This window comes from Ambystoma mexicanum, chromosome 7q (genome assembly GCF_040938575.1).
Source record: "Ambystoma mexicanum isolate Mex_15411 chromosome 7q, UKY_AmexF1_1, whole genome shotgun sequence".
NCBI classification, from domain to species: domain Eukaryota; kingdom Metazoa; phylum Chordata; class Amphibia; order Caudata; family Ambystomatidae; genus Ambystoma; species Ambystoma mexicanum.
In genome coordinates this window covers 198,175,220-198,751,935 of record NC_090941.1, presented here as the reverse complement: position 1 = coordinate 198,751,935, position 576,716 = coordinate 198,175,220, and positions in this window count along the sequence as shown.

Genomic DNA, 576,716 nt, shown 5'->3' with positions numbered 1-576,716 from the left:
AGAGCTTATCCAAACCAATTGGTTCAATGGATGAGGTTTATTGATGATGTTTTGATTATTTGGAATGGTTCTGAAGACCAATTCCAAGACTTCACCAACAGGATCAACACCAATCAATTTGGCATCCAATTTACAGGAAACTGCGATTCAAAAACAATCAACTTCCTTGATCTTACAATTTACGTGGATAACAACAGTTTAAAAACAAGAACTTTCAGGAAGGGCACAGAGGTAAACTCCACCTTACACGCTAATAGTTGTCATCGAAAATCAACGATACTTAATATCCCCATGGGGGAGTTTGTGAGGGCAAGAAGAAACTGCTGTGCACAGAACACCTTTGAGGAAGAATGTACTCTACTTAAGGACCAGATTCTTGCAGCATGGGTACTCAGATAAGTGTGTGAAACAAGCATATAACAGAACAAAAACTTGGACTCAGGAACAAACATTAATTCCAAGTAACAATACAACTAAGAACTCTGACTCGCAATGGCAAGTGGGTTTTATAACCAAATTCAACAAGGAAAGTCACAAGATCAATAAGATACTTCACAAACATTGGCACCTTTTGAAAGTAGACAATCACATTAGAATCCAAGTGGGAGACAAACTAAGAATTATTTTTAAAAAAGCAGACACTTTGAAGACTAAACTAAATCCATCACTCTTACCGGATGTTAAAACGTGTAATACTAGTACATGGACCTTGTCACCCATTAAAGGCTTCCGAAAATGTGGAAATTGTTCAATGTGCAAATTTGCAAGCGAACCAACTGAACTCTTCAAGGATCAAAATGGCAAAGAAATTCAAATAAAACAAGGAATTAACTGCCTCACGAAATATGTAGTATATGGTTTACTATGCGTGTGCAACAAAGTATACATAGGCAGCACAATTCGAGAATTGCAAATTATTAACGGAACACCTGGCCAAAATAGGGAGCCAAGACCAACGTTTACCCTTAGCAGTAGACTGGCAGAAATACCATCAAATGGAGAAGAAAAATGACCTTAAATTAATTGGATCGCAATATGTACAACTGGGCAAAAGGGGAGGAGACAGAGAAAGAGCACTTTGCCAAGCAGAAGCTGGAATTATTTGTAAATTAAACAGTACAGTGACTGGATTGAATTCAGACAATTAGATGGCGTCATTTTTATGAATTATGTATCTAAATTGTACCCTCCGTCATGATGAATGTGGTTTTTTGCTTTTATGGATGCTAACAAATGGAATGTATTTGCTGAAGAGAAATAATTGTTACAAATGAGCCACTTATGACGATTACAATATTAGCAAACAAATATTAGTTTATGAGCCACGTGCATATTTTAATTAATTTCAAATGTTAAAAAGTGTAAGAGTAAGTAAAGATATGAGGTTTTCCAAAACAATGTCACAAACATAGCAATAATAATTATCATTGGAACACAATTAAGCTCCTAAATAATTAGGAATGGGTAATTTACAACTGGAAATCAGTACTGTTAAAGGCACCGTATTCCCAAAAGATGGCGGCCGTCAAATGCCGTGCAAAATGGTTTGTTTGTTTGTTTGTTTGTTTATTTATTTATATTGCGCACCAGACCCTTAGGTTACCGGGCGCAGCAACAAGTATATGCGAAGCTTACAATGTTACAATGTTATATAAATGAATTTACAATATTACACCATATTGCACAAATTACAAGAATGTACAGATAAAGATTTGCCGTATTTACATGAATGTACAGTTAGCAATATACAGGATTTGCGGTAATAAGCATAAAGGTTGATGTCACGTCAGGGTGCATTGGGTCGAACTACACTTATGAGTGTTCGGGTGTTAAGTCGTTGTTGGCGATAATGTGTTTGATAAGGTTCCTTCTGAAATGGGGGAAGGGTTGGTCAGCTCTTAGGTTAGGTGGCAGGGCGTTCCACAGGTTAGCAGCTTTCACAGGGAAGCAGGCGCCACCAATTTTGGCGAGTCTGAATCTAGGTACTGCCAAACAATTGGAATTGGCGACTCTCATGGGTCTATTAGAAGTTTTTCTTTTTATTTTGTCCATTAAGTAGCTGGGAGCTGCATTATTTAAGGCCTTATGGGTTAATGAGATCATTTTTAGCTGGATTTTATTCTCCGTAGAGAGCCATTTATGTTGCCGCCTAGTCGAGGAGATATGCTCCCTCTTTTTTATTCCTAATGCAGCTCTGAGAGCATTATTTTGTAGAATTTGAAGTCTTAGGGTAGTGGCTTTATTGGCGCTACTGTATAGGGCATTACAGTAGTCTAGTCGGGAAAGAATTAAGGCTCTAGCCAGGATTAGGCAGCTGGTATTGGACAGGAAGGGCTTGCCTGCTCTGATCAATTTACAAGTGTAGGCAGTAGTGGAGGCTAGGGAGTTTACCTGTTTAGTGAAGGACAGGGTAGAGTCGAGATAGAAACCAAGTGTTTTTACTTCCCTCGAGACTTTAATGGCATTTCCGTCTATGCTGAAGGCTGAGTAATCCGGGCCCAATTTGTTAATATTAGCTTGTGTGCCCAGAATGATCAACTCTGTCTTATCATCATTCAGGCAAAGACCGTGAGTGGCCATCCATGCCTGAATGATGAGATACACTCTATTCACCAACTCCCCATCCCTGCTGTGATCCCCAGAAAGTGGGAAGAGAATCTGTGTATCATCTGCATAGTTAGTGTAGGTGATACCGAGATTGTCCAGATCGTCGAACAGAGGTTTGGTGAATATATTGTAGAGGGTCGGAGAGACGCAGGATCCCTGAGGGACTCCACAAGTAATAGGTATAGGGTCAGCTGCTGCCGAAGGGGAAAAGACTCTCATAGTTCTCTCACTTAGAAAGGATTCTATCCAACTGATGGCTTGGGTGGAGAAGTGAGCGGCAACGTCCAGGTGTTTGCAGAGGACTTTGTGGTCCACAAGATCAAACGCAGCTGAGAGATCTAGTAGGAGGAGGAGGGCTGTCTTGCCCTGATCTCTCAGTTCGTCTATTTGGGCCTTTAAGTCAATCAGGGCTGTTTCCGTTCCGTGTAGTGGGCGGAAGCCAGATTGTCTAGTTCCTAGTAGTTTGTGCAGTTCAAGGTAGTTTTGAATCTGTATATAGGCCACTTTGTCCAGGATCTTTAGCAGAAACGGAACTGTAGTGATTGGGCGGTAATTGGTGGGGATAAGAGGATCTAGAGTTTGCTTTTTAAGCAACGGGAGCACCCAGGATTGTTTTAGATTAGCTGGGATGATGCCTGTAGAGAAGGATGCATTGACCAGTTTGGAGATAAATGGTGATAGGTCTCTGGCAGCGTCTTTTATTAGCTGTGCTGGGCAGATGTCACCTTTGCAGTTGGATGGTTTGAGGGTGAGGATAATTTTTTCAATCTCAAGTGTGGAAGTTTTGGTGAAGGAAAATTTGGTATGTTGAGGCATGTGGATCGCCTTGGGTGGTGACAGTGTAGGGAGTTTAAGCGAGTCTTTTTTCAGTTGAATTTTGTTTTGGAGGGTAGTGATTTTATTAGATAGAGCATATTGGATGTCAGAACACCAGGTCTGATCTTTAGTGCAAGTGTCTGGTATGGCAATAGGTGACTCAAGTTCCTTTAGGATGGAGAAGAGTTCCTTCATGCTTGATTTAGAATTGGCGATACGATCGTTGTATGAGTTTTTCTTAGCCAGACAGACTGCGTTTTTGTATTGACGGGAGATAGATATTAGGTTAGCCTTGTTCTCAGCAGTTGCACATATTTTCCAGTTGGATTCATATTTTCTCTTGGTGAGGCGTAAGGCCTTGAGTTCGGGCGTGAACCATTTATTTAGGTAGGCTTTGGGTTTACTTGTGCGCATTTTAAGTGGGGCAATTTTGTCCAAGGTATCAGTCATAATTTGTTATACTCGTGAACTAAGGTGCCGGGGTCTAGATTGTCAGGCAAGGCGTTTAAGGTTGGAAGAATAGCGGGTATGACATTATGTATTGTCATAATCTTTTTATTTCTTGTGGGGCATGAAGGTGCCATGGGGACGACTGTAGAGGATGGTTGGGAGGTTAGGAGGTCAAAGGACACTAATGAGTGGTCAGACCATGATAAAGGCGAGATAGAGGAGATGACTGTAGTACAGTTAGAGTCAGCGATCCAGTCTAATATTCTACCTTTCGTATGGGTAGGGTTGTTGACTTTTTGGGAGAAGCCTAGGGAATTAATAGCTTGGGCGATGGTCGCGGCATGCACATCTGTTTTGTCGTTAAATCCTAAGTTAAAATCCCCTAATACCAGCAATTGAGAGGTGGTTTTAGTATTGAGGGTTAGTAACTTGTGTAGATCCTCTTCGAAGGTCCCAAGCGGACCTGGAGGTCTATAGATTAGGTGAATAGTTAGGGATTGATTATTATTTATAAGGAGTTTAGCAGTGAGGGCTTCACAGGATTGTAGCGTTAGTGCAGGGGCTAGTCTTAGTGAGAGGCTTGATTTAGAGATAATGGCAATTCCGCCTCCGCGGGTGCCCTCTCGGTCTTGTCTGCATATAGTGTAGCCGTCAGGTATGGCTAACATAAGTGATGGGCCTGCTGCCTGGTGTAGCCAGGTTTCAGTTATAGCAATGAAGTCCAGGTTATTCTCAGTGATTAAATCAGCTATCTCAAGGGCATGTGCAACTAGTGACCTGGCATTGAGAAGTGCTCCTTTATAGGAATGGTCCTTAGTTTCCTCTTTGGTAAGTGTAGGATTAGGAGTGTTTTTAGCACTGGATTTAGTCTTGGGCACAGGTATTTGGGTGAGCGTTGAAGCTCGGGTGCGGTTGGAGGCGTAGCCTGTATTGCCAATTTGGTGTTTCATATCAGAATTTGTAAGAAGGAGGAGTCGTCTAGGTGTATCATGGAGTTTGTTAAGTCTAGCGCGTAGTTTGCTATTTCTATCGCGGGTGGAGCTAGGCTTGGAAGTGTAAGCTAGAGGTTCTGGCAGAGCTTGGTGTTTGGAGTCAGTATATGCATGCGTGTTAGTCATAATATCTGGTGATATATGTAATAGAGGTGCAAGTAAGTGTAGTGGGGTCTCTGTGTAGCTGCCCAGCTTGCTAGTAGCAGGAAGTGTAGCAATAGCCATGATGCAGTAGAAGCTTAGTAGGCTGGACATTGTGCGTAGCTAGTACTTGGATTGGTGGGTAGGTGGTTTACAACACAATAGTCTCTGGGCGACCATAAGGCACTACACAGTATCACAGTGGTCTCTGGGCGACCATAAGGCACTACACAGTATCACAGTGGTCTCTGGGCGACCATAAGGCACTACACAGTATTACAGTGGTCTCTGGGCGACCATAAGGCACTACGCAGTAGTACAGTGGTCTCTAGGCGACCATAAGGCACTACACAGTAATACAACGGTCTCTGGGCGACCATAAGGCACTACATAGTGGATTGTGCATTAAATGTTTCGTTACAGTTCAGGAGCACAACGGTGCATGTGGGACATTGGGTGTAGCAATGTTGGGAGGTGCTAGGTCAGGGCTCTAGCTCGATGGTCGGGAGTGGATATTGGAAGAGGGGGGCAGTATGCTTACCCTGTAGGTGGACGGCAGGGGTCCTGGCTCTAGGCTCGACGGTGCACTCCGCCTGGAACAGCACGGGCAGAGTTTGTAGCCCCTGGCTCCTGATGCTCCAAACAGGCTCTCAACAGGCCTTAGAGTGGCCTTTGCGCTGGCCGCCGGCGTGATCCGCCTGCCGGCGGTTACAGCTGATTTTTACGAGGCTCAGCCTCGGTTTCATCCCGCGCTGCGCCCGGCATGCGTGAGTCAGGCGGCGTGTGGGGACAGGGTCAGGCAGGCCCTGTCCGTGTTCCTCGTGGTCTCGTGGTTTCTCTGCTGGGCTGGGGTGCTGGGGGGGCTCCTGCCCTCGCCCCACGGTGATGAAGAGTGAACACAAAGGAAGGATGTAGGCATTGTCCGTTGCCTGGGTAACATATCAATGCAAACCAGTATTAGCATTGTTAGTTCAGTACGCGAAGCTTAGAGCCAATGCGAGGGAGGAGAAGGAGCAGGTAAGAGTCCATCAATGTTTTCTAGCGGGGTTCAGAATACGCATAAAGTCATATATATTCTAAAGCGTGATCGTATCATCGAGAGTACATTGGATACTTTCTCCTATAGATGTGGAATTAGGTGGTCGGAAAACTGACTGTAAATGAAAAGAATTTGTAGTTTAGAAGCCGGGAAGGCATTTATCAATGTAATACGAGAATTATACATGCAAGCAAATAAACACAAAAGTAATGCCGCTTGAAAATAGGTGACATGAGCGTTGTATAAGTAGCGTTACATGAGCGCATCGCTCTGGTGTCTTCAGTAATGGAGGCTAAAACACATAAATAAAAGTAGAAAACAGGTATGCATAAATGAGGCTTTCTATAAACATATTGCTCGTGGGATATACCAATTATATTATTGGAATTTTGTAAACTAGATTTAAGACTAAGCATGAGACATTGAATACAATACTATGGTATTTACACACATGGATTGGACCCTCTAAATGGTTAAACACCCAACAAGGATTGACAATGTAACAACGCTGCAAGGGTAATGTGAAACAAAAGCTCTACACACATCCATAGGAGAATAATATGGAATGATTTTAATATTGTGCACACTGAGATATTATTGCATCTGACTATTATTTTATTATTTCCCATTTGATATCTTTATCTTTTCAATCACCCATCAATCCTCCCTTTCTCCAACCCCTAATCTCTGTGTGTCTGTGTGTGTTTTTGATTACACCAACTGTTTTTTCAATGACAAAGGGTAGCACTATCAGCCCTGATTTGAAGAAGGCTTTCAATAGCCGAAACACATGTCATCACTAGGGGCAAACAGTAAAACTTGAGAGAATGTCGTAATACAGTTGGGTGCATTTCTTGTACTCTGAGTCAGTGTAGAAATAACTATTTGCAAGGTGGTTTAGTAGACTTTTTTACTACCCAACTCGGATAAGATGCGACAGAACGAGAGGCTCGATAAAAAAGATAAAAAAAAGATAAAACACTCAAAATGAGCAGGATTAAAAACTTAAGTGTTGCCTGACAGACTAACCTCTCAAAAAAGTCTAATTTTTTTTTTATTGTTGTTTTGATCAATAATATTTGATCTTTCAACATAAAACAATTTATCAAAACATTTGAACCTTTTTTTTTTTTTTTTTAAAGTACATTTAACAAAGAAAATTACAGTCACTAGAAGAGCAAGTGAAAGTAAATCTATACCTTTGTTAAGAACGCTATTTACGTAATATAATAGTTCTTAGCTCAGCTACATCAATAATCATAATCATTCCAAGGCAAGAAAACAAATAGTCATCACAGCTAAGCTGTTATAGTAACATCAATTTCTGGTAACTTAATTTCTAAAACATTGAGAAAGTTAACCAGTGCATACCGTAGTTGTTTAGAATGACCTTGGAATATCATTAGCCAAAAGTCATCATGCATCACTATAGGTTTACTAATCAAATGCTTAAAATACATTATTCTAAGGGGTAAAAGGGTAACACATTCAACCACTAGATGTTTCAATGTTTCAGCCTGCTGATGACAAAATCGACAGATTTGAGCTGAAGTCTTCTTCCATCTGAACAAGATTTCTCTGGTAGGCCAGAGATTCAATCTAAAACGCAAAAAGTCAGAACGATGTTTAGGGTGTGGTGAATGATTTAGATACTTTTCCAAATACCCCTGTTTTTTTTTGGCAAAAGGATTCGATTCAAATTTAAGTATTTTTAGGCATGCTTCACGGGTTTTAATCCAATCTGATTCCCATAGTTTGCTCTTTGCTTTATTAGGGTTTTCGATGAGTAAGGTTTCTGAAATATCAGCACCTGACAGAATTTTCAAGATGTTAACACGCCATTTTCTTGGGAAATGGTCGCTAGCTGCCAGTAAATAGTTGGACATAATATTAAGTAAACCATTAGAACTCTCCTTCATAATACATTTTCTGAATAAGAGACACAGCTTCCATTTAAATGTAGCATAGAGTGATGTAATACCCAATTCATATCTAATTATTGATATGGACACTGAGCTGGGAAGCATGAGCGCTCTCTTCCAAAATTTACTTTCTAAGTTAGCCCAATATTTATATGTTAGACCTATCTCAACTTCAGAACCATATAAGATCGTAGGGACAAATTTTTGCTTATAATAAATGATCAAAGGTTTAATACTGAATTTGCAATATTTTGCCCGAATTATTCGAAGTTGAGATAGGGCATTCTGAAGCTTCATTAATAAATGATGTTCTTGTGTTTTATCCGAAAGTCTACTAGAAACACAAATTCCCAAATAAATATAGGACTTTACAACCAGCAAATTGGTGCCCTGTGCTTGCCAACGACACAAAGAACGCCCTTTGGTATTGCCAAATTGCATTACCTGAGTTTTTTTGGTGTTAATGGTAATGCAATTTCGTTCTGCATATATGTCCAATGCACTTAACAGATTACATAAACCGGAGGGTGTCTTAGATACTAACACCATGTCATCGGCATACAAGAACCATGGAATAGGAACACCTTGTAATCTGCATGAATCAACAGTTACACTCGTAATACATGCACCAAAATCTAGAAGGAAGAAGTTAAACAAGGCTGACGCCAAAAGACAGCCTTGCTTCAAACCCCTAGTGGTTTGTATGGGGTCAGATAAAAGACCCTCATTATTCAAACGAATTGAGATCGATGTATTCGAGTGCAGCTGGATGATCCATTTAAGTATATACCAGGGGCATCCTGCATCCATCAATTTTTTAAATAATAATTCCCTCGGGACTAGATCAAAAGGTGCCTTAAAATCAACAAAAGCCATATAAATTGTCTGTTTGCACTGCATGTTCAAATGGATGATGGCTTTTAAAGTTATCAAATTAACGGCAGTACCAAAACCCCGAACAAAACCTGTTTGAAAGGAATCTCGAAGGTGAGATTGATCCAGCCAGTTATTAAACGCTCCTAAAACAAGACGGGCGAATATTTTTCCAGGACAGTCCAGCAACGCAATTGGTCTATACGATGCTGTATCCATTCTGTCGCCCTTCTTAAAGATTGGTAGAATGATTGATGTTTGCCAATTCATAGGAACCAAACCAGTGATCATGATGTGATTAAACATATCAAATAGAATATCTGCCCATAGATGTTTATGCTGTTTAATCATGACATTATGTAACCCATCTGGACCTGCTGCACGGGACACACTCAATTTGGATATGAGAAATAATATATCCTCACGATCAAAATTAATAATGTGATTAGACGCACGGCTGTCCCAGATTACACCAAGATCAGGAAAGGGTGAAGTGTAGATAGTGCCATAGAAATCATTCCAGGATTCATGAGTAATCGAGTTGACCTGTAATGAATGTTGTCTCTTTAATCCAGTGTTGTTTAATAAGGCCCATATAGCAGCCGATGACTTAAGAACGATTTGACTTAGCATGGCCTCTCCATCTAATTGATATTGGATCGCACGTCGGGACCTAATCCAGTTCTTGTACGTCCTTTTTAGTTGATTAATCTGATCTTGGATGACACCTGGGACTTCAACATGCCTATTTAACAATGCTTTAACCTTACGTCTCAATTCACATTTCTTATGTTTTATTTCTGGGTCAAAAGCATGCTGATGTAGCTGAGTATGACCCTTGAAACGAGATTTATGAGGAGCTATACGCTGAATAGCATGCACATAACAACCGCTAAGGCAATCGGCATCATCTTCATATTGTGCCAGCAGGGTGTTTCTAAAATGGGACAATTTCCATTTAGACAAATGAACACGATTACCAACATTATTGAGTCGTAGGTTAGCTACATTCCTGTTTAAGGGAAGTTGGACTGTTTTAGGCCACTCGTATGTTAATTGTAGCCAGCTGTGGTCACTAAAATGGGAATCCTTAATTGATAAGTCAGAAATATTGTTTAGAAAGTTGGCATTAACAAAAATGTAATCCAGCGTGGCAAGGCCGTAAGCATTGTGCCAGGTAGGTTTGGGGGGAAAATCACTAGGTAATGAACCATTGACCACAATAAAATTACGGTCAGCCATTAAGGTTAACCAACAACACTCATCTGATGAGGGGCACCATTGTTTTGGACCAAATAGATGCAAGTTTAGATCCCCCATTATGAGTGTATTTGTGATGGTAACATCTAAAGAAAGCTGGTCAAGGATCCTTCTAAGTGTTTCAAAAAAATCTTTTGAAGAAAGATGTTTTTTTCCCCAATAGATGTTTATCAAGGCACAAAAGCTATTTGAAACACAAATCTTTACATATTGAAAACATGGTGAAGGAGTCTTGTGCCAAATGATTTCAATATTGTTATCCTTACGGAAGGCCATAAAAAGCCCTACCATCGGGCGACCTTTAACTGCCTCCACAGCTGGGACCATCAAAATATTGTACTCGTCCCAAGTTGGGACATTGCCTAGCCAAGTTTCCTGAAACACTAAGATATGAAATTGTAAGAGGTCTTTAATGCTTATGCCCTCTTGTGTTCCAGGAAAGTAGTCTAACTGAGGCATGCTTCCGAACTAGTTATGAATTCGCATGATCATTACTACGAGACCCAGCATGATGAGCGTTCCCTTTCTCTGTTGTATTAACAGTCACCTTTGAACCATATATACGGTTTTTAACAAGATCATCGTGTACTGGTGACAGAACCTCTTGATGTACATCTTGTGTCACTATAAAACCCAGATGGTAAAAGGCAGTATGCGCCAGCCATAATGTGTTTAATACCACTCTTGACTTCACAAATATACGGGCTTCTGTAAGATCTTGATCATTGATAAATTCGACCAAGCTAATGTCCGCCGATGTAATATCTTCAAGAGCAGGAATATCGGCACAAATATTCAAAATGCTCGCTCGATTAAGATCATATGTGGAAAAAGGTTGGCCATGACATCTTATAAGGAGACGGAAATGATTTTTATATTGGGCATGACCAATGTGCCTAAATGATCTTATTAGGGTCTCACTCTGTTGACTCACACTGGAAGCTATGGAACCCCTAGTTCTTGCCTCCAAGGACTCGCATGGAGGAACATTTTGCGATTTCATTGGTCCCTTTAATAAGGGGGTAATATTTGGAAACCCTTTTTGGTAGTTCTGACTGTTCAAATCAGTTTTATCTAAAAGCCCCAATTGAAATGACTTGGTAGCTTCACTTTCACTCATATACCTTTCAAAGGATGCACAAATCTCTTCCCGTAGATCCTGTAAAAGGTCAATGGATTGCTGCAGCTGTGGTGTTTCCTTCTCCTCCTGTCGCACGATAGAATTAATTTGTTTGGCCTTGTTCACATTAGGTAAAGCGCTATAGCGTTGTACAAGTTCCTCACTCGCTTTGATTTGCTGGTCAAAGGAAGCTCTCAATTCAGCTCGCACTTCTTGGATAATATCCAAGGCTATTCTTGATGGATTGACAGCCACCTTAGCAACAGAGACATTGTCACTATCTGTGACCGAGCCCTGCAGACCTTGTTTGATAATTAATGGTTGAGGATCTTCACTGCACCCGGTTTGAAGGTCACGCTCCACTCGTGGCAACTGGGTGCTGTGATGCGCATTATTAGTGGTTACAGAGTCTACTACGTCCGCCAAGTCATCTAATGGCTGATATTTTAGGTTGTTCTGACCAATAGTCTGGGATTCAGTGTTGCCATGTAATTTTCGCTTTTTTTCTGGCCGATACTGCTAATTTGATGATCTTCTTCGCTTTAACTTGTGTATTTGAAGAAGCGGTAGGTTGAGATTTTTTTGATTCCAAATCATCTAGCACCCGGCCCGACGTCACTATATTCGAAGATTTAGGGTTAGTAAATAATGGGGCAAAAGTTACACCTGAAACATTTGGGGTTATCCCATTAATCATTACAGAGGGTAGAGGTACGGATGGTTCAGAAACTTTGGGCAATGTAATAAATCCATCGGATGTAGATTCAGATCTAATCGGATGAATGGATTTAACATCATGAATGGATATTACAGATTCCGAACGTGATCTTGTCTGTGTGGATTGACTCGTCATCTTCTGAGTGCTAGGCTTGACTAACAAAAAGCGTGCGTTTTGTTCTTTCTTTAAATGCAAGTGTAACATATGCAGTTCACTATTCTGCCTGCGCATCTTATCATCGAGTGTCTCATACAGTTTAGCCAGAGATAGGAGAGCAGTGTTCATGGCATTCAGTGTGTTATTTAGTGCCAGTGCCTCTGGAAAGGAGAATCTATTATCTTTGTATGGCATTTGACTATCGCGGATAAAATATGGATGACTAGGATCAGGTTCAGAAAATCTGGTATGCCTAGGAGTGGGAGCAACAAATGAGGTATTGGACATGGGGGAAGGAGATTTGTCAAATAAAGCTGGGGATTTGTATAAATCAGGATTTTTGGACCCAGATGATGGAGAAGAGTTTGACTTATGATTTGGATCAATACAGTCGCCTATTTGAGGCTGAAAGTTGTCAATTGATTGATTCAGATCCCCCGTATTTGAGCAGATATAAAGTACATCATGAATTTCAGATCCATGGGGGCTAGAGGCCAAAATGGAGGCCAATGTAGCCTCTCCAAACTCCCCCGCTGTTGTTAAATTCTCATGCTCTGCACGTAGTGCGTGCTGAGCTGCAACAGAACACAGGGGAATGAGGGGAGGGGGTTTAGGGGACCGAACGTTCGCAGATACCACAGCCGGCCTAGGAGGTTGAGTGGTTTCTATTTCGCCCGTGACATAGGCCGAGGCAATCGAGGCGTCGGCTACCTCAATTCCCACAGAGGGAGGGCAACCAAGTACAAGATCAACAACACAGGCCGGCACAATTAATTCAGAACAAGCTGGATTTGCAATCTGGTTGCGCTCACTGTCGTATGAGGTCATATCCACAGGTAAAATGCCTTTGTCGGCCGCTATTGGACCCTCTACCACCTCAACCATATTATCACCATTGGGATGATGAACCAGATCCAAGTCGACCACCGGAATGGTACAATTCAGCGGCTGGATGCTATTCCCCAAGGCACTAGTCTCTGTTATACAGAAGGACCGAATGTCCACATGAAGTGAGGATGATCGGATTCTTTCTTTTTGTGCCTTGGAGCGCTTACTTAAAAGGACCTTGTTTGATTGAGGAGGCAATGTATTGTAGGTATTAACAAGGGAAGCTGGAATACCTGATGTCAATGAGTTAATCTGGCATTCCATGAGAGTACTGACAGAGAAACAAGTAATAACTTACGAATCAACACACACCCGCTCTCTCACTAGGCAGCAAATCAGAGAACACTTTAGTGATTCACTATTTGCTAATTAATCTAGATTTGAATATCTTATGTTAATAGCTGTAGCGGCATATAAAAGTACCTCCGGCAGTGTGGATAGATACCACCTTCCGCCAAACAGCCGCACAACAGCCAGCGCCCTTTACCCCTGACGGGCTTAACGCCGCGAGGGTGCTTGTGTCTGCCTTTTAAAGATGCAAGGGAAGTCATGTGCGTTGTCACGTGCCCGCAATTCGGCTCCACCTCCTCCAGGAAGTAAGCACACCCAGCAAGAGCCTCTTGACAGCTCGCAGTGCTGGGATGGGGCTATCAGCAGGTAATGTTCGTTTTTGTCACAAAAGTAATTTCCTCAATAAAAATGCAGTCGGCCCTCGGGCGCTTGTGTCTGCCTTTTAAAGATGCAAGGGAAGTCACGTGCGTTGTCACGTGCCCGCAATTCGGCTCCACCTCCTCCAGGAAGTAAGCACACCCAGCAAGAGCCTCTTGACAGCTCGCAGTGCTGGGATGGGGCTATCAGCAGGTAACGTTCGTTTTTGTCACAAAAGTAATTTCCTCAATAAAAATGCAGTCGGCCCTCGGGCGCTTGTGTCTGCCTTTTAAAGATGCAAGGGAAGTCACGTGCGTTGTCACGTGCCCGCAATTCGGCTCCACCTCCTCCAGGAAGTAAGCACACCCAGCAAGAGCCTCTTGACAGCTCGCAGTGCTGGGATGGGGCTATCAGCAGGTAACGTTCGTTTTTGTCACAAAAGTAATTTCCTCAATAAAAATGCAGTCTAATTGTTTACACATATATTTGTAATGTTACATACACATTATCGTATTCATCATGATCTATGGCATTCCACTGGGCACCCAACAGCCTATTACATGACACCCTGACATGCCATTACAGTAGGGCAAATACCCTATTAAAACCATGCTTAGTCCCCGCTCAAACGGATCATTCCATCCTGACCTGCAGGGTTTGAAACCTGGGATCTCATTGGAAGCATCGCAGATGGGGAGCAGGTGCAAGTGGATCTAGGTCAGCTGGCCTAAGGCCCGCCCACCTGGCGCCTTCCTTGTTGCTGCTTTTTTCCCCACTTAAGGATGCCTTAGCCCCACCCACCTGGTGCCTTCCTGGTTGCCGCTCTTTTTCCCTACTTAAGGAGCCCTCCAGCCTCTTTTCGTTTGCAGATGGGGAGCAGGTGCAAATGGATCTAGGGCACCTGGCCTAAGCCCCGCCAACTTGGTGCCTTCCTTGTTGCTGCTCTTTTTCCCCACTTAAGGATGCTTAGCCCCGCCCACCTGGTGCCTTCCTGGTTGCTGCTCTTTTTCCCTACTTAAGGAGCACTCCGGCCACTTTTCGTTTGCAGGTGGGGAGCAGGTACAAGTGGATCTATGTCTCCTTGCCTAAGCCCCACCAACCTTCTTAGCATTGCCTCTTCCTTTCTGCTCTTAACTCTTAGATCAAGAGTGTCTCTTGGGCAATTCCTGTTTAAACCTGTTTGGATCAGGAGGACCCAGGACCCAAACTCCTGCTCAGACAGCAGGTAAGTATGCACCAACATGTGTTTACTCTCTCTGTCCCCACAGGCTATCCCCACCAGCATCAGGAAACAGCAACATCCTTCTACGGTGCTGGGATGAGGACAGGTGCTCCCTGGCCCACTCTCTTCCTGGTCCCCTGTGATGTTGTTGATGCCCCCCTCCCCTGTCACCTGTGACACCCTTGTGTCCCCTCAAAATCCCCACCCCTTTCTTGCCCCTCATTATGTCCCCTCATCCTAATTGCCAGCTCTCTTCTTCCCTCTTCCCTTCTCCCTTATCCTTTCTGCCGCCCCCTCCTCACACATTTCACTACAGGAGTTGTCTCAATTCACTATTGTCTCACCATCACTGACCTGTTGCCAAGGCTTGGATTTGACCAAACATGAGGTCAGACTTTAGCCAGGCATAGGAGACCTACAATCAACGTCTCCACTATCTGCACTAACTTTCTGTGCTCCATGGATTGAATCACATGCGATCTTTCAATTTACAGCAAGTCGATTGTTAAAATGCACTAATGTACTCTCTATCCTGTGTACTCCTACGAACATTTCTTTTATGTTCTCCAGACATAACTATGTACGTGTTCACTTTAATGGTTAGGATGAACTTTGATGCATAAAAATGCATAGAAAATACCTAAATATTTTGTAAAAGAAAGAATACCAGCTAATTAATAATAAAAGGCTGACATTCTTCAAAAACCTAGAGATATGTATTTATTAGCAATGAGTGTTTGCTTCTATCTATGATTGCCCTATGTTCACGGGCATCCAAAAGGGTTTAAACTAGTATGATTTCGAAAGATTGTGCATGTGTTTTGAACTATAGAGGGTAGGACAACCCCCCAGTTATAGATTTGGATTTGACCTTATGCACACATTGACTTGGTGTTTCACCTTCTCAACTCTCATGCTGGACCTCCGCAGGATATTGCACTCAGGGTGGCTCTGAATCATGCTGTGCCCTTCTTGATTCCTTGCCTGAATTCTGTATTCCATGCAAAATTATGTGTTTTACTGACCCCTACAACTGTATTCACTCTCCCCTCTGCTTCTCTGCTCTTTTTCACAGTTTATTTTCTGTTCTCTCCTCTCCCTTATCCCTCCCTTTCTTTTCTATGCACTTATTCTATCAGAAGTGTCCCTTGACCTAGTATGATAGCAACAATGTTTCTCTCCTCCCCCCTCCCATACTTGTTCCCCCCTTCCAGCACTATCTGAAATGTCATCAAGGCTAGTACGATGGTCACCTGTTTTGTTCCTCTCCCTCCTTCTCATTCCTTCTCCCTCTCCACTTGTAAAATTCCGGTTCTACAAGAAATGTTGTCTGGCCTAGTACAGTAGTCACCTGTCTGTTTCCCATTCCTTCCTATCTTTGTCTTTGCACTTGCTCTATTTGAAATGCTGCCAGGCCATGTACGATAGTTAATTTCACATTCTTGTTGTTCATGGCCTTTAAGAATGTCATTGTATTTTTCCCCTGTTCCCTGCCTTGCGTGATGCGCTTTGGAACACATTGTGTATAGGCGCTAAATAAATAAACTATCAAATAATATCATCATATCCTATCATATCATATCATATCATACTCCCAATGCCATGCTATGGCATCCCCTGATTAACTTGCCAGTGGGACAGTGCAGTAAACACTGGCATGGAAGCAAATGATGGGATGAAAACATATGAGCAATTGCATCAAACAAATGATCCAGACGAAGCTAGCTGTTCACAGCAGCAGTCTTACAGAAAGGCAGGGCATACAGGCAACTGGCATGAAAGAGACAAGCAGACATGCAAAAGGAATGGGAAACAGAGGTCAAGGACCCTGCCCCACTAAAGGAAGCAGGCAACATGCACGAGGAAGGGAAGGCAGACTTCACAGGGACTGGATTGAATGGGGACCAATGGGCTTTGAAGTGAAGTGAGCGCAGAGATGCACTGCGCAGCTGTCAAGATGCTGCAAAATATATCCTGGTGTACATGCATTGTCATGTTCACCGTGGCAAACAGCAACACCTGGCCAATGGCGTGTGCCTGGTGTCTGTGGTGAAGATGGTATCCCCCAAATGGGCATCAAGACTGTGCTGTGTGTGGATGTGTCTCGGGAGAGCACCCCCGGAAGGAGCAGAAAAACCAAGACTGGACTGCCTACGTGGGTAAACATGACTTGAAAAGCTCAGTGAACAGGAAGTTATGTGTCAGGAAAGACACATGTAAAAACTTCAAGGAAACACTCACCTTCACTCCCATCACCATGTGTCCCACCACACATACAGCAGGACTTTCCACCTTTATGACAACTCTCCAACAAAGGCCCTAGAGTGACAGCTTCCCTCACAAAAATCAACCTGCAACCAGTGCCACCCTGACTGTCTTGATGAAACAGCATGCATAGACACACCAGCCTACCATCTCTATGTGTCACGTGCACCCATGACGCTGGACCCCCTCACCTCAGTACAAGGAAAAGAAAAATAACCCCACACAGTGCCAGACTACAAGCCACCAATGACAACACAAGTGCCACCCTGAGTGCCTTTTACTTACGTGCACAAGACACCCACTTGGCTCGCATTCAATGCATCTCACCTGAATAATCATTTGGAACTCGCAAAGACATGCATTGCATCAACATAAAGATAATGCACAGCCATGATGACTCTGCTATGGAACAAGGAAATAGGCCTGGACCACCCAGTGTTGAAGGATTACAGTGGGCTAGAGGGAGACAGGACACAGTGTGATGATTGCCTAGTAGAGGAGTGGATAGGTGAAAATCAGTGCAAGGAGGAGACTGGCTGTGGGGAGATGAGGAAAGATATGCCTGATAATAACAGTTGATGAGGGCAGAGAGAAGGTGGCCAAGAGAGGAAGACATAGACATAAACACTTGTGAAAGAAGCAGCCTGGTCTGAGCGCCTGGAATGCACAGAGATGGAAAAGTAACACATGCAGTTGGTGATGCAGGGCATAAATGGGTGATGGATAAGGGTACATTGGCAAAGAAAGACCACCTGTGAAAGGTGAATCAGCAGCTTTACTTCAAAGAAACAACACGCAAAATACCGCATGGCATTCAAAGCTGAAAGAGACCCATGTGATCAACATCCCTACAAAGAAGTACCTACATACCCATACCCTGCACCGGTGCACTGGCAACTCCTACAGTGACAACAGGAGAAGACCCCCTGGAAGGAGTGGACGATGTACCAAATGCATGGTCACACAATGTGCACACACACACCATGCAGTTACTCACAGTGCTGGATTAGATCAACAAGTGATGTAAAAATCAGTCATGCAATGCATCCAGGTGTACAGAACATAGAGAAATGAACAATGTAGAGCAAGTGGTCTGATTGGGGAACACAGGAACAGCTTGTTAGGGGTACAGATTTGCATATCTGTTCCACGTGAGACAAACATGTCAGGTGGAGTCAATGTACACAAATGTCCAGAACTGTGTCACCAGAGGCAATACCATGAATCGGAGCAGCCGAGGATGTGAAGACCTGACAATGCACATGTGTGTTACATGAGGAACAGTTGCATGGCAGGTCATGTGAGATGATAAGGGAGTGGAGTGGGCAGTGGCACATGTCAAAGAGTAGAGTGGACAGGGAGTACATCTGCAGGGCCACGTAGGAAACATGGGGCAGGGTGAGTGTAAGGGTGTCAGTAAGGAGACATCATCACAGTCAGTGTTGGAGAACCGAAATACACAGAGCACAGATGCACAGAGAATGCATGTCGTACATTAGCATGTACATCCAGAATGTGTGTAACACTGCCATTGGCACAAGTGTGAAAATACCCTCCATTTTTGATGTCAATTATGCGAGTACATCAACCAATACAATGCAAACACAACAAAGTGAAAGTGCAAATACACGCACATGCATGTGGTTAGACACACATCAGCAGCAACATTTATCAGTGATCACACCGCCTGCTACAACACATGTGGAATGCATGCAAAGACCATGGAGACTAATAAAACAGGCATGACACCAGAGACAGTGCACATCCTTACCTGCTGACAGAGCTAGCCTAATGTGATTCCCTCAACACCTCCACTGGAAACTGTACCTCCAAATTCATGAAAGGAGGGCCAGTGCTTGGCAGAGGTTATGGGGACTAGGAACATGAAAGGGTGCAGGGTGAACCTCCCATGGAGTGCAGTCACCAGATGAATCAGGATCACTGAAACAACATGAGGCATAGTATTACACCAGCCATAGTTACTAAGACTGCAAACAGCAAATACGTTCCAATATTCCATCAATGCGTTGTTACCTGTACATGCCATCCTGTTGTCCTCAATGACACCATATCAAATAACGCCACTGTGCATGACTGCACGTCCACTACTGCACTCAAACCGGGCGCCTGGCCGCATGTAGCCATTGATCACTGTATCTTGAATATATAGATGTTAAACAGATACACAGGGTTTCTCTGAGATTCTGGTGGCACATAGATCAACATATTTCTCTAACTAGGTGTGACACCTGGATAGTGTTTTTTTGTTGGTTAAAATGCATATCGAATGTATTATTACACCTTATTCATCCAACAGGTCTTTCAATGCAGGTACTCTACGGCACCATTAATACTTTGGCGCAATCACACGCAATGTGAGAACAAATTTTGCTCTTAAGAGATTTGTTGTAAAAAAAAATGTTTCTATAATTTGTCATGAAGATCAATTTGGTATACGCTGTGACATATCTTTACAAATTTTGCCATTGGATAGGGGGGCTTTTTTTTTCTTTCTAATTGTACATGTTATGCTGTATTATTCCATCTGTACCCAACAAGGTAGTTTGCACATAGATACCATGGCATTATATATACCCCAGTAATCACAATATGATTTTAGAGTAGGATCCATGGCGTTATCATAATTATAATACTCGCACTTGAATATGTGTTTTTTCTTATATAATATGGCAAAAATGTTCAGTCTTGCACTGACATTCATTTCATAACCATTGTGTTCAAGTTGTCAGGTCCATCCCTCATGTGATCCCCACTATTACAATGCGGCATGCACTTTTCCAAACTATTTCATCCTGGCAGCCGTCCAAATCCAATCTTGTTGTCGTGGTTACGGAAGCATCTTAACCCTTGATTAGGAGGCTCAGGCAGCCCAGCTTTTGCAAACACAGTGGGCCTCATTAGGGGTCGGGCGTTCCGGAAATAACAGTGGCGGTAAACCCGCTGCTACTGTTAATTCCGGTCCGCCCAATCTCGAGTCCTGCAGGCGGGAGGTGGCGTTCCCGCCAGGTCTGACCTGGCGGGTTTAACACCGCCCGCCTGCAGGCAGACGTGGAAACACCAGCACCATCACGAGATGGTGACGGTGTTTCCGCTTCCTCATTCCCATTGAGTCCTATGGACTCAATGCAAATGGGGATTTACCGATTTCCGCCTCCGGAATTCCCGGGACACCAGGGTCGTAATGCCCTGGTAATTCCGGGAGTCACGGAGGCGGAATGGTAATACGAGTCCGGCAGTAATCGAGCCGGAAAAACCAGCTGGTTGCCGCCGGACTCATAATGAGGCCCAGTATAAATGTCCCGCTGCAGTCCGGACACGCTGGCGGATTCGTAGATCCACATGATCTCTTGTACTTACTTAGGTAAGACTTTTAACAGGGTTCGATTGAAACATAGATATTGGCCCGAGTCTCATGAGTCAAGTATTTAGACACACAGATGCCGACTATAGGAGGCTAACCACGACTTGCCTCAGCTCCACAGCTGTCAGAGTCACTGCTGTGAGCATCGTGCAGGCGCTTCATTTGCTCTCTCAGCCCTTTTAGGTTTCCGGGCACTGGGATCATGTGCGTCTATCTGTTGCTTATCAGGTTGCTTACACTTCTGTGAAATGGATACTGATACCATCGAGACTAAGCTCAGTCACTTATATTATTGAAGCGTCCGATAAAGGCACTTTACATCTGCCGATTACTTTCAACATGATTATTACTAAAAGCAACCATTGTTACTGGAACACCCAGTGATTTTTCATTTCCAGGTGGGATTTTTTCCAACCCATACACATGGCTAAAAGATCTATCCTATTATAGTGCATGCCCAGACCTTCCAAACCTCATGGCACCTTTACTCCTCGATAAAATGACCTCCTCTACTATCTTCACCAAGTTGGACTTGCGGGGAGCATACAACTTGGTGAGGATACGAAAGGGGGACGAATGGAAAACTGCATTTAAGATGAAATTTGGGCTCTATGAATATTGTGTAAGGCCCTTTGGGCTTTGCAATGCCCCTGCGACATTCCAACATTTTGTAAACAATATCTTCAGAGACTTGCTGGATTGCTACGTCGGAATATATTTGGACGACATCCTGATATATTCAGAATCCTTGTCTCAACATGTACAACATGTGCGCTCTGTCCTACTTCGTCTAAGGGAGCATTCCCTCTTTGCAAAACTAGAGAAATGTGTGTTCCATGCATCCTCTGTGGAGTTCCTGGGGTTTCAAATTTCCCAAAATGGAGTACTCATGTGCGACTCCAAGGTCCAGGCAGTATTGGATTGGCCTGTCCCGACCTCAGTAAAAGCTCTCCAATCCTTCTTGGGCTTTTCTAATTTCTATAGGCGTTTCATCGCCTCCTTTTCTGAGATAGTAGCCCCACTAACCCGGTTAACCAGTCCGAACGTCCCTTTCCTTTGGGATGACAAAGCGCAATCCGCATTTCAGACATTGAAGGAAGCTTTTACCACCGCTCCGGTATTGCAGCACCCTGATCCATCTCTCCCATTTATTGTGGAAGCGGATGCCTCCGCTGTTGCAGTAGGGGTCATTCTATCACAGATCTGCCCCACTACTCAACGCTTACATCCAGTGGCCTTCCATTCTCGGAAACGTACGTCGGCCGAACGAAATTATACAATCATGGAAAGGGAACTGCTGGCAATAAAGGTGGCATTTAAGGAGTGGAGACACCATCTCTTAGGTGCCAGGCACACGATTACTGTGTACACGGACCATCGAAATCTCCAGGCCTTATCCCATGCGAAATGTACCAATGCCAGGCAGATACGTTGGCATTTGTTTTTCACCATGTTTGATTTCATAGTGACATATCGCCCTGGTCCATTACATGGAAAGGCAGACGCTTTATCCCGCATTGGTACGGATATGGAAACTGTGAAGCAGACTACCCCGGTATTACCCTCAGGGGCTGTTGTATGTGTTTGTTTGGTCTCTCCTTCCATCCTAGACGGATTAAGGAGGTGGGCTAGGGATCATGTTCCTGTACTTGAGGAGATGGGCGCCGAACTTATCACCGGCCTTCCGTATATTAAGGGTGTACCTCCCTGACAACCAAAGCAGACGGAAGGCTCTCGAATGGTCCCACGATCTCCCGTTAACTGCTCATCCTGGCCGGGCCAAAACCTATGATCTTCTACACCGATGGTGCTGGTGGCCGGGTATGAAGAAGGACGCCGAACAATACGTCTCTAAGTGTGCCATATGTACACAGTGCAAGAGACAGCCGGTTAAACCCGTAGGTCTTCTAATGAGCATGCCATTACCACCGTATCCGTGGCATACGGTTACCCTTGATTTTGTGGTGGAACTCCCTTGTGTCGAGGGAATGTCCACCATTCTGGTGGTAGTGGACGTCTTTACCAAGATGGCTCGGTTTATAAAATGCTCAGGATTACCTACTGCTTCTACATTAGCCAGCTTGTTTTTTGACCATGTGATACGCTTTTTTGGATTGCCTACGGTCCTGATTTCTGACCGAGGGTCTCAGTTTACCTCACGTTTCTGGCGTTCTCTCGCTTCCTCCTTGGGTATTGATGCCCGCTTGTCTTCGGCCTACCATCCTCAGACAGATGGCCAGACCGAACGTACCAATGGTACCATGGAACAGTTTCTTCGCTGTCTGTGTCTACAGAATCAATCAAACTGGCTCTCGCTTCTAGGTGCAGCCGAATTTGCCTACAACAATTCCAGGCACTCGTCGATTGGTTGTTCTCCGTTTTATGCCCTATATGGACTACATCCTAGAATTCTGCCGCCTGTCTTGCCTTCCCTAAAACAATTCCCCGCAGCTGATGCTGTGAGGGATTCTCTGCTCGCCATCCGTAAATCGGTCTTAACGCATCTGCAAGCTGCGCAACGTCGCACCAAAATGCAAGCTGACAGGCGGCGCTCGCCAGCTCCTTCGTATTCTTGTGGCGACCGTGTATGGCTCTCTACAAAGCACCTGGCCATTCGGGGCAAAAGGAAACTCTTGCCATGTTTTGTGGGACCTTATACCATCCTACGGTGCCTCAACCCTGTCACTGTTTGTCTAAACATTCCATCTCATTGGCAGGTGCACCCTGTGTTTCATGTCTCCTTGCTTCGCCCTTTTGTTCCCGGCACACGGTTGCCTGCTGTCCCAGCCCCAGTCAATGTCAAAGGAGAGGATGAGTATGAGGTACGTGTGATTTTGGACACTCGCCTCTGTCGAGGGGTTCGAATTTACCTGATTGATTGGGTGGGGTACGGTCCAGAAGACAGGTCCTGGGAACCGGCCTCTAATTTGAATGCACCCCGTTTGTTGCGTGCCTTTTGGTTGCAACGCTTAGAGAAGCACAGAAGATGTCGTCCTTTGTGGAGGGGTACTGTCACATCCCGGTTAAATTGGAGACTACCATGGCGTTTGTCCGAGCGCTACCCGACACGCAGAACCCTTTGAGACTACAATTCCCACAACTCCCGCTACTTGTAGTCACGTGACACGTGCACTACGTTGTTGTGTTTCCTTCATTGTGGACCGTATTTAAGTGCCGGCTATTCGGAGATCGGGTGCTCCTAAACTGTTGTTAGTTACGAGCTCCTGTTCCCGGACTCCTGTTTAATCCTTGACTACCCGGCGCTCGAATCAAGTTGTTGTCTCTGCCTTGTCCTTGTCTGCCTCCCGACGCCTGCCTCCCTCGATTGTCCCCCTTGGATTATATGAACCCGGCTTACTCATTATTGACCTCCCATTTCTGAATCCTTAAGTCTTGGTGACCTGATAACCCGAACATTTCCGTAAGGGAACTAGCGTGAGGTGAACGCTCGCTTCCCTGGTCATTTCATTTCTTTTCCTTGTCCGCTCCTGTTACTTTGAACACCTTTTGGAACGCTTTGGTGCCTTGCACGAAACACTTTTGGAACACTTTGCTGCCTTAACACAGGATTGCTTTGAACACTTTTTGGGACGCTCTGCTGCTTAAACTCTGGATTGCTTTGAACACTTTTTGGGACGCTCTGCTGCTTTAACTCTGGATTGCTTTGAACACCTTTTGGATGCTTTGCTGCTTTCACCGTGGTGTTCCTAGGATACTGGCACACCTTCCCTTCACCATACATCCTCCTTGTCTCTGCATTTCAATACTAGTAGGTTACTGGTATATTGTTTCTACGGAGCAGGTAAGAGTGGGTAATTGTGGGCGGTGTTGGCTGTTTGTTTTCCGGCACTACTTGGCTGCATTTCCTGAACAATTGTTTTGTTCTTTGTCCCTCTAGCTCTGACGATTCTGCTCCTGCCTTTTCACTCAAGCCTCCGGCCTGCCAGGTGTATTGATCCCTGTAGGCTGAGCTCTTGGGAGGGAAGTCTTCGGCACATCACCATAAAGATTTCATATTCCTTGAGTGAAGGTAACTTCCCCAAAAGAGTGGGGAGGTATTATCTGCAACGACCAGAAAACTATCCCTGAGTTGTGACAGATTTAGGAGCCTTACAAAAACGCCTATTGGTTATGGAGTCTGCATCATATCCGATGGCAGCTCTCATGCAGGCTTTTTCTGCCTTACGTACCGATATGGCATCCGCACATGTGACCTTACATCAACACATGGATGTATTACAGAGCTTCGTGCAGCCATTACCCCATGATGAGGAATTTGGTGATGCCGCTGCGGCGGCACCTCCTCCTGTACCCCCTCCGGCTCCAGCTCCAGTTGTCCTTCCTGGGCCCTTTCCTTTGGCCCCACCCGAATGCTTTTTGGGGGATCCCAAGGCGTATCAGACTTTTGTGAACCAATGTCGCCTTCACTTTCTTTGTCGTCCCTTGGCGTTTCCAGACGCTACCACTAAGGCGGCCTTCGTTCTCTCCCATCTAGGTGGCACTGCTGCAGCATGGGCTAATCTTTTGCTGGAAGCTAATGATCCGGCTCTATATGACTTTGATAGGTTAATCCAAGCCATGAATAGCGTTTTTGATATGCGATACAAAGCACAAACTTCGGATTTGGAGTTCTTGGCTATTAGTCAAGGCAAGACAGATCTTGTGACTTACCTGGCTCGTTTCAACCAATTAGCGGCTGAGACCACGTGGCCAGAACAGAAGAAAGCGGCTGTTTTCTATAAAGGTTTATCGGATGACCAAAAAGACGCCCTATCAGCGGTACCCGCCCTTACGCCTGGTTTTCCCGAATTGCTCGACCTAGTCCTGCAAGTCGATGCTCGGCTTCAGCAAAGGCGTGGCGAACTTCGGTACCCCGATATTCGCACCTCTTCCCGACCAGATGGAACTACTTCTGTTTCCCATGGCGAGGCCGAACCCATGCAAATCGGGGCCATCAGGGGTCCGTTATCCAAAACTGAACGAGAAAGACGGGCGGTGAATAACCTGTGTTTCTATTGTGGCCAGTCAGGTCATTATATTCGTTTGTGTCCTAAAAGACCTGCCAAGTTGGCGGGAAACGCCAAGACTCGTCCTTAAACCGGGCCTTCCGGACGAGTCGAATGAACCCGGGCTCGGATAACTGTTTTCCGTCTTCACATGTTTACCTTGCTATGCGCTTCGAGGCTCCTGGCATTAAAACCTTTTCCAATCCTGTAATGATAGACTCAGGGGCTAGTGGGAATTATATGGATCTCAGGTTGGCCGAACATTACGGACTACCCGTATTTCCCAAAACGCGACCTGAGGACATTCATGCAGTAGATGGTTCCTGCTTGGTATCTGGACAAGTAACGGAGCAAATGGCTTCACTACAAATGTCCACTGCACAAGGTCATTCGGAACCCATTATCTTTGACCTTATTACGGCCCCTCAGTTCGACATAATTCTGGGTCTTTCTTGGCTACAAATTCACAATCCTGTAATTGATTGGGTTGAACAAACAGTGCGGTTCTCCTCCTCTTTTTGCATACAGAAATGCCTCGGATCCCATGATGTAACAGCATTTTCTCCTTGCCTAGCGATGGTGACTAACGTCCCTTCCGTCAGCGCCATGTCATCTAATCCAGTCCCTGCACTTCCATTGGAATACCGGGAGTTCTCGGATGTGTTTGATAAAGGACAGTCAGAAAAACAGCCCCCACACAGATGTTATGACTGCCCCATTGACCTGATACCTGGGGCAGTAATTCCACATGGTCGTATTTACTCGCTCACTCAGAAGGAAGAGGAACATCTACGGGATTATGTGGACAATGCTGTGCGCTTAGGACACATTAGTCCGTCCCGTTCACCGGCATCCTCCCCAATCTTCTTCGTGCTGAAGAAGGAAGGGACTTACGCCCCTGTGTGGATTATCGGGCCCTCAACAAAGTCACGATTAAAAACCAATATCCACTGCCGCTCATCACGGAACTCCTCGATAAAATGACCTCCTCTACTATCTTCACCAAGTTGGACTTGCGGGGAGCATACAACTTGGTGAGGATACGAAAGGGGGACGAATGGAAAACTGCATTTAAGACGAAATTTGGGCTCTATGAATATTGTGTAATGCCCTTTGGGCTTTGCAATGCCCCTGCGACATTCCAACATTTTGTAAACGATATCTTCAGAGACTTGCTGGATTGCTACGTCGTAATATATTTGGACGATATCCTGATATATTCAGAATCCTTGTCTCAACATGTACAACATGTGCGCTCTGTCCTACTTCGTCTAAGGGAGCATTCCCTCTTTGCAAAACTAGAGAAATGTGTGTTCCATGCATCCTCTGTGGAGTTCCTGGGCTTTCAAATTTCCCAAAAGGGAGCACTCATGTGCACCTCCAAGGTCCAGGCAGTTTTGGATTGGCCTGTCCTGACCTCAGTAAAAGCTCTCCAATCCTTCTTGGGCTTTTCTAATTTCTATAGGCGTTTCATCGCTTCCTTTTCCGAGATAGTAGCCCCACTAACCCGGTTAACCAGTCCGAACGTCCCTTTCCTTTAGGATGACAAAGCGCAATCCGCATTTCAGACATTGAAGGAAGCTTTTACCACCGCTCCGGTATTGCAGCACCCTGATCCATCTCTCCCATTTATTGTGGAAGCGGATGCCTCTGCTGTTGCAGTAGGGGCCATTCTATCACAGATCTGCCCCGCTACTCAATGCTTACATCCAGTGGCCTTCCATTCTCAGAAACTTACATCGGCGAACAAAATTATACGATCATGGAAAGGGAACTGCTGGCAATAAAGGTGGCATTTAAGGAGTGGAGACACCATCTCTTAGGTGCCAGGCACACGATTACTGTGTACAGGGACCATCGAAATCTCCAGGCCTTATCCCATGCGAAATGTACCAATGCCAGGCAGATACGTTGGCATTTGTTTTTCACCATGTTTGATTTCATAGTGACATATCGCCCTGGTCCATTACATGGAAAGGCAGACGCATTATCCCGCATTGGTACAGATATGGAAACTGTGAAGCAGACTACCCCGGTATTACCCTCAGGGGCTGTTGTATGTGTTTGTTCGGTCTCTCCATCCATCCTAGACGGATTAAGGAGGTGGGCTAGGGATCATGTTCCTGTACTTGAGGAGATGGGCGCCGAACTTATCACCGGCCTTCCGTATATTAAGGGTGTACCTGCCTGACAACCAAACCAGACGGAAGGCTCTCGAATGGTCCCACGATCTCCCGTTAACCGCTCATCCTGGCCGGGCCAAAACCTATGATCTTCTACACCGATGGTGCTGGTGGCCGGGTATGAAGAAGGACGCCGAACAATACGTCTCTAAGTGTGCCATATGTACACAGTGCAAGAGACAGCCGGTTAAACCCGTAGGTCTTCTAATGAGCATGCCATTACCACCGCATCCGTGGCATACGGTTACCCTTGATTTTGTGGTGGAACTCCCTTGTGTCGAGGGAATGTCCACCATTCTGGTGGTAGTGGATGTCTTCACCAAGATGGCTCGGTTTATACCATGCTCAGGATTACCTACTGCTTCTACATTAGCCAGCTTGTTTTTTGACCATGTGATACGCTTTTTTGGATTGCCTACGGTCCAGATTTCGGACCGAGGGTCTCAGTTTACCTCACGTTTCTGGCGTTCTCTCACTTCCTCCTTGGGTATTGATGCCCGCTTGTCTTCGGCCTACCATCCTCAGACAGATGGCCAGACCGAACGTACCAATGGTACCATGGAACAGTTTCTTCGCTGTCTGTGTCTACAGAATCAATCAAACTGGCTCTCGCTTCTAGGTGCAGCCGAATTTGCCTACAACAATTCCAGGCACTCGTCGATTGGTTGTTCTCCGTTTTATGCCCTATATGGACTACATCCTAGAATTCTGCCGCCTGTCTTGCCTTCCCTAAAACGATTCCCCGCAGCTGATGCTGTGAGGGATTCTCTGCTCGCCATCCGTAAATCGGTCTTAACGCATCTGCAAGCTGCGCAACGTCGAACCAAAATGCAAGCTGACAGGCGGCGCTCGCCAGCTCCTTCGTATTCTTGTGGCGACCATGTATGGCTCTCTACAAAGCACCTGGCCATTCGGGGCAAAAGGAAACTCTTGCCATGTTTTGTGGGACCTTATACCATCCTATGGAGCCTCAACCCTGTCACTGTTTGTCTAAACATTCCATCTCATTGGCGGGTGCACCCTGTGTTTCATGTCTCCTTGCTTCGCCCTTTTGTTCCCGGCACACGGTTGCCTGCTGTCCCAGCCCCAGTCAATGTCAAAGGAGAGGATGAGTATGAGGTACGTGCGATTTTGGACACTCGCCTCTGTCGAGGGGTTCGAACTTACCTGATTGACTGGGTGGGGTACGGTCCAGAAGACAGGTCCTGGGAACCGGCCTCTAATTTGAATGCACCCCGTTTGTTGCGTGCCTTTTGGTTGCAACGCTTACAGAAGCACAGAAGATGTCGTCCTTTGTGGAGGGGTACTGTCACATCCCGGTTAAATTGGAGACTACCATGTCGTTTGTCCGAGCGCTACCCGACACGCAGAACCCTTTGAGACTACAATTCCCACAACTCCCGCTACTTGTAGTCACGTGACACGTGCACTACGTTGTTGTGTTTCCTTCATTGTGGACCGTATTTAAATGCCGACGATTCGGAGATCGGGTGCTCCTAAACTGTTGTTAGTTACAAGCTCCTGTTCCCGGACTCCTGTTTAATCCTTGACTACCCGGCGCTCGAATCAAGTTGTTGTCTCTGCCTTGTCCTTGTCTGCCTCCCGACGCCTGCCTCCCTCAATTGTCCCCCTTGGATTATATGAACCCGGCTTACTCATTATTGACCTCCCATTTCTGAATCCTTAAGTCTTGGTGACCTGATAACCCGAACATTTCTGTAAGGGAACTAGCGTGAGGTGAACGCTCGCTTCCCTGGTCATTTCATTTCTTTTCCTTGTCCACTCCTGTTACTTTGAACACCTTTTGGAACGCTTTGCTGCCTTGCACGAAACGCTTTTGGAACACTTTGCTGCCTTAACACAGGATTGCTTTGAACACTTTTTGGGACACTCTGCTGTTCAAACTCTGGATTGCTTTGAGCACTTTTTGGGACGCTCTGCTGCTTAAACTCTGGATTGCTTTGAACACTTTTTGGGACGCTCTGCTGCTTTAACTCCGGATTGCTTTGAACACCTTTTGGACGCTTTGCTGCTTTCACCGTGGTGTTCCTAGGATACTGGCACACCTTCCCTTCACCATACATCCTCCTTGTCTCTGCATTTAAATACTAGTAGGTTACTGGTATATTGTTTCTATGGAGCAGGTAAGAGTGGGTAATTGTGGGCGGTGTTGGCTGTTTGTTTTCCGGCACTACTTGGCTGCATTTCCTGAACAATTGTTTTGTTCTTTGTCCCTCTAGCTCTGACGATTCTGCTCCTGCCTTTTCACTCAAGCCCCTCGCCTGCCAGGTGTATCGATCCCTGTAGGCTTCTTGGGAGGGAAGTCTTTGGCACATCACCATAAAGATTTCATATTCCTTGAGTGAAGGTAACTTCCCCAAAAGAGTGGGGAGGTATTATCTGCAACAACCAGAAAACTATCCCTGAGTTGTGACAGACTCTTGCAGACAGCTCAGATCAGTCCATCGGCTCTTGATGTTGGCCTCCATGTCCAGTCTGTGGGAGCCGCTTGAAGACTGTATGACCTGCACCCGTAGTTCTATCCAGGCAGCTGGTGGGGTCATGTTCTTGGCCCTTTTAACCATGCCTGTCTGCAATTCTGTCCAACACATTTCCATGTCAGATATCGGCATACATTTGTTGCTCCCACACTGTCTCTCCAGCCTGCACACGCCCACCATGTGTGCGGGTCCCAGGGTGTCCTGATCCAAGGGAACATGCCCATTGCTGCAGTGCCCCTGTCATGGAATGCAGGTCTGCAACCCTCGGTTGGATATCAGCCCCAGAACCTGAAGCCAACTCATGGGAAGCTGGCCTTGCAGCCGTAACCACTGCAGATGCGGCGACCACCAATGACTGGCCTTACGAAGCCAGCTGCCAGCCGAAGACTCAATAGTCCCATCTGATCTGCCCATTGGGGATTTCATCTTCTCTCTGTGTGAGGCAAACACATCTGGTTCAGCATCCACATCTGCTGAGTCAGAAAGGTCTGAAGTGGCTACAGCACGACTGATGATGATCTGTAGCACCAGTCAGTTTTCATGGCGAATGACGCATGTACCAACGCTCTTCATCCTCCTCCTCAGCTGCATCTGGTGCATCCTGACCAGCACATGGACAGCAAATGACATATTGAGTCATGTTCCTCTCGAATAAAATGCACATGTTCATCAAAGTGTAGACAGACAAAAAATTGCAGGACACGCAAGCAAGTGACATTGTGACGTCCCACACTATGAGCTGTAAGCCACAGATGTATGGCATTTGCTGACATGCAGCAGAACCCACCCCAGGTCCTATCCCATGCCGTCAGTGGACACACTGATGTACCAAAGTGCCAGACACATTGACTGATGGTCCATGCACCTGCCATTTCAGCACAAAATCCAGGGACAAGTACTGTACATGGGGCATTGCAATGGTGATGGCCATGGAATCTGTCATCTACCCATATCCTCAGATACTACCACCATCAAAACATGACACACAAAACAAGATGCCAACTAAGAAGTGGAAACCCATGTCAAGTCAATACACACATGTATACTGTTCAACCATTTTGCTCCATCAATACATATGCTGCATGCCTGAGATGGTAAACCATGGGTGCACAACAAACTTACAGCCTGCGGGCCAGTTGCGGCCCGCCATGCCATTTTGTCCAGCCCGCGAGCCACAAATACTTTCCTAATGGAGTGCGGCCCGCAAGCAGCATCGTCCGCCCTCCAGTGGAAAGTTTTTGTTGTCTTCCGGGCAGGACAAAACACTGGCCATCATTGGCTCAGCACACATGCACCACGTCACTCCTACGAGCCACGTAGTGCGTGTGTGCTACACCAATGGAGTGCCAGCACTACGGCTGGCGTGGGCAATAAGGCTTGATGTCGGAAGACATTTCAGCCTTGCCACGCCAGCGGTAGTACCACTCCAGTTACCTCACCAGCGTTCCAGCTAGCCTGCCTTCCAGCACGTCTGGTAAGTGGTCTGTTTGTGTTTGTGTGTCGGGTCTGTTCTGCTGTATGTTTGTGCTGTGTTTGAGATGCGGGGGGTGGGGTGTTGGGTGTGCATGAATGTTTGTTTTTGTATGTTTGTGTTGTGTTTGTTGCGATGTGGGGGTGGGGGGTGACGGGTGTACATGAATGGTTGTTTCTGTATGTTTGTGTTGTGTATGTTGAGATGCAGGGGTGGGGGGATGTCGGGTGTGCATGAATGTTTGTTTTTGTATGTTTGTGTTGTGCTTGTTGTGATGCAGGGGTGCGGGGGTGTCGGGTGTACATGAATGTTTGTTTCTGTATGTTTGTGTTGTGTTTGTTGAGATGTGGGGGTGGGGGTGTGTCGGGTGTACATGAATGTTTGTTTCTGTATGTTTGTGTTGTGTTTGTTGAGATGCAGGGGTGGGGGTGTCGGGTGTGCATGAATGTTTATTTTTGTATGTTTGTGCTGTGTTTGAGATGCGGGGTGGGGGGTGTCGGGTGTGCATGAATGTTTGTTTTTGTATGTTTGTGTTGTGCATGTTGAGATGCTGGGGTGGGGGATGTCGGGTGTGCATGAATGTTTGTTTTTGTATGTTTGTTTTGTGTTTGTTGTGATGCAGGGGTGGGGGGGTGTCGGGTGTACATGAATGTTTGTTTCTGTATGTTTGTGTTGTGTATGTTGCGATGCGGGGGTGGGCGGGTGTCGGGTGTGCATGAATGTTTGTTTTTGTATGTTTGTGCTGTGTTTGTTGAGATGCGGGAGTGGGGGGTGTCGGGTGTACATGAATGTTTGTTTCAGTATGTTTGTGTTGTGTTTGTTAAGATGCGGGTGTGGGGGTGTCGGGTGTGCATGAATGTTTGTTTTTGTATGTTTGTGCTGTGTTTTTTGAGATGCGGGGTGGGGGATGTCAGGTGTACATGAATGTTTGTTTCAGTATGTTTGTGTTGTGTTTGTTAAGATGCGGGTGTGGGGGGTGTCGGGTGTGCATGAATGTTTCTTTCTGTATGTTTGTGTTGTACATGTTGAGATGCGGGAGTGGGGGATTGTCGGGTGTGCATGAATATTTGTTTTTGTATGTTTGTGTTGTGTTTGTTGTGATAGGGATTTGGGGGTGTCGGGTGTACATGAATGTTTGTTTCTGTAAGTTTGTGTTGTGTATGTTGCGATGCAGGGGTGGGGGGGTGTCGGGTGTGCATGAATGTTGGTTTTTGTATATTTGTGCTGTGTTTGTTGAGATGCAGGGGTGGGGGGTGTCGGGAGGGGTGTCGGGTGTGCATGAATGTTTATTTTTGTATGTTTGTGTTGTGCATGTTGAGATGCGGGGGTGGGGGGTGTCGGGTGTCCATGAATGTTTGCTTTTGTATGTTTGTGTTGTGTTTGTTGTGATGCGGGATTGGGGGGGTGTCGGCTGTATATGAATATTTGTTTCTGTATGTTTGTGTTGTGTATGTTGCGATGCGGGGGTGAGGGGGTGTGGGGTGTGCATGAATGTTTATTTTTGTATGTTTGTGCTGTTTTTGAGATGCGGGGGTGGGGAGTGTCGGTGTGCATGAATGTTTGTTTCTGTATGTTTGTGTTGTGCATGTTGAGATGCGGGGGTGAGGGGGTGTTGGGTGTGCATGAATGTTTGTTATTGTATGTTTGTGTTGTGTTTGTTGTGATGCGGGGTTGGGGGGTGTCGGGTGTACATGAATGTTTGTTTCTGTATGTTTGTGTTGTGTATGTTGCGATGTGGGGGTGGGGGGTGTCAGGTGTACATGAATGCTTGTTTCTGTATGTTTGTGTTGTGTTTGTTGAGATGTGGGTGTGGGGGTGTCGGGTGTGCATGAATGTTTATTTTTGTATGTTTGTGCTGTGTTTGAGATGTGGGGGTGGGGGGTGTCGGTGTGCATTAATGTTTCTTTTTGAGTGTTTATGTTGTGCATGTTGAGATGCAGGGGTGAGGGGGTGCTGGGTGTGCATGAATGTTTGTTTTTGTATGTTTGTGTTGTGTTTGTTGTGATGCGGGGTTGGGGGGTGTCGGGTGTACATGGATGTTTGTTTTTGTATGTTTTGTGCTGTGTTTGTTGAGATGCAGGGGTGGAGGGGTGTCGGGTGTGCATGAATGTTTGTTTTTGTATTTTTGTGCTGTGTTTGAAATTTGGGGGTCAGGGGGTTCGGGTGTGCATGAATGTTTGTTTTTGTATGTTTGTGTTGTCCATGTTGAGATGCTGGGGTGGGGGGGTGTCGGGTGTGCATGAATGTTTGTTTTTGTATGTTTGTGCTGTGTTTGAGATGCGGGGGTGGGGGAGTGTCAGGTGTGCATGAATGTTTGTTTTTGTATGTTTGTGTTGTGCATGTTGAGATGCGGGGATGGGGGTGTGTCGGTGTGCATGAATGTTTGTTTTAGTATGTTTGTGTTGTGCATGTTGAGATGCGGGGGTTAAGGGGGTGTTGGGTGTGCATGAATGTTTGTTTTTGTATGTTTGTGTTGTGCATGTTGAGATGCTGGGGTGGGGCATGTCGGGTGTGCATGAATGTTTGTTTTTGTATATTTGTGTTGTGTTTGTTGTGATGCGGGGGTGGGGGGGGTGTCGGGTGTACATGAATGTTTGTTTCTGTATGTTTGTGCTGTGTTTGTTGAGATGCGGGGTGGGGGGTGTCGGGTGTACATGAATGTTTGTTTCAGTATGTTTTTGTTGTGTTTGTTAAGATGCGGGTGTGGGGGGTGTCGGGTGTGCATGAATGTTTGTTTTTGTATGTTTGTGCTGTGTTTGTTTAGATGCGGGGTGGTGGGTGTCGGATGTACATGAATGTTTGTTTCAGTATGTTTGTGTTGTGTTTGTTAAGATGTGGGTGTGGGGGTGTCGGGTGTGCATGAATGTTTCTTTCTGTATGTTTGTGTTGTACATGTTGAGATGCGGGAGTGGGGGGGTGTCGGGTGTGCATGAATGTTTGTTTTTGTATGTTTGTGTTGTGTTTGTTGTGATGCGGGTTTGGGGGGTGTCGGGTGTACATGAATGTTTGTTTCTGTATGTTTGTGTGGTGTATGTTGCGATGCAGGGGTGGGGGGTGTCGGGTGTGCATGAATGTTGGTTTTTGTATATTTGTGCTGTGTTTGTTGAGATGCAGGGGTGGGGGGTGTCGGGTGTGCATGAATGTTTGTTTTTGTATGTTTGTGCTGTGTTTGAAATGTGGGGGTGGGGTGGTCGGGTGTGCATGAATATTTGTTTCTGTATGTTTGTGTTGTGTTTGTTGAGATGCAGGGGTGGAGGGGTGTCGGGTGTGCATGAATGTTTATTTTTGTATGTTTGTGCTGTGTTTGAGATGCAGGGGTGGGGGGTGTCGGGTGTGCTTGAATGTTTGTTTTTGTATGTTTTGTGCTGTGTTTGTTGAGATGCAGGGGTGGAGGGGTGTCGGGTGTGCATGAATGTTTGTTTTTGTATGTTTGTGCTGTGTATGAGATGCGGGGGTGGGGGAGTGTCGGTGTGCATGAATGTTTGTGTTTGTATGTTTGTGTCGTGCATGTTGAGATGCAGGGGTGAGGGGGTGTCGGCTGTGCATGAATGTTTGTTTCAGTATGTTTGTGTTGTGTTTGTTAAGATGCGGGTGTGGGGGTGCTGGGTGTGCATGAATGTTTGTTTTTGTATGTTTGTGCTGTGTTTGTTGAGATGCGGGGTGGGGGGTGTCGGGTGTACATGAATGTTTGTTTCAGTATGTTTGTGTTGTGTTTGTTAAGATGCGGGTGTGGGGGGTGTTGGGTGTGCATGAATGTTTCTTTCTGTCTGTTTGTGTTGTACATGTTGAGATGCGGGAGTGGAGGGGTGTCGGGTGTGCATGAATGTTTGTTTTTGTATGTTTGTGTTGTGTTTGTTTTGATGCAGGGTTGGGGGGTGTCGGGTGTACATGAATGTTTGTTTCTGTATGTTTGTGTTGTCTATGTTGCGATGCAGGGGTGGGGGGGTGTCGGGAGTGCATGAATGTTAGTTTTTGTATATTTGTGCTGTGTTTGTTGAGATGCAGGGGTGGGGGGTGTCGGGTGTCCATGAATCTTTGTTTTTGTATGTTTGTGCTGTGTTTGAAATGTGGGGGTGGGGGGGTCGGGTGTGCATGAATATTTGTTTCTGTATGTTTGTGTTGTGTTTGTTGAGATGCAGGGGTGGAGGGGTGTCGGGTGTGCATGAATGTTTATTTTTGTATGTTTGTGCTGTGTTTGAGATGCAGGGGGGGGTTTGTGTGTGCATGAATGTTTCATTTTGTATGTTTGTGTTGTGCATGTTGAGATGTGGGGTGGGGGGTGTCGGGTGTCCATGAATGTTTGCTTTTGTATGTTTGTGTTGTGTTTGTTGTGATGCGGGGTTGGGGGGGGTGTCGGGTGTATATGAATGTTTGTTTCTGTATGTTTGTGTTGTGTATGTTGCGATGCGGGGGTGAGGGGGTGTCGGGAGTGCATGAATGTTTATTTTTGTATGTTTGTGCTGTTTTTGAGATGCGGGGGTGGGGAGTGTCGGTGTGCATGAATGTTTGTTTCTGTATGTTTGTGTTGTGCATGTTGAGATGCGGGGGTTAGGGGGTGTGCATGAATGTTTGTTATTGTATGTTTGTGTTGTGTTTGTTGTGATGTGGGGTTGGGGGGTGTCGGGTGTACATGAATGTTTGTTTCTGTATGTTTTGTGCTGTGTTTGTTGAGATGCAGGGGTGGAGGGGTTTCGGGTGTCCATGAATGTTTGTTTTTGTATGTTTGTGCTGTGCTTGAAATTTAGGGGTGGGGGGGTTCGGGTGTGCATGAATGTTTGTTTTTGTATGTTTGTGTTGTGCATGTTGAGATGCGGGGGTGGGTTGTGTCGGGTGTGCATGAATGTTTGTTTTTGTATGTTTGTGCTGTGTTTGAGATGCGGGGGTGGGGGAGTGTCGGGTGTGCATGAATGTTTGTTTTTGTATGTTTGTGTTGTGCATGTTGAGATGCGGGGGTGGGGGTGTGTCGGTGTGCATGAATGTTTGTTTTTGTATGTTTGTGTTGTGCATGTTGAGATGCGGGGGTGAGGGGGTGTTGGGTGTGCATGAATGTTTGTTTTTGTATGTTTGTGTTGTGTTTGTTGTGATGCGGGGTTGGGGGATGTTGGGTGTACATGGATGTTTGTTTCTGTATGTTTGTGTTGTGTATGTTGCGATGCAGGGGCAGGGGGGTGTCGGATGTGCTTGAATGTTTGTTTTTGTATGTTTTATGCTGTGTTTGTTGAGATGCAGGGGTGGAGGGGTGTCGGGTGTGCATGAATGTTTGTTTTTGTATGTTTGTGCTGTGTTTGAAATTTGGGGGTGGGGGTTCGGGTGTGCATGAATGTTTGTTTTTGTATGTTTGTGTTGTGCATGTTGAGATGCGGGGGTGAGGGGGTGTTGGGTGTGCATGAATGTTTGTTTTTGTATGTTTGTGCTGTGTTTGTTGTGATGCAGGGTTGGGGGTGTCGGGTGTACATGGATGTTTGTTTCTGTATGTTTGTGTTGTGTATGTTGCGATGCAGGGGTAGGGGTGTGTCGGGTGTGCTTGAATGTTTGTTTTTGTATGTTTTGTGCTGTGTTTGTTGAGATGCAGGGGTAGAGGGGTGCCGGGTGTCCATGAATGTTTGTTTTTGTATGTTTGTGCTGTGTTTGAAATTTGGGGGTGGGGGGTTCGGGTGTGCATGAATGTTTGTTTTTGTATGTTTGTGTTGTGCATGTTGAGATGCGGGGGTGGGGGGGTGTCGGGTGTGCATGAATGTTTGTTTTTGTATGTTTGTGCTGTGTTTGAGATGCGGGGGTGGGGGAGTGTCGGGTGTGCATGAATGTTTGTTTTTGTATGTTTGTGTTGTGCATGTTGAGATGCGGGGGTGGGGGTGTGTCGGTGTGCATGAATGTTTGTTTTTGTATGTTTGTGTTGTGCATGTTGAGATGCGGGGTTGAGGGGGTGTTGGGTGTGCATGAATGTTTGTTTTTGTATGTTTGTGTTGTGTTTGTTGTGATGCGGGGTTGGGGGATGTCGGGTGTACATGGATGTTTGTTTCTGTATGTTTGTGTTGTGTATGTTGCGATGCAGGGGCAGGGGGGTGTCGGGTGTGCTTGAATGTTTGTTTTTGTATGTTTTGTGCTGTGTTTGTTGAGATGCAGGGGTGGAGGGGTGTCGGGTGTGCATGAATGTTTGTTTTTGTATGTTTGTGCTGTGTTTGAAATTTGGGGGTGGGGGTTCGGGTGTGCATGAATGTTTTTTTTTGTATTATTGTGTTGTGCATGTTGAGATGCGGGGGTGGGGGGGTGTCGGGTGTGCATGAATGTTTGTTTTTGTATGTTTGTGCTGTGTTTGAGATGCGGGGGTGGGGGATTGTCGGGTGTGCATGAATGTTTGTTTTTGTATGTTTGTGTTGTGCATGTTGAGATGCGGGGGTGGGGGTGTGTCGGTGTGCATGAATGTTTGTTTTTGTATGTTTGTGTTGTGCATGTTGAGATGCGGGGGTGAGGGGGTGTCGGGTGTGCATGAATGTTTGTTTTGGAGTGTAAGTGCAGTGTATGTTGAGATGTAGGTTTTTTATGGGTGCATGCTTGCAAGTTTGTATGCTGAGTTGAGGGGTGGGGATTCGGGTGTGTATGGGTGCATGTTTGAGAGTGTGTGCTGATTTGGGGGGTGGGGTCGCGGGTCTGAATGGGTGCATGCTTGAGAGTGTGTGTGCTGAGTTCGTGGGTGGAGGGTTCGGGTCTGTATGGGTGCATGTTTGAGAGTTTGTCTGCTGAGTTGGAGGATGGGAGGTTTGGGTCTGTATGGGTGCATGTTTGAGAATTTGTATGCTGAGTTGGGGGGTGGGGGGTTGGGGTCTGTATGGGTGCATGTTTGAGAGTTTGTGTGCTGATTTGGAGGGTGGGGGGTTTGGGTCTGTATGGGTGCATGTTTGAGAGTTTGTGTGCTGAGTTGGGGATTGGTGGGGGGTTAGGGTTTGTATGGGTGCATGTTTTAGAGTTTGTATGCTGAGTGCTTTGTTGTGAAAATGGTTAATTTTGTCCGTGCATGCTCTTTAAATCACAGATTGTTTCAGGCATTTTTAGAAGAGGTACAGGCGGATTATGGTGATGTCCTATATCACACCTATGTTCGATAGCTTAGTCGTGGCAATGTGCTGAAGCGATTCTTTGCTTTACGGCACAAAATAAAAGCATTCCTTGATGAAAAGGGAATGGACACTTCTGTCATGCAAGATATTGACTGGGTAGCTGACTTTGCTTTTCTGACTGACCTGACAGGCCATTTCAATGATTTAAATTTAAAGTTGCAAGGAAGACAAAATCTAATATTGGATCTGTTTGAGGCAGTTTGTGCTTTTGAAATAAAGTTAAGGCTTCTGACAGCCCAACTGGAGAAAGGGATGCTGGTACACTATCCCACATGTGCAGAGGTTTTCCCCCATGACAAGTATGTAGGATGGTATCAGCATGTGCAGGTCCTGTAGGAACTGCAAAATGTTTTTGAGAATCGTTTCTCACAATTCAAATCCCAGCAAGCCTCTTTTAAACTTTTGGCAGACCCTTTCTCTGCTGATGTTGACAGTGTGCAACCTGAACTGCAACTGGAACTAATTGAACTTCAGTGCTGTAGTGCCCTCAAAAATAATCACAGAGTGTCATGATGCATACCCCCGGGCATCCAGACCACGTCCATCAGCCCCGGGAGCAGGTATCATGTCGCCTTGAGAGAACCCAGCAACCCCTGCTAGGGGCAGTCTGGGTTCAGTCCTGGCGCCTATGGCGCCAGGCTCATATGGGACATCAGTCCTGGCACCATGGGCACCAGGCTCATAGGTGCACACTTACCTGATGCAGACCATGCTGCAAGAAGATCCAAGCCCATGAGAGGCCTGGAAGGGACTACTTTACCTTAGGGACTATTTTGTTACTCGGTAGTGGTCGGGGAGGAATACCTAGCTGGGACTACTTTGGAGGCTATTTAAACCACGCCCGAAGAGCAGCACATGCTTCGCGTTATTCTGCATCCAGCAGCATAACGCTCACCGTGCCAGCCTTCTGCCACGCCCGCCTCGAACCTGGAGCACCTAGAAAGAAGGAAAGAAGCAAAGGTTACAACAAGAGTATTACCTGATTTCTTACCTGATTCCGGATTCATCGCATCTTCAAACCAGAGGAAAGACTTTGTTTTAAACGCGTCGCATCGCCAGCAGAAGCGCTGCGCCATACTCACCGTTCCACGCAGCATCTCTTCGATTCGGCGCTGTCTCCATCTTTACATCGCCGAATCCCGGCACCTAAGGGGGACAAGAAACAACAAGGTGAGCAGAGAGAACAGACAGAGACAATCTCTTTAGCCGCCATATGCTTACCTGATTTTACCGCCGGAGGTATAATTCATCAGCACGCCACATCTTCTTATGCCACACCTGTAAGATAAGGAGAAAGCAACAAGTTTAATCCTTGGCATTATTTACCGGATAGTGTTGGGTAACACAGACTTTTACCGGAGCGCTTTCAGCTGTCAATCTTCTTATTGGGTCAAAGCTGCAAGATAAAAGAGGAATTGGACAGGAGTGAATTCCAGACATTTTGAACTCTTATGAACTATATACTTACGGCTCCTCGCCAGGACCTTTTGGAGTCAGGATTCGTCTACAACTCTTCCAATATCTTCAGGCCAGTGAAGTAACTGGTCATCAATGCGCACCTGCGTGCTTTGCAGGATGAAGGGCTCATCCTTCAAGAATATAAGGTGAGATTGCTGAGAGGGTGCTTCAGAAGTGATTAGTGGAGAGGACAGTGGGGGTGCTATCACTTGAATCCACAAGTGGCTAAATCCATCTCTCCACTTGTAGGAGAATATTTCTACGGGCCAAGCAGACAAGATTAGGAGGGCAGATCCAGTCAGTCATCGCTGCACTACGCATCACGTGGGTGGAGGCCGCAGCAGTCCGGGTCCGACCGACGCCCCTGTGGGAGCCAGGTGAGCGTAACACAGAGAGATGCCTTTATTAGTCTTCTATCAGTCTCTGGACACTGCTCAATTCCCCAATCTGTCACGGGAAGCATTAAAGATTGTATCTATGTTTGGCAGTACTGGTACAGGGGATGGGAGCCATGGGGCATAGTGTTTGGTTGGGGGTGAGGGACATGGGGTATAGTGTTTGCTTGAGGGGTGAGGGCCATGGGGCATAGTGTTTGGTTGGGGGGTGAGGGGGACGTGGGGCATAGTGTTTGTTTGGGTGAGGGGGCCATGGGGCATAGTGTTTGGTTGGGGGTGAGAGCCATGGGGCATAGTGTTTGGTTGGGGGTGAAGGACATGGTGCATAATGTTTGGTTGGGGGTGGGAGACATGGGGCATAGTGTGGCTCCCATTCCCTGTACTATCAGTGAAGTCTTGGACTTGTGTCCTCCTAGGTCATTCACATACAGCACTTTTAGGCCATTGCAATGGCACATGGGCACAATGAAACGTCACATTGCATCACATTGCTTTACTATGTCTCATGGTGCATTCACAGTGTAGATGGTGCTACATACTGTTGTCCTGTTGCTGTGCCACTGGTTGTGATCTACCAGGGGGTCCAGTTGTTCCGTCTAGGGGTGACTATGTGGTCGGGGTGCTTCATGTTGGGGGTAGTCCAGTGGAGTTGAGGTAAGTTGTTGGTCAAGATTGGACTGGTAGTGGTGTTATGTGGCAGGGTCAGGCTGGGGTGGGGTTGGAGGTGAGGGGGCTGGTGGGTGGTGTCTGTGCTTGAGGGAGCTTCCTGGGGGTGGTGTCAGAGGTGAGGGTGCTGGTGGGTGGTGTTTGGGTTTGAGGGAGCTGCCTGGGCGTGGTGTCAGATGTGTTGGGGGCTGTTGGATGGTGTGTGTGCTTCAGGGAGCTGTCTGGGTGTGGTGTCTGGGCTTGAGGAAGCTGCTGCGCAGTAGGGGTATATGGCAGCAGTCTGGGTGCATTGGGAGTAGGGTGGAGGGTTAGTAGGAACACTGGTGGGCAGCCGTTACTTATGGGGGACCTCGCGCAGGATCACAGGAGTACAGCCGTTACTTATGTGGGACCTCGCGCAGATTGGCTGGGATGCAGACATTACTTACAGAGACCTCGCGCAGTGTTGCTTGGGTGCTGGATGTTGGGTCAGTGTTGGCGGCGGAGGTTTGCGGAATGGTTGGTGTATGGCTATGTTTTTGGTTTGCGTGGGGGCCTCTTGTGGGCATTCCACACACAGCTTGATTTTCATTGTGGGTTGGGTTGAAATGAGCATTTGAAATGATGAATACATGGAGCACGCATTGGAGGCTTTGCACGTAGGGCCACACAGAGCTGTTCTCGGCGTGTAGATTTTGTGGCATCTATGCACACTCTTCCATAAATCAGGCCCTCAGAGTCTCAAGGATAGTTCAAATATTTTTTAAGGCCTCCGGCCGTCCATCTGTCTCTCGACTTCCATCAAATCTCCTGCCTCTCCGCAGGTCTTTGGTTGTAAACAAACAATCCCGACAACACGTATAGTGTTCATGGAATAAGATAAGAATTGGACTACTGTGCTGAAATGGTGAAATTCACTATAAACTCACAAGAAGATCCACAAGAATTTCTAATGTACTTACAAAAAGTACTGGAAAACAAAAACATACCTATAAATGAAATCTTCCAGATTTCATACATGTGGAAACATACATGCGCTCTCTGCAACAATGTGACACAGGAACAAATCCCTAATGAGCGCTTTGTGTATGTATCCATACCTAATTGTGAATCCGTTCCATTTCAGCAACTTGTACAAAATGCAAACCATGGTAGATTATGTACTATCTGCAATTCAGATAATCGCTCCACCTTACTAATACAAACACATAGTAAATACATAATACTAATGCTTCTACGTTACAATGCAGATGGTACCAAAAACAAGTGCAAGCTGACTAGATTCACAGGCTCACTAACTCCCTCAGGGATTTCTTAACTTGCCCTACTCTCATCGCAGGTAAGTGTTTTAATGGGAAATTATGGTTGCACTTTGCAATTCATTTGGAATATTTACTTAGTTTGACTCACACCCACTTTTACCTCACCCCTCTGCTCTCCATGCTACAGCTACTGTGCCCCTTCCCACAAGCTTCCTGTCCCTCTGATGTTTCACCCCTTCTTTCTCCCTCCTTCACTCTTTGATGTTAACTCTTGTCTCACTCCTTCCACTCTACTGCTAGCCTTCCTTGCACACTACAACTACCTCTCCCACACTACTGCTCACCTGCTCCCCACTGCTACTCCTCCAGCTCAAACACTACTTCTCCTGCCACACTACTACTCACCCTCCTACCCCACTCTACTACTCCTACTACTCCTCCTGCTCCCACACTACTACTTCTCCCACACTACTAATAAGTCAATGGGCTTCATTACGAGTTTGCCGGTCTGGAAACAACAGTGCCAGTAAGCTCACAGGCACCCTTGTTTCTGGATTTGCAAACTCTGAATCAGCCTGCCTTGACCGCTGTGGCTGACAGGTCTGACCAAGACGGGCACTGCACCACAGCTGGCAGACTGTGCACAGAAGCACCAGCACCATTGATAACGGTGCGGGTGCTTCCATGTCCAAACTCCCATAAAGTCCCATAGAACTCCATGGGAATGGGGACTTACAATTCTGGTGGCACCTGACTTCCCGCTGGAATCGTAATGAGCCGGTGGCACCGGGAAGTCAGGCGGCAGTAAAATATTACGGGTCTGTCAGCAGCTCACCGGTAGCACCGGCAGGGTTACTGTCGGACCCTTAATGAGGCCCAGTGTCCTGTTACGGTACTCTCTACACACATCTCACAAACAAGCACACTCACACTGCAGAAGGACTCTCACTCCAAAGGCAATGCCTCATGTGCTCAAAAACCTTTCTGCACAATCTGTTTCTTCCTCCTTCCTCTTGTTGTTCTCTTGGTTGTCATCCACCACCTCCTCTGACCTCACCCCATATGCCCACACTTCCTATTTCCTGTCCACTGCTTAGAACTGCCTCCCCTGGTGAGGGTTGACCAGCTGCCCCTGATCCAATATATTGGGCCTCATTACACGGATGAAGGAGAACCATGGCGCTATTAGCGCCATGGTTCATGCCGGTAAAATACCGGCACCGCCTTGGCGGAAAGGGGAATTACCGCCCCATTCCAAGGTTGGCGGGGTGGTAATTCCCCCTTCCACCATTGCCCTTCCCCATTCCCATTTTTGCCCCATAGGGCTCAATGGGAATGGGGAAGGCGCTAATTACGGTACTGCAAATTGCGGTACCGTAATTAGCTCCCTGGGTCCCTTTGCGGGTTGGTTTTTAACGCCTGCAAAAAGCAGGCGTTAAATCCCCCAACCCGCAAAGGGACCTCGTAGTAAGGCGGTAAGGATTTACCGGTACCGGTATTTTACCGGTACCGGTAAATCCTTACCACCATCCGTGTAATGAGGCCCATTGTCTTCATTCCTGTAATCCCAGGTGAGTATGAGTGGAAAAATGTTTAAAAGTGGGTCTTAACTCCACACACTTTCTCTGCATGGACTCACTTCCCAGGAGATTTGGCTGTGTTGGGAAGACAACACAGAATTGTGTTTTCGCTGACCCATTGGCATGGATTATCTGGGTAGTTTTGGGGAACCTTCCCTGTTCATGTTCCTGGTGGTCTAATGGATAGTACTTCATTTTACAATTACCGGCAGGATTTGCTGGTCCCACTCACTGTGCAGCAGCATAGTGATGCTGAATGACCAGAGCCATCATTGGTTTCTCTCACCAACCTCTCCTCAACAGTGATCAGGGCCCTCACTTTCGTCGCTGGTCAGGGTCTCTGCTGGGGTTTGACAGTCACTCTTCTTCTCTCTCTTAAGGGTCAGCATTCCAAAATAACAGCAGCCAGTATATGTATGCAGAAGCAACACTGGAGACATGGTACAGCACATATACAGATCCTAAAAATAGGGGTGCGGGCATAGGAATTGGGAACCTCTCTGCTGCCCCTGTCCACTTTAGGGGTTGAACTAGCTCTGGCATTAATTCTGGTAATTTCCCAACCACAGATGAGAAGTGGTCTCCGCCTCCCGCTTGACAAGCCTGAATATTGACCTTGTCATGTGCCACACATACTACGATTGAAACACAGGACTACACATAATTTAGGGATTAAAAGATAGTGTTAATCAACACTCATGAGAAATGTTCTTCTGCCCCATTCAAGATCTCTGACTCCTATAGATAGATACATTTGTATTTGAGAGGAAGACTAATCAGTAACTTTCAGCACATTTGGCATACTTTAACAAGAAAATGGAGCTGTGGTAATACATTATTTAATGAGTTTTGGAATTTAAAATGATAATGCCAAAAGAACACTGGTGCCTCTCTGCGCCCCGGGCCCCCCCCACCAACAAGATTTTCAGAACAATACAGTACATCCCCCAAACCCACAATTAATATATGGAGCCCCGACTAATGCCCGCTCCCTGTGCCCTCATGCCACTATCATACAAAACCTCATTGGGGAGAACCAGCTCAACTTTCTGGAAGTAACTGAGACAGGGTTGCATAGTGTGGCCGGCCCACCCTTCTCTATTGCCCTGCCCCCCAACTACTGTATCATCAGAGCGGATAGAATAGACAAAACAGGTGTTGGCATTGCCCTAATTTGTAAATCTCCTCCAGCCTTTAGGGAGTTGCCCTCATCCCCCCAACCTGGCTACAAACTACTCCTTGCCCAACTTCTGAATACCTCTCAAACTACAATCAATGTACTCATCATCTACAGCCAACCTTTTCAACAACACTGCTCTGAACTCGACATCCCCCTCCTGCTAACAGTTTGATACTGTATTTTCTGCTAAACTTTCACGCTCAAAATGCCCTTGCACAGCTAATACACATATTCCCACTCATTATCCATTTACAATGTAATTCAGAGCACACACTTGAAAGAATATTAGCAAAAGTGCTATTTAGCTTAAAAATTAAGAACCATCCCAACCACCAGCTGGAATACCTACACAACAAAAGAATCACAGTACTTCAAAAGACAATGAAGAGGACTAAGAAGATGAGGTAGAGGAAGTGCCTACCTCTGGCATCCAAAGAGAATCATGGGTGTGGCAGTTATTTATCACTGTTGTGAATGTACCAAAGGCTAAAACTACCAAAGTAAAATGCACAGAGTGCAACATTGTAGACAGTCGTAGACTACCTGGAGAGTACTCCTACGGCACCAGCTCCATGCTCCATCACACACAATCTAACCACTGCAATGCTCTCAGAAAGGTTGTTCGTTTCTTTGCAATTGGTAGGCTATCTTCCTCAACCTCATCATCCTCAACTGATACTGTAACCAAAGCCTTCTGCTGTGGGACGCAAAACCATTTTGCTCATGCCTGCAGCCCAAACTGCATGACGGATTTTGACCAAATTTGCGCCAGGAGTGGCAGCATGGTCCTGAAAGCATTGATTTGTAAAGTTGGTGTAAATTAGTCCAGTAGTTTAAAAAAAAAGATCAAACAAGTTGTAAAAAAATAAATAGCGACATCTGGGTCCTGTGCCCAGATTCTTTTCCTGATTCAGTGTCCATGGACACCTCTGGACCAATCAGATGGTGGCTTGGTGTCCATGGACATCAAAGACGCATGCTGAGTGGATGTTTAAAAACATGAGGTTCATCAGAATTTTTTAAACGATCACCATATTGCAGTGAGGAAAGGGTTTGGAAATCATATTTGGGGTTACCTGTGGCCAAAAGGACGCACTGCAAAGTGTGGGGGAGTGGAAAACATTTACTGGCCGATTCATGGAATTAATGTGCGCTGAAATTTTCAGCGCAAGCGTGCGAAAGCGTGCGAAAGCGTGCGAAAGCGTGCAAATCGCAGTGCCAGTGCGAAAATCACAGCAAAACCAGCTGCGATTCATGGAAGTCTGTGCACGTGTAAATCCCAGGATGTGGGCCAAAATTCTGCGTGGCGCACACTGGCGCACACGTCTCCAAACAGCGTGCGCTACGCGCACAGCGAAATCGCACATAGCGCGGCGCACACAACAAAAGTAGGAGGAACAGAGGGCATGACATGCAAAATGGGGTGCAACGCATGAAAATGTGGGCATCACAGGGGAAGTACAGGAGGCAAATGCACGGTACGCCCACACGCATGTTCAAAACACGTATTCATGGATTCGAACGGGGCTAACGTGTGCGCCAAAAAAAGACGCGCTAATCCTGAAACACGTACACCAGCAGAAAGCTGGCGTACGTGGACCCACACAGCATAAAAGTGCGCGCAAACAACAAACAAGTTCAGACGCCAGGATGAATATACCGTTCCTAGCAGCAGGGGTCGTGGGATACCGCAGGAGGAGGAGGAGGATAGTCAGGCCCAGAATATTCACACCCAGAACCAGCCTTTTTGGGATGCCTGATGACCAGGTGTATGGGAGGTATAGGTTTCCACCTCACATAATACTCGACCTGGTGAGTGAGTGGGAGGATGACCTCACATCACCCACACTGAGCTCCCAAGCACTCAGCCTCCTGGAGAAGATCCTCAATGTACTGCACTCCTTGGCCACTGGATCATTTCAGCGGACAAGTGCTATAGTGGGGGGATGTCACAGGCCACGCAGTCACGCTGCCTACACCAGGTATTGGCCATCATGACTGCACGCCCATCAGTCCGCAGGCACAGATACCTGCCCAGGACACCTGCAGAAAGGCAGGCTGCCGTCCAGGATTTCTACGGGGTGGCACAATTCCAAGTCCTGGGTGCCATTGATTGCACCCGTGTGGCTCTACGTCCCCCCAGGGCATCAGATCACATCTATAGAAACCGCAAGCACTGGCATTCCATCAACTTCCAGGTAGTATGTGATGCCAAGGGAATCATCACCTCAGTATATGCCAACTATCCAGAGTCCACCCACAACAGTTTTATTTTCAGAATGTCAACCCTAAACCAGGACCTAGAAGCTGGGCGGCATGGGGATACATGGCTGCTCGGTGACTATAAATGCCACAGCACATGCATGCAGGGTTGGGGGTGTCGGGTGTACATGGATGTTTGTTTCTGTATGTTTGTGTTGTGTATGTTGCGATGCAGGGGTAGGGGTGTGTCGGGTGTGCTTGAATGTTTGTTTTTGTATGTTTTGTGCTGTGTTTGTTGAGATGCAGGGGTAGAGGGGTGTCGGGTGTCCATGAATGTTTGTTTTTGTATGTTTGTGCTGTGTTTGAAATTTGGGGGTGGGGGGTTCGGGTGTGCATGAATGTTTGTTTTTGTATGTTTGTGTTGTGCATGTTGAGATGCGGGGGTGGGGGGGTGTCGGGTGTGCATGAATGTTTGTTTTTGTATGTTTGTGCTGTGTTTGAGATGCGGGGGTGGGGGAGTGTCGGGTGTGCATGAATGTTTGTTTTTGTATGTTTGTGTTGTGCATGTTGAGATGCGGGGGTGGGGGTGTGTCGGTGTGCATGAATGTTTGTTTTTGTATGTTTGTGTTGTGCATGTTGAGATGCGGGGTTGAGGGGGTGTTGGGTGTGCATGAATGTTTGTTTTTGTATGTTTGTGTTGTGTTTGTTGTGATGCGGGGTTGGGGGATGTCGGGTGTACATGGATGTTTGTTTCTGTATGTTTGTGTTGTGTATGTTGCGATGCAGGGGCAGGGGGGTGTCGGGTGTGCTTGAATGTTTGTTTTTGTATGTTTTGTGCTGTGTTTGTTGAGATGCAGGGGTGGAGGGGTGTCGGGTGTGCATGAATGTTTGTTTTTGTATGTTTGTGCTGTGTTTGAAATTTGGGGGTGGGGGTTCGGGTGTGCATGAATGTTTTTTTTTGTATTATTGTGTTGTGCATGTTGAGATGCGGGGGTGGAGGGGTGTCGGGTGTGCATGAATGTTTGTTTTTGTATGTTTGTGCTGTGTTTGAGATGCGGGGGTGGGGGATTGTCGGGTGTGCATGAATGTTTGTTTTTGTATGTTTGTGTTGTGCATGTTGAGATGCGGGGGTGGGGGTGTGTCGGTGTGCATGAATGTTTGTTTTTGTATGTTTGTGTTGTGCATGTTGAGATGCGGGGGTGAGGGGGTGTCGGGTGTGCATGAATGTTTGTTTTGGAGTGTAAGTGCAGTGTATGTTGAGATGTAGGTTTTTTATGGGTGCATGCTTGCAAGTTTGTATGCTGAGTTGAGGGGTGGGGATTCGGGTGTGTATGGGTGCATGTTTGAGAGTGTGTGCTGATTTGGGGGGTGGGGTCGCGGGTCTGAATGGGTGCATGCTTGAGAGTGTGTGTGCTGAGTTCGTGGGTGGAGGGTTCGGGTCTGTATGGGTGCATGTTTGAGAGTTTGTCTGCTGAGTTGGAGGATGGGAGGTTTGGGTCTGTATGGGTGCATGTTTGAGAATTTGTATGCTGAGTTGGGGGGTGGGGGGTTGGGGTCTGTATGGGTGCATGTTTGAGAGTTTGTGTGCTGATTTGGAGGGTGGGGGGTTTGGGTCTGTATGGGTGCATGTTTGAGAGTTTGTGTGCTGAGTTGGGGATTGGTGGGGGGTTAGGGTTTGTATGGGTGCATGTTTTAGAGTTTGTATGCTGAGTGCTTTGTTGTGAAAATGGTTAATTTTGTCCGTGCATGCTCTTTAAATCACAGATTGTTTCAGGCATTTTTAGAAGAGGTACAGGCGGATTATGGTGATGTCCTATATCACACCTATGTTCGATAGCTTAGTCGTGGCAATGTGCTGAAGCGATTCTTTGCTTTACGGCACAAAATAAAAGCATTCCTTGATGAAAAGGGAATGGACACTTCTGTCATGCAAGATATTGACTGGGTAGCTGACTTTGCTTTTCTGACTGACCTGACAGGCCATTTCAATGATTTAAATTTAAAGTTGCAAGGAAGACAAAATCTAATATTGGATCTGTTTGAGGCAGTTTGTGCTTTTGAAATAAAGTTAAGGCTTCTGACAGCCCAACTGGAGAAAGGGATGCTGGTACACTATTCCACATGTGCAGAGGTTTTCCCCCATGACAAGTATGTAGGATGGTATCAGCATGTGCAGGTCCTGTAGGAACTGCAAAATGTTTTTGAGAATCGTTTCTCACAATTCAAATCCCAGCAAGCCTCTTTTAAACTTTTGGCAGACCCTTTCTCTGCTGATGTTGACAGTGTGCAACCTGAACTGCAACTGGAACTAATTGAACTTCAGTGCTGTAGTGCCCTCAAAAATAATCACAGAGTGTCATGATGCATACCCCCGGGCATCCAGACCACGTCCATCAGCCCCGGGAGCAGGTATCATGTCGCCTTGAGAGAACCCAGCAACCCCTGCTAGGGGCAGTCTGGGTTCAGTCCTGGCGCCTATGGCGCCAGGCTCATATGGGACATCAGTCCTGGCACCATGGGCACCAGGCTCATAGGTGCACACTTACCTGATGCAGACCATGCTGCAAGAAGATCCAAGCCCATGAGAGGCCTGGAAGGGACTACTTTACCTTAGGGACTATTTTGTTACTCGGTAGTGGTCGGGGAGGAATACCTAGCTGGGACTACTTTGGAGGCTATTTAAACCACGCCCGAAGAGCAGCACATGCTTCGCGTTATTCTGCATCCAGCAGCATAACGCTCACCGTGCCAGCCTTCTGCCACGCCCGCCTCGAACCTGGAGCACCTAGAAAGAAGGAAAGAAGCAAAGGTTACAACAAGAGTATTACCTGATTTCTTACCTGATTCCGGATTCATCGCATCTTCAAACCAGAGGAAAGACTTTGTTTTAAACGCGTCGCATCGCCAGCAGAAGCGCTGCGCCATACTCACCGTTCCACGCAGCATCTCTTCGATTCGGCGCTGTCTCCATCTTTACATCGCCGAATCCCGGCACCTAAGGGGGACAAGAAACAACAAGGTGAGCAGAGAGAACAGACAGAGACAATCTCTTTAGCCGCCATATGCTTACCTGATTTTACCGCCGGAGGTATAATTCATCAGCACGCCACATCTTCTTATGCCACACCTGTAAGATAAGGAGAAAGCAACAAGTTTAATCCTTGGCATTATTTACCGGATAGTGTTGGGTAACACAGACTTTTACCGGAGCGCTTTCAGCTGTCAATCTTCTTATTGGGTCAAAGCTGCAAGATAAAAGAGGAATTGGACAGGAGTGAATTCCAGACATTTTGAACTCTTATGAACTATATACTTACGGCTCCTCGCCAGGACCTTTTGGAGTCAGGATTCGTCTACAACTCTTCCAATATCTTCAGGCCAGTGAAGTAACTGGTCATCAATGCGCACCTGCGTGCTTTGCAGGATGAAGGGCTCATCCTTCAAGAATATAAGGTGAGATTGCTGAGAGGGTGCTTCAGAAGTGATTAGTGGAGAGGACAGTGGGGGTGCTATCACTTGAATCCACAAGTGGCTAAATCCATCTCTCCACTTGTAGGAGAATATTTCTACGGGCCAAGCAGACAAGATTAGGAGGGCAGATCCAGTCAGTCATCGCTGCACTACGCATCACGTGGGTGGAGGCCGCAGCAGTCCGGGTCCGACCGACGCCCCTGTGGGAGCCAGGTGAGCGTAACACAGAGAGATGCCTTTATTAGTCTTCTATCAGTCTCTGGACACTGCTCAATTCCCCAATCTGTCACGGGAAGCATTAAAGATTGTATCTATGTTTGGCAGTACTGGTACAGGGGATGGGAGCCATGGGGCATAGTGTTTGGTTGGGGGTGAGGGACATGGGGTATAGTGTTTGCTTGAGGGGTGAGGGCCATGGGGCATAGTGTTTGGTTGGGGGGTGAGGGGGACGTGGGGCATAGTGTTTGTTTGGGTGAGGGGGCCATGGGGCATAGTGTTTGGTTGGGGGTGAGAGCCATGGGGCATAGTGTTTGGTTGGGGGTGAAGGACATGGTGCATAATGTTTGGTTGGGGGTGGGAGACATGGGGCATAGTGTGGCTCCCATTCCCTGTACTATCAGTGAAGTCTTGGACTTGTGTCCTCCTAGGTCATTCACATACAGCACTTTTAGGCCATTGCAATGGCACATGGGCACAATGAAACGTCACATTGCATCACATTGCTTTACTATGTCTCATGGTGCATTCACAGTGTAGATGGTGCTACATACTGTTGTCCTGTTGCTGTGCCACTGGTTGTGATCTACCAGGGGGTCCAGTTGTTCAGTCTAGGGGTGACTATGTGGTCGGGGTGCTTCATGTTGGGGGTAGTCCAGTGGAGTTGAGGTAAGTTGTTGGTCAAGATTGGACTGGTAGTGGTGTTATGTGGCAGGGTCAGGCTGGGGTGGGGTTGGAGGTGAGGGGGCTGGTGGGTGGTGTCTGTGCTTGAGGGAGCTTCCTGGGGGTGGTGTCAGAGGTGAGGGTGCTGGTGGGTGGTGTTTGGGTTTGAGGGAGCTGCCTGGGCGTGGTGTCAGATGTGTTGGGGGCTGTTGGATGGTGTGTGTGCTTCAGGGAGCTGTCTGGGTGTGGTGTCTGGGCTTGAGGAAGCTGCTGCGCAGTAGGGGTATATGGCAGCAGTCTGGGTGCATTGGGAGTAGGGTGGAGGGTTAGTAGGAACACTGGTGGGCAGCCGTTACTTATGGGGGACCTCGCGCAGGATCACAGGAGTACAGCCGTTACTTATGTGGGACCTCGCGCAGATTGGCTGGGATGCAGACATTACTTACAGAGACCTCGCGCAGTGTTGCTTGGGTGCTGGATGTTGGGTCAGTGTTGGCGGCGGAGGTTTGCGGAATGGTTGGTGTATGGCTATGTTTTTGGTTTGCGTGGGGGCCTCTTGTGGGCATTCCACACACAGCTTGATTTTCATTGTGGGTTGGGTTGAAATGAGCATTTGAAATGATGAATACATGGAGCACGCATTGGAGGCTTTGCACGTAGGGCCACACAGAGCTGTTCTCGGCGTGTAGATTTTGTGGCATCTATGCACACTCTTCCATAAATCAGGCCCTCAGAGTCTCAAGGATAGTTCAAATATTTTTTAAGGCCTCCGGCCGTCCATCTGTCTCTCGACTTCCATCAAATCTCCTGCCTCTCCGCAGGTCTTTGGTTGTAAACAAACAATCCCGACAACACGTATAGTGTTCATGGAATAAGATAAGAATTGGACTACTGTGCTGAAATGGTGAAATTCACTATAAACTCACAAGAAGATCCACAAGAATTTCTAATGTACTTACAAAAAGTACTGGAAAACAAAAACATACCTATAAATGAAATCTTCCAGATTTCATACATGTGGAAACATACATGCGCTCTCTGCAACAATGTGACACAGGAACAAATCCCTAATGAGCGCTTTGTGTATGTATCCATACCTAATTGTGAATCCGTTCCATTTCAGCAACTTGTACAAAATGCAAACCATGGTAGATTATGTACTATCTGCAATTCAGATAATCGCTCCACCTTACTAATACAAACACATAGTAAATACATAATACTAATGCTTCTACGTTACAATGCAGATGGTACCAAAAACAAGTGCAAGCTGACTAGATTCACAGGCTCACTAACTCCCTCAGGGATTTCTTAACTTGCCCTACTCTCATCGCAGGTAAGTGTTTTAATGGGAAATTATGGTTGCACTTTGCAATTCATTTGGAATATTTACTTAGTTTGACTCACACCCACTTTTACCTCACCCCTCTGCTCTCCATGCTACAGCTACTGTGCCCCTTCCCACAAGCTTCCTGTCCCTCTGATGTTTCACCCCTTCTTTCTCCCTCCTTCACTCTTTGATGTTAACTCTTGTCTCACTCCTTCCACTCTACTGCTAGCCTTCCTTGCACACTACAACTACCTCTCCCACACTACTGCTCACCTGCTCCCCACTGCTACTCCTCCAGCTCAAACACTACTTCTCCTGCCACACTACTACTCACCCTCCTACCCCACTCTACTACTCCTACTACTCCTCCTGCTCCCACACTACTACTTCTCCCACACTACTAATAAGTCAATGGGCTTCATTACGAGTTTGCCGGTCTGGAAACAACAGTGCCAGTAAGCTCACAGGCACCCTTGTTTCTGGATTTGCAAACTCTGAATCAGCCTGCCTTGACCGCTGTGGCTGACAGGTCTGACCAAGACGGGCACTGCACCACAGCTGGCAGACTGTGCACAGAAGCACCAGCACCATTGATAACGGTGCGGGTGCTTCCATGTCCAAACTCCCATAAAGTCCCATAGAACTCCATGGGAATGGGGACTTACAATTCTGGTGGCACCTGACTTCCCGCTGGAATCGTAATGAGCCGGTGGCACCGGGAAGTCAGGCGGCAGTAAAATATTACGGGTCTGTCAGCAGCTCACCGGTAGCACCGGCAGGGTTACTGTCGGACCCTTAATGAGGCCCAGTGTCCTGTTACGGTACTCTCTACACACATCTCACAAACAAGCACACTCACACTGCAGAAGGACTCTCACTCCAAAGGCAATGCCTCATGTGCTCAAAAACCTTTCTGCACAATCTGTTTCTTCCTCCTTCCTCTTGTTGTTCTCTTGGTTGTCATCCACCACCTCCTCTGACCTCACCCCATATGCCCACACTTCCTATTTCCTGTCCACTGCTTAGAACTGCCTCCCCTGGTGAGGGTTGACCAGCTGCCCCTGATCCAATATATTGGGCCTCATTACACGGATGAAGGAGAACCATGGCGCTATTAGCGCCATGGTTCATGCCGGTAAAATACCGGCACCGCCTTGGCGGAAAGGGGAATTACCGCCCCATTCCAAGGTTGGCGGGGTGGTAATTCCCCCTTCCACCATTGCCCTTCCCAATTCCCATTTTTGCCCCATAGGGCTCAATGGGAATGGGGAAGGCGCTAATTACGGTACTGCAAATTGCGGTACCGTAATTAGCTCCCTGGGTCCCTTTGCGGGTTGGTTTTTAACGCCTGCAAAAAGCAGGCGTTAAATCCCCCAACCCGCAAAGGGACCTCGTAGTAAGGCGGTAAGGATTTACCGGTACCGGTATTTTACCGGTACCGGTAAATCCTTACCACCATCCGTGTAATGAGGCCCATTGTCTTCATTCCTGTAATCCCAGGTGAGTATGAGTGGAAAAATGTTTAAAAGTGGGTCTTAACTCCACACACTTTCTCTGCATGGACTCACTTCCCAGGAGATTTGGCTGTGTTGGGAAGACAACACAGAATTGTGTTTTCGCTGACCCATTGGCATGGATTATCTGGGTAGTTTTGGGGAACCTTCCCTGTTCATGTTCCTGGTGGTCTAATGGATAGTACTTCATTTTACAATTACCGGCAGGATTTGCTGGTCCCACTCACTGTGCAGCAGCATAGTGATGCTGAATGACCAGAGCCATCATTGGTTTCTCTCACCAACCTCTCCTCAACAGTGATCAGGGCCCTCACTTTCGTCGCTGGTCAGGGTCTCTGCTGGGGTTTGACAGTCACTCTTCTTCTCTCTCTTAAGGGTCAGCATTCCAAAATAACAGCAGCCAGTATATGTATGCAGAAGCAACACTGGAGACATGGTACAGCACATATACAGATCCTAAAAATAGGGGTGCGGGCATAGGAATTGGGAACCTCTCTGCTGCCCCTGTCCACTTTAGGGGTTGAACTAGCTCTGGCATTAATTCTGGTAATTTCCCAACCACAGATGAGAAGTGGTCTCCGCCTCCCGCTTGACAAGCCTGAATATTGACCTTGTCATGTGCCACACATACTACGATTGAAACACAGGACTACACATAATTTAGGGATTAAAAGATAGTGTTAATCAACACTCATGAGAAATGTTCTTCTGCCCCATTCAAGATCTCTGACTCCTATAGATAGATACATTTGTATTTGAGAGGAAGACTAATCAGTAACTTTCAGCACATTTGGCATACTTTAACAAGAAAATGGAGCTGTGGTAATACATTATTTAATGAGTTTTGGAATTTAAAATGATAATGCCAAAAGAACACTGGTGCCTCTCTGCGCCCCGGCCCCCCCCCACCAACAAGATTTTCAGAACAATACAGTACATCCCCCAAACCCACAATTAATATATGGAGCCCCGACTAATGCCCGCTCCCTGTGCCCTCATGCCACTATCATACAAAACCTCATTGGGGAGAACCAGCTCAACTTTCTGGAAGTAACTGAGACAGGGTTGCATAGTGTGGCCGGCCCACCCTTCTCTATTGCCCTGCCCCCCAACTACTGTATCATCAGAGCGGATAGAATAGACAAAACAGGTGTTGGCATTGCCCTAATTTGTAAATCTCCTCCAGCCTTTAGGGAGTTGCCCTCATCCCCCCAACCTGGCTACAAACTACTCCTTGCCCAACTTCTGAATACCTCTCAAACTACAATCAATGTACTCATCATCTACAGCCAACCTTTTCAACAACACTGCTCTGAACTCGACATCCCCCTCCTGCTAACAGTTTGATACTGTATTTTCTGCTAAACTTTCACGCTCAAAATGCCCTTGCACAGCTAATACACATATTCCCACTCATTATCCATTTACAATGTAATTCAGAGCACACACTTGAAAGAATATTAGCAAAAGTGCTATTTAGCTTAAAAATTAAGAACCATCCCAACCACCAGCTGGAATACCTACACAACAAAAGAATCACAGTACTTCAAAAGACAATGAAGAGGACTAAGAAGATGAGGTAGAGGAAGTGCCTACCTCTGGCATCCAAAGAGAATCATGGGTGTGGCAGTTATTTATCACTGTTGGGAATGTACCAAAGGCTAAAACTACCAAAGTAAAATGCACAGAGTGCAACATTGTAGACAGTCGTAGACTACCTGGAGAGTACTCCTACGGCACCAGCTCCATGCTCCATCACACACAATCTAACCACTGCAATGCTCTCAGAAAGGTTGTTCGTTTCTTTGCAATTGGTAGGCTATCTTCCTCAACCTCATCATCCTCAACTGATACTGTAACCAAAGCCTTCTGCTGTGGGACGCAAAACCATTTTGCTCATGCCTGCAGCCCAAACTGCATGACGGATTTTGACCAAATTTGCGCCAGGAGTGGCAGCATGGTCCTGAAAGCATTGATTTGTAAAGTTGGTGTAAATTAGTCCAGTAGTTTAAAAAAAAAGATCAAACAAGTTGTAAAAAAATAAATAGCGACATCTGGGTCCTGTGCCCAGATTCTTTTCCTGATTCAGTGTCCATGGACACCTCTGGACCAATCAGATGGTGGCTTGGTGTCCATGGACATCAAAGACGCATGCTGAGTGGATGTTTAAAAACATGAGGTTCATCAGAATTTTTTAAACGATCACCATATTGCAGTGAGGAAAGGGTTTGGAAATCATATTTGGGGTTACCTGTGGCCAAAAGGACGCACTGCAAAGTGTGGGGGAGTGGAAAACATTTACTGGCCGATTCATGGAATTAATGTGCGCTGAAATTTTCAGCGCAAGCGTGCGAAAGCGTGCGAAAGCGTGCGAAAGCGTGCAAATCGCAGTGCCAGTGCGAAAATCACAGCAAAACCAGCTGCGATTCATGGAAGTCTGTGCACGTGTAAATCCCAGGATGTGGGCCAAAATTCTGCGTGGCGCACACTGGCGCACACGTCTCCAAACAGCGTGCGCTACGCGCACAGCGAAATCGCACATAGCGCGGCGCACACAACAAAAGTAGGAGGAACAGAGGGCATGACATGCAAAATGGGGAGCAACGCATGAAAATGTGGGCATCACAGGGGAAGTACAGGAGGCAAATGCACGGTACGCCCACACGCATGTTCAAAACACGTATTCATGGATTCGAACGGGGCTAACGTGTGCGCCAAAAAAAGACGCGCTAATCCTGAAACACGTACACCAGCAGAAAGCTGGCGTACGTGGACCCACACAGCATAAAAGTGCGCGCAAACAACAAACAAGTTCAGACGCCAGGATGAATATACCGTTCCTAGCAGCAGGGGTCGTGAGATACCGCAGGAGGAGGAGGAGGATAGTCAGGCCCAGAATATTCACACCCAGAACCAGCCTTTTTGGGATGCCTGATGACCAGGTGTATGGGAGGTATAGGTTTCCACCTCACATAATACTCGACCTGGTGAGTGAGTGGGAGGATGACCTCACATCACCCACACTGAGCTCCCAAGCACTCAGCCTCCTGGAGAAGATCCTCAATGTACTGCACTCCTTGGCCACTGGATCATTTCAGCGGACAAGTGCTATAGTGGGGGGATGTCACAGGCCACGCAGTCACGCTGCCTACACCAGGTATTGGCCATCATGACTGCACGCCCATCAGTCCGCAGGCACAGATACCTGCCCAGGACACCTGCAGAAAGGCAGGCTGCCGTCCAGGATTTCTACGGGGTGGCACAATTCCAAGTCCTGGGTGCCATTGATTGCACCCGTGTGGCTCTACGTCCCCCCAGGGCATCAGAGCACATCTATAGAAACCGCAAGCACTGGCATTCCATCAACTTCCAGGTAGTATGTGATGCCAAGGGAATCATCACCTCAGTATATGCCAACTATCCAGAGTCCACCCACAACAGTTTTATTTTCAGAATGTCAACCCTAAACCAGGACCTAGAAGCTGGGCGGCATGGGGATACATGGCTGCTCGGTGACTATAAATGCCACAGCACATGCATGCATGTCAGATACTGAGTAATGTCACAACCCCACTAATGATACCCATCACCACCTCCCCAGGGGACAGTGCCTACCCTCTGAGCACCCACATGATGATGCCAATTTGGAACCCCACCACGCCACCCGAGGTAAGATACAACACAGCCCATATTGTAACCCGGGGCATAGTGGAGCGCACATTCGTAGTGCTCAAGTCACGCTTTCGCTCCCTTGACCGTTCTGGCGGGCAGCTGTTATACGCTCCCCCAGTAGTGTGCAGGATCATGGTGGCATCATGTGTCCTGCACAACGTTGCAACACGCCGGGGCCTGCCCGTGGACATGGTGGTGCCCCCACATCCCCAACCACACGCACGCCTGCTGCGCATGGGAGGGGAAAGGGCACGGGGTGAGGCAGACCGTACGCAGCTGGTGGCTAATTACTTCACCTAAAATCACACCCCTGTGTAGTGCACACAGCCCTGGCACATACCATCTGAAAATCAATGATGATGACATAAGGGACAGTCAATTGTCACAACCATACCAGCCTGAGATTGGTCACCTGGAAGTGTTACATTGTGTGCATCCCTACCTACACAAACACCACCAATGCTGTGTCACCAAAAGACATAATTCTATGCTGCTAAATTCATTACCCCCTTGCAAAATACAACATGACAACAGTGCCATGTCACCCAACCCCTCCCCAGCACCGCCACCCAACACACCATGGCATGTCATGCTATGTGAGAGCAAACAAAGCAATCCCCAAAACATGACACAAGTGTCATAAAGTAGAGTGTCCCTAATGGAAACTGGCCACACACAATATGCTCCCAGTAATGTAGAACTAACAACACACATGACCAAATACTTACCAACAATACAATGCAGCTACACAACCTCAAACATAGCATAAACATGACAGTACTAAGTTAAACTAGTGGTAGTCTTACAACCTGATTATGCCAGCACATCGACCACTTCCAACTGTACAGTGCTGCTGCCACGCAAATGTGTAAGTGCACTGCTTACAACATGAACTCCATCTGCAAAGTAGACGGCCTTGTGAAGACATGAGGAATGAACCTGCAAATTAGGAGGAAGACATGGATGCACAAGCACATATCAATACACCATGCAGTGTACAATACAACAACAATATCCACTAGGAATGTATACACTGTATTGACTACAGTCTGCCCACACAGCTCAGGGGAGTCCAACGTCACTGTGTAAGTCACTGTCACTTGGGCACACCCTTTGCAAGCCCATGGAAAAGGGAAGCAGGAGGGGTGTGTGTCTCACGAACCCAAGCATCTAACCCAAACTCAGGACAAGCCTGCATGTGCCCAGCTGGAATACAGTGGATGCCCACAGGAGCCACACAAGGCAACACACTGTAAAAAAAAAAAAAAAAAAAAAAAAAAAAAATAAAAAATGGCCATGTGGGGGGCAGGGGGGGGGGCACCCAGGAGGTCCGAGGACAGGGTGCGCACCAACAGCCACCTGTGTGGATGTTGGGAAAAAAAAACCTCCATGGGCTCATGGCCTGCCCGCTATGCCAATGTGGGAGAACTGCTGCTGTCGCTCTCATCACCCTCTGCTGCTGCCACAGGAGGTGGTGGTGCTATGGGAGGCAGCCCACGCAAAGCCCTGGTATGGTCCTCCATGGCAGCAAGAATGCAGGTGTGGAAGGTCTCGTTCTGGAGGATTATAGTGTGGAGATCCCTATGCACCACATGACGTGATGCTTGGATCTCCTCCCGAGTTGCCTGCATCTCAGCTGAGAGCGAACGTGTGAGCCGCTCCAGCTGCTGTTCTGTCCTCAAGTTAGTGGAAGCCTCAAGGTCAACAAGAGTCTTCCTGAGGTGATGGAGTTCTACCCTCAGGGCTTCCCTGTGGCCCTGGGACTCTATTGATATTGATTGGCGTAGAATCTCCAGTGCCGCCCGTCTGTCCCTGTTGGACGTCAACATGTCCTCCCTGTCTGATTGGCAAATGGAGTCTGTTGTCTGCTGTAGTTGCTCCATCTGCCTTTCAGGGGGGACAATGGACGTAGCCACCCTCTCCATTGCTTGAGCCATCATCTCAACTGATGCTGCCTGTTGGGTTGCCATACCGTACATGGATTGTTCCCATGCGATATTGCCTGGTGGCGTACAGCCACCGCGTCAGCGGACACCACACCTGTTTGGGGCAAGGCGATCTGCGCCTTGCTGTGCCGGCACTGCCTGAGGCTGCAGGACTGCATTTCCCCTCTGATCTGCTGGCCCAGGAGCAGGATCAGATGTTGTGGAGTGTAACCCTGCATCCGTAACCACCAAAGGCGGACTTACCAACACTGACATCCCCATAGAGGGTTCTACCCCTGGTGCAGGTGGGTTGGACAGAACAGAATCCCTGCCAGAAACACTTACCTGCGACGCCACATAGGTCTCATCATCCGAATCAGCACCTAAATAGAGGTCTGTGGAGGTGCACCCAGAGACATCCCTGGACAGAATGGTCTGCAGCAAGATTGGGTTCTCACCCACCACCACACCACATCCCCCACTGGTGCCCGGTCATGCCTGAGATCCCTCCTGGGTCTGCACCATCTCCTCAACCGCAACAGCATCAAGTGCGTCATCCCCTGCAAAAACATGAAAGACAAAAAATGGAAACAGGCATAAGCACCATAGCACACAAATAGGCCTGACAAGCTACAGAACCAGTACATGATTTACACATGTCCCACATGACTATAACCCTCCCATGCATGCCCTGTCACTGAGTTGGAAGAGGAGCCAAAAGGCAGACACTGATGACACCAAGAGGATAGCTCAGCGGCAGCGTGCGCGTCTTGGAAGCAAGACGACACGAAGCAACAACAGGTTCGATCCCCGGGTCCGTGCTTAGAAACCTCTGGGTGTTTAAGCGCGTTATAAATACGTAACTAAGACAAAAAAAAAATACGCAACTAAGAAAAACAAACAATTCCTGTAACAGCGCCTCGATGCCTGCGGGCTGTGTGAGCGCTTTATAAATGTAAAAAAAAAAAAAAGATGGAAGAGCAACACATTTGCTACATGCTGGGTAGCACTGCCATCACACATTGGCCTGTGAGTGAAATGTCCAATACACATACATGACACATGCCATCACACAGATGGCATGTACCATAGCCATGGTACATTCCACAAGTACATCCATATGTCAGTGAATGAATACTGTCAGCCATCCATGTGAGATGGACATGATGAGATGAAAAATGCTACATAGTGTGACAAAATAGGCATGTGCCACACACTGCAACACATCCAGTGTACAAAAATACAGTGATTGCAGGCCGATGTACACATCAATGGTTGTGCACTTCAACATGACAGGAAACAACTATCGTGTTCCACATTCAAACAGGCCCCAAAAATGTATGTGATCAGGCCAATACTCAATTAGCCTGAATGGCCAAATCATTCACCTAACAAGGTAACACATGTGGGCCAATGTGGGGTCATCAATGACAGAAGCATGTCACAAATGTGAAAATAGGGCTGAGGAATGCGTAGCAAAAGTTGGATAATTGAAACGATCACCCTGAACGAACACTGAAAGATACAAACAATGTTGTTGCAAGATGCCACTTCAAGGGCAACTGCCGTAATGTTGCGCTAAATTACTACTGTGGGCAGAAGGGATACTGTCAGCCTGAATGAACACTGAAAAATTCAGAACAATGTTGTTGCAAGATGACAGTTCAAGGGCAACTGCAGTAATGTGGCGCTAATTGCCTACTGTCATTCCCAAATCCAAGGCCGCTGAATGTTTTGGATGAAGCACATGGGTGACCCACACCACTCAGGCACACACACCCTCACCTGGCACTCAATCAGAACCCGTCACCCAAACAACATACACATGCATTACACACACATGCATGGGCACTCACCGGAAAATGCATCATAATCAGGTAGTTCTCCCACACCATGGATCTGTTCCTCTGTGACGAAGGCCCCAGCAACAGACTCATGTTCAGTGAGTTTGTTGTCCTCTTGTGGAGAGCCACCGCCAGTCACCAGAGTAGCGGCATGATTTGAGGCCAGCTTGTTCTTTGCTCTGCGTTTCAGGTCATTCCACCGCTTGTAGCAGTCATCAGCTGTGCGCCCCACAAATCCAAGGGCACTTATGCAGTCTGCGATGGTCTGCCAGTGTGCCCTACGTTGACCAGGTGTGGTCTTGCACCCTGCAGTCAGCACCATTTCATGGCTATGTGCAGACACATAGGCCACAAGTGCATCAAGTTCCGGATCATTAAAGCAAGGCTTCCTTGAGGTACCGGAGTGTGTAGCCGTGTCTGGGTCTCAGCCTGTCGTGCCAGAGCACCCTTCTTCCTCTTCTTTAAAGGTGGAGCAGAGCCAGAGTGGCTTACGCCGCTCTGGTAAGTAGGGGCAGAATCACCAGTGGACTGGGTAGTATGAGTGTGGGAATTCACAATGAACATAGGTCTTGATGCAGGCATTGGTTGCAGGGTAATGTTGGCAGGGGGAACGTCAGTTTGATGGACCTGGACTGACACTGTCCTGGCTGGGAGAGTCAGAGCTGGGGCGGATGGAGCTGCAGCTGCCCCTGCAGCCTCCCCACCCTGCATACCTGTGGCAGCAGATGACATAGCTGCCCCAGATCCACGTGGCTTGCTGACAGCAACTTGCACCACCACACGTGGCCTGGACTTGCTGACCTGGAAGTCAGCCAGGGAGTCATCCTGTGCCAGGTCAGGTGCCACAATGGGCTGGTCCAACAGGGGCTGAGATGGGATGGTGTCAGCCACGTTTCCCTCAACCATGGGGGGGGGGCATGGGTGTCCCTGATTGTTCCTCCACACATGGGGTTATAGGGGCACCCTGCAAATCCTGTCCACGTCCCCTACCGCGCCCACCACACCCACCTTTTGAAGGTCGGTCACCTTTGCCTCCCTTACCGCTTTGTCACCTCCCAACCATGGCACTGATGTTGTTGTGCGTATAGGAGTTGCAGTAAACTATTGTCCTGGGCAATTGGGGGTCAAAGGGGTAGGATACCAGATGGAATTCGTACCCTAGTGCTCTAACAAGGCTGTCTGTGACCCCTGGGGGAAGATGAAGGGTCACGCAACGCACAGGCATCCCAAAATCAAAAATGAACATGCATGCAACCCCTCGTAGACTACGTGTGTGAAAAAATGAACCCGCACTACGCTGTGGCACCCAGAAACACAAAACTAAGCGTGCGCGTAATACACGCAGCCTACAATGACCTCTGAAGGGGAACGCGACACACGGGTTAAGCACAGTTGCTAAGTACGTGCCAAACTCACCGTCTGCCTGCAAAAAGAACGTGAAAAATACGTGCATGTGCGCATTGGCAACACCCCCGCCAAAAGAAGAATTGTAAGCTGTTGGAGGAGACAGGACAAAAGGAGAAGTGAACTCTGTTTGAGGAAACAGGCCCAACAAATATCCAGAAAAGAGCTGTCAGAGGAAACAGGGAGTACGAACTAGAAACGCTGTGAAGTATTTGCGTGTGAACCGACAAGAAGTACAGATTTCACCCACTCGCTCTCCACAAAAAGCATGTACAAGGAAATGGCGTCCTACACATAGCTTTTAAACCGGCCCACACGTACACGTCAGATACGCGTGTACATGGGTGCTTTCCTCCAATTACACGTGATGACATTCGGAAGTGCAGTGTCATCACGTGCTATGAGGGAAACGCCTGCACGCGTAATGTAACTTACGCGCTTACGCGCTAAGGGCCTTTGGTCCAATGAAATTGCATGCGTGTGCTGAGGCGCTTATGCGCTAAGGCCCTTTCCTCGAATCACACACTGACATGCATTTTTTTCACGTGCTAAATCACTCCGTACCAAGCTGGCCACGCAAAAACACACGGAAGACCACGCTCCTGCCCAGAAGACCGAATTACGGCCCCCCAGTGCCCCGAGCACGCTTCCACCTGCCATCTGCTGCTGCCTGACTGCCTGCTGCCCATGTGCCCTGCCATTTGCTGCCTGCACGTCAGCCAGGGGTGTAGTTGCTGTGACCACCACTGCTGGAACCGAAGACTCCTGACTGGGATTTCATCGCTCCACAGCCCAGCCCCAGGACCCAGTTGCCCACCCACCCCTGCCTCTGGGGTTGCCATGTCCAGCACAACACCATCTGGCAGCACTGGCAACCCCCAGCCAGAGAGGCTGAGGGCCACCAGCTTCACTGCCACCGAAGTTGGTGTCCTGGCGGAGCAAGTCCTGGGGCAGTATGATGCCCTCTTTGGAAGTTTGCGTGCCGACAATGAAGGACGGACCAGGATCTGGATGGACATCGTGACTGCCATCAACGCGGAGGGGGTGGCAGTCCGCGACTTACATCATGTCAAGAAGCGCTGGGAGGACTTCAGGTCCAGGACCCTCAACAAGGCACGGCGCCTCGCTAAGGCAGCGGATGCCAAGGGGTGCCGGGCCAGCTGTCGAACCATCAAATGAGGGTCCTGGACGCATATGCCCAGCGCTCTATGTCCAGATCCTTGAGAGGCAGACCCATCTGGAGTCGAGCGGTAAGTGTACATGCATGTTGATAGTACGCTGTGCGTGTCGTGGTGTGCCAGTAGTGTGCAGGTTGCACATGTGTTTATGCAGGGCTATGTAGGGATGTATATGAACATGGGCGTGAGGCTGCCACATGTGAGCCTCTCAGTTGTGAGACACATTGATGGTGTATGTGTTGGTAAGCATGCTGGGCAAATGCAGGTGTGGGAGCACACATGTTTGAATTTCTGTGTATGTACATCGGCATGGTTGTGGCATGGATGGTGGTTCATAATGCATGTATCTGCACTGTGTACATGTGCATGTCTGTGTATCTGACAAGTGTGCAACTGTGGTGCAACATGGATGCACGTGACACAGATATGTAGAAGGATGAATGGCAGATGTGACATGTATGGCAATCTCATCACTGCAACAGTTGGAGGAGATGTAGACATGCATGTAAGTATGGTGGCGTGTGTGCATGTCTAGTGCACTCCTTGTGTTTCATGTGATGTCAGGCTCACCTTTGGCTGTTCATGCTGTTGTATGTGTATGGATGGTGCTGCCTGGTGCAATATTGCTGTTGAAATGTTCATGTGTGTGAGTTAAAATGACATGTGTCTCATGGAGTGTGATGCCGTGTCTGAAGTTAAACATTGCCACTCATGTGCAACTGTCATGTGTGTATCAGTCCATTGTACAGTGCCCTGATGCCTGTGTTTTATCTCTCCCTGTCTGCCGCGTCGACTGAAGAAGAGGGCGGAGAGGGTGCTGTGGAGCACAGCGGCAGGGATCGTCCCGCCAGCCGGAGACGCAAGGCCCGGCTCCCCTCCCAGATTATCATCTTGTCGTGGAGTGAGGAGTCTGGTGCAGCGTCCCAGGCCGCAGCTGCCGAGGGTAGGTCCAAGAGGCGGAGGTTGGAGGTGGACTCCTCGGCAGTAGAAGGAGCAGCTGAGACCCCACAGTGTCCGTCGAAGGAAGATGGCATGGAGTCATCCAGGTTGGTGGGGTGTTTGGTGGAGGAGGAGGCTGTGGAAGGGACACACATGGGGTCTGGAAGTGGGGATTCCACTGGTGCTAAAAGTGCAGTGCAGGACCAGGGACAGGAGGCAGCACAGGCTGCCGCAGAGGTGCCTGTGTGCAATCCTGTCCCTGATCCTGTCACTGCATCATCTTGCACCAGCAGGGATGCCTATGTCCAGACCCGTTTTCAGGGAGGGGATGAGCGCACAACAACTGGCCTTCCTCTCCCTGCAGACGTGGCTATCCGGGACCGTGTTGAGCCTGTCCTTGCCGGGATAGTGTTGCGTCAACGGGGCATGCGAGGTGACGTGCAGTTTTTTCGTGAAAAGATTGCACATCATCTCGGGTGCCTCTTTGACCGCGTTGACCTTCTGGGACGGGTCACCAGTGCTGGATTCCTCTGTGTGCTGGACCTAATTGTGACCCCCTCCTCACCTGAATGCCCTATGCGCCAGTCGTCCTCCATGCCATCTTCCCACCCATGTATCACCTGGGTACCCTGTGGGGCTGCCTCTGACCCTGCGGCCAGGCTGGTGGAGGACACATCCCTGCCACAGTCGGGAGTCAGACGTCCAGCAGGGGTGGCCACCTCAACAACTGCACCCCAGCCGGAGGAGGATGTGCAGGCAGCAAGAGCCAGGGCACAGGAAGAGGCACAGCAGCAGCAGCAACAAGGTGGGAGCCATCATGGCTCGGGGCCTTCGACATCGGAGGGGCAGGCATCGGCCAGAGGGCAGGAAGACCCAGGACTGGAAGTGTCTTCCATGTGGCAGCGGTTAGGCCATGCTATAGATGCGGAGCGGCAGCGGGCAGAAGAGGCACGGCTCACGATGGTCAGGGCGGAGAACTCCATGCGGAGGGCCCTGAGGCGGGCTGAGTGCCTTGAGGCAATTCGCAGGGAGTTGGAGGAGAACATGTCGTCGTCCCTGCGAACCCTCAGGGCCATGGAAGAGGACCGCCTCCAGGACATTAAGCAGGAGTTCGATGATGCCCTGGCCCGGGACATCCAAAAGTGAGCCGTCAGACTAGCCCGCTGCCCTTGTAAATAGTTTTTAGAGTTAGGTTTCCTTTTCGTTTTCCTTTTGTTAGTGGTTAATGGACAATGCCACACACATTTGTATATAGTTATATTTTTAGGTAGTTTGTTAGGTAGGTTTCATTTGTTTGGTTGGGATCATGGACCCTTTACATCCTTGGACAATGGATTGTATATAGTTTCATCATGTATTCATTTTTTTTATTTTTTTGCATTATGGACATGGAGCAATGGATTTATTTTTTCCGGACAATGGATTTGAAATAGTTGGACTATGGATTGATTTCTCTTTTTTTTTATGAACATGAAACAATGGAGATTTTTTTTTACATTTCCTTTGGATTTGCGTTGTTGGAGGGTGACTTCGGACTGTTTTTCTTTCTAATTTTTTTGGATTGTTTATCATTTTCATTCAATCATCTTTTTCACATGCTTTTCATTTCATGTTTCTTATTTTGGTATGCTTTCATTTCATTTTTGATTTTATGTACATAATACATTTTAATTTTTTAGTTCCATGTGTGGGATTCGCTCATTGGGTTGATGCATGTGAAAATGTGGGTTTACACAAGCACTGCCAACCAGTGTATGTGTGTGACGGACATGTGTTGATGTACATAGTTGACTTTTGGTTTGTGTCATGAGATGGGCATTTCACTGCTGGGGGGTGGGGGTGCTGGGGGACATGAGTGGGGAATGAGTGGGGGCCTGCTGGCTGGTGCCCCTCAGTGCTGGGGGGTGGGGGTGCAAGGGGACATGAGTGGGGGCCTGCTGACAGGTACCCCAGAGTGCTGGGGGTGGGGGTGCAAGGGGACATGAGTGGGGAATGAGTGGGGGCCTGCTGGCTGGTGCCCCTCAGTGCTGGGGGGTGGGGGTGCAAGGGGACATGAGTGGGGGACTGCTGACAGGTGCCCCAGAGTGCTGGGGGTGGGGGTGCAAGGGGACATGAGTGGGGGCCTGCTGGCAGGTGTCCCTCAGTGCTGGGGGGTGGGGGTGCAAGGGGACATGAGTGGGACATGAGTGCGGGCCTGCTGGCAGGTGCCCCTCAGTGCTGAGGGGTGGGGGTGCAGGGGAACATGAGTGGGACATGAGTGGGGGGCTGCTGGCAGGTGCCCCACAGTGCTGGGGGGTGGAGGTGCAAGGGGACATGAGTGGGACTTGAGTGGGGGCCTGCTGGCAGGTGCCCCTCAGTGCTGGGGGTGGGGGTGCAAGGGGACATGAGTGGTGGCCTGCTGGCAGGTGCCCCACAGTGCTGGGGGGTGGGGGTGCAGGGGGACATGAGTGGGACATGAGTGGGGGCCTGCTGGTAGGTGCCCCACAGTGCTGGGGGTGGCGGTGCAAGGGGACATGAGTGGGACATGAGTGGGGGCCTGGTGGCAGGTGCCCCTCAGTGCTGGGGGGTGGGGGTGCAAGGGGACATGAGTGGGACATGAGTGGGGGCCTGCTGGCAGGTGCCCCACAGTGCTGGGGTGTGGGGGTGCAAGGGGACATGAGTGGGGGCCTGCTGGCAGGTGCCCCACAGTGCTGGGGGTGGGGGTACTGGGGGATATGAGTGGGGGCCTGCTGGCAGGTGCCCCTCAGTGCTGGGGGGTGGGGGTGCAGGGGACATGAGTGGGGGCCTGGTGGCAGGTGCCCCTCAGTGCTGGGGGGGTGGGGGTGCAAGGGGACATGAGTGGGACATGAGTGGGGGCCTGCTGGCAGGTGCCCCACAGTGCTGGGGGGTAGGGGTGCAAGGGGACATGTGTGGGGGCCTGCTGGCAGGTGCCCCACAGTGCTGGGGGTGGGGGTACTGGCGGAAATGAGTGGGGGCCTGCTGGCAGGTGCCCCTCAGTGCTAGGGGGTGGGGGTGCAGGGGGACATGAGTGGGACATGAGTGGGGGCCTGCTGGCAGGTGCCCCACAGTGCTGGGGGGTGGGGGTGCAAGGGGACATGAGTGGGACATGAGTGGGGGCTTGCTGGCAGGTGCCCCTCAGTGCTGGGGGTGGGGGTGCAAGGGGACATGAGTGGGACATGAGTGGGGGCCTGCTGGCAGGTGCCCCTCAGTGCTGGGGGGTGGGGGTGCAAGAGGACATGAGTGGGAGCCTGCTGGCAGGTGCCCCACAGTGCTGGGGGGTGGGGGTGCAGGGGGACATGAGTGGGGGACTGCTGGCAGGTGCCCCACAGTGCTGGGGGGTGGGAGTGCAAAGGGACATGAGTGGGACATGAGTGGGGGCCTGGTGGCAGGTGCCCCTCAGTGCTGGGGGTGGGGGTGCAGGGGGACATGAGTGGGACATGAGGGGGGCCTGCTGGCAGGTGCCCCACAGTGCTGGGGGGTGGGGGTGCAAGGGGATATGAATGGGGGCCTGCAGGCAGGTGCCCCTCAGTGCTGGGGGGTGGGGGTGCAAGGGGACATGAGTTGCTGATCAGTAGAGCAAGGTGACATGTGGCTTGGCTCGGGGGCATGCCCATGGTGGATGGGCTGCCTGCAGGACATGATCAGGGGTGCAGGGTAGTCCCCTGTGGTGTGGGCTGCCTGCTGGGGCTCTGGAGGGTGTAGAGGGAACACCTGGGAGGACCCACACTGCCAATTATCGTGTAGGACTCCCCGCGCACCCCGAAATTCACGTACCCTGCTCTGACAGCAAAATCGCGTGTGAAACTTCCTGCGCACCCCAGGAATACACGTACCCGGTTCCAATCACGTGTGAGACTTCCCACGCGCCCCAATAATACACGTACCCTGCTCCAATTGGGTGTGAAACTTCCCGCGAACCCCAGTAATACACGTACCCCACTCGCACCGGGCCAATCGTGTGTGAAACTTCCCGCGCACCCCTGATATACACGTACCTTGCTCCAATCGCATGTGAAACTTCCCGTGAACCCTAGTAATACACGTACCCCACTCACACAGGGCCAATCATGTGTGAAACTTCCCGCACACCCCCAAAATACACATACCCTGCTCCAATGGCGTGGGAAACTTCCCGCAAACCCCAGTAATACATGTACCCCACTCGCACAGGGCCAATCGCATGTGAAACTTCCTGCGCACCCCTGAAATACACGTACCCTGCTCCAATCGCGTGTGAAACTTCCCACGAACCCCAGTAATAGACGTACTCCACTCGCACAGGACCAATCACGTGTGAAACTTCCTGTGCACCCCCGAAATACATGTACCCTGCTCCAATCGCATGTAAAACTTCCTGCAAACCCCAATAATACACGTTCCCCACTCGCACAGGGCCAATTGCGTGTGAAACTTCCCGCGCACCCCCGAAATACATGTACCCTGCTCCAATCGCATGTGAAACTTCCTGCAAACCCCAATAATACAGGTACCCCACTCGCACAGGGCCAATCGCGTGTGAAACTTCCCGCGCACCCCCGAAATACACGTACCCTGCTCCAATCACGTGTAAAACTTCCCGCGAACCACAGTAATACACGTACCCCACTCGCACAGGGCCAATCGCGTGTGAAACTTCCTGCGCACCCCCGAAATACACATACCCTGCTCCAAACGCCTGTAAAACTTCCAGCGAACCCCAGTAATACACGTACCCCACTCGCACAGGGCCTATCGCGTGTGAAACTTCCCGCGAACCCCAGTAATTCACGTTTCCCGCTTGCCATGCTGGTACAGGGTTAATGCAGCCCTTTGCGCTGGATTGGGGATTTTGATGGCTTTTCCCTGCGCGAGGGGCGTTCTTGGGGGCGTAACTGGTGCTGCTGCATGGTCGCTGGACACTCTGCACCATGGCTGGTTTTGGAGGCTAAAATCCATGAATACACTGTGCGCGGAAATCGATTTTAGCGCACGCGGCTGGCGCAGACATTCACACGCGCACACTGTGCGCCAGCCGCGTGCGCCAGCCGCGTGCGCCACTTGTGCGCAAAATTCTATGAATTACCCCATTAATATGAATGTATTTTTATAGGTGAAAAAGGGTTTGCAGGTGCCACGGACTCCACAGACAACGCTGCTGATCATGGACAGCATGGTAAGAAAGAAGTCTGGAAATCATATTTGGAGTTATTTCGTGGTTCAAAGAGGGCATTGAAAGGGTGGGGGAGTGCAATAAAGATATCATGGAGCTGTTCTCATAGGTTAAAAAACAATGCAGCTGCTGCCCTGTCCACAGTCACTGTCCATAACCGCTGACACAAACACATGTCTGCGGACTTCAGTGGGATTTGTAGGTTCTAGGTGAGTATTGCTATTTGAATGTGTACTGTACGTACTTGTTAGATGGTTTGATTGTAGTGTGGTGGTTGTGACCAGAGGCCAAATTCTTGGGGAGATAAATTGGAATCTTTGGTAAATTTTCAGTGGAAAAAAACAGTATAATTTGTTAAACACAGTGGTTTAAAAAACTAATATGCATTCAATTGTACATATAAATTGAATTGTTAGACCTTGGTACAACATTAGTGTGTTTGACAATGTTATTGTTTTGACTTGAAATAATCATTGTGTCATTGGGAAAAAGATCCATATTGGATAAAAAAAACAACTACATTCTAAAGAATATACATGTTACAAAGAACATTAACAAGTTTGGTTGCATTGATATATGTTGTGAGCGTAGGTGTGATAGGATGTTAGCTGAAAATGTGTTGTAAGTAAAGATATGTTTAAAGTAGTTAGATACCTGTTGGCGTATTCTAACTATATTAGATTTTAGATGAGCAGTAACAATAAGTGTTAGGGTATATTTGAAGTGTATTAGAAAGATTTGCTAGTGGTTAGATACCTGTTGGCGTATTTTGACTGTCTTGGATATTATAATTATTATTGTAGTATCATGGATATAGTTAGATACCCTTTGGTGTATTCTGACTATTTTCTCTACTATACTTTAGTGAGCAAATTTGGGTTAAAGGAATATTATGTAGGCATTAGATTTTCTGGTAACCTATGTTTTGGAGTAATGGATGTGTCATTACATTCAAACCAACATCTGTTTTATTTAATATATGCAGAATAGTGGCCTGAAGTGGTTGTGAGATTATGCCTATTGTTTTGAAGGTGTTCTTCCCACAATATACTTGGCCATGTGAGAAGTTAGTCAGTTTGCAGTTATTGCTGGTACCATCTGCATAGTACCTTAGAAGCATTAGTATGACATATTGGCCTAGTGAGTTTATTTGTGTGCTTGAACGATTGTCTGAACTGCAAAAAAGGCATAATATAGTATGCTTTGCATTTTGGAGAAGCTGCTGAAATGGAATGGATTCACAATTTGGTATGGATGGATACACAAATTGTTCATTAGGGATGTGCTCTTGTGAAACATGTTTGCAGAGAGTGCATGTATGATTCCATGTGTATGAAATCCAGAGATTTAATGTATATGGATGTTTTTGGTTTCCAGTATTTGTAGTAAGTACATTAGGAATTCTTGCAGATCTTCCTGTGTATTTAGGGTGATTTTTACCATTCCTGCACAGAATTCTTATTCTTGCCTTATACTTGAGACAATGTAAGTGTTGTCAGGATTTCTTGTGGAACTTGTATGAATGAGAAGAATTTGCAAAAACAACTGGTCGGAGCTGTTTAAGTAAATGTTGTGTACATATTGTGACAATTGGAAGAGAAGATTTATTGCCACTCGTGTTTTTTAATTGAAATGGACCAGAAGGTTGCTGCTTTTGTATCCTTTTATGGGCTGGCAGTTGTATTTTGAGAAGAGACATTTGTCTCTTTCTCTTCTGATGGATGTACAGTTGTTTTTGGACTAGAGAGTTATGTGATTGTATTATTTGATGGACTAGTAGTTGTTTGTTTTTCAGAAGTATTGCTGAGAAATCTTGTATATGTTCTGTTTGTATTACTTTTGTTTTTAAAGGATTGTTTTTTTTCCAGTTAAAGGGTAAATAGCTAGGTGGGGGGTGTACAGTGCACATAGCCTGTTGTATTCTAGGATGCATTGATTGTCAGAATAGTTTGCATCAAAGTTAACAGTGAATAGACCATCAAGTGTGCATAGATATGAAAATGCTACACAACTCACATCTTCTTTGAAGACTGTGTTGCCATTGTCAATTAATGCATGATCTAGGGTTAGACCTTGTGATTTGTGAATAGTGAAAGCATATGCAAGTGAGAGAGATAATTGTTCTCTGCGTACGTACATGTCTTTGAAAAGAGGGACACATGCTATTGTGCAGCCTATTTTCTTAATTTCTGCAAGTTTGTCAAAGTGGATGTTGACAAACTGAAAGCTTTTGTCATGTGGAAATGGTTGGAAGCCAAAAACTGTACCAATTGCTCCACTGACTAAACTTTGTTCTACGTCAAGGTTATGATTTAGGACTAACCTGCACTTTAGACACAGAGTTAATGCTTTTTCTTATCCAGATGTGTTGAAGATATATTTTTCTAAGCTATTTAGTCATGGTGTTGCTTGTTGACACATAGGGAGTGTCATGCTGTGCACTTATAGTTTGTCTGTGGAGCTGATATGCACTATCGGTTACATTTTTTTTTTCAACACTGTTGGCATTCAGAACCTGCATTTGATATTTTATTGAGTTAATTGTTCCATGACATCAGTGGCAGATGTGTTTTGCCCACATAGTTCATGGATTTGTCTAGTTTTTTAAGATGGATTTTGCGTCTTTCGTAAGCAGACCAGTTCTAATGTTTTGTAAAATGGTAGCATAGGTGAGATCTGCAGACTGACGCATGTTTTGAGTTAGTTCGCTGTAGCGAAAATGTTGCCAGAGATTTACATTTACAATACTGCTGACTATGTTACAGCATTTTTTGTGTCCTAATGTTTTAAAAATAGGTTCACCTTTTACTGGTGTTAACTGTAATAAGTCACCGAAAACAATGACATTCATTCCTCCAATCAGTTCTTTGTTGTCCGTTTTTAGGACTACTTGCATTCTGAGATGAATTAAAGTCAACATGAGGTTGGAAACCATGCCTACTTCATCTATGAGGATCACTTTCATTTGTTCCGGAATACTGCGTACTTCAGTAGCTGTGTCTGCAGATAATTTGTAGTATTCTAATTTTCTGTGGTGTTCTGCTGGGAGGAGCAGTAGTCGGCATAAAAATACACCTCCTATGTTGTAGGCAGCTAAACCTGTAGGGGCTGTTACAACAGCTGAAACGGGGCTGATTATTTGAATTAAGAACATGTTACCAGAACCAGCTTCAACACTTACATACAGGAGCAGAGGTTTATAATGTTTACAGCTACAGGTTTTAGTTGCATGTTTAAGACTGTGATAAGTTTCTTCAGTGACTTCTAGATAAATGGTGAGTTGTTAATCATTTAGCCGTAATTTGAGCACTGACAAGACTTCTTCAGATTATTTAGATTGATGCATGGCATTGTCTAGCTCAGTCATTGCTATTTCTGCTTCATTTAGAATGAGTGGTTCTCCAAGTGGTTCTTGGATTTCTCTAAGGGAAGGCTGACTGCCCTCGGGAGTGTCTTCATCTAATATGGCTTCAATTTTGTCCTCTTGTTGGCATTCATTATCCAACATTTGTTTGTATTATTTGAAATTGACATTGGTTATACTGCTTTCATTTGCTTTGAATGCAGCTTCAAATGAGTCATGGTTAGCTAATAATTATTCTACTTTTCTCCAAGGTTTAAAAAGTTATAGTAGGGCCATGTAATTGCGTTCTCTAAGATGGAGAGATTTAAATGATAACTTTATATGATTAATTAGGCTGGCTTTTGTAAGTTTTACTAGGCTTCCTTCACAAGTTTTGAATGACTATTTGCGACTTGTCTCATCTGGTGTGACATTGCTTTTGTAGGAGTAGAGTTAGGCTCTGATGTGTATACACATGTTTTATAAACTAGTACTTCTGTTTAGGTAGTATGCGTCAATTAAATAGTTTTTTGTTTAATGCCCTGGATGTTGGGATCATTTGTGGCTATGTTTTCTTTGACTTGGTAAGTTTTTAGTACTCTTTTTTGCGATGAAGCTGGCCCAAGGTTCAGCCAGAAAATGGGGATCATTATGAGGAGGGTGGTAAGGTGTTTACGGTGCTGGTACAGGTGCCAGAGCCGTTAACCCCGTACTGTCCTATTACGAGGTCTCCTCGCAGGAGCCTCTAAGGACGTTTGGTTTTACCAGGTGGCCTTAGCATGTCCCGAGAGCAGGCCAGCATGCTAATGATGTTGTTAGCATCATTCCCATTCCCATTGAGCAATATATGGTGTTTTAATGGGAATGGGGATGTACCGGGTCCGGGTTCCTTGAATGAGGAATTACCGGGCCCTCCAAGGTCATAATGCCCCGATAATTCCTCATTCAGGGAACCCAGACCTGGTACTCGGTAAGGGGGTAGCCATGCCGCTAATGGCGGCATGTTTACCTCCTTCCTCGTAATGAGGCCCAATGTGTTCACAATTGCCATATAATGCTGTACCTGTTAAATGCTCTACAACATTTTAGCACCCACATTCTCTATGGGAGAGCAGTTTTATACCGAATCTGTACATGTTTTTTGACAGTATTTTGTCAGATGATATGTCATCCCAGAGGTTTGTTAGCTCTGTTTTTTTAGCTTCGGTGAGATAGTCTGTGACATATATTGCAACTGCAGTTGAATTGTGTGCAATGTATTTGATGTCAATATTTGCATTCCACAAGAGGTCAATGATTGCTGTGTATTTATTGATGTACGTCGATGCTTTGTCCCTTTTAATGTTGTATGTGTTTTCAGGGGATTTCCCTTTTACACCGTGTCTAACAGAAGGCATTAAACTAGTTACTTGTCCTTTCGTGCAAACCGGTATAGGGAAACCAAAGCGATATTTGGTATAGTATGTATATTAACATCAGCTGTATTTGCTTTTTAAGGAAAGCATCTCAAGGGTGTTGTGTACCTGAACTTCCAGTTGATGGTTGCGGTGAAGTAGCCAGGCTGTCCGATTGACTGTTGATGAGTGTGTGAAACGAGGAACCAGCTCAACACCCACCCGTGAGTCCACCGGGTCGCAGGTGAACCAGCTCCCAATGCATGGGTGCGCACTTCCTTGATTAACGTGACATCAGGACAGTGCAAGCACTGACAGGGAAGGCGAGTCTTGACAGAAGTGAAAATCCGCAACAGGTCTCAGTAGCATAGACTCCAGGAAGGTTATGTAGACTGGAGCAGCAGGCTGAAGCAGTGGACTGGAGCAGTAGACAGGCGCTGCAGGCAAGTCCTGTGAAGCTGAGTACCCCGGCAGAGGCAGCAGGCCAGGCACAGAACCCAATGGAAAAAGGGAGACAGGGAAAACAGGAACCCAAGGAAGCTAACCATAGAGGAGAACAAGGGGCTGGAGAACAGGGGAAATACAAGAAAAGAGTGCCCCGTATGGTTTCAAGAGGGAGACGTGGAAGACAGGGTGAACCTGCCAGGACTGGGGCAACTGCAAGCGAAAAGCCACTGAAGACAAGCAGTTAGTGACCCTGAATGGCCGAAAGTAGCGAGGAGCCAGTTTCGTAGGCAGGTTACGTACTGGCAGATTCTTGGAAGATAACCAGACTAGATCCCCCACCTAGAAAACTGGTTCTGGGGTTTGCCCTTTATCAGCCTGTTTTTTCATGTGCTCCTGTGCCTCTGCAAGGGTACTGTGTTCCAAAGAGTGTTGCTTCTGGATGGCGATGACCAGTTGATCGGCAGACGGGACAGCACTGGTTAGCAGAGGATGAAAAGGCACCAATCTAGGATGTTGGCCGGATGAGCTGAGTCTGGTAGTGGTATGAACCTTGTTGTTATAGGATGCTTCTGCAAGGACTAGATGTGTTCTCCAGTTGGTCTGAGTGGCATTAGCAAAGCACTGTAGGTAATGTTCCAAGGTCTGGTTTGTTCTTTCCGTTTGGCCGTTAGTGTGTGGATGATAACCTGAATTTAGGGCTCTGCGGATGCCGAGATGATTACACAACTGACGTCAGAAGGAGGACAGGAACTGGGATCCACGGTCAGATATTATCTTTTCTGGTAAACTATGTAGCCTATAAATGTCCTGAAAAAATGCCAAGGCCATCTGGGATGCAGTGGGTATTCCGGGAAACAGGGTAAAATGGGCAGTCTTGGTGAAACAGTCCATGACTACCATGATGCAGGTACATCCCTCGGACGGAGGGAGAGCAACAATGACATTGGTTGCAATGGTGTGCCAAGGGTAATGAGGTATTTCTGTGGGATGAAGCAACCCCAGTGGTATTCTTCTCTGTGTCTTAGTCTGGGCCCACACAGGACAGCTTTCCACATACCACTTTAATTCACTGGCCCAACCCGGCCACCAGAACTGCCTGGACACTAGTTCTTGGGTGACCTTAAGCCACGATGACCACCAACTCAGGAATCATGGAACCCATGAAGTGCGAGCGTCTGAAGAGAGACAGTGGGAATATATAACCTGTTCCAATAGAAGAGCAACCAATTGGGTTCAGTGATCCGTGGCCGTTTCAGAAGATTTGCCCGTGTTGGATCCATTATGGTGTCCTGTAGGATCGTCTGAAGGTGAGGTGGGAGTGTGAGTAGAAAGTGTTTCAGAGAGATCAGTGGCGTGTCCCAACAGTCGCTCTCGATTTCTCACTCCAATGAGTGGGACAAAGCCTCTGCTTTCAGGTTCTGTGGACTGGGAATGTATGTTATATGGAAATTGTAGTGAGAGAAGAAGAAGGGCCACCGAGCTTGGCGAGAGGAACGGCACTGAAGAGAACGCAGGTACTGTAATTGCGATGGTCTCTGCGAACTTCCACGGAATGCCGTCCCCCAAGGAGATGGTGCCTCCATTCCTTGAATGCTGCTTTTATGGCCAACAGCTCTTTTTCAATCACGGCATAATTCCGTTCACTAGGAGTGAGTTTGCGGGAGAAATAAGCCACATGATGTTCTATGATGGATCCAGGTTCTTTCTGCAGGAGAACAGCACCAACAGCGAATTCAGAAGCGTCTGCTTCTACGATGTATGGCATCTTTGCATTGGGGTGACTCAGAACAGGAGCTGTGCTAAAAGCTTTCTTCAAAGTGTCAAAGGCCGCAGTAGCCTGTCAGTTCCAAAAAAAAGGTACTTTGCTACTGGTCAATCGAGTCAAAGGAGCAGTGAGTTGCTTAAAATGGGATATGAACTGCCGATAAAAATTGGCGAATCCCAAAAAACATTGAAGGGACTTAAGATCGAGAGGTTGGTTCCAGTCCTGAATGGCTTGTACCTTAGCTGGATCCATGAGGATGCCTGAGCCGCTGATCACATAGCCCAAAAACTCCATGCTTTCCTGATGAAAGGAGCACTTCTCTGCTTTAGCGAACAGTTGGTTCTGGGACAACCGTCGAAGCACCTCTCGGACGTGTCTCACATGTTGTTCCTGGGTGATGGAGAAGTCAAGGATATCATCAAGATACACCCAAACCGAGATGCCAATAAGGTCACTAAAGATGTAGTCCAAAAAGCCCTGGAAGACGACCGGGGCATTAAATAGACCATATGGCATTACCCGGTATTCGTAATGCCAAAATGGAGTCTTGAAGGCCGTCTTCCATTCATCGCCTTCCTTTATGCGGTACCAGATGGTAGGCACCATGGAGATCCAATTTGGTGAAAACTTGTGCCGTTCAAAGCGATTCCATGATGTTCCAGATCAATGGCAGTGGGTACCTGTCTTTTCACATGATGTTGTTCAATTGGCAGTAGTCAATACACGTGCGTAAAGTGCCCTACCTCTTCTTTACAAAAAATAGAGGGAAACCAGCAGGGGATTTTGAGGGTGCGATGTATCCCTTCTTGATGCAGTCAGCCAGATATTCCTGTAGGACCTGTTTTTGGGATTGAGACTAGGCGTGCACCTTTCCGTGAGGTATCACCACACCTGGTAAGAAGTCAATGGAGAAATCAAATGTTCTGTGAGGTGGTAGAGGTATATCCCCTGGCTCAGAAAACACAGTCTGGTAATTGGCGTACACCTGATGGACTGGTGATAAAGAACAAAGACCAGGAGGGCTATTGCCACATGCAAGAGGTGTGGAAGCGGTGGTGTTCTGGGGCATGCCGGGCAAACAACAGTTCTGAAGGCAATGGGTGCAAGCAAATACCAAGGTGCGTGCCTCCAAATGGATGGTAGGGTTGTGACGCAGAAGCCATGGTAAACCTAAAACCACAGAGTATGAGGGTGATTTGATGACATCCAGGGCGATCCTTTACCCATGTTCCTTGATCTGGATAGGCAAACCCATCTTATGTTGAAGTATTTGACCCGAGGATAAAGAAGTTCCATCAATAACCTCCACGGGCAGGGCACACATCCGGGAAAACAAAGGTATACCATTGTGTGCTGCGAAGGCTTCTTCAAAGTAGTTTCCAGAGGCTCTGCAATCCAGTAAGCCAAGGACGTCCATCATTCTGTCTAGCCATGTCAGCTGGATCTTCAAAACTAACAAGACAGCCAGTTGCATGGGATGGAGCAAGTAGCTGAAGCCGGAAAGGACTGAAAGTGAGGGGGGACCTTTCGTTGCCTCTCCCCTAGACGACAGGCCCTCTAGTTTTCCGACTTCCTGGAGGGGCGTAGAGGACAAGTACCCAAATAATGCCCAGCGGCCCCACAGTGCAAGCATAATTGCAGACTTCTTCTACGCTTCCTTTCTGCTTCAGACAATGGACCCCTCACTGCACCCAACTGCATGGGTTCTGGACCGAAATCCGAAGACCTAGGAGTCCTGGTTGGAGTGTTTGCTGGTTGAGAGAACATCCTCTCCGCTCGACGTCTTTCCCCTCTTCGTTCTGCCAGTCTCCGGTCTATCCACAAAACCTGCTCCACAAGGTGCTGGAGGGTGTCAGGCTCTGGTATGTGTAATAACTCGTCCTTATACTCCTCTATTAATCCCTGACAGAACAGGGTCTTTTGGGTTACTTCAGGCCACTGGGAATCGGTTGTCAATTATCAGAAACGCCCAATGTACGATATGATATTGGTGGTTCCTTGCTTGAAGTCCATCAATTGGTTTTGTGCCGCAGAAGCCAGATTGGGTGATTGAAAAAACTCTAGGGACGCCTTTTTGAAGGCTGCAAAGTCGTTGAGAATTGGACTGTTGGCAGAAACCAGGGGGGCTGCCCAAGCAAGTGCATTCCCGGTCAAGTTGCCCAGAATGTACCCAATTTTGGCCTTGTCCAGATTGAAATAGGAGGGCCTTAAGAGGAAATGTATTCTGCAATGGTTACAAAATTCGGCCACACGTCTAGGATCCTCATCAAACTTGATAGGTGCGGTATGAGCCATTGCACCTTCGGCCTTTGATGTAGCCTGGTACCTTGTGCCATCATCTGTCTTAGGGCTATGTTTTCCTGATGGAGAGCGTTCATCTCGGCACGAAGGGTGCGCATTTCATCCCGGAGTTCCTGGGCTATATCCATCTCGAAGTCAGAATGCAGGTGTCTCAATCTGTTAAGGAAAGCGTCTCGAGGGTGCTGTGTACCTGAACTTCCAGTTGATGGTCGTGGTGAAGTAGCTAGGCTGTAGGATTGACTGTTGATGAGTGTGTGACACGAGAAACTGGCTCAACACCCATGTGTGAGTCCACCGGATCGGAGGTGAACCAGCTCCCAACGCCACGGGTGAGCACTTCCCTGATTAATGTGACATCAAGACAGTGCAAGCACTGACAGGGAAGGCGAGTCTTGACAGAAGTGAAAATCCACAACAGGTCTCAGTAGAGTTGACTCCAGAAAGGTTATGCAGACTGGAGCAGCAGACTGAAGCAGTGGACTAGAGCAGTAGACATGCGCTGCAGGCAAGTTCCGTGAGGCTGAGTACCCCGGCAGAGGCAGAAGGCCAGACACAGAACCCAATAGAAAAAGGGAGCCAGGGAAAACAGGAACCCAAGAAAGCTAACCAGAGAGGAGAACAAGAAGCTGGAGCACAGGGGAAATACAAGAAAAGAGTTTCCCTACCCAAGGTGAACAGAAGGCCAAGGAGAGAACGCTGGACCCAAGAAACAGGAACAGACACAAAAAGTAGGCAGGAGTCAGATACCAAGGTGAGGTAACAGCCAGGTCAGGATCTGGAGGAAGGCAAGGTGCTACTCCAGGGAGCAGCACAGGGTAGGACACGATCTGGGAACAAACCATGTTGAGACATGGTTTGTTTGAAAAAGCTGGCCCTTGATATAGGGCAACCAGCACCCGGGAAGTTTGGAATACAAGCCGTGCTGTCCCAGGGTGCTGATGTGCCCAAAGCGAGGCTTGAGAAGCAAGCCAGCGGCTCCCCGTGTGTCCTGTGGACAGCGCATGCACAGAGGGCGAAACACGGCCGTCCACGCATGCCCATGCCCATGTGGACGGGAAACCCGTAAGCACCAGGGACCACAGAGGGCCGTGGTCCCCCCAACCTGAATCGGGGATATATTCACCAAGACGGGGCGCGTCGGGACCGGCAGGCGTGCTCCGCACCCCAGGTAAGTGGCATGACATTGCTACACTTTGCCAAGATTTGTGTAAGTGGGTCACGATGTGTGGTTTCTGAAGGGATGTCACATGTAATATGTTTCAATAAATTGAAAAACAGTGCCATCACTGTCCTGGCCAAATTTGGGAGCATCTTTATCCACACAAGCATGTGGATGTGTGGTACTCCCATGGATTGATATTTTTTTGTCCAAAAGAAGTGTTCAGAATTACCATATAATGCTGTACCTGTTAAATGGTCTACAACTTTGTAGCACCCACATTCTCTATGGAAGAGCAATTTTATACCGAATCTGTATAATTTTTGTGACAGTGTTTTGTCAGATGATATGTCATCCCAGATGTTTGTTAGCTCTGTTTTCATAGCTTTGGTGAGATAGTCTGTGACATATATTGCAACTTAAGTTGAATTGTGTGCAATGTATTTGATGTCTATATTTTCATTCCACAAGAGGTCAATGATTGCTGTGTATTTATTGATGTATGTGGATGCTTTGTCCCTTTTAATGTTGTATGCGTTTTTAGGGGATTTCCCTTTTACACTCTGTCTAACAGAAGGCATTGAACAATTTAATTGTCCTTTCGTGCAAACTCGTTCAGGGAAACCAAAGCGACATGTGGTATAGTATTTATACCAACATCAGCAGTATTTGTTACACTTTGCCAAGATTTGTGTAAGTAGGTCACAATGTGTGGTTTCTGAAGGGATGTCACACATAATATATGTTTCAATAAATTGTAAAACAGTGGCATCACTGTCATGGCCAAATTTGGGAGCATATTTTATCCACACAAGAATGTGGATGTGTGGTGCTCCTGTGGATTGATATTTTTTTTGTCCAAAAGAACTGTTCCACTTCTCCAAGTGGATGGGGTATTTTTATTGCAGATGAAGTGCAGCATGGCAATGAAGCAATGGTGAAGGTATGTTGATTCATTAACAGGGTCAAGAGAATAGAGTTCTCCTGGTGTTCTTATGTCTATTTCATCTTTGATTGGGTTTGCCATTCGTAGTAGTCGTGCAAGTCACCCCATGTGTGTGCTCTGCACAACTTAAAGTAACAAACCATGTGGGTGAGGCCAGGTCCATTGCCAAACAATACAAATCAGAGTGATATTGGTACCAGTATTATTTCGTACCACACATGTTTGTTAATAGATTTGTGATACTTGACTGCAAAACTTCATCTTTGTCTTTTATCTTTTGAAACTTTTGGTAGCAGATATATGTTTGAAAAATTTGAGCCTGTTTTTAAAGTGTGTGCAACTCCATAACATAGAGTTGCTAGATCACTTTTAAACAGGAGGTGGAAAATGTCTAAATCTGGGATCTTCAGAACACATTTGTAAAGAATGATATTCTGATGCACTAATTTGTGGGGTCTACCATCATATCTGCCTCCTTTTCCTGTAGGAAAGAATAGAGGAAAAGAATGTGTTTCTACACTTCTCCCATATGCTCATTGGAGAGCCTTTGACTTTGATATGTTTCTAATACATCTTCTATGGTGTCTTTGGAGTTTAATGGGTGAATTGTATACTGGTCTAAAATGTTGGCTGCAATAACAGGATCTACATGTTCAAATTGGACAGCTTATGGTGAATCTTCCATCATTTGGGTGGTTTCTTTTAAGTTTTCATCTATGTTTATATCTTTGTAGTATTCATTGTTTCTTTAAGGTATTGTAGGGCTTGTCTAACTTTCGTCAACTAGTTGTTAACACGTGTGATTGTCTTTTGTTGGTACACCGTTAATTAGTACAATAAATGATTGATCTATTGGCTGATGTACTCACTAAATTTGTACACTTTCTTTAAGATCTAATGGTAAATATACTAATTTGGCAAAAATGGTATTTATGAACTCAGATGGAGGCAATTTGACAGTTTTCGGTAGAAGGCACATTTTAGCTTGAAATGGGTATACTGTTTGGATTATAATGCACTCATACATATTAAGTTATTGGAGAGCTTTTGGAAGTTGGAAGATTTCTGCATTATTAGTAATAACATGTGATGGCATTGGATTATTGTCCAGCTTTCTATTACAATATGTGCAAACTATTGAGGGGTCAGTTATCTTATATTTATTTTCTGCTGATTAGCTAATTGAGACAATGGGGATTCCTCATTGTGTTTCATTTTGTAGGCCAAATCTACTATTTTTGTATTCTTTTTATAAAAGGTTCTGCAACAACAGACACATACTTTGTCTGGTATTTCAGTAGATGTGTTTTCAAACTTAGCTATTTCTTTGTTGTTTCTGTTTGTAAGGTGGTTGCTGTGTGTGAGGGTTTTGCTTATTTTTTCATAAGTTACCGAATTCTGTAGGTCAACTTTAGTTCCAAAATATTTACTATGGATCTGTTTTATATTTCGAAGGAGTTCTTTGGCATTGCCATGTAGGAGAATGCTATTTACATTTTTGCAGTTCTAGCGCAGGACTTTTTGCATGGAATAGCCTTTGCACAAGATTTCGTAAAGAGGAAGTGAAGATGAATGTCTTGCAGTCCTGTGTGTATGCACACTGTCCATGTTTTGTAAAGTTTTTGTTCTACTTTTGTCTTTTAGATTCACATAAAGATTTAGGAATTGTCGTAAAGATTTGAAGGATTGTTGACCTATATTACATTTTGAACAGCACGTCCATTTGTATACTGGACGGTTTGTTTGGAAAAAAAGAACATTGGGTTGAATGTTTGTTGGGGAGGTTTTCTCTATAAGGGTTTTTCCTACCATTTCCTATCCACTGTCATTATTGTCTATGGCAATTGGTTTTCTTTGTTCTAATTTATAAATGTCTTCATTGAAATATGGCCCTTTGCTGCTTATGTGAATCTATTCACCATCACAGAAATTTGGAAAGGTATCTCTGTTTAGAAGTACTTTCTGTATTTTTTAAAATTAATTTAGTAAGTGGTTTTATTCTGTTTAATATTAATATAAACAACTTCCTCTTTAGTAGAAATGCACTGTGAATTAGAGCTTTGAGGATATGATTTCTGCAGTAGTTTTTAAGGGTAGATCATAACTTTGTAGCTTTTTTTATAAGATTGTTAAGAACACTACGATGGACATATATTTGTAAAATATGTTTTTGAGATTGCGTTACTGTGGCTACCCATATATTGGTACATATAGTGTAAGTTCATTTTTTGGTCTAGTTCTGTTTGTACATGTGTTTTTTTCTTTTAGATTTTGCAAGGGGGGCATTAGTTGATTTAGTGGTGGCTGGTTTACTTTTGTTGAGTGAGGTTACTAACTGTTTTGTTTTAATGTTTTCTACACATTGTTTTAGCGGATAAATGACTATATGCCTTGTTTTTATTCTTAGCTGCTCATTTTTTTCTTCTTTGCTTATTAAGGGGGTGAAGAAGTGTGTTTGTGTGCTAATTTATGTTAGTGATTTGGAATATAATGAGTTTCAAAGTTGCTGCTTTGGAATTAGGACCTTATACGTATAGGGTATGGAATGTTAAAGAAGTAAATTGTGGTATAGAAGTTGTTGAGAGATATCTGTGGTGGTAAATCGTAAGGAATGGGCAGTTTTTTAAATAAAGAAAAGTGTTTTGATGGGAATCAAAAGACTGTGAAAACAATATAATGTGTATGAATGAAATACAATGTTGGTGAGTAGAACAGAATATTTCAGGTTAATATATAGTGAAAGTGCATTGTTACAATTAGAGCAGTGAACATGCCATACTCATGTACTTACTTTGTAGGATATGTTCTTTCTTCAGAGCTGTTTTTTTCAATCTTCTTTTTTTCTGTAATTTCAAAAGAAAGTTAGTGGGGCAGTGAGACTGAGTGTTCTTGTGTGAACCCGGACTCACGAACATTGTTTCTTTCATTGTTAAAGAGCGGTACCAGAGTAGCAAGTCTTTCTACTACTTCTAGCATTGAATGGATGTGTCAGCTACAAATACTCCTGCTCAAGTGGAGAGCAACGGAGTGAGACTGAGTGTTCTTGTGTTCCTCTGGGACTGTGAGGAGTTAACATTGTAATATTCGCCACCTCGCCCACCTTACTATCGCTGTAACAAGGATTCGTATAAGGGAACATTTTTCAACAATTGGAAGCCAGGATGCATCACTACCGCTGGCACAACACTGGCAGCTCAAACACCAGATGGAAGATAAAAAAACTCTGAGGTTTATTGGACTACAGAAGGTTAAAATGGGAAAAAGAGGTGGAAACCTGGAAGAAAGGCTAAGACAGATGGAAGCAAGATGATATATAAATTTAGGACAATAGAATTTGGTCTAAATCATGATAATGAGATGGGAAATTTTCTGTGAATTTGAATGGACATAAATATCATAAAAGGATATCATCTGAATATGATACTTTTATGTGTGGAACATTACTGGAGGATGTTGTTATTGTTTGTGAACTGCACTAATATGTAAAATTGCAAGCTATCTTCTAGCAAGTACTCTGGTAGTAGGTGGGAATGGGCAGAAATGTGGATGTCTCTTTATTTTATAATAACTGACCCTGCACTTAATTATAACCTGATACATAATAATGTATGTAAGGGTATTTGGAAAACCGAGTCAACTCAATAACAATGATATATTTGTACGCAACATTCAATTAATAATGGTAAGAATGTTAAAAACACTCAACTAGATCATCAGGGAGGTCCCGACAGTAATGTGCAGAAGTATGAACTAGAGGGGGGTAGTAGGCAAGTACATTCGGCACTAACACATAATAAACCTGTGTACCGAAATTGAACCTCTGATAGATAAAGGACATTTGTTATTAAAGGACGCACCAACGAGAATATTGCACAAATATGATCAATTATTGCAAGATTATGTAAACAAGTAAGTACTTACGATGGATAAGAACACCAACTGAATATATTTTTTGATTTTACCACCTAAAAATATTTAGTTCATAAAAATCTTTCTAATTTGGCCTATAATCAAGCCTTCATGTCCATGAAAGAATTAAATTACACTAAATTGAAAGAGAATGGGTGATCTATGAAAACGGTACATTGTTACGAACAGGTAATGTCAAAGTGAATAGATGGTTCGCATTTTTTAACCGTTCTAATATGGCCGCCGTGAAAATCGATGTAGAAACAGAGGAAGGATGACCCCTGTAACCATGGTGATGCTATACACTACATGGAGGATCCCCGCGACGGCCCATTACTGTGCAAGGCCGACGCGAGGAGACTGAATGATAACAAGCTCAAGGTAAGCTAACAGCGGTGCGTCCCGAACGAGGGGAAGGAGACGTCTTTGTATGCACATGGGAGTCCATTTAGACCGGGGGCAATCTTCTAATGAGGATTATGCCGAACTGAATGTAGAAAAATCAGAATCATTATAAACAAGGTGCACTTCCTCATAAAACGGGATTGCAGAAAACTAACGCGGAGGGATACAATACGATAATCCGTAAACTAAAATGAAACACAATCTATGTGAGTTATAAGTCGGGAAGTTGTGCGCTAGTAAGCAGGACCGCACTGTGTTTTCACGTTAGAGAGATAAACATATAAAAAAGAAGGGGAATACTATGAGCACGGGATACAACATACCATATAAAAAAACGCGTCTGAAAAATTCAAGGTTAAACATACAATTGGATTGGAAATCTTTTTTCTGCATTGTTTTGTATATAGGGATTTACCCGGGACTTATGGAAAAAGACGGGTAAGGATTTTCTATTCACCTGTTTTGCCCGCACACATGCACATATTGCCAAGTGTCGAATGGAAGATGCCTTCAATCCACTAGGAATAATATACTATAGACTTTAATACATGATATAACAGATTGCAAGTAATAAATGAGAACTCATGTTAAATGAGGATGCTTGAACTGAAACTATAAATAATCACATTTTTGACTTATTCAAGATTAATTATGCTAAAACAATTCTTCTTTGTTTCTCTGTTTGTTATTTTATATTTATTATTTTTTTGTTTCTTTTTATTCTCATTGATTATTATCATTTATTTCTTTTTGTATGTATTGTGACTTGGGTGTGCACACTGACCTAACAAATGTATTGCGGTGAAATGCAATTGTAATGTTCATTATTCACCTCTCACATACATGTAAATGAATCTCACAAAACCCTCCATCTTTCCTGAACCTTTTTTGTGTACAATATATGAACACTGAAAAATAATTATGTAAATAGAATATGATGTGTACCCTGTCAATGCCCTATTTTGTTTTGAGAAAGGCTCTTGAGTAGCCGAAACACATGTAAACAAGTAATAAAGGGCTTTCTTTTGAGGTTTGTACCAGACAAGTGTGGCGCAATTCTTGAGTGGCTGCTCATCTCATTCTTGTGACCAACCAAGGAGGTAGGGGATTGGTTCCTCCAACAAGTGCCACACAGGATGCAACACGGCTGAAAAGCCAACAAAAGTTAATCTAGGTCGCCAACAGAAGAGGTTGTACTGACAAATATCCCGAAATAACAATCTTTACTATCGCTGTACACTGCAACGTCTTCTGGCACTTTCAAGCTGATGAGACCCAGACTTGTAGTTTTGGGAAAGGAAGCATTAAATGTCTGAAACCAAGTGTGTGCAAGTGTTTGTTGTGTTAGGTAGTGGAGGCTATCTGTCCACTACCCATTGGAATCGACCTACACTCACTGCGGATGGTGAGGATGCAAGTCCACAATGACTGTTTTCAACCAACTTTCATCTCCTAGGAACACTGAGTATCTGTATCAATTCTACAAGGTCAGAAAGCTTAGCCTATCAATTATTCACATGCAGATAATACTTCTTTAAGTAAACTGCAACTATTGACTCTTCTCAGAGCAGCGGGAAGGGAGAGACTGCATCCCAGGCTTTGGTTTCCCTAGCAAGCTCAACATTCATTGCTTGAAAGTGTAAAGACTTGATGGTTGAAGGGTATTATTCCTGTTCATTGAATTGCGGTTTGGAGAGAGTGCAGGCTGTAAAATTTTGATCTCTGCTGAATTTACATAACACGTGTTCATTGTGCTACAAGCGTGTGCGACTATACGATACGGGAGAGTTTGTGGACAGTTGGCCTTTGATCTCCCTGGCGGATGAATGCTAGATAACTTTCTCTTGATGATTGAATGAATGACTGGAAAGCCTGTTAGCCATTTGCCTTTGATCTCCAATGAAGGTATTCATCAAGTGTCTTCTGTGTCTAACTGACCACTCGTGAAGGGAGAGTTTTTTGGGCAAATGGCCTCTGATCTCCCTTGTTCTAATTTTAACATAGTCTAAGGTGGGAAGGGTCATATTTGTGTTGGTGATTCAATTTCCTGATACTAAAGCTTATGTTAGCTCGGAGTCATTATGAGCAACAAATTGCATTTAATTATAACTATGGAAGCTAAAGCCAGTTAATAAGTATAATCCCCATTTGTTGCTTAAACTTTGTTTTTTCCACATTACTCATTTCTGGGTACATTATTTTCTCTTGCTGATTTTTAAAGTTGAGTCTTGCGTACCCATGAAGGGTTTCAGTTGAATTGGTGAGACTATAATATTAAGAGCGTGCCAAATTATTTCATGGTGGTAGGTCTGAGAAGTGGCAAGTGTCTAACGGAGCTGGCATTTTTGGAAACACCTGTCAGAACCATCTATTCAATTACTGCTGTGCCAAAGATGTGCAATTCCCAGGCTGCTGAATAACCTTCCTACGCTACTACTCTATCTAAAGTGGAGGATATCAAATCTGAAGCCGTGAATGTTTCCTCTAATGTGGAAGTTTTCAAGGAACATTTAGCCCCGACAGCCGGCTAAGATTGAGATTCCTAATAAGAATATGCTCCAAAATGGCTTAAATCTGTCAATTTCACACACATTGAATAGACACATACTGTCACAGGTGGGGGATTTTTGGTGTTCCCTAACTCATGTGGACCTGGAGGACCTTGTAAACTGTGGTGATATCATTTCATTTTGGATGTGTCCATTTTGGCTCCACTGGTATTAACTGAGTTGGATAAGCATGTTCGATTATCTCTAGGCCCACCAAATCCATGTGCATTTTTACATCCTGCGGTTGATGAGGTATGTCTATTCAATCATGTTAGTGCCCCTGCCATGTGTTCTGAGGGGACTACTTCCAAAAATATGTCCAACTACTGTTCCTATTCTGTCCTTCCTGTTAATCATCCTAATGAAGCTACATCATCATTGGAAAATGAAATACCTATTCCTTATGTAGGCTTGAATGAAACACAGAGATCTCTTCAATTCGAAGAGGCTGTTCATGGTTTGAGTCAGAGGGCTCTTCTACCTACGCTTCTTGGTGCCAACATTTGTCTACAGTAACCCTCTCCTAATTACATTTTCTCCTTTACAGTACAAACCAGAAAACTGAATTTACTGGATAGGGGGCATGACACTACACAATGTGAAATCCGGGAGGTAAAGTCATCTTTAATCGAAATACATGCCAAGATGAATATATCAGAAGGGATTTCTCAAATCCCATTGCACAAGCTTCAGTTGCTGTTCACACCTCTTCCATTCCAGAGGCAAAGAGCTGTATTGAGCTATGGCCCAATTTGGGGAGGGATGATATTCAGAAGTGTGTTTTCCATTATGGTCATTCATCGGCAGAGTGCTGACCGAACATAAATTGGGGGGGCTGTATGGTACATTATGAACTCTAATGTGTCTAAATTGACCTTCATAGAGAGGGACATTCAGACTTTGTGCTGCTCATTGGGTAGGCGCAGTCCAGCAGGAAGTATGGAAACAAGGGTGTGTTGAAAATTGTTTGAGTTGGACTCTACTCCACCGAATAGTCCAACGACATTGGTGGATTTAATAGGGCAAAGACAAACAACTTTGGCTCAGGAGCCGGTAAATGTCTCCATTCCAATAGAGGGGATTTCATTTGTGATTACTTTGAGGGTCTGAAACTCAACACAGACTTCCTGTTTAAATCAGCAATTTCTAAATGTGGTCACAAAGGAAGCATAGCGAAAAGATATTTTGCTGAATCGGAGCTCCTGCAATTGGAGTTGAGTGTACAAAACCCCCTTACTAACTATACTTGGCACAGAGGTGGTTCCTACTTTAGGATAGATTATATCTATGTGTCATCAATGATCAAGCCAAACTGTGGGTATGTGAACATTAGAGATCCTGCCTTAGCCAATCATATGATGTTGTAATTTGGTTATGCAAAACAAACTGAAGTGACTGAAAGAAGTCCCTCACTTGCACTTCTTACTTTTGATTGACCAGGTATAACTTTGAAATGGAATAATAACTAAGCATTGATTTCATGAATTTATTAAGATTGTAATTTCGCTCCTTAATTAACATAATTAAGGAGATTGTGCTGCATTGTCTGAAGATAATTGGTGGTTAAAACAGAAACAGATCTGCAAAATCCAAATTACATGCCTATGATGCAGAGGTCTCTTTGTCTAAATGCCTAAACAATAGACACATCAAACAACTTAAAAAGTTGAATCTCCTACTTGTTCAATACTATGAAGAAAAAAGACATATTTGTCAGACTCACAGGAATTCAGTTAAATCTTTGAAGATTGGAATTCACATAAGAGAAAATCGGGCCATGCTCAAAATGTGTGTAGCAACAACACAAGAGCATTTTGGTCCACTACGAACAATACTGTTGGCAATGTTAGGGGAAAAGTGGAATCTCACATTACAGAGAAAATCTGGGATCAATTATTTCTTAAAAAATATAGGTTGCTGCAGATTTTCCTAGATGTGAGGGATCCCTTTGAAGGTCTCTGCTTACAGGGCTTGTGCCTCTTGGAGGAGGAAGACATTAAGTGGGCGATTAATAAACTAAATCTCTCTCCATCGAGAGCGGCCAGTCCAGAAGGCATTCCCTCTTTTGTATTGAAAAAAGACCCTGCCTTTTAGGCTTCTATACTAAACATTGAATTTGACATAATATTGGTCTCAGACTCCATAACTCATGGTACCAGTCTCTCATATTTCCAATCTTCAAAAAAGGTGATCCCTAAGTTCCCTCAAACCATAGCTCTCATCGATGCTTCATCTAAGGTCTTTGTATATTTGGTTCTCAGGGAATTGGAAAGTATCATACACCAATCAGCAGTCCCATCACGCTTTTAGGTGGGCTTTTGCAAAAAAGATGGGGACCCCCATAAATGCGACTATATTGGCACATCTTCTGGAGATCGTCAAACATAGTCAATCGGGTCCTATTTTCATGGCTTCGTTAGATATGACATAAACCTTCAACTGCGTAATAAGGCCAATCCTGTGGAATAAGCTCTTGAGATGTGGAATTCCTATGAGATTGGTACAGCTTGTGGCAGTGCAACATCACAACATTGCTTATAGAATTTGTATTACACAAGAAGGTACTGATCTATCCTAATATACTCTGGCTAGATCAATTCCGACACGTATATAGGGGATAAGCAGGGTTCCTGCACGGTCTCTACCTTATTCAATCTTTACCTTAGTGATATCGATGAGATCTGGAATAATGATAAAATATTTCCTGTTAGATTGGGCAGGTTATGGTTTCATTGATTGGCATTTGCTGGCAATCTCATTTATTTTTAATAGACGGCTATGGTGTTGTAGGCGAAACTCAATCTATTAACGCAGTAGGGCACAATAAATAATCTTCAGGCTAATGCCCTTAAATCGAAAGTCGTTGTCTGCTCATGATCTCAGAGATGAAAAATAATGGTGTGGACTATGGATTCTGAGAAGATAGAACATGTTTTGAAAATACGATATTTAGGCTATAATTTGTGTAATTCCTCTTCTATCTCTATGTGGAAGGAGTCTTTGGTAGCCAAAACTTTGACCACTCCTCTCTCAAATTAAATGTCTTTTTGACAGGGTCTCCAAGTTTTCACTGTTGCCAATTCTTCATTATTATGTGTTGAAGATTGAGCCGATGTTACTGTATGATTTGGATATGTGTCTATTAGGTGAATATCTGAACTCCAGGGATGGATATGGAAAGAGGTCTTTGGTTTTTCTAATTCCCTGCCAAATGCAATTCTGAGGCATGAGCTGGGTTTAGTCTCTTTATCCTCGAGACACCACTGGAGGCAACTATCAGACTATTTGAAAATCATGGATCCCCCTTCAAATTCACTGGATGAGGATCTAGGTTTAATGCTGAATGAATCTTCCTTTAAATATGTGAATTTGTATGGATATAGAATGTAATATGTACTCTGTACTAATAACTCTAACGAGGAGGAATTATTCACCACCCGTGGAATGTTAAAAAGAAACTGAATAACCATGATTGGTTGAATACTATTGAGTCAATGGGAACCTATGGCCTTCAAAAATAGTATGCTTGTTATCCTAGGAAGGGGGGCCAGATTTGCACATACATCAAGAAATGTCCTTGTAACAAAGCACAAGCACTTTACTTGTGCTTTCGGTTTAATAATTTCTTAACCAGGGAACGCAGCAGGCACTGGGCTGCTTTTAAGACATCAGAGCAAAAAACGCATTGTCGCTTCTGTAACATTTCCACAGAAGAAACACTAAAACATCAGTTAATATTTTTTCCATACTTTGACCCTCTTAGAACTAAAGTTGCCATTGACATTCTATTCTATTCTATTTTATGGAATTTTTTTAGAGCGCCAACATACCGAAAGGCCTCAGGGCGCTCACAAGACATACAACAAAAACACATTTAACTCTACAATTGAATCAGCCTTGGTGCATTTAATCAGTTTATGAAAACTGATTACTCTATTAATCTTTTTTTGTCAAGGCTTATGTGGGGTGAGAATGTTGCTCTTACTAAAGCCCTAACTTGTTTTTTTAGCTGTTATGAACTATCAATTCTAGGACACTGTATTTTCAGAATAAATGCATGGGATGTTCGATATTTTGTAAACTGTTTTTATATGATCTGTGTATTGGGAAATTATAAACACAAATTGTGAAAATCTAATGAATTTAACTTAAAATGTTACATGTGTAAATGTATATATGTTCTGAATCTAAATGGAGAAAAAGATGATTATGTTTGTTGTTTTGTTTTTGCTTCTTTTTTGTAAAGGTTTGAATAAACCCTGCACAAATAAAAATTTAAAAAGAATAGTCGGTATATGTGGTAATGGCGAAGTACTTTTAGTTAGAAAGTTTGGTATTTATTAAGGTAGTAGAAGTTGTTGGGATAAAGAGTTAATGAAGGTGGGTCATAGTTGGTGTAGTAAAGTATGTTAAGTATGTTGTTAGAAACATTTGACTATGGGTCTTATTATCAATGAGCTAGTCTGTAATTAAAGGTACCGGTAAAAAGTTACTGCCGGCTTTTCTGGACAGGCTTACTCTGAGTTTAGTGGTAGGGGCACTGTACTCCCAGCAGGTCTTAACTGCTGAGAGTTGATGCTTCTACTGACAGGCTTTACACTGATGCACAGGCATTGTTGATATGTTGCTGGTGCTTCATGTATCCTAGTCCCATGGACTCATATCAGACTGTATGGGAATGAGAACTTAGTGTACTGATGCTGATTGGGATATTTTGGTAGCATTGGGATGCCAGGTGGTGGTAACAGTAATACGGGGTTGATGGCAACACGCCAGCTACCAGTGTTTTTTTTTATCAGCAATCATGTAACAAGGCCATATGAGTAGTGTAGTTTGGGGCATGATAAGGTTTAGGGCAAAAATGGGTGTGTAAAAAAGATTAATATCTAGGTTATTTTTGTGCTGGCGAGTTTATTAAGAGAAAGGCGTGTTTGTGTGCAATGTATTTGTAATGTTTTGCAGTGTTTTTGAAGAATAGGGAAACTGTGCCCTAGTGGTAATGCAATGGCAGATTATATTTGGAGCTATGTTTGGTGTGTTATAGTAGTGGTTGGAAAAGAACAATAGTTTATATCTAAAGACAAGTGTTGTATATAAATACTTTGGGCTCAATTAATGGCATTTTTTGCATGGTGCAAAGTGACTTTGCACTGCTGAAAAGTGATTTTGCACTGCTGATAGAAACCCGCATTCACAGATGTATGCCAAGTGTATTTTTGCAATGGAAAGTCAGAGCAAAATTCATATTTGCAGTTTAAAGTTAGTTTGCATTGACTTTGTACTACAAAAATATACTTACACAGTTCTATGAATAAGGGTTTGTGTTGGCAGTGCAAAATTACATTTTAGCAGTGGAAAATCACTTTGCACTGTGCAAAATATTTGATGAATCGTGTCATTTGGCAGTGTATACGTATTTGAGAGCCGGTGGAGAATGGTGGCACTATAAGGGATGTAGTGAAAAATGTTGGGGAGGTTGATATTGATATGGAATAAGACATGGAAAATGGTGTGCATTTAAAAGTGTTTATTTTTAGGAGGATTTTGCTGAAAGTAAAAAAAAAGTATATGTGCATTTACAGCAGCACTGTGTATTTGTTTTTCTGTAAAGGAAAGGACAAGCTGATGTGAAGGATTTGTAGAACATTTTTAAGTGCCACTTGGTGTGTGGAACGGTAATATGTTGGCAGTGCATGTAAGTAACTGCCACTTTATGTCACAAGGTGTAGAGTTCTGTCATATATGCCATTTCATAGAGTGGTTAAAAAGAAAATGTGCTTATTGAGAAGATTATTAGAGGGTAAGTGGCAGCAACCCTCTATATGTATGAAGATTCTTAAAAAATATGCAGGTATTGACAGGTATTGACAGAAAGAAGATACTGTCGAAAATACAGGAAGTGGGAGATCAGTTAAAGTCTATTGATCCCAGTGAAGAGCGTAAAGCCATAAGAAACAGCATGGAAAAAGGATACAAAACGTTCGAGGATAACATCAAGTTGTGCAAACAACGTAAATGTATACGCGACAAGGATGATTATGAAAAAGGAAAGGTATTTACCTTCCCGAAACATTTTGATACTCTGAGACTTAAGTTACCCACTGGTCCACAACCACCAATGATGGAACTTCCAGCCGCTTGCTCATCCGCTGAAGCAGATACTACAGAAAGTGAAAGTGAGCAAACTGCATATGAATTGAATTTTTTAGAGGAGATGCAGTTGTTGGGTATGGATGTGCAAAACAGCAACAAAAAACCAAGAGGCAGAGGTTGCGGAAAATCGACGGGACAAAGAGGAGAAAAAAAAACAAGGAGGTGCAACAGGCTCAGATACCGGAGACAAGGACAAGACAGCACGGAAGACCCACTCTGGAACCAAAACATTACAGAGACTAATATGGAGCAACAAGATATGTCCATTATTAACCTCTCCTCGTATCCTCTTTCTAATGACCATCTGATACTATTAAAACTTCTGCCCTACTAGTTACTACAACTATGCCGAAACTCATAGACTTTGATAAATACATGCAAAAAGTCAGGCTAAAATGTTTTTTGCTATGAATCTGTCCAAGCAACCTGTTTAAGAAGCATCAGAAGGGTATACTCCTGTTACTATTGAGGACATGGAATCATTTGGAAATTTAATACGCCTGGGATCAGACTGTGCAGGATCTGTTGATATTAGAGATCTAGACTGGAATTCCATGAATATACATACAGATTGGCCAGGCACCAGTGAACTCAGGTTCAAATCCAGATTCAACCCCATGTTTAATCCGGGAGGACACATAGAAGCATTCCAGGACTTAGTCATCAATGACCTGAAAAACATCAGGAAGACCAAAGATAGTTTCCATGGAAACCTGTCCCGTCAAGAACAGAATGTTTTGAAACATCTCAGCACTTTACCAGATTGCATCATTAAACCTTCAGACAAGGGGACCAACATTGTTGTGATGAATGGCGTAGACTACATTAAGGAGGCGGCAAGACAACTGACTGATCATTCCTGCTATACAAAATTGGAAGAAGATCCCACTGCAGGTATGAATATGAAACCTTTTGACTTGCTTAACACATATACAGATAAAGGGCTACTCGAGGATGATATGTGCAAGTATCTACATCCGAAGTTCCCAGTAATGGCCACCATCTACTTTTTGCCCAAAGTACACAAGAACATGAGGAAACCTCTGGGACGACCCATTGTGACACTTTGTGGGGCTCTGTATGAGAATAGCTCCAAATTTGTAGGTGAGACTTTGGCGTCCTTTGTGACTACACTTCCATCTTATCTGAGAGTCACCAAAGACTTTTTGAACAAAATTGATGGCATCACTTGGGAACCTACATACTTGCTCACTACCCTAGATGTGGTATCCCTTTATACCTCCATTAAACATAATGACGTCCTGTGGGCGTGTGAATATTTTCTTCACACAAGGTCCATTAACTTTTTATCACACAGCAAAATTATATTGGATATGATCCATCTTTGTCTGACAAACAATTGCTTCTTGTTTAACAGAGAATTGTATATACAGCTTCAAGGTACAGCTATTGGGACTACGTTTGCTCCTCCTTACGCTAATTTGTTTATGGGCTGGTGGGAAAAGTTTGTTGTCTAGAGAACAGAGAACAATTGCTACACAGCTAAAATAATACTCTAGTTGCGGTATATAGATGATTTATTCATCATTTGGGACAGAACAAGCTCTGAATGGCTGGATTGCTTCCTAAATTGAATACCAATGAACTAAATCTCCAGTTTACAGAGAGCCACAAAAAGACTGCTATCGTTTATTTGGATATTCTTGTTAAGGTGGCTCAGGAAGAACTTGTCACAGAACTGTCACAGAACTGTATAGGAAGCCTACCAGATCGAATATACGACTACACGCCAAAAGCAATCATCCCACCGCCTTTAAATGGAGTATACCATATGGCAAATGTATTCGCATCAGAAGAAACTGTGCAAAGTTAGAGAGATTTGATGCAGAATGAGCATGTATGGCCTTGAAATTCAAACAACGTGGATATCCTAAAAGGATACTTGAACAAGCATATCATAAAGCTAGGGACCAGGATCGCTCCTCACTTTTATAACTAAAGTTTTGCCACCATCAGATATATTCTCCAGCATATCCGGGCCATTAAACATGTGGATCCAACATACCCCATGGCTGTGCATTTTAAACAAGTACTGAATGGAAAGTTAGATGGCTTTATATTTTTTGGCATACACACAATAGCCAAACACCCAAGGGGTGGGAACAGAGAATTGGCACTTAGACAATTGGAAACTAAGTGCATACTGGATCTAGAAATGAAAAAACCAAGAGGTCATAATTTAGATGAAGAACTCTACACCTTTTTAGGGACTTAATAATGGTGGACAAGTACATTACCATGATCATTTTTGTAATGTAAATGTTCTTCACCTCCAGGAGATGCATTTTATTGTCTGGTACTCCCCATCTATATCCTGGTTATATCTAGCCAATATTGTTTATAGTATTGCCGAAGGTTTTACACATGAACTTACCATTTTGTACTGCATGAGGCTTTTGTTATGATACTCTATTGTTGTAGTAGCTGTTTTCTCTATTATATTTTCTCTCTCCCTTTTCTCTTTCCAAGGTTAAGTCTCCAATTGCCTTTGGTTGTACAGGTTTCTTATGGTTGGTTGGTTTGTTTGTTCTTGCATTGTTTATGACAGGGGATACCTTTTTGGTTCACATCTCAGGTTGGATTATAGTTATTACCTTATACTGGCATTCCTGTTACACCCCTGTCACATTCATGGATATTATTTAGCATAGCTTTTTAGAATCTGAGAAACATTTCTTTCTCTTGTATTTTATATTCTAATTTTGTTCCTTTGGGAGTGTTTAAAGGCTAAACACATTGGGATATTTACAATAGTCTCTCTCCTTTTGTACTCCTTTAGACTCCTTAACATTGGCAGGTTTTTACTGCATAAAGTAGATATCAACATTATGCCACAGTACTGTTCATTTTAGTAAGCTGCTACATATATATATATATATATTTAAGGACTGGACACGAGGTACCACACTGTAAGGATGACATATGTATGTGAGATTCTAGTATACTAGAGACTAAAGTAAGATCATACATCCTAATATCGTTGTCTTTGCAAATTGGTTCTTGTGTTTGCATCAGATGCACACTGCCAATTCTTTTTTGCTGATTTGCACAAGTCATAATGTTAACAATTGTAGTTTACAGGCACTAAGCACTTTACCAACTTGGAAGTACTTAACTGGGAGTAACAAATAACAGTTTGATGATACTCTACATATTTGCACCAGTCAGATTGTTCACAGGGCAGATTTGTACCGTAAGTTCACAGGTACTAAGCACTTTACCGATTTGGAAAATACTTAACTGGGAGTAATAAATTCCAGTTAGAAGCTAAGACTGCTAAGACTAACACACAGGACATCAACAATGACATCACAAATATCATTGATGACATCACTGATGACATTAAATGTGCATTTACTTTTCATACAAGGGGTTGTGAATGTAATGTTGGCAAAACAATATCAGGGATTATCAGGAGATGTGTAATAATCTACATAATTCATTACGCAATGTAGTGTTCTAAAGAACATTCAATTGCAGCGTTCTTTCTGGTGCAGGAACCTACTCAAACAGAAATGTAGGTATTGGGCCTCATTACGAATCAGGCGTTAAGGGGTTAACAGTGCCGTAAACGGCGCCGACCCTTAAAGCCTGATTACAAGGTCCATTAGGGTCATGGTGATATTAACGCCTGCTTTTTGCAGGCGTTAAAATCCATGGCGCTAAGGGACCATGGTGCTAATTACGCTACCATAATTTACGGTGGCGTAATTAGCGCCTTCCCCACTCCCATTATGCCCTGTGGGGCAAAAATGGGAATGGGGAAGGGTAAAATGGGAAATGGGGATTTACCGCCCCACTCACCTTGGAATGGGGCGGTAAATCCGCCATCCACCATGGTGTAAACATAGTTTACACCATGGTGGTAAGGGTACGACCCAGGCGGTAACTTACCGCCTGGGTCGTAATGGGGCTCATTGTCTGCAGCATACACCATAGAGGTGCAATATTTGTAATTTTCCAAAGTTATATAATAAAACAGTGAATGCTTCAGTATCAGACTTTTCCGTACTGTGAAATATGTACTAAGTAGATAATAATGCATCACTTACTACATATTTCTACTAATGCAGACAACACATAAATAGACTACAATGCATACAAATATGGGGATTATATATGGAGAGTAAAGTAAGCAAACAAGAGGCAGTATTATTAGCAACTATGTATAACCTACATGATTGTATTCACACACAAAAATTATTGCTGTGTTTCAGGCCTGCTTCTTCCCCTATATATGTACATGAGAAGATGCAATTAAATTCTAAGGAAGGAAACTAGTGTTAGTACATGTGAGATAATAATACCTTTTGAATGCTAAGTTTCTGACTGTCAGTAAATAAAATCACCTGGCCTAGATATGGCAGTGAACAAAAAAGAAGGGTCTAGGCATGTGATGTCATCAGTGATGTCATCAACGATATGTGTGATGTCATCTATGATGTCCTGGATGTTAGTCTTAGCAGTGCACGGTGGTACCGTGGGCCATGTACTATATATATATATATATATAAATATATATACATACATATTCAGTAAAAAAAAACTTTATTAAAGGGACGTTATGGTTAAGTTGCGCAAATTCACTAAAAAACGTTAACGCGATGTTATGGTTCGAAGTAAAACCGAAAAACCCTTGAAATTCACCAATTATGGTAAGCTAAGCAACCATAACACGCGCCACCACCGTGCACTGCTAAGACTAACACCCAGGACATCAAAGATGACATCAGAAATGTCATTGATGACATCACTGATGACATCACATGTCTGGTTCCCCTTGTTTTCCTTTACTGACATATGTAGGCTACATGGTTTTCTTCAGTAACAGTCAGGAACTAAAAATTGAAAAGGTACTATATTTGTACACTTATCCTCAAGTATGTTCTTACAGTAATACCCTTAGGGTCCAGTCACATCATATGAAACACATATGAAAGACAGCAATCCTTTCTGTGCATGAAGATAATCAGTAGGGTTATCAGCACATTCTGATAGTTCTGTTGCTTTTCTATTACTGTACTTTCCATGTATATGCTCATATGTGTATACATTGTACTCACACTACTTGCCTTAGGATCCATTCACATCAAGTGATACTTATACATAGGGGAAGTAGCAGCTTTGAAACAGAGCAATCATTTCTCTGCATAAAGATAATCAGTCACGTTAGGAACACTTTCTGGTACTACTGCTGCTTTTTTGCTGAGTTCGCTTTCCCTGTATACACTCATATTTGTATGCGTTGTTGTCTTTTTGTGTTTTGTCTGTAATAATGCAATTATGTAGTAAGTGGGTTTTATTAGCTACGTATTACATGTTTCACAGTACGCAAAACTGTAATAAGAAAGCAGTTGTCATTTCATTATTCAACATGTCAAGATTATGAATAGTGCACCTTCATCATGTATGCTACACAGAATACATATGTTTCTGCATGAGTTACTTAGTATACTTGATAGAACTTCATAATAGAATGGTATTTATATCAATGCATTGCTTAATGCACTAATTAATTAGCTCATGATATGTATTCCAATGACCCTTGACACTTTTTTATATACATTATAATAAGAATCCCTTGTACAGACTTTTCATGAAAAGTAAATGCACATGTGATGTCATCAGTGATGTCATCAATGACATTTCTGATGTCATCTTTGATGTCCTGGGTGTTAGTCTTAGTAGTGCACGGTGGTGGTGCGAGTTATGGTTGCTTAGCTTACCATAACTGGCGAATTTGAAGGGTTTTTTGGTTTTACTTCGAACCATAACGTCCCGTTAACAAAGTTTTTTTTACTGAATTTGATAGGTTTTTAGTAGCGCAACTTAACCATAACGTCCCTTTAACAAAGTTTTTTTGCTAAAGTTCATCGGTTTGTAGTAGTGGCACATAACCATAATGTAAAGTAACATCTGACTTCATTGCACACCTTGTGGAGAATGCCACATGACCATATGCTGGCGCACAGCATGGTGACATGTCCGAGAATCCGTACACACTTAACAATAAGATGTATGCCTCGTGGACAGTGTGGAAATACATTTTTTACTGATGTAGGAACTTCCACCTTCAACAATTCCCTTGCACAGCTCCAACACCTATTCATAGTCATCCATTAACAATGTAGTACACAGTACCAAGACCTAGGCCCTGGCCACAACCACAGAGCATATCACACCCATAGAATCAAACATTTTAACTGTGCCATATGGGCACCCAAGACTCTAGGCCCTGGCCACAACCACTGCAGCATATCACACCCATAGATCACACACATAGAATCAAACATTTTAACTGTCTATATGTGCCCACCCATATCACACTTTTTCATCCCATATCACACATCCAGGGTGAGCGAAGTTATAAGCCACCCATGGTGGCTTATAACTTCGGTGCATATAACTTCGGTCTTGGGTGCGTAGCCTTCGGCCATGCACCCAAGAGTCTAGGCCCTGGCCACACCCACCACAGCATATCACACCCATGGTGGCTTATAACTTCGGTGCATATAACTTCGGTCTCGGGTGCATGGCCTTCAGCTATTTATTTGCTTTTGCATTTGGGTATTTGCATCTTTAAAGAATCCATGTAAATTAATCTGGTTTTCTTAACAGCTTTTACAAAAAAGAAATTAGAATAGGAGTAAAATGCACCCAATCGGTCATGCACCCAAGACTCTAAGCCCTGGCCACAACCACCACAGCATATCACACCCATAGAATCAAACATTTTAACTGTGCCATATGGGCATTTTTTATGTCCGCGGACACCACGTGCGTCCTTAGAACAGTTTCAACTTGCCTGTGGAGAGAACGGACGGGAATAGTGTCCTTAGGACACCCCTCATTTTGACTAATTACGGACATCCCAGAGAATGTGGTCAGGGTACATACATCAGAGGCACCTCCCACCTAAACAAATACAGTATTTGACCCATCTCTTACTCCCCAAACCTCCCCAAGCACTCTTGCACACCAAAACACTCCCCAAAACTGCATTTTGCCTCTGTTCGCCACCACGCTGTCGGCGGATCAAAAATGGGGGGGTTCATCGGAACAATCCGATGCACTTCACGCTCTTCACCATCCAATCAGCGAACACGTCAAATGTCCGTGGACATGACGCGAGCCGATTTGCCAATCGGTGTCCTATCCGCGGAGCGAACAGGGAAGTGTGTCCGCGGAGCGTACATGGATATCACAAATGTTTTGAGACCAACTTTTTGATCGTTTTAAAAAAAACTACTGGACGGATTTTCACCAAATTTCCCTAAAAGGTATGCCTTTGGGACCAAGCCGCTGCTCCTGCCACAAATTTGGTGAAAATCCGTCCGTCCGTGCACAATGTTTTCCCCCATTCAGTATATGGGGAAAAAAGACATTTTGAGACCCCCCCTATAACTATGCCCCCCCAGGACCAGGAAGTGCACTGGCATGGAGTGTGTGGAATGAAGGGGCTGGACATGTTACATCTCTGTGTTACTTTGGACACAGAGCATCATCCCGACATAATTATAATTTATTGTGGATGGAATAGTTCAGGACATGTGTCTGGAATTTCTTTGCAATTTGCAATGAAAGAAGGACTTCGGAAGGTCATGGAAATGTTTCCAAATTCCCAAGTAATTGTGGCTGCGTTCGTCCTCTTTTGGTCCACAAATGGAAAAAGCAATGTGCAATGTCAATAAGGCTGTTCGTGCCTTTCTAAGAGATGTTGGCATGTCCTCTTTTCACCAATTAACATATTTTGTTTCATAGCACATACATTTTTCGCAGAGATGGAGTCCATCTTACTTATGCTGGCAATCAGATCTTTCTGAGAAATGTACAAAATGCATTGCAACCTTTTTTTGAAATTACAGTCATCTATTTTGCATTAGATGTTGATGATTTCAAGTTTTTCAAACACACAAAACCACCACCAAAAGGCTCTTATCAGAGCCACCACTTCCTCCCAGAGAAAAGTGCATTGGTTTTGCTAGTGCAGCACCCTAAAACTTAATATGTCCTAGAACTGTCAGCGGACTTCTAAAAAATGCCCTTCTATTTTTAAACTGTGAAAGGCAGCTCTGAAAAGTTTTTTTTTTTATTTCTCTTCTTTTATATTGTTTTTGTTTTTTTACACACGACACACTAGGAGAGGAGGGGAAAGGAGGGTAATGAAGGGACACCAACCACAGGGATAAGAAAGGAAGGTGGAGAGAGGAAGATGTAGGGTGGGCTTTAGTTAGGTAGGTAGCAGGTCTTCTGGTGCTCCATGACCGCAGTAACGCAAGCACTTCGAAGACCCCCCCCTGCAGAGTACTGCGTCGCAGTACATACACAATATTGTGACCCTCGAAAGGTAAGGGTCAACAGCATTGTGAATGGCCTTTGCGGCAGCTGGAGGGATGCGCTCTCCCACAGCAGTGTCTCTTCTGGTGAGAGGAGCAGAAACGGAGCATGTGGTAGAGGAACTCAACCTACTACGTTCATCACAAGGTACAACCTTGTGAACGGCCCCACCGTGGAACGACTTCAGGTGTCGCTTTATGGATGTCGTACCAAAGCTGTAAGAACCACATCTCCCACGACTTGGCACCATTTTGCACTGGTTGCAGGTGACCTTGTTCGCACATGCTTTTGGTACGTTACCATGAATGTTAAACAACCGCCACACCCACGACTTCCTGCGAGTGCTGGTAGTAGGGCGTTCCTCTACCTCATCCCATTCATCCTCGTCCTCTACATCCTCATGCCTGTTCCCCTCTGCAGGTCCTTGGGGAGGTGGTGGTGGTGGAGGGTTTGGGGGTGGTGCTGAGGCAGATGTAGCAACAGCAGGCATGGATGGCATCAGGGTTGATGAGATAATCTCAGTGAGAACAGCAAAGGCAGCAAAAGTTAATCTGCAATAGCCAGAACCACAATAAGTTTACAGGGGTGGAGAGGTGCGCTTCACAGACAGATCGAACACACCCACAAAGGTTCAAAAAGTTCCAAAAAGTATGTGGAAAGCCAGGGTCATTGTTTGGGACATGTGCAATGGTGAAATTTTACTGTAAAATAATTTGGATTGTCTGAAAAAGTTCTTTTAAAATGTTGGGGAACTGGACAGTGTCCGCAAATCAGGAGACACGCTCAGCGTGTGTGCGGTGACATGATGACATCGCGAACACGTCCACGAAGGGAACGGGTGTCTGCAGGACACCAAATGCATGGGAACGGACATGCGACACAAGGGTGTTCTACGCACAGTGTCTGGGTCCTCAACAAATTAAAAATGTGACACAAGTGAGACAGACAGTTACGGACAGGCGCGCTGTTCGCAGGATTTATGGGTGTGGTGCGCATGTGTGTAGATGTTCTACAGCCTGTACATACAGGTATAGTGTCCTTAGGATACCTCCATTTTGTTTAATTATGGACATCCCAGACACTGCGCGTGTTCTTAGGACAGTTTCAACTTGCCTGCGGATGGTACCGACAGGTATAGTGTCGTTAGAACATCTCCATTTTGTTCACTTACGGACATCCCGGAAACCAAGTGTGTTCTAAGAACAGTTCCATCTTGCTTGCGAACAGTATGGACAGGTATAGTATCCTTAGGACACCCCCATTTTGGCTGATTACGAACATTCCGGACAGGCGCGCTGTCTGCGTACCCCCCAGCTGACTTTAAAAAAAAAATAAGACACAAAATATTGAATTAAAAGACACAGAATATTTTTTTTATTATATACAGATACACAATTTACGAAAGAAAGGGAGAAGCAGAAACTGATACAAATATAGGGGAATTAGGGGTTTGGATATCGATGGATGGGAGGAGATAAAGGGATTGAAGTCTCATCAAAATGTTTTTCTTGGTGTTGAGGGTTTGAGGATAGTTGACTGGGACATGGAGAGGGCGAACAGGTACATGTGCGACAATGATATTTAATGTTTTCTTTTATGTGGTCCTCCACAAAATGTTTCAAAAGATTGAAATTTTCCATGAGCATGTCCATTTTTTGTTCCATCTGCTGTAGAGTATGTGTCTTTTGGTGTATTATTTTCAAAGTTTGTATGATCTGTTAAAAAAATATATATATATGTTAAGTGCACATAAATTAATGATTACTAATGTGCTTATAAAGAGAAGTGTCTACCATTAGTATTACTATCTTCAGACATTTCCTCACGTGGGAAATTTTCCTCAAGCCATTCCAAAGTACTGGACATTACTGTGTAAAAAACAAAAACATATTAATTTTAGTGTACCTAATACAAAAACTTTAGAAATATATAAGAAAAATAAAGTTTAATTACTGGATTCTTGTGGTATTCTTACTGTTGTGTAGGTCTGCTGTTGCTCCTAGCTGTGCAGTTTCTGTGAGGTAATTATGTTGGATGCATATCATTTTTGTTTTGGTATATTCCATTTTAGAACATGTGGTATTTAAATGGATGGTTAATGTGTTAGATATAAACGTTCCACTTCTTATTTATTGTTACATATAATGTGTTTATGTGCTGCTTTATGAACTTATGCAGTGTTTATATGGCATGCTACAACAATTTAAGATACCCCCTGAGTGTTTGGGTAGTGTTGATGTAGTCCGCGACCATTCGCGGTCATACGCACAGTCCTCGGACATCAACATCAGTAGCAGGGGGTTCAGTATGTTCTTTGTTACATGTATATAAAGAAAGGGAATCCTAGTACACATCTATCAAATTCACACTGTGAAAATGTATATTCAGTAAAAAAACCTGTGTTGAAGGGACGTTATGGTTAAGTTGTGCTACAAAAACCTACGAAATTCAGTAAAAAAACGTTGTTAAAGGGACGTTATGGTTAAGTTGCGCTACTAAAAACCTATGAAATTTAGTAAAAAACCTTTGTTAAAGGGACGTTATGGTTAAGTTGCGCTACTAATAACCTATGAAATTCAGTAAAAAAACTTTGTTAAAGGGACGTTATGGTTAAGTTCCAAGTAAAACCGAAAAACCCCTGAATTTCGCCAGTTATGGTAAGCTAAGCAAACAACTCGCGCCACCACCGTGCACTGCTAAGACTAACACCCAGGATATCAAAGATGACATCACAAATGTCATTGATGACATCACTGATAACATCACATGTCTGACTCACTGTTTTTTCCTTTAGTGATATATATTAGACAGTAATAGTTAGGAAAAAAATCAAAAAGTAATATTTATAGACATATACTTTAAATATGTTCTTACAATAATTCACTTAGGGTCCACTCCAGCATATAAAACATATACATAGGAAAAATACACAATCAGTAAGGTTCACAGTACACAAAACTCTAATAAGAAAGCAGTTATTTCACTATTCAAAATGGCAAGATTATGGATATTGCACCTTCATCATGTATGCTGCACACACTGCCTATGTTTCTGCATGAGTAGCTTAGTATACTGGATAGAACTTCATAATATAATGTTATTTATATAAATGCATTGCTTAATGCACTAATTAGCTCATGATATTTATTCCAATTATCCTTGACACTTTTTGGTCAACATTACAATAAGAATCCCTTGTACAGAGTTTTCATGAAAAGTAAATGCACATGTGATGTCATCAGTGATGTCATCTTTGATGTTCTAGGTGTTAGTCTTAGCAATGCACGGTGGTGGCGCGAGTTATGGTTGCTTAGCTTACCATAACTGGCGAATTTCAAGGGTTTTTTGGTTTTACTTGGAATCATAACGTCCCTTTAACAAAGTTTTTCTACTGAATTTCATAGGTTTTTAGCAGTGCAACTTAAGCATATCGTCCCTTTAACAAAGTTGTTTTTACTGAATTTCAGAGGTTTTTAGTAGCGCAAATTTACCATAACATCTCTTTAACAAAGTTTTTATTTTACTGAATATCGATTTTCATAGTGTAAATTTGATAGATGTGTACTAGGGTTCCCTTATTTTATATACAATTAACATAAAACATACCGGAAACCCCGCTAATGATTTTGATGTCTGCAGATGGGCACGGATGACATCAACACTACCCAAACATGCAGGGGGTATTTGAAATTGTTCATTCATACCATATAAACACTACGCAAGTTGAAAAAAAAGCACATATACAAATTATATATATTAATAAATAAGCAGTAGAAAAGACATATTTAACACATTAACCAGCCATTGAAATACGATATGTAATAAAATGGATTATACCATAACAAAAAAGATATACCTCCAAGATAATTACCTCACAGAAACTGCAGAGCTAGAAGCAACAGCAGACCTACACAACACAACTTTCCAGAAACTAGTAAGTAAACTTGATTTTTTGGTATATATTGCTGTACTTTTTGTGTGAGGTACAGTATAATTAATATATTTTTGTTTTTCACACAGAAATGTGCAGTACTTTGGAGTGGCTGGAAGAACATTTTCCACATGAGGAAATGTCTGAAGAGAGTGATAATAATGGTAGACACTTGTCTATAAAAGGAAATTAACAATCATTACCTAATGTGTATTTAACATATATATGTTTCTTTTTTACAGACCACACAAAGATTGAAAATGTGACTCCAAAAGACACAATGGAAAAGACTCTTGAACACATTGAACAAAAAGTAGACATTCTTAAGGAAAAAGTCGATAGTTTGAAACAGTTAGTGGAGGACCACATCAAAGAAAAAATTAAGTACAATTGTCCCACCTGTACCTGTACCCCCTCTCCATGTCCCAGTGAACTATCCCCAAACCGTGAAAAACAAAACAAACGTCTTGATGAGATTTCCATCCCTTCATCCCCTCCCATCCATCCTCTCAAAAACCGTAATTCCCCTATTTTTGTATCAGTTTCTGCTTCCCCCTCCCTTTCATAATTTTTGTATATATATATATATATCGAGAAAAGAAAAACAAAAAAGAAAAAGCTAATCAAAGCTTTTTAGGCGGCACTCTTCTCCCACAATAGAAATGCACCAGATGCAAAGGAGGATCTCCGTCATACGTCCTTTATTTTGCTTTAGAGACACGGTGGACAAGCAGTTTCAGGAGAGAACAAACAATTACGCGTTTCACCCTTCCGGGCTTCGTCGGATTGTAAACATAGAAAACAGATATCTCCTTTTAACATTTTTCTGATGTTATAGTCCCTCTTCGCTTTCATTTGAAGAAATGTATTGCATTGAGCCTGGTTAATATGGGTGCCATGTTGGAAATGTTTCTTTACAGTGTATGTTCTCAGCTCCCTCATACATCTTATGTTAAAATCATTTCAATTATTTAAAGATTTCAGAGAAAAAGGAAATATCTTCTCTTTGAAACCGAAAGCTGAACATGGCTGTAATTACAATTCAAATCACATCAAAGTCATATACTTCGGTTATTTTTATTTAAATTCGCAGGAGCATCTGATTTTATTTAAAACACCTCCTCTTATTGCTATTTCTATTGTTATGGATTCCTAATGGCCAACCATGAGAACCGATCATACAAGGGGACTTCCTACACATCTTTGCCATAATGTCAACATAGAATGTTTAGTGTTAAATACTTATATTGGGTTTGGCCATATTTGGTCCCCATCTTTCCATTGTTATTCGCTAATGGATTATGACAGCCATGTAATACTTAGTGCTTTTTTAGGGCCATAAAATATATACTGCTTGAACTGGACTTCAACTTTAAAGTGCACTGTGCTTAAAATGTACAATACTAGGGATTGAAAGCAATAATATAATTTTGCATATACTTACGCACTGATGTCATGATCATAAAGTGCATAGGGCCTTAAAGTGCCTTGTGTTTTAAAGTGCACAGTGCTAAAAGTCAAAAAGCATTTTGATAATTTTGCTTTATTAAGAAGCTATGAGAAGCATACTGCTTAGGCTGGATTTGAAAGTGCATAGTGCCTAAAATGCACAGTGCTAAAGATTTAGTGCAGTTTATACGCATACTCTACATAGCTGTCATGACTGCAAAGTGCATCATGTTTAATGGCCTTAAAGTGCGTTGTGCTTAAAGTGCACGATGCTAAAAGTTAAAGGCCATTTTGTGATTTCTCATATGTTTTATATCATTGTTGATTGACCTCCATCATTGATGTATGAATATATGCTATAAGGATGAATATGTTCTTGAATTAATGGGCTATTGTGTTGTTATTTTGGTGAAAAGAAAGAACAAATTGGTAATAGTGAATACTATTTTCCATAACCGCCTCAATAAAGTGCATAGTGCTTACAATTGATATGGCATACAGCTAATACTCAATTTTCATTCATATTTTCTTTTGATGGACAATGATGATAAAATTGCATAAAATCAATTGGATCTCCCTCTTAGCATTTTAATGTAAAAATCCCTAATGATAGATCGGTCCCACTATGTGGCTGTTCACTTCTAGGTATAGTATTTTATCAGAGTATACTCTTGCATTGATTATATTTTGTTCGTCATATTTCCAGGGTCTATGCTAATATAAAATGCAAAGATGTTTAAAACATGGACTCATAAATGTTAAATGTTAAAACTGGAGATCTGTAATTTGTCACATATATCACACTGTATTTGAGGAAGCTTCTTAAAAAATTATTATCAAAACCATTTGTTTTGCAAAGGTATATGCAAACATTAATACTTATTTAAAACTAAATATCTTGTCCAAGAAAGGATTTTATAAATACATATAAACATTCTATGAAAAGAAATTCAATCAACAGAGGTAATTCCTAGAATGTTCTATTTCCCCACAAAGGTGTAGAGTTCTTCATCTTTGTTGTGACCTCCCGGGTTCTTAGTGTGGTAATCAACAATGTATTTACATTCTGTTTGTCGCAATTTTCTTTCCCGGTTTCCCCCTCTCGGATGTGGGGATATTCTGTCTATTCCGAAATATTTAAAAGATGATATATTCCCATTGTGCTTTTCTTCAAAATGTTTTGCGAGAGGGTAAGATGAATCTTTATTTTTGATTGCTCGAAGATGTTGCAACACACGTAGTTTCACTTCCAACTTTGTGCTTCCGATGTACCAGAGATTACAGTCACATGTGATTACGTACACTACGTAAGACGTAGAACAGGTAATGTGTTTATTTATCATTATCTTTCTCTTTGTCCGAGGGTGTATGTAATGTTTGAGAGAAATCCCATATTTGCAAGCTTTGCACTTAGTGCATTTGTAAAACCCATTTTGGTTGCTTGCTAGCCACTGTGTTGTAGATTGAACAGGAGTAATATAAAGACTTGGCGACAATTCTGATTGTAGTGACTTAGCTTTCCTAAATGTCACACTTGCATTTGGTTGGATGTGCTTTTTGATGTCCAAATCTTTCTTTAATATAGACCAATGTTTGCCCATAATTTTTTGGATTTCTCTGGCTCCATTGTTATAAGTTGTAATAAATCTTATATTGTCAATTTTTGTATCTTGTTGTTCCACTTGGCTTTTTTCTTTGTTTTTTCTTAGGATAGCCTCTCTGGTTTGTTTAGCACACTGGTTAAATGCGCTATTGATTGTTGACTTCTTATAGCCTCTTGCTACAAAGTTGGCCGCTGTTCTAATTGCATTCTCTTGAAATATTTCACTCTCACTGCAATTCCTTTTCATGCGTAGAAATTCACCGTATGGTATACTGTTTTTAAGACATTTTGGGTGTGCACTATCTGCATGGAGTAGAGAATTGGTACTAGTTGGTTTTCGGTATGTTTCCGTAGTAATCATTCCATCTTTAATCTTAATTTTGATATCCAGAAATACCACTTCTGTTGGATCATGATGTTGGGTGAATTTAAGACTACTATTCTGCGCATTCAAGGTGTTGAAAAAACACATCCATTCAGTTTCACTGCCCTCCCATATTATGAACAGATCGTCGATGTAGCGACGCCATAAAGCTACTTTGTTGGTATGTCGATGCATTGTTTCATCAGCCAGCAGACTAGCTTCCCAGTTACCCATGAATAGGTTTGCATATGTTGGTGCCACTGTAGTACCCATAGCTGTACCACACAATTGCTTGTAATGTAGTCCATCAAACATGAAGGCATTATGGGTAAGACAGTAGAGGAGCATGTCCAGTAACATCTGAGAGTGATCTCTAAAACTAAGAGATCTGGTGGATAGATATCTTCTGGCAGCTTCCATGCCTTCTTGATGTTCAATACATGTGTACAGTGACACAACATCTAAAGTTATGAGTAAATATCCTGGTTTCCATGGTATTTGGTCAATCTGCTGGAGGAAATCTGACGTATCTTTGATGTAGGAGGGCAGAGTTTGAACAAATGGAAAAAGAAAATGGTCCAGATATTTCGATGTATTTTCGAGCAGGGAGTCAATTGATGCGACTATTGGTCTACCCGGCGGTTTTTTCATACCTTTGTGGATCTTAGGAATGAAATGTATGATTGGTAAAATGGGAAAGTCTTTCGATAAGAATGTCACTTCTTGTTGGGTTAATAAGCCCATTGCTTGCCAGTTGGATAGTTTCAAATCATATTCTGTTTTATACATTTTATATGGGTTCGCAGGTAGCTTTTCATAGTTGTTAATTTGATTAAGTTGACGCATGGCCTCCCGTTTATAATCACTTGAATTTAGAATTACAATGTTTCCTCCCTTATCTGAGGGACGAATGACAATTGATTTATCTTGTTTCAAATTGTTTATTGCTGTCCGTTCGTCTGAGGTCACATTGTAGTTCAGTTTTTGATTAACGGAGGCCAGTTTTTTTAAATCATCTATGACAAAGTCTTCAAAAAGGTCTATGTATGTCATATTATTGTTTGGAGGAATACATTTTGATTTTTTCTTTAAAAGACTTGGTGCCGGTATATTAGTGGATAAATCCTCCGGTACATTGATGCTCCATTCAGACTCTTGCGATTCTGGTCTTACCGCAAATTCATTTTCTTCTTGTAATGAGGTTAAGGTGCATAGAGTAGGTATGTCTTTAATGGTTAATTCCAATGGTACTTCTAGTTCCATTATGCTCGACCTTTCATTGTGACTTGTGTTGGCAAAAAATTTGGCCAATCTGATTTTTCTGATAAACAGGTGCACATCCACTCTACATTGGGCATAGTCGAAGTTTGTTATTGGACAGAATGACAGCCCCTTTGACAAGATGTTAATTTCTACATCAGTTAATATCTTCTCTGATAAATTAATGACTTGTGGGTTTTGAGTTGACATTACTGCTTCTGTTTTTTGGCTTTGCCAGAGCGTGTCGGCCGGGTTTCTGACTGTCCTCTTTTTTTTGGATTGGCCTCTAGTCCCCCGTCTTTTCTTCCTCTTGTGTATCTTGGCTGATTCCTGCCTTGCGTATTTTTCCCTACTTGATGTAGGAGTTTCATTTCTTCTAAAAAATTTAATTTAGGAAGAGGTTCGTTGATACTGCTCGAGGTTGAAGTATCGGTTGATGAGCCTGCACTTATTTCTGTTTCTGAGTCTGCATCTGTAATTATCGGTATAGGATTTTCCTTTTGACTCTGTAATCCTTTTCTAACTTTATCATATTTTTTAGAAAAGGTATAGATTCTTCCACTAGCATAGTCTTCTTTATCACGGAGAAACTTCCTCTGTTTTCTTTCTTTTATTTCCTCTTCGTATTTGCTGACATTTTTATCCATTTGTATTTTTAACTCTTTATATATATATATAAATAAAAAAATGTTATGTTTCTTGTAAGGAAATTATTTGTATCTTATTTTTTTTTTAAAAAAGCAGCTGAAATGTCGGCGGACAGCGGGCCTGTCTGGCCTGTCCGTAATTAACAATATGTGGATGTCCTAAGGACACTACCGCACCGTTCGGAACCAAGAAGAAACTTTTCTTATAACACACAAGGTGTCCGGGTTGTCCGTAAATGAACAAAATGGAAGTGTCCTAAGGACACTATACCTATCCGTACCGTTCACAACCAAGATGGAACTGTCTGTAGAAGAGGCACGGTGTCCGGGCTGTCCATAGTCAAACAAAATGGAGGTGTACTGAGGACACTTTACCTGGCAGTACAGTCTGTAAAACATCTAAGCACATGCGCACCATACCCATAAATCCTGCGAACATCGCGCATGTCCGTAACTGTCCGTCTCACTTGTCTCACACTTTTAATTAGTTTCAGGACCCGAACACTGTCCATAGAACAACCCCGTGCATGCGCACAACCAACTTGTTCCCGATGTCATCATGTGACCGCTCCCACGCTGAGTGTGTGTCCTAATATGCGGACTCTGTCCGGATGCCCAACATTCAAAAGAACTTATTTAGAAAATTAAAATTATTTTACAGTAAAAAATCACCATTTCACATGTCAAAGACAATGGCCCTGGCTTTCCATATATTTTTTGTAAGTTTCTGAAGGCTTCTGAGTGTTCAATATGATCTCGAAGCGCATCCCTCCACACCTATAAAAGGCCACACCCCAGAGCTGATCTTCATTGTACTTCTGGCTATTGCAGATCGACTTTTCATGTCTTTAGTGCTCTAGCTCAGATTACTGCATCAACCATAATGTCATCCATGGCTGCTGTTGCTACGTCAGCCTCAGCACCACCAACAAACCCTCCACCACCACCTCCCCAAGGGCCTGCAGAGGGGAACACACGTGAGGTTGTAGAGAACGAGGATGAAGAGTATGAAGATATGAAGAGAATGAGGTTGAGGAACTCCCTACTACCAACACTCGCCAGGCGTCTCGGGTGTGGCGGTTATTTACCGTTCATGGTAACGTACCAAAAGCACGTGCGGACAAGGTGACCTGTAACCAGTGAAATTTAGTGCTAAGTCATGGGAGATGTGGTACATACAGCTTTGGTACGACATCCATGAAGCGACACCTAACTTCGTTCCACTGTGCGGACGTTCGCAAGGTTGTACCTTGTGATAAACGTAGTAGGTTGCGTTCCTCCACAGTAGTCTCTGTTTCTGCTCCTCTCACCACAAGAGACACTCCTGTGGGAGAGTGCATCCCTCCAGCTGCTTCACAGGCCATTTGCGATGCTCTTGACCCTTACCTTTCGAGGGTCACAATATTGTGTATGTATTGTGATGCAGTACTCTGCAGAGGGGAGAGTCTTTGAAGTGCTTTCGAGACTACGGTTAGGACCACCAGAAGACCTGCTACCTACCTAAATAAGGCCCACCCTACATCTTCCTCTCTCCACCTGCCCTTTCTTATCCCCGTGTTTGTTGTCCCTTTCTTACCCTCCTTTCCCCTCCTCTCCTAGTGTGTCATGTATAAAAAAGGAAAAAAAATATAAAACAACAAAAATCCCAAAAAGGCTCTTTTCAGAGCCACCTTTCACAGTTTAAAAATAGAAGTTTCAAATAAGCAGTGCAGGGCACTGCACATTTTTTAAAAGTCTGCAGACAGTCCTAGGACAGATACAATTTTGTGGTGCTCCCCTAGCAAAACCAATGCACTTTTCTCTGGGAGTAGGTGATGGCTCTGAAAAGAGCCTTTTGGTGGTGTTTTGCGTGTTTGAAAAACTTGGATTCATCAACATATAATGCAAAATAGATGACTATAATTCCAAAAAAGGTTGCAATGCATGTTGTACATTTCTAAGGAAAATCTGATTGTCAGCATATGTAAGATGTATTCCATCTCTGCGAAAAATGAATGTGCTATGAAACATAATATTTTCATTGTGAATGGAGGACATGCCAACATCTCTTAGAAAGGCACAAACAACCTTATTGACATTGCGCCTCGCTTTCTCCATTTGTGGACCAAATGAAGAAGAACGCAGCCACATTTGTCTGTGCGCAATACGAGAAAGAATTACTTGGTAATTCGGACACATGTCCATGATCTTCTCAAGTCCTTCTTTCATTGCAAATTGCAAAGAAATTCCAGACACATGTTATGTTATGTTATTGTGCATTTATATAGCACCTTATAAACCATTGGTTTGGTCTGAAGGCGCCGGTAGGTTGAACGCCCTTGGGAACCGAAGTTCAGGTCAGTAGAGAGAGTAGGGAGAGTCAACGGTGCGTGTGCGCACTGGGTATGTGTGCAGCTGGTGCGGTATTCGTGAAATAGCTGCTTCTTAGCGATAGGTGTGATGGTTGAGATCAGGGGTATGTGTTCGTTCTGGCAGTATTTATCCAGACTGACTGTGGATACGTTAGGCCTGAGGAGAACGCCTGGCTGGAGTGTGTAACCAGCAGTGTTTACTTAGAATGATGGGGAGTGAGCGGGAGATGTTAGTATGAGAACAGTTATACCAAATGGTGTCATAGTATCTCTGTCTTCTAGTTGAGTGGTGGTGTAAAGAAGAGAGTAAGCGTGGGGTGTGATATGATGGGTTACATGTTCTTTCAAACGTTCCCTGTATTCCAGACCATACTATGTACGTCGTGCAGTTCTATGCGCTCCAGGTCGTTCTATGTACTTTTATTCATTCCATGCGTTCCCGTCCGCCCTGCGCGCTCAAGTCCGCCATGTGTGCTCCAGTCTGCCCGACGCATGCAGTCCTGTCTGCCCTTGTATTTTGTATTCATCCACCCTATGCAGTCGCCCGCTCCCCGTATTCACCCGCTCTCGCACTCATGCCTTCCCGGCACTCTTCCGCTTCCTGCACCCATCTGCTTCCCGCACCCATCCGTTCTCCGCACTCACCAGTTCCCCGCACTTACCAGCTCCCTGCACTCACCAGCTCTCCACACTCACCAGCTCCGTGCACTCATCCGCTCCCTTGCACTCATCTGTTCCCTCACTCATCAGCTCTCCTCACTTCTCCGCTCTATGCACTCATCCGCTCTATGTACTCATCTGCTCAATGCACTCGTGCTTTCCACGCATTCAATTCATCCGCTCCCCGCACTCACTCGCTCACTTCACTTATCCGCTCCCGGCGCTCATCAGTTCTCTGTATTCATCCGCTCCCGGTACTCATCCGCTCACGTATTCATTCGCTCCCCGTACTCATCCACTCACCGTACTCATCCACTCCCCGTACTGTTATGAATGAATACAATACTTCAATGTTTAACAATCAAAGGTGTCCTGTGTAAGGAAAACATAGAAACAAAGTTCTCTCACCTGGGGGTTGGAGCAAGAATAGCAGCTGAATATGTAGGAAAAAGGATACCCAGATGGAGATTGATCTCAGTTTCTATCTTCAGATGACAATTAGAATTCCCCCCGAGAAACACCCAGTGACCAGGCACAAAGGCCAGGGCAAAGGGAGGTTCCCAGGGAAACCCTCTTGGGGAATAAAACTCTGTGGAGCTGCTAGTGAACGTAGACTCCTGGAGACGTCCCGTAGAAGTAGATTACGCTATCCCGGGAGTGTGGTGATGAATAGGCGTGTCTTTAAAGGATCGGATCCAGAGCAGAGGTGTCAGATTGGCTGAAGGGAAATAGAGAAACAAAGTGATTAGAGTTGGTTCTGCTAGTACTGGAAAAGACACTTCTAGAAGCGGGACTCTTACCAAGGGATCGCTACAAGATTTAGAAATGAAAGTAACCGAAGACCTGGTATGATCTGAAAGACTGGGCACACTGGATAGTGCAAAGCAAAGGAAAATGATGAACAAACACTGAGGAGTAATTGGAAGCAATCTACACACCGGGTGGAGAATAGAGAACAATATACCCAGAATAAATGCAGACCCTCTCTATCTTGATGGATGAGAGAGGTTCAGAAGGGATGAGAGCACAGGGCGTTGGATCTGGATGACAAAAACCGAAGAGCAAACTATGAGCCTGCAAGATAAGAAACCAACATTCCCATAAATGCTTCAGGAGAAATGAATGCCTACCAAGGAAACCCTAGTAAACCACACCGGTCGAAGGCGGATGCAGGAAACAAAATCTCCCAAAGCGAGTTGCTTGGGCAACTCTAATAGAACAACGGAACGGGAAGGCAACGAGGCGTCCTAAAGTAAACCCACACAAACAACAATGACCAATACAGTTTCAATGGTAAAGTGGAAATAGGAAAATAAGCCCAAAGGCAAGCCTGAGTAGAAAGAGGAAAGGATTACCTGACACAGACTCACGTAGAGTTTGCCAGCTCCTAGGAGAGTAGAAATGCGTCCTTGTCCGGGATAAGCAGGCTGATAAGCTGTCGGCGCATCGACCCGGAAACGTTGCAAGGCATTCTGGGGCACGGCAACTAGACTGCTGCACATACTGCAGTGGTCTACGAGAGCCGCCATGTTTGAGTCAGGTGTGTCTGCAAGAGCCGCCAAGTTAGAGTCAGGCATCGCGTTATGGATAACGTGGATAGTTGTGACACATACTCATCCACTCCCCGTACTCATCCACTCCCCGTACTCATCCACTCCCTGTACTCATCCGCTCAATGCATTTGTGCTTTCCACGCATTCAGCTCATCTACTCCCTGCACTCATCCGCTCCGTACACTCATACGCTCTATGCGCTCATCCGCTCTATGCATTCATGCTTTCCCCGCGTTCAACATTAATATGCACTCATCAGTCCCTTAGAGGCATTTGGTAATACGCAGTAATCCTGCTCTATAAGTTCATCCGCTCTGTAACCTCATCCGCTCTGTGATCTCATCCGTTCTATACCCTCATCCGTTCTATGTACTCATCGGCTTTATACACTCATCATCCGTTTCATACACTCATCGGCTTTATACACTCGTCATCCATTCCATACATTCATCCGCTCTATACACTCATCCGCTCTATACGCTTACACGCTCCTCCGCATTTCCATACACTTACGCTCTACGTACTCTTATGCTCTACATACTCTTACGCTCTACGTACTCTTCTGCTCTACATGCTTTTCCACTCTACACGCTCCTCCGTTCTACACGCTCCTCCGCTCTACACGCTCCTCCGCTCTACGCGCTCCCCCGCTGTACACGCTCCCCGGCTCTACACGCTCCCCCACTCAACACGCTCCCCCACTCTACACGCTCTCCCACTCTACACGCTCCCCCATTCTACACGCTCCCCCACTCTACACGCTCATTCACTCTATATGCTACTCACTCTACATGCTCATACATTCTGTAATTCATCAGTTCTATATCCGCTTCTCTGTATTTATGCACTCATCCGCCATACATGCTCATCCGCTCTACACCCTCAACAATTCGAGATTCACATCCGCTAAGCATGTTCATCCATTCTATACCTTCATTCGATCTACATACTCATTCAATTTACACACTCATTTGATCTATGTAGTCATCTCTTCTTCCACTCATGCATTCTTCCATTCAGTGCATTCAACTGTTTATACTCAACCACTCTACACACTCAAACGCTTAGAAAGTTCATCCATTCTATACACTTATCCGACGTACATACTCATTTAGTTTACACACTTATTCAGTCTATATAGTCATCAGTTCTTCCATTCATGCATTCTTTCACTCAGTGCATTCATCTTGTTCAACACGCGTCATCTATTCTAACTATTATTTCATTGTTGCCATTCATTTAGTTCCCTCTTCATGCATTATGTGCGTTTCGGCAGTTTACATCTTAACTGCTTCACTGTTTTGATCTACTTTACTCGTTTAATTCTGTTTGTCTATCTAGTTTATATTCGGGCTCATTAGCTGTCAATTTCTTTCCACGGGTAGTTTGCTGGGTAGGTGTCGTTGAGATGCTGATTGTCTGTTTGGGTTAGTTTGGTTACCGGTTGGTTTTAGGGGAAGAGCCAGGTTTTCAGCAGTTTGCGGAAAGATGTTAAATCCTCATTTTGGAGGATGTGGGGTGGGAGTGAGTTCCACAGGGTGGGGGCCAAAGCTGAGAATGCTGATCCGCCTAATCAGACTAAGTTTGTTTTAGGAATGACTAGGAGGCCGGCTGAGCTTGATCTTAGGGTGCGAGGGGGGTGATAGGGTTTTAGTTTGTCTTGAAGATATTGGGGTCCGGTTTTATGCAGTGCTCGATGGGAGATGCATAGGATTTGAAAGTCACCCTTCGGGCTACTGGAAGCCAGTGCAGCATCATAAGGGCTGGGGAGACGTGGTCTCTTGGGCCGAGCGCAAGTAGCAATTTGGCTGCCGCGTTATGTGCCCTTTGGAGTTTATTCAGTTGGTACGCGTGGATTCCGAGGTACAGGGGGTTTGCATAGTCCAGTCTTGACATAACGATTGATTGGACCGCAGAGAGTCTGTTAGGAAAGGAGAGACATGGAAAGATGCGCCTGAGGGTTTTAAGGTGGTAGTGGCAGGATTTTGAGACGTTGTTGACTTGGCGCAAGAGTGTTAGGTCAGAGTCAAGGATGCACCCAAGATTGTTCACTGAGTTGCAGGGGTTTGGTGAGCTGCCCATGGCGGATGGCCAGGGTAGTGGTTGCGGAAGAAGCCCGGAGTTGCCACATACCATGATTTCTGTTTTGGAGGGGTTTAACAGGAGGTGGCTTTGGGTCATCCAGAGTTCTATGTCGAGGAGGCAGGAGGCAGGTCAGGTCGGGAGTTGGGATTTGAGTTCATTAGTTTTAGAATTAGCTGAGTGTCATCATCGTAGTTGTAACACAGGATGTTGTGTGAACGAACTATTGGAGGGAGGGTGATCAAATAGAGATTGAACAGGAGGGCAGATAGGCATGCTCCATGTGGACTCCTGTGTCGACTGTTCGGGCTTGGGAGGTATAGATGGAGAGTATCGTTATTTGGTACCTGTCTTTGAGGAATGAAGCTATCCATTTAAGAGCGGTTCCACAAATTCCTAGGGAGTGGAGGCAGTGTAGGAGGATTGAGTGATTGATTGTGTCGAAGGCGGCAGATAGGTCAAGAAGGATTAGTGCAGCACATCCCGCGGAGTCTGCCGAAATTTTAAGGTCATCCCAGATTGAGGTTAGGGTGGTTTTGGTTCCGTGACGGGCTCTGAAACCTGATTGTGCGTGGTCTAGGAGATTGTTGGCTTCGATAAAGGCATTTAATTGGGAGTAGGGGGTTCGGTCAATGAGTTTGGCAAGGAATCTGGTGTTTCGAGATGGGGCGGTAGTTTTTGGGCTGTAGAGGGTCAAGGGAAGGTTTTTTAATTAGCGGTTTGACAATAACCATTTTGAATGCGTCAGGAAAGATACCAGAAGAAAGCGAGGCATATATGATCGATCTTGCGAGTTCTCCTGCGCAGGTGGAAGCGAAAATTTCTTTCAGGGTTGTGGCCAGGTAAGGGTCCAGCGGGGAGCCAGATGGTTTGCGGGCAGATAGATGTTTGAGAAATTGCTCTGGTGATATTGGACTAAAGGATTCAAACGTTGGTTGCATAGTGGTCGCAGCTGGTGGGCTGGCCGCTATGGGGGAGTATTGCCTGGTGGTTGTAAGAGAGCCAGTTTGGTGGCTAGAGTATTTGTTCTTTCGAGAGCCGTGGTGTAAAAGTGGAGGGAGAGTGAGTCGCACAGTGATTGTGAGGGGTTGGAACGGTCGTGGTGCAAGCCGGTTTGGTGAATTCAGAGATGATTTTGTGGGGTTCTTTGCTTGGGTTTTTGCAGTTTAGTATTCGGGAATTGTAGTGGGCTTTTTTCCCTTCCGGATTTCGGCCTTGTACTGATAGAGGTGACGGGCCAAGGTGGCCCTGTTCTCCTTGGTTTTGTCTTTCTGCCATTTGCGTTCTAGGTATTTATATAGTTGTTTAGTGGTTTTCAACTCAGGAGTTAACCATTTGGGGAAAAGGCCACGGCGGGTTGATGGTTTGCAAGGGGGTGTGAGCCGCATCAGAGATGCGTTGAGCCATGAGTCAAAGGCATCAGGGGTTAGTTGTTTAATGAGTGCGCTGGTAGGTGGTGGAGATTGGAGGAGTGCGTCGCTAGGTCTGGGATGAATATTAGTTTTTTCCAGCATTTGCATAGATTAGGTGGTTCAGATTCGAGTACGGGAGTGGGGTCGGGTGAGCGAATGACGAAAGAGAGGATGAAGTGATTGGACCAGATGATGGGGGTGAGGGGGTTTAAATTAATCAGGGTGTTTGAGCTAAAGATAGCATCAAGATTGTGTCCTTTATAGTGAATGGGGCCATTTATGGAAGTTAATTGCTTCTAAACCGTCAACCAGAGAGTGTGTCATAGGGTTGGTGGGGATGTCGAGCCATATGTTGAAGTCTCCAAGAAGGGTGAGGTTGGGATGGGTTAGTTGAAGGGTGGCAATTGAGTCGCAGAGGTTGTTTGCGAATTGTCTGTCGTAGCCTGGGGGCCTGTAGATTATTAGGAAGCTGTGCGAGAGCGACGGGGAGAGGGATAGTTTAACGAGGAGTGATTCGCAGGAAGGGATGGAAGGTTGGTTGTTGAAGATTGAGGCGTGAAAGAGAGACTTGAAGACTAATGCTACTCCCCCTCCTCTAGAGGGATGGTTCAGTGGTATGAGGGAGTAGTCAGGGGGAAAGGCTTCACTGGCGATTGGAGCAAAGTCATCAGAGAACCAAGTTTCGGTGATGAAGACCAGGTCTGGTTTTTCAGAGGCGAGGAGGTCAAAGATGGAGGATCTGTTTTTTGCTACGGATCGGGCATTAAATAGGATGCAGTTCACATCGACAAGCGAGGTTTGTTTCGGGGCTGGAGCTGAAGGGGGTAGTGTCGGAGAGAGAGGAAGCTGTAGAGGGAGAGGGTGGGTGATGATCGGTGGGAATAGTGGGCGAGCAGAACATGTCCTAAATTGTTCCCTCCACAATAAATTATAATTATGTCAGGATGACGCTCTGTCTCTAAAGTAGCACAGAGAGGTAACAAGTCCACCCGCGTCATTCCACGCATTCTATGCCAGAACACTTCCACATGAGGGAATCCAAGATCTGCAGGTACACCACAACGTTCTGCATGTAGCTCCAACCAATGTATCCATGAGTCTCCCAAAATCCAGATAATCTGTTTTCGAAAACACACAGCCATAGCTATCTGTTCTTCTCTCAGGAAAAAGACATCCTCACTAAATCTCTCCTTACACAACACACCTACTAAACTTTACTGACCAATCCCTACCTCTGCTCATTCTCATTTGCATGCCTCTCCACCCCAGGATGCCCGTATGTAATATGCGCTGTCAGCAGACTACCGCCATGTCCGCAGACATGTGGATGATCTGAGTGTAGTGAATGTACATTTAAATAGTGTTCCCCATTTCCCCTTTAAGGTGGGCTCTCAAAAGAGCAATTTTTTGTTGTTGCAGATGTCTGACACACACCTGTTATTTTGTATTTTTTTTTCTTTTTAGTTTACTCCTAAAATCTTCACATAACCTGTTCCAAAGCAACCGCTACATTCCAAAAGAATATGGCATTTCCCAAAAAAGATAAAGAAACACCATCTGCTTCAAAATAAGCCGCATTACTCAAAACAATGTTCTCGTTGCTGCAGAAAAACATACCAGCTCTTAGCAAGAAAGCATGCATGCCTCGATTAATTGCACACTTAGCAATGTTTTGATAAGGACAAAAAACAGAACAGGTGTCCCATTTTGCTCTAGGAAGTAATCCTGAAAAAATTACTTTCGCATTTGGAAGGATGTTGATTACTGCTTGAACCAAATCTCCCAACAAAATAGGGGAACTCACGAAGCCCAAATGAAAAGCACCATAGTGCAAAACTACCACATGGGGACTTTTCATCCTACGCATATCTCTGCAAACTTGGAGAATTGCCTCTACATTGCAGTCAGTTGCAGCGCTCCACACCACCTCGACTCCTCTAACATTGAAATTGTTTGCCACATGCCTGCATTGAGAATACTGCTATGAACCATGGACAAACATATCTCCAAGCACCAACACCCTGTCTCCACCTCCGCCATCTTTACTACACACACCGTCTTTCTACACAAATCAACAACATCAACATGTGATTGGCTGATCCCTACAGTCCCCTTTCCATGCTAGATTTGCTGGAAAAACCTGTATGTGGCATGCCCTACCCTTGGACACCCACGGTGTCCGCATGGCACGTAACTCTTAGCCAGCCCTTCTACCCTTTCCACATCACTCGCGATTCCATTCCCTCATTGGACACAGCTAAGCAGTCACACAACCATCCACCAATCACATCCAAGACCTCTACATCTAACTCCATCATCAGAGTTCTGCACTTCAAATGTACTGTTGATCACTCTGAATACAAGTCTCATATCATTGGAAAGCACCTACTACAAAAACTACTCTGCAAGTCTTGAAGATTTCTACTTACAGCTCCATACATATCCACATGCATGATTACAAAGTGCAGGTATGCATATTTTATTCAGAGTACATGTACAACTCTTATGATTCCATATAAACAAAGTAATGCCACTAAATCTGCATAGCCAATACATAAATGCCAACGCTCCCGATTTACACGCGAGACTCGATTTTTCATTGAAAAATCACACTACTTTTTACTGTCTCCCGCGTAACCTGTACATACATGCCAATCCTACCGGTTTACGTGTGAAACTCGATTTTTCATTAGAAAATCTCACAATTATTTACTGTCTCCCGCCTAAATTAATGCTAATCCCAATGCAATCGTATGAGAAAAATAAATGTTCCCGATTGCTGTGGTGAAATCTCCCTCTCAGGTGCTCCCGATTGTTCACATGTCTAGTTATGATATGAAATTATTCAAATGTTTCCCATCTACTATAATGAACTATCACTTCCAAACCTCTCTGCTATCTACAACACAGCTGCAAAAAACAAGTACATTTCATGAACTTAAAATTCTACTCATTTGCGAAGCAGGCTGACTAACATACTGCAAATAACATATAAAGGCTGCACATAGACAAATTAAATGCATGCATACACTATGTTCAGATATCAAACAAGAATACTACCACGAAAACATAAAAATCAACGTGTACATTAACATCAGTGCTATAGACACACAAAAATACCAACTTCTTCCTTTTACTATTGCAGTGAAGACCATTCTCCTGAAAATCAGCAGCATCTAAACTACAAACAACATATCCGAAGAATCCTGCTCATTCCACAAAAAAAGTAAGTACAATACTACCTTTATATTCTTACTGTTCCTCAAAGAGACTGTGTGCTTCATTCATTTAACTTGTGCCCCAAAAAAACATTGATTTCTTAACCATTCTGCCCACAAATCCCCATTTATTAAACAGTGATTAGCAGACAAAATGGCACACAAATCCCTGTTTTTTTGGAACACAAATATCGTACTTAAGCCTTAGAATGTTAGGACTCCAAAACAAAGAATTGTTTTAATTTCATACCATTACGTTTACTATTAATGCTTCTACTATCATCTGAACCACAGTGTAGTAACATACAAACAGGAAAATGGCCTTCCCAACTCATTGTAACTGCCCCATGCACATTCACACACCACCACATACATCTTTCCCATCAAACTCATACACGCATGCACACAGCACACATACATTCTAAAACAGAGCAACCCATCCTTCTTTTTTTTCAACAGACCCCAAAGAATGCCTACCAAAAAGCAATTCTGTAGAAAGCTGCGCAGAAATAGACTAAATTAAAATAAAAGTGTCCAAAATTAGCATCCATCTCTACCAGAGTTTGTTCAAAATGTTCAAACAAAACAGCTAATGCAGTCATTAAGAGAAACAAAAGAAGCTTCTACTACAGAAACTTTGCCTCCTCTATCAAAATGTGAAACGAAACAGAACATGCTTAAAAAGAATTCGGCTACCACTACTGCTAACACTGCTCCTATAATTCCTCATATACTAGCAACTAACCATACTTAAAAAAGTATTTTAGCAAAAATGTTCTGCCACAGAGTCCTTCAGAATCTAATAAGAACCGGAGCGAAATCATGCACAACCCTTAAAACCTACCCTAGAAAATTAATCCTAGAAGCTCTCGTAGACAGTGTAATCCTTCTCAAAAGGAAGTTATTTATTTTAGTTTTAAACAGGATGAAACCACTAACAAAACTAAGTACTAAACTACAAAAAACCTTCTAAAAAAATAAAATATAAACAAAAATAACTTATTAAATATCTATGGAGGTGAATGGAGTCACACCACGACCACAGAACAATATTTTAATGAAGAAGCATGCAAACAAAACCAAACAAACACAATTGCCATCCATAGCCGTGGACGAGGGTATGAGAAAATTAATAATACCATCATGGAACAAGAAACACTGCTTACAAAAATATTACCAGAAAACTCAGAATTACCTCTCCATTCGACTGAACCAGAACGTCCAGCATACAAATGGCCGTGCATGTCAATGTGTAACATTCCCAACAAATCTTTCAAATCTTTATGCCAGTTCCTCAATCAGTATGTGAAAGGTAAAGACAATATCAAAATGAATGTGCTGCAACATATGGATACCTGTCCAGTGCGCAAATACACAGGACTACAAGGACATTCATTAGCCTGCATTTCAGGTAGTATTTGCAAAAGCACCTTCCATGATATCAAAATGATATCAACACATCATTCAAATGTAAGAAATCTAATGTATAAACTGTACTATGCTAAAAGTCCTGCTTTAGAACTAGCCAATTTAAATAACACTCTTCTGCATGGTATACCCAAATACCTACAAGAAGAAATCAACCGTATCCAGAGAAAATATTTTTGAAATAAAAAACACTAACAAAATGCAAAAGCTTTACAACAGACTAGCAACAATTCTACACATGGCAAACTTCTACTACACACATACAAAAAAGAAATACTAAAGTTTAAAAGTACATCCGCTGAAGTACCAAAACATGTTTGTGTGTGTTTCCGCAGAACTTTTTTTATAAAAGAAACATAAAAACTATAGTTGTAACATACAAAATAAAAGACAATGAAGATTCCAAATTGTTTGAATTAGCTCTCTACCTTATAGCAGAAAACAAATATGAAAAAAGTGAACCCTTACTCCCTTTCTTGGCAAACTCCTGGAAAAGTTGGCCATCTCTCAGCTTATCCTTCATTCCAATTCTGTTGGCTGTCTCCATGACCAACAGTCTGGCTTCAGAGCTGCCAGAAGCATGGAAACTGCTCTCCTAAACATCCGTGAAGATCTGCTCACCAACCTTAACATTCCCTCTGTCCTCATCCTCCTCAATCTCTCTTCTGCCTTTGACACGGTCAACCATACCATCCTTCTCAACCGTCTCTGTGAAAACTTGGGTATCACTGATCAGGCTCTGGCCTGGCTGACCTCTTTCCTCTCAGATTGACCCACGCAGGTCCAACTTGGGTCCTTCCTTTCATCTATCTTCCTCTCTACCTGTGGTTTTCCCCAGGGGTCTAACCGCTCGCCCTGGCTTTTCAACCAATACCTGGCAACTCTCGCCCACTGCATTGCCATTTTCTGCTCAAATTTCCATTGCTACACTGACGACACTCAACTCATTTTCAGGCTGCCCTCTGCCACCTCCTCTCCCTCTCATCTCTGATTGCCTAACTGCCATTCAAGATTGGTGTGCAGCCAATGATCTTTGTCTGAATGCCAGCAAGACGGAGATCCTCCTCATCGGCACACCTTCACCATCCTTTCCCCTCACTCTCTGGCCGGCCTCCCTTGGCCCTCCTCCTACCCCCACCTGCGAGGCTAAGAACCTCATGGTCATCTCTTACTCCACCCTTTCCTTCTCCGCCCACATCTCTAAGGTCTCTAAAAAGTCAAATTTCTGACTGCACCTCCTCAGAGGTACTCTGCCTTTCTTCTCCTTCCCCCAGAAGCTCATGGTATCTCAAGCTCTGGTTCTCTCTAGCTTGTACTATTGTAACAGCCTCTTTCTAAATCTACCTGCCTCTACTCTCCGCCCTCTGCAACTAATCCAGAACAGGACTTGTCCTTGGCCTCAAGCCGTGGGATCGTATCTCTCCAGCTCTGAAATCTCTTCACTGGCTCCCAGTGGATGCAAGGAATAAATTCAAAACCCTCTGGATTGTCCACAAGGATTTCTGGGGCCTGGGTCCAAAATACCTTCAGCTATCCCTCCGCAAATACCTCCCCTCTCGAGCTCTTCGCTCTTCTACCTCCAACTCACTCAGGGTCAGACGTGTTTCTAAGAAACGAGCTGGGGGTAGATCGCTGTCTTCGGCTGGGGCCTCCCTCTGGAACAGCCTCCCTGCCACTCTAAAACTTGAGGAGAACCATCTCCGGTTCCGGAAGCACCTCAAGACCTCCCTCTCCCCTGCTGATCTGTTCTCTCTTGGCACCATGCACCTGGCCACCCTCTGTCTTTTGGGCCCAGGTACCTGCTCATCCTGTCACCCTCCCGCACTGCCTCCGGGCCACCCCTTGCACTGGGGTCTGTATCTGTACCCATACAGCCCCCCCTTTTTCTTCCTGTACGTTTCGGACCTACCCTGTCTGCTGCCTTAAACCTAGCACTTGCAAATTGCTGTCTGCATTACCACTGTTTGTTGCCTTTATTATTTATTTATTGTTATTTATCTGTTTCTCCTCTGCTTCACACTTTCTACCTCTCCCCCCTTCCATGCACTTTTCCCCTCCCCCTCTCCCATGCACTTGCGCGTTCTCAATGTCACTGGGCCTAGTAAGATCGCTGTTTTGTTCTCCCCTGTTCCCCTCCCTTGCCTTGTTGCGCTCTGAAACACTTGTGTACGTGCGCGATAGAATATAAAATATCAATCAATCAATCAAAACCCTTAATAGTTTGCAATTATTGCACTACAAAACTTGACAACAACCAAACTCCTTCACATGCTATCACAAATAACTTGGAATTGTTCCCACTGCCAAAACCCCTGCAACATCTCAAGATCTTCTTAATTCAAACAGTACACCCATTTCAAGCAATAATACGCCTTCAACCAAAAACAGCAAAATTACCTCCCTCTGAATTGGTGAAAGGCATTTGTGGCAAAGTATTTTATTTACCATTAGATCTGACAGAAAATGTGCACACTCTAGGAGTGCAACGTCCAATAGAGCAATCTTTTATTGTCTTAGTAAATGGTGTACCAACAAAAGACAAGAAAAATTGGCAACAATTCGCGGACTTACATAAGGTTAGACAAGCCTTGCAATACCTGAAAAACAATAATGAATAATACAAAGAAATAAATATTGAGATAAGCTTAAGGGAAACAACTGAAATAATTCAAGAGTCACCAGAAACTGGTCAATTTGAACTTCTGTATCCTGCTACAGTATCCAATATTTTGGACCATTATACAATTCATTCATTGCACTCTAATGACAGCATAGATGATGCACTAGAAATTTAACAAATGCGACAAACCAAAGGTTCACCAATATGCATATGTGAAAAAGTATGGAAGCAAGTGCTTTTCCTCTATTTCCCACTGGCAAAGGAGGAAGATACAATGATAGACCCACTCAGATAACAGCATCAGAATACCGCTCATTACAAATGTATTCTGAAGATCCCAGATTTAGACAAAATGTGGAATTCACATTCCACCTACTCTTTGAAAGTGAACTAGCAACCCTATGTTACGTAGTTGCACACATATTGAAATCAGGCAGGAACCCACTTTCAAAATATCAAAATATGTCGACTACGCAATTAATACAAAAAGTGCAAGAAAAAGATGAGGCTTTACAATCAAGCATAACAAATCTGTTTGCAAACATGCATCATACGAAAGAATACTGGTTCTGACTTCACGGAGATGTACGTTGTATGATCAGAAACCTTGGACCACCCACTTGGTTTGTTACATTAAGTTGTGCACAATATGCATTGGAAGATTTACATGATTTCCTACGCATATCAGACAAAAACAAAACCAACATAGATATACTAACACCTGAAGAACCTGAAGAACTTTGCTCTCTAGATCCTGTTAATGTTTCAAAATATTTCCACCATCGTTTCATTGCTATGCTGCACTTTATTTGTAATAAAACTGTTAAAACTGTTCCTCCCTTCGGAGAAGTGCAACACTTCTTTTGGAGAAAAGAATACCAAACCAGAGGAGCACCACATATCCACATGCTTTTATGGATTAAAGGTGCTCCTAAATTTGGTCAGGGAAGTGATGGCACTGTTTTGCAGTTCATCCAAAAATATGTCACTTGTGAAATCCCTTCACAAACGAGACATAGTGACCTTCATGCGCAAATTGTACAATTTCAAAGACACAAATGTGGCAAATGTTGTCATCGCAAATACAAAAACAAAGGGAAATACTACACCAAATGCCACTTTGGTTTCCCTAGACCAGTTACAGAAACAGGTGAAGTGAACAACTTCATGTCTTTAGTTAGACATAGTGTTAAAGGTAAATCACCTAAGAACACGTATTACATAAAAAGAACAGAAGAGTCAGATATAGCAATAATTACAATGCAATCATTGCCCTCTTATGGAATGCAAACATAGATGTGCAGTACATTGCAGACAATTCCACTGCAGTTGCACAATATGTTACAGCACTTAACAAAAGCAGAAAAAACAGAGCTTCAAGACCTCTGGAATGACCTATCATCAGACAAAACACTATCTCAGAAATTGTACAGCTTGGGCAAAAAAATGCTCTCTCATAGAGAATGTGGTGCCTATGAAGCTGCAGATCATTTAACCAGTACTGCTTTGTATGGAAAATCTGAAAATATAGTATGGCTAAGTCTTGGTCCAACTAAATCTAGACAAAGAGTTCTCAAATCATATGAGGACATAGAAACAATACTACCCGAACAGGAGTACCACTTTGGAAATCATGTATCTATACCACATAGCCCAAAACTTTGCATACAAAAATAATATAAAACCCGATGAAAACAAAGGTAGATATAGAGTGACAGATTGTGAAGCCAGCTTAGAGAAACTTACCAAACGAAGCTTAATTGATCATGTCAAATTGTCAAAAAAACTCCTCAACAGAAAGAACTATATTACATGTCCCAGCTACAAGTTTTTAAACCATGAAGAACAGAAGAAGAGATACTACATAACTATGACTGCTATGAAGACGCTTTCAAAGCAAATGAAAGCACTATCACCGATGTGAACCTTACGCAGTACAAAACAATGTTGCACAATGAACAGCAACACAAAGAAGAACTCCAGGCCCAACTAGATAAGGACACTTCCCACAGTAGTCAAACTTATGTAACAGGAAGCCAAGAACCACAGGGACAGCCACTAATAGCAAATGAGGCAGAATTAGCTATGTCAGAAGTAGAAAACTCCATGTCTCACTATGAAGAAGATACAGAAGACTTAACTGTACTCCAATCAAAACTTAACAAAGACAAGCACACCATTTTTGAAGAAGTAAAAAAAGAAATTGCACATGGTGTACAACACGAAAATAAAGAATGTACCTGCCAAAATTACAAACCTATATTGCTATACTTCAGTGGTGAAGCTGGTTCAGGCAAATCATTCTTAACCAAAATCATCAGCAAGTTCCTTCAACAATTCACAAACAACCAACTGTCAGCTGTTGTAACTGCCCCCACAGGTTTAGCTGCCTACAACATGGGCGGTGTCACTTTACACTGATTACTGCTCCTTCCAGTAGAACACCAAAACAAATTAGACTATTACAAACTTTCTGCAGAAGCTGCAATGGAACTACGCAGCATATAAAAACAAATGAAAATGCTACTTATAGATGAAGTGAGCATGGTCTCCAACCTAATGTTAGCTTTGATTCACCTCAGATTGCAAAAAGTACTTAAAATAAACTACGAAGAACTCTTTGGAGGAAAACACATTATTGTTTTCGGAGAACTTCTGCAATTGACACCAGTGAAAGCTGAACCTATTTTTAAAACCTTAGGACACAAACTCTGCCATAAAACTGTTGGCAGCATAGGAAATGTCAACCTTTGGCAACATTTCCAATACAGAGAATTCAAAGAAAACATGCTTCAATCTGCAGACCTCACTTACGCCAACATTTTACAAAGTATTAGAGTTGGTGTACTATCTCAAGAAGCACAAGCAATATTGAAAACCCGGCATATCAATGCACTTTATGGTGATAACGTATGTGCTACTGATGTTATGGAACAATGAGCACACACAAATGTCAATTGTATGGCCTTAATGCCAACTCTTGCAAGCTGTTCCAAATTCAATGAAACAATGTTGAAAAAGGAAATGCAACCAATAATTGAAATTTGCTCCACAGACCAACTGGACGTACATGGTATGACACTACCCATGTGTCAACAAGCCACAACAAGACTAAATACCTTAGAAAATTCTATCTCCAACACAGCTGGGTTGGAGAAAATATTAAAATTATCCTTAAACTGTACAGTAATTCTTAAATGTAACCTTGACGTGGAGCAAGGACTAGTTAATGGAGCACTAGGTACAGTTGTTGGCTTTCAAACAAACTCACGTGACAACAACATTCAGTTTGTCAATATTCTCTTTGACAAACTTTTAGAAGTAAAAAGGATAGGGCGCTCAACAGCTCGATGACTTCTCTTCAAAGACATGTATGTAAGTAGAGAACAATTTTCTCTAACTCTTGCATATGCTTTCACCATTCATAAATCCCAAGGTCTTACCCTAGACAAAGCATTGATAGATATTGGTAACACAGTCTTTAAAGAAGGCATGATCTACGTAGCACTATCACGCTTACGTACACTTGAGGGTCTATTTCTAGTCAACTTTGATGCAAGTAAAGTAAACGCTGATATTCCTTGCATTTTAGAATAGAATAGACTACGTTCACCATACACCCCATCTAAAATCATATCCTTTTCCACAGAAAGGAAAACGTTGTAAAAGAAAGGTAATTCAAATTGAAATGCAACAGGATTGGACTGCAAATCCTCCAATGAGAGTAAAAGAAGCTAATACTTCATCAATTACCACAACCAAAGAAGACCCTATTAGGCAAAGTAACTCAGGTACTTCTTCAAAGAAGCAACAGACACTCCAAAACAATGACTTGGATACAGAACTATCTGGTCCATTCAAATTTTCAAATGTAACTGGTGTAAGTTGCTACACAAATGTAGCAATGCATATTCTATTTCAATTGCCACCAATTGTTGAGAACATTTACTTACACAGTACAGACCAACTGTGTTTGCAAATGTTAGTCCTTCATAGAAATGCAACAAACAATCCTGACAACACATATAGTGTTCACGGAATAAGACAAGAATTGGACTACTGTGTTGGAATGGTGAAATTCACTATAAACTCACAAGAAGATCCGCAAGAATTTCTAATGTACTTACTACAAGTACTGGAAAACAATAACATACCTATAAATGAAATCTTCCAGATTTCATACATCTGGAAACATACATGCACTCTCTGCAACAATGTGACACAGGAACACATTCCTAATGAGTGCTTCGTGTATGTATTCATACCTAATTGTGAATCCATTTCATTTCAGTAACTGGTACAAAATGCAAACCATGGCAGATTATGTACTACCTGTTTTCAGATAAACGCTCCACCTTACTAATACAAACACATAGTAACTACGTAATACTAATGCTTCTACGTTACAATGCAGATGGTACCAAAAACAACTGCAAGGTGACTGGATTCACACACAGTCAAGTATTACTTGGTAAGAAAACCTTCACAACAATAGGTATAATCTACCACACAGGAGCCACAACCAATGCAGGTCACTATACTGCATATATTAAAAAGAAATGTGGATGGTTCGAATGTAATGATAGTACCATTACTCTAAGACAGAGATTACCAGCAAATCTTACAAACGCTTATTTAATCTTATTAAAACCAAAATTTAATAACTAATCTGTACTTCAACATTTACAAAAATTCAATTAAAAAACTATAAACAGTTGGAATAGGCCAACAGGTATCTAACTGCCCAAGATTCTATAACAACCAAACAGGTACATGAATACCACTATATGGAACAAAAAATAGACAGTTAGAATACGGCAACAGGTATATAACTGCTTCAGAAATCTGCAACAAGCCAACAGATGGAACATAAACCAGAAACATCAAGTGAACACTGAAAGGAAACAAACAAATAGACAGTAATATAACAAAAAAAGTTTTTTTTTAATCCGACAAGGATTTTTTTTCCCCACAAACCCAATTATTTGAAAAACAAACACAGAAACTGAGCGAAATGTACAGTACACTCGTTGGTAAACCAAATATGAGGGTCAACAAAAAAAGCTGAAATGTTTATTGTTCAATGTAATAAGTCTTTATAAAATACACACACTAACATGCTCTTTTCTTTTATCACAGAAATTTAAAAAGAATATTTCCTCTGGGTACCAAAGTCATGTAAAAAATATATTGAATCTCAACAAATCACTCAGTAAGTATAATTTCAAACATTTGACAGATATTCAAATCTATAGATGTGATCTATGGCTGTGATATGGTGCGGTGGTTGTGGCAGGGCCTACAGTCATGGGTGTAAAGCCTACGGCCTACAGCCTGCGGCCACGCACCCAAGACTCTAAGCCCTGGCCACAACCACCGCAGCATAGCACAACCACAACCACTGCACCATATCACACCCATACTACCTTATAACTTCAGTACTTATAACTTCGCTCTTGGGTGCATGGCCTTCGGCTATACACCCAAGACTCTACGTCCTGGCCACAATTGCCACAGTATATCAAAACCATGGTGGCTTATAACTTCACTGCTTATAGCATATCACACCCATAGTGGCTTATAATTTCAGTACTTATAACTTTGGTAAGACTCTAGGTCCTTGCCACAACCACCACAGCATATCACACCCATGGTGGCTTATAACTTCCCTCCTTATAGCATATCACACCCATTGTGGCTTATAACCTCAGTACTTATAACTTTGCACACAAGACTATAGGCCCTCCCCACAACCACCTGATAGATATTTGGTACTATGGGTGTATCTATGGCTGTGATATGCTGCAGTGGTTGTGGCCAGGGCTTAGAGTCTTGGGTATATGGCCGGAGGCCATGCACCCAAGACCAAAGTTGGCCATAACCACTGCAGCATATCACACCCATGGTGATTTAAAACTCAGTATCACACTCATAGAATCAAACATTTTAACTGCGCAATATACTCAATTTGCACCCAACACTATAGGCCCTGCCCACAACCACCTGAAATATATTCGATTCTATGGGTGTTATATGCTGCGGTGGTTGTGGCCAGGGCCTAGAGCCTTGGGTGTATTGCCTACAGCCTATGCCCTGCGGCCATGTACCCAAGACTCTAGGCCCTGGCAACAACCACTGCATCATATCACACCCATGGTGGCTTATAACTCAGTATCACTCCCATAGAATCAAAAATTTTAACTGCGGCATATACTCAATTATAATGTCCGCTGACACCAGGCGTGTCCTTAGAACAGTTTCACCTTGCCTGCGCACAGCATGGACGGAAATACTATCCTTACGACACCCCTCATTTTCAGTAATTACAAACATCCCGGACAGCGCGGGCATGGTGAATACATCAGTAGCACCTGCCACCTAAACAAATACAGTATTTCACCCAGCTCTTACTCCCTAAACCTCCCCAAGCACTCTAACACACCAAAACACTCCCCAAAATTGCATTTTGCCTCTGTTCGCTGCCACGCTGTCGGTGGATCCAAGATGGTGGTGCATCCAAACAATCTGACGCACATCATGCCTCACTCCAGCCAATCGATGGACACGTCGCGTGTCCGCGGTCATGATGCGAGCCCATTAGCCAATCAGTGTCCTGCCCGCAGAGCGAACAGGGAAGTGTCTCCGCGGAGCGGACATAGCTATCACTAATTTTTGGAGACCTACTTTTTGATCATTTTAAAGAAAACTGCTAGACGGATTGTCACCAAATTTTAAAAACCACGCTTTCGGGACTAAGCCCCTGCTCCTGCCGCAAATTTGGTGAAAAACCATCCAGCAGTTTCGGCTGTAGGCATGCGCAAAGATTTTCCCCCATTCAGTCTATGGGGGAAAAATAATTTTTGGGACCCCCCTCTAACTTCCCCACCTGGACCAAACCTCACCAAACTTTGCAAAATAATTCAGAGTGGCCCTTATACTTTTTTTTGCAAAGTTTGGTAAGAATTCATCCAGGGGGAGCAGAGTTATAAGCCACCCAAAAAATGTTCTTCCTATGGAAACAGCAACTTAACCATAAGTACACGCTCACTGCCATGGCCGTGTAATGTTTTTATTATTGACTGGGAGACAACAAATACCACAATGCATTTCAGTATGAGGCAAAAACATTTTTTCCGAGTGTCATACTTTCAAGGACTGACAGAAGCATGGTTTAAAAAAAAAGAATAATTTGTATGCCCATTTGGTCACCCATCCATGCAGTACCCGGGACTGACTCTGCTTAGCTTCTAAGTGTGATGTACCCTGATTAGCTTCAAAGCAAGGAAAGGGCCTGCCCATTTCTCTAAGTGGTCTTGTAACTATGGCTCGTTTATCAAGGAGCATGGTCTTGGGAGACTGGCCCGTTCCTCACTTTGAAGCTAAGCAGGGCCTGTCATGGTTATTGAATGGGTGGGAGACTGTTAGGGAGAATTCTCAAAAGTGTGCTAATTCCTTTCACTGTAGAGACCCCCAGCAACTTTGCTGGATTTTGAGGACTTGATTTTTTTTACCTGGAGAGAGTGTGAGCCTTTTTTCCCACTCTCTCATGTATTTTGATTTGTGTTTTACTCGTGTGTTCTTTGATAATGGAGTTTTAGACAACTCCATAGGCATCATCTTTTCATGTGTGTCATACAGGGCCCTCAGTGCAGTGACACAGAGGAGCCTTTTAGGCTCTCCCAAGGTTTAAACACCTTCTCTGGGATAAACTACTATTTCCCAGAGAATGTAAAGTTAAATTGACTTTACTAGTCTTTTTAAATTCCTAGACCCAGCACACACTATCTTCCAATAGAAGTACTGGAGGGGTTACCTAGTATCCCTTATGTCTAGAAACTCATGTAGCAGTCAAATGCTACCTTTCCCTATTGAAATGGTAGATGGGAGTGGTTTCACAACACACTACCATGATTTTTCTTGACCGTGAACTCTGATAGCTAAAAATCACGGGAGCCATGTTTTTCAAGATGGCGTCTGAGCCCCCTGTGTTTAAACAGGCAGCTGTGCGAATGCGAGACGTGAGATACGTGTGAGTTCCCAGTGCACAGTGCGGCTTGACTCGCAATGCATGGTACTTTCCTCTATTCCCTTTGTGAGCTTCGCCAGGGAAATTGCTCCTACGTTCCTATGCCGAGGACCACAAAGCTGGTGTGCTGGGTGCCGTGCCGTGTTGCTGAGCTAAGCTGACGTGGGTTCTGAGGGTTCTTGAACACACTGAGGTATTTGTAGCTAGTAGGCAGCCAGCAAAATTGGTAACATTAGCAACGTTGGCAACGTGCTGATTGCAGCTGATTGCAGCAGAGCTCTGAGTTCTGGGCTGAGCCGCCACCTCGACTGGGCAGAGGTGAGCGGAGAGTGGAGAGCAGTGGGCTTATTAAAGTCTCTGTTAAATGATAAGCAGAGCAAACGAAAACGAAATCGAAAGGACCTGTGTTGAGCGTGACTGATGTGAACGGGTGATAAGCACGATGGCTGTGCAGTGATTGACTCCTCATACTCCATACTCTTCATACTTGAGTGAGTTTGAAGCGGCTGTGTGCCAGCGTTTGGTGTTTCATGCGGTGTCAGCTCCTTCAGCTCTTTTGAGCCCTTCTGACCCCTTGTATCCCCAGTTGAGTGGGGAGTTGAGGAGCCAAGGACTTAGAGAGTTGAGAGTGTGCAAAGATGCATTGTGTGCTTTACTTTTGCTATCAGCCTGCGGACTGAGGCGTATTGTGAAATTCGGCCTACTTAGTTTGCCAATTGATACGCGTGCGGAGAGTGTCTGTGGGCTCAAAGCCTTTGAACTCTCTGCTTGGAATCCAATTGTACACTGTGAGTTGGTCTATCTGTGCCTCTGATTCCGTTTGGGCCCTTTGCTAACCCTGCCCAGATGCCGGGGAAAGTTGCTAACCGTGGCAAAATGGTGACCCATGGTAAGAAACCATATGGGCTTCGATCAGCTAAATCCTGCACAGTTTCTGTGGAATCACCCATAAATAAGGCTGCTGGGGTAAGAAAGGGGGCTAGTACAACAGCAGTGCAGACCCTTTCTACAGGTCCCCTGGATGTATTTTGTAGGGCTAAATCAGTGTGACTTACAATTTGTGGAATTAAGTGGGCAAATTCATGAGGTGAATAACAGCTATCGCCCTCTCGATCTCGAGAAAGACTCTCTTCTACAATTGTTTTATGCCCTACAGGACCATTCCTCAGCACTTACAGGTAGTGGGGGGAAAGAAATACCTCTTTTTAAAGATCACCCTGCTTCGTTAACTCTTGGGGAACAGGAGATGAATGTAATTATTGGGCCACCAACCACTGCCCGATCTACTGAACAGGTGCCTGTAACTAAGACATGATTGCCACCAGTCCTGGACACTTCAAAAATGGATCAGGGGGACAAGCCTATGGTTGTCTCAGGAGGAGACACTAGACTTTCGGTAAGTCCAAACCTCCTACCTGATTCCGTAGTGCCTATCAGTGATTCGCCTTAGGCAGATTTCAGTACCCACGATACAATGAGCACTATCAAAATAACGGAATACTGAATTTTGCTGTAAAGATCTTGCTGAAACTATGCGGCACTATTCACAAAGATCTGAAATTGCAAGGTTCAGCCATTGCAGCACTACACAGGCATCTAAAATCTCTTGAAAAATCATTGGTGAAGCCAATATTGGACTCTCAGAGAGAAAACTTAAATAAAGTACTGCTGCCCTACCAGGAAGCATCTGTTCATGTGGTCCCAGATTCCTTGGAAGTGCCTAAAGCAGCAACAACTGCTCTGCCTGCTAGGGCAAATGCAGGGATGGGACAAGTAGTGCTCTCCAGACACCAGGAGAAACAGATAAAGAGAAAGTCAGTATCTATACCTTCTGACTTACCTTCCCTGGGGGATAAACTACCACACTGCGGCCCCGTAGTTCTAATATGTTAAAAAAAGAAAAGAAAACATGCAGCAAGGCAAAAAAGGTGATCAGCTCAGTTAGAAGGCACTCTTACCAGCTCGCTGATTGAGGAGGAACCTCAGCTTCCCACGCCTCCAGCCCTGGAGGCAAATCGATCTATTTTGGGCCCTCAGGTGAGGTTGGGGCGCAGCCTACCATAGCAGCTATTCACCTCCCAGCAGATGCTGCACTCTGTACAACTACACTTAAGCCTACAATTCCTGCTGCTCTATTTCTGGACCCAAAATCTTTAACTATTGTACCCGCACAGGGGTCTAAAGGCTAATCTAAAGGATTAAATCAACCCTCTCTGCTTGCTTTGCTTAATAAAATCCCTTCCCTCAGAATCTTGAATTCTAATGATTTTGACTTTGTTGAACCTCTACATGCTTCTGGGTCTTTATCTACACTGCAGTTGACCTGAGACTATATCTCTCATTAGACTGCACAAAGACTCATTAGAACACCTGGGTTGTGCTCTTCACTTACCAATTGCTGAGGAAGCTGCTAAAGGCGGTTGTGGTAAATGTAACTGTGGTCATGTAGCACAACAAGAAGATGCCATCTTAAAACTGCCTTCCATAAAATCTAACACGGCTTGCAGCGATGCACAGGGGTGGGAGTGGTTGAAGTCCATGATTGCATTGAAAACAGTTTCGGAGTGTAATTTGACATTATCTAGCTGGAACACCAGAGGTATTATCCACTGATTAAATGGTGAGTCTTTTTTGGAATTGCTGACCCCTCAAGATGTGTTTATGTTGCAAGAGAGTTGGTGCACTTTTGATATTGAGTTTGACATGTATACAACTGTCCAGGTTGCTGCCACAAAGGGGGAACGGGGTGCCCAAGTGGTGGTCTACTGATTGGCACCAGATCCTCGTCCAACCCAAAATTAGTTTACCAAGCTACTCCTGGGGGCAGCATATTGGCAGTTCAAGTATCACCTCCAGGGGGATTGGGTAATTGCTGGAACATCTTAATAGTATGTGTCTATGATCCTCTCGGGGAAGCTAATACTGAGGCCATTATTGAACAACTTGATCTTATATATACTGCCTGGCAGGGTTCACCTGAAGACCAAGCTGTTAATGTTGGTGGGGACTGGAATGCAAGTGTGGTGCACGAAGGTGGTTTTGGGGTTTATAAACATGTCTTGGACTACTGCAGTATCCCACATAAAAAATCTAATAGAAAAGGGAAGTTGTGGTTAGATCTACTTAAGGAGTGGAACTGCACGGCCCTAAATGGGTGCACAAAAGGTGATCACCCTGGACAGACGACCTGGGCTTCTGGCTCTAAGAGGGCCACTTTAGACTTTATGGCTACCTCCGACTCCTTATTAGAACATATCCAGCGATTACAAATGGTACCGAATATGTACAGTGATCATGCTTTGGTTGTTTTAGCTATGTCTGGTACTGGAGGTTCCAGGGAACTGTGCCCCTGCAGTGATGTGGTTGTTAACCATGCAGGGAACAGGGTCCGTTGCTCTGAAAAGAATATTGAGAGGGTTAACCTACTTGCTTTCTCAATGAGCTGTAGTTTAAAGCAGGCTCTTTGAGGTAAAAACCCTGAGGCTATTGAAGACTGGATTGAGGGTCTGTCTTTTTTAAGCTTGCTAGGGTTAAAATGGCTCCAACGATCAAATGGGGGAGCAAGGGAAGACCCGCATTTGACATAAATATTCGGGATTGTAAACGACAAATGAGATGTGGAATTAGAGCTTGTAGAGGGGAAGGTTATCATTTGAGTAACTCCTACAAGATAGCTGCCTGATTAAAGCTCTTTAAATGACAGTACCACACTTGGCTTTACCATTATCGCAAAACACAGCAAAGAGGGCAATGGGAAAAATTCATCCAGATCCTCGTCAGTAGAGATACACAGAAAATGTGGCAAATTCTCTCTAGGGCTGGGGGCGAATTGTCTCAGAAAATAGTAAACCCCATCCCAGCGGAACAGTGGGTGGAATATGTCAAGAACATGTTTTATAAGTCTATGGCCTCTCCCTCTTCTAACATTGAATATTCTGAACCCTGGCCGCTTTCCATGAACTTAAAATTGTAAAGCAAGCTAACATAAATTCTAAGAGGTCTAACGCACCCGGCCCGAATGGCTTAGCAAATTCTGTCTTGAAAAGAGACAGAGATAACTGGGCCCAGGTTCTTCTGACTCTCTTCGCTCGGGTTTTCCGGTCCTGCTCTGCACCTCCAACATGGCAAAGATCGGTACTAATACCGGTCCATAAGAAAGGAGACCGGAAGGAGGTGACCAGCTACCGTCTTTTGTCCATGTTGGATGTTACAGGTAAGATTTTTGCAGGGCTGGTACTTAGAGAGTTGGAGGCCTGGGTAGTTGCCAACCAAGTGCTTAGTCTTGCTCAGACTGGATTTAGACCAGGATCCAGCACTACCCATAAGATCAGAGTGCTGGATTAATTGATAAATTCTGCAACTGAGTAACAAAGAAGCTACTCTATACATGGTCTTTGTAGACTTTACCAGCGCTTTTGACGAGGTAGTGAGAGAGAAAATATGGTCTAAGCTGACTAGTCTCAATTGTCTCAGCTGGTTGATCCAGATTCTAAAAGCATTGCATAGAGAGAATGTTGCCAAGGTTAGACTCAACAATGAAGGTGCAGTGACCGAACCCATAAGTATTAACATGGGAGTAAAGCAGGGATGTGTGGCAGCTCCCACGCTATATAATCTCTAAATCTCTGACTTACCCCAACGTATGGGTTTAAAGTCTAACTGATCACCCAAATTAGGGACTACTCCAATAGTAGGTATGCTGTATGCAGATGACCTGATACTGTTCGATAGAATATTATCGGCCATCAAGAACATGCTAGAGGAACTTTCACTGTACTCTTCCGGGCTGGGCCTTACCATCAATTTAAGGAAGACAAAGATAATGTTGATCAGCAGAAAGAGTCCTACCCGCTTGGGAATTGAATCCAGACTGGGCTGATAGAATTTGCTGATTCCTAATCTTACTTGGGCCTGGAATTTGGTGCATCTTCCAATTACAATCGGATAAATGCATATAGAAAAAGACAAGCTAAATTACTGATCTACAGGCCTGCAAATTTGTCAGAGGGAATGCAGGGTACAGCTTGGCTGGTATTGTAAAGCTGCACCAATAGTGCTTTGAGAGGTATGGCCTTGCATGCCTGGGGCGTTTTTTATTTAAAATCATGTACCTCACCGATATGTAAACTGCTTGCGATAGTGGGAAACAATTATGATGCTGAGAAGGTTCTGCGGGGGTGGGGGGGTAATTTTTAAAATCTCAATGAATCCCTCTTTCTAGAGATTGGCTGGATTCATGCCACAAAGAAAATGCGACCATTTATCCATCTGAAAAAATTATTTGCTCGCAAATTAAATCACTGGGATTGGTGAGAAAATTACTCCCACCTAGAAAAGCTGAAAGGGTATGCGGCTGTGTCCCATGTAATTAATAGATACAGGAGGAAACAGCCTTACTTGCTGCTTTGCCCCGACCCAGAGCTGAGGGATTTTCTGCTAAGGTTGCAAACTAATCAATTGCAGGTCCTTGCCATTATGGGCCCACATCAGGGTTTGGCTTTAAGGGACAGGTCCTGCCGTATTTGTAAGAGACTGGATCTTCTGGATACTGCCAGACATGTGCTCACTTCTTCCCCTATATTGGGACCATTATACATGAGCTTGCTGGGAAGACTGGTACACAGATATGAGGGTATTGTTGGAGATTCATTTTGGGATTATTGTCTCAATCTATACACAATATCCTCTCAGCTTGCTCTGTTTAGAGCGTGATCATACGCCAGAAATGTACTATCACCAACCTAAATCAATTGCTACTGATTTAACAACGCCGACATAGAACCACTGTTCTCTAACTGCTGATATTGATTTACATTGCATTTTTGGTACTGATTTGGTTTATGTACTTGTTCACTCATGTATCTGTTTATTTAATATTTAAGGGACATACTTATCCTATGCAATTTTATTCTGTTTTTATTTGATGACTCATGACTTATTTTTGTATGATGGTGAAAATATATTTTTGATTGATCTCATTTGTTATTTGAAATTTGAAATGCTAAGTTTTGTGTAAAGTTCTAATTTTTGACTAAAACATAATAAAGTATTATTATAAACAGGTCCTGGTCTTCTTTTTTCCCCATTTCTTTTTGGAAAGGACATTCTAGAGTTTGTCTCAGCGGGCCAAACCAGGTTTGGTCCCTTTGTTCCTACGCCTTTGGCAGGCTTCAGGACTGAAGACCGCCTCTGGTGCCCGAGAGTCTGGGGTGTGCAGGAAGTGAGGGAGGTGCACAAAACTCCCTGTGCTTAGTCTCCTGGGAGACCCAAATACACTCTGGCATGATTGACTGGCTGATTGTCCGGCAAGGACAGCCACCCAGCTGGGTGAGTGGCAGCTAGGCTGGAATGAATGGGAGAAAACTCTTTAAAAGGCGAGTCTCTTGGCTTGGAAGGCAGAGTCGACCACTGGAACAAAAGAACCAAAGACAAGCTGGAAGAGGACGGCTGCTGCAAATCCTGGACCGTTTGCTCGGTGAAGCCCTGCTGCAGGTTCGAATCACCAAGTTCATCTCGACAGAGAAGCCCTTCAAGTATGACTTCTCCCTTTAAGTTGGTGGGAATAATCAACTCGTAAGCCACCTGGACACCATTCTCGGAGCAGGTTGTATTTTCCTCAGAGTGCTTCAGGAAACCGAATAGCCAGGGAGAAGGACACCAGTTTGTGTGCTTGAAGACAGCTACCGGAATCAAAGATTTGCCAGTTTGCCAGCTTTGTGACCAGTCCGCGTACAGTGCAGGAGTCCTCCAACATTCTCCCCCTTATCCCCACAACTGAGGCTCAGGAACAGCGAGATCTGCTAGGAACAGAAGTCTTCAGCTGCATCTTTTTCTTCAATATAAGGTACTGTGAAAACCCGACCGAGAGAACTTACCTCTCACTGCGAAAGTGCGTACAACTTTGGCAACGTGCAGGCCTAATCAGCTTGTGACCTGACATCTGAATCTTTCTTCTATGAACTACTTCTGATAACCGTGGCAAAGTCTTTTCCATTTAACTACCAGAATGGTTTTTACCTATAGAAGACTCTACTTAATTGACTTTGGCCTACCTATTGCATTGAATCAACTCCTCTGGTGAACTCAAACTATTTGCACTGTTTAAGAGTAACTGTATTATTTGTTTTATTATCTTATGCCTTTTTGCTCCTACGTCAAATGCTCTGAATGCCATTTTTCTCCTCCTTCAAAGTCGTTTAAATGTTACAGTACCGGATAGTGCAAAGTACTGTAGTATATTTTTATGTGATATTGATTGCCTCCTTTTAGTGAATGTTTTCTACCTGACTGTGTAATAAATTAATACGTGTTTTACCAAGAAACCTTGAGTATGAGTGTCTATCTGAATACATGTGATTATATACCTCTGTGTAACACCCTTACAAGCTCACATTCCCTCTTGAGATAAGCTTGGCTGCTCAGCTCGCTACCAAAAACTGTGAGGTACGTACTTATACCAAAGGTTGGTTTTGCTTACACCTGTAGTCATAGTTGTGTATAGTGGCCCAGATGGTACTGCATGCAAACTTTGCCTATCAGAGACCAGGATGGCAATCGTGTCACTGGCCATGGCCTTTGACCATGTGCAGTGATTTCTCACCCCTGATGTCACTGTAGCTGTAAAAATATCTTTTAAAAAAACCTGTAACTGTGGGCACTGAACTGCACAAACCCACAGCTCTCTGTAGTCCTTTTAGCGTGAATATCAGCAAAATGGCTGAAAAACAATGCTCTGCCCTAGGCCCTCACCGAGAGCCTCCCGCATCTGTGCCAGCTCCTCACACTCCCCAGACGGCCTCCTCACTTCCCCTGTCCTCTCCCTTTTCCCCCACAACATGTGATGTTTCTGTGACGTGGTTTGCTTTGAGATGTCGGCTATTCGAGGCTACAGAAAGCTTTATGTTGCAAACTCGGTCCCGAGAAAACCTCCAACTCCCAAATTTCACTCTAACCTGATGGCATTTGCATGTTTTTTGACCTGCAAATAGCTGTTTCCCTGTGTTTCATTTTCCCATATCCTTGGCTATAGCCGTGGTTATCTCTCGCATTGAGAGAAAAAAAAGATGGCAGCTGTTTCATTTCTAAAAACACCTGTTTTGGGGTAAATCCCATAGATATAGCTATCTATTTTTGAGAAAGGGGCACCCCTGTCAACTATAAAAAAAAGACTGCATGAAATAACCCCAAACCAAGCATGGATAACGAGATAACGCTTCATGCCCCAGTTGTTTCGGAGCTGGTCCAAATCCATCCAGCGTTTTGGGCTGTGTGTTTTGGCAAAAATTGACCTTGTTTTTCTATGGGAAAATGAATGGTAAGTAGGACGCAGTTTTGTTAAAAAAATGTTGGTGTCTTCTTAATAAATGTTGTTATTTTTTAACAAATCTTTACAAAACCTTGCAGTCTGTGGGGTGGGTGGCTCAGGAGGTGGGGGTGGGGGGCTGCAAGTCCTTAATCACTTTCGAAATTTCGGTAAAATTCATTACTCGAATTGAAAGTTAGTGAAAATAGAATTTTGAGGGGTTCCTATAGGAGTCGGACTCACCTATATACGGCGGATATCGATGCCCTATAATATGCTGCATTATTCTCCACAGTGAAAAGCTGGCGACCAACTTACTTGAAGTTGTATTATTTGTTTAAATGCATTTCTTTTTTTGAATACCTCACTGTCTGTTCCTTACCCTGATGGTGTTGTAAAAAGCGGGATGCTAAATTTGCATGTCAGATCTGAGTCAGTCAATAATAAAAACACACGTTTTTCTACAGGTTCAGAAATGAATTAGCACAGTGGACCATGGGTTTTGTTTATCTTTAATATCTCAAAAAGTTGTCTTTTTTTTACATTGCTCTCCAAATCTCTTTCAGTTAGGTTCATAGGAGCACATCGTGGACTACTCTTGAGAATCTGTGCATATAGCCTCTGTGATTGACCAGAATATGCAATTTATAGAATGGACATTATGCGAACGTACGATTTGCGGCTGCAGAGGAGACAGCAAAATCTCCCTCCATATACTCTGGGCGCAGGCAGCTATATGTCCTTCACTCCTGCTGACATTTCACATAAATAGCTTAGCTGAAAACATGTTGAACTTGAGAGCAGATGTACCTGCTTTCAGAGAGAGATTGAGTATTTCTCTCCCACAATCCCTATGTAAAAAAAAAACTCATAGTCGCTATTAAAGGTAACTTACATGGTGCAACACAAGTTGTCAAGCTAAGGGCCTTCAAATCAATACATCAAAAACCAATTGCGTGACTTATCACACTCGTTAAAACCAAAGCCAACCTAATCTTTGATGGAACAGAATATAGAACACGGAGAGGCTTTTGAGTGTGACTATGCCAGGTTGGTAGCTGGTCCCCACGTGCGGCAACTTGTACACTGGTCTTAGCATGGCAAGGTGTTTCCGTTCAGAAATGAACAACACATATGGCAGCCCATGAGTAGGGGCAATGGTGGAAATATATAGGGCTCAGGTTTTAACATCAGCCAGGTCTGGTGTAGTGTTATAGGGAAAGGGAAATACATAAACATTAGAGATGAGAGAATATCGAATGTTGAAGATCTTACTTGTACTACACGTAGGAACCCCAAACTTGCCTTTGAAATTTGAATACAGATATGTGGGAATATCCCATACTGTAAAATGGACAGACTTGACAATTGGAATAAACCGTGGAGCTTGCTAGCTGTGGCCCAGTAGGCACCATTGGATATTATTTAGCAACATATAACTTCCTGTTTGATATGATTTAGGAACAACAAAAAGATGGTCTCCCATCATCTGGGTAGATGTGTCTCAACTTAGACTGCAGGACTAGAAAATGGTCTACGGTTTTAATTAGTAACTAAGTAAAACCTGAGTGAATATTTTAACATATAGGTATCTGGATTTGAAAAGGATTAAGACATGGAAGTTCCCTTGAATACAATCAAACGTTTTGTGTCACAGTTTCTTCACCTCAAAATACATCTGGGCACACTGTTCCTGGTAGCGATGGATGAGATGGAATGGCAGAGCCTGCGAACGTTGCTCATACTGTACAACAAGCAGAGAAGATGTCCTCTGTATGAAAGACCAAGAGCCATTCATTGAAACGGGAACTGGGATCCCTTGATGTTAGAAGAAGGCCTGATGCGCTGTATTGGCTGAGAATGATGCAGTAGTCTTTGGAGTAGCACAGTACCCGACTACAACACGGTCAACAAGGTGCAAACACATCTGCATTTCTTAATGAAAACAGCAGAATGAAAAGACTAACACATTCTCTTACGCAGTATGAAGGTTAGCTAGACTGATTTTGCAGTGATAGAATCCTTGCTGTTTTAAAACTATTCCACTATGCTAATGAAATGCTCACCAACTTAACACACATTAAATCCTGCACTGTATACAATTTATTTTAATCCTTTTTAAACGTATTTTATGTATTCTTATTTTATATCAGTGTGTTTTACGGAGAGTAAGAACAAATGAGTTGTCTTGCAGTACTAATGCAATGTGTAAACTTGTATACTTTGCTTTTATGTGTTGAATCTCCGATGTAGAGTGATGATGGAAAGTTATGTATAGTTAGCTGCAAACGAGAGTATGAAATATAATAGCTCCTCTTGGGGAAACCTTTTTTTGTCCCAACTGAAAATCTCCTGAAATAGACCTCTTTCCACAGAGGATGTTCCAACCATCACAGGGATTGTTCCAACAGGTTAGGATTGACATTTATATTGTTAGGGTCCTTTCCACCTGACCGCTATGGCCTCACATCTTTCCAGCCAAAGGAATTTGATTCTATCTTCAGGATCTTGTATATCAAGCTGGTAGAGCTGGTAGAGTATGGGACTCTCACAATAGTACATGTTGCATTTCCCAGCTATCTATAAGTACCCCTTGCTGCCCTTCCCACCCCAGATATTCTTCTCTTTAAAAAAATCTCTAGGAAAAATGTCACGTCCGAAAGCATGAAAGGTGCCCCACTTCACTCTGTGGGCATGCAATGGCTCTTGGTTCCATTATCCAATGGTTTCAGCGCCCCCAGCCAAAAAGTTCTGTTGAGGTCAGTTTGTGTCCTCATCTTTACTGGCATCAAATGAAAAGGGGGGCAGTCATTGTTACAGGAGGGGCAAGGGAGGGCATTGCCTCTATTGGTGGACTACGGTAACGCATCATTAGTTGTTTTTTTTTTACCCATGACTGCATGGCAACTGACGTTCTTGTATCTTCTTGTATATTAGTTTAGTTTAGTTTATTGTTTTGTTACCTTTATTTTTTATTATATTCAGTTACCTTTGCTGCTACTTAATGGAGAGAGCAAAGCATATTATTCAAATCTCTGCCTTTATTAAAATCGTAATTTAACTGCATGATTTAACTGCATTCCCTGCGTACATCGAGCAGGGCAGGTTGCCCTTTTCCATTGCTGTGCTCTGTCTGCTGGGGTCACTCATGGTGTGTTAGAGCCAGAGCTCCACACCATCATAGCTGCCACACTCTCACCATCCCTACTGGTCTAACATGCTTCCCCAGCCTGCTACCATCTAGCATCCTTATTGGCTTGGACGCTTTTCATTTGATTGCCTGCAGCAATGCCGGATGGCGACGCCGGATGGACATGATGCCGAAGGCCCGCTCTGAAGGCTCTCTGCCTGTCTGGGCCCATCTCAGCCATGCACTCCCTGGGTACATTGAACAGGGCAGGTTGTCCTTTTCCATTGTGGTGCTCTGTTTGCTGGGGTCACTCATGGTGTGTTGGAGCCGGAGCTCCACACCATCATGGCAGCCACACTCTATCGGTACTTCCCCAGCCTGTTCCTATCAAGCATCCTTATTGGCTTGGAAGCTCTTCATTTGATTGCCGGATGGCGACGCTGGATGGACCCTATGCTAAAGGCTCTCTCTTAAGGTTCTCTGCTGTCTGGGCCTGTCCGGGACAGGACAGACGGCCACCCTTCCATGTCCCCACTTGCATCTAACAATTTCTACACTCATTCACTTGATTACCTCCATGATATGCTAAATGTACTTCACCGCTAACAAGGTAAGACGTTCTGCAAACCACCACCATCTTTAGTTGCCTTCTTCCCTGCCCATTGGGTTCTGGCCTCAAACTACTGCCTATTCCTCTTTCCATTCCTCCCTCCTTCCTAACGGCACCTTCAAGGCTCATCTGAGCTCACTTCTACAGGTTATGGTGTTCACTATCTACGACCCCTGCATTCCTCTCATGCATGCCACACTGCAAATCACCCCCTAACCGCTATCCTCCAACCTACCCCCTCTTTCCTCGACTACATATAATATATAGGGCTCAGGTTTTAACATCAGCCAGGTCTGGTGTAGTGTTATAGGGAAAGGGAAATACATAAACATTAGAGATGAGAGAATATCGAATGTTGAAGATCTTACTTGTACTACACGTAGGAACCCCAAACTTGCCTTTGAAATTTGAATACAGATATGTGGGAATATCCCATACTGTAAAATGGACAGACTTGACAATTGGAATAAACCGTGGAGCTTGCTAGCTGTGGCCCAGTAGGCACCATTGGATATTATTTAGCAACATATAACTTCCTGTTTGATATGATTTAGGAACAACAAAAAGATGGTCTCCCATCATCTGGGTAGATGTGTCTCAACTTAGACTGCAGGACTAGAAAATGGTCTACGGTTTTAATTAGTAACTAAGTAAAACCTGAGTGAATATTTTAACATATAGGTATCTGGATTTGAAAAGGATTAAGACATGGAAGTTCCCTTGAATACAATCAAACGTTTTGTGTCACAGTTTCTTCACCTCAAAATACATCTGGGCACACTGTTCCTGGTAGCGATGGATGAGATGGAATGGCAGAGCCTGCGAACGTTGCTCATACTGTACAACAAGCAGAGAAGATGTCCTCTGTATGAAAGACCAAGAGCCATTCATTGAAACGGGAACTGGGATCCCTTGATGTTAGAAGAAGGCCTGATGCGCTGTATTGGCTGAGAATGATGCAGTAGTCTTTGGAGTAGCACAGTACCCGACTACAACACGGTCAACAAGGTGCAAACACATCTGCATTTCTTAATGAAAACAGCAGAATGAAAAGACTAACACATTCTCTTACGCAGTATGAAGGTTAGCTAGACTGATTTTGCAGTGATAGAATCCTTGCTGTTTTAAAACTATTCCACTATGCTAATGAAATGCTCACCAACTTAACACACATTAAATCCTGCACTGTATACAATTTATTTTAATCCTTTTTAAACGTATTTTATGTATTCTTATTTTATATCAGTGTGTTTTACGGAGAGTAAGAACAAATGAGTTGTCTTGCAGTACTAATGCAATGTGTAAACTTGTATACTTTGCTTTTATGTGTTGAATCTCCGATGTAGAGTGATGATGGAAAGTTATGTATAGTTAGCTGCAAACGAGAGTATGAAATATAATAGCTCCTCTTGGGGAAACCTTTTTTTGTCCCAACTGAAAATCTCCTGAAATAGACCTCTTTCCACAGAGGATGTTCCAACCATCACAGGGATTGTTCCAACAGGTTAGGATTGACATTTATATTGTTAGGGTCCTTTCCACCTGACCGCTATGGCCTCACATCTTTCCAGCCAAAGGAATTTGATTCTATCTTCAGGATCTTGTATATCAAGCTGGTAGAGCTGGTAGAGTATGGGACTCTCACAATAGTACATGTTGCATTTCCCAGCTATCTATAAGTACCCCTTGCTGCCCTTCCCACCCCAGATAGTCTTCTCTTTAAAAAAATCTCTAGGAAAAATGTCACGTCCGAAAGCATGAAAGGTGCCCCACTTCACTCTGTGGGCATGCAATGGCTCTTGGTTCCATTATCCAATGGTTTCAGCGCCCCCAGCCAAAAAGTTCTGTTGAGGTCAGTTTGTGTCCTCATCTTTACTGGCATCAAATGAAAAGGGGGGCAGTCATTGTTACAGGAGGGGGAAGGGAGGGCATTGCCTCTATTGGTGAACTACGGTAACGCATCATTAGTTGTTTTTTTTTTACCCATGACTGCATGGCAACTGACGTTCTTGTATCTTCTTGTATATTAGTTTAGTTTAGTTTATTGTTTTGTTACCTTTATTTTTTATTATATTCAGTTACCTTTGCTGCTACTTAATGGAGAGAGCAAAGCATATTATTCAAATCTCTGCCTTTATTAAAATCGTAATTTAACTGCATGATTTAACTGCATTCCCTGCGTACATCGAGCAGGGCAGGTTGCCCTTTTCCATTGCTGTGCTCTGTCTGCTGGGGTCACTCATGGTGTGTTAGAGCCAGAGCTCCACACCATCATAGCTGCCACACTCTCACCATCCCTACTGGTCTAACATGCTTCCCCAGCCTGCTACCATCTAGCATCCTTATTGGCTTGGACGCTTTTCATTTGATTGCCTGCAGCAATGCCGGATGGCGACGCCGGATGGACATGATGCCGAAGGCCCGCTCTGAAGGCTCTCTGCCTGTCTGGGCCCATCTCAGCCTGCACTCCCTGGGTACATTGAACAGGGCAGGTTGTCCTTTTCCATTGTGGTGCTCTGTTTGCTGGGGTCACTCATGGTGTGTTGGAGCCGGAGCTCCACACCATCATGGCAGCCACACTCTATCGGTACTTCCCCAGCCTGTTCCTATCAAGCATCCTTATTGGCTTGGAAGCTCTTCATTTGATTGCCGGATGGCGACGCTGGATGGACCCTATGCTAAAGGCTCTCTCTTAAGGTTCTCTGCTGTCTGGGCCTGTCCGGGACAGGACGGACGGCCACCCTTCCATGTCCCCACTTGCATCTAACAATTTCTACACTCATTCACTTGATTACCTCCATGATATGCTAAATGTACTTCACCGCTAACAAGGTAAGACGTTCTGCAAACCACCACCATCTTTATTTGCCTTCTTCCCTGCCCATTGGGTTCTGGCCTCAAACTACTGCCTATTCCTCTTTCCATTCCTCCCTCCTTCCTAACGGCACCTTCAAGGCTCATCTGAGCTCACTTCTACAGGTTATGGTGTTCACTATCTACGACCCCTGCATTCCTCTCATGCATGCCACACTGCAAATCACCCCCTAACCGCTATCCTCCAACCTACCCCCTCTTTCCTCGACTACCTGCTATTACCTGCTGTTGTAGTTTCCCATAACACAAGGTGAGATGTTCCAATTAATGTACCCTGGACCTCTACCACGTAACTTACCTGATTTGAAATTGAGTCTTGTGCTGCCTATCTGCTTTATCTTTATATTGCAAATGACCGGATTTGACAGTGCAGCCTTACGCTGCCTACATGCATTGCCTTTACTCTGTAACTTACCAGATTTGACATTGCAGCCTTGCGCTGCCTACATGCATTGCCCTATTCTGTAACTTACCTGATTCAATATTGCAGCCTTGCGCTGCCTACCTGCATTATCTTTATATTGCATGTTACCTGATTTGACATTGCAGCCTCGTGCTGCCTACCTGCATTATATTTATATTGCAATTTACCTGATTTGTCACTGCAGCCTTGAGCTGCCTTCATGCCTTGCCTTTACTCTGCAACTTACCTGATTTGACGCTGCAGCCCTGCGCCGCTTACTTGCTTTCTATACTATGTAACCACTGAGTTGACATGATTGCCTTGCGTTGTCTACATGATATGCAACCCACCTGACCTGACCACTAAGCACTTGCACCTTTGTAACCATTGCTAACACACCTGTACTCTATTACATAAGTAACTCTTGTAACCGACTTCTTAAGTTCAAGCGCCCAGATGCCCCCGGGTCCGGAGCGCTATATACGTGTCAAAATAGATAAATAAATAGATGAAAGGCTGGAAATTGTGATTTTTTTACGTATTTGCAAGCAATATTTTTTTTAAACTGTTTAATCCCCAATTAAAATGTACATCCCATCACTTTTGGATTTTGTTTACATGCGCGTTTATGCTAATTGTGGTAATGGCCTTCACATGTGCTGCACTGTTTATTATTATTATTATACTAATGTAGATCTTATATGTATTACTCGACTCGATTGGTCCTGCGAAGAAGGATGCTGGAAAGATATTCAACAAGGAATCACAGAGCTACATTAGGAATACAGTCATAGCAACTAAAGAACAGTGCAGTGTCACATGTTACTAGATGTTGGTGTTCTAATGGTGTGAGGAGTAACATAAACATTGCCATGCCTCTTTAGACTGAAGTGTACCATGTGTCTGCGCCTCTCCTCTGTATATATTTAACTCGATGGGGGTTCCATGACACCTTGCTAGGGACTGATTAATGTTTCAGCTCGGACTTGGTGAGATCCCAGTAATAGACTAAGAAACGCGGTATGTCAATGTCACATTCATTGGCAGAACATGTTCTTTTGACAACACAATGATTGTTGCCAAAATAACTTCCATTGAATCTGTAAATTGTAATGAGTTGAACTGTAAGTCAAATATGTATATGCAAATGCTCTCTGGGATAGTTAATGTTGCCTGGCTTTGGGACTGTTGGCAGTCTATCCTCATTTATCAGCCTGAAAATAACACACATATAATGTGTTCCAACCTACTTATACAGCTCATGCTTGCCATATTGTGTGCTGTGGAAGGCAAAGGCACCTTTAAACAGGTTATTCCTTTCTTTGAAAGCTTATTAACAATGTTGACATGTTGTCAATTGTTTTCATAATTACATGTGCTCCTAAATATATGCATACATGCATATACCCTTACTAGAGTGTTGCAATGGCCCCAGAACAAGTGAGAACACCCCAAGCCATAGGAATGTGATCACTGGATAATTGCAAGTCTGTTCTGCCTTTTCTACACACGTCTCCTGCTCACTGACACCTCACCTGACAGAAAGAACTCTCAGCCGAACTCTTTCAAATCTGCAAGGAGCTGGACAATCCTGCTGCAGACTCTACCTCTCCTGTTGCCTCCCAAGCCCTTTGCACACCCTTGCCTCTCACTTCATCTCAGAATCCCAGGATATCCTGTCCACCCTCTCGTCCCCGCCCCCTCTTCTCCCCTCTCCTTATATGAACTCTGGCACTCCTACAGCCACCTGACCCACCCTCTTTCTCTTCCTTTCATCTTTTCTCCCTGATGAGGTTTCTAGACAAGTCCGATCTATGCAAGTCTTATCAAAACAGGTTCCTCCCTGTTCTTCCAAAACCATCAAGGACCACATTGACACCCTCGCTCCTACACTGGCTGATTTCTGCAACCACTCCTTCACCTCAGGGGCCTTCCCTGCCTCTCTGAAGTACTTGTTTGTGCACCCTATTCTCAAGAAACCCACAGCTGACCCTTCTTGCCCAGCTAACTATTGCCCAATCTCCATCACTCCTTTTCTGGGCAAACACCTGAAAAAGCTGGCCATCTAGCAGGTTAACCTTCACTCTAATTCTGTTGGTTGTCTCCATGATCAGTCTGGCTTTAGAGTAGCCAGAAGCACAGAAACTGCAATTCTGAACATCCATGAAGATCGGCTCTCCAACCTTAACTCTAACATCCCCTCCATCCTCATCCTGCTCGATCTCTCTTCTGCCTTCGACACATTCAACCATACCAGCCTGCTCAACCTTCTCCATGACAACCTGAGTATCACTGATCAGGTTCTGGCCCGGTTGACCTCTTTCCTCTCTGATCAACCCTCCAAGGTCCAACCTGGATCATTCCTTTCATCTATCTCACTTTCTACTTGCAGTATTCCTCAGGGGCCTAACCTCTCACCAAGGCTTATCAACCAATAGCTGGTAACTCTCACCCACTGCATTGCCATTTTCTGCTCCAATTTTCAGTGCTATGCTGATGACACTCAACTCATATTCAGGCTTCCCCCTGGCACCTTTTCTCCTTCTCTCATCTTTGATTGCCTATCTGCCATTCAGGATTGGTGTGCCACCAATGATCTCTGCCTGAATGCCAGCAAGACGGAGACCCTCCTCTTTGACTCCACACTCTCCTTCTCTGCCCACATTTCCGACGTCCCTAAAAAAAATCAAACTTCCTATTGCACCTCCTCAGAGGTATTCCGCCTTTCCTCTCCTTCCCCAAGAAACTCACTGTCTCTTGAGCCCTGGTTTTCTCTAGGTTGGATTATTGCAACAGTCTCTTTCTAAATCTACCTGCTTCTACTCTCTGCCCTTTGTAATTATCCAGAATAGGGCTACAATACTTGTCCTTTGCCTCAAGCCGTAAGATCATATCTCACCAGCCCCAAAATCTCTCCACTGACTCCCAGGGGCTGCAAGGATTAAATTCAAGAATCTTTGCGTTGTCCACAAGGTTTTCCCTCCCAAGCTCTTTGCTCCTTCACTTCTAACTCCCTCAAGGTCAGTTGTTTTTCAAAGAAACAAGCTGGGGGTAGATCTCTGTCTTCGGATGGGGCCTCCCTCTGGAACAGCCTCCCTACCACTCTGAAACTTGAGTAGAACCATCTCTGGTTCCGGAAGCACCTCAAGACCTTCCTCTTTGCTTTTGCCTTCTCTCCTCCTCTCCCATGCTGATCTGTTCTGTCTCGGCATTGTGCACCTGGTCACTCTCTGACTTTGGGGCATAGGTACCTGCTCACCCTGCCACCCACCCGCACTGCCTCCTGGCAATCCCTTGCACTGGGGTCTGTATCTGTAACCCTACAGTGCCCCCCCATGTTCTGCACTTATCAGACACACCCTGTCCGTTGCCTTAAACCTAGCACTTGACACTTGCTGGCTGCACTACCACTGTTAGTTGATTTGTATTATTTATTTATGTTTTATCTATTTATATTCCTTTTGCTCAGCACTTTCCACCTCCCTCCCACATGCACTTTCAGATTTCCCTCTCCCATGCACTTGCGCGTTCTCAATGTCACTGGGCCTAGTAAGTTTGTTGTTTTGTTCTCCCTTGTTCCCCTCCATTGCTTCGTCATGCTCTGAAACACCTGTTTACGAGCACAATACAAATAAAATAATCAATCAGTCAAAAAGACACAAATGGTTTCTGGTGCTGTGGCATGCCACACATCCAGCAGAAAGCATAATTCAATAACCATAACAACGAGACTTCATAGCGCTGCCCATCTCTGCAACAAGCTGTATTTACCACCTTCACCAAGGAGTCAAGTCCAAAGGCTCTACAAATCACAGCAAAAAAAGGCAAGCACTAAGGTAAAATCAGGCCAAAGCTGTTCTATGAGGAACAAAAGGACCATGCTTGATGTTGCCAGATTGGGTACATCTCCAAGTGATGTAACACAAAAGTCTCCATTATAATCCATAATATATGACTGCCACAGGAACCTACACAGGAGCACAACACAACATCGAATTGAGCACAAAGAGAAATCCAGACCATAAATGTGTTTACACATATAAACAGGGCAATTACTTAATCTACTTGAATCACTTGATTCCTTCATTCCGTGTCACTCCCAATGATATGTCTTGAGTTCTATAACAGGTCATTTGAATGCCCTGTGCATTGCACATTTCACAGCAGATACTGTCGTCAAATCCTCTACATTAAACCAATCACACACACATTTCTAAGCCTCATTTCGACCTATGAACTCCATGGAGTCTCCACGCCCTTCCATCTTTCCTCATCACCCTAGCCTTAGTGAATTGTGTCAGCCTATAGAGTCATACACATGCTGATATACCTTTGTCTACAAAACACAAACCTTTTTATCACACATCCTAGAGTTCCACCTACTACCTCTTTACCGTTTTGCATCTAAGTATCCATTTAATGCGTCCTCTTTCACTGCAAATCGCCTTCATGTTAACTGCAGCACTCCCCTTTGATTGCAACCATTGAGATAATGTGAGCTTGTATTCAAATCTCTAATCAAGAGACAAGTTGGTGTTTCGGATCTAAAAATGAGGGTTGATCTATAAACATCATTTAATTTGCAGAAAAAAAACAGAATGGCGCCCACATGTGATCAATACTGATTCTTGCCATAATGTGTGCATTGATGAATAGATTATAGAAAGCATACCGAAGGGCATCAGTCCCACGAGGGTTCCTGGTCCAAACAAACTTTCCAAAGCCCTTTTTAAAAGTAGTCCTGAAGTTTGGTCCTCTGTAATAACTAACTTATTTAGACATGTTTTGGAGGCCAATTATGTTACATATTTCTGTAGAGGAGCCCAGATTATACCTATTTATTAAAAGGGTGAAAACTCAGAGCCCCAACATGATAGACCTATTAGCATATTAAATGTTGATAGCAAAGTCTTTGCTTCCTACTTGCTAGAGCAACTAGAGGCAAGTGGCAGACTAGGTTCAGGACACATAAGTCTACATCACTAAATGGAATTATGTTGAAATGTGTTCGGTCTCTTGCCTGGTCAAAAAGATATGCAGTGCAGCATTTGACACAGTTAATAGGAAGCTTCTGGGGTCAAAGTAGCAACGCTGAAGAATCTCACAAGGCCTTTCAAAGTTGATAATATGCATTTATGTATTTCTTTATAGTAATACAAATTCAACACATTTCAAATAATACATTCAAATAAAATGTCATATTTCATATGTAAGAGCATCAGAAATTCAGCAGTACAATACAATACAGAATGTACAAAATGTAAATACAAGTACAACATTCAAATACTGGTATGAATGCAAGTGGCACTGTATGTTAAAGCTCATACAGCCATTAAAACACCTCACATCGGCATCAGTATTTCGTCAGCACTGTGATTCAATGAGATACTTCAAATTCCATATAGGCATAATTCATTGAATTCATAACATTTTAATCTTAATATAATAAATAGTAAAACTGTAAAGCTGTAAATACCAACTTATATATTAAAAAAACCTAAATCAGGGCCGGTCTTGCTAATATACTGCCAATCTCAGTGATAAATCCTGAACCATTCCGCACAATCCCTAGGGCTGTACACTTGGCAGTGATTTCAGGATCATGTTCCATAATCTAAACAGTGCAAAATATATCCTATATTTTCCGAATTTAAACAATATGTCCAAAAATCATCTGTAAGTATGTACTCAATATTATATTCAAAACACCCACAATTCTCTGTAATGGCGGGTGCTAATCCTACATAATCTGTAAACAGATCTCTTGCAGATTCTAAGGTACTTTTCTTTTTTTTTTTTAACACAAGGACATAGGCTACCCCACCTGGATGACACTTGCCGGTAGTGTGATATCGCACTAAAGACTATGGCATTTGGTCTTTACATAAACAAGAGTGCACCAATATTCATTTTCATATGTGACAGTTTATTTTTCCATGTTTTTTTTTATAAAAAGCCTTTATAGGCTGCTGAATCTATGTCACCAGTTTCCAACTTCCTTTTCATGGAGAATTATATACACATGCCATCATATTGTAACTTCATATGACTAACAAGTTGTAGTACTGGTATCTTGTGAGGGTTAGTACAAATTGTGGCTTATGATGTGGTTAATTATGTCCTTGTGTTAAAAAATACTATTATATACCCTCATGACATAGGCCCCCCTGATCAAAAAAGAGGGCCACACCCCCCCTGGTATTACAAAAGATTCTAAGGTACTAATGCTTTTACATATTCGGCATGTACGCTCATCACAAGGTATATTATGACTTGGCCCAACATTCATCAATATAGGTAGCTGGTTAGTCCTGAGTTTAAACAAGAACATTCTCAGCTCAGGTCCAGGCTCGGACAACACTTAATATATCTTTGCACCTTAAGCCATATATCAGTGACATTCATCACTTCAGCATATGAACGCAAAACTATGCAAGTGATCATAATTGTTAGTCCAGTCCCATTGGCATAGCATTTTTTTTTTTAAATATCCGCTTCAGAACATTAAAGCTAGTGCCTTGTCTAAAGTCTGGACTCCAGGCAATTTGCCCTAAACATTTTTCAATCCAGCTATCAAAGTCACTACCTTCAACTTTTGGGGTGTTACCCTATAAAGTAGCCAAAAGTGAGAGCAGTTCACAATGGGGGAAGGGGTTCTTTTTTAAATATAGAACACCTTGCCTCATAATGGCCTGTCCCTTGAGTGACACCAGGCCTAACTCAAATCTAATATATTCGATAGGCATAGATCGAGACAGACCGAGGACCGTTTTCCAAAAATCATCCTCAACTCTGTCAAGACACTGCATCTCGGACATAGCCGGAGAGTCCAATCCATAAAGTAGCATAGGTCTAAAACATTGTTTATACAAAACAAGGATACCTTCTAACGAGTATCCATCGGTGTGAGATGCAAATTTGCATATTAAATGTGTTAATTGTTCTGCTTTAAGTCTTTTTGTTTCCTTAATATACACATAGGCTCTAGATGAGCTCATCTCGAGTCCCAGATAGGGACATTTAACAACCCTCTCAATTACTCCTAAACTCATAGATAGAACAGGACATTTAATTGGTTTCACTCCCACAATCATCAACTTAGTTTTCTCCATATTTATAGTCAGGTCATTGGCAATCGAATATTCAATGAGCTTCTCGAACATACCCTTAATTCCACTAAAAGTAAAATTAAACAGGATGAGATCATCCACATATAACATGCATGGTAACAAATGTGCTCCTATTTTAGGGCAACAGCCCAAAGATTGTGAAAATATTAGTGGGAGATCTTCCGTATAAATACCATAGAGCAGGTGAACTAGGGTACACCCCTGCTTGGCTGCCACACTAGAAGGGACAGGTGCCAAAAGTCCCTCCTTATCACGGCTGCATGAACATTGAGTGGTCCGGGTGAGGCTGAATCTGGGTGGAACTTTGTACAGAAGCATTCTGACAAGCAGAGGAGTTAGACAGGGTTGTATTTTTGTCCCCCTGTCTTTTCAACCTGTATATGTCAGATGTGGGAAAATATCTGGATTCAGTCTCATTTTTATCACCCAAGATGAATGACCTTGCCATTACGTGGCTGAGCTATGCTGATGTCTTTCTCAATTTCGATATCACAGAAATTGGTTTGCAACATCTCATTACTGCATTCTTGACATTTGTTAATCATAATTTGTTGGCTATAAATCCACAAAATTCCATGCTGCATTGTCCTATGAAAAAGAAAATCTACCAGATTAAAAATGAAATGTTTTAACTGAGCCTTTGGACAAGGTTGACTACTTTGTATACCTTAGATTTCCTATTTTAGCCAAGCCACATAGATCTCAGGTGCGAGCATGGTTGAGAAGCAGGGCAATAGCACTGTTGGCTCAGATGTCTCACATACACATCCGATACAGGAAATTCTCTTTGCTCCCAACCCTGAGATTTTATGGAGATAAAACTGTGGCAAAGCTTCTTTATGGATTTGAAGTGTTCCCTCTTTGACCGATGTACTTTCTTCCTATGTTGGAAGGTTTAATGTTGAGAAAGATCTTAGAGATTTCGACATCCCTCCCCCTGAAGCAATCCATAATGAACTGGGGCTTACTTATCTTACAGCCAGATCGAAGTGGAGAGTCTCATCATTACATCGTAGCATTATTAGTCCCCTGGATCATTCATTGTATAAAGTACTGCACATTGTAAGTCAATTAACCAATGTGAAATTCTTAAATGAATTACCCTCCTTTTCTATCTCCTTGCTGAGTTCTTTGGGGCTTCAGGAGGATTACTTCATCCGAAATCCCTTGAGGATTTAGACATGTTTGTATGATGAGGACTGGATCCAGATCATGGAGAAATTGCATGGTTATAAGTCGCTGGAACACCTCATGTATGATCATGAGAGACAGGAAATTGTGGCTCCTTTTCTTAGTATTTACACCAATAGAAGAACGAGAAAACAGTTCTTGAGATTCAGGTGGAATCTTTGTCCCACTAACCAGATACAATTGAGATATGGTCATATACAGTGTGAAAATACACAGAGTAGGTTTTGTAAGTTGAAGATTAAGAGGAAACTTTGAATCATCTGCTGATCACCTGCCCCACCCTTAGCGCCAAGCGGCAGTGTTATTATGGGAAACATGTTCATTATAAATACCCAGACTGGGAGGATAAGTTCTGGAAGGACAGTTCAGCAGGGAGAATGTCCTCACTCGTGATTGCGTGTGTTTTGTAAAAAAAAAACTTGCACCTCAATGATGTCAGTTCCCTGAAATTAAGTATGTTGTGAAGTCTAGCAACTGCTCTCAACTGAGATATGTCATTATGACCAATGATTTGAATATCCTTTTAGAACAGTAAGGTGTTTCATTTTTCTCCTTTCTTCTTAAGTGTAAATCTGAATCTTATGATTCTTGTAATTGTATGAATAGTAGGAAACGTTTTTTCAACTGTAATGAAATGTCTTGAAATTGTGTTCACATTTATTTTACCACTGCATGGTCTTAACATGTGTTAAAATTTATTTGATTAACCATAAAAATAAAATTAAAAAATCAACTATTTAACTCAAAATGTTTTACTTTTTCCACTAAGATATATAAACCTGAATGCTATAGTACCATGTAGCAATGCTCAACAGTACTTTACCATTTCTTAATAAAACAAAACTGAAAACCGTTAGTTATAACAAACCTTTTGGGAGTTACTAGATTTCAGTGCTATGCTGATGACACCGGACTCATTTTCAGGCTCCCTTCCACCAGCTCTTCTCCTTCTCTCATCTCTGACTGTCTGCTATCCAGGAGTGGTATGTCACCAATCATCTCTGCCTTAATGCCAGTAAGACCGAGATTCTCCTCATCAGCACACCTGCTCCCTCCTTTCCTGTCACCCTCTGACCGGGCTCTCTTGGCCCGACACTACCTGTGAGGCTAAAAATTGTGGTGTCATCTTCGACTCCACACTCTCTTTTCTCTCCTCACATCTCTGACTTCTCTAAGAAGTCAATCTACCACTGCACCTCCTCAGAGGTATTCTTCCTTTCCTCTCCTTCCCCCAGAAGGTCACTGTCTCCAGAGCTGTGGTTCTCTCAAGGCTGGACTACTGCAACAGCATCTTCCTAAATCTGCCTGCCTCTACTCTCCAACCTCGGCAACTCATCCAAAACAGGACTGCAAGACTTGTCCTTGGCGTCAGGCCCATGGATCGTATCTCTCCAGGACTGAAATCTCTGAATTGGCTCCCTGTGGCAGCAAGGATTAAGTTGAAAACCCTCTGCATCGTCCAAAAGGCCTTCTGGGGCCTGGTGCCTCAATACCTTCAACTCTCTCTTCCTAAATAGATTCCCTCTCGAGCCCTTCACTCATCCGCCTCCAACTCCCTCAGGGTTAGTTGGTTGGTGGTAGATCTCTTTCTTCTGTGGGGGCCTCCCTCTGGAACAGCCTCCCTGCCTCTCTGAAATTTGAGGAGAACCATCTTCAGTTCCAGAAGCACCAAAAGACCTTCCTCTTTGCTTCTGATTTCTCTCCACCTCTTCCCTGCTGATCTCCTGGCAGAATCTGTAACTGCACTGGTTACCTGGCTACCCTCTTATCTCGGGCCCAGGTCCCCTCCACACCAGTTGCACACCTGCACTGCCCACCTGGCAACCCTTGCGCTCTGGGACTGTTTCTGTATCCCTACAGTTCACAATCAGCACTTGACACCTGAAACAGTTTTAAAAAAATATTCCTGTCTGTCCAAAAACGACCCCACAAGCAAATAAATCAGGGTCCCTTTAGCACAATCTCAATGTCACCTGGCATAGTAAGATCATTGTCCTGTCTTTCCTCTGTTCCCCCTCGCTTGCCTCGTCGCGCCTTGAAACACTGTGTAAAGGCACGTTATAAATGACATATCATATAATATCATATCATATCATATCATATCATATCATATACCTTTAATCCGTTAAAAGGAGGAACACATACAGGGAATAGCAGATGACTCCAGAAATAAATTTGCTTTGACAACCATGCACCTTTTCTCCACACCCTGGTAGAGCAACATGTCCCACTTACAGATTTTAGCTCCATCTTTTCATATGCTATACATCACACTAAATACCACTTTCTTGTAGTGTTTTACGGGCCTTTTGCTTCTAGCCACAATGCCTTGTGGGCCTTACAGCTCTCCAGTGACAAAAGCAAGCTAGCCTTATGATACTTTCAAAGTGGCTGTTCATTTGACATTTTGCTTGAACATTGGTCATGGACAATTGTAATCACCAGTAACATGTGATGTGCCAATAACAGACAACTGATACACTCCATCTTGGAGACTGTAACCAACAAACTTGTTTTTTTTAACCAATCATTATCATTCCTGAAATAAAATTAACTTTACACTTCTATGCTTTAGGCAGTATGGAGCAAGAAGTAAATCCCACTTTTCATGTATGCTATTTAGCCAAACACAACTGCCGTATTTTCTACTGAACTATATTGTGGGGAGTTAATGCCCTCCACTAGATTGCACCTTTTATGTGCTAATGTAGTGTGCTCTGTTTTAAACTGCACATAAACTTGTAAGCACATCATCAACAGAAAATTAGAAGGGTAGTGGTTTCATAAATTCAGTGTCGCTGCCTCTGTGTGAATATATACATATATATATTACACAGCCAAAGTGGTGGCTGTGTAGTTATGGTTAAGTTGCTAATCCCATAGGAAGAGCACTTTTTGTGTGGCTTATAACTTCGCTCTCCTTGGACGAATCCTCCAAGCTCGGTGACGAACGGGGGAGAAATACAAATTCTGCAAGTGTGTTGGTGTGTAAGAGTGCTTGGGGAGGGTGAAGGAGTAACAGATGGGTGAAATTCTGTATTTGTTTAGGTGGCAGGCACCCCTGATGTGTTTGTCATGTCCGCGGTCACTCGGGCTGTCCGCAGACATAAAAAATGCAATGCCGTGGCCCATATAGCCAGTTAAAATGTTTGATTCTATGGGTGTCATCTATGGGTGTGATATGCTGTGGTGGTTGTGGCCAGGGCCGAGAGTCTTGGGTGCATGGCCAAAGGCCAGAGGCCATAGGCCATGCACCCAAGACTCTAGGCCCTGGCCACAACCACCGCAGAATAACACACCTATAGATCACACCCATATAATCAAACGTCTACCAAATATTTGCAAATATACAGTTTGTGTACTGTTTGATTTGTATAGTTTGTATGTGAAGTTTTGGCTATGTGATGTCATTAAGATTGTAGAGTTTGGTCACAAGCACTGCAGTATAACATATCCATGGAAGTAAATATTTTGTATTGTGGTGCATGGTTAGACGTTTGCTTCAATGGCTGTGTTATGGAGCAGTATTTATGAGTTGTATTTATTATAATACACTTACTGTTTGATTTTTTGTGACTGGATATATTTGTTTCATGACTTGGGTAACTGGAGCAGATATTCTTTTTCAATTTCTGTGATAAAAGAAAAGATCATGTTAGTAGAGGTAGTTTATAAAGAGTAATTACATTGCATAATAGACATTTCTGCTTTATTTCAACCCTCATATTTAGTAGTTTACAAACCAGTGTACTGTGCAATTTGCTCAGTTTCTGTGTTTGTTGCTTAAATCATTGGGTCTGTGGGGAAAAAATCCTTTCTTGTTATGGTACAGTACATTTCTTTCATTGTTTTCGGTGTTTACTTGTTGTTTCTGGCTAACGTTCTATCTGCTGGCTTGTTGCAGATTGTTAGATATGTGTTGTCAAATTTTAACTGGTTATCGTTTTTTTATTTATATTCTGAAAATTGCTAATCTATCTGGTGGGTTGTTGCAGATTATTGGTGCAGTTTATTTCTTGTTATATTTTAGTTGTATCGATTTATTTGTGTGGTTGTTGCAAAATCTTGGGGCAGTTAGATACCTGTTGGCGTATTCTAACTGTTTATTTCTTCTTATAATTTAGTGGTATTGATTTATCTGTTTGGTTGTTACAGAATTTTGGGGCAGTTAGATACCTGTTGGCATATTGTAACTGTTTATAGTTTTCTAATCGAAGTTTTATTAATGTTTATGCACATATTAGTTATTAGTGGTATTGATTTATTTGTTTGGTTGTTGCAAAATCTTGGGGCCGTTAGATACCTGTTGGTGTATTCTAACTGTTTATTTCTTCTTATAATTTAGTGGTATTGATTTATTTGTTTGGTTTTGCAGAATCTTGGGGCAGTTAGATACCTGTTGGTGTATTCTAACTGTTTATAGTTTTCTAATTGAAGTTGTGTTAATATTTATGTACAAATTAGTTATTAAATTTTGGTTTTAAGAAGATTATATAAGAGTTTATAAGATTTTCTGGTAATCTCTGCTTTGGGGTAATGGTACTATCATTACATTCGAACCATCCAAAATTCTTTTTCATATATGCAGTGTAGTGCCCTGCATTGGTTGTGGCTCCTGTATGGTAGATTATACCTATTGTTATGAAGGTTTTCTTACCAAGTGATGCTTGACCATGTGTGAATCCAGTCAGCTTGCAGTTGTTTTTGGTACCATCTGCATTGTAACGTAGAAGCATTAATATTATGTATTTACTATGTGTTTGTATTTGTAAGGTGGAGCGATTATCTGAATTGCAGGTAGTACATAATCTGCCATGGTTTGCATTTTGTACAAATTGCTGAAATGGAATGGATTCACAGTTAGGTATGGATACAGACATGAAGCGTTCATTAGGGATTTGTTCCTGTGCCATATTGTTGCACGGAGTGCATGTATGTTTCTACAAGTATGAAATCTGGAAGATTTCATTTATAGGTATGTTTTTGTTTTCCAGTACTTGTAGTAAGTACATTAGACATTCTTGTGGATCTTATTGTGAGTTTATAGTAAATTTGACCATTCCAGTACAGTAGTCCAATTCTTATCTTATTCCATGAACACTATATGTGTTGTCAGGATCGTTGCTTGCATTTCTATGAAGGACTAACATTTGCAAACACAATTGGTCTGTATTGTGTATGTAAATGTTGTCATCAATTGGTGGCAATTGAAATAGAATATTTATTGCTACATTTGCATAGCAATTAACACCAGTTATATTTGAAAATTTGAATGGACCAGATAGTTCTGTGTCCAAGTCATTTCTTTGGAGTGTGTGTTGCTTCTTTGAAGAAGTACCTGAGTTACTTTGAGTAGTAGATTCTTCTTTGGTTGTAGTAATTGATGAAGTATTCACCTTTTTTACTCTCTTTGGAGGATTTGCAGTGAGATCCTGTTGTATTTCTGTTTGAAGTAGTTTTCTTTGACAACGTTTTGCTTTTTGTGGAACAGGATAGGTTTTTAGATGGGGTGTATAGTGAACGTAGTCTATTGTATTCTAAAATGCAAGGAATATCAGTGTTTACTTTACTTGCATTAAAGTTGATTAGAAATAGACTATCAAGTGTACGTGAGCGTGATAGTGCTACGTAGCTCATGCCTTCTATAAAGACTGTGTTCCCAATATCTATCAATGCTTTATCTAGGGTAAGACCTTGTGATTTGTGAATGATGACTGCGTATGCAAGAGTTAGAGAAAATGGTTCTCTGCGTACATACTTGTCTTTGAAAAGATTAAATCGAGCTGTTGAGCGTCCTATCCTTTTTACTTCTGATAGTTTGTCAAAGAGAATATTGACAAACTGAATGTTGTTGTTACGTGGGTATGTTTGAAAGCCAACAACTGTACCAAGTGCTCCATTAACTAGTCCTTGCTCCCCGTCAAGGTTACGTTTAAGCATTACTCAACATCACAAAGATAATTTTAATATTTTCTCCAAACCAGGTGTGTTGGAGATAGAGTTTTCTAGTGTCATACCATGTACATCCAGTTTGTCTCTGGAGCAAATTCAATTATTGGTTGCATTTCTTTTTATAACATTGTTTCATTGAATTAGGAACAGCTTGCAAGAGTTGACATCAAGGACATACAATTGACATTTTTGTGTGCTCATTGTTCCATGACATCAGTAGCACATGAGTTATGGCCATAAAGTGCATGGATGTGCTGGGTTTTTTATATTGCTTATGCTTCACCAACTCTAATACTTTTTAAAATGTTGGCATAGGTGAGGTCTGCAGACTGGCGCATGTTTTCTGTTAATTCTCTGTATTGGAAATGTTGCCAAGGGTTAATATTTCCTATGTTGTCAACAGTTTTACGGCAGAGTTTGTGTCCTAAGGTGTTAAAAATAGTTTAACCTTTCACTGGTGTCAATTGAAGAAGATCTCCGAAAACAAAAATGTGTTTTCCTCCAAAGAGCTCTTTGTAGTTTGTTTTGAGTACTTCTTAGGTGAATCAAAGCCAACATTAGGTTGGAGACCATGCTCACTTCATTTATTAGTAGCATTTTCATTTGTTTTAACACTCTGCATAGTTCCATTGCAGCTTCTGTAGAAAGTTTGTAATATTTTAATTTGTTTTGGTGTTCTTCCGGAAGGAGTAGTAATCGGTGGAAAATGACACTGACTATGTTGTAGGCAGTTAAACCTGTGGGGGCAGTTAAAACAGTTGACAGTTTGTTGCTTGTCAATTGTTGAAGGAATTTGTTGAAGATTTTGATTAAGAATGTTTTGCCTGAACCAGCTTGAGCACTGTCGTATAGTAGTATAGGATTGTAATTTTGGCAGGTACATTCTTTATTTTCATGTTGTACACCATGTGCAATTTCTTTTGTTACTTCTTGAAAAATGCTACGCTGCTCATTGTTCAGTTTTGAATGCAGTACAGTTAAGTCTTCTGTATCTTCTTCATAGTGAGACATAGTGTTTTCTACTTCTGTCATAGCTAATTCTGCCTTATTTGCTGTTAGTGGCTGTCCCAGTGGTTCTTGGATTCCTGTTACAGAAGGTTGACTACTGTTGGGATTGTCCTTATCTAGTTGGACCTGAAGGTCTTCTTCGTGTTGCTGTTCATTGTGCAACATTGTTTTGTAATGTGTAAAGTTTACATCAGTTATAGTGCTTTCATTTGCTTTGAAAGCGTCTTCATATGAGTCATAGATATCTAATAACTCTTCTTCTTTTCTCCATGGTTTAAAAAGTTGTAGCAGAGACATGTAATACAGTTCTTTATGTTGAGGAGTTTTTAATGAAAATGTGATAGAATTAATTAAGCTTTGTTTGGTAGGTTTCACTAAGCTCCCTCACAATTTGTCACTCTGTATCTATCTTTATTTTCATTGGCTTTTATATTATTTTTGTATGTGAAGTTTTGGGCTATGTGGTATAGATACATGGTTTACAAAGTGGTACTTCTGTTTGGGCAGTATGCGTCTAGTAAATTATTTTTCAAAATGTATTGGCTGTTAGAATCATATTTGGCTATTGTTTCTATGTCTTCATATGGTTTGAGAACTCTTTTTCTAGATTTTGCAGGACCAAGACTTAGCTAAACTATATTTTTAGATGTTCCATACAAAGCAGTACCGGTTAAACGATCTGCAGCTTCATAGCAGACACATTCTCTATGAGAGAGCATTTTTATGCTTAAGCTGTACAATTACTGAGACAGTCTTTTGTCCGATGATAGGTCCTCCCAGAGGTCTAGAAGCTCTGTTTTTTCTGTTTTTGTTAAGTAGGCTGTAACATATCGTGCAACTGCAGTGGAATTGTGTGCAATGTACTGCACATCTATGTTTGCATTCCATAAAAGGGCAATGATTGCCTTGCAATCATTGATATATTTTGCTTCTTCTGTTCTTTTTATGTAATATGTGTTCTTAGGTGACTTACTTTTAACACTATTTCTAACTGAAGACATGAAGTTGTTCACTTCACCTGTTTCTGTAACTGGTCTAGGGAAACCAAAGCGGCATTTGGTGTAGTATTTCCCTTTGTTTTTGTATTCACGATGACAATATTTCCCACATTTGTGTCTTTGAAATTGCACACTTTGTGAATGAAGATCACTATTTGTTGCTTCTGATGGAGTTCACAAGTGACATATTTTTCGATAAAATGTAAAACAGTGGCATCACTGTCTTGACCAAATTTAGGAGCACCTTTAATCCATAAAAGCTTGTGGATATGTGGTGCTCCGCTGGCTTGGTATTCTTTTGTCCAAAAGAAGTGTTGCACTTCTCTGAGGGGAGGAACAGTTTTATTACAAATAAAGTGTAGCATGGCAATGAAGCGAGGATGGAAATATCTTGAAACATTAACAGGATCTAGAGAGCAAAGTTCTCCAGGTGTTAGTATATCTATGTTTGTTTTGTTTTTGTTTGATATGCGTAGGAAATCATGTAAATCTTCCCATGCATATTCTGAACAACTTAATGTAACAAACCAAATGGGCGGGCAAAAGTTTGCTAACAGATTTGTAATGCTTGATTGTAAAACCTCATCTTTCTCTTGCACTTTTGGTAGTAATTTTGCAGCTGACATATTTTGAAAGTGTCTTTTGTGTGTGAGGAGCCTATTTTGTTGGGTTCCCTTCCAGGTGGACCTCAGCGCCCTTTCCTTAATGATTGCTGACTAACAAGTCACGTTTGCATGACTGTGTAACAACAGAGTTTCCTTGGCTCCCTTAGTTCGTTTAAATTCAGGATACACCAAACTGTGTTACTTATACTAGTGTCATGCGCCCTTGTCGTGGAGAAGAAAAAGAAGATCATACAATGCCTCTTATTCTCCAAATTGTAAGCTTTGAGCTTTTAATTGTACATGAAATCAAGGTGTGCCCTATATGATTACATGTGTTTCGACATCTGCGTCTTTTTCAAATCAGGGCTAGTAAGGTTGATTCAAGGTTCATGAGTTGGTAGTTTTGGTTAGATAGTCATGGGGTAAATCCCTGTGTCAGTGTGTTCCGTATCAAAGAGTATTCAATATTTTGAAAGTGGGTACCTGATTTCAATGTGTGTGCAACTCCGTAGCATAGAGTTGCCAGTTCACTTTCAAAGAGTGGGTGGAATATGTATTCCACATTTTGTCTAACTCTGGGATCTTCAGAATACATTTGTAACGAGCGGTATTCTGATGATGTAATCTGAATGAGTCAATCATCGTACCTTCCTCCTTTCCCAGTAGGAAAGAGTAGAGGAAAAGCGCATGCGTCTATACTTTTTTACCATATGCTAATTGGTGATCCTTTGGTTTGTCGCATTTGGTAGGTATCTAGTGCATCATCTGTGGTGTCTTTAGAGTGTAATGGATGAATGGTATAATGGTCTAAAATATTGGATACTCTAGCAGGATCTAGAAGTTCAAATTGACAAGTTTCTGATGACTCTTGAATTATTTCCGTGGTTTCCCTCACGTTTTCTTCAATATTCATTTCTTTGTAGTATTCTTTATTGTCTTTTAGATATTGCAAGGCTTGTCTAAGTTTTTCTAAGTCTACGATTTGTTGCCAAATTCTTTGTCTTTTATAGGTACACCATTTACTAAGACAATTAAAGATTGCTCTATTGGACGTTGCACTCCCAGAGTGTGCACATTTTCTTTAAGATCTAATGGTAAATAAACTACTTTGCCACGAATGCCTTTCACTAATTCAGAGGCAGGTAATTTTGCTGTATTTGGTTGAAGGCGTATTATTGCTTGAAATGGGTGCACTGTTTGAATTATGATGCTCTCATATAAATTGAGTTGTTGCAGGGGTTTTGGTAGTGGGAATAATTCCAAGTTATTTGTGATAGCACGTGAAGGAGTTTGGTTGTTGTCAAGTTTTGTAGTGCAGTAAGTGCAAAGTATTAAGGGGACAGTTATTTTGTATTTTTTCTGCTATAAGGTAAGAGAGCTAATTCAAACCATTTGGAAACTTCATTGTCTTCTATTTTGTATGTTACGTCTACAGTTTTCGTGTAACTTTTATAAAAAGTTATGTGGCAACACACACACGCATGGTTTGGTACTTCAGCAGATGTACTTTTACATTTTAGTATTTCTTTTTTGTGTGTGTGTAGTGGAAGGTTGCCATCTGTACAATTGTTGCTAGTCTGTAGTAAAGTTATTGCATTGTGTAAGTGGCTTTACCTTCCAAAATATTTTCTCTGGATATGGTCTATTTCTTCAAATAGGTCTTTGGCTGTACCATGTAGAAGATTGCTATTTAAATTGGCTAGTGCTAAAGCAGGACTTTGCCTTTTGTCTTTGCCTTTCACATACTGATTGAGGAACTGGCGTAAAGATTTGAAAGATTTTTTGGCAATGTAACACATTGACGTGCACGGCCATTTGTATACTGGACGTTCTGGTTGAGTCAAATGGAGAGGTGATACTGAATTTTCTGGGGATATTTTTGTAAGCAGTATTTCTTGTTGCATTATGGTATTATTACGTTTTTCATACCCTTGTCCACTGCTATGTATGTCAATTGTGGTTGTTTGCTTTTGTTTGTATGGCTCTTCATTGAAATATGGTTCTGTGCTCGTGGTGTGACTCCATTCACATCCACAGATATTTAAGAAGATATTTTTGTTGACATTCCGTATATTGAGAAGTCTTTTTTGTAATTTAGTAGTTAGTTTTGTTAGTGGTTTCATTCTGTTTAACACTAAAATAAATAACTTATTTTTTTAGAAGGATTGCACTGTTTATGATAGCTTCTAAGATTAATTTTCTTTGGTAGGTTTTAAGGGTTGTGCATGATTTCTCTCCAGTTTTGATAAGATTCTGAAGGACTCTGTGCTGGAACATTTTTTCTAAAATAATTATTTTTCTTATATGGTTACTTGCCACTACATCAAGATTTATAGGAGCAGTGTTAGCAGTAGTGGTAGCTGAATTCTTGTTAATCACTTTCTGTTTCGTTTTACATTTTGAAAGAGGAGGGAAAGTTTTTGTACTGGAAGCTTGTTTTGTTTCGCTTAATGACTCTATTAGATCTTTTGTTTGATCTTTTTGTACAAATTCGGCTAGAGATGGATGCTTATTTTGGACACCTTTATTTTCATTTGCTCTACTCGTTGCTTTCTACAGACTTGCTTTTGGTAGGCATTCTTTGGGGTCTGTTGAAAAAAAAGAAGGTATGGGTTGGGCTGTTCGACAATGTATGTGTGCTGTGTGCATGAGTGTCTGAGTATGATGTTAAGGATGTATATGGTGGTGTGTCATTGTGCATTGTACAGCTACAACTAGTTCCAAAGGCTATTCTTGTGTTTGTGTGTTAGTATCCTGGGGTTCAGATGACAGTAGAAAGTAAGCTAGTGGTGAGGAGATGCACTAATAGTAAATCTAATGGTTCTTTGTTCTGCAATACTAACATTCTAGGGGCTGAGTTATGTCATTTGTGCGCCGAAAAACGGAGATTTATGTGCCATTGTGTCTGCAAATCCCTGTTTAACAAATGGGGATTTGTGGGTAGAATGGTGCACAAATCTCTGTTTTTTGGTGCACAAATGAATCAACCCCACAGTTTGTTTCAGTAACAGTAAGAATGTTATGGTAGTATTGTACTTACTTTTTTTGTTTGGAATGAGCAGGTTTCTTCTGAGTTGTTGTTTGTACTTCAGATGCTGATGTGCTGCTGCTTTTTCAGGAAACTGGTCTTCACTGCAATTGTAAAAGAAAGAAGTTACTCATTTTGTGTGTTTATAGCACTAATGTTAATTTAGACATTGATGTTTATGTTTTTGTAGTAGTATTCTTGTTTGATAACTGAACATAGTGTGTGCATGCAGTTTCCTTTAACTATGTTTATAATTTCCTTACAATTTGTTAGTTCAACATGCTTTGCAAATGAGTAGAACACTAAGGGCCTCATTACGAGAATAGAGGTAGCCATGGAGCTACTAGCTCCATGGCTGCCTCCGTTCCGGGCTCCATAATCGGGTTCCTGCAATTGGGAATTACCGGGTTATTCCGATATAGGAGGACCCGGAAATTCCTCCTTGCAGGAACCCATCCCCATTTGAGCCCCCATAGGTCTAAATGGGAATGGGGAGGGAGGTAATAACAGGCAGATTACATCTGGCCTGTTATTGCCTCCCTCTTGCCCTCACGGGACTCGGAAAGTACATCTGGTTTTACCAGGCATGTGATCCAGGTCCCACAATGGGAAGCTCATAATCGGCGCTCCCGGAATGAAGGGGGCCGGTCCCGTACCGGCCCCCTTCATTACGGGAGCGCCAGCCTTATAATGAGGCCCTAAGTATATTAAACTCACTTGGTTTCTAAGGGCTGTGTTATTGCATGTTAGGAGATAGAAGAAATAATGATGTACTTGTTTTGCAATTTTTGTAAGGAAAATGGCAGAAACTGTATAGAAAAGCATAGAATGTATGCGTTTGTGAAGGTGTGTGTAATAAAGCAGTAGTATTTCATTTATAGGTATGCTTTTGTTTTCCAGTACTTGTAGTAAGTACATTAGAAATTCTTGTGGATCTTCCTGTGAGTTTATAGTGAATTTCACCATTCCAGCACAGTAGTCCAATTGTCGTCTTATTCCAAAAACACTATATGTGTTGTCAGGATTGTTTGCTGCATTTCTGTGAAGTACTAACATTTGCAAACACAATGGGTCTGTACTGTGTAAGTAAATGTTGTCAACAATTGGTGGTAATTGAAGTAGAATATTCATTGCTACATTTGCATAGCAACTTACACCAACTATATTTGAGAATTTGAATGGTCCAGGTAGTTCTGTATCTAACTGCTTTTTTTGGAGTTTGTCTTCCTTCTTTAAAGAAGTACCTGGTTTATTTTCTCTAATTGATTATTTTTTGTTTGTGGTACTTGATGAAGTATTAGTTTCTTTTACTCTCTTTGGAGGATTTGCAGTGACCTCCTGTTGCATTTCTGTTTGATTTAGTTTTCTTTTACAACGTTTTAGTTTTTGTGGAACAGAATATGTGTTTAGATGGGGAGTGTATAGTGAGCGAAGTCTATTATATTCAAAAATGCAAGGAATATCAGCGTTTACTTTACTTGCATCAAAGTTGATTAGAAATAGACCGTCAAGTGTACGTAAGCGTGATAGTGCTATGTAGCTCATGCCTTCTTTAAAGACTATGTTACCAATATCTATCATTGCTTTGTCTAGGGTAAGACTTTGTGATTTATGAATCGTGACTGCTTATGCAAGAGTTAGAGAAAATTGTTCTCTGCGTACATACATATCTTTGAAGAGAAGGAATCTAGCTGTTGAGCGACCTATCTGTTTTACTTCTGAAAGTTTGTCAAAGACTATATTGACAAACTGAATTTTGTTGTCACGTGGGTATGTTTGAAAGCCAACGACTGTACCCAGTGCTCCTTTAACTAGTCCTTGGTCCACGTCAAGGTTACGTTTAAGCATTACTCTGCAATTTAAGGATAATTTTAACATCTTTTCTAAGCCTGCTGTGTTTGAGATTGATTTTTCTAAATTATTTAGTCTTGTTGTGGCTTGGTCACACATGGGTAGTGTCATACCTTATACATCTAGTTGGTCTGTGGCGCTAATTTCCATTATTGGTTGCATTTCTTTACTTAACATTATTTCATTGAATTTGAGACAACTTGCAAGAGTTGGCATTAAGGCCATACAATTGACATTTTTATGGGCTAATTGTTCCATAACATCTGTAGCACATGCATTATCGCCATAAAGTGCATTAATGTGCAGGGTTTTCAATGTTGCTTCTGCTTCTTTAGAAAGTATACCAACTCTCAAACTTTTTAAAATGTTGGCATGAGTTAGATCTGCAGATTGGCGCATGTTTTCTGTTAATTCTCTGTATTGGAAATGTTGCCAAAGGTTGACATTTCCAATGCTGCCAACAGTTTTACGGCAGAGTTTGTGCCCTAATGTTTTAAAAATAGGTTCACCTTTTACTGGTGTTAATTGAAGCAGATCTCCAAAAACAATAATGTGTTTTCCTGCAAAGAGCTCTTCATAGTCTGTTTTGAGTACTTCTTGTAATCTGAGGTGAATCAAAGCTAACACCAGGTTGGAGACCATGCTCACTTCATCTATTAGTAGCATTTTCATTTGTTTCAATTCCATTGCAGCTTCTGCAGAAAGTTTGTAATAGTCTAATTTGTTCTGGTGTTCTACTGGTAATAGTAGTAATCGGTGTAATGTAACACCACCTATGTTGTAGGCAGCTAAACCTGTGGGGGCAGTGACAACAGCTGACAGTTTGTTGTTTGTCAATTGTTGAAGGAACTTACTAATGATTTTGATTAGGAATGTTTTGCCAGAACCAGCTTCACCACTGACGTACAGTAGTATAGGTTTATAATTATGGCAGGAACATTCTTTATTTTCATGTTTTACACCATGTGAATTTGTTTTGTTACTTCTTGAAAAATTCTACTTTGCTCATTGTTTAGTTTTGATTGTAGTATAGTTAAGTCTTCCTTATCTTCATACTGACACATGGTGTTTTCTACTTCTATCATAGCTAATTCTGCCTCATTTGTTATTAGTGGTTCTCCCAGTGGTTCTTGGCTTCCTGTTACAGAAGGTTGACTACTGTCAGGAGTATCCTTATCTAGTTGGGCTTGGAGTTCTTCTTCATGTTGCTGTTCATTGTGCAACATTGTTTTGTACTGTGTAAAGTCTACATCAGTTATAGTGCTTTCATTTGCTTTGAAAGCATCCTCATATGAGTCATAGTTATCTAGTAATTGTTCTTCTTTTCTCCATGGTTTGAAGAGTTGTAGCAGGGACATGTAATATACTTCTTTATGTTGAGGAGTCTTCAATGACAATTTGATATGATTAATTAAATTTGGTTTAGTGAGTTTAACTAAGCTGCCTTCACAGTCTGTCACTCTATATTTACCTTTTTTTCATCAGGTTTCATATTATTTTTGTATGTGTTGGGCTATTTGGTATAGACACATGTTTTCCAAAGTATTACTTCTGTTTGGGTAGTATGTGTCCAAAAAATTGTTTTTTAAAATGTCTTGGCTGTTGGGATCATGTTTGGCTATTGTTTCTATATCTTCATATGATTTTAGAACTCTTTTTCTAGATTTAGCTGGACCAAGACTTAGCCATACTATATTTTCAGATTTACCATACAATGAAGTACCAGTTAAACGATCAGCTGCTTCATAAGATCCACATTCTCTATGGGTGAGCATTTTTATGCCCAAGCTGTATAATTTCTGAGATACTGTTTTATCTGATGACAGGTCATTCCAGAGGTCTTGGAGCTCTGTCTTTTCTGCTTTAGTTAAGTATGCTGTGACATATCGTGCAACTGCAGTAGAATTGTCTGCAATGTACTGCACATCTATGTTTGCATTCCATAAGTGGGCAATGACTGCATTATAAACATTGATATATTTTTCTTCTTCTTTTCTTTTTATGTAATATGTATTTTTAGGTGACTTACCTTTAACACCATGTCTAACTGAAGACATGAGGTTGTTTACTTGACCTGTATTTGTAACTGGTCTAGGGAAACCAAATCGGCATTTGGTGTAGTATTTGCCTTTGTTTTTGTATTTGCGACGACAATATTTTCCACATCTGTGTCTTTGAAATTGTAAAATTTGTGCACGAAGATCACTATTTGTGGCTTCTGATGGAATTTCACAAGTGACATATTTTTCAATAAACTGTAAAACAGTGGCATCACTGCCTTGACCAAATTTAGGAGCATCTTTAATCCATAAAAGCATGTGGATATGTGATGCTCCTCTGGCTTCGTATTCTTTTCTCCAAAAGAAGTGTTGCACTTCTCCAAGGGGAGGAACAGTTTTATTACAAATAAAATGTAGCATAGCAATGAAGCGATGGTGAAAATATCTTGAAACATTAACAGGATCCAAAGAACAATGTTCTCCAGGTGGCTAAAATACTTTTCTTGGTATGCTTACTTTGCACTATATTAAAATTTGAAGAAGTAGTTTTATCTGTACTGATAGCTGATTTTCTGTTAATTGTTTTTTGGTTTGTTTTACATTTCGATAGAGGAAGTGAAGTTGTTGTACTTGAAACTTCTTGTGTTTCACTAAATGATTGTATTAGCTGTTTTGTTTCAACTTTTTTTACAAATTCTGCTAGAGATGGATGCTTATGTTGGACACCTTTATTTTCATTTGCTCTACTTTTGCGTTGCTTTCTACGGACTTAACTTTTGGTAGTCATTCTTTAGGGTCTGTTGAAAAAAATAAAGAAGATATGGGTTGGGGTGTTCTGGAATGTATGTGTGCTATGTGCATGAGTGTTTGAGCAAGATGATAAAGATGTATGTAATGGTGTGTGATTGTGCATTGGGAACTAAAACTAGTAGGGATAGGTATTATTGAATTTATGTGTTACTAAACTGGGGTTCAGATGACAAAAAAAAAGTAAGCTAGTGGTGTGGAAAAGTACAAATAGTAAATCTAATGTATACAATTAAAACAGTTGTTTGTTCTATAATATGAAAATTGTAGTGGTTCAGTTGGCTAATTTGTGTGTCCAAAAATAGAAATGTGTGGGCCATTCTGGCTGTAAATCGCTGTTTAAGACATGGAAATTTTTGGACAAAATAGTACAAAATCTCTATTTTTAGAAACCAAAATAGCTCGTATTAATGTTATAGTATATTTCATTAATAATACAAATATTATGGTGACATTTTACTTACTTTTTTTTAAAATTAACAGGTAACTTCTTAGTTTTTCTTTCTTCTTCGAATTCGGCTGCTTCTTTTCAGGAAACTGGTCTTCACTGCAATTGTAAAAGCTTCAAATTAGTAACTTTGTTTGTATATAGCAGTGTTTTTAATTTAGATATTGATTTTCTTAATTGAAATCCTTAGTGCCTTCTGTAAAACCATTAAACTAATTTATTTACATAAGATACATTGCATCAGTTCAGTACATATGATAAGTTCTTAATGAACAAATTGTATTGAATGACTAACTGTAGCAAAAAAAAAATATCTTTACTATGTCTTGTGAAATTTATAATATATTAGTGAATACCACTATTTCTGTAAGTAAACTGTTCTAGGTAATAGCGCCTCAATGTCATGTCAAATTTAAAGTAATTAAGTAAATAAATAAATAAAAACAAAAAATATGAAATTGTATAAGTATTTTTATAAAGGTTTAAACATAGATTGTGTTTGCATGCAATTTTGTTTGAATATATGTAGTCTATATATTTCATTTAAAAAATGTTAGTTTAACATGATTTGAGTGTGTGTGTATAAAGAAAGTAAAGAGTATAAATGTTTATAAGTGATAGTTGATTTTAGGAAATTGAAAAAAGTACAGTAAATTCGTTTTACAGATTTTACAAGGTAAAAGTCTGTTTGAAAATGTGTTCATCTACTATACAGAAAATATGCATACCTGAAGTTTGTGTTCATGCATATGGATATGCATGGAGCTGCAAGTAGAAATCTTGAAGACTTGTACAGTATTTCTGGTAGATGCTGCTTGCCAATGATATGACACTTGTACTCAGAGAGATTCAGAGTACATTTGCAGTGCTGATCCATGATGATGCAGTTAGATGTAGAGGTCTTGAATGTGATTGGTGCATGGTCACGTGATTTTTGAGGTACATCCAATGAGGGAATGGCAGAGAGAGTGTAGTGGAAATGGTAGAAGGGCTGTTCATGTTACGATATGTCCGCGGACATGGCGGTAGTTCGCGGACATCGGGAGTTACATCCGGGGATTTTTGGGTTCAGAAGTCATGCAAATGAGAATAAGCACTGAAAGGGATTGGTCAGGAAAGTTTGGTGGGTGTGTTGTGCCAGGAGAGATTTTCTCAGATACTCTTTTTGCTGAGAGAAGAAAAGATAGCTATGGCTGTGTGTTTCAGAAAACAGATTGTTTGGATTTTAGGAGATTCGTGGATACATTGGTTGAAGGTGCAAGCAGAAAGCTGTGGTGTAGCTGTAGATCTTGGATTCCCACATGTGGAAGTACACTGGCATGGAGTACGTGGAATGAAGTGGTTGGACTTGCTACCTATATGCGCTACTTTGGAGACAGAGCAACATCCAGACATAATTGTAATTCATTGTGGAGGGAACAGTTTAGGACATGTGACTGGAATTTTTTTGCAATTTGCTATGAAAGAAGGACTTAGGAAGGTTATGGACATGTTTCCTAATTCTCAAGTGATATTTTCACGGATTGCGCAGAGACAAATGTGGCTTCGCTCTTCTTCATTTGGTCCACAAATGGAAAAAGCAAGGCGCAATGTTAATAAGGCTGTTTGTGGCTTTCTAAGAGATTTTGGCATGTCTTCTTTTCACAATGAAAATATTATGTTTTGTAGTACATACATTTTTCGCAGAGATGGAGTCCATCTTACTTATGCTGGCAATCAGATTTTTCTGAGAAATGTACAAAATGCATTGCAACCTTTTTTGGAATTACAACAACAATTTTGAAGTAGATGTTAAGCATTTACAATTTTGACTTACAAACACGACCCAAAGGCTCTTTTCAGAGCCACCACTTCTTTCCAGAGAAAATTACAATGTTTGTGATGGAGTAGCAACCCAATTTTTTTAATGTTCGCGAACTGTCCGCGGACTTCTAAAAAATACAAAGAGCCCTGCTTCATTTATTTTCACTTCTATTTTTTAACTGGGAAAGGCGGCTCTGAAAAGAGCCTTATTTTTTTTTTTTGATTTTTGTAATTTTGTATTTTTTTTGGTTTTTCAGACACGACACACTAGGAGAGGAGGGTAAAGGGGGGGACACCAACCACAGGGATAAGAAAGGGCGAGCTGAGAGAGGAAGATGTAGAGTGGGTTTTATTTGGGTAGTGAGCAGGTCTTCTCGTGCTCTGAGACGATAGTCATCTTTGATGTCCTGGAAGTTAGTCTTAGCAGTGCACGGTGGTGGCGCGAGTTATGGTTGCTTAGCTTACCATAACTGGCGAATTTCAAGGGTTTTTCGGTTTTACTTGGAACCATAACGTCCCTTTAACAAAGTTTTTTCACTGAATTTGATAGGTTTTTAGTAGCGCAACTTAACCATAACGTCCCTTTAACAAAGTTTTTTTCACTGAATATATATATATATATATATATATATATATATATATATATATATATATATATATATATATATATATATTTATATATTTATATTTATATATATATATAAACTGAAAATTGTATAACCTGGCTTATGCTATTTTCATGGCTTCTTGTCATTATGCTCTGCAATAGAGAAAGGTGGAGGTTGGTGGCAGCAGAGTAAAAGGTGAGCTGAAAATTCATAAGTGTTAATTAGTACAGATTTGGATACACCCGTTTACTGTGAGGTTGTGAAATGAAGAGTGAAATGGATACATGGGTCTTGCGTGGACATATGAGCCCAGGTGTGTTGCATGATATATAACTAGCAGGTATACCCGTGCTTCACACAGTAAATCCTACTTCAGTCCTAGTTTGAAGTTCATTTAATGAACTAAACCAATGTTTCTTTGAAGACAAAATTGCTAGTCTCTCTCTCTCTCTCTCTCTCTCTCTCTCTCTCTCTCTCTCACTCTCTCTCTCCCGTCCAGTGCATTAGGATAAGAGGAAATATATGAAATTTGAAAACATATAGTTAAGTGAAGAATAATATTCAAAAAGATATGCCACGACAGATATGCAATCTACCTGTGGGTATTAGGGTTTGAAGTAAAAAAAGAAATGAAGAAGATACCTCGGAATAAAACATATTCTGCAAAGTGCAAATATGACCTTCCAGAAACCAACAAGCAGCAGGGCTGTAATACATATGCATCTGGGTCATGGAGACAAATTGGAATAAAAATGTTTGGCTAAATGCATAACTGGTGAATTTCTTGGGTTTTTCAATTTTACTTGTAACAATAGTCCCTTTAACATAGTTTTTTCACTGAATTTCATAGGTTGTTACCAGTGTACTCTACTTTTTACCAACCTGTTAAATTTATTTTCAAATTTTATATAAAAAATCATTCTGCCCACTATGCAGCAGTTCCAACATCCGTAGACTGTATTGTGTGCCCAGTGACGTATTTGAGAGCAGGTGGCATGAATCCAACCGAAAAACACAGGGGACAACACAATGTTCATGTTTCCTTTTAGCAGAAACAATACAGATAAACCAACATTACAAATAATGAATACAATCCAAATGTACAGCTATACACAATCTTTGTAAATATACAAAATATTGTTTTACACATTACACAATATTATAGATTATAACAAATACTCAGTATAACTGTAAGCCGTATGTAAAGAATACACTTAAACACCTCTTAGGAACTAAAGTACAACAAGGCAGCACAGAAAAATTGTCTGTCTGAATTTACTAAGTAAACATTACCTTGTCTTGTATTGTAAATGTTTCCAATAAAAAGTTAATACATTTACAATCATTTTTTAATACCAAGTAGTTATTGTATATTTATATAGAAATGGCAAGCACAATTGGCCGGCTGGAGGAGTACTTCCCCAGGGATGAAATGTCAGATGAAGAATGTATTAATGGTAAATACACACATATATATTAAAATGCACAGTAATAATGCAAGTTGGCAATAAGTTATTAAATTACTTCTTTTTCATTAATCTTATACTCCACTGAGTCCAATAATTAAAAATCCAGGGCAGTAATCATGAGCAACCAATTGTAAATACTGAAGAGGGACAAGCTGAAAGTGTTCAAACCAAAATTACTAAAATATGCACACAAGTATTTGAATACAAAACTTAAGTTGCAGAACTATCTATGCATGTAAAGAATCCTGTCATCTGTAATATTGATTATCATTGCCACAATTGTACCTGTGACGCTTTTCCTCAACAATCAACCCGATGCTTCCAAAACATATTATAATAAGTGTTTTCATGTTGTTTCTATCCCCAATTCTCCCAATCATGAAAATGTACATCCTCCAAATTCCCTGATTTCGGTTGCACACTCTGATTCCACATCCCTTCCTCAAAATAAATAATTGTAAATGTACTGTATTATATATGAGCCATATACATGTTTTCTTTGTAACTATGTAATGTAAATAGGTAAAAATTATGTAGAAATATATGTGAACCTTTTATTTGTTTTCAAAATGTAATTTTGACATACATGGACTACAATTATGTCCATGTCTGCATATTTTTGAACAACTGATGTAATGAGAATGTATGGGTGTTTGTGAACGAAGTACCTAGTCTGTAGAGCAAACTATGCACCTTTAATTGTTTTGACAGCAACATAACATGTCCGCAGTCCAGATTGGTTGACCTATATGATTCATACTGAATGCATCATTTGCGATCTAAGAACATGTCTGCACTGTGAGTCACACTTTAAATTGCTCGCAAATGTCACATTAAGTGGGTGTGATGTAATTGGCCACATGGTGGTTCGAGAATGGCGTGACATGGCTGTGGGCAGTCACAAGCATCATCATGTCACTGTGCACATGCGCTGTCAATGATCTGTGTCTTTGCACCACGAACATCTTTAAGTCCAAATTTCACCCACTCTAGGGATTTTGAAGTTGAAACTTAGACCTTCAAAACCTCCACTACCATTGTAAGTCATCCTACAAACATTCTACAACCTTTTATGCATTTTCTTTGTGCCAGAAGTGCACAGTCTCATGACGACAACACAGATGTCTCTGGACATCATCATGTGACCGCACCCGTGCAGGATAAGGACATGTTCACCATTGGGGTCCACGGACATTTTAAAATCAAATTTTACACCACTCTAGTGACTCTCAAGTCAGAACTGTCAGAACCGTGACCTTCCACAGCTGCAAGTTACATCCTTGCTTGCTCTCTAAACATTTCAAAACTTTTCCAGCTTTTGTTTGGTTCGCAGACAGGAGAATAGCCCACGGACGAGTCCTCCAAAGGGACCCATTCACATCTTTTAGTCATTCTCATTCTGGCGGACCAGCAGAGAGGAGGCAATTGTTTGGAGCTTATCCAAATTGAATATAGGGTCTAACCTGGTCATCCCTCGTCCCCAAGACCCACCACCACCACCTTGAAGACCTGCAATCTGCTGTCTACAATTCAAATAACTTGGTCTTGAGAAATTGCATTTCTACAAAAACAAAAATGTACTGCTGTTTCTTAGGTGAAAAGGGCACTTATCACCTTGGCACTGTCCACACAGTGCAAACTATTTAGGTCTAACTTTGAAGAACATTATGCTTTTTACAATTCAAATAACCTATTATTGAGAAATTGTATTTCTACAAAAACAAAAAGTTATGTTACTGTTTTTTCTTTGGAGAAAAGGGCACTCATCACCTTGGCACTGTCCACACTTTCCAAACTAGTGAGATATAACTTTAAAGAACATTAGAGGTTTATATACTGGTTTGTGTAAGTGGTGGTTCAAACTATAGATGTACTCAATCCAGCTTGGATTTTTCCCCAATGACCCAATGATTACTACATGTGAATACAACAAAAGTGTACCACGCAGAAATGTTGTGTACCAAACTTAGTACATACAAAGTACTACTTAGGAGGGTCAAATTAAATGAATGCGTACAATGTAACAATGTACCTAATTATATTTTGTAATGTATGTCCTATAACTAATTATACTTCCCTTACTTTACAGTGCAAATACTACCCTTCTCACCATATCCAACTAAGTGCTGATACCTAATATGAGGTGCATTGAAATGTGTAAGCCCAATAACCACAGTATTCAGTGTGCAATGTTCATACTCAACACATAATCATTGTGCACATATTACTATGGGCATGGCCAGTGTCCAGATTCTTGAAAACTGTGCACTGACCATGGCCACAACTGTACTCTTTAGCCATGGTATAACCTGGTCATGGCCACAACTATACTCTTTAGCCATAGTATAACCACTTTACACACTTCAGTAACAACTGACTTATGCTTTTATTCCAAACACATATATGTTACTCACACTCACTACTTTCATGATATATGTATAAATATACCTGGACACAGAACACGTCCCAGTCCAAAAGATGTCTGTGAATAGATGTACATGTGTGTGTTCGCAGCTCGAAATACACCCATGTAACACTACATAATCACTGTGTAAATATTACTGTGGCCATGACCGGTGTCCAGATTCATACTCTTTAACCTTGGTATACCCTGCCTGGTCATGGCCACAACCATTCTATTTAGGCATGGTAAAGACACTTTACACACTTCAATAATAACTGACATGTGCATTTATATCCTAAACACATATATATATATATATTACTCACACTAACTAATTTCATGAAATAGGTATAAATATACCCAGACACAGAACACTTCCCTGTCCAGATGATGTCTGACGACAGATGAGTGGGAAGAAATCGTCTTCCCACTCATAATGATGGGCATACCCTAGACCAGGTCTCTGCCATCAATGTGGTCACAACAGACCTGCATGTATTGCCTTGCCCACGGTCCAATCACTCATTTATACATTTTTCCATCTTGGCAGATTTTACGGTCAAAACAAGCTAAAAAATGCCTGGCTCTATGGGCAGAAACCCTAGGCTCCTCACGCAGGTCAAAATGACCTCGCTGTTGAGTTCTGACATCAATTTTATCAATTTTACACTCTCTTGTATGTTTACGGGGATGTCCAAGGCTTTGATGTCTAATCTGGAAATATCACTAACACCCTGGCCGCTTAGAAACACAGAAATGCTAGGTCCATGGGCAAAAACAAACCATGGTTCTCCTCTGACCTGCAAAAGATAAAATCAAATATGCTCAAACTTTTCTATGCTTGGAAATTATACCCCCTGCTAGGCCATCTCGCTGAGTACAAAGGTGCTTCCAGAGTATACAAATCAGCCATTCAGGATGCAAAAAAGAACTTTTTCAATGATAGGATCATGAATGCAAGTCAGACACAAAACAACTTTTCAAAATTCTTAAAGATCAGGAGTCTACCATCTCACCTGACTCAGGATCAGTAGTGAAAGATACAGTATGGTGTCAGAGCATACAGGATGCCTTGGTTAAGAAACTTCAGGACATCAAGGATAACATATTAATTAAGAAAGATGTTGCACTTCTCAGCGAGTAAGCTGAGCTCAGAGTGTTGCAAAATATGTCCTTCCATTCCTCAATTTAACTTTTCTCCCATCTCCCTCGAACTGGCAGAGGTTGTGGCCCACCTTAAAACCACAAGTTGTAAAGGAGACCCATGCTCTGCAGTCATTATTAAGACCTGTCCCAGACCCTTCTCACAGCAATCGGCAAATTTGTGAATTCCTCACTTATGAAGGGTTTCGTACCAGAAGACCTCAAACAATCCTGGGTGACCCCTTATTGAAAAAAATGGGCCTTCCCACGGGAGATCCCCTCAATTACAGACCCATCACTAACACAGCTTTCCTTTTAAAGATCTTGGATCGCATAGCTTACAGGCAAGTGGCCCAACATCTCAATATCTTCCCTGTACTAAACAGCCGGCAATCTGGATTTAGGGCAGGTCACAGTACGGAGACAGCTTTATTAGAGCTAAAATCTAGACTTCATGAGCGTATGGATAAGGTTCTCACCTCCATGCTCATATTAATGGATCACACAGCTGCTTTCGACCTCGTAGAGCATTCCTTACTAGTCTCCAGGCTCGAGGAGGTGGTCAATTTTTCCCCAGCTGCATCCTGCTGGGTCGCATTGTTTTTCAGAAACAGAAAAAGCAGAGTCTGCTCTGAGTCTGCAGTGGTTGCTACAATTCAGATAGAATTTGGTGTGCCACAGCGGGTGGGTATTTCCCCTAGTTTATACAATATCTTTACAGATCCTTTTTTCGCAATGCTGGTTCAGGAAGGGATACGTTTTACCAACTTTGCTGATGACACACAGTGTGTCATTCCCCTGACAGGTTGTCATAAATCTGACAAAGAAAGCTTGAACAAAGCCTATGCCAGCATTGACAATTGGATGGCCCTGGTCCAAGACCAAACTCCTCATTATGGGCACACTGCCCACCTTATCTAAATTGAGCCCGGATTATGAGGCCTTCCAACTTGGCGATGTGAAGATCACTCCATTGAAGAAAGTCAAGTCATTGGGAGTTATTTTCGATCAGAATCGTTCCATGAAGGCCCAGATAGGGAGCTTGGTCTTGGCTGCTGCTTACTATATTAAATTGTTTGCCCATCTTCCTCCCCTCATTTTTCAGGCCAATGCCGAGATCCTGGCAAGAACCATTGTGGGTTCCAAACTGGATTATTGTTGGAGCTTACTGACAGGTCTCAACAAAGCAGAATCCAAGAGACTCCAGGTCATACAAAATGGCGCTGTAAGGGCAGTTAAGGGCTTATCTAAATGTAACCACATTACTGAGGCCAGAAGAGCCTTCCACTGGCTGCTGATTGAGGCACAAATCTGCTTCTGCCTACTTACGATTACATTTAAATGTACACTGGGCACTATGCCAGGCTATCCTGAGGATTTAGTTGTGAAGAAAGGCACCAGCAGAGTCCTAAGATCCAACAATCAAAACCTATTAGTTATCCCCAGATACAAATTTAGGAAGTGAGAAAAGGGAGCTTTCGCAGTGGCTGCCCCATTGGCATGGAACATGCTACCCCTCGATCTAAGGCTCCAGACCAAGCTTGAGCCTGTTAAGAAGAAACTGAAGACCGTGTTGTTCATTTAATTTTTCCCTCCTGGCCACGCTGCAGGTTTCTCCCTCGTATTCTCTGATCTTGGTTTATGTGTGTCTCTCTTTTATGTATGTCTGCGCCCTTATGTACATTTTCCATGGTTGTGCAGTACAAGTAATTAAAGTAAAGTAAAGTAAAGATGTTTGTGTTCGCAGCTCGGAATGCACCCATGAAACACTACATAATCACTGTGCAGATATTGCTGAGGCCGTGGCCGCTGTCCAGATTCCTGAGGAAAATGGCCGACAACCATGCCCCCAAGAATCTGGAAACTGGACATGGCCAAAACTATGCTCTTTAGCAATGGTATAACCACTTAACACACTTCTGCACCTAGAGACAGAAAACCTCCCTGTGCAAATGATGTCTGTGGACAGATGTTCATGTTTGCAACTCGGAATACGCCCGCAAAACACTGCCCATTTCTGTGTAGATTGCAGACAGTAAAATATACTGCAGACTCATTGACAAAACTAGGGCCTTATTCCAACTATAGCAACAGCTCCATCTTAACGTTTTTCCTCTCCCCCAGTCTTCCTTGACACTCTTTCATCCACAAAATAACTCCAAATGTAATTTCAAGAGCTTTTTTCTACCGCCCTCCCCACTGACAAAGGCTGTGTTTCGCTGGTCCAATATAGCAACTATTTTTAAAAGTTGTATGCAGATCAAATTTTTCAATAACCAATGCCTGAATCAGGAAGTGAGGCCGCTGACAAGACAGAGATATCATTATATGTTTGGGACCTGCTTTTTGGCCTTTTAAAAAAAATCTACTGGATGGATGAACACCAAATTTGCAAAAGCATGCTTTCGGGACTAGGCCACCACTCCTCACGCAAGTTTGATACAAATCCGTGCAGTGGTTTGGGCGCAGGCGTGAGCAACATTTCTTCCAATGTATTTCTATTCGGATTTCGGAAGGTTTGTGACCCCCATAACTTTGCCCCCCCTCCCCTTAACAAGACTGCACCACACTTTTCAAAATCATTTGGAGGTGGTCATATCCCTTTTTTGCAGTTTGTTGATGATTCATTGAACGGTACCAAGGTTATAAGCCTCCCAAAACTGCTCTTCCTATGGTTTGAGCAACTTATTCATAACTACAAGATTGCTACTGTAGACCCTGTAATAGAGAGAGAGAGAGAGAGAGAGAGAGAGAGAGAGAGAGAGAGAGAGAGAGAGAGAGAGAGAGAGAGAGAGAGAGAGAGATTCAACACATACCTATATGAATACAATTTGAATAATCTACCTTTACTATTTATAATTTATTGGTCTTTCCCCTTTTGTAATGGCTTGGCAGGTGAAGAACGATGGTCTGGAGTGTTGCCCAGAATAATGCCAGGGGTTAAGATTAATTCAAAACCTTCCAGCCATCACCACTTTTGTTTTGATATATTGTAGTTGCACCATGGGTATACGCCAAATCCAGAGGACAGTAATTCTACACAAAAGGCAATTGCAGTATATCTTTTTTCCATATTCTCTATACACTACCTACTGGTGTGCGGGTCATAATCTAGTAGTATAGTATTAGAGAAGTGTCACCATGTGCATATTATATGAATTTGATGCCATATGTGTTCTAGTCAGTGATGCCACTGATGATGGCATTTGTTATGTCATTAGTTATGTAATATATGTTGGTATGAGCAGTGTGTGGTGAGTTATGGTTGAGCATGGTTGTGTAGCATACCGTAACTTGAACCTTTATATTGTTTTATGATTTTGCACTTCAACAGTAATGTTCCCACTGATAAAGATCTTAACTAAATTCAAAGGGATGTTAAGATGTTAAAGCTCAGGCTCAATCGTAATATCCCTCAAGCTAATGATATTTCACTGAACTGCAAAGGTTCTTATAACTAAAGGTAATTCAAAATATTACTGTATTAAAAGATTCCAAGATGGCAACACAATATAGCTGTTTTAATGTAACTCTAAGGATGGTGAAACACTTGTAGGGCAACTCCCAATGATCAGACCAAGAAAATACAACCTGCTAGGGAAAACAGCTAGGGACACCTTCTTTTGAGAAAGAAAAGAGCTTTTATTTAGTATACAAATATAATAAGGCGACATGGTATTACAAATCCACTGCCAAAGAGCTTGCTGACGTCTTTCATTCAAGATTCAGATTATAAACACACACATCGTCAATCATGACACACTCAATATACAGTGTTAAACCCCACCTTCACTGGGTTCCACCTATACACATACATATAGCCCATCCTCCAATTGGTTCCACTGTATTCTTGCTCATCTTCACCACACATTAGTAACATCATCATTCATAATGCAATGCTGCAAAGCAATTTGTTAACATAAACTGGCACTACGCTACCTTGGATCCTAACCATGTGACATGCACCTGGTTATCAATGAGAACTCAGTGTGCAACTTCAAGGCCAGCCTGTTCCTTATGAACAAAGCAGCCCTTTTCTCATCTCAGACACGTTGGCACCCCTATCATGCCATCACCACTGTATGGGCATCATTATTAGCTCTCCTTGGCACAAAATATAGATCATTTCACCATTGCTTCCCCTTTATCGCTTTCCCTTCCCAAGAGTGAACCAAATGTCCACCTAATCAATCCAGTTCATGAATGATTTAGAGCCCATTTCCCTGCACATCTGGTAGTTGAAACAGGCTGACTGTTATTGATGGGGCACTGCTGCCTTAAATCTCTGTTTGAGTATTCATCCCTTGATTGCACATTTTCTGGAGTTTCATATGCTTCAATCCATGTTAGTTTATATATGTGTGCAGACCGTATCTTGAAACAGTTTTTATTAATTTTCCATATTAATTCTTCTGCCAACTTCCCTGCTGCACAACTCACCATCGCCTTCTCCCATTTGTTTGATAGAAACAATACTCCATACAATTTCAACATTGGCTGGGGCTTGCATTGAAGGAAAATGTAATCATTTGCACACTTCTCTTCAACTTTGCCCGTTAGTTCAACATGTACTTTGTGCCCCCGGAATAAACTCTTAACCCGACACAGCACTAAGTGCAACAGACTCTCGGACTCTACGGGCGATATCTCCAGAGGTATTTACATTTTGGCTGCTCCCGACGTGCGAATGATGAGGGAACAGACATAACAACTCCTGTTGTACCTCTGTTTCGCCACTGAGTTCATATATCTATATCACATATTTTTAAACTCTGGGTGGTACACATTGGACATTGTATCAAACACTACTACTTTGTACTGGTCATACTCCTTTTCCTCCTCCAAACCCCTTTTGACTCGTATTTTTAAATCCCATAGTAAAGTTTCCTGTATTTTCATTTTCTTAAAATGTACCACTGTGGGTAGATATTCATCATTTGGTGTTGTAGCTTCAAAATAATTGTCAAATATTCAAACATATGTATAACTTCGCTCTCCCTGGACGGATCCTCACCAAACTTTGCAAAAAAAGTAGTTGGGTCACTCTGAATATTTTTGCAAAGTTTGGTGAGGATTCGTCCAGGGGGGGAAAAGTTATAGGGGGGGTCCAAAAACGTTTTTTTTCCCATAGACTGAATGGGAAAAAACTTTGCGCACGGCTACAGCCCGAACCGCTGGATGGATTTACACCAAATTTGCGGCAGGAGCAGTGGCCTGGTCCCAAAAGCGTGCTTTTGTAAATTTGGTGTAAATCTGTCCTGTCTGTAGTTTTTTTAAAAATGACCAAAATGTAAGGCAAAAAAATTAGTGATATCTGTGTTCGCTTCACGGACGGACTTCCCTGTTTGCTCCGCGGACAGCACCACGATTGGCCCATGGCCTTGCGTCATGTCCGCGGACATGCGACGTGTTCGCTGATTGGACGGCGAGGGGCGTGGAGCGCGTCAGATTTTCTGTGGCGCCCGCCATCTTGTATTCTCAGTCGACCGCGTACAGCGCAGTGAAACGTGGATAAAAAATTGTATTTAGTGCCGTGTGTTGGTGTGTAAGAGTGTTTGAGATAGGTTCAATTTTTTTTTTATGTGCTAGACGTTTTTGTTGCGTTCGATTTGTCCGCGGAGAACACGGCTGTTCTGACATTTTGTAAATAAACTAAATGATGGGGTGTTTAGAGGACGGAGTATGTGTAATTTTTGTGTGCAAGGAAGGTAAAAATGAGCTATGAACACTCGCGGTGTACTTAATTGTTTGTAAATACACAAACTGGGGGTGTCCTCAGGACGCTGTCCATATTGTAATCTGTCTAGTTGAATGTGTTCTAAGAACACTCGCAGTGTCCCGAAATGGTTGCAATTACACAAAATGGGGGTGTTCTGAGAACGTTGTTTGTATTGTTCGTTGTCAGGGTGAAAGTGTTTTAAGACCACTCCTTTTGTCCGCTAATAGTACAATTTCCTAGGGGCATCAACCGACTTTTTGTCCACTAAAGAAACGATAAATCCGGCTGGTGTGCGCCGACATTATGTGATAATCCTATGACTGGCGCTATTGACCTGGCTGACTTGCTTTTGCGACACTAAATCATATCTCCCGCCCCTAAGCCTGATATTATCAAAGCATTCATATTCCCCGCCTCTCTCCGTGACGTTACAGGATGCGTAATCAAACGCGCCCAGTCGTCTCCAGTCCTACGCGACTTCACACAGAACCCGGAAGACAAAACACATTATGTCACAACACAGCGCGCCACAATTCGGAATATGAAACAGTGATTTAAAAGCAAACAGCAAGATTGTAAATGTTGTAAGGTACATTTATTTGACATCCAATGTTTAGAGAATATTCAGCAATTTGCATTTGTCTTTGTTGTCGATCCGCAAAAGTTCATGTTGAGGCACGCGATGTTCCTTTGCGGTACAGAGGGTGTTAGATCAGCTTACAACTCAGTGCGCCACAATTCGGAATATGAAACTCTGGTTTAAAAGTAAACAGCAGGATTGTACATTTGGTAAAGTACATTTATTTCACATGAAATGTTTAGTGAATATTCAGCGATTTGCTATTGTCTCTGCTGTCGATCAGCAAAAGTTTATTTGGAGCCACGCGTTGTTCCTTTGTGGTAGATACGCTGTTGGTTTATGATAAAAGCAGTAAATGGTCGCTCTGATAATCGGAAGGTTACTCCAACAACGAGCCATTAGACCACCCTATTGGTTGGTATGTTGTTTGTAGCCGCTAGTACTGCGTAAGGGCATATTGGTCCTTGGCGATTGTCCCATAAAATGGTGAGGGTCATGAAGTTGCATATTTAGACCTGCACCTGGCAGTTGAAGACCCCACCCGCTGGAGTCTGTAAATCGTGACATAGGCAAAATGGAGCCACATACCTGTTTTAAAAAACATAAATTAGTCTCACCAGCCGATCTTCATTAAAAATCATCATTTTATTTATTAGGGCGTGAAACTATTTGCTATCGAAGATAGTGCAACAGAGTATGTTAATAATAAAATAATAATATTTTCCCATTCATTTAGCGCTAAGAACCGTGAGGTATCGAAGCGGTGCTTATTATTAACCACGGTGTGTGGTGCTCATTCATCGACCACGGAATGATGAAAGGCTGAGTTTGGCCTTGCCGGGATTCAAACTTGCGTTAGCAAGCTGTGCACGGATGTCAAAGCGAACGCTGTACTCGCTGTGCCACTTGACAGGCTACAGTGAAGTGGCACAGCGAGTAGAGCGCTTGACCGCCTATAGACTGGTTAAATTATTTCTATTAACCCACCCTGTGTCGCCTGCCTTTTTCAGAGCCAATCGTCTTGCGTGATGTTCGCGGACATGCAACGTGTTCGCTGATTGGACGGCGTGGAGCGTGAAGCGCGTCAGATTTTTCGGTAGCGCCCGCCATCTTGGATTCGCGGACGTCCCCGGACAGCGCGGTGAAACTTTGTTCAAAATGTGTATTTTGTAGAGTGTGTTGGTGTGTAGGTGTGTGTGTGGAGGGTGGGAGTGTATGAGATAGGATGAAAGCTGTGTTTTCTATGTGTTAGACGTTCTTTTTGTGTTCGATTTGTTTGCGGCCATCACGGGTGTTCTGAAATGTTCTAAATAAACTGACTAGGGGGTGTTCTAAGGAGTCAATATGTGTCCGTTTTGTTCGCAAGCAAAGTGAAACTGTTCTAAGAACACTCGCAGTGTCCGGGGAGTGTTCGTAGGGGGTTTCCTGAGGACGCTGTCCGTATTGTTCACTGTCAAGTTGAATGTGTTCTAAGAACACGCACGGTGTCCTGAAATGTTCGCAAATAAACAAAATGGGGGTGTTCTGAAGACATTTTTGAGAACACTCCCGGTGTCCTGAAATGTTTGTAGGGGGTGTCCTGAAGACGCTGTCCGTATTGTTCTCTGTCAAGTTGAATGTGTTCTAAGAACACCCGCAGTGTCCTGAAATGTTCGCAAATAAACAAAATGGGGGTGTTCTGAAGACTCTTCTAAGAACACTTGCGGTGTCAGGGGAGTGTTCGTAGGGGGTGTCCTGAGGACTCTGTCCGTATTGTTCTCTGTCAAGATGAATGTGTCCTAAGAACACTTGCGGTGTCCTGAAATGTTTGCAAATAAACAAAATGGGGGTGTTCTGAAGACGCTTCTAAGAACACTTGCGGTGTCCGGGGAGTGTTCGTAGGGGGTGTCCTGAGGACGCTGTCCGTATTGTTCTCTGTCAAGTTGAATGTGTCCTAAGAACACTCGTGGTGTACTGAAATGTTCGCAAATAAACAAGATGGTGGTGTTCTGAAGACGCTTCTAAGAACACTCGCGGTGTCCGGGGAGGGTTCGTAGGGGGTGTCCTGAGGACGCTGTCCGTATTGTTCTCTGTCAAGTTGAATGTGTCCTAAGAACACTCGCGGTGTCCTGAAATGTTCGCAAATAAACAAGATGGTGGTGTTCTGAAGACGCTTCTAAGAAAACTCCCGGTGTCTGGGGAGTGTTCGTAGGGGGTGTCCTGAGGATGCTGTCCGTATTGTTCTTTGTCAAGTTGAATGTGTCCTAAGAACACTCGCGGTGTCCTGAAATGTTCGCAAATAAACAAGATGGTGGTGTTCTGAAGACGCTTCTAAGAACACTCCCGGTGTCCTGGAATGTTCGTAGGGGGTGTCCTTAGGACGCTGTCCGTATTGTTCGTTGTTAAGTTGAAAGTGTTCTAAGAACTATCGCGTTGTTCTGAAATGTTCGTAGGGGGCGTCCTGAAAACAGTGTCCGTATTGTTCGCTGGCAAGTTCAAAGTGTTCTAAGAACACTCACATTGTTCGCGGACATTAAAAGTTTCCCATAGATCATAGTTGAAATGTTTGACTCTATGGATGTGATATGCTGCGGTGGTTGTTGCCAGGGCATAGAGTCTTGGGTGCATGGCCATTTGCAACAACCACCACAGCGTATCACATTCATATTTGCTTATAATTTTGGGTGAAAAACAAATGTATAAGGAACAAAGGTATTAGATACTATGGATGTGATATGCTGCTATGGTTGTCCTTATTATTGTATACTTACTGTTTGGTCTAGTAATGGGAGTCCATGTTTTTCTTCTTTATTTCTGTGATAAAAGAAAATAGCATGTTAGTATTAGTATTTTGTAATGACTTATTATATTGTATAAGCAATATACTTTTATTTTTTTTCGACCCTCATATTTAGTAGAGTACAAATCAGAGTACTGTGCAATTTGCTCAGTTTCTGTATTTGTTGCTAAAATCATTGGGTCTGTGGGAGAAAAAAAAATCCATGTTGGATTAAAAAAAAAACCTTTTTCTGTTATGCTACAGTTTATTTGTTTGTTTGTTTTCAGTGTTCACTTGTTGTTTCTGGCTAATGCTTTATACTTTGCTTTGTTGTATTTTTTTTGGAGCAGTAACAGATTCTTCATTTGTTTTGATATTATAAAATTTTGGAGCAGTTAGATACCAATTGGCGTATTCTAACTGTCTATTTTTTTAATATATTTTAGTGGTTTTGATTTATCTATTTGGATATTGTTAAATTTTGGGACAGTTAGATACCAATTGGCGTATTCTAACTGTGTATTTTTTGGCCTAATTTAGTGGTATTCATTTATCTGATTAGTTGTTGTAGAATCTTTGAGCAGTTAGATAGCTTTTGGAGTATTCTAACAGTTTATATTTTTTTAACACAAATTTATTTAAAGGTTTAAATACAGTTTATTTATCAAATTCTGGTTTTAAGAACATCAAATAAGCGTTTGTAAGATTTGCTGGTAATCTCTGCTTTAGAGTAATGGTACTATCATTACATTCAAACCATCCATATTTCTTTTTTATATATGCAGTGTAGTGCCCTGAATTGGTTGTGGCTCCTGCGTGGTAGATTATACCTATTGTTGTGAAGGTTTTCTTACCAAGTGATATTTGACCATGTGTGAATCCAGTCAGCTTGCAGTTGTTTTTGGGACCATCTGCATTGCAACGTAGAAGCATTAGTATTACGTATTTACTATGTGTTTGTATTACTAACGTGGAGCGATTATCTGAATTGCAGGTAGAGCATAAATTGCACAAATTTTACAATTTCAAAGACACAAATGTGGAAAATATTGTCGTCGCAAATACAAAAACAAAAGCAAATACTACACCAAATACCGATTTGGTTTCCCTAGACCAGTTACAAATACAGGTCAAGTAAACAACCTCATGTCTTCAGTTAGACATAGTGTTAAGGGTAAGTCACCTAAAAATACATATTACATAAAAAGAAAAGAAGAAGAAAAATATATCAATGATTATAATGCAATCATTGCCCACTTATGGAATGCAAACATAGATGTGCAGTACATTGCAGACAATTCTACTGCAGTTGCACGATATGTCACAGCATACTTAACTAAAGCAGAAAAGACAGAGCTCCAAGACCTCTGGAATGACCTGTCATCAGATAAAACAGTATCTCAGAAATTATACGGCTTAGGCATAAACATGCTCACCCATAGAGAATGTGGATCTTATGAAGCAGCTGATCGTTTAACTGGTACTTCATTGTATGGTAAATCTAAAAATATAGTATGGCTAAGTCTTGGTCCAGCTAAATCTAGAAAAAGAGTTCTAAAATCATATGAAGATATAGAAACAATAGCCAAACATGATCCCAACAGCCAAGACATTTTAAAAAACAATTTATTGGACACATACTACCCAAACAGAAGTAATACTTTGGAAAACATGTGTCTATACCAAATAGCCCAAAACTACACATACAAAAATAATATGAAACCTGATGAAAAAAAAGGTAAATATAGAGTGACAGACTGTGAAGGCAGCTTAGTTAAACTCACTAAACCAAATTTAATTAATCATATCAAATTGTCATTGAAGACTCCTCAACATAAAGAAGTATATTACATGTCCCTGCTACAACTCTTCAAACCATGGAGAAAAGAAGAACAATTACTAAATAACTATGACTCATATGAGGATGCTTTCAAAGCAAATGAAAGCACTATAACTGATGTAAATTTTACACAGTACAAAACAATGTTGCACAATGAACAGCAACATGAAGAAGGACTCCAAGTCCAACTAGATAAGGATACTCCTGACAGTAGTCAACCTTCTGTAACAGGAAGCCAAGAACCACTGGGAGAACCACTAATAACAAATGAGGCAGAATTAGCTATGATAGAAGTAGAAAACACCATGTGTCAGTATGAAGATAAGGAAGACTTAACTATACTACAATCAAAACTAAACAATGAGCAAAGTAGCATTTTTCAAGAAGTAACAAAACAAATTGCACATGGTGTAAAACATGAAAATAAAGAATGTTCCTGCCATAATTATAAACCTATACTACTGTACGTCAGTGGTGAAGCTGGTTCTGGCAAAACATTCCTGAACAAAATCATTAGTAAGTTCCTTCAACAATTGACAAACAACAAACTGTCAGCTGTTGTCACTGCCCCCACAGGTTTAGCTGCCTACAACATAGGTGGTGTTACATTACACCGATTACTACTATTACCAGTAGAACACCAGAACAAATTAGACTATTACAAACTTTCTGCAGAAGCTGCAATGGAATTATGCAGAGTATTAAATCTAATGAAAATGCTACTAATAGATGAAGTGAGCATGGTCTCCAACCTTATTACAAGAAGTACTCAAAACAGACTATGAAGAGCTCTTTGCAGGAAAACACATTATTGTTTTTGGAGATCTGCTTCAATTAACACCAGTAAAAGGTGAACCTATTTTTAAAACATTAGGGCACAAACTCTGCCGTAAAACTGTTGGCAGCATTGGAAATGTCAACCTTTGGCAACATTTCCAATACAGAGAATTAACAGAAAACATGCGCCAATCTGCAGACGGTCTATTTCTAATCAACTTTGATGCAAGTAAAGTAAACGCTGATATTCCTTGCATTTTTCTCACTGTACACTCCCCATCTAAACACATATTCTCTTCCACAAAAACTAAAACGTTGTAAAAGAAAACTAAATCAAACAGAAATGCAACAGGACGTCACTGCAAATCCTCCAAAGAGAGTAAAAGGAACTAATACTTCATCAAGTACCACAAACAAAAAATAATCAATTAGAGAAAGTAAACCAGGTACTTCTTTAAAGAAGGAAGACAAACTCCAAAAAAAGCAGTTAGATACAGAACTACCTGGACCATTTAAATTCTCAAATATAGTTGGTGTAAGTTGCTATGCAAATGTAGCAATGAATATTCTATTTCAATTACCACCAATTGTTGACAACATTTACTTACACAGTACAGACCCTTTGTGTTTGCAAATGTTAGTACTTCACAGCATGCAGCAAACAATCCTGACAACACATATAGTGTTTTTGGAATAAGACGACAATTGGACTACTGTGCTGGAATGGTGAAATTCACTATAAACTCACAGGAAGATCCACAAAAATTTCTAATGTACTTACTATTAGTACTGGAAAATAAAACCATACTATAAATGAAATCTTCCAGATTTCATACATGTGGAAACATACATGCACTCTGTGCAACAATGTGACACAAGAAGAAATTCCCAATGAACGCTTCATCTATATATCAATACCAAATTGTGAATCCATTCCATTTCAGCAACTTGTACAAAATGCAAACCATGGTAGATTATGCTCTACCTGCAATTCAGATAATCGCTCCACGTTAGTAATACAAACACATAGTAAATACGTAATACTAATGCTTCTATGTTACAATGCAGATGGTACCAAAAACAACTGCAAGCTGACTGGATTCACACATAGTCAAATATCACTTGGTAAGAAAACCTTCACAACAATAGGTATAATCTACCACGCAGGAGCCACAACCAATTCAGGGCACTACTCAGCATATATAAAAAAGAAATGTGGATGGTTTGAATGTAATAATAATACCATTACTCTAAAGCAGAGATTACCAGCAAATCTTACAAACGCTATTTGATGTTCTTAAAACCAAAATTTGATAAATAAACTGTATTTAAACCTTTAAGTAAATGTGTGTTAAAAAAATATAAACTATTAGAATACTCCAAAAGCTACCTAACTGCTCAAAGATTCTACAACAACTAATCAGATAAATGAATACCACTAAATTAGACCAAAAAATATACAGTTAGAATACGCCAATTGGTATCTAACTGTCCCAAAATTATAAATTTGTGTTAAAATAATATAAACTGTTAGAATACTCCGAAAGCTATCAAACAGCTCAAAGATTCTACAACAACTAATCAGATAAATGAATACCACTAAATTAGGCCAAAAAATACACAGTTAGAATACGCCAATTGGTATCTAACTGTCCCAAAATTTAACAATATCCAAATAGATAAATCAAAACCACTAAAATATATTAAAAAAATAGACAGTTAGAATACGCCAATTGGTATCTAACTGCTCCAAAATTTTATAATATCAAAACAAATGAAGAATCTGTTACTGCTCCAAAAAAAATACAACAAAGCAAAGTATTAAGCATTAGCCAGAAACAACAAGTGAACACTGAAAAGAAACAAACAAATAAACTGTAGCATAACAGAAAAAGTGCTCTGATTTGTACTCTACTAAATATGAGGGTCGAAAAAAAAATAAAAGTATATTGCTTATACAATGTAATAAGTCATTACAAAATACTAATACTAACATGCTATTTTCTTTTATCACAGAAATGAAGAAGAAAAACATGGACTCCCATTACTAGACCAAACAGTAAGTATACAATAATAAGGACAACCATAGCAGCATATCACATCCATAGTATCTAATACCTTTGTTCCTTATACATTTGTTTTTCACCCAAAGTTATAAGCAAATATGAATGTGATACGCTGTGGTGGTTGTTGCAAATGGCCATGCACCCAAGACTCTATGCCCTGGCAACAACCACCGCAGCATATCACATCCATAGAGTCAAACATTTCAACTATGATCAATGGGAAACTTTTAATGTCCGCGAACAATGTGAGTGTTCTTAAAACACTTTGAACTTGCCAGCGAACAATACGGACACCGTTTTCAGGACACCCCTATGAACATTTCAGAACAACGCAATAGTTCTTAGAACACTTTCAACTTAACAACGAACAATACGGACAGCGTCCTAAGGACACCCCCTACGAACATTCCAGGACACCGGGAGTGTTCTCAAAAACGTCTTCAGAACACCCCCATTTTGTTTATTTGCGAACATTTCAGGACACCGCGGGTGTTCTTAGAACACATTCAACTTGACAGAGAACAATACGGACAGCGTCCTCAGGACACCCCCTACGAACACTCCCCGGACACCTGCGAGTGTTCTTAGAAGCGTCTTCAGAACACCACCATCTTGTTTATTTGCGAACATTTCAGGACACAGCGAGTGTTCTTAGGACACATTCAACTTGACAGAGAACAATACGGACAGCGTCCTCAGGAAACCCCCTACGAACATTCCAGGTCACCGGGAGTGAATTTCAGTTTCTTTTTGGTTTTACTTGGAACCATAACGTCCCTTCAACAAAGCTTTTTCACTGAATTTCATAGGTTTTTAGTAGCGCAACTTAACCATAACGTCCCTTTAACAAAGTTTTGTTCACTGAATTTCATAGGTTTTTAGTAGCGCAACTTAACCATAACATCCCTTTAACAAAGTTTTTTTCACTGAATTTCATAGGATTTTAGTAGCGCAACTAAATCATAACGTCCCTTTAACAAAGTTTTTTCACTGAATTTAATAGGTTTTTAGTAGCACAACTTAGCAATAATAACTTTGACTTTATGTACATGTAATATGGAACATACTGAACCACTTCTACTGAATTTGATGTCCGTGAACTTTTTTGATGTCCGCGGACATGTTCGGACAACAGTACCACTACCTAAAAACTCTGGGGGGGTATGTTTAATTGTTATATCATAAAATAGTAACATTTGAAAAATTCTCAAAGCAGCACACATACATATTATATGTAGTAATACATAAGAAATTTAACCCATATATGTAACACACTAACCATTCATTTAAATACAATATGTTCTAAAATGGAATATACCAAAAGAAGACAAATTGGCTTCCAACAAAATTACCTCTCAGACACTCCACAACTAAGAGCAAGACCAGACCTACAGAGTACTCAGAACATATCTTACCTGAAATAGTAAGTGTACTTCTTTGTACTCATATATTTATATATTATCTTCTTTTTTTTCTCGAAGAAATGTCTAGTACTGTGGAATGGCTAGAGGAGCATTTCCCACATGAGGAAATGTCAGAAGATAGTGAAACTAATGGTACACACTTTACAATATAAACCATTTCATTATTATTATTTTATATACATTTAACATATATATATTTGTTTTTGTACAGAGTATACCAAAATAGAAAATACCTCTGAAGAAACTGTTATGGATAACACTCTTGACAGCATAAAAGAAAAAATGGATTTATTGTTGACCAATTTTAATAATTTGAAAACCTTTGTTGAGGATCATTTTAAAACAAAAACCTCATACCATTGCCTCACATGTACTTGTCCCCCCTCACCATATCCCAGTCAATTATCCCACAACCCTCTCCATAACCCAAAATGTTTTGATGAGACTTCCATCCCTTCTTCGCCTGATACCAATCATGTTGAAACCCCTAATTCTCCTGTTTTTGTTTCCGTTTCTGCCTCACCTTCTCTGTCATAAATTGTTAATATATGTTAAATAAAGTTACATTTTTATATTGTGTTGTAATTAGTTTCAGTTTAAAAAAAGAAAACTATTTAGGTGTCCGCGGACAACGTGGTTCCTCTGAAATGTTTGTAAATAAATGAAATTCGCGGTGTCCTAAAGAACACTATACCTGTCCGCACTATTCGCTAGCAAGTTGAAACTGTTCTAGAACACACGCGGTGTCCTGAAATGTTTTTAGATAAACGAAAATGGAGGTGTCCTGAAGAACACTATACCTGTCCGTAGTGTTTGCTAGCATGTTGAAACTGTTCTAGAACACACGCGGTGTCCTGAAATGTTCGTAAATAAACAAAATGGGGGTGTCCTGAAGAACACTATACCTGTCCGTATTGTTCGCTAGCAAGTTGAAACTGTTCTAAGAACACAAATGGTGTCCTGAAATGTTCGTAAATAAACGAAAATGGAGGTGTCCTGAAGAACACTATACCTGTCCATAATTTTCGCTATCAAGTTGAATCTGTTCTAAGAACACAAGCGGTGTCCTGAAATGTTCGTAAATAAATGAAAATGGAGGTGTCCTGAAGAACAGTATACCTGTCCGTACTGTTCGCTAGCAAGTTGAAACTGTTCTAAGAACACACGCAGTGTTCTGAAATGTTCGTAAATAAACAAAAATGGAGGTGTCCTGAGGACGCTATGTCTGTATGTATTGTTTGCAAGGAAGTTAAACTGTTCTAAGAACAAACAGTTGTCCGTAACTGTTTGTTTGACCTATGACGCACTTTTAATTAGTTCAGGACCCGAACAGTGTCCGTAGAACATCAACGCGCATGCACAAAGCAATGTCCGTGCATTTGGTGTCCTGCGGACAGCCGCTTCCTTCACGAACATGCTCACGAAGCGATCATGTGACCGCGCCCATGCTGATCACGTGTTCTGAATGCGGACACTGTTCGTGTCCCCGAACAAGTTAAAAGTACATTTTCAAGTAATCCACAACATTTCTCAATAAAAACTCACTATAGCACAAGTCCCACATAATAATCCTGAGTTTCTACAGATTTTTAGAAAGTTTTTGAACCTTTTTTTGTGTTCAATCTGTCCGCGGACAGCGCGCATGTATGCGAACCGCGTACAAGCACCCATATAAAAGACCACGCCCTAGAGCTTATTCTCATTGTGTTTCTGGCTATTCTTCAGAGCACAGCTATTTTTCCTGCAACATACAGATTACACCATCATCGAGATGGCATCCATGGCTGCACTATTGCCACCTGGTGCTGCACCTGCTTCAGCACCACCCCCACCCCCTCCACCACCACCACCTCCCCAAGGGCCTGATGAGGGGAACAGGAGTGAGGATGCAGAGGAGGAAGAAGAGGATGACGAGAATGAGGTAGTGGAAATCCCTACTACCCGCACTCGGCGTGAGTGTTGGGTGTGGCGGTTATTTATCATTCATGGGAATGGTCCTAAGGCTTGTGTGAACTGAGTCACCTGCAATGAGTGCAAAATGGTACTCAGTCATGGGAGGCATGGTTCGTACAGCTTTGGGACCACTACCATGAAGCGACACCTAAGGTCATTTCACTCTGGGGCCATTAGCAAGGTTGTACCTTGCGAGGAGTATAGTAGGTTGATTTCCTCTACTTCATCCTCCGTTTATGATACAGTCACCACAAGGAACACCTCTGTGGGACAGCCTCTTCCTCAAGCTGAATCACAGGCCATACATAATGCTGATGACCCTTACCTTTCGAGGGTCACAGTTGTGTGTATGTACTGCAACACAGTACTCTGCAGGGGGAGCGACTTCGTAGTGCTTTTGAGACTATCGTCTCAGAGCACGAGAAGACCTGCTCACTACCCAAATAAAACCCACTCTACATCTTCCTCTCTCAGCTCGCCCTTTCTTATCCATGTGGTTGGCGTCCCCCCTTTTACCCTCCTTTCCCGACCTCTCCTAGTGTGTCGTGTATAAAAAACCAAAAGAAATATAAAATAACAAAAAAAAAAAAAATAAGGGTCTTTTCAGAGCCGCCTTTCACAGTTAAAAAATAGAAGTGAAAATAAATGAAGCAGGGCCCTTTGTATTTTTTAGAAGTCCGCGGACAGTCCGCGGACATCTAAAATCTTGGGGTGCTACCCTATCATAACCATTGCAATTTTCTCTGGGAGGAAGTGGTGGCTCTGAAAAGAGCCTTTGGGAGGTGTTTGTGTTTCAAAAATTATAAATACTCAACACTTACTTCAAAATGGATGCTGTAATTCTAAAAAAGGTTGCAATGCATTGTGTAAGTTTCTTAGAAAAATCTGATTGTCAGCATAAGTTAGATGTACTCCATCTCTGCGAAAAATGTATGTACTACGAAACATAATATTTTCATTGTGAAAAGAGGACATGCCAAAATCTCTTAGAAAGGCACAAACAGCCTTATTGACATTGCACCTTGCTTTCTCCATTTGTGGACCAAATGAAGAAGAACAAAGCCACATTTGTCTCTGTGCAATCCGTGACAAAATTACTTGAGAATTTGGAAACATGTCCATGACCTTCCCAAGTCCTTCTTTCATTGCAAATTGCAAAGAAATTCCAGACACATGTCCTAAACTGTTCCCTCCACAACTAATTATAATTATATCTGGATGTTGCTCTGTCTCCAAAGTAGCACAGAGAGGTAACAAGTCCAACCACTTCATTCCACGTACTCCATGCCAGTGTACTTCCACATGTGGGAATCCAAAATCTACAGCTACTCCACAGGTTTCTGCATGCACCTTCAACCAATGTATCCACGAGTCTCCCAAAATCCAAACAATCTGTTTGCATGACTTCTGAACCCAAAAATCCCCGGATGTAACACCTGATGTCCGTGAACTACTGCCATGTCCGCGGACATATCGTAACATGAACAGCCCTTCTACCATTTCCACTTCACTCTCTGTGCCATTCCCTCAATGGATGTAGCTAAGAAGTCACATGACCATCCACCAATCACATTCAAGACCTCTACATCTAACTGCATCATCATAGATCAGCACTGCAAATGTACTGTGAATCTCTCTGAGTACAAGTGTCATATCATTGGCAAGGACCATCTACAAGAAATACTGTACAAGTCTCCAAGATGTCTACTTGCAGCTCCATGCATATCCATATGCATGGACACAAGTACAGGTATGCATATTTTCTGTACAGTACATGAACACATTTTCTAACTGACTTTTACCTTGTATAATCTGTAAAATGAATCTACTGTCTTTTTTTCAATCTCCTAAGATCAACTGTCACTTACAAATATTTATACGATTTAATTACTTTATACACACACACACAAATCACGTTAAACTAACTTTTTTTAAATGAAATATATAGATTACATATACTCAAACAAAATTGCATGCACACTCAATGTTCAAATCTCAAACAATAATACTTGTACAATTACATATTTTTTTAAATTTCTTTATTTATTTAATTTCTTACATTTATATAGGACAAGCAGCCCATGACATTGAGGCACTATTACTTGCAAGAGCTTAGTTACATGAATAATGGTATTCAGTGGTACATTATGAATTTCACAAGACATAGTAAAGATATTTTGTTTGCTACAGTTAGTCATTGCAATACAATTTTTTCATTAAGAACATATCATATGTATTCAACTGATGTGACGTAACTTATGTAAATAAGATAGTTTTAATGGTTTTGAGGAAGGCGCCGAGGATTTCAATTAAAAAAATCAATGTCTAAATTAAAAACAGTGCTATATAAAAACAAAATTACTAATTTGTTTCTTTTACAATTGCAGTGAAGACCATTCTCCTGAAAAGAAGCAGCCGGATTTGAAGTACAAAGAACAACTAAGAAGTAACCTACTCATTTTAGAAAAAATGTAAGTAGAATATCACCATAATATTTGTATTATTACTCAAATACATTGTAGGGTTAATTCATGCTATTTCTGTGCCTAAAAATAGAGATTCTGAACCATTCTGTCCAAAAATCCCCATGTCTTAAACAGAGATTTACAGCCAGAATGGCCCACAAATTCCTATTTTTCGACACACAAATTACCCAACTCAAACGCTAGAATTTAGATGTTATAGAACAAACAACTGTTTTAATTGTATAGCGTTAGATATACTATTTATACTTCTCCACACCACTAGCTTACTTTTTTCTGTCATCTGAACCCCAGTTTAGTAACACATTAATTCAAGAATACCCATCCCTACTAGTTGTAGTTCCCAATGCACAATCACACACCATTACATACATCTTTATCATCTTACTCAAACACTCATGCACACAGCACACATACATTGCAGAACACCCCAACCCATACCTTCTTTATTTTTTTCAACAGACCCTAAAGAATGCCTACCAAAAATCAAGTCCATAGAAAGCAACGCAAAAGTAGAGCAAATGAAAAAAAAAGTGTCCAACATAAGCATCCATCTCTAGCACAATTTGTAAAAAAAAAAGATGAAACAAAACAGCTAATACAGTCATTTAGTGAAACAAGAAGTTTCAAGTACAAAAACTTTGCCTCCTCTATCAAAATGTAAACCAAACCAAAAAACAATTATCAGAAAGTCAGCTATCACTAAAGATAAAACTGCTTCTTTAAATCTTGATATAGTTCAAAGTAAGCATACCAAGAAAAGTATTTTAGCCAAAATGTTCCGTTACAAAGTCCTTCAAAATCTTATAAAAACAGGAGAGAAAGCAGGTTCAAAGCTTAAAACCTATCGTAGGAAATTAATCTTAGAAGCTTTGATAGACAGTGCAATTTTTCTCAAAAGAAAAATATTTATTTTAGTGTTAAACAAAATGAAACCACTAACAAAACTAATAACTAAATTACAAAACAGACTTCTTAATAAACAAAATGTCAACAGAAAGAACTTCTTAAGTATCTGCGGAGGTGAATGGAGTCACACTACGAGCATAGAAACATACTTTAATGAAGAAGCGTACAAACAAAAGCAAACAAATACAATTGGCATACATAGCAGTGGTCAAGGTTATGAAAAATTAATAATACCGTAATGGCACAAGAAGTACTCCTTACAAAAATATGTTCTACAAACTTAGAATTACCCCTCCATTCAACTGAATCAGAACGCCTAGTGTAAAAATGGCTATGCACGTCAATGTGTAAAATTCCCAAACAATTTTTCAAGTCTTTATGCCAATTCCTCAATCAATATGTGAAAAGCAAAGACAAGATCAAAATTAAACTACTGCAAAATATGGATACCTGTCCAGTACGCAAGTGCACAGGACTACAAGGACATTCATTGGCCTGCATTACAGGACCTACTTGCAAAACCACCTTCCAAGATATCAAAAGGATATCAACACATCATTCAACTATAAGAAATCTAGTTTATAAACTGTACTATGCTAAAAGTCCTGCTTTAGCACTAGCCAATTTAAATAACATTCTTCTACATGTTACAGCAAAAGACCTACTAGAAGAAATCGACTATATCCAGAAAAAATATTTTGGAAGTGAAACCCACTTACAGAATGAAGTAGCTGTATACCAAATTAGTAACAATTCTACACATGGCAACCTTTTACTACACACGTACAAAAAAGAAATACTAAAATCGAAAAGTACATCAGCTGAAGTACCAAACCATGTGTGTGTATGTTGCCGCAGAACATTTTATAAAAGTAACACAAAAACTGTAGACCTATCATACAAAATAGAAGACAATGAAGATTCTAAATGGTTTGAATTAGATCTCTGCCTTATAGCAGAAAACAAATACGAAATAACTGACCCCGTAATACTTTGTAGTTACTGAACTACAAAACTTGATAACAACCAAACTCCTTCACGTGCTATCACAAATAATTTGGAATGATATCCACTACCAAAACCCCTTCAACAACTTAATTTATATGAGAGTATCATAATTCAAACAGTGCACCCATTTCAAGCAATAATACGCCTTCAACCAAAAACTGCAAAATTACCTCCCTCTGAATTAGTGAAAGGTATTTGTGAAAAAGTAGTGTATTTACCATTAGATCTAAAAGAAAATGTGCACACTCTAGGAGTGCAACGTCCAATGCAAGAATCTTTAATTATCTTGGTAAATGGAGAACCTACAAAAGACAAAAACATTTGGCAACAGCTGGTAGATGTACATAAAGTTAGAGAAGCCTTGCAATATCATAAAGAGAAATATTACAAAGAAATTTATATTGAAGAAAACTTGAAGGATACAACTGAAATAATTCAAGAGACACAAGAAGCTGGTCAATTTGAGCTCCTAGATCCTGCTGCAATATCAAACACTTTAGACCATTATACAATTCATCCATTGCACTCTAATGACACCATAGAAGATACACTGGAAAGGTACCAAATGCGTCAAACAAAAGGATCATCAATCAGCATATGGGAAAAAAGTATAGAAGCACATGCTTTTCCTCTACTCTTTCCTACTGGCAAAGGAGGAAGGTACGATGATAGACCTATTCAAATATCAGCATCAGAATACCGCTCATTACGGATGTATTCTGAAGATCCTAGATTTACACAAAATATGGAATACATATTCCACCTACTCTTTGAAAGTGAACTAGCAACTTTATGTTACGGAGTTGCACACATATTAAAATCAGGATCACACTTTCCAAATATGACAGCTACACAATTATTACAAAAAAGTGCAACAAAAAGATGAGGTTTTACAATCAAATATTACAAATCTATTAGCAAATATTTGTGGCACTGAAGAGTACTTGTTTCAACGTCACGGAGATGTACGTTGTATGATCAGAAACCTTGGCCCACCCACTTGGTTTGTTACATTAAGTTGTGCAGAATATGCATGGGAAGATTTACATGATTTCCTACGCATATCAAACAAAAACAAAACAAACATAGATATACTAACACCTGATGAACTTTGTTCTCTGGATCCTGTTAATGTTTCAAGATATTTTCACCATCGCTTCATTGCTATGCTACATTTTATTTGTAATAAAAATGTTCCTCCAATTGGAGAAGTGCAACACTTCTTTTGGAGAAAAGAATACCAAGCCAGTGGAGCACCACATATCCACATGCTTTTATGGATTAAAGATGCTCCTAAATTTGGTCAAGACAGTGATGCCACTGTTTTACAGTTTATCGAAAAATATGTCACTTGTGCAATTCCATCGGAATCCAAAAATAGTGATCTTCATGCACAAATGTTACAATTTCAAAGACACAAATGTTGCAAATATTGTCGTCGCAAATAAAAAAACAAAGGGAAATACTACACCAAATGCTGATTTGGTTTCCCTAGACCAGTTACAAATACAGGTCAAGTAAACAACCTAATTTCTTCAGTTAGCCACAGTGTTAAAGGTAAGTCACCTAAAAATACATATTACTTAAAAAGAAAAGAAGAAGAAAAATATATCAATGATTACAATGCAACCATTGCCCACTTATGGAATGCAAACATAGATGTGCAGTACATTGCAGACAATTCTACTGCAGTTGCACGATATGTCACAGCATACTTAACCAAAGCAGAAAAGACAGAGCTGCAAGACCTCTGGAATGACCTGTCATCAGGTCATCAGATAAAACAGTGTCTCAAAATTATACAGCTTGCGCATAAAAATGATGTCCCATAGAAAATGTGGATCCTATGAAGCAGCTGATCGTTTAACTGGTACTGCACTGTATGGTAAACCTGAAAATATAGTATGGCTAAATCTGGAAAAAGAGTTCTAAAATCATACAAAGATATAGAAACAGTAGCCAAACATGATCCCAACAGCTAAGTCATTTTAAAAAATGTATTGGACACATACTACCCAAACAGGAGTACCACTTTGGAAACCATGTGTCTATGCCACATAGCCCAAAACTACACATACAAAAATAATATAAAACCTGATGAAAAAAACGGTAAATACAGAGTGACAAACTGTGAAGGGAGTTTAGTAAAACTCACCAAACCAAATTTAATTAGTCATATCAAATTGTCATTAAAGACTCCTCAATATAAAGAAGTATATTACATGTCCCTGCTACAACTCTTTAAACCATGGAGAAAAGAAGAAGAAATACTATATAACTATGACTCATATGAAGACGCTTTCAAAGCAAATGGAAGCACTATAACTGATGTAAACTTTACACAGTACAAAACAATGTTGCACAATGAACAGCAACATGAAGAAGAACTCCAGGCCCAACTAGATAAGGACACTCCTGACAGTAGTCAACCTTCTGTAACAGGAAGCCAAGAACCACTGGCAGTGCCACTAATGACAAATGAGGCAGAATTAGCTATGATAGAAGTAGAAAACACCATGTGTCCGTATGAAGATAAAGAAGACTTAACTATACTACAATCAAATCTAAACAATGAGCAACGTAGCATTTTTCAAGAAGTAACAAAAGAAATTGCACATGGTGTACAACATGAAAACAAAGAATGCACCTGCCAAAATTACAAACCTATAGTATTGTACGTCAGTGGTGAAGCTAGTTCTGGCAAAACATTCCTAATCAAAATCATCAGTAAATTCCTTCAACAATTGACAAACAACAAACTTTCAGCTGTTGTCACTGCCCCCACAGGTTTAGCTGCCTACAACATAGGTGGTGTCACTTTACACCAATTACTACTCCTGCCAGTAGAACACCAAAACAAATTAGACTATTACAAACTTTCTACAGAAGCTGCAATGGAACTACGCAGAGTATTGAAACAAATGAAAATGCTTCTAATAGATGAAGTCAGCATGGTGTCCAACCTAATGTTGGCTTTGATTCACCTCAGATTACAAGAAGTACTCAAAACAAACTAAGAAGAGCTCTTTGCAGGAAAACACATTATTGTTTTCAGAGAACTTCTTCAATTGACACCAGTAAAAGGTGAGCCTATTTTTAAAACATTAGGACACAAACTCTGCCGTAAAACTGTTGGCAGCATTGGAAATGTCAACCTTTGGCAACATTTTCAATACAGAGAATTAACAGAAAACATGCGACAATCTGCAAATCTCACTTATGCCAACATCTTAAAAAGTATCAGAGTTGGTATACTTACTAAAGAAGCTGAAACAATATTGAAAACCCGGCACATTGATGCACTTTATGGTGATAATGCATGTGCTACAGATGTTATGGAACAATTAGCCCACACAAATGTCAATTGTATGGCCTTAATGCCAACTCTTGCAAGCTGTTTCAAATTCAATGAAATAATGTTAAGTAAAGAAATGCAACCAATAATGGCAATTAGCACCACAGACAAACTAGATGTACATGGTATGACACTACCCTTGTGTGACCAAGCCACAATAAGACTAAATAGTTTAGAAAAATTAATCTCAAACACAGCAGGCTTGGACAATATATTAAAATTATCCTTAAATTGCAGAGTAATGCTTAAACGTAACCTTGACGTGGACCAAGGAGTAGTTAATGGAGCACTAGGTACAGTTGTTGGCTTTCAAACATACCCACGTGACAACAAAATTCAGTTTGTCAATATTCCCTTTGACAAACTTTCTGAAGTAAAAAGCGTAGGACGCTCAACAGCTCGATTCCTTCTCTTCAAAGACATGTAATAATAATAATAATAATAATAATAATAATAATAATAATAATAATAATAATAATAATAAATAATAATAAATAATAATAATAATAGTACTGTATGTATGTGCTGTATGTACGCAGAGAACAATTTTCTCTAACTCTTGCATATGCAGTCACCATTCATAAATCACAAGGTCTTACCCTAGACAAAGCAATGCTAGACATTGGTAACACAGCCTTTAAAGAAGGCATGAGCTACTTAGCACTATCACGCCTACGTACACTTGACGGTCTATTTCTAATCAACTTTGATGCAAGTAAAGTAAACACTGATATTTCTAGCATGTTAGAATACAATAGACTTTGCTCACTATACACCCCCATCTAAACACATATTCTGTACCACAAAATTAAAACGTTGTAAAAGAAAACTAAGTCAAACAGAAATGCAACAGGATGTCACTGCAGATCCTCCAAAGAGAATAAAAGAAACTAAAACTTCATCAAGTACCACAAACATAAAAGAACCCATTAGGGAAAGTAAACCAGGTACTTCATCAAAGAAGGATGACAAAATAAAATAAAATCAATCAGATACAGAATTACCTGGTCCATTTAAACACCCAAATATAGTTGGAGTAAGTTGCTACGCAAATGTAGCAATGAATATTCTATTTCAATTGCCACCAATTGTTGACAACATTTACTTACACAGTACAAACCAATTGTGTTTGCAAATGTTAGTACTTCACAGAAATGCAACAAGCAATCCTGATAACACGTTTAGTGTTTATGGAATAAGAAAACAATTGGACTACTGTTCTGGAATGGTTAAATTCACTATAAACTCACAGGAAGATCCACAAGAATTTCTAATGTACTTACTACAGTTCCAGATTTCATACATGTGGAAACATACATGCACTCTCTGCAACAATGTGACACAAGAAGAAATCCCCAATGAACACTTCATATATATATATCAATACCTAATTGTGAATCCGTTCCATTTCAGCAACTTGTACAAAATGCAAACCATGGTACATTATGTACTACCTGCAATTCGGATAATCGCTCCACGTTAGTAATACAAACACATAGTAAATACGGAATACTAATGCTTCTACGTTACACTGCAGATGGTACCAAAAACAACTGCAAGCTGACTGGATTCACACATGTTCAAATATCACTTGGTAAGAACACCTTCACAACAATAGGTATAATCTACCATGCAGGAGCCACAACCAATTCTGGGAACTGCACTGCATATATAAAAAAGAAATGTGGATGGTTTGAATGTAATGATAGTACCATTACTCTAAAGCAGAGATTACCAGCAAATCTTACAAACGCTTATTTAATGTTCTTAAAAACAAAATTTGATAACTAAACTGTACTTAAACCTTAAGTAAACTTATAGTAAAAAAAATATAAACTGTTAGAATATTCCAAAAGCTATCTAACTGCCCAAAGATTCTACAACAACTAATCAGATAAATTAATACCACTAAATTAGAGCAAAAAATAGTCAGTTAGAATACGCCAATTGGTATCTAACTGCCCCAAAATTTAACAATATCCAAACAGATAAATCAATACCACTAAAATATATCAAAACATAGACAGTTAGAATATGCCTACTGGTATCTAACTGCTCCACAATTTTACAATATCCAAACAAATACATATGTTACTGCTCCAAAAAAGTGCAACAAGCCAATGTATGAAGCATTAGCCAGAAACAACAAGTGAACACTGAAAACAAACAAACAAATAAACTGTAGCATAACAGAAAAAGGTTTTTTTTTATCCAACATGGATTTTTTTTTCTCCCACAGACCCAATGATTTTAGCAACAAACATAGAAACTGAGCAAATTGCACAATACTCTGGTTTGTAATCTAGTAAATATGAGGGTCCAAAAAACAAAAATGTTGATAATACAATGTAATAAGTCATTACAAAATACTAATACTAACATGCTATTTTCTTTTATCACAGAAATGAACAAGAAATACATGTACTCCAGTTACTAAACCAAACAGTAAGTATATTAAAATAGGTACAACCATCGCAGCATATCACACCCATAGTGGCTTATAACTTTGTTCCTTATAAATTAGTTTTTGACTCAAAGTTATAAGCCACTATGAGTGTGATATGGTGCGGTGGTTGTGGCCAGGGCATAGAGTCTTGGGTGCATGGCCAAATGGCCATGCACCCAAGACTCTATGCCCTGGCCACAACCACCGCACCATATCACACCCATACAGTCAAACATTTCAACTATGGCCTATGGAAACTTTTAATGTCCGCGGACATTATGAGTGTTCTTAGAACACTTTCAACTTGCCAGCGAACAGAATGGACAGCGTCCTCAGAACACCCCCATTTTTCTATTTGCAAACATTTCATGACACCACGAGTGTTCTTAGAACACATTCAACTTGCCAGCGAACAATACGAACAGCGTCTTCGGGACACCCCTCATGAACATTTCAGGACACCGCAACAGTTCTTAGAACACTTTCAACTTGACAATGAACAATACGGACAGCGTCCTCAGAATACCCCCATTTTGTTTATTTGCGAACATTTCAGGACACCGCGAGTGTTCTTAGAACACATTCAACTTGCAAGAGAGCAATACGGACAGCGTCCTCAGATCACCCCCATTTTTTTATTTGTGAACATTTCAGGACACCGCGAGTGTTCTTAGAACACATTCAACTTGCCATCGAACAATATGGACAGCGTCCTCAGGACACCCCCATTTTGTTTATTTACGAACATTTCAGGACACCACAAGTGTTCTTAGAACACATTCAACTTGCCAGAGATCAATACAGACAGCGTCTTCAGGACACCCCCTACGAACATTTCAGTACACCACAAGTGTTCTCAGAACACTTTAAACTTGACAACGAACAATACGGACAGCGTCCTCAGGACACCCCCATTTTGTTTATTTATGAACATTTCAGGAAACCACGAGTGTTCTTAGAACACATTCAACTTGCCAGAGAACAATACGGACAGCGTCCTCAGGACACCCCCATTTTGTTTATTTACGAACATTTCAGAACACCGCGAGTGTTCTTAGAACACATTCAACTTCCCATCGAACAATACGGACAGCGTCTTCAGGACACCCCCTACGAACATTTCAGGACACCGCGAGTGTTCTTAGAACACTTTAAACTTGACAACGAACAATACGGACAGTGTCCTCAGAACAGCTCCATTTTGTTTATTTACAAACATTTCAGGACACCACAAGTGTTCTTAGAACACATTCAACTTGCAAGAGAACAACACGGACAGCTTCCTCAGGACACCCCCATTTTGTTTATTTCTGAACATTTGAGGACACCACAAGTGTTCTTAGAACACATTCAACTTGCCAGAGAACAATACGGACAGCGTCTTCAGGACACCCCCTACGAACATTTCAGGACACCGCAAGTGTTCTTAGAACACTTTAAACTTGACAACGAACAATACGGACAGCGTCCTCAGAACACCCCCATTTTGTTTATTTACGAACATTTCAGGACACCACAAGTGTTTTTAGAACACATTCAACTTGCAAGAGAACAACACGGACAGCTTCCTCAGAACACCCCCATTTTTTTATTTTCGAACATTTCAGGACACCGCGAGTGTTCTTAGAACACATTGAACTTGCCAGCGAACTATACGGACAGCGTCTTCAGGACACCCCCTACGAACATTTCAGGACACAGCAAGTGTTCTTAGAACACTTTCAACTTGACAACGAACAATACAGACAGCGTCCTCAGGACACCCCCATTTTGTTTATTTGCGAACATTTCAGGACACCGCAAGTGTCATGTACCGGCGTGTAAGCAGTGTCAAGAAACGGATGCATAGCCCTTTAAGAACACTACAACCAGGGGCTTGGAAGTTGGCATGGCAACGCTGGCGTCCTCTCAGCGTTTCCCACGGTCGACGCTGGAAGCCGCGGAACGCTGTCATGTGACCTCACCTTTATAGTCTCCGCCTACACTCCAGATCGGTGCTTCTGATTGAGAATTGGTGGCGCCTCGTATCTTGTACCTTGTATCCAGCTTTCCCTTTTATCCCGGTTCTGTCCCTTTCCTTTCCCCTTCCCTCCAGCATTTCTGATTACCTCGTTGCCTCGACCCGGACCGTTTACCTGGCTTTGGATTTTGGACTGCCTTGTTCTTGTTTGCTGCCCGCATCATTCTTCGACCTCGGACCGCTCACGGATTTCCTAGCCTTCGCCCATTGGTTTTGGTTGCTCTTCGGTTATCTTCTGGATCATCAATCATCTGGAATGCATCTGGGTATTTTGAGGAACTTTGGAACTTTTCTTGAACTTTGGATTGTTGACCTTGGAACTCTTGAACTTTTGGATTATTGCACTTGGAACTTATGAACTTCCAACCTGGGGTTTCCTTGTGACGCACACTATCTAGTGTGTATTTAGACGTCCTCGTGCCGGCGGGATAGGTGGTTGAGCTTTACTGATATTCTGCATTGTGGACTTCGGAGTTCTTCTCTTCTTGGTTCCATTTGGTTCCCCCCGGAGTAACGGTAAGCCTAGGGGTTGTTATCAGAATTGGGTTCATCGTATTGCATTCTTTCTGTTGTGTTCGGGTTTGGTCAGAAGGGCGGTTGTTATATTATCTGTATTGTGTTAACTCCTCACTTACAGATCCAACGCCTGTCCTCGGCTACTCGTACCACCCTGACTCTACATTACAACTCCTGCGTCCTCTGGGTCTCATCAGGTATCCGTTCTTTCCTCTGATTGATCGCTCTGGCTGTCCGTTCCTGGGGCCAGAGGGTTCCATCGGGAGGAAGAACTCTTCGGCTACACGACGTGGGCAACTGGATTCTGACAGCAAGTGTTCTTAGAACACATTCAACTTGCCATCGAACAATATGGACAGCGTCCTCAGGACACCCTCATTTTGTTTATTTACGAACATTTCAGGACACCACAAGTGTTCTTAGAACACATTCAACTTGCCAGAGAACAATACGGACAGCGTCTTCAGGACACCCCCTACGAACATTTCAGGACACCGCGAGTGTTCTTAGAACACTTTAAACTTGGCAACGAACAATACGGACGGCATCCTCAGAACACCCCCATTTTGTTTATTTACGAACATTTCAGGACACCACAAGTGTTCTTAGAACACATTCAACTTCCCATCGAACAATACGGACAGCTTCCTCAGAACACCCCCATTTTTTTATTTGAGAACATTTCAGGACACCGCGAGTATTCTTAGAACACATTGAACTTGCCAGCGAACTATACGGACAGCGTCTTCAGGACACCCCCTACGAACATTTCAGGACACCGCAAGTGTTCTTAGAACACTTTCAACTTGACAACGAACAATACGGACAGCGTCCTCAGGACACCCCCATTTTGTTTATTTGCGAACATTTCAGGACACCGCAAGTGTTCTTAGAATACATTCAACTTGCCATCGAACAATATGGACAGCGTCCTCAGGACACCCCCATTTTGTTTATTTACGAACATTTCAGGACACCGCGAGTGTTCTTAGAACACATTCAACTTCCCATCGAACAATACGGACATCGTCCTCAGGACACCCCCATTTTGTTTATTTACGAACATTTCAGGACACCGCGAGTGTTCTTAGAACACATTCAATTTCCCATCGAACAATACGGACAGCGTCCTCAGGACACCCCCATTTTGTTTATTTCTTAGAACACATTCAACTTGCCAGAGAACAATACTGACAGCATCTTCAGGACACCCCCTACGAACATTCCAGGACACTGCAAGTGTTCTTAGAACACTTTAAACTTGACAACGAACAATACAGACAGCGTCCTCAGAACACCCCCATTTTGGTTATTTACAAACATTTCAGGACACCACAAGTGTTCTTAGAACACATTCAATTTACCAGAGAACAATACGGACAGCGTCCTAAGGACACCCCCATTTTGTTTATTTACGAACATTTCAGGACACCGCGAGTGTTCTTAGAACAGTTTCAGCTTGCTTGCGAACAAAACGGACACATATTGCGTCCTCAGAACACCCCCCCATTTAGTTTATTTAGAACATTTCAGAACAGCCGTGTTGTCCACAGACAAATCGAACACAATAAGAGCGTCTACTACATAAAAAAACACAACATTTAACCTATCTCATACTCTCCCACCCTCCCCAAACACTCTTACACATCGACACACTCTACTAAATACAAATTTTAAACCAAGTTTCACCGCGCTGTCCGCGGACGTCCGCGAATCCAAGATGGCTGGTGCTACCGAAAATCTGACATGCTTCACGCTCCACGCCATCCAATCAGCGAACAGGTCGCATGTCGGCGGACATCACGCAAGCCGATTGGGTAATCAGGACACTGTCCGCAGAGCGAACAGGGAAGTGTGTCCGTGGACCGAACACAGATATCACTAAATTTTTTATGATCTACTCACCACCAAACTTTGCAAAAAAAATCAGAGTGGGCTATATACTTTTTTTGCAAAGTTTGGTGAGGATTCGTCCAGGGGGAGCGACGTTATAAACCGCCCAAAAAGAAATGCTCTTCCTATGGAAACACCAACTTAACCATAACTACATGGCCACTACCGTGGCCATGTAATATATATATATATATGTATATATATATATATATATGGAAGAGCACTTTCTGAGAACGTTATTCGTATTGTGTGATTGCTTAGCTGTATGCAATGTGGGAATGACACAGAGAGTAAAGTGGACGCCGTCCGCGGACTCCGCGGCTGTTCGTGGACAGGGCGTACTACATCCGGGTTTTTCCAGGAAATCCAACATGGAAAGAAGACTGTACGGATCAGCCAATCAGATGTCGAGGTTGTGGATTTGTGTTGAAAGAGACTGGTGTGGTGAAGATGGCAGAAGTAGAGAAAGTCAGGGTGTTGGTGCTTGGAGATATGTTTGTGTATGGTTTACAACAGTACGCTCAATGCAGGCATGTTGCAAAGCACTTTGATGTGAAAGGAGTGGAGGTGCTGTGGAGCACTGTGCCTGATTGCAATGTACAGGGAATTGTCCAAGTTTGTGAGGATATGGCCACGATGAACAGTCCGCATGTGGTAGTTTTGCACTATGGTGCTTTCCATTTGGGCAACGTCAGTGCCCCTACTTTGTTGGCTGATTTGGAACGCTTGGTTCAAGCCGTAATGAAGATCCTTCCAAATGCGAAAGTAATTTTTTCTGGATTACTACCTAGGGCAATATGGGACAATAGTTCAGTTTTTTGTCCTCAGCAAAACATTGCTAGGTGTGTCATCAACCGAGGCATGTGTGCCTTCATGCTTAGAGCTGGTATGTTCTTCTGTAATAATGAGAATATTGATGCCAGTAATGCTGTTAATTTTAAAGAAGATGGCATTTCTTTATCTTTTACGGGAAATGGCTTTCTATTTTGGAATGTAAGGGTTGCTTTGGAGAAGGTTATGTGAAGATTTTAGGAGTAAAGTAAGAAAAAAACAAGAAAAAAAATACAAAATAACAGGTGTCTGTCAAGCATCTGTAAAAAAACAAAAAAAAAAACGGCTCTATTCAGAGCCAACTTCAAAGGGGAAATGGGGCACACTATTTAAATTTACATTCACCATGCTCAGATTTTCGATATGTCCGCGGACATGGCGGTAGTCCGCGGACCTGAAAATCACTACGAGGGGGTTAGTATGTTCTATGTTACATGTATATGAAGTCAGGGATATTATGGTTAAGTTGTGCTACTAAAAACCTATGAAATTCAGTGAAAAAACTTTGTTAAAGGGACATTATGGTTAAGTTGCGCTACTAAAAACCTATGAAATTCAGTAAAAAAACTTTGTTAAAGGGACGTTATGGTTAAGTTGCGCTACTAAAAACCTATGAAATTCAGTGAAAAAACTTTGTTAAAGGGACGTTATGGTTCAAAGTAAAACCGAAAAACCCCGGAAATTGGGCAGTTATGGTGACATAAGCAACCATAACTCGCGCCACCGTGCACTGCTAACACTAACACCCAGGACATCAAAGATGACATCACAAATGTCATTGATGACATCACTGATGACATCACATGGTTGGCTCTCCCTTTTTATCCTTTACTGCCATATCGAAGCCACATAGTTTTCTTCAGTAACAGTCAGGAAGTAAACATTGAAAAGGTATTATATTTGTAGACTTAGGGTCAAGTCACATCATATGAAACATATACATAGCGGAAGACACAGGCTTGAAAGAGAGCAATCCTTTCTGTGCATGAAGATAATCATTAGGGTTATCAGCACTTTCTCATAGTTTTATTTTTATTACTCTACCTTCCCTGTATATGCTCATATTTGTATACATTATACTCACTCTCCTTTCCTTTGGGTGCAGTCACATCATGTGATACACATACATATGGTAAGTAGCAGCTTTGAAACAGAGCAATAGTTTCTCTGCATAAAGACAATCAGTTAGGTTATGAATTCTTTCTGCTACTTCTTCTGCTTTTTTGTTTACTTCACTGTCCCTGTATATACTCATATTTGTATGTGTTGTTGTCTCTTTGTGTTTTTTGTGTAATAATTATGTATTAAGTGGGTTTTATTATCTACTTATTACATGTTTCACAGTACGCAAAACTCTAATAAGAAAGCAGTTATCATTTCAGTATTCAACATGGCAAGATTATGAATATGGCACCTTCATCATGTATGCTGCACACACTGCCTATGTTTCTGCATGAGTAGCTTAGTATACTGGATAGAACTTCATAATAGAATGCTATTTATATCAATGCATTGCTTAATGCACTAATTAGCTCATGATATTTATCCCAATGATCCTTGACTGTTTTTTGTCAGCATTATAAGAATCCCTTGTACAGAGTTTTTATGAAAAGTAAATGCACATGTGATGTCATCTGTCATCAATGACATTTGTGATGTCATCTTTGGTGTCCTGGGTGTTAGTGTTAACAGTGCACAGTGGCGCGTGTTATGGTTGCTTATGTTACCATAACTGCCGAATTTCAGGGGGTTTTCGGTTTTACTTTGAAGCATAACGTCCCTTTAACAAAGTTTTTTCACTGAATATATATATATACAACCCAAAGGCAAGCACACACATAAGTGGGTACAACATGACACTGCAATTTTGTATAAAACACACATGTTTAATACTGTTCCATAATCTAGTCTTTTGGATAAACATGATGTAATGAAAGCACATTCAAATATTTTTAAAAACCCAGAATTGTCTTCAAAAATCTAAAAGACGAAAGAAAAACAAATGATACATTGTATACTGCTGCAAGTCATTAAAAACCAATGAATAAACAACGGCAGTGATTTTAAAAACACTCTGTCAACGTGCTCACAGATGGTCCACGTTTTGTGGTGTTTTTTGATCATAAGACAAATATACCCAATAATGCAGTTCCTTCACTTTAACAGAAAGGGGAGATGCACATACAGCAGTGTAAGGACAATTATAACGAGGTTCACTCCAAATGTGCACAACATATGTTATATAAACGTTATCATTAGGAAACAATTGCAATTATGGTTAGTTCACAGATTAAGGTGCAACAATGTTGTTGGTATTCTCTGATCACCGTGGAGCAATCTTTTTATAAAGGCATTTAATACGCTTTGTTAATTGTGTTAAATACAGATGGAAATCATCCCCCAGGATCGACGCAGTCCTGTGAGCATCTGAAGCACTCTGCAAAGAAGTTAGTGGTATGTGCATTTGTCTCCCCGTCACAATCTCATGAGGGGAGAGGTGATGGTCCTTATGGGGCTGGTTCCTGAAACTGAACAAGGCCAGGGGAGACAAAGCACCCAGTTCCTTTTCAGTGTTTTGCACAGCTTAGACAATTTTGTTTTTAGCAGACTGTTCATCCTTTCTACAACCCTGTTGGCCTGAGGCCCTGAGGGTGATAAATGGAACACAGCTTGTGTTTTATTCCTAAAAGAGCTGCAATATCTTTAATCAACTCATTAAAGAAGTGAGTGCCATTGTCGCTCCTAAGGGTATGGCACAAGCCCCAAAAACGTGGCGGTTATTTTGACATCAGGATGTATACATGGACCAGTCGCGATTTAACAGGAAAAAGGACAACAGTAACAAAAAGAGTTAAACTTCCCTCCCATGTCAGCAAAATCTATGTGCAAGTTACAAAATGGAACAATAGGGTATGGAAAAGTGCCTTTTTATGCCTTCAAGGTTTGTCCTGTGCTATAGGTCTGGCAAACTACACAGCTGGACGTAAACAAGGATAACAAATCCTGAATATTGGGCACATACCAATCTTGATAAATGGCTGCAGCAATATGTTGTTTAGATATGTGGGTGGGGTAGTGAAGCTAGTTGAACACCACTAGAGGCAATGCTTGAGGTGTCACAACCTTCCCTGTGCTCATCTGTCTCCATACAAAGTCACTTGGGGTTTGTGCATACCCTCTCTTTTGCCCCACTAGCTGTTCACTTTGTCAGGCCTGCCCTTGTATCTCATTAATTTCTGTAGGTGCAACTGAGTATCATATGCTTACTGGTGTATTTTTATGTTGGGTGATTATCCTGGATTAAGCCCATCTGTATCATATGGAGGTTAAAGATGACCATGTGGGGAGAACGGAACCTGGAAAGCTCCACATTTCATGGGACGCCACAGGGACCTGAGGGAGACCATCTGGACATTCTGGTGTATGTTAATGATTACGATTTTGAATGATTTAGGGTGGTGCTTGAGAAGCTAATCCTGTTTTCAAGAAGAGTGAGTAGTATGTGATGGGTGACAATGAAAAATAAAAGCAAAAGGTCCTAGATATGAAGTAGGTATGAGTACCCTTTGTCTATAAATGGAATGCCATTTTTTTGTGATGATACCAGGATCAGTAATCTCAAAGCAGATTTTTGTAAGTAGTTGGTTAGCACCTACTTTTTCAATAACTGACGATAAATGGGAGGGTCATGATGAAGTAGAACTTAGCTAGGTCTTCTGAGGGGGAGGACAGGTTTTTTGGGATTGGGGCCCTGTTTTAAGGACATCTGGAAACGTGCCCTTGCTGAGGGAGACATTGCCTAACAGAAGAGAAGAAGAATTGTGAGGACCAGAATGTTTTTTAGGGTAGTGGCTGGGAGGATAGCAATGGTGTCAGAGGATGCTTTTGAGGATCTCGAAAGAGAATATAGAATAGGTCGTTGAGTGAGCGGGGGTTAAACATTCACCACCAGCCCTGCAAAAGTACTGGCCAGTAGACGGGCCAGTAGTTTTAGTAATACATTTTTAACGGTTTGTTGTAACCACAAACTGTGAAAGTGAACTCCCTTATCAAAGAGAAATGTTGCTGCATACAAAGGCCCTGATTCATGGAAGTAATTGCATGGACAATCAGGAATCAAATGGAAGGACTTGCATGGGTTTTGTGCTGGCCTGGCATGGATCTGCGAGCAGCCGAGTTCCTTGCAGGGGACACCATGCAGAGCGTGGGCATGGCTTAGGCAGAGGTCTGGAAACGGGGCGAAACTCTGAAAATGGGGAAAAACATGTGAACATGTTGGTGTTACCAGGAACAGTCCACGGCCAAGTAATCACACACCCATTCCGACGAAAACACAAATGTATTCATGGATTACAACGAGCAAACTCGCGTCCGGTAAAGGTACAAACAAACCTTGTCATCCATCTGCCACCTGATAGAAGGTGTAAAGTTCAAAGGCCCATGGGAACAACAAGCATGCAAAATGCTGATCATATGGTTCATGGTATGTACAATCATGGGGGCACACCCAAGTTGCAAGCATCACCTCGTAACTTACAAGTTACAAGTAAGTTACGAGGTGATGCTCGTAACTTACAAATTACAAGATGCTCGTAACTTTTGGGGTACACGGAAGTTACCTAGTGAACACACGCCGTTCCTTCGGGGTGCTGGATGGTCAGGCAGAGGTAGGCAATGAGGCTGTTGTGTGGTTTGTATGGGGGGCGTGTTGTGGCCATTCTGGCCCCTCCTTGTGCATGGGGTTGTTTTGCGTGGGAAATTCTGTGAATGCATGGAGCGCACAGATTTTCTTATTTGAGCAGGGATGCACAAATTTGTTTTCAGCACATGGGCTTTCCTGGGTGAATGTGCCTTTTTCCATGAATCTGGCCCTAAGTATTAAACTAAGTCAGACATTTCCCCAATAGGATATAAAGAAGGGCATTCTCAAGTGGTTGGTACAAGAGCCATAATACCACCATCAGTGACTCTGAGACCTTCCTTTACTACATTCTGAAAGCCCCAAACAACTACCCTACATACACTGGCGTAACAGGGGCCCCCGCAGCTCCCTCGGTGCGGGGGGGCCCGACAGCACATGTCCTGGGTGGGGCCCCCACTTGTAGAAAAAAATATTTTTTTTTTAATTCACTCTGCATTTATAAAGAACTTATTTCTGTAACAGAAATAATTTCTTTATGAAGTCAGAGTGACTTCAAAAAGAAACAATGGGCCTCATTACGGGTTTGGCGGCAACCGTGCCATTGCTACCAGCAGGTTGCTGCTAGACCCATAATGATTTACAGGCGCCGGACTTCCCGGTAACATATTATAACCCCGGCGGACTGGGAAGTCAGGCGCCGGCAAATGGTAAGTCCCCATTTCCATAAAGTCCTATTATACTCTATGGGAATGGGGACCACAGAAGCACCGGCACCGTTAACAACGGTGCCGGTGCTTCCGTGAAAACTATGCGGGTGGGTGCCGTTCTGCCCGGCAGATCTGACCTGCCGGACAGGACGGCAACTGCCCGCAGAACTGTAATATGCCGGCCCGGAAACAACGGTGCCAGTGAGCTTACAAATTGCTATCTCTGTCTCTCACGTAATCAGTTCACCAGCTGCATCAACCCATTCTGGAGCTGGTGATTCAGACAGTGATAGGCCACCAGAGAGCCTACCAGTCCTGGCCTACACAGTCAAGTACATCATAACAATAGAATCAGGGTGACAACACAAAGAGACGCCAGACCCACAGCTCTTCTGGTGCAGACTCTGCTGGTGATCCGCCTAAATGGTAAGCTCAATGAAGTCACATGTTGCATCCCTCTGAAGGGACAAGAGAAATTGGAAGACAATCCCGCCCAGGCCGAAATGGACAGGACAATCTTCAATGCTACATGTGGGGGTAGCAAGGCCACACTGTCAGATGTTGCACAGAAATAATGTGTCAGATGAACCAATGGACACATGTTATTGTGCCTCAGCCGAGTTCCCAGCAGAGGGAACATGTGTACTGGATGTCCAAGATCAAGGAGAACTGGAATCAGAGGAGTAAGAAATGATGTCACAGCGAGTGGGAACGAATGGCTATCACAGTACCATTGAAGTTGACGGACAACCAGTCCAAGCTCCTAAGGAGATGGACTGCAATTTGAACAGAACTTCTCTTTTTGGAACAGTTGCTATGCCCGAAAGTAGTACCCGTTACATGTGTAAATGGAGATCAAGAGTCCAAGCACAAATGAAACTAGAGGTCTACCCCGATGAGGCTGCATAATACCTGGGTTGACAGAAGAAGCTAACATTGGAACGCAATTCACACACATGCCTCGATATTTGTATCAATCCAGAGGGCAAGTAGAGGCCAACTAAGGCCAAGGACCAGAACACTAACACTGATCAAACTATCCAGAGAGGGTCCTACTTGGTTCGGTGGTCGGGAGAGGACTAAGCACCTGGATTTGCCCTTTCACTGTGTAATGGAGATTCTGTCAGGTAAGTCATGCTATGGCAAAACCCATGTATGTGGGCCTCATTGAATGGACGAGCCAAGTGACAGAAAGCCCATATATCATGCTGGGTTATTGGACAAGGGTGAACTTGGGACAAGGTGCCACCTCACATTCTGTAATGTCTAACCTGAATGAGGGAAACAAGGGATCGCCTTTCTATCACCAACCTTATGACTCATGCTACCTGGCTGCATCCTAACAACTGCTACAAGTGTGTGTTTGTGTATAGGAAGAAACACCAACACCAAGATATTGAAATCTTTAGAGTCTGGGCTGTGCAAATGGAGTAAAATGGACATACACGGTATGGACCTACACTGGGAAGTATCATCATGGATGACCCATCCATTGTTTTAATTAACCCCTTTCTGGTAGTGAAGCCAGTCCTAATAGAAATAATGAAATACATAGCATTTGTATTACAGTTCCCCAGAGAATAGAGAAAAGGAAAGTTGAATAACTCCTTAGTAAGTGGAAGTGCTAAAAGGAGACACACCATTTTTCACAAAGAGAGGCACAAATACATGCAGAAACCGTAGGTTCACAAAATGTCAGGAGTGCTGAAGTGACACGTGTGCACCTTGTCACAAGCTTGCCCGGAGATGCCTTGTGGGGCTCAGCACAGCTAGAACATTATCTTGCCTACCCTTTTGGAAACAAACACTGTTTTTTGGAAAGTCATAAAATGCTGAATACTATCCTGGACCATATAAATCATAGATGGAAACCATTGTTGATGAGTGGAAGCCTTGGTTGATTAGTGAATGGACCTGCGTGAGACCTTGCTCACTCATTAGACCCAGTCGGTGGAGTTGACGTTCTTCCTCATGAGAATCAATAACAATGGTCGCCAACTGTTCCCAGTTATCTGCTAATTGTTAAACATGTCAGCCACCTGCGGAATAAAATAAAGGTGTAAAGAAGGGAGAAGGCATCAGTGTGGGAGTCGGTAGTAGGAGTTGAGCAGTGCACAGAGGAGCAACAAGAAGGAAAATGAAAGGAATGAGAAGGCTGTGACACAGGGGAAGATGACGAGTGGTTTGGAGGGAAGAAGACCATAAACAGATAGAGGAGGAAAGTATGTGACACAGCAAGTAGCGAGGAGCTGTTTGAAGGGAGGAGAACAACCATCAAGTGAGGAGGGGGGAAGGAGGTAACACAGAAGGAAGAGATGAGTAGTTTGAAGGGAAGGAAGAGGCCTTGAATAGAGTAGGGAGTACATGAGGTGATCTAGGAGACACCAGGAGCAGGTTAAAGTGAAAGGAAGCAATTGGAGGAGATAAAAAGAGGTGATGCAGGAGAAATAAAGGGGCATTTTTGGAAGGAAGGTGAGGCAATCAATAGAGAGCGGTGGAATGAAGGTGATACTGGAGATGGCGAAGTGCTGTTTGGAGGAAACAAGGAGACTACTACTAATGACAGGAAGAGTGAAGCAAAAAGCGAGAGAGGGAAGGACTGAGGATTATGTTCCTACAGAGAAGTTGGATTCATTTGCGGGTCATTCCAAGTTTGCCAATACCGTAGCTCCCAGACTGGCAAACTAACTGACCTGGCAGCCGTACCGGCACCCTCGAGCAGAGCATGTCGGATGCACCGGCACCATTCTGAATGGGGCTCAGTGGGAATGGGGAGCATTCCATTCCGGCGCCCGCGAATGGGCAATTACCGGGTCCGGCATGGCCATAATGACCCAGTAATTGCCCATTTGTGGGTGCCGGGAAAAATTTAAAGTTTGGCGGCAGCCTGCCGGTTTTACCGGCAAGCTTACCGCCAAGCTTGTAATGAAGCCCATTTGTTGTGTTGAATTCCCAATCCATGACCTGCGTTAACCCTAGTCACACTTGAGCATTACATATTGGATTTTGGGTCATCTGTTGATATCCTGCCTGTGACACCAATGATAGCCTTCCAATGGTCATTTCAGTGAGCTCACTGAGGTTGGTCAGTTGGGGGCTTTAGACACCATCTAGCCTCCGTTCAAGCCTAACTTCCATCGGAAAGTATTGCGTCGCAGCAAGCTACAGTGAGAGCTCTGCTTTGCAGTCTCACATTAAGGAAGCGAGCGTCTGAATATTGACAGGAGGACAGATCAAGCATATTCAAAAGACTTGGTTCTAAATATGTTGAAGTTTTAATGCAAAACATAAATCCATGAGCACTAACGTGCACTCTTAGATATCCCTTATTCCTGTTTCTTTCAACTTAGCTACGGATGTCAGTTCAAATAGATATATATATTTTTTATGTATGATTTTGTGCGTTCGTTTCTTGCAATGATTGTGCGCAGCCGTTTAATTGGGCCTGTTAGATGGTAAATCTCACTCTTTCATTTCAAGTACTTGCAAATGTGAAGATGTACTTCTAAAAAAAGTGCCAGAGCTGCAAAAAATGGAATTATAAAGATAATATAGAATGACAGATAAGCTCTCTCCAGATTATACTCATGAGAAAAGGAAGGTACTCTACAAAGCGGGGCGTATCAAGCACGCACACAGGCTGTGAGCCTTTCACACAGACCGTTCGCCACTCGCCTAACACAGCGCCTTGCTCCCCAAAGCCCCCCTAATCCACAGCGTTTTTCATTCTCCAAAGCTTTCGAGTGGGATGGAAGAGTGCATGTGTAATATGCATTCACGGCTACCCACCATCGCTTTGAAAGCATTCAATGTTCTCGAGTTTGAAAGTTACAATTTTTCTATTCCATTTTCTACGGAAATTATTATTATGGAAGTGCATTGCAACGGGGGATTTCGGCATTGGCACTGCAGGCTGAGAGGAATTGAGCGACATGCTTTCAGAGTGAATCGGGGACACTGCAGAGGTTGAAAGGCAAGTTAACAGGGCTGAAAAATTGCTTTGAGCTGTAAGATCTAAAAATTAATTTGGATGAGCTGTCCTAGATAAAAAAAAAGGAACAATGCCAGCCTCTCCGTTTTTACAGTTAGCAGGGGCAGCATAAGAACGTATTGTAAAGACTTAGTTTTGCATATACTCAAATGATATTTACAAATGCTGCCTATTTTTCTGTTTACTAATGAAGTGATGCTTTGCACTATGCTGTCCACTCCTCGTTGGTGTATGAATTGCAGAGTGCGTGACACGATGAGATTAGAAAATAAACTGCATGCATGTCAATAAAATAGGACATGCATGTCAATAAAATAGGACACATATGGGATATAAAGAAAGAAGGACTACATGCGAATTTAGGAGACCACAATGTTAAGTATGGATGCTCAGAATCCAGAAATTATTTTTGTGGTGATTTTTATGCAATTATGCAGCGCTTGTACTCTACCTGGTGCACGCCAGGTACTCTGTGTGGTGCTACCGGCCAGTTCGAATTCTTGCAGCACCAGATGGTTGGTGGTGGCTTCCTGTCAGTGCTAAGGCCAGCATGCTGCAGGATCGGACTGCGTGGCCAAGTGAAGGGAATATGGTTGGATCTGGCGATGGGTGGGCACGGATGGGTGCTGAGGTATGCCCAAAGCTGGTGGTAGAGGCAGCTCGGCTACCCTCACCAAACAGAACCTTCAGCCGTTCACCAAATGAGCAGTGGTTCTGCAGCATGGTGGAGGCACAGCTGTCGGCAGGAAAGCTGGTCACTCTGTTTTCAAACCAAGCAGTGCTGGTGATATGGGGCAAGGTTGGTGGAATGGAGCAGAAGCCACATTCGGGCACTCACTAAATTGCAGTGAGCGGAATGATCTGGTTGCCCCCTTGACAAAACCTGTGATGTAAACAGTATACCCATATCCAACCTTCACATCCAATTGAATGATGTTCTTGTCTGTGAGGATTCAACGGTATTCCTAGAACACCAATGCCCACCGTATTCAAGGGAGGTTGTCATGTTTTATCTCTCAAACCTCTATCATCTTATAGACTGCCATTACACAATTACACTATAATGTTTGTGGATCTCAAAACACAGGTACTCTCAATATGTTGTATGAAAAGGTACTTTGTAAATGAAAGCAATGCTGTATATTTTACAAGGTAGTGCTAATTAAAAAAATGCAATTATTGTCTTCATTCCAGTAATGTATGTCTTTATCTGTTACAGTTTGTGCAGGTTAGTGGCATATCCCACATTTATAACATGGATTCATGGAAGACTGGGATTTTGCTTTCGAAGATTAATACCTGCTTGTGTGGTTTGAGCCACTCGTGATGAATTCCCCAGTGACAGCAGACAATACTATTGATTAATGAAGCCAGTACGTGATCCGCAGCAGTATAATTTGTAGTGTCATTGATATCCACCTTACCAAACTAAATACACATATTACAAATAATTCAAGCTAAAGAGTTGTGAAAAAAGTTTTGTAAGTGCACTACTTTTCCAAACATATAAATGTATCATTACATATTGGTGTGCAATAACACATGCATTGGCCTATGGCACTCACCTCATCCTCATACAACCCCCTCCATTATCAATGCCAGTTGCCACCTGTGATCTTGAGCTCGTAAGGGTGCTGGGTGGATGGGGACGCTCCAGGTGCGAAACACCATGTGCACCTCAAAGGCATTTTACACACTTCAACTATTGTCCACATGGGCACCACAGTCCCAGTGTCTCCTGACTCCCCTTTGAAGACCTGGTTCCTGCAATGAACATATGTATGTGTCCCTTGAAAATTGCTCCGGGTCTATCATGCTCGTCCCATTCTCTTCCACCCCCCTCACTTTTACCTAGAAGCTCAACATCTGGAGAGCTCTGGTACATTCTATGCTATACTGTTGCTAAAGCCTCTTCCTTAATCTACCCACTTTCTCTCTCTGCCCCCTCCAGATAATTCAAAATGAGGCTGCAAGACTTATCATTGGCCTCAAGAACAAGGACTGCATATCTCACTCTGTCTCTTCAACCTTTACTTGGCACATCTAGCTTAACTTCTACATTATTTTCTAACTTTTAGTGTTATGATTATGACATTCAGCTCTCCTTCAAACTCTGTGCTGCATCCTCTCCTCTCTCGCTTATTCCTTCCTGTATATCTGCGATTAATTACAGTTTCAAAAGCACTTTGAAATTGCTCCCCCTGCAGAATGGTTTGTTGCAGTATATGCAGAGTACTGTTGTCTTCGAAAGATATGGATCAACAGCCGCTTTTATCGCTTGTAATGTAGCTAGTGGGATTTTGTGTGCCGCAGAAGTAGGCTGTGTGGTTAGCATATTGGTTGCGGAAGATGAGGTGGAGGAAACAGCCCAGTACTTGCTAAGAAAGGAAAAACCTTTCTGAGAGCATCGCAGTGGTTGGATTTGGGGTGAGAGGCCATGGAGGTGGTCCCATAGGAGTACACAAATGAGTTTCACCTAGTGAATTTCACTTTGGTAGCTTTAGCCTTTGGTACATTCTCAACAGTGGTAAAGAACTGCCACGCCCATGATTTTCTCTAGGTGCTAGGGGGAGGCACTTCCTCTACCTCATCGTCTTAGTCTTCTTCATTGTCTTTTGAAGTACTGCACTTATTTTTCTGTGTAGGTCCTCCAGCTCGTAGTGGTGGCTCTTGGGGAGGAGGGATACCAATATATGATGTAATTTTTAAGATAAATAGCAGTTTTGCTCAAATTCTTCCAAGTATGTCCCCTGTGCTAGATTTTTAATGTATAATGAGTAAGAATACGCTACCGTGAAGCCCCGCTAAGTCCCGCTTTGCCGCGGGTGATTCCTGAGCTCCTGAGCTACTGTCAATCGTTTTGGAAACTGCGCTTCTCTGGATTTCGCATATAAACTTCAAAGCCCAGCAGACCCTCTGTTTTACTTCTACTGGGAGGGGCTATAAATACGTTGTTGCGCGTGAACTGCGCACGCGCACCCGTGAAGCCCCGACATGTCCCGCTTTGCAGCGGCTGATTCCTGAGCTCCTGAGCTACTGTCAATCGTTTTGGAGTCTGCTCTTCTGTGGATGTCGCATATAAACTTCAAAGCCCAGCAGGTGAAAACACGCTTAAGAAAGCTATATTTTACAGCTTTTTAGCATACTTACATGCTGACATCACTCTCTTTTGTTTGTGTTTAGACCGTCTGTTTTACTTCTACTGGGAGGGGCTATAAATACGTGGTTGCGTGCACACCGTGCGCGCGCACCCGTGAAGCCCCATCAAGTCCCGCTTTGCCGCTTCACCGCACTCGTCGCGGTGAGTGGCGAGGGTCTGACACCGTGGCTTACTACCCAATTTATTGCTCATTCCATACTTTAGATAGGTTTTTTCCTCCTGCGTTCACTGACTCAATTTCACTATGAAACGAGGCATTACCTCTTTAAAATCGGGGATGCCCACTGTAACTGCTTTGAACTGTACAAATGGTGCGAGCCTTCCTCATAATTCACCATCCTCCTTAATTAAAAAACCTCGACTAAGCTCTACACCTCGCATGGGCATTATGAAACCCAAACTAAAAAGAAAACCTGAACTACTGTTAGGGATGGACATTCGTCCGTTTTGTCGTGAATCAAGTCACATGGACTCTTTTGATTTGAATAAGGGAAACACCTCATCAGCAGTATCTGATTGTCTGCACAAAATATATCTGCTGGATCAAACGGACAATCTACCAGGTTCAATGCAGTGGATGATGGAATAACCGATGAGACACCAAACTCCGTGACTTCGACCGTTTCCACGGTTACTTTTGCAAAGGAAAATGTGTCCCTCACAGACAGTATTTTGTTAAATAATGTGTTAACTGGTTCTGTTGTGCCATCTGCCAAAGTACCTAACATCTCTGCCTTGTCTGCCAATGATGTTTCTAATTCTAAATTGTCTACTACATCAAATACTGGAGATATGGCTGTAATTGATCTTGATTCAAATGCATCTTGTTTTTCAGCACACACCATTTCTGAAAATCTATCCAAGTCTCATATTATTATATTATATTATTCACAAACATTAGTGCTGCCAATTCTGTGGACAAACTGTCTTTTATTGCTCCAACTCCACGAAAAATGGGGAGCAATTGCACTCCTGATGTTGGTTCGGTTGAAACCCAAAATGTAAATACTGGCATTGCTCTGACTTACATGAACACTGCTATTCTTGCTTTAGCCAAGTTGTTTGAAATATTAGCTAACAAGGCTGACGTGCATTCTAATCAGCTTAATCAGTTACTATCTGAGCAACTTACGATTTCCAATAAGCTTGAAAGTCTGAGTCAATCTACTACCTTACCTATTATCAAAAGGTCAGCAGTTTCCCAGACTTCTTTTCAATCTGATGTTTCGGTGCAGCGTTATCAGACCATTCCGTGTATACCAAAACCTATAATCGATCTGATGAATGTTGTAAATGAAGCCCCAGATGACCAGCAAAAAAAACAAATTACTCACTTTTTGGTGATGCAAATATAAATCCTTTAGATGCAGTGAAGTTGGGGCCCAAAAAGGGTGCCATTCCAAAAAAATCTAAAAACATCAAATCTGTGGCTGAACGAGCAACCCAAACTAAAACTTTTGTTAAAAATCGTTCAACTCCAGTAACAACTACTGCAATTATTTCCAAAGCTATAGCAAAAAAAGATCTCCTTCAATCGCAGGCAAAGAGGGCAAAGATATTGCCACCTTCAGATGCCTCTGTTATTGCCTACAGTCCTTTAAATGATTTAAAAAGTGCTGTTGCTGACGTTTCTCGAGACACCTCTAAAAGACAAATATCCAATGGCTTTTGTTTTAAACCTCCTCTGGCCATAGGTGTCTCGAGCATTGAAAAGCATCACAAAGAAATAAGGCAAGCAGTGGATGAGTACATGTCCTCCTAACCTGTTTTAAAGAAGTTGTCCTTTGCGCCATGTGAAACGGTTAATATGTATGAGCCTTATGCTCCCATCGCACAGAAAGCACAAATGACATGTTCACAAGTTTCTGACAACATTAACTTAACACAAATCGTGTCACAGGCCCATTTTCAGAATAAGACAAATGTTCCTGCAGCTAATCTTGTGGCTTCTAGTGACATGGAAAGGCTGATTCAATCTACATTGACAAAGTTTTTTGAGGCTTCTGCCTCCTCTCAAAGTAAAGCCTGTAGTGTTAACCACCCAATCTCCAACGCTCTGCCCATACCATCCAAACAAAAACCTCTGACTGCGTGCCCTAAGCACCCTGCAGTTCATTCACTTACACACAGTTGCAGACCTTTGCCAGTTAAGCAATATAATCTTAACCGTGCCTCTGTGTTGTCTATATCTAGTGAAATTCCCGAGTTCGATGACATTGGCACCATCGACATTGAGCTAGTGGAGTTTATTGATCATTCAAAATGGTCCTCTGTGATTCTTTGGATCAATTCAAGGGTCGTAGTTAACGCAATCTGGGCTGTTAAGTCTCAACTTTTTGATCTTGGCTTTATCCTTCTGCCAACTTCTGACTCCTCAGATTGCCCATTAACGCAACAACAGGACATATATCCAAAGTAAGACACAAACAAAAATCAAGGTTTCTCCTCCCACACATGCAATTGTGACCACAAAGTTAACCAATGTTAGCATTCTAAATCTCTAGAATCTGCTTTGTCTTTGATCAGATGGAACTCCAGAGGGCATAGGCATTTATTGAATAACCAGGCTTTGCAGTTGTTAGACCATGATGTAATTCTGATACAAGAATCTTGACTTACAAGCGTTCCATCATGGAATAATTATGATGTCCTTTTGATACCTGCAGTCAAGGGTTGCAAGGGGCGTCCTGCCTCCGGTTTGTTAACCGCTGTCAAGCATTCTTCCACCCTAAAGATCGAACCTTGGTTTTTCCCAAATGCATTTTTACAAATGACTAGAATTGTTGGACAACATTTCATGTGCTACCATTAATGTTTATTGGAATCCCTTATTATCTCTGTTGACTGGTTTCTGGAATCTGTGAACAAAGCTATTGATATTATAATTCTCTATGGACTTTCGGACTCCATCATTCTAGCTGGTGACTTGAATCTTCACTGCTTGGGTCCGAATTGTAAAAGAGATCCTTTTCAATCAGGATTTGTCTGCGGTCTTGGTACTCTTTCTAACATCATTACCATTAAAATGCTTAAGTCACAATATGCTGGTCGGAAACAATCTCTATACTTTACATTTATTGATTTCCGATCAGCATTTGATTCCATAAACCGTGACCTTTTATTCCATAAGTTAAAATTGCTTGGTTGTCCATCATCCCACTTGGCTTTAGTGATTCAGCTACATACGGACACCTCCATGCGAGTTAGGTTATCTTTAGAAGGTCTCCTGTCTTCCTCCTTTCCCACTTTTTTGGGACTTAAGCAGGGTTGTATTTTAGCTTCAATTCTGTTTAATTTATTCACTTTTGATATGGGATTTTCTTTTCTCTGAATCGTGTCGGATGCTCCTGAATTGGGAGGTCAGCGTATACCTTGGCTGCTGTACGCTGATGACCTAGTCTTAATATCTCAAACTCCCAAGGGACTCCAGAATTTGTTATCAGCCCTTTCTGAATATGTTGAGAGGAACCAGCTTATTTATAGTAAACTTGAACAAATCTCAGATTCTGGTTTGTAGACCACAAGGAAAATCCAAAAATACTAATGGAACTTGGCGGATGGGACAAGAACCCTTGGAACTAGTTTTGGAATACAAATATTTGGGGCTTTTTATACAAAATAGCATTGGTGATAACAAATATTTGACTACCCTACAGTCGAAACTTCTGACTCTGATCCACAGGCTAAAATACGTCTTTATAAGTATGGGAAATTTACTTTAAAGCATCTCCTAATGTTCTATGAGCAAACAGTCATCCCTATTCTTCCTTATGGTGTTGAATCAAAACTGTATTCAAATGATAAAATGTGGAATAAATTGGAGGCGGGTTTTTGGAAAAGGGTTTTACATTTACGGAATTGCTCACCTATGCCTATATTACGTTTCGAATTAGGTTTGAACTCACTATCTAGTAGAGTCAAGTGGAGAATGTGTTCCTTCTTATGTAAGTGCTTGCTTGGCGTGGCAAATAATAACATATTGAGTACGGTTTCCCACTAATTGTCCTCCTCTACTCTCGCTTTTCCTTTAAAATGGCGAAATCTAGTATTCAATGCTTTGGTAGAAGCTGATATTCCATTATAGCTCCTAATTGAAAATCCAGCCCGTGCTAAAATAAAGTATTACCTTTGGGATTGGATACTAAACTATGATTTTTGTATAAAATATAAAGATTTCAATAACAATCATTTTGGAATTAAGCGGTTGGGTCAAGTGGCAGGTTATTTAATGAAATGTCCTTCCGCGAATGTACGGAATACATTTTTGCACTTGAGACTCAGGGGCCAATTCATAGAATTCGGCGCACAAGTGGCGCACGCGGCTGGCGCACAGTGTGCGCGTGCGGTAGGCTGCGCCAGCCGCGTGCGCCGAAACACATTCAGGCGCACAGCGTATTCATGGATTCCAACATCCACAACCAGCCGTGGCGCAGAGTGGCGCAGCGACCCTGCAGCAGCGTCAGTTACGCCCCCAAGAACGCCCCTTGCGCAGGAAAAAGCCATCAAAATCCCCAATCCAGCGCAAAGGGCAGCAGCAAACGCAGTGCGGGGAGCGTGTATTTCAGGGGTGTGCGGGAGTCCCCACACGCGATAGGCCTGGGTACGTGTATTACAGGGGTGCGCGAGAAAATCTACACGCGATTGGCCTGGGTACGTGGATTACAGGGGTGCGCGAGAAATTCTACACGCGATTAGCCTGGGTACGTGTATTACAGGGGTGCGCGAGAAAATCTACACGCGATTGGCCTGGGTACGTGGATTTCAGGGGTGCGCGAGAAAATCTACACGCGATTGGCCTGGGTACGTGGATTTCAGGGGTGCGCGAGAAATTCTACACGCGATTGGCCTGGGTACGTGGATTTCAGGGGTGCGCGAGAAATTCTACACGCGATTAGCCTGGGTACGTGTATTACAGGGGTGCGCGAGAAAATCTACACGCGATTGGCCTGGGTACGTGGATTTCAGGGGTGCGCGAGAAATTCTACACGCGATTAGCCTGGGTACGTGTATTACAGGGGTGCGCGAGAAAATCTACACGCGATTGGCCTGGGTACGTGGATTTCAGGGGTGCGCGAGAAATTCTACACGCGATTGGCCTGGGTACGTGTATTACAGGGGTGCGCGAGAAATTCTACACGCGATTACCCTGGGTACGTGTATTACAGGGGTGCGCGAGAAAATCTACACGCGATTGGCCTGGGTACGTGGATTTCAGGGGTGCGCGAGAAAATCTACACGCGATTGGCCTGGGTACGTGGATTTCAGGGGTGCGCGAGAAATTCTACACGCGATTAGCCTGGGTACGTGTATTACAGGGGTGCGCGAGAAAATCTACACGCGATTGGCCTGGGTACGTGGATTTCAGGGGTGCGCGAGAAATTCTACACGCGATTGGCCTGGGTACGTGGATTTCAGGGGTGCGCGAGAAATTCTACACGCGATTGGCCTGGCTACGTGGATTTCAGGGGTGCGCGAGAAATTCTACACGCGATTGGCCTGGGTACGTGGATTTCAGGGGTGCGCGGGAAGTTCCACACGCGATTGGCCTGGGTACGTGTTTCGGGGTGCGCGGGAAGTTCCACACGCGATTGGCCTAGGTACGTGTGTTTCGGGGTGCGCGGGAAGTTCCACACGCGATTGGCCTGGGTACGTGTGTTTCGGGGTGCGCGGGTATTTCCACACGCGATTGGCCTGGGTACGTGTTTCGGGGTGCGCGGGAAGTTCCACACGCGATTGGCCTGGGTACGTGTGTTTCGGGGTGCGCGGGTATTTCCACACGCGATTGGCCTGGGTACGTGTTTCGGGGTGCGCGGGAAGTTCCACACGCGATTGGCCGGGGTACGTGTTTCGGGGTGCGCGGGAAGTTCCACACGCGATTGGCCGGGGTACGTGTGTTTCGGGGTCCCGTGAACTTTCACACGCGATTGGTTGGGATCCACGTGTGTACTGTCATCACGTGCAATGAGGGATACTCCCTCGCACGTCACGTCACAGACGCGCTCACGCGCTGAGGGCCTTTGGTCCAATGAAAATGCGTATGCGTGCAGACGCGCTTACGCGCTAAGGGCCTTTCCTCGAATTACACGCTGACGTGCAGAATTTTCACGTGCCTAATCACTCCGTATCAAGCTGGCCACGCGTAAGCACACGGAAGACCACGCTCCTGCCCAGAAGGCCGAACTACTGCCCCCCAGAGCCCCGAGCACGCTCCCACCTGCCATCTGCTGCTGCCTGACTGCCTGCTGCCCACGTGCCCTGCCATTTGCTGCCTGCACATCAGCCAGGGGTGCTGTTGGTGTGACCACCCCTGCTGGAACCAAAGACTCCCGACTGGGATTCCATCGCTCCACAGCCCAGCCCCAGGACCCAGTTGCCCACCCACTCCTGCCTCTGGGGTTGTCATGTCGGGGCCAACTCCATCTGTGACCACTGACAACCCCCGGCCAGAGAGGCAGAGGGGCACCAGCTTCAGTGCCACCGAAGTTGGTGTCCTGGTGGAGCAAGTCCTGGGCCAGTATGATGCCCTCTTCGGAAGTTGCCGCGCCGACAAGGAAGGACGGACTCGGATCTGGACTGACATCGTGACTGCCATCAACGCGGAGGGGGTGGCAGTCCGCGACTTCCAACATGTCAAGAAGCGCTGGGAGGACTTCAGGTCCAGGACCCTGACCAAGGCCCGGCGCCTCTTGAAGGCAGCGGATGCCAAGGGGCGCCGGGGCCACTTGTCGGAAGAACAGATGAGGGTCCTGGAACACATATCCCCAGCGCTCCACGTCCAGGTCCTTGAGAGGCAGACCCGTCTGGAGTCGAGCGGTGAGTGTACATGCATCCTGATTGTGAGCAGTGCGTGTGGTGATTGTTCAGTAGTGTGCAGGTTGCACATCTGTTTGTATGGGGTCGAATATGGGTGCGGGTGTGTGGGTGCGGGTGTACAGGGCCGTGGGGCTGACACATGCGAGGGCTGTAATGTGTGAGACATGGATGGTGCCTGTGTGTGTGGGCTTGCATGCCAAATGCAGTTGTGTGGGCACACAAGTCTGTATGAATGTGTATGTGAGTAGACATGTCCGTGATGTCACGCATGTATGTTGTTTTCAGCTGATTGTATCAGCGCTGTGTACATGTGCATGTGTGTGTATTTGACAAGGGTGCAACAGTGATGCAACATGGATGCATGTGACAGCGGTATGTGGAAGCCTGATTGGCAGATGTGACATGGATGCCCGTCTGAACACTGCGACACTTAGCAGAGGTGTACACATGCATGCAAGTGTGGTGGTGTGTGTACATGTGTGGTGCACTTCCTGTGTTGCATGTGATGTCTGGCTCACCTTTGCCTGCTGATGCTGTTGTATGTGTATGGATGGTGTTGGCAGTTGCAACATGGCTGTGGTATGGCTCGTGTGTGCAAGTTGTAATGACATGTGTGTTGGGGATTGTGATGACATGTCAGAGGTTTGCCAATGCCACTCATGTACAACTGTCATGTGTGTATGTGTACATTGTACAGTGCCCTGATGCCTGTGTTTTGTTTCTCCCTGTCTGCAGCGTCAACTGATGAAGAGGGCGGAGAAGGTGCTGTGGAGCACAGCGGCGGGGATCCGACCGCCAGCCGGAGACGCAAGGCCCGGCTCCCCTCCCAGGTTGTCATCTCGTCGGGGAGTGAGGAGTCCGGTGCCGCGTCCCAGGCCGCAGCTGCCGGGGGGAGGTCCAAGAGGCGGAGGTTGCAGTTGGACTCCTCGGCAGCAGAAGGGGCAGCTGGGACCCCACAGGGCCCAACGGGGGAAGATGGCACAGAGTCATCCAGGTTGGTGGGGGGTTTGGTGGAGGAGGAGGCCGTGCAAGCACCGGAGACGGGGTCTGGGGGTGGGGATCCCACTGGTGCTAGTGGTGCAGTGCAGGACCAGGGACAGGAGGCAGCACAGGCCGCCGCGGAGGTGCCTGTGTGCAATCCTGTCTCTGATCCTGTCCCTGCATCATCTTGCACCAGCAGGGATGCCCATGTCCAGACCAGTTTTCAGGCAGGGGATGAGCTGACGTCAACTGGCCTTCCCCTGCCTGCGGACGTGGCTATCCAGGCCCGGGTTGAGCCTGTCCTGGCTGGAGTGGCGTTGCGTCAACGGGCCATGCGAGGCGACCTGCAGTCTTTTCATGAAGAGACTGCAGGTCATCTCGAATGGCTCGTTGACCACGTCAGCCTGCTGGGACAGGTCACCCAGGCCGGATTCCTCCGTCTGATGGGGCTTGCCACGACCCCCTCCTCAGCTGGACCCCCTACGCGCCAGTCGTCCTCTGTGCCATCTTCCCACCCATCAGTCACCTGGGTGCCCTGTGGAGCTGCCTCTGACGGTGCGGCCAGGCTGGTGGAGGAGGCATCCCTGCCACAGTCGGGAGTCGGACGTCCAGCAGGGGTGGCCACGTCAACGACTGCACCCCAGCCGGCGGAGGATGTGCAGGCAGCAGGAGGCAGTGCAGGGGCAGAGGCACAGCAGCAGCAGCTCCATGGTGGGAGCCATGAAGGCTCGGGGCCTTCGACATCGGAGGGGCAGGCATCGGCCGGAGGGCAGGAGGACCCAGGACAAAAAGTGTCTTCCGTGTGGCAGCGGTTGGGCCACGCCATAGATGCGGAGCGGCAGCGGGCGGAAGAGGCACGGCTCTCAATGGTCAGGGCGGAGAACTCCATGCAGAGGGCCCTGAGGCGGGTCGAGTGCCTCGAGGCAATCCGCAGGGCTTTGGAGGTGGACACGTCGACGGCCCTGCGGACCCTCGGGGCCATGGAGGTGGACCGCCTCCGGGACATAGAGGAGGAGTTCGATGATGCCCTGGCCCGGCACATCCAGAAGTGAGCCGTGGAACTAGCCCGCTGCCCTTGTACATAGTTATGTAGGTAGTGTTAAGTTTCATTTTTGTTTTTATTTCATTTGGACCTTTTGGACATTGGCCACATTTTTGTATATAGTTTTTTTTATTAGTTAGTGTAGTTAGTTAGGTTTCCTTTATTTTGTTGGGATGATGGACCCTGGCTTCTTGCTTTGTACATAGTTGTGGACTTGGACATATTTTTTTTTTTGAATTATCCATGGATCAATGGCTTATGTTTTTTTTTCACATTGGATTTTGTTTGGTGGACATTGACTTTGTAGTACATTACTTTGGATTTCTATATTCTTTGATTTTTTCTTTTTTTTGGACGGACATGCTTCTTTTCATTTTTTTCCATTCACATTTCAGTTTCTTCATTTTTGTTTCTATTCATCTTTCCTTTAATACATTATTTATTTGTTGCACTTCAATGTGTGGTGTCTCATTGTTTTCATGCATTTCATGTTATGTGTTTTGAGATTCACTGACACCCATTGGGTGTATGTGAGGGACATGTGTTTGTTTTGGAACTTGCAATTGGTGTTCTGTGATGTAATTGCAGAATATGAGTGGGTGGATGCAATACTCGGGTGGGTGTTTTGCATTTGGGGGCTGACCATAGAGACCAGGGATCTGGACTGTGATGACATGTTGGGTGGGGAACATGAGTTGGACATGGGTGGGGGCCTGCTGGCAGGTGCCCCACAGTGCTGGGGGGTGGGAGACATGAGTGGGGGCCTGGTGGAGGGTGCCCCTGGATGCTAGGGGGTGGGTGTGCTGGGAGACATGTGTGGGGGCCTGGTGGAGGGTGCCCCTGGATGCTGGGGGGGGTGGGGGTGGTGGGAGACATGAGTGGGTGCCAGGTGGAGGGTGCCCCTGGATGCTGGGGGGGTGGGGGTGGTGGGAGACATGGGTGGGGGCCTGCTGGCAGGTGCCCCACAGTGCTGGGGGGTGGGAGACATGAGTGGGGGCCTGGTGGAGGGTGCCCCTGGATGCTGGGGGGGTGGGGGTGGTGGGAGACATGAGTGGGGGCCTGGTGGAGGGTGCCCCTGCACTGCTGGGGAGTGGGGGTGGTGGGAGACATGAGTGGGGGCCTGGTGGAGGGTGCCCCTGGATGCTGGGGGGTGGGTGTGCTGGGAGACATGTGTGGGGGCCTGGTGGAGGGTGCCCCTGGATGCTGGGGGGGTGGGTGTGCTGGGAGACATGTGTGGGGGCCTGGTGGAGGGTGCCCCTGGATGCTGGGGGGGTGGGGGTGATGGGAGACATGAGTGGGTGCCAGGTGGAGGGTGCCCCTGGATGCTGGGGGGGTGGGGGTGGTGGGAGACATGGGTGGGGGCCTGCTGGCAGGTGCCCCACAGTGCTGGGGGGTGGGAGACATGAGTGGGGGCCTGGTGGAGGGTGCCCCTGGATGCTAGGGGGTGGGGGTGCAGGGGGACATGAGTGGGGGCCTGTTTGAGGCTGCCCCTGCACTGCTGGGGGGTGGGGGTGGGGGGAGACATGAGTGGGGGCCTGGTGGAGGGTGCCCCTGGTGGCTGGGGGGTGGGGGTGGTGGGAGACATGAGTGGGGGCCTGGTGGAGGGTGCCCCTGCACTGCTGGGGAGTGGGGGTGATGGGAGACATGAGTGGGTGCCAGGTGGAGGGTGCCCCTGGATGCTGGGGGGGTGGGGGTGGTGGGAGACATGGGTGGGGGCCTGCTGGCAGGTGCCCCACAGTGCTGGGGGGTGGGAGACATGAGTGGGGGCCTGGTGGAGGGTGCCCCTGGATGCTAGGGGGTGGGGGTGCAGGGGGACATGAGTGGGGGCCTGTTTGAGGCTGCCCCTGCACTGCTGGGGGGTGGGGGTGGGGGGAGACATGAGTGGGGGCCTGGTGGAGGGTGCCCCTGGTGGCTGGGGGGTGGGGGTGGTGGGAGACATGAGTGGGGGCCTGGTGGAGGGTGCCCCTGGATGCTAGGGGGTGGGGGTGGTGGGAGACATGTGTGGGGGCCTGGTGGAGGGTGCCCCTGGATGCTGGGGGGGGTGGGGGTGGTGGGAGACATGAGTGGGGGCCTGGTGGAGGGTGCCCCTGGATGCTGGGGGGGTGGGGGTGGTGGGAGACATGAGTGGGGGCCTGGTGGAGGGTGCCCCTGCACTGCTGGGGAGTGGGGGTGGTGGGAGACATGAGTGGGGGCCTGGTGGAGGGTGCCCCTGGATGCTGGGGGGTGGGTGTGCTGGGAGACATGTGTGGGGGCCTGGTGGAGGGTGCCCCTGGATGCTGGGGGGGTGGGTGTGCTGGGAGACATGTGTGGGGGCCTGGTGGAGGGTGCCCCTGGATGCTGGGGGGGTGGGGGTGGTGGGAGACATGAGTGGGGGCCTGTTTGAGGCTGCCCCTGCACTGCTGGGGGGTGGGGGTGGGGGGAGACATGAGTGGGGGCCTGGTGGAGGGTGCCCCTGGATGCTGGGGGGTGGGGGTGGTGGGAGACATGGGTGGGGGCCTGCTGGCAGGTGCCCCACAGTGCTGGGGGGTGGGAGACATGAGTGGGGGCCTGGTGGAGGGTGCCCCTGGATGCTAGGGGGTGGGGGTGCAGGGGGACATGAGTGGGGGCCTGTTTGAGGCTGCCCCTGCACTGCTGGGGGGTGGGGGGTGGGGGGAGACATGAGTGGGGGCCTGGTGGAGGGTGCCCCTGGATGCTAGGGGGTGGGGGTGCAGGGGGACATGGGTGGGGGCCTGCTGGAGGCTGCCCCTGGTGGCTGGGGGTGCAGGGGGACATGCGTTGGTGGGCAGTAGTGCTAGTTGATATGTGGGTTGGCTGGTGGGCATGGCCATGGTGGATGGGGTGCCTGCAGGACATGTGCTGGGTAGGCCCCTGTGGTGTGAGCCACCTGCAGGGGCCGTGGAGGGTGTAGAGGGTACACTGTAGAGGGTGTGCTGCTCCCCGCGCACCCCCGAAATACACGTACCCCGCTCAATCGCGTGTGGAACTTCCCGCGCACCCCTGATATCCACGTACCCGGCCAAATCGCGTGTGTCACTTCCCGCGCACACCCGAAATACACGTACCCGGCCAAATCGCGTGTGGAACTTCCCGCGCACCCCTGATATCCACGTACCAGGCCGAATCGCGTGTGGAACTTCCCGCGCACCCCCGGAATACACGTACCCCGCTCAATCGCGTGTGGAACTTCCCGCGCACCCCTGAAATCCACGTACCCGGCCAAATCGCGTGTGTCACTTCCCGCGCACCCCCGAAATACACGTACCACGCTCAATCGCGTGTGGAACTTCCCGCGCACCCCTGAAATCCACGTACCCGGCCAAATCGCGTGTGGAACTTCCCGCGCACCCCCGAAATACACGTACCCCGCTCAATCGCGTGTGGAACTTCCCGCGCACCCCTGAAATCCACGTACCCGGCCAAATCGCGTGTGGAACTTCCCGCGCACCCTGATATCCACGTACCCGGCCAAATCGCGTGTGGAACTTCCCGCGCACCCCCGAAATACACGTACCCCGCTCAATCGCGTGTGGAACTTCCCGCGCACCCCTGATATCCACGTACCCGGCAAAATCGCGTGTGGAACTTCCCGCGCACCCCCGAAATACACGTACCCCGCTCAATCGCGTGTGGAACTTCCCGCGCACCCCTGAAATCCACGTACCCGGCCAAATCGCGTGTGGAACTTCCCGCGCACCCCTGATATCCACGTACCCGGCCAAATCGCGTGTGGAACTTCCCGCGCACCCCCGAAATACACGTACCCCGCTCAATCGCGTGTGGAACTTCCCGCGCACCCCTGATATCCACGTACCCGGCAAAATCGCGTGTGGAACTTCCCGCGCACCCCCGAAATACACGTACCCCGCTCAATCGCGTGTGGAACTTCCCGCGCACCCCTGAAATCCACGTACCCGGCCAAATCGCGTGTGGAACTTCCCGCGCACCCCTGATATCCACGTACCCGGCCAAATCGCGTGTGGAACTTCCCGCGCACCCCTGGAATCCACGTACCCGGCCAAATCGCGTGTGGAACTTCCCGCGCACCCCCGAAATACACGTACCCCGCTCAATCGCGTGTGGAACTTCCTGCGCACCCCTGAAATCCACGTACCCGGCCAAATCGCGTGTGGAACTTCCCGCGCACCCCCGAAATACACGTACCCCGCTCAATCGCGTGTGGAACTTCCTGCGCACCCATGAAATCCACGTACCCGGCCAAATCGCGTGTGGGACTTCCCGCGCACCCCTGATATCCACGTACCCGGCCAAATCGCGTGTGGAACTTCCCGCGCACCCCCGAAATACACGTACCCGGCCAAATCGCGTGTGTCACTTCCCGCGCACCCCCGGAATACACGTAGCCCGCTCATTCGCGTGTGTAACTTCCCGCGCACCCCCGGAATACACGTACCCCGCTCAATCGCGTATTTTACTTCCCGCGGCGCCACTTTTTTGATGCGCTGGGACTCTACCGCCTGCCTTCGTGTGGCGGACGTGTTTCAGCTTGTGCGCGGCTTTGGCTGTGCGTGGGTTTGCCCTATTCCATTCCATGAATACGTGTGGTTCGTGTGCGTGTGGGCGTTACCTCTGCTTCCGTGCAGTGCATCCCCAGTTACGCCCTTATTTTCGCGTGTTGTTCCCCATTCCGCGCGTTACGCCCCATGTCCCGCCCACTTTCTGCTGTGTGCGCTGAGGTTGTGCGCTTTCACTGTGCGCGTCGCGCACCGTCGCGCACGCCTTTCGCGATGTTGCAGTGACTTGTGCGCCATGCACGGGTTTGGCGCACATCGCGCGGTGAACACGCGCAGGGACTTCCATGAATCGCGCGCGTGCGCGTGCGCCTGTTTTTTTCCGCTTGCGCCTGCTTGCGCCTGCTTGCGCCTACTTGCGCGTAGATTTTCGGCGCACGTTTGTTCCATGAATCGGCCCCTCAATTTATGGACTACTAGGGAAGTATTGGTGAGGCGTAAAATAATTTCTGCTGACTTAAACTTCTGTCGGTTTTGTGAATCCCATATTGTGAGGGAAACCTTACAACATTTGATAATATCCTGTCCTAATTTGAAGGACATGCGGGCTAAATGTTTTACTAATTTGTTGAACTTGCATGAGGAACTGGATGAAAACCAGATATGGAGTATTGTATTTAATAGCACAAGATTTTCGGTCATAAAGGCTCTGGTGCACTTTGTGGAAGCCATTTTGCCTGGTAAAATCTATTTACAAACTTAATTTTGAATTGTGACCATTATTTGTAAATATTTAAAGTTATTTTTGTGCTTCTTACAAATGAATTGAAATGTATAAGATTTTAAGTTTTAAATTGCTCCACTATTTGCTCATATTCTGTTTCATTTTTTATGTTCCTCATTGTTATTTTTATTATTGTTAAAATTATTGTTATTAATTGTGTTGTATGAATTTGGAAATGTACACTTGTCTGATCATTTTGAAAAGTTGATTTATTCAGCTATATCAAAATAAAAAAAATAAAAAAAAGTAAGAATATGTGTAGGAGTTGTGCAAGGGTATTTTTTAAGCTTGAAAGTTGCTAGATCAGCAGAAAATGCAGTTCTGAACTGTCCGCGAAGCACAGACCCAATCACGAAGTGAAGACGCATTCGCTGTCACGCCATCAAGCACTGTCGAGAAAGTCTGCAATTACATAAGACATTCACAGAAATCCACAAACACAAAAACAGTGGAAAACGTTGTTAAAGTGAATCTTTCTACATTGGACAAATATGTTGCTATAGTGGGGTACGTATGATATTAATAATGTGTAGGACATTAGCGTGAACTGGCGAAAACCCATGAAATTTACTGAAAAAAAAGCTTTTAAAGGGTCGTTAGGGTTAAGTTGCAGTAATTAAAACCTATGAAATTATATGAAAAACCTTTATTAAAGGGACGTTATGGTTACAAGTACAACCAAAAAACCCTTCAAATTTGCCAGTTATGGTAAGCTAAGCAACCATAACTTGCACCACCAATGTGCACTGCTAACACATAGGATATCCAAGATGACATCAAAAATGTCATTGATGACATCACTGATTACATAACATATGCAATTCATTTTGATGAACAGTCTCTACAGGGGTATATGTTTATAATGTTGGTAACAAGATGTCAGGAGTGATCGGGAGACCTATTCTGAACTACGTAATATTGATAGTCTCCACTAATGTGTGATTCCTACCCTGATCCCTCCCTTTTGCTAGTTTGGGGATTTTACACACTTTTTCTGGGTTTGCCTGGTGGAGGGATTCTTGTATAACTTCATAGACCAAGCATTCAATCAAGTCACCCTTTTATTTTTTATTTACGAGATCATAATCACCAAGGTGATTTTTACAAGTGTCTGATAGTGAGTCACCCCTTTTGATTTCAATTGGGTTGGATGAAACAGTATAAAATTCAGTCTACTGTCACCCGAGAGGACAGGCAATATTTCCAGGTTTTTTCTTCCTTTTGGACCAGTATATATAGCCATTTATAGCCCCAACTGCAATAAACTAATGTAGATCTCTTGGCAGCGTTTGATCTCATTGATCACAAAATTCTCACCTCCCACCGCACTCACGCAGTTCACTTCTTCACACAGGCCTCCCCTTGGATAACCTCCTTACTAAGACATGTCAGTGCCATAGCCTCTGCCTCTGCCCACGCCACCAAACTAATATATGCCATAAAACCATTCTTATCCACCAAAACTGCCTCTCCATCGCCGGAGCCACCAATGGAATGGAACCAAATTAGAATATTGCAATGATCTCCTAGTAGGCACTTTGGCAAAAAATCTAAATAAGCTTTAAATAATACAAAACAACGTGCTTAGAGCAGCCCTTCATCTCCCAAAAAGAGACCACATCACACAGGCCCACTGGCTCCCGGTCAAAGAGAGAATCACATTCAAGACCCTCACCTTAACACTTAAATGCCTAAACCTTTTTGCACCGCCCTACCTGTCAGAAACAATCTTCAGAGACACCTCTTCCCGACCAAGAGATCCGGCTACGCCAACCAACTACACATACCCCCTGTCAAAAGAGCCAAAGCAGGTAGGATTGGTTTCCCATTCTTAGCTCCCAAACTTTGGAACGCCTTACACAACTCACTCAGAGCTGAGACCTCCCTTACAGCATTCCAGAAAGGGCTCAAAACCTCACTCTTTAACTAACCTCTCCCTCCCCCTCTCGCACCCACACAAAAACGGTCCCAGCATAATTCTGTTGTATTAAATACTGTCTTGTAACCAAGTATATTTTTCACAAAACCCTCACTGTCATGTAACCAAGTATGTTTTGTACAAATGTTTAACTGCCTTGTAACTAAGTCTGCTTCTTGCAACCAGTTACAACTTCTTTAACAGTGCCACAATGCCTATGGGCTGCTGCACACTTTATAAATGTTAATAAATAAATAAATAAAATAATGTGTATGGATGTAACAATTCAAAAGTAACAGTGTTCAACAAAAAGTTCTGAGCTTCTTCCACCTTGCAGCTTTCTTCCTGCTCAGAGCTTTTTTTCAGCTCCCTTCACCAAGTATAAAACAGTTCCACAAAAAGTCTCAGAGTTATGTTTTCCAATTTCATGATTATATAATTTTGAAACAATCCTCAGGGTTCCCTTCCCCAAGTTCCAAGCATTACAGTTCAAAACACAAAAGAATGAGCCTTGAGGTTGCATAATCAAAGACAACTAAGATAGTGCATGAATTCTCAGTGTTCTCTTCCCCAATACCTGCATTACATCATAGTTCAAAACATCCAAAAGAAAGAGTCATGAAGTCACAGGGTCCCCTTCCCCAAGAATTGTGTTTTATCACAGTTCACAACACACAAAAGAAAGAGCCTTGTATGTTGTCATTGGCCAATGAAGGTTGACTTCCTTTCTTCATTTAATAGGGTTAACTCCAAGATTCCATCTGATTAATGTAGTTAACTTCACAACATGTAATGATTTGATTTAACTTGAAGGTTCAGTCACTTCATGAATTCAGCATGCAGTGGTTTTGAATAATGCACAATTCCAGTCACTGGTAAATTCAACATGCAGTGTGTTCTGTTTAATTATGAAGTTTTTATTCAGTTTGGTGCTCTTTGGGCATTTGTGTGGCTGACGGTTGTGTTTTCATTCATCCCGCTATGGAATATGCATACCTTTCACTTTAAAAGAACTTCCCAATGCTCTGAGACTTTCAAAACCGTTCTGCTTTAAGATACATGTCCACTCTGATAGAAAGTATTTCTTGTGCTATAACGTTCAACAATGGGAAAACTCTGGGACTGGAGACGTTCGAAAACAGGCTCTTCTGAAGCATGTGACCACTCCGCTACTAGATACAAAGTATTTTGGCAAAATTAAAATGTACATTCACTTGCGTTTCACACACTGGGTTTCTTATTTCGGCAAAACTCACCAGCCTTTTTAGTAGCTGTCCTCTCAACACAGAGCATACGGAATGCAGCATATGTTGCCAGGGGACCAACATCTGCCCCTTAGACACCCTTCAGCCGGCTTCTTAGCAATGGGGTACAAGCACTTTGATTGAAAGGGAAAGGGGCAGCCTTTCCACCCGGCTCCCTTATCCATCGCCAGTCCGCTCCACGGAGCGCCTGCTCCCATGCCAGGCTGTTTCAGACCACCTCTCCTTGCAGTCCCCAGCATCTCTTCCAACAAGGTTCCCGACTGATCGCACAGGCTTCCCTCCTGCTGCTCTGTGTTTTGCTTTTTCCTCCTCCTTTTATACACCTGTAACTCTCTGACAGGTTGCAGGTGTGTTCTCTCAAGCACGCTTGTCTGACCATGATTAGGAGGACATGCCATACCTTCACACCACCTTGCATGCATCTTCTTTGTCCAAGTACCAAAGTGGTGTGTGATGTTTATTACTCTCAGTTGCCTCCTCAGTGTCTCAGTTCTTGAGTGGTGAGAGTGTATGGTGCTCATTACTTTCAGTTGCCTCTTCCTTGTCTCAGTATGGTCAAGGGTTCCATATGGTAAATTGAGGGAAGCTGACTTAAAATAGCCGATAAAGGTCGGGGGAGAGTCAGGTTATTCATCAATAGGAAAATTGGGATACTATGGGCCTCATTACGAGTTTGGAGGTAGCCACGGCCATTCCGACATTTGCAGGCCCAGTAAATCCCATTTTCGGGACCCGGACCGGTACGTCCCCATTCCGATTTGAGCCCCCATAGGGCTCAATAGGAATGGGCAGGATGCTAACTACGGACCCGTTGATGATGGGTTCGTTGTTAGCATCCTGGTCTGCTAGACCAAACGTGCATACCGCCACCCGCGAGCAAACTCGTAATGTGGCGGCCCTATATGAACGGTGCCGGTACATTACCCGCACCATTCATACTGCGGCCGCCAGGGACGGAATGAGGCCCCATGTCTTCCATCGGTTTTGATACAACAGCAAAAGCCTTTCCCTGGCCACCTACGCAGAGGATCCAAGGGGTCTAGGAGTGAGAAAACCCTCAGGTTCCTCATACTGTGAAGCATGTTTCAAAGCAGCAGGTATTTTTGGAAATACACACTAATTGAAACATATGCAAGTAATATGAATAATCGGAATTTGGAGATAAAATAATCTGTGATGATCTGCAAGCCCTCAACTACGAATACTGATTGAAGACATATCAAGTTCTTTGTAAACGGCATGCTTCTTCATACAATCAAGCAATTTGAGTAGTTGGGTGTAACCTTCTCTGAGACATTGATAGGCATCAGGCCATGCACCAAGCAAGCAAAAAACACAGGGTAAGACAGAGCGGCATAAGAATATTTTAACCATGTATAAAGCCCGCCCTATGGAAATTGTGCTAAAGGATTACACCTCAACGGCAAAGGCCATAGTGAAGCTTGGTGCAGCAATCTGTGGGTTTCACTATAGCCTTATAGACCAAGGGAGGGGTCATTATCTCAAGGTAATGACCCACCACCACTGAGGGCCATATGTTGGGGAAGGGTCATTATTCCAACCAATAATGAACCCTCTTATGGTATTAGCACATGGTGATAGCAACAATACATGTTGTGGAGTTGTGGTAGTAAAGTAAAACATGTCATTTTAAGGGTGAGTTAAGAAAATAGATGAGTTAGTAAATTAAATGTGGCTTCATTTTGTAGTATTTAAAATCACATGGGTGTCTTCATAAGCTAAGCTTTTTAATTGCAGTTTTATGTAAAACTAGTTTCCCTTGTGTGTGTTAAATAGCATGTTAGAAACAAAAATGCTCCCATAGAGGAAGTGTCTTGTTGAAACAAATATTGCCTGGAAATTACATTGTTGTTCTCCCATCTGTTTCTGAAGACAGAATAGTTAAAATGTAGCCAATACCAGTAGTTATTGACTGCAGTCTAAACAGTCTGGTTGGGTGCTAATATAACCTTGTAGACTGAAGGTGGGGTCATTATTATGGGATAATAACCACCCACCAAGTAATGTCCCGGAGTGAAAGGGATGGTCAATCCATCGTAGGTCTATTAGGTTTTAGGACATGGTGGTAATATCAAATAATATTTAAGAGTTTTCATGATAAAGTAAAGAATGGTGCTGTAAAAGTGAGTAAAGTAAATAGACATGTTAAGTTAATACATTAAATGTGGTTTTATTTTGTTTAATTCAGATAGCATTGTCTTCAAGTTAAGTGCTGTATGTCAACTTGGTTAAAATGGAACAGGTTTGACATGAGCATTCATGAGGTGACATGTAAAATGAAATGGTTTCAAGAAAGTGAAAGCATTATACAATGTTTGTTTATCATTCGTGTGCAGCAAAAAAAGATACTCACAGAGAGGAAGTGTCTTATTGAAACACAATAATGCCTGGAAATTGCATTGTTATTTCAATGTCTTCTTCTGAAAACATTGCCAAAAATGCAGTCAAAAGCACAGGTAATTGACTGCAATCTAAACATTCTGATAGGCTGAGAGGACTTGAATAACGATCTCCATGTGTTAATACTAAATACGTTTCAGTTTGCTCTTTAAAAACAAGAGCACATTTTAATGTGGTTCTGCTATGAGCAGTCACAGCCAAATGGACAGGAGCTTCATCTACTGATTCAAACCGTCTTGTCCAATGGAGGTACTGACCATCTGATGCCTTTTATCTTCTTCTGTCCTATGTTTGCAAAAATTAGGAAATGTACTATCTTCCACCTCTGCAAAATCTGAATTGTATGCACTGCAACATCTGAATTGTATGCACTGCAGACCCACAATATGTTAGATTCCAATGGGGAATTCCCCATTAATAGCATGGAATCTGTTCACTTATTTGAAAACTGCTACCAGAATTCCAATTCTGGTAAAGAGCTGATGGCTCTTTGAGATTGCTTTTCATGGTTATGTTATAGTTTTTCTATCTGATATTATATGTATGTTTCTCAATTAGTTAGGAAAGTACCCTAGTATTTTGAAATGCCCATCCTTTCACAGGTATCTTCAACTGATGTCTTATGAATTGTGTTTCTATTTTATGTTTTTATTGCATTACTTTTGCTTGAAATGTATGATTTGTATGTATTGCGGTGCTCATATGGCAGTTGCCAAATAATGAGATACATTTTTGTACACGAAGCAGACAGATGGATGCTCTGCGGAATCCTGACCTGAATATGTGTGCAACTTTAAAAAAAAATAAATATATATATATATATATATATGTTGTTTTTAGTTTGTAAACAAACGTTTACAACAGACAAAATCAGGTTACAAGGTATATAAAATTATACAGCATACATCAGATATTCTTAATATCGAAACACAATTTAAACTTAAGGTATAGTTGTAATATACTAGTTGAACATACAAAATATAGACTCATATAGCTATTTTCGATATACGTTTTGTTTGCAGAAGTACATAATAAAATAAGCGTAGATGGCCTTTACAATTTACAATGGCTTAGAGGGTAAATAACAAATCAATACAATAAAACAACCATTGTGTCATACAAAACTCAGCATAAAAAAACCTAATAGATTACGAAAACAAAAAATACACAGTGGACATTATTTTCATCATTTGGCAAACAACTAAACAGAAAAGACCATTCCCCTTAACGTACAAGGCTTTAGATAATTGAGTAAATACACTCCTCACAGACCCTTATAATAGAATACCTTGCATTCTGATCTGATTGTATTACTCATGTACGGGTTCAAATCGCTATAAATTAACATAAGTGTATTCCTATTGACAGTATGATTGTTGAAGAATTGTGCATAGTTTAGTCGCAAGCTCTTCATTAATGATTACAAGCAGTCGTGTTAGTGAAAGGACCAGGTTAGTGCTGCTGCCCCACATGGAAGATATCCACAGCCAATCCCTTGAGCATTCAGTAGTACAGAGTTTGTTGTGGCCAAGAATGCGAGATCTCTGTTCTTCAAAGAAATCACAAAAGATGACTAGATGTTTAATAGTGTCTCTTTGGGATTTTATACAGAATCTACAGGTACCAGTAGATACCACCTTGAGACGGGGATACCAATGTTTAATTATTTCGTATGTGGAGATCTGATTGAGTTTAAATCTTAGATAAAGATTGCATGACTTATTGCAAGGAAAACGAAAAAGATAGAGTTGCTGAATTATCGTTTAGTATGAAATTTACAGATTCCTTCTAGCTCTGATAGGTATTAATTTGATCAAATATGTGACTCCAATCTAGTTCGTAGAGTTTTTTTTTCTCACAAAGCCTAACCTGGATTGCAAGTCAGCGACCGTTAGACCAATTTTCAGCAGCATAAGTGACATTCTGTTGTGATATTCTCCAACAGAACAAGGGTTGTGCTCTGCTTTGGTGGTAGTTAGGCACCAGCCATCAAGATTGCAGTGTCTTTGGATGGCAGACATGGGGTTAAACAAGAATATGCCTCTGCCTTTTCTAAAATGTACAACATGCATTTAACTTCACTGAATGTGAGGGCCACTTCACAATGAACCAACAGTGGTGTGTTCATTCCACTCAATTACTTTTATGCATTGATGACGCAGGCATTCTATTGTGTACCAATGTGGTTTCCAACACTTGGTGATAAACTATACCAACTTTATTGAAGGTTGGTCATGGTTTGTGAATAATCCTAGATGAAGAATCAGGTTTGTATCCCCAAGACTGCCATGCTGATTAATATTAATAAAGTGTTCCAAGAATGAGTTATTACATTCACCTATTTGGGGATCCACATTGGCCCAGACCTATCTTGGATAATAGTCCACCAAGAAGTTAGATTAGCAGTGTCATAGTCAAGTATAACACTTCTTAATTGTGTAGACTTATTTGAATGACATTCTGTTGGAACCACGCACAATCCAAAGAAAGTGAAACCCCTGGTGTTAGTATCTCATGATGCAGGGTAACTCGGATAACAAGCCCAACGTACTCCAGTTAGAGGAGAACTGTTATAAAGGAAGTTTTTAGGGCTACAAAACAAGCTCGCAATCTATCTATTCATCATAAATGTGCCTCTTTTCTATAAAAAATCTGGTCACTATGGACCCTTTGCAATTGTGAACTGGCATTTGGCTGAAACTATGTATGGGTGGGAAGGCTCAAGAAAAACGTTGTTAAAACCTAATTGATTTTTCCTGAGGCTCAAGATACGAGTTTCTACTGTGTTCAAAGCCCTATCTATATACAAGAAGTGGAAGGTTGGAGCTTGAAGAGGCAGGAGCGGCTCAGGCCTATGAATTGAGCAATTTACAGCTAGTATAGTGTAGGTTACAATAAGATTCATTTGATAATAGGGACAAGGTAGAGTTAGGGAATGAGGTTTGAATTATTTGCTGGGGTGGGAGTGTTTGGAGGCACTTGATTCATGGTTGGGTGTGGGTGTGAATTGTCAGTGAAGGGGCAGTAAACATCCATTTTATAGGCGTCAAAGAAGGTCAAAGCACTGAAAACCCCATGCGCATTTAGCAGGTGGAGGTGAGGGTCAAATAACTGAGAACTTCATGTGCATTTGATAGGTAGACAGAGTAGAGGGACAAAGCACAGAGATTCCCATGTGCCTTCAGCAGAGAAGTTAAAGGGCAAAACACTGATAACCTCACATGTATTTAGAAGGTTGATTAGAAGGTCAATGTAGGGAAGTCCAAGCACAAGAACCCCACATGATTTTTTAAAGGTGTAGAAGACCAAAGCAACAGGGACCCCATGAGGAATAATCAAAGGCCAAAACACTGAAAAACCCACAGGCATTTAATCGGCAGAGTAGAAAGTCAAAGCACCAAGAAGGACATTTGAATTTAGTAGAGAAAGGAGAATGCCACAGCAGGGAGAACCCAATGTGCATTAAGTACAGAAAGTAGAAGGCCAACACACGAAGAACCATGTGTTCATTTAAAGATGGAGGAGAAGGACAATGCAGTAATAACCCCAAATTAATTTAAAAGACATATGAGAAAGACATAGTATGGAGAACCTCACATATATTTGGAATGTGGGAGAGGAGACAAAGACACTGGGAATATTAGGTGCAGTTAGTGGGCAGAGGAAAAGGCCAAAGCACCCAGAGCCCCGGGTGCATGTATTAGGTGTAGGAGTACGTCAAAGCTCTGAGGACCACACATTCATTTAATAGGCAAAGGAGAACGCCAAAACAGGGAGAAACTCAAATGCATTTAGGCAGAGGATAAGGTAAAATGAAAGAAAATGCCATGTTCATTGTGCAGGCTGAGGCGGAGTGAAAGCAATTAGAACCTCACATGATTTTAATAGATGTAGGAGAACGTCTAAACAGGGAATAGACCACATGCATGTGTTAGGCACATTCAAACAAAAACACCTAGGTTGACCTACAAATACATGAAAGGAAGGTATTATTTTATATTTTTTAAATTTTTGTAGTGATGCAAAGGGGAAAAAGCAAGAAAAAGTACAAGAGGACCTGTTTTACAAATAAATAAGATGAAAAGCGAAAATTACAGAGGGACTTCAAAGATCAGATACACACAGCCGAAGGTGGATGCAACAACGCAACACAATGAGAGTGCAAAACAATGACAAACTCAAACAAAACCCTAAACTCTCCACAATTTGCCAAGATATCTATACAACTTCTTTTAAACTATACATTTGTGAGCCTAAAATTTCCACACCTTTCTTGACAGCCATACAGAACCGAAAAGGAAGACAGAAGAAATGTGGCCCTTTTAAACGCCCTCAACCTGTTTTTTTAAGGACGGTTATCTGATCGGATGGACAAAACTGCATTTTGAGCCTCTGTCTTGTATTAAGAGTGTAGGCTTTCAACTCTGCCTTTTGACCCAGGGAATGGTTTGTCCCTTGGGAATCCCCACAGGAATCCTGCAGGGCAAAGCAAATCCGACCCATAATTGGCACATTTTGAGAAATTCAAGTGGATCAAGCTGAACCTACAGTCCAACCCAACTAGGTAAGTAGGTATGGTGTGGTGGCATAATGCCACCATGCAATGACATCATGTTAATAAAGTCCCTTGGATAAACTGCATAAAGGAATATTCATAAAAGTGACATGCCAGCACCAGATTCTCATCTCTCCTGTCAAACCTTAGCCATGCAAAACTGTTTGCTTTAATTTGTATGCATTTATTCATGGAAGGATCAAATCTGTAGGGTGAGGGCATGACAAAAATCAATATTAATCTCTCAAATGCCTCCCTTATAACAAGATATATTTTCAGGTGCTTGAGGGATCTGGCATATGACAGTTGCTCAGTAGGTGTATGTAGATTCACAGAACAAATGTGGTTAAAATTTAAAAACCCCTGAAATTTGGTAGTTATGGTTCACTAAGCAACCATAACTCGTTTCACCTTTGTGCACTGCTAAGACTAACACCAAGGATATCAAAGATGACATCATGAATGTCATTGATGACATCACCAATGACATCGCACATTACATTTGTCTGATGGGTGTATGTGGACGGCCGTCAGGGCCACTCTCAGCCACGGACATCATCATGTGACCGCACCCATGCAGCATGATGGCAGTGTCTGCAAATGGTGGCTGCGGATAGTTAAAAAGTGCTTTGCCAGCTAATCTAGCGTGTTTTAAGCAGAAACATTACCCTTGGCAACCCCTACAGATCCTCTCCCAGATCCATTCTATGTTGATCTGGCAATTGTTTACAACTTTTTAGGAATATTATCAACTTGGTAGTCCGTGGACAGTAGGCCTGTCTGCAGATGGTTTCTCTAAAGGGACACACCCAATACTTCTCCTCATTCTCAATCTGGCTATCCAGGAGAGAGCACCTGATTCAATTCTGTGCACTTTTTGTTGCAGAAGTTGTTCTTGAAGACCATGGCATCTCTGATGGCCATTGCTTCTTCCCAGCCACCTCAACCATCACCACCACCATCATCATATGGAGGGCCTGGAGAGGGGAACAGATGCAGTGACAAAGAAGAGGAGGATCAAGAGGAAGAAGAGAATGAAGTGGAGGAAGTCCCTGCCACCAGTACTCAGAGTGAGTCCTGGGTGTAGCAAATGCTCACAATTGTTGGAAATGTCCCAAAGGCTTGTGCAAGCAAGGTTTGATGCACTGAGTGCAAAGTTGTACTCATTCACAGGAAACCTGGTTTGTATTCCTATGGGACTACTTCCATGAGGCGCCACATCAAAACGACCCACGCAACTGCTCTGAGAAAGGCAATACCTTTCTCAGGTAAGAGCAGATTGACTTTGTCCACCCCATCATCTTCATCTGTTCATGTCACCACAAAGGATACTGCTTTAGGGCAGAGGATCCCAGCGGTGGCTTCACAGGCCATACAGAATGCTGTTGACCCTTACCTTTCCAGGGTCACAGAGCTATGCAGGTACTGTGAAGCACCAATCTGTAGGGGCAGAGCAGTTTCAGAGTGCTTTCGAGGCTGTGGTCAAGGAGCTTGAGAAACACTGCCACCTACCTGATTAAGGCCCGCCCAAAATCTTCCTCTCTCCGCCTGCCCTTTCGTCCCTCTGGATGGTGTCCCTTCCTCCTTTCCCTCCCCTAACTTGCCTCTCCTGCAAAAAAAGCCCAACAAATCCACAAAAAAGGTTCCTTTACAACACTCCTTTCACAGCTAAGAAAGAGAAGTGAGAACAATGTCACAGGCCCCTGTGCAGCCTCCATAGTCTGTGGGACACTGCAGTAGTCCATGGACATTTAAACAATTCCAGGCACAGCGCAGGACAGTTGAAATCATTTTAATTGTTTCACGTTCAAAAAGGGTTGCTCTTAAAATAAACATTTTGGGTGTTTTTTTGGCTTTTTTAATATATTTTTTAATTTGTGGTTTTAAAACATTTCACTGAATTTAATTATTTCTTCTCACTTTCACAAAAACTGCTTCAAAGCATTTTTAAAGTTGTCCACACAAGTTTACCCACATCAGTTAGATGGACCCCATCTCTCCGAAAAATGTTGGCCCTATCAAATTTAATGTTCTCATTATGAAACAATTCCATGCCAACATCTCGAACAAAAGCACACAAATCTTTATTGATGTTGTGCCCACTTTTTCCATTTGCAGACCAATTTAACTTGAACACATCCACTTCTGTCTCTGGGCAATGCGTGAAAAAAAATTCTTTACAATTAGGGAACATTTAATTCAACTTTCCCAATGTCACCTTCACTGCAAACTGCAATGAAATGCCAGTCACGTTCCCCAAACTGTTCCCTCCACAATGAACAACAATAATGTCCAGATGTTTCAGTTCAACCATGTTTGCACGAAATGGGAGCAAGTCGACCCACTTCAATGCTCGCACTCCATACAACAATACTTCCAATTCAGGGAATCTAAGATTTTTGACTATTCCACAATGCTCATCATACACCGTCAACCAATGAACCCAACAGTCCCCCAAATTCCAAACACTCTTGCCAGCTGAAAGACATTGCCATGGTCATTTTCAATCCTCTCACAACTCCGTCTAACAAAACTTCTGCTACCCTCTCTTCCTGTACACAACACTCAGGAAACCTGATTGGCTAATCCACCGATGTCCACAGACACCCACGACTGTCCGCAGTCTCTGCAGTCCCCTTTCCATGCAAGGCAACATTAAAAGCCCCGGATGTGACATGTGCTATCCAAGGGCAACTACAGTGTCCGCAGACTTTGCACCCACTGAAACGGGTGAGTGGGAAAATCAAGCACAAGTGAAGTTATTTAATGTTTATTGGTGGCTCTGAAAAAAACATGTTTTGCGCGGTTTAACAAACACCATTTTTCCCTTTTAAATACAGTAGTAATGTACACTCGACATCTTCCTTTACAGTTTTCTTATAGGAAAACTTTCAATGCATTTCTAACAATGTAAATTAAAATTGCATTTTCAACATCTGTGAAGTGAACTCCATCTTGAAAAAATATTTCACACCATCACAACTTATATTCTCATTCACAAAAAATGACATTCCGGCAGCATATAAAGCAGATACAGCTTTATTGACAAGCTGCCTTGATTCTTCAGTTTGTGGACTGAAAAAGTTTGCTGGACATCTCCATGTTTGTTAATCTTAGGAGCAGAAAATAGGTGCATCAGGCTTTTAAAGAAATCCTTCAGGGCAACCTGCAAAGACACCGGAGTCACAAACCCCCAACTGTCCCCTCCACAATGCACAATCACAATGTCTGGACATTTAAAGTGAGCGATACTCTCACAGAATGAAAACAAGCTTGCCCAGTTTAAGCCACAAACTGCATTCCATAAAACATCAACTTCTGCCAATCCAATATTTCTGAGGATGCCATTATACACCTTCAATGAGTGAATTGAAGAGTCCCCAGAATACACACAGTCTGCCTTCTCAAGCACATAGCCATAGCCATTGTCAGTGCTCTCACAACTTCTGCAACCAAAACTCCTGCTACCCTCTCTTCCTGTACACCACACCCACTAAACCTCATGGGCTTATCCCCACCGTCCACGTTCCATGCAAGCCATCCACAAAATACCTGGATGTGGCACATGCCGTCCATGGACTACCACTGTGTCTGCGGACCCTGTAGCACAGGGGCAGTCCTTCTACCCTTTCCATTTCCATGTTCTCAACACTCTGTTACTGGCTGCTTTCAAAGGGTCACACATTCATCCACTAATTGTCATGTACAGGCGGTCAAGCAGGGCTAAGCAACGGATGCATGGCCCTTTAAGAACACTACAACCAGGTGCTTGGAAGTTGGCATGGCAACGCTGGCGTCCTCTTGGCGTTTCCCACGGTCGACGCTGGAAGCCGCGGAACGCTGTCATGTGACCTCTCCTTCTTAGTCCCCGCCTTCACTTCGTATCGGTGCTTCTGATTGCGAGTGGTGACCCCTCGTACCTAGCTCTTTGTATCCTGCTCCCTTGAAATCCGGTCTCTGTAACCCTTTCCCCCCCCCCTCCCCCCGTTTCCTCCTGTATACCTGATTGCCTCGTTTCCTTGACCCGGACCGTTACCTGGCCTTGATTTAGGACTGCTTGGTTCTCGTCTACTGCCTGCATCGTTCTTCGACCTCGGACTGCATACGGACTTCTTGCCTTCGCCCTTCTGTTGTGGTTGCTCTTCGTTTTTGTCTTCTGGATCATCACTCACCTGGACTGCGTGTGGCCAATATTGTGGAACTTTTGGAAACTTTCGAAATTTGGATTCTTGACCTTGGAACACTTGGAGTTTTGGATTGTTGAACTTTGGAACTTTTCGAACTTGCGACGCACTCTAACAAGTGTACCCTAGGCGTCCTCGTGCCGGCGGGATAGGTGGTTGGGTTCTTCTTGGACTTAGCATCGTGGACTTCGGAGTTCCTCCCTTCCCTGTCCCATCTGGTTCTCCCAGGTGTTGATCTGCATAAAACACGGTAAGCCATAGTCTCATAGGGGAAAGGGGTGGTTATTAGTATTTGTGGAACATATTGCAATTTGTCACTATTTTTCGGGTCTTGTTCAGAAGGGCGGTTGGTTATACTTTCTGTATTGTGTTAACTCCTCACTTGCAGATCCAACGCCTGTCCTCGACTACCCGTACCACCCACACTCTGCATTATCAACTCCTGCGTCACGTGTCTACTTCTGGGTCATCTGGATCTCATCAGGTATCCTTTCTTTCCTCTGATTGATCGCTCTGGCTGTCCATTTCTGGAGCCAGAGGGTTCCATCAGGTGGAAGAATTCTTCGGCTACACGACGTGGGCAACTGGATTCTGACATAATCAGAAGCCCTCTAAAATGGATACCAATGAGACGCTGTCCACTATTTTACAATTGGTGGCCGATTTACGCAATGACATGACTGCGGCTCACTCAGCCACGCAGCAACGCATTGATGAGTTGCAGGCAGGGTTCCAACCCCTTGGGGCAGCAGCGCCTTCCTTGGCCAGTGTCTCTGGGGCAGGTGCTGGTCCTCCCCAACAGGGTGCTGGACCGGTTTATATGACTGCCCAGTTCCCTTTGGCTCCGCCGGAACGGTTCAATGGAGACCCCAAGACATTTAGGACCTTTTTGAACCAATGTAGACTGCAATTTCTGTGCCGTCCTGCTTCTTTTCCGGATTCCACTACCAAGGCGGCGTTTCTGTTATCCCATTTAGGGGGTACCGCAGCTGCTTGGGCTAATCCGTTGCTGGAAGACGGCAGCCATCTTCTTTACAACTGTGATGCCCTAATCGAGGCTATGAGTCATGTGTTCGACACACGTTATGCCACACAAGCTACTGATTTGGAACTGCTCGGTCTCCAACAAGGCAGTTCGCCTCTTTTGTCCTACCTAGCCAAGTTCAATCAGTTGGTGGCGGAAACCAGTTGGCCCGAAGAGAAGAAGGCCTCTCTCTTCTATAAAGGGCTATCCGATTCCCTGAAAGATACACTGGCCACCGTTCCGGTAATACCTACAGCTTTTTCGGAACTATTGGATTTGGTTCTCCAGATTGATTCCCGACAAGCAGCCCGGAGGGGTGAGAAGAGAACGGCTCCCCCTGTTTCTCTTTCCGTCCCTTTACCTGCCGCTGGGTCCTCGGAGCCCATGCAGATCGGGGCACTTAGATCTCCTCTGTCGGCTGAAGTTAGGGAACACCGGAGAAAGAATGGTCTATGTTTCTACTGCGGAGGATTAGATCACTTACTCCGAGAATGTAGCAAAAAACCTGCTAAGAAACAGGGAAACGCCAAAACCCGGTGACTGGAGGGGTCCAGATGCCGGGTATTTCTTCAAGAGACCCCACAGGTTGCAGTCCTTATTGTCTTTCTGTCTCCCTGTCGTTCCCCGGTTCTGAGAAATGGGCCGTGATGATGGTCCTGGACTCAGGAGCCACGGGGAATTACGTGGATGCTGCCTATGCCCGGGAGTTGGGTCTGCCGGTTATGCACAAAACATGTCCTGAAGTGGTGAATTCGGTGGATGGCTCTTCCTTGGTCTCTGGGTTAGTGACGAAGCGAACTACTGACCTCACCATGATCACAGACTGCGGTCATCAAGAGGACATATACTTTGATCTCATCGCAGCACCACAGTTCAAGTTCATTCTTGGCTTGCCATGGTTAAACATGCATAATCCCTCTGTGGATTGGCATTCTGGGGAGGTATGTTTTCCGTCAGAATACTGTGAAAGTAATTGCCTAACTATCAGCTCAGTGATCACCAGCCCTAGTCAGGCTCTTGCTGAAACTACCCGTACTGTGGGGGCAGTAGTCAACACTGTCCTTCCTATGGTGTACAGGGATTATCATGACGTATTCGACGCACGTGGGGCAGAGATACTACCACCACACAGGCCCTATGATTGCCCTATTGAATTGATCCCTGGAGCCAAGATTCCGTCTGGGCGCATATATTCCCTAACCCCTCAAGAGGACGTGATTTTGAAGGAATATATTGACAAATCCTTGAGTACTGGCTTTATTCGTCCCTCTCGCTCACCTGCTGCCTCACCCATGTTCTTTGTCCCTAAGAAGGAGGGGGACCTGCGTCCTTGCATCGATTATCGTGCTTTAAATGCCGTCACAATCAGGAATCAATATCCGATACCTCTGATTTCAGTCTTATTGGACCAATTGGGTGCAGCTAAGGTATTCACTAAATTGGATTTGAGGGGGGCCTACAATCTCGTACGGATTCGCAAAGGCGACGAGTGGAAGACGGCCTTCAAAACCAAATATGGCCTCTTCGAATACTGCGTTATGCCCTTTGGCCTGTGTAACGCTCCAGCGACCTTTCAATACTTTATCAACGACGTATTTCATGACATGCTAGACCAATATGTGGTCGTTTACTTAGACGACATCTTGATCTACTCTCCTTCAGTTGACACTCACGTCGTCCATGTATCTAACGTTTTGCAACGTTTAAGGGAGAACCATTTGTATGCCAAGTTGGACAAATGCAAGTTTCATGAAACCGAGGTGGAGTTCCTAGGCTATAACATCACTAGCCGGGGAGTGCAGATGAGCCAGTCTAAGATTGTCGCGATATTGGAGTGGCCTTGTCCTAATACCTTGAAGGCTCTGCAATCCTTTTTAGGCTTTGCAAATTTCTATCGGCGGTTTATCCAAGACTTCTCAGCCATTGCCTCTCCACTCACTAAACTAACCAGCACCAAATGTGTGTTCAAATGGAACAAGGACGCTCAACGGGCTTTTGAGACCTTAAAGTCTGCCTTTACCACGGCTCCCGTCCTTCAACATCCGGATCCGTCTTTGCCTTTCATCGTGGAAGCAGATGCGTCAGATGTTGCACTGGGAGCTATCCTGTCCCAGCTTTGCCCGGAGTCCACTGGTTTACATCCTGTTGCGTATCACTCCAGGAAACTCACCTCTTACGAGAGGAACTATACGATCACCGAACGGGAATTGTTAGCAGTGAGGGACGCCTTTATGGTATGGAGACATCATCTTTTGGGGTCCTCCGAACCGGTTCGAGTGTTTACTGATCATCGAAACCTCTTGGCACTGCAATCGGTGAAGTGTACCACGGTGCGTCATGCCAGGTGGCATGAATTCTTTGCCATGTTCAACTTCACTATTACCTATCGCCCCGGTTCCCTGAACTCGAAGGCGGATGCTCTTTCCCGCATCCATGGAGTCCCCGAACCATCCGAGCTTAAGGGCGCTCTTCTACTGCCCAATCAAGTGGTGTGTGGGTGTACCTTGCGCCCCTCTCTGAAAACAAGGATCCAAGACTGTGTGAGAACCAACCCCTCCGAGATTGCTGGCCTGGGATTGGAGATCATCCATACATTGCCTTATAAGAAGGATAAGATATATGTACCTGATTCCGACACGAGACACACAGCCATACAATGGTGTCACGATTCAGCGATAGCTGCACATCCAGGTACTGGGAAAACAGTTGACCTTTTGAGAAGGTGGTGCTGGTGGCCCTCCATGTCACGCAACGTTAGGGAATACATCATTTCTTGTGCCACTTGTGCACAGTGCAAACATCAACCGGGCAAACCTGTGGGCCTACTTCAACCCATGCCTATACCAGAGAGACCTTGGCTTATGGTTTCTATGGATTTTGTAGTAGAGCTTCCAGTGGTCGACGGCTATGACACTATATGGGTGGTCGTGGACTATTTCACTAAATCAGCCTTGTTCGTACCCTGCCAGGGGATTCCTTCTGCTCCGGTGTTGGTGGAACTGTTCTTGAAGAACGTCTACCGAAGATTCGGTCTGCCCTCCATTCTCGTTACTGATCGGGGACCACAGTTCACTTCTCGTTTTTGGAGAGCAGTAACTTCAACGTTGGGTATAGACGGCAGGTACTCCAGTGCTTACCATCCACAAACCGATGGGCAAACCGAAAGGCTTAATGCCACCATGGAGCAGTATCTACGATGTCTTACCCACCAACGCCAAGATACGTGGGTTTCCGTTCTTCCTCTGGCGGAGTTCGCCTACAATAACTCTATTCACACAGCGACAGGTGTTTCTCCGTATTTTGCCCTGTATGGCCAACACCCCCGTTCTTCGCCCAGTATTGCTGATTGGCCGTTACACAATCCGGCTGCCTCTGGTTGTCTTAGGAATCTATCCGATACCCACACTATGGTCAAGAATCAGCTGTTACTGGCCCAGTCTCGTACTAAGTCTTCTGCTGATGCACATCGCTCCCCGGCTCCTAGCTACCGACCGGGGATGAAGGTCTGGCTGTCCACAAGGAACCTACGTTTGACTGGTCGACGAGCCCTGTTGCCGCGGTTTGTGGGTCCCTACAGCATCCTGCAGGTTATTAACCCTGCTGCCCTCCGATTGGCCCTTCCTGCTAAATGGAAGGTACACCCGGTATTCCATGTCTCTCTAGTGAAACCATGCCACCCATCTACCAGACTACCTGCTCGTCCCCCGCCGGTTAAGGTGCGCGGGTTTGATGAATTCGAGGTGGGTGCGATCTTGGATACCAAGGTTCGAAGGGGCAGGCGACTCTATCTGGTCGATTGGAAGGGCTATGGTCCCGAAGACCGTACGTGGGAACCTGCGGTAAACATCCATGCTCTGGCCCTTCTGTCTCATTTCTGGTCTGCTCGGGGGGTGAGACCCCCTTTGAGGGAGGATACTGTCATGTACAGGCGGTCAAGCAGGGCTAAGCAACGGATGCATGGCCCTTTAAGAACACTACAACCAGGTGCTTGGAAGTTGGCATGGCAACGCTGGCGTCCTCTTGCCGTTTCCCACGGTCGACGCTGGAAGCCGCGGAACGCTGTCATGTGACCTCTCCTTCTTAGTCCCCGCCTTCACTTCGTATCGGTGCTTCTGATTGCGAGTGGTGACCCCTCGTACCTAGCTCTTTGTATCCTGCTCCCTTGAAATCCGGTCTCTGTAACCCTTCCCCCCCCCCCGTTTCCTCCTGTATACCTGATTGCCTCGTTTCCTTGACCCGGACCGTTACCTGGCCTTGATTTAGGACTGCTTGGTTCTCGTCTACTGCCTGCATCGTTCTTCGACCTCGGACTGCATACGGACTTCTTGCCTTCGCCCTTCTGTTGTGGTTGCTCTTCGTTTTTGTCTTCTGGATCATCACTCACCTGGACTGCGTGTGGCCAATATTGTGGAACTTTTGGAAACTTTCGAAATTTGGATTCTTGACCTTGGAACACTTGGAGTTTTGGATTGTTGAACTTTGGAACTTTTCGAACTTGCGACGCACTCTAACAAGTGTACCCTAGGCGTCCTCGTGCCGGCGGGATAGGTGGTTGGGTTCTTCTTGGACTTAGCATCGTGGACTTCGGAGTTCCTTCCCTTCCCTGTCCCATCTGGTTCTCCCAGGTGTTGATCTGCATAAAACACGGTAATCCATAGTCTCATAGGGGAAAGGGGTGGTTATTAGTATTTGTGGAACATCTTGCAATTTGTCACTATTTTTCGGGTCTTGTTCAGAAGGGCGGTTGGTTATACTTTCTGTATTGTGTTAACTCCTCACTTGCAGATCCAACGCCTGTCCTCGACTACCCGTACCACCCACACTCTGCATTATCAACTCCTGCGTCACATGTCTACTTCTGGGTCATCTGGATCTCATCAGGTATCCTTTCTTTCCTCTGATTGATCGCTCTGGATGTCCATTTCTGGAGCCAGAGGGTTCCATCAGGTGGAAGAATTCTTCGGCTACACGACGTGGGCAACTGGATTCTGACACTAATCACATCCAAAACCTCAACAACTAACCCTGTCAATTCCCTTCAGCACTTCAGATGTACAGTTGAACTCTCAAGGTAAAAATGTCCTGTTAATGAAAGACATATGCATGTAAAAATACTGTGAAACTTTCCAAGATTTCTATTTCAAGTTTCAACAAGATCTGTATCTGACAAAACCCAGTACAGGTATGCTTATGTTTAAACAAAGTTTTCTTCAACTTCTTAACGAATATATATATATATATTTATATATGCATATATATGTATTTATAAAGAGGGTTCCTGTTACTTACCCTGTAATAAGCTTCTCAATAAGAATATTCTCTTTTGTAACCACTCTAGCAAATGCCATGCATTGCAGCATTCATTGTCTGCTCATATGAAGCAACAGACAATTACAATACTCTGCACTTCAAAATGTTTCAATTACAATCATTGTGATGAAAGTTAAATAATGCATATGTGTATTTATTTATTTATGTATTTATTTATTTGAATGTGTATAGCGCACAGCGGCCTGGGTCATCGTGGCGCTGCTACAGAATACTTGCTTGGTACAGGCTTAAATGAGATCATCAACAGACAATAGTAACAAATGAGAGAGAGTATATTTTCCAGGGTTACAGTGGAACAGCATAACAGACTGAAAAAATGTTGCAGGTTACATAGCATTGACAGATTTAGTTGATCAATTTAGTTTTCAGCATTTTGCGGAAGACTGTGTAAGACTTTTAATCTCTGATTGCAGTGTGGATGGCATTCCAGTTTTTGGGTGCTAGGTGTTGAAAACTGCTACTTTCTGCTTTGGCTCGATTGACGGAAGGGATATAGATTGTGTTAGTGATGTATACCAGCACTGTGTCAAGTTTCAAAAAATAAGGAGAAGCAGATACAATAGACCTGTAAACCATTTTTAAGTGGCACTTAGTGTCTGCCAGTTTAATATGGTGAGAGCACATGAAACATCCCATCACCCATTCCAATCTATAGGTGCTTATTAAGTCTTTTTTGTTCCTTTGTATTCTGTCCCTTTCAATTAACTTCCATTATAAAACTCAAACTACAAGTCCCAGAATGCAAAGAAAAAAACAACTTAACTTCAAGATTCAAAACAGTGACTTATATATCAAATAAACCCATAAAAAGCTGTGTGTTTCAATATTTTTTGGAAGCATTTTCAAGAAAGTTCAAAAATGCATATCTCCATTTACATCGGCACTGTATAACTTTTTCATAAAAGAAAGTAACAGCAGATCAAATAGATGTGTACACCATGTGTAATTGGCACCCAGTGTGTGCCAGTTTAATATATTGACCTTACATATATACTTCCTAACATAAACCATTCCAATCTTGAGCTGCTTTTGCAGTCATACTTTTCTCTCTACATTCTGTGATGTTTACTCCAACTTTCACAATGGAAAAAAGTGGGACTACAAGAGCCAGAGCGCAAACAAAAAATCTAGGACTACATAAACAATTACAGATTAGAATGCATCATGTTGGCAAGTATGCATATATTCTTAATATATTAAACGTTCTCACACCAACTACCATTTAAAAGTGTTTTACAAATCTTTTCTATGAACTTTTCTTCTCTTTTAAAAACCTGATAGAGCTTCAACAAATGCACATACGCATTTCTTAATTTTCATGAAAATGCTCCAAAAAGCACCCATGTTTAACCGTCCACCAATGTTATTAACTGTTTTTCCCCACCACTCAACCTTGCTTACTAAAAGTATCTCGTCATTACCTCATATACCGACTAACTTTCTTTTACAAATACAGGAAAGAAGCACATTAATGAAGACAGCAACTGAAAATGAATACCCTTTGCATCCAACAAAGTAAGTACATTAATGTACCATGTATTTGTGTGTAATTACAGCAGCACAGTTCCACTATATAGTACCACAGACTGCTCTTTTCAAACCAACATTTCTGTCACTCTAGCCCATCATATTCCACCATTCACACTCTTACTATTCCCATCTACACACCACCATTGCAACACCCACACTGTTGCTCAAAACATCGCAATCACCCTACATATTCCATCACACCACCACTCCCTTATAAAATATCACCTCACAATCAAACAACACTATATTCATCTCTACAATCACACCCACAAATCCATGCACCATACATGCATATACATTGCACAACGTTCCAAAGCAAACTTTCTTTTTCCCCAACAGACACAACAAAATACCTACTAAAAAGCAACTCCATAGAAAAGAAAGAAAAAATAGAGCAGATAAAAATACAACTACACCATATAGTTATCCACCTCTAAAGAAATGTATAGAAAACCTTGTATAGAAAAAATTAAAACAAAAGAGCTAGTAATCTCACACAACAAAACTAAACCAGCCATGAGGAAAAAAGTTTCCTCTTGCAAAAATTAAAAGTTAAAAACATGTCAAATAAAAGCAGACCTACTAATAAACCTAACCTTCTATCTACCAGTGTTAACGTATTCATGGTAAAGCAATTCAAAACATTTATGTTACAGAAAATGGTCCAACGTAGAGTTCTTCACAATCTTATAAAAACAGCTGAAAAGTCATGATCTACCATTAAAACTCCCACAGGAGACTAATCCTGCAAGCTCTAATTGACAGTGTTTTTCTTTTATAGTGAACATTGTTTATATTGATTTTAAATAGAATGAAACCACTAACTAAATAAATCAATAAATTGCACATGTACTTCTAAGCATTTGCAGTGTCAATATACAAACCTTTTCAAAGGTCTGTAATGGTGAGTGGATTCACAAAGGTGCACAGAACCATATTTCAATGAACAAGCTTATAAACAAGAACAACAAACACAATCATCACAGATAATAATGGTCGAGGGTATGAAATGGTGGAACACACAATTATGACAAAATAAACCCTTTTAGAAAAAAGTACCCAACAAACTTGGAACCAAATGCTCCTTTCACCCAAACAAACCATCCAGTGTGCAAATGGAAATGCAGCTGAATGTGTAATGTACGCCAAAAGTCCTTTAAATCTTTACGATAATTCCTCAATCACTATGGGAAAATAAAAGATAAAAGTAAAAGGAAAACTTTACAAACCATAGACTCCTGTCCAGTGCGCAGCCACACTGGCCTGCGAGGACATTCATTAGCCTGCATTTTAGGAACTACTTGCAAAAGCACTTTCCACAACATCAAACTTTTAGCGGAACAGCATTCTACTATACGGAATCTTGTGCATCAATTATACCATGCAAAAAGTCCTGCTCTAGAACTGCAAAATTTATATAACATTCTCCTACACGGAACAGCCAAAGAATTGCATCAGGAAATAGAGCACATATAACGTAAATACTTTGGAAATGAAGTTGATCTAGAAAATTCTGTACCTTGTGAAATCATGACTGAAAACCTCATAAACACCAACATCCTAATAAAAACAAACACAAAAGAAGTAGCTAAGTTTCAAAACACATTTGCTGAAATACCTGACCAAATATCTGTCTGTTGTTGCAGAGCGTTTTTATAAAAAGAGCTTAAAAATAGTAGATCTAGCCTACAAAATAGAAAACAATGAAGGATCCCATTGGTTCCAATTAGCTTTAAATCTAACAGCAGAAACTAAATACAAAATAACTGACCTCTCAATAGTTTGCACGTACTGCCACACAAAGCCTGACAATAACTAAATGCCACTAAATGCCATCATGTGCTATCACTAATAACTTAGAAATATTCCCACTTCCAAAAGCTATCCAACACTTGTATGAGAGCATTATAATACAAACAGTACAATGACCAATAGATGAATCTTTGATTAATGGTGTGCCAATAAAAGACAAAGAAATTTTGCAACAACTAGTCAACTTAAGAAAAGTGAAACAAGCACTACAATATCTTTAAGAAAACAATGAATACTAAAAAGATGTAAACATAGAGGAACCCTTAATAGAAATTACCCAAATTCTTCAAGACTAACCAGCAACTGGCCAATTTGAACATGTAGATCTTGCTACTGTAGCCAACTTTTTAGACCAGCATGCAATTCACCCTCTACATTCCAAAAACACCATTGACAATGCATTAGAAACATATCAAAAGCATCAAGTCAAACCCAATGAGCATATGGGAAAAAAGTGTAGAAGCACATTCTTTTCCTCTACTCCTTCCGACATGAAAGGTCCACCCAAAATAGTGCATCAGAATATTGTTCTTTAAGAATGTATTCTGAAGACCCCAGATTCTAACAAAATGTCGAATGCATTTTCCACCTCCTCTTCAAAAGTGAACTAGCAACTCCATGTTTGGAGTTGCGCACGCATTACAAACAGGCTCCAACTTTTTAAACATATCTGCTACCCAACTGCTTAAAAAAATAAAATAAAGGGCCTCGTTATGATAGTGGCGGTAGCCATGCCAGTATCATTTTTTTTTCCAGCACCTGCGAATGGGCATTTACTGGGTCATTACGGCCTTGCCAGACCCGGTAATTTTCCATTCGCGTGCGCCAAAAATATTCTTCCCCATTCCCATTGAGCCCCACAGGGCTCAATGGGAATGGGGAAGCCAGATGCACCGGCACCATTCGTGAATGGTGCCGGTGCATCCGACATGCTCTGCTCGCGGGTGCCGGTACACCCACCAGGTCAGACCTGGGGGGCGTAAAGGCACCCGCAAGCAGAACTCGTAATTTGCCAGTACGGTATTAACAGTAATTGTAGCTTATCAGTACTGTTACTACTGGACCGGCAGACCTATAATGAGGCCCAAAGATGACGTTTTGCAGTCAATTATCACAAATCTCTTGGCAAACATGCATGGAACAAAAGACTACTGGTTCCAACATCACACTGATGTATGTTGTTTGCTAAGGATCCTAGGCCCACCCACATGGTTTGTTACTTTAAGTTGTACAGAGTACGCATGGCATGACTTGCGGACTTCTTACGCACTGCAAACCAAAATAAAGACAGCATAGATATATAAACACCAGAAGAACTCTGTTCTCTTGGCCCTGTAAATGTAACAAGGTACTTTCACCATCGCTTCATTGCCATGCTGACTTTTATCTGCAATAGAACTGCCGCTTCACTCAGAGAAGTGCAACACTTCTTGAGGAGAAAAGAATATAAATCCAGAGGAGCACCATACATCCACATGCTTTTGTGGATAAAAGATGCTCCTAAATTTTTCCATGATAGTGATGCCACTGTTTTACAGTGTATTGAAAAATATATTACCTGCAACATCCCTTCAGAAACCACAGATAGTGACATACATACACAATTCATACGCTTCCAAAAACATAAGTGTGGCAAATCCTGCCAACATAGATATACAAACAAAGGCAAATACTATACCAAATGTCGATTTGGCTTCCCTAGACCAGTTTGCGAAAAAAAGGACAAGTTAATAGCTGGAGGTTTTCTGTTAGACACAGCATAAAAATGCAAATCCCAAAATACATACAACATTAAAAGGGACAAAGTATCCAAGTACATCAGTGATTACAATGCAATTTTTCCCTCTTGTGGAATGCAAGCAAAGACACGCAATACATTGCAGACAATTCCACAGCAGTTGAAAGATATGTCACAGCCTCACCAAAGATGAGAAAACAGAGTTAACAGACCTCTGTGATGACTTGCCATCTGACAAAACACTTTCAGAAAATGTGTACAGCTTTGGTATAAAAATGCTTGCTCATAGAGAATGCGGGTGCTATGAAGCTGCATACCATTTAATAGGAAATGCCTCATATGGAAAATCTGAACACATTGGGCCTCATTACGAGTAAGGCGGTAAGGGATACCGGGCACCGGTCTGACCAGGTGTTAAGGACGGTACCCGTTAAGGGACTTCAGAGCTAATAACGGTACCGCAAATTGCGGTACCGTTATTAGCTACTTCCCCATTCCCATTGAGCCCTATCGGAGCTCAAATGGGAATGGGGAATGGTTTTTTCAATGGGGATTTACCAGTCCCGCAAAGGTCAGACTACACCGGTAAGTCCGCATTGAACGAGACCGGTGGTGGTACTGTTATTGGAGGCAGTCATGGCGCAAATAGCACCATGACTATCTCCAATTTCGGAATGAGGCCCATTGTCTGGCTGAACCTTGCGCCAGCTTCATACCAAAAAAAGAGTACTAAAATCCAACCAAGAGATAGAAAACATAACCACAAATGATCCCAACAGCCAGGACATTTAATAAAACAATATAATTGACACATGTGTCTGTTCGCCATTGCCCAAAACTACACCTACAAAAACAATGTCATACCAAATGACACAACTGGCAAATATTCAGTCTCAACATGTGAAGGAAGCTTAGGAAATCTCACCAAACCCAGTCTAATTAATCATATAAAGTTATTATTTAAATCTTCACAACATAGAGACCTGTATTACATGGCCCTATTCCAACTTTTGAAGACTTGGAGAAAAGAGCATTAATTATTAGGTGATTATGACTTGTTTGAAGCTGCAAAGCAATGAAAGTAGTATAACAAACGACAATTTCAAACAATACAAACAAATGTTGGAAAATGAACGCCAACAAGAGAAAGGAATTGAAGCTCAACTAGACAAAGACACTCCTGAGGGCAGTCAAACTTTCCTTACAGGAAGCCAAGAACTACTTGGAGGACCACTCATTCTAAATGATGTAGACATAGGACCTCATTACACGGATGGCGGTGGACCAAGGTGCTATTAGCACCTTGGTCCATGCCGGTAAAATACCGGCACTGCCTTGGTGGAAAGGGGAATTACCGCCCGATTCCAAGGTTGGTGGGGCGGTAATTCCCCCTTCCCCCATTGCCCTTCCCCATTCCCATTTTTGCCCCATAGGGCATAATGGGAATAGGGAAGGTTCTAATTATGGCACCGCAAATTGCGGTACCGTAATTAGCTCCCTGGTCTCTTTGCGGGTTGGGTTTTAACGCCTGCAAAAAGCAGGCATTAAATTCCCCAACCCGCAAAGGGACCTCATAGTAAGGCGGTAAGGGTTTACCGGTACCGGTAAAATACCGGTACCGGTAAACCCTTACCGCCTACCGTGTAATGAGGCCCATTGTCATGACTGAGGTAAAAAACACCATGAATCAATATAAACAATCTGTGGAAGACTTGTCAGTGCTCGAATCACAGCTAAATGATGAACAATTTACCATTTATCTAGAAGTCACTCAAGAAATTGAACATGGTTTTAAAAATGAAACTAAAACCTTTAGCTGTAAAAATTATAACCCCCTGCTCCTGTATGTAAGTGGTGAAGCTGGTTCTGGTAAAACATTCTTAATTAAAATAATCAGCAAATGTGTACAACACTTCACCAAAAAGAACCTTTTGGCTGTAGTGACAGCCCCCACAGGTTTAGCTGCCTACAATATAGGAGGTGTAACATTACACCAGTGACTGCTCCTCCCTGTATAACACCAACACATATTAGTATACTCCAAATTATCAGCAGAAGCTGTTACTGAAATACACATAATTCTAAAACAAATGAAAGTGCTTCTGAAAGGTAAAGCAAGCATGGTTTCCAACCCATCTTGACTTTAAATTATCTCACAATGCAAGAAGTCCTAAAAAGCAACTACAAAGAATTGTTTGTAGGAAAACATGTTATTGTTTTTGGAGACTTCCTACAGTTAATACCAGTGAAATTTCAACCTATTTTCAAAACATTAGGACACAAACAATGCTGCAATACCCTCAACAGCATTGGAAATGTATATCTCTGGCGAAACTTTCACTACAGAGAACAAACTCAAAACATGCATCAGTCTGCTGACGTCACCTATGCTAAAAGTGTAAAAAGTATTCAAACTGGTCTGCTTACTAAAGATGCCATATCCATCTTAACTAGTAGACTAATCCATGAACTATGAGGATGAAACACATCTTCTCCTTGTGTCATGGAACAATAAATTCAACAAAATCTAAAATGTATTTCCTGAATGACAACCCTCGCAAGCTGTAGTTAATTCAACGAGACAATGTTGAAAAAGGAAATGCAACCCATACATCATATGAGCTCCACAGACAAACTAGTACTGCAAGGCATGATACTTCCTATGTGTCAACAAACAACAGCACAACTAAATAGCATAGAAAAATGTATCTCCAACACAGCTGGGTTGGAAAAAATATTGATTTTGTGTCTAAACTGCAGAGTAATTCTGCAATGTAACCTTGATGTAGAACAAGGTTTAGTCAATGAAGCAATTGGTAAAGCTGTTGGCTTGCAAACATATCCACATGACAACAACATTCAGTTTGTCAACATCCACTTTGACGAACTTGCAGAAGTTAAAATAATCAGGCGTACAATAGCATGTTTCATTATCAAAGACATGCTTGTAATCAGAGAGCAGTTTTCTCTTTCTCTTGCATATGCTGTCACTATTCACAAATCACAAAGTCTAACCCTAGATAAAGCATAGATTGACAGTGGCAGCACAGTCTTTAACGAAGATATCAGTTACGTAGCACTTTCAAATCTGTGTACACTCCATGGTTTATTCCTAGTTAACTTTGATGCAAACAAAGTCAACGCTGACATTCCTTGCATCCTGGAATACAAGAGGCTACGGACACTATACACCCCCATCTAGATATGTACCCTGTACCTCAAAAAAGAAACCTTTACAAAAACAAGTAATACAAACATAAGCTATAGCACATCTCTCAAAAATACCAATAAAAAACACTGACCAACAACTTCTGCAACAAGTAATACCACCACAAAACTGTCTAGTTCAAATTCAACTGCACCTCCATCAGAAAGGAAAGACACACATGTCTCTTCTTCAGAAAGATCTGCAGGCCCATCAAACGATCCACAAACAGAACTTTTTGGTCCATTTAAATTCAGCAAAATAACTGGAGTACATTGTTATGCTAATGTGACAATGAATCTTCTCTTTCAATTGCCACCAATTGTTCACAACGTTTACTTAAATGGCTCAGACCAGTTGTGTTTGCAAATGCACATCCTTCATAGAAATGCCAGTAAGAATCCTGACAACACTTACAGTGTCTCAGGTATAAGGCAAGAATTGGACTACTGTGCAGGAATGGTAAAATGTTCCCTAAACACACAGGAAGATCCACAACAATTCCTAATGTACTTACTGCAAGTCATGGAAACCAAAAACATTCCTATGAATGAAATCTTCCAGATTTCATACACGTGGAAACATACATGCACTCTCTGCAACCGTGCTTCACAAGACCACATCTCTAATGAACAATGTGTATATGTATCCATACACAATTCTGAATCCATTCCATTTCACCAGCTTCTGCAGAATGCAAATCATGGCATATTTTTCAATTCAGACACTCGCTCCACCATACAACTAAACTCACATAGAAAATATGTCATACTAATGCTTCGAAGATACAAAGGAGATTGTACCAACAATAACTGTAAGCTTACAGGCTTCACACACGCCAAGTATCTCTTGGGAAGAAAACCTTCACAACAGTAGGTGTAGTATACCACACTGGTGCCACAACCACTTCAGGGCAGTACACTGCAAATGTCAAAAAAAGTGGTTGGTTTGAATGTAACAATACCTCTATTACTCCAAAACATAGGTTACCAGCAAAAGTAACAAATGCCTAATTACTATTCCTTCAACCCAAATTTAGTCACTAAATTATAGCACAATTAACAGTTTGAATACGCCATCAGGTATCTAACTACATCCATAATACTACAATAGTACTTTTGAAAGTCAATCTAGTTAAAATATTCCAACAGGTACCTACTTGTAAAATACCCTTTATTCCAAAACACTTCAAATATGCTATCTCAATTATTATATGAAAAAGCATCTTCTAACCTCTAATGTAGTTAGAATACACCAACAGGTATCAAGCACTCCCTTAATCACAACATACTTCAAACAAACATATTATCACCCTTACACTCACAAAACTGTCCCAATGACCACATGATTACTTACTGTCAAAGCAACAGCAGTGTGTCATACATTAAAGTGTCACTTTAAAGGGAGAGGAGGCAGACCGGCAGGCGAAGCCACAGTCTGGCGAAGGCCGTTGGGAAAGGCCGACGCCGCTCTCTGCAGCTCCGCTGCAAGGGCCTCCCACAGGAACCTCCAGCCACACCAGGAACCCCAGCTGCAGCCCCCACCACGCCGCCATTATGATGCACACGGCCCGGCCCGCGGTGCACCTAGAGGAGCAGAGCCCCTCCCACACAACGCGATCCTACACAGCTGATCCCTGCTCAGCTGATGCGACTGCCGCGCCCGCCAGCCCCTCCTCTCCCGCTTTAAAGGGAGAGGAGGCAGACTGGCAGGCGAAGCCGCAGTCTGGCGAAGGCCGCTGGGAAAGGCTGACGCCCCTCTCTGCAGCTCTCCGCTGCTCGACGGCGCGCAAGGTGCCATTATGCCGTTCCACACAAGGTAAGACCACTTTCCTTAGTACCCGCATGTCCTACCCATCCCGGAGGAAGGCCCACCCTACTACCTTGCGCACAGCGCCGTGCAGCTTCAGGAACGCATGACTCGAGTCGCGCACCCGCCCCACTATCTCCAACACCTACACCCTAGTATAGCAGACCGCAACCTAAAGGTAGGTCTCAGATGTCTGCCACCGTCATGTAGGCACAACACTAAATGGACTTACCCTGATGACACTCTTGTGCCCAACAGGTCTGCCTGCGCCAAGGCACCATTGTACACTGAAGCCATTCCACCTCATCTCCGCCCAGACGCCCCAATCAAAATGCCCAATACCAACACTGTCTCGGCACTACCATCCATGCCTAGGCCAAGTGATGCTTCCAAGCCCAATGTTGTTACTACTGTCACTGCTGCCCTTATGTCAATGTTGATTCTGCATTGCCTGCTATGCCTAGTGTTGCCCCATGCCAAATGCTGATACTGTTGACACTGTTGATACTGCTGCCCTTATGTCCAATGTTGATTCTGCATTGCCTGCTATGCCTAGTGTTGCCCCATGCCAAATGCTGATACTGTTGACACTGTTGATACTGCTGCCCTTATGTCCAATGTTGATTCTGCATTGCCTGCTATGCCTAGTGTTGCCCCCATGACCAAGTCCAAAATCATATTACCCCCTATCCCTGACCCACCTACTGCGCACTCCAGGCCACCCACCTCTACACCTCCAATGGCTCACACACTCAGTTGCGCCCTGCTCAACGCTCGCTCCGTACCTGCCCACGCCCTTGACATCAACGACATGATCATCAAGGACAATCTTGACCTCCTATTGCTTACAGAAACCTGGCTCAGCGAAAGTTCAGGCCCAGCACTATCTCTGGCTATTCCTTCTGGGTACTCCATATTCAGGAAAGACCGCACCTCTCAGAGAGGTGGTGGCGTGGCCCTCATTGCTAGGAAAACCTTTGCCATCAGAGAAGTGGCAGGGCAACTTGACCACAATAGTGACTACCTCCCACTCAAAATTAATGATTCCCCTAATTGCACCATAACCGTGCACATTGTCTACAGACCCCTGGGTCCCTGCACTGACTTCCATGACACCCTCATCTTTGCACTATCCAATAACATCAAGAAGACTTTCCAGGTCATACTCCTGGGCGACCTAAACCTAGGGCTCAACGACCCTATGGACTCCCATGCCAAAACCCTCAAGAATGCCCTATCCACCTTGGGCTTCGCGCAATCCATGTCTGACTCCACCCACATCAAAGGGCACACCCTCGACTGGATCAGTCACCATAACTGCTCTTTACTTGTCACTGACAACACTCCAATCCCATGGTCTAACCACCATTACATCCAATTCAACCTTAGCACCAAAAAAGAGACCATCTCACCTCCCGCCCCGTGCCCAGCTACTTTCGCAAGGAGCTCCCGCCAGCCCACAGTTGAGAATTTAGCACCCTACCTCCGCAACCTGGCTTTGCAGGCCCCATTCTCCAACAACCCAGAAACTCTAGCCAACACATTCAAAGAAGTCATCACCCAAGCAGTTGACGCCGTTGCGCCACTGACCCTCAAAAAAGCCAAGAAAGCCAAACACGCCAATTCATGGTTTTGCAAAGAACTCCTTGAACAACGCGCGCAGAAGAGGACTGCCCTCTCCACGTGGAAAGCCAACCCATCTGAAACCACCAAAAATGCATTCAAAGCCATCTCAAAATCCTACAAAACAAACATCACCCTAGCCAAAGCTGCCTCCTTCAACGCCAGGATTTATGACGCCAAATCGGGTTCAAAGGAAATCTTCACCATATTTAGGGAATTGGAAAAACCATCCACTCCTCCTCCCTCTCTCATCAAAGATGATAACTGGTGCAATAGTATTCAATCCGCAATGCTAGACAAGCTTAACACTCTTCAAACTAAAATTCATGGCCATCAAAAAGCCCTCTCCTGCCTCATAGCTAACCTGCATAGAAAACTACCACACCCTCCATCACCAATCCCTCTCCACCATTTGACTTCAAAGATATCACTGAGCACGAGGTTATCTCCCTCCTCAAGTCCATCAAGCCCTCCAACTGTAAGGGAGATGCCTGTCCAGCTGGTCTCATTAAAGACTCAGCACAGATCCTAGCACCATTCCTTACAGCATTCATTAATTCATCCTTCCAGTCTGGCCATGTTCCAACTGGACTTAAGGGGGCCTTGGTATGCCCACTCCTCAAAAAACCCTTGCTGGACCCAACGATCCCGGGAACTATAGACCCATCACCACTGTACCCTTCCTGCTGAAAATTGTGGACAAAGCAGCTTACCTGCAAGTCCAAAAGTTCCTTGAAGAAAACCGTCTCCTCAGCCTGCGGCAATCTGGCTTCCACCCACGACACAGTACCGAAACAGCTCTCCTGGACTTAAAGAACCAAATGGACGATCTAAGAGACGCAGGGAAACCTGCTCTCCTTCTGCTCCTGGATCTATCCGCCGCCTTTGACTTGGTGGACCACAACACCCTGTGCCCCCATCTAGCCACCCAAGCTAACTTCTCCCCCAAAGCCTGTGAATGGATTACCTCCTTCCTCCAATAAAGGGCCATGAAAGTCTTCTCTGACTCAGCTTGTGCCACCCCTAGCCACATCACTTGCGGTGTGCCTCAGGGCTCGTGTATCGCGCCCACGCTATACAACCTCTTCACGAGGCCCCTGTTCAGCATCCTTGATTCCCTGGGCATCTCGTATACGAACTATGCGGATGACACACAGGTTCTCATCCCACTCACGGGCGACTGCCTGGCAGATACAAAAACACTAACCACCATCTACTCCACTATCCAATCATGGCAGATAACTGGCTATGCCTCAATAGTGAAAAAACCAAACTCCTCCTCATAGGGGCACCCTCCACCCTGGGGAACCTCGGTGAACAGTACACTTCCTTCACTATTGACAACGTTCCCAACAAGGTCTCCAATCACGTGAAGACACTCGGAGTCTACCTAGACTCCGACCTGTCAATGAATAGACAGGTCAATGCCATCACCTCCTCCTCAGCCTACTAGTCTAAAGTCCTCAATGCTGCCAGACCTTTCCTGTCACGCCAGAATTGCCTCACCATTGCAATAATTGGATCCAGGCTAGACTGCTGTAATGCCCTGCTCGTTGGGACCTCCAATAAAAACCTGGCCAAACTTCAGCTAGTTCAAAATAATGCACTGAGGGTGGCCACAGGTACCGCGAGAAAAGACCACATCTCCGAAGTCAGAAGACAGGCACACTGGCTCCCGGTGAAAGAGAGGATTGTTTTCAAAACACTCGCCCTCACCCACAAATGCCGCCATGAACTTGCTCCACCCTACTTGAACCAAAAAATCACCAAGCATTCTGCCACCAGACCATTAAGAATGTGCTACTCCAACACGATTGTCACGCCCAAAACACGCAAGGTGCGCGCCGGTGGCGCCAGCTTTCCCACACGGGCCGCCACCCACTGGAACGCAATGCCACCGCACATAAGAATGATTGAATCCCACCAAGCCTTCCGCAAAGCTATTAAAACCAAGCTCTTTGTATGAAACGTTCCTGACTGCATTGTGTAACTGTACTATGAATATCATGCTTCATCTGTAACTATGCCTGTATTTGTGAATCCATAAGACCTCTGGTCACCTGCATAACCGCTGAATTAAGAATCCAACATTTACTTGTACCAGCGCCTCGATGTCCATGGGCTGCAAGTGCGCTATACAAATGCGAATAAATAAAAAAATAAAATAATAAAAATTGTTGCACCAAACATAGTACTTATAATGTACTGTTTATTAGGGTCTACAAACATTGTATATGTACAATATTATACAACTACCGCTTTTGAACTATACTGCTTAACAAATGTTACTGTTTTTTCCCCACAGAAAATAAACCAGAGATTCCAGATTCATAAGGCTATAAAAGTAACCATAGCAATTGTAATGAAATACATATTCTATTAGCACCATCTTCAATTGTACTATGATTATAAGTTCCATATACAGTTCAATTACATCATTCCTCCATATTACAAACATTTTGTACTCACACTACATTACCTATAATTACTATACATATATTATAGATGTACGTTGAAATCTCGTAAACTAAAATCTCATAGACGGGTAGAGCGCATTGAAATAGGGCATAATAAATTATATAGACATATATATACATTGAAAATATTAGCTTTTTATGGGGCAACGCTTACCGATCGTAAGCCGTTACAGGTAATCTTTCAGAAAGCTGTAATACAATGACCGTGCAAAATCACATGAGATCATGTGGAGGAAATACCGAAATGATGCGAACGCGGAAGAAGCAGGCAGATGCATAGTTTTTTGGTAATGAGAAAAAACAAACGATTAACGACAGAGAACAAAAAGAAAACATTTAAATGTATTGGTTTTAGTAAGAAATAACAGTAACAGAAAATACTACTTGTGACAATCGATCTAAGTTTATAAGCAAATTGGGGTGTATTTTTAAAAATGATAAAAAGATTGAAAAATATGTGATTTAGGAATTAAATTACTTTATTTTAAAATTTTGGTTTGTAGAGAAAAAAAATGTCATTGGAAGAAACAAATTATATTATATTTCACTGTGAAATAAATAAAAGTTGTAGTTAAAAGAAATTTAGCCTATGCAATTGTATGGGAAGGTGCATGAATGTTAACGGTCAGAAGATGGCGGGATAAATGAAAAATAGATGAAATCAAAACAAAAAAAGGTAGGTTTCGTTAATGTCTCCTTATTAATTTGTCCATATTAAATATAATAGTCATCCAATTTTTATTTTTTTTGGGGCGGATATTAGAGATTTTGGTGGATTTGAGATTTTTAATACAAGATTTTCATTCAATACCACATATTACTACTATGGCGATTCTCGCCATACTCCTACTACATTAAATATAATTACTATACATGTATTAAAACAGTGGTGTTTGTGGCCAGTGGACATTTGGACATTTTATTGAGGGCATTGCCTGTGGCCATGCACCCCAGAATCTGGCCACTGGCATCTACCACCACAATACAATAAACTATGTAAGAAGACACTCAACCTGACCCCCACAATCAAAATGATGCCAGCGGACACCGAAATTGACCACGGACTCGGCAGCATTTCCAAACCATTTTTCTACCTACTAAAATAGCTCCACATTACCTTCATTCGACTTCCCTACCATTTCTATGCCCTCTTATAGCCATTAAATAACCCCAAATGTCTTTCCCAAGCTGTCTGCTTACGGCATAGTTCGCAAACTATTGCAGTGTCCGTGGACAAATACGACACCTGCCCAACCCTTTTCCACCTACAAAAGTAATCCAATACCATCTTTTCTCCACTTCCCCATGCTTCCCAGACCACTTTCCACCACCAAATATCCCCTAATGTGTTTTCCAGAATTATTCCCCAGCATGCTGTCTGCAGATTCAATATGGCGGGCGTTTCCAAAAATATGATGCACCTCAAGCTTTTTACCATCTAATCAGTGGGTATGTCCCATGTCCGCGGACCTCACGTCGGCCCCTTGACCAATCGGATGACCTTCCATGGACCAAATGGGGAAGTGAGTCTGCGGACCAAACCCAGATATTGCACATTTTATTTGACCTACTTATTTGTCATTTGTTTTAAAACAACTTGATGGATTTACACCAAATTTACAATAGAATGCTTTTGGGACCAAGCCGCTGCTCCTGTTGAAAATCCATCCAGCAGTTTGGGCTGTAGGCATGAACAACATTTTCTTTCCATTGCATCTATGAGAAGAACCACACCTTTTGTGAACCTCCTTCTAGATTTGCCCCCTCTTAACTTAACATCACCAGACTTCGCAGAATCAATCTGACAGGGCCATAAACTTTTTTTGCAAAGTTTTGTAAGTATTGTTCCATGGGGGGCAAGTTATAAGCCGCCCAAAAAGTGCTCTTCCTATGGGTTCAGCAACTTAACCATAACTACAGCGCTGCTACCGAAGGCCCTGTAATATGCTATTGTTGTAATGCGTCAAAGTAATGTGGAATACTGTGGACTGCATGAAGCTATGTAAAAGTGATCATATTATGGAAGAAACCACAGCATCTGTTTTGTGTTGTATCCCCTTCTAGTCAGAACCATGAGAGCTTCACATTCTCCCAGTTTTAAGAAAAATGGGTTTGACCAAATGCAGGCTGCTATTTTTGTACTTTTGCTTTTTTAACTTGTTTAAAGTATGTTGCTGTTTTCTGATTTAAAAATGTTATACTGTACGACGACCAGAAGAACTTTATAAATACACGTTTTAACTGTTACTTCCTGCAGTATATGAGAATTTTTTAACCTGAGGTTGGACATAACGTTTTATATTTGGCAGTGTTCTTAGTCTTTTTCATCATTATACATAACTATATCATTATACAACATTTTATGGTTAACTTTATATTAACCAAAATTAACCTGAATCTCAACTTTAATTTGTGATGCAATGAATATGTCTTGCTCTGTCAAGATTTGTAGGGCTTTGTCCTTGAAACTCATAATTAAGTTCAGAAATGAGTAAAGGCACAACATAAATGACTACATGCTCTCTTTGAATAACTGTAAACAATTAATTTAGAAGAGTCTCAAATTCAGTTATTGCTAGTTGGAATTTATTGTCAGATGGGGGCTCAGCTGTTGTCTACAGAAGAATCGAGACTGGTGTGTCACATGGTGTGGTCGATGGAGCTGTAGCTGAGTAGAGTCTCGCAGGTAGAGAACAGCCACTCCTGGTGCCACTCTTCCTACAATAAACACAAGGTTGTTGATGTCTGGAGTGTATCTCTGCGGATGAGGAAAAAACCCAACAGTGGAAAAAAATCAACAGTGCTTTACATCTGTTCAGGGTGGCAATATAGGCTCCCATACTGGAAAAAGGGGCTAAGAACGAGGAGGGGAAGAATGAAGGAGACAGAATTACTGAGAGAGCAAGAACGAGGAAGGAATTAGCATAGCAACAGGGTTAGTTACCATGATATTGCGATGCATCTTGTAGGGTAGATGCTGCGTAGATCCATTCTCCACCATGATGTGAGAAGGCAGAATAGTGGCACCATCTTGTAAAGTGCACACAATTTGCCTTCTTAGCGTGACCCAAACACCATCTTGCTTTGGGTATTGCTGAGAGCTAAACGGAAGACTAGAAGGGATGTTTCCAGTATGGCGATATTGACTATCCTGACCAATGACACCTGGGTCTCTGGTGGAACATGATAGTAATTTCCATCAAACAGTCTGTCTAATATGATTGTTACATACAGTAAAGTCAATTAAACATGAGTGTGGACTCTAGACGCAGTTTGAGAGCTGTTGTGAGACTACACAGAGCTGTGCTGCTAAAAAGATTATTCGGATAAAATATCCAAACATAAAAACAACAATACATCAATACATCGGTTAAATCAATACACTTAGATAAAATCAAACTATATATAGGTTTAAAAACAGTAAGAAAAAACAGCAACTTGTTCCCCCCGTTACCAGGTTTTTCTATCAAATTCCAAGCAGCCCCAAGCAACTTGAGTTGTTTCTGCATGCAATAAAAAAATCAGAGCGGGCGTGCTTGTGTAAAATATGCAACCTTAAACAGCGGGACAATAGTGTTCTTTCTTATATCATTGTAGACACGGCAGAGTAAAATGAAGTGCAGCAAACCTTCTGCAACGCTGCACCCCGGACAAACTGTACAGTGGTCAGCACTCAACCATTTCTTAGTAATAGTTCTAAGCCATAATAAGTTAAATCTTGCCCTGGTCAATGCCCAACAATCTATTATATTGTTACTGTGTAATAGGTACGTTTGAATACAATAAGGAGCTGAAATTAGCAGGTGCTTCCATTTGGATGCAAGTATAAGAGCAGTTGATTCCCTGTCACCACAACTATAGAGAGAAACGTCTGTTTGTGTTTATTAGCCATAGTCAGAGTAAATAAAACAGTGGGGTACTGCAGACTTGGGGTGTTCATTTGCAGTAGGCACTGGGAAATGAAATTCAGCCAGGGAATCTTACGCCAAAAAGAGCGTTTTAATGATCATGTGTGTGAGTTTAGCTCTTGGATTTGACCAAAGCGCCAAACAATGTGAGAGTGGGGCTATATGCCAATCATCGCCTATATGTGTGGTGGCCAGTTCAATATGTACAGCATAATGTGGTGCGGAGCTGGGGCGACCCAAACATTTTTGGAGAAAAATGTTCTCTGTGACTACCATGGACAATGTTTTTTATTACCCCACAAAGCTGTGCCATAATTCGTTGCAGCCTTAGTTTGTGCTCTGTAGACTTCTAAGATAAGTTTAATTGGCTGACCTTGACACATGTTCATAAAGTAAGACAAGCCCCCCAATGCCAGCTTCATTCTAGAGCACTGTTTCTCTATATCTAAAGTCCCCCACCAGTTTTCACTAAATCTGATGCCCAGGTAGTCAAATGTTTCTACCTGCGGTATAATTTCACCATTGCTCAACAATCTTCGCAAATGTATCCTTCCTCTTCCCCTACTAGAGCATACCATCACTGCTTACTTTTTGGTGTTTACAGATAGTTTTAAATCGAGCATAAAAGCATTGTAGGCATCTATTGGGTGTTGCAGAGCGATTGGGGTGCGGGCAATCTGAATAGTATTGTCTGCGTACGCCAGAATAGGGAGGGAAAGTACACTGATCTTAAAATGCTGTGCTGTATGCAGACCATTGATATAACAGGCAATCAACACAGGGGTTTCAACACAACCTTGGCATACTCCCGAAGCCACCTCAAAGTATCCTGTGCATTGGCCCTGTTCCCCAAATCTCACACATGCTCTGGTATCCTCATGAATGCTCTGTAATACCTTTACCAGTTCGGTGGGGCACTCCATGGACCTGAGCACCTGCGATAGTGTAGCTCTATCAACTCTATCAAAGGCTGTGCTCAGGTCCATGAATGCCAAGTAGATTGATTCACCCCTTACAAAATTGGAGGATGCTCCAGCCAGGTACAAGTTAAGAGCTTGATCTTCTGTCCCCAAACTTGGCCGGAAGCCATATTGGATATCTAAAGGAATATCATTATCAGAGATCAATTTTTCCAAATGCTCCAGAACCACACTGAACTGAGGTGTTCAACCTAGCCCTACAAGGTGAGGAAGCAATTCTTTGAGATGGATGGAGATGCAGAATATACTCAAACTAATTCAGGAAGTTGGCAAAGTGTAACTGTTTTAGTATCAATTATCTAAAACAGGGAGTTACAACGAACATCAATGAATTTGCTCGATCTTGACACACAATGCATTTCATGATAAAAGCAACTTTTATACTAAAAACTTGTCATCGTTGACATCAACCTACGTTGCAATCTACAAAAACCTACTTGGGCAAGTGATAGGATTACAGGGAACATCTAGGTATACGTTCCATACTTGTTGGGAAGGTGATTGGGTCTTTGACATCAGGTGGGTCCATTAAGCCCTCCTTAGTGCAGGCCACTACGAACATCATCGAATACACAACATCCCATTGGTTATACAAACTATAGGGCTCCCTATTATCAGGCCCTCTATAATTGGTTGGTCCCCTAATACCCATCTGTATCATTCCACCTAGGCAAGCAGCTTGTAGGCTAACATTCAGATGCTGGTGGACTGGTCATAACCATAGCTTCACACCAAATAGCCTGTTCACCCATCATCACCTTCGCAGTTTGCCAGTCAATTAAGCTTTGAACTTAGCTTTGAAAATGTTATCTGAGCTTGAGAACATAAGGGGGTATAGGCATACTCTGTCTTCTTGGTATCGATACAGCTCGTCCCTGTGTCTATTTTCATCCAACCCTGTGACTGCAGACCATGTTTTTGAGTCTTTCTGCTTTTAAAATACTATTAAATGATGAACCTCTGACGGCTTCAATATTCTCACTCCTCGTCTCAGGCAGGAGTTTTGTTCTTTCACACGTTCTGTAACTACTGTGCTGACATTCAGGCCCAAGGTGTCCTTGCCTTCTTGGTGTTGAGCCAGCCAAGCCCTTCCTTGGTTCACCTCCATGGTTAAGTTTTTGATTTCTAACTGTGACACACTGGAAACCTTCCTTTTCACTGGATCTAGCTCTGGTAAAGTGCTTTGTAGAATCATCCATAGTTCATACGTTTCCTTTGCATATACTTTGGCACATCGATGCAATGGATTCACTACATAGCTAGTCTTTAAGAATACTTTGTCTACTTGTATTACTGCTTATGTACTATTGTAAAACGGCTTGATATCTTCATTATTATTTCTGTTAGCATCTTCATCTTGAGCTTGAAATGTTGCTCATCTTTGGCATCTCCTCTTCAGAGTGTGAATAGAATGTTTATGTTCTCTCATCTCTGCATCTCTTCTGGGTGCATCAGCTCGTTTCTTTATGTTGCCACCAATCTTCTCCTTTGCTCAGTTTTCACACTTCTTCTGGGATTTCATTCAAATGGCCATCATATTGTTGTGTTTGCATCTATGGTTTTCTCAATGGGAATCTTACTTCCAGGATACTCTTTGGTATTGTTACTCTTACTGGTAATGCACGTGTCTCACACTCTGGCTCTCAACATATAGGCAACATGGGGGAGGAGCTTTGGGTGGGGTACTTGGCTCCACCTCTACAACACATCCAAATATCTTAGGGGAAGTGTCCAGTAAGGAGACAGGTCTGTAGGATAGGGGGCTTGCTGGATCTTCCTTTTTAAAAATAAGATAGATAATAGCGTTTTTCCAAGATTTCAGGTATTCCCCCAATTCCAAGTAAGCATTAAAACAATAAGTCAACAAAGGGGCCCACAAGTCCTGTTCCTCCTTAAATAAATCAGTAGGTATTGCATCTGGGCCATGCACTCGATTAAGCAATTGCCGACTGACAGCCTTCTGCACCTGCTTCAGAGTCAAGTGAAGTTTAGTGGGCTGCTCCCTATCCTCATATCTAGCTGTCTGCCCCTTGAATAGAGACCTAAAGTGGTCTGACCAACCCCAGCACTCACATGATTCTCTGCATGAGTCTTTCCCCTCTTAAAAGCCAGGCCACCTGCAACAAATTCCCAGAATTTTTGGGAATCCATGTACATGATTGACAATAATAGTTCTTCCCGGGTGAGGTTTTCCACATATTTCTTTTGTGCATCCAGAGCACTTTATATACTGTGCCTTGGCACTGATAACATGTCCCCTAGTACTAGCCTTGTCCCGCAAGGTCCCCTTCAGACTATGTGCTATCCTGCATGTGCCATCAAACCAACTCTGTGTATTATTATTTTTTGTTTTAAAATCGTGTTGGAATAAGTCTGTCAGGAAATTCCATATTTTTTGTTTTGCAAGTAAAATATCCCTTGGATCTGCAAAATTGGAAAAGCTAGATACAATGTGGTTCAATTTTAATTGGATCGCTGTTGCACTCGGTAGACTCTGGGTCACAGCTGGCCCATTTTATCCTATGTTTACATAGAGGATTAATATCAAAGAGGTCCAAGGGCAGGTGCTAAAATGATATGATACCATATCTGCATTTGTGGTGATTTACATATCATCCTTCGAGTATACCAGTGTTACTCTTTGAAATGTGTGATACTGTACAGAAATTGCAATGAGTGTAATGAACATTCATCAATATATTTCTAATTACTGAAGGGTCATGGAACAAAAGATGAAAATGATTTTATGATTTTCTCAATGATTTCTCTCCTAATTTTACTGCATGGGCCTCACAAAATATTCACATTTTCAGGCGATATTTGCTACCAATGAATTGCCAAGCTACGAAGCAGATGATCTGGCTAACTTGAGGAGTTGCAGTGTGGCAGCCTTGAATTGGTGACATGTCATGAAGACTAAGTGCATTGCAAGACATCACCAACTGGGAAGCAAAACATCCCCGCAAAATGCCCTACAAAAAGTTATACCTTAATGCAGTAACATGTGATCATTCTAGAGAACTGTTGGATTCTGTACATATAGAGCTCTTCAGCACTGTTGAACACGCCTTGTGCCTAGAAAAATAGGTGTTGATGCCTGGACATAAATGGAGGTGTCTTAAAATATAACTGAGAGGTGGTTTCACAAACTGGAGTACTGAACTGCAGGCTGCACAACATGTCAATAAAGCACTACCCACTGGCAACCATCACACCCCATAATCTGATACAGGAAACATGCTGTATTAATAAAACATATGTTTCTCTCATTTAAAATAGCTTATCATGGAGTTAAATGTGGTCCACTATTTCAGATTGCAGAGGAAGCCTTCTAAAACCCTGAAATTCTGACTACAAAAATGAGTGCTCGGTGACTGTCCCACTTTTGTCTTATTAATGTTTCAATTTAACCTAAAATGCCTTGTTTACTTTACATATTCATGCAAACATCCATACATCAAAAGAAAATGACCATTCTATAAACTGTACTCATGTATTTTACTATGTGATTCTCATCTGAATATTATATGTATAAAATTCAATAAAAAAGGGAATCAACCATACTAAAATATAATTGACAGTTATGATTTAAACAATTGAGCACATATTTTACTGGGGTGTCTAGAACATCATTATATTGCAATAACATGTTATTATATATTTTTTGTTTTATTAGTGTCATTAGTTTGTTACAAACTTTTCACTATTGTATTCCAAACTGTATAAATAAAAACAACTTTTCATTCCCTCCTTTACCATCACCATTGCCACTTCCCATGTAGAATTTAATCTAGCCCATTACATCCCTCTGCCTCAGTTTTTTAAAAGCAACTTCCAAAAACTTTACAGTCGCAAAATTAATTCTCTCGTTTTGGCACCCATATATGAGTTCCCACCCTTACTCAGCGTCAGCTCCTCCGAGGCCAGCAATTGGGTCATGTAGATGAATAGACCTCAGATCTTTCAATCTCAAGCAGAATAGTATCTAATGTCTCAACAATTCGCTTTCCAGTTTGCAAAGGGGACAGCTGATGGAACCCTGGTGTCTACCGTACCCTTGGAGAGAAGTTTTGTTATGGAGCACATTAAGTCTGAATCTCAACAATAGATCTTGTTGCTTGCAATGTGGACATTTTTCCAGGTATAGTGGGGTTATGTTCATTTCTCCACAGTTGTTCCCTGAGAGAGTATGCGTCAATGACTTTGATCTCGCTTCTCATGTTTTCCACCAATCATTTGACCAGAGGATCTTCTTTACGAGCAATGGATTATTAGATAGAGTATTAGCAGAAGATCCAAAGCTGTTCCAAATTGAGTCACACTCTAATGTGCATTAATCTAGGATCCATTCCTTGTTTCCTGATGTGTTCATTCCAAGTGCTACAAATTGGGGAGGACAGATGCTGAGGATCGCCTTTCTGAATAGCATGAACTTGCTCCATGTGCATTTGGCACTTAATGATATCAACCCTAATTCATACCGAATGACAGCTATTGGTATTGCCATTGGTAGTCGTAGGATGCATTTCGAAAAGGAACCCTCAAGAAGGTCCCATATCTCTTGCTGAAATCCCAGAAAAGTCTCTCCTCCAAAAGTGAGTACAGCGGATACCTTTTGAATATAAAAAGGTTACTATGGGTTGCAACGAGAATTTCCCAAATCTTCCAATTCTTTTTACTTTTAGCTTTAAATCATCCGTCCAGGCTTTTTTTCCTTTTGACAAGCTTAACTGGCCACCCAAATACTTAATTTCCTTTACTGGCTATAATTGTTTCCCGTCCAATAGCCAGCTTTCTTTTCGTTTCTTCCTTCCTCTAGTGTCACCCAGTATCATAATTTCAAATTTGGCAGCATTTATTTTTAGGTCTTTGTTGATCACGTAACCCACTAGCTACTTCAGAGACCTTTGCAAGCCAATCTTTGTCTGGCCCAGCAGGATCAGGTCATCCGCGTACAGAGGTCTTCCCACCTCATTACTATTTAGTTTCTTTTCTCAGCAACCTTTTTTGTTTGGCCATTTCAGTGTCATATCTGTGGTTACTTTTAAATCTGGCCTTAAATGCTGTTAACGTCTGGTCATACTCCACTGATTGTGGTTCCTGATGTTGCTACTCTTTCATTAGCACCGGGATGTCCTTTGGTTTGATCCACAGGTGATTGCGACCTCCTCTAATTCAAGTGTTTCCGGTCTTGGGCTCTTTTTTTTCTTTCTGGTGTCGTAACAATGATTTGGTCATGATCGCTATGAGGAACAGCTTGTACATTTAGTGATAAGATGCTTGGCAGCAAATTTTCTGAGGCAAATACATAATCCATAATCCATTAAGTTGATGTTTGCCTCTTATCTCCATTTCGTCCATCCAGTCTTTTCCGCATTGACTTTTTCTGTCCTTATGACCAGTTTTAGTCTCAGAGGCTTTCCGATCTTCTTTCAGGCAGTTGGCATTTAGGTCCCCACAAATCACTGTTTGGATATTTCGATGTTCCTCAGACATCTGATCAATCCAGTCAGTTACCAGATCTAGGAATATATCTCTTTCCACGTTCGCCGGGTTGCAATATGCATTTAATAGGAGGAGGAGATCATTGTTTTTTGGACTCCATCTTGCCAGTTTTATAAATGAGATCTGGATGTAGGTATTTGGGTTTATAGCTTCAATGACTGTCATGTCTGTCCCATTTTTTATCATAGTCAACAGGCCTAAAGAGGGTCATATTAACAGGAACAGGAATTTCAAAGGTTTTCAGTTTTATGGTAGGAACAGAAAGGTTGCTATTTAGAACACATGGACTGATAAATGTAGTTTTGTTGTCAAAAATTAAATTGAATGTAATGTTTTAAAGAGTTTTGATCTCTTTTAAAAAGGAAGTGAAGCTTGCAGGGAATTAAACACTTTGAATGACAGGTTTCTAAAATTGAATTTCTAATCAAAATCCCTTGTAATATAATGTGTAAATTACTCTACTTTATTATAGAGTTGCAGTTTCATACATCAGGGCTTTTTTAATCCTTTGCCAAATCAGGGAAGTCAGACCAAGAAGCTACAGATTCCCTGACAACTGGTATTTTCAGAAACAAGCCTAAGGAACTCATTATTTTACTTTCTTTTGTGAGAGTGATATGCCCTCCCCTGTTTTGGAGTTCTTTTTCTAATACTTTTATATTTAAATACAGTGTGTATAGGTTCACTTATGTTTTTGGATAGTTTAATTAATTCACATGGACAGGAATGAGGCACTGGGAAGTCTCAAGACTCCTCATTAGTTAAACATTTTACACCAGTTCAAATGAAGAAGGCAGTAGCCATCATTGTCCTCTGATTCTCATCAATACCTTTGGTTTCAAGTAAGAAGGTATTTCACAGATCTTCTCCCTTTCTGGCTCATAGGAAATCATTTTGGGCCACTTGTTTTCCATTCTGCACATTTTGGAATGAGATTCATGATGGAAAGCAATCAGAAAATTATCTTGTTCATTTTCATTTATTTCCAAAGGAACATCACATGTTGACAGTGTTTAAATGACACCCACCAGGATCATTCAATCCTGCAATTTGGATTGGATAGATCCTGTGATTGTTATCCTTGTTTACCTCATTCCTACAAGGGGCTCCTCCGAGTTTCCATTAGCTCATTGAATTTCATGTGTCATAGGAGTCTGCATTTTCTGCTAACTAGCCCTCCGTAAGGAATACGAACTGATATTGAGCTGAAATAATACGTTTTTATATAATTCTTTTTGTATGAGCATGCGTTAATGGGCACAATGACATATTCAGATTCTAAATAATATTAAAAAACCAGGCAATAATTTGTGTTGATATCAATATGCTCAGATTATGCACAAAGTATACATTCTGTAATTACTTCACGGTATGGATTGGACTTTGTTCACCCTTTTTATCTTAATTGGTATCTGTGTTTGCTGTTTCAATAGGACGATGGGTACACAAATTAAATATGAAAATCTATAGACTTTTGTTTTTTGCACTTTTTAAACTGACTTGTATTGTACATTTTCAAATTTATAGCATGATCACTATCAATATCAACCAGCTATTGTCTAGAAGCCTTTTTTAACTTAGCACAATATGGTTTTACTAATCTATTCTCCTTTCCATTCAACATTAAGTCCTAATGGAACAGGTGTCCATTCTTTGTGGAACCAGATGGTTTCAAATGAAAAGAGTTTGTGCATCTGTTCCCAACATGCACTTCAGTAGTGAGGGGAAATGTCATATTTCAAAGTAATCGTTTTCAGGAACTGGGATTATGTTATGTTAGCTCATGTTATTAAAATTTTATTATCGCAACATTCACCAAATATATGGCATCGTGTTGCTACCACGGAGCTCAAGGGTGCAAGAGGAATACATTAATCTAGAAAACAAAGGTCTTCAGGGCACAGCGGAAACTAAAATGATTCGCTGTAGCATGAAGCGCAATGGGAACAGTGATCCACAACTTGGTCATGGCCACAGAGAAGCCCCGGGCCCCAACGCCTGATTGTCAGAAGCTTGGAACTTGAATAGTAAGAGAAGTTTGAGAGTGTAGGGACCATAATACAACATAGGGGCAGATATTGAACTGAAGGTACTCGGCACCGGTCTTATAGAAAGCCTAGTGCATAATGCACACAGACTTAAAGTTGATTCATTGTCAACTCAAAGCAATGCAGTTTCTGCAGGATAGTGAAGATATGTGCCCTCAAAGAGACATGTGTCACAGCTCTTGCTTCTGTGTTAAATGTTAAAGTTATTTATATCACGCACCGTCACCATCAGAGTTGATCCGCAGGTGCTCAAGACGGATCTGTAAAATAAGAAGGCGGGCAGGCTATATTAGTCAACTGAAGAGGGAGTAGGAGAGTGAGAGAGAGGTGGTGTGCTGTTGACAGCTTCAGTTTGGTTTCCACTGTGCACTGAGCTTTAGTATGAGTATCGGACCGGGACGAGACCTTGTGTGCTGTTGGTGCTGTTTATGTGTTGTTTGTGTGTTGTTGTTGAGGTATGGTGAAGTGTGTGCAGTTTGCTGGGCGAGAGATGGTTGTGTGGATTATTGGGTGAATTAGGTATGCATATATTTGAAGTTGGGTTAGTGGGTTGTATGTACTCGGTCTAGCAGGTCTTGTTTTTTAACCTAGCATTCCTATATATTGGCATAATTGCTGCTTTTCTTTCTTGACCATCTAACTGTTGTGGCTGATGGCATGGCATGTTTCCAGCTGGATTGTAGTGAACTTGGTGTGGTGGTTTTGGGTGTGTCTAGTCCCCCCTCCAGTTGTTGGTGATGTGGATTGGCCACCCCCTATTCCTCGCTATCTGTTATGGCATTGGTATGTTTGAGCTTGCTGTGATTCGGGGTCAGGGAACTATTGATGGATCATCCTTGTCCTTCCGTCTTAGTCTGCCTGTGTATTCAGTCTTTAGTGTCATCCTATTCTGTGTTCTGTATCAGCTGCAGTCAACATACCAAATTAACCATTTGTGTGAGGCACAGTGAATTTACAATGATCTACCCTACTCATAACTAGATTACAAATACAGGATGGTATATTTTCATGGTATTGTTGAGTCTAAAACGAAGACACATTACCTTGAATCAACCAGCTTATTTACATGCATTGGTATAAATTGTAGTGTCATGGTCACCCTTGAACGAAGAGGTCCCATGCACCAAGAGGTATGAAAGCAGTTTGGAGAACAAGATGGGCACAAGTGCACAGTCAGGGAAGAATGGGCTAGAAGTGTATATCAGAGGATAAAGAGGAGTTTGAAAGTCAAAAACAATGTTCCCACCAGCCTCCTGAACTAGAGGTATCAAACAAGTACAAGAGCACATCCACCTGATGTAAAGAAACAAGGTCACACAGAATCTCATTAGACTCCGAAGTCTTGCACGATTTCAATGCAGCTGCACAGAACCTGGTTCTTTAAGGCCTCACCTACCCAGAGCATATGCAATGCATTCCTGCAGGACCTTCATGGTCAGTACTTTCTCTGGCGGTTCCCAACATCTCCTGCACCATTTCTGAAACAGGATTTCCTGCATTGTGAAAGGTACAACAAAAAGTTTAGCACAGAAAATCAGAGAACAACAGTGGGCAAACAGAGGTTCTTATGTTCAAAGCCGCTCATCTTGAAATAATGTCACATATGTCTTAATTGATCTGGCCCAGAAATATTATCCTGTGAAGCAAATAGAAGAGGTTAGTGAATACCCAATATGAAGGGACATTACAATACACATGGGGGAAAATGAGGGGGGCATAGAGGATTCAAGAGGGCCTCTGAGGGAGACCATAGAGATTATAAACGTATGATTAGAAAGGGTTGCAACCCAAAGGGGATTTGATAGGAACATTGAAGATAGATCAGGAACTAGAATCTTACCATTTGCAGACCTGCAACCAAGGTGCTTCCATTGTGTTTTTAGAGACACTAAGAAAAAGACTGATAGGTAGGTCCTTTTGGGGGAATTTCTGAACATTTATGTAGCAGTAAATGAAGTGAGTTTTAACTACCATCTATTAAGCAAAGGGAGATTTCACCTCAAACCAAGGAACATTCCTTCATGCATCTGCTGAGGAAAGTACTGGTTGGTGCTCGTCACAACAGGGATTTATTTAGGACTTCTTCAGAAGACTAGTTCATCTTTCAAATCAGGTACATATTCTCCTTAGGATGAAGAGAGGGTGAGGTGAACAGGTCTAGGTAAATAACTCTCCCATTGTAATTTCAGGAACCAACAGCAGGAGAAGGCACAGACAGACTCACACACAGGAACAACTCCACATTCTAGCCTCCAATTATCCAACCCATGTTAATCCTCATCATTCATGGGGAAACACACCAACTTTCACAATGTCAGCTGGTGGGGAATCTCCTAAGGGAGGATAGGTCCAAGCACCAGGTCCAGTGCTCCTTGATGCCTGCAGATGCCCCTTGACCAGGTAGGACATTTCAGGTAGGCCTGCAGAATCTTGATCTAATGAGAGATGACTAATTGATTAAACTGCATACAAATATGATTTTTAGTTCAATGTAAGTTCACAGTTGATATTAATTCAAAGGATTTCAATGGTATTCTTTCCAATTTTGACAAGCCCTACTGCTAGTAATAAGTAAACAAGTTGTTGATTTATCAACCAATAACAACAATTCTAGTGTAATTTAGAATGAGTTCTCTGGTTTTAAACATCCATTATTTAACTATCTTTGTAACAGAATTCACATAGTATCAATAGCGTGCACTTTGGGTTGCATTTTTGTTTCAAATTTCAGTCACTCATCTACAGTTCAACTTTACTCGCGTTGGTTAGAACACATGTTTCATACAATGTTTGCGCTGGTGCTTGTCATACAATTTTGCTGCTTGCAATCTTGGTTTCAACACAGACTGGTCTGGTATCAGTGTCCCCAACTGACTGGCTGTGTTGTTTTCACTGGCACTGCTTTGTTGTTGGAGCCAAGGACAGTACCACAGCAGCTGGAGATTCTTCCCACATTCATTATCGACGCGGAAGGGCCCCGGTACCTCTGACACACAATGCAGGATTTTTCAGCCTAGTTTCCTTGGACTTACGCTTTCTATTTTCAAGGCTTCCTGAAAGTAATGGTTAATTGTCGAAAAGGTCATGGGAACTTCCCTCCTTGCATCCCCCTTCGGTTTCACCGTCTTTCTCCTCATGTTAAACTTCCATCTTGGAACTGCTGTTTCCTCGGGTGCTTTGCCTAGGACAGAGTGTGCTCTCATGCTCCGCCTTATATCCATGTGGGGAAGTGTAATGGAAGTCATGTGTATGTGATGGCCAGTAATTGGTTGGCCTTGCCTGACCATTGTATTGGGACACGTCAGGTATACGGCTCAGGTGTTAGTCCGTTTTCTCTCATAGCAAGCTGTCTGTGAGAAAGTGTTTGTGTTGTAAAAGGGGGGAGGTTCAGTTCCTCAATATTCTACCAGGTAGGATGGGGTAAAGGTGTTACAGAGAATGGGATACCGTGTCTCACCATCTGTTGTCCCACTCCCACTCCCCGAAGACCCCTCACCCAGGAGATCCTGCCACACTGGTCCAGCCCCAGGATCTAGATCCAAAAGCGATGGCTGGGTCCTGGCCACCTGGAAGACAGATCCCTGGGGACTAGTGGGTGACAAATCTTTTGGTTTCTCACACTACTGACATCCCCATTGTCATGCAGGGGTACCTTAACCTCCCCAAGACCCTTTCATCCACCTACCGTGAAATTCACTCTATCCTACCTGACCTTTTGATCTACTCCTGCCATGACCAGCCTAACCACTCTGGTGGAAACTGGCTTGACCATGTCTTTCTCTCTAATTCACTCTCCTCCTCTGACCTATCAATTGATCGCTATGTCTGATCATTCCATTATTCATTCAAACATCTCCGTCCCGCCATCTTCTAGTCCTCATCTCCAATCTTCAAAGACCAAGAGGAAAGTCAGGCAGGACGTTCTTGCCCTTTACCATGATAATGGGAGGACCTATCCCCTGGCTCTTTCCCCTATTCATGTCTCTTACATTAACTATGCTTTCTCTGACTTTGTCTATGCATGTATGGAATGCAGAGATTATAACGAATCGCAAAATAACTAATCATATTACAATGAATTGAAAATAACTAATTGCAAACAATTGAATTTGGAAAAAAAAACCAGGGGTTGCGAGTGGGAACAGTGGTTTTGGGGTGGGGGAAAATAATTAGGAATAAAAAAAGGGGGGTTATTGGGGAAACCCCCCAAAAACAATGAAAAAGGAATTTGTTAGTTTGAAATTCATTATTTTGGTATTAGTTGTAATGGGATTAGTTATTATGGATTCGATAAAATCACATATAACCTGCATGTATTTCTCCATCTTCCCAACACTATCCTACTTGCACATTCACACCTTCCCATCCCAGTCCTCAGTGTTGGATTAACTCTGATCAACTCTGAAATGCAGACCCTTAAAACAAACATTACCTATGCTGTTTGTGCAAAAGTAGGACACATACACTACCTCTAGCGTTTGCAAATGTACTTGCTACCCTAATCTCTGCATTGGACTCTGCCAAATACTCCTACTTCACAAAACTGATTTGTTCCCTTCGCAATTACTGTGTAAAACTTCTGTCTACCCTCCAATCTTAGCTCACAGCTCCCAAACCAAAATCATGTGCCTCCTTCCTTCTGACCACCACCTCCCCCACCTCTTACACTCTTGACAACTTCTCCCCTACCTTTCCTATTGAATTAACTCCCATCCTTTGCAGTGCCAATATTTGTTGCACTCCTGTCAAACTCTTTGCTGCCCAAATGGTCAAAGACATAGCTTAAATCACTTGCACTTATCTCTCTAAGCTGTTTAACCTCTCTCTTTCTCTCTCTCTCTCTCTCTCTCTCTCTCTGTCTCTCTCTCTCTCTCTCGCCCCCCTCTCTTTTTGCTGGACTTAACTGTACGCTTCCCTGACTCCTTCAAACATGCAACTGTCTTTCCCATATTGAAGAAACCCCCTGCTGACACATATGTCCCAGCAAACTATTGCTCAATTGTTCTCCTTCCCCATTATTCAAAAGTCCTTAAGTGGGTGATCTGCAACCGGATCACTAAGTACCTTGAGGATAATAGCCTTGGAGATTCACTTCAATCTGGCTTCTGTGGAGGCTGCACACATGCATGTCTCCAACTTTCTCTCTAACTCTCATCCCTCCATACTCTCTTCTATACTCATCCATTGGAAACTTTCAAACTTATCCTCCTCACTCTCCAAAACCTTGAGTTTCACAAATCTGCTTTTGCCTGGATCACCTCCTACCTAGATGGTCAATCCTTTAAAATTGCTTGGAACTCACAAACCTCTGATCCCACACATCTCGCTTTCAGCATTCCCTAAGGATCAGTCTGTGGACCTCTTCTCTTCACCGTCTATACCTCTGCCCTATGGAGACTATCTCATCCTTTGGCTTGCACAAACACCTTTTTACTGATGACACTGAAATATGTTTCTGATTCTCATCTTTCAACCAGCCATCTCAGAACATATTATGAGCTGTCTCAATGCAATTCTTACCTGGATGGCTTGCCGCTGTCTCATGATGAACTCTTCCCAGCCTCCAAGGCCATTTAACCCTCCCCACTCCTAAGTTCTTCATTCCTGAACTTCTTGCTCCATCACACAAGACTCGCAATCCCAGTGTCCTCTTTGATGCAGTAATTCATCACTACACCGCCTCTGCTGCACGCATTAACCTCTTCAACATTCAGAAAATCTTACAAACCACTGTACAAAAAATCAAGTGTGCTCTTTTGTGCTCAGTAAACTTGACAACTACTGAAGCCTACTTGACCTTTTTATCTTCTTATTCCGCCATGTGAATGAAGTCCTTAACTTCACTCACCTAACTCTCTACAACCTACCCAGATCCTAACCCACATCTGCCTACCAACAACTTGCTGATAGGCTCTCCATGCACAATCTCTCTTTTCAAGTTTATTTTCTGTTAGTCTACAGAGCTGTAAATAGTCTTGCTCTTTAGTATCTGTCAGATTGTATCTCCGATTAGTGACAATCTTGTTCCCTCCATTCCTCTTCTGCACTCAACCTAATGGTATGGACCCACTGTGTGCCTGCTCTCGCTCCCACTGTTTCTCCATACTTGCTCCGCTCCATTGGAACCCACTGTCCACAACATTCAAAGCCAGCCCAACTGTAATCTTCACTTAATTGCTAAAGACAATTTTCCAGCTACACTCTCACCCATCCTCCCTAACTGACCCCACCACTCCTTCCAGAGATGCTTAATTATGTAATGTTGTATAATCAAATATTACCACTCTTTAGTTTGAAGCATTTGCCCGTTAGGTTAACTTTACCTTTTGTAAGTCACTTGTTTTCATGAAAATATGTATATTTGTTTCTGTTTATTTTGTGTTGTCTCTGCTTGATGTATCAATTCTTTACTGGCAGGAATGTGAGGTAACTAGTAGAACCTGGGCACTCAGCACTGCTGCAAGTTTCTTTCTTTTAAATTACTGCACAGAAACAGTCCTTGTGAAACAAAAATATGCAGTTTTAATGGCAGACACAAATGTTCAATTTATCATCCAATGCATTTCAGATAACCAATATCCATCTTCAGGGATATGTCTATAGCAGGAAACATTTTTGCAGGTAAGTAAGAAATAACAAAGAGACAAAAAAGAGAAAAGTTATCATGTTTCATTAAACTTTTTTCAGAGCATACTGTTTCATTGCCACTTATTTCTTTTATTCATTTATTTTAATTCTTAGAAAGCACCACACTCCTGTGGGCCTCAGGTCGCACACAAAACAGGAACCAAACAGACAACAAGCAAGAGCAAATGAGTCAGGAACCAGAAAGTGATTATATACTTGCCTTTTCTATCTTCATTTCTAAAATGTCAGGCTAGAAAAAAAAAATAAATACATATGCATTGATCACCATGTTGCCATAGTTCTATGGTTTTTAACTTGTATATTTCAGATTTGGATAAATTGTGGGCAGAGACGAATTGCATTCCAGCAAAACGTGGTTCAATTTGTTTGCACTGGCTCCCTTTTGCAGACAACTTGCTCTTTGCCGACATCACTCCCATTGACTTTTAAAGAAACTTAAAAGCTTTCTCACATTGTGCAGATTACAAAAATGTGTAGGGTAATAGACTCAAATCTAAGGTTGTCATCTTTTCTAATAAGCAAATTCCCAAAACTGGTCACTGGTTGGTTGGGGGCAAGCAATTGGAGAGAGTGTATTCCTTAACTTAACTACGTTTCAACTTAAATGTATTTACTTGTGACTCTGAATTCCCCTTACTTCCAATGATTAAGATTTATTCAGTGAAAATGGTACCTATGTTAACCTATGGCCTCGATATTACCCTCTCTGATTTAGGCTTGCTCCTTAATACGCTAGAATGTCTAGCATGGAAGAAAAGCCCTAGGTTTCGTGCTAAGTGTTGTGCTAAGTATGTGGAATTGTTTATTAAGGCAGGCATTGGGATTCGTCTCTTTGAAAGTATTTGATGAACAAAAGAAAACTAACATTGCATGCAAAATACTGTTGCCCTCCTGCAAATTCTCTCTTCTGTGATCTTAACACAGTCCTGATTGACAAACTGGTCCCTTGTGTAACAGAATTCGCAAATATCCAGGAAACTTTGTTAATGGAAATAGAGTTGGATCCCTGGACCTAATTCATAATTCAGTTCAAACTAAGAAAAAGCTTTACCAACATGATTGGAGAGGGACTGTAGAGCAATTACAATGTTATTCCCTGCATTTTGAATATGCTGCTTTTTTTCCACAAGCGATAAGCTATTCCGAAATATACTACGACTTTTTTTCCATTAATCTTGTAAGAAGGCCATATATGAGATTCAAATGATGGCCCCTACATTAGAAAGCATCAGCCCCAGAAGGTGGCTTCACAAGAGGAGACAATTTCCAGACTTTGTAGGGGCGAGGGAGGAAATGAAGTGTTATTTATTTCCCCGGATGGTAAAATCTTAAAGTTTTATATTTCCAAAGATTCACGGATTTTAATTTTATACATGACATGGAGCGTTTAAGGGCAAGATTTGTGGAAGGAGAAAATATCTTGGTGGTATTAGCCTTAACAGGATTTATTTGTAAAATCCTGTATCATATGCTTGAGCCCGTGTAACAATACAGGGGTTACCTTGAATTTCAATTCTTCTCCTTAGCATACAGAACAATGACAACATATTCAAACACAGTTGTTTCTTTTCTTTTTTCCGTTTAGTTTAATTTTGAAATGATTAATGAGCAATGGAAAGTTTTAAATTAATTGCATACGTTTGTCAAATGTGTGTTTTTGATTGCTGGTATGTAATTTGCTTATCTATTGTTGGGTTGTGTAAGGTTTTAATGTAAAACCACATCACAATAACACTTTTTCAGAAAAATAGTTCTCTGACATTTTTTTCATATCGTTAAGGGTCCACAGAATGCATTAAAAACAGATGCTCTCATACATGTTAACATCTATCAATGCCAATTATGTAGTTGAAGCATCCTGTAAAATATGTACCCTTGTAAGTTATAATGGAAATGCCCATTTTTGAGGGATGAAAGAACTCTATTGTAGTTCAATTCTGTGGGTTAAATGCTTACCTCTTGGTCAGAGAAAGGATCAAAATAGTGCTCAGAAGTGAGCATGTGGTGGATAACATGTTCTGCAGATTTAAGATGCCTTGCGGCCGCTTGATTGTGCCGTGACGTCATCATGAAGTGGCGTCACTTGAGTGCAAGCCAAAGATTAATTTCCTGGTCCTTTCCTATTGCAATTCCTATTGTGTTTTGTTCCCAACTGCCATTAGTGGAATGAAAAGTTCCTTTAATAGACTGAGAACTTGTCTTCCTATTGTGCTGGCTTTCAAATGCAGAGCACATTTTACCTCTTGCTGAGAAAACTCTTAACTTCCTTTATATATTCACATGCAACATAGTAGGAGATCCCAGCTCTGCTGGTGAAATTGGGAGGAGTTAGATATTTAGTGTTGGACTAGAATATTGTGATATTTGAAGACTTCCCAACATACAGGGGGCTTTTGAGAATTCCGAAGGCCTTAGGCAGTCAGTCACATATCGGGCTGAACAACATGTGGTTGGCACTGCTCTAGAGCGGTCCTCCCCTTAGAGGAACCTACCTATTTATACATCTATATTCATTGAAAAATCCTTGTTAAAGGGACAATATGGTTGCAAGGTAAACTAAAAGAAACTAAAAAATGTGCCAGTTATAGTAAATTATGCAACCATACCTTGTACCACTACTGTGTAATGCTAAGCCTAATAGCCGGGAAATCAGAAATGACACCACCATTGACATTACTGATGACATCATTGATGACATAACATATCCAGGGTGGTTGATTTTGTTCAGTGGCAGTGAGAGTTTTAAGCAGATGACTTGACCTGGGCATACTGCATTGAAAATATGATGCACATACTCTGAAAGTGCTGTATGTGTAGACCTTAACCTTGTGCTATGTTCTTGAGGTACTTTCCTTAGGGTTTGGCCTAGACATATGGTGCACAGACATGGGACAATACCCAGGCTCCAGACAGACAATTTGTTTTCATACATGATGATGAACACTAATCTTAGTGTCATTTTCTGGTCATGGTATCTCTTTCCTCCTTACCAGAGTTTCCCTGTATGTGCGTCGGTTTTGTATGCATTGATGCTCTGCATATCTATTGTTTGTACTAACACATGTGTAGCAATTCCTTTATCGTTAGCTGTTATTTCAACATTTAAGATTAGTCAAGATTCGAATAGGCTTTGATTTATGTTTCTATTGGTCAATATGACCAGATTAAATATACTCTACTTCATTGGTCCATGCTGTAGCCATTGCCTTTATGTGTGTATTATTAGATTGATGCATTAACAACAACACACCAACAGACTGTTTTTGTTTCAATAAGTACATTTTGTGATACATGGAGTAGTTAATGAGAGGTCTCCTGATCACACTTCAGATGTTGCTATCAAAACAGGTACTTTTCATCAGAATTCATGTCATATGTGATGACATCAGTGATGTCATCAATGGTACCATTTGTGATGTCATGTTTGATGTCTTAGGTTAGTCTTAGCAGTACATGGTGATGGCCCAAGTTATGGTTGCATAGTGAATGTCTTTATTTTTTTATTTGACCTTGCAACCATAATGTCCCTTTAACAAAGTTTTTTCAGAGAATATCAATGGTTGTTGTTAGGGAAAATGTTTCATGGTGTTAAATCATCTCTATAAGTTATTAATAATTCCTCTCTTGGCATATACAAAATAATTATAAAACACTTTTAACAAACATACCTTTTGCAGCTCATACTGATGTGTGTTGTTTTAAGCAGTGCAAGTTGGGGATGCAAGTCCTGGTTAAATTGTCTAGGGCATGAGCTCGACCATGAACGCAGCACAGCCAAACCACCCCGATTATCCGCCACACGTACCTTGCATCCTGGTCCAGTGTCCACTAAACCCCCATGTTGTGACCAATGGCCAGTGCTGATTGCTTGCAGGCATAGCCAGTCTCCACAATCCATGGGGCATGGGTTTTAGCCATGCACAATAAGCAAATCAGAATAGAAATGTTTCCTTGCTTAGGGCCAGGCCCACTGCTCAAGAACCAAGGTTACGTCACTATTTTGTACATACATTTTGACACTTTGGAAAAAATAAAACACAGGCCAGATTTGCAAAAGCATGCGTTCAGGTCCTTGCTGAAGCCCATTGCGCAGGTTTGCTGCAATCCCATCCAGCACTTCAGGCTGTAGCCACGAGCACATATAATTTTCCCATTTAAGCTGAACCCGGTTTTGAAAAAAGTTACCACATAGCCGGTCCCTGGTGGTCATGCCCACTTTAACCCCATTGCTGGTCTCTGGTGGCCATGGCCATTGGCCATACTGTCCATTCACCAATGGTATATCACAATGTTTTGTACGTACATATGACATTTTTCAAAAAATAAAACATGGGCACTTTTGTGAAATCATGCTTTCAGATCCTTGCTGCAAATCCGTCTGTGTTTTATTTTTTGATAAGTGTCAACATGTAGGTACAAAGAATAGTTATATAACTTGATCCCACCTGACAAAATCCATTCAAACTTTGCAAAAACATTTAAAGTTTGAACTGTAAACGTTTTACAAACATGTGTGCAGATTCATTGAACGGCACCAGTGTCGTAAGCCATCTATTAATGTTGGTACCCCCTTCTAATTTTGCTCCCTCTTGACACACTCCCACCACACTTTGTAAAAACATTTAAAGTTGAGCCTAAAATCTTTTTGTAATATTTATGCAAACGCATATGCAGATTTGTTGAACGGTACCACATTTATAAGCTGTTCAAACATGTTGGGACATCACAATCTAATGTTACACCTCTTGGCGAAACGGCACAAAACTTTGTAAAAGCATTCAAAGTTGCAGTTTCCTTTAATGGCACCAAAGAGATAAGGTGTCCAAAAACTGCTCTTCACCGAACCTGTAATGTCCCCCATGTTCGTAGATTTCAGAGACGAAAAAACACTGGGTTTTGGGCTTTTTCTGCACCTATCCTATCCCATATTCATCACTCCTCACGTCCCCAGAGATTTATTTAATTTGTTTGGCAAGTGTAGTGTTGTGATTTTTAAAACAGGAAAACAGGCGCAGATCACAAATCCAACATTGCATCCATTTCAATAGTTTTGACGCACCTCGCATTTTTAATTGATCAATCAGCCGGCGCATACAATATCCATGAATATTACATGGCTCTCTGATTGGCCGAGATGCATCCACGGACACCAAACCAGAAAGTGAGTACATAGACTGGACGGAGATATCACACATTTTTCTACTTACATTTTGGGCATTTAAAAAAAAAAATCTACTGGACGGATTAACACCAAATTCGTAAAAGTATGCTTTTGGGACAAGGCTGCCGCTTCTCGCATCAAAAGAGTGCAGATCCATCCAGTGGTGTTTGGGCTGCAGCTGCAAGCAACATTTTTATGTCATTCCAGATTTCAAAAGATTTGCGACCCCTATCACCCCCCCTTGATGTAATTGCACAAAACTTTGCACAATAATTCAGAGGTAGCTGCATACATTTTCTGCAATGTTTCATGAGGCGGTGCCAAAGTTGGAATCGACCCAAAAACTGCTCTTCCTATGGGTTGAGCAACTTAATCATCACTACAGGGTTGCTACCACAGGGGAATGATTGCATGTGGCAGTGGCTCCAATGTAGGGTGCTCCACCACGTAACTGAGAAACAATGCTAAATCGACCACTTCCATTATGTGAATCATTATCCTTTCGAGGTTTTGAGGCTAAATAACAAGCTACAAGCACTGATACGTTTCTGTATGATTAGAAGGAAGGATGGTACTGACGTCCTCCCTCCCCTTCTTTGCAAACTTGCAATATGTTGCAAAAGTGACATTTATTTTTTTCTTTTCAAGCTGGGACTTTTCATCTGCAATGGCTCCGACTTTGAGCAGTGCTGGCTCTGCGTGTGGACACAGCCATTCCATGCATCTGGCCCCCTGTTTTCACTGTCACTTCAAGATCTTCTGGCTTGTCAGCTTCAAATGAAATGACGGGCTGGTGACACGAAATTAGAATAAAGTCATTACAGAAATCTGTACTGAATCGAGTGCTTGCATTTCTTTGATGAATTGTGTTTATCAGGTTTGGAAGAGTATTTATAAGGAAAGCAAATGTCTGAATGCTGAAAATGTATTTCGATATTGCACTTAAGTGAGGCACAGACGCACATAGCAACATGCATTCAGCAACATAAGTTGACAGCAGGGCTTCACACATGCATGTTCTATTTTGGTATTTTTAAACCTCATTTGCATTATGCTTTGTCCCACTAGAGTGCCAATATGGATTTTCTGGCGGGAGATTGCATCCTCGTCATACTGTTTTGCGCATGCAGCAACGCTATCGACTACTGTGCAAAGAATGCATTGCTTCTAACAACAGACCAGTTACCTGACATGCCTATAATGCCTATAAATTAAGGCCTGGGGTCATTTGTATGTGAGCATCGAAAGTAATCTTGTATAGCAATGCTCTGACCTGTTTATGGCCTTGTCCAAAAGGGGAGGGGTTGGAGCGTTTGTAGGATAGAGAGGGAGACAGGTAGAAACCCTGAAGTGTTGATTAGCAGAGGATGGACGTTGTGACCGATGCAGTTGGCTGTGGGGCAGGCTCACCATTACCTAGGGCAGGGGATATATGTGGTGTTGGTTATTGTGATGTCACAAATCATCAGTGCCGTTTTGGTCTTGTTGCTTTTAAGTCAACTTGTCATCACCCAAGAGGAAAAATGCGGTAGAATGTGGGTGTAAGCTTGCAATAGGTTTGCCCTCAATATATGCTGTGTGAGGAATGGTAGCTATTTTATCCTTCATCAGGACTCGGGAACGGTTTCACAAAGAAATGCATTCTTTCTCTACCCCTCTATTTTATGCCACAATTCTAAAACAGAAACAAAAAACCTAAGAGGTGAAGATCTTGAATGATAAATACTGTGACATCCAACTCTCAGTTTGCTACTAACCTTAAGCATATATATTCTTCTTTATTGTATCTTATTCAATAAAGTTGTTTACTGACATTGGCCGTCAGTTATCTTTTCTTTTCCAAAAGATCCTGGTCTTCATAGCTTGCATCATCATTGCATTCTTTCAAGCCTAAAAGACAGGGGGCCTCATTACGAGTATGGAGGTAGCCATGGTGCTATGAGCGCCATGCCTACCCTCATAATGCATACCGGGTCCGGGTTCTTGGTATGGGGACTTACCGGGTCATTCCAACCTTGGAGGACCCGGTAAGTCCCCATTCTAAAAACCATTCCCCATTCTCATTCGAGCCCCCATAGGGCTCAATGGGAATGGGGAAGGAGCTAATAACGGACCTGCAAATAGCAAATTCCCTAGGACCAGACTCAGCCTAGCAAATTGATATTTATGACATGGACTATCTTGGTTTCCTGAAGGTCCTGTGAGGTTACATCATTACCGTTATGGTATCATTTTTGGAAACCTGCACCAATGTTCATCCCACCTTCCAATGTAATGTAATTTCTGATACTTATACTAGAAAGATGTGTCTCTGTGCAGTCAGCAGCCATTGGTTGACTTGGTTTGCTGCAGACTCTTTCAACCTTTTACTAACTGGGTCAGTTGTGGCATTCTCCTCCTCCATTGTTCCTTTTATCAAGTGCTTTGAAACAACCAGTTTGTATATCTGTACTTTACAAAGCACCAATTAAAAAATGAAATGCTGCTTTTAGCTGAATACAGTATTTATAAACATCTATCTGCAACACCCAGTTGCATAGTGTTCTGTCACGTCCGCTCCCGGGAGGGGACCAAGGGCATGGTCGTTATGGCAACGATGGCGACGCATTTCATGCATTTCTCCTAGTTCCACTAACATGGAGGTCGCGAGGAAGAACAGCGCTCTAGTTATCCAAACCAGGAAGTTCCAGGTGGCTCCGCCCCTAGCCTCGGAGAATGGATATCCTTCGGCAGCTTCCTCGACGCAGCGCGTGGCTACTGCTTTCAGAGGCCACGCTAAGTAAGTCTGCGACCCCAGACTTGCTCTATTCTGATTTAGGAAGGATCTCTTTTTTAATCCTCTTTAAATCCTGTTTGACATTTCTATAGCGAGATTCCTCTCCTTACCCGAACATTATCAGTGTCATCTCTCAACTCCCGGCAACAGGAATAATTAGTTCTTCAAAGTCCAGCACGTATAGAACTTCTTTCCCATCTTCCGCTCACACCTTTTTCCCACCGCTACCATACTAAGCTTTTCCCGTACTCTCTTAGATTCACCCGCACAGTTTTGGAACTACATTTCCCAACAAGCAGAGCAAACCCAACGGATTACATTCATCGTGCCGTACAACTCCGGTGGGTTTCTACCAAGTCCATTTACTCACCTATTACAACTCTTCCTTTCCCACTATTCACTTTTATCTTACTTCTTTCCCAAACTCGCAGATACCTTTGGAATCAGCAGTTCCATTTTCCACCCAGACCTCAGACCTACAGAATTAAAGGTATACGACAGCTTAGAAGAAATATCTATTTACTCTCAATCCCGTATAATCGATCTATTGTCCTTGTTTAGGATAGCCTGAAATATTGAGCATGTTTCTCCCGAAGTTTCTGACATTGGACTACTCGCCTGGACTGAAGCATTACACACAGCTGATCTCCACTCCTCAGCAGGACAGGGTTTTATTCCCCACGAGGGTTTCCCTGACTTCTTCTCATTGTGCTGGTTCTCAGGCAGAGTGAGAGGAGGATAGGTGGGCCTTATAATCAATTAAGAAGGCCAAGAGTACAGGTTAGTGCCCTTTTTCTTGTTATTGTGAGCTCTGCATTTGTGACTGTGAAATAGTTAAACCTTGAAACTGGTGTATTCTTAAGAGTCATTTAACATGTTCTCAGTTCCATCAAGTCGGTAATTAGTCAGCTGCGGGGGTCGGTAACGGCTGTGCGACTATGTGAAGGGCCCTAGAAAAGTGAGAGTGGCTATGCTGTTCCTGGCAGGGTCAGCCTGTCAGATGGATCATTATTGGCAGACCACTAGTGATTTGAAGAAGAGGGTGCTAATGTCTTTTTAACAACTAAAAATAAGAAAAAGAAAACGGATCTGCTCCTCCTCATTGCTGGAGACTGTTTTCAGTTTTGATTAAATGGATAATAACAACATATAAAATGGACAACAGCGGTAAATGAGGATGTAGGTAAATATTATTTTCTATTTGTCTCTTTCAAAAATAATTCAGCAAAGGTTTTTTTCTAAACACTGAATCTAATGAAAGGTCAGCAGGGTTGCATGTAATGGCTTTACCTGATGGGGTGCAGCACTTTCAGGCTGCCCAACACGTGGGATACTTTCTGCTAATAACAGTCCCACAATTTGGTGCAACCTGATTAGCTGAGCATCCCAGCCTTGGTACTAACGTATCAAATAAATAAAATGTTGGAGGAAGCCTAAAGACCTTGTGACAAGAAACGGAACATTCTGGGGCTGCTTACCTGACATTTATGGTTTAATATGGGGCAGTAATATAACGTGCTCTGAATTGCTATCACACATCGGATCATAAGATCAGTTGTCTTGAACACAAACATCGCCATTTAACAGCACACAAAGGGCCTGATTCACAGCACTTTTCTCAAATGGGATTGTGCAATTATAAAACACTTCTGTGAATCAGGCCCAACGTGCTCAACCTAGCATGACATTTGACTGGAAACTTCCATGATAGTGCAACACTCTCTGAGGCTCTTTCATGTTTTTATGCCAAGCCAGCCAAAGTTATATGAATGGGAGGGGCAAGGGGAATGGTAATGAAGACTTTGATTCTGACAGTGGCAGTTCATGGCTTTGCTAAATGAAAAGTTTCGTTTTTCATTTACCCTGAGTTTTTTTTTTAGCTCGACCACTCAGAGTAGACACTGTCATACTCGTAGAAACGCACTCTCAAACTGGAGTTCTACCTCAATGTGTTTGGCTTTACCAACCACCACTCCCACTCCCACTTCTGCGTGGTGTCTGGACTCTTCCAGCTGTCCAAGATGCCCTTGTATCTACCTGCTTGCCCAGTCACCTACAAGATGGGAGGATTGAAGGAGCATGTGCTTCTCTTTAGCATCTTTCAGTGGAATGCGATTCAGATAAGACTGAAGGAGAAAACTCAGGCAATGCAGGCACAGCATCCTGCTTAGCTCATCACTCTGTCTCTCCTCACCTGACCAAATAGCACAATAACCATAACTCCTCTAACACTAACTGGAGCTGCTGCCCGGTGGTGGCGAAGATGCCCTCCTTTTGGAAGTTTTCACTTGAGTAAACTGAGGCCGGCCACATATGGAGGGTCAGTATGTTTGGACTGGCCAACAGTGTTTTGGGCAATGGGGGTGTGTCAGCATGTCCTGGGACTAATTGGCATACCATCTGACACTTTCAAGTTGCCGTCACTGCTAGGTGGTGCTAAAGTAGTGGTGCGCCTTGAAACACTTTTGTATAGGCGCGTTACAAATGCCATATCATATCATGTGTCAGAAGCAGACAATGTGTGCAATCTGTACACATACTTGTGCCACAATTTATACTGCTTGCACATTGAAGTGGTGATTAATGCACTCTTATTAGTTTACCCTGCCGGAGTGAGTTTTGTCAGAGGGAATATAATACTATGAGTTCCTTCCCTATGGCAAGCTGAAGTAGTCCCAGACCCATTACCCAATGGCTTCTGTCCTGGTTGACCTCACCTGCCTGACCCTTTGCAAGGAAAGCTTGAGACTGATTTAACCCATCCAGATGGGCAGGACATTTGAAAACGACTACCACCATCTTCTCATTAGATTTCTGCTAGGGGACCATATCTGGTTCCTCTGCCTACTGTGCTTCACTCTTGCTGCACCAGCACCTCTTGTTCCCTTTCCTCATCAGCCCCCCTGCACTTGTTTGACCACTACTTCCAGCTGCTGTGATACCACCCACTACTCAGGTAATTTAATGTCTATGTACTGCTTAACCACATAATTCTTTTACTGGTTTGCCAAGTTTACCATGCACTGAAATGGACCCCATAATGGGCATGTCTTCTCTGCCTCCTCCATCTCAAGCATGGCCCCTATGGTGGACCTGAGACTCCCACCAACTTCCTCAGGCTCACGCTCCAGGGATGTCATTTGGGAGTCAATAGGGGTTGCAAGTGTGACCCCTGAAGTCTCCCTTGCTACCCCTGTGGTCTCCCTTGCTACCCCTAAAAAAAAAATATATATTTTTTTAATCGAACCTCCTGGCCTGTAGCCAGTGCCATGTGGCTCTTTGTTTCTGGAGAGGTTGGTTTTCTTGTTCCGGCATCTTAAAAAAATGCAACTTAAAAAAACAGGGGGTTCCACAAGTGTAACACTTTGAGCTGTGACACTAAATAAGAAAGAATAGGAATAACAAATAATTTGTCTTTCTGGAATTCTATGCAATAATTGCTAGACTCATAAAGGTTTATTTCAGGCATACTCCAAGGGTGTGTCACTGATTTAGTCTGTTAGTAAAACACCTCAAATTCACGATGCAGACAAAAACGTCCAAAAAGCATTCAGAGTAGAATAAGAATCCATTTCAGACTATGTATTTTGCTTTCCCCATGTTGCACTTACAGCATGTTTTTTTTCTATTGTGTTCTCTATTACGATCATTGCAAGAGATTCCATCTCAGTGTCCTGAGTCCCTTGACAAAATCCTTGTGCCTGAAAGCTTGTGTACAGTGTGGAAATGTTTGACCATAGTACATGAAGTGGTCCTTGATTTCATTGTGCCACACTTAATGCTTTGTTGTAATGTCTCTATCTCTCCATGGCATGCGGTTCAGGATGTTTGTTTGCATGTATGAGGTAACGAGTGCCCAGAGTATGGGATGCCGTCTACGTGCACTGCTTTCCCTGCGCTATTCAAAATTCTTTAATACACAGTTATGAACCCTCCCAATGGTATGTATTTTGCCAACCTCTGAAGCTGAAATCTACGCAGGCTTGACATGTGGCCAACTTTGCACCAGACCTGCAGATGAACTGGCCTGCTGTTAAATCTCAGTTACCAGTTTAATGATATCTACTACACAGTGTAATTTGCTTTCTGACTTTCAGAACATTCAGACATGTAATTGCTCATTTTACTTTAGGCGGTAAGATAGCTATAGCCGGTAAGATAGCTCAGTGGGTTGAGTATTTGCTTCTGCGATGCGTGTGTGATCTGCAGTTTGCAGGTTCAAACCCCAGCAAGACCAATTCAACCTTTCATCCTTCTGAGGTTGATAAATGAGTACCAACACAGGTTGGGTGATATTGTATGTATATTTGTTGTATATGCGTAGAAGAGATGAGTGCGTAGAGGGGACGAGTGCGTAGAAGGGATGAGTGCGTAGAGGGGGTGAGTGCATAGAGGGGATGAGTGCGTCGAGGGGGTGAGTGCTTCGTGGGGATGAGTACGTTGTGGGGATGAGTGCGTCGTGGGGGTCAGTGCATAGAGGGGGTGAGTGCGTAAAGGGGACGAGTACGTAGAAGGGACGAGTGCGTAGAAGGGACGAGTGCGTAGAGGGGACAATTACGTAGAAGGGGTGAGTGCGTAGAGGGGTGAGTGCGTAGAGGGGGTGAGTGCGTTGTGGGGGTGAGTGCGTCGTGGGGATGAGTGCATCGTGGGGATGAGGGCATCGTGGGGGTGAGTGCGTAGAGGGGGTGAGTGCGTAGAGGGGGTGAGTGTGTAAAGGGGGTAAGTGTGTACAACTGGTGAATGCTTAGAGGGGGGAGAGTGTGTAATAGAGTATGATTTAGAATGCAGAGAATGTCTGAAAGGGCATGTAACCCATCTTATCTCACCACCACGCTTACTCTCTCCTTACATCACCACTCAACTAGAACACAGAGATACTATGACACCATTCGGTATAACTGTTCTCATACCAACACTCGCCGCTCACTCCACATCATTCTAAGTAATCACTGCTGGTTACACACTACCCAGCCAGGCGTTCTCCTCAGGCCTAACGCAGCCACATCCGATCTGGATAAATCCTGCCAGAATGAACACATACTCCTGACCTCTCAACCTGCACACCTACCGCTAGAAAGCAGCTATCACACGGATACCGCACGAGCTGCACACATACCCGGTGCTCACACGCACCCTTTTTTGACTCTCTCTACTCTCTCTACTGATATGAACTTCGGTTCCCAAGGGCGTTCAACCTACCAGCGCCTTCAGACCATACCAATGGTATATAAGGCGCTATATAAATGCAAAATAAGAATAACAATATAAAGCACTTTCGTTTAAGTACTATAAAATAACACATCATTATCATTTGGTCTGGGACGTCTGTTTCCTTTCACAGTAATTTGGTAATATGGGCCTATACAAATTAATGTTAACCTTACATATGGTGCTCTATTCTTGGTTGAAATGTATATCACATTACAATAATATTGTAACCATATTTTTCGTAGTCTACTTAGGAACAATGGTATGTGATGCCATTTCTTGTTTTGCCAAGGGGTGAAAAGTTGTGTTCCATCGCTTCCTGTGATGTGATTTCAGGGTGGGGACAAATGATATCACTTCCCCTGATGTCATCAGAGGTCATGGGTCGTGTGATGTCACTTCTGCTACCCCATGCATTTTGGTGAAATTATGTCCCTGCCACTCTCCCCTCCTCATGGACCTGGCTGATGAACACCTTGTCCCCTGACAAGGAGTAGTAGTCTAGGTCATCTTCTTAGCAGCCAACTCACCCTTTATCTAAAACAACATTTTTACAAATACAAAAATGACAGATGTCTAAGACAATCAACGGATTCATGCAAGACTCACATGAACAAATGGAAATGCCTCTCTATGAGCACAAATCATAGTACACAATAAGGGTTCTTCCTTTCAAACAATAGTTTCTAAAGAAGGGCGTTAGGAAACATCTTTTTTATTTGTTTATATTGTTTAGGAGACAAAAAAGGGAAATAATAACTTACATTGTTTTTTGTGTTTTTTTCTGTGACACAGGGTTGAAAAAGAACAAGGAAAGAACAAGGGAGTGACTTTTTAAAAAATGAAATAAGAGAAGGGTGTAAATCACACAAAAAATACACAATTCGATAAAACATGGATCAAAAAACTACATACACTTCAGAAAGAACTTCAGACACAAGGGGTTCAAACAGAGATCAACACACATCACAACCACCACAAATAACAGTCCCAAAGCCTCTTCAAATGCATAGGTTTCAGAAGTGTTCCTTTCCACATGTTTCTAAAGCCAAGAATTTCAGCAAGAGAAACGGGAAGTGTGCCAGGCCCTTTAAAGTCAGTCAGAAACAATGGTTCAAGGCTTCTAATTAGATTGAACTGTGTAACTTATTGTGCACCATGAAATCCTAGGTAGAGTGTGACTCACTGAAAATACCACATCATTTCTGTGGCTCAGTGGACTAATGCTTCCATGGCAAGGACCAGTGTTTGTCCTCGTGGTCACCTTTAAAATACTAGCAGGTCCACTCATCCCTTCATCCTTCTGAGCTTGATAGAATGAGTACCAGGGAGTTGGTTAACAACACACATCTGTTATAAGTGGCAAGATGCCCCACTGGGGTACATGTTCACCCCACAAATACACCTCTTATGTTTTTTGGTATGTTGTTCCTGCAAGATGAGTTGACCAAATAAAACTTGTTGGAGCACCCTGACGGTCTGTTTCAGATATGTTTGAGCACCCCTCATTATTATTGCGCAGATTATATCATGTTTTCACCAGGATTAACGTGGATATTTTAATATTGTTTGATGTAAACTTTAGAACAGAAAGCAAACGGTGAAAACCTACTTGCATGCCTATACATTAGGAATACCTAAAAGCAAATGTAAAGTAATTGAATGAGCGAAGGTTTGAGATGGGCCAGTTGCTTTCCTTCCAATGTACATCTCTGCACATATAGCGTCCTCTGTGACAAAATAGGTTTTACACACCAGTCTCTATACATTGCACTGGATAACTCAATGTGTTGTTTCATGTCCTATAGCTTGCAATTCGATGGCAAACATGTTTCAGTGTTTTTTATCTGAGCTGAACTTAAACTGTTGTGGACACCAGCTTCTATGCATCTTTGCGTCCATACATTTAACACTACTACTGTGTCAAGAGCTATGCCTATCTGTAATTGACTAAATAGATTTACCAGCTCTTTATGCTACAGTAGCTCATTATGGCACATGTATTCATTTTATCATCCCAGAGTGTATGCAGACTGTAGAATGGAAAGGAGGACTCATAATAATAATTTAGCATTTACATAGTGCTACGAACCCTCAGGTATCTGAACCTTCCTTTACCCACGGTGTGTGGCGCTCATTTATCGACCTCGGAAGGATGAAAGGCTGAGTTTGGCCCAGCTGGGATTCGAACCTGCTTCAGCAGGCTCTGCACAGATGTCAAAGCGAGCGCATATCGGACCAGCTGTATGGTACAAGATGAGAGAATGGTAAAGCGGGTGAAGGATGACTGACAGTAGATAAGGAATACAACAATGGGAGGAGAGGGATTGTAATCACATGGTGCATATGGATCCACTGGATGTATGGATGTATTTATTGTGCATTTGTAAGGGGCTTATACAAGTAAATTGTGTTTCAAAACACCCAGAGGGCAACAGGGAGGGAACAAGGGAATGATAATCAAATGTGACAATGAAAGATAGAGATGGACCTACCAGAACGTGTGAACATTCAGAACATGCAAGTGCACAGAGAGCAAAAGGATGAGGGAGTGGGGGGTTGTAAGTGCTGGTTGTACCAAGAGGGAAGGGCTAGGGAGTGAGCAGCTGTTAGTGCTTAGGTAAGAGTGGACAACTGCAAGTAAATGTACAAGTGCAGGCCTATGGAGGCATAGGTCAGTGGGTGCCAGGGAACAGGTGGAGGCAGAAGGTGATTGCGTGTGGGAGGGCAGGTCCCTGGTGGACTCATAAGGGCTCTGGTCACCAATCTAGCAACTGTGGAATTAATAGAGGAGGGAGGAAGAGAAGGAGGAGTTGAACTAAAAAGTCTTGAGGAGCTTCTGGAATTTGAGCAGATCCAACTCAAGATGAAGCAGAATGGGAGAGGCTGTTCCATACGAGGGAGCTAGCCAGAGGCATTGCTAGGGGTGGGGGACTTAGGGGGCTATAGCCCCGGGTCTTTTGGTTGTAGCCCCAGATAGAATCTCAATGTCTACAACCAAAAGACTAGCTAGCCCTGAGTCCCAACAATCCCGACATTAGTGTAGCCCCAAATCTTTTCCAGACCTATCAATACCCTTGGAGCCAGCGGAGGAAAGTGATCGACCACCAGTTTGCTGTTTAGCGAAGCACTTGACACGCAGGGAGTTGGTGCCGGAGGAACGTAAGGATCTGGAGGGAGAGTATTTAGTGTGAGTGAGTTATAGATAGCATGGTCCCAGGCACCTTTCGTCACTTATGAAGAAGGTATTATATACATGGCTAGTTAGGTTTAGATCAAACTCAATTAGCTTTGTGAGGGAGTTGTAATGGATAATAGATATATACTGCTTCATATTCTGTGTCAAACCATAGACTGGACAGTTCCCACATCTTTCATGGCCAGTAATTGGGGCCATACCCCAAATGCTGGTAATAGTGGATGGCTATTCTGAAGAATTGACACATCCTACAAACACTGGACTTCACTATTACTGAACCACACTTCACATTTAAAAGATCTAACAACCTCAAACTAATGCTGGTGCATTACAAATCTGAAAAAAACAACCACTATTACCAGCCTTTGGGATATGACACTTATTATGATGGCCCAACATATATTTGGGAAGTGTTCCATCTGTGGTTTCACAGGGAATATGAACGACGTAGAACGTTGGGAGTTCAGGGAATTTAAAAACTGTAGGGCTCAGTGGGCAGTGTATGGTATAAAATGTCCATGTGAGCTTATATATATAGGAGGAGAGACATACACAAGCTGCAGGTTAGGTAGAAAGAAGGGGTGCAGACAGATTACCAATTAGAATACAGTAAAGGGCAATTTCTAGGAGAGGTATTAGAGGGGCTGCAGGGTAAGGGACAAAGGACAAGGGGTATCACTTGCCAAGAGCATGTGCCACATAGGATATCTGGAAAGGCTAACTTGAACAGATGGGCCTATATCACTTGTGTACCTCTGAAGTACTTCCCTTCTTGTCACAGGGCTTTTGGAAGAGCCTACCGGAAATGGGCTTTAGTGTAAGTGTATTTTTAAGGCATAGACATTTGAATATGTAACTCCATAAACGATGTTTGCCTGTATGCTGACATTAATTCCGGTTCCTTACAATGCATGGAGATGAACAAAGCTTTAGGCTTTTGTTCCCATCATTCGGGAAGATTTTACACCAAGCTATGTGATGTACTACTTTCTTTGCAGCAGGTAACCCATGCAGAGAAAATTGCAGTATGTCTGCTGGCATAAACATGTCTGTGATTGAGCAAAATCATAGCAGTGTTAATATGAATGGCTTTATAATGGACCCGCCACCGACTTGTACATCAGAAAATTTGCAAAATTCACTTTGTGTCCAATCTAGGAATCGCAGAATGACGTTCCTTTATAACGCTCCACGTTGTGTGACATCCCCATCCATGTTTCCCGTTTTTAATGTGTGTAAATGTCTGTGTTTGAATGTTTAGTCATCGTGTCAGGAGGATGACGTTTTAGCCATGGGATAGGTTTCTTTGGGAAATTTGGCCAAAAATAGTGATACATGATTTCTTATCTAGTTGGGTAAAGGTTTTGAATTATTCTTCAAATGTACTAATGGTGTGTCCACCAGCTCTGGGATTAATGTTCCTTCTGGTTTAAGTTTCTCTATTTTACATGGTAGGAAAGTACTTACCTTCCCGGCAGTCAGTTGCAAAGGATGGTGCTAGATTCATAACAAAGTCTGTTAGAAGATTTGCAAGTTCACTGTCACAATCTCATGTCAGGTATTGAATTCCTCAACTCCTATATTTTTCTACGACACATATTTTTATTAGATCTTGTAGGTGGGGATATTTTTTGTCACACCAAAATCGTTTGGAGGCATCTTTGTAACCTTGTAGTATGTTTGTGGTAGTTCAATGAAATTATGTACTACCGAAGAACAAAAAAGTGTCTCCTTTGTGAAAGTAAGCTCCCACATGTGTGTGCCAATAAATTATCTCCTGACGTCGCATACAACAGCCTCACCACTACTGGAAACATGTTCACATTGCGTGTTATTTGGGGGGAGGTGGTCAACATAGGGTATCCATCAGTAATTGAACAAGTACAAAAGTCACACTCGGAGGCCACCAGGGGGTGTGCTGATGATAACAGTGCCAGCGTAACCCTCCCGCTTCAGGGCCTATAAATATGGACTGAGCCCCCTCCTAGAGACCCCGCATCTCAAAAAGCTACACCCCCTGCAAGGGAACCCCAGAGGCACCATTGAGTGAAAGAATGATCGAAATTGGCCCGTTCCTACCTAGATACGACCAAGAGCGCAGCAGCCACAAATAGAAGCTTTCATCTCTGTGAGGGCCACGGGTTGAAGAGGGATGCAAGCAGAGGAGAGGTGCCACCAAGGAAGACGTGGAAGAGCAGGACTGGGCTGGAGGAGAAACAAGACCTCGCCTCCCTCACACAGTGAGCAGCCCATGGACAGAGCGGTTGTGGAGGTGAGGAACCTCCATACTGCCAAGTGCATAACGGAAGAGCTGGTCAGGGTTGGAAGAGAGGGATGTGCTCTCTCTCCCCCGCAAAGGGTAAATCCGAGGGGAGCAGCATTCTGGGAGGAAGGGAACCCCCCATCGGCCACCAGGGTGCCTGGGGGTGGAGCTCTCACCATAAGATCTAACCACGGGAGCAGAGGCCAGCCCAGCAACACCGGAGGGGCCTCGGCAGGTCTGCAGGAGGCCCGCGTGGCAGACAAGGAAGAAAGCCTGATAGGGTGGAGCTGGGGCAGGTCTGGGCAGGCTGTGTGAGAGTTTCACTGCTGGTCTGTGGTACGAGGGCACACCCTTGACAATATCTTGGAGCAGGGAACTCGCTGCGATGGAGCCCTGGACAGGTGGTATTGGTACGGGGTGCCACAGGAGGGGGGCCTCCGGGGCCAAATCACCACCGGATACAGACTGGTGCCAATATTGGTGGCTCACGGACGGACCACTGAGAAGGAGGACAGTGGAAATAGGGATCTGGCATAAGGAACATTAAAATAAAAAGAACCAGGGGCGGTTGGAAAAAAGAGGCATCCCACCATGACGGGGGCTCCCGCACGTGAGGCGGTGTCTGATGCAGGGATGCAGGGAAAGCCAAAGAGGATAAGGAGATCGGCCTGCGGAGCAGGAAGACCCCAGAAAAATGGACGCAAGAGGGTCATAAGGACTGGGCCCAGAATGCCTGGCGCGGCACACTGCTAAAGACAGAGAAGACAAACCTTGACCCAGCATCATACCCCTACCAGTTGACTTTTGAGGAGGATCCCACAGCCTCTCAAGAAGAAGCCAAACACAGGAATACCCATGGTGGCCACCTGCTAGGGCCCGGTGGTAGTGGGCCCAGGGGTACTGGCCCCCACCACAGCAGGAGAATTTGAGGAGGTCCTGAAGGCCGAGGGGTGAGACTCGGGGTAAGGGCATGGGGGAAGATAGATATACAAGATGGTGCAGGACAAAACACGGCTGGATCCTGGAACCCTGGCTCCACGTGAGGAGAACCAGCACAAGTGTGGGCCACCAGGTCCTTTCTGGGGCGTGTGCCCGCCTCATGGGGTACCCTGCCCAGAATCCCCACCAAGTGATGGCATGAACCCCACAGTGCAGGAAAGAAAGAAAGGACGGTGTGGAGAAGAAGTGTTGGAGCCTGGGGGAGTCTTGACAACATCAATAGTATCCGGCTAAGGTGAGGGCCCAGGAATCACACCTGGGCATGGGCCCACCTTAGGGGGTCAAGCAATGTGGTACTTTGGACTCAGGAGAAAGGGAGGAGATGGACAAGAACTTCCCCGTTTGAGAGAGGGGTGGAGGGGAGCATCCCCCCTAGCCAGCCCACTCACAAAAGAGCCACCACATCCAGGGGGATGAAGTTGAATGAGCTGAAGGGAGTCGCTCCAGGAGTTCCAGCACCAGGAGTTTACGGGAGCTGAGGCAGACCAGACCCTGGCAGAATGACGGACCGAACAGTGGAACAGGCGGAAGACTCTATGTCCACCAAGAGAGACATTGCAACTATACTGCAAGAAATAAGAGACATGTGAGCAGACATTGGGCATAGGCTCAAGAAAATGGACCAAAGTGTGGATAAGGTAGAAGATCGGCTACAGAAATTGGAGGCCAACCAAACATCGGTCGATGCCTTGGAAACACAGATCGACACCCAGCTGAATGTCCTGGAAAAGAAGGAGAAAGAGAGGGCCCTGCAGATGGGCATTTTTGAGAACAGAGAAAGGAGAAACAACTTGCGGTTCTTCAGCCGCCCAGAGGCAGAGGGGGAAACAGAGAGGGACATATGTTGAGTGGTCAAACCTGGTATCCACCCTTCTGTTCGGGCATGATGCAACAACTGACCCCACTATTGACAGGGCCCACAGGGCTGGGGGCCGAGCCAGTGGTCCTCGCTCCATCCTCGTCCGCTTCTACTATTATGCTGAAAAGGTGAACATTTTGGAGGAAGCCAGGAAAGGCAATTTCATCACATATAACAATGCAATAATAACAATCTTTCAGGACATTTCTGTATTCACCTTGGCCAGATGACGGATGTGCTGCCCACTGACACAATGTCTACGGGAAAAGGGAATCCGATATTGATGGGGTTACCCCTTCTCGCTTTCATTCAAATACATGGGCCAACGATCACGATTGGTCACCGAAGATGACATTAAAGGGGCAATCTGAGAGTATGTGGACATCGTAGAGGACCAGAGAGAGCCTACTGGGGAAGCAGTGAGAAGGAAAAGGAGGAGAGGGGTTCCGGGATTGAGAAAGTTTAATAAATTGAATACTCCCTCACCTCCCCACAACGGTGACCCACGAGGTTCCAACGAGTGAAGAAGGACACAGGCTGGGTAAAGGAAAACATGCCGGCCTATGAGCCAGGATATGGTTCGCACCCCGGCTAACAGCAAGTATGTGGAGGATGAACGGCAGAGGGAGACATTAGCAATGTGACAGTCATCACGGGGGAGCAGGGGTGGCGGGGGGAGAGAAGGAGTTCTGGATGGGTAAAGGGAAACATTGGGGGTGCTCTACCTAAACAGTGTTAATCAGGAAGGTCCCAGAGGAAGTGGGCAAACTGGTGGTCCAGTCAAGCCCAAGGAATGGTCGAACTTTTTGGCTGTGCACCGAGGGAGGGGGGAGGAGGGAAAAGGGGGAAAGGGCCTAGGGGTTTAAAAGTCGGGGAGAGGGGCCAGTTGGGGTCAGGCTCCATCAGGAGGGAGGGGAGGAGGTGGTTCAAGGTGTGGGGGAAGGAGGGATTGGTGTTGGTGGTTTCAAGCATGCACCAAGCCCTGGTTACAGGGCAGTGGCAGGGTGCAATTTGATACAGAGACATCCCAGGGCTACATAATGAGGTTGGGGAAAGAGAGATGCCGAAGCATGTAATTGGATGATCTATTGCCCGTCTTGGAGATAGTCTTTCTAAATGTCAGGGGAATGAACTTCCTCCTAAGCAGAGAATTCAGGCGAGCAAAATTAGACCTGCTCTTTCTCCAGGAAACTCACTGGGCGAGGGGAAAAGAATCAGGCATCCGGGGTGGAGGGATAGTGGAAGTGTACCATGCCTCTTACAAGACCAAAAAGAGGGGAGTGGCGATTGTCATGGCTAATGACCCAGGCTTCAAGATAGAGGCTTCGATTAAGAACCCAGAGTGCCAATATCTGTTCATAAGAAGGGAATTACGGGGGACCCCCTCACACTTGAAGTGATCTATGGCCCGAACGAGGGCCAAGTGCCCTTCTGGGAGCATAATAGTCTGAGACTATTTGTGCAGGGTACTCTCATTGTGGCAGGGGATTTCAACATGGTGATAGACACTGCTTGAGACAGGAAAAGAATGTCATCACAAAAAAATATGGCGGCAGACGATTCCTCATCACGGGGCTTCTGCAGACTCAATTGACCTGCTACTAGTGGACACACTCCCTAGCTCGGCCATGGGGGACCCCCCCTTACACATATTACTCGAAAATGTATGAAACATTCTGGTGGAATGCACCCTACTCGCCCATACACAAAACCTATGGGTGGACCCGGTCCCTTGGTCCGACCATGACCTAGTGCGGGTCATGCTGCGGGGGCCTGGGGACATTGACGCATTGGGGAGGTGCAAATATAACAACACCCTTTTGAAGGACACAGTAATAGCCCAAACGGTGTTGGTCTGCCCACATATCTTATGGGACACATTTAAAGCCACCATCCACAAGACCCTGCAAGAAAAAATAGGGCAAACACAACCGGGACGGGTGTGCAGCAGTTCCATAACCCCAGAGCAGGCAGCAGCCCTAGACCAGTACAAGACCCAGCTTTGGGACCTGTTGTTGAGCAGGACCAAAAAGAACCTCCTATTCCTCAAACATAAATACTATAAAAAAGGGAGATAGAGTAGATAGGATATTGGTGTGGAAACTGAGGGTGGCCCAGAAAAGTAAAATGGTTAAAGCCATGAAAACTGATGATGGGACACTGAGTTATGACACCGTGGGTAAAGGGGGAGGGGCCTTTAAACATTACTATGAACGACTCTATAACCCTGAATATAATGGGGATGAGACCATTTTAGAAGATTTTCTAACAAAGCTACCTATACCCGGTCTAACGTGGGACACTGCCGAACGACTTGAGGACCCAGTATCGGAGGAAGAAATTGTCCACGCAATAAAGCCAATGAAAGGAGGTACAATGCCGCAGGAGGATGGGTTTTTGGTGAAGTTTTTCAAGCTGTAGCGGTCCACCCTGATATATGTCAAATGTCAAGAATGACTACCTCTCTCTACGTCCAACCTTTGTGATAAAGGTCAGTGCACGATAGGCTGCATATATTACTTTAAGCGGATAACCACATCCACAAGACAAATACTAGATTCGTTCAAAAAAACATATTCATTTATTAAATCTCAATAACACAAAAAAAGGTTTTACTAAAAAGATCATCTTTAAAACACAAATTACAGACCACTCATACATTCATGAACTACAAAGGGCTGGCAGCTCACAATTATTGAGCAAAACAAAATGTCTCAAGGGTAATTGATTAAACCCAAAATTCAATTTGATACATATCTCAACATATTGACAAAGTGTAACTGTTGTTATATCTAATAATACTAGTGTGAGTCAAACTAAGAATGACTCTGGGCAAAACGCTATTAGGCTTTGCACAATATCGGATTGATGGAGCATACTTAAGGACTCCATGCATAGTTCACATATGTTTCGACCTATATACTCCACACTGCACGATCCCTAGTGCTGTTGGTTCACGTAGTTCTCAAGGCCTTCTTCAGGACAGATGAATTACTTCTATGCAGGACATTGATCCTTACCCAAAATGGTCAAACACTTGGTGCTTCAAAGCAAAAATACATAAAACAGACTGGAATCAAAACACATTCTACTCTTCCTGTGGAAATGATTAACTGGGCCAAACATTTTTAAGCCATATAAACATGCACTGACCTGTAAAACAAGTGCTGAGGGACTTGAGCTTATAAAAGACAAGACTCCAAATTACTGCCTAAACTTGCTTCAGGGGCTTTCTGAGCTGCCTATAAACAAAAAGGCACAAGCAATTTATGTCTTTCGTGTTGTCACTACTAGTATTATTAATTTATATGAGTGCATATAAAGTTGACACTCACCAGCAGTGTTGGATCACCAACAACTGCGGTGATCTTATGATTTAGGAAAACTCCAAATTTTGATAGAATTTCTAGTTGTTTTTCAAATGGACATCATCTGCAAACCACAAAAAAGGGGTATAACTGGTGCCCTAGTTATTCGTATGTACTATTACAAGTGTGTACAAATTAATCTAAGGGCTTGCTAGACTCATGCTCACCTTTTAATGAACAGCTGAGCCAATTACTTGGCCATTTCATCTTCTTCACACATAGTCATCTGGCTAGGACCCCAGATGGACACTGACACTGTGTGCAACCCTGGTACTTGACACATTCACCACTAGAAAAAGCAGAAAAAAACTATTATTCTCCACCCTCTTTCACAAGGAACTGGTGGTGTGTATTTTTATTATTAGCTTCATGCATAACAGCACATTCCATTTATTGCATTTCTGCTAATGGGCTGCTCATTAATTCATGCAACCACCCAAAATTTGCAAAGGTGCCCTCTGGTGCAAGCTATAGTCAAACAGCTGCACGCGGGTCACAACCCGACATAAACTCCTCGTAAAATCGCTACATCAGCGTTCGTCCTCTTACCTTTTACTCAATTAGGGAGATTACACGGGCGGCATCCGCTCACGACACTTCACGCTCCAGGAAGACCACGCGTGTATACGCGTTCCGTTTATTTTTATTCTGTTTGAGTGATCATGTGATATATCCTATCACCTGATTGCCTATATCATATTCACTCACCAGTTGCTATTAAATGCATTTATGATTATTTTAATGTACTAGTTTGAATAGGAATATCACACAAGTCATATGTTCTAGCTTGTGTCATAGCTTGTGTCTCAGTTATATGAACGTCTAGATCTATTTTCACAATTTTGTCAAAAGGCACGTGACCTCCCAGTCCTGTGTCATGTGATGATGTACCCATAGCTACGCAGAAACTACAGGTGGAATAAGAAAGAACAAAACAAATGACACAGTCATAGACAATGACATACAATCGTCTTAACCTCATATTACCATCTGCATTCTATAATGATATGTCAACCTTATCTTTATTCTACCTTACTTTATAATCATAAGTATATGGTAAACATATGACCTGGACACCAACCTATCAGGTGGTATTATGTACATCCTTACATGTTACATGTGCAAATGCAATCAATATCCATAGAGGGAAAACAAGGATTGTGGACTCGCAACAAGGTACCTGTGCGCTATTTATCACTGTTTGGATTTAAAAGAAAATAAATCCATGGAACGGTGTGAGCAGCAGTCCTATCCCCGTCAACCTGGCCACACAGGTTGATATTATATTAACAATTATATGGTGAAGGGGGTGGAATTGCGCTAATCACCATTAAGATAAGAAACTACAATCAAGATACAGTATTTTAAAGGAATAAGATGACGAACAGCCGACACATGTTTCGACACTCGGGTCGTCTTCAAGGCTGAATGGTTAGACCACATTCAAGTAACATAAAAAGCATGTTAAGTGAATAACAAAAAATAATAACATTGTGCATCAGCATGTATAGCAATGTGAAATACAAAATTAAATAACATATCTATGAGACAATTTGCAAGAAACATATTTTTTGAAAAAAGAGAAAATATTGCATAATCCAGCATGAAAAAATGAGAAAATTAAAATAAATAAAGGACATACCATATCAGGTAAGGACGGTAGGACAGCAGTTACGGATCAATATAGACACACAGCATGAAGAACAAGAGTGGGGAAAATATATATAATCATAGTTATAATTAATACTATGTCATCTTCAAGTATCGTTGATGCTACAAACACCGTTGCAAAACCCCCATGCAGATCACGCACCAGCACAGTGCAGTAAGTAAAGAGTAGTAGTGTAAATGCAGGAAAGTAGTCCAATTGACAGTGTTGCTGGTGGCCATCAAGAAAAAATATATAGATGGCACCCGTAACAGAAATTGCAAAATCAATAAATATGGTGCTAAAGAAAATGGATAGATCCGAGCACATGGTCCATTGAGGAATCAAGAAAATCCATAAGCACGGTATCAAAAGGACTATATGGGTCAGTGCGGAATAGTGTAACCAATAAAGATACGCTTACCATAAGGAACTAGGAATGGCCAATAAGTATAAGAATCCTGTTGGGAACATGACCAAAAGTAAATTAGTGATGGAATCCAGGAAATACCTGGATTCAAATAATGAAAGGAAAACGAAAGTTATCAAAACTCACCAAAATGGGGATTGGTAGATACGTTCCCGTTAAAGGGCGTATTAAAACTTATGAAGTCAATAGGAAACGCCAATTGGCTAGGACGAATATATCGCCTGCATAAATTGCACAATGAATGAGAGATTGAAAAATGGAATCATCAGTTGACGGCCACGGGCAAAAGGAGAAAATACTTACTTGGTAAATCGAGAATGGAACAAATAGAATGAAACAAATCCAGCAAATGCTTACCTGGGTCGCTCTGAAATACTAATGGCCGCCGTGTATGTCACGGAAGTGACGACGACGGAGGCGTTGATGAATTACGTGATGAGAGCCATTATATTGGTATTGCCTAAAGAGGGTAAAGATCTAACAGAATGCACCTCCTACCACCCAATCTCCCTACTGAACATGGACATACACATTTTAGCAATGGTACTTGGTAGGAGGATGGAGGAGATCATGCCTGCCCTGGTCCACAGAGACCAGGTCAGATTCATCGAAGGGCATCAGGGGCGGACAACATTCAGAAGACCATTGACCTAATGCACTATTTTCCGTTGGCTCGGACAAAACCTTCGATGGAGTGGAATGGAGGTATATGGAGGTCCTTCTACAGAAAATGCGATTTGGGGGAACATATGAGAAAGTGGGTGAGAGCGCTGTATAGAGCTCCTACGGTGAGAGCGCAGGTGAATGGGGAGCTGTCGGCACCCTTCAAACTTATAAGAGGTACAAGACAGGGGCGCCCTCTATCCCCCTGAATATACAAGCTCACAATGGAACCACTGGCGATAGCTGTGAGGAACCATCCAATAAAATAGGGGATACAAAGGGGACAAGTCGAATTCAAACTCTCTCTGTTCGTGGATGATATATTGGGGTACTTAGTTGACGCCCCATTGACACTCCCGGTCCTGCTCTCACTAATTGAAACCTTCAGAGTCTTCTCAGGCCTAAAAGTTAATCAATCTAAATCTATGCTGCTGCCGCTCTGAGCAGCCGATCCGGTCCTAGATGCAGTGAATAGCTTTTGCGAGGTCAAAGTCGAAAAAGTAGCAATCCAATAACGTGGAGTACGAGTGCCAAGAAACCTGAGGGTGCTGGGAACAGCCAACTTTGCCCAGTTGCTGTCCACCATTAAAGCAGATCTGAACCGGTGGGCAACATGATTTTATCATAAATGGCCATATGACGGTGGTAATGATGAATGTTCTGCCGAGTCTCTTGTGCCTGTTTACAGCCCTCCCTACAAAGGTACCAGAATCAACTATCAAAGAGCTCCAGATAGCAGAGCAAAAATGTATATTGCAGGGCAAGACCACAAGGACCAAACAATCTGTTCTTACCCTCCCCAGGGAGGAGGGGGGCTTACGCCTTCAAGACTTCCGACTATACTATAAAGCATCCCAGCTCAGGGTGCTACTGGAACACATGCGGGATGAGCTGGGCCGTACTGGATTTACCTGGAGAATATGGACACGCACCCGGTCAAAGTGAGGGACCTGCTATGGGCCCCCCATAAAGATAGACCAAGCAGATTACTCAATCATCCCACCCTAGGAGTGCTGTGGTTCCTGTGGAGGGGGGTAAACACACAGATAAGCTATCATCATAACACTCCACAATCGTTTCACTCTGGGGTCCTGTTATAAGACTGGGAGTGAGAGGTTCCCATAACTCGCAAGTGTGATCAGAGAAAGGGCTGGAGACAGTGAGACAGCTGTTCCAAGAGGGGGGATTCCAAATCTATGAAGCAGTAGTAGAGGTCCTGGGAGTGGGTAAAGTCACAGTATTTGAGTATCTCTATTTGAAAGGACTGATGAATGATCAAAAGTAGGGAGTGAGATTGAAGAGACCGCTAACCCCATTCGAGAAAGTATTAGACTCGGCCAACACGTGGAAAGGAATAGTGTCCAAACTATACAAGGTCATGAACATCAGCGACAAAAAAAATAGGCAAGGGTTTCAACAATATTTGAATGCCCAAGCGGGGGAGGAATTAGAGAGGAGGTGTGGGGTAAGATATACAAGGTAGCATTTCATGGGAATCTCTTCACGGGCGATATGGAACATAATTTCAAGGTACTCCAGGAATGGCATAGAAACCAATTCAAGATATCTAAGATGTTCACAGGGGTGTCAATGCTGCGCCTGAAGGGGTGTGGCCAGATTGGATCGAGAGGACATATGTGGTGGCACTGCCCATGAGTACAAGCCTACTGGAAGAACCTATGGGGTTGGATGGCTGAGGTCATAAGGGAATCACTCCTGCAAGACCAGCTGCAAATGTTGTTGGGGATCCCACCAAGAGATTCAGAGACATATAGGTACTCCAGAATGTGGGAGACAATTCTGTGGGTGGGAAAGGTGGCTCTGGCCAAGAAGTGGAAAAGTGCATCAATCCCAAACAAGAATGATTGGTTGAACAAATTGAAAAATAAGTTTTAGATGGACAAGCTGATGAAAATGGTGAATGATGAGGTGAGCGCGGTTAGGACAGTCTGGGATGGGGTCAGGCAGAAATGGGGAAGCAACGTGCATTAGTGGAGCAGTGATTCCGACCCTTCAAGGAAGGGGGGTGTGATGGTGCAAGCAGGTGGTAAGATCAAGGAAGGAGAGCTCCACTGAACTGAAAGGGGCAGGATCAAGCAGAGGAAGAGGGGTAGTAGGCCCTTGAGGGGTCCAATTTCATAACAGATTAACACCCAGTAGGGCGATGTGCCAAGTGTGAATCCAAAGACTGGGAATACTGTTCCCAGATGGGGAGTCTAACTCGCAGTGGAGTCACCGAACTGTTTGATTTCATTGTACGAGAAATCACCATTGTTTGAAGAGGGGAGGGAGAGGGGTTGAGGGAGGGCACATGTGTTGTTTATGAGGACTGGCAAAGCTCCACAGTGATATGTAAACATGATCCTTGTTTTGAAGTTTAAAAAATAAAAGTCACACTGACTGCTTCTCACGTCAGGATTCCAGTGGATCAGCATCATCACAAAGCAATTGCCATGTGTCAAGGACATAGACCTAACTGGTGACAAACACTACTTTCATGTTCTCCTCCACTGATAAAATGCACCTGGGCCTAGTACTACTTTGGCATTCTCCCTTACCACATCGAAAACTCATATAGAGTTCTTACTGCTTTGTTCTGTTCTATGCCTACACACAAGTATGCACCCAACACTGCTTTGACATTATCCCTGCCTGCGAAACGTAAGGGTGAAGGGTGCCTAACACGTATGCTTGTGTGCTTAACAAGTATTTGATGTTCTATTATGACTACAAAATTAATTTGTACCTCACTTACAAAACACAAGTGGTGTTCTAAGAGCTTTGGCATTCTCATCTATCTCCAAAACATGTCCAGCTAGCACTGCTTTGGAATTATTATTCACCTAAAGTGCACACAGGGGTTATCATTGCATTGGCATTCTACTCTGTCTAGAAATCATATGTGTACCTAATACTGATCTGGTGTACTCCCATCCTACAAAACACATGCTTGCATAACACTGCTTTAACTGTCTCCTGCACCTAACATAAATGTATCTTTAAAACTAGTAGGGCTTTTTGCTCCACGTGAAAAAAAAACATGTTGGCCTGCCACTGTTTTAATTTTATACTCCAAACAGAAAAGATGTGTGTACCTAACATTGATCTGGTGTTCTCACAGCCTAAAATATTGTGTGTCTACGAACATGCGTGTGCAGGGACATCATTTGGGGGTTGCACCTGTGAGCCCTGAGGTCTCCTTTGCTACCCCTAAAAAAAAAATATATATATATATATTTTTTATTGAAGCTCCTGGGCTGGGGCCTGCGCCATTTGGCTCTTTGTTTCTGGAGAGGTTGGCCTTTGTGTTCAGGACTCTTAATAAAACAGGGCAATCCACAAGTGTAACACTGAATTGGTGACCCTGAATAAGAAAGAATAGTGTGTGGGAGTGAGGGGTCGTTTAGGCACCCCTCACACATTTAGCACAATATGGACCAATTGCTTGGACAATAGTGGGGGACGCTTCCATTGCCCACGTCTTAAGCGGGGCTGTTGTGGGGGACACTTGGCGTACATTTCGTGTGTCCTTGGCTCCATCTTTGGACTAGGCCTCACTGCGATAATAGGAAAAGCCTTCTCTCCCCTTTTGCAGCACCGCACACGCCGCGCTCATGGCCCCCACTTTTTCTCACTCTGTCTGATAGCCTCACAGCTCCAATTCTCACGGATGCACCGGGGACAATTGAAACAAATATACTAATGTAACATCTCACTCTTCCTCTGAAATAACTGTCCTGTGTGTGAACCAGCTCGAACCATGTCTTGTAGCTCATCCATCTCCACAAACCTTGCTGTGCCCTCTTACCCCTGCTGTTGGAAAATGACTGCCAATGTAACCCTGCGCCCTCCTAAGGTATTCTCTTGATGTAGCAGAAGTGTGACCCTGCTGTGAAGCCCACCCCAGTGTAACCCCTACTAAAACTAGACCTCTGTCACAGTATATTGCACCTCAGAGCTAACAAATGTCAGAATGCCCCATAGTTGTGTTGATGTGCCCAGACCCACCCCATGATCAATGTTATCACACCGACCAAGACCCCCAAGCCTGATACTCCAAATAAGTCATAATGAATGATGTGCTGATTTTATGCATGCAATTTATAGGTTCAAGAGGATTTACTTAAGTTTATACTAATGATCATTGTTTATTATATGTCTAAATGTTAGTTTCTCATGCTAGCTTAGTTAGTGTCCACCCAACCTCACCGCGACATCACCCTCACCCCTCCTGGACACTGGCTACCGGATCACATGATGTTCACCCTCCCTAAACTGGGCAACCAATTCGGATGAAGCAGCACATATTGATCCATATGTAACTTTTGTTTCCAGCCAATCCTGCACTGGTTTAGTACCCTATGTTAACCACGTCACGTGTGACACAGATTTGCTTTACATGTTCACCATTTTGTAATGTTTGCCAGAGCACTCTCGGGGCAGCAGAGTTCTCTGGATGCCAATTCTTTATAAAGAAAAACATAACTCTTGCAACCTGTTCTCATAGTCTCATTCTTCATTGGAGTGTTTCATATTCATTTGTATTTGCATTTGTAAGACGGGGAGTGAGCTTTCATATTTGATGACCCCCGCTACGTTATTGTGACAGGTGCGCCGAGGCCCCGTGCTGAGCGGCAAGACCCCAGAAAAACCATTGCCTCTGCGGTTGACCAGTTTGCGCGCAAAACTAAAGGTTCCAGGGGTCCCCGTCATCTTTGCAAATACCCAACCAACTGCTCACCAAGGCAGGTCACGGCTTGGTTGGGGTGTGGACCAGATGGTGGATAGACCGTCAACGGTGGCTCTCGGACCACCCTACTGAACACGTGAGTACTGGTGGAGAGATTCTCAGGGGAAAAAAGAAAAACAATTGAGAAACTGTTATAAAAAATAAAAGGAACAAAATAGTGGGAAAATAGAGATATAGGGTGAGGTTCAGGACCTGTGTGAATGCAACTGAGGCTCATCTATCCTTTATATGGCCATTAGGATATTGTGGGAAAAAGAAGTAAAGAGGAATACGGGATCCTACCTCCAAAGGGGGGTAGAAGGCGGCGCCGCGTACCATTGTCTCGACCAGTGCAGGGAACAGGTGGAGATAAGAGAAAAAAGTAAGAGTCTCATATATTTAGTAGGCTCATAGTAGTAATTTAGAATATTCTTTTTCCGTGTGAGTAAAATATTTTGAGAGGGAGCCTAAGAGGGCTCTGAGAAAATAAGAACGAGAGATAATAAATTGAAGTAATTAAAAAGGGGGAGTAAAACTGAAATGTAGTATATGTTACATGTTCAGTGTGTTAAAGTTGTTAATGTTGGTTTGTCAGTAAGTACATGTGCATCTGTGTATCACTAAAATAAGGTCTGATGAGAAATGTTGGTAAATAATGTGTGTTTCATGTTGGTAAATAATTTGTGATTCCTGCACAAGGGTGTAAGTAAAAAAGGTTAGTGATATTTTTATTTTGTGATGTTGAAAGCAAGATACGGTTGAAAGAAGGTGCTAAAGAAGGGAGTTAATTTGGTAAACTGACATTGTGTAACTGTACCCACGAGAAGAGTGAACACTGGTTAAAGTACGAAATACAGTAACATGGGGGAACACACCGTTAGCGCATATCTGTCAACCCCTCCCTTTGTATAGCGGGAAAATACAGAAGTACCACGACCAGTGGGTGTCCGAAAAAAAAGAGAGGGTGTGACGCCAATATGGGCTGAGGGAGGGTCTTTTGAGAAAAGAGTATTAGATCTTGTGTTAACACATTTGCTAGTGAAATACAGGGGAAAGCAATTGCAAAACAGAAGGGAGGTACTAGACCTATGGCGAATATTTGAAGAAGTAACCCCTATTGGCAAGGTAAGTAAATACACAGTAGCAGAGAAAGAGAAGGCCCCGGATGGGGGAGAGAGTGCTGCAGGGGAGGAATGCACAGTAACAATGAGAGAGAATGACCTCACTAGAATGTACCCGTTATTGACAAGACCCGCAGTGGGCTACAGTGAGCCCCTATATGTGCCAGCACCCACCAAACCAACTACCCCGGCAGCAGTGGCTGCCACCGCCCGCCACCATATGAAACAGGAGGGTTATATGGGCCAACCAGTGCCCTGCCAGTGAATTTAGCCGGGCTAACAGGAGACTTAGACAGACAGCTCGCACATGCCCAAATGGAAATAACGAGATTAAGAGCCTTGTGCGATAAGGGCCAAATGTTGCTCGGGGGAGGGGAAGTACCACCATAAGCAGCAGTTGACCTCCACCAAGTGTAGTGGGGGATCTACACCATCCCCGCCACCACCGGCCCCAATACCGAAAGGGCCGGAGCAGGAGTGGCAATCAGGAGAGTTTCTTTTCCATTTGAACGGCAAACCTGTAAGAATAATATGATCTGGAATCCCAGACAGCCAAAGAGGGGTGGGACAGGGAGAGCGGGAGTCAGAAGACGAGATAGAGGAAGTATGAAGTGACCTAGATGAATACGAAGAGGGAGCAGCGACAGCAGGATCCCGCTGACATTCCCATTCGTCCAAGAGGATGAAAGGGCCATGTCAACGTGGCAAGGGAGGTTAAGACAGAGAGTAGGAAACATGCTGGTATGTAAAACAAAGATGGGAACGGTAAGTAAGAGAGGAGGAAAGGCAAAACTACAAATGCCATTGATAAACAAGGGAGCAGGGAGACCACACTACATACCATGGGCACAGATGGACAAGAATAATCTGTTGAAACTTCTCGCTCCACTTCCGGGTGGTTCGGGGAAGTGGATACATGCATTTGAAAAAAACACAGCAGGAGTGCCACAGTTGGTGACCAAGGAGACACAGTGTGGATGAAAGCGGGTTTCCTGGGAGTGACAATGAACTGTGACCGCCATGATGGGTCATCATTTAATAACGTTAGGGCACAAATATGGGATCCATTACGGAGAACTTTTCCAGACACTCCATATTTACACCTAGTGATGCAATGCACTATGGGAGAGGAGGAGGAGCCTACGCAACTTATTCTCTAGGTGCAAGACCTGTGGAGATCTGAAACGGGTACGAAGTGGGACCAATCCACCGCCTTGTTCTATTTTATAATTAAAAAGGGGCTCCCGAAGGAGGTACAGAAAGCCTTGGATAAAATAGCGGGATAGAAGCCAAGGGTGGGCCAGAGATTCAGAGCATAATTGTACACCATTGTAGGAGGATGAAAGAGAGAGAAAGAGAGATAGCACAGAGAAGGTTGGTAGACGAAGCAAAGTTAGTACAAAATAAATTAGTGAAGGTCGCTGCAATGAATTCAGCAATATCCATTGACAAACAAGGGGAAGGAGAGGAGGGTTTAGCAAACACACCAGCAAGGATGGCAGCAACTTGGTCTACAAACGGACAAGAGCAATGGGATGGAGAAGAGGATTATGGAGGGGCCCAATGGCAGAGCAGACCTGCAAGAAGACGAGGTGGGTACCGAGGACAGAGAGGGGGATTTGGAGGAATGGGAAATAGAGGGTTTGGTGGGCAAGGAATGAGAGGGGGACCACAAGGTTTGTGTTGGAATTGCGGGAGATGGGGACATTTTTCAAGAGAGTGCAGGATGCGACCAATGGGGTATTACCAAGGGCCACCACACCTGGGAAACAACCAGCAGTATGGTCACCCACACCCAGGCAGTCCCTATGTGTTACCGATGGGAGGGAGTGGGCAGAACAAACAATGCTATAATGAACCCAACAGAGAGAGCCACAGATGCAACAGAGACAGCAACCACAGAAGAGAGGTATGCAGTCATAAATGGCAAGACCGAACACTATGGGAAACGCAAACACAAATATTTTTGCAACATCTGCAAATGGCGCACCGGCACCTTTTCGTGGTGCAGCCATGGTAGGGGACAATGTATTCTCTGTTCCAGGAACAGAGACATATACAGATTAGGACAGCCCACAGAAAGCACTTGCGTGTCCAGTCCTATCCACTACCCTATGTGCAGAATAGAAACCACTAGTGGGGTCAGAGATAGGCAACAAACAATTCATCTTTATGGTGGACTCGGGAGCTGAAAAATCGTGCCTCATGAAAGGTCGGTTCGTGCTCTCGGGAAAACATTTGGAAACACAAGGGTTCTCTGGGGCAATTTTAAAAGTTTCTTACACAAAAAATCTTGACAACGGTGGGGGGAAAAACAGTGCGAGCACCTCTACTATATCATGAAAACTCGCCAATACATTTTTTGGGAAGAGACCTCCCGAGTAAATTGAACATGACCAAATCCTTTACTGAGCGAGGGATAGTATGCTCCACTTGGGATGTGCCAAGTAAGAGTGATGTTAATGATAAGCACCATGTCAAACAAAGTTGCTCTAAGTGGGGTGCCCATAGACATGGACATATTTATTTATGGGATCAGAGTGCTTGCCCGGGTAGTACCAGAGATAACACAAAAAGAGTGGAAGGTGCCCTCTGATTTCATCTTTCGCCCAATTGTAAATACAGATGTTGTGCCCGGCACAATTTTGTCCATTGATCTGGAAGGGTTACAGGTCTCAAGCAAACGTATTGCAGTGATAGGACTGGACACACATGGTTGCGAATGGAGAACAGTGCTGTGTATAGACCCAAACATAACTTTACGTGAGTTAACTGATGAAGAATTGTTTACTGACAATGATACTTATGGGGAAATAATCATGGAAATAAGTGTACGATGTGACATAATGATCCAACACAGAGAAATACACAACCCTCTCATGGCTTGTGTCAATGTGCCACCCACTATATTTGAGGAAGATATGGAAAAGGTGCTACCAGAATTATGGACCACAGGTCCACATGACGTAGGGCTATTACAGGAGGTCACACCCATAAAAATAAAATTGAAACCAGGTGCAATACCGCCTAGAGTAAAACATTACCCATTATCAAGAGAAGCAGAGGAAGGGATCAGAGAAACAATAAATCCATTATTACAACAAGGGAGAATAGTGCCATCCACGTCACCATGTAACACTGCAATTTTTCCTATCAAAAAAGTGAGGGGCGGGGCTTGGAGGATGATCCAGGACATATGCCCACTTAATGACGTCATACAGAAAGAATTTCCACTAGTGCCTAATCCTGCATCAATTCTATGTAGCATACCTATGGATGCTACTTGCTTCACTGTGGTGGATTTAAAGAATGCTTTCTTCTCGATACCACTGGACCCAAGTTGCCAATACCTCACCGCATTCACATTGGGAGGAAACAGATACGAGCATTGTAGACTACCACAAGGGTACTGTGAGAGCCCTAGCATTTTCAACAGAATATTGCATGAAGATCTTGGTAACATCAATGTAGAGAGTACGATAATTCAATACGTAGATGACTTGCTCATTTGCAGCAAGAGGGAGGAGCAGTGCAGGGCTGATTCGATATCATTGCTAAATTGATTAGCCATAAAAGGATACAAAGTGGATAAAGGTAAGTTATAATACTTCCTAGCAGAGGTACTCTATTTGGTACAACTGATTTCAAAAGATGGTAAAAGAATAATACCAGACAGAACAGCAGCAATACACCAACTAATAATGCCTAAAACAGTGAAAGAAATGCAAAAATTCCTTGGGATTTGTAATTACTATCGCGCATGGATACTTGACTATGCAGCACACACACGCCCACTATTACAGGCTCTAAAAGAAACACAGAAAGGCAACATTCCATTAAGAGATGATAACACAGTATTTCAAGTTAAAGTACCTCATTGCGCATGCACCAGTTTTAGCGAACCCAGATTATGATCGGGAGTTCTACCTGTTTTCACACTGTAGTGTAATTTTAATGACAGCAGTTCTAACACAAAAAAACATCATTAGGCCACAAGCCACTGGCCTACTACAGCGGTTCTCTAGACTCAATAATGCAGGGCCACTTTGCGTGCGAACAAGCTCTCACCGCAGCGGCCTTCGCCATAGAAAAAAGCATCATCATCGTGATGGGTTGCTCAGTAACATTATACGCAGAACTGTTTGCCATTTTAGAAAGATCCAAGAGCACTCTCACCACACAAAGGGCAACAGCATATGAAATAATAATGTCAATCCCAAATGTTCACGTAGTGAGGTGCAGGACAGTGAATCCAGCCATATTCATCACAGAACCATGCACAGTAGAAGACATACAGGAACACGATTGTGCCACATACGAAGGAGAAGAAGATGACATTCCTAAATCAAGCAAAAATGCCCTAGAGGAGGGAGAAAAATACTGGGTAGGGCACACAATTTTTTGTTTTAGGGGGATGAAGCATTATAGGGACCAACAATGTAGGGTTCGAAAAGAACAAACTGCTTGATTACCCCTTTCCTAGTCTACCTTAAAGAGTGGTCAGTGAGAAGAGACAAAAGGATAGATTATCTAGTTCATCTATCCAAATAGTTGTGCCAAACAAGTAATCATTATAAAAAACACATTTTAATCAACAAACAATTAATTACAAAATGATATGATGTATGCTTTCCCGCAACATCACAAACATTCAGAGATAATTAAAACTTAAATTTTAAGGAAAACCTGGAGGAGGGAGAAATATACTTTGTCGATGGGTCAGCATCAATAGACAGCGAGACAGGTAAAAAACATGTTGCGGTGGCAGTGGTAAGAATGGAGGAAGAGGAGTATGAAGTGATTGTGCAGAAATGCCTCCCCTCACATTATTTAGCACAGGCAGCAGAATTAATATCGCTAATTGAAGCGCTACATATAGCCAAGGGTGTGCTGTGACAATATACTCTGAATCAGCATATGCAACAACAACAGTACACTCAGGATTGTCACGTTGGCGGCGTGCAACACTGTTGAATTAGCTAATATAAGCATTAGAAGAACCGTCAGTGGTAGCATTGGTGAAGTGCCAAGCACATACCCATAACACGGACACAGTCTCATTGGGGAATGTGGCAGCAGAAGCCGCTGCGAAAGAAGCAGCTTATTTTAATATCTCCCAAGTAGTAGAGTGCATTGTAAAAACATCTGGTACAGATACAACAGAAGAGGGATACAGCCATACACCAATTGCCCAAATAATAGAGCTCCAAAAACATACAGCTGTGGAAGAACAAGAATTATGGGAAAAAAGAGGATGTAAATAGTCACCAACAGATTTGATATGGCAACAGGAATTGACAGGGAAGGTAGTAATGCCTGTGGAATTGTTAGAGATAGCATTTCAACAACTGCACTTCCCAACACATGTGACTAAACAGCACATTGCAGCTGAAATACAGGAACATTAGTTTGTTCCAAATTTGCAGGACCATTTGTCAAAGTTCACAGTAGAGTGCAACATGCCAAACATACAGTTCAGGAATGACTCTTAGAATGCTGCGAGGAGCACTTCCACGTCCTTTGGGCCCGATTAGAGAGCTCCACATTGACTACGCGGATATGGGGGAAAGATGCAACGGAGCAAGATATCTGATTGTAATAGTTTGTCAATTCTCAAGGTGGGTGGAAGCTGAACCATGCCCTCACCCAGACGTGAAGTGTGCCACCAAATTCTTGGTACGGGAGGTTTTCTCAAGGTGGGGCATATGTGACGTCATAATGTCAGACAATGGCATGCCTTTTGTAAATGATCTTTTCAAGGAAGTAACCACATTGTTGGGTGTAAAGCACAAATTATGTTTGATTTATCACCTGCAGGTAAACCGGATTCGTAGAAAAATCAACGGCCTGCTGAAAAGCAAACTTTCCAAATTATGTAAAACCCTCAAGAAAACTGGGTGTATTGCTTGCCCCTAGCACTGTTCCAACTACGAACACAGCCAAGTAAGGACCACCATTTGAGCCCGCATGAAATAGTGACAGGACGGCGCATTCATACGCTACTCTCCCCAGTAAGAAGAGCATCAGATGCTGACAGAGCTGCAATAGTGCTAGGGGATGAATTTAAGGAATACATTACCCAACTGACACACGCAGTGCGTAGCATAGCAAGACAGATTGCGCCTGCATTTACACAAGACATACAGACAGATACTACAGTGCCAGCACAGGACGCCCAACGGGACAATTGATGCCAGGGGAAAATGTGTATGTGCAAAGTTTTGTGCAGAGGTGAAACTCTCTGAGATTTCATGGATATTTATATTGTACACCAACCGTGGTCAAAGTGAAGGGGTTGAAATATTGGGTGCATCTGTCAGATGCGAGAAGAGCACATGCAAGTGGCTACTATAAAGATGGGCAAAATACAAAAAAATTAAAAACGGCAAAGAAAAAAGAGTTTACAAGTAAAAATGCATGATAAGGAAAAGGGATATAAATAATTATTTGTATATAAGAAACAGCATATCTCTCTCTCTCTCTCTCTCTCTCTCTCTTTCACTCTTTCTCACTTTCGCTCTCTCTCCCTCTCACTCTCTTTTACTGCACTGAATAAAAAAGAAAATGTAAATATATATCTGTGAATTACAAATGAGTGTATATTTACTTCAGTTAATGACTAAATAGTATAAAAAGTTGAATAAGAGAAAAATAGAAAATTAATGTGATATCAATGGAAAAGAGATTAATGTGAGAAATGATGAACAATATGTATGCATTGTACTTAACAATTTTATATTGCCCCTCCAGGTGAAAAATGGCACAAAGGAGGGCCCTCACTAACAACGACACAAATGTAGATAGTCATAGGGTAGATAGTAGAATTGATATTTGGTATAGCTTCGAATGTGGACTTAATTTTCAGCAATATTGTTTTCTGTGATGTTATTTTTTGTGGTCTGGTATTGGACAGAGACTATCATAATTAAGGATATGAAAGAGGGAGGGAGGGAGTGGGGCAGAACTGATACGAGAAGGCTCAATGCTCATATGGGCTGGAGTTACAACAACGTGGAAGCATAATGGTTCTTACCACGTTGCATAAAAATCGAACCGCCAAAACTCCAATTTTCTCTCTTTCCACTATAGAACCAAGTAAAGATAATGAGACCAATCAGTATGATGGGGACTACTCCTGGGATAGTGAACGTGATCTGACAAATACTGATGTGGACACAACCACAGAACCTACCTCACAGGGCACTGCAATGCACTTTTATCCTAACACTGTAAGTACAGAAGAGACTCCAGCAACACAGTCCTGCAAGTTCCTAGTGAATTTAGTGAATCGACATGGGTAGATGTCTTTCCCATAAATTATAAGAGAGTGAAAATGATAAATAACAGGGAAGGGGGCAGGAGGAGATGGAAAAGGGGGGGGAGATATGATGTTTAACAGGGCCTGGGATTCAATGACATTTGAGACCCCCACCGCCCAGATCAGTCAAACAAGTGGTTCTCAGACATGAGTGCAACAGCAAAACAAGCCACAAATGAGAGCTGCTATGTCTGCTCTCTCATACCACACGCTCAGGCACACCTAAGATACTTATACCTCAAGAAGTGCCCTTGTTGGATGTCCAATGCTTAATTCATCTTGTATTAAGTTGAATTCGGAGCACCTTCCAGTCACAAACAGTTACAATAGAAATTATACAGAATGAGAGAACCTGGACGAGCAAGCCGCAGGGAGTTATTTGCATCAAAGAACCATTTTTTGTTATCAAAGGGACAAGATTCACAGAAAGTGGCAAGACGAGACAATCACATGTAAGGCAGAAGCATTACGAGGCTTAACTGAAGAAAACTTTCAATGGGTCAAAGAAACGTGTACTCCTGTCTGGTCCCAGCACATTGTAAAGCTCACATGGGCTGCTGCACTTGAGAAACCCATCAAAACACAGAGAGAAATACCCCACAAATTTTGTTTCCATGGCGAAGGGAAGGTACAAATGGGTTCCAACAAAAAATGCAACAAAATTATCATCATCCCAGATACGAAAAAAGGAACAGCAGCGCTCATGGACATGTATTGGGTGTGTGGCAAGAAAGTTTACCTACATCTACCGGCATCATGGAAGGGTACATGCAGCCTGGCCACCCTGCACTCAGCGCTAATGGTAATCCCAGAAAGCCATATCCAAGGGGGAGAGATTTGGCTGGCATATCGGCAGCAGGAGATTCAGCTGGCATATCGGCAGCAGGGGATTCGGCTGGCTTATTGGCAGCACCCCAGCCAGCAATGACAGAGCCTTCCCCATACGACATTCTGTCTAAAGATGAGCTACAAGACAGATTGTCCCGCAAAAAGAGGACCAACTATATTTCCAGCAAATCCTCCAAACTCCTTGCCGAGATTCCTGATGAATATTAGTTGTTTAATTCGGCTGAAACGTACTTTCCATCCATCCTGGCGCCAGGACTTCAGGTGCGAGCAAACGCCAATTGGCTGCAGATCATCCGCTGGGAATCGATCCAACTTGCCAACGACCCTGAAGAAGGGTTCAATGTGATAAAGGTGGAACTGTGCGCCTTACGCCTAATGACAATGCAGAACTGGTACGTCCTAGACCTTCTAATAGCAATGGACGGCGGTGTTTGCTGAAAAATCGGGAGCACATGCTGTACATTCGTTGCTTCTGAAGATGCGGCTAACGGGTCCCTCTCCCATGTCATCTAGGCAGTACACAACTTGGGGGAGAGAATGCGGAAAGAAGGAGGAATAGAGCCGAGCAACTGATTCGATAACATGTTCAACTGGATACCTTCCTGGTTCAGCATTATGATGAAAATCTTTGTTCCCTTCGTCGTTTTTCTTTTGCTATTTTTCTGTGCGTGCCAGTTGGGCATATGATGCTGCGCAAAATCTATGCCTAGTTCAACGCTGATGATGGTAACAATGGGCAAACCGACAACGGTCGCAACCATGATAGACGCACAAATACAAACTGGGGAGTCAAACCCACCAAAGTATCGCCTAACAGCTGTTTATCACCAGCATGGGGACAGGGTAGACAACCTATATCACACCACAATTAAAGAGCCACGGGAACTACAATGGTACACGGAAGTGTGGGGGGATCTAGATGGGGAAGGGGGTATATACATGACTTGCACACCTGATGAATACGCCAGGAGCGGGCAGAGACTAAGAGGTGTCTGCAGGGCATGGATGCCAATAAAAGGTACACCGGCATGGGATGTGGCAGTGCAAGAAGCAGAGTATTATCAGAGGGAGAATAATAGAAATGATTAATTCTTTACTTTAGATGTAACGAAAGGGGGGAATGTGTGGGAGTGTGGGGTCGCTTAGGCCCCCCTCACACATTCAGAACAATGTGGACCACTTGCTCACACAATAGCGGGGACGCTTCCATTACCTGCGTCTTAAGCGGGACTGTTGTGGGGGACACTTCGCATCCATTTTTTGTGCCCTCCGCTCCACCTTTGGACTAGGCCTAACTGCGATAAAACGAAAAGGCTTCTCTCCCCTTTTGCAGCACCACGCACTACGCGCTCCTGGCCCCCACCTTGTCTCACTCTGTCTGATAGCCTCACAGCTCCATTTCTCACGGATGCACCGGGACAATTGAAACAAATATACTAATGTAACATCTCACTCTTCCTCTGAGATCACTGTCCTGTGTATGAACTTGCTTGAACCATGCCTTGTAGCTCATCCATCGTCACCAGCCTGCCTGTGCCCTCTGACCCCCAGTGTTGGAAAAGTACTGCCAATGTAACCCTGTGCCTTCCTAAGATAGTCCCTTGATGTACCAGAAGTGTGACCCTGCTGTGAAGCCCACCCAAGTGTGCCCACACCTAAAACTAGACCTCTGTCACAGTATATTGCACCTCAGAGCTAACACATGGCAGCACGCCCAATAGTTGCTTTGATGTGCCCAGACCCACCCCATGATCAATGTTACCACACCGACCAAGACCCCTAAGCCTGGTACTCCATATAAGTCATAATGATTGATGCTCTGATTTTATGCATGCAATTTACAGGTTTAAGAGTATTTACTTAAGTTTATACTAATGATCATTGTTTATTATATGACTAAATGGTAGTTTCTCATGCTAGCTTAGTTAGTGTCCGCCCTACCTCACTGCAACCTCACCCTCACCCCTCCTGAACGCTAGCAGCCAGATCACGTGATGTTCACCCTCCCGCCAACTGGGCAACCAATCCGGATGAAGCAGCACATATTGATCCATATGCATCTTTAGTGTCCAGCCTATCCTGCACTGGTTTAGTACCCTATGTTAACCACGTCACTTGTGACACAGATTTGCTTTATATGTTCACCATTTTGTAATGTTTGCCAGAGCGTTCTTGGGGCAGCATAGTTCTCTGGATGCTAAATCTTTATAAAGAAAAAACGTAACTCTTGCAACCTGTTCTCATAGTCTCATTCCCCATTATTCATTTGTATTTGCATGTGTAAGACGGGGAGTGAGCCTTCAATAGGAATAACAAATATTTTGTATTTCTGGAATTTTATACAATAATTGCTAGACTCATTAAAGGTTTATTTCAGGCACACTTCAGGGGGTGAGTCACTGATTTAGTCTGTTCTTAACACCTCAAATTCATAATGTAGACAACACATTTCCACAAAGCATTTAGAGTAGAATAAGCATCCTTTATATGTATTTTGATTTTCGCAAGTTGCAGCTATAGCATGTTTTTTTTTCTGTCGTCCATCTTACGATCATCACAAGACATTCCATCTTGGTGTCCTCGGTCACTTGACGAAATCATTGTGCCTAAAAGCTTGTGTACAACTTAGAAATGTTTGAGCATAGCACATAAAGTGATCCTTGATTTCATTGTGCCACAATTAATGCTTTGTTGTAATGTGTCTATCTTTCCCATCTCCATGGCATGCAGTTCAGGATGTTTGTATGCATGTATGAGGTCACGAGAGCCCAGAGTATGGGGTGTCGCGTGAGTGCAGTGCTTTTCCTGCTCTACTCTACATTTTTTAATGTCCAGTTATGAACCCTCCCAATGGTATGTATTTTGCCAACCTCTGAAGCCTGAAATCCATGCAGACTTGACACATGGCCAAATTTGCACCAGACCTGAAGATGAACTGGCCTGCTGTTAAATCTGTTACCAGTTTAATCGTATTCACTGCAGAGTGTCATTTGCTTTCTGACTTTGAGAACAGTAAGACAGGTATTTACTCATTTTACAATAGCCTGTAAGATAGCTATAGCTGGTAAGAAAGCTCAGCGGGTTGAGCGCTCACTGCTGCAATGTGTGTGTGATCTGCAGGTTGCAGATTCGATTCCCAGCAAGGCCAACTCAGCCTTTCCTCCTTCTGAGGTTAATAAATGCATACCAACAAAGGTTGGGTGATATTTTATGCAAATGTGTTCTATATAAAGCGCTTAAGCGTAAGTGATCTACTATATGACATCATTATCAATTGGCCTGGGACAGCTGCTTGAATTCACAGTAATTTGGTAATATGGGCCTATACACACTGATATTACTGATACATATGGTGATCCATTCTTGTATGAATGGTATATCACTCTACACTACCGTGATATTGTAACCATATTTTTCATAGTGCACTTAGGAACAATGCTATGTGATGCCACTTCCTGTTTTGCTAAGGGGTGAAAGCTTGTGTTCCATCAATTCTTGAGATGTGACTTTGGGGTGGGGTCAAATGACATCACTTCCTGTTATGTCATCAGATGTCAAGGGTCATGCAATGTCACTTCCGCTACCCCTGACATTTTGGTGAAATGTTGTCTCTGTGCATGTGTGACTAACACTGCTTCTGAGTTGCCTGACTTCTTTTGCATGTGGATGCTAAAACTGCTCTGGCATTTTCCCCACCTACAAATGCATGTATGCCAAACTTTTCTTTGGCATTTTTCTGAACGTGTGCATAGCATCACTTCACCGTCTCCTCCACCTACAAAATGCATATGGGGTTCTCAATGCTTTGGCCATCTCCCATGCCAACAAAACATGTGGCAAACTAAAAGAGCTTGTCTCTCACTGGTTTAGTGTAAACCCCCTCCACCCACAAATCACTCATATTGCAAGAAGTAGCCATGGTTTCAATGAGTTATCTAGCGAAGGATTCACTAATGTAGCTATGATGCCTAACAAGAATGTTGGTATTGGTTCATTCACACATTTCCAGTATCATTATAATATTTTCCATACTACAATTATATTCAGCGATAATAGCCCCAATTCATGTCTAACCATTGCCATTGGTTGCCTGGATGGAAGCATTAACACTTTTTTCCGGAATGCACCTTCGAGTCTTGTCCAATACAACACTCCTTGGTACAATCTAGTCTCAGCGCTATATGTTAGAATCAGTACTATTTTCTGTCTATAGTAAGTTAGGAGTGGTTTGTAGGAGAATTGACCATATTTCGGGTGAATCAGTCTGGCCTGGGATACCGCTGTCTGGATTGTCTTTTTTAAATCAAAATGATATGGAAGGTCAACCAGGTTTTTATTCGTATTAAAACCAAGATAGCGATACTCATCAACAGCGGCAGCAGGGCTGTTGTATATCATCCATTTAAAAGTTGCTCTTCTTTTTCTCAATTTGGTTGGATTAAAAGTCATTTCTTTGGTTTTTCCAAATGTATATAAAGAGATTTATTTTGCATATGATTCCAGGGAGCTTAATAGGTTTTGCAAACCTGTTGGTGTTTTAGATATTAAAACTAAATCATCAACATATAAAAGCCACAGCATCTTAACTATGCCCATTTAAGGTGGATACGATACCACATCTTTAAAATGTTTACCCATGTCTGAAACAAAAAATTGCATTTAAAACACAGCCCTGTTGCAAAAGCCATGTGGATAGCTTTCCCTGTGAGAAGACTTTGGCACTTAATTAGTGATCGTGCTAGCAGATTTGCTGAGGTGTTAAGACCCACTGTAAACCCTATTTGAAAGTTATCAATCAGCTGCATCTTATTTACCCAGGCTTCGAAATCTCTCATTATAAGAAAGCAAAGATTTTTCCAGGAATATCTAATAAAGCAATCGGACGATAGTATTGGGGATGATCACGGTCTCCCTTTTCGTAGATAGGGATTATTATTGATTTCATCCAAGTTGGAGGTATTTGTTTTACATGTTAAATATTATTAAAGAGATTGAGTAATATTTGAGTCCAGGCTTCTGGATGAGCCTTTAACAGTACATTCGTCAAACTGTCCGGGCCTAGGGATCTGGAACCACTCAGCCTAGCAATCAATAACAACATATCTTCTTTATCAAATACGATCGAGTCCTTAGATAACCAGGGCTTAGCATCTAGCTTCGAAGGCCATAGATCTGCTCATAATATTGAATCCAAACAGATTCGTGGACTGCATTAATTTTGAAGGGCAATGGATTTTCATGGATGGCACTGTTAAGTATCTCACAAATTTGTCCAGAATTCTTTGTCTCTATAGCTTTCAACATATGTTCCCCATCATTTTGCAAGGCTTGCGATCGATGGGCCTTAAACCAGTTCCGGTATTTCATCTTGAGCTTCTAAATCGAGAATACTCTCAAGAATATGTCTAAGTGTGCAATTGCTATGATGTCTTCTCACAACTGGGTTTTCTTGTCACGTGCAGCCTGATCGAAGGGGTATTTATGTTTATAACATGGCTTCGAGGTTAAGGGCATTTGTAGCTCAAATAAACTCATAATTGCTACATATCTACCTTTGCTTTCAAACAGGGCTTGTGTTTACTATTGTCTTATTGGAAGATAGAACTGTAAAGATTCTCATGATTCTTTTGTCCCTCTAAATGTATTCCTACCCCCAGTTAGAGCTACTTGAGGTGTGTAATAGTCATTCTTGATATTATGTCATGCTTGCTTCCAAGTTAATGCTAACACATTGTGGTCGCTTTGTCTCTGGTCTTTTGCTTCAAAGTGCATTATACTGTTAAACATATTTCTTTGGACAAACACATTATCAATATTTGAAACAAATCTACCATGCCTCCACGTATGTCTTAGAGGACTATCACTCTATACAGTACCATTTATCATAACAAATTGTCTCTCCTGCATCAATGATGTCCATCATTTTTAATTTTAACAAAATCACCCCGTAGTGTTCTGCCAAAGGGAATCAATTAAATTAATATTTTTTTGTTAAATAGGTTAAGGATCTACAGATGCCCCCCTCCACCCACTATAAAGGGAAGTGATTCAAGACCAGCACGTTCCCCCACCTTTTGGTTTGCCATGGCTCAAGTCTACTTACATAGAAAACCTCTGTTTAAAGTTCAGGACAGCCAGCTGCATGTGAGGGCTTTCTGGAAAGATAGGGCAGGGGCCTATTCCCTCCACTCTCAAGGATAGCCTCCCGCTCTCCACCATGTGACACAGTCTCATTTAGGCCATCTAGCAATAGACAGATCTACCCAGATGCACTCTCAGCAATAGCCTCTGGTGTTTCCTGACCAGCTCCCAGATTTTAAGTTGCAGAAGTACTCTTTTGATGGTAAATTTCAGCAGCTCTCTCCCTTCCACCGAGTGCATTCCCCGTTATATAGCAGTGATGACGCCACCAATTTTACAATCTTGGGGAAGTACCCCAGCAGAGTTCTCGCAACTATGATTGGACAGTTACACTTCATTCTCCTTTTCTCCTTCACACTCCAGCCCCTCTCTATGGATTTGTTTAAGAGTCTGGAGCAGAAATATGGCAGCTTAATTTACAAACCCCATTTGTTTGCAGGTCAAATTATTTGGCAAAAACTAGTTATGTGGCAAAACTTCATATTGTACTAATAACTGTGATATTATACATATTTTCTGATACAGTTAATCATGGGGAATTAAATAACACAACAGCTAAGTCCATACCATGCTGCAAGGTCATGTGGCAATTTTCTGCCATTTTCATAAAAAGGACCCACCTACCTGGTAGAACAGGGCCGTAACCAGGAGCCCTACTGATTATAACACTGTTACCTGGTGACAGTTCTCAGAACCCGTTTGGAGAAAGGACACCCCTCTATTTCCATTCTGTCTGGCTCACTTATTTGGGGTTGAATAGTTTCTGGTTAAGGAACGGTCTCCATACTTACCTTGTCCCACTCAGGGTCTTTTGGGACACATTTTTCTTTTGGAGGGATCCCCTTGTTTTTGAAAGAGAAGGTCTGCTAACCTGAATCCTCCATGGATGCTTCTCTTTGAAAGGGGATAGTCTGGAGTTCCTTCACATAGTGGGTTCTTCTTTGGCCTCTCCTACTTAGCCTTTGCTCTTTTGGTTCTAACATTTAAGGGGTAGAAGAGACTCTTTCAGGCTAAGAGGTGTTTAGGGGTTCTGTGTGGGTGTGAAATGAAACTTCCTCTAAGGCTTGGCATTTGCCCTCCACCCAGTCAACTCCTCCGCAACCTCTGGTTTGCCGGATGCTTCCTCCCATCATTTCTGCCCTGAGGCATCAGCCCTGGGTGTTTGGAGAATCCTTGGAAGTAGACTTAGGTTAAAGGGTCACTGAGCCCTCAGCATGCACCCCAGATCATTGGTCAGTTGCTGGACCTGTCGCTCAAGACCATGTCTGGGAGGTCTCATGTATGAGGCTTAGAAAGCCCTGCTTTTTTACATCCAGCATACACGGCCCGCTGTAGTTCGGATATGTGGGCGGAATCACAGATCCACAGGATCTCCTTGGCATCAGTAAGATCTCAATCGCATTTCGATCGTTATGAATGCAGACGCCGACCGCACACGGTTCACAATAATTTGCCTCAGATCCACGGCTGACATCTGCCGATATCGGGAACATCGCGTAGGTGCTGCATTCACCCCTTTAGCCTCATTAGTGCACATTGACACTGGGTTCTCTCTCAGTGAGCAACAGGTTGCTAACGCTTTAGTGCCATGGAAACCCACACACTCAGGAATTAGGCCATTAACAATTAACATCTAAGCAGTTTTTAGAAGCACGAGACACCTACGGATAGCACTAAAATGTATACTACACATGACAAGTAACTAGAAACATTTACCGTTGTCTGGACAATCTGATATTCTTCACTCTCGTCTGGTGGACTTTTTCCTGATCCAGGCACATGGTCAGCACACCCATCCCACCATAAAGCATGCCCAGGCCCTCCATAATCAATTATTAATAATTCTTTTATTTCTGGACGGTCTCATCACGCATGAACCATCCCGGTATAGATCGAATACATACGAGGGGCAATGTATGTACATTGGAAACAGTACCCAAACCCATAGACACTGTAGTTATCTTTCAGCAATACCTCTATTGATAAGATCAAGCATCAAAGTTTCATCTGTGCATCTTGATTGGAACCCACCATTACGTTTGAAGTGGATTCCTACTATACCGTGTTGAACAAATGAAACATGGTAAGAATACCAACCCCTTTGTTTGGGGAGGATTTCCTCGTTTAAAATAAGTAGCATGAAGTGTTTTATTGAAATTCTTAATCACTGACCCAAACGACCATGCATACCCTTACACACTCTTCTCTGTTCTTTCTTTAGGCAGAGCAAGACAGGACCATACATTCATTGTTCCACCACCATACTCTTTTGTTTGTCCTGATTAATCCCATCCAACTTCAAGCACACTAGACCAGCTTTTAATGGCTGAAACACGTCTGTGTCGACATCTCTTCCCCCAGTGTTTAATGCCAACACTGCCACTATCATCTGTTGTTTAAATCAACTTGTTTTTTCTGTACGAATCCATCAGACTATATGGGACTGCTTTGATTTATGTCTGTTTTACACTAAATGTTTTGACTACAATGTCCATTTAGTTTATCAACTACTTGTATAGTTGCTACATTTTTTGTCCCGTTGAACATTGATTTGTTTGATTATGTATTAAATCACCTATTTCTGGAAACTAAAATGTATTTTCTAAACTTAATAAGAGTAGCATCAGCTCTATGTTTCATTGAATATATGGGTGTGGTAACCTCATTTGGCTGCCCTGATCAAGTGTGCTTATACTACTTGACTTACTTTAATAGATCAGGGAATTGCCAGGATCCCTATTGATTACACCATATCCTGAATGGTCAGGGTGCCTCAGAGCCTGTTTCTAATTCTCAATTTTATCTCTAAGTCTCTCACACCTGCTTCGCTCTATTCTTATTTCCTATTGGTATTCAGAAAGATGGCTTTTTAATTCTGACCCTACGGCCTGATAAATCTCATGCGCCCTGTTCTGAGCTACCAACCGATCTTTTATTTGCTGCACCTCATACTGATGTGATTCATTCTCCCTCTGTGAACCTTGTATGCTGCATTCATATTCAGGGTGTTTTTCCTTAAGGAGACTAATCTATTTCTCTTGCTCATCCCTACAATTCTCTGCCTCTGATAGTTCAGCTTCTATTTCTCTCACACGCCTTACTGGGTCAATCCTTTCTTCTTTAATTCTGGTCAATTCCTGAGAACCTGACTGTTCCTTTTCTACCTCCATTTCCAACTGAAATATCCTTTGTATTAGGACGGTGTTATCCTGATTCAAGAGGTATTTTTCCTGAATCAACTGTGTCCTCTGTTGTTTCATTGTACTTATACTTTGGTGCATTTCTTCAAACTCTTTAATGATGGACTGATTATTTTCCCTTTCCAATTCCTTAATTTGTTATTTGAGGGCCATAATGTCATCTAACAACTCTCTTTTATGAATAGTCTGATCATTCAATGTGTCTTGAAGGCGGCTTATGGTATCTGCACCCTCGGTGCATGCATTACAGAAGTACAGCAAACTCTATCCCTCTCTCTGCACTGGCTTGTATTTTTAGTTCATTTTTGAGTTGTTGAACAGGATCCTGGGCTGTGATAGGTCTCCAGCCTGATTCATCCTACTAGCCTCGCTATTTTGCCAACGCTCTTCCACTAAAAGCAAATGAAAATATAACTGAGCAGTTAGCTGAGCCATTTGTATCTGTTTTTCACAAGCATTCTGGGTCATGTAAAAATGTCGCTGGTGCTTTGTGCAATATTCCACCTTCAAGCCAAATATCATTGCTTACTGAGGTAACCTCCCGCACAATTCTGGTTTGCCAGTTTCCAGCATCACCATCAACCCATTCTCTTTTAGGAAATAATATAGGTAGAAGATGCTCCTTGGCTTCACCAATTTATACAGTAGTGATTTTCACAATGGATTTTTGCACCTTAGTAAATATTTCTTTATGCAGGGGCAACAATCACCCTGTCCTGCTTGATTTATTCACACAAATCAATTCTTACACAATCTTAATTTTTCACATATACAACTCCCTGGAACTCAGGGGTCAGGTCCTCATGGAACCTTAACAAAACAAAGATCACTTTCCCTCCAACTTAATGTAATTGCATCAAAGTATAGCCTGTCACAATTTCCTTACCATGGGTCAGGAATAGGCAGCTAAATCCCAGCCACGAACCCCTAATTTGCAGCAGATTATTGAGAGACCACCCTGACCACATGGAATTCCTTCCCTCCCCACTCAAGGTGTCACACAACAAACTAACAGATTTGTTTCTTCAGCCCCACTTCAGACGCATATCATGCCCCTTGAATCCCTCCCCCTGAGCTACCAATGATCCAAGAACAGGCCGGTGTACAGGAAATATATTAGTATTTATTTAAATTAAAAGTAATACTAATCACACTGAACTGCACATGCCACCTTCTTTGTGGCTCAACATTAACTTCTTGTTACTCAAATCAATTACACAAATTAGTTAAAAACACCCAAATCACAATTCTTTACTATCTACAATTTCACTCCAAGAAATAATTAAACTGATCAATAACCAAAACATTTTTAAATGTAGTGCTGTGCAATGTTGATTTTCTTTGTGGGTTTAAAAGGCTAGCAGTAGGATTTCGAGTTTCGTACAAATAAATATGGCAATTATGAGTTCAGCCACAGGTTTGGTTTAAAATAAACACAGGGTGATTTAGCAGTTTGTTTTTCAGATTCCCCTAATTTGGGTCTCTGTTGGGAAAGCTGGATGGTAAAAATTAGTATTGTTTGAAAATTTTGGATTTTCAGCCCTTCCCTCCCACTTAAAAGCCTGTGTTAGGGTAATCTTTAGACAAAAAGATTGGACTGATTTAAGAAAAAAAGACACCCCATTTCCGTAAAGAAGTCAGGGTGAACAGGATAAAAATGATTACCCAATTAAATTATTGGCTGTAGTTTTTCAGCGCAGACTGAGAAGTGAGCTTTGTTAATTTCAAATTTAACAAAATACCCAATAGTGTTCTGCCAAAGGGAGTTCTTTAAATTAATGCTTTTAGTTAAATAGGCTAAGGATCTACACAGTTTTGGCCACCCCCGCCCACTATAAAGTGAAAGTATTTAAGGCCAGCAGATTCCCCCACCTTTTGGCTTCCCATGGCTCAAGTCTACTTACATAGAGAGCCTTTGTTTAAAGTTCAGGACAGCCAGCTGCATTTCAGGACCTTCTGGAAAGATAGGGCAGGGGTCTGGTCACTCCACTCTCAAGCATGGCCTCCCGCTCTCGACCATATGACCCAGTCAGCGGTTAGGCCTTCCTAGCAATAGACAGCTTCAGCCAGATGCACTCTCAGAAATCTCTTCTGGTGTTTCCTTCCAGCTGTCAGGTTGCAATTGCAGCAGCACTCTCAAAGGTACATTTGGCAGCTCTCTCCCTTCCTCCTAGTGCAGTCCCTTTTATATAGCAGTGATGACACCACCAAATTTACAATCTTGGGGAAGTACCCTGGCAGAATTTCCTGCAACTAGGATTGGACAGTTACTCCTTTCTCTCCTCCCCACTGCAGCCCCTCTCTAGAGATGTGTTTAAGAGTCTGGAGCAGACATATGGCAGCTTAATTTACAAGCCCCATTTATTCTCATGTCAACTTTTTGGCAACAACTTGTTATGTGGCAAAACTACATAATGGTATTAATACCTGCCATAATATACCTATTTTCTGATTCACCCAATCATGGGGAATTAAATAAGAAAAAGTCCAGGTCCGCACCATGTTGCAAGGCCATGTGGCAATTTTCTGCTGTTTCCATAAAAAGCTTACCCTTCACCCGTTAACCAACTCTCACATTTTGAACATTTTCAGATCAGTCAGAAACACATCATAGATGGCCATTACAGTTCCCCGAGTCACAGGTGGATGAATTTTATGTCTCCAAAATCACCGGGCAAATACCTAAAAAATTGCCCATAAAGAAAATGTGCATTATGGTTGCTGCAAAAATGGCTAAGTTATAATGGTCCTTTAACATTAATTGTAAATCTTCATGTCAGAAGAATGGCAGTTTTCCTACTTTCAGGCCATATGGTCTCACTGGGTCAGCCTTTCACCAGAGTTTGTATTATTCTCTTTGTGTTTGCAGCTTGCTCTATGAAAGCGGTTATCTGTTTGAAGTTGGAGTTTCAGCCTCCCTTTTCACACATACTGTTTACATTCTGGCCATGCTCCAGCCTAGGCCAGTTGTCTTTGCAGAGAGCCCCGCCTTTAGGGACAACACCTTTCAGGAAGCCACGTTTTTTGCAGTTTTAAACACTAGGATGCCAGCCTTCCAGTTTTGAAGTTCTTTGTGATAGGCAGCAAAATGTTTTTTCTTTTTTCTTTTCAGATGTCTTCTGGTATTTTACTTGCAAAGCATGATATAGATTACTTTTTGTCAACACGCACATCATGTCTTTTCCCTGACATTTGTTTGTGAGCAGTGGTACATTTTTCACATTTAAACTGCTTTTACTTGCACACACACATGCAAAGCCATTTTTGAGGCAGTGTTTAAAAATCCTATTTTCCATGTGAAATGGACCTTTGATTTTTCTTCTTGCTTTGTGAATTAAAATGCTGCTTTTCCTTGGGTAGAGGCAGGTAGGCCTTTTTCACATGACCCTTCCGTTTTCATTTGCAATCATACATGCAAAGCTGTTTTTGTTTCAGTGTTGCAAAATATTCCTGCTGTTTATGTAAAAGGGACCTTCAGTTTCCCCTTGCAGCCACACATGCAAAGCCTTTTCTGCTGTTAGAGTTGAAAAACCCTGTATTTCAGGTGAAAGGTAACATGAGTTTGAGGCCTTTGAATGCACCCCACAGCTAGATAAGCGAGCCTATACTATATTTACCATACTCCGAGAAATAGTAATCTTCTGAGGTATAGGTCGCGAGGAGTTTTGTGTCTGCTTGCTCAATATTAAATTGATTCACAACGATTGACGGTGATAGGGTACCTTTTTATTGCCCGCATACATGTAGGTTTTCATTTTCATTGGGGAGTTGTATCTTTAATAGAGGTTATGCATGTCGTTTATCGTGATGTCAAAGCATGTAAAAGTGAAGTAAAGTAGTTTTGGTATGTTTTTATTTTCTGTGGGGGATAAAGTGGTAATGCATTTTTTCAACCAATACATTCTGCCAGATTTACAAGCAATCCGAGATCTTTAAATAGCAGAAACCTGCAGGACGTGCAAGTGAAACTACATACAAAAATGAGATTATGTGCAAGTGCAAACTAGGAAGCACCACACTCAAAGTCTGGCTAAATGCGGTCTCAGGCATGTTCTGATCATCAGAGGCAATTCCCTTTAATTTCTAATGACATGTAAGAAAATATGACTAGTGCTCTGATTTCCTTCTTCCTCATCCGTTTCAACATTTCAAATTCTGGATATCAAAATCTGAAAATAGGATGTTGAACTTTTTTCAAAATGCCTGCCCATAGGAGATGCTGGATCATGTCTCCTATTAGCACTTTTCTACTCAGTAATCTCTATCTTAAGCTGGTGACTTCGCGCGCTTACAAAAAAGCAGGCCACAAGGGCACCATATCGCATAAATCACAAAGTCTGTCAAGCAGATAATCCTCTGTTTTATCAAGCATTTCTTCTCTTAAAACGGTTTGGAAAAGCTGTCGCTTCGTGTCATGCTATTAAAATGAAAACAGCTGAAGCAGGAAAAAATACCAGTTCTATTTTCAATGCAGTGAGCAGATTAGCATTTTTCTTCTGGCTGTGGAACACAATGCGGTATGCCGTAATATCATCCAATTTATATTGGAATTTAAGCTACTAATAGAATGTGTTGATTGTATATTGTGAATATCGGCTATGTTTTATGAAGACACCCTTGCAATGTAACAGATGCGTACTGCATAGTGGCAGACTACAACATTGATTTAAGAGGGCAATGCCTGGGCTTGGTTTCCAGGGACCGGATTACATAAACATATTTGGCCAATGCAAAGTGCTTAGTCAGTAAATCTTTGCATCCTACAGCTATGCATAGGCCTTTATACATAGAAACAGTAAAGCACAGTTTGTGTGAAAGTAACCTGAGTAAAAATCTGCCGCTATAAAATAATGGTGGTAAAACAGAACTTTCCATGCAAATAACACTGGCTAGAAATCATTATGCAATCCTGCCCCAGGACCTGTACCCCTCTCGGTTTATCAAGCATAGTGTGAATGCCTCAAAAAGAGCCACTGAGCATATATGGCAAATCAGCATTTTTTTCTGTGTCGGTATGACAGAATGTGTGCACTGGCGGAGTGCATTGTCTGAATGAGTGCAAATTCTGGCGATGCAAATATGTAGACCCTAATTTACAAATCCACGTCCAGGGAGCAGAGTTGCTAAATGAGAAAATAACTGTCTACTGTCTGACAAGACCACTCAGATCAAGCAATGACATTACTTAGAAACTTTGGAGGATCATCTTTCTCTCACCTGGCAGCAATAACCTGGAATGACCTACCAAAAAACATACGCAACACAAGGGATCATTTGGAATTCAGGAAACTACTCAAAAGTTGTCTCTTTGATTCAGAACCAGAAGGAAACTACTTAGAAGCATGCACCCAATGAGAAAGAAGAAGCTTAAGGAGTAACCCATGACCCTAAATTAATCTCCTCTAACTCAAGGGCAGGGGGAGGACACCCCAACAACCAATGCCCACATAGGAAACAAAGTTAGGTAAGGACCCCTCAAAGGTCGGGTAGGCACTGACCAGAAACTTCTATCTCAATCATTTTCAACCAGGGCAGAGAAGACTAGAACCTCAGCCAGGTAGACATACCACTAGAGTAACACAGAGGAAAACTGTCGCTCCTCAACATGCCTGCCAACTAAACTGACAAAATAAATACCAAACCCACAGGAAAATCATAGCCGTTAAGCACAGAAATGCAAAGACAAAGAGGTAAGGAAAACCTGCTAAAACAACTCTAAAACCTCAACTTTCCGCATACAATTCCCATACAGAAATTCACACAACCACATCTCTGCACAGCAATATGCACATTGTTCATCACACTGCAACAACAGACTAACAACACATAATCCCTCACAAATGCACAAAGTTGTGCAGACCCGAACACCGCACTTAAGCTCAGCAAACGGTGCAAACTGAACTGAAGCTGCCAACAGGAGATCAAAACTCTCACTTTCCTTTTCCCACTGCACCCTACTGACCCCCTACTCTTCCCCTTTTTGCCACACCCTTCTCTTTAGATATGTCAGAGAGCCTGGGGACCACTCTGGTGGTGACAGTGCACGATACAAATACCTTTAACATTAACAAAAAAAGTGCAAAGTCCCTGCTAACTACTTTGCGCAAGAAAGAACATTGCACGGACCAAAAGAATAGTGTGGGGAGCAGATTCATAGATTCAAAGGCGCAAAGAAACTTGCAGCGCAAAGAATAACGAGTTGCGTCTGGAAGGCCCACAATGAACCCCCATGGTGAGCGAAAATGTGTGATGTCAAACAACCTTTGCACAAGCCCTATGTAAAAAAGTAATCAAGGATTACTTGCAAGAAATCCCCATAACATCTGCTCCTCCCCTGAGATACCAGCGTACCCCGACGAAACTGTGCCTCATCCCCCTAACCCAAAGGGGCAACCGGGAACCCAGAGAAAGTGTGCTTTGTCTCCCTAAACCAAGGCAGCACCTTTAGTGTGCTCTGCTCCCAGTACCCCACTGCACTCTGCCCCAAACCACCAACTCAAGCCAGCACCTGTAAATTCGCCCTCCTCCCAGTACCTCAGTGCCCCAACCCTCAATCTTAGGCAGCATCTGCTAGTCCGCCCTCTTCCCTGTATCCTTGTTCTGATCTTGATGGTCGTGCAGATTAATGAATACCTCCGTCCCCAAGTACCACACAGGCAGAATGGCCAATCACTGCCTGGGCAATCTTTGAGGCCACAGGTGAAGTGAGCCATCAATCTGGAACCAGGAACGCCGGAAGGACCCCCTGAGCGCTGTAATGCAATACATGGTTATCAAACAAGATGCAATGATGATAATGTAATATGAAAACAAGTTGTAATAGGGCTTACGTAAGTGTAATGTAAACAAGGCCGCAATTGAGGGGAAGTATCAGGGGATCAGCAGCAGAGTGAATGGGTCGGTATCCAGTGAGGCTTGGATGACAGTTCAACACCTGGGTCAAGATGAATCTGCACAAGAGTCCAGAATTCAAAAACGAGATCAAAAACCAATGGTTACAAGGCCAAAAAGTTCCAGGTAAATGGTAGTCTGTTATGAAGTCCGTTGAGAGTGTCCGGGGTCAATACCAGTAGAAACAGATCCAGGGCAATGGTAACAGATGCAAGGAGAAGGACGAAGACAAATCTGTGAAGCAGTCCGTGGTCGTAGAGCCTAAGTATCCAATGAGATTCAAAACGCCAAACAGTCCTTAAGAGGCAGCTGAGAAGCATTGACTTTGTGGCTTCCGATGCTTTTAACTGCTAACAACAGTCACATGATGCGCAGCACAGATGCGTGAGGAAAAATCACGTGCTAACAGATGATGAATGCGATAGGTAGTCATTCACCTCACGTGACGCTTGAATCTCTGTGTTCCTCGGCGGCAATGCAGAAGTTTCCATGGAAGTTGCCACAGCACTGAGGGTCGAAAAACTCCCGGAGTGCCAGTCAGCGCTCTCCGTTGTCGAGCTGAATGCCGTTTCTTGGCGCCATGATGAGAGGCAATTGTCGTGCCAGGTACGTAGGGGCTGTTCTATGTAATTGTGGATTGTTTAACAATGCGTGGACTGGGATACGTGGCAATCCTACTGCTTCAATCTCCCAACCCAAGGCACCACCCACTAGTCTGTCCTCCTCCCAGTACCCCACTACCCCAACCTCCAACCCACGGCAGCACCTGCTAATCCATCCTTCCAGTACCCCACTCCCCCAATCCCCCAACTCAAAGCAGCACCCTCTAGTCTGTACTCCTCCCAGTACCCCAACCCAAAGCAGCACCTAGTAGTCCATCCTCCTCCAAGTCCAATGTGGAGCACCAACCTACCTCGACTTCTCTGGCCTGCCTCCACCTTGAAGTACACCTGTCAGAAATCTTCCTCCAACTGAGCACCTGGGAGAACTGCCATTGAATCCAGGTCCATAGCCTCTTCCATGGCTCCCTGTTGGACCACACTCAGCTGCACATCAACGGGACATCATACTGTTGCACCACATCAACGGGACATCATACTGTTGCACCATCTACACTTTGCCCACTCGATGTACATGTGATAATACAATGTAATGTAATATGACATTTGTATAGTGCCTTCATGCCATTGGTAGGGCCTCAAAGATTTGTAGGTGAAAACCCTTGGAGGATCAAAATCTGAGGTATCAGAGGTATCAGAGATTGGTCTGAGTGATTTAAAATGTGTGTGTGCATTTTAGCTCATACAAAGGTAGGTAGGGGTGGCTAAGTCCCTGCTAGCGACCCAAGTAGAACAGACTGGTGGTTGGGTGATGAGAAGACTGTCAGAAAGTATGTGTGAATCAAGGACAATGATTATGTGTCCATCTAGACCAAATATTGTATCATGGGACTTAGCTGCATTGTAGTGGCAGAGGTGATGTGCGATATTAGATAAGTTAGCGGGTGATTGCAGATGTGTGCGAGTGGGTGGACGTACCTTGGGAGGAAAACAGCTATCTTCCATCAAGTGCACATTTGTTTAGAGTAGCACAGCAATCCACAGTGATGCCCCATCCCTCCTCAACACTCACAAAGCAAAATACCCATACCAGTGAATTGAGTGTGGGCACATCCACATTGAAAAGCAAGTGCTTAAGGAACACATAAACATCATTGGACCAGAAAGGAACTCAATGTACAATGAACTCAACCTCCAGTAGCAAATGGGCTGTGGTCAATAATCTGTCACCAGATACAACAAACAACTAAACCATATGGAACATGTGGCAAGATTCATGAACAAGTGAGGACCACTCCCCAAAGAGAGCCCCCAAACACCATCATGAAACATCTCACCCATCACCAAAAGCATACCAGTTTTCACACCATTACACACACACACCAGAAAAATCACTCAAACAATACTGGCACTCCAATACCAAACATGCAGTGCCCCCGCACAAGGAATGTCATTAGACAACCAGCCCTTGCCACCTCCAGCCATCTGATGGCCCCTCCCCTAGATGTGAATCCAAACCTGTGTGCACACGCCCAAGTAAATGAAGAGAATGCCACCATGTCAAGCACTAACATCACTAAACACCCATACACATATTCACCAATGAACTACAATGTCAACCATAGCATACATGTTGGATGCACCCATCCACACCATGCACACAACTGAACAACATGCCTATTCTGCAAAACATAGATGTAGGCAAGGCACAGATGTCCATGACAAAGCAGTTAAGCATGTGAATCCCAAAGCACATCATCTCCCCACATCTACAATAGACCACCCATGTTCATCCGTCCTGGGTGAAAATCCATCACACACACGGAGCATGTGCACATGTACTTGAGCAAACATCACAGTAACAACATGACACACAGAGTGAGATCCTAACCCACATGACAGTCATAGGATATATGCAGTTGGAGAACACGGACCAGATAAATGTGCGCAAGGACAAAGAGACCCCAAGCAGTGTGGTTATAACAACTTGAATTAAAATACAAACTATGTACAAAAACATAAGGGCAAGGGAACAATTGTCCATGGAATAAATGATGTACAAAATGTAAACTACAACTGGCAGCAGGGTAGTCTGTGTTGGACATGGCCTTGTCCAGGTCCGATTCCCCCTCTACCTCCTCATCCTGCAGGTGGGCCTCTGTTATTGCCTGGAGGGATTACAGGGTGTTCCTCAACAGTGACTTTGTCTCCTCCGCTGCCCTGCAAAATTCCCCCCAAATGGCAGCCCGCCCCCTTACCAATCTCTTCTCCACCTCGGCCCTGGCCCTCTCAATTGCCTCATCCCAAGCCTGCTGGGTCTCTGCCTCCTGCTGCCTCGCATATTTTACCCAGTGCCATCAAGCCTCCAGCATCACTTGTGCCATGTTGTGTGCTGATTGTCTCCTCTGAGTGGCAATGTCCTGCAGAAATTGCCTCTTTGTGGCCACCATCAGCTGCTGCCTGGCTTTGTGTATGCTGTGAAGGGACTCCTTTTGACTGAATGGCAGTTGTTGTCGAGGGAGTATGGCACCTTTACTGCCCTCAAGTGCTTGCTTACTCTCCACTGCCTCTTCACGTGTGGTATTCTGGGTAGGTTCAGGGACCACCTCCTCTGCAATTGAAGTGACTTTCACTTCAAGCAGGGACACTGATGGTGAGACTGGTGCACAAGGGGCTCTGGTGGTAAATGCCAGGGAAGCCTGACTGGAGGATGACTGGGGCATAGACGAGGAGGAGGAGGAGGAGGACGAGGAGGAGGAGGAGGAAGAGGGGGCCAATGCAATGGCCAGGCCAGAGAGGCCACTAGAAAGTAGTGCTTCTGACAATTGTTCCAAGAGGTGGCCCATCTGCTTGTGATGTTGTGCAAGCACCCCACGAGTTGCTTGTACAACTTCAGAAATGAAAAACTGCCACCTCAAATCATTCATCAGCAGGGCAGCACAATATCCCGGATGGCCAAATCTGCTGACATCATGGTCTCTGGGTGGAGGTATCGTGGGAGGTGGTCATGGCTGCAGCAGATGGCCATGGGACAAAAGGTTGTGCTGTCCTCTCCATGGTGGACTGAACACCCCCCTTGGTGCCCTTACTTGACACTGTGGACTGGGCTGCAATGGCCGCATATACCATCTCTGTAAAACCAGATGAAACCAGAATGGCCTCCTTCCTTTTGTACCCCTGTGTGGCTACTGTACCACCCTGTCCCACCGCTGCTGAGTTGTCCCCTACAAAGATCACCTCCTGGGACTTGCCCGCAGCAGCTTTGCCCGATGGTACTGATGGTCCCCCAGCCATATCAACTTCAAAAGTGGTGGTCACAACAGGGCATGGCTGGGGTTTACATCTGGGTCTGGAGGCCTTGCTCGCGGATTTCTATTCTACAGCACTGCTTCCACCCCTTTGCTAGCCGCCTCAACTGTGGAAAAGGGAACAAAGAACATAGACATCAGTCAAAAGTGACAATGCATGTGTGGTGTACTGTGAAGGCATCAAACAGCAGACAAAGACAACAGAAGCAAGTGTGGTCTACAAACCTCTATTTCCTCAAAATGCAGACTAGAGTAAGGCCTAACTTGCCATATGCTAAGATGGGGTTTCCCTACCTAAAGAAAACAAAGGATAGTCTGTGTCAGGAAGTCCCAAAAAAGTTCTGGCTGTGTCCAAAACCTATACTTGCCCTCACGTCTAACTGTATAGAATGTGTAGGGATGTCAGCATCGAAATAGTGTTCAAAATAAAGTTCAGAGTTTCTTCCAGTGCATGTTGTTTGTTTGTTTGTTTGTTTATTTATTTATAATGCACACCAAACCCGAAGGTAACAGGATGCAACAGTAAGAGAATTCAAGGCTTACATGGTTACAATTATGATTACAGCAAGGCATATCAAGTTACAAGCAGGTAAGTACCCATTAGGACATATATACAGATATACAAATTTGCAACAAGTTATGAACAGTAGGGCATATATACAAAAATACAAATTTGAAGCAAGTTATGAGCAGGCAAAGTACCTGAGCTCATAAACAGCGATTACAATGTACTGGGGGTTAGTCTAAGGTACCCTAGGTGAGGCTGGCGCAGGCCCAGGCTAGTGTTTAGTCAAGTTGAGCATGTTGATGTAGTTACTTCTGAGTTGTAAATATGGTTGATCTATTCTAAGCTGGAATGGCAAGGAGTTCCAAAGTTTGGACGCTTTCACGGGAAAGCTATTGCCGCCAATCTTGGTAAGTCAGAATCTAGGTACAATAAGGCAATTTGCATTGCTAGTTCTCATGGGTCGGGTGGATATTCTTCTGTGTAATCTGTCTATGAGGTAACTATGGGCTGCATTGTTTAGTACTTTGTGGGTAAGGGAGACCATGTTTAGAATAATTTTATTCTGAGTAGACAGCCACTTGTAATGTCGTCTAGTAGCAGAGATGTGTTCTCTTTTGTTCACGCCTAATGCAGCTGTTAAGGCTTTATTCTGAAGTGTTTGTAGCCTCTGAATAATAGCCTTATTGACACCACTATAACGAGTATTACAGTAATCTAATCTCGAAAGTATTAGTGCTCTTGCCAGTATCATGCATCTGTCATTTGATAAGAATGGTCTGCCAGCTCTGACAAGCTTTCAGGTGTAAGCGGTAGTAGAGGCCAGTTATTTCACCTGTTTATCAAAGGACACGGTAGAGTCAAGGTAAAAGCCAAGGGTTTCACCTCCTTGGCTACCCTGATGATGTTTCCATCAATGTCAAATGATGAATATTCATGGCTTAATTTTTAAGGTTAAGGCAGGTGCCCAGGATGATGAGCTCTGTCTTATCATCATTCAGGCATAGACCGTGGGTGGCCATCCATGCCTGGATGATGAGATACACTCTATTCACCAATGCTAGATCCCTGTCATAATTCCCAGTAAGTGGGAGGAGAATCTGAGTATCATCTGCATGGTTAGTGTAGGTGATACCCAGAAGGCCCAGATTATCAAATAGAGGCTTGGTAAATATATTGTATAATGTAGGTGAGATGCAGGAGCCCTGAGGTACACCAAATGTGATTGGGATAGGGTCCGCAGCTGCCGATAGGGAGAAGACCCTCATAGTTCTATCACTCAGCAATGATTCTATCCATCTGATGGCCTCTACGGGGAGGTGAGCTGCTGAGTCCAAGTGATTACAGAGGACCTTGTGATCCACTAGGTCAAATGCTGCTGATAGATCCAAAAGTAGGAGGATATCTGATTTACCTTTATCTCTTAGTTCATCAACCTGTGTTTTTAAATCTATGAGGGCAGTTTCTGTCCCATGTAAAGGACAAAAGCCAGATTGTCTTGCTCCTAGGAGCTCATGGAGTTCAAGGTATTTTTGGATCTGGGTATATGCAACCTTGTCGGGTATTTTGAGAAGGAATGGAACTGTTGTGATGGGACAGTAGTTAGTGGGAATAAGTGGGTCTAGAGATTTCTTCTTTAGGAGTGGGAGTACCCAAGATTGTTTCAAATTAGAGGGAATGGTACCAGCTGCAAATGAGGCATTGATCAATTTAGAAATGAAAGGTGCAAGATCTCTAGCCGCGTCCTTTATGATCTGGGCTGTGCAAAGCTCCCCTTTGCAGTTGGGCCACTTGAGGGATAAGATGACTTTCTTTACCTCTAATGTAGAGGTTTTGGTGAAGCTGAATCTGGGAGTCTGTTCAGGAGGTATTACGCTAGAGGTGGTGAGGTTATTAGATTGTGTTGGTAGATTCAGAGAGTCTTTTTTTAGGGCAATTTTGTTTTGAAGGGTAGTGATTTTATTGGATAATGCGTGTTGAATGTCTGAACACCACGTCTTATTTTTGATGCATGTGTCATGTGTGGGGATCGGAGACTCTAGTTCTTTTAGTATGGTGAATAATTCTTTCATACTGGAGTTAGCATTGGTAATACGTTTGTTGTAAGAGTTTTGTTTTGCCATGCAGATTTCATTTTTATATTGCGTTGATATTTTGGTTAACTTATCTTTATTATCATTGTAGGGGAGTAATCTCCAGGTAGTTATACATTTTCTTTTCAGGCATCGTAAGTCCTTTAGCTGGAGGGTGAACCACTTGTTTAGATGGGATTTTGGTTTGCTAGGTCTAAGTTTAAGTGGAGCAATTTTATCAAGGGTGGTAAGCATAATTTTATTATATTCTTGAACCAAAGTACAGGGATCTAAGTTATCGGCTAGTGCAATTAAGGAAGGGAGAATGGCAGGGTCCACTTTATCCGCTGTGATATTCTTCTTATTCCTTGTTAGGCATGGTGGGGCAGTAGGTTGAGCCGTCGGAGATAGTCTAGTCGTGGATAATGTGAAAGACACAAGGGAATGGTCTCTCCATATTTGTGGTGTGATAGAGGTGATGGTGGCAGTGCATTGTAATCGGCTACCCAGTCTAAGATCCTTCCTTTATTATGGGTGGGTTTGTTATTTTTTTGTGATAGGCCTAATTCTGAAAGGATGTTGGCTAGTTTGAAGGCAGGCTTATCTGCTGGATCATTAAATTCTAGGTTGAAGTCACCTAGTAATAGCACTTGAGTGGTTGTTTTGAGATTGTTGGATAGTAGGCTGTAAATATCCTCCTCAAATGTCCGAAGTGGACCGGGTGGTCAATAGTTTAAGTGGATGGTAAGTGACTGGGAGTTGGTAAGGGGAAGTTTAGCAGTTAGGACTTCACATGATTGAGTAATTTGTGGAGGTGCTAGTCTCAGGGAGAGGTTAGATCTAGATATGATGGCGATGCCTACTTCTCACGCTTCAACTCTGTCTTGTCTGGATATTGTATATCCATTAGGGATGGCTAACATCAGCGCAGGTCCTGCTGCGTCATGTAGCCAGGACTCCGTTATGGCAAGGAAGTCCAAGTTACCCTCTAGTATTAGGTCAGCAATGTCCATTGCGTGGGCAACCAAAGATCTGGCAGTTATAAGTGTTCCTTTGAGGAGAGGTATCTTAGTTATCGCTATGGCCTGAATCGGAGTGTGAGGGTTAAGGTCAGTTCTCTTAGGTTTAAGTACGGTTTGCTGATTAATGATGCCATGGGGGGAGGCGAGGAGGTGGCCAGGGTAGGCTTATGGAACTTTTCACCAGTAAGGAATTTAGTTTTCTTGTTTATCGGGGGTAGAGATCTTGTGAGTGGTTTGTACACTTTGGTAAGTCTGGCACAGAGTTTAAGGTTTCTGACGTTTGTCGTGCACGGGTGGGATGCAAATGATCCTGAACCTGTTACGGTAAAGTTAAGTTGGACAGTGCTAGGGTTGTTGAGTGCCATTTTAGTCAGAATATGTGTGACTTGTATCGCCTCGGAAGGTGGGAACAGTCTGTCACAGTCCAATGAGAGGCGGCTATACATACTGTATGGTTTTAGCATATTTATCGGAGTGGTAAATTAGGATTAAAGTGAGCCAGTATGGCAGATGAGCCCGTTTAAGCGGAATCGAAAGGCACGGGCAATAAAAGCATGTTCAAGTGGCAGGGCAGTTAGAGAAGACCTACAGATGGTAAGTAAGAGCAAACGATCAAATTCAGCTGGCACAAGCACATTCACTTTGGACAGCACAGTACAGCTTAGGAACAGAAGCAGATTCAAATGCAAGTTCAAAGCAAAATAAGGGCAAAGTCAAGGTGCAACAAGTACTAGGAGTGCAATCACAGTGCGGCTTGGGAACAGTAAGGAGATTCAAATGCAAGTTCAAGGCAAAATCAGGGCAAAGGCAGAGTGCAACAAGTACTAGGAGCACAATCACAGTGCAGTTTAGGAACAGTAAGCAGATTCAAATGCAACTTCAAAGTAAAAATCAAGGCAAAGGTAAAGATGCATCATGTGCTGGGTGTGCATTCACAGTACAGCTTAGGGACAGTAAGCAAATTCAAATGCAGAGACGACGGGCAAGGGGCTGTGCGCACAATCACATGGTCGGTTAGAAGGATAAGCAAAAATGTATTGCGCATAGATACTGAGGTATGCAATATGCTGTTTAGCGTAAATTGTACTGATGCTAAACAGACGGGTAGAGTTACTGTTGTACTAATGTGGTACTATTGTTAGTGATGAGAGGGATAAGATGCCGCTTGGCATGAGGGGCCAATGTCAGGACTATAGGCATTACAGATAGGTTGCAGTTGCCATGGCTAGACTCCTGAGCCAGAGGAGAGGCGTTTCCTTACCGTTTGACTAGTATAGCTAGGCGGGCACATGGGCAGCGTGGGGGGCACGTAGGCGCCGCAGGCAACGACAGGCATGGACAGGGTTGGCTTTCGTAAGGAGGCTTTTGTAGATGAAGGCCGGCTTCTGCCTCCGGTCAAGCCCGATTGGCTTTAAGGCGAGTGGCGGCAAGTTGCTAGGCAACTTGGAAACAAAGATCCAAACAACGGATCAAATGGCGGTGGCCGTTTTAAAATTGCAACCAGGCTTGTGGTGCCTCGTATGGGCACTCCGTGTCGGTCTGGAAGTAGGTCGTGGGTGTAAGGCAACAAAACTTTATGGGCACATAATTGCAAATGCTTACACAAGGTGCTGCTCCTGCTCCTGCAGCGATGACAATCCCATCATCAGTACTAAAGGATCATGGGTCCAGCTGCTTCTGCAGCATCGGTCAGGTAGTCTGCTGCTGCGGCAACGCTGATGAGGGGCTTCTGCCCTTGTGGAGGGGGAGGTTGAGTGGCCATGGACAGGGTCGGCCTTAGTAAGGAGGCCTTTGTAGATGGAGGCCGGCTTCCGCCTCTGGTCAAGCCCGATTGACTTTAAGGCGAGTGGCGGCAAGTTGCTAGGCAACTTGTAAACAAAGATCCGAACAACGGATCAAATGGCGGCGGCCATTTTAAAATTGCAACGAGGCTCGTGGTGTCTCGTATGGGCACTCCGTGTCGTTCTGGAACGAGGCCCTGGGTGTAAGGCAACAAAGCTTTATGGGCACATAAGCGCAAATGCTTACACGAGGTGCTGCTCCTGTAGCGACAAAGATCACATCATCTGTATTAAAGGATCATGGGTCCTGCTGCTCCGGCAATGCTGATGAGGTGCTCCTGCCCTTGTGGAGGGGGAGGTTGAGGTCTGTAATCAGCTTTCCCTTCCTCAAGTTCAAAATAGTTCATAAGGCATAGGGTTTCCCTTCCCTCAAAACAACACAATTCCTTGGGACACTTCCCAGCTCTTCTGAAATTGTTACCTTTCACTAGTTCACATAAATAGTTCAGTTTCCTGACTTGAAAATCACATAAAAGTTTATCGCAGTTCATACACAAGCTTCTTTGTGGGTGCTTTCATTGGCTTTTCCATACTGGGGTGCACTTGGTCTAGGCACAGTTGTTGGATCATAGGATCCCCCCATAATAGGTCACGCAATCGATAAACATTCCTTGCTGCTTTTCCATCAACACTAGGCCACTGCTCCAACTTGACAGTGATGCTTGATTTATGCACCTGTGTCACACTCTCCTGACACTGTACCATGGCTTGGTTGGCCACTGTGTACTTGGTTAGGTTTTCTCATATAATACAATTCCTTATACTCTCTTGGCTTTTGCCAGTGCTTGGTTTTTCATATAATGCAGTTCTTTGTATCAAGCAGATTTGTAAACTTGCTTTCAATCTGATTGATATTCAAAAGTGCTCACACTTGTTTTCATTCTGATTGGTATTCAAAAGTGTTTATATTTGCTTTCACTCAATTCGATATTCATAGAAATGCTTGCTTCCGTTCAAATCAATGTTCATTATTTGCTTTGTATATCTGCCTGCCAGCCCAGTATTTTCCCCTTCTTGGTACACTCACCAGTCAGAGCGTACGGCTATCCCATGAGATCCTCTGTCTCCATGAGATCCCTTCTTCATGTGCGGTACCTTGCTTCTTCTCCCAGCGGGTGTCGGTGGCAGCGCTCACCCAGTGATACTCTTCCTGCAGCTCAGGACTTGCACAACCACAGCAATCGTTCATGCCAGCCTACCTCTCGTGGTCTGCCACCGGCCTCCAGCATCCTTCAGCTTTGCTTCCCACTGCATAAACTCTTCATTTTCCAAAGGGTCTCGAGCGGAATGTTTTAAAGGAGGAACAGGGAAAGGGGTGACAATAGCCTAAAAAGGCTTGAGGGATAGAGGGTTCATTATGGAAAAGAAATGGGGGATACCATGTCTCTCCTAAGGACGTCCTCTCCCCACTCCCTATGTCTCCTCCACCCAGGTGATCCTCCCTCACATATCCACCCCCAGGGTCAGTATCCAAGAGTGATGGACTTTCTCTGGCCAACCGAGAGGAGGATACAGGCTGAAAAGGAGTGAGGACACCCTCAGGTGTCTCACTATATACAGCAGGATGAAGTCAGCATGAGTCAACCTGCAACTGCCACACACACACACAATCTATACAATGACACACCATCCCTGTGAGGAACTCTATGTCATCAAACAACATCCCAACAGAGATCTCAACATGACCACACACCATCCTTTCAGTGGAATCAGTACCATCATATCAGCTCTATGGGGACTTCCGCATCATTACATACTATTCGTATTCACATACCCTTGTATGGCCAATTGGGTGCATCTGTGGCTTCATTTGCATCTCCTGAATGCATTTTCCTTCACCTTTTGGGTATTTTTGGTTGAATTGGCCACTATTTTTGGCAGTGTTTCGTTCGATATTTTAACCTGAAGATAGGATGGAATTAGCATTTTTATTTCCAGTGCTAATTCCACTGGACGATTTAGCCCTGGGGGAATTATCACTGGTTTTCATTACTTATTCCTCCAGCGCTCATTTCTTCAGGGTTAATTCTACCAGAGGAATTAGCGTCCATTTTCAATAACCCTTATATCAGCAGATTGATCAAAGTGGCGCCAATTCCATTACTGCCACTTTTTCCCCTTAGAGATCAACTTGTAATGAAACCAAATGAGTATCAATTAAACATCAACCTTGTGAATATTTTTTGAATAATCAGACAAAATGTGATGCCAACATTCAATTAATTCACATATCAGACTATAGACAAGATGACATCCGTGCACATAATGTGTTGTCTTGACAGTGTAGAATTCAATTTCATCACACACCACCCCTATAGGGACTTCAACAAAATCACAGAAAAATAAGAAAGTAAAGTAAGTCATTCGTTTATTACAAAAGTAGTCAATGCTTGAAATGAATCTGGAAGTATGTTGTGCAATCAGTGAGGGAAGACTTACATTGTATATCAATTATATCCAATTCTGTAAACATACAAAATACACAAAAAAACAGCTTAATTTCATTATTTTACATTTAAACGCAGTGTTCAGGCCATTTAAAACATAATTGTATTTGTTTATAAATGGTTCCCGTGAATCTGCTGTCTGCTGCCTAAGCATGTAGAGCATCCGATGTATCAAGTGTGTTTAAATTCCTGTGTGTTGATGACTGCAATACCACACCCAGCCTGCGGGGGCAGAGCTGAGTAAAACATAAACACACCAAAATAAACACAGGTCCCCACAAGGCCATTTTTAAAAAAGTTATAAAAATTGGCACATACAACTTTTAAGTTGTTTTGAATCATTTGGAAGGCATTACCATGTGGGGACTTGGGTTTAGGTCCCCACAGTGAAATGAAGTCCCCACAGTGAAATCAAGTCCCCACAGCGTGTGTGTGTTTTCATACCCAAGTCCCCACAAGGATAGTAACACAAACACACACACACACACAGACACACACACAGCCATTAACTACAGTCAGATGAATACAGTCACACAAGTGTAGGGAAAATAATAAGTCACAATGACGAGACATGCATATGCAAACCCAGCACATTGACATGTGGCCACATAGAATACCAATGCTGCAGTGAACAGGTGATGAGGGAATATCAGGTACTCCAAGGCAGTGCTGGTGGTCAACAGGCACTCACACACTACAAGGCAGCATCAGATGGTGAGGTGTGGAAGCAATCCAAGGCAGCAGGAGGCAAAAAATAGCAAAAAATTGCACAAGGCAGGAGAAACATGTGACTATGATATGGTATGATATGGTATGATATGATATGAGATGATAGTTTATTTATGTCGTGCCCATAAACAAGTGTTGCAGTGCACGGTGAGGGGCACAAGGGAACGATCTTACTAGGCCCAGTGACATTGAGAACGTGGAAGTGCAGGGGAGAGAAGATGGGGAAAGTGCAAGGGGCAGGGGAGTAGTGTAAAGTGCTGAACATCTGAGGAAATAACAACAACAGGTAGTACGGCCAGCAGGTGGAAGGTGCAGTAATTAAGCGCAGACAACAGGTGTCTGATAAGGGCAGGTAAGGGGACTGTAGGGTTGCAGATACAGACCGAAGTGCAAGGGTTGCAGGGAGGCAGTGCAGGCATGCAGATAGGTGGGCAGGGATCTGGGCCTGGATATAGAGGGTAGAAAGGAACCCAGTGCAGAAATAGACAGAAATCAGCAGGGGAGAGGGAGAAAGCAGAAACAAAGAGGAAGGTCTTGAGGTGTTTCTGAAACCTGAGGTGGTTCTCCTCGAGTTTCAGAGAGGCAGGGTTGCTGTTCCTGAGGGAGGCCACAGCCGAAGAGAGAGATCTACCACCAACTTGTTGCGTGGAGCAGCGACTGACCCTGAGGGAGTTGGAGGTAGTAGAGCGAAGAGCTCAAGTAGGAAGGTATTTATGGAGGGAGAGTTGAAGGTATTGAGGACCGAGGCCCCAGAAGGCCTTTGTGGATGATGCAGAGGGTCTTGAACTTAATCCTCACAGCCATTGGGAGCCAATGAATAGATTTCAGGGCTGGAGAGATGTGATTCCTGGGCTTGAGGCCAAGGATAAGTCCTGCAGTCCTGTTCTGGATAGGTTGCAAAGGGTGGAGAGTATGTTAAACAGAAAATCATATTGCTTCGGAAACCCTGTGCACGCTTATCATGGCCTAAAAAGCAATTTGTAACATAAGGTACGCTATATAAGAAACACCAATTTCTCACAAAGAGGAACAGGATACTTTAATCATCAAAAAAATAACAAATGGATAATCAGTGAAATCACCATTCTGGTTTGATAGTTAGAAATAAAGTTCCATCTCCTGAAGAACCACTGTCAATAACAGTGGGGAAACACGTGTCGAGTTAGGAACTACTAAAGAAAAACTTAAAATTGAATTACAATTGAAAATTGAATTACAAGTCAATGTGTCAGAAACCAAAATAAAGAAAGTAATGGATTGTTATTAAAGCTAAGAACAAATAACCAAAATCAAAACTAAACTACAAGTTAATGTGCCAGAAAACACAGCAAAGGATTGGATTGTTATTTGGTGTGAAAATAACACTGAACTATCTTTGAAATTTTATGACAAGCAAGATGTGTAAATAACACTGAACCAGTGTTGTAATTCAAAGTGAAGCTAGGATTGATTTGATAAGGTGTGAAAATAACACTAAACTTGATTTGTTCATCTGAATAAAAATTATTTACGATTTAGACTCACCTGTGAATACTTGACCAAATTGGTTGGCGCCTTCGAGTATGCCATTCCCATTTCTTTATTTTTCTCTGGAAATCACATTGTGCCTCCTTTTCATTATATTGGCCTAAGCATAGTCGCTCTGAGAAGAAAACCGCATTGCATAGTTCCGATTTTAGATCGACTTCGCCACCATTTTTGGTTCATCTGCCATTTTGATTTCTGTTCATATGTGTTTCTCGGTTCTAAAATGAACTGTGTTTCTAACTTGCAACCAAGCCTTCCTGACCTTTGAGTTCTGTTAATGGTTAGACTGTCCGAGGGCCAACTGTTTAGACTAGGTAAAGAAACCTTGTTCTGAGAATGACTTGTTGCCCAAGGATTGTCTGCGCTAACAAGCCGCATCCACGAACATACATCGAAGACAATGTTGTACAAATGCCAAGTGTGGACACAGGTTGAACTGTATTGTGAAGGGATATGTACTAAGGCTTACTGTTAGAGCTGAGAAACTACTGTTATAGCTGAGAAACTGAGAAGTTACATTGCCATTGTAACTTGTTGGAAACACAAACCTATGTAATCCGTGTGCATATTATTGTATGAGCTATATGTGAACTCGGCCCAAACTCTAGTCCACAGATTATTAACCTGTAGAGCGGCTGGACAATATTGTTGGAAATGTATATAAACCCAAATGTTTAGATGTCCAGCACTCTCTCTCCTCACTCTGACAGCCTGGTACTCATTGTGATGTATTGAGAGCCAGATAGCTATCTGTATTTCTGTTTCTTTGCAACTGTACAGTAGATTAAAGATCTTTGAATCTTTATAGCCAGTGTTTGGTGTATTTCCTTTTGTGGTACTCAGCCTCGATATTTCCTTGCTTTTACAGATGGCGCCCGGATAGGGACCCTCAAGATTGATGCCATCTCGTTGAAGTATTGACACGGCTATCGGACCGGGATCGGACGGTGAGAAAGGGGGCCCTTTCTCGGATGAGACGTGATACCTCAACAGTACTGCATGATCCGATCCCTGGACGGTGAGCCCGCGGTCCGAGACGGCATATTGACGAGGGTCCATATATCGAGGCGGGCAGTTTTGCCGAAATCACCAACCGTGAGGTTCCTTTGTTGTCCTTCGTAATCCGATCGGACCTCCTTTAGTTCTTTGATCAGGTGAGTCGTGACCCGATTCTTAATTTTCCTCATAATTTGATTTTGGCTTATTGTACTTGCGAGCACAATTATTGACCAGGTAACAGCAGGAATCTGATATGCCTGAGAAATTGTCTGCCTGTTTCAGGGCATTATTCCGCAGAGACAGACAATCTTTGGAATTTAGCTGTCCGGCACCCCAGGAGGGTTCGCCGGTCTGTACTATGTACTGTAAGCATGGCATTGGTAGTGTAGTGTTTAATGATATTTGGCACAGACAAACTAGACATGCTTCCAAACTTCTGTGGCCAATCAATGGTAGCTTTGAGATTCTTCGTATAGAATATTTAGGGGCCGATTCATGGAACAAACGTGCGCCGAAAATCTTTGCGCAAGCAGGCGCAAGCAGGCGCAAGCGGAAAAAAACAGGCGCACGCGTGCGATTCATGGAAGTCCCTGCGCGTGTTTTCCTCGGGATGTGCGCCAAACCCGTGCATGGCGCACACGTCACTGCAACATCCGGAAAGACGTGCGCAACGCGCACAGTGAAAGCGCACAACCTCGGCGCATACACTAGAAAGTGAGCGGAACACGGGGCGTAACGCGCGGAATGGGGAACAACTAGCGAAAACAAGGGCATAACTGGGGATGTACTGCAGGGAAGCAGACGCAACGCTCACACGCACCCGAACCACACGTATTCATGGAATCGAATAGGGCAAAGCCACGCACAGCGAAAGACACGCACAAGCCGAAACACGTCCGCCACACGAAGGCAGGCGGTAGCGTCCCTGCGCATTACAAAAGTGGCAACATACAGCAATTGTGCCTGTGCGAGCGGGGCACGTGTATTTCGGGGTTGCGCGGGAAGTTACACACGCAATTGAGCGGGGTACGTGTATTCCGGGGGTTCGCGGGAAGTCACACATGCGATCGGACCTGGGGGAGCGGGCTACGTGTATTTCAGGGGTTTGCGTGAACTTCTTCATGCGATCGGGCCTGGGGGAGCGGGCTACGTGTATTTCAGGGGTTCGCGTGAACATTTTCACGCGATGGGGCCTGGGGGAGCGGGCTATGTGTATTTCAGGGGTTTGCGTGAACATTTTCACGCGATCAGGCCTGGGGGAGCGGGCTATGTGTATTTCAGGGGTTTGCGTGAACTTCTTCACGCGATCGGGCCTGGGGGAGCGGGCTACGTGTATTTCAGGGGTTCGCGTGAACTTCTTCACGCGATCGGGCCTGGGGGAGCGGGCTACGTGTATTTCAGGGGTTCGCGTGAACATTTTCACGCGATCGGGACTGGGGGAGCGGGCTACGTGTATTTCAGGGGTTCGCGTGAACATTTTCACGCGATCGGGCCTGGGGGAGCGGGCTACGTGTATTTCAGGGGTTCGCGTGAACTTCTTCACACGATCGGGCCTGGGGGAGCGGGCTATGTGTATCTCAGGGGTTCGCGTGGACTTTTTCACGCGATCGGGCCTGGGGGAGCGGGGTACCACTCACCGTCTGCCTTGCGTGTAGAAGAACGCGCAGCCAACATCCGCTGTGAAGTAATAGCGTGTGAACCCCAACGGATGGAAAACACACGCACCGCACGAAAAGCACGTACAGAACAGTGTAAAGGCACGCGGGATCTCCAAGCCCTGCCAGGGCAACGCCCGTGCGCAAAACGTCACAGACGCGCTTATGCTGTAAGGGCCTTTGGTCCAATGAAATCACGTACGCGTGCTGACGCGCTTACACGCTAAGGGCCTTTCCTCGATTTTCACGCTGACGTGCAGGATTTTCACGTGCCAAATCACTCCGTATCAAGCTGGCCACGCGAAAACACACGGAAGACCACGCTCCTGCCCAGAAGGCCGAATTACTGCCCCCCAGTGCCCCGAGCAGCCTCCCACGTGCCATCTGCTGCTGCCTGCCTGCCTGCCTGCCTGCTGCCACCGTGCCCTTCCATTTGCTGCCTGCACATCAGCCATCTGCAGGGGTCCAGTTGCTGTGTCCACCCCTGCTGGAACAGAAGAATCCCGACTCAGATAACATCGCTCCACAGCCCAGCCCCAGGACCCAGTTGCCCACCCACTCCTGCCCCTGGGGTTGCCATGTCGGGCACATCCACATCTGGCACCAGTGGCAACCCCCGGCCAGAGGGGCAGAGGGGCACCAGCTTCACTGCCACCGACGTTGGTGTCCTAGTGGAGCAAGTCCTGGGGCAGTATGATGCCCTCTTCGGATCGTCCCGCGCCAACAAGGAAGGATGGGAGAGGATCTGGGCCGACTGTGTGGTTGCCATCAACGCGGAGGGGGTGGCAACCCGCACCATCCAGAAGGTCAAGAAGCGCTGCGAAGACTTGAGGTCCAGGACCCTCATAAAGGACCAGCGCCTCGTGGAGGGGGCCCGGGGCCGCATGAGTTCCATCCAGATGAGGGTCCTGGAACGCATACACCCAGTGCTCCACGCCCAGGTCCTTGAGAGGGAGACCCGTCTGGAGTTGAGCGGTAAGTGGCCAAGCATTGCTGTGTGAGACAGGGCATGTTGCAGGGTGCCGGTTGTCTGATACTTGCCTGTATGTGTGACATAGGCCATGTACGCATGTATGTGTGCAGGGACATCATGGTAATGCATGTGCGACCAGTAATGTGTGAACCGCACGGTTGTTGCATGTGTTTAAATGCGACATGGGGAGCCCTATGCAGATTGTACACATGAGAGCATGGCAGTCTCTGTTCCTGGACATGGGTGGGGGTGAGGGATGGGTGCTGATGCCAGGTACATATATGGTATCCATGTCTGTGTGCCTGACCTGCGTGTCTGTGACTTGTGAATGCCATGGATGCATGACACATGTCTGTGACAATGTACAGATTCACTGATGCAGCCTAGTCATCCTTGTATCCACTGTGATTGGGGTGTACGGGGCCAGATGGATGTGACTGAGGTGAAGTGTGTGCATGTGATAGGCATGACCCATGATGCATGTGAGTTCCATTACATTGTATGTTTCGAGAGTCCATTGGACATGTATGGAAATGTCCATGGCATGCACCATGACTGTCACTGTGTGTGTTTTGCCTGGACTGACACATGTGTTGTGGAGGGACATGATGGAAGTGTACTTTGACAGTGGCACTCATCTGCTATTGCTTCCTGTCTAGGGGACCATTGTACAGTACCCTGATGCTTGTGTTCTATGTCTCCCTCTACGCAGCGGCTAGTGAAGAAGAGGGCGGAGACGGCGCTGTGGAGCAAGGCAGCGGGGATGCCCCCACGGCTGCAGCGGAAGGGGTAGGTGAGCCCCCACAGGGGCCTGCTACGGCGGAAGACGGTGAGGAGCCATCCAGGTTGGTGGTTTCCACAGAGGAGGAGGAGGCCGCCACTGAGGCGCACATGGGGCCTGGTGGGGGCATCCCTACTGGTGCAAGTGGTGCAGTCCAGGGGCAGGGGCAGGAGGCAGCACAGGTCCCCGTGGAGGGGCCTGTGCATGTCGCTTTCCCTGACCCTGTGGGTGCACCACCATGCACCAGCAGGGATGCCCCGTCCCAGGCCCGTCCGCAGGTAGAGGGGATGTCCATGTCATCTGACTCCCCTCCACCTGCAGACGAGGGGACCCCTGGACGTATGGAGAACGTCCTGATTGGGGTCGCGATGCGCACGGCTGTGATTCGTGATGCCGTGCGTGCTTCCCAGGAGGAGCACGCACGTCATCACGAAGAGCACCGTGCCGACGTGGCCCAATTGGGATCGTCCATGTTCGGGGGTTTCCTGCATGTGTCGGCCAATCTGGCGGCCCTCTCCTCCTCTGTGGAGACTATACGCCAGTCGTTCTCCTTGCCGTCTTCCGGCCCAGATGCCACCAGGGCCCCCTGTGGACCTGCCCTGACCAATGCAGCCAGCTCGGTGGGGATCCCATCCCTGCCACAGTCGGGAGTCAGTGGTCCAGCAGGGGTGGACACCACAGCAACTGTACCCCAGCAGATGGAGGATGTGCCGGCATCATCAGGCAGGGCACGTGCACGACGGCGTCGGTGGATTCCATCAGCCTGGATGCCGTCGTGCTGGCAGAGGCAGTGGCGTCGGAGGCAGCAGCGGAGTCAACGTGGGAGGCATCATGGCTCGGGGCCATCAACATCGGAGGGGCAGGCATCGGCCGGAGGGCAGGAGGACCCAGGATGGGAAGTGTCTTCCGTGTGGCAGCGGTTGGGCCAGCAGATAGGTGCGGAGCGGCGGCGGGCGGAAGAGGCACAGCTCACAATGGTCAGGGCGGAGAACTCCATGCGGAGGGCCCTGAGGCGGGCCGAGTGCCTCGAGGCAATCCGCAGGGGGTTGGAGGAGGAGACGGCGTCGTCCCTGCAGACCCTCGGGGCCATGGAACAGGACCGCCTCCGGGACATCGAACAAGAGTTCGATGATGCCCTGGCCCGGAACAACACAGAGTGAGCCACTGGACTTGCCCGCCGCCTTTGTATTTAGTTATATAGTTAGTGTTAGGTTTCCTTTATTTATATTCTTTATTTGGTTGCGATTGGACAATGCGCCACATTTTTGTATGTAGTTCAGTTTTTAGTTAGTTGTCATAGTTAGGTTTCATTTGGTTGGGCTCATGGACCCGGGATTATCTTGTAAATAGTTCTTCAATGGATTTTTCTATTTATTGGATTTTTTTCATCGCCATGGAGCAATGGTTTTTGTTTATCATTTACACTTGGATTACTTTTCTGACTGTGACTTTGGACACCATTTTTTTGGATTGTGCTGTGTGTTTTTGATCTTTTTCCTTGGACATTCTTCTTCTTTTGGTTATTTTGCTTTGTGGTTTTTCTCATTTCATTTCCATTCAAGTTGATTTTAAATACATTTTTATTTTCATCCTTCAATGTGTCGTATCATCTCATTGCTTTCATGCATGTCATGTTGGGTGTTTTAACATTCACTTGCAGCCATTGTGTGTGACAGACATGTGTTAATTTGCATTATTTACATTGGGTGTGTAACATGTCATTGCCTTTGATATGTGGGTGAATGTGATAGTTGGTTGGGCCTTTTGGCAGGGGAGGATGGCCATTACGGACATGATAGGGGATTGGTGGGACCCAGGTGCAGGGGGGCATGGATGGGACATGGGTGGGGGCCTGGTGGTGGGTGCCCCACAGTGCTGGGGGGTGGGGGTGGTGGGAGACATGAGTTGGACATGGTTGGGGGCCTGGTGGCAGGTGCCCCACAGTGCTAGGGGGTGGGGGGGGGGTGGGGAACATGAGTTGGACATGGGTGGGGGCCTGCTGGCAGGTGCCCCACAGTGCTGGGGGGTGGGGGTGCTGGGAGACATGGGTGGGGGCCTGCTGGCAGGTGCCCCACAGTGCTGGGGGGTGGGGGTGGTGGGAGTCATGAGTTGGACATGGGTGGGGGCCTGCTGGCAGGTGCCCCACAGTTCTGGGGGGTGGGGGTGCTGGGAAACATAGGTGGGGGCCTTCTGGCAGGTGCCCCCCAGTGCTGGGGGGTGGGGGGGTGGGGAACATGAGTTGGACATGGGTGGGTGCCTGCTGGCAGGTGCCCCACAGAGCTGAGGGCTGGGGGGGGGACCATGAGTTGGACATGGGTGGGGGCCTGCTGGCAGGTGCCCCACAGTGCTGGGGGGTGGGGGTGCTGGGAGACATGGGTGGGGGCCTGCTGGCAGGTGCCCCACAGTGCTGGGGGGTGGGGGGGTGGGTAACATGAGTTGGACATGGGTGGGGGCCTGCTGGCAGGTGCCCCACAGTGCCGGGGGGTGGGGGGGTGGGGAACATGAGTTGGACATGGGTGTGGGCCTGCTGGCAGGTGTCCCACAGTGTTGGGGAACATGAGTTGGACATGGGTGGGGGCCTGCTGGCAGGTGCCCCACAGTGCTGGGGGGTGCGGGGGTGGGGAACATGAGTTGGACATGGGTGGGGGCCTGCTGGCAGGTGCCCCACAGTGCTGGGGGGTGGGGGTGCTGGGAGACATGGGTGGGGGCCTGGTGGAGGCTGCCCCTGGTGGCTGGGGGGTGGGGGTGGTGGGAGACATGGGTGGGGGCCTGGTGGTGGGTGCCCCTGCACTGCTGGGGGGTGGGGGTGCTGGGAGACATGGGTGGGGGCCTGGTGGAGGCTGCCCCTGGTGGTTGGGGGGTGGAGGTGGTGGGAGACATGGGTGGGGGCCTGGTGGTGGGTGCCCCTGCACTGCTGGGGGGTGGGGGTGCTGGGAGACATGGGTGGGGGCCTGGCGGAGGCTGCCCCTGGTGGCTGGGGGGTGGGGGTGGTGGGAGACATGGGTGGGAGCCTGGTGGTGGGTGTCCTGCACTGCTGGGGGGTGGGGGTGGTGGGAGACATGGGTGGGGGCCTGGTGGAGGCTGCCCCTGGTGGCTGGGGGGTGGGGTTGGTGGGAGGCATGGGTGGGGGCCTGGTGGTGGGTGCCCCTGCACTGCTGGGGGGTGGGGGTGGTGGGAGACATGGGTGGGGGCCTGGTGGTGCATGCCTCTGCACTGCTGGGGGGTGGGGGTGGTGGGAGACATGGGTGGGGGCCTGTGGAGGGTGCCCCTGGTGGCTGGGGGTGCAGGGGGACATGCGTTGGTGGGCAGTAGTGCAAGTTGACATGTGGGTTGGCTGGGGGGCATGGCCATGGTGGATGGGGTGCCTGCAGGACATGTGCAGGGTAGGCCCCTGTGGTGTGAGCCACCTGCAGGGGCCGTGGAGGGTGTAGAGGGAACACCTGGGAGGACCCACACGTGCAATTCACGTGTGGTGCTCCGCGCGCACCCCTGAAATACACGTACCCTGCTGAAATCGCGTGTGGAACTTCACGCGCACCCCTGAAATACACGTACCCTGCGGAAATCGCGTGTGTAACTTCCCCTGCACCCCGAAATACACGTACCCTGCTGATATCGCGTGTGGAAATTCCCGCGCACCCCTGTAATACACGTACCCTGATGGAATCGCGTGTGGAAATTCCTGCGCACCCCTGTAATACACGTACCCTGATGGAATTACGTGTGGAGCTTCCCGCGCACCCCTGGAATACACGTACCCTGCTGATTTTGCGTGTGAAACTTCCCCCGCACCCTGAAATACACGTACCCTGATGGAATCGCGTGTGGAACTTCCCGCGCACCCCTGAGATACGCGTACCCTGCTCGCACGGGCCCAATCGCGTGTGGAAATTCCCACGCACCCCTGAAATATACGTACCCTGATGGAATCGCGTGTGGAACTTCCCGCACACCCCTGGAATACACGTACCCTGCTGATTTCGCGTGTGAAACTTCCCCCGCACCCTGAAATACACGTACCCTGATGGAATCACGTGTGGAACTTCACGCGCACCCCGAAATACACGTGCCCTGATGGAATCGCGTGTGGAAATTCCCGCGCACCCCTGTAATACACGTACCCTGATGGAATCGCGTGTGGAAATTCCCGCGCACCCCTGAAATACATGTACCCTGATGGAATCGCGTGTGGAATTTCCCGCGCACCCCTGGAATACACGTACCCTGCTGATTTTGCGTGTGAAACTTCCCCCGCACCCTGAAATACACGTACCCTGATGGAATCACGTGTGGAACTTCCCGCGCACCCCTGAGATACGCGTACCCTGCTCGCACGGGCCCAATCGCGTGTGGAACTTCCCGCGCACCCCTGAAATACACGTACCCTGCTGTAATCGCGTGTGTAACTTCCCCTGCACCCTGAAATACACGTACCCTGCTGATATCGCATGTGGAACTTCACGTGCACCCCTGAAATACACGTACCCTGCGGAAATCACGTGTGTAACTTTCCATGCACCCTGAAATACACGTACCCTGCTGATATCGCGTGTGGAACTTCAGGCGCACCCCGAAATACAGGTACCCTGATGGAATCGCGTGAGGTACTTCCCGCGCACCCCAGTGATACACGTAACCCGCTTGCTGTGCTGGTACAGGGTTTGCGCAGCCCTTTGCGCTGGATTGGGTATATTGATGGCTTTTCCCTGCGCAAGAGGCGTTCTTGGGGGCGTAACTGGCGCTGCTGCAGGGTCGCTGCGCCATGAATCCATGAATACGCTGTGCGCGGAAATGGATTTTAGCGCACGCGGCTGGCGCAGGGATTTGCACGCGCACACTGTGCGCCAGCCGCGTGCGCCACTTGTGCGCTGGATTCTATGAATTACCCCCTTAGAGTCTATATTGTTAAAGAAAAAAGCTAGACCTGCAGCATTTAATGTATTGCAAAATTGGAAAAAAGAAGCTCTGCAGCAACTTAAAAGTAGAGAGAAGCATGCGCGCCGACATATGTCCAACGCTGAGAAAGCGTTATTATATGATCAGCAAAAACAGTAAGAGTCCGTTAGAAATATGGATAGGGCTTTTCAACTTGGTATTCAGAAAACATATCCATCTAAAGATTTTCATGTGTCCGATGAATTAATTAACAAGCTGAACGAAGGCCTGGTGCCACGGTGCCACCTCCGTATGTTCCTATTCCTGTTGCTTTACCTCTTCCTGCTGTCGTTCCTCCTCCTGTGGTAGTTCCTGCTCCTCCTGTTGTTCCTCCTATTGCTCCTCTTCCTCTGGTTATTGCTCCTCCTCCTATCGCTGCTTCTTCACCTGTACCTCCGCCTTTGCCTACTGTTATAGGTCTAGTAGATTTGTCTTCTGCACCAGTGATAGTTCCTTTGTTACCGATTGTACAATATTCTTCTACTCTTTCTCTTCCAAGTGGTTCTGTTCTGCTTATAGCTGATAAGGGAGCGGAATTGAAAATTGTAACTCGTAATACCGTTTCTAAAGAAAGAAAGTGAGATTTGAATGCTTGGGCTAGACAATGCATGGAGAAGGGTGAACAATCTGACGTTTTTGCCACACTCTCTAATCTTGAAATTTTTTCTGAGAAAAATGTTTTTATCGAAGGACTGGGAATTTATTTACCTGTAATGTGGAACAGACTGAATGATGTACATCTCCCACAAGGGTTAAGGGAACTGACTGTTTTAGCATATTCAAGAGATCCTGCGGAGAAAGTATATTAGCACGTCAATAGGGTTTTTGAGTATAGAAGGGAGTTAGAAAGGTTACCGAATAAAGAAATTGATGGTGATAGTTTGAGCGCTATTTTTGTACGGAAGCGGTTCCTTCCTCTTTGCAAGTCGACGAGTGAGGAAACACAAATTTGCACAAAAGATGCAATTAGATGGATTTCAGATATGTTAATATCTCCCGTAGAAGTATATGACACGTATAGTCAGTATGCGCCAGAAATGCGGAGGAAAGTGATACAGGTTATGGTACAATACCTGCAGGATGAATGTATGAAAATAAAGATTTGTTGTCCCGCAGAATTATTGAATGTCTATAAGAGAGCCTTTTCGTCTGACACTTCTTCGGCTGCTTTAGCGCTCGATTTAGCTCTATTGCTCAGTAAGCGTTCGGAGTTGCCTAATTCTCAGTTGCCTGAGAGAGGTTCCGCCGATATTTGTCCCAAAAATCGAGGTTCCAGCTAATGCTGCAGCAGGTACAGCTGCTTATGACATTCCTGCACATTATGTATCACAGTTTGTTCACTTCCCGTTCTCAAGAGAGGAAGTGAACACCATTAGACAATCCATCCCAGATATTAGAAAGAATCCGACAGGGTTCTATAAAGAGATAGAATCTGTTTTGCACTCGTCAGTATTTACTCTGAGTGATATAGATTTGTTATTTCCTGTGCTCCTACCCATTGATTTATGGAAACAGATTAGGACAGTAGATGATGTACCAGGGTTAGGGGACACATGGGATAATATGGCTAGACAAGATAGAGATAGACCAGCTGGTGAGAGAGCACCACAGGTAATACTCTTTGCCTGACAGAATAGTGACGAAACTGAAAGCCTTAATTCCTGAGAGAAGGATTGTCTGGGACACACGTACTGCTTGTGTCCAAGGAAAGTCTGAGGGTGCTACCGAATTCTTTAATCATTTTGAACAAGTGTTCTCAGATTTCAGTGGACAAGATTTGAGCACAGAGTCTGGAAAACGACTATTTGTAGACAAATTTGTACGTGGATTGTTACCTGACATCCAGTCGCAAATAATGACTTCCGAGAGCGCTTGGCAAGCTAAGTCTCAGTCTGAAGTATTGCATGTGGCTCAGTATTATGAAAACCGAGTCAATAATGAGAAGGAAAGGATCGAAAAGAAAAAGGGAGACTTGAAAACTAAGGTGATGTTGGTTGTTGCAGCAGATTTGTAGAGGTCCTAGAGGGGGTAGTACACAGTTTAGGAGACAGCATGTTCCGCAAGGTATTGTGCCTTTGGGTCCTGTGCACGTGAGCCAATGTGCTTATTGTCGACAAGAGGATCCTTGCCAAGCACAATGCCCGATACTCCAGCAGAGGTCGAATAACACATTTGGCATCCTGGGTAGACGATCCAGAGGCCGCCGTGGGGCCAGGGGTCCTAGTAGACGCCAGTTATCTCATAATTCACAGCCTTTTTCTCAAGACAATCAGTTACCAAGTGTGGATAATAGAAACATTTTTGATCATCCTTCTACTGCATATCTCTCTGAAGACCTTTCTTTTGATGATATATTGTTTCGCTGCCCAAAGCAGGGTTTGGAACCAACGCCTATTCCCGTTAATCAGAAAGGTCCCTACGTTGAAATGATACTGGAAATAGGGAACATCTATTCTTGAAAGATACAGGAGCGCAGAAGTGTTCCATCGACCATCCACGGGTTCCAAGCATTCCACTGTCAGGGCAAACAAATGTTTCTGTAGGGTTTTCTGTTACACCAGTGGTTAGTCCGGTTTCTTCCCCGGTACCGATTACACTGGGTCCATTCACGTATCACTGTCCGTTTCTTTTGACAACGAACTGTGAAGAGAATTTGTTGGCGTTGAATCTGTTGAAGGAATTAAATGCAGTAATTCATTGTTCTTCGGATGGAGTGCGTTTGACGATTTCACCACAACAACTTTCTGCCTCACAATTCCTGACTTGACCTTTGCCATGGAATTTAGTGACGTTCCAGAGTGATTATGGGCGATTGATGACAACGATGTTGGTGTTCTACAAATTGAGCCTGTTAAAATCATTTTGAAACAAGGAGTAAAGTTGCCACGTATTCCTCAGTACACGATTTCGGTTGATGGTGAGCAAGCTTTGAAGTGTATAGTTTCCGATTTTGTACACCGTGGGGTAATTGAAGTAATTGCAGTTAGCTTGTGCAATAGTCCGATTTTGCCTGTGTATAAGAAAGGAGATAATGCAATTCCTTTTCGTTTTATCATTTATTTATGCGCTATCAATAAGATTGTTGCTCCACAATTTCCTATTGTGCCTGATGTAATGACGATATTAACTATGATCCCAGCTTCTGCTACTCATTTTAGTGTCATAGATCTTAAAAATGCTTTTTTAGCATTCCTATACATAAGGACAGCAGATACATGTTCGCTTTCACCCTAGGGGGAGGCTCGTTTACATTCACCCGTGCGCCACAAGGGTACAAGGAAAGTCTGAGCATTTACAGTAGAGCTTTGAAAGAGCAGCTTGATACACTTGAGTTGCCCACTACTTGTACGTTGCTTCAGTGCGTAGATGATCTTCTTTTAGCTGATGATTCAGAAAGTGCCTGTAAGGAGGGCACCGTGTTGTTGCTTATTCACCTAGCAAAACATGGACATAAAGCTTCACTGAAAAAGCTTCAATATTGTCGACATGAGGTCGCCTATTTAGGCTATCTCCTGTCAAAAGAGGGAAGAAGGTTGATGCCTGAATGGATTAAAATCATTTCTAGCATGACTGTCCCAAATACACAGAAGTAAGTCAGAGCCTTGATAGGAATGGCTTCTTACTGTAGGCAGTGGATCCCCAATTTCTCACTAGTGATTAAACCAATGTTGGCTTTGACAAAGAAGGGCATTTCTTTGCCATTGCCGTGGAACTTGGAACACCAGAAAGCATTTGATCTTCTCAAGACTGCACTGTGTTCAGCACCAGTTTTGGGCACACCAAATTATGAAAAGGCCTTTGAGTTGTATGTGCATGAACATGATGGATGTGCTTTTGCTGTATTAACGCAGGAACATAGAGGGAAGAATAGGCCGTGCGGTTACTTTTCTTCCGCCCTTGATCCTGTTGCGTGCGCTTTGCCGAGATGACTGAGAGCTGTCACTGCTGCCGCTGCGTCTGTAAAATAGAGCGAGGATATGGTCCTAGGCCATACTTTAACCTAATAATGAGATACAAATTGATCTTGTTTGCACCGCATGTAAAAATTAAAAGGTGTTAGCCCTCATTACGAGTTTGGCGGTAACAATGCCGCTATTGGCGGCATGGCTGCCACCGAAATCGCGTCTGGGTCCGGGTCCTCGGAATGAAGACTTACCGGGCCATTCCGAGTTCAGAAGGCCCGGTAATTCCTTCCTCCAAGGACCCGGACACGGCCCTTCCCATTCCCATTTCAGCCCCCATAGGGCTGAATGGGAATGGGAGAGGGAGCAAACAACGGACCATTACGAGATGGCCCGTTGTTTGCTCCCTCTTCCCCTCGCGGGACCCGGTAAGCACGCCTGGTTTTCCAGGCCATTTGGGGCTCCTAGGAGACTAAGTACAGGGAGTTTCAGGCACCTCCCTCACTTCCTGCCTACCCTAGACACCCTGGAGCCAGAGGTGGGCTTCACTCGTGAATCCTGCCAAAGGCCAAGCGAACAATGAGACCAAACCTGGTTTGGCGTGCAGAGTAAATATCAAGAAGGACCTTTCCACAAAGAAATGGCAAAAAAAGAAGACCATAGCCATTTTGACAAAAATGGCACCCATGGGTGCTATACTGTAGCTGTGAACGCAGCCCGCGGTAAATGCACACCATGGTAGTTAAAATTAAACCACTGCGACTAGCCATTCAGTGAGAAAAGGTAACATAAAACATTTTATATGTGAAGCTAGACAAAGGGGATACTAGGTAAACCCGGCAGCACCCTATTGTAAGATAGAGTGTGCTGGGTCTAGAAAGTTACAAATGCAAGTAAAGTCAATTTGAATTTACTGCTCTGGGAAACAGTAGTTTATCCCATATAGGCTGTTTAAACCTTAGGGAAATCTGAAAGACTTCCCTGTGCCACTGCCCTGAAGGTGCTGTGTGACACAATGTAAAAGATGATGCCTCTGGAGTTCGTCAGACTCCACAACCAAAAGAAACAAACACAGAAAACACATAGAATTTAAAAGTTCATAGTCGCAAAGTTCAGCAAAAGACCTGGAGGTCTCTAAGGTGGGAGGAATTTAGCACACATCTGAAATTTCTCACTAACAATGTTCTCTGTGCCTGAGAAAAAAAAAGGAGTAGAGGCATACCTGTCTCTTGATTTCGATACAGCTCAACCCAGTATCTATTTTCTTCCATCCTCGTGTCTAGAGACCATGTTTCAGACCTTGTCGGTATTTTAAATAATATTAAATGATGAACCTTTGACATCTTCAGTGTTCTAGCTCCTCACCTCAAACAGGTGTTTGTTCTTTTCACACGTTTTGTAGCTACTGCATGAACATCCAAGCTCGCTGTAGCTTTGACTTTCTGGTGCTGGGCCAGCCAAGCTCTTCTTGAACCTGCCTCCGGTATTAAGTCATTTTCCAACTGTGCCACACTGAAAAAGCCTGTCCATTTATTGGGGCCAAACTAAAGTGCGTTGTGGAACATCCATAGTCTATACATTCCTATGCATGTATGTTGGTGCATTGCAGCAATCTATTCACTACGTAGCCATCCTTTAATACTTTGTCTAGTTGTGTTACGGCATCTGTACAATTATAAAATGACTTTGTAGTAGATCCATCTCCCCACATACTTCTTGTTGTTCTTTGGGTACAGGAACTTCATTCCTCCAGGTGCAATAATGCATGCCTTCGCGTAGTCTCTTATTTTTTCATCTGTCAGGTCCTTAGATTTCCATCCTGATTTGACATCAATCATGATCTTAATTCCTACTGCCTTCTTTGCAGTCTTCTTACATTATGAGATTATTATCCTGATCACACAAAACCCAAGCAAAACTATCACTCTCAGGGGAACTTGAAAATGTTTACCATCCATTGTGCAACCCATGAGAAAACGGATACAAACCAACTGTTATCAGCAATGTCTTTCGCTTTGTCTATCATCTGGACATGTAACTTCATCAGCAACTTTATGGCCTCTGTCAAGGTGCCATTCTCGTCATCATAAGAAGTACATGTGCAACATGATTCTCCGATTTGGGCACAAACACCTCCATCCATAGCTGTAATCATGTCCAGGATGTATCTATTATAAAAAGTCATCAGTCGTATGGCTCTCAGCTCTTCCTTGATAGCATTGTACCATTTATAGTAGTGTTAATCGTTTGCAATAATTCCCATCTTGTTATCTGTAACCACTTGGTATATGCTGCTGTCTGGATCTTTGGCATGAAGATTATCATGAATATCGATGGAGTCTGACTGAATAATCTGTGTTCATATGGAATGGAATCAAAAGCTTCTATTGACTTGGATGAGAAATAGTTTTCTCTCTTCATTCAATTTATCAGCACAGCAGATCTCTTTTTCCTCAGTTGAGGATCTGCTTTTGGAAAGTCAACAATGTTAAAGTCTTTTTTAGGAATCACCAATGCTGGAACAAGGACGTTTACTATAGAACATTGTCCTCCTCAATCTCTGGGCTGCTTCATATAAGCTCTGCATCAAACAGGCAAGGTAGTGATCCATTATCACTACTGTCCCATCCTTCATTCCTGGTACATCGAAGACTGGGCCACAATTTTGATTCTCTCCAACTTTTCTTGTGACATGTTTCTGAAACACAGCTTTGCACTGTCCAGGGGCACTATCTCTAAGGGCCCTCCTTTATCTTCAACCCACGTTAGTGGTTTAGCAAGTCTTGGCCATAAAGGTTTGCATCCACTCTCCACAAAGGCAATAGTTGGTTTAAAGCCACCAATTACTACCCACGCTCTGCAAATAACTACTCCTTCCTCCCATCCATCTGGAGAAAGTACTGATCCCCAAATCTGCATTTCGCCTCAATTCTTCAATCTTAAGATGTAGATATTTCTGGACTTTCAAGTCATCTTTTTACTTCCCATCTAATTCCAGCTCCTTTCACTCCAGGTTGTTCATATGTTATCACATGATTTCTGGTGTCTGTTCTTGCTATTGTCTTTGTGTCTTGAATATAATCATCTTCATCTGGAGCTGTCCATTCTGTTTCCTACACCAAGGATGCTCTTCGGCCCATGAACTGACATCTTGCTCCGCAGAGTGCAATATGAGATAGACAATGTGCTATTTGGACATCTACTTCAACAGCTATGAATATCTCAGAATTTCACATACTATAAGGCAGGAGTGCACACACATAGCATTCCTCCTCAGAGGTTCTCCTTCTACCTCTTTCATGTGCTGATACCACATGTTATTCCCCAAATGTGCTGTACTGTCTAGATAATCATTCAGGTCATGATCTTCCTCCCTTGTACTTCTCTTAGATCTCTGTCTTGCCTCATGAGCTTTTTATAATCATCTCATGAAGTATGTCTGCATAGTTCCTACTTACTGGGGGAATCATACGAATAGTAAAATCTGTGTCTCTACATGTGCTACTGGTGCAGGAAAGATCACAAAGGGCCTTGGTTTTTGCACAATTGCTAGATATGTACCTTCCTTCTGCATAGGAAGATACACAGGAACCTCTTCTCTCTTTGGACCCATATAATAAACAGTGTCTGTCATGAGAAACAAAAGAATGACAATAAATATAATACATGTGTAAATGATGTACCAGTACATCCATCCCCAGCAACAGTGGCTTCTTGCATGTCGCTTTGTTCTCTCATTGCTTGCCACATGATTATTATTGCTATCATTGTTAACCTATTTTGCCTGTGATTACTTTTAAGGAAGGATCAAATTATTTTAATCAGGCAAATTTGTCAGGTGCTCAGGCAGCAGAGGGATCTCCTTGAGAATCTCATGTATCAGCCAATTTATTGCAGGTTGATTCCTGGGATCCCTCAGAAATACACTAGTGTTAGTCCGTCATCCAACAAGATAAGGATGCTTGTGGATCAGAAAATAAAGAATCAATCCAAGTAGTTTGTGATCGTCTTCATCAGACAGGACCACCTGTACTTTCTGTACAGAACTTGGGTAGCTGGAGGATTTGCTCTATGATAGCTGCGAGCAGTCTCCTCACAATAGGACCATTTTTAGGATATTGCAGAAACAGGTGAATGTTAGTACTTCTCCCAACCAGTGCTGGATATGCACGAAGAATGAAGAGGAAAACAGCAAAATGATCGGATGAACGTCGCCATTAGACACCATGATGAGTGTCCCTAAAGAGAAACTCAGTGAGAAAGGTATCGGGGAACTGCTCCCTCTTCCAGTTGTCGAAAAGGAACTTGACATATGGCATTTTTCTTCTTCTGGATTGTAATGCCTCACAGTCCACATTCAGCAAACTCCTGTGGCTCAAGAATCATAGCTTTTCACTCTTTGTTTAGCAGCTACAAAGTGTGTCTCGGAAGAACCACAGTCCAACGTGCACACTTTCCCTCTGTCACCTTGACAGTCTCTGCGTCCTTCTTCCTCGTCATCGATCTAGTCTCACGTGCTGAACCTCTTCTCTGTGGCTTGCTTCTGAATGGGGTAGCGGTGTGGTGCTCTCTTCAACGTAGACTTTAACAACTCCCAGATGTATGTATGCATGTCTCCCTAGGGCCCTCAATGCTGATGGGGTAACATCCTCCACTACCAAAAGGCTGTTAAACCTGGGTTTGTGCCACTTTCGTGTGAAATTCCTAATTAAAACTGTGTCACCTGGGAATAGTTTGGGGACAGGTAATTTTTCAGTTCTGGCTGCTGTATGGTCTTCATCTGTGCTCTGAGACCGACACCCCATTCGCTTGACTTGTTCTGAAATGACAAGGATACGTTAAGTAGGCATGTAGCTCAACTCCTAAAAATTCTGCTGTTGTCTGGGCATCACTTCTAGTCCTTGATGGACGAGTGAGAGGCATTCTCATTTGCCTCCCGATTACTAGTTCATGGGGTGTGAGGTCAGTCAGAGCCTGGTTGATTCCGCTACACATATAATGCAAGAGGCAGGTAATGCAGCCATCCTTTTTTCAATGTCAACTTTAGTTTGGCTATCCTCTCTTTGAGCTAACGGCCTCGATTCACCTAGAAAAGCGGCACACCGCCACTAAATTATACCTATATCCATTACAGACCTGCAGCATATCAACATAATCAATATGTACATGCTGAAAAGGACCATTTGCTCAAGGGATAACTCCTCTAACTGTTTGCAATGTGTGCCCAGCCGTAAACTCTTGACATACGATGCAATTTACTACATAAAAAGCAAATTTGGCACGTACCAGTCCTCTGCAATAGTTTGTTTGTTTGTTTGTTTGTTTATTTATTTATAGTGCGCTCCTAACCTGGAGGTATCTGGGTGCATTAGAAGGATATGCATTATCTTAGTTACACGATAGGCAGTACACAGTAAGTCAGTACAATAAAGGAATATATACAGTTCATTACACAATAGACAATGCACAGTAAGTCGATACAATAAAAGAATTACATGGACGCAGTAACGTCCATGTAGTTATGGTTTAGTTGGTGTTTCCATAGGAAGAGCATTTTTTGGATGACTTATAACTTCGATCCCCCTGAACGAATCCTCACCAAACTTTGCAAAAGCAGTATTTGGCCCACTCTAATTATTTTTGCAAAGTTTGGAGAGGTTTGGTCCAGGGGGGGCAAAGTTATAGGGGGGATCTCAAAACTTGTGTTTTTTCCCATAGACATAATGGGAAAAAACTTTGTGCACTTTGGGGGCGGAAGCAAAGGTATAATGAAATATTTCACAATATATAATAATAATGAGTACATTGTATCGAAAAGCAACCAAGAACATAGCACAAAACAATATGGGGACAATGCAAAAAAGATGAGAAAAGGAGGAGAAAACAAAAGAAAGTTTAGTGATTATTGAGTAAGTGCAACTTACATAAATGAGACCGATTACTCCAAATAACAACTCCAATGAAAATGTCATAATTGTGCTTACCCGAATTTCGATTAGCCAATCCGTGTTATATACCTGAACCAGTGGTCAGAAGAAGTAAGTGTCTTCGACCTTGATAGCAAAACCGATTCTTGCTCTTCACTGATTTAGCGGATAGGATTCACTTAGAGTACCTAGAACCAATTAAAAAAGACTGTCCTTTAGTCAATAGCATTCTATAGTCATGCCATTTCATCTAATAAAAAGGGGCTTTAGCGTGCCCATAAGGATACAAGCCCAAAATAGAGAAAACAGCTCACCCTGGGATGTAAATGCTGATCTTCTCCTAAATGTGACTCTATCACGGTAGTAGCTTCAAAATGCGTCCCTTTCAACTTCCAACAGGCCAAATAATGCCTAAAATAAGGGGAGGTCACAGTAATTTACCAATCTCAATGGAATCAAAGATGTACACATATAGAACCTAACCAGAGGACCATCACCTCTTTCATACTGCTGTTGACAATCCACAATGCATTAGAATAGATGCATACAGGAAAGGAGCCTCCTCCTCCTCACAAGGGATGTTCCGAGAGCAGGGAGTCACGCACCTCGCTCTGAAAGTGAAAATCACTGAATGAGCAAAATTGATCTGTATCCAAATTCCCACATCTTGGGACACTGTTAACGCAAAACCCCACATTCAAACTTACCCAATCAGGGGCTGGTGCTCTCCTGGAAGGAAGGAAGGGTACCGAGGTTCAAATCCGGAATCGGCGGAATACACACTCTTGCCGCAGCCAACAGCCGTTAGAAAATCCCTACTACGCGTCAATGACACTACGTGATGATGTCATCAAGCTGGACGTTGCGTGATGACGTCACGCGTAATCGCACCAAGCCGGACATAGGCAACCACTAGTACCTGGCAACAACACCACAGTTATTACGTGGTTGCTAAGCAACCATCCCCAGTAAGGAAAAAGAACTCCAAACAATGGAAGAAAAAGGGTAAACTCCACGATCTTAAAAGGGAAAACAATTGCAACCTAGTAAACTCATAGGTCCCTTCCCAGTGCTATGAATCAGAATGAGACCAATGCCCAAAGCACACAACAATGCTCCCTGCCCCTGATCATGTCAGAGAAATGTAGAAAGAAAGCAAACCGCACCTAACAAAGTAGGTTCTTCCTATTTAGAGGACAAGTATTAATGTACAATGACCTCACTTGTACATATACAAATCATGTATTAGAGCAACACACAATGTCATGCATCTTGTTCCATGGTTCTGTATTTTGAAAATAATTGATGCTGGTGTCTCCCTCAATAGGTAGCAACAGTAAGTGCAACACTCCATTGACCTCCTAGCGCAGAGCCAAAACTGGTGGCTTACTTATCTAATATTATGCCACTCAATATGTTCATTAAGTCCTGTACCATGACTATTAGTAAGAAAGATAAGCTTCTGTTCCAGATTGATCAATTTCCTGTTGATTTCATCTTGGGATCTCCCTTTAATCTGTTTTAAGATGCACCATTCAAAGTCCAAAAATGTATGTCCTTTATCTTCAAAATGTTTCACTAGGCGTGCTTTCTCAATACGGTGTTTCAAACAGCCCCTGTGCTCGATCATACGAGTCTTGCATTTTCTGTTGGTCTTACCTATATACAACAAATCACATGGACATTTGATCATGTAAATTACATTTTCCGTTTTACAGTTTGTATGTTCTTTTAATGTCCATTCTGAAGTTAGACAAAGGTTAACAGAAGTCATTTTCCGTGTAAAAGGACACATGACACATTCTCCAAAGGATGATGTCCCACCACTCGGGGCAGACCCCACAACGTACTTTGAGCGCCCTCAGAACTGACAGTCTTATGTACTTCATTCTTCATGACAAGATTGCGGATATTGGTGCTTTTTTTGAAAGCTATCAAAGGCAGTGGGCTATTCATGGTCTTTTTCCAATTTCTGTGAATGATGTTCTTAACTTTGTAGGACATGTTACTGAAAGTATTGACAAACACCAATGGGGTATCATGGTTAATGGTATTTTTCTTTTTTTTCTTTTCAAAAAGAGCTTCCCGATTGTTATTGAAAGCTCGTTTAGCAGATTGTCTAACAATTTTGGCAGGGTAGCCTCTATCAATCAGTTTGTCCATTAATATATTGGCGCCTACTTCATAATCATGTCTTGTACTGCTATTGCGTTTCAGCCGTAGAAATTGCCCAAAGGGCAAGTTGTCATGGACATGCTTGGCATGATGGCTTTTATAATGAAGAAGCACATTTTTGTCAGTACTTTTTACAAACTTAGCATAACAACCATAGTTGGTTGTTATGATGGTAAATTGTCAAATCCAGATAGTTCACCTATATAGAACTCATGGAGGCTGTACATTTCAGATATCTATTCTAATTATTCAACCATACCAGAAAGTTGTTAGCTTCATCAATAGAACCATGGCATACCATGAACACATCATCGATGTTTCTTAACCATTGTGTTACTGATGTTTAAAAGGATTGATTTCCGAATAGATCACTGTTTGGTCCACCATATTCACATACAAATTAGCCAAATTTGGAGCCATGGCTGCACCCATGGCCGTGCCCTCTACCTGTAGATAGAATTGCCCCAAATATTGGAAAAAATTGTTCATCAATGCTGTTTCTGCACACCACAAAATGAAGGCGTTGCTCACAGGGTGATTATCTTCACGTTGTAATAATGTCTCCTCCACAAATTCAAGTGTGGCTCGTTGTGGGATATTAGTGTAAAGAGATTGTATGTCCCGGCAAATAAGTATGTATTTGGTGTGATCAAAAGTCAATCCTTCAATTTTCCCAATGGCATCTCTGGTATCTTGTACGTAGCTTCTCATTTTCATTACAAAAGGATGTAAGTAAAGTCCACGAATTTGGATAGAGGTTCCAAAATAGAATTGACGCCAGACACAATAGGTCTTCCCGGGGGTCTCACCATATCTTTATGGATCTTGGGCAAGGTGTAAAAGATAGGGGTTCTCGCTGTCTCTCTCGCTAGGTAATCTCCTTCTTGACTGCTGATTTGTTGTAAATCAACTGCTTTGTCGACTTTCTCCTTTATCATTTTCATGAGTGCAGGATTGGGATCCTGATCTATTTTATGATAGCTGATGTTATGTGCCAGTCGTTTATGACATTCTTCGATATAATCCTTCTTGTTCAAAAGGACAATCGCTCCTCCTTTATCCGCCTGGCAGATGACAATTTTATAATTTTTAACCCAGCCTTTGCAATAAAGCAATTTCTTGCTGACTCAAGTTGGAGTTCTTGGGGATGCCTTTGGTTTCAAGCTTTCTCAGTTCTTGTAAAACCTTCTTTTCAAAAACCACAGATTCAGGTGAATACGTGTGATGCGAAGGGCACCAAGTAGAGGGATTTCTTAAACCACTGAAATTAGTATATATACTGGCTGGTTGATCTTCAAAGAATTCTCTCAATGTACCTTGCGCATAAAAGCACTAAACTCTAGTCTAAATTCAAAAGGGTTGCGATATTTAGATACCACAAAATTGAGGCCTTTGTTCAAACACCGTTCTTCATCCTTAGTTAGGATCTCACTAGATAAATTAACTACCAGCCCCGGTGGCTGCGTGTCTGCATGCGGTCTGTTGGCCATTCCTGCCAACTGTTCCCTCTGCCTAAAAAAGGTGGGCGTCTCGACACATTCCTTGCTCCTTGATTACCTCTCATATTACGGCCCCTTTGCATTGAGGTATTCATATTTCTTCCTCTTTGACCTGCACCATTGGTTTCTTCATTCTCACTCGGTGTACCTCCTTCCTCGCTAGAGCTATATGATGTGTTCCTAAACCTCACCCTTCGGTTCGGTCTCTGGCCTCCTGTAGGTGCTCCAAAATTATAATCTTTGGTGGCATATTGGAAAGCCTTCTCATGTGCAAAATTGGTTAGGTCTTTTTTCAGTCTCTTAACTCTTTCTGAGCTAGATTCCGCTTTGAATGTTTGCATTTCTTTCATGTGGGATTCTAATTTAGTTTTAAAAACTTCAATGTCAACGTTCTTTTTCATTTCTTCTTCCAATGTATTTAAATCCACTAAGATCTTTTTAGTGGTTTCCTGGGCAGTCTCAATGATTAACACCAGCCAATCTCTCCCACATTTATTGGCTATATAGCTCCATTTCAGTTTGAATTCTGCATTGTCTAGGAAAAGCCTGGGTTCGTTGCGGACTATTAAACCCTGAGGTAATGCCTGGTTTTTCAAGTAGTCCAGCATAATTATGGCGTATAACTCTGTTCGTACCAATCTTTTACGAGTCTGAGTGAGTTCATCTCATTTATCGTTTTTCCCTATGTCACCCAGTTCATTGTCTAACCCCAACTCTGGTATGGAATTCAAGAGTTGAAGAATGTAGTCTTCGGTATAAGCCAGACCTTTTCTTGATGCTGTCGTCATGATGCTAGCTATAGCTTAAAAAACTGGTGCTGTACTCTAAATGTACCTACCTGTCCTGCTAATGTAGTGGAACCCTACGAGACAAAAGTTGCTTCACAGGCAGATAATATTCTACAGGGGTGGCCCCTCACTCAGGTGATATTCCCTCCTACTAAGTGAGGATATAAAATATGTACTTCAACAAAAGGAAGGAACACCAACAACGATCTGTATAAAACAGTTAATGTACCCTCAGATAGCGGAATCTCAAAACAGCCACTTAACAATTATGGGCTGCATTCTGTGTTCTATGTATTCAATAACAAACAGTGTTACCAAAAAATATCATTTTTAATATATTATTCTCTTTCAAGCACAAGTAATACAAACATTTAAAAAAACATATACACATCACATAGTGATATAAATGTTAAAATCATTCCACCTCAAAGTATCGAAAGTTGCCAAATACTCGATCAACAAACACAACAATGGCAACCTGAAGCACAGGACTACTTCTTAGTAGGAGGGAATATCACCTGAGTGTGGGGTCACCCATGTAGAACATTTTTAGATTAAACATTTTCGATGAAAAGACATGGAACCAATTTAACAAGGATACAATACACCAAGCACTTATTATTCCAATCATGAGTTATTTGAACTCCGTTTTGGCCTTAGATTATACAACCACTGAGATTAGGTGTCTGTAGATGTAATGGCCAATCAATCAGATTCATTTTTTAACCTAGTTTCTGCACCTTTCCATGTTACTCTCAAGGGTTGATTTAATCAATGTTGCAAGATAGCAACGTGTAATCTGTTGCAAACCTTGAAAGTCCCTGATATCTCACAGGGCCAAATCGTAGAAGCTAGAGCGGCCTATAAGAAAGCTATAATTCTCAGCAAAAAGGAACTAAATAGTATGGCCTGGTTAGTACTCAAGCAAGCTTCTGCAGTGCGGGATTCTAGGAGATTTGGGAAACAGATCTCATCTGGCCCCATTTATAATCAAAGTCCTTCTGCTTTATATACTTCTATCTCAGACCATTTATTGGTATGACATGTTTTCTTGCTGTATAACCCACAGTTACTTCTCAACAATGATATGGATACTCTCATGTATCCCTTTCACACTACCTCTAATCGAATTTAGAGAAAATGATAGATCTATGTGGGAGGTTTCTGAGGCTATGAAGAGGGAATCACCTGGTCATTGCCCAGGTCTTGATGGTATCCCAGTTGATTTATTCAGACATTCACTTTCTATTTGTGCTCCTTATTTATCTACATGCTTTTATGCCATGACTGAAGATCTAGTCTTTCCTGACTCATTGGGAAAAGCTATAATGTTTTTCAAACTTCAAAAAGGGCAGCAAGGACAACTCTGCAGCATATCAGCCAATTTGCCCCTAGATTTGCATTTTGGATCTGTCATTTTGGCAAAGTTAGAATCATGGGTACAGGAAATCAATATTCTGACCGAAAATCAGATGGGTTTTAGAAAGAGATTAGGCAGCAATGATCTGTCCTTAAATGTGTACTTTTTTATTGCTCATTCAATATACATTGAAGAGGAGCCTATGCAGCTGGTATTCATGGATCGCAGCACTTCCTTTGACAAAGGCTAATAGGGCCAAAAACTTGGGGATGCTGAGATCCATGAACTGACCAGCACCTTTGCTAGATACAATGGTTCCGGTTCACCAGGTAACATGCACCTCTGTCAAGAGCGATGTACAGCTGACTTCCCGGCACCTTTGGGGGTCTGCCTGGGTTGCGTTTTGAAACCACTTCTTTTTTCATTAAATATCATCAGCCTCTTACACCCCCTACACTCGTTAGATACTGATGTTTCTAAAATCAATAATCATCAAATTACTGCATTAGTAAATGCAGATGACACGGTCGTCATGGCTCGGACGCCCCATGCTTTGCAACAACTCATCACTGCATACACTAATTTTATGAACACTTTAGATTTAAAAGTTAATCTCTACAGGTCCGCCCTAATGATTTGCTGCAGTACAAAAAAAGAATATCAAATATTTTTCAATTTATGGAAACAACAAACATATGTTGTGGCTAAATGAATTGGACCATTTAGATGTCTGTTTTAACTTAGGGCTTAAATATTGCAAAGCAAGGCACAAGCATGCAGCAGTATATAGGGGGCATCTATCATTTTATTATATTGTGCAGGACTCAACCAGTGGGGATAATTCTGGACATTTACAGGCGGTTCTTAGATATGATCTGTCCTGATGGGGTATTGCAGATCTAGACTTGCTCCACGTAAATGAAAATCATTTTCTGCAGAGAATTTTAGGTGTTCAGCTTCTGCGCCCAACTTGCATTTGGCATTGAATATTGGTTTCTTTGAGAAATTAGCTTTAGAACTCGTGCTGCATTGGCTCTGTCTTGGGAAAAACAGGAAGACGACCTTAACATACTTTATTATCTCCTCTTTGCTGTCCCATACACTGATTAATGAGCACACTTAATTTCCTAATCCGGCTCCAATTGGGAAGAGGGACCTTAATAAATGTAAAAATCATTGTAAATTATAGATGCAATCCCAGAGACAATCACAGAGAGAATCACACGAATTAGGTAAACCTTCCATCAAACAATCTTCAAGGAAATCTAGAGTGGTATGACTGCTTGAACGACCAGTCCCTCATAACCAGAGCCAGACTAAATTGCTTACCACTAAGAGCTATGACAGCTGTGTTGCAAGGAGTGGCGGACAACAACAGCTGTACACTTTGTGAAGCATTGATCAATCATCTACTCAAATTTCAGCTTTTTTGTCCAGCTTATCAGGGCATTAGACAGAGCACTTTAAGGTAAGTTTGAAAGGAGACGGGCATTCAGCAATGCTGACCATCAGTTTGTTATTTACTAATCGCGGGCTCAGTTCACACGGGGTTGGCTTACAATCTTATCTGGGTATTGCCCTCAGCATTGGGCACACTAGTATCAAACAAATGACACCCTAGCAAATTCCTATAAGAGTTTCATATCTTATGAATGGTAACACGTAATATATACTGTCTTTTAGAACAATTGTTTATGATTGTTTTTCACAATTAATCAATTTAGTATTAATTAAGCGCTAGGCACTTTTAATATTCCATGATCGAATTACTGCTCATTTTTAGAAATGGTTTTATAATTTTGTGATGAATTGTGAATCAGTTGTGAATTACTCTTATGGAACTTTTATTTACATATAAAGAGAACGAATGAATAAAGGAGGTTGTTTGCTGATCATATCATCTATTACATTATCAGAAGATATACATCATTTCCCCTCGATCAGCACCCTGAAGACCAACTTGGAGCCATGAGCACTGTCAAGCCCCTGATGCAGAATCCCGCAGTAACATAGAACAGCCATGTTATGGGACCCTAGTGCTGAACGGGATGAGATAATGCAAGACTTTTTGACATTCTCTTCGTTTCTATATGTTAGTACTATCAATTATGTGTGAATGCTGAACAAATGGCACACATGTAAAGAAGGTAAGCACCTTGTCTGGTGTGATTACTGAGCATGATCTTCACTGAGTGAATGTAAGCGAACAGAGACCTGTTGGGTCAGATAGCCCTCAATAAAGTCAAGGCAGGAGATACGTTATAGAGTTATTTATGCTGTATAAGTATGTCTTGTTATTGCTGCATTTTGAGTTGAGTTTGATTGCTTTGCTTAGTTTGCCCTTAGATTTACCAACCATATTCTCCCTTGCCGTCCACTCTGTTCTACAAATCCTGGGAATTCAGGACCCACTACCATCAGAAGATGAACCTGCAGAAGTTGGCTTCAACTGAGATACTGTGTGACAACCAATAGTGGACATTTCAGCTTTAGTTCTTATAAATTACCTATCTAACCTTATCAAATCCCAGTGCCACCCACTTACAGGGTAGCAGCGGGTGATTTAGTACACGCCAGCTATCCTATCATGGTTTATTCTAAGTGAGAGATAGGAATCAGCTAATACACGTTCCTAATAACACGTCGAGTGGTGGGGTTAGGATTGATCAGGAATGACTGCTCATCTTCGTCAATCCAGCCCTCATCCAGGGCATATTTCATCAAGCTTTGTATCTCATCCTTCAGTCTATTCGTAGGATCCAGGGGTAGTTGTCGATATGCTAGGGGATCATTGAGGTGCCTAGCAACCTCTATATCATAATCTTGCTTATCCCAGAGCACTATACCCCCTCCTTTGTCTGCAGGTTTGATTATGAAGGAATTGTTAGCTTTGAGTTTTGCAAGGGCTACTCTTTCTTTCCTTGATAAGTTGTCTTTGTCATTGTTGTTCGTGGAAAGCAGAGTTTTTGTTTCTGCAATAATCCGGTTCTCAAAGGCTATAATGGATGGACTAACCATTGCATTCAATGGTACAAATTTTGAAGATGGTTTAAGGCCCGTGGTACTCGAGTCTTTATCTTTGGCAGCCGAGTTTCTAAAAAAATATTTTAATCTAATAGACCGAAAGAACTTATGAAGTTCAATTTCTGTTTCAAAGCTGCGAGCCCTTGTGGTGGGGACATAGGATAGACCTTTCAATAATAAGCTTTCTTCTTCCAGGGATAATTGGTATTTGCTCAAATTGTAAATCGTTGCTACCAATTGAGAGGGGGGCCTTGCCAGTTTCTCGTTTGCATTCGAGGAGGCCCCTGGTATTTGTTGCGGCCTCGGTTGCCCCGTCCTTGAAAAAATTGTTGTTGGGGCTGTTGTTGTGGCCTATTCGAAATATTACCACCCGTAGAGGTGCCAGCGGTAGAATCACTGCTTATTGAACTGTTCGAGGAGTTGGAGAAATTCACATATGGTCTCTTTTTGAAAGTGGCTTGTCTATACTGGGCTTGTTTGTTGAGGTCATCGTAATATGATTCGACTAAGTAAGGGTAGGTTCGTGTTTCTTTGTACTGTTCTACATCTTTCTTTAGTTTCCAAAGTTTTTTCTCAATAATGGTTTTGTTGAAAATTACTATTTCTTCATCTATTTTGGCTAGCACATCTTTCAGATTTTTCATAATGTTGTCCTGTTTGATTTTTTGTTCTAATTTCTCAATCTCATCTTGTTGAAGTTTTACTTCCTCAGCGGAAGTCTCGATAATGAGAATCAGGAGATCTCGTGAACATTTGTTGCTGACTCCACTAAATTTTCCTTTAAACTTAGTGTTGTAGGTAAAAACTCTCGGGATGTTTTTAATTTGCAAACCCTCTGGTATAATTCCAGCTTTCAGGTAGGCTAGCATCAATTGGCCGTGACTTTCTGTCCTTACTAGTTTTTTCTTCTTCTGGAGGAGGATGTCTGCCTCATTAGACTGAGGGATTTCTGTTGGTGCTGCCACATTGTTGCCCAACAGTGAGGGCATGCCCATTAATTTGAGGTATACCTCATCTGAAAAAGACACTAAATTCATGTTATCCATTTTGATTGGTAGAAATGGAAACTGTGCATGGGTCTGTACTCACTAGACCTAAATAGTTATTAGCAACCTAAATTGGTTTGCGTAAAATAACTGAACCCAACAACCAAAGGGTTGTCCAAAATCAAGATTATATGATTGGGTACTCCCAATTTTTTGTTATCGAGGGGGCGGCACTATCGGTGGGAGACTAATATGGATAAAACAAGAAGTGATAGGTCGCCTACCCCTACCTCAAGACCCTGAATCACCAAAGGTTATGTCCAAGGTAGCCTTATATAATTTTCAGGTTACACACACCAACCCTCATACAAACGGTTATTATTCAATATTCAATTTATTATTCAAAAAATTAGTATAAAAAACATTAATATACAAAACAACACCTAAGGAAATATAAAAACAAACTGTGCTAATCACTTACAATCTAGATGGTGACAAAGCACCAGACCTTTCAAAACGTCAGTGACCATAGTGAAAGGTAATGGGAAAAAACAGTATATCTTACTGTGGGTATGTGCATGTGTACTTTCAGGGAAGAGTCAACATATATTGTGGTCTCCCAACTTCTAATGAATACCTCAAGGGTGTTTAACCAGAGTGAATGATGTAATGTTATGTTCTTAATTGGTTAATCACTCTGTGTAAGGTAACTTATGTGGATACAGGGTAGCAGCGGGTGATTTAGTACACGCCAGCTATCCTATCATGGTTTATTCTAAGTGAGAGATAGGAATCAGCTAATACACGTTCCTAATAACACGTCGAGTGGTGGGGTTAGGATTGATCAGGAATGACTGCTCATCTTCGTCAATCCAGCCCTCATCCAGGGCATATTTCATCAAGCTTTGTATCTCATCCTTCAGTCTATTCGTAGGATCCAGGGGTAGTTGTCGATATGCTAGGGGATCATTGAGGTGCCTAGCAACCTCTATATCATAATCTTGCTTATCCCAGAGCACTATACCCCCTCCTTTGTCTGCAGGTTTGATTATGAAGGAATTGTTAGCTTTGAGTTTTGCAAGGGCTACTCTTTCTTTCCTTGATAAGTTGTCTTTGTCATTGTTGTTCGTGGAAAGCAGAGTTTTTGTTTCTGCAATAATCCGGTTCTCAAAGGCTATAATGGATGGACTAACCATTGCATTCAATGGTACAAATTTTGAAGATGGTTTAAGGCCCGTGGTACTCGAGTCTTTATCTTTGGCAGCCGAGTTTCTAAAAAAATATTTTAATCTAATAGACCGAAAGAACTTATGAAGTTCAATTTCTGTTTCAAAGCTGCGAGCCCTTGTGGTGGGGACATAGGATAGACCTTTCAATAATAAGCTTTCTTCTTCCAGGGATAATTGGTATTTGCTCAAATTGTAAATCGGTGCTACCAATTGAGAGGGGGGCCTTGCCAGTTTCTCGTTTGCATTCGAGGAGGCCCCTGGTATTTGTTGCGGCCTCGGTTGCCCCGTCCTTGAAAAAATTGTTGTTGGGGCTGTTGTTGTGGCCTATTCGAAATATTACCACCCGTAGAGGTGCCAGCGGTAGAATCACTGCTTATTGAACTGTTCGAGGAGTTGGAGAAATTCACATATGGTCTCTTTTTGAAAGTGGCTTGTCTATACTGGGCTTGTTTGTTGAGGTCATCGTAATATGATTCGACTAAGTAAGGGTAGGTTCGTGTTTCTTTGTACTGTTCTACATCTTTCTTTAGTTTCCAAAGTTTTTTCTCAATAATGGTTTTGTTGAAAATTACTATTTCTTCATCTATTTTGGCTAGCACATCTTTCAGATTTTTCATAATGTTGTCCTGTTTGATTTTTTGTTCTAATTTCTCAATCTCATCTTGTTGAAGTTTTACTTCCTCAGCGGAAGTCTCGATAATGAGAATCAGGAGATCTCGTGAACAAATATATGTTGACTCTTCCCTGAAAGTACACATGCACATACCCACAGTAAGATATACTGTTTTTTCCCATTACCTTTCACTATGGTCACTGACGTTTTGAAAGGTCTGGTGCTTTGTCACCATCTAGATTGTAAGTGATTAGCACAGTTTGTTTTTATATTTCCTTAGGTGTTGTTTTGTATATTAATGTTTTTTATACTAATTTTTTGAATAATAAATTGAATATTGAATAATAACCGTTTGTATGAGGGTTGGTGTGTGTAACCTGAAAATTATATAAGGCTACCTTGGACATAACCTTTGGTGATTCAGGGTCTTGAGGTAGGGGTAGGCGACCTATCACTTCTTGTTTTATACACTATGAATGTCTACACAGTATTGACTATGGACTGGCCAACAGCTCATGGGAGTCCAATGTCACCGTGTAATTTGCTGTCACTTGGGCACACCCTTTGCAAGCCCATGGAAACGGAAGCAGGAGGGGTGTGGATGTCTGGTACCCAAGCATTGAAACCAAACTCAGGACAAGCCTGCATGTGCCCAGCCACAATACAGTGTATGCCCAGGTACCCACACAAGGCAACACTCTTGGAAAAGAAAAAAAAATTGAGAAAAAATGGCCATGAAAGGGCCGGCGGGGGGGGGGGGGCACCTATGAGGTCCGAGGACAGGATGCACGCCACAATCCACCTGTGTGGATCGTGGGAAACTAAAACACCCCATAGGCTCGTGGCCCACACGGCTACTCTGTTGTGGGAGATGAGTCGCTATCGCTCTGGCCAGACCCTGCAGCTGACTCAGGAGGTGGGGGAGCTGCCTCAGAAGATGGTGTGACAATGGGAGGCAGCCCACGCAAAGCACGAGTTTGCTCCTCCATGGCTGCAAGCAGGCGGGTCTGGTAGTTCTGGTTCTGGGTTATAATCATGCGGAGGTCCCCATGCAGTAACTTCCGGGATGACCTGACCTCCGCACGAGTTGCCTGCATCTCGGCCGAGAGCGTCCGTGTCAGACGCTCCAGCTGCTCCTCTGTCCTTCTATGGGATGAAGCCTCAAGCTCTAACAGGGTCGACCTGAGGTGATGGAATTCTTCCCTCAGGCCTTCCCTGTGGCGCTGGGACTCCATGGAAAGTGATTCCCGCAGAGTCGCCAGTGCCGCCCGCCTGTCCATGTTGGACGCCAACATGTCCTCCCTGTGTGCCTGGCAGATGGACTCTGTAGCCTGCTCCAGTCGCTCCATCAGCCTTTCTGGGGGGACAATGGAAGTGGCCACCCTATCCATGGCCTGTGCAATCATCTCGGATGATGCTGCCTGTTGGGTGGCCATACCGTAGATGGATTGCTCCCAAGCGGTATTGCCAGGTGGCATACGGCCACCACGTTGACGGGCACCACACCTGCCTGGGGCAAGGCGGACTGCGCCTTGCTGTGCCGGCAAGGCCTCAGGCTGCAGGACTGCTTTCCCTCTCTGATCTGCAGCCCCAGGAACAGGATCAGAGATTGTGTGGTGTGGCCCTGCATCCGTAACCACCGGAGGCTGAGCTGCCGACACTGACATCCCCATTGAGGGCAATGGCCCGGTTGCAGGTGGGTCGGACAGAGGAGATTCTCTCCCAAGAACACTCACCTGCGACTGCACATAGGTGTCATCCTCCGAGTCTACACCTGAATACTGCTCGGGGGAGGAACCCCCAGAGACACCCCTCGACAGCACGACCTGCAGCACTTGTGGGTTTTCACCCACAAACACACCACGTCCCTCACTTGTGGAAGGTCGGCCCGGGTTGCCCTCCTGGGACGGCTCAACCACCACATCCCCAGCATCAACAAGTGCTTCGTCCCCTGCAAAGACATGAAAGAGAAAAATGGAAACAGGCATTAGCACCATGGCATGCAACAAGGGCTGATGAACAACAGAGGCAGTAGTTCTACGACACATGTCCCACATGACTGGGAGACCTCCTATGCATTCACCATCACTGGGTCTGTAGGGGAGGCTCAGGGCATACAATGTACAGATTGGAGAGCAACGCCTGCTCACCATGCTGCCTAGCACTGCCATCACACATTGGCCGGTGATTGCCATGTCAAAGGCACATGCCATCACACACATGGCATGTGACATAGCCACCAAGTGAAGAGGGAGAGGAGGGCAACTTTTTTGGATTTCAACCACTCTGGTCCTGACATTGCATCATCACCTCAATAAGTTAACATGTTGTACATGGATCTGCTAGTCCCAATTGGCCACAATGCACAGTGCCTTGTCTACATCAACAAAATGCAGTAAACAATGAGATTCCACCTCCCCATCACCTGTAAAGGAATCATATAGCATTCGTGAAGCACCGGTCCAGAAATGTATGAAGGTACAGCAGAGCACTGAGGGGTGGTGGGGCAGAAGGGGATGCCAGTCAACAATCCTACTGGTGCTGGTGTCATTCATGTCACGCAAGTGCAGGGGTGGGTGGCACAATGAAGTGCAAGGGGAAGTGGCGGCTGGAAGTGCTGTACAAGGTAAGTAGGACTTAACGTCAAGGGCAGATGGTGTTAGGCGCAGACAAGTGCTGGGGGGGGTGGCCTATAGGGGTACAGAGACAATCATGCAGTGCTGTGGGCTCGGAGGGGACAGGGGAGGTACACACTGCATCTGGCTCGGCAAGGTCCTTGAAGATTTCTATGTGTCCTGCAGAGTTGTCACATGCCGCAGATATGTGCCCTTGGATTGGGGATCTCATCTTGGTGAAAAGGGTGAGGCGCTATTGCCTTTGGAGCATGTGGCAGGCCAGTTTGCCAGAGGATGAGCATGATGCAGGACATTCCCTCTCTGCCACCCGGCACCTGTGGTTTGGGTTCACAAGATCCGAGTCATGCCAGGACTCTGCATTGGCATGGGGCTTCAGACAGGTGGTCATGACCGTGGCAAAGACATCCAGTGTACCTGACATAGAGTGGAGCATGGAGTGGGCCCTGTCAGGATGGGAGTGAGCCTAAGGGGGAGCTGGATGGGGGGAGATTTTGGCAGCATAAGCCTCGACTGACACACACTTCATGGGTTGGAATACCAAGAAGGTGTGTGACAGTGGTGAGGGTGGCTTTGCCTGTGGGGTGGTGAGGGTGAGCTGGGAGGAGAGGAGAATGTGATCACTCCAGGAGAGAGGAGTGCAGAGATGGACGGAGAGGGGAAAGTCAGATGAGATCAGAGCATCAAGAGTGTGCCCTGCAGAATGAGTAGGGACAGACGGGAGTCTAGAGGGTGAGAGGGAGTTGCTGAGGTCACAGAAAGGTCACGTGGGGGGGTCAACAAGCATGCAGGTGGATGCGTACAGCACCAAGGAAGAGGATTTCTGTGTCTGGGGACATGAGTGAGGAGGAGAGGTGAGGACACTCAGAAAGGAAGTAGTACATTTGACCAGTTTTCCCAGACACAGTACGCACAGTTTGTGAATGTCAAGGTGTGGTAGAGAGAGACGTCACACAAGCCATTCCAGAGTGGAGTAGGTCTAAGTAGGAGTGACAGTGGCAGGAATACCCTCAGGGAAGCCAAGGGCACACCCCCCCTGCACAGCAGTGGCGGGCCAAGGAGAGGATCTCCTGAACATCAGGTAGGAGTGTGTGAAGGATGCAGACAGAGCTGGCCGTCAGACATGTTTCCATGAGACCAAGGATGTCAAGGTGCATAACCTCATGTAAGTGACAGATATCGGAGGAATGCCTGATGCAGCCGCAGTGAAAGGAGTGTAATTGTGGAGGAGGTTGACAGCCTTGTAGGACTTACGGGGAGTGCTAGAGATCAGAGGTGCAGCATGTGTAGGAGTTGGAGTGGGAGGCGGAGAAGGATCATGGGAGGGTGCAGGGAGGCAGTGCAGGATTGATGAGGAGAGAGGAGGGGGGACAGCAGGAGAGGAAAGGAAGTTGATGAGATGTGGGTAGCATTTCTCAAGGAGAATGAGGTTGGCCTAAGGGCCTTGGACTGAGATGCTCCCATTACCATGCACATCAATTGTGGCCTCTGAGGATTGGAAGGAGGTCAGGAGTACACCCCAACGGGTCCCACCATTGATGGTGGAAGAGGAGCAAGGAGAGAGGACAGGGACCATGTGAAGGGTCTATGGGACAGGCAAAGGCATGTATGAGCAGATGTCAGTGAGAGTTAGCTTTGAGTAGGCTCAGATGCACTTGTCAGCAATAGGGTGGGTCGCATTGGAGGGCAGGGTGCCCTCATTTGACTGTTAGCAAGCAGGTGTCGTGAGTAGGGCATGATGGTCTGAACTGTAGAAGTCAGGGAAGATAGACCACGAAGAGCAGCATGGAGTGTGAGGGAATGGGGCTCGAAACCAGACGGTACCAAAGCACACAGGTAGGAGGTGGATGTCAAGGCAACAGCCACAGTATGACAGCATGTTGGTTGGCATTTATATACAGAGGACGCATTAGCATGTGGTATCATTGCATGTCAGGCATGTGAAGATGAAATTTGATTGGCTGGGGGAAAGTATAGGAATGGTATGTAAGACATCAGATGAATAGACAGGGGAGTATGAGCAACAATGTAGTGACAAAATGACAATTCAAGGGCAACTTCCATGGTGTAGGGCCATATGTGCACTGTTGCCAGTAGGGATAGTGCTGTGGGCAGATGGTGTTGCACTGAACATACTGGATGAGGCACATGGGTGCCACTATCAACTCTGCCACACACCCCCTTGACAGGCACCCAACATGAATGCTTCACACACACACCATGCACATGGATAATACACACATGCATGTGCACTCACCGGATGATGCCTCGTAATCAGGGAGATCTCCCACACCTTGGAGTTGTCCCTCGGTGACGTAGGATCCAGCTACGGACTCGTGTGGTGTGAGTTCTATTTCCTGTGCTGGGGACCCACCTCCAGTCACCAAGGTTGCGGCATGACTTGAGGCCAGCTTATCCTTTGCCCTGCGCTTAAGGTCATTCCAGCGCTTCTGGCAATCACTAGCTGTGCGCCTCACTACTCCAAGGGCACTTATTCTGTCAGCAATGGTCTGCCAGTGTGCCTGGCGTCTGGCATGTGTGGTCTTGGACCCTGCAACGATGACCATTTCCCTATCATGATCTGACACATACTGAACAAGTGCATTCAGTTCGGCGTCTGTGAAGCTTGGCTTCCTTGATGGGCCGGACTGTGCAGCCGTGCCTGGGGCATCAGCCTGTGCCGGACGTGCACTCTTCCTCTTGCGCTTGGAAGGGGTGGGGATCCAGAGTGTCCTACGCCGCTGTGGACACTAGGGGCAGGAGCCGTGGTGGACTCAGTACTGGGTGTGTGGGATTGCACACTCAGCATGGGAGTAGGTGCAGGCATTGGGGGTAGAGGGATGGGGTCAGGCCTGATCTGAGGTGCATGAACTAGGACCGACACAGTCTTGGCAGGGTGTATGAGAGGTGGGGTGGATGGAGCCACACCCTGGCTACGGGGGCCAGCAGATGACCTATCTGGCATAGATGCGCGTGCCCTGATGACACCAATGTGCACCGGTGCACGTGCAGTGGACCTGCTGACCTGGATGTCAGCGATGGGATCACCCTCGGACAGGTCTGGTGCCACAATGGGCTGGTCCGACAAGGGCTGATCAGGGTTGGTATCAGCCACATGACCCTCAACTGGGGGGGGGGGCATGGGTGTCCCTGACTGGTCCTCCAGACTGGGGGGGACAGGGGCACCCTGCAAGTCACAACCACGTCCCCTAGTGGATCCTCCACGGCCACCACGTGTGGCTCGGCCACCTTTGCCACCCTTACGGCTTGCACGCCTCCCAACCATGGCACTGATGTTATTGTGCGTATGGGAGTCGGTGTGCACAATTGTCCTGGGCAATTGGGTGTCAAAGGGGTTGGGTACCAGATGGTATTCGTACCCTAGTGCAGTGGCAAGGCTATATGACACCCCTGGGGAAAGATGACGGGTCACGCAACGCACAGGCACCCCAAAAAAGTTAAGGAACGTGCACAATACCCCTCCTAGACCACGTGTGCTGATGGAAAACCCTGCACTACGCTGTGGCATCCAGTAACACAAAAATGAACGTATGCGTGTCACACGCAGCCTAGAATGACCTCTGAAGGGGTAGGCTACACACGGGGCAAGCACAGAAGTTAGATACGTGCGTGACTCACCGTCTGCCAGGTAAAAGAGCGTGAAAAATGAGCGCGTTTGGTTGGCAACACCCCCGCCAAAAGAAGATGTGTACGCTGTCTGAGGAGACAGGACAACAGTAGAAGGGGACACTGTTTGAGGGAACAGGCCCAGGTAAACCAGTACAAGAGGAAAAAGAGAAAAAGCTGTCAGAGGTAACAGGGAGTACGAACTGGAAACGCCGTGAAGTAAATCGCGTGTGAAACGACAAGAAGTACAGAATTCACCCACTCGCTCTCCACGAAAAGCACGTACAAGGAAATGGTGTTCTACACTACCTTATATACAGGCCCACACGTACAGCGTCACTTACGGCGTGTACGTGCTTGGCCCATGTTCACCAATCACACGCTTTGTCACTTCTGCGTGTGGATCCTTTTTCACCAATCACACGCTTTGACACTCCTGCGTGTAGCTCACTTTTCACCAATCACACGCTTTGTCACTCCTGCCTGTAGATCCATTTTCACCAATCACACGCTTTGTCACTCCTGCGTGTAGATCCATTTTCACCAATCACACGCTTTGACACTGCACGTGCAGGTAACTATAGACGCACATATGCTGGTGACGGGTTTTCGCGCGATTCGCTGAGTGTGGGATTTTCACGTGCAAAATCACTCCCTATCAGGCTGTCCACGCGTTCAAACACGAAAGACCATGCTCCTGGCCAGGAGGCCAAATTACAGTCGCCCAGAGCCCTGAGCACGCTCCCACCTGCCATCTGCTGCTGCCTGACTGCCTGCTGGCCACGTGCCCCACAGTGCTGGTGGGTGGGGGTGGTGGGAGACATGGGTGGGGGCCTGGTGGAGGGTGCCCCTGGTGGATGGGGGGTGGGGGTGGTGGGAGACATGGGTGGGGGCCTGCTGGCAGGTGCCCCTGCACTGCTGGGGGGTGGGGGTGGTGGGAGACATGGGTGGGGGCCTGGTGGAGGGTGCCCCTGGTGGATGGGGGTGCAGGGGGACATGATCAGGTGTGCAGGGTAGTCCCCTGTTTTGTGGGCTGCCTGCAGGGGCCGTGGAGGGTGTACAGGGTACACCTGTGAGGGCCCACCCAGCCTATTCGCGTGTGATAATTACCACGCACCCCTGTAATACACGTACCCTGGCCAATCGCGTGTTGAACTTCCCGCTACCCCTGTAATACACGCACCCTGGCTGTTCGCGTGTGATAATTCCCGCGTACCCCTGTAATACACGTTCCCTGGCCTATCGCGTGTTCTACTTCACGCGTACCCCTGTAATACACGTTCCCTGGCCAATCGCGTGTTGAACTTCCCGCTACCCCTGTAATACACGCACCCTGGCTGTTCGCGTGTGATAATTCCCGCGTACCCCTGTAATACACGTTCCCTGGCCTATCGCGTGTTCTACTTCACGCGTACCCCTGTAATACACGTACCCTGGCCAATCGCGTGTTGAACTTCCCGCTACCCCTGTAATATACGCACCCTGGCTGTTCGCGTGTGATAATTCCCGCGTACCCCTGTAATACACGTTCCCTGGCCTATCGCGTGTTCTACTTCACGCGTACCCCGGTAATACACGTTCCCTGGCCAATCGCGTGTTGAACTTCCCGCTCCCCCTGTAATACACGCACCCTGGCTGTTCGCGTGTGATAATTCCCGCGTACCCCTGTAATACACGTTCCCTGGCCTATCGCGTGTTCTACTTCACGCGTACCCCTGTAATACGCGTTCCCTGGCTGTTCGCGTGTGATAATTCCCGCGTACCCCTGTAATTCACGTTCCCTGCCTAGTCGCGTGTAGAACTTCCCGCGTACTCCTGATTTGAAGATTGCCCGCTTTGCTTTCCTTGTTTGCCTGCCCTGTGAAGTGGTCCAGGGTTTGCGCAGCCCTTAGCGATGATTTAGCGATTTTGATGGCTTTTCCTTGCACGAGGGCGTTCTTGGGGGCGTTACTGGCGCTGCTGCAGGCTCGCTGCGATTCTCTGCGCCACGGCTGGTTTGGGAGCATGGAATCCATGAATACGCTGTGCGAGGAAATCAGTTTTAGCGCACGTGCCTGGCGCAGACTATCGCAGGCGCACGCTGTGCGCCAGCCGCGTGCGCTACTTGTGCGCTGGATTCTATGAATTACCCTGATAGTGTTTTTAAGGACACCTACAATTTTGTTTATTTACGAACATTTCAGGACACTACGAGTATTCTTAGAACATTTTCAACTTGCATGAGAACATTACGGACAGATATAGTGTCCTTAGGGCACTTACATTGTTGTTTATTTACGAACATTTCCGAACAACCGCGCTGTCCGTGGACACCTACATTGGTTTTACCACAAAGAACTGAAAGTAATTACAACACAATATAAAAAAGTAACTTTATTTAACATATATAAACAATTTATAACTGAGAAGGTGGGGCAGAAACGGAAACAAAAACAGGAGAATTAGGGTTTTCAATATAAGTGGGATCAGGTGAAGAAAGGATGGAAATCTCATCAAAACGTTGTGGTCCATGGAGAGAGTTTTGGGTTAAATGAATGGGATATGGTGAGGGGGGACAAGTACAGGTGGGACAATGGTATGTTGTTGGTGGTTTTAGGTGATCTTCCACAAAATTCTTTAAATCCGTAAAATTTGCCATGAGTTGGTCCATTTTGTGGATAATGTGTTCAAGAGTGTTATCCACCACTTCTTTTTCTTTGGAAGTTGCAATTTTTGTATGGTCTGTAAAAAAAAATGTATATGTTGAATGTATACAAAATAATATTTATTAATTGGTTTATAAAGTAAAGTGTGTACCATTAGGTGGACTATCTTCTAACATTTCGTCTCGTGCAAAGTGCTCCTCTAGCCAGTCCAGAGTACTACACATTTCTGTGAGAAAACAAAAAAGTAATATGTTTTTTTTTTCTAATATAGAAAGTTTATAAATATATAAGTAAAATGAAGTGCACTTACTATTTCTGGTAAGATATGTAATTAGTAGTCTTTACGTCTGGTGTTGCTGTTAGTTGTGGAGTGTCTGTGAGGTAATTATGTTGGAAGCCACTTTATCTTCTTTTGGTATATTCCATTTTAAAACATATTGTATTTAAATGAATGGTTAGTGTGTTACATATATGGGTTACATTTCTTAAGTATTACTAAATATACTTTGTATGTGTGCTGCTTTGTGAATTTGTTAATTGTTCTTATGTTATGATATACAATTACACATACCCCCCCCCAGAGTTTTTAGGTGGTGGTACTGTTGTCCGAACATGTCCTCGGACCGTCAAATTCAGTAGAAAGGGTTCCGTATGTTCCATATTACATGTACATAAAGTCAAAGTTATTATTGTTAAGTTGTGCTACTAAAAAACTATGAAATTCAGTAAAAAAAACTTTGTTAAAGGGACATTATGGTTAAGTTGCGCTACTAAAAACCTATGAAATTCAGTAATAAAACGTTGATGTGATGTCATCAATGACATTTGTGATGTCATATTTTATTTCCTGGGTGTTAGTCTTAGCAGAGCACGGTGGTGGCGCAAGTTATGGTTGCTTAGCTTACCATAACTGGTGAATTTCAGGGGGTTTTCTGTTTTACTTGGAACCAAAATGTCCCTTTAACAAAGTTTTTTTACTGAATCTGATAGGTTTTTAGTAGCACAACTTAACCATAATGTCCCTTTAACAATGTTTTTTTACTGAATTTTATAGGTTGTTATTAGCGCAACTTAACCATAATGTTCCTTTAACAAAGTTTTTTTACTGAATATATATATATTTATATATATATATATTTTTTTTTACAGAGGCAGTTTATGTTGCAGATATGTATGGTTTAATAGGTTCAAATGTGCATACAGTACAGTGAAATATAATAATAATGTTAAGGAGAATTGAGATTTCAAAAATGGCCAAAAATCTAAAAGTGGAAGGTATAATGCAGAGGCCTAGAGATAGTGTTCCTGTACATGGTTTGAATTTAGGGAAGGCTAGCAGGGTCTACTGAGGTGCATCTTTGGAGATTACCCACAGTTTGGTGTATTTTCTGAATTTGTAGAAGGATTGGTCGACTCTTAATGCAGTGGGTAGGGAGATCCAGGGTTGAGTCGCCATAACTGGGAAGCTGCTACCACCGGCTTTTTTTAGTTTGTATCTTGGAACTCTTAGGCAGCCACAGTTAGTCTTCCTATTAGGCCAGATGGGGTTGTTATTGGTGAATCTTTCAGTAAGGTATTGAGGGGCTGCATTGTTGAGACATTTGTGAGCCAGGGAAGCTGTTTTAAGTTTTATTCTCTCCTTAATGGAGAGCCAATTGTTGTCACGTCTACTCGCTGAGATGTGTTGCCTTCCAGATATGCCTACGGCAGTTCTGAGTGCATTAGTCTGCAGGATCTGTAGTTTATTGATGATGTATTTACTTGCAGCTAGGTAAAGGGCATTGCAGTAGTCGATTTTAGACAATACTAGCGCTCTGGCCAGGGTGGTGCAGCTTTTTGTGGCGAGAAAGGGTATGCAGGAATGAATGAGCTTGCAGGTGAATGCTGTCACCAAGGCTGTTGCACTGACCTGTTTGCGCAGATTCAGGGTAATCTTTTAGTCTAAGTAAAAACCCAGTGTTTTTACCTCTTTTTTCACCTTCATGTAATTTCCATCAATATTGAAGGAGAGGTATCGATTGCTCCGTTTTTTCATATTGATGGGTGAGGCTAAGAGGAGCAGCTCAGTCTTCCAGTCTTCTAGTTGCTGCGAGGCTTTCTCTAGTGACATGCGCAGGGTAGTGTAGCTGTTCTAATGTCACCCTTAACCAGGCTACAGGTATCACTGGTTTACCAGTGCTTTTCTGTCGCCACAGTGCCTTGGAAGGGGATAAAGAACACTGTCTCTGTGTCAAGAGGTCTTTCTCATTCTGTGGGGGTCCACCTTGAACTTCCATCAATTGCGTTTTTGATAAATGATTAAAGCTTTCATTCACAATCATCATCACCACCATTCTCTCTTTCACATCAGGCATATCCAGGCTCATGAAGTCAGGTGAACATGCAACTCTTTTTGCTTCTTCATCAGTGGCTTGGTTTCCACGCGAGATAAAGCCTGCTCTTTTAGTGTGTGCTACGCACTTAACTACTGCGATGGCCACTGGGAGTTGTAGTGTTTTAATATGTCTGTACAATAAGCCAGTGTGCTGTAATGGAGTGCCGTCTGTTCAGAGGTAGCCCCTCCTTTTACAACGTGCTAGACCTGCGTGTACTGTTGATGTCACATAGGCGGAGTCACTGTACACAGTTACTTCCTGGTCTGTGTGTGTCTCGAGCACGACTATGAGCGCCACTAATTCTGCAGCCTGTGCTGAGAAGTGAGACGGTAGTTGCACGCTTGTCATTACTTCAAATTTTCTGTTAGCCCAGTATTTTACCACAGCGGCACACGTGTATCTCTGCCCATCAGTTTGATCGTTTTTTGAAGAACCATCAATAAAAAGAATTTCCCCTGCTGCTAGAGCGTTTTCCTTTACCCTCGGGATCTCGTCATTAAATTCTTCATAATTCGAGCAGACATGTGCCTGCTTGTCCTCTGCCAGTGGTTCAGCTACAAACGTGGCAGGGTTCACCGTTTTACATCTAACTCCGAAATCCCACTGTAATTTGCTAGAGGTTTATACCCCAACATAGTCGTTTGCGTGAGAAATGCTGTCATGACTGTTCCATTTGTGTGCGAAAATAAAAATAATTCCTAAGAATAATTGGGAACCCCTTCAACTGGAGCTGTACAAATTGCCTTTTTTAACTCATCAAACCCTTCCTCCATTTCTTCAGTCCATACAATATTTTCCTGACTCTGTTGTGCCTTTTTCCGAGTTTGGAGCAATGGTATTGTGTAAGAACTATAATCAAATACCCATGCTCTGACATAATTGCACAGTCCTAAAAACTGTTGCATTTGCTTTATTGTGTGCGCTTTTAATGCTTTCAAAATCGCCTCAGCCCGTTCAGGTGTAACTTTCTTTCCTTCATGCGAGATTAGCTGTCCTCTGTATAACACCTCTTCTTGACAATACTGTAATTTTTCTTTGTCGACCTTATATCCCTTTTCCGCTATTATAATCATTAGATGAAGTGAATCGCGCTTGCACTCTTCTTCTGATGTTCTGCAGACTAAATATCATCTACCTATTGGGACACAACACTTGGCAAATCATCATTGCTTAAGTGCATCTGTAGGACTCTTTTGAAAATCAATGGAGACTCACAATATCTTTGGGGCAACCTTGTGCTTTTCAACTTAGTCTGATGAAACGTAAATGACATCAAAACCTGAGAATCTTTATGTAACGGGATAGAAAAAAGCGCATTTTTCAAATCAATCACAGTAAAATATTGCGCCTCAACAGTGATAGTACATAAAATCGAGCCGCGTTGGGAACTAAAGGAACTTCGGCCTCCACAATCGGATTAATTGGGCGGCTATCTTGAATTAAACGCCTTGACTCCCCCTTAGATTTTTTGATAGGGTACACATCATAGACTCTCACATCACTAAAATGCCTTGATCCATCATGGCGGATATCGTTTTAAAAATACCCTCATCTGCCTCTCGAGACACGGGATACTGCCTTGCTCGAGGTAAAATTGCTCATGGCTTTAGTTTAATCTTAACTTTTCCAACCCCCTTTAATGAGCCCACGCCATAGGGGCCCGTAGTCCATACAGAAACTGGCACTTTTGGCATGTCTTCATCAAAAAATGCAGGACGCTGTCGCACTATCATCATTATCTGTGGAACCATGAATCTTTCTGTCCTAACCCAATATGTAATGCTCATTTCAAACACCACTTCGTCGTCTGATGGGTCATCTTTAAATATGTCCTCATCAGTGACGTCAGTCAATCTATAACCCCAATAGCAATCACTGTGCTCCATGATCTGCAGTCATCATCAAATCCTATGAGCATGGCCAATTCTTCTTGTACCACAGCTGCTTGCAATTCTAATGGGAAAATCCATCCCCCCTCTTCGTCCATCAGAATCTCTGGCTTAAAAAGAAATTCATCAGCTATTCTCATAGTCTTACCCACAATACCAGGCAGCCATGTTAACAAAATGCATACCCCATACTGAAATACTTCTGGGTCTAAGGGTACTCCTTGTATGGCTATTTGCCCTGCAAATGCCATGATAGGTTCACCTACTTTTAAATAATGTATTCCTTGTGTTGAACACACTATGCCTTCATCAGTGAAAGAAATCGTCATATTTAGTTTCGTCATTAAATGTCGGCCCAGTATATTAACTGGTGTCTGTGGTGAATACACAAATGGAACAGTCATATCACATTCTCCTATACAGACTGGCAATTTTTCAGTAAAAGGAACTCTATGTGTAGCTCCTGAGAATCCTTGAGCATTTGTGGCATTACCAGATAATGAGCATTTTCCCTATTATATACAAGAGCGAGTTGCATATGTGTCTACTAAAAAAGAAAAGGATTTTCCTCCTATAGTGACGTCAACCCTTAGTTCCTCTTGAGGATTGGGGTTCACTGATAGTACTGAACATATCAAATCACCTAGTGAGCTGTCCTATTGTGGGTACATACTTATTACTGTGCCTGTAAAAGGATACCCCCCCTCAACAGTGACACCCCTATCTTAGGAGTCAATAGCTGTCCTGTGTTTGCACTCTGCTGTATCTGAATAGGTGCATGCTGTGACTGCCCTTGTGGCTTATTCATTGGTGCTTGCTGTGGTTGCAAAGCCTGTTGCCTTCTCGGAGCTTGTGCTTCATACACTGTCTGATCTTGGGCAAACTCATCACTACTTTGTGAGCTATATGCAGATGAATAAGCGGTTGTCCCCTTATGTACTGCCCATTCTGTACATACCCTTGGCTCCCACATGTTCGTGCTATGTGCCCTGTCAATCCACATGTCCAACATACAGGAAGGAGTCTTCTAATTTGCCCACCCTGCATGCCTTGATTATCATTCAGCAAAGTCTGAAACCCACCTTGGTTATTCTGAAAGTTCCCTTGATTATTCTGAAAGCCTCCTCTTCCACAGAAACTTGCCCTACCACTTGGTTGAATCCATTCCCTCCTTGATCAAACTGCCTTTGGTTATTAGCCTGTGGCATGCTTACTGTTTTCTGTGATCCCGTTCCTTCTCCACTAGTTAACATTTCCATTTCTATAGCATACTTTGATAGCTTCTTCTGTACTACCTTAGCTTCCTCGAGCTTTCTAACATCGTCTCTCTAGATTTTTCTCCTTTAACAATCGGGAATGATGTGCAATGGTCAGCTGTATTTCACGTCATGGTTTTGCTATACCCACTAGCTTCTTAAGCTGTCTCTGTACCTTATCAGGTAGCCCCTGACATAATATGTGATAGAATACAGGCATAGATTTTCCCCACGGCTGCCGCGTTTCCAAAGACCTCTGCTCTTGGAAATTCTGAATGTAAACAAGCGGATCCTCCCCTTCCTGCATCTTTCGTGCCATTATAGCTCCCATATCTGACGTATCAGGATATTGTACTCGAAGCGCTTTGCAGACTGCCGTTCTACAATTATTAAATGGCGCTCCATCATGCGCTGTGTTCTGTGCAGTGACACTTGCGTATCCTGCTCTCGACCAAATATCGCCAGCACTCGCCCCAAGGATAGCTGCTAGAAGACACTTAATGTCTCCTATGGCTAGTGCATTTGCTCCTGTCAGTTTTTCTAATTCATAGATCCATTTTCCAGCACCCGAAGTTAAACTCTGGACTTAACACCTTAAATTATCCTTATCCATCTGTGGCCATGGTATATACTGTGGTCTGGCTCCTCCTTTTTCTAATAACGGGAACTGTGAAATCCCAAAATCCTACTTGTCTCCCATTGTCTGCCTGCCCATAGCAGGGACAATGGTTATGCACCGTCTTCTACCCGGTGGTGATCTTAGCCTGCTCACATAAGGTGGTGAGTCTCCCCTCTCACTATGGGATCGCCCTTTAGGTCGGTCTGGCCGTTCCAGGGGCTCTGGTGTCCTCAATTTAGGTAGGTGTAGATCTGGCCATCTTACTTCCCTTTCTGTCGGAGAACACCCTTCAAGAAAACATACACTAGCGCCCTCCTCCCGCCGGAAGGTTCTTCTGTCTTAGTCTGACATCTCTTGTCCCCAACTAGTGTGGCTTCCCTCTTTCTCATCTCTGTTTAACAATAGTTTGTCCAAAGACAAAGCTCTATGCTTGAGGTTAAGCAAACCTCTTTCTTTGCCTTGCGACTGAGTTCCCTCAAATTGATTGTCTTTCCCTGTATTTTTCAATTTACTTTTTCTCCTCATTTCCTGAAAGGTTTATTCGTTCCTATCTCCAATAGCTCCTATATCAAAATGGACTTCTAAATCTATCCTACGGGGTCCTGCCATTGGTTCTTGCATAGGGAAGAACTCCTCTATGTCCTCGCATGTCACTACTGGATTGGGTTCCATTCATTCTTTCTCTAAGCGATCAATGTTGCATGCCCTTTGCCTTCTCTTGTGTTCCATTTCTTCATCAAACTGTCTTCGTTTCTTTTCTTCCTCTCTGATCCTTTCCTCTTCCTGTCTTTTCACCTCTCTTCTCTCATTTGCTCTGGGCACTTCTTCATCTTTGCATCTTTGCATTCTTTTATCTCTTATTTTCTGTTCTTCCTCTTCTTCTCTTCTTTTTTCTAGCCTGTCTCATTCTTCAACTGCTCTTTGTCTATTGTCATACTTTCTTTGCTCTTCTGCTCTTTCCTGCTTTGTCAACTGTTCATCTTGATACAGTTGTTCCTGTCTTTGTCTACTCTTTCTTTTAGCTTTGTCGTCCTTCAATCATTTCTCTCGTTCTCTGTTTTTCTTATCTTGCCCGTCCTGATCTTCCTTTTGCCTTACTTCCTCAATGCTCTTTACATCTAGTTTGAGCAATATCTGACCGCCCATCAATTCATTCTGTATGAGCACTACCTCGTCAGCTTTATCTGTCTCTCCTTTCCATCTTTTTTATTTCTCTCTCTATGTCCAGGGACATACCTGCTCGTTCACCTCTCTCCTTGTCGTGGGACTTTAGGGATCACATCTCTTTCTGGAGTCTTTTATGGACTCATATCACTGCTAAATGCAGGTGACTTATGTGTCGGGTTGCTATACCCTGTCGCTGCCTTAAGCTCTCTTAAAGGATATAATCCTTCATCTTTTGTACTTTCATTCTTTACTTCAAGTGCCGTGGGGGGAGAGAAGGCTCTTCACCCTCCTCTTTACACAGGTTAAGCATCCAGTCCTCAGGAGGCAGGTCGTCCCATTCCTCCTGGTGCATCTTCCAAAGCTCTAAGCTAGCTAACCTCTTTTCGAGCTTCTTTCCCGTGTACGCTGCATGCAAGTATGTTGTCATGTGTTGCAAAACTGCTTTGGACAGTGATCTTCCTTGTGGCCATGGCATGAACATTTTATCTGCCGTGCCCTTAGCCCATTCAGCACTGTATTGTTTAAGCTTGGTTGTGATCATGACTAGTCACAATCAACTGCCAATACTCACCGTTATTTTATACAAACAAATACTTTTCCAAAATATAATACAATATGAGCGTGCACCAATCGTCGCAGCTCAAAACCTCTGTTTCACTATACTACAATCTACTTATTCACTTGAACAATATCAGTCGACTAAATGAATAATCACTTTTCATCCATTTACCCAAATCTATTACTTTTTGTTTCTTCACTACCTCACCATATGCAACACATACAATATACAAAAAAACAGACAAACTGACAGACTGGCTGGCCCACATACATCTCTGTCAACGCTCCTCGTGACTTATTCCTGCCCCTAATAATGACTCTGATCGGAGTGTGTATTGTCCTCTTTAATGATCCTTGATCGTTTGTTGCCTAGGTATGTCCACTTTGGCTCTAGGACAAATTCCTTCTGAACGTCCTTGACGTAGGATTCTGGGCTACCATATAGATGGCTCCTTGTTTATATACCTTAAACTGTGATGCTCTTCATTGTTAAACAAAACATACCCCAACCAACCCTCTTTCTCTTTCCCTGTTATCCCTTTAGTCACTTTCCCCACTCAATGCCCATTCATCATTTGCCCTCTCTTTCAGTCTCCTCACCATTCTTCTTTCAGATTCTGACTCTCGAGATCGCCTCCTCCTCAACAAGCCCCTTCAGCCTTCGGTCCATTCAGCTTGCCTGTAGAAATCAGGAGCGGATTCCGTGAAACGAGGGACCCGTCCCACCTCCCTTTAGTGACTTGCACATTTTTCTAATGGCCGCTATCTACAGGGAGCTTCACGTTCCTACAGCTAAATTTTGGAGGACAGTCAATATTTTGAGACCCTTAAAAGCCTATTAGATTGATGGGTCTTTAACCATCCTCTTTTTGCTACCACGTGAACCTGCGCACCCAACATTAGGCCCTTTAAGACGAGGTAGCAATACTTTGAGATGGATGGAGATGCAGAATATACTCAAACATCAATAAACAGACTGACTCAGGAAGTTGACAAAGTATGTCTGTTTTAATATCCATTATCTTAAGCAGGGAGTTACAACGAACATCAACAAACATCCGCTTGATCTTCTCACTCAGCGATTTTCATAAAAAATACATCATTTATAGTAAAAACTTGTCATGATTGACGTCAATCTACGTGGCAAACTACACAAATCTACTTGGGGAAAGTGATTGGCTTAACAGGAACATCTAGGTATATTTTCCATACTTTTTGGGAAGGTGATTGAGTCTCTAACATCAGGTGGGGCAACTAAGCCCTCCTCTAGTGCAAGTCACTACGAACGTCATCAAACACACGACGTCCCATTGGTTATACAAACTATAGGGCTCTCTATTACATATCTCTCTACAATTGGTTGGCACCCTTGCACCCTTCTGTACTATTCCAAACATGCTAGAAGCAAACAGGCAGGCACCCATGTGCTGGTGGGCTGGTCATAACCATAGCTTCCCACCTCATTAGTCTGTCATCTAACATCATAGCCCTTTGAACATTGGCCTTGGAAATGTTCTCTGTGCATGTGAACAAAAGAGAGTAGAGGGATACTCTTTCTCTTGGTTTCGATACAGCTCAACTCAGTATCTATTTTCATCCATCCACGTGACTAGAGACCATGTTTCAGAGATTTTCTGTATTTGAAATACTATTAAATGATGAACCTCTGACGTCTTCAATGTGCTATCTCCTCACCTAAAACAGGAGTTTGTTCTTTTCATGATACTGCATGACCATCCAAGCTCATTATGGGCTTGACTTTGTGGTTCTGGGGCCAGCCAAGCTCTTCTGGTACTGCCCGTGTCTCACAATCTGGCCTCCAACATATAGGCATCATTGGGGCAGAGATTTGAGAGGGGGTACTTGGCTCCACTTCTACAGACTCTTGTTGGTGGATCACACAGCTAGCATTGATGAAGAATGCAGCTAACTGCAATGATTAGTGTGATTTGTAAGACAAGTGGCTGTCTATGGTGTTCCAGAGCTGTTTGCATGGGACGGAACTTGGGCTCAGGCCTTGCAACCACATCCATAAGGCAACCCCTCCCCAGGTGGACTTCAGTGCAGATCAGGAAAGCGCACACATGACCGCAATCGAGGCAACAAGCTGAGGCAACCCCCAACAGCTAGAGGCTAGATATCTGAGCTTCAGCTCCACGACTACTGCCTCAGACCAGATGTGACAACCTCCGGAATGTACATTTCTCACTAAGCGGAGGTAAAGTAACTAACCTGGATTCCCTCAGTAATGGCAAGTGAAGAGTGAAGGGACAGTGCTGAATCCAGATCCAGCAGCAGGTGCAGAAAATGTGGCGTACAGAAGACCAACTCCTCAGCATCACTCAGGGGGCCCACGTCTTTCTGTTTGGGGCCCACCACATGGATGGTGTTGGGCTGGTAATGGGTCCTGGTATGCCAGGATGGGGTCTTCTCTGAGTCGGGTGCTTGGCAATGCAGCCCAAAGCGGGTGGTAGTCACCATCTGAGGCTAAGTATGGCTGTGAGACTGACAGCCGAAAAATACCATGAAAGAAAGGTGAAAAGTACTTTGAAGACAGAGTTCACAAGGGCGTGAAACCATTGTGAGGTAACTGGGTAGGGATTCAACACAGTGGGAAGAATGTTCACCCAGAACAGCAGATCCCTTGTGAGGCTGCCACCTGAGGACACACGGCCCCTGCAGGGCACATTTCATCTGCGGCAGCTCACTGCGACTGGCTCTGGGTTGGCTCAGAATACCCCGGGTGGCAGGTGGCTCTCTAGTCTGTTGGGGAGTGCTACAGCTTCCTGGCCACAGTTTCACCATGTCAACGGGGCCAATGGAGATTGACCACTGGCACACACCCCTCCACTAGCCGCCCCGGCATCTCTCGATGGTCAATGGTGCTGAGACTGGGACAGGGAGACTGTTGACTAGGGTGTACTGCCTCAGTCTACCCCAACCACATCACTCTGCTGGGTGCGTAGACCCAAAAGGGAAGCCAGAGGTATGCAGAGATGTTGGTAACCCCCAACACATCTTGAAACACAGACAAGGTGTCTACCATGTACACATGTCGGAGAGCCAAACAAAACCCTTTAGCACAATCAAGATGAGGGATGGTGTTTGCCAGCTGAGGTAGGATTCGGTTGTGCCATGCACACCACTACAACCTCTCGGCCACTCTGTTGGGGTAGTGGAACATGAGGACACGAAAGATGGTGAACTATGCCTGGGCAGGGCAAAGCCAGAGGGAAATCTGATGGAGGACCAAAGCACTCCTGTCATGCAAATCAGACATCTGGCTCCTAGGTATAGTGGCAGAAGAGTAATTGAACCATCTAGTTGCTTGTTCCCTCAGACGTTTCCCTCAGGTTAGTTGGCACTCAGATATTCCAGTTTAATCTGGTGAGGCAAATTATTTTAGGTATTGGGGCCAAAATAACCTATTCTCTGACTTTACATGGGTGAGGAGCCCGGTTTGCTGTCATGAAGCTGACCATCAAATTCCAGTGCCCAGTGTGCCACTTTTTGGTATACAGAACTGGTACTGCAGGATGAACCGAATGCCATGCACAATGCCAATGCTCATCAGGCTCCAGAAAAAGGTGTTGGTTAATGTAGACAGCACAATGGCAGCCTTCAGAATCTGATAAGGTGTGTGCAATAACACATCCGCCTAATCAACTAGCCCCTGCAATTGATGGCGCCGGAGTGTCAGGCCCATACCCAGCCACTGCTGTGCCTAGGCCTGTATGGGCTAAGCTGTGACAAGTAGGAGGGCTGCTGAACTGTGCTCAGAAGCCCCAGGAGAGTGTACGGAAGGAGCCAACACAGGTGCAGATCTTGATGGTGGTAGCAAATATTCAAGCAAAACATTTTTACCAGTACATCTTGGTTTGTTAATTGTGGCTTCTGAGCCTTTTTACTCTTCCAATTTACTCCCACCCACCCCGACCCACTGTCCTTCTTTGGTAAACCCAGTAGGGCAGTCCCACTGCCCATTCCAGCCCCCATTGGCTAAGGGCCCATAGGCAAAGGGCAGCTCCCACAGTTTTAGCTCCAGGCGGTGTTAGCCGATGTTCGCAGTCGGAGCATGCAGCACAGCTGTCAATCAGCAACGACTGACGAGGTAATAAGGGTGTGGGCAGGGGGGAACAGCCATTACTGCTTCCTATTTAACTGTCTATCCTCCTTTATTACTTCTATTATCTAACTCTGCAGCCTGTTGCACTTAGGCAGTTGTATGTTATCCATATCTGGCATTGGAGATTTGTCAGACTTAGCCTGTGGGGATTTTCCGCCTTCTGGAATAGTTGAATCTGTGTTCTTGCATTTCCTACAGTGTTTTTAAAATTAGGCATTTCCTGCTTTTCTACGAAAGTCGAATCTCTGTGTTCTTGCATTTGCTGCTGTGTTTAAATTAGGCTTGTTGCCTCTTTTCGAGGAAAGTCAAATCTCTGTGTTCTTACATTTGCTGCTGTGTTTAAAATTAGGCTTTTTCCCTTTTTTTGGAAAGTTGAATCTGTGTGTTCTTGCATTTGCTGCTTTGTGTCAAATTAGGTTTTTTCCCTCTTTTGTAGGAAAGTCGAATCTGTGTATTCATGAACTTGCTGCTGTGTTTTAAATTAGACGTTTTCCCTCTATCCCTCTATTTAGGTTTTCCCCTCTGTCCAGATATCTTGCTTCTAGGTGTTGTGCTTGCTGCTGTATGACGTAACCTAGGCTTTTTCCCTTCCTGGATACTTGACTCTTGATTGCTGTATTGCTGTTTGGTTGTAGTTGATGTTGAGCTATGCTGTTCCTCCCTCTCTCCTCCATTCGTTCTCTCCACACTCTCCCTCATGAGAGTGCATGGAAGCAGCGCCACAGGTGCAGATCTTGATGGTGGTAGCAAATATTTAACAAAAACATTTTTACCAGTAACTTCTTGATTTGTTAATTGTAACTTCTGAGCCTTTTTGCCCTTCCAATTTCCACCTACTGTAACGCTCACCTGATTCCCGCAGAGGCGCCGGTCTTGACTGGGTGAATGCCGTATCTTCAAAGGTGATGTGTAACACACGGTTGGCTCTTTGGGCTGGACCTCTGTGCACTGTATGTCTGACTCGAAGAGTAAGATGTCTGTAGATAGAAAATATGGGATTAATGAACTGGGGTTATTGGGTGCCTCTCTCCTCTTCCCTTTCTCTTCTCCTGTAGAACCCCAAAGGTTAACGCCCTCACCTTAGGAAAGTGAACGCCGAGCTCTCCATCTGCCTCGGGGCAGGGTGCCGTAACCAGTTTCTTCACTGGATAAGGGTGCAGGCCTCTTGACCTCAGAGGACTGCTGTCCGTCGTTAACTGCACGAACGGTAAGTTCTGGGCACTTCAAATGTCTTAAAGTCTTTTGTAATGATATCTCTTGTTTTGCAGGGTTCCGGCGATGGCGGATGGCGGGCTGATGGGAGTTGAGGATCGAACCCGCGTGAGGAATAGAAGCGCCTGGAAGCACGTAAGTAAGCGCTTGTAGCCTGCTTCACGATGCGCACTAACTGTCCCTTTTATCTTGCAGGTACAAGTTCGGAGCTTTAGAGAAGCTGAAGAGTGCTGGAATACCCACTGGATTCGGCGTGGGAAGGAGTAATGGCACGTGAGTAATAAAGTTGCCCAATGTCTTTAAACGCACCTTCTTTTGTCTTTCAGATGCGGGATGCAGCGCCGAAGGCCTCCGGAGCGTGCGAAGAGCTGGTAAGCTTTTGTCTTTCAGATGCCGGAATGCAGTGCGAAGACCTCCGGAGCATGCGAAGAGTAGGTAAGTCTTTGTCTTTCAGATGCCGGAATGCAGTGCGAAGACCTCCGGAGCATGCGAAGACTAGGTAAGCCTTTGTCTTTCAGATGCCGGAATGCAGCGCGAGGCGGTGGTGACAGTCGATGGACCAGGTAAGAGATGCGCTGCCACTGAAGACCGTAGTGATAACCTGTTCTTTCTTTGTCTTTACAGGTGCTGCTGAAGACTGGATTCCAGGATGGTAAGCCTTTGTTCCCTTAGGCCCAGGATCAGAAGCAGAAGACACGATGAGCGTTCTGCTGCAGAGAATGTAGAATAACGCAAAGCAAGATTCATCCATCGGGTGTGGTTTAAATAGCCTCCTGTAGTGCTTAGGTGTCTCCTTCCACAGCCACGCCTAGGTAAGAAAAGAGTTCCTGCTTTCCAGAAGAGTTCCAGTGTTCTGAACCTAGGGAGTGGCTCCTGCCCCACCCAACAGGAAAAGTAGTCCCAAACAGAAGAGGATCAGAGGTTCAACTGGCAGGTAAGTAAGCAGCATGGTCTGCTGCAGGTAAGTCCACCCAAGCATTATGAGCCCGGCGCTTCCAGCGCTGGGACTGGGCATCTTTATGAGCCTGGTGCCACTGGTGCCAGGACAGGGTCCAAAAGGTCCCAATTGGGACTGGCTGGCACTCGGAACCGGGGTTATGGGTCTGCTTCCAAGGGAGTTGGGCAAGTCCTGATCTTTTGGAAGCAGAGATCATGACAGCACCCCCCCTCAAGGCCCCTCCCAAACCGGGCTTCTCCGGGGGTTTGGGCTTGTTAGGAAATGTTCGATGAAATCTTTTGATTAGACAAGGCGCGTGGACATATTCTGCAGGTTCCCAGGATCTTTCTTGGGGACCGTAGCCTTTCCAGTCAATCAGGTAAAATAGTTTAGATTTGGAGATCTTGGAATCCAGGATGCTTTTGACTTCAAACTCGAGTTCTCCAACAACTAGAATAGGTTTTGGAGATGTAGTTAGTCGGGTTTGAGGTTGCACGGGTTTTAATAGAGAGATGTGGAAGACCGGATGTATCTTCATGTGAGGGGGCAAGTCCAACTTGACCGCTACTGGATTTACTATGGTAGTGATGGAATAGGGACGAAGGTATCTTGGGTTGAATGTGCGTGGTCCTTTTAGAGGTAGATATTTGGTGGATAACCAGACTTGATCTCCTACTTGATATTGGGGGGCTTCCTTCCGATGTTGGTCTGCTCCTTTCTTGTATTGTTCTTTTGCCCTTTGAAGGTGAGAAACGGCTTCCTTAAAGGCTTGGGTGATTGTAGAATGCAGGTGGTCTACTGCTGGTGTTCCAAGATCTTGGAGTGGATCCAACTCCGAGGTTCGAGGGTGACTACCGTATAAAAGAAAAAACGGGGTCTTCCCAGTTCCCGAGTGGACAGAGTTATTGTAGGCATATTCGGCTATCCAAAGGATATCTTTCCAAGTTTTTTCAGTTTGTTGTAGCATGCAGCGCAAATACTGTTCCAGAGTTTGATTGGTCCTCTCGGTTTGTCCGTCGGTTTGAGGGTGGTGGCTGGTCGAAAGTCTCACATCAATTTGAGCCGACCGACAGCAACTTCGCCAAAAATGAGAAATAAATTGACTACCTCGACCCGAAATTAGAACTGAAGGAAAACCGTGCAGTCGGACGATGTTTTCGAGAAATTCTCGGGCCAGAGTTGCTGCTGGTGGTAAGCCTTTGAGTGGAATGAAATGCGCCATCTTGGAGAATAGGTCCACGATTACTAGGATCGTATTGTATCCGGAGCATGGAGGTAGATCGGTGATGAAGTCCATAGAAAGCGTATGCCAAGGGCGAGGCGGGATGTCAATAGGGCGTAAGAGGCCGGCTGGTTTTTCCTTTTGACTCTTGTTTTGGGCGCATACTCCACAGGACATTATAAAGTCTCTGATATCTTTTTTCCAAGACGGCCACCAGAAGTAGCGCTTGATCTTTTCCGAGGTCTTGGTCATACCGGGATGTCCTTCCATTAAAGAATCGTGATAACAAGAGATTACCTTTTTCTGTAAATCTGTGCTGGGCAGGTATAACCGTTCTTGGAAATATAATAGGTTGTCCTTCACCGTAAAGTCCTTTCCCTGCAGATGCCAATTCTGTATGTCTGCTGGAGTTACCAGTAGCCTGGCTTTATCCTTAACTTCCTCTATGGATTGTGTGGCGATTACACCTAGAATTCTTTGTTCGGGAATGATAGGTACAGGTTTAGGATTGATCAAATGTTCTTCCACTCCCATCCGAGAAAGGGCATCAGCTTTACCGTTTTTTGTACCAGGTCGATAGGTAATTATGAAGTCAAACTTGGCAAAGAATAGTGCCCAACGGAGTTGCCTAGAGGATTGAGCTTTTGCGGTTTTCAAATATTGCAGGTTTCGGTGATCTGTAATCACAGTAACGGTGTGTCGGGCCCCCAGAAGATAATGCCGCCAAGCCTTAAAGGCGGACTTGATAGCTAGAAGTTCCTTATCAGTAATAGTGTAATTGATTTCAGGAGGCGAGAATTTGCGGGACCAAAATGCCACGGGATGCAACTGATTGGTTACTGGGTCCTTTTGTGATAGAACTGCCCCCATGGCAAGGCTCGAAGCATCAGTTTCAACGATGTAGGGGAGTTCTGGGCGAGGATGTTTTAAGATCGGTGCAGAGATAAATCTAGTCTTCAAATCCTGGAAAGCTTGTTCCGCCTCGGTAGACCATTCAAAACGTTTGTTTTTCTTTAACAAGGTGGTGATGGGCTGGACTATTCGAGAGAATTCGGGGATAATACCTGCGGTAAAAGTTAGCGAAGCCTAACATGCTTTGAACACCTTTTACGGAGGATGGCGATGGCCATTTGAGAATTGCATCGACCTTCTTTGAATCCATACGCACTCCGCTAGGTGATAATATGAATCCCAAGAATTCAACTTCAGTCACGTTGAAAACACATTTTTCCAACTTAGCGAAAAGTTTGTGTTGCCGCAATCTCTCGAGGACCATTTTCACGTGTTTCCGATGTTCAGTTTCCGATGAAGAATAAACGAGGATGTCGTCAATGTAAACAACAACACACACATCTATGAGCTCTCTGAGGACATCGTTCATAAAATATTGAAAGGCGGCCGGGGCATTGCAAAGTCCGAAGGGCATGACCTGATATTCAAATAGCCCATACTTGGTGCGGAAGGCCGTCTTCTATTCATCGCCCTCTTTTACTCGTACCAAGTGGTAGGCTCCTCTAAGATCCAGCTTTGTATATATGCATGCTTTTCTGACTTGGTCTAGGAGTTCAGGGATCAAAGGTAACGGATATCTATTCTTAACGGTGATCTGGTTCAGGGCGCGATAATCTATACAAGTTCTAAGGTCCCCTTCTTTTTTTGGAACGAAGAACAAAGCTGAGGAAGCAGGGGACTTGGAAGGACGAATAAACCCATTCGCTAGGTATTGATCCAGGTATTGTCGGAGGTGAACATTCTCAGGCTCGGTGAGGGCAAAAATTCTACTACAAGGAGGAGTAGATCCAGGTATCAGGTCTATCTGGCAGTCAAAAGACCTATGAGGAGGTAGAGAGTTAGCCTGATCCGTCCGGAAAACATCTTGGAATTCTAGGTATTCAGGAGGTAACTGGGGAGCCTCCGAGGAAATTGCTGCCAGTGCAACACCAGGTCGAGGGTGACAAGTAGAGACACATTCTGGAAACTGAACCGTTCTTGCTCGCCAATCGATCTCAGGATTGTGCTTCTCTAACCAAGGAATTCCTAGAATAATATGGAACTGAGAGGCCTTGATCACATCGAACACGATCTTCTCATGGTGTCCATCTTGACTTACTAGCGTCACTTCTTGGGTGGTATGCGTTACTGGTCCGGAGGATATCTCCGTACCATCCACCGTAGTAATGACGTCCTTTACAGCCTTTGGACAAAGAGTCAGATTCATCCTCAAAACCATTTCATGATCCACATAATTGCCGATGGCACCGCTGTCGACGTAAGCTTCAATCGCATGTAATCGATCCGGATGTTCAGGGCTAATGAGGACCATAGGTATCACGAAATGCGAGGTCACGGAACTGGTTTTAACGCTCGGCAAGAGGACCTCTATTCTTGTTGGGCGAGGTCGTTTCCCTGCTCAGAGTTTGTGACCCTGGTAACTGCAGCTCCTACTGCCTTCTTGGCTGGTTTCACCGGACAGTCTCGAAGAAAGTGCCCCGAGTTTCCGCAATAGAGGCATAATTGCAGCTGTTTTCTCCTTTCCCGCTCCTTTTGTGTTAGTGGTCCTTTCAGGCCCCCTATTTGCATGGGTTCCCCGGAGTCTACTCCTTTGGTAGGAGTTGGTGGTTTGGAAAATACTCGAGCATCAAACTTGGAACGATCGGCCTTCCTGTTCTGCAGTCTGTGGTCAATTTGAACGACTAAGTCAATATAGTCTGAACAGTCTTGCGGGGGATTCACTACTTGGGCTAACACATCTTTGAGCTCTCCACGTAGACCTCTATAAAACAGCATAATCCTTTTGTCCTCAGGCCATCGAGTTTCCACTATCAGTCTGTTGAAAGACGCAATATAAGCCAAAAGGTCTTGATTACCCTGTCGCAATGAAAGGAGCTCATTGTCCAAGGCCTGCCCCTGTGAATGTCTTGCAAACAGTTTTTCCATACTGAGCTGAAAAGCTTGAAAATCATGGAGAACCGGATCATCTTGATTAACTAGAGGGATCGACCAGTCTGCCGCATTGCCACTAAGGTACGAAAGCACGAAAGCTACCTTAGCTTGATCAGTTGGAAAGGCTGCTGGCCGGCATAAGAAGTGCAACCGGCACTGATTAATAAATACTGCAAACCTCTTTGGGTCACCAGAAAATCGTTTGGGCGGAGCCAGAGGTACATTCCCAGGTAGGTTGATCTGCACTGGGTTCGTAGAGGATGTTGAAGGAAAATTTGCCCCTGTTGCGGGTAACGGAGTTTGTCCGGCTTGTGACTGTAGCAATTGTCTAGCGAGATCGTCTGTTCGCTCCTTGGAAATAATCAGTTCCCTTCTTAGAGCATTTGTTTCCTGAGGGGCTGCATGCACTTCTGCTCTTAGTTCCCCAAGTAACTGGGCTAGCTTGTCGGTATCCGAGGTTTCCATAGCGCCTGGGTGGGAGTTTTGCGGTAGGCTTTGCGTTCTGTAACGCTCACCTGATTCCCGCAGAGGCGCCGGTCTTGACTGGGTGAATGCCGTATCTTCAAAGGTGATGTGTAACACACGGTTGGCTCTTTGGGCTGGACCTCTGTGCACTGTATGTCTGACTCGAAGAGTAAGATGTCTGTAGATAGAAAATATGGGATTAATGAACTGGGGTTATTGGGTGCCTCTCTCCTCTTCCCTTTCTCTTCTCCTGTAGAACCCCAAAGGTTAACGCCCTCACCTTAGGTAAGTGAACGCCGAGCTCTCCATCTGCCTCGGGGCAGGGTGCCGTAACCAGTTTCTTCACTGGATAAGGGTGCAGGCCTCTTGACCTCAGAGGACTGCTGTCAGTCGTTAACTGCACGAACGGTAAGTTCTGGGCACTTCAAATGTCTTAAAGTCTTTTGTAATGATATCTCTTGTTTTGCAGGGTTCCGGCGATGGCGGATGGCGGGCTGATGGGAGTTGAGGATCGAACCCGCGTGAGGAATAGAAGCGCCTGGAAGCACGTAAATAAGCGCTTGTAGCCTGCTTCACGATGCGCACTAACTGTCCCTTTTATCTTGCAGGTACAAGTTCAGAGCTTTAGAGAAGCTGAAGGGTGCTGGAATACCCACTGGATTCGGCGTGGGAAGGAGTAATGGCACGTGAGTAATAAAGTTGCCAAATGTCTTTCAACGCACCTTCTTTTGTCTTTCAGATGCGGGATGCAGCGCCGAAGGCCTCCGGAGCGTGCGAAGAGCTGGTAAGCTTTTGTCTTTCAGATGCCGGAATGCAGTGCGAAGACCTCCGGAGCATGCGAAGAGTAGGTAAGCCTTTGTCTTTCAGATGCCGGAATGCAGTGCGAAGACCTCCGGAGCATGCGAAGAGTAGGTAAGCCTTTGTCTTTCAGATGCCGGAATGCAGCGCGAGGCGTTGGTGACAGCCGATGGACCAGGTAAGAGATGCGCTGCCACTGAAGACCGTAGTGCTAACCTGTTCTTTCTTTGTCTTTACAGGTGCTGCTGAAGACTGGATTCCAGGATGGTAAGCCTTTGTTCCCTTAGGCCCAGGATCAGAAGCAGAAGACACGATGAGCGTTCTGCTGCAGAGAATGCAGAATAACGCAAAGCAAGATTCATCCATCGGGTGTGGTTTAAATAGCCTCCTGTAGTGCTTAGGTGTCTCCTTCCACAGCCACGACTAGGTAAGAAAAGAGTTCCTGCTTTCAGGAAGAGTTCCAGTGTTCTGAACCTAGGGAGTGGCTCCTGCCCCACCCAACAGGAAAAGTAGTCCCAAACAGAAGAGGATCAGGGGTTCAACTGGCAGGTAAGTAAGCAGCATGGTCTGCTGCAGGTAAGTTCACCCAAGCATTATGAGCCCGGCGCTTCCAGCACTGGGACTGGGCATCTTTATGAGCCTGGTGCCACTGGCGCCAGGACAGGGTCCAAAAGTTCCCAATTGGGACTGGCTGGCACTCGGAACCGGGGTTATGGGTCTGCTTCCAAGGGAGTCGGGCAAGTCCTGATCTTTTGGAAGCAGAGATCATGACACCTACCCTCCCTTCTCCCACCTGCCATGACCCCTGATTGGCCCACTGTCCGTCTTTGGTGAACCCAGTAGGGCAGTCCCACTGCACATTGCAGCCCCCATTGGCTAAGGTCCCAGAGGGAAAGGGCAGCTCCCACAGTTGTAGCTCCAGAGAGTGTAAATTGATGTTTGCAGTGTGAGCATGCAGCACAGCTATCAATCAGCAACGACTGACAAGGTAAGAAGGGTGCAGGCAGGGGGAACAGCCATTACTGCTCCCTATTTAACTCTCCATCCTCCCTTATTACTTCTATTATCTAACTCGGCAGCCTGTTGCATTTAGGCAATTGTATGTTATCCATATCTGGCATTGGAGATCTGTCAGACTTAGCCAGTGGGGATTTTCCTTATTCTGTCATGGTCAAATCTATGTGTTCTTGCATTTGCTGCAGTGTATTTAAATGTAGGCGTTCCCGCTTTTCTACGAAAGTCAAATCTCTGTGTTCTTACATTTGCTGCTGTGTTTAAATTAGGCTTTGTCCCGATTTTCAGGAAAGTTGAATCTGTGTGTTCTTGGATTTGCTGCTTTGTATCAAATTAGGCGTTTTCCCTCTTTTGTAGGAAAGTCGAATCTGTGTATTCATGAACTTGCTGCTGTGTTTTAAGTCAGACTTTTTCCCTCTATCCTTCTATTTAGGTTTTCCCCTCTGTCCAGATATCTTGCTTCTAGGTGTTGTGCTTGCTGCTGTATGACGTAACCTGGGCTTTTTCCCTTCCTGGACTCTTGACTCTTGATTGCTGTATTGCTGTGTGGTTGTAGTTGATGTTGAGCTCTGTTTTTCCTCCCTCTCTCTGAGCTCTGCTGTTCCTCCCTCTCTCCTCCATTCCCTCTCTCCACACTGTCCCTCATGGGAGTGCACAGAAGCAGTCGCCACAGGTGCAGATCTTGATGGTGGTAGCAAATATTTAACAAAAAATTTTTACCAGTAACTTCTTTATTGGTTAATTGTAGCTTCTGAGCCTTTTTGCCCTTCCAATTTCCACCTACCCTCCCTCCTCCCACCTACCCTGACCCCTGATTGGCCCACTGTCCTTCCTTGGTGAACCCAGTAGGGCAGTCCCACTGCACATTGCAGCCCCCATTGGCTAAGGTTCCAGAGGCAAAGGGCAGCTCCCACAGTTGTAGCTCCAGAGGGTGTAAGTTGATGTTTGTAGTGGGAGCATGCAGCACAGCAATCAATCAGCAATGACTGACAAGGTAAGAAGGGTGCAGGCAGGGGGAACAGCCATTAATGCTCCCTATTTCACTGTCCATCCTCCCTTATTACTTCTATTATCTAACTCGGCAGCCTGTTGCATTTAGGCAATTGTATGTTATTTATATCTGGCATTGCTGATTTGTCAGACTTAACCTGTGGGGATTTTCCCTATTCTGTCATAGTCAAATCTATGTGTTCTTTGCATTTGCTGGAGAGTATTTAAAATTTGGCGTTTCCCACTTTTCTACGAAAGTCGAATCTCTGTGTTCTTAAATTTGCTGCTGTGTTTAAATTAGGTTTTTTCCTTTTTTTAGGAAAGTTGAATCTGTGTGTTCTTGCATTTGCTGCTTTGTGTCAAATTAGGCTTTTTCCCTCTTTTGTAGGAAAGTCGAATCTATGTATTCATGAACTTGCTGCTGTGTTTTAAATTAGACTTTTTCCCTCTATCCCTCTATTTAGGTTTTCCCCTCTGTCCAGATATCTTGCTTCTAGGTGTTGTGCTTGCTGCTGTATGACATAACCTGGGCTTTTTCCCTTCCTGGACACTTGACTCTTGATTGCTGTATTGCTGTGTGGTTGTAGTTGATGTTGAGCTCTGTTGTTCCTCCATCTCTCTGAGCTCTGCTGTTCCTCCCTCTCTCCTCCATTCCTTCTCTCCACACTCTCCCTCATGAGAGTGCACGGAAGCAGCCGCCACAGGTACAGATCTTGATGGTGGTAGCAAATATTTAACAAAAACATTTTTACCAGTAACTTCTTTATTTGTTAATTGTAGCTTCTGAGCCTTTTTTCCTTTCCAATTTCCACCTACCCTCCCTTCTCCCACACACCCCGACCCCTGATTGGCCCACTGTCCTTCTTTGGTGAACCCAGTAGGGCAGTCCCACTGCACATTGCAGCCCCCATTGGCTAAGGTCCCAGAGGCAAAGGGCAGCTCCCACAGTTGTAGCTCCAGAGGGTGTAAGTTGATGTTTGCAGTTGGAGCATGCAGCACAGCTATCAATCAGCAACGACTGACAAAATAAGAAGGGTGCAGGTAGGGGGAACAGCCATTACTGCTCCCTATTTAACTGTCCATCCTCCCTTATTACTTCTATTATCTAACTCGGCAGCCTGTTGCCCTTAGGCAATTGTATGTTATCCATATCTGGCATTGGTGATTTGTCAGACTTAGCCTGTGGGGATTTTCCCTATTCTGTCATAGTCAAATCTATGTGTTCTTGCATTTGCTGCAGTGTATTTAAAATTAGGCGTTTCCCGCTTTTCTCCGAAAGTCGAATCTCTGTGTTATTGCATTTGCTGCTGTGTTTAAATTAGGCTTTTTGCCTCTTTTCGAGTAAAGTCAAATCTGTGTGCTCCTGTATTTGCTGCTGTGTTTAAAATGAGGCCTTTTTCCTCTTTTCTAGGAAAGTCGAATATGTGTGTTCTTACATTTGTTGCTGTGTTTAAAATTAGGCTTTTTCCCTTTTTTTAGGAAAGTTGAATCTGTGTATTCATGAACTTGCTGCTGTGTTTTAAATTAGACGTTTTCCCTCTATCCCTCTATTTAGGTTTTCCCCTCTGTCCAGATATCTCGTTTCTAGGTTTTGTGCTTGCTGCTGTATGGCATAACATACGCTTTCTCCCTTCCTGGACACTTGACTTTTAATTGCTGTATTGCTGTGTGGTTGTAGTTGGTGTTGAGCTCTGTTGTTCCTCCGTCTCTCTGAGCTCTGCTGTTCCTCCCTCTCTCCTCTATTCCTTCTCTCCACACTCTCCTTCATGGTGCTCTTAATCTCCCCTATCTTCTCTAATTGCTATTCTATCACCTATCCTATCCCTCTGTCAAAGTCTGGAAGGAAAGATTTTGAGAAGGATCTCCTGGTTTCACAACCAGGCCTCCCCATCGCTGATAGCTATGTAAACACTGCTTCCAGGCAGATTTTCACTGACATCCTCTTTTTCGTTCCTTCTCCTGACCTCTGCACTCCCCTTATGGTCTCTGTGCTCTCCCCTTTCTTCAACTCTGCCATTAATGGTGGCATCCGTTGGGAGGCACTCTTGGCATCCTTCCTGTCCTCTATGATTATCATCAACGTCTACCCAAATGGCACTGTCATGGTCCAGGACTCTCAACCTAACCTCCTCCTTCTTGATCGAAATCTTGCATCTCTCATCAACTTCCTCCACTTTCCTGCCACTCCTCTTTCTGTCACCAGTGCGGCTCATCTTCCACCTCTGACAGGTGTAACACACTGCTGTACCTCTCCTCAGAAGACCTTTAAAAGTGGCAACCGACTCCACTTAACTACCCTCAACTCTCAGTCATCCGTCAAACACTCCTCCGATATCTGACACCTACTTGAAGACCTCCCCCTCACCGAAATGTGGTTCACGGCGAGCTCTGTCATGAGTTTCGACTTTCTCCTCTCTAAGAGTTACAAGATCCTCTCTAAACCCAGGCCTAGCCGCACCAGGGGTGGAGTTGCCCTGATCTTCCCTGAGTGAGTCCCAGCTACTATCATACCAACTAAGGCCACTCCTCTTTCAAATGCCTTGTCTGCAGGTTGGTGTCTCTCCTGTATACTTGAGGACCATCCCCTACTCTGATTGGGACTGGGGAAGTATTGAAAATTCTAACACAAAAGGTATTGTCTCGACAGGAAACTTAGTTGAATCTGCAATTTAAATACTACTGTTTTGAGGGAGTGAGAGCTTGGGGCGTACTCTGAATTTGTTGCACATCTGACAAGAACCTGCAAACATGAAATGTCACTGACATAAGAAGTTATTTAGAAACGTTTTTCATTTGTCACCATATATCAAATTGTATTAAACATTTGGTCAGGCACACATGTTTAGTTTTAATCCAAATGCCGAAGATCAATTATAGCAAAACACAAGAAAACTGAGAAAAGTAAAACAACAGAAATTAATATACAGTGTAGGCTGAAAAAAACATGTTCTTAACACATGTAAACACTATAAGAGAAACCTGGACCACAACAGAGTTTAGTTGGATATCGGGGTGCCTTTCTGCCTATCTATTTGTTCTGTACTATGATTGGAAAGCACCTGCCCAACAAGCAAATGAAGGTCTCAGGGGTCTACGGAACCTCAATTTCTAGAAGTGCAGGTTGAGTAGCCTATTTGTTGTGTCTCTCTGTAGCCCATGCATGGCTATGTAAGTTTTGTTGGTAATGTCCAAGTTGATCTGCCTTCCTCAGGAACAAGATCAGTTGTTAGGACGACCCCTTAGGAACAAGAATAATTAAAAATAACTTGCATCAATGGGAGGCTCATAAAGATCTCATCCAATACATTACCTAAGATCCATAAAAACCCAGTGACACCACCAGGCTGACCTATTGTGTCGGAATGCGGTTCCATCCTCGAGCCACTCTGCAAATGTGTCGATATTTTTTACAACCTATTAGTAAAGACACAACAACATATCTAAGAGACACTATGGCTACCATTAAACGTGTTGATGGATTTCTCTGATAGTGTTTACATGTATTAAGTACGTGTTTTGTCCAACGTGCTTTAACATTTTTGAATGTAAGGAAAAGGCTGAGTATACTTTTTTCAGCATACACTGTATATGTGTTATATTAATTTGTGTTTTTGTACTTTTCTTAGTCTTCCTGTTTTTCGCTATAATTGATCTTCAGCATTTGGGCTAATACTAAAAATGTGTGCCTCACCAAATGTTTAATACCATTTGATATATGGTGACAAAAAACAGTTGCTATATAACTGATGATGACTGTGTGATTTCGTCTTTACAGGTTCTTGCCAGATAGGCATCAAATTTAGAGTACGCCTCAAGCTATCACACCCTTGAAATAGTAGTAATTTAGTTGCAGATTCAAATAAGTTTCTTTTTGGTGTCTCTCCTGGTCTGCCTCTGACTCTGGCCACCATCTACAGGCCCCATGGCCAGGTCTCCCCCTTCCTCTCAGAATGGGCTGACCTCACCTCTTCTCTCCTGGCCTTCTCCTCTAAGCTTCTCCTCCTCTCCTCCTCAGATACTTCAATATTCACCTCAACTCCCCTGATTCGGCCTCTGGGCTCTTCTGCAACATCTGTGGCAATCTTTGCCTCTCCATTCTCTCTGGTCCGATGCACTCAGCCAGACACACCTTGGATGCAGTCATCATCTTTTCAGACATCCCCATCTCAAACCCTCTCATTACTCCTTTTTCCTGGTCTGATCACGCTCTCCTTTCCTCTCACCTGGACCTCCTGGTTCCCCCGGCTAAGCCTCCACCCACACTGACAACCTCCTCCATCTTTTGCCCGAAGCAAGTGTCAGTTGCAGCTTTTGTCACCACCTTTACTCACCCTCCTGCTCCTGCAACTGATTCTCACTCTGACACCGCCCTTACTAACCTTCAACTCTCCATTTCCTACACCATGGACATCCTTGCCCCTCTCATGAGGATCCACATGAAACCTGCTTGCAAGTCCAACTCTTGGTATGACTCCGACATGGTCGCTCTGAAACACAAGTACAGAGTGGCTGAGCAGAAGTGGAAAGCTTCAGGCACATCATCTGACAAACTGGACTGCCGCCTGCTCCAAAGGCAATACAGGTTTCATGAGCACTGGCCCAAAAACACAGACACTATACCATCAAGTGATGGGGGGAATGGAGCTTGGGACAAATATATACAGGGGGCCTGGCTGGACTCAGTCCAGGCGCCTTTGGCACCAGGTTCATGTAAAGAGATAGCAGGAACACTTTATTTTGGTACAAGAGTGCTTCATTCACAAGAACTTGTCCATGTGCTTTTATTCAAGAACACTTTCTGTTAGCATACCATTGGGTGTGGTTCTCCAGTACCAGGCTGCACGTGCAGATTCCAGCAGGGGCAGGTTGTGGCAAGCAGAACAGAACTTGTGGGCGTTGAATCAGGAGCACAGCTATATAAGCTGTTCCATCCCCAATGCCAGCGCTTCACGTTACTTTGTTTCCTCATGCAAAGTGACGTTCACCACCGCTTGGACCAGTTTACTCACCTTCTGGAAGCCAGCATTCACCGTCTCATTGCATCAGCATAGTCACCTTCAGGAAACCAGCGACCTTCATTCCGGCACCGCGCTCATCATCCAAAGTCGCGCCCATCATCCACAGAGTCGGGTCCTGTAAAGAAGCAGGAAGACAGGGTTAGACAGTTAAAACTCAGCAGCCCGGGGTCGCGCCGCACTGAAATTATGCATGCATCCTCAGAGACCACTCACCTGTTGCCGGGCCATCGTGGGCTCACTCTCTGTTCACTCTGGCTACCATCTTCAGCTCTGCAACTGCGGCCGGGCCATAACATCATCTACGCGGGGAGAGAGCAAAAGAAAGACATTAAAGAAAGAGCGAACAACAATACCACAACGGTCAAAACAAACACAGCAAAAGCAGGCTGAAAGCAAAATGGACTATACAAACAAAAACACTCACCTGGTGAGAAGTGGATCAGTCCCAGCTGGACTGGACTACCACACGCAGTTACCAGTGAAGGACCTCGGTCCCAGTCAGACAAGCGCCAGAAGTAGCGGGACGGAGAGCTCATCAATCAAGATAAGCAGGTGAGCCTTCTAGGGGCAGCGCAACCTACGGGAATCAAACCCTGGGCGGAAGGGGTCTGGATGGGGACTTGGTTCACAGATTGGCATACTTATGCCTCTTTTATATTTACATAGGAGCAGTCTTGAGCAGCACTACCACAGTAACTGTACAAGCACAGAGGGAGGAGCCAGATAAGGGCAAAGTAATCCCTGGGAGGCCTACAACCGCGCCCCAACGCCTCCGCAGAGACCAGGTGAGCGTAACAACAGGCTCTACATCTGCTCAAAGAAGAGGGTCTATATCCAAGCCTGCATCTCTGTGGCCATTAACAATATGGCTGAACTGCAGTCTCCACTTCTCCTCTGCCTTCGCTGATGCTCTGAACTTAACTGGCCTCTCACTTCATTTCTAAAACTCAGGTCATCTTGTCCTCACTCTCCCTTACTTCACACTCTTCTACAAATACCCTCTCTCAGGCCTCACTTTGCCCCCCACTTCCCTTCCATCCTACTCCCCTATTTTTCTACCATAACACCTGATGAGGGGCTCTATGAAAGTCTCACCCGAACAAGTGCTCCCCTGCTCCTCCAGAACTATCAAGGACAACATTGTCTCCCTTCCTAAAGCCCTGGCCAATTTCTGCAATCACTCCTTTGCCACTGGATCCTTACCCTCACTCTTCAGGCACTCCCTTGTGCACCATCCCAACAAAAAGCCTTCTGCAGACCATTTATGTCTGGCTAACTAACACCCTATCCCCATTACCCCTTCCTGGGCAAACTCCTGGAGAAGCAGGCAATCTCCCAGCGTATCCACCACACTGAATTTGCTGGTTGTCTCCACAACCAACAGTCTGGCTTCAGAGCTGCCAGAGGCAGGGAAACTGCTCTTCTGAACACCTGTGAGGATTTGCTCTCTAATCTTGATTTCAGCTCTCCGTCCATTCTTATCCTTCTTGACCTTTCCTCTGCCTTTGATAGGCCAATCATTCCACTCTGATAAATCGGCTCTGTGACACCCTTGGCATCACAGACCTGGCTCTGGACCGGTTGACCACCTTCCTCTCTAACTGACCTTCCCAGGTGCAAGTGGGTCCTTTTCACTCCACCATCTCACTCTCCACCTGCAGTGCCCCTCAGGGCTCTATCACCTGTGCTCGCCTTAGCTTTTCAACACCTACCTGGCCCCTCCAGAACATCTGATCTCCACCTTACTAGCAAATAGCTTTTGAAAGTAAAAAGAGGTCCAATTAATTATTTCTCAGGTGTTTGTGCACACCTTCCAAGGAAACTATGGCCCTCATTCCAAGGTTGCAGGTAGGCTGCTGGTAGCATCGGTGGCCTACCGGCAACCACAGCATACTGTTTCCGCCGCCCGATATCCCGGTAATACCAGGGTTTTATGGGAGGCAGAGGAACGCTAAATTGGCATTCCTGTGAAGTCACATAGGATGGGAACACTGAAGCACTGGCAGTGTTGTTAACCAGTGCCAGTGCTTCAGCGTTTCTTCTGATGGTAGGGGCCTGAACTACCGGCAGGCCAGGCCAACCTGTAGTTCACAGCCCCTACCGGCAGACTCAGAGTGAGCTGGTCCGGAAAAGGTGCAGGTGAAGTTGTTAGTGGCACCTTTCTTCCAGACCCGCTCACTCCTAATGAGGTCCTTTGTCTTTTTTTTGCTTACAAAGCTACAATTGGGTTTTTATCTCTTATTTTGACACGCACATAAATGGATCTCTGTCAGTTGACCGCTACATACATCTCTGCCAAACAAAATAATAAGTCTATGTCAGCTAAGAAGTACATCATTTCTGCCAACACGTGTTTCGCTTAGTTGTCCACATCATAGCCATGTGGGCCCTAGTGAGCTTCTTCAAGGCAATTTTAATGTCTCACACCTGTACCTTATAAACAAATTCTACACCACAATTTCAAACCACAATTAAGGGGGTAATTCATAGATTTCAGCACAGAGGCAGCGCACGTGAGGAGCGCAGAGAGGGAGCGTGCGCCAGCGTGCACCAGCTGTGTGCGCTAAACAGCATTCTGGCGCACTGCGTAGTCATGGAATTTCAATCCATTTTGAGTGCTGGCACAGAGAACATCCCGCAGCGCCAGTTACGCCCCCAAGAACGCCCCTTGCGCAAGGAAAAGGCATTGCAATCCCCGATGCAGCGCAAAGGGCTGCGCTAACCCTGCACCAGCTTACAGGGCCGGTGCACTGTAATCGTGTGAAAATACTAGGCGTACCCCGCTCACGCCAGCCAAAAGCGTGAAAATATACTGGCGCACCCCTTTGAATACACCTACCCCGCTCGTGCCAGGTAGATTGCATACAAAAAGCACCCCCCTGTGGCGTGGGCTGCCTGTGGGGCATGCCCAGGGTGGATGGCCTGCCTGTGGGGTATGGGGAGGGAGAGTGGGCTGCCTGTGAGGCATGCATAGGGTGGATGGGGTGCCTGCGTGTATTTCGGGGGTGAGCAGGAAGTTTCACACGTAATAGGCCTTGGGCGAGCGGGTAACGTGTATTTCGCGGGTTCGTGGGAAGTTTTACACGCGATAAGCCTTGGGCAAGCGGGGTACGTGTATTTGGGGGGTGCGCGGGAAGTGTCAAATGTGACAGGCCTTGGGCGAGCGGGGAACGTGTATTTAGGGGGTGTGCAGGAAGTTTCACACGCGATACTCCAGGTGAGAGCGGGGTGCGTGTATTTGGGTGGTACGCAGGGAGTTTTACACATGATAGGCCCTGTGCTAGCGGGGTATGTGTATTTGGGGGGTACGCAGGAAGTTTCACACACGACAGGCCTTGGGCGAGCGGGGTACGTGGGGAGTTTCACACACAATTTGGCATTGTGGGCCCTCCCTGGTGTGCACCGACTCATATCCCCCAACCACCCACCCACCCCCAGTGACGGGCACCTGCCAGCAGGCCCTGACTCATGTCCCCCACCCCACCCCCAGTGACGGGCACCTGCCAGCAGGCCCCGACTCATTGATTTCCAAAATGAATGAAAAAATGTGAATGCTGAATCCAATTAAATCCAAATTAAAATGCCTCCAAACCGTTCATCCATTAAACCAAATCCAGTGTGTAAAAAATTAAGAAAACCATTGCTCCATGGTAAAAATAAATTCTATCAAGCCAAATCCAGTCCCAAACTATATGCAATATAAAAATCTAGGGTCCATGAGCCCAACAATCCAAAGGAAACCTACCAAAAAGCTTACCTAATAAATAACTATATACAAAAAGGCAGGGCATAGTCCATGCATCCCAAAGGAAAAAAAAAATAGAAAGGAAAAACCTACAGAACTATTTACAAAGGCGGCGGGCAAGTCCAACGGCTCACTAGTTGATGTCCTGGGCCAGGGCATCATCAAACTCCTCTTCAACGTCCTGGAGGCAGGCCTGTTGCCTGGCCCCGAGGTCTCACAGGGATAAAGCCATGTCCACCTCCAACTCCCTGCAAATTTCCTCGAGGCACTCAGCCCGCCTCAATGCCCTGCGCATGGAATTCTCCACCCTCACCATAGTGAGCCATGCCTCTTCTGCCCGCCGCTGCACCGCATCTATTTGCCGGCCCAACCTCTGCCACACGGAAGAGACTCCCAATCCAGGGTCCTCCTGCCCTCCGGTTGATGCCTGCCCTCTGATGTTGATGGCCTCGAGCCATCATCGCTCCCACCTTAAGCCTGCTGCTGCCGTGCATGTGCCCTGCCTGCTGATGTCTGCACGTCCTCCTCCTGCTGGGGTCCAGTTGTTGGGGTGGCCACCCCTGCTGGACCTCTGATTCCCGACTGTGGCAGGAATGTGGCCTCCACCAGCCTGGCCAGTGGGTCAGAGGCAGCTCCACAGGGTGCCCAGGTGATACTTGCGCAGGAAGATGGCACGGAAGACGACTGGCGCATGGGGGGTTCAGTTGAGGAGGGGGTCGGTAGAAGGTCCAGCACACGGAGGAACCCAGCACAGGTGACCCCTCCTAGTCGGTCGATGCGGTCAATGAGGCATCTGAAATAACGTGCAGCGTCCTCATGAGAACCCTGCACGTTATCCCGGATGCCAAGATGACGCAACGCCAACCCAGCAAGGACAGGCTCAACACAGTCCCGGATTGCCAGGTCCGCAGGGAGAGGAAGGCCAGTTGTTGTTAGCAGATCCCCTTGCTGAAAACGGGTCTGGAAGAAGGCATCCCTGCTGGTGCGGGATGATGCAGTCACAGGATCGGGGACAGGATTACACACAGGCACCTCTGCGGCCGCCTGTGCTGCCTCCTGTCCCTGCCCCTGGACTGCACCACTAGCACCAGTGGAATCCCCCCTCAAAACCCTGTGTGTGGCCCTTCCCTGGCCTCCTCCTCAACCAAACCCTCCACCAACCTGGATGACGATGACTTGGTGCCATCTTCCTCCATAGGCCCCTGTGGGGTCTCAGCTGCCCCTTCTGCTGCAGAGGAGTCCACCTCTGACCTCTGCCTCTTGGACCTACCCTCGGCAGCTGCGGCTGCGGACGCTGCACCAGAACCCCTCACTCCCCGACAAGATGACACATCGGAGGGAAGCTGGGCCTTGCGTCTCCGGCTGGTGGTGGGATCCCTGCCGCTGTGGTCCACAGCACCGTCTCCGCCCTCTTCATCAGTTGATGCTGCAGACAGGGAGAGACAGAACACAGGCATCAGGGCATTGTACAATGGTCTGATACACACATGACAGTTGCACATGAGTGGCAGTCTCAAACTTCACACATGGCATCACACTTCCCAACACACATATCATTTGAGCCCACACACATGCGCAAATCAACAGGAATGTTGCAGCAGGCATCACCATCCATACACATACAACAGCATGAGCATCCGAAGGTTAGCCGGACGTCACATGCAACACTCGGAGTGCCGAACACATGCACACAAGCCACCAGACATACATGCATCTGTACATCTCCACCACCTGTCGCAGTGAAATCATCGCCATCCATGTCACATCTGCCAATCAGCCTCCTACATGTCGGTGTCACATGCATCCATGGTGTATCACAGTGGCACACATGTCAAATACACACACACGCACATGTACATTGTGCACATACATGAAGGTGGAAACAGTATCCATGTCTCACACCACAACCATGCCACAGTACATACACATACATTTAAACATGTGTGCACCAACACATGCATTTGGGCACCCTGCATTTGAACACATACACCATTGATGTGCCTCACACATGACTGGACCCACATGCGGCAGGCTCATGTCCCTGTACATACACATCCATGCATGGGCCTTTCAAGACATATGTCCAACCGGGACACTCCTGGCACACCTCAACATGCACTGCGTCCAATCAGTATGCATGGACACTTACCGCTCGACTCTGGATGGGTCTGCCTCTGAAGGACCTGGAGGTGGAGCGCTGGGTGTATGCTTTCCAGGACCCTCATCTGGATGTTGGTAAGGTGGACCCGGCACCCCTCTGCATGCTTTGCCTTCAAGAGGCGCCAGGCCTTGCTGAGGATCCTGGACCTGAAGTCCTCCCAGCGCTTCCGGACGTGTTGCATGTCACGGGCTGCCACCCCCTCCTTCATTGTCGGCGCGTGAACTTCCAAAGAGGGCATCATAATTCACCAGGTCTTGCTCCACCAGGATACCAACTTCTATGGCACTGAAGCTGGTAGCCCTCTGCCTCTCTGGCTGGGGGTTGCCAGTGGTCTCCAATGGTGTTTCCCTTTACATCGCAACCCCTGAGGCAGGTGTGGGTGGGCATCTGGGACCTGGTGCTGGTCTGTGGAACAACGGAACTTCAGTCAGGAGTCTTCTGTTCTAGCAGGGGTGGACACAGCAACTGTATCCCTGCAGATGGCTGATGTGCAGGCACCAAACAGCAGGGCACGTGGCCAGCAGGCAGGCAGGCAGCAGCAGATGGCAGGTTGGATCGGGCTCAGGGCTCTGGGGGGCAGGAAAATGGCCTTCTGGGCAGGAGTGTGGTGTTCTGTGTGTTGTCGCATGGCCAGCTTGATACAGAGTGATTTGGCATGTGAGAATACTGCAAAAGGCCCTTAGCGCGTAAGCGCATCTGTGACGTAACGCGCGTGGGGATTTCCCTCCACACGGGTGCATGTTGATTGTACACGTGCAAAAACTGCACGTCCGGGTGTCACTGCGTGTAATTGGAGGAAAGGCCCTTAGCGCGTATGCGTGTAAGTGACATCGCGCGTGTGGACTGTGTTAAATGGTACACGTAGGACGCCATTTTCTTGTACGTGCTTTTTGTGGAGAGCGAGCGGGTGATTCTTGTACTTCTTGTCGGTTCACACGCGATTACTTCACAACGGTTCCAGTTCGTACTCCTTCTATACTCAGACAGCGCTCAATTCTTCTTTTGACGGGGGTGTTGCCAACGTGCACATGCGCGTCTTTTTCACGTTCTTTTTCCAGGTAGACGGTGAGTCGCGTATGTATTTTTCAACTGTGGTTGCCCCCGTGTGTCGCGTACCCATTTAGAGGTCATTGTAGCCTGCGGGTTCTTCATTCCACGAACGTGGGCTACCAGGCGTCGCGTGCACATTACATTTTGTTTTCGGGGTGCCTGAGCTTTGCATGACCTGTCATCTTCCCCCAGGGGTCACAGACAGCCTTGTTAGAGCACTAGGGTAAGAATTCCATCTAGTACCCTGCCCCTTTCACCCCAATTGCCCAGGACAATTGTTTACTGCACCTCCCATTCGCTCAAGAACATCAGTGTCATGGTTGCGAGGCGACCAAGTGGTAAACGAGGCAAAGGTGGCCAACCTCCAAGAGGTGGGCGCAGTAGGGGACGTGGCCTGGATGTGCAGGGTGGCCCAATAGGCCAGTGTGTGGAGGACCAATCAGGGACACCTATGCCTCCCCAATGGGTCGGGGAGATGCAGCTGACACCATCCCAGCTCAGGCCTTGTTAACCAGGCTCATATTGTCAACGGAACCGGCACAGGTTGACTCCCAGGCTGACTTTCGTGTCACCAAGTCAAAGCCACGTGTGGCGGTGAAAGTTGCTGTCACTAGGCCACGACGATCTGGGGCAGCAATGTCATCTGCTGCCCCAAGTAGCCAAGGTGAGGAGGCTGCAGGGGCAGCTGCAGTTCAATCCACCCTAGCTCCGAGTCACCTAGCCGGGACAGTGTTGGTCCAAGTCCATCACACCGAGGTTGGTCCTGCCAACATCACCCAGCAGCCAATGCCTGCAGTGAGACCTTTGGTCATCGTGCCTTTGGCTACTTCCAGTGCCCAGTCCACCTGCGCTTCAGCCCCTACCAACCAGAGCAGCGTAAACCAGGGTCCGCACCACCTCCCGAAAGGAAGAAGGGTGCTTTTGCGGTACAGACTGGGACCCCAGACACGGCTCCCCCCTCCGGCACGTCAAGGAAGCGTAGTTTCAATGATGTGGAACTAGACGCACTTGTGGGCTACGTGTCGGCCCATGGCCATGAAATGCCGGTGACTGCAGGGTTCAAGAGTACGACTTCTCAACATAGGGCCCAATGGCAGTGCATCGCGGACCAGATTAGTTCCCTTGGATTTGTGAGGCGTACAGCTGATGATTGCTCTAAGCGGTGGAATGACCTCAAACGCAGAGCAAAGAACAAGCTGGCTTGCAATCATGCTTCTACTCTGGTGACTGGCACTGGGTCTCCACCAGAGGAGGAAATACTCACAGAACATGAGTCTATCGCTGGAGGCTTCATCACAGAGGATAAGATCCAAGGCGTGGGATACCTACCAGATCTTGAAGCAATGTCTGAGGAGTGGCCATGCATGTGTGTGCAAACCATGTGTATGTTGTTTGGGTGATGTGTTCTGATTGAGTGCCAGGTGAGGCTGTGTAGTCATGACTGCTATGGGTCACCCATGTCGTGCCTCCAAACCATCCCCCGGCCTTGGGTGTGGGTTTTACAGTATCCCTTCTGACCGCATTTGACAATCTGCACCTAATTACTGCACTTGCCCTTCAACTGTCATCATGCCACAACATTGTTCATAGTGTTTTCCTGTTCATTCTGCCTGATTGATGAAATCCTTTGCATGTTTGCCACACATTTTTGTGTCGTTCTGCCCCAAATATAAAATACTTCAGACATAGATTACACTCCACAATGCACCACATTTGTTTACTTATTATGGGAATGATTTCATCAATCAGGCTGATTGAGTAATGTGCACCTACACATGGCCTCTGTTTGAATGTTCAACATGACAAAGTCACAAACCATTGATGTATCCATGTGCCTGCCATCACTGCATTAGTGAACACTGGATTTGTTGCAGCGTGTGGCACATGCATGTTTTGTCACACTTTTTTGCATGTTCTATTTCATGATGTCCATCTCACATGGATGGGTGACAATACTGATTTTCTACCATCTGGGTGTCCTTGTCAAATCTGCCATGGCAATGCTACGTGCCATCTGTGTGCTGGCATGTGTCATGTATGTGGATTGTCCATGCCACTCACAGGCTAATGTGTGATGCCGGTGCTACGCAGCATGCAGCACATGTGTTGCCTTCCCATCTTGGAGTCCTCAGTGGCTGCTTATAGGCTCCCCTTCCATTTCATTGCCAGTGCATGCATGCCAGAGTTATTGTTATGTGTGACATGTATCATGTATGTATTCGATGTGTACCTCGTGATGCCTATGTGTGTTGTGGGCTATGCTGCTCATGCCTGTGTTCATTACTTTATTTTATGTTTTTTCAGGTGATGAGGCACTAGATGCTGTTGAGGAGGAGGAGATGGCGCAGAGATAGGAGTACTCACAGACACAACCAGGCACCAGTGGAGGACGTGGGGTGGTGGTGGGTGAAAATCCATTACTCCTAGAGACAATCCTGTCCACGGGTGTCACTGGGTACACCTCCGCAGCCCTCTACAGTTCAGGTGCTGAATCTGACATTGAGACAAATGTCCCGACGCAGGTGAGTGTTTCTGGCAGGGATGCTGTTCTGTCCAACCCACCTGCACTGGGGGTAGACCCCGCTATGGGCCATTAAGTGTTGGAAAGTCCTGCAGCAGTTACGGATGCAGGGTCACACTCTACTATACTTGCTCCTGTTCCTGGGCCAGCAGATCAAAGGAGGAATGCACTCCTGCCGCCTCAGCAGTGCCAGCACAGCAAGGGGCTCATCACCTTGCCCCAAACAGGTGTTGTGCCCACCAACGCGGAGGCCGTGCGCCACCAGGCAATACTGTGTGGGAGAACTCCATATATACTATTGCAGCACAACAGTGGGCATCATGTGAGATGATGGCTCAGCCCATGGATAGGGTGGCCACTTCCATTCTCCCCTCTGAAAGGCAGGTGGAGCTCCAGCAGCAGGCAGCAGAGTCCAGGTGCCGCTCACACAGGGAGGACATGTTGGCGTCCAACAGGGACCGACGGGCTGGCCTGGAGACTCTGCACACAGCCATATCTGTAGAGTCACAGGCCCACAGGGATGCCCTGAGGTTAGAAACAGGTCCCTCAGAGATACTCTGGGTGCACTTGAGGTGTCCCAGTATACAAGGTCAGAACAGCAGATAGAGCAGCTGACACGCACACTCTCAACTGAGCTCCAGGAAACCCGGGAGGAGATCCGGGCATCACGCAAGGCCTTGCAGCAAGAAATGCGTGCTACCCATGAGGTGCTGCATGGGGATCTCCGTACCATCATCCTGCAGAACCAAACCTTTCAGACCCGCATGCTTGCTGCCATGGAGGACCATGCCAGGGCTTTGGGTGGTCTGGCTCTCATATTACGCCCACCTTCTAATGTACCACCAGAGGGTGATGACAGCGACGGCAGTTCTCCCACTGTAGGGTAGCCGTGCAGGCCATGAGCCCATGTGTCAATCAGGAAATTATATCGTGCCTCCTATTGTAATGAATATATGTACATTGGCCTACACCAAGCTGCTTGTAAGCCGCTTGCGAAGAAACCTGTGTTGCAAGGTCCTGACCTTAGAATCAATGTAAGCCACCATTTTAGGTCAAATTGCCATTTTAGGTTCTCTCTGCAAAGTCACCCTGTGAGCTAAAATGGTGGACGGTGTCACTCCGAAAATGTAACATGGCCGTCTTGACCTCTATCTGTAAACTAATGTGTAACTTGCCCGCAGGCCACTTGTTAGGGTCATGAACTGAGAACTTGTCCTTCGTTGACCTATGTGTAAAGGATTACTCGTGTCAATGAAGCTAATCCACGAGCATATGTTACGAACAATGTATTCAAATACTGAACTGAGACATTTGTTTAAACTACATTGTATAGATGTTTGAGAAGGTCTCTATAAGAAATCCTAAAGTACACTGTAGTTATTTAAGGCTTGTTGGTGAATATATTAAAAGTAAACCCTAAACGTATAGATGTGTGAACTCGGCACAAACCCTAGCTCTGTAATGTATTAATGAATATTAACCCACAGTGGGGGTGGACATCATGTTTTCAAAGGTATATAAGGTACGACTATTCTAATGTACAGTCGCAGTCACTGAGCACACCGAACCACGCTGGAGTTTGCTGTGTTGTACTGAGGGCCAATAGCTATCTGTTACTTTTGGCCTTTGAAACTGTTCAGTATAAAATAAAGATCTTTTGTATGTTCCTTTGTAACCCGTGTTCGGTGTATTTCCTTTTGGGTACTCAGTCTCCATATTTTCTCTTTGTTTTCACAGTTGGCGCCCGAATAGGGACCCTCAAGATTGATGCCGGATTGTCGAAGGTTGACACACGCTATTGGACTGGGATCGGACGGTGTGACAAAATAAGGGGCCCCTTCTGGAAGAGATGTGACACCTCAGCAGCGCTGCATGACCCAATCCCTGGACGATTAGCGTGTGGTCAGAGAGGGCATCTTGACGTGGGTCCACTTATCGAGGCGGGCAGATTTGCCGAAATCACCAAACACGAGGTAAGATTAGTTAAGTACGCATTTTGAAATCGGATCGGACCTCCTTAGGATTGATCAGGTGAGTCGTGACCCGATTCTTAAATATCCTGATAATTTTTTTGGGAGTATTGTATCTGCAAATACAATTATTGACCAGGTAACACCAATATTTTGATATGCCTGGGAAATTGTCTACCTGCTTCAGGGCGTTATTCCGCAGTGATAGGCTATCTTTGGAATTTAGCCGTCCGGCACCACAGGAGGGGTCACCGGCTTGTACTATGTACTGTAAGCATGACATTGGAAGTATAGTGTTTAATGATATTTGGCACAGACAAACCAGACATGCCTCCGAACTTCAGTGGCCAATCAAAGGTAGTATTGAAATCCCTCCTATTGAGTATTTAGAGTCAATTCTATTAAAGAAAAAGGCTAGACCTGCAGCATTTGATGTTTTGCAGAATTGGAAAAAAGAAGCATTACAACAACTTAAGAGTAGAGAAACTCATGCTCGTCGTCATAAAAAACGAACGCTGAAAAAGCGTTGTTGTATTACCAAGATAAACAGTCTGAGTCAGCTAGGAATATGGATAGGGCTTTCTCACTTGGCATTCATAAAATGTATCCTTCCAAAGACCTCCATGTTTCCGATGAATTTATTGATAAATTGCTAAGTGAACGAAGGCCTGGTGCCTCTGCGCCACCTCTGTATGTTCCTCTTCCTGCCGCTTTGCCTCTTCCTGTTTTTATTCCTGCTCTTCCTGCTGTTGTTCCTGTTGTTCCTGCTCCTCCTAATGTTCCTCTTCCTCCAGTTATTGTTCCTCCACCTATTCCTCCACCTCTTCCTATTGCACCAGAAACAGTACCTCCATTGAATTTGCCTGCTCCCCCTCTTCCAAGTGGTCTTGTACCGATTGTAGTCGATCAGGGTGCGGGGCCAAGGGTTGTTACTCACAATACTGTACCTCCAAAGAAGAAACGAGATTTGATTGCATGGGCTAAGCATTGTATAGAGAGGGATGATCAAGCTAATAGTTTTGCCACACTTTCTAATATAGATAATTTTCCTGAGAAAAATGTTTTTATTGAAGGTTTATGGATTCATTTATGTGTAATGTGGTGGGGCAAATTAAATACGCAGATCTCCCACAAGGGTTGAGGCATTTGAACACTTTAGCGTTTTCAAGAGACACTGTGGAGAAAGTACATGAGCATGTTGAGAGGATATTTGAGTATAGAAAGGAGTTAGAAAGGTTACAAAATGAGGATGGCGATGAGGGTAGTATGTATGTAAAAATCGATATCTGAGGAAGTACGAATTTGTACGAAAGACGCGATTAGATGGATTTCAGGCATATCGATAACTCCAGTTGAGGTATATGACACGTATAGTCAGTATACGCCAGAAATGCAGAGGAAAGTGATAAGGTAATGATAGAGTACCTGCAGGATGAATGTGTAAAGAGAAAGATTAGTTGTCCCACAGAGTTATTGAGTATCTATAAGAGATCTTTTTCACTTGACACTTCTTCAACTGCTTTAGCGCTCAACTTGTCTCTGTTGCTTAGTAAGCGTTCAGAGTTGCCTACTTCTCAGTTGCCTATGATAGAGGTTCCTCCGACATTTGTCCCAAAGGTTGAGATTGCGGCCGATCCTGCAACGAATGCGGTTGCTGTGACCATTCCTGCACATTATATATCACAGTTTGTTCACATCCCGTTCTCAAGACAGGAAGTGAATACCATTAGACAATATATTCCTGACATTAGGAAACATCTGACAGGATGCTATAAAGAAATAGAGTCTGTATTACAGTCCTCAGTATTCACCTTGAGTGATATTGATCTGTTATTTCCTGTACTCCTGCCCGTAGATTTGTGGAAACAGGTTAGGATTATAGATGACGTACCCGGGTTGGGAGATACATGGGCTAACATAATTAGACTTGATGGAGAAAGGCCAGCTGGTCAGAGACCGCCTCAGGTGATACTAACCTTGCCTGATAGAATCACTGCAAAATTGAAAACCATAAGTCCCGAGAAGAGAATTATTTGGGACAAGCTTACGGCCTGTGTCCAAGGGAAGTCTGAGGGTGCTACCGAGTTCTTTAATCGGCTTCATGGCTCAATACTACGAGAATCATGTCAATAATGAAAAGGAAAGAGTAGAGAAGAGAAAAGGTGATTTAAAAACTAAAGTATTATTACAGAAAATTGTTAGAGGCCCCCGAGGGGGTAGTTTGTAGATTAGAGGTCAGTTTGTTCCACAAGGGAATGTGCCCTTGGGTCCTGTGGACATTAACCAGTGTGCCTATTGTCGGCAAGAGGGTCATTGGCGTGCACAATGCCCTGTCCTTCGACAAAGGTCGAATAACGCATTTGGATATATGGGTAGACGATCCAGAGGTCGCCCGGGTGTAGGGGGCCCCGGTAGAGGTCAGGTTACACAAGATCCACAGCAACCTTTTTCACAGGATAATCAGGTACCAACTTTGGATACTAGGAACATATCTGATCATCCTTCTGCTGCTTACCTCTCTGAGGAGCTTCCTTTTGACGATATTCTGTTTCGTTAGGATTGCCCGAAGCAGGGTTCGGAACCTACGCCTATTCCCGTCAATCAGAAATGTCCCTACGTTGAAATGGTAGTGGGAAATAGGAAACATCTATTCTTGGTAGATGCAGGGGCACAGAAGTGTTCCAATGATCATTCTCGGGTTCCAAACTATCCACTGTCAGGGCAAACCAATGTTTCTATAGGGTGGTTTTCTGGCACACCAGTTGTTTGTCCAGTCTCTTCGCCGGTACCTATTTCTTTGGGTCCCTTTACGGATCACTGTCCATTCCTTTTGACTTCGAATTGTGGAGAGAATTTGCTGGGGTTGAATCTGTTGAAGAAATTAAATGCAGTAATTCATTGTTCTTCTGATGGAGTGCGTTTGACGATTTCACCACAGCAACTTTCTGTCTCTCAAGTCTTAACCAGACCTTTGCCACCAGAACTCAGAGATGTATCAGAGAGTTTGTGGGCAATTGACGATAATGATGTTGGCATTTTACAGATCGATCCTGTTAAAATAGTCCTGAAACATGGAATAAAGCTGCCACGTATTCCACAATATAAGATTTCAGTTGAGGGCGAGCAAGCTTTGAAATGCATCGTTTCCGATTTTGTGCACCGCGGAAATTGCAGGTAGTATGTGCAATAGCCCAATTTTACCTGTGTACAAAAAGGCGATAATGCAGTTCCATCCATTTCATTTCATAATTGATTCACGTGCTATTAATAAGGTTGTCGCTCCACAATTTCCAATTGTGCCTGTTTTGATGACAATATTAACTATGATTCCGGCTTCAGCTACTCGCTTTAGTGTTGTGGATCTGAAGAATGTTTTCTTTAGTATTCCTATACACAAGGACAGTAGATACTTGTTCGCGTTCACCTTTGGGGGACGCTCATTCACCTTTACCCGTGCACCTCAAGGTTACACAGAAAGTCCTAGCATTTATAGTAGGGCTTTGAAAGAGCAGCTTGATACCCTTGAATTGCCCTCTTCTTGTACATTGCTTCAGTATGTTGATGACTTACTTTTAGCTGCTGACTCTGAGAGCGCTTGTAAGGAGGGCACTGTGTTATTGCTTATTCACCTGGCTAAACATGGTCACAAAGCTTCGCTTAAACAGTTTCAATATTGTTGTCAGGAGGTCACCTATTTAGGCTGTCTCCTGTCAAAGGAGTGAAGAAGATTGACACCTGAACGAATAAAACACATTTCTGGCATGTCTGTCCCAAATACGCAGAAGGAAGTTAGAGCCTTGATAGGTATGGTTTCTTACTGTAGGTCGTGGATCCCAAACTTCTAACTCGTGATTAAGCCGATGTTGGCTTTGACGAAGAAGGGCATTTCTCCGCCATCGCCGTGGAACGCGGAACACCAGCAATCATTTGATATGCTCAAGACTGCATTATGCTCGGCACCAGTTTTGGGTGCACCAAATTATGAAAAGGCCTTTGTGTTGTTTGTGCATGAATGTGATGGATGTGCTTTGGCTGTATTAACACAGGAACATGGAGAGAAGAACAGGCCATGTTGTTACTTTTCTTCCGCCCTTGATCCTGTAGCATGTGCTTTGCCAAGATGTTTGCGAGCTGTCTGCTGCTGCATCTGTAAAACAGAGTGAGGGATGGTCCTAGGCCATGATCTAACCCTGATGGTGCCTCACTCTGTAGATGTCCTACTGAACAGAACCCAAACGCAACACCTCAGTTCCGCACAGGTGACAAGATATGAATTGATCTTGTTTGCTCCTCACATACAAATTAAGAGGTGTTGTGTTCTTAATCCGGCTAAACTCTTACCTTTCCCGCAAGGTACTGCTTGCAGTGACGAAGAGTCACATGACTGTCTGTATACGGTTCCATTTAAAAATGTCGCCACAGAAATCTCGCCATGCAAAAATATCGCCGAAAAATGACAGTTTTTTGTGGCAACATTATTGCATGGAACATGCGGGGGACACCCCTGCAACCCCCACATTTTTTTTTTTATTCTTTTTTTTGCCCCTTTCCCCATATATATGGTCACCTAAATAATATCGCCACAACATTTTCCCGGTGATATTATTTAATGCGACCATATATATGGCGATATTATTACCTGATACCCTGTATACTACCAAATAAGAGACAAAGGGTAGAATTGACCTGAAAGACACTCCTTTGAACAATCCACAAGGGGAGCTGTTTTTGTGACGGCTCCTGCTTCAAACTTCCAGATGGTACATCCACAGCTGCTTAGGCAATCAGTACATTGAGCACAGTCATGGAAACCAAGAGAATCACGCATAACTCTGCGCAGGTCGCAGAGATTATAGCAGTGACCCGAGCTTGTGAACTTTCCGAAGGGCTTACAGTAAACATATATACTGATAGTCAGTATGCCTTTGGGGTGCCTTTGGGGTGGTTCACAACTTTGGGAGACTTTGGTCAGAGAGAGGGTTCTTAACTTCACAAGGTACAAAGATCCAGCATGGCTCCATAATAGTACAACTGCTCTCAGCGCTTGCGCTCCCTACTCAGTTAGCCGTCGTGAAATGTGCAGCATATCGAAAGGTTATAGATGATATAGGAAAAGGGAATGCTTTCGCTGATCAGCTAGCTAGACAGACTGCCACCAATCTCTTTATGGATATGTATGTTTCAAGGGAGACCATAAATGCCTATGCAATGGACGAGGGCGTCGGGTCTGTAAGGGATATCCAAGCCGATGCCATACTAGAAGAATCCAAGAGGTGGGCTGAGGGCTTGGGGAAGCTTGATGATGATGGGTGTTGGGTGGATGTAGTTGAAGGAAAATGGCTACTTCCTGAAGCATACATGATGATGATGGTCGTTATGGCCCATGGCCCTACACATATATGTGCCCAGAAGGTTACGAAAATGCTAGAAAAACTTTGGGCAAATGACAAAATTTTGAAAATAGCTCGGCACTATGTCCAAGACTGTATGATCTGCTTACAGTACAATGTGGGAAAGGGAACATCAACGCCAAGGGGAAGTTTCGGGCCACCTTCTGTCCCCTTTGAGGTCATCCACTTTGATTTTATTGAAATGGAATGTTGCAATAATTTTAAGTATGTGTTAGTTGTCATCTGTGCTTTTAGCAAATAGGTCGAGGCTTTCCCTGTTAAGGACGCTACAGCCATGACTACTGCAAAAACCATGTTAAAAGAATATTTTCCCAGTTTCGGGCTACCAAGAGTCATCTGGTCGGACAATGGTCCACATTTTGTCGCTGCTGTTATTCTGCAGTTATGCGCGGCATTACAGATCGACAAACGGTTCCATTCGGCCAGACATGCTAAAAGTGCAGGACTAGTATAAAGACACAATGGCATCATCAAGAACAAGCTCGCTAAGACATGTGCCGGCACCAAACTAAAATGGCCGGACGCCTTACGGATCGTGCTACTAGCCATGCATACAACCCCTCAAACGAAAACTGGGCTCTCTCCATTTGAGGTGGTAATGGGGAGCCCTGCCAATATCTGGAACCTTCCGAAATGTCGATCTTTAAAAAATTTCGAAAATGTACTTCTTTCCGATTACTGTAGCCAGTTGACTAAAAATCTGTATTTGATTTATCACCAGGTGCGAGAGGCTTTACCTGTGCGATACGAGGGCCCGGGCCACAGTATTCGGCCTGGGTATTGGGTGCTCACCAAGGCATTTGAGCGTTCTTCTTGCCTTGCACCACGTTGGCAGGGCCCATTCCAGGTCCTGCTGGCCACACAGATGGCGGTGCGTGTCGCAGGCAGGAAACGTTGGATCCACGCGACGCATCTCAAGAAACTTCCTCACCAGTGCCACACGATACAGAAGAAACAGAACCCCTCGCTAACGCTGAAACCAACGATCCCGAAGCAGTAAATAGCGTTGAGAGTGCATCGGAGAATCTCTCTGAGCCTGTGAGGCTTGGGGAACCTGCCATTTTGTCTCCACACTCTCCAAAAGTTTCGCTTCCGGAAACTGTCATTCAGGATCTTGAATCTTCACTTGCTCTTGTTACATCGCTTCCAACGGGAAGTGACGACACATTGTTCTCGGATCAATCAGTACCGGGAACAGCAAGGTACAATTTACGTCCAAGAAAATAGACTTACGGCACAGTTCGGCTGTGCATTCGAAGAGGAAAGGAAATTCATCAAGAGCTAGCTTTTTGCCCAAGTAATTGTTTGAGAAAAAGGGGATTCTGTTGGCTAGGGTTGTGGAAGGACTAAGAAGTGGCGCAGGCGGGGGGGGTCGCCAGCTAATAACACTGGGGTTTCTCATTTGAAGACTGCAATGCTTGCAACCACTACCGCTCATACTGAACTGATAAATGATTGTGTGACCAGCCGGGAAAATGGAAAAATCTCTTAGGCCCCGAAACGTATTGCTGTCTTTTTATAGTGTCGATTGGTTTTATAATAGTAACTGTGCTAAGTCTCTGGTACCTGGAAGAAGTGCATCCATTCGAAACCTTGTTACCAACTGAAAATGTACCCACTGTCCCTACTCCTTTTGTGTATTTGCATACTCTGTCTCCTAGAGACTCCCAGCATAGACAAAAATATCATAACAATACATTGTTACTTATCATGAATGCTACACATGCCATTTTTAATAGGTCCAACTGATGGGTGCTCGCATTTACCGCAACATGGGGATAAGGGGCTAGGTTGGTATAGTCATCCTTTACCTTTTACCAATGCGTGTTATGCTTCTCTTAGAGCACTGTTCTTTGGCCGATGGAACGATAGCATCTCAAGGAACTTTGATGGTGCTAATTTGAATAGTTTTGAGAAACGTGTTCTGATCCCCCTGGGATGCTCGCTTTTCACAAATAGGAGCAAGCTTAATGTTGCTTCTATTAGGCCCTCTGATAGACTGTCTCGTCCCTTCCAATCTTTGAGTTCCTTCAAGATGGCTCCGATAGGCAATAAGGATGCCATGCCTCCTTCGTACACTGTTAACCATAGCCCCGATTCAGTTTCTTTCTGCATACAGAGGAATGGTACTCAGTCAATGGGAGATTTTAAAGGTTGTGCCAACGTTACAAATTTGACTGGGGAAGACAGACCTTTGTATGTAGGTGTACCTGTCTACTTTGTTTGCAGTAATGTAGCATTTCCATGGTTACCCAGGGATTGGCAGGGAACCTATAATTTAGGGATCCTGTTACCCGGGGTATTCATAGCTAGTAATATTGAGGTTTCAAAGGCTCGTCCTCAGCGGGACGAGAATGGTGACACTCCATCACAGGTCTTGGGAGATACAGCAAAATCAGTTGGGCCATTTTGGGGACAAATAGCAAATTCCGAGGATATCAGAAGACTAGCGAGAGTACTGGAGAGAACCATCAACCGGACCACAGACATACTCTATAATATGACATTAGAACAGAAGGCAATAAGATTAGTAGCACTTCAGAACCGGATGGCATTAGATGTCATTCTGGCTGAACGTGGTGGAGTGTGTAAATTGGTGGAGTCCGCCTACTGTGTTTTCGTGCCAGATTCCTCCCCAACTATCTTCAAGGCAATACAGAATCTGCACGTCCTTAGTTCAGAAGTGCATGTTCCCGAGGGAAACTGGGATCTTAGAGCTTGGTTCTGGGACTTCTTGCAATCTTGGGGTTGGAAGGTGTTGTCGGTCTTACTGATCATTTTGGGAATTCTGTTCTTTCTTTGCTGTTGTATCCAGTGTTTACCTAGTATATGTTCGATGCTACGGGGATGTTGCGCACAGGCGATAGGTACAATAGGACATAAGGTACATGTCCCAGATAAAAACTCCAAAGAATATGTGTTAAAGGAAATCTTAGCAACAGATCTAATGGCAATAGATATTTCTGACAGTGATTCAGAGTGTATGGATGTTGAGACGTGGAGTTGTTCATAAAGTGATCAGAAGTAGTTTAGCACTTGGCATAGGCCAAAAGGAGGGTTTGTCAAACGGGAAATTATATTGTGCCTCATATTGTAATGAATATATGTATATTGGCCTACGCCAAGCTGCTTGTAAGCCGCTTGCGAAGAAACCCGTGTTGCAAGGTCCCGACCTTAGAATCAATGTAAGCCGCCATTTTAGGTCAAACCGCCATTTTAAATTCTCTCTGCAAAGTCACTCTGTGAGCTAAAATGGTGGACGGTGTCACTCCGAAAATGTAACATGACCGTCTTGACCTCTATGTGTAAACTAATGTGCAACTTGCCTGCAGGCCACTTGTTACGGTCATAAACTGAGACCTTGTCCTTCGTTGACCTGTGTGTAAAGGATTACTCGTGTCAATGAAGCTAATCCGTGAGCATATGTTACGAACAATGTATTCAAATACTGAACTGAGACATTTGTTTAAACTACATTGTATAGATGTTTTGAGAAGGTCTCTATAAGAAATCCTAAAGTACACTGTAGCTATTTAAGGCTTGTTGGTGAATATATTAAAAGTAAACCCTAAACGTATAGATGTGTGAACTCGGCACGAACCCCAGATCTGTAATGTATTAATGGATATTAACCCACAGTGGGGGTGGACATCATGTTTTCAAAGGTATATAAGGTACGACTTTTCTAATGTACAGCCCCACTCACTGAGCACACCAAACCACGCTGGAGTGCGCTGTGTTGTCTGAAGGGCCGATAGCTATCTGTTACTTTTGTTCTTTGAAACTGTTCAGTATAAAATAAAGATCTTTTGTATGTTCCTTTGTAACCCGTGTACCTCCTCCTTCCTGGTAGGCCTCCCCCTCCCTGGTCAATACATGGCCATTTTTGATTCTTTTTTTTTTATTTTCTTTTGTTTTTTTCATATTTCATTCCGAATTGCAAAATGAAAATGGTATTTAATTAATTTATTATGTATTTTTCATCTTCTTTTTTCTATTTATTATTTTCATTTCATTTTCATTTGTAATTTGTTATTTTAATTTTAATAGATTTTGTTTAGTTAAATTGTATTCTGAATTTTCTTTTATTATTTTTTTTATTTGGTCATGTTACATTGTGTTGCTTTGTGTGGCTCTCATGGGCATCCACTGTGTATTCCAGCTGGGCACATGCAGGCTTGTCCTGTCTTTGGGTTAGATACTTGGGTACCTGACACACACGCCCCTCCTGCTTCCCCTGTCCATGGGCTTGCAAAGGGTGTGACCAAGTGACAGTAACTTACACAGAGGCATTGGGCTCCCATAAGTTGTGTGGGCCGTCTGTAGTCCAAACTGTGTATACATCCCTAGTGGGGATTGGTGTTTATTTCTCAACTGCATGGTGGATTTGTATACGGTTTTACATACAGGACTTTTTGCTTATATACATGTTACTTCTTCATGTCTTGATGAGCCCGTCTCCATTGCAGATGCAGTTCATGTTGTATGAAGTAAACTGCCACATTTGGCTACCAGCAACACACTGCAGTTGGAAGGGCTCGATGTGCTGCCTATGTCAGGTTGTAACACTTGCACTACGTTCATTTTTTACTGTCATATGTTTCCACTGTTGGATCCTATACTGATGTTTTGTCTTGCTGGTAAGTATTTGTTCATGTGTGCTGTTTTTTTTTTTCATTAGTGAGATGAAATTGTCTCTGGACTGTTTCCATTTGGGATGGTGCACTTTGTGACACTTGTGTCATGTGTTGTGCATTCATTTGGTTGCTTTCACATTGCATGCCATGCCATGGTGTGTTGGGTAGCTGAGATGGGGTTAGGGAGGGGTTGGGTGACATGCCATTATTTGGATGTAGTATTTTGCAAGGGGTAGTCCTTCATGCTGCATGGATATGTGCCTTTTACTCACACAACATTGGGTGTGTTTAAGTAGCTAGGGATGCACACAATGTAGCACTTCAAGGTAAACAATCTCAGAGTGGTATGGTTGTGATAGTTGACTGTCCCTTTTGTCATCATCATACATTGGCCCTCATTACGACCCTGGCGGAAAGTGACTGACCGGAGCGCCACAGCGTAAATAGCGTTTCCGCCATTGCACGAAGGAGCAAAGTGCGGCCCATTCCGACCCATCGGGCACGAGCACCACGCCACGGCGGAAGTGCAAAGTCCGCGATGGCGGAAATGACCCCAAAACGGCCCACACCGCCGCCGTACGGCGCCCTAGGTGCAATACCGCCACCCCTCTTAGCGGTCACCGCAGTGTGCGCCTACCGGAAAGTACGGTGACCGGAAATATACGGAAACGGAAGTTAAAACATGGGCCCGGAACGGGAAACATCCCGGCGTACACCTATAAAAACACTAAAACCACACAACCACTAAAATCACTACCCTGAAACACACCCCAACCCGTCACCCACCCTAGCGAAACCAAGAAAAATGGGAAAAGTAGCGAAGAAAGCGTGCGACCGCAAGCGGCAGGTCCACTTCTCCCGTGAGGAACTCACCGTGCTAACAGAGACCCTCCAGGAGAATGCTGCCGTCGTCTTCTCCACGCAAATGACCAGAACGGCACTTGCAAACAAGAAGACCATATGGGCTCTTGTGGCACAGCGGGTAAGTGCGGTGGGGACCGCACCCCGCACCCCACAGCAATGCCGCAAGCGATGGGACGACCTGCGGATACGCGTCCGCAGCATACTGTCTGCCAACCGCAACATTGCCACAGCCACCGGGGGAGGTCCTGAATCACCCATCAAGTTGACCCCCTGGGAAGAAATCTGTGCCTCCACCATCGGAATGGAGAGCATAGAGGGAGTCGGAGGGATGGAGAAAGGAGTGCAGACATCCGAAGATTCAGGTAGGTGGCCCAGATAAAACAATGCCAAATCCACACAGTCCATCCATGTGAAGTACCATGCGTCCACATAGTGCAACAGAAACACATGTCCAGGAGAACGTCCACACACATCGGCCTGATAGCGCACGTTAAAACCCACAATAAATACATAAATAATTAAAAACCCCTAATACACGCACTACACGTGCAGCAGGCACACCCAAACTGCAGGCTGCCAAACAACTGCACCCTCACTCCACACACAAATGAAAGCACCTCCAAGGCCCCGACCCAAATCACCCTCAGGTACCACCCCAAAGCATGTGATACAATGCCATTCCAATTCCCACAGACCCATCAATAACCCTCGCCCTCCTTTACTCCACCACAGGGTCCGATCCAAACGACGAGCTACAGGACACCCCTACCAGCACACCTGCAAAGAGGGCCAAGACCAACGGCCAGAGACCCTCCACCTCAGCTGCACGCATCAAGACACGGCAGCAGCACAAATCAGGTGGCAGCACAGAGGAGGGAACATCAACAGGCACCCCAGCAGCCAGCATGGCCACAACACCACCACCACAGGTTCCCCCAATGGATGCCACAGAAGGCACTGCCTCTGGTGGCAGCAGCACCATAGGTGACACCCCATTGATGGCAGCATGCTCGGACACAGAAAACGGGGATGTCGAAGTCAGATCCATCCATGACCTGTCCCAATCCCCCTGTCTGTCCCATCCCGTACAACATGAGGATACCACGCAGGTGCAGCCACAAGACGACGACTGGCCATCCCCCACAAGCCCTGTGGCAAGGCAACATGAGGACAACAGCCCCTCTGTGACACCCCCGCAAATGGCCATGGCCCAGCAGAGGCAACAGTCCCTCGACAAGTTAATCGTACAACAGCAGCAAATGGCCACACTCCTCAAGGACCATGCCGATGAATGTGGGGGCACTAAGGCAGACATAGAAACATCAACTGAGACACTTAGGGCAGAAATGGAGAGAGGTACAGAGACGCTAAGGGCACAAATGGAGAGTAGCACCGAGAGCCTGAGAGTCCAAATGGAGAGTAGCACCGAGAGCCTGAGAGTCCAAATGGAGAGTAGCACCGAGAGCCTGAGAGTCCAAATGGAGAGAAGCACCGAGAGCCTGAGGGGGGAACTGCATGCGACGTCCAAAGACGTATGTGCCGAACTTGCCGCAGTGCGCCGTGTGCTCACTGAGCTCTCGCAAACCCTTAGGGACATGCATGGACGTGAGCAGGCAGACACATCATCCGTTGCAAGTTCCGTCCAGGGCAGCCCCCAACGTAGATCTGGAAGGAACCTGCGCTCCACAGGCAGGGGTGCCCCTGATACCCGCAGAGGGGGCTTGCAATAGCGACAGCCCACTGACAATGAGCATCTTTGGACACTGGTGTTCGGGGGGGAGGTAGGAGGGTGGAGGGGGTGTGTTGGGCTCACTTGGGTGGCGGGTCGATAGGGTGTTCAACATGATATCACATATGCCATAAAAAGTGCACGATCAACCAATGAGATGTGTGGACATTGATCTTTGTGTACTAGGCCATCATAGGCGTACAGTCCATATTGTGCATGTCCCAGACACACGCAGTGCCACGAGTCCCGTGTCCATGTATCAGCCACCAGGCGTGAGTGCTAGAAGCATACATCAATGAGATGCTGACGAATGTCACGGGCCTCCGGTGCCTCGCAGACTCCATGAGGTGCTGCCACATCCCCACCCTCATCATGACCATCATCAGGTGCTTGCAGTTCTGCGTCAGGGGGCATGGGCACATTTCTACGTACGCACATGTTGTGGAGCATGACACATGCCATCACCATCTTTGCAACCTTCTCATGGCGGTACAGGAGTGCCCCGCCAGACCTGCTGAGGCAGCGGAAACGAGTCTTCAGTAGGCCGAATGCCTGTTCTATGACTACACGGGTACGTGAGTGGGCATGGTTGTAGTCCTCCTCATGCTGGTCCCGTGGGTTCCGGACTGGTGTGAGGAGCCATCTCTTCAGTGGATATCCAGCATCACCTGTATGTGGACGAGAAACGTATGATGTGGAATGCCATTGATACGTACGCACACCCCCCCCCCCTTCCTGCCAGGTCATTGCCAATTCACATACCCCACATCATCATGCATGTAATGAGACTCACCGAGTAGCCAGGATCTGTTCCCTGCGTGTCACTCCATGTAGCGTGGTATTGTAGAGTTCCTCAAGACCATAGAATCATGGGTTGATCCAGGGAATCGGGCACAACAATGTGTAATGATCCTGTTGGAGTCACACACCATTTGTACATTCAGGGAATGAAATTGTTTCCGGTTGCGGTACTGGGCCTCCATGGTATGTGGGACGACCAATTCAACATGGGTGCAGTCGATGGCACCAATGCAACCCGGTATGCCGGCTAGTGCATGGAATCCCACTTTTGTGTTGGTAATTTCCTGCTCCGAGCGTGGTAGAGAGATGTAGTCGTCTGCGTGCTGCAGGAGGGCATCGAGCACTTGCAATAGTGTCCGTGAGAACAGTGGCTGAGAAATGCCGTGCAACTGTCCGACTGTGTGCTGGTAGGTGCCTGTGGCCAGGAAGTGGAGTACAGACACCACCTTCAGTAGGGGTGGGATGGCGGTTGGGCTATCAATCATGCTGACAAGGTCAGCCTGTGTCATGTCCACAATGGCGGCTATGGTGTCCCGGTCCAAACGGTAGAGGGTGTGGATCTGCTCATCAGTGAGGTTGAATGGATGTGCTCGGAGGCGTGGGATTGCGGGCTGCCTGCGTGGTGGTAGTGGCTGTGCTGGCGGCCCTTGCTGGCCCTGCCTTGGCCTCCTCCTCCTCCTGCGTCTCCTCCGTGCGGCTGGTTGTAGATGGTGTTCGTCTTCTTCTTGGAGTCGGAGCACTTGCAGTGCTATCAGGTCCCCCAGGGCCAACATCGCGAGTCCTGCCGGTAGCATTTCGGTGTGGTTGTGGGAGGAGGCTGGCTGTGCAATTTATGTGTTTTCAGGCTGTATGGCCTCCACCTGTGGTGATTAATTCCACCTGTGCAAACTGCTCTCCCCTTTGGCCGAGCACGTCCCGCGCACAACGCTGCAATTCGGGGAATGGTATCTTGCTATTGCAATCATGTATTTGTACCCGATGGCCGTGTAAGATTGGTTGATATGTTCATTCTGCTGTGGTCCCATTGTTTCCCATACTATCTGTGCAGTCGCGAACAGACTTGTGAAGGGTCAGTGGAACGTAGTACTCGAGTAACGGTGGGCCCTCATGCATCACTGTACCGAGTTGCAACGACGGGCGGGGCGTCCCATTTGTGGGTGAAGGCAGTTGCCATTTTCACACACAGCCGCACTCGATTGAATAATTAGTGATTTCAAACGGCCACAGATGCCTTTTCGACGTGATGTTGCAAATGAGGAATTCGAAGGGCGGCGCTTTCGGTTTCCAGCTAGCGGCGAGGAGATGCCCACAGGTCTGACTGCAAATATAACGTTCTATTGTTCAGTGTCCTTGAGACAGGGCCCATGGCGAGGGAGCAATGATTGATATGAATAGTTTGGGATGCGCAATAGCTACGTGGGCGATGAGGCCGGCCGTTCCCAGATACATGTTACTTCACAACACTGGAATTACGGCCTGGGGCACTGTGGATTTAGCAGGCTGCATAACGCACAGACTCAATGGATGTTTCTAATGTCATGTGAGTAAATAATCAGGCGTTTTGGTCCCGGGATGGGGGAATGATGAATGGATGCATGGGCAGGTGATTTGATACAGAGTTTGCCATGTACAGGGCTTCTTGGGATCTTTCCGCCTCCCCTACGCTATGTGATGCAGGGCTGCCTTAGTGGGACCATCGTCTATCTGGCCTTGTTGAGCCCTCCCTGTCTCGAGGCGCACTCAGACACTTGTGTCCATGCACGTTGACATTCCCATCTGATGGAATCTGTTTTGACAGACGCATGCACAGGTACACTCGTTTGTGATGGTGTTTGCACCTCGATATAGATGGTTATGAGTCGCAAGTGGTTTTGGGGTGGTGATGATCCTTTTGAGTGGGCTAGCATGCATATGGCTGTGGATTTCGTGTGATCATTGAAGTGAGTTGTTGGAATGTAGTTCTGATGGCCATTCTGTTCTTTTTCTTTTCTTTTGGTTGACAGGTATCTCCTCCCCTTTTGCCACTGCCATCTGTATGCCACTCCTGCAGATGGGGTTTACTCCCGACACCTGCTGCTTCGTGTTAATCAGTGGAGCAGCATTACGATCTTATGGGACGATCGCCAATGGCCCACATGCCCTTACGCAGTACTGGTGGCTCGGAGCAACATTTCGGCCTTTCAGCTGGACTAGTGCCTCCCCATTGGGACGGCCCTGCGGTTCTGTGCGCTTCCATGTTGCCTTTTCGTACGTGAATGTGGCTCTGTGTACCATGGGGGAACAGGGCGACACACAGGTAGTGGCTGGTCATTTCTTGCGGATGCAGCCCACGATGGTGATTAGTGTTTTGGAGTTCATGGCCTGATGGCTGTATGGGCTTGGTGACTTTGATGTGCATTAAATTTCTATTCTGATTTGGCCCGTGTAGCGTTTTTCTTTTCAAGTGATGTGGCATATGCCGATTTGGGGGGCGATGTGTTGTGAGGAGATCTGCATTGGGTTCCAACTTCGGGGTTTAGTTGCGTGGTACTGTGCTGGGCGCGTTTGCCTACGAAGCCCAGTGAGGTCAGGGATGGGGGCTGCCAATATGACTGTTTGAATGTTGTCATGCTCAGGGGCGGGGGATTGGGTTTTGTGTAACAGATGCCGGTCAGCCAGGTGGACTGGTGGAATGATGTGATTTTCGGAATATTGCTGGTCTCAGGTGCCTGTGTTAGCATGCGTTTCTTGGTGGGGGACTGTGGTCATGTCCATTGGGATGGCTTCTGTATTCGTGCCATCTGTGCCCTGCAGCTCCCATTGGCCCCTCTTGTGTTTCTTTTGTTCGTTGCCATGCATGGGTGACTTGTACATTTCAATGGTTGCATTGTGACTTCATTGCACCTACGGGGAGTTGTACTTTGTGGGCAGGGAGTGGTGTACAGGCACTCAGTGGGGCCGTTTACGGTTGATTCGCGATGCCGTACTTCTCGCCATGGCGGAATGGTACATTACGCCATGCCTGATGGCGTTAGGTACATGTCCGCTAGGGTCGGAATTGGCGTACCCTTGCGCCATGGTGGTGTTTGCGGTTTGGCATGGCGCGCGCGCGCGTGTTTGGTGCAGTTAGCGTTGGCGTTCACTACGGTGTCGCTAATGGCTTCGTACTTTGCGGTGACGGGTCATAGTCGCACCGAGCGCTATTCGATGGCGGTATTGCATTTCCGCCATCGTTTTTCGATTTCCGCCAGGGTCGTAATGAGGGCCATTGTCAGCTGGTATGTGTCAGGCCTGTGTGCACTCCTCAGGGGTTGGATTTTAGGTGAAGAAATTTGCCACAAGCTGGGTATGGGCTGCCTCACCACGTGCCCTTTCACCTCCCATGCACAGCGGTCGTGCATGTGGTTGGGGATGTGGGAGCACCACCATGTCCACCGGCACGCCCCGCCGGGTTGCAACGTTGTGCAGGACACATGCTGCCACTATGATTCTGCACACTACTGGGGGCGCATATAGCGGCTGCCCACCAGAGTGGTCAAGAGAGCGAAAGCGAGACTTCAGCACTCAGTATGTGCGCTCCGCTATGCCCCGGGTTGCAACACGGTCTGTGTTGTATCTTACCTCGGGTGGTGTGGTGGGGTTCATCATATAGATGCTCAGAGGGTAGGCACTGTCCCCTGGGGAGGTTATTATGGTTGTCATTAGTTGGGTTTTCCCATTCCTAAGTGTCTGACATGCATGCATGTGCAGAGGCATTTATACTCACCAATTAGCCATGTGTCGCCATGCCTCCCAGCTTCCAGGTCCCGGTTTAGGGGTGAAATTCGGAATATGAAACTATCATGGCTGGACCCCGGATAGTTGGCATATACTGAGGTGATGATTCCCTTGGCATCACATACAACCTGCACGTTGATGGAATGCCAGTGCTTGCGGTTTCGATAGATGTGCTCAGTGGCCCTGGGAGGACGGAGAGCCACATGGGTGCAATCAACGGCACCAAGCACTTTGGGGAAGTGTGCCACCCCGTAAATGTCCTGGACGATGGCCTGCCTTTCTGCGGGTGTTCTGGGCATGTATATGTGCCTGCGGACTGAGGGGTGTGCAGTCATGATCGCCAACACCTAGTGTAGGCAGCGTGACTGCGTGGCCTGTGAGACACCACAAACTATGGCACTTGTCCGCTGAAATGACCCAGTAGCCAAGAAGTGCAGTACATTGAACCCCTTTTCCAAGGGACTCAGTGCTTGGGAGCACAGGGTGGGTGATGTGAGGTCATCCTCTCACTCCCTGGCCAGTTCTAGGATTATTAGTTTTGGAAACCTGTACCTCCCATACACCTGGTCATCAGGCATCCCAAAAAGGCTGGTCCTGGGTAAAAAAATGTGGGGCCTGGCTATCCTCCTCCTCCTGTGGTGTCCCACGACCACGGCTGCGAGGAACGGTATATTCAGCGTAGCGTATGAGCTTGTTTGTTGTTTGAGCACACTTTTATGCTGCGCGGGGCCGCTTATGCCTGCTTCCTGCTGGCGTACGTGTTTCCGGATTAGCGTGTCTTTTTTGGAGCATGGGTTTCCCCTGTTCAATTCCATAAATACGTGTTGTTAGTGCGCGTGTGGGCGTTGCAAGCATTTACCTACCGTACTTCCCCCGTTACGCCCACATTTTCATGCGTTGTTCCCCAATTCGCGTGTTATGCCCTGTGTTCCGCCCACTTTTCTTGTGTGTGCTACACGTTGTGCACTTTCCCTTTGTGTGTCGTGCATGGCGTTTTGAGATGTGTGCGCTCGCGTGAGCCACCCACGGATTTGGTGCACATCCCATGGTTTACACGCACAGCGCATTCCATGAATCGAGGAACGGCTGCGTGCGCGGCTTTAGCACACGTGCGTTGCGTTTTTCACTCTTGCGCTCCCCTTTTCGGCGCACATTTATTCCATGAATTACCCTGTAAGTATGCACCCAAAAGGAAAAAAAGAAAAAGACAAAATAAAGACAGAACATCCAAGTATTAGTCAGCAACCTACTTCAAAAATCTAAAATAATAATCAATATTAGCCACAAATATCAACTTAAATGATATCTATCCATTTAGGAAAACAATTGTCCATCCCAATTTTTAGCATGTCTTATGTCATGTCTCCACTTAAAAACAATTCAATGCTTGTGTTTGTTAAGTTTAACTGCCTTTACTAATCAATAAACCATAGCAAATATCACATATAGCAATAGGCTATAGGCTACTGATTGTGTCCATGTTTTTGCATCAATATGAGCAAACCCATTCCTGTCATGGATATGTAGTGTGCATTTTGTGGTCAGGCAAACCTAAAGCAGGTGGTTTGGTAGCTTTTCTTTTGGTTTTCAAATGGCTGCACAGTGACCATTGTAAGGGCCCTTCAGCGTTGACTTTTTTATAGCATTACAATGGTTTCACTACCTATGAATATTCTAAAATGCATTACCTATAGTATCTCATCATTGTTGGAAATGCAATGCTCTCATCTGTGTAACTGAAAGTGGTTTTGGAAATGTTTATACTACTTTTTTTCTGGATGAGGTGATGACTCTATTTTGACTCTGAAAACAAAGAATAGACTGGATTGGGCTAATTTTTAGTCCGCTAGATTCAGCCCTTAGCTAGCAAATGGACAATCCAAAACTAAAGAACCCAATGGTCTTCCTCACTCTACCTCTTCAATCCATCAACTACCCGGCTTGGTCCATGTACCAAATAGGTCCTGAGTCAATACATTTCTTTATACCATGTATCATTTATTTAGTCGCTGGGGATGCACAAACAAATTTGACAAATAGATCTATACAAATATAACACACATACTGTTTTCAGAGGCACTAATTTATAATATTAGCGTCTTGCCTATTCTAAAATACATCCTAAAAATCATGGCAAGTAAAAAACATACATAAAAATATTCATAAAACCACTCCCTTCCTATACAAAACTAAAACCAATAGTGCAGTGTTAACACCAATTCATTTCTCAGTGCAATAGTAAAGTGCAAATTCGCTAATAAAGTGCAATACAAAGTTGGTTAGACAGCATCAGACACCTCATCTCATATGGGGATGCCTTACAGGATAGTCGCCCTTTGTCTGCCTAAAGGGGACATTAATTTCAAACTAATAACATTTCTCCACACTGTTTGTTATTCAGTGCATATTACCCAACATGTTTCGTCTATCTTCCAAAGACAAGTACTTTTAAATATCTGTAGACTTCTTCAGGGGAACCAACAACAAACAACTATATATAAAAAACAAAAAAACAGCCTCAAATCATTCACTTTAGCCTGTTCCAAACTAGGTTAATATTCTTATCCTTCACACAATGTGAAGTATGGCAATTTGAAGTCCCAATGCCCGACTTTAGAAGGGTTGCCGCACGAGAAAACTTTCTTGTGCATTGATGGGCGTGTCAACAAAGGTATAGATTGTTTCCCTTTGGGCACAGGAATCAGTTTGGTATCTCATCTTCTAAATAGACGACACCTCCTTTCTCTTCTACCTTTGCCAGACTCGCAGGACTGGAACACTGGACACGCAGTACTGGAGCTTGGATTTGCAGGACTGCTGGAACGCTGGGCTCTCAGGACCGGAATACTGGACACAAACCCATCTTCCTTCTGGGGGCAGGAACCAGAGAATTTCAAAGAGATCTTCTTGACCAGGATGCCACAAGGGACTCTATTTTGACTCCACATTCACGCTCAAAAAACAAATAAACGCTACTTTCTCATCCACGGCCTATACAAATAAACTTATCAATGCTTGTAAACCATTTTTTATCGACGGCCAGTTGCCTTGCCTTAGCCAGGTCCTTGGTACCATCCAGACTGGACTATTGTAACACCCTATTCATAGGCTCAACTAACCATAATTTGAACAGACTACAGATACTACAGAACAACGCCCTTAGATGTGCACTTAAGCTCCCCCGTAAGGCACACATCTCCACATTCAGAAAGGAAGTTCACTGGCTACCTATCCGTGATAGAATCATACTTTGCACACTAGTCATTACTCATAAGTGCCTCTCCCTGACAGCCCCTCAATACTTATCAGATACATTCTCCAGACATAGTTCCTCTAGACCCACCAGTTCCCTGTACCTACACCAAGTCAACATCCCAAAGTTTACCCTGAAAACAGCGGGGGGATCAAGCTTCCCTGTACTCGCAGCAAAATGTTGGAACGCCCTTCCCATGATAATCAGAGTGGATACATCGTTTTGGTCGTTCATTGCTAAGGTGAAAGAGTGGCTCTTAACTCAGCAATAATGGGCTACTGGTTACCCTCTGTCACTCCTAACACTCAACACTCCTAACACTGTACTATCTAAAACTGTGGACCTTCCAGTAACCTGGTCATTTCTGTCAATGTTGTGCCTCCTTATTGCCAGGGACAATCCTGTAACCCAGTCCCATTTGCTATTTATTTTATTGTATTGTATTTGTTGTGCAACTGTCTGTAACTCATGTTGTACTAAAAGATTTATGCGTCCAGTTACCTGAGGGTTTGGCTGCGCTTTACAATTAAACAAACTAAACTAAACTAAACTAAACCCATTACAATATTATGTATCACAAATACAGGACCCTTTCGCTACAGAATTGCAGTTTCTATTACAAAGCTTTATGACCTTCATTGGCCAAATTGATCAATAACACCTGTTTATCCAAAGGGCATGCCTCATTTGAGGGGGATGCTAAAAAGTCAACCACATACATCACCAGCACTGACTTTTCTGGAAAATGTATGCCATCAACATTTTTTTGGGGCTGCTGGGAAAACAAGGTAGGTAACCCAGCGTAAACCTGGTGCAGCATAGTCAATATGTACTAACATCAACTATGGGAAAATGCAAACAGATACCTCCTGTGTTTATATATAGGTAAATAGAAAAAAGCAGCACACAAACCACTACTGTGGAATTGGTGGCTCAGGCTGGTATGCAGGACAAAATGGTAGCCATTTGCGCACAAGTGGAAATGGTGGAATAATGACAGAATTCACTGCCTTTAGGTATTGTACAAATCTAGAAGTATTCCTGACAGGATATATTGATGTGGTATGTGTGCTGGACGTAGGGAAAACAATACATTGATTCAGGAGTGACTAAAAAATAGGAGCTATAGGAGTTATATTTTCTTTAACTTCTGACTGGGGAATACAAAGTCACTTCTTAGAGGGGCCAATTGTTATCTTTACAGGTCCAGCGTTGTGGATGTATCCTACCTCATTATCATGGAAAGATCCCAAGGACCCTGGAACACTATTTATTTGTTCTTGTACATAGCATGAACATCATGTGATCAGTCTCCTAACACTGTTGGCACTGACTTATCTGGTGGGACCTAGAGGGTTTCTAACACAGCTTCTGTATTCTTCCTGGGACCACTTATACCTTCTCCATTTGGTTTGTAATGGATAGACCATTTCAGCTTACATAAGAGATCTCTTCACAGGAGATTGACAGGAGTTGAGGAGCTAACATGAAATATATGAGTGGGAATGAAAGGACATATTGGGCTCTGTGACCTGATGTACCATAGGGATGTTGGATACTAGTATTGCCATCAAAGTCACTGAGGATAATGGTAAATCATGAAAACACTCTGAGCGGATTGCAGATTTTCTAGCATCTGTATCTGCCAAAAAGGGAACAGACTGTCTATGTGCCTCACATTAAATATATGGACTCTCTTGAGTAAAAATGGATCTTGAGGGTGGTGACTGGTAGTTGGAGTGAAATTTGCCATCTTCATGATTCAGGAATGACCTGCTACACTTCTATAAGGATTGGAGAAAAAATAATGTTTACTCATAATGGCATTTGGGATTGGACCTTTTTCCTACGCAAAAGGTAGATTGTTCCGCTGGGCATTCGTAGGGGCATTTGTTATTCCAGTGCCCTGTTTGTTTGCAGTAATTACATGACATTGGATTGATGTGTTGTCCCCTGAAACGCCTGGTGACCTGGTTAATTTGCATATGGTGCTCCCCCAGATCCCTCCATCAGCACCAGAAGATGATTGTGTCTGCACTTGTAAACTTTGTAACTGCAGTCATGAGATTATTTTTAAAATGTGCCTTCTTTTCTTTCCTGACAGGCTAAACAATGGTCCGCACTGATACCAATTTGAATACAAGTTTATTTTGCTGCTCTAGGCAAATCGACTTAAGCTGTTTCTGTATCTTGAGTAGCAAGCCAGAGACAAAGGTATTAGCTATTACTTCCTGAGCTGTTTCATCAGGTTTGGAAATACCAGAATGCTGAGTAAACTCTATCTTCAGCTGATCCAAATAATTTGCTTGTGTTTCATCTTTCTTCTGTATGCAGTTTCTGATTTTCACCAGTTTTTCAGTATGTAGATAAGTGGGCACTACCTTGGTTGCATAGTATGGAATAACAACAAATAGTTAATATGTAGGTATTTGTTGCAAATCCGATCTACAAGGCAATATGTAGATCTAATTTATACCCAGAACAAATGAGGAAACCACCTACAGTCCTGGTTGCACCCGTGTAGTACACAGCTACTGCAGTTTGATAAGATGTATAGACTTTACACAATTTCCTTTCTCTTCTTGATGTTAAAATGTGGTTATTGTATTTTCATCTTATTCAAACTCCTGCAAGACAGACAGTGTTGGCCAATGCATTTCAGACTGGAAAGTCCATCATCAGGGAACGTATCTGTCTTGAAGGTAAATGGTTCACAATTGGTTATTTATTGAATGCCTAACAACAGTGGTCTGTGATGAGAAACTGGTTCTGCAGTGAATATTTAGAACAAGGTAACTTGCGTTGACACAACATGTTGCCCGTAACAACATGCATCGACTAGCCAGTGCCAGGAACTGCCATTGACCAATTTGCAGGATGAGTAACTCTTTGTCTAATCTCCAGAGGCATAATCACCCTGAAATGTTCATTCCTATCAGAACAAGCAGGATTATAACTCTGAATAAATGGGGTATAAGGTGGAGATACACTTGGCATCTATATGCAAAACCTGGAACAACTCAGGTGCTAAGTCCTGGCTGCACTGGTGCATTTGGTTGAGGTATATGCTGTGGTCATATGACAGGTGTCTGAGCTCGCCCTAGCTTCAGGGCATTTGGAGCTGCCATTTGAACCGTGGGAGCTGCTGTGTGCACACTGTAAAGATGTCAATATGTCTTCAAGTGACTCATCGTCGTGCATGCCCTCTTGTTTGTCCTCTATCATTTGTGGACATAATAAGGCAAATGATTTACCATTCTTCCCTCTTAAAAACCTGATTTGTCCTATCAGTGTTCATTTGAATCTTTTAGCCCCCTGACTATTGATGTGATCTCTCTGATTGTTGCTTCTTCTAACCATATGGCTTATGTCCCCAACTATATCAGGCAACTCTCCCCTTTTGCATCTACAAGCCACCAACTTATCCATATTAAAAGTGCCTTCTACCGTGAACTGAGTATGGTGTTTGTCCTGATTATCAGTTGACAAACATCAGGAATTTCGTATATATGGCACGATATGTTAGTTATGCGCAGGTGTGCCTGAAGTTGGTGTCTCCACCTGCTTAGACTCTTATTTGTCCAGGCCTGACCTTCAGTTTAGTACAGCACATCCAATATCACTTGCCCCTGTACCACTTGCACTGCAACATCACCCTCGTGTGATCCTGAGAAGCAAGGGGCTCTACTGAGACTCCACAGATTGGTTCTGAATGGTATATAAGGGCACTCATTCAGTGCTCGCCTCAAATGACCCTATTTATTCCTGGCAATATAGTTTCCTGTTACTTAAAGTGTCTTGTTTCATCATACCTCTTTGTGTTTTTTTTCCTGTTAGTAACTATGTAACCAGAATGCCAGAAATAATTCGGGATCCTCAAACTTCAAAGGAACCAAAGGAAAAGCGGTATATACCAGATAGCCTTTTGTCCCTACCATACTAAACCTGCCTAACTCAAAACTGCCAATATTTTTCCAGATTTATACTAGGACTCAACACGTACATCACACCCATAATCATATTAATAAGCCAGGCAAAAATAAACAGTAAAGCCAGATAACAAACACAGATTCTGTATATTAGTTAGACATTAAAAAAATAATAATAATTGAAAATCGAATGTACGAAAATTACTTTACTACAGCTGAAGATTTCGAATAAATCACCCATTTGGTGTATTTACAGTAAACAGGGTCTGCGGGGGCTGCAGTGGTGTCCCCTGCACCCTTGTTCACTATAGTGCCATCAGGGGTTGTGGGGGTGTCCCCCGCTCCCTATTAAATTTAGCATTGAACGAAAAATAAAGAGGAGCCTGCGACGCCGGCTCTCATTCATATAAGTGAAGGGAAGCGGCATCAAAGAGGGATGCAGGAGATGGCGGCACACAAGGAGGTGTGCCGCCAAGAGGTATGTAAGGGGGTGGGGGAAGTGGGTTGTCAAAAATGTGCACAGGAGGGAAAACCAAAAGTTATTTTCGGTCAAATAACTTTAATTTGTTTCTCCCTCGGACGTTTATAATTCGGTCAAATCGTGTTAATACAAAAAATACAAACATTCAAATGCATAATCACATAACGTTGAAACATGGCTGCATCTTGTTTAAACATCGGAAAAATGATTGGCTTCCATGGGCAGCCCACTCAATCGCTCCTCTTATGGTCAACTCCCTCCTGAACACTCTTGGGAGTTTTTTTATCCAGGACTTCTTTCCTCCTATCTTAGTCGTGCACAGAGGATTTCAAGAGGAGGTCACTCACATGCTCGGAGGGTGCACCTGCATTGTGCGACTGGTCCAAGTTGCAATCACCAACTGTCAGAGAAACCACACCCACACGTATATTTTGAGCCATTAAAAACAGAGGACATTTATTATTTGGCGTGCAACACAAGTAAAAGAGCATCTTGCTACTAATGAGACACCACCTAACTGACCTGACCCGCCCTCCAGCCCCCTTACCTTTATAGATCACTGGTCACATGACTAGGGAACATTTGAGAATACTATAACTAGGCCTCCCGGCACATTCCCCTAGCCCCCCCCCCCCAAAACAATACCCCTAATCATAAACACTACATTCTGTATCCATTGTCAGCCACTGGAAGTGGCATGTAGTGACGTCTTCTGGTCAAGTGGGCTCGGAAGAGGAATGGTAAACCTTACCCACTGTGATGCCTTCTGGGCTTCCCCTCTTCACCTAACGAGCGTTAGACCTCCACCCCATGACAATGTCTGGTTTCAATGAACAGTTTGTTGTCTTATCCAGTTAATACTGGTTCATAGCGCTGTGCACAGGTCAATGAACTACTGCTAGTAACCCTGTTTGGTCTTAGACCTGTTGTCTTCAATCCTTATGTGCATGGGTCCATAGAGTGAGCAGGCACATCCTGACCAACATAAAGAGGGGTGGTCTAATAAAATCGGCTAAAAGAATACTAAGAGATGTACAGGTGGTGTGAGGTCATGGGGCGGGACAGTGATGTTTCACCCGCGACATCACTGTAGCTGTAAAACTATAATGTTCTTGTTTTATTTTATTTTTTATTGTCACGGGTACAGAACTACAGATACCTTTGACTCTCTGTAGTCATGTTAAATCTGTGAATATCAGAAAAACTAGCCAGAATGAAAATGCTGTTCTGCCCTCTCAGGCCCTCACCAAGTGTCCCCTCCTCTGTGCCTTCTCCCTCCACTTCCCTGATGTCCTCACCACTCTGCCCTCTCCCATTCCCCCCACAACACACGCTGTTTCCGAGACAGTTTGCTTTCAAATGTCCATAGCCGAGGCAACAGAAAAGCTCTGTGTTTCAAACTCAGTCCCTCGACCACCTCCAACTCCCAAATTTCACTCAGTGTCTTCTTAACCTCCCACCCCTGAACTGATGGCATTTGCATGTTTTTTACCTGCAAATGCCTTTTTTCCTGAGTTTTATTTTCCAATACCGTTGGGTATAGCTGCGGCTATCTCTCGCATCAACCAAAAACAAAGATGGCAGCTGTTTCCTTTCGAGAAACACCCGGTTTTGGCGATTTACCCAAAATATAGCTATCTATTTTGGAAACGGGGGCACCACCTTCTCCATCAAACATTTAAAAAAACCTCTGCATGGAATAACCCCAAACCATGAAAAAAGCCTTAAATCAATGCTTCGTCCCCAAGTAGTTTCGGATCTGGTCCAAATCCGTCCAGCTGTCTGCTCTCACAATTGTAGGAAACTTTTGTTCTGCTTCCTTCTGTTTTACTTTTTAGCAGGAAGAAGAGGACAGTGTATCAAACATTATAACTATCTGTATGACAAGTTGGTTACTATTCTTGTTCACTTTACATGTTCTGCAGTCTGGCAATCTCTCAGGAATACAATGGGGGTCATTACGAGGTTGGAGGAGCCATGCGCTATTAGCTATTAGCGCCATGGCTACCCCCAATACCGCATACCGGGTCCGGGTTCCCTGAATGGGGAAATACCGGGCCATTCCAACTTTGGAGGACCCAGTATTTCCCCATTCAGCGAACCCATCCCCATTCCCATTCAAGCACCCATAGGGCTGGAAATGGGGACCATTATAACAACGAGCCCGTTAATAACGGGCCTGTTGTTAGCATGCTGCTCCTTTAGCGGGTCCCTCTTAGGGCACCTGGTAAAACCAGGTGCCCTTAGCGGGACCCACTAAAGGACCTCGTAGTGCGGCGTAAGGGGTTGATGGCTCCGGCACCTTTACTGGCACCGGTAACCCCTTACCGTCGCACTTGTAATGAGGCCCAATGTCTTAATGAATTCCTGGCCTTCATGTTATACCCAGAATCACAGGAATTAATGTGCATGCAATGTGATCTGAATGGCTTCCCAATCCAGCATCGCCACCCATTTAGGGACAGCTGCTCTGGCAACGGTATACTCTGCATATTTTGAATGCTATTTTGGAAGCTCTGACCTGGGAATCCGGATCTACTAGGTTTCTGGATTTTTTTTTGACAAATTACATTGTGCTGATTTTTTTGTTTTTTCCACCTGCAATCCCCGCTTGTCACTTGTCACCCTACACCCCTACCCCTTAATATACCATTCCTCAACTTTAACAAACATTACTAACATTACTTTATGTGAGTGCATGCACTCTGCCTCATTTCCAAAGCAGATGCCTGCAAAGCTTTACGTAATCCGCGGGGTGAGGAAGTCTTCTCGTGTAAACTGTGCCATGTATATAAATGCACAAAGAACATGGCAAATGCAGGGCGCCCCAGAACGTACATGTGGGTCAGGTCGGTAAAAGAAATTCCTCACAAACGCACAGGTGTAGGTGCTTTACGCCAAGGCTCTATCTAGTGCGCTAACAAATGTTTTTTTAAAGATTTAAAGACACAATTTGCTGTAATGGACATGCCATTCTCGTGATGGTGTTGCATAGAAAGTGAGCGCTATATTATGGTGGGAGTATTGTGTGCTCTGGCCTTACTGTCTAACCTGCAGTAAGTCGCCTGCATTCTCTGCTCATAGTGCCAGGCACAGTGACATCCTTTGCTTGGCTCAATTCGTGTCAAACTTTTGCCCTCTGGCGAAAGAATGAAAGTCGATCCTTGAAACAGGTCAACATCAGGGAGCAGATAGTACGCCCGGGGCACTGAGTAAGAGTTCCTCGCCTCCATTTACTGGAGCAGCGGCCAGGCCTAAAAGAAGCGTCGCTTCCCAAGCAGAACAAGCAAAAGCACATCATGGAAAAGCACTAATTGCTCTTTTTTTCCCGCACCTTGCACGAAGCACTGCATGTTATCACACAATCCATGGCTCCACCGCATCTCTGTTCATTTACAATGTGGGGGAGGGAGAGATCAGTGACACTGGGGCAACAGTTTCTGTGTCAGGCGCCTGGTAACCCAGTTCAGTCAGTGACGTTCTCCTCGCTGATTTATGAGGTACTATTTTAGGTGGAGGATTCAGGAATATCCTTTTTTTTTTCTTTCTTTTTTTTTTATCAGAAGCTACGCAGGAAGCCGAATTCCCTTAACACCGAATCATGTTTGTTTATTCAAAGTCAACGGAAATATCGCTGCAGTGCAACTCACGATTGCAGCATTGCACCACGAAGCTGTAGGCTGTTGTTGTCATGCAGGAAAGTGAAATTCAACCGCCTCTGTGGCGGCCTGTCCTCTACATCACTGCTGGAAACATGACTACTTAAAATAATATGTCAGATGTGTTATTAAAAGTAGCAAAGGTCTCCTGGAAAATGCTATATTGCTACACCATTCACATTATTTGGAGACATAATGTACCTTGCCATAAAAAACTGCTCAGAAATTAAAATCAACATAAATTATGCCTATTATTTCAGTCATATGGGCAGTGCATAGCAAACAAGCACATAGTGCAAGGATCATTGATCAACTATGACAGCTTTGTGTTTCCATGCAATGCCACATTTTATAGCCGAGCAAATTATGGAGTGCAGACATATTAATCAAGGAGAATACAATTCCTGGCAAAGCAAAGCTGCAGCGCACACTTTGGCCATATCACAAGGGTGAACAATACAAAATAGGTCACATCTGTGAGATGAAAGCTGACTGCCAGGATTGTTCGGTTTCATTTTACAGGCTGGTCAGTTACAGTACATGCGAGCATTCCAAACATTTGCACCTGTAGAAAGGGCGCTAAACCCATCAGGTGGCTGGAACAGTGTGTGCGGACACATGTTCTCAGCCCGCTGTTTCCAGGGACCCGAGGCCCTTCCCAAAGAGCGGCACCATTTTTTTTGTTGCTGTGGGGAGGCAACGGCGAGCCTCTCCCTGTTGCTTCTCTACCCCTCCACCCACTCCAAAACAAATCATACCCCATTTCACCACTCCCTCCCTCGCCACTGACCTGCTGATCGCAGTGCCCTCCCGCTCATCACCATAGAAATGGTACTCAGTACCTTTTCTTTTTCCTTATGGTGTTAGGCATCTTTGTTTTCTTTTTTCCTCTGGAGATTGGTGTTGCTTTTGCTGCTAATATCCTGAAAAAAAAAAATACATTTGCACCCGGATAAACCCTGCAGTGCGAATGGCTTTCACTCCCGCTGTGGGGGGTGGACATGGCCTTTTTTACAGCCCACAGCCTTCACTGAGGCCCTCACTTTGCTCAGGTCTACCTAGGCTCAGGCTTGGGGAGACATTAAAGGCCATGTATACCCCCCCCCCCCCCAAAGCAGGGTGTAAGCCATAGTCATGCTTTGAAGAAGTGACTTCTTCCCTGGAGGGGTACAAGGATGAGTAGAGGCTAGTGTGCCTGCTCAGAACTTTTTTACAAAACCAAGAGCCAGCACAATCATAAAGGTACAACGGGCACAGTTAAGAGATATACCTGCTTTAGCATTTGTGGTAATGAGGCCTGAGTGAAGGCTATACTCCCAAGAGGGGTGCCAATTTGATTCAGTAGCAATCCAGACAGCAAAGTGTAACAGTCCAAAATAAAAGAATGTTCTATCAAGGTTCTATAAAAATGTATACTGTAATCAAATGCACCATATGCAATAATGACTAAGTAGAAAACACTACACAAAACCCACTCCTGAGGAAAGTGCACAAAATAAGCAAAGACAGCAATATGCAGCACTCTTGAGTAACGAGTCAGGCGTGAAAGTCAAGTAAAAGTCTGAATGTTACTTAAAAAATATATGGTGTTGGGTGCAAAAAGAGAGCAAAGTGGCCTAACCAATCTCTAGGGCCCACAAATGGACCAATGGGGTGGTTAGCATTCAAAATGACCTTATTGGCTTTCTTAGTGGTTCACCATCATTGAAGCACACTTTGAGCTGTGGTGCAAGCGGTCGAGCCAAGTTCCGGTGTATCAGGTCATGTTGATCCAAGCAGCGACCTGGCATTGAGCTGTGGAGAATACCGTGGCTCAGAGTTTCGTAGTAGAGTCGCGGTTGTAACCTCTGGATAGGGAGAGGGGGGCCGGGGGATGCTCCCATTGTTCAAGTCGAAATGTGGATGACAGTTCGAAGCAGTGATCATGATGACCCGAAGTGTAGTTCGACGAAGCAGCAGGTCGAGCTGTGTTGGGTTGTTTGTGTAACTGCTAGTTCAAGTCGACGAGGGACACGCCAGCAATTTTGAGACAGGTTCTGGCTATAAGTGGTTGATTCAAGCTGAGCAGGTGACAGGCACTGTGAGGCACAATGCAGCATTGAACTTGCTTAAGATGCAAGTATGCAAGTTCAAAGAGTTTGGTTGGGTGCTAAAGGCAGCACTGCTTGTTCTGTGGTTTCAGATGTGGTAAACCCAGTTTGAAAGCATTTCGACTGGTTTGATGAGATGAAAATATGAGTCCTGACTATCTTGGATCTGTACTCGCTGTTAGTACCATTCCAGGAACTCAAGGATAGGTTTAGTGTTTGTTCTCGGGCTCCAAGCATGGGGAATGTTAGCACACACCTTCAGGGTTCTTTTAACATGGCCAGGTCTTGAGCATTGTGGCTGGCAGAAAGGCCTGTCTTGTCCCAGCAGGAATTCCCCCTCACTCGTCCCTGGGGGTGGTCAGGGGAGAGAGCTTCACTTTGCCTTGGCCACTAAGTCTTCTACTCACTGTTGGAGGACTTTGGAAAAATCACTTCTCCCAACAGAAGTCAAATGAATTATTCCTTATAAAGCTTCATGTCCACAGGTGATTGGACTAAGACTAACCTGCTTTAGAGGTACAATCCCTGTCCTTGGAACAAGTTGATGTTGACTTCTGACATCAAGGCGAAGTGCTTTGTGCTAAAGGAAGTGGAGGGGATAAGAAGGAAATATAGAGACACACAGAAACAAGGTGGCAGGATCATCCTTCAGCTGCAAAGGAATCCTTATGTTTAAATACCCCATCCTCTTCCCTTCTCAGCAACATGCTGGTTTGAAGCTACTCCTGTTGTGAATGTGTATAACCTTTGATTCATTGTCCCAGGACAGCTTCCTGTGGAGTGGCTGTCTCTGGGGGTTGGTATTACCAGACCACACAAATACACAAATAGAGGCAATTCCCAAGGCTACAGTTCTGCAACAGTTGCAAGGATGTCCTGTATAGGGAGAATACACATAATACTTTCACAGCTGAGCTGGGCTCCCAAGGCTGACACATGTGTGATATCAAATTGCTGGAGCTTGGATAACTATGGCATATGCTGGACATTATACGTTAAACTCATGTATGACTTATATTTAAAGTTTTAAACCAGGAGAACATACTCAAAGTTATGTTGGTTTTGGAAAATGGGTGTATATCCTAAACACAGCCTCTGCACTGCAGATAATTAGCTGTTGCTGCAGCTGTCAGATGGGCACCTGCAACCTCTGAACGTGCTTTGTGCCACTAGAGAGCAAGCGCTTCAGATCAGGGTCTTGCTGCAGTAGGGCACACTTGTACCGTTTGATTTTGGTGTAAAGCTTGCAAAAGGAGACTCTGACCAGCAGATTACCCTTTCACAGATGGAATTACCCACATAACTGTATTGATTACCAAAAAATAAAAAAGACAGAACTTCTACACATTTGCTAGGTTGCAATTCCTCACACATGCATTTCAGGGCATTTCTACGTATCTGTGTATTGGCAAATTAGATATGGTAATCATCATTACTCTAGTCCACCCGTCTCATTGCAGTCCTTGTTAAATGAAGGCATCCTTGCCTTCCCAGAAAGAAACCAACAAAGTTAAAAACATTTCCAGAATATTCCATTACTCCTTGGGGGGGAATATAAAGTCCAGCCCCTCAATGTCCTCTGCCTTTGTTTTTATATTACCCCTAGACAAAAAGGCAGAACAACCCACAAGTGATATCAGGGAGGGTTGTAAGGACTGTGACAGGAGGGGTGCACTGGAGTAATGAGGATTACTGTACGTAATTGGAAATGTTCTCCATATCCACCCATGTCTCATCAAAGTCCTTGCTAAATTAATACACAGCTAGCAGTATACTCTGTACTTCTACCAAGTAAACCAGAGATACAGTTCACCACCACCAAACGAAGCAATATAAGAAAAAAAACACCGTATTACAGGTGTGCATGATTACTGAGTGACCCAAGCATTTGAGATGGAGTCTGCAAATGATAGCTTCATCACTGTATGCATATATGTGGATCTACCCATACATAATGGGAGACATGTTTGAAGTCTGCAAAGAACTTTCCCCGGTATGTATGAGATCAAACAGAAGTGAGTGTTTACTCCTGACAGTTCACAAGGACTTAACACATGCATACACATTTGTAGGGTAGCCATGGGTCCTCAAGCAAAACCTTCAGAATTAATTTATTAACAAGGCCACTAAGAAATATTATACACATATGTAAATGGCTATAGATATGATGCATTATCCACACCTGGCCGACCCACACTTTTCTGTATAATTAGTGTCAAAAGCCATTTAGCATAAGAAGAAATGTCACCAGTGTCAAAGAAGAAGTTGACCCATGCCAGGCATTAAAATTCGAAATGCTAAAGGTCAATCCGAATAAAGCTTTTCAAAATGACAAATGAAAATTCACATGCCTGTAGATAATTCCCATGGCTCAAACAAAGCATAGAACAACATGAGCTATAATCATCTTGACACATTCTGAGTTGTGACGCATCAATGTTCCTTGAACCTGTTGGCTGAAATAGTAACACCTTCTCCCTGAATTGGTGCTCTTTTCGCATATATCAGAAAGATCCATGCTTACCATGCTTACCGTGTCAGTATTCAAGGGGAAAGTAAAAAAATAACTCAAACTTCATACATGCAAACATGCAAACTGCCATATTTGTTTTTGGGAATGGTTACCAGAGAATGGGAACACTTTTCATAAAAGCCTGTATGGAGAATGATTTTGTGCTGCAACCCACCAAGGTGGAGCAGCACAAAAGCGCAACACACCACAACACAACATATGGGTAGAACAAACATAGTGTTGGGAGATATGACAAAAAGGGAACCACCATCCATAAAATAAATGTGCAATACTTATTACAGAATGGAAATCTATTGAAGTGAGTGTGCCCTGATTTATTGTCTGAAAGACAGTCCAGGAAATGCCACTATTAATATCCATATTGATATGATATTTTATCTATAGCAATATGATATGATATTTTATTTATAGCGTGCCTATACACAAGTGTTCAAGGCACGACGAGGCAGGGGAGGGGAACAAGGGGGGACAAGACAACGATCTCACTAAGCCCAGGGACATTGAGATTGCGCAAGTGCAGGGGAGTGGGAAGGGGAGAAGTGCCAGGGGAAGGGGAGGAGGAGAGCAAGTGCAAGACATAGGATCAAACATCGAAAACCAGAAGTGTGGCCAGCGGGTGGCAGTGCAGGGTTAAGTACAGAAAACAAGTTTAAGATAAGTGCAGGTAAGGGAGTTGTAGGCTCGCAGATACAGCCCCAAGTGCAGGGTTGCCAGAAGACAGTGCAGGTCTGCAACTGGGAGGGCAGGGACCTGGGCCTGTGGTTGAGACGGTTCAGAAGAATCATATTGGAAAAAAAAAACCTTGTGCAATATACAGTGACAGCAATTGAGGAGACCAGTGAAGGATGTGAGGCGGCACAGTAAGATGAAAGTAGAGTTCTTTATTTAAGAATCTTCCGGGAGCCCTAGTGCAGCGCAGCCTTCATTTCAAACATATCAACCGCCTCGCTTTGGTCACGCGGCTCTTGCTCTTAACAATCACAAGAGAGCGCGCGCGACTGCAGCGAGGCTACCATGCAAATCTCTACACATCTTCCCCCTCTAATAAAACAAATAAATAACCTCATATATAATGAAGACAGTAAGAGAAACATAACATAACCAATTATGACCAACAGAGTCATATAAAAGAAACTGGCTAAGGCAGAAAAGAATTAAATGTACAATTTTGTGCATTGAATTTTGACATGAAAATCGTATTAGCATCTCAAGTTTCGTAATCTCTCATCCACACAGGCTTTGATCTAGACCTATGCGAACGTTCTTCATTGACTCTCGCATCAGTATTATTATTGTCCACATTCACTGCCCTTCCTTTCAGCTCCTCACCCAATTTACTCTCTTCCCCATCACCCACTCTTGCCAACCTTCCTTTTGACCACACTTCTCCTCCTTCCAGGATGACAACATTTCTCTTTACGGCACATATCGTCTTCGGTCTTACTTTCCACACATTTGTTCACTAGTCTGGGATTTTTTACGTATACCATTTCCCCAACCTCCCATTCTTGTTCCTTCACCCTCATCCTGTCATCAAACAACTCCTTATTCCTTTCCTGACTCAACGTAATGAGTTTCATAATGTGATCCCGATCAACATTAACTACTTTGGCCATTCCCAGCCATCCTGGACAAAGCCTTGTTCCAGGTTCCCTACCTTTCATAGATACAAATGGAGATACACCAGTCACAGAGTGTGGTGTAGTGACATAATTCCATGTTAGCATCCTTAACACCTCCCTCCATGGTTGTCTCGATTTCATGGCCCTCTGAAGGCCCCCTTTTATGTACCTGTTGACTCTTTCAACAAGACCATTCGCCTTGGGATTATACAACGCGGTCCTCGTGTGTTTTATGCTATAGCCTGCAAGAAATTTTCTCATTGCCAGAGATACAAATTGTACCCCATTATCAGACACAATTTCAACAGGTACACCTTCCTTAAGAAAAACTCTCTCCAAGAAATCCATCAATTCCTTAGCCGTAACCTCTTTTACCGCTTCCCATTCAAATCATTTGGAATGGAAGTCTACCACCACAAATAAAAATTTCAAACCTTCTCCTAGACCTGCTACAGGACCCATAATGTCCACTGCTAGCTTGCTCCAAGGCTGGTCTGGTACCACATTAGGTATTAACGGAGCTTCTCTTACCACTCTACATTTGTCACTTGTTTGGCAAGCCATGCAATCTTTGACACACCTTTCTGCACTCCTGTCAATTCCCGGCCGCCAATAGTTCTGCCTTAATTTCCTTTTCATAGCAGCTTCTCCGGGATGTCCCTGATGAGTCAGCCTTACTAACACAGACCTGAGGGATTGTGGAGGAACAATACACCTTCCTCTTCTTAGCCTGTTTTCACACAAATTCAACTCATCCTTTATATCCCACCATGTATTGAATTTACTATCCAAGTCTCTTTTGGCTGGCCACCCCTCACTGTCCAACACTTTACCAGTTTAAGGTCCTCATCTGAATCTTCTTCCTGTGTCCACTCTTCCTTACTAACTGCACTTTGTATTTCTGCCACTACTGACTCCTCCTCTGTCTCCCTTCCTTCCATAGGTTTACTGTTCACCGCCAGTCTGGACAGGCAGTCTGCTACCACATTTCTCTTTCCGGGCAAATAGCTCACATCAAAGTTAACATTTTGGAGTCCTAAACCCCACCTGCTTATCCTCGGAGAACCCATGGCCCATATTCCACTCTCAAACAGCTGAAACATGGGCTTGTGGTCCGACCTTACAATGAATCTTCTCCCCCACAAGAAGTACTTAAAATGACTCACTGGCCAGAACATGGCCAACGTTTCCCTTTCAATAACGGAATATTTGCACTCCGCACCTCTCAGTGTCCTAAACGCAAATGCAGTAATTCTCTCTGTATTGTCCCTGTCATACTGCACCAATGTCGCACCCAGACCCAACATACTCGCATCAACCACCAAAACAATCTTATCCTTGGGATCAAATCTACCTATGGATGGTGCTTCACTCACTGCTTGCTTAATACATTCAAAAGCCACATCACATTCTGCTGACCATTCAAATTTAGCACCCTTCTTGAGCAACATTCTGAGAGGAATAGACACTTTGGCAAAATCTTTCACAAACCTATGGTAATATTCGGCCAAACCCAAAAATGATTTCACTTGCTCTTTATCTCCTGGCACAGGTGCGCATTTCACTGCCTCCACTAAATTCCTCTTAGGCTTCACCCCTTGTTCATCAATCTCATGTACAAGATACTCTACCCTGTGCACCGCAATCTTACACTTGCTCCTTTTTACCGTCAACCCTGCCTCACTCAATCTGCTCAACACCTGTCTCAACACCTCATCATGTTCTTCAGTGGAACTAGCATATGTCAGAACATCATCCTGAAACACGATAATGTTGTTTACTCCGTTCAACACCGTCTCCATTACCCTTTGGAATACAGCTGCCGCCGAGGCGAGCCCAGACGGCATCCTACAATACTTAAATGTTCCGAACATTGTAATGAATGCCGTCAAATGTTGACAATCCTCCTTCAGTGGAATCTGATGGTATGCCTGGGAAAGATCAATGACTGAGAATACTTTGGCATTATTTAGCACAGATAATTTCTCACCAATTATCGGCAGAGGATGTCTATCTATTTAGATGTTCCTATTCAGATCTCGCAGATCTACACACAGTCTAATGTCTCCTTTTGCCTTAGCGGCTACCACCACCAGCGACAGCCATTCTGAGCTTTCACTCTTCTCTATTATACCTCTTTGAAGTAATGACTCTACTTCTACTTTAAGTTTCTCACTCAATCCATGAGGCACTGGCCTCACCTTGTGCACCTTTGGACTGGCGCCCGCCTTCAGCTGAATCTCATGTTCAAATCCCTTCAACATCCCCAATTCCTCTCGAAACACCATTGGGTAATCCTTCCCCCATTTGTCTTTCAGCTCGGCTACATCAATAGGTCTTTCAGCATTCTCTTGTATTCTAATTCCCAACTTCCACTGTTCACCCCATCCCTGGAGTGATGAACCTTCTTGAGTAACATATACTTCTGATTCGCAGCTCCTCCCTTTATACTTAATGGAAGCCTGGAACATCCCCACAATTTCAATTATCACGTTCCCATATGCATAGGGTTCTATATTGTGCTCTTTCAATAGTTTTATGTCTCCTTGCATGCAACTCAGAAATGTTGCCTTGGACATCAAAGTCCATGGTGAAGTGTCCACCTTCATTGTCACCACTCTTCCATTGACCATGAATACATCTGTAGGTACACCACCCTAGCGTGAGACTTCTGATACATCCAGAACATGCTTTGCCTGGCTGCTCATTCCCATCGCTTGATCCTCTTCTTGTTCAGGTACTCTTCCGCCTGATTCAATGCTCTGCACCATCCCCAATTCACGGCAAACCCTCGCGAAATGCCCCTTCTTCTTCGTCGCCAATGAAGGATGTGAGGCGGCACAGTAAGATGTAAGTAGAGTTCTTTATTTAAGGAGCTCCCCTGAGCCCTAGTGCAGCGCAGCCTTCATTTCAAACATATCAACCGCCTCGCTTTGGTCACGCGGCTCTCGCTCTAAACAATCACAAGAGAGCGCACGCAACGGCAGCGAGGCTACCATGCAAATCTCTACAAGCATCTTTGGATTTATCCATACCTTCACCTTAGATGAACCCCAAGTATGCAGAATGCCAGGAGCACATACACCTCATCGACTCATGTGTATACAAAAACTGACAGTCTCAACTATATGAGGGCATATGATGATATGATATGATATGATTTGGCATTTATAATGCGTCTATGCACAAGTGTCTCAGGACGCGATGAGGCAAGGGAGAGGGAACAGAGGGAAGACAGACAGCAATCTTACTAGACCAGGTGTCATTCAGATTGCGCAAGTGCATCGGAAGGGGGAAAGGGAAAAGTGCGGGGGAGAGGGAGGGGAAAGTGCAGTACATGGGATAATAGAATAAATAGGATAAATAGAAAACAGCCAGCTGGTGGCAAGTGCAAGGCGAATGCAGACATAAGTGCTGGTAGGGGGACTGTAGGGATACAGAAAAAAGTCCCCAGGTGCAGGGGTTGCCAGGGAGGCAGTGCAGGCATGCAACTGGCAGGGCATGGGCCCGAGGTCAGAGGGGTGGTGTCACACTCACCTGTGTCTCTGCAGGACCGATAGACGAGCCTCCCTTGACCCCGAGTCTTCACTTCTCCTGTTTCACTGAGAGGAATACCTTGATCTTTAGTAGGGTGTGCACTCCATCCTGCATTTGCAGGGGCGCGATTCACTCATGTGATTGGTGCCAGTGTCTGTAGGCTGAGTTCAGATGCCAAATGCTGTTTTATGCCTTCACAGCTAGGCCAAGAGTTCAAGGTGCCAGTTTCTTCACTGGCTAGAAAGTCCTTCCCACAAGTGAACGTTGCTCGGAGAATGTTGAGTGTCCAAAATTGTCCATATTGTCTTTGTTTGCTGGTATTTTTGTGGGTGAGTTACGCTGCATGTAGAAGCTAGCTGCTGGTAGGTTTGCGCAGCACCTTCAATTCGAGCGTGCCTGGTAATGTCTCTCCCTTTACCTTGCAGGAGACATGATGTGGTATTAGAGCCTCGAGTCCGGGTTCAGTGCTACTGGAGACTTGGTGGTTAGCTAAGTTTGCACTGAGGCTTTTGGTAAGTATGCACCATGTAGAGAGAGAGAGCACAGTGAAATAAGTGTCCGCGTAATTGAAGCGAGCGCAATGAATAATGTCTCTTCTTTCTTACAGGAGTTTGTGCGCTTGTGCAACTAACCTGGATTCCAGCGTCGCGGGAAGATTCGGTGAGTATGTGCAGCGTTACTGATGTGCGCGTGTTAACGCTGTTCTTCTTTGTTCTTACAGGTGCCGGTGTAGAAGTCCCCTCTTGACTGGAGATAGCTGCAGTGTGGAGTAAGAACCAGGTAAACTGAAGCTGAATGATTGGAGCGGGTAAGCAGAAGTAGGATGATCCAGAGCAGGTGAGCAGAAACAGGATGATCCGGAGCAGGTAAGCAGAAACAGGATGATCTGGAGCAGGTAAGCAGAAGCAGGATGATCCAAAGCAGGTAAGCAGAAACAGGATGATCCGGAGCAGGTAAGCAGAAGCAGGATGATCCGGAGCAGGTAAGCAGATGCTGGCTGATCCAGAGCACGGCAAGTGTGTTGCTGATATAGCTCACAGTAAGCAACACGAAGCACTGGAAGAATCTTGGGTGTGGCTTTTATAGCCACCCACATCCAAATACTAGAGAGCTCATGAGTTATCATGCACTTCCTGTTTGGCAACAGGAGTGGTAACCAGGAAGTTACTACAAACACTAGGAAGGAATGAAAGGAGGGATTTCTTATGGGTTCTTTGTGTGCCTATGCCAGGCCTTCCAAGCCTCCACCCAGCTTGCCCCAACTACCTGCCTGATACCCATGACAGTATTCCCCTCCAAGACCCTCCCAATGGTGTGTATGAGGGGTTTGGTTTCTCAGGATGGTCCCGATGGAATTTCCGCACCAATCGGGGGGCATGCACATGCGTGCTGGGTTCCCATGATCTTTCCTGGGGTCTGTACCCCTTCCAGTCAATCAAATAATACAGGGTCTTTCATACTTGTTTGGAATCTAATATGTTCTTTACTTCATATTCTGGTGCTTCTTCACCCACTTGTATGGGTGCAGGAGGCGTGGAAGTTCGTGTTCCTCGGAGTGCTGGTTTTAATAGTGAGTCGTGAAATACAGGATGTTTACGCATATGTTGAGGTAACGCTAGTCTCATGGCTGCTGGATTAATGACTTTTTCTATTGTAAACAGACCAATGTATCTAGGCTGAAATTTATTGGGACCCTTTAAAGCAATGTGTCTAGTTGCTAGCTAGACCGGATCTCCCACTTGATAATCTGGGGCTTTTTCGTCGATGGCGATCAAAGTTTCTTTTCTGTGTTTCTTTGGCTTGCTGGTGGTTCCTGCTGGCTTTTCTGGCTGCTTTCATGATGCTGGTATGTAGATTCTTTACTGCGGGCATTTCAATCTTTTCTGGCCGATCGTAGACCAACGTTCTGGGGTTTCGACCATATATAGTAAAGAAGGGAGTTGCTTGGGTTAATGAATGTGTTGAGCTGTTGTAGGCATACTCTGCCATCGATAGAATTTCTGTCCAGCTTTGGCTTGTTTAGTGTAATAGACAGCGCAAATACTGTTCCATGGTCTGGTTTGTGCGCTCGGTTTGGCTGTCCGTTTGAGGGTGGTGACTAGAAGACAGACGGACTTCTACACTTGCCAGGTCACAACATTTTTTCCAAAAACGAGATACAAATTGGCTGCCTCTGTCATAAACCATTACGGTAGGGAATCCATGTAACTTGACAATTCAGTCTAGAAAAACCTGCGCCAGGGTCTGAGCTGAGGGAATACCTTTTAGAGCTATGAAATGGGCCATTTTGGAGAAGAGGTCCACAACTACGAGGATGGTATTATAACCTGAGTAAGGAGGCAGATCAGTGACCAAGTCCATTGATACTGTGTGCCAGGGCGCTGGCGGAATTGTGATTGGCTGAACGAGGCCGGCTGGTTTTTGCCTGGATGTTTTGTACTGTGCACACACCTCGCAGGTGCCTATGCAGGTGGCAATATCTTCTTGCCAAGTTGGCCACCAATAAGATTTGCTTACTTTCTTCATGGTTTTGGCTATACCCGGATGGGCTTCTAACAGCGAGTCATGGTAGTCTGATATGATTGCTTGTTGCAGATCCTTAGTTCAAACGTAGAGGCGTTTTTGGTAGTATGGTAGTTTGTCTTTAATGGTGAACTGATCTCCCTTCATGTCCCAAGCCAGTAGGTCTTCTTCAGACATATTTTCTTTTGTTGTTTCCGGAGTATTTAAAGGAGATGGGCCAATGCAAAGGCCAAGAATGTTATGGCTGGGTATGGTCTCCACCAGGTTAGGGGCATTGTAGGCTTCCTCTCCTGTGCCAATATGGGATAACATATCCGTTTTCCCGTTCTTAACTCCGGGCGGTAGGTGATTACAAAGTCGTATTGCATTAAGGATAGGGCCCAACAGAGCTGCCTAGAAGACTGAGCTTTTGCTGAGCGTAAGTATTGCAAGTTCTTCATGATCTGTTATTATTGTGACGGTGTGTTTTGCTCCTAGTAAGTAATGTTGCAAACTGTGTGCTTTTGATTGCTCAGAGTTCTTTCTCAGAAATTGCATAGTTTAATTCTGCTGGGGAAAATTTCCTTGGCCAAAAGGCAATGGGGTGAAGGCATCTGGTTTCAGGATTTTGTTGAGACAATACAGCCCCCATGGCAATGCTTGAAGCGTCCGTTTCCGCGATGTACGGTAAATCGGGCTGTGGGTGTTGCAGAATTGGGGCTGAGGTGAATTTTTCCTTGAGAACTCGGAAAGCTTCTTCCACTGCTGATGTCCATTCGAACTTTCGGTGTTTGTGCCGCAAGGATGTTATTGGATGTGCAATATGTGAGAATCCTGGTATGAAGCATTGATAAAAGTTTGCAAACCCTAGGAAACTCGGTTCTTCCTTTTACAGATGTGGGTGAGGACCAAATGAGGATTGCCTCCGCTTTATATTGTTCATTTTGATTCCCTGCGGTGTCAGTACATATCCCAGAAACTCCACCTAGGTGACGTGGAAGGAGCATTTTTCTAGCTTTGTCTACAGGTGGTTTTCATGCAGTTTGCGGAGTACAGCTCGCACGTGGGTTACGTGCTCTTGCGGAGTGGTGGAGTAGATCAGAATGTCATTGATGTATACGACTGCGCAGACATCGAGGAGTTCCCATAACACATCATTCATAAAATGCTGGAATGCAGTTAGTACATTGCAAAGCCCGAAGGGCATGATCTTGTATTCGTACATGTCATGATCTTTGCTTCCAAAAGGTCAGGACTTACCCAACTCCCTTGGAAGCAGACCCATAACCCAGGTTCCGAGTGCCAATCAGTCCCAATTGGGACCTTTTGGACCCTGTCCTGGTGCCAGTGGCACCAGGCTCATAAATATGCCCAGTCCCAGCGCTGGAAGCGCCGGGCTCATAATGCTTGGGTGGACTTACCTGCAGCAGACCATGCTGCTTACTTACCTGCCAGTTGAGCCTCTGGTCCTCTTCTGTTTGGGACTACTTTTCCTGTTGGGTGGGGCAGGAGCCACTCCCTAGGTTCAGAAAACTGGGACTCTTCTGGAAAGCAGGAACTCTTTTTCTTCTAGGCGAGGCTGTGGAAGGAGACACCTAAGCACTACAGGAGGTAATTTAAACCACACCCGATGGATGAATCTTGCTTTGCGTTATTCTGCATCCTCTGCAGCAGAACGCTCATCGTGTCTTCTGCATCTGATCCTGGGCCTAAGGGAAAAAGGCTTACCATCCTGAATCCAGTCTTCAGCAACACCTATAAAGACAAGAAAGAACAGGTTAGCACTACGGTCTTCAGTGACAGCGCATCTCTTACCTGGTCCATTGGCTGTCACCAACGCCTCGCGCTGCATTCCGGCATCTGAAAGACAAAGGCTTACCTACTCTTCGCGTGCTCTGGAGGTCTTCGCACTGCATTCCGGCATCTGAAAGACAAAAGCTTACCAACTCTGCGCACGCTCCGGAGGCCTTCGGCGCTGCATCCCGCATCTGAAAGACAAAAGAAGGTGCGTTTAAAGACATTGGGTAACTTTAATACTCATGTGCCATTACTCCTTCCCACGCCGAACCCAGTGGGTTTTCCGGCACCCTTCAGCAGCTCCGAACTTGTACCTGCAAGATAAAAGGACAGTTAGTGCGCATCGTGAAGCAGGCAACAAGCGCTTACTTACGTGCTTCCAGGCGCTTCTATTCCTCACACGGGTTCCATCCTCAACTCACTTCGGCCCGTCATCCGCCATCGCCGGAACCCTGCAAAACAAGAGACATCATTACAAAAGACTTTTAAAGACATTTGAAATGCTCGGAACTTACCGTTCGTGCAGTAAACGACGGACAGCAGTCCTCTGAAGTCAAGAGGCCTGTACCCTTATCCAGTGAAGAAACTGGTTACGGCACCCTGCCCCGAGGCAGATGGAGAGCACGGCGTTCACTTACCTAAGGTGAGAGCATTAACCTTTGGGGTTCTACAGGAGCAGAGAAAGGGAAGAAGAGAGAGACACCCAATAACCCAGTTCATTAATCCCATATTTTCTATCTGCAGACATCTTACTCTTCGAGTCAGACATACAGTGCACAGAGGTCCAGCCCAAAGAGCCAACCGTGAGTTACACATCACCTTTGAAGATACGGTATTCGCCCAGTGAAGACCGGCGCCTCTGCAGGAATCAGGTGAGCGTTACAGAACGCAAAGCCTACCGCAAAACTCCCGCCCAGGCGCTATGGAAACCTCGGATACCGACCAGCTAGCCCAGTTACTTGGGGAACTAAGAGCAGAAGTGCATGCAGCCCGTCAGGAAACGAACGCTCTAAGAAGGGAACTGATTATTTCCAAGGAGCGAACAGACAATCTCGCTAGACAATTGCTACAGTCACAAGCCGGACAGACCCCGTTACCCACATCAGGGGCAAATCTTCCTTCAACATCCTCTATGAATCCAGTGCAGATCAACCTACCTGGGAATGTACCTCTGGCTCCGCCCGAACGATTTTCTGGTGACCCAAAGAGGTTTGCAGTATTTATTAATCAGTGCCGGTTGCATTTCTTATGCCGGCCAGCAGCCTTTCCAACTGATCAAGCTAAAGTAGCTTTCGTGCTTTCGTACCTTAGTGGCAATGCGGCAGACTGGTCGATCCCTCTAGTTAATCAAGATGATCCGGTTCTCCATGATTTTCAAGCTTTTCAGCTCAGTATGGAAAAACTGTTCGCAAGACATTCACAGGGGCAGGCCTTGGACAATGAGCTTCTTTCGTTGCGACTGGGTAATCAAGACCTTTTGGCTTATATTGCGTCTTTCAACAGACTGATAGTGGAAACTCAATGGCCTGAGGACAAAAGGATTACGCTGTTTTATAGAGGTCTACGTGGAGAGCTCAAAGATGTGTTAGCCCAAGTAGTGAATCCCCCGCAAGACTGTTCGGACTATATAGACTTAGTCGTTCAAATAGATCACAGACTGCAGAACAGGAAGGCCGATCGTTCCAAGTTTGATGCTCGAGTATTTTCCAAACCACCAACTCCTTCCAAAGGAGTAGACTCCGGGGAACCCATGCAAATAGGGGGCCTGAAAGGACCACTAACACAAAAGGAGCGGGAAAGGAGAAAACAGTTGCAATTATGCCTCTATTGCGGAAACTCAGGGCACTTTCTTCGAGACTGTCCGGTGAAACCAGCCAAGAAGGCAGTAGGAGCTGCAGTTACCAAGGTCACAAACTCTGAGCAGGGAAACGACCTCGCCCGACAAGAATAGAGGTCCTCTTGCCGAGCGTTAAAACCAGTTCCGTGACCTCGCATTTCGTGATACCTATGGTCCTCATTAGCCCTGATCATCCGGATCGATTACATGCGATTGAAGCTTACGTCGACAGTGGTGCCATCGGCAATTATGTGGATCATGAAATGGTTTTGAGGATGAATCTAACTCTTTGTCCCAAGGCTGTAAAGGACGTCATTACTACGGTGGATGGTACGGAGATAGCCTCCGGACCAGTAACGCATACCATTCAAGAAGTGACGCTAGTAAGTCAAGATGGACACCATGAGAAGATCGTGTTCGATGAGATCAAGGCCCCTCAGTTCCAGATTATTCTAGGAATACCTTGGTTAGAGAAACACAATCCTCAGATCGATTGGCGAGCAAGAACGGTTCAGTTTCCAGAATGTGTCTCTACTTGTCACCCTCCACCTGATGTTGCACTGGCAGAAATTTCTTCGGAGACTCCCCAGTTACCTCCCGAATACTTAGAATTCCAAGATGTTTTCCGGAAGGATCAGGCTAACTCTCTACCTCCTCATAGGTCTTATGACTGCCAGATAGACCTGATACCTGGATCTACCCCTCCTTGTAGTAGAATTTATGCCCTCACCGAGCCTGAGAACCTTCACCTCCGACAATACTTGGATCAATACCTAGCGAATGGGTTTATTCGTCCTTCCAAGTCCCCTGCTTCTTCAGCTTTGTTCTTCGTTACAAAAAAAGAAGGAGACCTTAGAACTTGTATAGATTATCGCGCCCTGAACCAGATCACCGTTAAGAATAGATATCCGTTACCTTTGATCCCTGAACTCCTGGACCAAGTCAGAAAAGCATGCATATATACAAAGCTGGATCTTAGAGGAGCCTACCACTTGGTACGAGTAAAAGAGGGCGATGAATGGAAGACGGCCTTCCGCACCAAGTATGGGCTATTTGAATATCAGGTCATGCCCTTCGGACTTTGCACTGCCCCGGCCGCCTTTCAATATTTTATGAACGATGTCCTCAGAGAGCTCATGGATGTGTGTGTTGTTGTTTACATTGACAACATCCTCGTTTATTCTTCATCGGAATCTGAACATCGGAAACACGTGAAAATGGTCCTCGAGAGATTGCGTCAACACAAACTTTTCGCTAAGTTGGAAAAATGTGTTTTCAACGTAACTGAAGTTGAATTCTTGGGATTCATATTATCACCTAGCGGAGTGCGTATGGATTCAAAGAAGGTCGATGCAATTCTCAAATGGCCATCACCATCCTCCGTGAAAGGTGTTCAAAGCATGTTAGGCTTCGCTAACTTTTACCGCAGGTTTATCCCCGAATTCTCCCAAATAGTCCAGCCCATCACCGTCTTGTTAAAGAAAAACAAACGTTTTGAATGGTCTACCGAGGCGGAACAAGCTTTCCAGAATTTGAAGACTAAATTTATCTCTGCACCAATTTTAAAACACCCTCGCCCCGAACTCCCCTACATCGTTGAAACTGATGCTTCGAGCCTTGCCATGGGGGCAGTTCTATCACAAAAGGACCCAGTAACCAATCAGTTGCATCCCGTGGCATTTTGGTCCCGCAAATTCTCGCCTCCTGAAATCAATTACACGATTACTGATAAGGAACTTCTGGCTATCAACTCTGCCTTTAAGGCTTGGCGGAATTATCTTCTGGGGGCCCGACACACCGTTACTGTGATTACAGATCACCGAAACCTGCAATATTTGAAAACCGCAAAAGCCCAATCCTCTAGACAACTCTGTTGGGCACTATTCTTTGCCGAGTTTGACTTCATAATTACCTATCGACCTGGTACAAAAAACGGTAAAGCTGATGCCCTTTCTCGGATGGGAGTGGAAGCACACTTGATCAACCCTAAACCTGTACCTATCATTCCCGAACAAAGAATTCTGGGTGTAATCGCCACACAATCCATAGAGGAAGTTAAGGATAAAGCCAGGCAACTTGTAACTCCAGCAGACATACAGAATTGGCATCTGCAGGGAAAGGACTTTGCAGTGAAGGACAACTTATTGTATTTCCAAGAACGATTATACCTGCCCAGCACAGATTTACAGAAAAAGGTAATCTCTTGTTATCACAATTCTTTAATGGAAGGACATCCCGATATGGCCAAAACCTCAGAAAAGATCAAGCGCTACTTCTGGTGGCCGTCTTGGAAAAAAGATATCAGAGACTTTATAATGTCCTGTGGAGTATGCGCCCAAAACAAGAGTCAAAAGGAAAAACCAGCCGGCCTCTTACGCCCTATTGACATCCCACCTCGCCCTTGGCATACGCTTTCTATGGACTTCATCACCGATCTACCTCCATGCTCCGGATACAATACGATCCTAGTAATCGTGGACTTATTCTCCAAGATGGCGCATTTCATTCCACTCAAAGGCTTGCCAACAGCAGCAACTCTGGCCCGAGAATTTCTCGAAAACATCGTCCGACTGCACGGTTTTCCTTCAGTTCTAATTTGGATCGAGGTAGTCAATTTATTTCTCATTTTTGGCGAAGTTGCTGTCGGTCGGCTCAAATTGATGTGAGACTATCGACCAGTCACCACCCTCAAACCGACGGACAAACCGAGAGGACCAATCAAACTCTGGAACAGTATTTACGCTGCATGCTGCAACAAACTGAAAAAACTTGGAAAGATATCCTTTGGATAGCCGAATATGCCTACAATAACTCTGTCCACTCGGGAACTGGGAAAACCCCGTTTTTTCTTTTATACGGCAGTCACCCTCGAACCTCGGAGTTGGATCCACTCCAAGATCTTGGAACACCAGCAGTAGACTACCTGCATTCTACAATCACCCAAGCCTTTAAGGAAGCCGTTTCTCACCTTCAAAGGGCTAAGGAACAATACAAGAAAGGAGCAGATCAACATCGGAAGGAAGCCCCCCAATATCAAGTAGGAGATCAAGTCTGGTTATCCACCAAATATCTACCTCTAAAAGGACCACGCACATTCAACCCAAGGTACCTTGGTCCCTATTCCATCACTACCATAGTAAACCCAGTAGCGGTCAAGTTGGACTTGCCCCCTCACATGAAGATACATCCGGTCTTCCACGTCTCTCTATTAAAACCCGTGTAACCTCAAACCCGACTAACTAAATCTCCAAAACCTATCCTAGTCGATGGAGAACTCGAGTTTGAAGTCAAAAGCATTCTGGACTCCAAGATCTCCAAATCTAAACTATTTTACCTAATTGACTGGAAAGGCTACGGCCCCCAAGAAAGATCCTGGGAACCTGCAGAATATGTCCACGCTCCTCGTCTAATCAAAAGATTTCACCGAACATTTCCTGACAAGCCCAAACCCCCGGAGAAGCCCGGTTTGGGAGGGGCCTTGAGGGGGGGTGCTGTCATGATCTGCTTCCAACTCCCTTGGAAGCAGATCCATAACCCAGGTTCCGAGTGCCAATCAGTCCCAATTGGGACCTTTTGGACCCTGTCCTGGCGCCAGTGGCACCAGGCTCATAAATATGCCCAGTCCCAGCGCTGGAAGCGCCGGGCTCATAATGCTTGGGTGGACTTACCTGCAGCAGACCATGCTGCTTACTTACCTGCCAGTTGAGCCTCTGATCCTCTTCTGTTTGGGACTACTTTTCCTGTTGGGTGGGGCAGGAGCCACTCCCTAGGTTCAGAACACTGGGACTCTTCTGGAAAGCAGGAACTCTTTTTCTTCTAGGCGAGGCTGTGGAAGGAGGGACCTAAGCACTACAGGAGGCTATTTAAACCACACCCGATGGATGAATCTTGCTTTGCGTTATTCTGCATCCTCTGCAGCTGAACGCTCATCGTGTCTTCTGCATCTGATCCTGGGCCTAAGGGAAAAAGGCTTACCATCCTGAATCCAGTCTTCAGCAACACCTATAAAGACAAGAAAGAACAGGTTAGCACTACGGTCTTCAGTGACAGCGCATCTCTTACCTGGTCCATTGGCTGTCACCAACGCCTCGCGCTGCATTCCGGCATCTGAAAGACAAAGGCTTACCTACTCTTTGCGTGCTCCGGAGGTCTTCGCACTGCATTCCGGCATCTGAAAGACAAAAGCTTACCAACTCTGCGCACGCTCCGGAGGCCTTCGGCACTGCATCCCGCATCTGAAAGACAAAAGAAGGTGCGTTTAAAGACATTGGGTAACTTTAATACTCACGTGCCATTACTCCTTCCCACGCCGAACCCAGTGGGTTTTCCGGCACTCTTCAGCAGCTCCGAACTTGTACCTGCAAGATAAAAGGACAGTTAGTGCGCATCGTGAAGCAGGCAACAAGCGCTTACTTACGTGCTTCCAGGCGCTTCTATTCCTCACACGGGTTCCATCCTCAACTCACTTCAGCCCGTCATCCACCATCGCCGGAACCCTGCAAAACAAGAGACATCATTACAAAAGACTTTTAAAGACCTTTGAAATGCTCGGAACTTACCGTTCGTGCAGTAAACGACGGACAGCAGTCCTCTGAAGTCAAGAGGCCTGCACCCTTATCCAGTGAAGAAACTGGTTACGGCACCCTGCCCCGAGGCAGATGGAGAGCACGGCGTTCACTTACCTAAGGTGAGAGCGTTAACCTTTGGGGTTCTACAGGAGAAGAGAAAGGGAAGAAGAGAGAGAAACCCAATAACCCAGTTCATTAATCCCATATTTTCTATCTGCAGACATCTTACTCTTCGAGTCAGACATACAGTGCACAGAGGTCCAGCCCAAAGAGCCAACCGTGTGTTACACATCACCTTTGAAGATACGGTATTCGCCCAGTCAAGACCGGCGCCTCTGCGGGAATCAGGTGAGCGTTACAGTACAAGCCATAGCGGGTACGGAACGCAGTCTTCAACTCGTCCTCTTTCTTCATGCGTACCAGGTAATATGCGTACCAGGAGATATGCGCCACGTAAGTCTAGCTTGGTGAAAATCTTTGCTTGTCTCATCTGGTCTATGAGTACTGGTATCAGAGGTAACGGGTACTTATTTTTTATGGTGACTTGATTTAGGGCTCGGTAATCAATACACATTCTTAAATCCCCCTTTTTCTTTGGTACGAAGAGGAGTGGGGAGGCGGCTGGTGACTTAGATGGTCTAATGAAGCCATTGGCCAGGTATTGATCCAAGTAGGTCCGTAGATGAGTGTTTTCTTCCTCAGTTAATGCATAAATGTGGCTGCACGATACTTGTGCCCCTGGTTGCAGGTCGATCTGGCAGTCGTAAACTTGATGTGGTGGTAGTGTATTAGCTTGCTCCTTTGCGAACACATCCTGTAACTCCTGATATTCCTCTGATAAAGTGCCCAGCAAGCCTAAACCTGCTATCTTTTCCTGTGAAGCTAACAATGGGCTTCCTTTGATCCCTTTGATGACGTAACAAGAGGTGCATTCTGTGGAAAAGAGTAAGGTTTGATCTCACCAGTCAATCTTCGGGTTGTGCGTCTCTAACCACTGTATCCCACGAATCAGCTGGAATTAGGGTGCAGCAATAAGGTCAAATCTAATGCTTTCTCTGTGGCCATCTTCGCAGATTAAGGTGATGGTGGAAGAACACTGTGTTATTGGTTCCGAAAGGAGTTGTGTGCCATCCACAGCTGTTATGTTTTCTGCAGTGTCCTTATGGTGGAATGCTAATCCCAAGGTCTTTGCAGTGTTTATGTCCAGGTAGTTCCCAAAAGCCCCACTGTCTATGAAAGCCTTGAGGGCATTGCATTTGGATGGGCTGTGAAGGGTCTACCAAAACCACAGGAATACTGAAATGTGAGATCTGAGTGCTCCGTTTCTGGCTCTACAGACCGACCTCTACATCTGCCTGGCATTGGAGTTTTCCGCTACCGCACCTTTGTCTTCCCCTGCATTATCTAGTACCCCCATTGTCTTCCATGGGGGTTTAATCATGCAGTTCCGGAGGAAGTGACCAGATTAGCCGCATTATAAGCACAGTTTTTCCTGACGCCTCCGTTGTCTCTCCGCCTTGGTGAGTGGTCCCCTGAGAACACCCAATTGCATGAACTCTGAAGCATGTCAATGGGACGCTTCCTTTGGTCAGACATACACTGGTCTATGCTCTGATCTGGTTCAGTCGGCCTTGCGATCCTGTAAATGGTGGTCTAGTTGCATAGTTAGGTCGATGTATTCACTGCAATCTTCGGGAGGATTAACTACTTGTGCCAAGACATCTTTTAATTCTCCTCTCAATCCTCGATAAAATAACGTTATTTGTTTCTCCTCTGGCCAACCTGATTCTGCTATTAAGGGATTGAAGGTGGCGACATAAGAGATAAGATCCTGAACACCCTGTCGCAGAGAGAGTAGCTCATCATCCCGGGCCTGACCTCGAGTCTGATAGGCAAATAGTTTTTCCAGTTCACGCTGAAAACCTGGGTAATTTCTCAGTAAAGGGTCGTCCCTAAGCACTAACGGGACAGACCAGTCTGCCGCGTGTCCTCCTAAATAGGAGAGGATAAAAGCTACTTTAGCTTGGTCATTCAGAAAGGTGTCTGGTTTGCATATGAAATGTAGCCGGCATTGATTCATGAACGCTCCAAATTTCTTGGGATCCCGACAGAAGCTTTCCGGGGGTGCTAAAGGGATGGTGCCTGGAAGGTGTGGCTGCAGGTGCCACGCAGGCTGCCCTTGTGGAACTCCGCCTGGTATGGGTGCTAGACCAGCTTGGGCCTGTAGGAGCTGTCTTGCCAAATTGTCTGTTTTGTCCCTGTTGACTACCAGTTCACGCCTTAAGGCATTTGTCTCTGAGCGGGCTGCATGCACCTCGGCCCGTAGTTCACCTAACAATAGGGAAAGCTGGTCTACCTCAGCGGTTTCCATCGCTCAGGCAGAGGTGTTGAGGATGGCTTTGTGTTCTGTCACACTCACCTGTGTCTCTGCAGGACCGATGGACGAACCTCCCTTGACCCCAAGTCTTCACTTCCCCTGTTTCACCTGGAGGAATACCTTGATCTTTAGTAGGGTGTGCACTCCATCCTGTAGTTGCAGGGGTGTGATTCACTCATGTGATTGGTGCCAGTGTCTGTAGGCTGAGTTCAGATGCCAAAAGCTGTTTTATGCCTTCACAGCGAGGCCGAGAGTTCAAGGCACCAGTTTCTTCACTGGCTAGAAAGTCCTTCCAACAAGTGAACGTTGCTCGGAGAATGTTGAGTGTCCAAAATTGTCCATATTGTCTTTGTTTGCTGGTATTTTTGTGGGTCAGTAGCGCTGCGTGTAGAAGCTAGCTGCTGGTAGGTTTGCGCAGCACCTTCAATTCGAGCGTGCCTGGTAATGTCTCTCCCTTTCCCTTGCAGGAGAAATTATGTGGTATTAGCGCCTCGAGTCCAGGTTCAGTGCTACTGGAGAGTTGGTGGTTAGCTAAGTTTGCAATGAGGCTTTTGGTAAGTATGCACCGTGTAGAGAGAGACAGCACAGTGAAATAAGTGTCCGCGTAATTGGAGCGAGCGCAATGAATAATGTCTCTTCTTTCTTACAGGGGTTTGTGCGCTTGTGCAGCTAACCTGGATTCCAGGGTCGCGGGAAGATTCGGTGAGTATGTGCAGCGTTACTGATGTGCGCGTGTTAACGCTGTTCTTCTTTGTTCTTACAGGTGCCGGTGTAGAAGTCCCCTCTTGACTGGAGATAGCTGCAGTGTGGAGTAAGAACCAGGTAAACTGAAGCTGAATGGTTGGAGCGGGTAAGCAGAAGTAGGATGATCCGCAGCAGGTGAGCAGAAACAGGATGATCCGGAGCAGGTAAGCAGAAACAGGATGATCTGGAGCAGGTAAGCAGAAGCAGGATGATCCGGAGCAGGTAAGCAGAAACAGGATGATCCGGAGCAGGTAAGCAGATGCTGGCTGATTCAGAGCACGGCAAGTTTGTTGCTGATACAGCTCACAGTAAGCAACACGAAGCACTGGAAGAATCTTGGGTGTGGCTTATATAGCCAGCCACACCCAAAGAGTAGAGAGCTCATGAGTTATCATGCACTTCCTGTTTGGCAACAGGAAGTGGTAACCAGGAAGTTACTACACACACTAGGAAGGAATGAAAGGAGGGATTTCTTATGGGTTCTTTGTGTGCCTATGCCGGGCCTGCCAAGCCTCCACCCAGCTTGCCCAACTACCTGCCTGATACCCATGACAGGTGGCCAGGTAACCAGTGCAGTCTCAGTATCATCCAGGAATTCAGCAGGCAGGAGGGGGAGAGAAAGCAGAAGCAAAGTGGAAGGTTTTAAGGTGCTTCCGGAACCAGAGATGGCTCTCCTCAAGTTTGAAGGAGGCAGGAAGGCTGTTCCAGAAGGAGGCCCCAGACGAAGGGAGAGATCTACCACCAACTCGTTGGTTGGAGAAGCGACTGACCCTGAGGGAGTTGGAGTCAGATGAGGGAAGAGCTCAAGAAGGAAGATATTTTGGAAGAGACAGTTGAAGGTATTATGGCCCCATCCCTAGAAGGCCTTGGCTTGATGCAAAGGACAAGTCTTTCAGTCCTGTTCTGGTTCAGTAGTAGAGGGCGTAGAGTAGAAGCAGGCAGATTTAGAAAGAGGCTATTGCAATAGTCCAGCCTAGAGAGAACAAGAGCTCTAGAGACAGTGAGCTTCTGGTTGAAGGAGAGGAAAGGAGGAATACCTCTGAGGAGGTGCAGATGGCCTGTTGAAAGAAACTGTGTTAATTTGGCAGGCTCGGTAAATGGGCGTTATGTGATTGATCATAGGTTAAAAGACTACTTGCATTGTCTGCATTTATAAAAGCCAATCAAATGTTTATTTAGCCACTTGCCCATATCAACTTGTTTCTTTGTCCTTCCATAAAACTCGGTGACAATACGCTGCACAGTGCTTTTGTTTTCCTAAAACCTATGAGGTTTATTATGAATAAATGAATGTAAGTAATTGTCTAGTAATAATTTGTCCCAATGTTTTTAATTATCTTGTGAACTACATTACTCTGGGTATTAAACATAGTAATAAATAAACATGTGAATATTTCTATTTTGTTTCAGTGTGGGTATCAGTAGATTATTTCTGTTAACTTCTCTCGATTTCTTTTCAAACTCCTTGATTATATTTACTATCATGACCCATAACTTTCAATCTTCCTCTTAAAATTTCACATTGTTTATCAAAAATCTTTTTCATTATAATTTCTTTTACTTCTCAGGACCTCACCAGCCAGTACATTTCTAGTGACCATGTTTTGTGACAGCACAATGAAAATAATATTTTGTTTGCTTATGTGTCTGCAAAAGGTCTTAGTTTCTATTTTGTTTTTAAATATGCAGATTTGTAGATCTAAGAATATATTTGTCTTTGTGTAGTTCACAGCAACTGTAATTTAATGAATGTTGTCATTACAAAATGACACAACATATTTTAGTTCTAATTCTATGTCTGTCCAGATCATTAAGTTATTGTCTATATATCTTGCCCATTTTATTATATTAATTTAACTGTCGGGACAAAGCTAAGTCTCTTCTAGGAATCCCATAAAAAGGTTTGCTGAGATGGTGAACATTTTGATCACATCGCAACACCCCTTGTTGCTGATAGCTATTGTTGTTAAACCAAAACATGTTACCAAGAATCAAATAAAATCTAAAAAGTCCAGTAACATCATGGTCTTTTTATGTAATTCTTATTTTTTCGCTAATTAAATTTGCAATATTTGAAAACGTATGTTAAAAGAGGGATATAGTTAGTAAATAAGATATACAAAATGAATGGTTACCTGTTCATTTTGCATTTGAACAACCATGCGTTTTTCAAAAATTTAGAATGGTTCTAGGTTTGCAACCTTACCCTACACACAATACCCAGCTACCTGGCCCGAATTATCTATATTTTGGGCCTCTAAAGTGACGTTTGAATGTTGAATCTATGTCCTATTGTGCATTCTATCTTTGCTTTGATGCAAAATGCATTTACCATAAAGATACTTACTTCTGGAATGTTTCGCCAGCAATTCACCAATATTACAAAAATCACAATTTATGTTTAGGCTAGCATTTACAATGAAAAAACTGAATGTATGAATACTATGGGTCCAATTCACAAAGGAACACATAATTGAAAATATGACAGTGTGCTTTTTAAGCAATAAGCTCAGACCAGGGGGGAATTCAGACTTCAGATACTACATGTAGTCCCTTCTCCCTTTCCATGGCGGCCATTTGGAAAATAGGAAAAAAATGTAAACAAAGAAAATGTCCATCATGGAAAGGAAAGAGTCTTCCTTTCCATAGCAGCGTGTCCCAGATCAGGAGCAGACACACTGGGGACAGAAGTGTTCCCGGCACTTCTGCTCCAGAAAAGAAAACAAAAAGGAGTTAAGTGAGGGTGTGGAAGGGAAGGGAAATCTGTTGATGGGGTAGGAGGAGAGGGAATGGAGCACTTAACTCAATTCCCGATGGGGTAAGATGGCAGCCTCCAGCCCTGGGGAGGCTCAGGGCAGCAGGATTTCCGCCTTGTAATCTGCCCGTTCCGAGCCTCCTTATTGGCTGTAGGCTGTCACCATGCCCTCCGCTGTGTTCTAATTTGAGTTAATTCATTTTGAGACCTGCACAGATCACCTTATGCACAAACGTTAATTGGCCATTTTTAGTCCAGATGTGCCAGTGCAAATGATGCCCTGGCTGGTACAATTTCATTCATTAGAATTGACCATGCAGGCATGATACTAATGCTTTAAAATCTTCCATCATCCATTCAGACCTAAGAGCACATTTCATGGGGAAATTTCAAAAAATTGAGAAACATTACCCCTGTTTTAGGGATAACAATGCAAGCTGCACAGCACTGGTTCTTCCCTTTGCTTTCCCGGTTTTACAAAAATTAAAGGTTTAAAAATGTCCATCACCCCCTCGTCCCTCTTCCTTGTCACCTTCCTTACTTATATGAAGGATGCCTGTATATTTTCAGACACACGCCTCGGTATCCAAAGGATACCAATCGTTTATTATTATTATGAGGTGGCACCTGGATCCTCCTGGTACATACAAAATGTACTCAACACTCCATCTCTATTTGTTTTTGTCTGCCTATGGAGATGTCCTGGCATGGTGGAAAGGTCCAGCAGTGTGTTGCTATACATGATTCGACCAGAAGGGCACAGCAGGCTTGAATTAGGAAAGTGGGCAGGGCCCCATCCAGGTGATGGAGCAGTCTGTCCCGGCAGAGCAATTCTCATGATGGAGGAAGTGGGAGGGGTCCCTTTTCGCAGAAGTGCTGCTAATATGAAAAGACAGATAAGTGCTGTTTGTGTGTGATTGTTGAATAGAACTGGGCAAATCTGTTATTTTATTTGTATTGCCTTGTACTTTAGAGGGAAAATGGAAATGGAAAATAAGCCACACGTCCTATAGACACACGGGCAGGACATTTCTCAGTGGTAGCTGGATACATTTATGGACATTCTGGCTAAGGGATTTAAGGGGCATAGGATATCTCCAAGAAGACCCTCATCTTCATCCTCCCTATGGCACCGCAAGCAAGGGACCCATATCTGCATACCCTCTCTCACATAGGGAGACAAACTAAAACCAAAAAAGTGATGGCTGGAAGGTTTTGAATTAATCTGAACCACTGGCATTGCTCTGGGCAAACTTCCACACCACTGTTATTTAGCCTGTCTACGCCATTTAAAAAGGGGTCGAGCCATATGCAAATCAGTCAGGTAGTGACACCAATGGGAGCAACCCTGCCCGAACTGCTAGGACAAGTCCCCTCTGCATGGAAACACAAGCAACCCCAGACATGTTTCGGCCTTGATTGGATTCTTCAGTGAGATGCAGCTTGATCTCTATGGCACAGCAAGCAAAGGACCCAAGTGTGCATACCCTCTCTCACATAGGGAGACAAACTAAAACCAAAAAAATGATGGGTAGAAGGTTTTGAATTAATCTGAACCACTGGCAACGCTCTGGGCAAACTTCCACACCACCGTTTTTAGCCCATCTGCGCCATTGCAAAAGGGTTCCAGCCATATGCAAATCAGTCATGTACTGCCACCAAGGGGAGCATCCCTGCCCGAATTGCTGGGCCAGGTCCCCTCTGCATAGAAACACAAGCAACCCCAGGCATGTTTTGGCCTTGATGGGCCTCTTCATTGAGGTGCAACTTGATCCCTATGGCACAGCAAGAAAAGGACCCAGGTGTGCATACCCTCTCTCACATAGGGAGACAAACTAAAACCAAAAGAGTGATGGGTGGAAGGTTTTGAATTAATCTGAACCACTGGCATTGCTCTGGGCAAACTTCCACACCACCAGTTTTAGCCCGTCTGCGCCATTGCAAAAGGGTTCCAGCCATATGCAAATCAGTCAGGTACTGCCACCAAAGGGAGAATCCCTGCCCGAATTGCAAGGCCAGGTCCCCTCTACATAGAAACACAAGCAACCCCAGCCATTTTTTGGCCTTGCACCTCACTTGGGCCTCCTAAGTGAGGTGCAGCTTGGTTCCCTATCGCACAGCGAGCAATGGACCCATGTCTGGGAATATTCTCTCTCATATAGGGAGACAAACTAAAACCAAAAAAGTTATGGGTGGAAGGTTTAGAATTAATCTGATCCACTGGCATTGCTCTGGACAACGTTCCACTCCATTGGTTTTTATCCCGTCTGTGCTATTGCAAATGGGGTCCAGCCATACGCACATCAGTCAGGTACTATCACCAATGGGAGCAGCCCTGCCCGAACTGCTGGCCTGACTGATTTGCAGATGACTAACCTGTTTTGAAATGGTGCAGACGGGCTAAATAACAGTGTTGTCGAAGGTTGCCCAGAGCAATGCCAGTGGTTCAGATTAATTCAGAAGCTTCTGTTAGGAAAGATTCTCTTTACTGCACCTTTCCTTTAATCTTTATGGAACCCCCAAACATTTTGCTTTTATTTTTTAATCGGACCTATACTTTTTGTAGTACAGTGAAACCTTAAGCTTCACTGCATTGGCCTTTGCTCACAACATATTATGGGGTAACTGATATGTCCTTAAGGTTATCAGTACTGGGAAACAGTGGTTTCCTTAGTCATGTTACTATGTTGCAACTTGTGGTTACTTTTGTATCACGTGTGGTAACTTTTTATCATTGCACAAAGCAGCTTAGACTGCAGTGCAATGGAATGCATTTTTGTTTTGCCTTAGACCAACACTCAGAGGATTTGTCGTTACTCTAGACTCGCTGAAAAGTTGGGCTGGTAGCAGCAGTGACTTTTCCCCACTTTTTGGGGAATTTCGTATTAGTTTTACTGCGTTTACCACGTTTGACTTCTGACTGTGGCTACTGCTCAAACATGGCCGTGCCACAAGATTTTCGCCTGTCTTTTTGCCATCTTGTTGTTTAGCATTCTTCCTGGCCTCAGAGACCAGGAAGATTCTTATAAGGACTTCCAGTGCCCGGAGGAGCAGCAGCTTTTGGTGGGCTACTGGAGGGCTTTGTGTGTTTGCAGGCAGGATGTGGGCTGGGTCAGTCTGATCCTAATCCACGTCCTGGTTTCTGTGTGTCTGAGTGGTATGCATGAGTGTTCCCGCCAGTGGTCCTGATTTGACCACTGTGGGGTGTGTGTGTGTAGGCTAGTGCTGCTATTGGCTAGTGGGAGTTTCAGGTCCTACCTGGTTTTTAGGATAAGAAGGGAACCCCTGCATCTATTCTTCAGAGATCCTGGAGAAACCTGAAGGAGCCAATTATCCTGTCCTGTTGTGAGACCTGGGAAGAAAACGAAAACCTGACTGAAGGAGGCCTGGCAACTAAATTCTGCTGCAGCCCTGGTGGAGCCCTGTCTTGCACGTGGTCCTCTGTAGGCCTGTGAAGGTGCTACGACCCTTGGAGTGGAAGTACAATTGATTCCAGACGTCTGCTCGGTGCCCAGCAAAAAATCCAACTTCGGAAGTGCCCTTGAACTGTCCTGTGGCTGACTAGCTTCATTTTCTGGGCTACCATGCTAACTTTTTCACCTTTCCGAGTTCCCACCTGAAACTTGGTACACTCTCAGCTGCTCCTGCAACAACAACCTCTGCGAAATGTCAGCATCCTAGCCTAAAGGGGACCCAAGAAATAACAGAAAGTCTTAACGCTGATACTGAGTCCTGTTGCATCACTGTGCGTGGCGTGCACTGTCCGAAACCTGCTTACCTGACACAAGTCCAGTCCTGAGAGGGGTGCTGCATTGTTTCTTGTTGCATTCCTCGACCAAGAGTCCTTGCACCAGCAAAAGATCCCAATCGGAGTGAAGCTTGAACCTACAACCCCTAAAAACCAAGGACCGCAGATTTTGGCAGAAAATCAACCCAGGACACCCTTCCTTTGACATACCAAGACTTGGGAAGATTCAGAGTAAGGGGGTAAGTTACAGAGCTTTTAACCTACCCCTATATTCCCATTATAAGTCAATGGGCTTATTATAATCCTTTTTCTAATACTATTGGCTTTGCCAATGCTTGCCTTTGCAAGACTTCAGACTGTTGGGGATAATTTTGGGCACTAGTCTACATTGAACCCTAACTCTAAGAACCCTTCACTGGACCCCAGGGACCTTACATGCATTTTGTCCAGCATCCTAAATTCTGTGGAACTGTATCCTCAACAATAAGGCACAAGGCCAACTAAGGGCTGGACAATTTTAGCTAGGGATCATCTTTGTGTATATTACTTGTCTATTCATTCCTTTGCAGGAGTATTTGATTTGTAGTGTACATTTGAACCAAGTGAATTTATATATGTATTTAGTTTGATGGTGTTGTGTGAAAAGTCTACCTGTTTGTATTCATGTTCTTATAGTGTATTTTGGCCATAATTAAATAACTATATTTTTATAAATCCTGTCTAAGTGCAATTTGTGACACCCATTGTGTGAACTCATTGTGGACCCTTTACAAGCTCACCACCTCTGAAGAACTTAGCCTAGACCGCCTGTCACTGCTACCTAAACTGGTTTGGCTACAGCTTCCCAGAGTTGTCCCTGTCACAATATAGGTTGGCCTTCTATACATCTGTCCACCCGGCCAGAGTATAGAAAAAAATCAGTCCTAACACCTTCCAATCATTACTTTTTTTAGTTTTAGTTTGTCTCCCTATGGTGGAAGGATTATTTTGTATATCATTGTTATGCTAGCATTGATAAGTATTGCTTCTCAGCCTATAAAATATGTAATTCTTTGAAAAGATCAGGAAGCTCTGTGTCTGTTCTGTTCTATGGGACCGTCTGAGAAATGTTTGCATGCAATGAACCTTGATTTCCCTTTCAGAACTTATTTTGACTTGTGGATTATTTTTCAGTGAGGTTTTTATGTTACTTTCCTTTCAATTTAGTGACCCTGATCTGATCCCACACACTCTGTGAAGTCAGGGGTGCCCAGCCACGCATCCTGGCGTGTGGTACCCATCTGCAGTGATCATTCCCTATGCATGACTTTTAGAGGTTTGCAGGCGCCATGCTGCCAGAAGGCAAGTCTTCTCTTTGGAGAGGGGCGCGGTTGCCAGATAGTGCAGGCCATTGACCAGATCCCGTATCGGAGGAACTCAGAAGAACGCATAGATGTAAGTGCACCTTTGCAGGATAAAACAATGAGGAGAGTGTGTATTTGTGGAGTAAGTTGATGGTGAGTAAGTGGAGATTGAAAGACCATATGGCAATATATAGTGGTTTTATTTAAGGTGACATCACAATATATCATATATCATGAGGAAAATGGTGAATAGAGAGTAAAAGGAAACTTCATCATTGTGGAGGAAAGGCAGCACTGCAGAATTAAATAAGAGGTGAGGTCTTGTAAATTGAGGACCTGGGATCCCTCAACTCAGCATAAGGTAGCAGGAGGAGGTAAATACCCTCACTTCAAGGCAAGTGGATAGAGGAAGGGTCTACACCATTTGTAAATAAATGTGATTTTTGTCGTGTTGTTCTTTTATATGGACGTTCTGGGATCACTTTGCCTAGTAAAAGAGGGCATAAGGAGGTAAGTTCCCTCATTTTGAAGATGAGACTGAAGAAGGGTTTAAACCATTGTGCATATACATTGTGATATTATTTATTTGTGATTTAGGGTGTTTTTGAAGTTATTGTGATGTAGAATGGTGGTGTTGGGGATGGGGCAGTGATATTGTTGGCGCTAGATTAGCGCTTAGGAAGCAAGAGGCTGCTATAAGTATGAACTTGATATAATCATGAGTTCCCTTATCCCATCTGAATACATGTGTACAGGGTTCCCACTGTATAGGGAGAACATTATGAAATAACACTAAGAGTGGGTCGTGGATATGAGAGAAGAAATGTAAAAGCCGTGGCAAGAATAAGGAAATAATAATAAAGATGTTCTGGGCCACAAGTACACATATTTAGCTGCAAAGTCAAAGTGGAAAAAGTTGAGAAATAGAATAGGTGTTTTGTGTTGTGGAGGATGGTCAAGGATTTGGAAGATGTCCCAGAGGACCTTAGAAGGGGAGAAATTGTAATACAAGCTCTCTATGTCACTTTGGCATCTACTTCAGCTCCCTCTACAACCCCCAAAGCTCCGTGGCCCCACAGGGTGTTACCCCTTGCAAGCAGCCACAGGGTATACTAACCCAGAGTATGTGCCCCACACAGACCCGTGACAGACCCGTGACAGCGAGCCCCTTCAACCTATGAGAATGTCCTGCAGCCCCCAGCCACAAACGCCTAGCGCAATCCATTTGTTATGGAAACATAGAACAGGGCACTGAGAGATTTGGAAGCAGCACTTCGAATGACAGTAGAACAGCTTGCAGGATGGAATTCAAGAATGGAAAGAAGGGCAAAGGGCTCCAATAGGCACAGATGAATGGAGAGCGGGTGACATTTTATTAAGAATTGACAGTACTGCAATCAAGGATGTACATGTTGAAACGAGGGATGACTGTCACAATAAAGAAAGGTATCGAGAGGGACAACTACGGGCGGGCGGGTAGTTTACATTACAAGCCTATTAATTCAGATGCTGGTGCAGGAGTAGCAGAGGAGGAAGAATGTGGAACAGACGAGGAGCAGAGGGACAAGGTGCTGTCTAGAGTGACACCAAGAGTAGCACGTTTGTAGGGCCTGAGGCTGGGTGCACACCCAGGTTGCATGGTAGTGGTGAATGGGTAGTGAGGGGGTAGAAATTCACTTGCGAAGAAGGTGATTAAGGCACTGCAATTGCTCGCAGCAGGAGCAGGCAAGTGAATATACGTGCTCAGGAAACAGACCGTAGGTGTTACACCAGTGACAGGAGACATGAAATGTTTGCTCACAGCAGTATTAGGGGATCAAGCTGATGACATTTGGAAAATGGCAGGATATCTAGCGGTATGGATGGGTAATGATAATCATGATGGCAGCATTTTAACAGCAAGAGCGTGGGCTGCATTAAGTACAGCATATCCCGACACACCAGACATACATTCACATATGGTATGTACTATGAAAGAAGATGAGGACCCAGCAAAATACATATTACAGAATCAGGAGATGTGTAGGGCTGAGAAAGGGGAATCATGGGATAAGACTATAACAATATTTTGTCACATCTTGTAGAAAGGACTCTAGAAAGGATGTGCAGAAATATTTAGATGAGGCAGTATGGATCTAGGCTAAGGGATGGGCAGACATTCGGGCTATTATAGTGCATCATTGTCAGCAGCAGCAGGAGAAGAAAAAGGAATTAGTGGATAACTTGCAGAAGGCTGAAGCGATGTTAGTAAGAAGAAATTAGCAAAGGTGAGCATTGAAGCAGCAGTGATCATGGGTCAGCCTGTAGGGTAGGTAGAACTGTGAATGGTGCTGGTGGAAGCAAGAGTGGTGCTGGAATTGACAGGAGGATAAAAAGGCTATCCAGACAACAGAGGGTAGCAGGGCAGGTAACTGGGATGTTATTAGGGAGGTTACTTAAGAGGAAGAGGAGGATTCCAAGGAGGTAGAAGAGGAGGACTTTGAGGGATGGGGCTGGGATTTGGTGGCCCAGGACTGTGTTGGTCATGTGGTGAAATAGGCAATTTTGCAGGAGAGTGTAGTAGTAGGCAAGCAGCTGTGTACAATCCCTGTGCATTTCCCAGCAGACCAATGGCCCCAGTGCCTTAACCCTAACAGTATGGGATGATGCCTCCAAGTGCCCCATATAGCATAATGCCTGTGCAGGTGCCCCAGCAGGGTCAGCCGCCCCAGTATCAATATCAGGCACCTATATCACCACTGATACAACCCCCAGCACTTAATAGCACACCAGTATATACAAAAGACACAATAGCCAGCACCACAAGTATGGGAAAAATGATTTTCCACATGGCACAGTGATGCAGTATCAAGGGACAGGTGTGGTGGGTAGTAACCCCTTCATGTTCCCAGGGTCAAACACCTACCAGGATTAGGAGAGCACACAGACAGCTTTCGCATGCCCAGTTCGATCAGCTATTGCTGACCCAAAAGAGGACACTGGTATTTGTAGAGATAGGCGACAAATCATTTGTTTTCATGGTTGACACCGGTGCAATAAAATCATGCATGAAGGAAGATCACATCCCCTTATCAGGTAAAGTAACGGACACACAAGGGTTCTCTGGGGAAATACATGTGGTTCCATTCACAGAAGACATACCTATAAAGCAGTGGTATTCAAACTGTGGGTCGCGACCCCCTAGGGGTCCGCGGGTGCATCCCAGGGGGGCCCTGAGAGCTCAGCATGAAAAAAGATTTTTTTTTTTTTTTTTTTTTTTTTTTTAGATTGGAAGAAATGGGCAGGGGTGGCCCACATGGGCGGGCTGAAGCATGAAACTGTCTCAGGCAACAATGAAAAAGTGGCCCACAGTTGTAAATGGATATTCATTCCTTTAGTCACAGACTGGGCCTCATTACTACTATGGCGGACCAGTAACAACGGTGCTGGTAAGCTACCGGCACCGTTGCTACCGTTCCGCCATAGTAAGAGTTGTGCTCGTGGGTGCTTGACAGCCCCCTCCAGGTCTGACCTCAGCTCGTCGGATGCACCGGCACCGTTATTAACGGTGCCGGTGCATCCGAGCTCCCCATTCCCATTTGAGCCATATGGGGCTCAAATGGGAATGGGGATCTACCGGCACCTTCGAAAGGGCAATTATCATGTCCGCCTAACTCGGCATGACCTAGTAATTGCCCATTCGCGGGTGCCAGACCCGGATGCAACTCCAGTGGCAGCCGTGCCGGTTTTACCGGCACAGCTACCGCCAGAGTAGTTATGAAGCCCACTGTTTCAATAGTACCCAAAGGGGTGCTTTGTGTTAAAATGTAAGCAAATTGTGATATATTCAGCAACAATGGTCAACATTACTAACTGCATAGTTAAGTAACTCATCAAAATGGTCCACATTGGCCAAAATGGTGGCCCATTTTGATTGGCCCAAACTAGCATTTTACATTTTTGGTACAGGCATTGCCCTATAGGCCTGTCCGAGCCTGGCGGCTCATCCATAATGGCAAGAGGCGCCCACCCAGTGGCCCCTCACCCATTATGGAGGAGCTAAGGAGCCAGCCCAGTGAAACAGTGAGCACTCCCTCAGCTGCTTTATCCAGCTAATGGAGTGCTCCTGGGCTGGCTGAACTGTCAAAGGGAAACACTGTTTCCCTTTGACAGTTCAGTTTAGTTCCCCAGCCGCACATGCTCACTGAGCCATGCAAGTGCTGGGGCGTTTTGCTTCGCCAGCATTGCATAGCTCATTGGAAATGCTGGCTGGGGCACTGCATGTCTGTATGTCCGAGGGGGAGCTCCTGCGCCTCCTCGCACATACGCACAGAGCAGCTGGAGCAGGCCGTTTCAGCACCCACACACAGGCCAATGCAGAAGGTACGTTTATGTTCATTGTTTTTATTTAAACATGTGTATGGATGCGTTATGAGTGAGTGTATGGTGATGGATGCTCATGTGAATGATAGAGTGATTGCTGTATGAAAGTGCAGCGCCTTGCATATACACATAATCATGTTCATTGTGTTAGGACCAGTGGGGCCCAGGGGACAGGGATGGTATCTTTTTACCGGACATCTATCATTCAAAACCCTCTGCCTTGTCCACAAGGCTTTCTGGGGCCTGGGTCCAAAATACCTTCAGCTATTCCTCCGCAAATACCTCCCCTCTCAAGCTCTTCACTCCTCTACCTCCAACTCCCTCAGGGTCAGTCGTTTATCAAAGAAACGAGCTGGGGGTAGATCTCCGTCTTCGGCTGGGGCCTCCCTCTGGAACAGCGCCCTGCCACTCTAAAACTTGAGGAGAACCATCTTTCTTCCTGCACTTATCAGACCTACCCTGTCTGCTGCCTTAAACGTAGCACTTGCAAATTGCTGGCTGCACTACCACTGTTTGTTGCCTTTATTATTTATTTATTGTTATTTATCTGTTTCTCCTCTGCTTCGCACTTTCCACTTCTCCCCCCTTCCATGCACTTTTCCCCTCACACTTGCGCGTTCTCAATGTCACTGGGCCTAGTAAGATCGCTGTTTTATTCTCCTCTGTTCCCCTCCCTTGCCTTGTCACGCTCTGAAACACTTGTGTACGAGCGCGATAGAAATAAAATATCAATGCCTGCCCCCAGGACTCCCAGCAACAATTGCAAACTGTTTGGCTATTTACCCATTTTTTGTTAAAAGTATGCTCTACAATGCAACATTTTAACCTATTATTTAAAAAAAAATTCACAGGGGGAAACCCCCCCGAACCTCCCCTTAATGCCCCTCCACTTAAAAAAGATTCACCAGCCGCCACTGGCCCTCAGACTGTGTTGGGAACGGGATGGGGGAACCGAGGGACTATGGTGGGAGCACAATGGGCGGAAACCATGGGATAGTGATGGGAGCAGAGTGGGGAGAGCCCTGGGTGTGTGATGGGGTGGGGAGAGACCAGCGACTGGGTAGGAGTGGGATGAGGGAGCCCAGCGACTTTGATGGGAGCAGGTGACGGCGCGCAATATATACTGTCCATTTGGCATTTCTGGGGGGTCCCGACCTGCCCAAATTTTGCTCAGGGGGGCCCTGGCCAAAAAAGTTTGAAGACCACTGCTATAAAAGAAGGTAACAAAGGGATGTTAGCTCCACTATTGTTGTCAACTGCAACTCCTGTGAACCTGTTAAGCAGAGATTTGTTAAGTAAGTTGAACATGAACATTTTATTTTCGGCACAAGGAGTAGTGTACCTCATACCAGGAACTTGTTATGCTACAGTACTGGCGATCGCTAGAGGAATAGATTTGCACCCATATGTGTTTATGTATGGAGAAACCGTGCTGTTCAGTTGGGTGCCAGGCATCAGAAACAATCCATGGAGGGTGCTGTCAGAATGTTTGCTTCGGCCAGCAGTTCCCCAAGACCATGCTCTGGGTACCATTACCACATTGAATTTGGAGGGGATGATGATTACGGATTACAAGATAGTGCCCACAGGGACTGATGAAGAGTGGGATGAGTGGTGTACAGTTCTGTGTATTCACCTGGGTCAACCACTGAGTGGGGTGTCAGATGGGCAGAGCTTGGAGGTTTGTATTCATGTCAAATAATGATCCAACATAGAAATGTCCCTTGTCCTATACTTATTGCTAATTGCATGTGTGCACACTTACAGGAGGACTTGTTACATGTCCCAGACATTTTGTGGACAGGCAACCACCATGCCGTAAGGCTCATGAAGAGCATAGGGGCAGAATGTATGAAGTTGAAACAGGGAGCAGTGTTACCCAGAGTGTGACAGTACCCATTGTCAAGTGAAGCAGATGAGGGAATACATAAGCAAATTGTTGCACTATGGTAGCAGGGCATTATAGTACTCACTGAGTCACCATGTAAAAGGTTGATTTACCCTGTCAAAAAAGCAAAACGGTCAAGTTGGAGGATGATACAGGATTTACACCCATTGAATTACACTGTTGCAGCTGAATTCCCAGCTGTACCAAACCCTGCCATGATTCTTTGTAATATACCAACTGAGGCTGCACTCTTCCCTGTAATTCATTTAAACAGTGTGCTTTTTTCCATTCAATTGCACCCTGATTCTCAATATCTCACACTATTTGCCTATCATCAGCAAAGGTTCCAACACACTAGACATCCTCAGGGGTATTGTGATTGCACCAGTATTTTTTTTTTTAACCAAACTCGTATTTGCTCAACATTGTTCACATACACCATTAACTTTATATTTTCATATAATCTCTTGCATAGCACATTTTTCCATCAAAATTATATACTGTAATATCTGCAACAACTCCCCTCCGACCCCCTTCCCCACAACCTGTTTCCTGCAAGCAGCCCCTTTTGTCTTGTTAGTTGTGGCTCAGACCTTATCCTCCTCTATTATCCCCAGCACGCTCAGTCCTTTTGTAATGTCCTTGATTGTGCAATGTATGAAGGGTGACCAAACTTTGCTTACGTTCGTCAATGATCCCTGTACTGTCGTCGTCATTTTCTCTACATCTACTGTGTCCCATATTGCAAAGTACCATTCTATAATAAATGACAGCTCATTCTGTTTCCATTGTTTCACTATACACTGCTTTGCAGCCATCATTAAGTTTGCCTGTAGCATTACAGCACTTGCACCCATTTTTTGTTCGCCCTCAGGCAAAGTGCACAGAAGCACCATCACACCATCAAGCTCCATATCTACTCCCATTATTCCAAACACTCTTGATTTCAACTTCTGCCAGAAGTGTTTAAGCTTTGGGCACCCTCCACCAGATATGTTGCATCGTTCCCACTTCCCCACACTCCCTCCAACATGCTGCCGACAATGAGTAGTATATTTTATTGAATCTCTCTGGAGTGTAGTGCCTATGGTGTAGCAGCTTGTATTGTAGTTTGTGGTGCTGCACCAGGGTGAATGAGGTGTGCCATCCATTAAGGATTTGTTCCATTCCTTGTCCGTTAGTACCTTTCCCCTTATCTTCTACCATTTGCCCCTCAGTGCCCCCCTCCTCCCTGCTTATCAATGTCCTGTAAATTGCGAAGATCAGCCCCCTTCTGCTCTGTGTAGTGGTCATTACCTTTTCTCACTCTGTCTGTTCCCTTGTGGTCCCTTGCATCTTTTTGGGGGATCCCGCCCAGTGTTGTAATTGTTGATAAGGAAATTGGTCCCTCTTCTTTAGGCCTGGCTCTCTAGTGCAGCTTTCAAATGACCTGAATTGGGATCCTTCATACAGATCTCGTATCTCTCTTATCCCACCCTCCATCCATCATTAAAACCTGTTATAGTCCCTTCCTGGTAGGAAGGTGGGATTTCCAAAAATGGACATCTGCGGAACCAATTTAAACCTCTTGTTTAAGTGATCCCAGATCTTCAGGGTGTTCCTAGTGATTGGATTTCCCATTAGCCCCTCTGGCCTGTCCTCCTTTCTCCTGTCCTCCTGTCCTCCCAATACTTTCCAAAGATGCTAACCCGCCACTGCTTGCTCCATGCATACCCAGTGATTTTGAGTCTCTGCCCTCCCCCACTCCACCATAGCCCTTAGTCGCGCCGCCTGGTTGTATTATGTTATATTAGCACAGCCCACTTCCCCCTGGGTCTTGTTCCTGAATAGGATTTTCCTCCCTATCCTCGGCTTCTTCCCCTCCCACATAAACTGCATAATGCACTCCTGAATGTCCTTTATCAGCCTCCCCGGGACACCCAGGGGGATTGCCTGGCAGAGATAATGGAACCAAGGGAGCATGTTTAATTTGACGGCAGCTACCCTTCCAAACCATGATATGTACAACCCTTTCCACCTCGCTTGGTGAGCCCTAATTAGTTTCAGCGGCAGTGGGTAGTTTGCCCCAACTCATCAGGTTCAACCCAAGATATCTAACTGGTCCCATTGCCCACTTGAATGGGCCATTGTTTTCCAGTTGCCTACTTTCCCTCTCCCGATTGATAGGTTTAGGATCTCTGATTTTGCAAACGTTTACTTTGAAGCCAGACACTTCAGGGAAAGCTCTTATCTCCTCCATATTGCTGATAGTGAGATCCCCAACTCGGTGATCATCAGGACCATGTTGTCAGCAAACAGGCCTATTTTGTCGTCTCCCTTCTCCCACCTGACCCCACAGATCTCCCTACTCTCCCTTATCCTCTGTGTAAAGGGTTCCCTCACCAGGGTGAAAAGGAGCAGGGAAAGAGTACATCCCTGCTTTGCTCTTCTTCTTATTGAGAATAGGTTGGTAAACCTCCCGTTCACTTTAACCTTAGCTTGGGGATTCAGATAATTAGCCTGTATCATTCTCATAAAACGTGGTCCTTCTCCCACCTTTCTGAGTGTTCGCTCCATGAAGGCCCAGTTGATGCGGTCAAATGCCTTCTCAGCCACTATCAGCTCCGCTTCCACGAACCCGTCCAGTTCCTCTAGAAACCTTTCAAAGAACCCTTCATGTCCCTTGTTGGGGGCATAAACTGATGCCCATGTATATGCAGGCCACCCATTTTCCCTTTCACTAGCACATACCTCCCCTCCGGATCCCGTTTCACCTTAATCCCTTCTATTCTTAAGGATTCATGGAATAGGCTTGCCACCCCTGCCCATTTGGTACCCGCGGCTGCATGGTACTGGATTGGGTAGTTCCTGCTTTGTAAGCGACCCTCATCCCCCTTCAACAAGTGTGTCTCCTGTAGACAGACTATTCCTGCCCCCTTTTTATCGATTTCTGTGACCCTCTTTTTCGGGCTGTTCAGTACCCTTACATTCCAAGAGTTTAACCTATACATTCCCTCTTGCTAGTGTTTGCACCAGGATGCCCTAACGCCCCCTATTTCCTTTGGCCAACTGAGCTTTTGCCTTGCTGTACCCGGCCGCCCCCAGGACTGGTTGTACATCACCATCTTGTAACTGTCCCTGGATCCATTGTCCAGGTTCTTGACATGGTCCTCTTATGTGAACCATGTGTGATATTCACCCCTCCCCGCCCGTTACTCTCCCATTTCCTTACCCTGCATCAGGCTATATTTTAGTCCTTCTTAATGAGCCTCCATCCGTATCACATTATCCTTCTTTGCCTTTTCTGTACTTCAACACTGGGACCCAGATCTTGCCTCACTCGACATCTCTCCTGGGTGGTTTTCCACACTGTCCTCCCCTGCTTCTCTTGGAGCCACCCCCCAGTGCCTTCAGACTGTCTCCAACCTAGGAAACTGTTTTTTTCTTCATTACCCATACAAAATTGGAGCCTTGTTGGGAACAGTCATCTAGATCTCATCTTCCTTTTGTTCAATTCCTCCGTGATCAGTTTAAACAAGCGATTCCTCACCAGTGTGGTTTGGGACAGATCATCATATATCTGTTTTTGGCATCCTCTCACCCAGATTTTCGCTTTTGTATGGGCTGCCCCATGAGCCGTGTTTTTTCCTTATAGTTTTGTATTTTCACTAATATGTCCCAAGGTCTTGCACCTGGATATGCCCTCTATCTGCCCATTCTGTGTGCTCTTTCTATCTCCATATTTTGGGCCTGCTCCCCCTCTACTAGGTTTTCAAACAGTTCCTGAATGCATACTTCCATGTCAGAGCCCTCCACCAGGTCATTTATCCAAATAGTGTGTCTTCAGGACCTATTTTCGAGGCGCTTGCACATCTGCTCCAGGGCCCTTATACGCTCCTCTGCCTCATTTGTCTGTTGTGTACATTTGGCCACCTTTTGTATCCAGCTCAGTTAGGTGCCCCTTTATCTCCATTACTCACTCCCCTAGGGAGTCAATGGGGGTCGCTAAGAGTTTGGAGGTAGCCATGGCGCTATTAGTGCCATGGCTGCCTCCAAACCCGGGTCCGATCTGACAGATTGGGGATTTACCGGGTCATTCCGACCTTGGAAGACCCGGTAAGTCCCTATTCTGTAGACCATTCCCCATTCCCATTTGAGCCCCCATAAGGCTCAATGGGAATGGGGAAGGTGCTAATTACGGGCCTGCAAATAGCGGGTCCGTTATTAGCACCCTGGTCCGTAACGGGACCCGCAAAGGACATGTGGTCAGACCACACGTCCTTTGCGAGTCCCGCTAAGGGACCCCGGAATTGGGCGGTAAGGGTTTACCTGCACCGGCATCCTTACCGGTGACCGTTAACCCTTACTGCCCAACTCAGAATTAATGTCTCTCTGGTTGTTCATGATGGCCTGTGAGAGCTCTTCCCTTATGCTAGTTCCTTCTGCCTTGACTGTCTCAGTGAACACCTCTTTGAACTTGGCTAGCACTGTAAGCAGATCCTCTTTCATAGGTTCCATATCCCTGTCACTCTTCCCCGTCAGATTTCCAAAGGGAAGCTTTGATTGTGTGTGCCCCTGTGGCACCTCTTGTGTTCCCGCTCTCCTGGAAAGGTATTCTTCATATTCGGTCCCATCTACTGTCCCCTAGTTCATTCTTTCGGACGCCTTTGTCCACTGTTCCCAAGTTTCTCCTACTGGGCCTCTTCTCAACTTGGGGTTGCCCTCCTCTAATGCTTGCTCTTTCCGATCTCCCTTAGGTCATGTAAGGCTCTCTGTGGTGTCTTTCATTGCCCTTCCTCTCCAGTGAGTTGTCCCCTTCTGCGTGCCTTGGGGGTGCTCTACTGATTCACTGTGGGCCTCTGCCCATGGGATGTCTCAGCACTTACCACCCTGTTGCTGTAGGCGTGGAGCCCCCCACGCTTCCCCAGGTACTTGATGTGGTTTTGCTCCACCCCTCAGCTTTCTTCTGGCCATTGGCAGCATCTTATTCCAGGGCTGCCCAATGCTGGTGACTGCTCTTTGCAGGTTAGACATCCATCTCCTGCCCCCCGGGATCCCCCTGGTCATTGGGAGTGCTAATATTGTCCTTTTGTATCCCAAGCCACTGCTGTGCACCTTTCCCCACTCCCTCAGAGCTTAGTAACTGCCCGTGAGGAGTCCCTGCATGCAGCTTTTCTCCTTCTCTGCCTGCAGCATCTCCCCGCCTGTCTCCCCACGGCTCTGGTTCTCTCTGGGCGCTATGTTCGTTACCCCTTGCCGCACACCACACTCCCGCCTCCTGGTTCCGCTGCTCACTATCCTGCCACTCGGCCTTCAGCGGCTTTGATGATTGCTCGTCCCAGAGGCTGGATGCTTCCCGTGGTGTTTCTCTACTCCATTCCTCCTCTCGGGTGGCTCGCTATCTCCTGGTCCACCTACAATGCCTCCCTCATTCTGTGTCCCCACTGTGGGACGGCGTGGGGTTCTCACGTCCTTTCCGCACTTGACCCAGCAGCTCCTGCTTATCGGCTTCTGAATGTTATCCTCTGGCCTGAGTCAGTTGGGGCCGGTTGCCTCCCACCACATACCTTTTCTCCCGGTTCCTCCCTCGCCTTGCGGGTTCCTTCCTGGTCGTCTTTTGCCTGGCCCGCTGATGCACCGGGATATATCACACTGCGTTCCCGCTCCTTCCCATAGGGGGCTGATGCTCTCCGTTTTTGGTGACTTCCCAGTGGCTCTGAGTCACCCAGGAGGCGGATCTGCTGCTTTTCCTCAGCACTAGCAGGCACCACCCACCATCTTTACTTCGAGGACTTCGCTGCCTCCGCACCCATAATGTACCTTTCCCTTCTCCTGGTAGGGGGTCGTCTCACTGTTCCCACTCTTTCTACGATCCTCCGCATCGGCTCACAATATTTCTCTCAATTTTGATCTCGCTCTGATGCCAGTTTATGCGCTACTTCACTGGGCAGGCACAGAGCTCATCCACCCCACGTCCGCTCAGCCTGCCATCTTGGCCACACCTCTGTGAACCAGTATTTTAACATAGTATTACACATGGATTTCGGTAATACACATGTACTGAGTAAGGTCATTCAGTATGTATATGACCTTTTAGTGTGCAGCACAACAGTAGAATTGTGTAGAGCAGATTTGATTGCTCACAGACAAAGGATACAAAGTAGATAAGGCCAAAATGCAGTACTGTTAGAAAGAGGTAGTGTATTTGGGACACATTATATCATCTTAAGGGAAAATAGTAAACCCAGAAGGAGCCTCTGCAGTATAGAACACACCATAGCCCAGTACAGTGAAAGAAATACAACAGTTCTCGGGATTGTGTCATTATTGCAGAACATGGATTTCTGACTAGGAGGAACAGAAAAGGTAAGGGTCACTTACTTGGACAGGAGAGAAAATAATATTTTTGCAGGAGCTCAGAGATACCATGAGCAACACACCATTATGGCAACCCCCGATAATTTTATTTGTTCTCACATGCCAGTGGACAAGTAATGACTGCTGTATTGGCTCAGCACACAGCTCTAGGGCATAAACCCCTAGCATATTACAGTGACGTATTAGATTCAGTGATGCAGGGTCAATTCCCTTGTGAACAGTCAGGGGCTAGTGCAGCATTTGGCATTGAGAAATCAGCAAGGATCTCTTTGGGGTGCTCACTCATGCTATATGTAGAGCACACAGTATTTGCCATTCTTGAAAGATGGGAATCCACTTTGACTACACAAAGGGCCTTGGCATATGAAGTGATTTTGTCAAGCCCATCTATTCACATTGTGGGATGATGTACAGTGAAGCTCGCCATGTCTATCGCAATACCAGTTGAGGAAGGACAGAAGGTGCATGATTGTGTCAATTATAAAGGCCCTGAAGATGATTTAATAAGGGCTAGAGAAGATGCACTTGAGGAAGGGGAGGTCCTCTTTATTGATGGATCATCGACAATTGATCAGGAGACAGACCAGAGATACACAGATGGTGGTGAGCCGTGTAGATGGGGATTATGAGGATCTAGTATAGAAAATGTTACTCACAGACTATGTGGCTAAAAAAGGCAGCAGAACTAATTGCATTAATTGAAGCATTAAAATCATCACAAGGATGCCTAGCAACCATTTACTCTGTGTCTGTGTACATAACCACCACTGCACATTCCGGGTTATTCAGATTGAAAATGAGGGCATTTTGGAGATCCAATGGCTCGTTTGTACATCATGTAGCCTTATTAGAGAGATCGATTTATACTGTGTGCCACCCAGAATTAGTAGTGGTTGTTAAATGCACCGACCCACACCCAGAATACAGACCCTGTTTCTCTCAATGGTAATGGTGCAGCAGATAAGGCTGCCACAGAAGCTTTGTATCTCAGGGACCCACAAGTCACTGCATATAATGAAGTGGCAAACCAACAGTGGCAGTTAGCAATACCATACACTGCAGTACCGATTACACAAATAATTGAATTACAAAGTCAGGTGCCAGAGGACTAGAAAGAGCTTTGGGTCAAGTGGGGTTTGCTCACAGTCACAGAGTGATTTGGAGGCAAAACAGTACAGGTAAGGTTGTAATGCCACAGAAGTTACTAATGGTTGCTTTTGAGCAGCTGCACTACCTGACGCATGTTTCCAAACAGCATATTGCTGCCGAAATTCAGGAGGACTGGTTTGTCCCCAACTTGCAGCAATTCATCAACACGTTTGTGGCAAATTGTACAGTGTGCCATCTTTAAAACACTTGCCAGACACTCAGGAGATTGCGTGGCACATTTCACCGTCCCACTAGGCCATTCCAGGGTCTTCATATCAAATATGTGGTCATGTTTAACCAGTGCTGTAATTATCATTACCTTATTGTTGTAGTGTGTCCATTCTCCCGTTCAGTTGAGGTTGGTCCCCACGCACAACCTGATGCAATATCAGAAGCTACATTTTTCGTAAGCAAGGTATTTTATTGCTGTGGGTGCGAGGTCATAACATCGGATGATGGAACTCACTTTCTTAATGATCTGTTTAAGGAAATAGTATCCTTATTGGGATAAAGCACAAACTGTGCTCGATCTTGATAGTGAGCGTCCCCCAAAAATGCAATGATAACTCCCCAATGAGAGTCAGTAATGTACACACCCCAGGAGGGAATGAGACCAAGACCAAGTGCGGGTGAAAATAAAAGTAAAGTTTATCTAAAACCAAAATAGGGCACGCAGAGAACTCTGCAAACTCCGAGAGCGCTCTGCCAGACAATAGAAAAACATTCATATTTATTATAAAAACACGTCATTGATGAGGTAAACTATAGGGGGCACATAAGTCGTGGGGATTGGATGGCGAAGACTAGATACTATGCAATCTGTATGTCCGGTGCTCCAGGATCGGCGGAGGTCCACGTGGTGCCAGTGAGGGATGCACGGGTCAGCTGGGCTCTTCGGGGTAGAGCGCAGGGTCAGATGGTGTCCGAGCTGTTACAATTTATGATACATAGCAGTTGCCCTTGTGGCCACACATACCTTAACCATCATCTATCTAATTTAACACATGAGAGACATATTACTAAACATTTTGCCTGAACAATAAAAGTGAGAATACATGGGTCCAGGTGGCGAAATTACTCTTAAGATTATGGTGTCACATTCACCAATCATTCTGTTAGATCTCCTAAGGCAATTATTTATTGTTTGTTATCGTGGGTAGAATATGTTGCCACACAAGGGGTCTGGGCTGAGCTGGGGTGGTACACTTGATGAGGGGCATGCACTCTTACTTCAAAAGGCATTAAGGTGAGGGGCTTATTGCCCATATTTCATTACCCAGAGTCTGAGGGTGCAAGCCAAGTTCATGGTGGCATCGTGAGTTAGGGTACTGAGGGGAGGGTGCATGCTTGGTTCAGGCTCGGCGGAAGGGGTGAGAGGCTACATTTGTATCATCAGGGTATCAGTGAGAAAGAGGGCGTTTAGTCGTCAGCCCAACATGAGGGGGGAGGATGGTGGGTTCTGAGTGTGAGGCGCTGCAAGGCTGGGGAGAGAGAGAGCGCTGAGGCCTGTCCAACTGGGTCCCGCACACTTTGTGAGGTTATATGTGAATCATTATGATGAGGTAGAGCTAGGACATTGCGAATACAGGCACATCACATAATGAGTAAGCTCTGATTATAATATAGGTTATACTGTTATGTTTACGATAATCATCATGCTGTGAAATGCATTTATTTACATTAGCCTTGTGGCTGTGCCATTTTATATTACATACATGAGAAACATGTACTAGTTGAACATATTTGGAAGCATCCATAATATTAGAAAACCATCAAGTATCTGGATCTTATAACTTGCATCATACTGAATGAGTAAATTAACATATCGCACACCAGTGTAAGTTTTTAACAAAAGGATAATAGTCAACCGACAATACGGGGCCTAGACATGTAAGCCATAGATTTATGCGCAATGAAATAGGCAAAGATCATCTTGTTTCGTATCATAAAATCAGCCACTTGGTACACAACTACAGAAAGGGATTTATAGCCTTAATAGAGAGATTAGCGCTGTGGGTGAAACGGAATGGCACACAGGCATGGGGTACGTATCTGTTACTTCAAACGAGGAGCGAGGTAGCAGGGTTATCCACAGCATATGTCATAAATGTCGGGTCTACAAGGGGACGGGGTCATGTTTGTGGAGATGAATTGTTTCTCTCAAACCCAAGCCTATTCTCGGTCATTCACAGGTCAGCGATGGACTGCGTAAGGTGAAAGACAGTGTTTGTCTTGTAGCTTGTTTGTGCCTAGTCTCCCGTGAGAACAGGCCTGCTGCAGGGACACAGAGGGGAGGAGGGCGAGGGAAGTAACTGGCCCACTGTGAGCGATCTCAAGGGGAGAGCTGCAGACCTGCAGGCTGCTTTTTTGCTCATGAGGCCTGTTTTATCATGTACACAATGGAGTCAGAGTTTGGTACAAAATTGAGTCAGGGGTCGGCCTTCTGGCTGAGTTTTGCATCCATATGGGTCGTCCCGCAGCCATCCTGCATTCCTGGCCACAGACGCATGGGTGGCTGGTGGACGAATCATACCCTGCATGCGGGTTAGAATGGAGGGGAGGGGGTCTTAAAGACCTTTGCTCCCACACAATCTATTATCCCCAGACCAAAGAGATTCTGGAGAAGATGAATGGGGTTTGAAGAATAATGTTTCAAAGATATGTTTAACATTACGGAGGAGCTGGGTACAGTGTCTCCCTTAGGATTTGTTTAGCCTGAGAATGCAACCCAGTAAAGATCACCACATGCCCCTGCATGAGATAATAACGGGGAGGAGGATGGACAAACCCCATACTCCTACACACATGGCATTATATGCTCACAGGGTATTAGAAATTTAGGGGGAGGAGTTTCTGGAGTATATATGCGGGAGTTACCAAAGTGTACACAATGTTGCCTCACCAGATTGCTTCTAGAAGAGAAGTGACAGTTGCAGCATCAGCGACAGTTGAAGTGAACTTGCCACCTGCGCAGCTGTTTCCTGGGGATCAAATTTACATCAGGAATGTATTCCACCGCTCTAACGAGAAGAAGTTCCAGGGGCATTTTATTGTGGTTTTTACTACCCCCTTTGCTGTTTGAGTGAATGAGTTGTGGTATTTCATCCACCTATCTGACATTTGGAAGCACCCTGCACTGCTAGACCTTCTGACGTGAATGACTCACTTGCTGACTAAGATTAAAGTATATTTTCCGGCACATTTTTGTGACAATCCTAGAGATTACGTCCACTTTACCCTTGAAGTGACTATGGCCCTCATCCCAAACCACTACAGGATCAAAAGATTTCCTCCACTTCCTAATATTCTAAAACACTCAAGATATTGCAAGGTGTTTGATTGAAAGAACACCAGTAATAATCACAAGGGTTAGTACTGGGATGAGGAGTACCAGCCGGAGGTGCAGACCTGTGCAAATTACTCTAGTCCTTCCTTTGTGTTTAACAACAAAAGGAATAAAAGTGAAGAAGCACTAACGACATACTGTTGTAGTGGTGGCAGTAGTAGTAGCTACAGTGGTCGGGGCAGACCCAGTACTAGACGTTGAAGCAGCAGAATTAGGAGTGGGGATCATGTTTTGAAGTGGAAACATTGCGGAAGTAAATACTAGAAAGGAAGAGCACGTAGTGGATGCATAGTGACGGAAGAATGAAGAATATTGCAAGGAAATGCCACGAGTGACCCATGGACAGAAAAGGAGGTGATAAGCAGATGGCAAATGAGAGAAGAGTTCCTGAAGGAACGCCTTGTGGAGTGGTCCTAGGGTGGGGGAAGAATCGGACAGCCACACAAACGAGGTAGCCAGACTCTGGCAAACCTGGTGTCACTGCCAGAAGGAGAGCGCTGGTATGTGAATGCAGCCAGAATTCATAATCAGAATGGCAGCAACACCGGGGGCAGCTGCGGAAACGGCATACAAACACAGTAGGGGCACCAATCAGTGTCCAGACATCCCCTCCTCCCATAGGAGAGAGGGCAAGCTGCAGGCAAGCCGAGAATACAATGACCCAGCGATTGGAGATATTGGCCATATGAGGAAAAGAGAAGCTTGCCGGACAGGCATTTCAGCAGCTCATATAGGAGACAAGGATTACAGAGGACAGAACCACATCTCAAAATGACGGTGAGGACTCCAAGATACAAGCCCCAGCAGAAACCCAGCAAGCTCTCCGGGACCACAGGTACTCATGGGGGTATGGGGGCATGGGCTTTGGGGTTCATAGTGAATAGGGAGGAAATCAGAAAAGGAGAAAACAAAAGTGATACCCATGCCCAATGTGCGGAACACAGTTAGAATTGGGGTATGAATATTGCAGCGTATAGACCAGTAAACCCACTGAACTAAAAAAAGGCAATACGAAAGCAACAAACCTACAGGTGCCTATTAATAGCCTAGATGGGATCTACTTATTTTTCTTTGTCCCTGGGATTCTGAGAAACAGCACTGACAGTACTTTGAGAGAGAGAGGGAGAGAGAGAGAGAGAGAGAGAGAGTTCACATCTAACTGTTAGAAGTCAGTAAACACAATATAAACTATTGTGTATGTAGAACAAAGTCACGGGGCAAAAAAACCAAGGAGGGAGCAGTACAAATAACAGACCCAGACTAAACACTAAAAATAGACATTGCAACAACTCAGACACCGAGAGTAAGTCTGTCCAGATGAGGGGAAAACTCTGGCTATCACATTGGGCTATAGAACAACCAATACAAGGCACAGACCTTATTAGAGAGGGGAAAGAGCAGGGAAGGGGATTGTCCTCCTAGCATAATAGGCTCCAAAACCTCTGACTACTGGGAAAAACCAGGGAAGGGGATTGTCTCCCTGGCATATAAAATCCACTTCTATGATAGTGGGTGCAGAAACTATCTTAAGGCTGCAGGAAGGTAGCCAAGTACTGTTCATTTTCCCTGGTAGTCGTTTTTGGTAGTATATTAAGTGTGAAGGTCTTAATAGGTTATGACACAAGACAGTGGACATTTCATTGTACATCCTGACAAAGATGGGTCCAGTAGTTGTGTTGAGGCAGGGAAAGCCCGCATAGAATTAGGGAAAGTTAGGCATGTTTCTCTCTCCTCATATTAGTTAAATAAATGAATGTTGTGAAGCAAACAGCACTCTGTTGGTATCCTTACTCCGGCTCCTCACAGCTTCTTTTCAATAATGCAGCTGATCAGTTCTGTAACTGTGATTAAGGATTTGCATTTGTTTGCATGTATGTCTGCTTTTTTTCTCTCCTTCTGCAGGCTCAACACTGCAAGTGGTGTGTAATATATAGGTTTTGTTGTATATGTTGTTATCTTTGTGGAGTAGGTATAGTATTTTTGAGTGGTTATGTTATATGGTTTGAGTATATAAACTCGGCGTATGGGAATTAAACAGATTTATATTTTGGGATAACACAAATTAGTAGGGAAACTTGGGAAGATGTAGAGTACAACCAATACAAAGGTGTCATCTTTTACACTGTGGCTGATATGCCCCACCCTGAATTGGACAACATGTGATATAATCCCATGCGTGAAATGGGGAGGTAAAATAAGAGCTGCTATGAATGCTCTTTGATACCTCATGCGACGGGCGCACCCAAGTTATTTAAACCTCAAGAAATGTAGCCTCTTATGCCAAGTGTTTGGTACACTTGGCCCTGTGCAATGTACAAAGTCTTTTCCAAGGATACACTGTCCAAGCGGTGATAATGGAGAGAGATGATGAAAAATGTGCCAAGAAGAAAGAACAAGCCTGGTACAAAGTACGACCATTGCTGAAGATGGAGGGAGAGTTGTTTTCCAACAATAGATGAGTGGCAGGATTAGTGAGATATATAGCTGGGGGCTTTTTAGGGTTTCATGAAAATGTGGTGTCACACGTGAATCAGAATTATGGGAAAACAAGGGTTATCTACATGCCAAAATTGTCATGGATCGAGCTATGTGAATCACCAATCAAAGTGCAGAGGTCAGCGGAGTATTCTTTTTGCTTCAGAGGAAACAGCCCTATACCCATAGGAACAAACAGCCGTTCCAATAAGAAATTGTTCATCACAGACCCGATTGAAGACACAGCAGCGTTGAAGGATGTGTACTGGGTGTGTGGACAATATGCATAGCTACACCTCCCACCACCATGGAGGTTTGTATCTTCTCTGACCACCCTGCACTCAGCAGTTTTGGAGGTTTCTGACACCCATCTGTCAGTGATAAATGTGCCAGACCCAGAACCAACTAAGCCCCCATCTAATAAGCATGCTCATCACTCACAAAGGGTGTGTCAGCAAAACACATCAAATTACCTGTCCAAACACCCGTCAGGTAAACTAAAGGTGATCCAGCATCAATATTATAAAAACAGAGACTATTTTAAATCCTCCCTGGTGCCAGGTAAACAGACTGCAGCCAGCCCCAAGTGGATTTAGATCACCAGGTGGGAGATGCTTCAGATGACGAACCAGACAGAATGGGGCCTTAAGTCAATAAAGAGTGAGTTAAGGGCAATCAGGCTTAGGATCCTCCAGAACAGATATGTTCTGGATTTACTCATGGCTATGTAAGGGGGAATATGCATGAAACTTGTTCCGTCTTGCCTCAATTATAACCACCCAAAATGATGCAGTTAATGGGTCATTGTCCAATTCAATAGGGGCCTTGCACAATTTAAGCATTGCAATGGAGACAGAAGCAGGTGTCAACTCCGACGATTTGTTTGATTCAATGTTTACATGGGCCCCGTCATGGTTAGAAATAGCTGTCAAAATGCTGTTTCCCATCATGGTTTTCCTGTTTGTGCTTTTTTCTTAGTGCCAGATGATCCTGAAGTGCTGCACAATGACTTTTCCAAAGAGCAACATGATGGTGGTATCACTAAGTGTGGGTAGAGCTCCAACTTTCACAAAACACAAGAACACACAGACTGATAGATGGGATGGGGTTGTAAGGCCAAGGATGGTGGAAATAGAACTTTGACCACACCCCCACCACACCGAGAGAACTTAGACAAAGGCTGGGTTGATTTAGCAGGGGATGGGGTGCTGTTTCATGACTGATACCCTGAAAGAGTATGCCCAAGGGGGAGGAGTTTACGCCATGTGTGTAAGGCATGGGTACCCAAGGATGATGATTATAGGAGGAAGGAGGCAGCAGGGTTAGTTAATGGAGTATTAACTAAAGGGGGCAATGTTGTGATGCACAATCATCATCCCATTGAGTTAGGGGTCCTCTGGGGGCATGTAATCAATCAAGTTACCAGTAGGGTCCAAGAAGGGGCGTACACCAGGCAAGAAATAACACTGTTTATTACAGCTGGGCAAGCACAAATCAAACAGCACAGTGGAACAGAAATGTTTTATGAGAGCTGACAAACTGGCTCACAGCGTACAAGACTTTTGTACACCTAGTACAATGTGTATGCAGCTATAAACAGTTGGCCATCTTTTTGTTCTTTCAAAGCTGACTGGTTAAAATACATCAAACCCTATTGGTAGACATAGGTTAGTTGGACATGATTGGAGCAAAACAGACCTGCCCTTAACCGGTTCATCTCCTCCCAGTGTGGTGCCACATTGCCTCCCGCTCCACCCTGCAAACTATTCGCCATTAGTAATAACACATGTGTGCTGCCCTCTGGATCTTTATTCGTCTGCTATTGGTCAGGACCAGAAAAGTCGGAAGACAAGACACTCTGAACTAGTAAGAAGGGAGACATTCACACAGCACCTGACAGATGAGAAACCTGGCAAACATCGTGGTGGGAACACTGTGTACTTGTTGCTTTTCAGGGAGACCAAAACATACCTTTTTATTGCCTCTTCTCAGAGTGCCCATTAATTCCACATCATTGTTCCCATACACACCTGCCAAGGGGTGATTTGAAACCACCTTTGGCATTATGCGAGTGCGTCCCAGGATAAAGTCCATTTCCCCAGCTGCCACGAGTAACCATGGGACTGGTTTGCTGACTTTGATTGTATCATACAGTGCTGTTGACCACCCCGCAGCCGCTTCACATTTGCAGTCTGTTCTTACTGGCCTGCTATGAAAGGCCCATCTACAGCATTCCCATGTAGTGCGTTTACCTATTATTTTCTCCTTTCCTGTGCTTATGCAGCAGGTTCCCTTGTGTCCATGTTGTTATGTGTACAGAGTGCCCCCCCCCCTTATTTCCCCAAGCCCCCCCCCCCTTATTTCCCCAAGCTTGGTCCCTGGGGCTGGCTACCAGTGGTACCTCTGTCCTTCCCTTGGAGGTGTCCCCACCCACCCCCATTATTCCCACAATTGGCAGATACACCCCTCTGCCTGTGCTGAATCAGCACTTTCATTGCACCAACCAGGCAAAAAAGTTAAGATTGATAAAAACGTATTAGTACAAAATATTATGGGAAAAGACTGAAGGTTGCGAGGCAGAAGACAAATGCATTGTTTTTAGTTAGGTTCAACACACATTAGATGCTTACATATAGCAACACGGAAAGAGAAACAAATGTGCTACTGTTGCTGTGGCAGAGATTATAGGAGTATCGCCTTATTCGAAAAGTTAGGGCATGGTCATCTTTGAACAGATTAGAATGCAGGCCTTAAAGTGGACCTGTATCTCTGTGTAACTCAGCTCCAAAAACAAATCCCCTCTTCCGTCCCCCAGAAGAGGAGCTAAAATCAGAGGTACCTGCAGTTCACAGATAAACATCAAGGCCACCATCTAAGGCCAATGCAGCTGAAGCAGACATTCTCTGCCGGTCTATTCACATCACAGAGCTCACATCCACACAGGGAGCGCTGCCAGACCAGACCTCAATTTTCCATTGGGACCGGAGTCCCGTTGAAACAGCAGAAGAAGCCACCCCAATTGCAGAAGCTCCGCATAGCTCCCACACCGCACCAGCATGCAAGCTGCCAGCTGATTGCCTGCAGCGTGGTAGTACGAAGCTTGAAGGCAGCACTGGCAATCCCACAAGGCCATCATCTAAGGCCAATGCTGCTGAAGCAGAACATCTCTGCCTGTCTCCGATGAGACTGCTGCACTTTGCCTGTTCATATTCAACCCACGGATTCACTCGGCCGCCCTGGTCCATGCATCCTCCCGCAAGGTAAGGGTAAGCCTGCAAGTGATATCAATGTGAATGGATGCCCCTTGTTTTATTTGGCCACACCCGCTGTGATCTGCATTATCCACCATACTTGTGCTACAAGTATTCCACTCCTGCAACCAAGTCCCTTCACACAGGCCGCATGTAGATATATTCCCACATCCCTTCATTTGGCTGCTGGTGCTCCTATAGGCTCAGGCACTGCATGGCCGCCCAGTTTTAATGTAGCCTGTGACTTACATGAGAGAATATAGCCCTACTCACTGCCCTGGTATATGCATACACCACGTGCCTGCGCCTCCAGTGATACTATAAGCAATATGACCCACAAATCCTGCACACCCGACCTACTTGACATACATCTGGAATGCTCTCTGAACAGAAACAAGAGGCAGCATATGAGGATCTTCTATCTGCCCATCCTCCGAGGCACCCATCCCAGGGCTGATAGAAGAACACATGACTATGAGAGTGCACATGCGCCTCTATCAACTGGAAAATTGCCGCTGTCCCTGGAAACCCGAGGACAACCAGAGCTGTGCAGCCCATCACCCAGGTCACCATAACCAGTCCACAAGCAACCCAGGAAATAGTCCATCCAGGCTCCACAACCCCCAACCATACTAATGCACCTCACACTGCCGCCGATCCGAAATAAACCTTTGACAATATTGAAGGGGTCCCCTGTCAATGCCAGGTCCATCCCTGTGCATGCCCTTGACATAAAGTGCCTCATCACTACCCTTAAGCTACACTTCCTAGCCATCACTGGAACCTAGCGTCTTGCTGCCTCTGGCCCAGACTTATCACTAGAGATCTCTTCTGGCTATGCTATAAACAGGAGTGATAGACCTAATGCTAGAGCGGGTGGTGCGGCACTGACCTCAAAAGCATCTCTTCCCATCAGACACATTGCTACAAACTTGGAGGGGAACTGTGACCTACTCTCTAATAATGTATCCATCTCTCACACAGATACCATCTTCCCCCACATTGTTCATCGCCCACCAGGCCTGAACCTATCCTTTGAGGAGGATCTCCTATATGCACTGGGTACCAACATGAAACCCACCTCCAAAACTATTCTCCAAGGTCATTTGAACCTTGGCCTCAATGAACCATCCAACCTAAATGCCACCTCAGTTGCTTATTCTCTCAGCACACTGGGCTTTACACATTGCGTAAGCAACCCCACCCATGCCAAAGGCTCCACACTAGACTGGATAGCAGACTTGAACTGTCAGATATCTATCTTTGCCAACACCCTGTGTTCATAGCCTGACCACCACATTGTCTCTGTCACTGTCTCGACAACTAGACACCCCACCTACACCCCCTCAGGTTTGCCTCCTAGTCCGCCCGCTGCTCCCGCAAACTCACGTAGCACAGCATTTCTCCCTTGTTACTGGCACTCCAGCCACAGTACATTCACGCCAATGACCCCAGCCTAATTGCTGACCTATATTCAAAGACTTGGATTATTAGTGAGGAACCTGTTATGGCGGGATTGACCAGATAATCAGAGGGCACCACAATTATGCTAATAAAAACACCAAAGTTTAGTTTGAACACCAAGAAGGGAGTCATTTGTCTTCATTGCTTGGTAAAGTGTGGGCGCATGGGAATATGCCTATGTAACCTCCAAAAACTTTCTATATTCAAAGACACTAACAGTAGCAATGGACACTGTTGCCCCCATAGTGCCCCAAACATCCAAACAGGCCAGACACTTCAACTCATTATTTACACCAGAGCTACTAGAGCTCTGTGCTAAAAAAAACACCTTGCAGAAGCTAATTGGAAAATAAATCCCACAGACACACAGAAGGTGCAATTTGCAATGGCATCAAAACTCTGTAGACAAGCCATTAACCGGGGTAAAGTCCACTTCCTACAATTTGAGCATTGCCAATGCCAAATCTAGCACATGCAAGTTCTTTACCATCCTGAGGGAATTAGAAACGCCAGCGGCACTTCTTCCCACCATTAGTCTCGGGAGGATAACTTGGGGGCAACACGTTCACCTTGGAAGCAAGACGACACAGAGAAGCACAGGTTCGATCCCCAGGTATGCGCTTAGAAAGCTCTGGGTATTAAGCATGTTATAAATTACCTATAATAATTATAATTATAATAATTAGCAAAAGCAAATTCTGGGGTATGGATATCCAAAATGCCATGCTGGATACAATTGACACCCTACAAAAGAAAATCCACCACAAACAATCCTTACTAAAAATACACAAGTGCCACCTACCTCTTATCTACCGGCAGACACAGTATATGTCACGGGTCAGGCCGTCACGGGTCAGGCCCCTATGTTCCACTTCAGTAAAGGCTCCAAGACAGAAGTTACCACCATCCTTAAGAGCTTGAAACCCTAGAGGTGCAAAGGTGACATTAGCAAAGCTAACATCAATGAGGACTGCTCAGAAGCCCTGGTCCCTTTCATCACCATACTCAATAACATCTCATTTACCTCCGGCGCAGTATCCTCCATCCTCAAAGAAGTCTGGATTCTCCACCTGACCAAAAATCCTCACTTGACCCCTCTGTCCCCAACAACTACTGTCCATTACCACTGTCCCTTTCCAATGAAAATCCCGGACAGATCGGCATACATCCAAATTCAGCAATTCCTGAAGACCCACCACATCCTGGCAACACGCCATTCTGCCTTCCAACCTGCCATGACATGGTACCTGCCCTGCTTGACCTGAAGAACCAGCTAACCCACCCTCTTCCTCCTACTTGATCTCTCGACAGCATTCAACCTGGCTGACCACCAAAAACTGTGTCACCATCTCACCATTGTGGCCAACTTCTCACCTGAAGCCACTCCTGGGTTGCATCATTCTTAGAGGGCAAATCCATGATAGTGTTTGCTGAGAATGCCATGCTAGCCCAGCCCCTATCCCATGTAGTGTACCCTAAAGGTCCTGTGTATCCCCTACCTTACTTACCAAACTATTATTTGACCTACTAGACTCCATCTGCACATTTTACATAAACTATGCTGATGACACCTAATCCTCCTCCCCTTTTTCAGCAACTACCTAGCTGACACTCACTCCCTAAATAAAGTGTACTCGATGATCCAGGCCTGGATGGCCACCCACAGCCTCTGTCTAAATGACAAAAAGACAGATATTTTTGGTTGTTCCCTTGGCAGTAATCAAGAAGCTCAATGCCCAATATGCATTGTTCAACATCATTGGCATTCAAATCCTGGTATCCTCCTCTGTGAAGACTCTAGGAGTCTACCTCGATGCACACTCTCTCTCTCATCATGTGAGCACCATCGCCTCATCTGCAGCATACACGTCAAAACGTATTAATGCCTCTAGATCTTTCCTCTCTTTGGACAGTTGACTGACTATTGCCTGAGCGAATATTGGGTCCAGACTAGACTACTGCAATGCCTTGTTTATTGTCAGTACGCAACATAACATTCAAAAGATGCAGGTGATCCAGATTAATGCCATCAGACCTGCCCTCAATATTCCAAAACGTGAGCATATCTCGGCCACCAGAAAGGAATAGGCACTGGCTTACGATCCGTGAACGAATAATATTCAAGACTCTTTCTATTAAACATAGATGTCTCACCAACTCAGCCCGACCCTACCTCTCACAGATAATCAACAGAGCTCACTCCGACAGGCCCCTTAGAACAGCATTTACAAACATACTTCTACAGCTGAAATTAAAAACGACCAAGGCTGGCGGCGAAAGCTTTCCCACCTTTGCTGCTTAATAATGGAACTCACTCCTTTCTGCCCTGAGAGCAGAGATTGCTGAAAACCTGACTGTTTGCATAACTGCACGGAGGATGGCTTTCATCCTCTGTTTTTGGACCTTCTGGTTCTGAATACTGTGTGTAACAGATTGCAACAGCGCCTTGATGCCTCTGCGTTTAGCACGTTCTATAACTGAAAAATTAAATGAGAATAAAATAAACGGTATTCAGCTGCAGAGCCTGAATAGGGTGGGGACAGAATGTGAGCTGTGAGGAGTGCTGGTAGGGATGCACCCATTGAAGGACAAATTCATCAGAAAAGGGCATAAGCTTTTGTGATGCCAATGGCCAAGGTGAATATTTAGAGCACTACTGCCCTTCCCAATGAGCGGTCATCCCATATGAATTACAAGTAGACACACAACTAACAGCAAACACATCGCTGAAATTCAAACTCAAGAGCGATGCCTCAGTCATATCATTACTGGGCACGTGGGGTTCGAAGGAGATAAGGGAGAGCAGTGTCTGGAACGTTATGTGATTTGGGATAGGAGGAGCAGAAGGGATGTCAGTAAATTAAGTTCAAGTTCGGGGAGGCAACTTGTGTGCACCATGGCGTCTGCTATAATGAGAAGTCCTATTGTCTATTAATGTAGAATTGGCCTCGCCATTTCACTTTGATCGTGTCTGGTCTGGAGGGGGGCACATCACATGACAGTTACGATTTTTCAATGTGTCAATAAGGTTAAAATGCCCATTTTGGTCTTGGAGTCAATAGTGATGATGTAGTAAACCATGTGTATATGGGAATGGGCTTAGATTAGATGTGGCCTATTGGTCCAGGGACTATAGGAGGAGAGTAGCATGTTGTATAGGTGGCAGCCAATGAGGGTGGAGGGATTTTGTTGTATCTCATTATTATGTTGTTATTGGTAATTATGGCTTATCCACCTATAAAAGTTGTAACCCTATGAAAGAAATCATGGAGCTCCATGTCATTACGGTTCTTCGGGACCGTCTGAGAATTTTTTGCATGCAATAAACCTTGTTTTCCCTTTCATAGAGATGCAGTGCTCATTTGGATTATTTTTCCTTGTGGGTTTGGGTTTACTTTCCTTACATTATTTAGGACCATAATCAAACATGATCTCAGTTGATATGTTCTTCTCTTTATATTTTTGATTTGATTGGATTTCAATTATGAAGATATTTTAACTCTTCTCAATATTTCAGCCTTTGACATTAGTTTTTTTGGTTTGATTGTAGTTCGTGGATAACCATGGATGAGTAACCAGGTGCCTCATTTTGTTGTTATATGTTGACTTGCATATACACCTTGCTCGAGAAGCAAACCATAGAGAAAATTGCTTGAGAAGCCACATTGGAAGGCTTCTTTTTAATCCTCTTCCGGGTACAAAATCTGAGGAGAAATTGCCATTCCTTTTAGACATATAGGATTGCAGTTAAGTTCAACAGTAGCATTCAGGTCAAGATGACAACACTACAGCAAATCAATCGCATGGTAATGTAAATATGCAGGTACAACAATTTAAACTTGGGAGAAAATATAGGCTGAGTGAATATTATTGAATGTAATGTAAGTGAATAGGCTTGCAATTTATTGAATTCACTTCTACCATGTATTGAATTGGTTTCTGTTTCTGCCGCATCCTAAATAGTCTTTGAATTGCCAAGTACATGGCGGGGTGGCGGGCCAGCACAAATACGTATGCGTTTATTTTTCTCCCAAAGAATTATACTTTCTCATGAAACCTTCCCCAGAGAGTCGAACACAATGGTATATGCAGATGGGTACATGGTAGCTGCAAGGACATGCCTTTAACATGGGAGAGCAGCAGGTTTTGCAAATAGCTTGGGGTGCCAAGATGCCTGGTGGAGGGGTGAGACTAGCGCTAGTTTGTTGGTATGGGGGGGTGCAGAATTAGCTCTTCTTACTAACTGCATATGATTAAGTCATCTCCGGTGGGATGCACATAAAATGTAACATGTTACTGTACTAACTAATCAGGGTAGGGCAATGTATGCTGACTTAAATTTGTTTAGGCAGGAGCCAAGAGGATGGTTACAATGTGGTTACACCTAATGTCTAGAACATATACAAATGTATTCTAATTGAATGGTTTTTATTTTTAAATACTACTGTCTGATGGGTGTTTGTTGAGCGTTTTCAGTTTTTCAATCTCATGAGACTGGTTCCAACCTTCAACTTATGTTTTGAAAGGGATCTGAGCCCGGGTGAAGGGGATCCAGGGTGAACACCTAAATTGAACTCAGAAAAAGGAAAGGAACAGTTGATTGTTATTATTCTTTTGTACACCAGGCCCTCCGAGTCAAGAAACTTGCGGGAAGTAAAGAGACTTGAACACAGAAGGTCCTGAACTGTGCAAACCAATCTGTATCCTCGTGCTGCAGAAGCCAGAGTGTGTGCTTTGCTTGAGTGACCACCTTGCCCCATGCTGAAAACGTGGGGGAGGGAGGCCAGCGGTCTGAACATCCTGACCTATCATTTTTGTGAACACTTCTTTCTTTTTTTTTGTGAACATCACCTCACATTATTTGTGACTTAGTAATAAGGATTGTCAATAGGTCTTTTTAGTACAGGCCCTTTTTATTTTGACAAGACTCTACTAGGACTGCATTATTATTATTTGATGGTTGTAGCTTGCTCCCATCTTAGATTTAGGATTAGATAGGCATTTATCACACCCTTGTGAAAGTTCAATAAACACCCTTGAACTGTGGTCACTGGTGTATGTTTTACTGTTGATACTATGCCCTCCTTACGTGTGGTGTCAGGGGTCGGATGGGTCTCAATTGAAACAAATTGGGGAACCCTACAATTCCAGAAGCTTAGTCATAGAGCCTCGAACCCCTCTGTTGCCACGAAAGAATCAATAGGCTTTGATATCTGTAGCAGTAGAGAGGCTACGATCCCTCCTGGTAAAAGAGGAATGATTCACACAGACTTAGTTTTGATACTCACTACCGGGTGTTATATAAGATTGGACCCAAAATCTTGCCTGGCTTGGAAGTTCAGCATAGATGTATAAGTTGGCGTCATCGATCACAACTTGCGGGGAAACAAAAAGGTTCTCTTAAAGTACTATAGCGTGATCCCATTTGAAGAACATTGTGGGCACAAAACTGCTCAAGGGATTCTTGAAAAAGCTCTATTTCCTAATTTTAGAGAAAGTGAACCAGAAGAAACTGAGAGAACTACCTTAGGCTTTGGGAAATCTGATTAACCAACAAACACTAAAGAGCCTACCATCTATCCCGGCCTAGCCTTCACCCAGCATAATGACCCAGCTCTCGCTGAGGCTTTCTAACAAGCAATTCCAGAAGGAGAGCGTGTAGAGAAGGGAAGCACTTTCTTCTTCTTAAAGCAAGGCTTGCTATATAGAAAAGAAACATCTACATACGGCTTCAGTAAAACCCAGTTAGTGATCCCAAAACCCACCAAAAGATTGTGCTAGAGATTGCGCATTTCCATCTGACCGGGGGACACTTAGGGATATTCAAAACACAGGCACACATCAGCGGGATGTTTTACTGGCCAGGTATCCATGCTAATATAAAAACCTTTATTCAGACATATCAAATATATCAGAAAACCAGTACTCACATCCCCTTGCCTGCCCCTCTTAATCCTTTGCCAATCATAGAAGTCCCTTTTTCGAGAATTGGGATGGACACCATTGGACCTTTAGAAACATCTAGACTGGGTAACAAATATGTCCTTGTGATTGTCAACTAGGCAACCAGACAGGCAGAAGCATTCTCTATGCAAAAGAACACCACTCAGCAAATTCTAAAGCACCTCCGACCATATTTTTCCAGGGTTGGCTTTCCTAAGGAAATCCTGATGGATTAAGGTTCACATTTTTATGATCTAGCTCATGGGGGAATTCAAGGGACTACTCCATATTACCACCTTACGAACTTCAGTGTACCATCACCAAACAGATGGTTTGGTAGAGAGATTAAAAGAAATGCTTAAAATGGTCCTAAAATGGTAGATAAGAATGTGAAGGACTGGGACCATATGATCCTGTGGGCACAGTTTGCAGTGAGAAAAACCCCTCAGGCATTCACTGGATTCTCCCCTTTTGAGCTCCTCTATGGTAGAAAACCTTGAGATGTCCTTTACATGCTCCAGGACACCTGGGATGAGCATGAAGAGGCACCCATCCCCCTTTCTCAGGCAGCTACCAGACTGCAAGAGCATATGAGACTTGTTTGAAATCTACTCTATACTAAAATGGAAAAGGCCCAAATCCAGCAAAAATCCACCTATGACAAAAAGGTGAGTTTAAGATTGTTTTCCATAGGGTAAAAAGTATTGGTCCTCTTGATTACCTCAGAAAAAAAAGCTTGTTTCTAAAAGACATAGGCCACATTAAACACTGGAACCTGTACTTATAAGGATGCACAACCTGACAGGAAACAGAAGGTACATCTATATAATGTAAATCTCTTAAAAGAGTGGAAGGAAAACCCGTCTGCCACCAATGCCACAATACTATCCTGTTTTGTGCCAGAAGAGGTAGACAACTTTGAATTAATTCCTCAAACGCTATCTAGTCAATAACAAGAAGATTTGAAAGATGTAATTATCTCATTCCCCAATGTATTCTTGGAGAAACCAGGAAGAGTGCAAGGCACCTATCACTACATTAGAACACCTAAGGGAAAAGAAGTTCATCTGAAACCATATAGACTCCAAGAAGCCTGCAAACAGATAGTGGTTGAGGAAGTGAATAAAATGTTAAGAGCAAACATTATCAAACCCTCTTCAAACCCAGGGTTCTCCCCTATTGTGTTGGTAACCAAACTCGACCATTCCTGGAGGGTTTGCATAGATTTCCGCCAAGTTAATGCCATTTCTGGCTTCAATGCTTATCCCATGCCATGCATCAATAACCTAATTGATAAACTCGGAAACACCACCTTTCTATCAACCCTACACTTAACAAAAGGGTATTTGCAGGTCCCAGTGTATGGACCTGATAAGGAAAGGACAGCTTTATTGACAACCCTAGGACTATTTCAGTTCAAAGTCCTCCCTTTTGGCTTACACAGAGCTCCAGCCACTTTCCAACGGTTTATGAACAAAATATTATAGCCCTACTCTGATTTCTGTGGAGATTATACTGATGATATTGTCATTTATAGTAAAACCTGGGAAGACCACCTTATCCATCTCTTTACCATTATGAGAACTTTCAGAGAAGCTGGCCTAACTGCCAATCCATCCAAATGAAGACTAGCCCAATAATCCATGAAATACCTCATTTTTTTTGTAGGGAATGCTAGTGTGCAATCTGAATGCGAGAAAGTGAAAGCTGTATTAGATACCCCTACACCTAAAACTAAAAGAGATCTCAGAGATTTATTTTGGTTAATCGGTTATTACTGTAGATTTATCCAAAACCTCTCGGACAGAACAGCTAGTCAGACAGAAACTAAAATACACTGAACCCCAGAAAATCCATTGGACTGATGAGGATGCCACCTGTTACAACAACCTATAACAAACCGTGCCAAAACCCTATCCTAAAGGTAGTAGATGTGTCAAAAGAATTTGTACTGCAGACAGATGCCTCCCTTACAGGGCTAGGAGCAGTCTTATCACAAATTTGCAATGGATTGGAACATCCCATCTTGTTTACGAGTTGCAAAATGTTCCCACGTTAAAAATATTACTCTGTACTGGAATTAGAGGTCCTTGCCATCAAATGGGCCATTATACATTTCAGATACCACCTCCTTTGGAAGAAAGTTCACACTTGTCACAGACCATTCTCCACTAGTTTGGATTAGCCAATGAAAAGACTCTAACCCTCGAGTCATGCAATGGTTCTTAGACCTGAAGCCCTATTGTTTCACTGTCGAGTACCCAAAAGGTAAAAACCAAGGGAACATAGATTTCCACTTTCGGTTCCCCACTGAAATAGATGCAGCTACATCACATATGGCAAGGGTATCTGAGAAACCTGACGGTGTCTCACCCGCTAGTCCCCGGGGATCTGTCATCCAGGTGGCCAGGACACGGCTATCACTTTTGGATCCATGTTCCTGGGGGTGGCCCAGTGCAGTAGGATCACCTAAATGAGGGATCTTCGGGGAGTGAAAGTGGGATACCGGAGGGTGAGACGCAGTATCCCCTTCCCTCTAACACCTTTTTCCCATCCTAGCAGGTATGATACCTAGGAAATCAAGCCCTCACTTTCCCAACATGACCACCTTCTCAATGACAGTTCACCATGTGCGACAAAGGACTAATACCAGAGCTGTATACCTGACATGTCCCAACACCACATTCAGGCAAGATCAGGCAATTATGGATCATTATACACACCTGACTTCCATCACACTTCCCCACACGGATAAAAGGTGGAGCACAAAAGCACACTCTGAGCGATGCGAGACACACGAGGAAACAGCAGTTCCAAGATGGCAGTTTAATACAAGGAGAAAGACGGTGAGACCGTTACTTTCATGAGCCTTGGAAAGTCAGAAACCTAAGACCAGGAATTAAGGCTGATCAAACCTGTACAGTATGTCAGAGGTACCCGGGGCTCTCCTGCGTCGATAAAGAAGGCGGGGAGGAGCGATTACCACCATGGTACTGTTCTTGGCTCCTACAACAAAGCAGCATCAGAAAAGACAGCACAGCAGGTGAGTTGGAGAGACTGATATCAAACCAGCTTTTCTTTTGAACCAAGGTTGGAAGCGTCAACTTTGTATAAAGTGAACAGTGTGTGGGGCGTTTGTAAAGAGCAACATGAATTACTGGAAACCAAAAAGAGTAGCCGAACTTTGCAATTGAACTTTGGGAGACCAAGAAGGGAACCTTTCACAGAGTGTTCTTTCGTCGTGTGGGTGCTCATTCGAAAGTCTCTGTTAAGTATCCAACTGATGCTGAGTGTGAGAAAAAGGAATATTAATATTGAAGTGGTCATGCAGAGGACTCCCAGGACCCCCCTTGTTAATTTGCATATTTAAGTAACTTTGGGTCTCACCCTAAATTACTAGGGGAATCCAGACGTGGACCCCTTGCTCACTATTCTTAGAGAGGCACAGCTCCTCCCTACTGATGAGGTCCAACCAGACCGAAACACGTGTCTGGGGATGCTGTTGGTACTCTTATTCAGAGAAGAATTGCCTAGCAATTCGGTACTGGACTGCCCCAGGGCAGGACAAAGACTGATATGTTTAGGGTATTTCTTCTCTGTGAAAGATAGTGAGCTAAAGACTCGGGGTAAGTATCTCGCAACCAGGACTAATGTCTGGCAGAGGGACTCCCAGGACCCCCCTTGTTAATTTGCAAATTTAAGTAACTTTGGGTCTCACCCTAAGTTACTAGGGGAATCCAGACGTGGACCCCTTCATCACTATTCTTAGAGAGGCACAGCTCCTCCCTACTGATGAGGTCCAACCAGACCGAAACACGTGTCTGGGGTTTCTGTTGGTACTCTTGTTCAGAGGAGAATTGCCTAGCATTTCGGTGCTGGACTGCCCCAGGGCAGGACAAAGACTGATATGTTTGGGATATTTCTTCTCTGTGAAAGATAGTGAGCTAAAGACTCTGGGTAAGTCTCTCGCTACCAGGACTAATGTCTGGCAGAGGGACTCCCAGGACTCCCCTTGTTAATTTGCATATTTAAGTAACTTTGGGTCTCACCCTAAATTACTAGGGGAATCCAGACGTGGACCCCTTTCTCATTATTCTTAGAGAGGCACAGCTCCTCCCTACTGATGAGGTCCAGCCAGACCGAAACACGTGTCTGGGGATGCTGTTGGTACTCTTATTCAGAGAAGAATTGCCTAGCATTTCTGTACTGGACTGCCCCAGGGCAGGACAAAGACTGATATGTTTAGGATATTTCTTCTCTGTGAAAGATAGTGAGCTAAAGACTCTGGGTAAGTCTCTCGCAACCAGGACTAATGTCTGGCAGAGGGACTCCCAGGACCCCCCTTGTTAATTTGCATATTTAAGTAACTGTGGGTCTCACCCTAAGTTACTAGGGGAATCCAGATGTGGACCCCTTGCTCACTATTCTTAGAGAGGCACAGCTCCTCCCTACTGATGAGGTCCAACCAGACCGAAACACGTGTCTGGGGATGCTGTTGGTACTCTTATTCAGAGAAGAATTGCCTAGCATTTTGGTACTGGACTGCCCCAGGGCAGGACAAAGACTGATATGTTTAGGATATTTCTTCTCTGTGAAAGATAGTGAGCTAAAGACTCTGGGTAAGTCTCTCGCAACCAGGACTAATGTCTGGCAGAGGGACTCCCAGGACTCCCCTTGTTAATTTGCATATTTAAGTAACTTTGGGTCTCACCCTAAGTTACTAGGGGAATCCAGACGTGGACCCCTTTCTCACTATTCTTAGAGAGGCACAGCTCCTCCCTACTGATGAGGTCCAGCCAGACCGAAACACGTGTCTGGGGATGCTGTTGGTACTCTTATTCAGAGAAGAATTGCCTAGCATTTCGGTACTGGACTGCCCCAGGGCAGGAAAAAGACTGATATGTTTAGGATATTTCTTCTCTGTGAAAGATAGTGAGCTAAAGACTCTGTGTAAGTCTCTCGCAACCAGGACTAATGTCTGGCAGAGGGACTCCCAGGACCCCCCTTGTTAATTTGCATATTTAAGTAACTTTGGGTCTCACCCTAAGTTACTAGGGGAATCCAGACGTGGACCCCTTGCTCACTATTCTTAGAGAGGCACAGCTCCTCCCTACTGATGAGGTCCAACCAGACCGAAACACGTGTCTGGGGATGCTGTTGGTACTCTTATTCAGAGAAGAATTGCCTAGCATTTCGGTACTGGACTGCCCCAGGGCAGGACAAAGACTGATATGTTTAGGATATTTCTTCTCTGTGAAAGATAGTGAGCTAAAGACTCTGGGTAAGTCTCTCGCAACCAGGACTAATGTCTGGCAGAGGGACTCCCAGGACCCCCCTTGTTAATTTGCATATTTAAGTAACTTTGGGTCTCACCCTAAGTTACTAGGGGAATCCAGACATGGACCCCTTGCTCACTATTCTTAGAGAGGCACAGCTCCTCTCTACTGATGAGGTCCAACCAGACCGAAACACGTGTCTGGGGATGCTGTTGGTACTCTTATTCAGAGAAGAATTGCCTAGAATTTCGGTACTGGACTGCCCCAGCGCAGGACAAAGACTGATATGTTTAGGATATTTCTTCTCTGTGAAAGATAGTGAGCTAAAGACTCTGGGTAAGTCTCTCGCAACCAGAACTAATGTATGGCAGAGGGACTCCCAGGACCCCCCTTGTTAATTTGCATACTTAAGTAACTTTGGGTCTCACCCTAAGTTACTAGGGAAATCCAGACGTGGACCCCTTGCTCACTATTCTTAGAGAGGCACAGCCCCTCCCTACTGATGAGGTCCAACCAGACCGAAACACGTGTCTGGGGATGCTGTTGGTACTCTTATTCAGAGAAGAATTGCCTAGCATTTCGGTACTGGACTGCCCCAGGGCAGGACAAAGACTGATATGTTTAGGATATTTCTTCTCTGTGAAAGATAGTGAGCTAAAGACTCTGGGTAAGTCTCTCGCAACCAGGACTAATGTCTGGCAGAGGGACTCCCAGGACCCCCCTTGTTATTTTGCATATTTAAGTAACTTTGGGTCTCACCCTAAGTTACTAGGGGAATCCAGACGTGGACCCCTTGCTCACTATTCTTAGAGAGGCACAGCTCCTCCCTACTGATGAGGTCCAACCAGACCGAAACACGTGTCTGGGGATGCTGTTGGTACTCTTATTCAGAGAAGAATTGCCTAGCATTTCGGTACTGGACTGCCCCAGGGCAGGACAAAGACTGATATGTTTAGGATATTTCTTCTCTGTGAAAGATAGTGAGCTAAAGACTCTGGGTAAGTCTCTCGCAACCAGGACTAATGTCTGGCAGAGGGACTCCCAGGACCCCCCTTGTTAATTTGCATATTTAAGTAACGTTGGGTCTCACCCTAAGTTACTAGGGGAATCCAGACGTGGACCCCTTGCTCACTATTCTTAGAGAGGCACAGCTCCTCCCTACTGATGAGGTCCAACTAGACCGAAACACGTGTCTGGGGTTTCTGTTGGTACTCTTGTTCAGAGGAGAATTGCCTAGCATTTTGGTGCTGGACTGTCCCAGGGCAGGACTAAGACTGATATGTTTGGGATATTTCTTCTCTGTGAAAGATAGTGAGCTAAAGACTCTGGGTAAGTCTCTCGTAACCAGGACTAATGTCTGGCAGAGGGACTCCCAGGACCCCCCCTGGTTAATTTTCTTTCTTTGTGAACAGCACCCCACATTATTTGTAAATTAGCAGTAAGGATTGGCAATATTTTTTCTTTGGTATAGGCCCTTTTTATTTTGACAAGACTCCATTAGGACTGCATTATTATTATTTGCTGGTCGTAGCTTGCTCCCATCTGTATATTTAGGTTTATATAGGCGTTGATCACACCCTTGTGAAAATTCAATAAACACCCTTTAACTGTGGTCACTTGTGTCTGTCTTACTGTTGATACCATGCCTTCCTTACAGTACTGATTAATGGAAAGCAAGAGTGATTCTCTAATATTGTAGTCATTGGAGAGCAGGTTACAGATGAAGACAGGGGTGCGGCAGACTATGATTTATTAAGTGTAGACAGAGACCAGGAGGATGACAACAACTGGGAGTCAAAGGTCTCAGAGGGGGCAATACCATGAGGCCGCATGCTTCGACCGTGGTTTGTCCAAATGGCCAAGATAAAGAAGCGAGCAAGGGCCTCCCATACTAAACAGAGGGACCTCATTATGTGCCCTGGCCTCACATGGTTTGTTAAAACATAACGTCTTCCTTGCCATTCCTTATGGCAGGAGCTGGCAAGTGAATGTATGTTCTTGAGAAACACACGGCAGGCATTACTTAAGAGGTGGGGGACATGAAAGGTTTGATTGCTTCCATGTAAGTCGAGCAGGTGGACAAAATATGTAGAAAGGCAGGGTACAGGGAAGTAACGTTAAGCAACACCGCTCATGATGGTGCTGCGTTTAATAACTGTCAAGTGCATGCATGGAAAGTATTGAGGGACATGTGCCCAGACAGAGCTGACATAAATTCTATCATGGCCTGCACAATGAGAGCAGATGAGGACCCTGCCCTTTTCATACAACAGAATCAAGAGGTGTGGTGTTTAGAGACAGGGGAGGCTTGGGACAAAAACACTTGTTTCTTTACCACATTTTACATAAGGGTCCCTTCAGACATACAAGCAGATTAAAAAAGGTGGTTAGAACAGAAGTAAAATCATGGTTAGATCCAGGCGCACACAGCACATTATTATAAGCAGAAACAGGAGATGGAGAAGGATCAGGCAGAGTAAATCCAAAGTGCAGAGGAGAGAATGTATTCCACCATTATGGCCCTTATGGCAACTGGGCATAGTACAGCCATCAGAATACCCATGTAACATGTCTATGTATGCTTTGAAAAAAGCAAAAGGGTCAATGTGGAGGATGGTGCAGGACTTGCACCTGTTAACATTGTAGAGGCAGAATTTGTGGTGGTTCCCAATCCCATCATCATCCTATGTAATATCCCTAGGAAGTCACCTATCTTACTGTAATAGACATTAAAAATGCATTTTTCTCTATCCCATGCATACCTCCCATTGTCCCTAATTAAGTGGGTGTTTATGCAAGTCTGGATGGAGGTGCTCACAGGATAATGGTGGTCCCCTGCTGGGAACGGATGACTTGGTTTACATTGAGGAGGCTGGCCCAGGCCCCCAAATGCATTCTCCCAATAGAACATTTCCCATTGGATTTTCACAAACTAAAATATGGAAATTGGCCTCTCAGTCTGACGTTTGAATGAGAAGGTCTTCAGAAGAAATGGTTATCACAAGAATTGGCTGTAGTCATTAGAAATTGTTGGTGCCACTCAATTCTGCAGTCTTATTTACGGCACTGGCAGTCGTTTCAAATGTAACGAGAGAAGAGATCAATTTATCCATTAAAAGGTAACCCTTTCCATATATTGCCCTTTCACCAGGAAGGTTTCAAAATTGGTCCTTCTATATCCACCCTCAGGTTGCAGTAGGCAGCCATTCAAGCCTTACAGGGGCTGCAGGGTGAGCTCACTTCCCCACAACTTTGAACTCTTCAGGCCTTCAGTTACAACACCTCTGCCACCATGGGATTTGTGCCTTGCCCTCAAGTCACTCAGGCATGACCTATCCTCTGAACCATTAGAAAAAGTTTCTCTTAAATTTCTGTAATGGAAGGTCACATACTTGATCGCCATAACATAGGCATTCAGGCTATGTGAAATCCATCCTCTCTTGGAATCTCAGCCTTGTTTGCTAGTCTTCCCTGACAATGTAGTGTTATGCATGGGTCCTTCCTCGATGTGTATGGTGCTGTCAGCCTTTCATTTTAATCAGACATTTTTTCTCCCAGCATTATTTCCTAGTCTAGCATTACAGAGAAGATCTGCTTGCATATGTCAGATCTACTGCCGGTGGTACTTATTTACCTGCAAATGGTATATTGTTTTGGTGTGATTCCTCACATATGACCTTTTGAAAGGCTGGCAGGTGGGCATGTCCATTTTCAGCCATCTTGAGCAAAGGGGTCAGAACCACTATAGGTGAGTAATACTTCTGAACTGGTGTTCCACTCCCTCTGTTGGTGAATGGTAGATCCCAGGGACGTTGTGGCCTCAGGGGCTGAATCTGAAGGCATCCCTTTATTGAAAATATTCAGAGATGCTATATGGTCTTTGGCTCATTATTTATTACACATTATCACCTGAGGGTAGGGTGGGATAGTGGTCCAACCCTTTGGAAGGGAGTTTTGTCAGCAGCAAAAAAGATGGCTCTCTCCCTTGCATGTCAGCTCTCACTCAATGCTTCAGTCAAATTAATGTACACATGTGTTGTGTTTTGCATTCAGTTTTGGTGGTCCTTCTGTGTACAGTTCAGCAGCTCACTTGGGTTAGCATGGGAATACTTTCATGGAAGTATGGAAGTAGACAAGGAAGAGCGGCAAGGGTAAAAGCTGTTATTACAATGGCCAATCATCATTACTCAGAGTACCACTCTTCCTTGCCACCTTAATCTCCCACCTATGCCTCCAGTGTTGCTGACAAAGGAGCCAGAGATCATGTGGGCTTGGATATCTCCATGTGGTGTTTGGGTCACTGGATCATTTTGATGTCCAGTGGGAAGGAGAGGGGAAGGGGAAGAGCCAGGGACCTCTGCATAATAATAATAACAAAACAAGATCAGTATTTGTTAGATACTGAGGTGTGTACTGTGAAAAAATGCAGGCATCCTTCATGTAAGTAAGGAAGGCAAAGATGAAGAGTTTGGCTCATAGTAATGAAGATTATTCCTTGCAAATAGTGTATGACAGGAAAGGATGAGTAGAGGCTAAACTGCATACTCAGCCCTCACACTTCTAGAAAACATGAGTGAACATGAGTGAACCCAATCATAAACGTGAAACTGACACAATTAAGAGATCTACCTCCTTTGACTTTTGTGGTAATGTGGGCTGAGGGAAGGCTATACTCTCAAGAGTGTTGTGAATGTGATTCAGTCGCACTCCAAAATAAATGATATCCTATCAAGGTTCTATAAAAATATATATATTTTAATTAAAGACACTGGACATCACTATGCATTGGGTGGTATCCCAGTGGCTATTGCAACTCAGTCTGGTGCAATTTGCGCCAGATCATGAGTTGCAGGGCGGTAAATCTTCATTCCCCATTGCATCCATAGGACCTAATGGGGTTGGGGAGCGCTATTACCACTGGTCAGTAATTGTGCTGGCGGTAATAGCACCAAAAAAAGCCCAAAAATTGTCATTTTTACTTCCAGCAAAAAGCTGGAGGTAAAAATGACATTTTCCGCCCAACCCATGATTTGTCCAGGCCTTCAATGCACCAGTAATACTCTTACCACCACATTTAAGGGCTCAGGCCAAACCCGTGATGAGGCCCACTGTCTGCAATAATAGCTAAATAGAAACACAATACACAAAACCCACCCCTCTGGAAGGAACAGAGAATATGCAAGATAGCAAGATGAACAAATGATCAACATGTCACAAATGATATGTTGTGGAGTAAAAAGGAAGGAATGGTCATCCAGCCAGACTCTAATCCTCAAAGATGGTCAAGGGGGCCCTTACCAGTCAATATTCCCTTTTGCTGGTCTTGGCAGTTCAACAATAGTGAATCAGGCTTCATGTTTTTTTTCGTGTGGTATGAAGTGGCTCAAATGCGGCAGCCACAATGTTCCAGATGGGGATCAGTGTCGAGCCAGGGTCAAGCTGAGATTTGTTGTAGTTTGAAGCAATGCTTGAAGAAGGGCAGCTCATGAGTGCCTCTAGGGTCAGTTCACTGGTCGGTTAGTCTGTATAGATGCTGATGATTGGATGCATAGTTCTATGTGGCACTTTGATGTTGCAAATAATGATTGCTATTTAGCGAGGACACCAAGGTCAGTTTGACTGGTGATGTAGATCCGCAATGAAGAAACTGACAGCTAAAAATTGATTTCAAGTTCGAGCCAAGGCAACCATCCACTCAGCTGGCATGATGGAGCGGCGAACTGGTTCAAATTCACAAGATAACGGCTCAAAGATCAATTGTCTGCCAAAGAAAGCTCCAGAAGGTCCTGTTGATTTGAATGGAGTCAAATGAGATTTCACAATGGATTTGACATCAAACACACACAAATCCTGGCTGTCCTGCCTCTCAGTTGACGTCAGTCCCCCTCTGTGTTCCCAGGGACACGTGCAGTCCTTGTTTTTGGGCTCCCAATGCAAGGGGAGCTGGTGCACACTTTCAGAAATCCTTCACCATGATGTGATCCTGGGTAGTAGTGTAACTGGCAGATGCAGGTCTTGTTCCAGAAGTAGGTCACCTCAATGTACATTGGTGCTGGGTAGGGAACAAATGTCTCCTCTGCCTCCGACACTCAGTGTTAACCTCACTGACTGCTGCATTTGTGAAGTCTACTCTCCCAACAGATGTCCAGTGAATTCTTCCTTAGGTGTTTGTTCCAAAGTGAATACACAAATAAGTGGGAGACACTTTTTTTAAAGGCAAATGTCCATGGGTGATTGGACTGCCTGTTTTAAAGGATGCAATCCCTGTTTTTTGAGACAAGTGGTCTTTTTCTTCTGACCTCATACCCAAATAGCTTTGTGCTAAAGGAAGTGGAGGATTATGAAAGAAAGGACTGTATAGAAAGAAATGATGATGGAATCCTCCTCCAGCTATGCTGAGCTACTGCATCCGGGTCAATCACATCAAAGGCCCCTTTGAAACACAGCAACCTGTTGTGATGTTAATTTGTTTGGGACGGGTGTGTCCTTTAATTCCTATTTCCCAAGACAGGTCCTGCTGAGAGGCTGTCAAACTGCAGGAGGTGATTCAGACCTCACAAAGGATCAAAAGGTGAGTCCCATTCATTCAGTCTCCTGTCCTGCAGTCTCATAGCCAGGCTCTATGACCAGAATCCACAAAACCTGTTCCACAGCTGGGCTAGGATCACAGAGCTGTGGCTGCTAATAGTTATGTGAATCACTATTTACCATACCCTTAATCAGGAATGCCTTTTGTTTAAAGATTAAACTGCCATCAGAATAGTCATTTCTCATGACTAATCTTTCTGCTCTTTAGAATCTTGTACTTCCCATAATTCAACAACATGCTGAATCCAGTGAATTCTTTGGGATCCAAGCCATGTGTCAAGTGTGGTTGACATATGTCCATTTAGAACATGCACCACATCTGCTTTTACTTTCTTGGTGAAGGCCACAAAATGCAGGATTGTGTGTTGTTGCACCCAAAGGTGCTTCATACTGAGTGGTGAAGCTGCTTACCTTTCTCCACAAGGAGAAAGGTGACAAACAAACCTGTTTGAGGCAGGCGGGGCATGGACCGTTGCACCAACAAACAACCCCCTGTCCCAAATAACAAGAAAAAGCAGAAGGACCACAAAAGATCAAAATCTCTATATGTTCTTAAAGGCTCCACTCTTCTTCATCATCAAAGAAGAGAGCCATCACTCCAGGAAGGCAGCAGAGGAGCAGGCTCAGCAGACAATTCCCGACCCAATTAACTCTGTCAGAGGAACGGGAGGCCTACAAGTTCTGACATCTTTGCCAAGGTCCAGGCACCCAAAGCTTTGGCCCCGGTGCTGAAAGCTTCAGCAAGGGTGGCAGATCCTGCAGTACTCAGAAAAGCCAGCAGGGACTCCGCTAGTAGACGAGACAAAGTCCTATCAAAAAGTCAAATGATTCCCTCTTCGGGCATCAGTCCTCTGACCTTAGCTCCCCCTTACCATCGTTGCTGGCCAACACTGATGGCACTTTAGTCACAAGGGCCTTTGCCCCACTCCCCAGGAGATCATACATGTTACATTTGGTGGACATTTAGGATGCGGTAAGGAATTCCATCCATTTCATACTGGAATCCCTCCATCCTAGAGAGGCCATTGACTTACTGGATGAGTTTTATGGGGAACAAGAGGGCCTAGTGGATCTTGCAGCCGACTTGCAGGATACACGATGGCTGGGCACCTAGCCAGAGTTTGACATGCTCTCTGCTCCTACTGCGGGCAAGCCATAGATTTTATTTTAGCACCTGATGGCCAATGTGGTTGACACCCTGGTGATGTTTGCCCCTTCATGCCCTAAAGGTTCAATACGAGCTAACAGACATCCTGGACGAGACTCCAAATAAGGAGACAATATTGCCTTTCAATCATGCAGTAGTGGGGCAGTTTGCGAGCTCTGGACAAAACCAGCCTCAGTGCTCTGGGTTGACCCAGATCTGTCAAAAAAGCCCAGGCTGACACCTTTGGACACCATGTTCATCTCTACCCATGCATAGCCCTAACATGTGGTTGTCCAAGCTTCTACAATGAACCACAATACCACATTTTTTACATCCCTGCCCCCACACTGAGTGCAGGAGACTTGTTGCATGGGGAATGAATATCTTTGCCACTTCAAAGCTCAGTCTTTGGTGTGCGAATGTCTCCTGTACCCTAGCCAAGTGCTCCTTCAGCTCTGTTCCATCATTGCGGAGGCTGCCGATCACATCCCTGAAGTGGAGATGCATGTAGGTTTTGAGGCTCTGAATAGCAATGACAAGGAAGCTTCTTGCCAGATCCTTCAGCCAGGTCTGGACATTGAAGACTGTGTGGTGAGAGCTACAGCTAACAGCACTGTAGAAGAGGTTTTGTTGGCTCAGGATGTTGGGTTTTGCATCGGAGTTTCATAAGAAACTTCTGGACATGCCCTATGACAGCATACACCTGTTTAGCAGCATGGCTGACAAGTATTTGCAAAGGTTTCAAGCCTTGAAATCAACTGAGAAGTTGTTGGGCGGTACAGTATCAGGAGCCAGCAAGCCCTGTGGGCAGAGGCATGGGCTTTACCCATTTGCCCTGCATGCCCAAATGGGAAGAGATGAGGCCACCTTGGGAAAACAACGACAGTGTCATCCATGCAGGGGTAGGGGCAGAGGTGCATCCAGTGACGGTGCCTTCACCTCCACTGTGCCCTTCACAGCCCCTGGCACAAACATTCTCTGACCTGTGTCGTAAGCAGAATTTCCCAATTTGGCAAGGAATGGATCATTACCACTTCCGATGAATGGGCCGTACAAGTCTTTCAAGAGGGTTACTACGCCCATTTTTCTCTTCAACTTTCAAGCCATGTTCTGGGTCACCAGTGCTTGCCTCCGAACCCCTCTGCTAGAAGAGATCCATCAGATTTTGGCAAAAATTGCCATTTCATTCTGAGGCACTGCTGGTTGCTATGCCAACCAGATATAGTCAGTTCAGAACCCCATTTCTTATCTCTCTCTCTTTTGTAACAATAATGTTGCCAAATGTGTGGCTTGCGTCTCAAAAATGTGCCCAAACCATAAAGGCTGGAACTAAGTAGATAGGGCATGGTACCTCTATATATAATGGCACCATTGTCATGTCTGGCGCTGGGTGCGTAGAGACATCTGAGAGTATCTGATCAAGTCTGGTGTCCCCAGAACTCTCTTCCAGTGGGGCAGTGTTAACCATCTAACCCAGGCCACCTTACCGACCAAGGTGCACCTGGTGCACCTAAACTGAAAATCACCAGTTAACACAGCGTGTAGTGTAATGGGGATTTCACTAACCGGTATATTAGTTTGGCAGGATTATCATTGTTACTATCAACCACGGAAAATGGTAGGTTAAACCATATGTCCAATTTGGCTCTAAACTGCTCAATGCATTCCACTTTTCTGGACCTGCAGGGCACCGGAATGCGTCTTTGCTCCCTTTCCGACCACCAAGGATCGCCCTGAAATTATGACAAACCCTGCCATGCTACCTGAAACGGAATACTGACAACAGACTAAGATGGCCGCTCCTATGGCATTACTCTAGTGTGGAGCTGCAGGCCCTGTTCACTGCCCGCCTCCAGTGCGACTTGATAGGCTGCATTTAAGACCCTCACTATCACACACAGATGCATCTCCAAATTTGCCCCCCTCTATCTGGTCCAGGTGATCTCCAAAACCCACTCGTCCAGACCCACCAGAACCCACTACACCCACAGACTGGTCTTTCCAAAGTATAAACAGGCCAAAGCAGGCGGCTCCAGCTTCTCAGTCATTTCCACAAAGCAATGGAACGCACTCCCACCGGTACTACGATTGTAGAAATCCTATTGGACCTTCCACAGAGCCCTCAAACCCATCCTGTTCAACTAAGATAGCGAACACTAACCACCTAAACGGACCACAATGTGATACATTATGCTGTAACAAATTGTATGCTACTTAATGATGCTGAAACAACCCTACATTTCCATCCTAGCCTTCGGGCTATGCATAAACTGCTTTTCCAGTACCCAGATGCCTCAGGGTTTTTTGCGCGCTATACAAATGAAATAAATAAATAAATTAGAGGACCATCATTTATTTTTACGAAGGCATATGTGCCATAATACCTGACATTGTACCCTCTCCATTTAAAATGTGTTTACCCTGGTCAGCATAGTGTCTCTTTTAAGGGGAAAATCTCAGATTTCTGCCAGTTAATCCATGATCCTGAGTAAGCCCCAAATGCTTGCACGTCCTTCATTACTGGTTCAAGGTTGACCTCAAGGTTCTTAGCATAATGTCCCCATATAGCGAGATTATCAGCTGAAGGGAGTGCAGTCTAAGCCCCATCTCTAGCTGTTTGGTGCCAATTATTTCCACCAAGTTTTCTATTGCTATAGCATTAATGGGGGAAAGCAGCATCTCCGCGTAGTCACTATTGCTATCCCCTTTGAGGGAGAGACTGCCTATTAGTGCACACTCAAACTCTCGTGGATGAATAAAGTACTTTTCTATATATATTCAGTTGTTATGGTCGAAATAAATCGAGACCTTTCAGCTTTTTATAATTTAAAAGATAAAAAGGAAGAGAAAAAGAAATACATTTACGTTTGTTAACAGGTACAATTAAACTTAAAACATAAAATGCATCTAATACATATTACAAATTTAAAACTGAACAGAAAAAAATAAAACCCCATTAAAAAGATGTGCATAATTCTTATCTCAAAGGAAAAGAAGGAAAAAGAGAACCAAATATTCTTATACAAGTGTTCATGATGCAAACACAATAGCTCCATGGGTAACAGACAAAATATTACTCCCTCAAGCTTGTTTTCAGATCCTTGAACCCAAGCTGGCATAGATAATTTACTATAGCATATCTCACCAACTTCCTTGTGGTGTGAAACAACAAACCCCAAAGTTTATCAAATAGATGCTTATAATGCAGAGACCTATGTGTCACCAGTTCATTACATTCCACAGACAAATGTTTTAGTGTTTCTATGTAAAATCAAGCAAATATCGAGGCTTGGTACCACCAAAAATTAGATCCGCCAGTCATGAAGTCAAAGATTTATTCTGTACAGATTCGAATATCAAAGCAGATAGCTATCTGGTTCACTGCATCTTGCAGTGCATACCAGAAACACTGTGAGGGGAGTGTGTCCGGGTCATCACAAAACATGCAGTATTTATAAACAGTCCTGGTCATAGCTCAGCCCATCCCCAAACTAACAGGTTACACATTTGGGTTTGTGCCCAGTTCACATGGCAAATACAACAATAGTGTCTTTACATACAAGTGTTTTCCAGTCTTCAAAATACAATGGTTAAACTTTGTTCCGTCTGGTCATGTTGGTTATCCAGCTTAGGCTGATCCTACTTTCAAGAAACAAATTCAATAGCTTATTGTTAAGGTACACAGTTCTAGCTTGTCTAACATTCAGTTCTTATGTTTGAATATGGCTGAGGCTATTGATACAGAAAACACTTTAAATTGGAGTTCACTTTAGCTCCAAGATTCCTTAAACATACTGACAAACTTTGTTGTCATCAGCTGTGTGGATCTTTAGCTTTCTAAAGTAAATTCTATTTCCAAAAATGAATGCAGATTCCTTCAAAAACACGCATTAGTTTACATTCATTAAACAACACTGCTTGTGGGAGGATGAGTTTTGTAGACATAGATAACACTTTGAATGAGAGTTTGTTCTGACTACAAGGTCATGTTTGCACAGGACAAGTAATCTGCTCTACCAGCCCTAGTGTTGACATAGGCTCAAAGGTCGATTCTGCTCTGGCAGCTGAAAACATAGCTAATCATTACTGAAGAGTGAGCAGAAGTTAGAACCAAGATGGAGGACTTTTTCCAAGATGGCGCTTGAAGTCAATTCTAATTCAGAACTTTGCAATGCAGTTTTCCCCATGGAGCGACTATGCTTAGGCCAATATAAATCAAAAGTAGGCATAATATGATTTCCGTTTAACATCTATTTGTTGATCACAAAATCGACATTTAACATTCATACTTTCAAGAATCCTGCACATATACAATACTTCTCTGGTTAACCACAGATTTAAACGAAACCACATAAAGTCATCTCGATGTAGAGGGCTTGGGGATTTCACCAAGTAATTCGCAACCTCATTATAACATTTCATCTCTAAAGGGTGTGCAATGAAGTTTTGGTATTGGGAGCTTGCAGTTCTGGTTTTAATCCAGTCTATTTCCTATATCTTGGTTTTAGCTCTATCTGGATTCTCAATCAGCAATGCTGCATCAATCTGTGCCTCATCAAGTACTTTCTGCGCTCGTGAGCGCCAAAGTTTCGGAAATGGATCTAATGAATTTAACAAATAGGTAGCTATGATATTACAGATACCAATGGTTGATTTATTCATGAGGCATTTGCGATAAAGCGAGCATAGCTTCCACTTATAAATGGCTTATATGAAAATTAGGCCAAGCTCATATCTTATGATGGATAGTGGCTCTGAGTTGGGCAGATTTAACACATGCCTCCAATACCGTCCTTCCTTGTTCGCCCAATGACTATAAAGTTGCCATGCTTTTGTTTCTGCACCATACATTATGACTGGTGTTACTTTTAATTTATAGTAAGTAATTATCAGCATTATTGAAAATCTGCAAAACCTTGCTTTGATGATACATGCTTGTGAAATTGCTATTTGCAATTTTAACATTACTTGTTGATGATATGTATCATCTGCCCATTGGTTAGAAATAGCCGTACCTAAATATGTGTAGGATGTTACCACTGAAATGTTGCAATTTTGTAAGGGCCACTGCAGTTTAACTGTTCTTTGCTTCTGTGTACCAAATTGAATTATTTTTGATTTCAAGATGTTAATAGTTATGCAGTTTCTTTGGACATACACATTCAATGCTTTAAGCAATGTACACAAGCACTTTGGAGTTTGAGATATAAGGGCTGTGTCATTGGCATACAATAACCACTTCACATGAGTTCCCATGATCCTAGGGAAGTCTGCGTTGAGTCCCACAAAGACATTGCTCACATCCGAAATGAAAAAGTTAAATAAGGCCGATGCCAACAAACATCCCTGATTCACGCCCCTGGCGGTCTTAATCGGATCTGTTAATAATCCATCATTAGTTAATCTTATTTGAATAGTGGTGTTTGAGTGTAACTGTATTACCCACTTTAAAATTTCCCAATGGCAACCTGCATCTGCAAGTTTTTTATAAAGCAGCTCTCTCGGGACTGCGTCAAAAGCCATCTTAAAGTCAATTAATGCAATGTACATTGCATGTTTATGCTGACGGGCCCTCTTTATGATACTGGTAAAGGTGATCATATTTAAGGCCGTGCCGAAACCCGGCAAAAAGCCTGTCTGAAACAGATCACATATATTCTGGTTATCCAGCCATTTATTGAGTGAATTCAGTAATAGCCTAGCAAATAGTTTTCCAGGACAGTCCAACAGGGCTATCAGTCTGTAAAATCTGGGGTCTTCTTGATTTCCTTTCTTAAAGATTGGAAGTATGATTGATTTTTTCTAACTGTCGGGAATGCTACCGATTTTAAAGATATTTTTATATATTTGAAATAGAATACCAGCCCATTCTTCTTGATGTCTTTTAAGCATGGCATTATGCAACCCACCTGGGCCCATAGCACGAGAGCTACTTAATCTGTTTATACAATATTTTATATAATCCACATCGAACAGGAATCCATGACTCACTGTCTTTTGCTGAAATATGTTCATGTTAGAGAAAGGTGATTGGTACAAGTCCCAAAAAATAAGCATGCCAGTATTTGGATGATAATGAGTTTGTTTGCACTGCCACTTGTAAATTACCTGTGCCTGATTAAGTAGGGACCAGATGCCAGCTGTAGACGTGATGATTATTTGTCTTAGCATCTGTTCACCATCTTTCTGATTTTGTATACATTTCCTGGTTTTAAGCCAACCTTTATACTTTCTTTTTAAGTGTTTTATCTTTATGATTTTATCCACATTATTTGCTATATTCAAAAGGCGAATCTCTCGCCTTAATTGGGCTTTCCTGTGCTTCAGCTCAATATTAAAGGCATGGGAATGCCTATACTTAACAATGTTATCTGATAGGGTGACTTGTCTAAACATCTGCATTGCATGATTATAATCACCTTTCTCTGCGCCTGTCCTATGGAATAAATTATGAAGATTTCGGTCAAACTTGATTAGCTTAGATCTTGACCATTGCAATCTATTGCCTTGGTTGTTTACAGAAACATCTGCTATGTTGGAGTTTGTTATCATGGTCATTGTTGGTAGCGAGAGATCAAAAGTTAACCATAATTTATTATGGTCACTCATCTCTGTATGGATAACTTCAAGCGTTTTAACATGACTCAAGAACAATAAATTAACATATATATAATCCAAAATGGCCTGCTGGGAGCTTCTATGTCATGTCGCCTGCGGTGGCACATCTCCCGATACACTTCCATTCAACATTATAACATTTCTTTCAGCCATGATAGCAGTCCATGTGGCTTTGTTACCAGTCAGAAAAATATACAGAAGACCAGGTAACAAACCTGGCCACACAGCCACTCTCTGTTTAAGCCCTACCAAGGGCAGTGCGATTTGCAAAATTAGAGTCAACTAGTAAATGTTCACTGTATTTACAGAATGTAACTCATCCAAATAACTCTCTTAGTCGGGTCCAAAAGTAATATGCGTTTATCAAAAAGAAAATTCCAAGTTGGTCACTAATAAAATCTTAGTGAGGGCGCGGCTAACTCATCCCATAATTGTTATAAACATAAAGTGCCAATGCATTTCGGAGCATACAGCTCCTTCATCAGGGCAGGTCCAATTTACACAAACTGTGGAACATTTATACCCAAAGTATCAAGTTTTGGAAAACATAAACAAAATCGTGATTGTGATACAAAATATAACCATGCGTGAAAACAATGTGAAAATAACATACCAATTTTCGATGAGTTGCAAGGTATATGGAAAAGGTGAATTAAGCCACACAGTAGGGAAAAGAAAAGATGTCAAAATAAATAATGTGTAACTGAAATAACACAGTTAATTGAACATGATCAGAAAACCAAGGAAAATTACCTCAAAGGATCGAGGTAGCCCGTGGAAAAAATGTGCGGGAAGTTGGCAACAACTTCACGCAAGATCAAAGGTCTGGAAACCAGACCAAATCAATTCTTCAATCTGTAGGTGCAACAACATGTGTTTAAGTGGGTTGTCTCAGAATTTGTCATAGAAACTAGTTGTAGAGGTCTCCAGGCTTACCTGTACTCGTAAAGCTACGAGTGTACTGAGGCTGGAATTGCGGTCAAGCAGGGGACGCCGTTCCGCATTGCCAGGGAACAGCGTTCCCAAGGTTACTCATACTAATATAAACACGTGACCCAAATGTGTCCATTGATCGACACGATGCCGATAGGCAGTTGCACTCTATACAATCAGGCAATTCAGATTAAGAATCATAGAAATAAAGAATTTACAGTAGAGCTGATGATAATTACGGAATTATAGAAGGAAAAAAATCGAAAATTAAATTTGAGAAAAACGGCTGATAGACATAGAAAACATACTGCCGATTGCACTCTATGTAATCAAACAATTCAAGTCAAGAATTCAAATAAAAAAGAATTTACAGTAAAGCTGTTGATAATTGCGGAATTATACATGGAAACCAATCGAAAAATTTATGAAAAAAAAAAAAAAAAGGCTGATAGACATAGAAAACATACTGACGATTGCACTCTATGCAATCAGGCAATTCAAGCCAAGAATCCAGATAAAAAAGAATTTACAGTGAAGCTACTGATAAATGTAGAATTGTAGAAGGAAAAGAACAGAAAATTAAATATGAGAAAAAAGGCTAATAGACATAGAAAACATACTGACAATTGTGTATAAATAAGTGAAAATGTCATAAATAAAATAAACAAACATTGTGATAATAATAATAATAATAATAATAATAATAATAATAATAATAATAATAATAATAAGCATATTAGACACACTGCGATATATGGAAAAAATCATGCAAGGGTAGCATGTGTATCTAAACCATTACATAAACAACTAATGAGTGTAATCGTGGATATATCATGTACATTTATCATAAATACACCAGTCGCATGCGGTAGCCCCCGAAAGGCGCTACCTTGGGTCCCAAACCTAAGTTCGGGAAGGGCGACAATGGTGTATAAACGTTGGTAATTGGATCCTAATGTGATAACAATTCATATTGAATCCTAAAATAAAAGACATGAATGACCCCCTCTGAGAAAGAGGTCATCCAAAGTGTCCCGGTACAAATGTACATTGGTAGAGGACGGGAATCCTGTACTAGTCACTCATGTATCAACATAACCTCTTAAGTCAAGCATGGAAAACAATAATTCAAATGTAACAGTGATAGTTAAAGGATAGTTCCGGGACTTTTTTTTTATTGTCCCTACGGGTCGGCCATGTGTTTGTAAGCATAAATCGGTAGATCATAGGAAACTTTCCTATGGACCTTACCCGACTTTTCGCCCATTATCGCACTCGAAATCAGCCTCCATTTTGTGATAATCCTATCATTTCGCCCCATCGACCTGGCTCACCTGCCTTTGCGGCACTAAATCAAATCCCCCGCCCCTGAGCCTGACATCAGCAGACGCGTACTGCCCATTTCAAGCACGTCTCGTGTCAACAATCGCTGCGCCTCAGCTATTGACGTGTTGCCATGGAAATGGCAGGACGCCTCTTTCCCCAATAAGTATAAACAGACCGTTTCACAACACACAGCAGCAGATTTTCGATTCCATTCCTCTCTCTGTGTTACTTTGAGTATTCTGTGACTCGTTTCAGTGCTCTGGTCAGCTACCTTCGCCGCTTGTAGCCCGTGTGAACACCTGTACCATCTCTGTAAATTATTTTACTATCTTTACCGCACAATGGCCACAATAATGCCGTATATGTACGAGCCCGAGTACACCGAGGAGGAACTACTGGAAAGGCAAGCACGCGAAAACGATGGGGATTCGGACGGCAGTTGGGAGGACCAGTCAACGGATGAAGAGCCTGGACCATGTCGCATGGACGGCGTCTCCACCTGGTGCACGTGCAATCGGTGCGAGCTAATGCCAACTGAGGAGGAGAACTGCTGCTGCCGTGAAAATTCCGGGTGCTTGGCCTACATTTCGGAAAGCGAGCAAAGTCTGCAGGAAGGCGAGCAAAGTCCGCAATGCATCACCGAGCTGCCAGAGTTCAGGGAAGCCTGCCTCTCACGGACAGTGTTGAGGATGATGATGGTGCTTATGCACGAACTTCGCGGCACTGTTCGTCCGCGTAATCCGAGTAACGAGTAAGTATACTCTGTTTGTGATGTCAGTGATGCCACTACTATTTCATGGTCGTCTCCCACATATAAAATTACATTTACATATCATTCGAACGCATGTAAATTGGTTCCATATAGTGCATTTTCTAGATATAATTTTTTTCTAAGAAAAATGACATGTGTTACCTGAATCGACATTGATAAGAAAGTTTTGTCAGTTTAATACAGTTTGCATCTTTTTTTTTCACAGGTGGTACAGGCTGGTGGCCTATCGTTGCTTCACTTGGTGGCTTCACGGGAGGCTCGGACACCGCGTTCGGAGAGTAATACCTGCCTGTGCGGTACTTGCCATTAGACAACATTTCCCCAGTGACAGTGGACAATACCGCGGATTTTCCCTCGATGTGCTGCAACCTCAACTTTACAATGTGTAATGTTTATTATTTATGTTTAATTAAAATCTAAAATAAAGCCCAACATATATTTTAACAATGGTTGTTTTGATTTTTTAAATGAATCTAGTGTGTCTCCGTTGAATAGCCTTCCAGTGCCTTGTCTTGTCACACCACATGTCTCCGGCCAGCATCCTCCCTCACGCTGGCCGCACACCTTCAATCCACATAACCGTTGAACCCATATATGCAGCAGTCATACATATATTATTTTGTGGGTTGGCATCAAGCGTTGGCAATAAAAAGCTGTTGGATTTTATTGATACAAAACATGGTTATAGGTAAATAATAAATATGGTTGATCATAATAAATCCTCTTTTTGGGCACCGGGTACAGAGATGACCCCCATATATTCTCCTGGGAGGGTGAGGTATTTATAAACTCACCCCCCTGCCTTCCATGTAGTAGATCCTGCAGCCATCCTCTTACATTCAGTTAGATGGCCTCTCCTTGGTGAGGCCCTGCGGCAAACGGGTCTTGTCTGCACGACCACCGCCCCAATCCACCCCCCCGCCCTATCAAAGGCAGTTCGCACCAGGGTACTTGTGCTGCTGGCAAGTGGAGCTGTCAGGGAGCGATAAAGGCCAAGAGGTGCCAAAGACCATGTACACTTCAAAGTGGTCTATAGAGCATGGGTTGTTGTTCCCATGTCTACCCCCAGACCCCGTGTCTCCTGCCAAGCATCCCCCCTCACGCTGGACGCCCCCCTGCAATCCACATAAGTGTGTCTCCATTCACGAGTCTTCCTGTGTCTTGTCTGCACGACCACCGCCCCGATCCACCCCCCCGCCCTATCAAAGGCAGTTCGCACCAGGGTACTTGTGCTGCTGGCAAGTGGAGCTGTCAGGGAGCGATAAAGGCCAAGAGGTGCCAAAGACCATGTACACTTCAAAGTGGTCTATAGAGCATGGGTTGTTGTTCCCATGTCTACCTCCAGACCCCGTGTCTCCTGCCAAGCATCCCCCCTCACGCTGGACGCCCCCCTGCAATCCGCATAATGCCACGACATATACACGTCATTCATTCACAAACACACCCCTGTTTCGAATTCTTTATAACCCACTTAATATTTCTAATGAGAACTTCTTTGCGCTTTGCTAGTCAACCCGTGAAGGTGCTGGTTATCTGCTCTTCGTCTCTGTGAACTTCCGTGACCACTTTGAGCAAACTCGTCAGTTTGCAACCTGTGAACTGCTCCCTGTTCTACGACAAGAAACTACTCTGATCCCTGCATCTAACTGTTTGTTCGTCAAGGTAAGTCCATGTACCATAATCATTTTGCGTCCAATTTTTTAATTTATATCTATTTGCTAGTAGTCATCAAATTGCATCCATGTTTTCTTTTCGTTCACGACAGTACATGCAAGGAACTAGTCACATGTTCTGAGTTTAGTCAAATTACTTTTTCTATTTTTTGAAAGTTATTGAAATACTTATCCGCATGTGAATAACGTGTATAGTTCCAAGAACCAAAACGGACCTTGCATTGAACCTTTTATGTGTCATTTAATGTTTTAACACATTGGTATTCATAGAGAATTGTTGATCTTTACTTTTCAGAACTTTCCATAATGCCTGCCTGTTCCATTGGCGGTTGCCCTTCGAAGACCCATAACAAATCTGAAGGTACTATAATGCATGTTTTCCCTAAGACAATAGATCAGATAAGAGAATGGGTCCGATATTGCGGATATCCAGCCTCTGAGCTAGAAAGTAGAGTCCTAGAAGTCTTTGCGGACAAGAGGGGTGATCGATACCGCATCTGCAGCAGGCACTTTAGCCCAGACATGTACTCCACATCATTGCTAATAAAGAAGAAAACACCGCGAGCGAGGCGAAAATTGCTCTCAACCGCTATTCCCACTCTATTCGTCCACATCCCTCCACTGGTGAGTCAAGTTTACGTATTTATCTCTCGGCCTTGCGGTAGTGTGTAGCATTAGCTAACAATAATTTCCCCATTTATGTATCCACTCAATATGAAGGCGGAAGATTCTCCATCCGTGTCGTTATTGCAGTCATCAGCCACTTCAAGCGCCTATCGGGTAATCTTACTTAGCTATTCTGACACTGACTTGTTTTAGGCATGTAAATCAATAGTTTTAATTGATCGTGTAATTATTTTACCTAATGGTACACCACAGTACTCGTCCTCTAGTCTTTGTTTTCAGTTATAATTATTGTTATCCAAAATAATGCAAGTACTGTCTTTCAGGGAGATGCTGAGGAGTCCAGCGCATTGACGACAACCGTAGATGTCACTCAGATGCTCGAGGTACGTTTCCGGACAGTTCCATCGATGGAGATCATCAGATCTTGCATTCTTGTGGCGTGATTGTTACACACAATGTTTCTTTCGTTTTTAGCCATTGGTATGTCCTTCTGTCGTCGCCCTCCTATGTGTCTTCTTTTTTCAATATTGTGTTCATTACTAATGAAAGTCCTATGTTTCAGGGAGTCGATGGAGCATTAGTCCAAGAAGAAGGGGGAGCATGCAGTTACGGGTCGGCGCAACAGCTTGCAGAAGTGTGCACCGCAGTTACAGCGTCCCTTGATGTTCTTATGCATTTCGAGGTATGGATACTGACAGATCAATCATGCGAGATCAAATGACGTGATTACATCCGCTATACTTCCTTCTTTATTAACGCAAGTACTATGTTTCAGGGAGCTGACGGAGCTTCTTCAACAAGAACATCACCCCTAGTAGTTGATGCAGATCTCTGGGTGGTGACACTTCCAACGATGGAGCAAATCGAATCATATTTAGATATCCATTATTTATTTTAGACAACTGATCATTTGTGCAGGTCTATTTAGATGAGCCGTTGACGCCTGCAGAAAGTTTATGTTCTTTTAAACAAAATAGAAAACCATACTAATGCAATTACTGTGTTTCAGGGAGTTGCTGAAGCGTCATCTTCAATAATATCATCAATGGAAGTCTATGCGGAGCCCGAGGTATGGATCTTGACAGTTCAATCTAACTAGATCAACAATGCGTGAACTATTGTCGTTTGAATGTTCTACACAATGCGTTCATTCGTGTTTTGCTATTGAGATGTACGTATGGGTATTGGTCCCCAAGTACATTTTGTGTTTTCAATATTATTATACATACTAATGAAAGTTCTATGTTTCAGGGAGTCGATGGAGCCTCAGTGAGTGATGGATGTGCTTATCATGAAAATATAGTCGTTGCAGCGCGAGAGGAAGTGGAGACATGCACACACGAGTCGGAGCAACAGCGTCCAGATGTTGAAGTTCGAGGCAAGAAAGTTTCAAAGAAAAGAAAGCAAAAGAAGGTTAGTGTCCTGTTCACTATATTATGTTGTCTTTCACTGTCAATAGTTCAATACTGTAAGTTGTGTTTAAACTGAACATCCCTTTTCTAATCTGTCCTCTAGTTGCGAGTGGGTGTAAGAACTAGATCTACACAGACAGTGAAGCGAACGAGAGATGTTGCTTGTCAAACCTTTTGGCAGGGACTTGAGACTGGAGATGCATCGTGCCAATGGGAAGAATATGAAGTGATTGACAACGGAGCTATACCACCACCAGCCATTGATAGTGAATGTCCTCCTGGTAGTTTGGATGCAGTCAGAGATCAATTCACAGAATCCACACCCGCAAAAAATAAGAGCGCGCGAAAGTTGAAGACATTGTTTTTTTCTCCCATCTCCGGACAAGGAACAGTTGTTGCAGTGGAAGAGAATGACATGGACGACAATGAAACACCATCAATATCACTCAGCATAGCGGAAGACGATATCAGAGATTGTACCTTTCATGCGAGTGACATGTCCTCAACGTTACAGGCCGAACCAGCTGGGATGCAGAGTGACAGTATAAGGAAAGAGGCCAAATTCATTGTATTCGATAGCTGTTTGATGGATATTATTATGATGATGAAATGTGGGCATTGGGTTGGTGGGGAAGTATGTGGGGAGCCATTGATTAATGTGACTCGTGCAATTCGAGGCACTAACCTTAAAATACATGCCACCTGTACACAATATCATCCGTTCGCATGGTCTGCACAACCCATGCTGGGGCAACTGCCAGCAGGCAATCTACTTTGTGCAGCGGCCGCACTTTTTAGTGGTTCAAGTTTTAAAAAGTTACAGTATTTCTTTCAGTTTGTGGGAATCCATTTCATTGCGAAAACTCAGTTCTACAAATACCAAACCGATTATCTATTTCCAGCCATCAGCGAAGCTTGGAGAATGGAAAAAATGTCAATGGAAAGTACATTCGCGGGCAAACGCTTCAGGCTAGCCGGTGATGGACAGTGCGACAGCCCAGGATTTTCAGCCAAGTACTGCACCTACCACTTTCAGGACATGGAAAGTAAGAAAATTGTGAGTTCGGTGGTCGTGCAGGTGTCACAAAGTACATCCTCAGTGGCCATGGAGAAAGTTGGCTTTGTAGCATCATTGCAAGAACTACAATCGCGGGGAATGGTGATCGACCTGATAGCCACGGACAGACACGTTTCAATTGCCAAGACAATGAGAGAAGAGTACAAAAATATAAATCACCAATTTGACGTATGGCATCTTGCAAAAACAATCAATAAAAAATTGTCGGCTGCAGGAAAAAAAAAAGATATGCAAGGTATTTCACAGTGGTCCAAGTCAATCAGCAACCATCTTTGGTGGAGCTCAAAAACATGTGAAGGGTCGTTGGAAATTCTACTGGAAAAATGGCGGTCAGTAATGTTGCACTGTAGCAACGTACATCGATGGTCGACAAATGAACATTTCCACAAATGTGAACATGGCCATTTGTCCACAGAGGAGGCACGGAAGAAGAAGTGGTTGATTCCTTCATCACCCACTCACAAGGCCATTGAAAAGATTGTATTTGATAAAACTATAACAAGAGATTTGAGGGGACTCACGGAATTCTGCCACACAGGAGATTTGGAGGTGTTCCACAATATGTGCCTAAAGTACAGGCCCAAAAGATTGCATTTTGGCATGGAAGGCATGATAAATCGGACTCTTCTAGCGGTCTTGGCACATAACCATAATGTTGGCCGTCAACAAAGTAGGACGACCGGAACTTTAGGGACGCTTCGCTACAATAAGGCCTTCACTAAAAGAAGTAAACAATGGGTGATCAAACCAGTGTTTGAGGATATGCAATATGAGTTTATTGAGAGACTTATCGTAGATGTCCTCGATAGGCACATACATGGAGTGGTGAACGAACCTATGCAGGGGACAACTGCATTGCCACCCAACATAACCTCTGTTCCATGTCCACCTAAAGCAGAGCTCATTGAGAAATACACATCACGGTTTAAATGATTGTAATTTGATTGTCTGTTCTCTCGAGTCTCCTCATGTTGCAGGCCCAAACTAGAAATGTGTGCTCGCTCAAAGTGAAGGTCAGCTGCTTTGATGTTTTGCTCGGGTGGCGGAACGGCCCACGACCCAGTACAAGGTTCTATTGTGATTTGACCTTGACAGGCCGGGACCATCCCGAAAGACTAAGAAAAGATAATGAATAAAATTTCAGAAACGAAACGATGAGCCACGTTCATTAGAAGAAGTAACGTCGGCAAAGAAGGAGTGGTGTTTCGGGTCTGCCCTACACAGAGACACAATGGAAAATGCAAATATAATGTAAGTAACTTTTGATGAGTTTATACCGCAATTTCATTACTATACAGTGGCTTTAAAGACGGGTTCAGTTGTACTTGTTCGTTCTATGTGGCATATTGTTTTCTACCGCGCACTATCTTGAGGAGAAACATCTGCTTTTACTGAAGCACCTCAAAACCTTCCTCTTTGCTTCTGCTTTCTCTCTCCCTCTCCCCTGCTACAACTGGTCCACTGTCTGCGACCTCGGTCCTGGGCCCTTCCACTCTCCACCTGCACTGCCTCCCTGTCAACCCCTGCACTGGGGGACTGTCTCAGTATCCTACAGCCCCCCCTTCCCAGCACTTGTTCTGCACTTACCTTGCACTTGCCACCAGCTGGCCCTATTTATTTATTATTTTATGCTACTTACCTTGTACTCCACTCCCCCCCCCTCCCTGCCTCGCCACGCCTTTAAACACTTGTGTACACCCAGTAGCGCTGTCCTCGCTATGATTTTAATAAGGATCTGATGGTGAGACTAATTTCATTTTTTATGTTTTTAGGTACATCATTCACTACTGTCTGTGTCACGAGTACCAGACACCGGCGGACGGCTTCTACAGCCGCCAGTTGCTTCTCCGCGTGAACAACGTTACCACCCTGACCATTTTATGGGACGATCGCCAAGTACAAGTATGCCCTTACGCGGTACTAACGGTTAGATGCAACATACCTACCGTTGTGGTGGCCTAGTGCCTCGTTGTTGGAACAGCCATGCGATTATCAGTGCGACCGAAGAGCTTATTTTTATCGTAAACCAACACCCTGTGTACTGCACACGAACATCGCTTCCCTCAAGACGAACTAATTTGGATCGAGAGCAAAGAAAAATGCAAATCGCTGAATATTCTCTAAACATTTGATGTCCAATAAATGTACTTTGCCAAATGTACAATCTTGCCGTTTGCTTTTAAACCACGGTTTCACATTCCGAATTGTGGCGCTGTATTGTGAGATGCTCTAAGACCCTGTGTACAGCAAAGGACCATCGCGTTCCTCAATACGAACTTTTTGGAACATGAGCAAATAAAAATGCAAATCGCTGAATATTCTCTAAACATTTGATGTCAAATAAATGTACTTTACCACATTTACAATCTTGCGGTTTGATTTCAAAGTACAGTTTCATATTCCGAATTGTGGTGCGCTGTATTGTGAGCTGATCTGTGTTGATTTCCGGGGTCTGTGTGGAGTCGCGTAGAAGACGCCTGGGCGCGTTTGCCTACGCAGCTCAGTCACGTCACGGATAGAGGCGGGGAATATGAATGTTTTGATAAAGTCTGTTTCAGGGGCGGGGGATTTGATTTAGTGCCGCAAAGGCAGGTGAGCCAGGTCGATGGGGCGAAATGATAGGATTATCACAAAATGGAGGCTGATTTCGAGTGCGATAATGGGCGAAAAGTCGGGTAAGGTCCATAGGAAAGTTTCCTACGATCTACCGATTTATGCTTACAAACACATGGCCGACCCGTAGGGACAATAAAAAAAAAGTCCCGGAACTATCCTTTAATCTCTTCATTTAGGCCATTTGGGTAGAGGCTCCCAAGTTTGTCTATCCAAAAGGTTTCTCTTTGGTTGAGTCGCAGGCCCAAATCCTCATGGGGATTCGATTTCTTTAACACTTCAAGAATGACAAATCTAATTTGAGTCAGGTTATGGCTCTCATCACGCCAGTGGCGTGCCACCGCCGAGTTGGTGTTACATGTACGTATGCACGAACGGTGCTCGTTCCAACGTGCCTTTGCTGATCTCGTGGACTGTCCTACATAATACTTACCACAGGGACATTTTATACCATATATAATGTTCACACTATCGCAAGTACCAAATGTCTTCAGGAAGATCTTGTTGCCTGTTCTGGGATGATATATCGTGTCACCCTTGATCACCAAATTACAGTTGATGCAATGTAAGCACGGATATGTTCCTGTGCGTGAAGTAATGGGTTCTTTCATCGGTGGCCTCGTGTGGACCAGTTCATCTCGTAGGTTTTTGCTCCTTTGATAAGCAAAGACTGGAAGTTGTTCAAATAAATTCTGGACCCTTACATCGTTCTTAAAAATGCTCCAATGTTTCTTAATGGAATTCTTTATTTTGTTACTCTGAATGGAAAATTTAGAAACATATACTGGAGTTTTGAGTTCTTTCTTGGGTTTGGTGGTACTTTTCAAAAGGCTGTCACGATCAAGGGAATTAACCCTCTGGACTGCCAAATCCAATTCTTCCTTTCTGTATCCACGTGCTTCAAATTTCTCTCTCATGTTCAATTGCTGTGCTAAGTAGTCTTCAGGATCGCTCACGATCTTTTTAACTCTCAACAATTGACTGTAAGGTAGATTTTTGAGTAAACTGGACTGATGGAAACTCAGGCGGTGAAGTAAGTTATTGCGATCTGTGATTTTTCAAAATAATGTAGTAGAATAGTTGGCGTCTTTTTTCTCGATCTGGACATCAAGGAATGTGATTCTGTCTCTGGAGGTCTCTTTGGTGAACTGGATGCGCTGGTCGATGTTGTTAAGATATGTGAAAAAGTCACTGAAGCTCTCATCCGTGCCTATCCATATTCCAAAAATGTCATCGATGAACCGTAACCAGAGGTGTATATTTTTGTTCCATTCCTGGTTATTCAGTATATGGTCCATTTCATACTTATGCATAAAACAGTTCGCATAAGATGGTGCCATAGTGGCCCCCATTGATGTACCAGACACTTGAAGGAAGAATTTGTCTTGAAATTGAAAATATGAGTTCTCTGAAATAAAGTGAAGGAGAGATAGTATAAATTCCTTCTGTGCTCGAATTTCTGGTGCTTTTAACAGAAGCCATTCAACTGATTCTATCCCAAGGTCATGAGGTATAGATGTGTATAGACTCTTCACATCAATGGTAAACATCAGGTGATCATAATCAAAAATAACAGAGTGTAGTTGCTGTAAGAAGTGTGTAGTATCTCTAACGTATGTGGAAGTTTGTTGTATTAGAGGTTGCAGAAAAAAGTCAATATACACTCCCAATGGTTGATTGATGCTACTCATTCCAGCAACAATAGGTCTCCCCGGTGGTTTGACAAGATCCTTATGAATTTTGGGCAACGTATAGAAATTGGGAACCCTTGGGTGTGGGTTGTTGAGGAATTTATAGGTGTGTTCATTTATCCAATCTAATTCCATGGCTTTATCCACCAACATCTCAAGGTGCAATTTGATAGAAAGAGTGGGGTCTCGGTCTAAAGGTGCATAAATGGTCCGATCTTGCAGTTGTCTGATGCATTCAATGTTATAATCTGTAGTGTTCATGATGACTAGGGCGCCTCCCTTATCAGCTGGGCGCATGGTGATATCCTTATCACAATATAAATCTCTGATGATTTTCATTTCAGGAGGTTTCATGTTTCTGTGCGGTGGAGTTTTGTAACTGATCCGTTCAATATCTCGGGTAACAAGTTTTTGAAAAATATCAATTGATGGTACTGAGATTGGTGGTATGAAGCCACTCTTAGTTCTGAATTCTTGAAAATCTGGGGCATCCGAGGTTTTCTCGTGTGGTTCTAACTCCTCAAAGAATACTTTCAATTTAAGTTTTCTTATGAATTTGTACAACTCGATCTTGGTATTAAATAGAGTGGTACTGTAAGTGGGTACAAAACTCAACCCCTTTTGTAGGGTATCCTCTTCAGTTTTATTCAGAGTTTTATGAGATATATTTATGACTAGGTTTTCCTCAGTTGTAATCTTGTTTGTGGTTTGTTTTTTAGATTTCCTCCTCCCCCTGCGGGTTCTTTTGGGCGAGCTCCTAAAAAAGGTCCAGTCGTAGATGTGCGTGTGGACGGGCTGGCCGTTTGGTTGGGATCGCTCGATGCTTGTTCTGTCGGGACCTCGGTCTCCCTCTGTGCATCTGAATCGGAGCTGGAAGTGTTATCTGATTGATACCTGTAGAGTTTCTTTGGTGCAATAGGGCCATACTTCTCCATCCATGTATAAACCTCTTCATTGATATAATCATATGTGTCCCTTTTAAACTTCTTCACCTTCTTTTGTTCCAACTCATTCTTGTAGTCTTCCAGTTTTGCATTAATGTCGGTTAGAATGATATCGTATTCTTCTTTTCCTAGTGAACCTACAAGTTCTTTCTCAATTTCCTGAATTTCAGTATTTAGTGTAACCAAATTTTTTGATAATTCCTGTATAGTTAATAAAATCAGGTCAAGGGAACACTTATTCAAAATAGCCTCCCATTTCCGTACAAATTCTTTGCTTTCCTTGCAAAGTGTTGGGCGAAGTTGGATCCGTAGCCCTCTTGGTATACGTTGATTCTTGAAATAGCGGCCTAGAGTGATCGCATGCAGTTTGCGGTTTATCTCCTTCCGTATCAAGTATTCAAGTTGTTTAATGCGTTTAGCCGGGTCTTTAGTTGTGGTGGAGTGTGTGCCAATGCTTGTTTCACTAATCAGTTCTAGAATGGCTGCCGCCTCCTCTGTGGAAAACCCTAGGGTTTCTGCGCATTTGGATGAAAGACCTTCGATGTCTTCAAAGGACATTATGTTATTTAAAATTGTCGTATGAGTGTAAATTACAATCTCTGTCAATGTGTGCCTCCACTTACGTGTGTCTCAAAAAAGGAAGAACAAGAGCAGGAAGGTAAGTAAGTGGGCACCACCTGTTTAAATTCACTTTCAAACGGATCAAAAAAAGTTGAGGTTATAAATCATCTTCAAAAAAATTCACAGGAGCTGGCTACGATGAGTCTGGAGACACCCTGACTCGTGGAACACAAAAATATACAGAAGACCAGGTCAGCTCAGTATCTGAACCTGGATAAAGGTGTAAATTAAGATCTCCCAACACAATTGTTTGGGTGACTCCAATATCCAGTAACTGGCTAAGAAAATCTTCGGTTTTTAGTGTTTAAATACTCCAATAGATATTAATTATTGCTAGTTTCACTTTGCCACTGGGTAGCTTAATCACTTGGAAGGTAGAAGAGGGAGTATAGAAGACCTGACTCTGGAACCCACAACGTTTTCTTATAGCCAATAACAGACCGCCCTTCAGGGGACTCAAGAAACTTTTTGTGGTGGGGGTGACTAAAATTACATGGGAATCCCATATTGTTGGTAACAAAAGCCATGTTTCTTGAAGGGCAATGATATCAAACTAAACTAGGTCACCAGTGGATGCAGTGGTGGGATGTCTATGACCTCTTGTATTAAAAAGATGTCAAACTCAAACTTTCTTTGTGTAAGGATTGTTATGAGTTCATCACTTGCCTTTGATGACTAGGGTCTTGGAACTCTCTTCTCTTGGCGACAAAAATTCAAGACTTATGCCCCTGTGTCATCGGTACACTAGGGACCATTTCTTGTGTTAGTATAAAACTCATATCAAATAGGGCCTTTGTGGCTTGCCAAAACGTGTCGGCTACTAAGGCCGAACACATATACATTTGGGCTTCTGTCAAATCACTATGGTCAGTAAATTCAATTAGATCAATATCTATTGTTGTTATTTTTACTAGGTCAGGGATCTCTGCACATATATTCAAAATGCTTGTTCTATTCAAGTCATCATTTTTATGTGGAGATTCTCTGCATTTAATGATTAATCAATGCTAGCCCATATTTTTATCTTCTTTGATGTTATGGGTTTTTTCACAGGTGTGGTGACCTGTTCTTTCAGTATGTAACCCATGGGTCTCTTTAATATTCACTGGGGCATGTTGAGGTGGTCCAAACACCAAGTGATTAGAATTATTCTGTGACGCTGTCTGAGGCCCTTTTAGTAGTGTGGTAATTGGTGGAAACATTGTCAATGTAGGTTGTTGCTGCTCCTCATTTTGGTTTTTAACGATGGTATGTGCCATAGAAGCATCAATCTTCGTCCCTAGCAGATAGTTGAAGGCCCCTGGCACTAGTATCTTGTTGAATGAGTGGATGGTTAATTTGTTCATATCTTATATAAGGCAGGGGACCGTGAGTGCCCTGCAAGACCTAAATCGGAGTTGCACTAACTAGTGATAAGAGCTGTTCAATATGCTCTGATTGTTTGGTAACCTTACTATCCAAGATGTCATAAAACTTTGCCACAGCTAGTAGTGCAGTGTTCATGGCACTCAGAGTTTTGTTCAGGGCCGGGGCCTCCAGAAAGGAGCATCTCTCCTGTTGAATAGTGTGGATGAAGAACTCTGATTCCCATGCTGTGGGATCAAATCTCGAGCGTCTGGGGGTGGGAGCTATAAAATACAGAGATTCATCCACAAATTTTGTGTGAAATTTGTCGTTAAGTACGGGTGTTTTGGTGCTCCCCTCGTCTTGTCTTGAATTATTGGCCAGAACTGGCGACATGATTCCCAAATCATGTTTTGATATATTCTTCGCCGATTCCCCTTCTAATTGAATTAGATCCCCCGTGTTAGAGCAAATGCAGAGGACTTCTTTACCACTTTCATGGGATTTGTTGAAAATGTTCATAAAATCCAGTTTGTCATCATCAACTTCACCTGCTATGGTTTGCTGATCATACGCCTGCCGTAGCTTTTTCTAGGCTTGGACAGTGCATGGAACTGGTCTCAGTATACTTTTTCACCCAATTGGTTTACCGGTTGATGAATGTCTTCTATGAGACAAGCAGTAATTAGAGTTGTGTCAGTCAGAGCCCCAGTATTTTCTGCTTCTCTCGCTGGGTCAAGTGCTTTGGGATACTGGAAGGCCATTGCATTTTCCTGTACAGCATTAGAATCCTTTTCTAGTGAGCCATTTTTGCCCTACGACACTATCTGCACCAGCGAGAGGTGAACTTCAGAGACACCAGTACCACTAATGCCTCTGCCGTCAGTGCAGAACATTCTAATATCTGCTGTTAGAGACGCCGACCTCTGTGGAGTGGCACGCAATACACGTGGTTGGGTATTTTAAAATTCGACTCTGGGGTAGAGCTTTAGCGATTATATTACCACGCTGCATTGTGCCTAATTTAGCTCTTAACATTGAGATAGGCGGCATGTTGGTAGTTAGAGTATATTGTTTCATTTCCATACACGATAAGAAAGAGAGAGAAAGCTATCTATTTTACCAATTCAAAAAAATGTATATAAATAAAACTCACTCGCTATTTCGCTATCTCGCTAGACAGCGAGACAGCAGCAACCACACTTTCTCAGCCGCACTTCCACAATGCGTGTGCACCAATGCGCAGGCTCGACGGTGATAAGGTTGCTGGGAACAGTAGGCAGGGAAAGGCTCTACAAAACAAAGAATGGTATATGAATATAGGACACACGAACACACGAATGCACAAGCATTTGTGACTAACATTAACATATTAGCACTCTGCCCCTCCCACTAAAGTCCCACCAGAGTCAATAAAGAGTCCAACAGCGTGTACCCAGGATATTATCCAATGGTATGCCTCCTTCAGCAACCAGGTAATCTGCAAGGATCGTGTTAGTCGGGCTTATTCAAAGGACAAAGTCCACAGAGTAAAAGATCGGTAAGCAATGTAGCCGACAGTGAGACAGCAGCAACCACACTTTCTCAACCGCATTTCCACAATGAGCGCGCACCAATGCGCGGGCTCACGGTGATAAGGTTGCTGGGAACACTAGGTGGGGCAAGGCTCTGGGATATTATCCAATGGTACGCCTCTTTCAGCAACCAGGAAATCTGCAAGGATCATGTTAGTCTGGCTGATTCAGAGGTCGAAGTCCACAGTGTAAAGGATCGGTAAGCAATGTAGCTGACAGCGAGACAGCAGCAACCACACTTTCTCAACCGCACTTCCACAATGCACCCAGTACTTTTTTATATAGAATATGAATCTATTCCCTAGTCCTAACCTTCTCAGGGAACAACAATGGCCATTACTCAGTCAAGCCTTCTCAGTGTCTAAAGTACCTGTGAACGCCTGTAGGGGAGGGCTCCAACTGGTCGATTTAGTCTGAATGCCCACCAGAATGTTGAGAACTATGGACCTCTCTGGAAATAACCCTGCTTGGTCTGCCCTATTAAACGGTTTGATAATACTTTGGTCTGAATAGTATTTAAGTTTGAGGGATATGGGCCTGTACGATGAGCACTGCTCCGCCTCATTTCCTGGCTTCGGAATGACCAAATTCACGGTTTCCTTGGTGGATTATGCAAGTATTCCTTTCTGTATACATTTTGTTGTACATAGCTACCAGGTGAGCGCTCAGTTTACTCATAAAGGCGTTGTAGAAATCCATCTGTATTCGACCAAATGCTGGCTCCCCAGGGCTTCAGCCAGAGCATCCCTGACATCTCTGTTATGGGTTCACCAAGTGTGTCCCTCATCACCCCTTCCACCCACAATAGCTCATCCTGGTCAAGGTATTGAGAGATGTTAGATATATGCTCTCAAATTCTTGTGCTATAGAGTTTGGCATAGTAATCTGTAAAGGAGCAGTTGATGGTTGTATCATGACAGTTTATGTAGCAGTTTCCCCCCTTGTCTCCTCCTCATTGTCAAGGCCAGTACCCTGCCCGTTCTGTCCCTCTCCCCATAGTGTCTTGCTCTAATTTCCCTTAGAAGGAATTGGATTTCTCTAGTTGCCATGTCTTGGAACTCATCCATTTCCTCTCTAATCCTGACAAGGACTTCTGGCCTGCGCACAGTTTTGTATTGGGTTTCCAGGTCTTTTTTGTATTTTCTCATCTTTGTCAAGAGATCTTCTCAGGTCTTTTAGGACTACTGCTTCCCTTGACAAACACACTTTGAACATCTGATACCACTGACTGGGATTCCACTAAGCCCACATTATCCTTGAAGTTTAAATCTTCCTAGAACTGAGCCTTAAAGACAACGGGCCTCATTACGAGTGAGGCGGAATGGTTTAACGGGCTCCGCTAAAGGAGGCAGACCCGTTAAACCCGTTCCACCTCATTACAAGCTCCTCTCGCGGGACCTGGTAAGTACCGCCTGGTCAAACCAAGCGTCCTTACTGGGTCCCACGAGGGGAAGAGGGAGCAAACAACAGGCCGCTCGTAATCAGCCCATTGTTTGCTCCCTCTCCCATTCCCATTGAGCCCTTTGGGGGCTCAGATGTGGAAGGTCCGGGCCCGGGTTCCTGGAGGGAGGAATTACCGGGCCCTCCAAACTCGGAATGGCCCGGTAATTCCCCATTCAGGGAACCCAGACCCGATTTCGGCGGCAGCCACGCTGCCAATAGCGGCATGGCTACCGCTGAAGTCGTAATGAGGCCCAATATCTAACAGGCTGCTAGGTTTCATCCTCCAACTTCTACCCGGCTTCTGTGCCCTGGGGAAATTAAATTTACCACTCACTGGGGAGTGGTTAAAAAGGGTCCGCTGGAGGATGACTGATCAACTACCCATGTGATAAGTCTTTGCGATAGCAGCAAGACATCAATCTGGAAGAAGGCGTGGTGAGCATGTGACAAGCTATAGTCTCTTAACACCAGGTATTCCTCCTCACCAAGCATCCCTTAAGTTGTAAAGTTCCATAATTTGGTGAATTAACCTGTCTGCACCCAAGAGGGGTCTTCCTGTTGTACTGGACCTGTCCACCCACCGATCTAATGTATTGTTCAGATACCCCCCCCCAAATAACATGTGTCCTGCATAGGGACCAGTCTTGCAGATGTCCCTGAATTCTTCCATGGACTTTCAGTATTGGGAGCATAGGTGTTGACTAGTGTCACTGTGTGCCCTGCTATTCGCCTGTTAAATCTCAGGACCCTCCCGTCTGTTATCGTTCATATGAAACTATCTAAATCACTACGATATGTGAATTCAATATTGCCACTTCCATCATGTTGTACGAATATGATGAGAAATACCTATGCTCACACAATTTGAGTCCAATATTGGGAGTTCTTGTGGGACTAAAATGAGTCTCTTTTAGGAATGCAATGTTGACAATGCCTCTATCTTGACACTGTTGCACTTTCCTGAATATAATAATGTGGTTGAACCCCCAGATATTCCATGAAATAGTCTAATCCTTTTCAACTGTGACATTTGTAGTCCACACATTTCATGGCCCAATCCCCATTATCACTGTTTCACAATGAAATCAAGTCCCGCCATCATCTTCCCCTCTACCACTGAGTATGGCCTCCTTGTGTGACTGAATGTATCTCCTTGAGTGTCCCCCACCCTCCCCATTGCCGTCATTATTCTATCCGCACCACGAGGAGCCCCAATATAGGAATGCCCCCTTCCTCTTTCCCTTCCTCAAATGAAAGCACATACTTTTTATAATGGCACACGTGTGGGGGCACTAGGTACATTGTGTTACAGGGAGGTGAGGGTATTGAAGGGTTCAAATTGCAAACAATAATATCCTCTTCCTTCAGACAGTTTCACTTGCTTCAGCCTCACTGCTGGGTGTTGTCAAGCTGTGTAATGACTATTCAGGTATCCTCTTCCTCCCAGCCCTCAGTCTGACATGCTCTTTTGGTTGAGTGTTTCCTCATATTCCTGAGGCCTTCTGCCATGGAAGGCGAAGTAAAAATAAAAGTTGGATTTCCACCTTGGTTGACTCGTAGGTTCGCCGGGTACATCATTGAATATGCAGCTGCGGAAACTGCAGCTAACGTATTCAATCTGGTGAAGGACCTCTATGCTGATTGTACAGCACTGGTGAAGTCTGGATAAATTGAAAATGTCTGCGTTTTCATCTCAGGACACCTTTCTCTCTTGCCAAATGCAGAATCTTGTTGCGGTACCTTTGGTTAAGTATTTTCGAGATGATCGCTAGGGGCAGTGCACCCAAAGCAGGCCTCGAAGTGATGGTGCAATGAGCTCTCTAAACCACAAATAGTGGAGGAAATGAATTGGCACCAGATATGTCGATCAGCATACATTCCACAAACACTTTAAAGTTTTTCATTGCTGTAGACTCCACCACCCAGAGGATGTGTATTGTGTTCCTTCACAACTTCTACAACATGTAATTGTTTTTGGCCATGACCGCATTGACCATCGATTTTCGACCATTGATCATATGCACTGTATATCTGCCGATCCGCCTCTTCCAAACGTTCTCCATGCTGGTTAACACAAGCTTGCATTAAGTCAAACTCGCAGGATAAAGCATCTATCTTGAACCCCACAACTTCAGTGCGAGTCTTCAAATCTGTAAACATCACTTTTACTTCAAGTACGGGTGCAGTTGTGCTCTACCCCCTGGCCAGGTGATGCTCCTGGTCGCTCATCGCTGGGGCATGTCTATACTCATTAATTGCCACTGTTCATTTCCTGAATGCAAGCTGTACTCATCCTGCACTTGGTAATTAGTCTTAGGGCCTATCCGGTGCTTGGTGAGTGTCTTTCTTTTTATTCTGATCAGCTTTTGGCTTGTTTTTGAGTACCCTTTGAAGGGATTTGTGTTCATTTTGCAATTGTTTTTTTTTCTGAGCTAGTACCTGGTTTTTGGAGGGATTTATTCAGTATTTTCCTTTGACTCCCAATCTGATTTTTGGTCTACTCGACCTCTGGAGCAGCCTGCCTTAGTGTTATAGTCATTTGTTTGTTTCTGACTTTTTTCCTTCTCTCATCCAACTCCTCAGCAATTGCCTCAGGCAGTCAGGTGTCTCTTTGCCTTTGTCCTGGCAGCCATCTCCCACTGCTTCCCTCTGCCTTCTCCCATTCACCTTCATCCATCCTCTGACCCTCCCTTCGCACTCCTCCCCTGCCCATTTTTCTGGTTCTCATTGGTCCATGCTCACCCGATGACTGGCATTTAAGAGGCCCTTCCAGGGCAGCCTTGCCTGGGCAGCAATCAGATAAACAACCTGAGGCAAAGGGAAGCACCTGCAGAAGCAGCTCCAGACTGTGTTTGCCAGTATTCACTGGTGGAGCCTACAGCACAGCCGTCAACCAGCACAAATAACAAGGTAAACAAGGTCTGGGCAGGTGGAACAGCCATTATTGCTTCCCATTAAAATGTCCCACCACTCTTACTACCTAAGAGCTTGTAGTCTGTATGTTAGCCATATTTGGAATTTAGGCCTATTGTTTTAGTCAGCCTTATCTGGCATTCAGGCCTACTGACATTTTAGCCTTTTGTGTTAGTTAGCCATATCTGGCATTTAGGCCTATTATGTTAGTCAGCCTTATCTGGCATGTAGGCCTATTGTGTTTGGT